The following is a 576,716-nucleotide window of genomic DNA, read 5'->3' as shown; positions in this document are numbered from 1 at the left end:
GGTGCATGGCAGCCAGATAGGAAACAATAGGCATAAGGTGGAACAAGAGAGGTTCACACGGGACATAAGGAAAAACTTTTGGGGGATAGTCAAGCAGTCCCAGAGAGTTTGAGCAGTCTTGGAGGTTTTCAAGACGCAATTGGATCAAGCCCCGAGAATCTCACAGCTGGCACTGCTTTGAGCAGGAGGTTGGACTAGAGACCTCTGATGTCTCTTTCAACCTGAATTATCTTATTGAAAAAATTTTTGACCATTTTTAGCAATGTCTCCCCATTATCCCATTATTTCCTTTCCTATAGTTTGGATCATACTTATGAGACAAGGTAGGCAATGGAGACTGAAAGGTTGTAAGAGCTTCCTGGTTTCATTTGTTCATGGTGTTTCGTGAAGGTATCTTGGAAGATACAAACTTCCAAGGTAGTAAAACTAACCACTTTAGAAAACTGTGGGATAGAAGTGGTAAAGTCATTCTCACAACTTACCAAATGACAGCATGCTTATAAAGATGCTGTCAGATGTGGATATTTCAAAACCAGAAAGAGACAATATTAAGAAAAATTGGGAGAGAACAACAAAGGTGATGGATAGCTTTAAGGAGAAATAATGAAATAACGCAGTTTGGCCATCCAAGGAAAAGAAAGAGAGAGGTTATAGGCAGCAAGAATAATAGAATTAAATTTCAGGGGAATGAAATTAAATTGGGGTCACAAAGAGCAGGGCTGTCCCTATCAACAAGATCTCTGGATTACTGAAAGGGAACAGTGATAGATAGTGCCATCATTTTAATCATTTAAACAGTGACTAAAATGGCCTTAGCAGTTCTGCAGTGATTTGAGATAGATATGTCTCTTTTATCTGCAAATTTTGCTGTTCTACAGTAAAGAAAACCAAAAACACATTATGAGTTGTTTATATTCTATACTGTATTAAAAATACATTTCCACAGATGGGCAATAAAGCCTCAAAAGCCCCCAGATCAAGGAAGTCAGTATTTTTCTTAGATTTTTTTATAAGATGGCAATGAACAATAGAAACAAATGATTCAGACTTACCCAGCTAGATACAAAAAACTCCATATGGGCTCAAATCATTCAGACGCTAATGTTCACAACTATTCCTATTAAATCTGAACTGCTTTGTGCAGTATAATGACTGGAGAAGCAATTTCAGAAAGCTTTAGGAGGGAAAAGCTATATAAATGTAAGGGATGGAAGTTACAAAGTATTAACAGGATGCTAGATTGCTGTATATCATATTTGCAATGGGCAGTTTACAATCTGTTCATCCTGATGGATTTAGCACAAGGGAGTTTGAAGTCCTGGCTCTGCAATTTCTGTCTCTTGCTAGTAATTTATGGTCAAATTGTACCCACAAATAATGTGTTAGCCCAGAATGAGTCTGGGACCCTGCTCAGCCCCAACAGCTCCATTACACTCAGCGGAGCAGTAATAAATGGAAAGTAAGGAAAAGTTCCAGGAGATAATGAGTCTGGATATTAATGACCTAAACTAACAACAAAAAAAAAAAGAATGCAATTTATCGAAGAATACAAAGTCCACTTGGTATCTTAATGAGTTATAAAAATACAATAATAATTATTTTGCGGTTTGAAGCCAAATGTCCTATTTTTCCACATTTTTTTCTTTACCCACGAAGATGCTGCAGAATTTATGAATGTCTTCTTGGTTCACCGCAGAAGTTAAAATGCACTGCAGAATTCTCTCTCCTTCTATGATTCTTCAGCCACCTTCCTCAATGGTCAAAAATTATATCTTTTAAGCATCTTAGTCACCCACAGCAATAAATAAGCTGAAAGCTGTACTCATTCCATGAAAATATAGGTTCATTTGTATCTTTATACAGTATTTTTATCCCATGGAGAACACAAAATGAATTTCTTCTCAGCTGGAAAAAGAACCCATTGGTAGGATTATCTTGCAACCTTGTGATTAAGTATAAATCCGGAATTAATTGAAAATAGATGTGCAATCTAAAATCTCCTGCTGAAGTTGATTGTACAGCAAAACATCAGTTTGTCCATCATTCATATTTTCTTAATACCAAATAGTTCTTATGGATAAAATAGCTTCTTAAATACAGCATCTAAAATACAGAGTTGGCATTCTCATGAAAAGATGAATAACATAGCTCCCCAGCTGTACTAGAAATGAAGATGCTCTCTTCTGTTGTGTAATATATTTCTTCTTTCATGCAATATTGATCATATTTCATACGGTGATACCTAAAACTAAGAAAAAAACAGTATTATTGGACAAAAGGATGAGGTTAAAAAAGTACTCTTTTCTAATTTACTTTAGATTTGTCATTGTAATGAACTCCACAATTTTAGGTTTCTTTTAACTTTCACATTAATGAATTTTCCTCTTTATTACCAAAAAAAAAAAAAAAGATTGTAACGAAGACAGGCGAAATAGAGGACATGCATCAGATTGGAGCCAAAGACTCAAGTATGATATCTGCCTAGAGGATGACATTTTAAGTACTTGCTCCACACAGTATAATGCAGAAACCTGAGTGTCCTTATTCACTGTTGAGGGAAGCTCAGCAATTTAAGATTTTCTTAACAACCAGTGGGCAGAGTCAAAAGCTGACCTAGAGAGCAATTCGCAGGTGCACATGCCTGAAGCAAGCCAATAAGGATGTCCCTGAGGTCTCTCAAATTGGGTTTCTGCAGAGTGTCTCCATCTACACAGCGTGCGGCCTGGAACTCTCTTTCGAAGGTGGGTGCTGATTGCTCTCTTTCCTTCAGATAACTGAGCAGGCTTCACTCGTGCTTGCCCCCCTCTGAGTAGGCAGATGAGGGAGAAAAGTCTGTGATATCTGCTCCCATTCCACAACCTCTCGCTCTGTGTCAGCTCCTCAGCCATCTCTTTATGAACTCCTCCCTCTGCAGCAGTGCTCAGAAGTAAATTTTGAGTATTACAAGGATCCTACTGCAGCCTAGCCAAAATAAGCTAAAGTATCCTAATGAAAATAAAATTACTTTAGAAGAATCTGAACTACCAGCTGGAAGGAAGAATTTGCAAATGTATGCCTCACTTCCTGTAGTATACTGGTATTTGGTGGGACAAATTTGGCAATAACGAAATAAATGCAGTTTTTTTCACTTTCTAAAATGAAAAATACTCATCAGCAATCATCAATGAGGCTTTGGAAAGCCGCACTGCAACTCCTGAAGTTGCATGTGATGGGCAACTTTGAAATACGAAAATGCCCAGCTCCAAGTCAGGCTCGTCTTTAGTTTTTAGGGAACTACACAACATATGGGAGAAAAGTGCAAGACTTCTGCACTTCCTGTTCTCACCCTCAGTGACAAAGCAAATGTAGCTTGCCACCTATGCTGGTAGTTCATGTAGCTGAGGGCCCAATAGCAACATTTGTCTCCCTTTCCCTGTTTCTTTGGCTGTGAACTCATACTGGAGGCAGCAGCTGCTGAAGTGAGCTAGAAAACGACAAATGTAGTCAGGGTATAATGCATCGAAAATTGATGCCAGCTAATGGAATAGGGGTTTTAAACAGTCTATAACAGGGCCCGTTACGGCGCTGTTCTGCACACAAACATGAGCGCTTCCCTTCAAAAACCTTTATGTCGCTGTGTTGGAGAGAAACACATCCTGGTATGCATTTTAAGCAGGGCCCAACATTTGTGCCAAGTACCCAGGAATGTACTCAGCAATCTGATTCTGTGAGCTGTCTGGTACTAAGAGAAGTTTTAGTTTTAATGTGTGAATAAGACTTGAATCTATTCTGGAAGCAGAAACAGTGGGGAAATTATCCTTCATGATATTTAAAAAATAAATACGTAATTGAGTGACTGCATGCCCTCCTTACGACATTTAAAGCTGCATGCGGACCTAAATCTTTGTTCACAGAGTTGTCTGTAGGGATTCATAAAGGCATAACAAGTAGTATCTTGCAAAAATGGCCACCTGGCAAATCCAGTATGTCAGTGCTTGTAGGAACTGCTGCCTTCAGCCACATCACACCCAGTTTTATCATGGCATTAACCACAGCGCGCTTGTCACTTCTGAGCACTGAAATGATGCTTTTCACAGCGTCAAAAGAATAATTAGAAGGAGCTCATCAATTTAAAATTACACCTACTGTTCTGTACAAATACATGCATGATTTCTAAAAACAAAGCTTAACTGTCATCTTCCTCTCGTTCCTGAGTACACTTGGTAGGTGCCTTTGCCAGAATGTTTTGAACTGCCAATTTCCCTGTTTCCCCTGAGTAGTTTCTATCTTACGTTGTTTGTGTGGGTGTCTTGCTCCAGGAGACATGTGAGAGAGGCGTTCTTTTAAATGTGAAAATATTTTTGTAAAGCTGCAATCACAAAGGCAAAAGCAAGCAAAAAATACTTTCAGTTGCTTTTTCTGTTTGTGCTAATAAGTTCTGTAATCATGGTGTTGAAAGACCTCTTCAGGAGGGAAGGAGGGGTCGGGACCAAAGCTGCGTAATACCCTAGATGGACTAGCACTGAGTTTTCCTGGTCTTAGATCATGCTCTGTACAGCTCAATTTCTAAGTCTCTAGGGGAGGACATCCTTAAAAAAGACAGTAGTGATGATGATCTGAATGCAGCTGGATAGGAATCAGACTCTCATACACTTAGTTACTTACTGATCTCTGAGCCACCTCACATGGGAGGGTTTGTGCCCACGTGCTTTTAGACTGTAAGAGAGGAAAGGGAAGAATGAACTTCTTTATTTTACAGTTTCTGTGAAAGAAGTTTTCATCTTTTTAGCCAAACACATTCTCCCCCTCTGCATCCTCCCTCTCAGTTCTTTATCTTACCTCATGCTTTAGTCTTATAATCCATTTCACCTGAAGGTAAGATTAGTTTTTAAATTATGTATTCACTGGGAGACTGACTTGTCTTATTTCACTGTAAAGCTACACTGTCACACAGGAAATAACATAGAGACATGAAGCACCTGACATACTCAAGGATCTCAAAGCTTTTTACAAAGAGAGATGAAGTGCTGACAGCGAAAGGAAGCTTACTAAAAATCATTGGCAATTACTGATGTGGAACTTTCATTAGCCTTTATGCAGCCTTTGACACTTCAACCTGTTTTATTAAGAGAATTAACGGGAGGCAGGACGCTAATGTTATTTCATCTTGTCCTTGGGCCATTGACTGCCAAAGAGAATGCTGTAGTAAATAAAGTATTTGGGGTAATATTGACCAGTTTATGTGAATCTGGTCTAACAACAGCTAAGAGCATGACACTGGACACTTTTTACAAAAAAAATCTCTACAACAGTTGGCCATAAGACATTGGGTTTTCTTTCTTTCTTCCAGGAACTGTCATTAATTTTCCCAAATAAGATAAAATGTTGTTATGTCCTTAGTCATCTCTGAAGTTCTGAAATTTCTCAGTGCTCCTTTTGATTCTGAGAATGTAATGCTGCTTCCTCTTAAATGGGCAGAGGACAGAAATACTGTAAGAGAGGGCTCCCAATTACTCTTCATGCTATACACAGGTGATTATTATTATGCTGTAATCACTGTAAGATTAGAGCGCATCTTTGGTATGGAAGAGGCCAGAGAGACAATCACCTGCATAGCTAGTCTGCCTGCCTTTCACACAGCCCAGGCTGCTGGGGAAAGATGGGCCACCACAAAGGCAGGACAGAGAGCAAGATGGAGAAAAGTCGTTCCTTGGGATGTGTTTTCTTAAGCCTTAAATGACAAGTTTAGCTGAAATCTTCCCTACGGAACAATGGTATCAGGGCTAACCATCAGCAAAATCGTCTTGCTGAATGCTCTAGTGCTTTAAGATAGACGGTTCACCATATATACGGGAGTTTTTAATGGCCATGATGATATGACTCTTACTTGCCCCCTTTTATTTCTTGCTCCAATAATTCTTCCACTGTTCTGGGAACTGCTATTGAATCAAGTGCATTCAGAAACATTAGTCGTCTTATGGTTTCACATGCTGCGTTTTTTCAAGTAAAGGAAGCTAGTAGCCTATCTTTGATACATAAATTCAGTATTTATCCTTCTGATCCACTCTAAGATCTGATGTTCCCCCAGATTTGTTGCTATCAGTCCAGCTTCTTGTTTCTCTCTTTTCATTTATCACAGAAAAGGCATTTTAGAGCTGCTAAAAATAACAATTGATGTAAGTAGTGCTTTGCAAATTAAAAGCACTACACAGTCTCTGTTTTAGCTGGGGATAAATAATGACTGGGGTAATGAGGAGCCATTGGTAGAGACAGAAAAAGAAGCTGGGTCTCCAGAGCCTTAGTCTAACATGCTGTCCACTGACCAGCACTGGTCCTAAAGCAAATATTTGCCTTCCTGAATAAAATGTTCATGCTTTCTAACCAAATAAACAGCACCCTCATAACTTGCATTAATTCTTATGTCACCTTTTGACAGCACTAAGGAAATACCTCTAAAGCTGTCACAGATAGATAAACAGAGAACTGTCTTACAGCACTTGAGACGTTTGACTCATGCATTTCTCCAGGACAGTTGCTAATGCAGTCATTTAATGAAAGATGACCGAAATAGAGAAGGATCCTTAATTTCAGCACCCAAATGCTATGATAATAAGTACCCTGAAAATACACAGAGCGATTAAGTGACCCATGCTGAACACGTTCTCCTTTGGTAAAGGAATGGGTACAGAAGTTGATGAATTTTTTTATTAGCTGAATTTATTCCAAATCAAAGGTTTGCCACGCTGTTTCATCTCCTCTTTCTACCCTTTTAAGGCATAACAGTTGACATAATGAAAGCAAGAGGTGTGCTGGCAGGTCAATCCCAGTGGTTGTTCCCAGTGGTGGACAAAAGTTAGGTTTGTGTGGGAATGGACCATGACATGTTGTTTCCAGCACCTATAAAATGATCTTTGATGAACCCAATATCCTGGAAGGACATAGGATGCTGCTGCTCAGCTGTAGTGCTGCATAATGAAGGCACTGATTAGTAAGCACTCTTCAGTAACATATGGTATTATAACCTCGGAAATATCTGTTTCTAACCTGAGACTAAATGCTGGCTCTTACCACAGGAAACGATTAAAATGGGCAGTACTCCCAGGAGGTGGGAGTATGGGAAGATGAAGCTTTACCTGAAGAGATAGTTGACAGGTATCTGAAGAGGCAGTCTGAAGTAACTGAATGCTGCAGTAACTGGGAGGAGTCCCTGGAGAAAGAAAAGGCTGGTGGAGGTCTAAGGAAGGCCTTGTTCATCCAGCAAAAGCTTGTGGCATCCAAATGACAAAGAGCTGAACTCAGATCATCTGAGGATGCTCTCAGCTATGTCGATGACTTCCCAAGTCATGATATCTTTCTCTATCTCTGTTACCTTTTTAAAATACCAATAATGACACCTTTTCATCTGTATAAGTCCTCATAAGATTTATGGATGTGAACTGTTTAACAAGAGGCCGTTATTTTTAATTATTATAATGCACTGGCCTGTAACCCAGCTAGTCTCTCTCAGAGGCAAAACCATAATCTAGCTGTATTATTAATTTGTTATGGAAGTAGTTCATCTTTTCCATGCAGTGCTGTTCAAAATTTCTTCTTCAGCTGTGCTCTCAACATAAAACTTCATTTTTTATAGTTCTACATGAAGCCCAGAAATAAAACAGCCCTTCAGTACATCATTTTTTCTAAGGCATTAAAAAGATAGCATGACATCATATTGAGTTTTCACTAGAACTCCATCCAATTTAAGTATATATAAATAAAGAAAGATTTTCTTAAGCTTTTAACCTAAAAAATTTGCCATGTGCAGTAACATAAATCTGTGCAAATAGCCATAACCTCATTTATGCAATTGATACATTAGCGTGCTTGTATTACTTATTCAAGTGGTATCTCTCCTATTTCTAGGCATTAAAAGTCTTGCCTAGAAGAGGCGTCCATTACTGCGTGTTTCTTTTCAGATTTCTTTCATTATACCTGGACCTTTTGAAACAATTACTGGAGCCCAAGGGCTGCAGAAAGTTAGAAGTGGGAGACTAGTCTTACTTCCAAGCTGAAACCAACTTCTACCCACATCTCCTGATTGGTTTGATAAGGACAGAGTGGACTGATTTTTTTTTCTTTGTGAATTTGATCAGCAAATTATTTATTTCAAACACAGGATTCTTTTTAGAGATCATGTGCGAGTTGCTTTTCCTCTGTCCTTGTCAGAAACAAATGTCCGTGCAATACTGAAGTCCAGGACACAATGTTCTACACCAGAAAAAGTGTCAGAATTTGCACTGTCTTTAGGGACACATGGGGTTTAACAGACTAACAGATTAGTTTATTGATCACTCTTGGTACTGGAAGGAAAACTGAATTTGTTTTCTTGCCATCTAGCTTTCACAAACACATTTTCAAGTTTGTCATCTCATATGCCTTGACTAGAAGTAAGGAGGAGTTTATTTTGAGCAGATATTGCATGCTATTAATTTTAAAAATAGGAGGTAAAACAGAATAATCCAAGAGTTGCAAGATATTTACTTACCATCTACACTTGATGCATCCACATGGCAATGCTCTTGTTCAGGAATTATAGGCAGTATCTCTGTGGTCTGTGCAGTAAGTGGAGTCTGCTGTTTGTTGGTCTCCACTACTGAAAGTTACAACAATTTTATCCATATTATGAAATAGTAAATACATCTGCAGACTGTTAAACTTTGAATATGCAAATTTTAAATATTGACACCTATTGTAAATGCAAGACAGAGGTCCAGAGCCAGCTTTTCAGTGAAATTTCAGTGCCTAGAGATGCAGATACTTCTTTGGAACCCCTGAAAGCATTGGCCATGTTTTGGTATTTAACTTCTTGATTCCAGTGGGACTTTAACATGTCGAAGCCCCATAAAAAAGTCCTATGTTTCCTTGGAAAGTAACTTGAAGGTAAGCACCTCAATTGCTCTTGAAAAGTTTACTAGTAGTCATGTAAATTTGGGATTAACTAAAAGTCTCCCAAAACACAAAAAAACTATGGCTGGCCATCAGAAGTAGTGCATCTTGGAGCCTGTGGACTTTCCAAGTCATTCTCCCATGCAAGTGGCCTGGATTGTTGCTCAGGAGCACGTGATACAGCCTCACATAACTTCCCTGCTATATGCACAGGGACATGAAGAGCTACTGGGAATCATACAGTTGTTGACACAGATATCACCACACATCTCAGAAACAGGTAAAGGCATAATAACACCTTTAGCAACACAGTCACTGATACAATATCTTACTGAGATACAGAAAAAGGAGTGCAGAAATGGTAGTGTCAGACTAATGAAGTCAGAGTTATTGATACAATCCATTTTTCAAAGAACTACAGTAGAACACATAATATCTTAACTCCAGGTCCATCCTAGAGCTGGACGGTCCATCCCAGACCATCTATACCTTCTCTAAACCTGCTAATGAGTTTCTACTGAGTTCATAGTGAGAGGATGGGCTATGACACGTATATTTAGCTACATCCCTTCTCCACTTACTATCTCATTTGGGCTTCTCTCCTTTACAAATCCAGTTAAAAGGTACAGTCTGGATTTTTGGTAATTAAGCAGCTGAATACGAAAAGCAAAGTTAAAGTAAAACTGGAGAAGTAATAAAAATAGCAAAGGATCTTATTTCAACCTCAGGACAAACCTAGATAAAATGGGAAAGTAGGCTGATGCTCCTGTCAGAGCCTATGTGTAACACTGTTCTGGGCACATGCAAATTCAACAGAGAAATGGCCCCTTGTGTATCAGTGTGCTACTGAAGCTATAAAAAGGTCCTTAAAATTACTCATGCCCTATAGATTTTATCCTCCTTTCTGAAACATGGCAGAAGACCCAAAGTGGTAATTAGGTTTCAAGTCTTTTTCTGGAAATGTAATGCTTTAGAAACATGTAAGTCTGTGATAAATATTGAATACTGTGACAAGCTTTCCTTTTCCCAGCATCTTCCTCTAAGCTGCAGAGGAAAAGACAGAGATCAACAATTAACTGAGGAGGACAGGAATCATATATGTGATGCTCCAATTGGCCAAGATTAAACAAATTTCTCCTTTCTTGGCTTCCATTTACCTGATGCTGTAGAAGATGTATCCTGCCTATTCTCCTTGCTAAATACAGGAGAAGTGAGCTTGAATTCACTGAAAAGCCAGCCCTGACACTATAGGGACAGAGTTTGCTTTCATTTATAACCATAAACTAAACTGAAGCTGTAGCAAAGCATCTGAGACACAGCAAAATTTGGCCCATCCTCTCTAAGCTCATAGGTGAGGAATGATTATTTTAATACAATAGCAAGGAGAACGATCCAGGAATTATAATGACTGAGGGGAAATTTGTCTTGTTGTTTCTTGTGTGCATGTTATAGCTGTCAAGCCCACTTATTTCAAATGCTGTGCATGATACAAAACCTAAACAGTCCAGAAAACAACTGCAGTCCAGAAATCCTGAGGTTGTATTCTTTGAGGCCTGGTTGCCACCCCAATCCTACAACGTCTCTCTTTCAGATAGTTATTAGATTGCCATCCGACTGCTTTAGTGGCTGATGGTCTTCAGTGATTTAAAACATGCATTTTAAACAAGCCATCCCATTTCCCATGTTACTAGAAAGTACAGAATTGCTGTACCTGAGAACTGCAAAATTTCACTTTTCCTCCAACATCTATGTTACACATTTACTTCTGCATTTCTTCTAGCCTGAAGCAAGAGAGTCAAATCACACACTCACTAAGATACTGTCTTTTTTTCCTGTTATTGACATCGTACTTTGGAAATTCTTTATTTTTCTATTTCGAATGCAAGGATAAGTGTTAATGTTCTGATGTCTCTATCTCATAAGATAGTTTCACCTTTTACACTTCAAATGCTAAGACTGCAATGACTTAGCTCTGCATTACCTCATTGGTGGCCGTCTTTCTCCAGGCTCACCACCTTTCCCCTGGGAGAAACAGGAAATGTCTGCTTCAGTAAGCAAAAGATGCCAAACTGTTGACCACCGGCCACAGCCTGACCCACAGAGATGGGCAGCTTCTGCCAAAGCTGTTGCACTGGGAGCAGCTGCTAGTGTATGGGAGGAATTTCAATTGCGGCTGGGTGTTGAGGCCAAAACCTAGATACAGGTCGTTGCTGACACTGAACTCAGCTGATCATAGGTTAGCAAGGTACTGTGCATGTTTGCTGGCTCTGGGCTACACTCATTTTCAGAAAAGAAATTATATAAATAAGTCTAAGATTTCAGATAAGCTGCATAGATATGATAGTAGAAGGAATTCAACAATACAACTTGTAATTCATAGGCTATTGAATTCTCAGTTAAATATGTAACTACTTCTACAGAGTCTTTGGAATACTCAGTGCCATGACTGGGACATACTCAAAATCTCTTCCAATAGATACAATATGAATATTGATTTGATAATGTTGAAAATTACGATCATCACAATATAATAAAAAGAAAACATACTGAAATACATTAGTATAAACTATGCATTATTATGAGCCAGACAAGTGAATCAGGGAATCCTGTATTTATATCTTAAAATGTAAAGAACCAAATTGCGGTTCTGTGAGCCAATGGAGTATCACTGAAAATAAGAGCAATGTGGCAGAATGCATTATGTTTGAACTGTGCACAGTTATGTTTGATTGTTCTCGTAGACTGTAGAGTAATAATATGCTGATATGAACAATATGATTCCCGTGTGGACAGTCCCTGTCTAGAATAGGAATAAGGGCACTTTTTTTTCCAATAGACCCTACGCTGCTTTCAAAATAGGAAAAAAAATAAATAAGAAATGTCATTCTTGTACTAGAAAAGAAGGTCTGAATGAGAAATTATAGTAGTAAATTTCTAGTGACATAAATTCACCCTTTAGCTTATAACCCATATACTTATATTAACATAACTTCCAAAATTAAAAAGCCCTGCTAGGCAGATTCACTGTAGGTATGAAAAGCCATGATTTATACTGTCTGTGTTTCTTGTGCAACTTTTCTTTCTTAAGTGCAGTTCATACACACTGGCCTGCTCCCAACAGGTAATTCTGTGCCATGCCCCCAGCTTAAATTTTTTAGGATACAGCCATACGAGAATAGTTGTACTTAACCAGTTGCCAGTAGTAGAAAATGTACTTAAGTGGTTTAGAGAAAGTGGTTTAAGTAAAAGGTATAACAGCAGCATCAGAAAAGCTACCCATTTCTCTGGAACTGAGGCTGATTTAAGCAGTAGGCAGCACATGACGGTTCAGCAGTTTCTATCTGAGTTCTTTTAATATGCTATGGGGAATACTATCCAGTCCTTGTAATTGCTATTATTAATTTATTAATTTGTTCTAAAACCTCTTACATTGCCTCTTCCATTTTAGATAACTCCTCAAACCAAGCCTTGCAAAGAAAGGCTCTGATGTAGGAATCTCCCTAAGATTCTCTGTCATGAACACGAAGCAAGGAACAGACTTTTCTTCTATGGTTCATTTCCCATGTACCATTATTATCAAGTCCTACTTGATATGAAAGTGCTTTATGCATGGACATACAGGTTAGTCACCTAAAGAACATTTACTTCTTGCACTGGAGAAAAAGCATCCTGTGCTCTCCTCCTCCACTTGTGGCTGCCTTTAAGGGCAACTGTATTTTGTCAATTCAAACCATTCAAGGCACTGTTTTACATAAATGTGGATGGACCCAATGTCTAGAAAATATACTCTGTTAACATTTATAACCAGAATGCTTTAAATGCTCTCCTCTCCTGTGTATGTATTTAATCCCTTGTAGTACCATATGCTTTTTCCTCCCTTCCTCTGGCTGCCAGACTTAGTGGTACAATTTACAGACATAGAGCACCAACAGTTTCACAAGACTAGCATACGTGAAGTAAATCATCTATTTGTGGGGAAGCATGAGCTCAAACATTTGTAGGACCACAGTGATATTAAGCCACTGATTTCCTGAGCCTACCTAGGAAGTCGTCCTCATTCACAAAGATTTCTTCTTTTTCCTCCTTTATCCCTTATGAACTTTGAATAACCTTTTAATAGTACATATACATCTTTTCATCTATATGAGATACTGTCACATTCTCTCAGAGCTACAGTTGCTTATTGTCACTCCAGTGTTTCCAGGATGGTTGTATTGTCTTCTTCTATGGCGCTCAATGTTTTGTTTCTAGGTACCAGGCTGTGCACTAATGAAAATGAAAATATTATCAAGGGCTGTTGAAGAAGCAACTCATAGCTATTTATAATCCAGTAGAAAATCTTAAAGTTGGAAACTGTAGACAAAATAAATACTTTTCATATAGTCTTGATTCTACTTTAAATTATAGTGCTGTAAATCAGCCAAAGCTTACTGAATTGACCGGAATTATGGTGTGTGAAATCAATGAAATTCAGAATAGAATAAAACCCATTACAGCAGTTCATACAGCTAAGCATCTTTCTTGGTAAAATGGATAGACTGAAGTGGGAGGAACACACAAGAAAGGAAAATAGACCAATACGGGGTTCCTATCCCCTTCAGTATAGTAAAACTAGATTTGACTTTCCATAAAATTCCATCATCAAAAATGCCTTTGGATATACAACACTAAAAATGTCATTGTGAACATGCTGATAAAACAGGAATGATATTAGTGAAGCTATTAAAGACAAAAGATGGCAGAGACAGATTCCTTTCCTGGGGGATGAAAATAATGAGCTCATAAATATATCTTAGAGGTAGCTAACACTCTAAAACGGGGGAGCATAAATTGTACTCCCAGGAGAGTTCAGACAGACAGGCAGGCAGCTATTCACTCTTTTCTAGGTAAAGCTGAAACGCCGTAAGGTACTGAGTTGTAGAGAGAAATTATTGAGTCTTCTCCAACTCCTGAAGAATTGACAAGACAAATGGCAACGTACCCAAGCCTAGACAGTTCTAGAACTACTTTTTTCATTTGCTGGCTTCATATTTGTTTTTGCTTTGGAGGGAGGTTGTTCTGCTGTTCAAAGCTATTATTTTGTATGTTAACTTTGAAAAGATGGGGCTCCTTTCACAAAACTAGAATTCATGGGCTTTATTAAAGAATATGACTCTTCCAGCATTATCAGTAACCCTCAGACCTGATTCCCCTTCACACAGAAAAGGTTTTTTTAATCAAACTGTGATTTTGGGAATGAAAACTTTGAGTTTAGCCGTGCCACTTAATTTATCTGTGCTGAACATAATATATTCTCAGAAGATCAAATTTTAATAACTACTTGAAACTATAAATTTGCACGTTATGGGAATTTTTCCCACAAATAGGCTACAGTGCCAGCAAAGCCATTCTGTGAGCCCTACCACAGCTGTTCATTCCACTCTTTGATAGAAGATTTTGTCAAGAGTCATAAACGCAGAGAGCATACATACATGTCAGTACATTTGTGTATACTTTTCACACAGACACACACACACCTCTCACACCAAACCCCAAATATGGCATATAACATGACCGAAATTTCAAATGAGGTAAAAAAAAACCCCAACAAAGTCATTAATGCAAGACATTTAGAAGACTGAAGAAAGCATTTCCCCATGGTATATATAAGCCTTCTTGTAGTTTCACTGTCAGGGTTATTTATTTCTGATATAAACATATTTCAATAATGAAGCCAGATCATATTAAATTTGTGTAGAATTCGGGTAACTCTGTAACTAAACTGAAGCATCTCAGGACAGGAAAGGCTTAAAAGGTCTTTCTTGACCTCCTCATGCCTCAGGCTTTGTTAGGTTTATATTTTACTTTTGTATTGCTTACCAGGAAAAAATTGAGTTTTAGTAGCAGATATAGTTCTTCTTGCATGTCTGGAATCTCTTTTTCTTAGAATGGTTGAAACTGCTGCTGCTGCTACTCTCTGTTTACGATCTGTTTCAAACAGAATTAATTGTTTTCAGATATAGAATTACATACAGCACTCATTAGAAGGAAAGCTGGCAAAACTGCTTATGTTTAGGTTGTTCAATGCCTTATATGATAAAAGATTTCAGTGGCTTTCCTAACTGAGTTGATTTCTCCTAAAAAAATCACTGACACCATTAGGCTTACAGGAAGGTTTTGAAACAAAGCAAAGAGGAAACTCTAGGGCCAGATGTTTTTCATTTTCCTGAATGAAATTTTCTGAAAATTCCATTCAGGTTTGCCCTTTTCAAATTATTCTTTCCCTTCTCTATACTGTGTGCCGTGAATAATTTTTGGAAGGTTATGAAAAAAATGGCCATGCATGTTGCTGTATAGGTTCAGACCCACACTGCTGACAGTGGAATAGCAAGAAGCAAGTGTACTGGGATCCTAGAAAGCTGCCAGCTTCCTTGCAAGTGTGGGATTCTCATCTTTGGTGGCAGAAGATGATAAAAAGCTCTACCTGTCGCAGAGAGAGAAAGACAGAGTTAGTTTGGACACCCCTGACGGTCCTCAGCACCTAGTTCATGAACTCCTCAGTCTTTCCATCCTTCTGCTGGCTTTCTTAATAACATGCTCTTGGTGGGGTTACTGTGGTTGATTGTGCAGCTATTATGCTTAACACCTCCACAATGACAGCAGTTCAGAGCTCCGCTTCTGACAATAGGCTTGCTCCAATTCTACATAACAGAATTATTTTTCATCTTTTTATTTTAAGAACTCTAGAAAATTTCATGCTAAAGAAATTCATTAAATTAGCATTATTTAGGTCATAATATTTTTCTCAATACCCAGCTGAGATTTAATATGCTGAAGCCTTAAGCAGCCACCAAAAAACTTAATGTCAAAGGAAGCTCTGGAAGCGGCTGGATGACAAGAGTGGAAGGGTAAAGGCAGAAGAACTGATTTAACTCCTTTGTCATATATAGATCAGCTGTAACTTCCATCAAGTCTATCTGCGTATTTTATTTTGTGTACTCATGGAAATAACTTCATTAATGTTTCAGAGGGTCTCAGAGTGTGCCTTGCAGAATTTCTTGGAAGATCTCAAGAACAAATGAATTATTTCATATTCCTTACCAGCTTTCAGTAGTGTTCAGAAATTAGGAAAAAAGCTATCAACTGAATTGTGGCTGTAAAACTTTTTAGCAGTTGTTTAGACACATAGTAATGCCTGATTCTTCAGGCAGAGGTGCAACAGAAAAAAACAGTATGTAGACTTGTAATTAAAGGTGGTATCATAATATATACACACAAGGAATACAACCATTAAATATATTTTTGTGTGTTTATCTTTTCATCAGTAACATTTTGATGTTGCTTATAATAGTATATATTGTAAAATTAACTAATAAAAATATTATTCCTCTATTAACAGAAAACGTATTCTGGAAGACAACCAGTAACTGCCCAATTAGGGCATTTTTTTCCATTGCTGTAGAAGGGCAGTCCACCACAGTTCTGAGAAACCTCTATTTAACAGAGAACTGACATCTAAGAATAATGACAGTAAATTGTTAATAATGACTACTAATAGGAGTTCTGCACTAAAGATGGGATGTTTTGCATCATATTCACGAAATTTATAGCTAGCTTTCAAATTACAGATAAAAGTCCTTCAAACTAGAGCATTTAGCAGCCAACTTGCAAAGACCTAATTTACAGTTTGCAGGATTTTTATATACATAAAATAGGACTTTGACTTTGGTTCTGGCAAGTAAAAGATAATATATTTTAACCAAAATAATATGAAAATGAGTTTCTTTTCTCATTTTTGGATAGGGGGAGATGCAAATGCTGCAGATTTTCCATTTTAAGCAACTATTTTGTTTATTCATTAAAAAAATACATAAAATTTACTTTATGCAAAATTTTTTCACAGAAACATTTTGTGTGTAGGCACTCTTCTTCCTGCTGTTCAGTTATGATTAAAACTAAATTTCTATTGCTCTTTTGCTACAAAATTGCCTGTGGATACAGTAAAGATGATCAAGAGAACCGATATAGCTTATCATTTTTTCATTACCCTTGTGATCAAGCTCTCCACTCTGCAGCTCTGGACTACAAGGGGGACGGAAAGCTGTCTAGTAATAGCAGCTAAATGCTGGTTCTCTGGAGGCATGCTGCCCACTCGGGGCTGACAGGTAGGTAGCAACTGCTGTAGGTAGCAACTAAGTGCTCTTACCTCAAGTAACACATTAAGTAGCACTCTTTTCACACTGATGAAACAGCCTGCCCTCTTTACCACCTACCTCTGACTTCTGATGAAAAGCAAAAACCAACAGCTGACAAGAGGTCAGTTTTCTGTGCTGTTTTTGCACAGAGAACATTGTGTTGGTTGCTCAAAGGTCTCATGCTCAGGGGAATGCTACGCTTTCATTCTCGCTTCTTTCCGTGTTATGTTGCTAGAAGAAATATTGTAAACCCTTATTCCGCCTCCGTCTGAAGTGAAATACGTGGGAGGAACCTGTCTTGGCTGGTGAAGTCATTATGTAGAAATAATTGTTTCAGCCTCTGAACTAAGGACAAGTTCTCTCCTAGTGAAGTGAGTCTTCTAATCACTTAGAATAGGCAAGCATGCTGATCTCAGAAATCACAGCGTTATTTTCTTTGCTGAAATCACAGCAAAGAGAAGAAATGTTATCTGGGCTTACTTCAGCTCTAGGGTTAACAGGACACAGCTTAGCTGACCTGTGTAGCAGTGCACCACCATTGAATTTAGATGACTAGTTTTCAGGATAGACAGCTGAGTGTGTATTTCCTTATATCTATACCATATCAATGGGATATACATGGGGTATTCTCACAGCCCATAATTTGCCTTGACCCTGACCTGGATGGATCATAATCAAGGAAGGAAAGGGTATTTCAGTCTCTGCTTCTACTTGGTCATTGGCATTTCTGCTGAGACCTTCAACAGGGCTCAGCTGTGATCTTTTTATTTACTGGAATCGGTCTGAAATTGAGGTTCGTTACACCAAGGAGCATAGGTTGCCAAGCGTCTGTCAGATGCAAACACATTTCATGCACCACCACCAAGTCTGGATTTGTATCGGCAATTCAGAGGTGAAGGGTGATAACATCAATCATCTGGCTATTCCAGTCCCTTTAAATTAAACTTTTACCATATTACAACTAAAATGTTACTGTCTGAACCACATTGATAATCAACAGCTTTGTTACTGTAAATCAATACATTTTACATTGTATAGACACTGTATGGACATGACTTTAAATTCATATAGATTGACTTGTTATTACTTACAGTTTTGTTCATTTTCTTGGACAATTTTGTAGACGACGGTTGAAATAGTGAACACAAAAACTAATGGAATCATACTGAGCCATATGATCTTCGTCATACACATGGGATCTGTCCATAAAACGCAGAAGAGAGAAAAAGAAGCAGGAAATGGCTGGCAGAAGAAAGCAGAACAGTCTATCTTGGCTATCTGGCTGGGTTTTTGGATCATGACTATTCCTGACGGATGAAAATTTAAAACAAAAGATAAGATTGTGCCTTTCTCTTTTAGCTTTCTGTGTTACTTGCAATTAAGTTTCCTATCTGGAATTTAGCTTCATTTTCATCTGTATCTATCTCTCCATGTCTGAAATAGTTAGACGTAGTTAAGTGAATGAAAATTTTTCTATTTGTGTAAACTGTTATATGTGATTCTGCCAGGAAGAATATGCTTCAAAGATCAACTTTTACATTTAAGGCAAGACAAAGGTAATGTATATCCCCTTTTTGTTTGTGTTTTGATGGGAAACCAAAGGAATTGGCCTACCGTCCAACATACCCCTGTTTTGGCATTCTCAGCCTCCCATTCCATCTTCATATATGGGAGGTGGTAAGATACTACATATAGAAAAATATCATTACCAAAAGGTGAAGAAATACCACCTCTAAGAACCCTCTGAGGAATTATTTTAACCAAAGTTGTTCGAGACTGGGTAAGCGTAGGGGGAAGGCTGTTCTTTCGGTCAACAGCTACTGCAGAAATATACTCCCATTCCCCACGCAATTAGGTCAGTAACTAGTACAAGTCAGAACTACAGAGCACAGAGAAAGGATGTGGGGGAGCTTTCCTCCCCAAGAGTTCAAAAGTCCTTTCAAACCTCTTTGGCAGCTGCGTGCTAATGCACACCTTAGCATCGTCAAATAGTAGTAAAAAAAAAAATTATGTGACAATGACTCATATAAAGTCAAATTACAGACTATATCCAAAACAGTTTTCCTACTCTTGACTTAGAATATTATAATTAAATCTATACCAACTTCCTTTGTGTCTTCTCCACTGAGAAGTCCTAAGGTAACCGCCAATAACCCCATGGCTCTTTGATAAAGTATAGTTTATCCCTCCTAATTCAGAAGCAAAAACATCTTCGATACAGTCATTTGTGCCTTCTGCTTACAAAGAGAGTTCTCCACCACATCTTGTAGTTGTAATGACTTATAAATCAGTGCTGCCTAGTCAAAGCTCTGAGCATCTCTCTGATTTTCCTTTGAAGTAACTAGAAATAAAGGTGTATTCTCAACTCTCAGTGTTGATTTGAGATAACTAGTTCCAAGGTAAATCACAAGGGTAGTTAATTCATAGTTTTGACACAAGTTACTCATGGCTAAACCTACCTATGTAAAAAACCTAAACTGCCTTTAGCAGATTTTACCTAGGATTGTTTAACTCAGGTTTAGTCAACTCAAAAACACTCATTTTTTCCAGCAAAGCCACAAAATAAAATATATTTGCCATACAAACCTCAATGAACGTAATAATTCACCAATTCCCTGATGGCAAGTGCTCCATATATGGGCTGGAAGCCCTGACCATGGTCAGGCAATCAGCCAAAAAACTCCCGCAGCACAAAGAGAAATTTAAAAATCTGATAGGTTGTCCTCTGGGAAAACAAAACCTAGTTCAATTGAAGATTTCGCTTCTAAGCATACTGTAGTAAGGCTGAAAGTAGGATACTGCAGCAGGACATTAAGAACAGTCAGATCTGACCCCTGATTCTCCTGTCATTGACGTTGACGGGAATTTTTTAATTCACCTCCACGACAAAATGATTACGGCATTACGGTCAAAGGTGGGGGGAAAGGCAATTCCAGTTTTTGTCATACATGAATTCTGGAAGTCTGCCAACATTAAGCAAAAAAAAAAAAAAAGCTAAGTGAATTTACAGACATTTAGTTTTCTGTGTTGCTTCTAGGAAGAAAATACAGCGAAATGTGCTTTAAATGATTCTATACAGAATGTCCGTTGCCTACCCAAGATGTTCTTTTAGTAAGGAAAGATCAAAAATGCCTATTTTTTTGGGGGGAATATTTTAAAATGGTTGCCGAAAGCACAGAATTACCTATTGGAGACTTTTTGTAAGATTCCCACTGTTTGTGAGTTTGATTCCCCTTCTGATTCTCCTTTGTAACTTACATTCCACATAAGACTTCAGATGCAGTGAAATATTTATACAGTCATTTTGGTCTTCCATCATTGCCACCAGACAGGAGTGATTTAGGTATTCTTCAGCTGCGCTTCGTCCTCTGACTATAGAATTGTTGATGTGAACTTCCAGCATGTAGTAAGTATTATGCTCTTCTTCGTTCTCAGGAAGCATAGTGAAATTGAAATATTTATAAAAATATACAAGATCTTCCGTTTTCATGTCAAATGAGCCTTTTGCTTTTGGAACTACAAATTAAAACAAAACTGTTATATAACATACAGAGGAGAGAGAGAGAGAGAGAGAGAGAGAGAGAGAGAAAAAACTCTCATAAAAAATGCTAAAATAAGTTCTTTGTCTCATTTGTGAAAACAAGGATTTTATTGACTATGATAAAAAAGGACAAAAGGATAACATGTAAAATTATTCTGAAGAGATCTGAAGAGTACTGATTAGCTAATCAAAATACATTTTCCCTACCATTGTAGCCCTTTTCTGCTTTACTATCAGCTTCAAAGCTTTTCAGTTTTTTTGTTGTTTGGTCTTCTGTTGACAAAGATAACAGAAAATTGGACTATGAAAAAAAAAAAAAAATAAGTGAAAGCCATATGATAATAGTTATTTGAAGTGTAATCTAGTCTGTCTGCTATCTGTGGCAGAAAATTTTTGAAAGTTTCACTTCAAACCACACAAGCTGGAAGACTTGTGCCATACTAACAACAAGCACGTATGTGAGATTTTGTTAGAGCTGTGTGAGTGTAACTGAGAATAGAGTTTGTCCACGTTTCTTGCTTGTTTATTTTCCATGCTTGTAAAGACAGCTATTTCGTAAGAAAAAAATGACGCAGTTTGAAAAAAAATGATGTTCTTCTTTTTAGTGCTTGGCCTATTGCCCCTGTTGCTAGCAATGTATGTCAGAAAAACAGATTTTGGAAGCATCCTCTCCCCAAGAAGTTTCCAGACACTTTGCAAGAGTATAAGGCAAAGAAGGAATATGATGCTACTGCTCTGAAAAGATGCTGATGTTGCTGAACTCCTCTCTGGAATGCTGGACAAGTCCTTCTTCAGTGTTGCCTTCTATGAAAGGCCATTTCTGATACTACACAGTTGTGCCTAGCATAGACTAGAAATACCAAATGGTTATTTTGGCTCTTTTAATGGTTATTTGGCTCTTTTTGTTGTATAGCTGCCATCTAAATAGTTGCCATATTTGAATTAGTTCTTCAAATACTCACTCTTAACCTTTCATCATATAATATCAGATATCAAAATGATAACAGCAGATATCAACTCCACAATAACATTTAAAATCAAATTCTGCATGAAAATTGATCAGAAACTCCAATTATTAAAAACAAATTAAGGATTTTAGAAAATACAGCACAAATAAAGGAACAAAGAGGGGAACAGAAGAACATTCATAAAACCCACATGGCTGAGGTCAAATTTTCAGCAGAAATTATTCTTGCTGGTTGCTGTAAGAGGTAGAGGATACTCTTTCCACTCTTTTCTCACAGCCATCCCTCTCGCAGACGAATACAAAGCTCCTCAATGACAATGGGAATCATCCCACTAGATTTTGCACAAGATCCACCCCCCAGAAGAAATCAGCATTTTGCTATCCAATTTTTTCACTCACCGACAGGAAAGAATGCCACTTAGAATCTGGCATAAAACCTGCGTTTTGTAGCAATGCGAAGATAAGCTATTAAGGCCAAAAACAATAGTCACATTATAGTTGTACATAGTAACATTTAACTACCAAATAAAAACATATATCTTATGTTGCAATTACCTACCTACAAATTAAGAGTTCTTCTCTTACTTACTTTTTTTAGTTACTGATCTTGGTCCTCGGGGAACAACATTCCTCTCTCTCTTGGATTCACACTCTGAGTACATAATATGTGACTGTTGTTCTTTGCTGGAGGATTGGCAAATACATGGAATATTTTGGAAATTGGGATGATTTACAACGGCCTTCAGTAAAACAGTCTCGTTCTTTCTTCTTTGTTGCAGGGAGCTTTTGCAAGAATTGTTAAAAGTGCAAAGTGGAAAAGTGGTATTATTCAATGCACAGGTATCCCTGCATGATATAATTACAGTGTTAGCTGTAAAACAAAGAGTACTGTATCAGCAAGACAATCAGATAGGACACATGGACAACTATGTGCATCCAAGTATCATGAAAGTTTTTTTTAACTATCATACAATGAAACATAACATTCTTTCTTGAGGATTTTGGCAGCGTATTGAATACATCATCAAATGAGAAAAAGCAAGCACAGAATATTCCCACAACCTACATGCTGGACTTTATTGCTGAATTGCATGAAATCTCTCCTAATAATAACTTGTATTTGTGGTGGTATCTAACCATATTCCTATTTCAAAGCTGTTCAGATTTGACTGTGTTTGAAAAGAAGATGAAGCCTATCATAGTCGCAGAGGGAATTTAGCCCTGGAATCACACAGCTACAGTATGCCAGTATGATTACACTGTAAAATAACTATAATCTGAATGAAAACTTTCTCTCCAATGACAGTAGAGCCATACAGGGAAACTACATAGAAATGCACCCAAAGTCTCTGACCACAGATTTTATGATCTCTTATACTCATAAAAATCAATCATCAGACATGAAATCTTAATTATGACCAACTTTTTTGCCATTCTGAGTCAAATTTCAATATCAGATTATTAATGTGGAGTACATTAATGCAATTCTGGCAAGTAAGAAAAAACACAGAGTATTAATTATTAACGAGTGGTTTTTTTTAGCTGTCTTCTACATTAAACTAGGGCTTTAGTCTAAGAATCATGTATATTTTCACTTGAGTTAACTTTGAACTATTTTCTCAATATGAAAACAATTTAAAAGTAAAAAACTACTGGGACCCAACATGAAATATGTCTTTATAGATACAGATAATCACTCTCTGTTTAGAGATTATGCAGTACTAACCCACAGTTTTGTAGTTCAGCTTCCAATTCTAGCGGTACCCTTCCACCTCTATGAAGACAAATTTATGCGTCTAGCTCCCATTATGAGTAACTGGAGTTATAGGGTCATAAATCATTACGTAGAGAGAGGAAAACACAGCATTTAATTTCTCACTCAGTTGCACTCTGACAAGTGTACTTAATTGCAATCTGACAGTTTCAACAGGCCACCTGCATCTGCATCCAGGGGGACTAACCTCAGAATCAGTTCAGTGAAGGATTTCAGGCAGGATACAGAAATAACATCTAAAATCAAATGCCACAGTCAATTACCTTCACTTTACTAACCCTACGTCACAGAGTCGTAAAATCCTCACAAAACAGATAATAAATTGAAATGTAAAACACATATCCTAGGTAGATAAAAAGATAATTTGTTTTAATATAAAAAAGAAAAATGTCAGGCAAAATGTAGGGCTTGACCTTTCCCTTACATGTGTCAAAGATTTGCCACAAAATGCTCATGATCTGACCTCCACAAGCCGGAGAAAAGCAAGCTCTTGAAATCAAATTCTTCCAGCCGAAGTAGGAAGAGTTTTGTGTAATTAAATTCTTATCCTAATCTCATGCAAGGCATGTATGCATCTTGGCAACCAACCTAAAACCACTGCTACAGCTTTCAAGGTCAACTAATGGCAATTCTCCGTTTTGCCTGTTTCACACAGAAGATTGCACATGGGCTTGTGGATCTGCCGGCCGTGCTGTGCCAGCAGCAGACGTCCACGCGTAGCACCAGGAGCTGCGTTCTGCATTATGCGTTCCACCCGGCCCAGCTAGCGCTAGCGCCACCTGTTAGCCACGTTACATACGTGTCTAAAGCATGTTATCTGACTAGAAATGTTTGCATGCTGTCCTGCTAGGGAGGGTGCTTACCATCCTCTTGAGCTTTCCTGAGAAGCCATCCGAATTATAATCTAGTATCAGAAAAATGTATTTTCTTTCAACTCACAGGACTGTGGATTTCGTAGGGAAGGCTATATCTGGCTGAACACAGAAAGCACAACTGGAAAAGGACTAGGCTCCTGAGCGGGTTACTTGGCAGACAGACAGAGCCCCAGCCACAAAAGGCTTGCTGCTTGGCACAGGACTGGGAAACACTCCCTCCCAAATGTAAACATTGCTGGCAATGTGTAACGGTTGTGGGAAATCCGAATGCGGACAAACTTTACAGTTATAAGGATTGGTGACACCAAACCATGCAGTGCCTCTAAGACATTTTGCTTTATTTTCAAAGATCTGTAACTCACGTGCGTAATGTTAAGAAGTTCTGAGATGCTATGAAATTCTCTATGAAATTCTATGAAATCAAGCCTCTACCGTTTTTTTCTATAGAAAATCCAATTCCATTAAAATGAAATTATGCACAGGGAAAATCTGAATTTGTAAAAAAAATCTTACCATTAAGAAAATCATAAATATTTCATTTTAGGTTTCCTCATTTGATCTGTGATATTCTGTTTCGAATCAATTTGGTAATATATTAAATTGTATTTTTATCACTGCCTTACAGAAATGATAATAGTATAGTCATACAGTACTGCAGTGATACAAGCTGTATGGTACAACTTGGGGAACACATGACTGATGGATTCTGTGAGATACAGTCCATCAAGGAGCTGAACGGAGAGGAGGGGACTGGGATTGAGAGCGTCAGGCTCTAAAGCTACAACTTCCTGCTCTAAAGCCATGCAGTCGGAAGTTACAATGACTCCTAAGCAAACAAGTGGGTTGCTTTACAAATGCAAAGGAAACATGTCACTTTTTGTAATGCCGAACTGTGTTATTTTGATCGGATTTTTAAAGGCTTAGTTTATTGCCAATTTGATCTTCCTCAGAATTTCCGTTCAATGAGAAATCTCCAGTTGTATTCCCACTCTTAAATGAAAATAAAAAGTCAAAGTTTCACTTACTACTCTGTACTCTTTGCTTGCCTGCCACATCAGAGGTTATATTAAAAACCTGAAATATCCACTGCCTTAATGCGCTTTTAGAAAAGCATGTGGAATTAGGAGGTTTCAACCACCCATTTAGGGTTCAGAGGAAGATATCCAGACACCGTTTCACACCTCAAAGATTTCTGACAACAATCTTGTGTAAGTACCGTTAAGTATTGTCCACAGCCTCGTGTGGCAGCCATCTGTAGCAAAGTAATTCTATACATCTTAAGTTTGATACAAAATCTAAAATAAAACCAGTTTCTAATATAAGATTTCCAATGAAGCACAGAGACCCAGATTGCTTGGAATTTTCGAAGAAAGTCGTTCAGCATATTTACTCTCTTTTATGTTAATTTAGACACTGTTATGCAGTTTTTAGAACATCCAAAACAGGACAATGATCTAAATTTTCTAACATAATTCTGTGCTGCATTCTGCTTATATATTTCACCTTACATGCACAAAGAGTTGGACCTTCTTCTTTAGACACGCTGTGGTGATTAAGAGCACATGCGGATATCAGAATTGCAATGAACATGCTATTGCAGCATAAAGCACCTCCAAGAAGAGCAATCTAGGCAATTTATCATGGAAAAACACAATTGCTCTTTGATGACTGACGATAATGTCAATATGCTTTCTTCTGGCAATATTCATGCCATTGTTTATTTGTGCAGTCTGTGCTAGCAAAGAATCTGACTACTGCTTTAGCCACTTTTGCATAGCAGTAAAACATTAATTATTCCAACATCTTAAATTGTTTTATTTCTACAATATTTGAAGCTTACAACAGCTTATCAAGTTTGTAGTTTTATAATCTATAAAAATCAGTATATTCAAGCTATTGCCATAGTTATTCCTTTTGATGAATGAAAATAAAAATGTAAATATAAATAACCTAATTTGGTATATTTCAATACTAAGGTTTCTGCAGAAAATTATGCTTCATAAATAATTGAATGATGTCTGGGAACACACACCATTTGTCTAAGGGATGCTTTTTATTATAACATTTATCTATTCAAAAGCTTACTTAGGAATGTCTGTGACAAAACTATTTAAATATTAATTTATTTATGGATTTTCAGTAAAGCACTGAATGCATAACTTATACACATATATTTTGCACTCGTCCTAAATTCAGTACTGACCTTTAGGATCACCAAGATGTATTTGGAATTCTTTTTAAGATTTGTTAGACATTATTAGGTAGTTTTAAGAACACCCAAACTCAGTTATACATATCACTCAGTTGTACATATTCTGCTCTATTTTTTATCAAGTTACCACTGCACAGCTCTTTCTCAGACACAGTCTCATACCAGATAGTGACTGTACAAATGTTTACAGGCATTTCAGTACAGGGACTTCAAAAAAGTTGTATTTTAAGATACAAGTACCTCCTACAGAAAAACATAAATATTTTAATTACTCTCTTTACAATATTGTAATTACTCTCTTTACAATGAAGATTGTAAAAGAACAGTTACGTGAAAATAGTTGCAAAAAAAAATTGCAGTGTACATAATGAATGACAAACATTTCAAATTATCCATACAATTAACTTTGTTGGTTAAAAATCTAAAGAAAATCATATGTATGTTTTACAAAGTCCATATGACTTATCACATCAGAACTATCCCTTTTAAGAAAGTACATGCTAACTTTTCAATTGCAATCAGACCTCAGAATAAAGAAGGGGCTATCTTAAAAGCTGAGCACTCACCTTCATGGACTTTGAAAAATTCAGGTAAACATAAAATAAACATGGTAATTATTCCTATTAGTAACCTGAAGAGTTCTGATTTTCTCAAAACCAAGCACATGTCACAGAAGCAGTCCCATCTAGCATACTGATGGTGAAGTTCCTTCCTGTTTTAGCTTTTAACCTAGTGTGGGCTTTATGCAAAACAACTATTCATTTCCTTTTTCTAATATGGCTTTTCTTTCTACTTCTTGTCACCTTAAGTAATAGAGCCTAGTTCTCGTCTTACATTGGCATAGGTGAGGATGACTTAAATGAGTACAGTGAAGATAAAACTAATGTACCATGACGAAAATAAGAGAAGAATCATGCTTAGAAATTATTTTATTCATTTGGGGTACTTTTCTTTCAGGAACGTCACCCTCTAATGGCCACTTTCGTATACCTTCTAAACAGTGAACGAATCATTTCTGTGAAGGAATCTTGTTCTCATTTGGCCGAGAAGATTTTTTAAAATTGAGTCAGACCCTCATTACAAAAATGAGTCAGCCCCAGATGAGTCAGATATGGAGGCTTTATTGTTTTATTTATATACATATACATTGGGGCTAGGGGGAAGGTAACTGTATGCAATACAACCTCCTTAAGACTTTAATAGACTATTAATGTGATCATTACAGCTTTAAGCTCCTGATCTGGCAAATAAATGATGTATTACGTGCAATGAACCAAGCAGGAGGTGAGCATAGTATCATTGCTGCTGTATTCTTAAAAGACAACAGATGTGTTGCCCATCTGTACCGTGTCTTCCATGTGCACTACTTTACTACCCTTTACTCTACAGGGAGATCTGAAAGAGCCATTACTATTTCTATACATCATGGTGATCTCATTTTACAGCTAAACTTTTCCTTCCAGTTTGAAAAGTAAAGTCTTTCATTCTGACAACCACAATGATATTCCGTAATCCCTTCTTAGAGATGAGATGGCAAAGAACATTTCTGAAATGTTCTGTATAAAAGTACTCTGAATAATGCATATGTACAAACAAACAATATGACTCAAATATAGAGTACCTACAGTATGAGGCATTTAATTAATTCAGAAAGCTCTCCTGATATAGAACTTTTTCCCCACTACCAATTAAATATTGAATACTACCATAAAATGAAGCAATGCCACTGAAGTTAGAATAAATGTCCTACAAACTTGAAATGCCCTTCTTGTCATCTAGTTATCTCAGAAGATGAGTAAGCCGGGTGGAGGCAAATTTAATATTCACTCTACAGGAAGATTCTCTTAACAGAGCTTTAGTGAATATAAATTTGTTAATATAATATTTTAATCATGTAGCAGTTTTATGCAATGTAAGCAATTAAACCAAAGCACAATGAACTAACTTTTTTTGTTGAAGTCTGGTGCAACAGAAGGAATAAGGACACAAGAAGTCATAGGTATGAATCTAGAAAGTAAAACACACCCACTGCACCATTTGTATTTGTCATCTGTTAGCAAATTAGCTCTACTTTGTGAGAGACTGTGTTACTCCTTAAATATCTTCCATATTACTTATTCATATTTTCCTGCTTTGAAGCATGGTGCTCAGCCATCCTTTCTGTCCAGAAGGAATGGAGAAAAGTCTCTTAGAAACAGCAGGACAACTCAGGCAAGTAATACATATAATATACACAGATTTTTATCACTGTTCGTAGTGCTAGAAGTCAGAACAGAAATTGCCCTATAGGATCATAGCCAAGTCCAGCCTAGTACAATAGCCTACTGAACGTGCTGAGTTTCAGACACTACAGAGAAAGGTTTCCAAGGGCTCCTGAATAAGCGGATGGGGAATATCTATTTTATGGCTCTTGTCATGGCACATGAGGCCCACATATGATCTGCCCCCAACCTCCACCTGTGCTGACTGGTCGACTCAGGCATGTGCGTGGCCTGACGAGCCACCTGAAGTGCAAAGGCTGAGTTTTCCTCCTTAAGGGACACTCTTCCGCAACCTAGCGAATAACTTTTACAAAACTTGAAAGAATGAACGTCTCTGAAGTCGCTACCCTTCAATCCAATCTCGCCGCAGTGGGCTGAGTCATTAAAAGGGCTGGCAGATAGACAAACCACGGGGTCGCCGAGGCCTCGTGCTCGCCTCCATCGCTGCTGTGTCAAACCACGACAGCCGCGCCTCAGCAGTGAACCTGTGCACCCTGAAATCAGCCTTCCCAGTAGGAAAGCACAGCTGACAGTCACACACTCTATTAATAATTTGGAAAATTATTCTGCCTTTGAGTGGCGGAGGTCACTGGTAAGGCGTGGAGGTGTGGCACCTTGGAGGTACGGCAAAGGCCAATGTGTTTTTGCAGGTAAGTATGGGCTGTAGCAGTGAAAAAGGCACCCGGGTCCTGAGAGGAGGTTAACCGCGTTTTGTGCCACCGCTGATCTATTTCATTGAAACAGAAAACTATGGAAATGCTCAGCTATCTTAAGTGCGTTCCTGAAAGATGGGCCAGGGGACCCAAGGTATAGCGGTGACGCCCTTCCGAGGTTTCACCGAGAGAAACCTCTCAAAAAAGGGGAACTTGCCCCTGCCCGGCGGGGCGCGGGACGCAGCGCGGGCGGCGCCGGGCCCCGAGGCGAGCGGCCACGGCGGGGGGGGGGCGCCGCGCCGCCCGGCGGCCACGCCCCGGCTTTGCGCACCGCACCGCGCCGCCCTCCCGCCGCCGCCGGGCGCGCGGAAGCCAACAGCCGGCGGAGGCGCGCGCCGGCCGCCCCCGGGCAGGAGGAGGAGGAGGAGGAGCGGGGGAGGGGGCGGGGCCAAGGCGCCCCGCCTCTGCCTGTGGGGCCTTGTCTGCCTGCCCCGCCGCGCGCCGCCCCAGCGCGCAGGGGAGGGGCCGGGAGCGCGGCCCTGGGGGAGCCGTTAGCGCCGGGGAGGGGGCCGCCCGGTGCCCCGCCGCCGCCTTCCCCGGCGAGGCGCGAGTGCCGGCTGCCGCCGGGGCGGAGCGGGAGGGGAGGGGAAGGGGGGGGTCGGGGCCTCCCTTGTGATTTTTCTTCCCTCCCCCTCCCATCCTCGCCCCCCTTCCCGGACCTGGAGAGGTGAGAAGGGCGGTCGGGGCTGGGCAGCGAGAGGAAGCGGGTCTGGGGCTGTCGGGAGGGGGAGGAGGGCTGCCGCCCTGCCCTCCGCCGGGGTCTGCCCGCTGCGGAGGGAGGGGCGCGCCGCGGGGAGGGGCCGCGGTCGCGTGTGAGGGGGCGGGTGGCCACGCCCCGGGGCGGTGGCAGCCGGGCCCCGGCGGCGCCCCGGGGCGGCGGCAGCGAGCGCTGGGGGAAGGGGGGTGTCGTACAGGCCGGTACGCGGACGCGGATGGAGGCTCCCGAGGACTGCGCCCCTCCGTGCGGCGTGGGCCCCGTGTCTGGCTCGTGCATCAAAGCGTTCAGAGCGGAGACCTGGTAAAAGTGCACTTAACACACTAGGCTTTCAGGTACTTGCCTGTTTGTTTGTTCGTTAACCTTCCCGATCCTCGTAAGAGAGGGCATCGAAAGTTTTTTTTTTAAAAAAAGAGAGAGTCTTTTCTTTTTTTTTTGAGACCGCAGGAACAGAGTAGAGCAGCGACTACCAAGTCACCAAAACGGGGAGTAGTGTTACACGAGAGAAAAGAAACGTTAGTGTTGAACATCAAAAACTGCTGTTACATGCATTATTGGTTCCTGCTTTTCGTTACGTTTTGTGGCTTTTGGCTTTGAAACCGTACTCGTTTAGGTGCCTAAACAATGATGTGGCTTAGCGGTCTAGCTGAAGTCAAGCCATCTGTGGCTCAAGTCATCTGCGGCTCATTACCTGGGTGTTTCAGCAGTAATGTCAGTTTTTAGCCAGCGATGTTAGAATAGTAAAAGGGGGAGTTCTTGTTTGTTTGTTTTTACTTAAAACTTCACTGTGAAGTGTCATAAACTAAGCTGAAATCTTGCTCTTATTTTCAAATAAAAATTCCCGTGCAGATTTTCTTACTAGCATGAGCAGGATTAAAAATAGGACCTCATGGTTATGTTGGTGTAGCTCTTATATATATAGACAAACCCTACATGTTACAAGGATGGATCCTGTTTTTTAAAAAAAAAAAAAAAGTAAGATGTGTTTTTATGAGTAGTTCATTAATTTTGCTAGAAACAAACTCTGATCTTTTCTCATGACAGCGTTTTCCAGGAGAATATACAAATGGGTATGTGGACTAGGATTTAAAAAAAGCCTTATTTTTGAACTTCATTGGTGCATTCCTGATAGTGGAGTTTGTGCTCCTTTCTTATGCTTTTCCTTTTTTCCACTTGCTGAACAGTATTAAGGAAAACAAAGCAAGACAGAACCAAAACAGTAATAACAACCCTAATCTGTGTCAGAGATAGTATTTTCCTTCACCCTGCTTCAGCTTCGTGGAACCGTTTCCCAAGTATGTCCTCTGATGCAACAGGATGGGCAAGTCTGCTACCAAAGCCAGCATGTTTAATCCATGGCAGCAAATCTTAAAACTATGCATTTCACAGAAATGTAGTAAGTGTTAAGTTAACAATAAGAAAGAATTTGCATGAAGATGAAGTATTCTTACGTTAAACTGTTATGGTCAAACAGTGTTTACAAACTGTCACTTACAGTGGCATCTCATAGTAATATACCTGTTCCAAATCTGAACTTTTCTATCATCAATGTTTTTTAAAAAGATCATCCTTTGGTTATGCTCATCTTTTATGTTTTCATTGGTGTAAGTCAGTACCGCATGATCTTTCGATATGCAATAAGAGAAAGTACCTAAATGGACATAACATGAAAAGTTCTGCAACTTTTTAGAAAAAAAACCCCAATGTGATTTTGTATCTCCCTTACAAAACACTTGAAAGGAGAACATTTGCCTCCTCACCTATCAAAGAAGTTGCCTTTTATTGTAGCAGTCTTATCAAGTGGAAGAATGCATTAACTATAAACCTAATTATCCAACGTTTACTTTCTTTCTTGAGAACAAACTCATTGTTAAAATTGTACTTGAAATTGCCAGTGAAGTAACTGCTGATCCGTATGTTTATTAATTGGCTGCATAGCCCTAGAAAATATAATCATACAAGAGTGATGAGGTTATGTGTTCCAGGTGCAAGGATGAGGTGATATTGCTATTGGGACAGCTACAAGGTTCTTGCAGGTAGTAGAAAAGATCAAGGCTCAAGTATTAGATGTCACATTATGCATGCAGATGTCTTGCAGGGCTCTACTTTCTTTCTACTGAAAGTAGCTACAGTCAATTTGTATAGTTGCAAAACTACTGAAATATGTTTTTTCTTAAGTTTTGGTTTTGTTTGCATACCTTGGATTATTTGTGAAAGACCTGCAAACACTAACAAACGAAAGTAGATGCGCATTATCTCAGCAGGCTGGATTCTCTGAGTAGAGGTCTTTGGAAAATTTTTAGTGGCCTGGAAATTTAGAAGGGTTGAGAACCACTGTAACGGTGGTGTTCGTGGCAATAGAGCTACTCCATTTATTGACCTATGTTTAACGGTGATACTTGGCTTTATTTGCTGATACAGTAAATGTTACTCTTTGGCAAGTTTTCAGGTTAAGTGCCGCTTCATTTGGCGGAACAATTCACTGCTCTTTAATGAGGACTCTGCTGCTGTTTTTTTTTCATGGAATTACAGCTGGCTAAGTGTAGGACTGAGAATGCACTAAGGATATTTAAAAATAAATAAAAATAAGTTTATTGCTTTCTTGCAACCCAGTGTTCTCTGAAACTACGTATTCAAATTTCAGAATCGATTCCCCTCCTTTTTTGTCATTGTATATGAGACTTGAAGTTGTGAAAGAAACTGAGGTGACAGTTGCGCAGTGGCATGCTTTTATCTCCTTTCTCTCAAAGTTTAGGAATCACAAGAAAAACAGAAAGAAGTTGTATCTGAATCAAATAGGTAGTCAGCTTTCAAGATTTGTTTCAACTGTTTGCTCTCATTCATTTGTACTGTTTTTAATATGTCTGCAGATTTTCCTGCCTACCTCATATTTTTTGGAAAGAAGATGACAAATGGAGCTTTGTGATTCTATGAACACTTAGAGATCACTGTGTTGTTATAGGTAATTATTGTATTTGCTAAATTCTAACATAAATTTTGCTATAAGGAATATGAATTCAGCCAAGAAAGCTATGGGCTTTTCCAAGTTACATGTGAAATTTCTTTTCTGTGTGTGTGTTGTACATCTTGTGAGAACTTCTTTCTGATAAGTGTACACAAGCAGGAAGTGACTTGTCTTTTGTGAACGGATCCCAGTGTTTAGAATTTTGTGCAGTTTCTCCACTTCTGCTCTTTATGAAAACATACTTTACAGGACACTCTCGGTGTTGCTCTAAAGTTCAATTTTAATCTTTTTTTCAAAATGTCTGAGACACCTTTAACTTGGAATCTTTCAATGGGCATAGGAAAAACGTGAAAAATTCACACTGAAGCTTTAAGAGAAAATATTGCCTTAGAGAAATGCTTACAATAAAAACTCACCAGCTGCTCAGTCAAATCTCCTTACTCCAATAATACTGACAGGCATTAGCTTGCTTTCTTTTTTTTTCAACTGGAAAGTAGTAAGATTCTTCTAAGCTAAAGTCATTTTCAAAAGGAATAGCTGTGACATCTCTACAAAGTGAAGGGATAAAAGAATGTTGAAAACATGAATACATGCAAGAATCTAGTTTTATCTGAAGTGTCTGCAAATTAAAATACTGGTACAAAAATAGTGCTGTGGGGGAGAAAGGTGAGCCAGTTAATTTAGCGGTACTAGATTGTACTAAAATTAACAAAAAACAAGACAAAAAAACAAAACACTTGCTTTCTTGACCGTGAGATATTTCCACTTTGGGTATGTAGTTAAAGAAGCATTCAGGTAGTAACAGTGTATCCATCTAGTGTCTGAAATTCATTCATGTTGTGATAGTAGTACAGAAGAGAGATTGCCCTTCTCACTGTTTTATCATCTTTCACATTACTAGCAGTTTGCCATAAAATGAACACTTTTAACAGTAGATGCTTTGATTTGGTCTGCTGTATATTTTTCTGTCTATCTGATTCTCGGTAAACCTTTTGGCACGGCATATCCCGGTTTTGGGAACTGTACCCTTTGACTGCCTAGCCTTCCGGGAGCAAGAAGTCTTGTTGCAGTTCTATGTGCTTGAATAACAGGAAGTCTGTTTTTAATACCTCTAGCCCAGAGTGATCCCTAAGCATCAAATGCAAAGTCCTTCATGGCTCTCTGCTGGAACAATTATAGCCTGGAAGTCTATGCAACTCTCAAAACATAATGTTCATTAAAGATGATGAAAACGTACTTGAAAATTATGTGTGTAGTTATTACAGGTCTTGTTTTGCCTTGGGTATTTCTGCATACAGCCATCACACTTGTGAGTGAGGACATCGTGAGTTTGGGAAGTTTTCAGTTTGAGTCCATTGCCATCCTCTATCCGTTCCCAAGACTGTGATGAGCAGCCCGGACATTCACTCATTTCTTTATAGTGCTACTTGTTAAACAGCTGGGGAAATTTCAGCGTTCTTATGCTAGAATGCTATTTTCTTATGTATAGATTAATTATCACTTCTTATTTCAAATGTTCACTTCTAGCCTGTTAGAGCACCAAAAATAGCTAGTGTTTGTAGTTAATACAGGGTAAGTAGTGTGATCTGAGCTAAATACAGTTCATTCTTAGTGTGTTGTACTTTGAAACATGTATTAAAATAACACTTCCGCACTCTTATTTCTCCAGATCCCAAAGAAAATGCTTGTAAGGCATTTAATGAGCTTGTCCCAAGTTTGTGGTTGCCAAAGTGGTATGGACATTGCCATGTAAGTGTCAGTCAAACCACTGGTACTAGCTATGGCAATCATCAGTACCAACAGCAGGAGAGTAGTGTTATGACAGTCTGCTCTGTGTTTTCCTTCGGTGTGGGCTCGTATAGCACCCAAACAGGAACCTGTTTCTCACTCTGTGTTGCTGTCATCAGTATCAAAACTCCTGGTACTGCAAAGCTGAATGATGCTTTTAGTACCTGTTACTGCAAATTTAATGCACAGACAGGTTGGGAGGCACCTGCTTGTAGCTTGATGTCTTCCTGACTTTATTCACGTCTGGTAAATTAAAAGCATAGGGTTGTAAAGAACATGAGAGTAAAACTGTCTTAATCACGCATCAGTCTGGCTTCTTTAAAATGCCTGAAGATTCAGCTCTGGCTACAGAAATATTACTATCTTTTGTATTTATCCTCTCCCGTGTCTCTTTGGAAGCCTTTCCTGGACAACCTGTTAACCCAGCAGCAACTATAGTCAGAAAAGATACTTTCATAAAACATGTTATAAAGCATATGTATCGCATAAAGGAGTGGTTTCCCCAGTTGCTTGGCTGCCATAGTTTCTGGAAATTGGTAGGTTTTATTTTATTTCTTGGCATATACCTTGGCATTACTGATTATCTTGGCCCCCACTCCTTAAACATTCCTCTGTCTTTGAGTATAAATCTGGGATTAAGGCTCACTAAATTTCTTGACTTGCCAGTGATCCACTTTACAGAAGTAATGTCATTGGAACAAATAGCAGATAAAACATCAAAGAGGACTGACCTCTGCTCCGGGTTTTTTCTTGTTTTCTTGGTTTTCCCTTTTTCATTTTTTTCCTAGGTGATGCTATTTCATTGTTGGCACCTTCCACTATAGATGGCTTCGAAATTTTTTAGAGCTTTAAAAATGGCTGAAACTTTTAAGGTTCCCCAGAAATGGTTATGGGAACAGAAGAGAGAAACTTTGTTTTCAATATCTTGCAGCCAGCTGTGCAAAACATGGTAACTTCACTTACCAAAATAGCAAACCTCCTCCAGGATTTCAGAATTTTTAGACTTGGCCTGTACCTTATGAACTACAGTGGCATTTTTACAGAAGACAAACCTCTTTAAAGTTGAGGGAGGAATTGAGTTCAATTCTCTCTTCAGAGGGATTTTTTGCCAATTAATTACCCTTCCAAACAGCCGTAAGTGCTATTGATGCTGACCTCCTGATGTCTTCTACGACATCAGAATTTACATTAAAGAAAAATTTCTCGTAAGTAGCATGGACTTTTCCAAAAGTATAAATCAGATTTTCAGAATTCATGGAGAATTTATAAATTCGCACAAGATTTTTTTTTGTAAGCAGTGAAATTCAAGATAGTTTTGGTTCCCTCTTTTTCCCATATGAAATATGCCTGGATAGACTTGTCCCCCAGCCTTAGCTGATGCTCCTGTTGAAGTAATCAGTATACTCTGTATTTTTTTACTGAAAATGTGAATTCTTTACTAACTTGCTTGAAATTTGCAGTGCTTTCCACTTCAAGAAATTGCTGCTTAAACATGCTAATTTTATTCTGTGAAAGCTCCTATTGTCCTATATTATGCATTCAGTGTCACGTCCCATTCTCTCCCCCCACTGCCCCTGGCCGAAAGCGTGTATCAGTTGTTCTGGATGTCTTGGCTGTATTCCAAGTGCTCTTCTACTTAGGAAATAAATACCTTTTCAACTGTAAGAAATAACATCTGTTACAGTTTCAAAATGCCACATCTTGTGTGAGTGTTTTGCATAATTACAGCCTTTTGAGCCTCTTTAAAATATCTGAAAAATGTAAGGTGTTTCTCATGGCTACACTTAGTGCATTTTATTTGGGGGAGGGGGCCAAGGAGGAGGAGATGTGCTTTTATCTAAAAATAATGAAAGCCTAAATAGCTAATAGAGTTCTGTGGACAACTTCACGTTTTCAGTCCCATTTCTGATAATCTTTCCTTAAATTTATCTCTTACGGCTTGCAATTGAATACTTCTTGTTCGGCAAGATGGACTTTTGTTCTCTCTTGATACAGCCATTCTCATATTGGCAAAGCCAATTACACCAGTACCATTGGAAAAGACATTAAATTGAAAAGTGATAACTTCAGGGAAACTAGTAGGATGCAGATAGAGCAGAAAGAGTTTAAGGGTGAGACATTTCATTCATCTGAAAAGTTAAAGTTGCATGGTTGAACTGTTTTTTGTTTTGTATTTAGCTTTTCAAAAGGTTGTGTTTAATTACTATTAATACAGCATTTCAGAGGAGTCATATTACTCTCAGATGAGTACCTTGGATATTAGTCTCCCTTCTTAAAGGTGCAAACTCTAATCAAAAGTGAGATTTGGGGACTGGAGGAGGGGGGTTGGTTATCAGACATCCCGGATAAACAAAACATTCTACACTGTTTATTCATTACATCCAGTATAAGTAAAATGTATTCTAATATGCATTTGTCTGGTAGATATTTTAAAATGTATTCTAAATATTATAATATTCTAAAAGCAGCTACTTTTGAATATTTACTTAAGTGATCACTTGGTGATTGCCAGAGATGAAGTAAAAGTTTAAATCTTGCTCTTTTACGTACTATAAGAGACACTGTATTTTTGGATGTAACTGTAATCACAAGCTCGTGCATTCAACCTATAATTAAAGCATTAGGAAATAGAGTATTTAATGATGTTGTCATAACTTGATGAGGCTTGGCAAGCCTTTCACCAAGAATCTCGGATTTTAAGCTTGGAAATATTGTGTAAGCAAATAAAAGTAGTTAACTAAAACTCATCCATGAGCTTAAGAAAATGTGGGAAGATCAAGTGATAAGTAACAGAACTTGACTATTTTGTACCTGTCCTCATATCTTGATTGATTTTTTTTCATTAACAGATATAAATTTCAGTTGTTCTTTTGCATAAGAATTGAACTGGCTTTTTGACCAAAGAACCATCATACTTGGATTAAGTGATAATTTCAGTAAACAAACAAAGATTATCTTTAGAAAATTTACAGGCTGAATGGTTAGGAGAATAGTTTTTATACATACTGAAAAGCAGATAAGGCATTTTTTAGAAATCTGGGCTAATGGGGAGGATAAATGGACAAATGATTGCAAACAGCCTAATTCAGTAGTTATATGTTAGTTTTGCTTTTACCTTAAGACTTAGGCTTGGTGGATGGAGAAAAAGCGTTTGGTAAGCAAATAATAAAAGCTTTTTCTTAATTATGCCTTTTCCTTCTGATAGCTTAGCCAGCTGACTTCAAGGGTTTTCTCTTTTTTGAGCATGCTGCCTTGGTAGTGGACCTCATTCCTCTAGGAATGCAACAATTCTTGTACTCCTGTAGTTCAGATCTGTGTCCCATGTTCCCTCTGGCAGTTCACGTATTTTGCCGTTGTCAGGTCTCGCTCCCAGTGGAGAATGGAAGAAAGGGCTTTGGGAATCCTGTAAAAACAGGAATGAGGTAGCAGAGATGATGGGTCAATATGCCTATTGGGATACCTGAATTTTTAACTCAGCAAGTGCTTTAATGATGTAAACGTTGAATAGGTGGCCTAAATTTCTACCACTGCTGCCTTATTTCTCAAGGTCATTCCAGTTGTATACAATTGTGGGAGCGTATGAAGTCATAGCTGTGTTTGAAGACTGTGTCAGTTAGATACTCTGATCTGATTACTGTTCCACTTTGTTTCTCAATCCTGGCTTCGGTAATATATAGCCACTTAAGCTAAAGCTAATGTGCATACACAAAAGCAAAAGATAATAAGGAGCTGGATTTATGTCCTTTGTGTTATCAGTCCCTCCCTAATAATTTTTATGTCCATTGGCCAATTTCAAACAAGCTTACAGAGTTAAGCCCTTATTATGTTTAAGTTTGGAAATATATGGTTAGCTAGAAAAGCCAAGTAAGTACTTGGTTACTTAGGCTGTTTGATGTCCCAGCTGGTCGGCCTCTCTGCTTCTGAGTCTGAAGAGGCCAAAGGATTTGCTTGTCTAGGCTGTCTGGCACCTAATTAGCAGGGAGGCTTGTGCGTGTGGATAGTGCATAGGGAGAAGTGCACAAGGGAGATAATGTGAGATGGGGCATGCAGGAGAACTGGAGCTCTTGTTAAGAGTAGCTTGTGAAATAAATGAAGGTGAGGAACGTGAGATTGTTTCGATGGGAAACTGCCAAGACAGAATGGAGAGTCTAAATTGGTTCTGCGACTCACAGTTCACTTTATTTACTGACAAGAGTCAAATAGAGCACTGTTTATTAAACATTCTTTTGTGATTATAGCTGTTTCTCTTCACGTCTTGTATTTACTTATAGTACAGGATTTGCTTTCTAGTCATTTAATAAAAAAGGAGGGAGTTCTCAAATCAGAATAAGGAATTACTGCCCTGAAAGTGAAGTGCCACTGCCCTTCAAATATATCTGCATGTGATTCTATGAAAGATCATTGATAATGTTTAGGAATATATGATGATTTGATACATGACTTAATCTGAGATTTAATAGAATCCAAATACAGAATTAAAGGGTATTTTGCCTTATGTGCCTCAAATACTTACTATTTTAAGCAACATTGACTCAAAGCAGAGAACCAGTTCTCTTTTAGAGAAGAGGCAATAATTGTACAGTGGTTTGCTTTGTATGGTTTTTTTTTTTTCCAAAGCAATATTTCCTTGATCCAAATCCTGGGTAAAATCAACAGAAACCTTTGACATCTCTAATTTAATCATGTTACTTTTGTGACTATGTGAAACTATTGTAACATGTCAAGATATTATGCTTGCAATTAAAGTATTATGAAGCTTTTTGTTATTGTGTATTTGTAAACAAATATATGTATGATCCAATTTAAACTTCTCTGGGACTATTTGATTATGAATACTGCTATCTAGTACTAATTTCTCATTTTGGTGCTTAACTTTAAATTTGAAAGTTACTATGGTAAATGTCACTTTTTTTGTGGAGAAATCACATTAAAGGGTAAGGTTTTGCAAGTCTCCATACTAAGACTTTCTAGTAACACACACCTGTCAACTACTAGTGTGTGTAATTACAACTAAAGATTTTTTGGGAGAGATTGATGTTGATTCATCACAGTAGTCCTTAATTGGAATCACTGAACACTTAAATGCTCCTTTTAAATATAAAACAAAGTTTAGATTATAAATATATCTTTTTTTGTAAAACATTTATTTTGAAAGGAATTGAGATAATTTCTTCTTGTAGCATTTCTTGCGTGGTCACTTCTTCAACTGTATTCAATAAATTGTATAAGGAGCAATGACCACTGACTGAAGCTTAACTGGAGAACTGCTATTTTGTACATACTTTTACATTAAAATAAATTATATGTATTCAGAGTTGGCATAGAAAAATCTCAAACTGTACTGGAGGGGGAAGAATGTGTGCTGGTACAGTATCCTTTTGGTAATGTTCTAACCAAACAGTTTTAAAGTATTTCTTTAAAAAGTAAGGCATTCATTACTTCTGTTTTATATATAAAAGATGAAAGAAATACTTCGTTTAATAGTGGGGAGGATAATATCCTCCTGTGGAGCAACGTTTCCATTCGGTGTTGTGGAACCCATGCGCTGAATTCCTCTCCTCCTGTACTTCCAGTTACCATGTTTGGCACTCACCTTTTGTACTTGTAAGGATCATAAACACAAACTGGCAGTGTGGTTTATATTTTTCTTAATCTACCTAATCTTGCAGTTTGCCAAAATGGTTTAATTCTATCCTGAATCTCTTAAATGATGGTTTAAAGGCACTTAATTTTTATGGGAGTGCACATATAGAATTAGAATGCTTGGTTGACAGGGTATGTTGCATTCATGATACATAAATGCAGATTCTTATTATTTGAAAGGAGTCTTTTGTTGGCACAGCAGGCATCCCAGAAAAGTCAGTGTGGGTAAGGGATCTAAGGGAAATAGTTTGACGTCCATGGGATAAGGAGATGAGAGTTGATTAGATATTTGATTTTCCTTTTGCTACTTTACAAATGGATCAGCATTTCATTGGTTTCCATCTGTCTCTAGCTACACTGGAAAAGTGGATTCAGAGTGCTAAAGAGAATTAGAATTAGTAGAATTAGATAATGATGAAATTAAGAGGCTTTTTTCATATGAGAGATTGATCCCATTTTTAAATGTAGGCCAACTTTTGTGATGTAGAAAAATGCAGATTCATTGACTTGAATGTTATACGTTTTAATGTAGTGATAAGATTTTTGTTGTTGTTGTTGCAGGGATTTTTATGTGAGTTTTTGCTTGATATATGTGACTTAATACACAATAGGGTTCCAAAAATGTCATAGTTGCCTATTTTATATAGGTATAATACTAATTCTTAAGACGAAATAACAGCTTTTTGCATATCAATGAGGGAGTAACATGATTCTCATAAACATTGTGTCTTTCAGTGTGATGATTCTTTGTTTCATACTTTGATCATTCATGTTGCCTTCCTCTGACCCCTCTATTTTGCAATAAACAGTACACAAAAGAATTCCAGATGAGGTCACACCATTTGTTTTATATATTTTATTTTATGTCATATGTTATCCCTTGGGCAGCCTAAAGTCTTACTATGTATATGTCTTTTGGTTAACTGAAGATGCTAATTAAGCAGAGGTCCTTATTGAGAGATTTATAATGAGTCTCTTGAGGTGTCTTTTGGTGTTAAATCATTGATTTAGAAGGCCTTTTGATGAAAGAGTTTCCTTCAGTAGTTGTTGCTTTGCATAGCGTGACATTTAGATTTAGTTTAAACTTTTTGCCTGCAGACCTCTATATAGCTCTCTTGGAAGCTTGTGTATTCAAGCATGGAGGACTGTCTTGTATTACTTAAGCATTTGCAAGTTTACTTCTTCACTGTTCTTTTAATGTATCATAAGCTGTAATTCTCCATATGGCACCTAATGCAGAACTGTGAGTTAACCTGTAGGTAACTTTTTACCAAACAAGTATTGATTCTCTTACTGACAATGATGATAAAATTGGGTTACTCTTCACCTATTTTTCTGTGGCTTGAGGAAAACTGAAGACATCATGGTGAAATAAAGCTGCTACAAGAAACTATCTCCATGTTATTTTGTTTGGAGTTGCCACAGTCCTTTAAGGTGTGGTATATGGCCTTTTGTAGCTTGATGAGGTCATCCTAACCTGGTTCTAAATAATGTCTTTACTTTTGGCAGGACCTCTTTACGTACTACAGAAGAGTATTTTAGTTATCTTTCCTTAACAGTGAGATTTTTAGAGGAGGTGACTTGTGCTGGAGTGCAACTGTATCTAGATTGATGCATTTTACCCTCTTTTTATTAGACTTGGCAGTGCCGGTATTCCTGGCATGTATGAGTTGCTTGTCTTGATCTTTGTGTGGCTGTTAGAGCCTTTTGGTACAGAAAAATGATTTTTTTGATTTTTTTTTTTTTTTTTTGGATTGGCATGTCACAGAATTGTCCATTTGATATTGTGACTGAATTTTAACTGAAAACCATAGCTGATCTGATGGACTCTTTGAGTCCAAGACTTTTTAAGGTGAATATTCAGTTTCAGAGAACTCATTGCACTGTTTAGTCAGGAATGGCTCTGATTTACAATTGTACTTGTAAATGATGCAGTTCTTGATAATGCTTGGGTATCACTTGGGTAGACAGAAATCAGTGGATTTAACACTAAATAAATGTAAATGTCCTAGATTACAACTTCTGTTCTCTGTGTGAGCCACTGTGAAGCTTCAGCTAAAAAAAATCTGGAATGGCAGGCAATATAGTCTTCTGCTATATATGGAATTATTTGTCCATAAAAGCTTTTGTTTTCTTATCTGAATAAAATAAGAGCAAACTAGGTTGTTGTTCTGCCCAAGTCTTTTCTGAGCTGGGTGTTCTGAAATCAGTCTTTCTCAACACACAGTTCACTCTTCCCCACAAGGGGAATGGGTAGTGCCACGTGGCAAAAAGCTGTGATGCAGTCCCCCTAATTTGGTAGAAGCTTATTTTCTCCAGTTGGAACAATAAGTTTAAATACATATAGTCAGTAACTGTAGCTGTTTTTCCCTTCTTGTCTTGGATGAACTATACTGTTGGTGCTGCAAGGGGCTTCTCACAAACATGAACCAGAAGTGTTTACCCTTAAAAACAAACAACAACAACAACAACAAAACCCCCAAAACAAAAAAACCACTGTTTTGTAGAGCATGAACATAGCTAACTTTCTGAAGTCTTAAACTGTCTCCATGGTTCTTGGGCTGGAGCATAGGAATAGGGAAGAAAAAAGTAAGATAAAAGTTTTCTTTCTGTAACATAAACATAGATACAAGCAGGATTGCACATTTGGAGTTTTGTCTATAGCAGTTTTCTTTGGACAAATATTTTAATGTTTCAAATTAGTATTTTTAAGTTAAATTCCCTTTTTAACAAAAGTGTAAAACATTTGCATGCCTTTTAATAGCGTAAATATGTATTTGATCAATCAACAAACACATTGCAGTTGTTGAACCTTTCTTCTGTTTTAGAATAAGTATCCAGGGCCTGTAAACACTGGCAGTAGTATATTACCTTATCACATCTTAATGAGTTTCTTTATATCTAATATGTATTTTTTTTATATTTAAATGCAAATGTTAGTGTTTTTTCAGAAGAGAAACAACTCTCTTCCAGTCAAAAAAAAACACCTATATCCAGTTATTTTGATGTTTTTATTCTTAACTGGCACTTAAAATGATCGTTAACATCTTCTAAGAACTAGCTGAGCTTTTTTGTCCTTAGACCTTAGATTTAAAAAGGGATCATTTTTTAAATTCATTTGACAGAATAATTACTTTGAAAATATATTTGAACTGCCCTGAAGTTGGATGCTGATAGCTTTTTGAAGCCAAAACATAGTAGTGCCAGGAAAAAATGTTACCATGAAAAGCGATGTTGAGATTCAAATCTTAAAAACACCTCAAAAATGTCTTCAGTAGGTATATTTGTTTGAAAATTTAATGATTTCCTACTGAAAATTTAAGTCATAATGAATAAAAGAGTTCAGACCTCTTTATTTAAAGAATAATTTCTCCATATTTTCTAGTGATGCACTTTATATGCTTATTTAAAATGCATCCACCCTCAATTTATGCCGTAGAAGTATCACAGGAGTAAAAATGTTGTCTAAATTTGAACTCTTATGCTGGACTGCTACCTTCCTTTTACACCTGTATGAATAAACAGGTTATATGTAGTATATAGGAACCTGAATGTAGTAAACTTCTTGGCTAGTAGAGGAAAAAAAACAGTTTTTGCTTTTTACGTCTCTGGGTTAATAAACTGTTCTGAAGACCTCGAAATGAGCAACGTATACAGCTGTTAGCTAATGCCAAGAACAGGATATACCGACATTGCTGCAAATGTAACATACAGTATGGATTTAAATATTTTCCTTTTGTTCAGAAGGCAGAATTTGGCAAACGGTCCCCCAATGCCAAGTGCCTGTGGGAATTTATTATTTTGTCGGACTAGTCATATAAGGGAAGGTATGTACTTAAATGCTCAGATACGCTATAAGGTTAAAGCCAGAGTCTTCAAAACTATCTTCACGGTAAGCTTAAAGAACCTTATGTTCATAAACAGGACAGTGTACGTGTGTTTCAAATGTTGTTATGATCCGTTATTAAAATAGAAAATGGTTGTTCAACAGCAACAGTGGCAAAACGTCAGAGAAAACGTGCATAAGCTTCTTTGTTCTAGTTTAGATCAGTGTACCTATTCCCTTAGTAAATGGAAAAATATTTTATAAACCTTAGTCTGTGTATGCTGGGTTCCACCCTACATATGTTCTCATTGAGGTAAACGGTGCTTTCCAATTTACTTTTTTTAGCAGGTTTCTCAGAAATGTATACATACATTGGAAAGGTGTGTGTGGGTTTTTTTTTTTTTTTTTTTTTGGTGTGGGCATTTGGGTCTGAGAGCACTCATTGGCAGAAGAGATGACAAAGATGAGGTCTGAGTGGCTCTAGTAAACAGAGAACCTTCTCAAAAGTGTGGTGACTCCCAGCAGGGGGAGCCTGACAAGAACTGTCACACTACTCAGAATAGTGAAGAGTGTCCAGAACAGGAAGAGGCTCTCAATTATTTCTCAGCAGTCTCGTCAGTATAAACTGAAGAATTAAGTGGCACTTGGCTCATCTTGTCATTTGTAATACGAACTTGTATTTAAATTATGTGAAACTGAAATATTTTAGGCTGCAGTCTGTTTAAAAATTTGATTTAGAACTGTAATATAGGAGAGTGTAGAGGAGTCAGAGTTTGTATCATTTAGAAAGATGAGACAAAAATATCTTCCATTTTCTATTTTGAAAACTACAGCACATTTTCTTTTATTATCTCCGATTGAGCCATTTGCTTGGCAACAGAGAAGCAGTAAATAGGCTGGATTTCCCGTAAGTCATGAGGAAGTAGTGAAAAAGCATGAGAGCTGGCAAATCTGTCATTGTCTTAGTACGTTTGTGATGGGGTGGTTTGAGTTTTAAATGATTCTGTTATACAAGAAACAGAATCTAGGTCAATCCTGAAGTATATTGGATTTACCATACTAACAGAAGTAAAAATATTTAAAACTTATTTTTCAAGGTTAGAGTAAATAGGTAATTAAATTATTACTGTTATGGTGAATGTTAATGAATGCAAAACATCATTTCTTGTCCTGCCTCATCCACCTTTGAACCCCAGACAGAAACACAAAGCATAATGAGAGGATAAAATGTTTTTTTAAATTTATTATTGCTACTTGAGTTGTGCTATAGTTTTGCAAAACTTGCAGTTACACAAAGGATGATGTTCCAGTGCAGCAGTTAAGCTTTCTGAAAATTAAATAGTTAAATATGCACAAGAATAGGGACCGGATTCCCTATCTGTTCAGTTAAACATCCATTCAATTTTTATGCTGACATATTGAATCATTATTCTTCTTAAATATTTCTGTGCATGATGGCACTTAAATGAAATCCCTGGTAAAGATGGTTACAACTTTGTATGCTCACCCACTTCAATTTTCTCATTTCCCAAATACCTTTAAGGGTTTTCTGGACATACTTCAAAGGCCATCTGATATAGCTTTTGGTAGACCAGGAAGCTAGGAAGATACAAATTCTGAAATGTAGGATCTCTTTACAGAGAACTGACTGGAATACTGTTTCTATATAAATGATCTTAGATAGCATATATGAGAAGCACTTCCATAAATAACTGTGCCCTGAGCAATGGCAGGTGAGCTTCTCTGCTTGAAACTTTCCTTGTCAGCTTTCTAGTTCCTAAGAAAATAGCATGATTTACTCATGGCACGAAACTGTGCAGTTGCTTTTTGGGTGGTAGAGTTCAACTCTATTTAAATTTTCATATGGACTCTTCACATTGCCCCTTCTAAGAAATTTTAACATATTCTAATTACAGGATCACAGAAGCATGGTTTGTAGCTCCTAACATTCACCTGAGAGATAGTAACTTTCACTTTTGATGGAAAGTGTAGGTAGAAGTGAGGCACTTTTATAAAGTTACTGCATTTCTGTCCTAGAGAGTTGAACAGATTAACGGCACTCTGAGGGTTGAAAATGTAGATCTGGTTGTCAAGGGCTGATAAAATCCAGTGTCGTCTTGTTCTTTGAAAATCGTTGCTACTGTTTCCCTTTGATTGGAATAAGTCTCAGCTATTTAAACCTCACTAGCCTCATATGTAGTAGAGGAAATGGACTATTTTTATTAGGAAATATAAATTAGTCATTGTGTGTTTTGTCTCTTTGATTTTTCTTTTCCTCATTCAGGTAAATACTTTTGTTGGATGTTCTAATGCATCTAATTCTAATTACGTAAACTACATATCTAGAGGGAATTCTGACTCAAAAATATACAGCTTTTTCTACACTGCTCCATCACAATGCCTTTAACTTGGTCTGGAACAGCTGATTCCAGATTATGAGAAAGAAGCAAAGGTCTTTTGCCCATTTTGTAGGGGGTGTCTTGGATAGTGACCAGTTAGCTTTTGTTGCTTATGCTTTTGGTGATATATAAATGAATGGAAACCACTGGCTCATTTCAGATAGACCTACTAAGCAACCACTGTTAGAAATTTTCAGTTACTGCAGACCTAGATTTGAATCAAAGCGCATCAAGATGAAAGACTGTATAAGCCATTAGTAGTCCCTTGAGCCTTCCAGGCTTTTTTTTTTTTATGCATGTCCTGTTAATGGAAAAAATAATTTCCAGTTCAGTTTCCCCTCAGTACAATCAGTGATCTTTGGATTGGTTTCAGTCTTCTCTGTAAATTATTCTCTAACAGTGCAGAAAGAATTTCATTTGCTTTTTTGTGCAATTTGTTTTCCCCTGTGTAGAGCAAGAGTTAATAGAATAAGAAGCAGAGATTCTGAGATGCTATACAGGAATTACTTCTCTGTCATTTGTGGCTTAAGAAAAGGGGGTGGTATTCAGCTCTTGAAAGGGCTTTAATGAATGCTGTTTGCTGTTTTTAAAAGCTAATGGTCAGAGGAGAGCGATAGAAACAACCTTGGACTCTTAGGGTAAACTGATTAGCGTTTTTCCTGATTGAGGTGATTGTTTCACCTTCTTTTTATCCCAAGATTTTTCATCACCCTTTGCTTTTTGTTTTTATTCAAATAACATAGCGTTAAAGAAGCCTTTTTTTATGTGAATGCAATCCTCCCCCTCCTCCTTTTCCCTTAGAAAATCTGCTTGCCACAGACGGGGAGAGCATGTGTTTCTCTTGTCTTGGTTGGGTGCACAAATCTTCTTTTATGTGTGCTGCTTCTTACCCTGTTGCCTAGACGATTTGCTTTCACTAAGGATGTCTGGTTCTCGTAAAGAGTTTGATGTGAAGCAGATTTTAAAAATCAGATGGAGGTGGTTTGGTCATCAGGCGTCAGCCCCTATTTCTGCAGTTGATAACAACCAGGGAGACTTCTGGAATAGAGGACAAAATGTCACAACTGGTGGCACAAAGTTTATAGATCCAGGTAACCTACCTTTAACATCAGTTGGTTACAGAAGGTCCAGCCAACGGGATTTCCAGAATTCACCTCCTTGGCCAATGGCATCCACCTCGGAAGTCCCTACATTTGAATTCTCAACAGAAGATTGTGGAGGTGCGCGTTGGTTTGACAGACAAGAAACAGATGATAGAGCGAGTGAAGAAGGAAATGAATCAGACAGCAGTTCATGCAGGTTATTACTTTTCTGTTGTAAGAACTGTGTTTTCATTTCATATTTGCAGATACTATCCATATATAGGGTATGCTTTCTTCTAGAATAAGTGCTTCAGCAATCTAGCAATTGCAAGTGCCTCAGAAATATAAAAAAGATTGATAATCAGAGTTTTGTATGTTTATTAGGACCTCTTTAAAAATAATTTCGTCAGTGTAGATAACCTATGACAATTGTTTTTAAAAGCTAAATGAAAATGATGCTCTTTACTTTATCTGCATGTATGTATATCTGTGTGTGTATGTGCAGGCACTCACTTGTTTTAAATAGAATCCCAAGCTCACGCTGCTATGAACGAGGTAATACTCATTGTGTTATAATGTTATGGGTTGTTTTTTAAATTATTTTGAAATGACACCGATTGTTTAGTTATGCTGAGAATTAGTTCCATGAAAATTAGGAGAAAATAAAAAAAAGTGTAAGTGCCTATGATTCCTATGTCTGATGTTTCGAAGTGTTTTTATAGATGAGGGAGATTAAAATGGATTAAAAAATATTAAGGCTATAAATTTTTTCCCTTCAAGTTGCATATGCACAGGCAAAGATTTCATCTACTGAAAGTGATACATTGTCAACCAGTTTGTGCTGTAAACTAATATCAAAAGATTGTTTTAAAGTAATAAGTGCAATTTTCTTTTCAAACGTGTTAAACTGTACACCTAGATTAAAAATCAAAAATGGTTTTATTGCATCTCTAGAGTTTTGGTGTTCTTATCTTACATTACTAAAGGTTAAACTATAAAATTTGTTCTGAAGTGAAAGGTGTTTACCGGTTGGTGGAAAATTAGGCAAATTAATCATGTTTCTTGTTAAAAAAACAGTTTTTCACTTAGCTCCTTTTACTGCATGAGTCAGGCATCCTTCACTAAAAGTGTTTTTCCTTCTTTTTATAGTGTGTATATATAGTGCATATTAGTTAACTTACTATTTCAAATTTTTATGTTTGCTTTCTAGCTTTTAAGATAATTTGCAATTATATGATATTTCAGAAAGTATGACCCTAAAAGGGTACACTGTTTATTAATAAAGTCTATTAGGGACAAATCAATCTAGTTAGAGCAGTTCTAGTGTTTTGCATTTCCTAGGAGAAGAATTCATTTGATGCAAGGGCAAAGCAGTCAAGAATAAAAGCACTAGCTATTTATGGTTTGTATAACCTTTTAAGATTTGAGAAAAGGAGGGAGAGTAAAAATTCTTAGGAGTCAGCATGGTATATTTGCTTTCATCACTGGATTGTGAAAGTATTAGAATTATAGGGAAAAGAAGCCTGCATACTGATACTTCATAACAGCAGTCTTAGCAGTATATTTGTTGTAGCATGCTATGAATAACACATCAGTAGAGCTCCTATTTTAAGTGATGTAGGTATTTTTTTTTAAATAGCTGTGCCGCTCACTGCATGCTGTGTGTAATGATAGGTATAACATCACCTTACATTTCAGAAATATCTATTTGTGATGCAAAATTTGTATGTATATCATTACCCCCTAATAGGATGTCCTTCCTATAGGAAGGCAATCAATGTAGAAAAAATGTAATTCTAAGACTGATGTGTAGCTTGAAAATACTACAAATTTATTTTTAACTGTAGGAGAAGAACTTACGTATGACAAAACTAATTTTCTACCTAATATGGAAGTGAAGTACTTCAAATATGGGAGAATTATGGGAAATAATTCCCAAATATGGGAAATTAGGGTGTATGGGAAGTATGTAGTAGTGCTGGTATTTTATTTGTGGGGGTTTTGGAGGGAGGGAGTTGTATGCTACAGGAGATGCACGTAGGATTTGAACTTTATATTCAGTAAATTTGCAGTATCTTTTTAATTATGTCTCCAATCAGGTATAGCATCTGGAGTTGCTTAATTTTTTTTTTTGTAATTCTTGCTAGTGTTTTAACTTCATTCTTCAAAATAAACATCTTAGGTAAACTTTGGTTTCAATATCTGTACAATTTAAGGCATAACTAATGGTAATATAGGAACTTGATTTGTTTCTTAGCTATGTTTTTGTTCCCTAGGAGAGACTGTACTTAAACCATGCCTTATCTACTCCCTTTAGTAAGACATAACCTATATAAGTCTATCCAATACTTGGAATTTTTCTAATATTCAGAACTTGATTAAATGATGAGCTTTTTCTGTTTATTATTCTAAAATACAGCTTATCTGTTGACTTGAGTAACAAAAAACCAAAAAGAACACCATGGTCCGTGGTGTTCTCAGAGGACCTCTCTCCTAGATGAGAACCCTGTGTTTCCTTCATTAGAAATAAATTGTATATGTGAAGAGTGTGGGAGTTTTGTTTTTGTTTTTAAGTTAATTCCATGCCTTCTATGTAGTTTATCTTGCTTTTTTATCCTCTGTATTTACTGCCCAGATACAAGCCCTAAAAGCATGGCCTGTAACATGGAAGCTTCAGTGACAAAAGCAGCTGTACTGTTTTGTGTGCATCAGTCTTCCTCTTTGCCATGTCATATGGCATAGAAAGAAGAGGCTATAGACCAGCTCTCTTGTTAAAAAAGCTTTAAATCATTATGTGATTAATTTAGAGGAGAGACAATGTATAATTTTTTTGTTACTGTGCGCTTGATGGCAGAAGGGGTATGCAAGTTGCAAATCTTTGTGAAATGACAGTTACCCCAGGCGCAAGCAGTTCTTTCCGGTTCAGGGATCGGAGCTAGTCACCTATAATGCTATTTACATCATACTCTACTGTGCTGTTTATGACTAACATTAGCCTAAACGATGGCCAGTGAGGGTTGAATTCTTTTCTTTTGTTGTTTTTCCTCTCCTAGATTTCCTTTACTGTTGCTCTTCGTTAACTCTTCTACGTTCCTGAGGCTACGCTCACCAATTTTGGATTTGTAGGCTTCTCAAATTTTCTAGTAGAGGTGCAGATGCTTGTACAGCAAATTCAAGCATATCAGCACTGGATTTGCCTTACGTTACTTTCTGTGGATTCCTTAGAGCCATCCACAGGCCTTGAAGCCACAGTGGATGACAGGCTGAAAATCACTGCTGCAGGGCACACCAAATATGTGAAGTGTTTTATCTGGTTCATTTCTCCCACACATGCATTAAAATATTGAAATTACTTTGCTGTAGATGTAACTATGGAAATATATTTGTATGCAAGCATACTATTAAATGCATATTGGAACATGAAATGCAAGCAATATTTCAGAATTCTTCAGTTATGTCCTAACTTTGAACTGTTTAATAAGATGTCTGTAATAGATGTTAAGACAAGGTCTGAATTCACAAGAGTAATAAGCTACTCTGCATTAATGTCTGTATGAACAATCTTGTAGTTAGTACATTGCAAATTCCTAAGTCTATCCTCCTGTAACTTTTCATCTACAGAAACCTTTGGTATTTTGTAATGTCTTTTCTCTCACCTCAATCTTGCTGACTTTTGATATTTTTGTTTTTTTGTTTGTTGTTGCATGTTGTGACCAGATTAAAGCTGTCTCAAGTATATTTTTGTATTATTACACTTGCCTCTCATACTGAAATGTGGATGTATCATGAGGTAATCAAAGTAGTTATATTTTTCAGACAGAACATACGTTACAGGGGAATATTTGTGCCTGCACAAATGTAGTAAGTCTAGGAGGTCTCTTAGAGGTAAGACAGGAAACATGCACGCTATAGTCAAAGGTCTAGGTGCAGTGAAGCATGCCTACATAATTTCTCACCAAAATTAAAAACTAGTAAAGATGCAAGTAGTATTGTCATAGCAGTTTTTGTGTACATGTCTCTGAGTTTTCACAGGTAACAATAGAGTCTGTGCTTCAGCTTCTTATGCCTGCTGTTACTCATGCTCTGTGTATGCATATGTGTGTTTGCAAGCGCTCCTTTTGATTGCAAGGTAGACATATAACTACAGTTATGGGTATTGCTATAATTCTTTTCTTTAGCATAGAGTGAATCTGTAGCCCTCAAGTTCCCATGCATATGCTCTTCACTCTCTCCACAGTCACCTGTGTCCTTTTTTTTACTGATTTTTCTGATCATAAATTGTAATACTCTGTGGATTTTAGCAGTCTTTGTCATTACCATGTATAGCTTCCTCCTTTTATTTATGTTTTTCCGCCTTTGGAAGAGTCTACTGTTTTTTGTTCTTGATTGCTTTTTACAAGAATCCTTTCAGCATCCTTCTTTTCAACAAACTCCATTCTCTGCAGCTGGGATTCTTATCTTCCTGACTTCTTATGGAGTCAAATATTCACTTTTTCGAAGTGTCATGTAAAAGCGCAGAAGCTGGTATAAAAGCTGTGGTGGTATTATTCTAGTAAATGTGTTCTGGTCTTCATATACAAGGAAAAAGTCAGCTAGCTTAGAGACAGTAGCATAAACAACCGAGTTGTTGACAAATTATTTTTAACGTTATTTTGAAATGCTGTACGTAAAAAAACTTAAGTGCAGAAAGCCATCTTAACGCAGCAGTAAATTTGTAAAATTAAACTTTCTTTAAAAGTATTAGTTAGGATGTCCACCTACTGGAAGTTTGTCTATTCTAATAATAGAATAAAGGCCTTACTGTGTTTTGAACAGTAGTGAAACTCATGGCTTATTGATAATCTGTTGCCTTAAGTTCCGTACACTTTATTTATGATTGCAGAGTTCTGCTTTTATGAGTCAAGCATTTTTTGATTTTTGAGTGTATTACTGCTTTTGCATGACAAGAATGTAAATGGCATCCAAGTTATAGGCAGTAATATAATATTCATTATTTCTGTTCCTTCTATTGTTTCTTCTAAACTGGAGTCAGTCACACTTACTCAACTTGTGCCTGTATTTTTTTCTTAATCATTTTCATTGCTTGTCCCTAAACCTCTTATATTTTGCAAAACTCCTTTGGAGGTATGTGAACAAAAGTAACTAATTTTTACTATTAGTTTCTTTGAAACCTCATGATGTTTGCCTTTTTACTATGTATGCAGTTTGAGCTGTCCATATTTGTTGATTTTTCTTTTTATTTAAGTGTCATATTCTTAAAAGTAATATTAATGCATGAATTCAGATTTAAAATGTTGAGAGCAGTTTTACTTTGTTCACTGAGGAAAAAATGCTGTGTTCATGGGAAACAGTGGTGAGGAGAATGGAGAAGTGGGTTTTTTTTCCATTGCTACAGTTCTACAAGAGTTTATTGCTTTTAATGCCTTAATTTAAACCCAGTTTGCGTTACAGAAATTCACATTTGTAAGTAGGACTTGTACCACTTCTATGCGCAGGTTATTACTGCTACAACCCCCATTTTGCGCTGTTTGGAGTATATCTACAAAATTCATTTGGGTTGGGGTAGTTTTGGTAGGGTAGGCAGAGCATTCACTTTTAATCTAGTTTCCTAAAGGGACTGAATTTATGCAGTTGTGTTCTTCGTCACTTCTGCCCTTTCCTTGGTAACGTGAGAACCCGTGGCCACTTTCAGCCTAATTTCAGAGTATGCAGAAGTCTCACAGTTGATTTAACCCCTGCAAATGACAACTAGTTAACGGAGAGAGATCCAACTTAACTGCCTCCACTGAAGAACTGGCAGAATTCATCTCTTGCGAAGCTAGCTGTTTAGCACAGTGTATGGCTTCCTGTCTTTAGTTAAGAGATGCCTTAAGGAACAGAGAGGAAAGGAGAAGAGCTGTGGTGGTGGAGTGGAGCGAGGGGACGGAGGATACAGATCTTCTGAAAAACAGACTTCATTTGTTGATTTCATAAAAGAGCAATTTGAATGAATGCAGTAGCAGTACATCTAGGGCATTGTCTCCATCATGATTTTGTAGATAGAAATCCCATTGTACTACTGTTTGACTCCTTTTTTCCAGTCAAGGCTCTGGTAACAAGTTGCACTTCCAACATGTTGCCCCTTTCAAAAGGAATGTGACTTTATGCACTGTGGTAAGCTTTCACTTGTAACTTGCTGTGGCATCTCAGCATAGTCGAGGTGGTACTTACGTAAGGTCAACATCTGTACTACATACCTGCAATCTAACCGTGTCACCTTTATTTTGCAGTAAAATTACATTTTTGCAGCTTCACAGGATCTTAGAACAGGATATGCTCATGCATATTATCTTTTGAAGATGTTGACTTTTTGGAAGTGCAGAGAAGGTTGCAGTTGAATCAGGTGAACTGATTTTAAAAATAGGGCAGTTTTAAATAAAAGTAAATTCACACACAATTGTTTTTCAGACAAAAATTGGTCTTAAAATTCATATCAGATTTCAGATTTTGTTCTTGAAGCTCAGGGTTTTTTTGTCATAATGAAGTCTTTCCAGCTTGATTTTTATTTCAAAGATCAACATGGAGACATTTAGCCTAAAAGATACCTTCTTAAGATGATTTAAAATGCAGAGCATGAAATAAAATGCTTGAAAAAAAGCATTTTGCAGCCTTTTTTTTTGTAACCAGCGTTAGTATTCATTGAAATTCATAGGTTATAAGTAATATGTGATTGCTATAAAATAACCATTGTAACTCCTTTAAAATGAATCTCAGTACTTCCAGATAATTAAAATAACAGTATAAATTGTGTTAACAGGAACAGATTCTCTCTCACAAAAACCGAGAAACGCTGATGCTTCTCTCCTCTTGTAAAGAGAGAGTTTAGTAAAGGTGGGAGGAAAGAAGGCTTGTGTGTGTTTTGTTTTGTTTCTTTTCTTTAAACTTTGAAGACTGCTGTGGCATTGCTACAACAATGAATCCTGAAACAGAGATGTGAATTCAGCTCTCCAGTCATCATGTACGCTATTTACTTTTGAAACACATTTATGACCATTTTACTACCAGTCAGTCAATTGCTTCATTGCTTTGCAATGAGTTGTTTTATTGGGCAGAAACTCTTCACTCCAAACATCCTACTTCCAGAAATAAAAAGCTTTAGAAATGAATGATTTTATAGCATGCGTTGTACATAGTTTTGGTTTCAAAAAGGTCTACTGACATATAAATTCCTTAGTAGACAGGAAAGTTAAGGAAAGCTAGCATCTTTAGTGCATTAATAAGTTTGTCGCCAGGACAGTAAAATATGTCACTAATGTGGGAAAGATCTTGTCTTTAGAGTAACTGTTAAATCTTAAAATTCTTAAAGTTTTACTGCATCTTAAAATTTTACTGTAATTAATGAATTGTTAATTAGTCAGTGCTAGATAGGATCTTTTGACATAAATAGGGAAAGAAAAAAAACCAGGAGTGTTAAAAGTTTAAGCCTACAAAAAGAAGTCCTACTGACTATCATTTTAAGACATTTGTAAAAATATTTCCACTAAATGTGTTAAAAATACTGCATATCTGCCTTTTTTTTTTTTTAAAGGAATATGCCAAAAGGATTCTTTGATACACTTACCTATTCCATGCTGTGACAGCTTCAATTTTTAGTTTAATTATCTTAGTACATGTGAGGCATACAAAAGTAACAGTACGTCCACTCTACAGGAGGGAAAACTTATGTCATATTTAAAGCTACACCTGAGTCAAGACTCAAAATACAAAAGGAGAAGAACCGTTGGGGTTCGCAGTGCTGCAGTACCTAAAAGCTAGATGTTTGTTCCAAGTGCGAAATTAAAGTTTGGTGTTAGATATTTAGGTTTCCTTCCTCTAGGTAGGAGAGATGTAGGCCAAGAAAATTATTCATGCATTTCAGTACTGCTGCTGGGAGAGAGAAAGCAGATCCTTCCCTTCCTCTGTTCTTCCCCTGCTTGTATATACTCCCAAGCTCTCTTCTCTGTGGCTCTGCTGAACTGAACGTAGAAATAGATTCATATGACTGTCTAGGAGGAAGGAGGATTTGAATTTTTGTTAACCAGTCATTGGGTAATATGCATAAATAGCCCTTGAGTCTACATCTCTTCTTCTGTGCAAGTATCTCAACTATTAGACTCTTCTTTCATGATTTCTTTATGGACCACTGAAGCTTAGTCTTTTTTTCCTTTTCTTTTCTTTTCTCCCCTCATCCATCTCTCTCTTCCTTATAAAGTAGAAAAATGGTTTGTAACTTTGTGGCTAGAAGAGAGGACAGTTACAGGACTGAACTTCAAGTAAGGGGAAGAGCTGAATTTGGCTCTGTTGTGTCTTGAACAGGTGCTTCATCATGGGCTCATGGCAAATAGCACCACTGCGATTGTTTTCCTTATTGAATAAAAGTGGTGACTGCTGCAGCGTTTTATGCAGAATGTACAAACGTGCAGTCTGGGGCCAGACAATAGTTCTAGTCAGGATGTGGTCTGGGAAACTGCTGGCTTAAAGTTTTTTCCTCCTCCATACAACATTTTGTTACTTCTTCCAGTTGTATCTGCACAACTGTTTGAGATGATAGAGTAAACCAGATCACCAATATCACATGGATTTAAAGTGGGTTTTTTTGGGGTCATTATTAATGGTGGTAATTAATGGGGTATTAATAGGTAACAAAAACATACAGCAACACTATTGGGAATATAATAGGGAACAGGAATTTCCTGGGCGTTTTCGTGTTGAGTAGCAGCCTGTTTGCTCCACTTCTGTTCCTTTTGCAGGGTTGCTGGTGTAAAGAATTGCTTTCCTGAGTACTTGCTCTGTGACAATGCCCCCCCACTTTCGCCAGTATAATGTTTTTTGTATTTTCATGGTGAATCAGATCAAGGAATTGCTATGTTAGAAAGGTAACTCTTTCCTTCTCTTATTTATTTTTCAGGTGTATCAGTTCCTTGATTCAGTTCTGCACTTGGCCACAAAGAACACTTGTTCCAGCACATCAAAGGGGTAGTAGTGGAGCAGAGCAAGTGACTCTTAAGGGATGGGAACTGTTATGGAAATAGTTCAGCCCTAGGTTTCCTAGGAGCAGTCTCATGTACAAGTTGATGCAGCTTAAATAAATGCCAAACCACCACTTCAGAGGGTATGCCTAAGATAAAAGTCCTTCAAGGGGAGTAGGTAGGCAGACAGGCATCTCATTTCTGATCCAGTACTAGATTTAGGTTTGAATTAAATGCCAGGTTGCTTGGCCTTTTTAGTTATCTGGGCACATATACAAAAAAAACTTTAGAATTCTTTTTCACTGAAAAATTAGATTTTGATTTTTGAGGAGCTGCCTCTTGGAATTAATATCTAGCTAAGTTGCTCAGTGGATTTGGCCCCGAGTGTACTGCCTAAGTTCCTAACATCTTTGGTCTTTCCAACTACTATGGTAGGCCCAGAGATGACTTTTTTTTTTAAATGTTACCTGCATGGAGAAGTGAGGAGTAGTCAGTTAAAGAATTGTGAGCAAGAAAAGTTGGGCTTACCTCAGCGTCTATGACTAGGATTCAGCTCTTTATGTCCTAGGATCTTACGTTTCAGCTGTTTTGTGTCCTAGGTCCCTGCATTCCAGTTAACTCTTCTGTATTTCTCTTTTTCGCAAGCTGCTCTGTGTATGCACAGGAATAATTTTTCTCTCTATGCACCCTTGCTTTCCCCTAAAATCAGTTTCTATTGTGCTAGATCTCATTTCAGAAACTTCAAGCTTCGTGCAGTAGGAGTGGTGGTGTATTGATGCGTTTCCTGATGTATCATTTCTGCCTGTATGCGCGTTCCCTGGCACTAGCTCCAGATATGCTTAGTTTTGTTTTAGTCAACTTGAGCTATCATGTAAGACTTCAATGTGGGACAGGGTGGCAGGAAGAGAGGCAATTCCTTATTGCATCCTTCTGTTGCTTTTTCACTTTGCAGGGTCTTGGTAGATGCCTGTTCTTCCTCCACCATCTGACAGCCGTTTAGGTGTAATTTCTGGACTGATCTTTGTGTATTGCTTGTAGAGTACAGCATTAGACCATTCTACCTGTTTTCAGAAGTCTGGATTCAGTTTGGAAAAACAAAGAAAGTATGAATATGAAAAGAAATAAAACAGCAAGGGAATATATATTAACACAAATCATGTACATCAATTTTAAAATCACATATGATTTTTCCTTTTAGCATCTGAATCACTGCACCTTAATACTGTCTGAACTAAGGCTTCTGTTTTTGTCTTCAGCAGAACCTCCAACAGCAGTCATACTTTATCATCTTTCCAAACTATGGAGCCCTGTACATCAGATGAATTTTTTCAGGCTCTCAACCATGCTGAACAAACTTTTAAAAAGATGGAGAACTATCTTAGACACAAACAGCTGTGCGATGTGGTGTTAGTTGCTGGCGATCGTAGAATACCAGCTCACAGGTAAGTTTATTACAGTTCAAAGTAACTTCGTATTAGCTTATGAATGTGTGTTTAAAGTGTCTGTCGTCTGTTTATAAAAGGTCAGAACATCCTATGCCATTTAAAAAACTTCAAACTTGCTTTTTTAAAACTTTTTTTAGAAACTAAAAATTAATTTGTCTTTTGTGATGCAGAATTAAATAATTGTGATGTGTTCACATTCTAATTTTTATCTTCAAGCAGATAGTAAGATATTTGTATAACAATCAAAAGAACACATCCAAAACGCACCTTCAGAATAGTAAAAGCAGCAGTGCTTTTGGACTGTAGAATGAAGTTTAAAAGTTTCTTTTTTTTTTTTTTTTAAAGATTTAATTTTCTCTTTGTATCAAGAGTGAAGTTGTTGAAGTGATAAAAGCAGCAACGACAGTCTCACGTCCACATAAAGTCTTTTGGCCCCCATAGGAAGAGCAGCCCTATGGTAGTAGACTACTGAACACTGGCAGTGTTAGAGAGCCATATTAGACCAAACATTAATTGCACAGATGACAAGTATGGTAATAGATGGTGTATGATACCATTTTAAAAGCTAGTAACATAACAAAGACTGTGAAACAAAAATATGAATAACTGAAGTTTCTTACATTATTTAAGGCATGACATTAGCAGTTCAAATAGGAACCTAGATATAATTAAGCTGTGGTTTAATTGCAAGAATAGCTCTTCAATGGAAATAGTAGCCTAAAGCATTCTGATTTTCCATTGCTCATTTCTACCCCCTCCAGTGAAACCCCATCTTAATACCTGCCATAATAAAAGGATAGGGAGAGGTTGCTGTTGGGAGTTTTGTTTAGTTTTTTCCCTTAAGTGAGATCTCTAGTTTTATTCAGAATCATCCCTGCTGTTCTGCTGACACAACTGAGGTAATGACAGCGTGGAAACAGGAACTGACCTGTGGGGCAGGCAGTTATGCTCTAACTTGCTCTTGCTCTCCAAGCCTTTGTTTTATGAAGGCTCATTTTTAAAATCAAGAATATTGCAGTTGCTTAAAGTCTGTCCTAGGTTGGTTTGAACTGATGACAAAACTGTGTGGTCCCCATGGAACCAGCAAATCAGATCAAAAGAGGGCATATACCCTCATCTGGGAGACTTGCACCCATTGAAATAAGTTAGAAATCAGAGAGCTTTGGACTGCTTTCTGTAAAGTGCTATAAATGAAAAAATAGTAAATACAGTAATGAAATTTTACTTCCTTATGTGGCCATGGTAATACCTTTGCGGTATTCAGTTCTGGAAACTGGTTTATTTTAAGGTTAAAAATATGGAAAAGGGTGGAGAGGACAGCTGTGAATTTTTTGTAAGGACTGGAAGATTTTGTTGCAACAAGATAAACATAACATTCTGTATACTAAAAGGTTCTTTAATGTGGTTAGTACTTCTTTCTCATTTATTTATAGAGTTGTTGCTACTCCAGTTTCTACTAAGGTATCTATTTCTGTAGCTCATTAGGCTCATGCTGCCAACTTACTTTCTCTGTTCTCTTCTTCTTGCTAGGAGAAACATCTTTCTGTAGTTGGAATACTATATTTTAAATATACATAAAAGTAAGGCCAAAGAAGTGAACATTCTGCTTGTAGCAGAAGGTGGGATCCTTAGTGTCCTCAGTTTACTTATAATTTTGGAGCAGCCTATAAGGAAGCTTTCTCTTTTGCACAGTAGGTGGTCCTTCGTACTGTTCTAAGTTGTTTTCCCAGAGGAACATAGCAATAACCACAGTCTTCATCCCAGCACTTCAGAAGTATCTCACTGAAAATTGAACTTTTCCGTAATGGGAAAGATACAGATGGAGATCTTAAATTTAGTTCCAAATTTTATGAAAAAACAGTAAGAAATTGGAGCATAGACTTGATGTACTTGTGGTAGCTGTGTTGTAAGAAAAAAATCCTGTAGGATTTTTTTTTTTTACTGCCTGCATCAACCTGTCCAAGTTCCGCTGCCTTTAGCGTTGCCAACAGGCTGAAGCAGTCAGTACATTTCAGTACACTGGCGATTGTTTTATCTTAAGACTTACTAAGTTACAAAACATATATTATGTTTTAGCTTGACGATTTGTTATTAGGATACATGTAAAAAAAATAGAAATTTCATTTACACTGGACAGCTTTATTTTTGTAGAAAGCTAAAAGATTTTTTCCAGTATATGATCACATAGAACTTGTAAGAAAGCATTTTAAATTATTGTTAGTCACTCACATACATAGAGGAGTTTCCAAATTTTCTGTTTTGAAGCTGGCATTTTGAATAGTTCCTATATCTGTTTTCTTAATTCTTTGATTTCTATTTTTGATGATATTTGAATGCTCTGGGTATGAAGTATGTGTTTAGGGAAAGGAGCAGTGAGTTTAGGGACTGCAGTAGTAATAAGTACAAGTAATACATTATTGTGAAACACTGAAGGGTTTTGGTTTAAACCTATCCAAAGGCTTAGGTTGCTATGAATCTGTTACAAGTAAGAATATTATATGTAGCTACATTTTTTCCGAATATGGCCTCTCTTAATACTATTGATCTCATTCTGCACCGAAATTGTGGCTAAGTACTCCTTCAAAAGATCCAAAAGTAGGAAAGTAAAGTAAAGGAAGTAAAGGTAAAGTAGGAAAAAGTAAGTAGGAAAGTTCTGCACCGTGAAAAATGTGTTATATTCACATTCCCTTAGCCTGCAGTGACATGAACAAATTTTGCTGGAATCTTAGTTAAATGTGATATGTGGTGTCTAGTTTTTCATATCAGCTGCTTTTTCTATGTCCAGTGTAATACCAGATGTCTAAGTTATCTGTTTATTACATTCCTATTTATTAAGCTAGTTGCTATGTCAATAATAAAAGTTTGTTTTGATTTGTAGTAACTTGTTGGTCAGAACATTAACTTAAGAATGGGAGGTCTGTGTAAATTCCTGGCCATAGGGCATTCAAATCCTTCTCCTAATTCTTCTCCTAATTCTCCAGCAATCTGAAAAACTGAATTTCACCAACCTGATAGCCTTCTATGATGGAATAACTGGCTGGAGAGATGAGGGGAGAGCGGTAGATATTGTCTACCTTGACTTCAGCAAGGCTTTTGACACAGTCTCTGATAACATCCTCATAGGCAAGCTCAGGAAGTGCAGGCTGAATGAGTGGACAGTGAGGTAGATTGGGAACTGGCTGAATGGCAGAGCTCAGAGGGTTATGATCAGTGGCACAGAGTCTAGTTGGAGGCCTGCAGCTAGCAACGTCCTCCAGGGGTCAATACTGGGGCCAGTCCTGCTCAACTTACTCATCAGTGACCTGGATGAAGGGACAGAGTGCACCCTCAGCAAGTTTGCTGATGATACTAAACTGGGAGGAGTGGCTGATATGCCAGAAGGCTGTGCTGCCATTCAGAGGGACCTGGACAGGCTGGAGAGAAGGGTGGAGAGGAACCTCCTGAAGGTCAACCAAGGCAAGTGGAGGGTCCTGCACCTAAGGAGGAAGAACCCCATGCAGCAGTCCAGGCTGGGGGTTGACCTGCTGGAAAGCAGCTCTGCGGAGAAGGACCTGGGAGTGCTGGTGGACAACAAGTTAAGCATGAGCCAGCAGTGTGCCCTTGTGGCCAAGAAGGCCAATGGGATCCTGGGGTTGCATTAGGCAGAGTGTTGCCAGCAGGTGGAGGGAGGTGATCCTGCCCCTCTACTCAGCCCTGGGGAGGCCTCACCTGGAGTACTGGGTCCAATTCTGGGCTCCCCAGTATGAGACATGGAGTTCCTAGAACGAGTCCAGCAAAGGACTACTAAGATGATGAAGGGACTGGAGCATCTCTCCTCTGAAGAAAGGCTGAGAGAGCTGGGCCTGTTTAGCCTGGAGAGGAGAAGACCAAGGGGGGATCTGATCAATGTATATAAGTATCTGAAGGGGGGATGTCGAGAGGATGGGGCCAGACTCTTCTCCGTGGTGCCCAGCGACAGGATTAGAAGCAATGGGCACAAACTGAAACACAGGCATTTCCATCTGAACATGAGGAAAAACTTCTTGATTGTGAGGGTGACAGAGCACTGGCGCATGTTGCCCAGAGAGGTTGTGGAGTCTCCTTCGCTGGAGATATTCACAAGCCGTCTGGCTGCGATCCTGGGCAATGTGCTCTAGGTGACCCTGCATGAGTTTGGGGGGGAGGAGGGGGGTGTTGGACTAGATGATGTCTCAGAGGCCCCTTCCAACCTCAGCCATTCTGTGATTCTGTGCAGAGCCGTTTTCTTTCTTCCTGTTCACACAGAGATGGAAATAATAAAGACATGAGACTGAAGGGAAGAAAGCAAGTAGAAGCTTATATATTCTCGTGACTAGGAAACTTGTTTGGAAGGTTATGAGTGCTGGTTTGCAGACATTTTTTATCTGAATCTTCATTTTTCTTTGTGCTTGATTTCCATGTGGCTAGAGAGTGCTTGCTTTCTTTCACACATTGTATTGTCTGTTTAGTTTGTAAATTCTTTACTGCAGTCTGTTTTAACTACATGCCTTATACAAGGTTAGCACAAAGTGTATTTGTAAAAATTCAAAGTATATCAAAAAAGTTATTTTCTATGCTAACATATGCCAACAGATATCTATTGCTACTAATCATATGATGATGCTAAAGGGTTTATTTTAATTATCACTTTAGAATGAGAAGTAACAGGGAAATCAAACCTTTAAAAATTCTTTGACAAGAAAGATATAGTTTGAAATCACTTTTAGCATGAATATACTGTACACTACATTTGTTTTTGATATTGCTTGCTTTTAAACAAATTTAATTCAAACACATAAATATATTAGTAGTATGGGACAGTACAACCTTCATATGTGCTTTTTATTACTGACGTGCCTTTTTTTATTACTGACGTGCCAAGAATAGCAACTAGCTGAAGCCATCGGTGTGCAAGGTGCTTTATATTAGAAGGCAAGAATTATTGAGGAACTCTTCATCATCACCTGGCAGCTTCAGGGAACAGTAGTAGGGTGCTGTTGAGCTATCTAGGATCTTTATCAGCTGTTATGCAGCGAGAAACCAGGAGGTGTCTAGGAACCGTCCCTTTTATCTCTAAAATGTTAAGAGGTTTCATTTCAGTGTGACAGAGGTAAATATTGATTGGAAATATTAGATTGGTAAATTGTCAGGTTTGACAGCTATCATCATTTTACCTAATAATTGCTTTGAAAATTCAGAAAAAGGTCTAGATGATGCAGCTCACAACCATTTCAAAAGTAGTACAATATAATCCAAGCGTGCTACCCTGCTTACACATATTGTACTGGCTTTTGGTAAATAGCAGTGAAATTAGAAAGCCTGGCTCCTCAAAATGAATTAAGCTGTCTTGGTAGCTCTTTCTATTTTTTTGATCAGGAGAAATCACAGAAACTAAAAACATCAGTAGCTTTGGAACCCCCTATTAAAACAGGGAGACATACTAAAACCCGTTTGTTTGTTTGTTTGTTTGTTTTTCAGTATTTAGCCCATAGATGTGGAGTTTTTTTCCAGAGGGATTAATTGTTCACACATCTTACTTCCTTTCAGATGAAAAATTACTGCATTTGTATGTTCCTCTTTCTCGAAATTCTCCGGTGTACTGATAAAGAGCAGTCAATCTACTGCAATTAATTTAGTAGCCAAATTCTTGTAAACGTAATCTAATCAGAATTGAGGATTTGGCAGTGGCTCGTGATTAAATAAGAGAGCAAAGGGAAAATATGTTTTATGTTTAAAGGAATACAATGCCAACAACATATAAGCTTTTTCTAGAAAAAAATTTGTACTGTTAGAGACCTCTGTAGTCTTAGTATGTACTGATTTAATTGGATTTTGTAGGCCTTTTAGTCCAGCCAATTATAAAAGAAAGGTTACTTTTTAGGAAAAAAAAAATCAGAATACAAAAAATATAGCTTTCTTCAGTTTCCAAACTGAGGAAAGCTAACACTTTGTAGCAAGTTTAGTTCCCAGTGAATTCCTGATATGGACAAATATTTTAAGTTTATTGATTAATAAATAGTACAGAGAGAATCTGTCTGTGCTGCATACTAGCAGAGCAATCATTTGCAAATATTGGCTCAGTTTAATGGGGAATTGTAAATATTACCATTTAAAATTGGCACAGTTGTTGTAGTCATATAGCACGGGTTTTTTTTCCTGAAATATATTTGTCACTTAGGTCTTTCAGTGCTTTTTTTAGCAGATAGGTCAAATATGGATGGGGAAATTCTTCAATGAATTCTGCAGTTATATGAAGATATGGCTGCTTCACAGTGTATAATTTGTGTTATATATTGTGAATGCAGTTTATTTTAAGACAATTCAAAAAACAAAGGTTGAAGGAAAAATCAGTTACTAGCAGTGGGATTAAAAGATCAATGAACAAGTTGGTGTCAAATAACATAAGTAAAGTAGTAATTGATTTCTATTGACTAGTGGGAAAACACGCAGCAAGAAAAGGCCAGTTGGCTGGAAGTTTGACTCTGTTTTCTTTTTTACTAGCTCAGTGTCACCTTGGTGCTTTGTCTCTGTATCTTTAATCTCCTTTCTTTCTTTGAAGGAGCTTTTTTCTAAATGGATTGAATTAAGAAGAAAAAAATATGGATGTCTATTCTGAGACTTTCTTTTGTGAACATGTTTCTTGGCTAAAGTTATAATGAAAACTTTATCTGTATAACTTGTGCTTCAGCATATTAATCTACTCCTGGGCTTCATGTGCTATTTTGGCATATGTGAGTTACTCTCTGGAAAGCACTTAATGCTGGAAGTGTATATACTTTCTCATGAATCTGAATGCAAAAATATGAAAAGGATTGGTTCTTCAAATTCTAATAACTTCTCCTGAAGTACTTCAAGACTGGAATTTACAGAGTGAAATTTTCTGGTACCGGCAGAGTTGGTAAAGGGTCTGGATCCCTAAGTAGTTGTTTATCCTTTCTACAACAGCTCTTGTTATGTCCAGCCATTTTCTGAATAGTGGTACAGCTAACTAAAATAGTTGTACAATTACAAAACCAAAAAAAGTTGTGCTAAGATTAGATTTTTGTCACATTTCCCATGACAATTATCTTTTCAAGCACAAAGCCACATCAGTGTCATCAGCATTAAATATTTTGAGTTGTTTAAGGTTTTCCTTTATTCTGAATCAGAATTGCAGAGGTTATTCAAATCCTGTCCATCTACACACTTTTCCTTCCAGGTAGGGCCACTATTTTCCATGTATAAATCTGATCTTGTCATCTCATTCAAGCATAAAAACCAATTGCAGAAACTTTCCCTTGGTGTTTAGATGCATGTACTCTCCAACCTCACTAAATTTCTACAGTTCTCTAGGAGGCAGTATTTTCATTCGGCTGGAGGTGTCAGTAAAGCAGAGAGAGATTGGAATGCTTAGAACTGACGCTTGTGTGGCATCCTGACAAAATGTTCTAATTTTTCCCTGAGAATGAGCTACAGAGGAGATCTCATATTACAAGAACTGTGTTCTTCAAAAGAACAGAACTTTGTTTCTCATTACTAAATTTTATTTCAATTGTACATGCTTTAAAAAAAATCCTTTTCCTATCCAGTCATGTGTGTCTGTCTCAGCAACTAGAAAAAATTGATTCCTGTTTCAGGCCTGACCAAAAAGATGGAAATGGTCAATGGTCAGAAGATATGAAAGCATGAAAAATATAGTAATTGAAAGTGTTTCCTTGCTGCTAACATGACTCTTTTTTTGTACGTACCTTCAAATGCTCCCCATTAATAAACATCTGAGAGTTATTCCCAGTTAGTGGCACCTACCTTTCCAACTGGGCAGTCAACTAATTTTATTCTGTTTTGTGACCCCTAACCTCTGTCATTTTAACAAGCCAGTGTAAAGACTCAGCACAGGACAAACTGACATTTCCTAAAGAACTGGATTCATAGCATATGTGCAGATGGACTGGGTAGTGTGTGTGTGGTAGGCTTGATTCTTGAGGTTTTTGTTTGTGTGGCTCAGAACATATATAAATACCCTTGCATATGATCTCTCTGTGAGCAAGACAACTAACGGTGGACTGCCACAGCAAGAAAATTGATCCCGTCCATAGCCTGGTCTGTTAGGAAAGAGAAGAGCAGACCTGCTGAATAGTTCTGGTGGGCTTCATACAGCAGAACCATGGGCTGGAGTTCCCTGCTCCAGAGGACTGCCTTTCACCCTAGTCCTGTAAATATATACTGAAACTTCTAAATTCTTACACACTGTGTGGAGTGTCATTGTTGTATATACTCAGTGTTTTATTCTCCATAAGCTAAAGAAATATCTATTGAACAGTAACTGCATAATTGCTTATTCAGTATCTTAAATTATTCAGAATTGTTAATAAAATGCTCAGTGCACACAAAAGAGATTGCCACGTAAATTATTTTCTTCTGTGGATCACATTTTTTCTACTCATATAGCTAGGCTTTTCTTGTGTATGCTATCGCCATTTTTACTATGCTTAGTTCTATCATCAGGATTTGTAAAAGAATGCATGTGTGTGCACAAAGAGTAAAATCATTTTAAAGCACCTGAAAAAGGACAATAAGTCAGTTTTATGTTTTAAAAACAGTAACTGATATAAATGGAAATTATTGTTGTTTTATTACATTTATTTATATTCCATTTCCAGAGTATGTTTTTGTGGGTTATTTCTGTGTTGTCTATTAAAAGTTGCTGAGCTTTGAAACAGTACATCATTTACTTCAGCAGCAAATGTAGTTCAATACCAGTACTTCATAATTCATAGAGAGGAACTGGAGCGTGAAGCAGTTTGTCAATTTTAAAATGTTTTTCTCAATACAGCACTTCTTAAAAGGGCAAAATAATGAAGCATAAATTAACAAACATCAGCTTGACTAAGCTTTTTTCTTTTCTTTTTCTTTTCTTTTCTTTCTTCCCTCCCCATCCTCCCCTTGTCTCTCTCCATTTCTCCTGCACTGTGTACCCAGACTGGTTCTCTCCTCTGTTTCCGACTACTTTGCAGCAATGTTTACAAATGATGTAAGGGAAGCAAGACAGGAAGAAATCAAGATGGAAGGTGTGGAGCCAAATGCTTTGTGGGCTCTGGTTCAGTATGCATATACAGGTAATAAAAATGAAAATGGGAAATTTGTCTAATGATTTGTCCTCCGGTGAGCTTTATAATCCATTACAGGATTTCAGGTGCTCCTAAGAGTTATTATTCACATGATTTAACTCATTTATAAAAAATTATCATCACTGCTCTTACCTGAGGCAACCTGGTGGGATATAGCTTCTTTAATTACCTGAATATTTCAGATGTATTAAGACAGATAAAAAAGGAATTTTATTAAGATTCCATTTTCTTGCATCATTATAGATACTAATTGTGAAAAGCTGGTTATCTATTGCTGGGGGTGATGTTTGCTGAGCCTCGTGTTCTGTCATATAATCTGTGTATCTGTTGTGTATGAGTTTTGGGGAGTCTGACAAATGATGAAAGTAAAATGTGTGGGTTTTTTTATTTTTATTCTTGCTAGGTCGCCTTGAATTAAAAGAAGATAACATTGAGTGCCTGTTGTCTACAGCTTGCCTTCTTCAGCTCTCTCAGGTTGTAGAAGCATGCTGTAAGTTCCTAATGAAGCAGCTTCACCCATCCAACTGCCTTGGAATCCGATCTTTTGCTGATGCACAGGGTTGCACTGACTTGCACAAGGTGGCTCACAATTACACTATGGTATGTTCTTATTTTAAGCATCATCTACCTTTTTTAGTAAGGAAAATACAGAATGTCAGCCTGAATAAAATGCTAGTTTTTCCCCCTCAGATAAACCATGACCATTTTCCAAGCAGGAACACATGTGTGTTCCCATGCTGAGAAGTGACAAAATAACTATAAAGTTGCTGGTTTAGAGTAGGAAGAAAGTAGGCAGGCATTAATAGTTTCTTGTAACCGTAATGGGATTGTGACATGCGTTCAATAAAATCATTTAAAAGCTAGTTCTTATTTCTGTCAGTTGAGAACTACAAACTCAACAGCACGCAAGCTGCTATCATCTAGTCCAAAATAAGACTTTACAAAATAAAAACTGTACTGTTTCATTCAGTAAGGAACTGCAGAAATCAGGGTCTAAGTTGCACGTGGGGTGTGAATGTGGATATTCGTCACTATAAATTCTGCTTTATCCTTAATTTGCTAGTGATGGCATGTCAGCAAGGCATCAAAGAATATGATCTTGGGCTATCCGATGTGGGGCTAAATACAAATTTGCCAGAGATATTTTTGTCTTTATTTAGAGAAAGAGTGATCTACCAACTTATATAAATTTCAGCTTTTTAATAGGCATCCTTTTTTTTCTTAATCTAAAATATTCTTATTTTCCTTCTCAAAAATATGCTTTAGTAGTGTCAGCAGAAGAAAGCAGGATAAGTATCTCTAAGGCAAGTCATCTTCTCTTTGCAGAATTTTGTGAGGTATTTTTCTCTCTCCTTGATGACGTTTTCACCTGCCTGCTTGAGCTCTTGGGACCTGAACTAGGGCATGTAGATATGGCATAAGAGAATAGGAATTAAGATAGTGCTTAATTTCCTTGCATGGCATGGCATTGGCTTAGATCCAAGAAGTGTAGCTTTTTTTAATCTTCTAATTACAATTAGAAATCCATGGATTGTCTTCTTACCTTCTGAATGTTTGCTGATTTGGAAACTGCTCATTTTTTATTTCTTCTTGGCTTAAAATAACTTAGTTTAGTAGGAAAACAGTTTAAAATAGCTCTTTTTTTATGTGATATAGTGTCCTTTCTCAATGAGAGATCTCTGATCTATTTGAGGTTATATACTTGCTGAAATTTACTAAAACACTCCATAAATAGTGTTCAGATTATAATTCCCATGTTTCTATTCTTGACCTTCATTATTGTTGAATCATAGATGAGGAGACTGCAATTAGAAATAGTCAAATGAAACAGTAAAGATAAATGTATTTTATAGCTTTGAGGAATGTTAAAATTAATGTTGAGAGGCACTATGTAATGCAAAAGAGTATGCAAAAAGAGAACCTCCCTCCTTTGACCAGCCCGTTGCTCTTTCTCAGAATGAGCATATGTCCTGGTCTGTGCTATTGTCATGTCCATTGTAAGCTTTATTAGTGGAATGGAAAGATCAGAGTAGTAGCAAATGCTAGACTAGTGCATCTTAAAAAATAAGCGTTAGAGATTTTATAGACTTACCGTTTTGACCTACAACTCCTGACTTTTTGAGGGGTAAAGTGGCTGTGAACTTTCTAAAAGCCATCCTTTTAGGACAACCCATCTGTCTTTCATTCAGACCACAGGAAAATAGTTGTATGCCTTTTGACCGTTGTTTACTTCAATGGCAAAATTGTTGCTTTTAAGGCTTTAACGTGAATGAAATTTCAATTAGCTGGATTTTAAAAGCCATTTTTAAAGCTGATTTGTTGTGCTAGGTGGATTCTTCCCAAGGCCTCCTTTAATATTGTTTAGTTCCAACAGAGACATAAAATTGAATGTGAGTAATGATGAGTAATAGAAGCAGTTTCTTTAGTTTGAGACAAATGTTGCTATGGAAACTGCATAGAAATATATAGTCCAATTGAATCTTCAGTTAAAGTAAATCCCCAAGTAATTTCATTTATTTAACAGCTATTTGAAAGTAAAAAGTGTTCAACAGTAAATGTTAGCCACTTGATATTTTTTCCATTAAAAAAGAACAGGAACATTAGGGTTAGGCACACGTGTAGTATCTGTAAATTCTGTTTGTGAAAGTGTGTCTCTTTTATAAGCTGCAAATAATGAGGGATTATAGTCAGTGTAGTGCATACTTTAGATTTTTTCCATGTAATTTTGCATCCCTTAAAGCACTGGAAATTGAAGGCAATGAAAAATATAAAATATTTATGTTTTAATTTATATATGTTTTCTATGACTGTTTCTTTTCCTCTGACAAAAAATCAGTTTGCCATACAACTGGTTTTCTGCAATTAAAACAACTTCTTGGTTTTAAAGATTTATTGGACACCTGGAATACTTTGATAGGCACCTTATCTGCTTTTTACATCAAGACTAGTAATTCAGATGAAATGAGCATTTGGTTAAAATAAAAGACTAATCAGTGAGTTATCCCAGTAAGCCCACCTCTGTTGTTAGACTTGCTCTGAATAATGTTCATTAGAGTCATTGGAAAGCATTGGCGTGGTTTTAATCACACAATGCAATGTGATTAAAAACAGAAATGCAATAGTATGAATTTGAACACTGTACCACTTCATAGTAAAGATATACATGTATGTTTTAGTAAAAGAACTTAAATGTTACCTTACTTCATTGTTTATTCTGTTGATAGTTGATAAGCTGTTTATTCAGAAGAGAAAAATTTTCAAGGTTATCAAAACAGATCATTTTTTGACACTGCAAACAAAGCTTGAAAAATTCTCAGGATGCATTAAGTGAAACATGAAATAATAAGAGGTGAACAATTGTGGATGTAATGCTGTATAAAGACTTACTACGTACTTGATTTTTACAGATCAAGGATGTAAAATACAGTTCATAGAATCATGAGATGTATCAGAGTAAAGAGATTTTTTTTATACCAAAGTTATCCTGTTTGCTGTTTTGCTGGGGTCGTAACTATCAATTTTAAGTATTTTTCGTAGGCTAGCCAGTAGTGTGTGTGTTCACGTTAATTCATAAAGCCTTTCCACATGTAGTGCCTTCTTTGCATTTTTCCTGCCCTCTAACATATTGCCTACTGAGGAGCTTCAGTTGTCTTCACATCAGAAGAAACATCTACTTTGTTGTCTAGTTTGTTTGAGAACAACTGGTAGTCTACCTTGAATGAAAAGATTTAGCTTCCCTTCCACAAAGAAAAAAATAAACTAAAGAAAAGTTTATATTTTCAGATAAGGAAAAGTTAGCCTGTGCTATTTTCAGAACTTGAAATATCGGTAGTGGGTAGGGAGGTATTCTTAAGTAAGCATGAGCAGCTTTTTCAGTAGCTGGATTTTAACTTTGTTACTTAGAACACTCCCCCCTGTGCCCCCCCCCCAAAAAAAAAAAAAAAAGTTACTAAACTTCCTAAGCAGGAAGTTTAGGAAGCAGACTTCCTAAATACAAAATACGAAAATATGGTAGTGCCTGAGTCAGTCTCTAAGTAGACCGCTTTATAATCTTTGTTTCTCAGAGCTTTTCTTGCCTTAAAGCAGAGTGAAAAGTCATGCTGGTTTTCATCAGAAGTCTTCAGAAGTATGTGAGCAATAATCAGAACGTTACAAGATTCAGATAAAGTTGATTTTGTAGTTTTCAGGGTTTCTCAGCACAAGCAATGGCTATTAGTAAGAAGAAAGACTTGAAGAGGCCAATCACAGAATCTAGGAATTTTGCAGAACAGCCGACAGGTGTGGGACACAGACTTGATTTCTCTTGTAGAGCAGGAGTGGAGCAGCAAAAATCATGATCATGTGGCGTTTACAATTTGGGAGGATGAAGTGAAGAGGTATAATATGCCTTTTTTTCTCCCAGCTGCCAGGATAGTTTGTTCAGGGGACAAGAGGGGGGCCCAGGAAAGAGGGGAGAAATGTCAGTATTTTTCATCCACAAAGGACCAGATCCAAAGATTGCATTAATGTGTAAAACAAGGACTTTATATTCCTGCACCTGAAATTGCACTCCAAAATATTGTGGTCACTGGTGCTCTGACTTTGAAAGTACTCATTCACTTTTTTTCACCTTTGAAAAATCTCAAGGTACTTCTGGCTTTCAAGGTCCGTGGGTACAGTTCTGTCTAGCACAAAAGGTGTAAGTAGGTGTAACTGTCTAGGTGTAACTAAAGAGGTTTCTGGATGCTGCCTAAGCTGTTTTGGAATCTAGAAGCCGTGCAGAGGGGAGTCAAGCTGCAGTAGGTGTACTCTGTACAAACCTAGGGCACAGAAAGAGCTTTGGGTTGGTTCATCACTAAGAACAGCAGTCAAAGCTGATTTAAAGGGAAGTGGCTGCTGTCTTATGTTCATCTGATTGTAATAGTTTCCTAGACGCTTAGATACTTCAGCTCTAAGATCTACTTAGCAAATTTATGCCTAAGTTGGCCAACTGACCGCAGCAGCCAATAGATGACAAAATTATGTTCCCTATTTGTTCTCCTTCAGATCCCATGAGTCATGCATCTTTTGCTGTTCAGTTGCCCAGGATCAGAGTTTAGACAGAGCTCTGTAGTTAGAGCTTCCTGTTGGATTTCTGTGTACAGTTCTTCTCAGCTTGTGGTTTTTGATTACACTCAGATTCAAATCTTTTTGGCATTAGGATGCCTTACTGTCTAACTGGATTCCACTTTGGGAAATAAAAGCCATGATCCTTTTTTTCAGGTGGTGCTTATCTTTTATGGGATCCTAATATTTTTTTTTTTGCCCTGTACCAAGGCCAGGATAGAACTCTGGCTAAGAATATCGGCATTATTCACTCTGCAGCTGCTGGGAGGGTGGATCTGAGCTTATGATTTGAGTGAGAGATGCCACTATGGATAGCTTTAGTTAGTGCATAAATCTCAGGCCACTCATTTGATGAAATTTCCAAGCTCTTTGAGGAGCTAATATTGGGGGAGGGAAACTTCTTGGGTTTTTTGTTTTTGTTTTTAACTTTCAAGACCAGAAAACAGGGGACTGAAAGTGCAGACCGTTTGTTCTCTGAAATATCCTGTTCTTCCACAGAGAGTTCCCATAAGAAGAAGAAAAGCAAAGGCTAATGAGGAGGTTAAGAATGCTAGGAGATACACTGGCTCCTCCTTGTTGTCTTCAGAATCCCTGTCTGTAGAGGAAGAGGAACTGTCAGATTCTGATCATAAAAAATCCCAGACATAGGCCTTTGTGGCTGTATTCCCAATGGAATGCTTTGATACTGTGCTCAAAAGGAGTCTCTGCTCTAAAAATAGAATTGGGAGCAAGAGGAAGTTAAATTTGTTCCTATCGGAAAGCAATTGTCTGGAAATAACAAGAAGGAGAATCAGGCTTTTTGCATACAACAGCTGTTGAAGAAATTAAATCCAGTTGGAAAAAACCTTTCTGAAGAAGATTCCTGAATGACTCATGCAAGATCAGCTCATCATTGCCTTCAGAGACAAAGAAAACTTTCCAGGTGCTTTCCCCTTCCTCTCCCTGCGATCTGGATAGAAAATATGGAAGGTTTAAGGTAGTAAGTGTTGGCTTTTCTCTTTGTCAGTGCTCACTGCCTGTTTATTCAGCAAAACTAAAAGCACAGCTCTAGCTTGCAAATGCTCTAGGACAGAGACTCAGCCAAAAAGAACAGTGAAAACAACCCAGTGGAATCTGAATTTCTGTTGACTGCACGTTTGAGCCCTGGAAATAATTTTGATTGGTTTTCAACTTCAGTTTTATTCCCAAGCGTTTAATAACAGTGTTAAAAAAAGGCATTTGTGGTGCTGCTGAAATTGGTATGATCCTTTCACTGTGTTTGCTCATTGTCTGAACTTCCATTTTGTAATACAGAGAGATAAACAAATTAAAGAGGAAAAGACAGTTCTGTTTCCCTTCTAATCTGTTACAGCTTTCACTTGGAAAGACTACTTCTGTAGCCAATTGGATCCCTTTCTTAGGAAAGCTTTTCAGACGTTAAACACAAACAGAATTCCCAAAGGAAAATTGTAGGAGTACGCAGTTATGTCTGTAGATAACACTTTCAGTTGTTTCCCCGTTTTTAACTCCAGAGTTCTCTGGAGTGTAGTCACTTTGATCTTTCCCCTTAGACATCTTGTAGCCACGCTATATATGTTACCTCTCATGTAAGATGGACTGTTTTACTCCTTGTTAGTTTTTTCCTCTTTGCTCAGCATTCTTTAGTTTTTTAGTGTTTTTGGAATACTAGGTATCTAGCTTTGAATGAGATGATTAGACTAAGTAAGAAAAAGGAAGAGGTATTATCTGTTTGCTTTGTTGTCATAGTGTCCTTTGCATATGCCATGTCAGACTCTGCTGTATGTTTTTGTTGCTGCTTTGTACTCTGAATTTGTACCTGTTTTGCAGTGCAGGTCCTGCTTCTTGTTTTCATTGGTGGTGTTTTTATTTTAGCTTGAAATCCTTCCCCCTCCCCCCCATATGTAGCTGCTTCCAATTCCAGTTTTTTCATTAACGTGCAATTCTTTCTTTTGATTTTTATTAAGCAAAATACTGAATAAGGCTAATTTTAAAGCCAGTTGATCTAGTTCAGTTAGACCTCATCTGTGGATCTAATGCCCTTCACCCTCCAGCTGTTTTGGAGGTATGTGTGGTCGAAGAGCAAAATCAGCATTCAGTTTTTTGGCTGTTTAGCAACCAACAGTATGTTTACTATACTGAATGTAATACTAGTTTATTACCATGAAGTTACCTTAAGCCTGGAGTATGAGGTGACTGATTTCTGAGCTCCCAAAGTGTAAGAACATGTTGTGATTCATAGATTGCTTTTAGTTTTCTTTACTTTGCTGCCTTTTAAAGGTGTGTGGGGAAAGAGGTTAGACATGATCTCACCCTTTTCTGATATATTCAAAAAAAAATTCAGGTTTCTCACTGTAAGCTCATAGTGCTTATCATGTTTCTACATCCTTTTCTGCTACTTTTGCCTCACTTCATGAGAATCCTTACAGAATATTCTGCAAGTCCTCGTATTCTGAAGTAGCGTGATATAAATGTCAGAAATGTTATGTGTTGTGACTTTGCTGACTTTGAAGTAAGGATTTGTTGCTGGAAATGACAGAATGAAAAGTAGAAGATGGAATCCTATCAAAATAACTATTGTTAATAAAGCAAAGAGTGTACAGTATTGTGGATTCTTTGTATCTTTTGCTCCCCTGTCAGTTTATGAGATCAGCTGTATAAAACGTACAAAATAGTAAAATAAACTTAAAAGAACGTATTGAATGTCAAAAATAAAAATTTTAGTGTTGTTTATTTCCTCTGGAAACTTAAATCACTGTAGTTTAATCTAGTAAACTATTACAGATATGCTCAGTAGCTGTTGTAGTATGATATGCTCTTTGCTTGGCAGAGCATCTTACATTGTTTGTTTGTGCTTGATGTAGAATATATAGAATGCAATTTTTTTTAAAACCGTAATTTGGAAAGACTTTCTTCCAGTTGCAGTGCCTGCATGAGCAGCCCCCACAACCCACTGTTCATGCAATTCCATGCGCTTCCCCTCCCCCAGTTTTTCAGCACATCTCTCTGTGAGGCCATGTGGTAAACAGAGTTGGGGAAACGATTGGGATTAAAAATAACTCCGTATAGATTTTTCTCTCCTAGGTCAGTTTACTGGCACAACTGAGAGGTGGTATGAAGGAGGGACAAGTGGGGAAGATGTATTAGGGGTTTCATAAGAGACTGTCTTCAAATTATGTCATCATCTGTATTAAATATACTTTTCCTTTTTCAGGAAAATTTCATGGAAGTAATTAGAAACCAGGAGTTCCTATTATTACCAGCCACTGAAATTGCAAAGCTTTTAGCAAGTGATGATATGAATATTCCTAATGAAGAAACTATACTGAATGCACTACTTACATGGGTTCGACATGATTTGGAACAGAGAAGGAAAGAGCTCAGTAAACTCCTGGCTTACATTAGACTGCCTCTGCTTGCTCCGCAGGTACATTGTTCTACTCCTTTCTAGTTTATAGCGTGGTTATCGTGGGCATGCCTGCTGTATCTATGTACTGGCAGTGACCAATCACAAAAACTTCCGGATTCTAGAAGATCTGAGATCAGTTGGGACAGAAGAACGGGCGGAGCTGCTAGGAAAAAATGGTTTCCATTGCCTAAAAAATGCTTATCAAGGATATGTTTATCACCAGAAGATGTATCCTTTTTAAATTTCTCCTTTATGGAATTTGCACAGTTTATTTTGAACGTTAAATTTCCTTCATCTAGTTTACAGCAGTCTTTCAGATTTAGAAATAGTTTGAATAAATTGAGTGATTTTTTTTTTTCTTCCATGGTCCTTGGTAAGTCATCTTCAGGTACTTTTTGAACTTCATGATCAGTAGTTTTTCTCCTTCCTGGACATTTCCACATGTTGTTGAGGAAGACTTGAGCTCAATTTGTGTTTGAATAATAGTTGTGAATGACAGTTTTCCCAGTCTTGCGGGAATGGCTGTTCTTACTAGTGTCATGTGTAACATTGTGTTTGTTTTCTGATAGCATGCACGTAAACTAAGTTAGATGTCCTTATGCTAGCTTTTCTTGCTGGACCTTCATTAGTAATATTTAACGCATATAAAGTCAAAGGACTTTGAGTTGCAGTTTTCAGTTTGTAAAGAATTACTTCTATTATTCTTACTATTCTATTCTTACTTCTGTTATTCTTACTGTTACTTCTGTTATTATTTGATGAGGCCAATCTCTTCTCCGTGGTGCCCAGCAACAGGACGAGAGGCAATGGGCATAAACTGAACCACAGGAAGTTCCACCTAAACCTGAGAAAAAGCTTCTTTCCTGTGAGGGTGACAGAGCATTGGAACAGGTTGCCCGGAGAGGTAGTGGAGTCTCCTTCGCTGGAGATATTCAAAACCCGTGTGGATGTGATCCTGGGCAATATGCTCTAGGTGACCCTGCTTGGGCAGGGAGGTTGGACTAGATGATCTCCAGAGGTCCCTTGCAACCTAAACCATTCTGTGATTCTGTGAGAAAAATAGGCTTTTTATCAAACCTGAATAATAAGTAGACTTCACTAAAACCAAAACTGGAGTTTCCTACATTCATAGTGATAAGTGATATATGCAGCATTCTATGCATTGCCTTTAATCTGGTATCCTCTTACTGACTAGAAAAATTCACTAGCAAGCATTTTAATTTTAGTATTTATATACTGACTGTAATTGAAACATTTTAGAAAGTGGAAGAACAGAATTTGTCCAAGAAATATGTAACGAGATTAAATTAGCCCATGCAATAACTGATTAGGAAAATACCGGAATGAAACAGAAAAGCAGTTTCGTATTTATTTTAATTTTCCATATCTTCTCCAAATATGTGCTTACATTTCTAGTTTCATATTTTCCTTCTGTCCTTTTATTACTTTCTTGAACAAATGAAAGTGTTAAAGCTGTGATTTCAGTAATGCACCAGTTAGTAATGAAGTCCCTAAACAATCTTAACGTGTTTTCAGAGTTAGGTTTTCCTTCATGACCACATGGTGTTGGGCAATGTGACAGCAAGCATAGTATAATGAAAAGGTTTCCAATTTTAAGGTGAAGGGTCAAAGCTATTTGAAAGAAATGAAGTTAGAAAATTGAACAACTTGCTGAAATCAATGATGTTGAAAGGAGAGATGTAAGGAATATTGTATTCCTACACTTCAAAGAACAACTTTGGGAAATACTGTGAAACTAGTGCTGGGAGGCAAAATATTTGTAAAGAATCATTGGTTTTATCAGTTTTATTTTTATGCCTGTCTTTGCACATAGCATTTTGTTTTTTATCTAATAATAATTCATCTCTTTTTGTTAATGCAAGAAGTGTCCTAAACATCTGGAAGACTCTTGTTGTTACAAAAGCTTAAGATGAATATTTGTCAGCTTCTTAATCTGTAAGATGGCAAATATTTCATCTCTGATAAATAAATGAAAAGGATGGTTAAGGAATTTCTAAGTTACAAGATAGATTCAGCTTCCTTTTAGTCAGAAACTTGTAGTACTTATGTCTGCCTTTGCTTTTGGTCTTCATCAGATTTCCAATGACTATAATTTAATGCTAACTCATCATTTGGAACTGCTCACTTAAAAATGTTTTTAGTACAAGGTGCTACATAAATAATGAAACCTGAAAAATGAGAATTCATTTAAAGAACTTGGAATTGGATTAATTAAGTGAAGAAGATTCAGACTGAGACCCTGTGCTATCAGGAAACTTCTGTACAGACTGAGAGGGGGGATTGGAAAAAAGATAGATTGTGTCTTGATATACAAAACTCATACAAACACACATAATGTTGCTTCAGAATCTTAGTCCCCTAAATATTAAATAAGAGTTTTCGGGAAGAAAAATATATTGGAAGTCTGAATTGAACATGTTTTTTGTAAGCTTCAATTTTCAGTGCATGCTCCTGAAATTTTGTATCCTGAATGTGTAGAAGTCCTTCCTGTGGTACAGATTCTTCTTAACCCCCCCCCCCCCCCCCCCCCCCCAGAACATGGCAGTTATGACAAAGTCCAGTTTAGGACAGTGGTAATTCACTGATTCTTAAAGCTATATGTAAGTTTATGGCATTGCATGCTGATAGTTCAAACATTGTTTTTAGTTTACTGTTTTATAATCATGAAGTGGCACTGTGAATTGATAAAAGGAGTAAGTGGTGCTTTGTGTCAAGAGAAGAACTAATGGGAAGTACTGAAAGCAATGAATGAAAATTAACTTCCTACTGGTAATGTACGTGAAAATATTTTAGTTTGGTGGTTTAAAAAGAATCAAAACATCAGTCAGAAATGCTGAAAAAGCCAGGCTCAGTTTCCTTCGACGTCTTTACTGAGGGACTTTGGAAGTCTTTTGGAGTTCTCTATGCATCTGTTAATTCTGTTTTCTGGCATAGGTTCTATTGATTTGCCAGATACAGAGACTTCAGGCTTAGCAGTCTGTAATTATCTGCATCTCCACTGGAACCAGGCATGTTACGTTTGCCACCTTCTAGACCTACGGCAGTTTTAAGCCAGGACTGTGCGCACCATACTGGTGCAGCTATTTCATCATAAGTTTCTTCAGTACTCCTGATGCTTAATCTCACAGCATTTTTGTACCTGTTATCAGTTGGCAGCCAGTATTCACAACGTGCTTGAATTTTGTGATGGCAAGTATGAGGCATTTGCCTCTTTCTTATTGTTCTCTTAACTGCCACAGTCCCATTCTGGGACATTCCAGGCCTTACTTGCTTTTTCCTCTGTTACTTAGGCCATACTAAATGTCTTGGAGCTCAAAAAAACCCCAGACATCCAGTCTTTCTAATAATTACAGTTGGGGCACTTAACCTAGTGTTTCTTCTGTAATCTGGCAAATCTGGGATACAAAAGCCTCCAGCATCTTTTCATTTAAAAATGTTAATAGTGATCTTTATTCAGCTTGTATTTTACTTAAGTCAGTTTTAAATTTTAACACTTGTTCAAATTTGCTAGCATTCATGATCTTAAAATATGTCACAAAGGTATGTAATAATTGAGATCATGCTGTGGGTCAGTGACAGAGTCAAGAGTAGAATCTATATTGAAATTTGCAGTCTGTTCCTGAAGTGTCTTTTATAGACCTCTGGATTAGGGTGTTTCTGGAATCAACCAGATTAAACTGAGTTGTGTACCTGGAGCTGGGTTCCATTTGAACATCCTTGCAATGGCACTGGAACCTTAGGAGATTTTATTTTCTTCCTTTGGTCTCCCCTCCCGCCTCCCTTTTTTTATGTAATGGTCTAGCTTAAAATGTGTTTTGTTCATTTTATTACTGGCTTGTCTTTATACTTTTCTTATTAGATGGCTTTTTTGAAATATATATGTATATATTTTTTAAATTAGACAATATACATTTCTGGATAAAATACTTCCTTGGGGTTTTGTTTTCATCCTTCATGTGGTTCATAGCAGTTCAGCTTCTACAGTTTTCTTTTCTTTTCTTTTCCACAGTTTCTGGCAGATATGGAAAATAACGCACTCTTTAGGGATGACATTGAATGTCAGAAACTCATTATGGAAGCAATGAAGTACCATCTGTTGCCAGAGAGACGACCTATGTTACAAAGTCCTCGCACCAAACCTAGAAAATCTACCGTGGGAGTGTTGTTTGCAGTTGGAGGAATGGATGCAACGAAAGGTATTGGTTTATATATTGATTAGTTAATGCATTTTTTGTTTTTAAGAAATGTTTGATAAATATTAGTCTAGCATGTCAGTTATAAAATTCAAAGATTCTACAGCATCGAGCATGAAACTTCATAAATGTACACTGACTTTATTAGGTTAAAAATAGGTAGGATTGATAATATTGGAAGCTTGTGTTACTGATTTTGAAATTAAGGGAATATCTGATTTCTGAAGTATCGAGTCAAATGAAAACTAATCTTTTTTTGTGTGAACAGGAAGTAATATGAAAAAGGAAAAAAACAGAAAATGCACAAAGGTGGCATGCGCACGTATAAAAACAAAAGTATGCTTTTTGATAATTGCTAAAGGGTTGTGTCAGAGCTACTCACGTATTTTTTGTAGACGCTTCCATAATGTAAATGTAATGGTAGTCAGAAGGAATTTGGTATTCACATACATAGAATTAAGAATATGCTGAAGGGTCTTGTGGCATCAGAATGTTGCTGAAATAAAAACTGTCCCACTAATTCAGAGCAAACTTTTTTAATAACTTGCGTATGTTATCAGGAGCTACAAGCATTGAAAAGTATGAACTTCGTACCAACATGTGGACCCCTGTTGCAAACATGAATGGACGAAGATTACAGTTTGGAGTTGCAGTGTTAGAAGATAAATTATATGTTGTTGGTGGCAGAGATGGACTGAAAACACTGAATACTGTGGAGTGTTACAACCCTAGAACTAAAACTTGGAGTGTAATGCCACCTATGTCCACACACCGTCATGGTCTTGGTATGTACAGTTCTGTAAAGGATAAATGCTTATTTTAAAAGGTTTTCAGATTGATTTTAAAAAAATAATTAAATTTTAGGGGAAAGATTAACTTTGTTTTAATGCTGACCTGTAGAACTTTTTTTTTTTTTTGGACTCTTTCCTTTTTCCCCCTTCAAACTGTAACCAGTATTGACTGCTAAAAGGAAACTTGTGGTTTATTTGGTTTGATTTTTGTGTGTGTGCGCGTGCACGCGGGTGTGTGCTGGGCTGTCGCGAGGAAAATGAGATTTTTTTCCCCTTATCCAGACGTTTTTCATAATTTTATTTATTTATTAGGAGTAGCTGTATTGGAAGGTCCCATGTATGCTGTAGGAGGACACGATGGTTGGAGCTATCTGAATACAGTAGAAAGATGGGATCCACAGGCTCGTCAGTGGAACTTTGTAGCTAGCATGTCAACTCCAAGGAGCACTGTTGGGGTAGCAATATTAAATGGAAAGTATGTGAAGGCAACTTCCATTTTCTTTTTCATTATTTTAATGTAATTAGAGAAACATCCTGAATGACTGTATTTCTCTTGACAGATATATGTTAACAGCCATAGTCTCTTTTGATAGAAGAGATCCCGTACTGGGCCAAGCAGGCCTCCCCACAGCATCATAGTCCACCTTAGTATCACCTATGAGAAATTATCTCTTCAGAAAGTTACTGAAGACATTAAACAGTATCAGCCCCAGCATCAACCTGGGAGGAGCGCTGCTGGTAACCACCTGTCAGCTGGACTTTGTACTGCTGATCAGTCTTTTGAGACCAGCAGTCCCATCTAGTTTTCCACCATCCTTGTAGTTTGCTTATCTAAACTATTAGTATTATTGTAGCTGTGGCAGAATATTTACACCATCTGACTGCAAGAATCTAACTAGGGTTATGGCAGCCTAACCTAATCGAAATACTGACTATCATGATCTTGACCCCAAGTTTCCACTTGCTACTTCATGTATTCTCTGTGGCAGTTGCGAAACCTCCCTTGAGCTGTTTGGGTATTGTAAGCTGGCAAAAAGCTTTGGGGTGGTTTTTGTTTGGTTTGTTTTTTTGTTTTTTTGTTTTTTAAATGCTTCTACAGAGGGTCCTGTGAGATCTGGAGCAAGTGCAGTGAGAGTGCTGACTTGGGTGAAGAACGTGAACAACCAGCAAGCAGAGTGGCTTTGGCTGCTGTGGAACTGCAGTCTCAGATGCCTAAGTTAGGTCCTACATATATTATTATAGGTAGTATTCAGTAGAGAGTCCCAGGTGTGATTTAAATCACCAGAATTACAGCCTCATGTTTCTCTATTATCATAGAAGATAGCCTGGACTCAATATAGGCAGCAATACTAGATGCTTATAGCTAAAAAGCCTGAGTACTTCCCTGAAAGTGCATGCAAAGTTACTGCATTGCAGCTGTAGGACTAGCAACTTCTGCACTTTTTTAGTAATAGTATGTCTGTTACTTGGTATCTTTCAGATGATTTGCTCAAAATCTCCATATACAGAGATGAATATATTCTGCTCCACATCCTGAATGACAAACCACTGCATAAGTGATCGAAATTCTGTCATGTTTTAGGGGGCTGAGGGATTCATTTAAATGCTGTATTATAAAGGATTGATTTTTTTTTTATTTGTTTTCTTAGTCATAAACTTTCTGGAACTGCAGCAAAATTTTTCAAGATACTTCAGTACATTCTTTACCTTAAACAAATTGTGTTCTTAAACATGGTACTTCCATAAAAGTGTAATGGTCTTTTTTTTTTTTTTTTAAGAAGGTATTAAAATTATTAGTGAGAGCTACTAGATCAATCATATTTACAACAGGTTTGCGTTCAAGTTTAGTCACTACATTTAAAAACCGGAAAAACAGTATTTCCCGAACTGAGGACGTTTTGAATAGTGCTTCGTAGTAACTGTTGCCAGATATTCACACCGTCATCGTATACAGTGTCTAATATGTATTTGATTATTTAACTATACTACAATCTGCCTCAGGTTCTGAAGGGAATTCATTAGTGATATTTCAAGTCATCTCTCAAACTAGATTTGACTTCTGATGCGTTGCTTTCTTTTTAAAGTGTGTTCTGCCTTCTTGCCTTTCAAAATAAGCGCTAGGCATGCAGTATTTCTGCTTCTAAGTTTACATTGCTCATAAACATCAAAAGAAGTGCCCAGAATTGATCAAGTTCACTTATCTGATTATTTTTAATGATTCTCAGGTGATGCAATGCTGCTAACTCTAGTCTTCCTTCTATCCTTATTTCACAAAAAATTGAAATTCTTTGTTATTACAAAATGCCAGAAACCTTTGTATGTTAGAACCGAGCAAACTAGGCCACCTAGTGGATGTGAGGGGAATTATCGAGAGTTACCATTTATAAAACTGAAGCTCAGGTCCATAAAAATGGTTACCTAAATTGACAAAGGGCAGAATTTTTACATGCATAAATCCATTATTGAATTTTTCCCTTTGACCCCACTGGATATGGGCCTTTGATTGTCAAGTCCCTTAGCGAAGAATTTCAAAATTACCTATGTGGACAAGTTGGAACATAAATACTATTATAATTAACTTTCTGTAAATTATCCCTGTTCTGTGTTAATTGTGACAATAGGAAAGACTGGAGCAAAATCTTACATTTTGTCTGAGATTTAGGAACAGAAAATGCTATCGAAAGTTGAAATTCTGCTTCCAAATTTCTCTTTTTATGGGAGTTCTTCATACATGACTTAACTTGTGTCCCGTACAAAAACATGTTGCTGTGTGTTTTTTCACAATAATGTTTCAGTAGACAAGCAATATTTGTGATATTAATACTTTTTTTTAAACTTTGTAGACTTTATGCAGTTGGTGGTCGAGATGGAAGTTCTTGTCTTAAGTCAGTAGAATGTTTTGATCCTCATACCAACAAATGGACCCTCTGTGCTCAAATGTCAAAAAGAAGAGGTGGTGTAGGTGTAACTACTTGGAATGGGTTCTTGTATGCAATAGGTGGACATGATGCCCCAGCATCAAACCTAACATCCAGGCTCTCAGACTGCGTAGAAAGGTAATATCCTGATGAAGAAGGATCCTGCTAGTAATTCGAATAATGCTAGCATGTAGAGTGATTTACAGAAAGAGCTGTTAAGTAGGAAATCCATTAAAACAGCCATATTATTTTTAGTGTGAGGAGAGTAAACCTATATATAAAAACATACTGTATAGTCATAATATGATTCATAATGTTGCCAGAACAAACCAATTGAAAAGAAAATTCTTTCTAATGCACTTCATCTGCAAAAATCATTTTTTTCCTCAAAATCTCATGGAATAAATGCTAATTAATTGAGAAGAACGTAGAACTGAAGGTCTGTACAAATGGAACAAAAGTTCTTTCACAAGTTTCATTATCAGTGCATATTGTAACTTTTAACTGAGTTAATGATTGAAGTTTGTGGACCCTTAAATATCATATCCTTTCCTGTATGCCCTGATGACACTGGGAAGCTCGCATTTAATTTAATTATTCTGAAATTGGTATGTATTCATATAAAGTTACTCTGGAGTGATTGCATTACAAATGACAATGACAGAATCACATGTGAACCATAAAACAAGTAAAAATGTCAGTAAATATTTCATAATGCATCTCTCTAATTCTTTGTCATCATTTCAAGTATTTCTGAAATATACTTTAATTCTCCTTCCCCGACTCTCTACCCACCCACCTCACCCCACCCCCAAAAGAAGATGGAATTCCCCACTTGTTTTCTTTCCTGTTATCTCCCAACACCTACCAGTGATTCTTTGTTACCAGCCTCTTCTTTTACTAAATCTTTTTAGGCTGGAAAATCTGATTTGCCCTCTAGCAAAAAAAAAAAAAAAAAAAAAGGAAAAAAAAAAAAAGAAAAAGAGGTGTACTTTTCAAACTTTCAATGTCCTAATAGACCCCAAAACATATAATATGGCCCATAGCACTTAAAATGTGGAAGGTGCAGTAACAAGACCCCGGAAGTGTTTCCAGTTAGGAAGCTATATCTCAGCTGATAATAAATTTTCAGAGGAATACAGACAATCACTAGCGCAAGAGAAAGCAATAGGAAAAGTCCATATATTTTTCTGCCTCCGTATTTTCTGAAACACAATTATGCATTACATGAATTTAATAAATAGGAATTATCTTGCAGTGCATTATGTCTTCCCTCTGTGCAGTGAGGTGAAGATGTAGAATCTTCAACTTCATAGAAACAGTTCGTTTTAAAAAAAAAAAAAAGAAAGAAAAGAAAAAAGCAGTTTCATAAAGCCATGTGATGCTTCTTCATATTTGTTTACCACTATATTTTACAATGAAACAGTTGCTTTTTCCAGAGAAATACCACTGTATTGGTTTATGGATTAATTGTAAAATAACTCAAATTGAAAAAAAAAAAAAAATCAGTATGTAGCTTATGAATTGCCCTCTTTCACTACATTATACTCCTATTTGCAGTATGTGCTTCAGGCAGTATTTTTATGTTAGAACTATGTTTGCACAGAACATACATTTCCGTAGTACTTTTAATGGAGAGCTGAAGCCAAAATTGCTAGAGCTTTTTGCATCCATGTATTTCATGCAAAGAAATTAAGAGCTATATTCTCCAAAGTTGTTTTCACAAATATGATTTTTGGATGATCTCTTAGTCAAAGAAATATTTTCTTTGTATAGTTCTTCAGAGCCCTGTGACTCCATCAGTTTTGCTATAATCTGTTATGTTAACACTGTTTCTTTTGATCAGGTTAAAATAAGTTCCTTAACCCAAGAACAGCATGAACTGTCCCATTTAATTCTTAGTTTGACTTAGAAATAATGTTAATACATTCTAGAATCACATTTTTTTCATTAAACCATCTATCTTCTACTGTCCTGATAATTAGGATGATAGGAAATTACAATTCAAGAAGTGCTATAAATTGTCTTAAGAATTTTGCCTTTCCCCCAGAATTTTCTCAAACTTAAACTGGATGTTTTGGGGGGGGCCTTTTTTGGAAAATGATAATCTTCTCTTATAAGTGAATCTCTTTAGTACCACACTCCAGCAGCCTATACTTTAACATTTAATAGTTATCTCTTAAAGAAAGCAAGCACTTGCCCCAGCTGTAGTCTAGCAGCAGAACAATGTCTGGAGTGGTATGTTTAACCATGCAGTAAGAAATGTAGTAAGAGCATGTGCATGTGGATGAATATATTACTGTATGGAAAGCAGCACAAAGTAAATATGTAGCTAGTACTGACTGTGTTACTAGATGATTAAATAAACAGTTTCAAAGAGAATATTTGGGAAAAAATCCTTTCCAATTAACATCCAAAGCCTGTGCGCTTCTAATAGTACCTGTTGTCTACTACCTTGAAAAAGTCAATTCCAGTACTTTTTCCGTTGAATTTTGGCATCAGTTTGAGTATAATAAAAATTATCTTTTAGGTATGATCCAAAAACAGATATGTGGACTGCTGTGGCCTCTATGAGCATTAGCAGAGATGCAGTGGGAGTATGTCTTCTTGGTGACAAGTTGTATGCTGTTGGAGGATATGATGGACAAACATACCTTAATACAGTGGAGTCCTATGATCCCCAGACCAATGAGTGGACACAGGTACAGTTTCTGATCAAACCATACGCTGTTACTCATTTCGCTGTTATTTCAAGTGTGCCTCTCTGTACAAAGAAAACAAATATTCCTACTCTAAGAAGCACTTTCCTATTAGACTGTTGTTAATCTTTTTCTTTTTTTTTCTTTACACGCTTCTCTAGGTTTAATTTAATCTACCATCTCAAGATGATTCACCTTCAGTAGACAGTTTTTAAATCCTAATAAACTGCCGTTGTTTCTTTGACAATAGTATAACAGTTTGACATTTTGTGTACGTACTGTTTACAGAATGTATAGATATGTTTCCCAAATTACCATAGAGTTCTATTTACATGACTTCCTATTCTGAAGATAAGTGGAGATTAGTTTTAGCTCCAGTGTGTGTCTCGGCAAGTTTATCTATTTCTTCAAGATTTTTGGTCACTTTTTAACAAAAATCCCCTCCTGACATGCTATGAATAGTGTGTCCAACTTTCAGGAAGTCTTTTCATCTAGCTAAAAAATAATCTTCAACTTATGATCAGAAATCATTATTATCTATTAACTTCATTACTTTTACATTTTTGTAGCTCCAGTAATGTGCCTGTCTGTGAGAGCAGCTCATGTAAGCACAGCCTGGGCAGGCTGTCCTTTGGTATCTATTGTCATTGGAGATACTATAAAGTACCTGAGACATCCACAGGAGGGTGGCAGATACAACACAGGATCTGTGGGAGACCTAGGCCCTTTTGCAGTGGCAGCTGCAGGCCAGGTTGAATGTCCTAGGTCAGCTAGAACTAGATGACCTAGCATTAGACACAAGTATTAAGACAACTGAATTCTGACCTTTTGAATCTGCTATCCTAATAACAGCCCAAAATTGCTCATTCAAAACGAGTAAGTTTGCTTCCTGAACTGCCCTCTATCAAAATCTTTGTAACAGAAAACTGAGCTCTTCATTTCCTCCCACTTCATACTGCTGCAGTATCTTAAAAGCATGGTAAGGCATCCAGAAGGGCTCAGCAGAGCTCGGGGCCTTCAGTGGGAGCGCTGATAGTGATAATCCATAATGTTACTTGCCCTGCTAAAAGAAGAAAGATGTGTAGCAGTGCGCTTCACCATTTTACTTCTAAAGGAACCTCACGTGCTGTATACGTGGGGACCACCTGTAACCTTGGATCTTTAGCCTTGACTCTTTGTGTTTCACTGAATCACCTGATCCCTGTACATAGGCCAGTTTTGGACCCTTACTAAAAGGATTTGGAAGTGTCTGTGTACCTGCCTTTCACTTGTTAACTGAGCAAGCTGCCACCACTCCATCCACACAGAACTCAAGAGAGGACAGTGGAATTTTAGGGCAGAAATTTTAGAAACTGCTGCCTTCTCAAGTCAGGAGAATCTCAGTGGAAAAGGGTGTGATCAGAAGTAACTTGTGTTACAATGGAAGAATGGAGTCTGGGGAAACTGATTCTGATTTTAAGAACTCTAAGCAGGATTTTATCAAATATTCAGGTAAAAATGCTGATATTAATATTCTTAATTTAGGTACTCGAGCAGAAGATTTGTTAAGAGTTTCGAACCTGATACATTCATACTTCAACAGCCTTGGCAGATCTTCCTATTAGAATTGTCTTGGCTTCACATTAGGTCAAGACCAGTGTGAGATTTCAGAGTTCTGCTCTTCAGCTTCTCTGTCCCAACAATGGTCTTCACAAAGATTCTGGCTCCAGTTTGATGCTTCTAAGAAGCCAAGTGATAATGATTTTTCCATAGTTGAATGATTGACCCTTAAAAAGCAATCTGCTTTAATGGGAGTTGTATTCTGTCAGCCTCCCCTCTAAACATTCTAGTTTTGTTTGTTTTCAGCGTAAGTATGTGAAAATAGTACACTATTTCCAGTCGCTGCTTGGAACTAAAAGACTTGGAACTGGGCTTAATAGCAACCGGAGTCTTTCTGTGATAGGACTGCTATAATCCCCAGTAAATCTCACAACAGGCTTGGAGTGTTGTCCTGCTATCACAGTAAGGCTACTCTTAGTTTTCTTGTGTCATAAGAAACACAAGAAAACTAAGCTTAGAAAGCTAAGCTGCTTTTCTTGTGCAGCTTGTTACCTCCTAGAATAAATGAAGACTTAGAACGTGAAGTTTGGCAAACGCAAGTTTGAGTGGTCAGTATTCCTGCTGATTATTGAATGCACGTGGCACTGTCTATCCCAAATTGTGATTCCATCTGTTGGTGGCAGATCCCAAACAATATCTTAGATTTTTCCACTTCATCCAGGAAATCTGACTTCTCTGCTGGGAAGCTCATTTTGCTAGTCTGAGACTTCAAGTGTTAAGGCCTGTGCGTGCAATTTGCAGAAAATACGCGAAGATTCAGAGAGAGTTTAGATATGTTTGTACGCTTCTACCATGTGTTACATGTCAGTACATGTAGATCAGTGATACCACTGTAATGTTCTATACCAAAACCGAGCATTTTGTGAGGTATTTTCAATGATTTAAAGTAGTCAGGCTGGACTGAATACTCTACGCTATTAGACTTATTTGTTAGCAGTTTACCTTATGGTGGTATTAAGAGTTCTAAAAGACAGACTTAATCATCTTAAAATTTCGGGAGACTGGATCGTAAATGTGGGGTTTGCAACAAGGTTTTGGCAACAGTTACAGATGACTGAGGCCATCCTGAGATTAACTTCTTTTCCTTAGCAATGACCTAGTAATGTCCACAGTTCTGCCCCAGAACTGCTTTGTTCCCAGGGTTGAATTGCCTATGTAGCTAGTCCATATTGATATGTTGATATGTTTCCTTCATTTCTGCTCTTTCTCAGGGTGGTGCTCAAGGTTAGCCAAGTAAAATACTGCTGACGATTTTCTGTCCCCAGTTTGGCCTATGCAGTTTTTCTTATTCAAGAAATGCAACTGCTTTTCTGCTATTGCATGGTCTTTTTTCAATGTACTCAGGAAGTCTTTGGCATCTGAATTTCACTTTTCATCCTGTGCCTTGTACGTTGAGTGAGTCTTGAAGTGCCAACACAGTTGGTTTGGTTTGTTTTTTTTCCTGTTAGAAATATTCTTATCAACAGTTTTAAAAAAAAATCTATATAAATAGGAAAACTCAGGCAGAGAAAAGTTACCTTCTCATGGCATGGAAGACAGCTAAATCATGTCCTCTCATCTTCTTATGTTTGACAGTAATTCTGGGCTTTTGATTGAATGTAAAGAACTGTTGTATTTTTATTCCTATTTCACTCATGGTGCACCTTGCTGCTGTCTTGGTCCTGCATGCCTATACTTTAAGGATTTGCCACGTTCTCATTGTATTACCAGTAGGTTTTTGAAGGGTTTAATTACTGTTTTTTCTTTCTGGCTTCCTTTCCCACAGTGAGACCTAAATCTGATATCTCTGATGGGAAAGCCATTTGAACCACTGGTAACATATTTCTTTTCTTCATTGTCAATAAAAATAGTATTTCTGGTCACAGTGATTTTCTGCAAGGAGAATAAAGCAGTTCAGACTTTAGCTGATCCTTCTTAGATTTTTTTTCTTTAAGATTGGGTTTAAAATCCACGCAAAGATTTTACTTAGGGGGGATGTCAGAATTTCACCAAAGTCAGGAAATGCCTATGTGCCCCTCCATCTCCGCTCCCTAAGCCACATATCTCTAGTACTGATCTCTGGCGTTCTCTGGTTGCAGGCATGCCGTGCCTTTTTACACTGGCAGCACGAGGCCCTTTAGAAGGTCTCCAGGCCATTTTTGTCACTTGCTGAGTGGTCTAAAGCAAAGGTCCTATTTAACCGTTCAGGATTTCTCAGGGGATAATTGACCGTCTGAAGACGTGCTGTGACACAGCCAAGAAGGGAATCTCCTGTACAAGTAAGAGCTCATTCTGCTAGAGCTCAAGCAGTAACAGCAGGTTTCCTGTGGGACAGAGATCCACTGTAGCTGGGATGTGCACAGCCGGCACTCTGTTGAAGCGGTATGCTCTTGCTGAAGCTTCAGAATACTGCCTCTTTGAAAGGACTGCTTTTCAGCCTTTATTTTGTTAGGACCTCAGAAGTTGTTTTCCAGCAATGTGGGCCAATGTGTGTTTTCATACGCTACATGTGGATGTACGTATGGAAGGAGAAACATATGGTATTTACCTGTTAGCTCTTCTTGAAGATGTGTTGTTCTTATGTAAGTTCACCACCCACCTAACAGTCTTTGTATCAAAGCCCCTGTCATGTTTGGGATTCTCTGGTTGAGAGAAAATTTGCTAGTCAGTTGTCAGATGTCTCGGTCAGTTATCCGGTTTGATAAGTAATTCACAACAAAGGATTCTTTTTCCTGTAATACCAGGTGGTTGAAATTAAGAGTTGTTTAATATTCTTGAGTTTTGCTGTTGATTTCAAGGAGTTTCACCCTATCATAAAATATCTTCTCCTTTTCTGAGGGGTTTTATACCAAATTTTGTCTCAATTTGTTAATTTTTTTTAAGTCAAGTTAAAGAATATGTGGATGATATCGCATCTTTACTGCAGCTCTAGAACTATTATTGCAATTGTTAACCATGGTCAATTTTAGAAAAAATAATTAAGGCAGACTGCATTTATCTATTTATCTTTTTTTTTTTTCTTGCAGGTTGCACCATTGTGTTTAGGAAGAGCTGGAGCATGTGTTGTGACTGTAAAACTTTAAATTATTTTCTCTATGAAGGTGACATTCTCCTCTGTAGACTCAGCTGTTTTTTTTCACCCTCAAGCAAATTAACATTGCACCAATCAACATCAGGTGCAGGATATCCACCACAGAGCAAAACGTTCCGTCTTAGCTAGCATATACATGTTGTTTTTATGGACCAATGTCAAGCACTTTTTAAAAATACCATCCTTGTTACCCATATGTTACAAGAATTTTATTGGTAAGCAAATCAGCTGTGACCAGCTAGTTGCCAGCAGAGGACTTCTGTTTAGGAAATACTAAGAAAATGAGTGAACTGTGTTAAAATAATCAAATGTTACAGACTTAGGGCCTTGATCCCTCAAACATGCACAGGAATAATGCTGTTAATGGATAATTCCATTGATTTGGGTGAAGTTACAGGTTTGAAACCCATATCTTTAATTTGCCTCTAATAAACATGTTTTGCTATAGGTATCTGAGGTATTACAAGGCAGGCTGACAAACCAATGCAAGCCATTGTAAATGGCAGGAGTAATGCTTGCCTTGGAAATGAAGGTGTGTATTTGGGGAATCTTTTGCACTTTTTTCAGCATTCCTAGTTTAGCAAACTTTTTAATTAAACATAGCCTTATTTTAAATATTGTCTTATTACACTAACAGTAATCTACTATTTAATAACTTCTGCAGAAACTTTTTGGCATCCAGTGTACTTTTTGGATTTTTAAAGGTTTTACATAAGATGCAGAACATCATACCTTTTTCTCTACTTAATCTAATTCCTATATTTATTTTGTTATTTTTAACAAAGCATGAGTTATAAGTTGAAAGAATTCTGAAGTGTGACTAAGAGTTAACCTATGGAGGTTTAATATGAGCACTTTGGGATTTTGTAAGCATTCCATTACAGCTACACTAAGGGTCTACTTTGATACTCTTTAATTATATTTTACCTGAGGCTTTGCACTAATTTGAAAAATATAATTTTATATGATGAAACAATTGTTACTTCAAAGTGTAAGAGGCCCAAGGCCTACAAGGTGCTTAACTACCGCCATCTAAGCATGTGCAGCATCTTATAGGAGAGTAAGTGTGCCTCACAGGATTAAATCAGATTAGTTACATTATTTAACAGTTATTTAATTTTTTTCAGATACTTTATAATTTGCCCTTTTTGACTGCTATGCTCTGTTACGCCGAATTGCTTGAACGTTCCAAACGTTCTCGGAAAGTCTTTTTGTATTTGCTTTTCTGTGCCTTGTTTCTGAGGTTTTCAAAACAGTAGGTAATACAGTATGTTTCTTTGTAATGGAAACTTTGAAGATGTGAGAAGTGTCCAATACCCAAAGTCTTTGTACATATGTAATTTTAAAATTTGTGTGTTAATGCTCTCAGTGAACTATTTATTGTTTTAAAAGAAATTACCAAGCAGTAAAATTTGTGATGAAATCTGCACTGTTTGAAATTGAATACAATTAAACTTAAATACATTTTTAATGGTTTAGTTTTTTTCTGCCATTTAGAAAGTTAATGCCATGTATGTGCATTAGCATTTTAAAGGATTTAATTAAGAAATAGTTTTTTACAGTTCATCTTCTTGGACTTGCATTTTTTCAAAATATCTCTCTTTGGATACTTACACTATTTTATATATACACACTGTATAATGCTGTATTTCTCACTGTCATGTACGTGATGATTTTATTATGCCTTAGAAGACTCCTCCTCCTCTAAGACTGTTATTTATGTCATTTTTAAAAATTGATTACTCTGGTAGCATGATCCCCTTTTAGCGTAACTTGTGTTTCCATGAAAATGCCAAACCTCTGAGTACAAAACTTCCTCTTCCTCTGTGCTGCGCTAGTGGGAGTGCTGGAACTGAGCTCTTCTGTTAAAGGGGTCACAGCACCTTCTGAAATAGTGTGTGTGTGTTTTTTTTTTTTTTTTTTTTTGAAGAGACCAGCCACAGTTGTCATATCTGTGCTCGCTGCTCTTGCCCACTTTATGTTCTAAATCAAAGTTGGAGTTCAACAGCTTGCCTCGTTTTGTATTTTAACAGAATTCAGCTGTTTCCAGCGCTCCTGATGAAGCTCAGCTCTCATTTAATGCAGTATTTATAGTGCATTATTGCAAAGCGCCCACCCTGGCGGCAGGGGTGGGCCCCGCCCGGCCGCCCCCACCCCGCCCGGCCGCCCCTACAGCGCCAGCGCTCGCCTTGCGCCCCCGGCGCGCAGCTGGGCGGGCAGGCGCGCGCGCCCGGCCGCCGGGAGCGGCGCGGGATCCGGCGCCCTCGCGCTGAGCCAGGGGCCGAGCCCTCGGCCGACTTCGATTGGCTGCGGCCTTTCTCCGCCCCGCCCCTCCGTCTCCGGGGTGACACCGACGCCGCGCGCGAGCGGGCGGGGCGGGGTCCGGCGCCCCGCTCGGCGGGGGGAGGGGGGCCCGGCGCATGCGCACGCGCGGCGCTGCCTAGCGAGCGGTGGGCGCGATGAAGGTGAGTAATCGGGTTTGAAGCCCTCGGCCGCCGGTTGCGGAGGGCCCTGCCGGGCGGCGGGCGGCCTTCACGGGGGCGCCGCGCCGCGCCGCCGCAGCGTCCCCGGGCCGGGCCGGGCCGGGGCGTCGAGCGGGGCCTGGCGGCGGCGGTTGCGGCCTGGGCGCGACGCGGCGGAAAAACCCGGCCGGTGCCCCTCGCGCCTGACCACCTGCAGCTGGCGGGGGCCGGGCCGCGGGCAGCGCTGCCTCTGCCGGGGGGGAGCGGGGCCGCCCCCCGCCCGCGCCGCCCCTGCGGCCCGGGCGCGGGGGGGGGGGGGTCTCCCCGCCTGCGGCCGGGGCTGTTTGTTCTCGGCACGGCTGCCGGAGCCGCTGGGTCGGCCGAAGCCGTCGCCCGCGGGCGCTGGGCGTGCTGCCTCCGCCAAGAGGCGCGGCCTGGCGTCGCGGCGCTCCCGTGGGGCGTGCGGCAGCGGCGGAGGGTGCGAGAGGAGAGAGCGGCAGGGCAGGGTCCCCGCTCAGGCTGCTTAGCGGCTGGGGCCTGGCGCGGTCGCCTGCTTGCTGCGCTCCGGGGGCATGACGGGCTGCAGCTCGCCTGCGCTCCCGTAGCGTTTTTCTTTACCGTTGGTTGATGAAGTGTTTCATTAAAACTGATTCAAAAATCAAACGGCGTTGTTGGATGTTATTTGTGAAGTGCAGTGCTCGCTAACTTCGTTACACTTTATGTAAGTAAAATGCGAACTGAACGTGAAGATTGACAGAGTTTATGCTCACCCGATAGAGGCGACGGGGAACTTTTTCTTTGTCAAAGGCTTTCCAGGCGTTTGGTGTTTATCTGATATTGTGGGAAGGAGAAAAAATTGAGACTACACTGAAACAGAGTTGTGAGATTCATCCCAGCCGTGTTTCACAGAAAAATCTATCCAGGTGGTGCGAAAGGAAGATACAGTTAAGAAACTTTCCTAGTCAGAATCTTCTTTCAAAGTCAGGTTGCTTTGGGTCTTAAATTAAGACCGTACAGTGGAGAGAGAATAGAATAGTTACATATCTTTAAAAGAAGAGATGTTGACCTCTGTTTCATTGCCTTTTGTGTTCTGTGCCCTAAGGATGTCTTTTGGTCTCTGATTTTTCCACAGACCCTAGAGAGCTAAACATCATGGTTTTTGGACAGGAAGGGGAGAGTCCCATGCAATGTCTCAATTCTAGTATATGTCACTATAAGAGGAAAAATGGCAATTGTAATATAGTCGCAATAGTTCTCAGTGCAAGCACTTGGCATCAGAAACATCAGTTTTTCCAGCACACACCCAAAAAATTTTGTGTGGAATTCTGGTACTTTGATGCATTATTATCACTTTTCAGTTATCAGAACTTTTTTCCCCACAGCACTGATAGTTGTTAATGCGTGTTAAGTAGCTGTAGTATTGTTATATGCTTACAATTTAAAAATATGTAATTTCCCTTCTTTTTGTCCCCCAGCAAGTATTCACTCTATTAGAAAAATCTTGGTCTGGTTCGCCTGTGCAGTTCACTTGGCAGAAAACTTTGGGAAATTTCCTTGCTGTAACAGGGTAAGATCACAAATGTACATACCCATACAAATCATTGAGAGTAGGGGGGAGAAAACATTGTTAAACAGATCTAAAACAATGCAAAATATTTATTAATTCCCTATCGATGTAAACATGTTAAACTCTTGAGCTTCCTTACTGTGATATAAAAGTTCAAAGTGGAAAAAGGTTTATGAACTCATTATTTGCAGATGAAGAAAATGAATTATCCTATATGCTAATCTTTTTAGAGGTGATCGCGTTGTGAAAATTTTTGATCGTCATGGTCAGAAGAGAAATGAAATTAACTTACCAGGGTAGGTACTGAGATGGGTTTGAAATGTGTACTTTAAAAATGCTGCTCTTCTGATGAAGTGCCTATGCAATGTGAGAGGTTTGTAGGAAGGGATACTATTGCTAGTTGATATAGCTAGACAAGAAGACAAGCTTATGAGCGTGTATGGACTATAAGACAAGATGTAGCCCTGCAACAAAAGGTGAATTAATAATAAGCTATTAAGAATAGTCAGAAAAATACATCCTCATATCCAAAGCATTCCTTATTAATAATGGACTTGATCTAGTGCATTAAAAAGCTAGAAAAAAAATGATATTAAGAATAAACATAATGAGGCCATATACAATATATCCCCATTATGTTCACAGTGACTACGTACTCACTACTGTCCATTTTCTACTACTTTGCATCACAGCCTTATTGAGGAAAAATATCCTTCTATTGCTAGTACTTTTGTGGGTATCACTGGCATAATGTCTATGTTAGTAATTTGAGTTTAGATCAAGAGTGTGCTTTTGAAGTGAATCTCCCTATTTTTCCTATTTACCATGCTTTGATTTACAATAGAGAGTGGTCTCAGAGTGTGCAAACTGGATTCCTTTCAGATGAAACTAAACTGGAACATGCACTCCAACTGCTGAAAGGCAGTCAGTCCACAGGAAAAAGGCTAGACAACAGCCACAGTAAAACCCCCTGAAGTGCATACACTGTGACATCAGATCCTCACACAGTTTTGCTCTATAAATCTACTTTAACTGGGCACCGTTACTGCCTGATGTAGCAATGGTGTTATTTATGTACCATTTTGTACTGGTATTTAACCTGCTCATAACTTAAGTATTCATGCAAACTCCTGATTTTTTAAAAAATCTTATTTCAAGCAACCTGATTCATTTTGATGGGGGTGGGACCCTTAGTCAAGGCTAAGGTGTTGCCTATGAGTGGTCATACCTACACTATAAGGTAAAGTTGTATCCCGGTGGTGTTCCTCCCGGCTGATCTTCTAGCTCCGTTGCTAATTTAATTCAGTGAAAAGTTTTTATACAGAAGCTCAGCCTGTCTGGCCACAGCAGTTCATTTAAGAAGTTACTTGTCCTTGCTAACCGACAGGCAGTCCAGATTCCCTTGTGTGCTTGTTCTCTAGCTCTGTAGACTGAGCAGCCTGAACAAAGCTTGAAGGTTATAGCTCCTGCAGCCCTACAGACTACTAATGATTGGTTGTTTCTGAGAGCCTAACCAATAATTCTGCAGTCCTTCGAGATTAAACTTATTCAGTTTGTGCTATTGATCAGCTGTTGCTAAAGCAGGTAGAGTTCTTCTGGAATAGGGGCAGGAAATGATTGCCAGAAAACCTTTGTTTCCTCTGGTCTCATCAAACCCATCTAAACCATCCCATGACCCTCAGTTTGTGTAAAAGCTATTGCATTTCTCTCTCCTCTTATTTTTACATCAATCCGTCCCGTTGTGTTTTAGGCCTTGTGCTGTTACACTTCTCAACTGGAATTTCACAGTTCTCCCACTCTTAGTCTGGGCCCTCTGCCCATGATATAGCCGTGCTTACCCAATACAAATGTGATTCCTTCCTTCAGAAGTCTGTGACCTCTGGTATATGTAACATCTAAACTGCTTTTAAAACAGTTATTTCTAAATATTCTGTTCCCATGGCAAAGTAGAGAGAAGAATTGTGTAGTAACAACTTACTCTGAAGTCATATGAAAATAACTGTCATCTGCTTACAGCAGTGTAAATAGTACTGAATTTTTCAGGCCTACCAGCAAATCCTCTACCTAGTTAAGTCTAGGTTTAGTCTTTTGATTATTTAGTCCCAGCCTTTTGCCGTGATTGAAAAGTAAGTTCTGTCTTATTGTTAGAATGAAGTTCTATCTCTATGATATGCCATTTAAGCAGAAACGGGGATGCTTATATGGAGGATCTCCCACTCAGTCTAAACTTTGCTTCTTTATTTGTTGGTTAACTGTTACATCTGCTAGACCTCTTCTTACATAAGGAAGGAGATCAAAATATCAGAAATCTTCTGCTGTAATAGTTGATGCCGTAAGCATCATCCTCCCATTATGTTGACAGTTTGTTTTGTTTAACTGTTATCCTTCTCAGGTTTTGCCCTTTGTTTGTTGTTCTTTTTATTCTTGCTCTAATTGGCTGTTAAGTATTAATAAGGTTTTAAAAAGACAAGGTAGGAGAAGCTTGAATTGCAGGCTTAGCTGTAAACAATTTCAGTATTACAGGTATGACATACCTTTCGTGTAGGACACTTTTGTAGTTACTTGAACTAGTAGTTTTCATTTGAATAGGAAGGAGAGTGAAGTCTTTCAAAAATATACCTTTTATAACCTGAAACTATCAGTTTATTTATCTAGAAAGGAAAGAGTAGTCTCATATGACATAAGTCTTTAGTCTGCAGCATATGTAGCTGTAAAAGTATATTGTTAAAGCTTGCTGTTTCCCATTCACTAGAGATTCATGGATATGTCTGCTGTTGTGTTCATTCTGGGAACTATCTGTGAGTAGAGGTTTTTCCTGCTTCTGCACAGGTTTCTTATCCAAGTTCATTATGCTTTTGGAGCGAGGAGAAAAATTTTCCTGACGTGGAGTAGCCTCTGACAAAATAGAACCTTATAGGGTTTTTCCTTGTCTCTTGAATATCTAGATGATGGTATTTCAAATTCTAGAATCCAAGTAACAATCCTCTTTTTATGACCACCTTTTCAGCCTCTGCAGTTTAGATGAGATTTGGGTAAGAACGTGGTTGATGTGAAATATATTTTCCATATAAATCTGCAGTCTGTTATGGGTTTGCTTGGGAGGGAAAAGGAAGGACAGGGACTTCAGTTGTATACAGTTCTGGTTGTTCTTGTATACTTTTAAACATATATTAGCATTATTAGTGAAACAGCTTTTTTTTTCCTTCAGTAACTGTATTGCTATGGACTGGGATAAGGATGGAGATACTTTAGCAATCATCACAGACAAATCTAGTACCATTTATCTGTGGGATGCAAACACAAACAAAACAAGCCAGCTAGACAGTGGCATGAGGTAAGAAAGATTTTTAAAAGTATATATTTCAAGAGTTAGATTGTTATGATCCGCTATTCTTGATGCTGTCTTCTAAATCAGTATAGAAGCTCATGCTAATGTAAAATGATACAATACATTTCTTGGTTAAATTGCCATTGGGATATCATACTCAGGCTTTGTAATCTTTGTTTTCTGTCTATGGGTGAAGTATGTGTTGTGTTTAACCTATAACATCCTATAGTCATGGAGCTACTTGAGAAGACCTACTTCATCTCTTACTCTAGTTACTGGGATGAATACTGACACCTGAACTGTGGGCCTGTTCACGAGATGTGAGAGTGTTCATATCATCTAACTTTGAGGTCTATCTTGAGGCTGCCAGTATAGCGGAGAAAGTTGCATTTGCAACCTGGGTACCTTGAGGGTGAAGGGAACTTTACTGCTTGTCCATTAAGGGTATGGAAAGACCAGACAACTAAGCTAAATATGCAAAGCTGGAAAGTATGAGTTACCATCCTGTCCCATTTCCCTTTGTTGGTGTCTTCCATGAGGACTTCTGAACTTTAGAATTTCTTTTTTGCGTCTTGATCTTTAAAAGGTTGTATTTAGGGGATATAATGCAAAGATAATCTTTCTATTGGAGTCTTCAAAGCATATATACTGCCAAGCTAATATGCTACGATTTGTTGCTGAATTCTTTTTGGTATGATTTGTTGGTTTTGAGAGGTTTATTGTGGTGGGTTTTTTATCTCTTTTCTAATTGCCAACGATGCCAAAGTCCTGAGAGAGTTTCTCTTTAATGTTTCCACATTAACGGCAACAATTGTGGTAGCAACAAGGATGAGTGGATTTTTTTTGGTAACTACACCAGCCAAGCTTTCTCCAAAGTATTTCACCCAAGTAAACGTGAACTTAAAATTAAGAAAGGAAAATGATTTTGGTGGTGTTTCGATTTTTTCCTTTTTCCCTTAGATTTATAAGAGGACTGAAGTGCCGTTCACAAAGCAAACATAATGCTCCCATTTGCTTTAGGATAGAAAGAGATATGGAAGGCGTGGGTTCAAATGCCTGTCCTTCTGAATGGGGCAACAGATTCCAAACAGCTTCCTGTGGCCTACTTAACAATTAAGCATTGAGTTAACAAATAAGCTTGGGTTAACACTTAACAGATTCAAAGAAGCCAAAATTTATGCTAAACTGTTCCACTCTACGTAAACATTCACTGCTTGTGGGAAACACGGTAGAAATGACTCTATGTCATGGTTATTAGGGCACTTACCTGAGAAAGTAAGCAGAGAAACAGCTAATTGGGTACTGCTGTTATTTTATTTATCTGTGACTTGAGCCAAACTCTCCTTCTGATTTAACCTTTTCTTTCTACATTTCTTTTGCTTTTATGTAAAAAGTAGACAAAGATACTAAAACTGGAGTGTTTCATCCATTAAATCAAAAAATTTAGTTCAGTGGGGAAGATTTGTGTGTCCTTGTTTTTTGCAGAAGTTTTTATTTTTTCCGCCGATTCAGATTAAAAACTGTATGTCTGGAATATGGAAGTATTCCATATTTGCATTGGTCTTTACATTTGTGCTTTGTGAATTTCATTTGGAATATTGGATATTTGATTATGAGATGTTTTCATATTTTACAGCTTAGTGCCAAATATATGTGTACGTTGAAAGTGAATTTAAACTGTATTAATAACTTTTTTACTAGTTCTACTGCTCTTAGAGAAGAAAAAGTACAGCCACTTCACACAAAATACACAGTGGCTAAAACTATGTATAATTTAATGATGTTATTGTTTGAAGATTGTTTGTTAGCAGAATGGTAAGTCATATGTTAGAAAAGAGTTTCAAAACCAGCAAATGATTGTACATACAAACAAGAAATTCAAAATAGTTAACTTCTTTCTAATATCTGACTAATTATATGTAGCATCAGATAGGCATCCCTCAAAATTTTTAATTATTTCTGGATTACTTGGTTATTTCTTAGTCATTCAGTTTTTGCCATTACCTAAAAGCAATATGCCTCTTTAATGCAGATGTTATTATAATGGGTATTGTTTATGGTCTTCTGCTGTCCTAGAATACATCGGCTTTGGCCTTAAAATATTTCTTTTCTTTTATAGTTTTCATAATTAATTTTTTTTTGAAAGGTCAGTTTTAAACCATAGCCTTTTATAGAATCATAGCAATTTATGAAGATGTATATACACACTATGATGCATAAAGAAATAGAAAGTGTTATACCTTCTTTTTATGTGTAAATAAGTATTTGGGGGGAGGGGAAGAATAGCTTATCAGCATACAAACAGAAAAGAGCACAGAAGATACTTATCAAATAGATTATGCTCTTACTGCAGTTCCTTCATGATCTTTCTTTGTAATATCTGAGGTGAATTACTTACTGGAGGCAGCCATGCTAGGATGGTTTATACATAAATTAATTGAAGTGCCTAGTACTTCTTTTGTCACAGGGTTATTGTTTAAGCAGCATAAGCACTAAGACATAAACTGTGTGGAAATCAGGCTTTCCTGGTTTCTTCCTCTTTTCAAAATTAAAAAAAGCACAAACAAAATCTTGAACATGCAAAACAAATATTGGAAGTCATTTCACATGTTAATTAATGTCTAAAATTTGTTTTGGATTGCTATTGTATCCTTACAGAAGGGGTTTAAAAGATGTGAGAGGTGTCGATGGAAATAGCTATGCACGGTAGACAATTCTGATTAAAATTACGTTACTTAGGAGGCTTTTTTAAAATGCAATGTGTAGTGTTATTCAGTGTACCCTCAAACGTATATCAAATTTGTCCTACTTTATCTGAAACGCCAAGTGAAAATTGCTCTAAGCTTTCATATTACATTGACTAATTTATCAAGCAATTAGAAGATCTATTCACGTGGAATTGGCTGAATTCATAGAATTATTTAAGTACAAAGAACAATTTAGAAAAGTAGCTGAAAAATATCACTTACCTGCATTATCAGTGTTTTTTTTTTTAAGAACTGTGTCATCAGCCAAATTACCCGTGATTATATGTTTATGTCAAAGGCACTTGATTTTTATGGATGCATTTCCGTTTGCACAAGTCTTATTTAATTAACTCATACACCTGCTTATTACTTTCACTGTTATGTGTATACTTAAATAATTCTGATACTTGCTGTAAGAGAGCATTTACTTAGTTTAAAAATTCTGCTTAATCTGTGGTGTCATAAAATTTCAAAACAAATATGCAAAATTTTTTGTTTCTAAGCATATGAAAGGCATCTTTACAAAGTAAGAATTTTCTTTATTTTAGGGATGCGATGTCTGTCTTATTATGGTCTCGAATTGGAACTTTACTTGCTGTTGGAACGACTAAAGGAAACTTGCTTATATATAACCGTCAGACATCTCGCAAGATTCCTATTCTTGGTATGCACTGTATTGAAACTACAGAGTATAATTTTACTAATACACTTAGATACTTTTTTGTTCTATGTGTGAATATGCAACTTAGAAGGTGCTTATATTTGACTTCCTACTTCTTTCCTTGCTATCATATTTTTATAATCTGCTTTACTAAAAAAAAGTATACATTTCTGATGTTGCCTCATGAGAAACTTGTGTTATCTTTCTTTGTTTACAATTTGCAAAGGGTATGTGTCGTCGTTGTTGTTACTAAATTAGTTTTTTTGCAGTTTAGAGTACCTCTGGGCAGAAAAATTAAGGCTGTAGCATAGTCTCCAGAAATGTGATGGAACAAAAGGGAAGACCCATGAGTGTGCAAGTTCTTGTAAGGTGAAAAGATTTTCATCTGGGAGTAGAAGGCTAAAAACTTTGAAATAAAAATGTGACTGTTGAATTTGATTTAATTGCTTTGGTAGGTTGTTTCACATTCTGAACATCTGTGTTTGAGTGGCCAAACAGACCGTATTTCCATCCTTTATTTGTTTGTGTTTGTGTTAATTTATATCGTATAGATTTTTTTCCTTTTCAGGTAAGCACAGTAAGCGGATTACTTGCGGTTGCTGGAGTACTGAAAACCTTTTGGCTCTAGGAGGCGAAGACAAAATGATTACTATAAGCAATCAGGAAGGGGATACAATAAGACAGGTAGTACTTATAAAGCCCATTTGATTGCAAGACATACATTAATACTTCTCGTCCCTTGTAGTCCAGGGAAACTGGGACTTATGGTAGCTTCTGTCTTTTCAGTCCCACTCATTTCAAGGACAAATAAGCCTTGGGAAAGCTCACATAGGATGTGGGCATATCTAAATGTCTTAGTCTGTGTTATGTGACATGATTTATGATATTAGAATATTTGCAGTTCTGCATTGCTCCTGCCTAAACATACTTCTGTCAACCTTGGTCCTGGTCTGTATCCATTGCAACAGGGTCTTAGGAGTGTAGTCTTATGCTTGACTTTCCCGGGGCCAGCACAGGACAGCTCTCCCATGACTGTTTATAAGGTCTTTAGGCAACACTTGGGGTGTTGTTTTTACCTCAGGTTGGTTAAACAATGCAACTTCCTTCTGCTGTTTGAGGATTTCTCCTAGGCTGGACCTCCATTGCATTGCTGAGAGGTTTATGCCGTTGTTTCTTCCAAATAAGCTCAGATTCTGTTATCAAGCGTTCTGTTTGCTTACATACATCACAGTCCTTCTGAGCAAAGACAGTTGTGGTATAATGTGCCAATGAGTGTATTTCACTTCTTGAACTTTAACGAACAATGGTTCACTCAAGGTTTTCAAAGAACAGTATGAAATCTTTTGTATTTCGTTTCATATGCTTCCACTTTTATGTCTAAAGATATCGCTACATTGTAGAGGAAGAAATAAAAAAAATTTTAGGGTATGTCTGTGCTTTAAAATAGCTAGCTTAGATACTAGAAACTGCCAACAGAGCAAAGACCTGAACAAGGCTAGTTTACAAGGTTTTGTAATCTCATACTGAATGCAAAAGCAGTAGTCTGTGCTACTGCAACTAGATTGCTATCACTACCCAAACCAGATAAGATAGGTCCATATTATAACTCATTGTAAATAGTTAACCTGATTGCCTCACTCTCGATCCTCTCTCTTTGGTTTGCGTTCTTTTTGGAGTGACCTTGTTTGTTTTTACTGCTTCAGTTAATATTATCTGTATAATATGATCTTGCAAGCTTGCCTCCTTATCTTGGTATTTCCTTTTCTATTTGGACTCGTATTTTGAACTGTTTTCTAGATATTTCTTCAGGTGTATTCCTTTATAACATGTCATTATGATCCAAACTGAGGTCATGTTTCCATCCATCCTAACACTAAAATATGCAGGGCAGCAATAATACAATTGTTTAGCATCAGCATTTGCTACAGTAAATATTGATTTCTCAATCTACGCTTATTTCTTTCAGACCTCAGTGAGCTCAGATCCCAGTGATATGCAGTTCTCAGTTATGAAGACTGATGAAAGAATATCAACCAGGGAAAGCACAGTAAGAAGTCAATGTGAAATACTACAAAGCTTATTGATGCCATGTTTTAGGGTTTCTGCTGGCAGTCTCTGTGGGCTATGAAGTAATTTTTTTTTCCTCCCTTACTTAAAATTTGGTGTTGAAGATTTTTTCAAAACTTTCCTTTGAAGTATAGCCATACCTCTTTATTCATTGAGAATGTGTTTGTGAAAGGTCAGTTATCAGTATGACAGATAATTGAACAGTTTTGCTATAACAGTTAGTGTAATAGATGGGGATGTGTGCAGGGACATAAAAAAAATACAAACAGTATAAATACACACCAGTGCATGCATGTGACAGAGGGGAAGGAGCAGGATCATCAAAATAGCGGAGATGCTAGCTTTCAGAGGCTTTTTTTCAGCAATCGATTTTTGGAACAGATTACCGCTCTGAAAGATTTCACCTTGTGCACACCTCAGCATCTGCATGACTAAATGCCCAATGTAAATCTTCTAGTTTAAGCATTCTGCTACCTCTTTCTAAATGGCTATATTTTCATTGTCTTCAGTCATTCTTCTCAAGTAAATCAAGGTTCATCAGATCAGTCAGTGGTGAAGCACAGAAAAATGGAGTAATAACAACAGTGAGCAAAACATATTATTAAATGATCAGCAGTGGAACACCAAAATGACAGATAGAAAAGCCATGGATAGTAGGGTATTACTGTTTTAGAATTTGGCCATATCTGTACACTAAAGTACAGGCAGCATAATTAAATTCTCATATATTCAGGATTAGATCTTTACAGTAGAGGGGTCACAAAGGAATTTCCCCCATGTCACATTGACAGAGACCAGTTTTCACATTGACAGAGAGCAGCTTTTGCATATCTGTATGGAATGAAATGTTTTCTGCTTTCCAGGGGAATTTTAGTTAGCAGACGTTTTGAAAATAGAGGAACTGAGGTCTTTGCCCTTGATTTCTCCTGCTGCTTTCTAGTCTAGGCTTTTGATTTTCTTATTACAGCTCTTAAGTTTTTTTGTAAAACATTAGAGAAAATTCTCTAATTCTAAACCGCACAGGATTTATTGTCTTTTTGTCTGTTCTTCTGAGGGGCTTGGCTTGATGTTGATCACTTTCATTCTGTTATTTCTGACATCAAAAAAAATATATGAATTAGGTTAAAATAAGTAGTAAGTTAACATCTCATGCTGCAACACAATCAAATTGCTTTAATTTCTTAGAAAAGTTTAAGAAATAGTATATCTTAAATGTTTTGTTATTAAGCTGATGCCCTTAGAAGCAAATTGTTTTAAGAAGCAGAACACAAACTCTTAAATTGGGTGAAATTTAGGGATTATAGGTCTGAATTTGAGTTTATATTTCTGAATGAATAGATTTTTGGATCAGCTCAGGTCTTTTTTTTTCTGAGTTTAAAAATAAGAGCTATGTCAAACTATAGGTTTTGTATTTCATGCTTCCAGCTTCTATTTTAGTTCTTCCCTTTTTAGATGAAGAGGGTGGGAACAGAAGGTAATATAAAACACTTCAAATATTTTTGTCAAAGACAAAGCAAGTTCCTCCTCTGCACTTTCTCCAAAATGAATGTTTTACTTTTGTCTTACAATAACACATATTTTGGTGACAAAGAGAATACAAAAAAACCCCACAACGTTCAACCTTTTTTGCACTATGGAGTCCAACTTCTCTGTGGATTTCATCAAATAAAATGCACTCACCTAGACTGATGTCAAGCCACAAATATTGCATATTTAGTGCACCCTGAAACGGCTGTTTCTTTTGGAATTGTCTTTATATCTTTGCAGTGTCTGCAAGTTACCTGAGGTATCAATGTTGTGATAGTGTTTCCTTCCATCTTACAGGTAGAAGCTCTGTGGATCAAAAAACATATCATAGTTCAAGTGAGAGTAGTCCAGTTTACAGATTACAGGGTAACTCTGTGTGGTCTGTTGCCTTTTCCTCAGAGGAAATGGTGACAGACTTGATGCTTCCATGGGGGAAAGTGTTGAATTTGAAATCTGCGTTCTGCTGGGCTTGCGCTTAGATCTGTGAACTGCTGGCTTACGAAGAAGGTATCCTGAAACTCTCTTCCACTGTTGAGAAAGATGCAGAGTTCAGATCCATGGGATTCTTAAGGATTATTGAAAGTACTAAATCTCATCTTTTAGTGAAGGTATAGAGTCTTACTTTAAAGTGCTATTGTTCTTGCTGAGTTTACTTTTCCTTTTCATTCATTGGCAGGTAAGTGTTGTGGTCGGCAAGAAGACTCTCTTTCTTTTTAATTTGAATGATCCTGATAACCCAATTGATCTGAAATTTCAGCAGCCGTATGGCAATATTGTAACCTACAGATGGTGAGCAGAACTTTCTTAATGCAACATTCTAATGTTAACCAGCTGAAGGTTTTCCCAGTAGTTCTGATAAATGCTAGAAATGAAAGCATATATCCCTTGCTCACATTGCAGTTTTCTTGGCTACAGTGTAGCCTCTTAAATATTTTTTTTTCCAACCACAAATGAGTCTACATTTTGTAATTGCTTAACTTAACAATACAATGGCTATAAAAGCAGTATTGTCAAAATGTAACTCCTGTTGGTGCACTCAGGGTTATAACAGTAATACTGTAGCTATCCTGGCAGTAGATAAAATTGAAGGCCTTATAGGGTGGGGGTTTTTGGATGAGAAATTGATGAAAGAACCAGCTGAAAGAGTGAGGTGGATTTTCTTGGTGGATTTTTCTGTTTGTTGGTTTACAAAGTTTTGCAAAGTTCTCGTAGCCTCCCTGCTACATAATCCAATTGGTAATCTTCTTTTGAAGAAGTCCCAAGCTAGATGTTCCAACTCTTTACCCAAAAAGTAGCTATCTGTTTCTCTGTCTTTGAGTTGTATCCTTTAATGCCTGTTCAGTCAACATGACATTGACATTCGTCCCTCACACTGAAACTCTGTAAGAAAACCTGTAGGTATGTATTTCTTAACTTATGGCCACATAGCTAGCAAGGTATACCTAGACTGTTTTCCTTGCAGTGATTTTTTTTTTTAAACCGTGCACATGAGATATTTGTTTGAATTCATCTTTACAGCATGCAACTGTTTTTATCTTACCTCTTTATTTCTACTTGATTCTGTGAAAAGTAAACTATCTAATCACAAATATAGTTTGTAGATTTGGTAATTCCACTATGTTTACACTGATATGCCTTAAGGGCAGGATGCCTGCCATTACTTTTCCACATAGCTTTGATGAGACTAAGTCAGCCAGAACCTTGAAATGGAATTTTTTATCTTCTGGCATGCTCATTCTAAAGATAATAGAGGTCTCTCTGCTAGCATCGCTACCATGTATGTTCCTTGCTGAAAGCAGAGTGGCATTATAGAATCTAGAAGAGAGAACACGGAAGACTTACGAGGGGAACACTGGGTTGAAAAGCCCTGTGTAGCAAACGCATTATTGCCCCTTAGTTATTTTGGTTGTTTTTCCCCTAATCTGTATTATACTGCATTGTACTACATTGTGTGTATACGTTTCCCATAGTTTGATTATTTTTCCCATTAGAAAAGGGAGGCATTGACAGTTACACCAGTAGTCTGGGAAAAAAACATTTTACATGGATCTCTCTTTTTACAACAGGTATGGTGATGGCTACATTATGATTGGTTTCTCACGAGGGTGTTTTGTAGTTATTTCTACGCACATTCGTGAGATAGGTCAAGAAATCTTTCAAGCTCATAATCATAAGGATAATCTCAGCAGCATTGCTGTATCACATTCATTAAACAAAGCTGCATCTTGTGGAGATAATTGGTAAGTGACAGCTTTATAAATAAAGAATGGGATTAATCTCATGTAACTTTAGCTAGGCAGCATTAAAGCTAGTCTTCAAGGCTCCCTAAGAAGTCAGTGAAGAGAAGGAGGTGAGATGAATTGCCTTCTGGAACTCCCTGTCTACCTAAAGTTAGGAGAAGCTAATCTTGTAAAAATCTCTGAATTGTAATATGCTTAAAATTAAACTGTAGTATTTGAAGATTTTTTTTGATACTTTCTTTTTTAATATATTACTTGGCTACAAAAATCTCAGACTTTCTTTAGTATGATCTATACATGTGACATAGGCATCTTCATAGCAATAAGAAAACAATTCATTTAAAGCTGTACTGGGTGTGTTATAAACCCTAATATCCTCCTCTCTGGCCTTTGATCTCGCCTGTGATCTAGGAAAAAATATAAATGAGTAAGGCATTAAGGAAGAGAGAGTTACAGAGGCTAGAGTTCTTCCAAAATATGTTGTCTATATAGTAGAATATATGTTTTATAGCTCATCTGCTACTTCCTGTTTCTGTGATATGTCAATTCTTCAGTGACAGTTGGAGTCGGATCATTCTGTCTGTCCTCAGTTCTGTGTGCATGACCTTAGCAGATCACTTGTGTGTGACACTTGCATATTGAGAATGCTATACTTAAAAACAAAACATGGTACAACCTCAAGCTCTTCAGTTACTGTGCAATTAATATTATTTCTTCAAGGGGATTCTTTAGCATTTATTGAGTAAAATGGCAGCGTGAGAAAGATCTCAATCTGTCCATTATTATGCAAAGCAAGACTGAAAGCTAGTTTTTTAGGTTTATGCTTCAGGCAGTGTTAGTCCATCAGGGTTGTGTATGTAACCTAACCTGTATCACAACAGCTAAAAAAGGAAGAGTAGTATTTCTTCCTTCCACCTCGCTTTAGGCCTTTGGAGTCGGAAGAGTCCTGCCTTTTCCTTAAATTTAGTTCTATGAGAGAATCTGCTTCTACCTTTATAGTGATAACGTATTTAGAGTGATGGATAACAATGACTCTGTGTGTGTATGTTGCTCTTTAGGAAATGGAAACCATTTTGCATTCCTGCTGTAATATGTTGCTCCATTAGTCTGTCTTGACTGGTTTGGGTTGGATTTTTTTCCAGCTCGTGATGTCGGAGATTTGTTTTAGTGAGAATGACTGTTTATTTTTGTTTTAGCATTAAAATCCATGATCTGTCAGACCTGAGAGAAATGTATGCTATAATAAACTTGGATGATGAAAATAAAGGTATGTTAATAATCTCCATAAGGATAGACATTTTTACAAATTCTGGAAAACAGAATTTTGTGTCGTTTGGTTTACGTGAGTAAAGTATCTGAAAATTCCATTGTTGAAAAATCGCGTAAATGTAGAGCGTATCATAAATTCCTTGTTTCCCAACATGTAGCATTAGGAGGTGACCCAGAGTAAGGTGAGAGTGTTCAGTTACTTTTAACAAGTTTTTTTTTTTTATCTATACAAAGCATGAAGAAGCCCAGAATATTCAATTGGTGGATTTTTTTTTTGTACCTGTAAGATGGCAATATTCAGATTACTAAGATAATATACTTAACTGCTTTCTGCTTCTTTCCATGTTTTTTGGGTGGGTGGATTTTTTTTGTGTTTTTTTGTATCTGTTCTACCAAGGGATAATACTTAATTTGTGCTCATCCTGATATATAGGGTTTGTGCCTGTGACTTCCAGAACATTATTATGAGACTGTTGTTATCTCCTGTTTTAATATCTGTAAATATTTCAGTTATTGCCAAGTCTTCACTCTTAGGCAGCTGCTAAATTAATAAGTTATGGTTTTGGTTGAGTGATAACAGTTAATGTAAAAATGATGATCAATTGGTTGGATGTGAGTAGGTTAGTATGTATACAGTATGTATTCAGCTTGTGAATTCCTGCTATTGTCATATTTTAATGCAAAGCAATTGCTCCTTGGTGTCAGTAATCAAAGAAAAGATTTTTTTGCAAAAACCTGTAAATGTTTTAGGTGTAGATCAGCTGGCTTGGACAGATGATGGACAGTTGTTGGCAGTATCTACACGAAGAGGATCGCTCCATGTTTTTTTGACAAAGCTTCCAGTCCTTGGAGATGCTTGCAGTACACGGATTGCATACCTCACTTCTCTTCTTGAAGTTACTGTAGCCAATCATGTGGAAAAAGTATGATAATCTATTCCTTTTAAACTTCGTTTAGATGTAAGTAAAGCAAGTAATAATTGTGCATTAAAATTGATATGATTTTTCTTACAGGAGCTACCAGTCACGGTCTCTGTTGAAGTAGAGCCCAGTTTTGTTGCTATTGGTGTTTATCATTTGGCTGTAGGAATGAACAATCGGGCTTGGTTTTACGCACTTGGAGAGAATAGTAAGCATAAATTTAGTTCTCTTATTTGAAACATGCTGTGTCTTATTTTATGATATTAGTATTGTGTTTAGTAGCTTTGAACATTTTATATTGTACAATAACAACTTGAATCGCCATATGATCCTTTTAGAACCGGACAGTGATTTTCATAGGCTGAAGCAGTTATGTCAAGGCATTATAAGCAATGTAACAAAACTTCAAGTTCAAAATATTGGTAATAAAGTATAAAATATTTCCTTCTTGAGTTTTTTTGTCAACTCATATTGTTAACCAATGAAGGACTTCTTGGCTTTTGATAAGCTATTTGACCATATTTAAATACTTACTGTGGCAGAGTAGCTAGGCACTATACCATCAACAAGATTAAATTGTCAGTTCCATAGATGTCCATGTAGTTTGCAGGGGGTAAGGTAAAATTGCTTATACTGTGGTCAGATATTAGACAGTGGATTTAAAGCTTTCCTGCCTCTCTAAACAGCACCTTTTTGAATAAAACAGATTAATCAAAACTATAAGAACTGTAGTCACAACAGCATAGAAAGAGAGTTTCTCTTGTACTTTCTAATTAGTACTTTCTTGACTGCTATCAAGAAAGCTTCTTTACATGTGACTTGTCCCCTCTCTGTTCTGTTGTGAGTTCTTCACATCTGGTTACTCAGCTGCAAATTTAGATTTTGGTAAATGAAGACCCATACAACTTATATACCTTTTCTTTTTTCTTTGAACTCTGTAGATGTAAAAAAGCTCAAAGATGTGGAGTACCTGGGGACAATAGCAAGTATGCATCTTAATTCTGATTATGCTGCCGCGCTCTTTGAGGGTAAAGTCCAGTTGCATATGGTAAGGACATTGGTGTTTTTGAGCACTGAATTAAATGAGTCCGCCTAAGCTGAATTAGTTACAGAAAATTCAAAATGAGAGAAAAATAGAGTGATCTTCACGTAATTCGTGTGAAGAACACATCCATTCTGTGATAATGGAGATAAAAATAAAAAAATCTTTAGTCATTTTTTGCTGCCTAGTAAGATGTAAAACTGAATTCCTGGAGACTTCAGAAATATAATCTAGTCTAGAAGAGGGGAGGAGAAAGTTTTTTGTTATGAACTGTTTAAAGTTTTGTTTTAAAAGTTTCTGTAGGAACTTGGCAGAAACTGATAGTGGGTTTTTAAGTGATGCACATGAAAGGTGGTTCTCATATCATTTCCTTACAATTTGATACAGGCAAAGCTCTGATATCTCATTTTGATAATGGAGTTTTCCAGTTCATTCTCATCTTTATATTTAGATAGAAAGTGAAAGTTTGGATGCGCAGGAGGAACGAGAGACTCGACTCTTCCCTGCAGATGATGATAAATGTCGAATTTTGTGCCATGCTTTAACTGGTGATTTCCTCATATATGGTACAGATGTGAGTATTATTTGTGGTTTTAACAATCTTTTGAGACAGAATATGTTTCTCTCTGAATTACTTGGATTGTTATTCATTATATTATTAGCATAAAATTTGTGATTTTGAGAAATTTAGTGTGGATTATGTTCTATGCAAGAACTTTATGCAAACACAGTCAGAATTGCATCCACCTTGTTTGACTGTTGCATTTATGAGAGAGGCATTAGCAAGAAGATTAAATCTCACTTTTACTAATGCTTGTTGCAAAACACTGATGTTAATAACAGACTGTACTTATATTGCAGTAGTGAAAGGTTTAGCAATCAAAATGTCTTCCAGATGAGAGGAAAAAAAGATAGCACTCGCCTTGAAAATGTGTTAATTAAGGTGGTGATGTGCTTGATGGGGACAAAAGGGTAACAAGATAAGCAAGTATTAAAGGATAAATGGAGGTCTTGACTTACTGAAGCCTATATCAGCAGACTTTTAGTCACTGCAACAAAGATGGCAATTAGGAGGGCGCTAAAGAAGGATATGAGCATTTTTGTGGATTTTTGAGGGGATTTTCCTGTGTGTAAGGGTAATTTCTTCTTTTTTTTTAATGTTTTCTAGCACTAGGAATACAGGGTACATTTGTCATTGTAGTATTGGCTCTTTATGACATAGGGTGATGTATTGACCTTACAGAGGAAAGGCAGAATTGCCATGTCTGGTGTTATCACTGGTTTAATTACATTAATGATTTTGCTGCATTTTAGGGCTTCCCCACTTCTTCTGTTGCCTTTTTACCTGAACTGTTACTGATAAATTTAAAATACTAAATTCACAGTTGATCAGTTTGGAGTATACGAGTTTTATAACTGACTTCAAAAGCCTTCTTGTACTGTCAGTGTTGTTGTTCTTTGTAGAGAACCAGTGGAAAAGAAGTGTTATCACAAATCAATTTGATCACCTTTTTACTCTAAAGTAGGTACATCTGTACTTAAGAGTGTATGGTTCTTCACTGGAGACAAATTTTTGTGCTCTAATTGAAAGTTAAGCCTCTCTCATGAAAGAATCGAGCATTCTTTCTGGTTGTAGAATGGCACAGAAATACAGCTTTTCTCCACAAGGTACTGCAAGAACAAGATCTCTCCTTTCCTTCCCTCTTCTCTGAAATTCTCTCATGGTTACATTTTGCTTGAAGACCAATCAAGTAATAGGGCCTCAAAGTTTCAGCTCCAGATTCACTCAGCTTACTTGAAGTTTGTAATTCTAAGACTTAGTTTTTCCTCATTTCCTGTGTATCTGGGGAGAAAGAGGCACGTTGAGTAGGTGATTCAGATCTTGGTGGAAGGTCTTACTGTATTGGTGTTTAACTGTGCTCTTAACTTAGGGTGTCTAAAGCTTGCTTGGATGTATTTGGACCTCTGGGTCTTTAGTCTGTTCCTGTTTTTTGGGATCATGTGTAGCGGCAGTGACCGCTTGTGCCAAGCAGAGAAGTAAGAAATAAACAAGTCTATTGTTCTCTTCTACTACAGTGTATTAAGGGATGGTCTTGTCTTTCTAGTGGGAAGGGAAGGAAGTGGGTTATCTTTAAGAAAAACAAGAAACTACGAAAAAACCAAACAACTCCCCCCAAAACCGCTTCCCCCACCCCTGCAGAAAAGCCTCAAGTTTTCCTATCCTCCCGAGACCAGCTGACAATGAGGAAAGAAGCCAAAAAAAGCTGAGAGTATTTTTCTTTAAACACTCTTCATGCTCAGCACTCTAAGATAGGAGAAACTACAGCCTAATTAATTATCTACTTGACGCTTAGTAATGTTCCTTTTGTTATAACTTTTCTGTTACTTCTCATTAGACTGGAGTTATTCATTATTTCTACATTGAAGACTGGCAGTATGTGAATGAATATCGACATCCAGTCAGTGTGAGAAAAATTTTTCCAGATCCTAATGGGACCAAATTGGCTTTCATAGATGACAAAAGTGATGGCTTTGTCTATTGTCCAGTAAGTTAATTTGGGATACCTATGCAATTACAAGCAATTTTTTCAACTATACAATGTTTTTAATAGAGAATGAAAAAACTTGTTACTCAAACATGTATGCTGAAAGAAGAAATTGCTAAGGAGGCCTGATAATAACCTAACAATAATATAAGGAAATAAAAGTCATATTAGATCAGAACAATTTCATAGTATTAAATTCCTGAGCAGTGATTTTCAGAGACTGATCTATTTGTGTATTCAAATACTGGTATGTTAGCCTTTCAGTAGCACTGCTTGTCCCTATACCTTTTTTATATCATTCATATAACATTTGTATTTTCTCTGTTAATTGCTTAACTCACAAAGGAAGTAATTCAGAGTCACCACTCGTAAGACAACCTTTTTCTAATACAGCTTTATGTATTTCTGGACTACTTACATTCCTTACTTTATTTTATTTTACTGGATAACCAGAATGAATATTTAGTTTGTCTCACTGGTCTCCTATTTCCTACTAATTTTACTTTTGCATTATTTGTAGGTTAATGATAGGTTATATGAGATTCCAAATTTCTCACCAACTATTAAAGGAGTCCTATGGGAAAACTGGCCAATGGATAAGGGTGTTTTTGCTGCTTATGATGATGATAAAGTGTACACGTATGTCTTTCATAAAGATGCCATTCAAGGTACTGGAAACACTTAAAAAACCTTATTTGCTATTTAGTTAATAAAGCAAAATATGTTCCGTTTTTGCATTTGCATTAAAAATTTTCATTACTTCATATGAAAATAAGTAGTGTTACAAAAGCTTTGAAGTATAACTGATGAATAGAGAAATAGTTGCTGTATCGGTTTTCTCGGTAAAGCTCCAGCAAGGCATTTCAGCCTTAACTCCACAAGCTTCTTGCTATTATAATATTTATTCTGAAAGTTACACATTGTGCTTCAATCATATTTTGAAGCGTTCGTGAAGAAATATTAGGATCAAGATGACAAAACTTATATTCACTTATACTGTTAACCAAAATTGTAATCCTAGCAATTTCCATGTTTGTGACAGAGAAGCATTAACAAATTAATCTGCAAACATTTGGAAAATTATCGTAATAATAGACTTAAGTTATGTTTTTTAACTTCTTTAAAAAATATATACATGTAACAGTAGATGGTACCTGTCAAAATTCGAGACCTTAAGTTAACGTTCAGTAGGTCTACATTATTTCAGTTGCGACCGCTTACTAAACATTTCACCAAGTAGGATTTTTTTTTTAAATAATATCTTCTTTTCTTCCTGATCTTTCAATCTAGGATCCAAGATTATTTTGGCAGGTGGTACGGAAGTCCCCTTTTCCCATAAACCTTTACTGTTGTATAATGGAGAATTAACTTGTCAGACTCAGAGTGGGAAAACAAACAATATCTATCTTAGTACTCACAGTTTCCTTGGCAATTTGAAAGACTTCGGACCTAATGAGCTGACACAAATGCTTACTCAGAGTTTAATGTTGAAAAGGTACATCTACTTTTTAATTATATTGTGTGAATTCTTTTCTTCTGTGCAATATGGCATATACTGGTGATCTAAAAATGTCATGCTAAATATTGATAAATTAGATTGATCCGTCAGTCCCTGTAGCTTTCAGACAAAGAAAGTGACCCAGTGCTGGTTCATTTGTTTTTCCACTGTCAAGTAAAAGCTAAAGCAATCTCTTTTAAGAATATTTCTGGGTTTTATGACAGTGGCTCTTGCAAAATGAGGTACATCCTGCCCACTGCCCTTCCACTGTAATGAAGCAAAGCAAAATAAGTAAAATGGAAATAATCCTAGAGTAGGGAAAGCAGATGGTTTCCTGAAGAAGAGTGGTAGAAGCAGTTGAAAAAGAACTGTAAGTTATGCATTCTTATTTCTCATTTCCTCCTGACATGTCTATCTCTCCAAGGCTTAGAAAGAGGTGGTTTTTCTGTTTTCCCTATCTTAGGATTAGGAAGAAAATAGGTTAAGAGGGGGTTATGTTAGGAGCAAGTAATGTTTTGTTTTGTTTTGTTTTTTTTACCTTGCATAGGTTTTCTGAGGCTTGGGAGGTGTGCAAACTTCTGAACGACCAGTCTGGTTGGAATGAGTTGGCCAGAGCTTGCTTACATCACATGGAGGTGGACTTTGCCATACGTGTTTATCGGACATTTGGTAATGCTGGGATGGTCATGTCACTAGAGCAAATAAAGGTAAAATGTAGTGAAGTCCCTTCTAAATAGGAAATACTGTGGTTTAAGTCTTCTTAAAGAATTGATGAATTCTTTTTTTTTTTTTTTGTAGGGATGTTGTTCATGTGTTTGTTTTTAAATAGAAGGTAAATTATTTTCAAAGGAGTTAATAATTATGGAGGAGAAGGTGTTCAAACCATACAACTCTTGCTTGGTTTTCTCTCAAAGTGGGTTTCAGTGCTCTCCTTGAGTATGGGAACTGACTTTAGACCCATTTTTTTTTTACTTCCTCAATAATGATTATCACTTGCTAGACGGTGATTGTGAAATAAAGTTGGTTAAATGCTCAGATTGAGGTGCTTTGGTGAATGCACATCGCTAAATGTAGACATCTAGAGAGTTTTATACCAACTAGAAAATTGCTTGATGAGGTTTAGATACCTCCACAGTTAGGTAGTAAAGGGAAGATTATTGTTGGTTGAATTTAGATGCCTATGCTTGAGTTCTTGTTTAGATACAATACAGGCAATGTTTTGAGGAACTAGAACAGCCCGCTCTAGTTGGCCCTGTTTTCACCAGGGAGAGGTTGGACTAGATGATCTCCAGAGATCCCTTGCAACTCCAACTGTTGTGGGATTCTGCGATACCTGTAGAAGGTGGTGTCCAGTTCAGCAAGCAGTATACAGGCATGAGGTTCACTGTTACAGTTGCTTTCAAGAGTACTCTCGAGGCAGCTGCTGCAGTTTCTTTCAGCTATGCAGCAATTTTTTTACCTATTCATGCATCATTTAGGATGAGTTTATATAGCTGCTTGATGACTGAAGGTTACATTTCATCTTTGTGTAACTACTCTTGCAGTCCATATATCTGTACTGCCTCAGAGCGTGCTCTGTCTGCTGGCTTTTTTTAAACCTTGAATGAAAGAAGATACTGAGTTTAAGTTGTAGGCTTCTTTACTTGAAAGGGCCATGAAAGTCTTGGTTCTAGGAGTCTCAGACTTTGAGGATGTTGTTGATTTCTAAGTTGGGCTACTCAATCCTTGCTCTAGCTTTGGAACTTGTGAAAGCTCCCATGGCCAAATTGATTAGCAGTCCTTCTCCTAAGAAGATTCTTCCCTCCTTCACCTTTTCCGCTTATACCTAGTAAAGTCAAAAACTTTTGAAATTACTGGGAAGATTTGTCTGGTGGAGTGAAACTTATCCATTGACATTGACTAAGTTATTTCCAGTACTAGCTCACCTTGTAAAAGCGAAGGCAAAGTGTAGCAAGTCTATGTCATCTTTCTTCACTTTTGACAAGTTAGGCTTGAAGACCTTTAAGGTTTATCAGCACTGCTCTGACAGTCTTTATTCCTGCACCTGCTGAGTAAGGTTGCCTACTACACCTTCTTCCTGTTTTTGACACCTTCAACTTTTCAAAAGTTAGCATCATGTATCACTGTCATCAGGACTTAGAAGAAAAATCTATCTGCTAGTGTACTCCTTGCTATGTCATCCCTGACACCGGGAACCCTTCCGTACTGCAGTTACTTCTGTAGCATGACAAGAATGAAGATGGCCCTTCTCTCCAGAAATAGCTCCATCAGTGGATGAAAATACTTCATGCTGGGGAGGTAAAACAGAGAAGTCATGGTTGCAATTGAAGCAGTAATTCTCCGTGCCCAGTGGGATATTGGAGCCCTGATTTATAGTCTCAGATTTTTCATGGTTATGGCCTTTAGGGGATGATACTTTGTCTCTGGGTTATATTGTCCTACTGCCTAGACAGAGCATGAATGACAGCATGTTGCAGGAAGCAGATGCACCCTTATGAATTGTCTTAGAGGTTTCACCCATCCAAAGAGGTCTTTTCATGACCGATCAGCTCTGGGTAAACAATCCTTTGATAGCACAGATAATATTGGTCTGCTTTACCGCAATGGCCAATATTCCCTTCCATATTTGCTTGAGAGCAGCAGACTATATTCATGTCTCAGACATTTGGAGCTCCTTTTTTCCTTTGTAACTTTTGAGAAAATGTTTAAGGCTACTAACATTGTATTTTTTTTTAAACAGATGTAATACATCTGAAAATGTGCATGTAGTACTTTCAGAATATACTTCTGCAAATTACTTAGCTTTTAGACAGTTGTAGTGGTAATAGCTTTGAATTAAAATCAGAGTGAGTTTATTTTACGGTTTGTAGAATATAATGTGCATACATTTGATCTGTAGGGTTATTTTGTTTTACTGTGCGTACCAGACCACGTTACTTGCAACAACTTTTTTTGTGTGAACTTTTTTAGCACCTCTTATGTCTTTTTTACAGGGAATAGAAGACCACAACCTTTTAGCAGGACACCTTGCCATGTTTACTAGTGATTTTAATCTGGCTCAGGATTTATATCTGGCATCCACCTGTCCTATTGCAGCACTTGAGGTATTTATTTAAGATGTCTAACGTTTCTTCTGCTGTTTTCTTCTGCACCTCAGTGCTGGGGTATTTTACCTTTTGGTAACTCTACTCTTTTGTGGTTTTCTTCTGGCCATTCTGTGAAAGAGAAATGCTCTCTTTCAAGTGTTTCTTTTAGGATGAATATATCCCTCTCAAATTGTCTGAATCCTTCTAGGATACTAGCTCTATAATGATATGTAGAATAATGTAAAATTCATATTAGAATTTGATACTTGCATCAGAAAATGTTACTATTCTTTATTAATAGATGCGAAGAGACTTGCAACACTGGGATAGTGCGCTTCAGCTGGCTAAGCGTTTGGCCCCAGACCAAATCCCGTTCATATCAAAGGAATACGCAATGCAACTTGAATTCACGTAAGTTCTCCTGTAAAGCTGCAGTATAAGAACATCAAACTAATACTCATGCTAATTAGGAGAACACAGAATGGAGATACTTTATCCAGTTGCATTGGTGAGAATGAGCTCTGTGAGGTCTTGCAGTTATAGTAGCGGGAAGACTAGTTTTGCATGAATACTATCATGCTAGAGAAATACATTAGCAAATAATTGTTACACTTGGTTAATTTAGGTCTATCTATGTTCTTTTTAACTGGTAGGTCCACTATGTAATTATATAATATGCTAAATAAATGTTTTGTTGCAGGCAAATGTTTATTTGGAAAATAGAAAAAATAATGCCACTTAACACTTCTTCCACCAGAAGAAAGCCTTGCATTTAAATTTTTTTCCTGTCTTTTCCTTCCTTTTCTCCATGTTTGAGGTAGAGGAGTGTCAGATTTCAAGGCTGTCAGTCCCTGAAAGAGAGAAAATATTCACCATTTGCCATGATTTTAAAGCCTATTTTATAGTTAATTTTACCCAGATGAAACCTGCCCTGTTTACTGTCTAAACCAAGATATTAATCTAGATATTAATGGAGGTCTTGAGCAACTCCTCTCCTGCCTCACCAGTTGCTATAGCGCTGAGAGAAGATAGCTGTTGGCCACAGAAAAGAGGGAATTGAGGCAGTTGATGCAATGTGACCATCTGTAACTTGAGTTCCAAATTTACTTAAGGAAAAAAAAAGGCTTCATTTTTATATTGCAAAAATCATTAATAGCATTAGAAATTTGGTTTATTTTCCAGCAAAGTATGTGGAAGTAGAGATGAAATAACTGAGGAGTATTGTGCACACAGGTTAGGTACATAGGTATTGCGCGCGTAAACAGGCTCTTTGTCTGCCTTTTATGGGTTTTTATTGGTCTTAATATAAAGGAATTGGAGAGATGGACTGTCCGTTTGACTAATAGCTTGATAAAGTACGTGGAAAATGCTCTAATGTACTGTGTAACCGCCTGTCTTATTTATATGTCCAATCCTGGGATGAAGAGTTTATGTCTAAAGCAAGACAGATACATGCATAATCTGTCTGAAAAAAACAAGAGTTACAGTAACCATCTCTTCCTATTAAAAATATTCTTCCATATAATGTACAATTTTCTTTTAGGGGTGATTATGTGAATGCTCTGGCACATTATGAGAAGGGAATCACTGGGGATAATAAGGTAATGCCTTTTGACTAACGATAGCATGCACACTCTTATACTGCACATAATTTTGTCTTATTTCAGGGCTGTTTAAATTCAGGTTGTTGTATTTGGCTGTAAATCTGAATGACTATTGCATTTGGGATAGTAGTCTTCAATGCACTTATTTTTAATGTACAGAATGATGCTTTTTCTAGGTATAAAGCAGTATTGCCATTGTATTAACATGGCATAGTTAAAGCTAAGTCTTTATATATAGTGTATATATATTGAGCAACTTCATAACAGGCATGTACAAATATTAGGGAAAATACTGCCTATTATAGCAATTTCCATTGTTATAATAAAGCCCTAATTATTATTTCTGTTCTTCTTTACTGGATTGTTATCTACATAAATACAGAAAAGGACTATGTTAGAAAAGAGACATCATATTCAATTGGTCCTCCCTTATTCTGCCGTTATTTCCCTTAACATTTGCATAACGTCTATTACAAAACAACTCAATGATAAAACATAATAGGGAAATAGTAGTGTTTTCTGAAATCAAGCCATTTGACTTTATAAAATATCAAAGGTCTTCCTACCATTAAAAAATAACAAGCAGGGTAAGAGGCAAGTAGCACTGAGCTGTTTGTAAAAGCAGATTCTTCTCCTGTATGTTTGGTCTGGACAGATCTTGTAAGTAAAATGTAAAAAACAAAGACCAAAGGTTAGGAAGAAAACTAAGCAGGTGGTCAATAAGTAAAACACATACGTAGTTCTGCTAATTGGTTTTAAGTAATGGCTGCAGTGAGACCAGAATTTTTAGACAGGAATTGACTTAACCAAGTCCATTTTGGTTTTTTGTTAACTTATTTCAGTGTTTGGTTATTATAGCTTTTGCAGGCTGATATTTCTTATATGCAAGGTTTAATTAGTGCTTTTCATTTGATTGCCAGTATCAGGAACATGATGAAGCTTGCCTTGCTGGAGTAGCCCAAATGTCCATTCGAATGGGAGATATCCGTCGAGGGGTAAACCAGGCCATTAAACATCCTAGCAGGTTACTAAAAAGAGACTGTGGAGCTATTCTGGAGAGTATGAAGGTATTCAAAAGAGTTGGCAAAACTCAATGCTGAATAGGGGAATTCCTTAGGCTGCTTATATGTAGTTGTAATTTCCAATGATATTGTAATGATTTCCAATATTGTAGCAATTTTCAGAAGCTGCTCAGCTGTATGAAAAGGGACAATATTATGACAAGGCAGCATCAGTATACATCCGGTGTAAAAACTGGTAAGTACAGGTTTCAGTGAAGTGATGTATTTCTTGAGACTGAAGGCTTGCTGTAATGCCCTTTGGAAAGGAAAAATTCTTTCATTATCTCAAATGTTGCATGAATTATGTTTTATTGGTTTTATGGTTCCCTCCCCAAGCTTAAACAAGCACAGTGCCCACAAAATCCTTAGAAACTTGTGCTGGTTTAAATATAGTCTTACCGAAAATGGGAGGTAGTCTTCCTTTTTTGTTGTTTTCTTGTGTTATGTTCAACGTGACCTGTAGTTTCAAGGTTTTTTTTAGCATACTGAATGTAGTCACTTTATTTGTCTAGTTATTGTTTAGTTCATTGAATTTCTTCAGTTATGGAATATATAGCTGGGACTCTGAATATGCAGACAATTGGAAGTGATTCTAAGTTGCTGGTTCAGATGGAGTCTGTATCATGAGCAGTCAAAATAGTTGACGTTATGTTCAGTGAATTTTTTTTAATGAATTTGATCGTTGTCAAGTTTCCAGTGGAGAAGTACAATTTTCAGAGAGACTTAAGGGCCTCATTCTTGTTTAATTATATTTTATGTATTTTCATATTAAGAAGTGTTTGGAGCAGAGATCAGAACTCAAACCTCTCTTCCTTCATGCAAGTGCTTTAAAAATAAGATTGGAGCGTTAAGCTTGTTCTCCAATGAAAATTTTATTCTGCCATAAAAGTGTGTCAGTTTCATCAGGATGGACTAAGAAAACACTGTTCAATAGGGTAGCTTGCATATAATGAGAGTGGAAGGCACAAACTTTGTTTCCTCGAGCAGAAGAAGGTTCCAGTCTCCTGATGTCTTGGGCAGTGCTCTGTCTTCTAGGCAGAGAGGAGTGAGATTTAAGATCCGCCTGTCTTCAGCCTTTCACATTCATTATCTTGAAAAGCTCTCCAGTTAGGCTTTCTGCTGGCTTTTGCCGATCATGCCGTTGTGTGCAGCTCCTGAGGTTAAATTTATGGAAGGACTGACATGTAGTTCTGTGTTCCCCAACACTTCATTGTTAGGGACCTTGTCGCTCACAGAAACTGGTTCAAAGTGCCTAGTCTACTCTGTACAACTGATGGCGAAAGTTTAAGCAGACAATCACAGGAGTCAACACAATTGGACCGGTATTGGTGTTCGTTTATTAGGTTACGGTTTTAATGCTTCTTCTGTAGATGGATTGGAGAATACTGGTCAATCTGGCATTTTTCAATGCTCATGCATCTTTCAGCTGTAAAAATTCTGCTTCTTTAAGCCTGTGTGTTCCTGAACCAATCTATAATTTCCAGTTCTTACATGTGTAAAGTGTAGCTTTTTTGAAAATGTTAAAGTTCATTGAAAACCTGTACCTTATGTTTAAGTATTTATTTTTTTAACCTCCTTTTCACTCTTATTATAAATATAGCTGTTTTACTGGAGAAAATTTTAAACCAGAAATATTTATTAAATGACTATTATCTTTTTTTCCTAGGGCAAAGGTTGGTGAACTTCTTCCTCATGTTTCATCTCCAAAGATTCACCTGCAATATGCGAAGGCCAAGGAAGCAGACGGCAGGTGTGTCTGAGTGTTTATCTATTTTTACAAAACACGTTATTATTTCAGAAATGCATTATTATGTTTATTTTATAAATTTTAAAACTTTAAAAAGTAAATTTTGCAGAAAATATCCATTGTGAAAAGGGACTCTGAAATGTGTAAAATTAAGGTGCTGCATAGAAATTTTTAAACATAATCCAAGGACCTGCTACTAATATCAAGGATGCGTTTCTGGTTGATTGCTCCTTTCTAAGCGTTAATATCTTTTTAATGAAAGATGGTGTTTTAAAGTACTGCACTCAATACAGCATTCCGCTTAGTAGAGTATTTAAGTTTAATTTGCTTCTAAAAACTCCTTTTATAAAGCCGTGATTTTTAACGTCATTCAAAGGGGGAATAATCATGGGAAAAAAATTTCTTCCTAAAGGTAAGTTATCGTTACGTCTTAATAGCTTGCACGTGCAAAATATTGAATAATGTGAAATTATTAACTGAAATGAAAAAGCCCCAAATAGATTATACCTGATCACAAAATGTTGTTTCTACTAGTCATGACATGTAAGTAAACGTGCTTCAGAAAAATGACATCTTAAATGGTGTGAGGCATCACCAAAGCTGAATGTTTGCATTGATGAGACTAGAAAGTACTACTTCTGTGTCAGTTGCATAGTGTGAGAATGAGAAATTTATTGCAATTGTTTAGCCATACGGAAGAAAGGAAAAAAAAGTCTCACTGTTAAAAATTTTATACTAGTTATCATATCTTTCGGATTTTATTGGCAAGGCAAGACATTGTATTCTCACTCCCAAGCAATTTGATATGGTTACCCTGATGGAACAGATGAACTACCCAAGAAGGGTATACAGGAGATTTTCTCCTGAGATGGCCAAAAATACTAATGTGGTAAACGTTTTTCTACTGTCTCACTGCCTTTCCTTCTCCCAAGAGCAAATGAAGTAGAGAGAAAAAACCTAGTAAATGCAGAACACAGCTGTTCTATGTAAGCTGAAAAGAAGGTGTCACAGAATAACCTCTCAGAAATAAAATACAGTATGTTTCTTTCATAGCATATTGTAAAGAGCTATGTAAAAGTAAGAAAAACTGATACAGAAAAACTGATGTGGATCCATTGTTTTGCAGGTACAAGGAAGCTGTGATAGCTTATGAGAATGCCAAACAATGGGACAGCGTAATCCGGCTATATTTGGATCACCTTAACAATCCTGAAAAGGCTGTTAATATTGTGAGGGAAACACAATCTCTTGACGGAGCCAAGATGGTGGCCAGGTAACAATGGTATTACGGGGTTAAAAAATTAGTAACCTTTGAGAACTGCTAACCATGTTTCCCTCTTTCATGTTTTTGCCAGAGGCTAAAATTGTGCGCAGTACAGTAAATTGAAATAAAATAAAAAGAAATTTTGTAAGTTTATAGAATGTTTAATATTACCTTGAGTACATTTTTTATGTCTCATGATGCATCTCACTCTTGTCTTTGCTTTCGTCGTTGTTTAAATGTATTAAATGAATTTTACCACTCTTAAACCATGATTGTATTTTCTAAATTTCCCAGAAGCAGCTGTGCAAAGCATAGTAATATTAATCACTGTGCTTACATCATATTCCATGACATTCATATTAACTCCTGTCAGGAGTAATAGTCTTAGTATTTCAGTTTTTATTGAGCTTTCAGTTTATGAGATGAGCAGCCAGAGTTTAAAGGATGAAAGAGGACATACCAGTCGAAGTCTGGGGAGACTGCTAAAGTGTCAGACTCTGGTTACTAGTATTTTGCTAGTGACTAGATATTTCAGTCTGGTGATTTGATTTCTCTACAATTTGGACAGCTAAGCAAATGCTGTGGTTTGGGTTTTTGGTTTTTTTTTTTACTTTTTAATTAAAATTGTATTAGCCTGAAGTAGTAAGTTTAGACAATAATAAAAGTTGCCATTTTATGTGGTTTATACTGAGTTAATTTCAGTAACCTATTTAAAATAATGAAGACATAAAATAGCTTAGCAATCTATTGTATCTGTATGCCACAAAATGCTATATTTCTAAAACATTTGGAGTATTCATTATGTTACTTAGCAAAGGTATTAACTTGTTCATTCTGATTAGATTCTTTCTGCAGCTTGGTGACTATGGTTCTGCCATTCAGTTCCTGGTCATGTCCAAGTGCAATAATGAAGCTTTCACATTAGCTCAGCAACACAACAAGATGGAGATTTATGCTGATATCATCAGTGAGTATTCCAGTTTAGTAGTTTGCGTGGAATATGTTTTGCTGGGTTTTTTTTGCTTAATTGATTTAGACAAATTTGAAGTGATAAGACAAGAAGTGAGACATTTTGTGTTTCCCAGCCCTTTCCATCTATCTATTTTTGGTCACCATTGGCTGATTTTGCCATTCTGTGTCTAATGCTGGTGTGTAAGGGAGGCATTCCTTTCAGCTCGGGTGTCTCCCAGGGTCCACAATCTAGGTTGTTTGTAAATCTTGCCCGTGCTAGGCCTTTTTCTGTGTTTCTGTAGAGGTAAAAGCATTTGTCTAGATGCCTTTTTCTCTTGTGTCAGTTGAATAATCCTATTCTTTGACCTTGATGTATTTAGTACTGCTTTTCTGAAACTGACAATTTTACTAGTGCAATTTTCGATTTTGTGCCATCTTTTCGTTTTCTGATGGTTCAAATTCTTTTATTACATGTATAAATCACTTGTCTTTCCTTTCTTCTTTAAGGCCTTCCATGGCCTCCTTATTTCTCAGTGAGAGGGAAAAGGAGGCGTTTTTGAGAAGCTGATTTTTACCTCAGGCCATCAAGTCAATTAGTGGCCCACTTGCCAATTTGCAGCAAGTTTTTTATTCTTCACCTGTGTCACCTTTCTTTGTAGAAACAGTTCCACATAAGTATCTTGTGATTATCTCATATTTTCAGTTAATACCTCCCTTTAAAACTGTATTCTTGCTCTGATGGTTCTAAAAACTTGGCAACAGTTAGCTTGCAGGTGTAATGTTATAGCTGCTTGTCAAGGTGGCCAGTATTGTTCTGTTGTTTCCCCATGCGTTCCTCCTTCTCTCCTATCCCAAATAGGATGATATATATTTACACTGTAATTAGATGGGGGAAAAGGGCTTTAACTTTGGAGTAGTGACCCTCTTTGTTTGAGATGCATACAATAAAAAAGAGTCTTGCTTCGAAGATTAAGTAGCATTTCATGCTAACAGACTGCTCCTGTTGGTTGTCACTGTGCAATGCAAACATATTCTGAAGCTGTGAAGAGAATTCAGATGATAATCTCATAATCATCTACAGAATTCCATTGTACTTACTGTTTTACTGTTGCCAAAACATAATGGATTATGAACTAAGAAATAATACATTGGTCAGGTCATAGTTATGTCATTTTATCATGTCTGTTAAACAAAAACCAGGAAATCCCGTTACGGTGTAAAACTTATACAAACACATATTTCACTTCATCATTATCTCTTAATGTCTGACATTCAGTACTTGATTAAACAGGGAAAAAAGGGATCTGAGATAATTTCAGTATAGTTGGCTTTGGTTTTCTTTGAATGTCAATAGGAAAAAAAAAGTAGAATATGGAATTTCTTCAGTAAGGCCTTTTCTATTACTTTATAAGAATACTCTACTGTCTTTGCTTATGTATCTGTTGCAGGTTCTGAGAATACTACTAATGAAGATTATCAGAGCATTGCACTGTATTTTGAAGGAGAAAAGAAACACTTTCAGGCAGGAAAATTTTTCTTGCTATGTGGCCAATATGCACGGGTTAGTACTTACAGAATAAAACAGTAATGTTTGAATGTCCATTAAAACTTCTCAAAATATAGTACTTCAAAATCAGAAAAATTCACAGGAGACTTTTTCCCTGCCTTCATTGATAACGTACTGCAACAAAAGTAGGTAAATGATTTGTATTTGCAATTATATATATTTGATTCTATGAATTATAGTCATGCACATAACTATTTTTCATAGCAGTAGAGGCTCTAAGTGGATCAAAGACATACTATTCTCTAATCTCTATCAATCACATGAAAATGGAAGTAGAATTTAATTAGTTTATTTGCTTGACCAGTGCTCAGTTGCTAAATTATTTTGCATTTATTAAATACTGTAGCGTACTTTAAGTTAAAACTTCTTTTTATAAAAGCAAACATGTAAATTGACACTGTTCCTCTTGATTAGTTACAAGTCTGCCAGTTGATGCTTAACTGAAAATTCAACTTCTTCATATTGAATACATACTTAAAAACTATTTCTAGTTTTTGCAATTTACAGCTATCACAGGTGACCACTCCTTCAACTGGAGCTCAAGGGGTTCCAGTGCCACATTAATCAATTTCTGCACACTGTATTCTCTGAACATCTTTCACATTTAGATGAAAATATATGCCAGGATTTGGCAAGGATCGTTCTCTTCTTTCTTACGGCAGTTTCTGTAAGAGCAGCTGCTACTTGTATAGCAAGTGATTATCCTTATAACTATAAAATACGTGTAGCATCCGTGGTGCTACTTTTCTGTCAAAAGGCAGAGAGGAATAATCTGGTAAAAATTAGGAAAAAGTTCATTTCTTTTGTCTCAGTTTTAACTCATCTTCTATTTCATTTTAGGCATTAAAGCACTTTCTGAAAAGTCCAAGCACAGAAGATAACTTGGCTATAGAAATGGCAATTGAAACAGTAAGAAACTCTGATAAACAAAAAAATTCTTCATCTTTTGAAGAAGTTTACTTTGTGTATTGTGGCATTGTCCTAGCATCAGAGAGCGTGTTTGGATAGATTGCAAATAGAAGGAAAACTATATCAGTAAAGGTGTTATCTAAGTATAAAATCCCTAAGGTAACTTACTACTGGTGCCAGAGGAAAAAAATGTTTTCAGTCTTCAGAGGAGGGTTTATGCGTCCATTCAGGCTTTCTTGGTTGCATGTCAGATGCTTGAATTTGGAATTTCCTTATTTAGCAATATCCATGCATGATTTTTCAGTCCTGCTGCTGCATGCTGTGGTAAGAGAGGTCAGTACCCTTCCATTCTCTTGCTGTCTCGCAGCTTCCACAATCAGATAGAAGACCAGCTGCAGCATCACCCTTACTAACCCCTTTTGGTTCCTTATTCCTTATTATCTGTTAAAATCATTTTTCCATCCCTAAAAAAAAAAAAAAAGTTGGAGATGAAGCAATCTTTTACTCTTTAGTTTAATTGCCTGTGACCTCCAAAGTTTTGGAGTCATCAGGCCTCCCCAGCCCATGCTGCACCTCAGCACATGTGAACCTAGTCTGTTTTTCGAGATTCCCTTCTAGACTATACATGCTGGAAACCTATTTAACCAGGCCTATTGCCAGTGTCCATCTAAGCATCCACTGTGACTTTCACTGTTTGTCATCCAAACCATGCTCAGAGTGCCTCTGTTGCCTTGAAGAACCCGCAGCATTGAAATTCTTACTTGCGATAACTAGATTTTTTTCAGACTCTTAAACAGTACGCCTGACTCTAGCTAGAGTTAGCATAGCCTCTTTTGAGGCCTTCCATCTCAGAAAACTATTGGCAAGGCCTGTAAGACTGAGGTGTTTAAGGTGTCTAATGCTTTTCCTCTGGGTAAGCCCAGATGAATAATCCAAAGGCTAAGTAGCCCAAAAGCTCTTGCTGTAGATGAACCATATCTGTGGATCCTCCCAGAATCTCAACATCTCAATCATATTTGTTAGACTGCCTCTTCAACTTTAGCCAGATTGAGTTGTCTCTACTGCAGTGACCAGCACTAAATATTCCTCTGAGACACAGATTGCTGAGTTGATAGACACAAATCTAATTTTAGAGGTTTTATAAAAAAGCCTTCCTATGACCTCTCTTTTTCATATCGTGATATTTTCTTCTGTCTTTATTTAATAGGTGGGACAGGCAAAAGATGAAGCCCTAACAAATCAGCTGATAGATTATCTTATGGGAGAGAGTGACGGCATGCCCAAGGTATTGTATTTTTGTCACTGCTGTTGTCATATTTCTGTGCTACAAGATCTTTTGAGTTTCTTTTGTCATAAAACTTGTAGTAGACACAGATTGCTTTTTAGCTTGGTTTCATTAAGGAATAAGGCTTATATGATCAGTCCATCTGTGAACTAACAGTAAATACAGTCATATACAAAATGGTATATCTGGAATAATAAGTTCTGCCCTGTTAAGAGGAGTAAGGTTTGGTAACAAGGGATGTAACATGATCTTGGCACAGTAAGGTTATTTCACCTTAATATTATGGTTGTGGTTTACGATTCTGTTGTGAGGTTACGAATTATGACTTTCATTTCTCTGTAGCGCTTAGAGGTTAAGAATTTAATATTCTGGACTTGTAGATACAACACTAGACAGTTGGTTGCCAAGCCAGCCTTTCTTTTACAAATTTTTAAAACCTTTATGTATGTAGTATCTTTTTACTATTTACCTCTTATTACCTATCTTTAATTTGAAATTCGAATGACAATAGAATTATAAGAGAAGGAAAAATAATGAAACAAACAGCAGGAGGTCAGAAGACAATGAAGCTGTTAGAGCTGTTAGATGAAAGATGTGTTACTGATCATCTGTGTGAGGAGAAATAAATTCATATTTATGCTGAAAGTTGAATGGACAGAAACAAACTGTAGCATCCCGTCTTTTGTGTCAGTTTTCTATGAGCTGCAGTCTAGCCCTCTGGTTGCCAAAAGAAATGTATAGGATTAGAGAAGGGAAATGACCTACAATATGAACTGCTTTAGTGAAGTGGTTTTAAAGATTTCAGAAAACATTCAACAGCTGTGTAAATACTGTAATTGCCATATTTAACATTGTTTTGCACTTGAACATAGAGCTTTCTTTTCCTTGTTTAAAAGCTCTCTCTTGTTCTTCTGAATGCTTTAATCCAATCTGCCATAGTCTCTCTCAGTGAGTAACATAATTTTACTTTATCAAATCGTTCTTGTTGGTTTAAAAAAATCTACTTAAAAATCAACTCAATTTTATCTTCATTATGCTCTGGAGCCAATGTTTTTGAAATTATAAAGCAAACAGGTTTGTTTTTAGAAAATAGCAGCTTTTATGTGGTAGTATTTTTATAAAGCTGAAAGTAAGAGTGAACTTAAAGTAGCCATGCAGCAGAAACTTGCTAATCCTTTGAGCACTCGTTTTTCAAACCAGATAAGCCTCACAGCAGCCTGGTTGTTCTAACCTTTTTCAGCAAACAATTATGTGGGATTTTAATGAAGTACCATATTATCGAAATTGTTATAATTAGCAAAATTTTGCTGCACTGTTGTCTATTTAATAATAAACTATTTCTTGAATGTGTTATTATACAGAATATTGTATTTGTTAAAGTTAACAAATAAAGACTCTTGTACGATTTTCTTAATTTATGTCAGATCTGTTCCTTCTTTTGTATTTTTCAGAGTATCACCTAGCAAGGTTCTGCTGTTTTGTGTGTGTGCTTTTTTAAGTACAAGTGTCTTAAAAAACAAAACCAAAATGATTGCTATCTAAAATTAAGATCAGTTAGGTTACAATAATAAAATTTTCCAAAGGCTTTAGGAAACGTGTTGTCAGTTGAAAAATCCTTTCCGTATTTATTACTTTTAAAATGGCTAACTTAAGAGTTTAGAATATGAAATTAAAACATAAGATTCATATTTTTCTTAAATGCCTTCTATTTTTAGAATTGTTTCTACGTACAGCTACCACATAAGCCATTTAAATGTGCTATTTAGGTAAGCTATAGTTAGGGTCATGGCAAATACTGTTTCAGACCACTGGTCTGTCCTGGGACACAATCCTTCTTCCTCCCAAAGAGGAGAACGGGGAGCAGCAGCATTGGTGGGGAAGGAATGCAGTATTCTGCTGTCATTGGTATAATGGCCGTATTTGTCTACACTAGGAGTCAAGAGTTACGGAGAATTCATCGTAACCTACTGTTTAAAATATTTTCTTTTTTACTCCACTCAGGGAATGTATAGCCGTTTTCCTTTTTAGACAGTTTACAATGGATAAATAATACCCACTAATATAAGTAGGTGTGGTTAATTTAGTAATGCAGATAACTAATTCAGTATTATTAAATTATGGTTCTTATGTTCTACTTTTTGATTGTGCGTTATGTAAAATTATTTCCCATTACTAGTTTTAAGTTAATTTACTTTTGATTTCTATTATAGTGTTTTCCTTGTATCGAGAGTTAAAAAGAAGCATTTGACTTGCCTTTTCTATTTCTATATGCCAGTCTTTCTTGTTTGCTTTTGTGTCTGTCATTTTTCTTCCATTTTTTTCTTGCCTCTCAAGAACGGAGTTAATCTTAGCAATATTTATAGGGGAATGTCATTATATCTTTCTCATTTCTCTTCCTCTGAATATTTTCTTTTTTGCTGTGTGCTTGAGATTTGCAAACAAAAGGCACACAATATTCCAGAAAACAGCGCATTGATTAATACCTTTCTTTTTTAAGAAATTTTATACCAGTCGAACATAAAATACACAACCTAAGTATTTTTTTTTCCCAATGATGTTGCAGAATGAGTTGTTTTTTCAGTTTTTAGGGTTTTTTTTACTGAGCTGTCTATAAAGCTACGAGGGTCTATTTTTTTCTAATTTATCTATAGTTAAATTAGAACCATATCAATATATGCAATACGCCAGACTAATTTAATCTTGATTAACCAACTAAAAGATTGCTATGTACAGGCTATACTTTTTATTGATTCCCTTTTGCAAATCACTATTAAAGATATGAAATGATGGCCCTAGCCTGAATATTTTCCACTTAATAGCTTCTTTTTATCATAAACCAGATTATCTTGTATTTTATATTTTAGTCACGTTTTCAGTAATGTCATTTTTTTCTCCCTTTTGAGGGTTTTTTCAAAGTTCTCATGAAAATTCAGTTCTCTTTTTTTCTTCTACGATACCGCCGTCTTGATTTTAAAGTTTTTTTCAAATTATTTCACTAATTTTCTCGGTGTTGAATTAAGCTGTTGGATTGCCAGTTCTTAGATAAACCCTATGCTACATTTACCATTCCTGAATCTTGTAATATATCAATCAACAGCGTACAGTACAGCAATTAACAGATTTTATCTTTTTGTTACCCGCTTGATTCATTCGTTTTAAATTCCTTTACCTGTCTTGGACGTTTACTGTCTTGGCCTCGTGCCATACACTCTTTAACAACCAGGTTTTGTCATCCTTATTCATGCCAAGCAATGACTTCATCTAGATCCACAACAGGATCTAAGCACCTGCAGCAAGATTTCTCTAAGAGGGAGTCCCTTGATTCTTTTCTAACACCATAGATGCCTGCAGGTCTGAAGTTGTTAAAGTTTCTGCCGATACAACTCCCTGAGTACTTAATGGTCTGCTGCTTTATGTGTCCATCTTAACAGGGCTTAGCAACTAACTGCATGTCCTGCACAGTTCAGTTAGCGTCCTTCAGAGCGGGTACTCGTCTGGCTGTGTCCTAGCGGATGAAACTTTGGAGGGGGGACTGAGCATAGCTCAAACATGCTGTGATATGTAGAGCTCTTCATAAAACAGGCTAGTGTGTCCACTTGCTGTGAAGAAAGGGACGTTGGGATGGAGAAGTCAAGAATGCAGCAATATGTATTTAGTTACTATTAATTACTTTTGTATTATTCAATTAAGGATGCCAAGTATCTGTTCCGCTTATACATGGCACTAAAGCAATACAGAGAAGCTGCCAGAACTGCTATAATAATTGCCAGGGAGGAGCAGTGTTCAGGTAAGTCTGTTTTTTTCTGATATATATGTATATATATCTGATATATGTATCTGACACTGCATGCTTGCAGTGCTTTGGATACTGCTATTTATGTAGATTTATACTCAGAAAAAGCATTTATCAGCCTTAGAAAAACCCTGCTTTGTAAGTACAAAGCTTTTAACTATATTTAAGTTTAATTTTGAATTTGAAGGGGCCTTTTGTGAAAAGGTTGGGACCCTTATAACTGTATATTAAATATAAAAAAACGTGGAAAATATCTGCATTTCTTATATTGCATTTAAGTAAACATATTGAGGAAGACTGCCTACAACTTCACTTTTCTGTATAACAGAGCTGCGTCTTAAATGCTTTTACTACTACATGCAGTTTCCAGGTTGGATAGTGATGCTTTATGTGTGCTTTGCAAATATACAGTTTTTGATATTTTGCAGTGGGAGGTGTGCACAGGAGATGATTTCTGTTGAATGATCAGATTTGTTTCAAGCCTTGTTTTCACCCTTAATAGGTAGTTGATGTTAGGGGAAAAAAGGGATTAAGAAGGGACAGGGCTAGAAGCAAAATAGCTCCCACCATCATTAGCTGCTCTCCTCTGTAGCCACAGCAACAGTCCTACCATAACACTGCTTTCTTTTCATTTCAAATAAATTAAGAAAAATAGCTCTAAAGGAAAAATAACAGCCTGGGGAACAGAGGGACAGTCACGTCCTGGCAAATTAACATTTATTGACTGCTCCTTGGCAGTGGGCTAAGCGGGGGAGGGTAATCTCTTAAACCCTTGATATGCAAGATCTCCTAAGTCATCATAGCAGTGAATAATGCATTTGTCCTAATTATTTAAGCAGGAAATGTAAAATTTCAAGGGTGTAAATATTCGCTAGCTTCTTTGAATCTGAAAACATACATCTGAAATACAGTATCACATGTTGTTTTTCACATTTCCTCATAGTACAGGTGTGTTCTGCAACATTGTAAGAATAAGAACTATGTTTTTCCCAGTAAAATCACCAACAACTGGTGACTGGTAAGCAGTGTTTCCCATGCAGGGATAGTTTTAGATTCTCCCCTCTTCCTTCAGGAGCTTTCAGTGAGTTTAGTTTTGAAGCTTTCACCAATATAATTTATTCTTTCCTTAAAAATCAGTAAAAATCATTTGAAGTCTATACTGTTTGGTATTTTCCTTTTTGTATATCATTTTATGTGCAATTTTTCTGATTCTGATTTTATATAATAGTCATCTGGTTTTAAGACTTAACATATCACACTGTGAGTGAGTCATATGACATGAAAAATTAGTGTCAGTTGTTTTCCAGCAACTAATTCTTGAGTGATAAGTGGTTGTCTCACATAAATACAGCAGGTAGATTCAGTTGTAGTATGTAACATGTAACAAATTGCTTTGTAAAGATACAGGGAAAAAATGTTTGCTGAAATAAATGTACTATGAAATTTTTTCTAATTGCCTCCAGCTGCAAGGGGTATGACTTCTTCATCCTGATCTCTTACTAGTACAACAAACAAAAAGACGAAACTATGTTACAGTAGACAAATCATACTAAATGCTGATTGCTTTGGTGAAATTCAGTTGCATGGATAATTTAATGAAATCCTGGGGTTTCTGGAGCATTCTTGATAGTAACCTTGAAGCAGTATAATCTGGTGAATTAAGAGTCTAAACTACCTCACTGAAAGGTTTTGGGTTGGTTTGTTTTCCGTGGGGAGGAGTTGCCAAAGCAAATTATAAAGTAAAAGTGTGTTAAATTAAATTTAAAGAATGGCTTTTGCATATCTGGCATGAGGAACAAAGAGATGAAATATGTCATTTTTGGAAACAAATGTATCAAGCAGTGCTCTAAAAGTACCTTTTCTCTGCTTTATTTTGGAAGTAATGTAATGTATTTTAAAAGCAGGGTACAGCATTATATATCATCATCCAATACACATTTTGCTACTCTTCTAACATTCTACTGTTTAGATTTCTCTAGGTGTAAATATTTTTCTTATTTAACCTGCTGACTAATATTGTGTAGGATGCTGTGGCAAGAAACTGCTTGTGACTTCCTAAAGAAATTGGCCTGCAAAGGTTTTGCTCTAAGAATCAACATAACTTCTTGTTCAATTTCTTTATATGCCATTAGGTATTGAACAAAGAAATTGTTATGAAAAATTAAATTTACTATTCAGTGTTGTTTATTTTTAAGGAAACTACCGAAATGCACATGATGTTCTTTTCAGTATGTATTCAGAATTAAAGACCCAGAAGATTAAAATTCCTTCTGAGATGGCTACAAACCTTATGATTCTACACAGCTATATTTTGGTGAAGGTAATGAATTCAGAAACTGAATTTGCATAAATGTTGCAGAGTGTGCTTTATTAAAGTATATATATGGATGATGTTCTGTATACATAAATTATGTTGGCCTCTGGACTGTATCACAGAATCCAAGCCTGTACTAAGAACATGCTTCAGGAGAACAGTCCACAAGTTTTGGTTATTTCTACCTCTCTGATTAGCATATTCTTTTATAAGTACTGAATAATTAAAAATGTACATATGGCTTCCTCTCTTTCTTTTGTATTCCTACTTACAAAAATGTTGTGCTACCAGTGCTATTGTTCATTAACTTTAATAAGCAGATCACTGCTTTTCTGTAAATGAAATTAAGGAAGGGTGCCCAGAGCGTTTCTAGTAGTTCATATGTGGCCCTTAGGATATCTGTTTGCCCTACAGCCTGCTTCTGGCCTCCCTATCTCCCAGCAGTGATGCAAGAGCAAGCAAATAGCGGGCTGCAGGGCAGACAAACTGCTTGGGGAAGACCTGCCTCCGCTAGTAACTCTGGCCCTTTCTCCAACATGTGATGCATCCCTGCTCTGTTTCATAAAAAGGGCTGTGGGTCTGCATCTCCAGGAAGGAGGACAGCCAGGAGCAGGCTGCAGAAATTATTCTTTAAAGACTGCAGTTAATTTGATGTGTTTTTTTGTGTTCCAGACTCATGTGAAACGCGGTGATCACATGAAGGGAGCGCGAATGCTTATACGTGTAGCCAACAATATCAGCAAGTTCCCCTCACGTAAGTGCTGACATCATAGAAGAGCTTGCTGAGCTCTGCAGGATAATTCATTAATCATTGCATTAAACAGGTACATTATTCTCCTATGATCATGCAGGATACAGAACAAAGTGTAAATATAGCATGTGCCCTGCCATCCTCACAGAATAGCTCTTTGATACATGGCCTCCAGGGTATAGGTACTTACAGCTGTCATCAACCACCGTAACTGCAGCACTGAGTTGCCTGAACCACAAGTAATAGTCTCAGGATCATATGTAATGAACACACATTGGTTTTGTGACCTTATCACAAAATTTTTATTTGCCTTCTTTTGAAAGTGTCACCTTTTTGATTCATGAAACTTTATTTATTAAAGGTAATGTTTCTTTGCAACTGCTATATGTGGAGTCTTGTCACATGACAGCAGTACTGACAGTGCAGCTTTCTGCACCTGCATATACACAAGCCATTCTCCACAGTTTTTTCTTCTCTCTTAAGCCCCAATCAGTAATAAACTCAGTTTCTGTTGCATCTTTTTTTTTTGGAGCCAATATTCTCTCAGCTATGTCATTAGAATGCAAATGTTAAAAGATGCAGGCCAGATATGGGCAAATTTGATATAACCAAAATAGTCCTTCTGCCATGCTGAACTGCCAAAATGCAAAGCAGTGACAGCTGAAGCCCTGGTTTTCTTGTATGGTTACAGGAATTGCACATGCTTGTGTAACTCTGTACCATGAGGAAGAAGAACACTATGCTTATTTTTCATCACAAACTTTTCAGTCCTGTTTGCTCAAAGGCTTTCAAAATTCGTATTAGTAAATAATTTTTTTTTCTCTCTCTTGTTTCTCTCTATTACAGACATTGTCCCAATCTTGACTTCAGCAGTAATTGAGTGTCATAGAGCAGGATTGAAAAACTCAGCCTTCAGTTTTGCTGCTATGTTGATGAGACCTGAGTATCGTAACAAAATCGATCTTAAGTACAAAAAGAAAATTGAGGCAATGGTCAGGTGAGCAGTGTTAGTCTCCTGTATTAACAAATGTACACAACATTATGGCTTCATAAGTAATGTTATTTTTTTGCTCATAAAGCCTATTATTGGCTTTAACCTATTTTCCTGGTATTTCATTGTCTTCTATTTGGAGGCCTCATTTGAAGATTTAAAGGCTTTTCTGTTCGTTTGGATATGAGCTATCCTAAATACATGCGCACATAGCCTTGTGTTTTATATGCATGTAGACCAGGCATTGTTAAAGATTTCAAAGTATTGTGACCTGTAACAGCTTAAAAATACTTGCTTTGGTTCAAATTAGATGAAAAATGGCCTAGTTCTAACTTTTTGTAATTATGAAGAAGTATGCGTGATGGTTACAGGGAGCATGTGTATAAAAGTGATAGTTACTAACTGAAAGCCATGCAAATAACTGAACACTTGCTAAATATCTTTTTTCCAAGTTCATAGGGTTTCTTTGAGTTCATATTTGTATCTTACTCCTAGGCGTCCAGACACATCAGAGGTGGAAGAGCCAACAACATCCTGTCCATATTGTGCATTCCTGCTCCCAGAGTGTGAACTCTTGTGTCCTGGGTGTAAAAACAATCTCCCATACTGTATTGCAACGGTGAGTGTATTGGGTGTCTGCTGCACTTTGAGAATGAACACAAAGCCTTTTTTCCTTCTAAAATGTAAGTTCATCTGAACACCATCAGTTTGCTAGCGATTCAAGGTAAGTTTTTCACGCTGTTACAAATCAGTTAAAACCATTCTTGTTTTTGTTTTAGCATTCACAAAAGGAATAATCTGTATCCTCAGCTGCTACTTACAAGCTGCAGAGACTTAAGTGTGACAGTAAAAGCACAGTGACCCTGGATGGCTTCACCATCCTGAGGAGATAACTCAGGCAGCTGAACACACCTGTCTGTCTTGTCTAGCATGCGTGAAATTCAGTGCAGTTAGTGTTCTTGGGAGAACGTAATGGGGGCAGAGCTGCTGGTACCTTCCCAACCACATCCTTTGTTCCAGGTCCCCAGTGCGCAGATAGAAGTCTCAGTTTCTTCATCCATGTGAGGGAGCTTGTGGAGGGGCACAGGTTTCCTTCCCTAAACTCTGGGTTGCCAAAACTTACATTCTGGGCATTCCCAGAAACAGATTTACTTCTGCTAGATTCAATGGATTTGTCATGCTCATATTACAGAAAAAAAAATCACACATTTACTTGTTGGAGTTAGTTAATTTCTTTATTAAAACTAAAGAATCTGTCTTACAAAAAAGATCTTATAAGCAATTTCTTCTTATACCATTGGTTTAACAGATGACCAATGTATTTTACAAGTATCATCTTAAGGAAACTAACCAAGGCTTCTAAATATGTAATTTTTAACAGCTAACTGGAACGTATATGCTCATCTATGTTTCACATATATTTAGATTCGCCCTTGGTTATAGTTCATTTATAGCATGTGCATTTGTAACAGCATTAGGCCTGCAGCAACTCCACTTGCAGCTTACCAATGTCAGTGTCAAAGTCTACTGTAGCATATTTTATTAAAACATAAATCCCTAAATACAGTTCAAGGCTCAACTGTATTTTGTAGTGTTGAAAAGGTACATACAAATTATTTTGTATCAAAAGCAAATCAGTCTCACTTCTATTATGCCATGGTCAACACAGAAACCATACCAAAGAGAAGAAATCACCTCTATTTAAAGAGACTACTATCAAGACAGCTGCTATCCTCACAGACTGATCAAAACCCATGGCCTCAGATGGTGTGGTTATGGGGGGGGGGGGGGGGCATTGTTTTTGAAAATTATGTCACGTGCAAGCCAAAAATCCCAGTAAGCTGTGACATTGATCTACAGATACCATTATAGAATTGCCAAACTAAAATAATTTTAAAAGTGGTAACTGAACACACTATTTGTTGTTTTTTTTCAAGTGATGATTATAATGAAAACACTGCATCTCATCCAGAGCACATTTTCTAATCAGAGTTCATGCAATAGCCAACTACAGTAATAGTGGTAGTTTTTTTTTTTTTTTCTCCCTCCCCCTCAAGAGCTTCCCTTTGTTGCTGAGACTTTTTTTCACAGAAACGAATATAGAATGAAATTACCAGTGTACTAAAATGGTATGTTCCATTTAATCACTTGCAGCTTTTGTCTCCAGGGTCGGCATATGGTACGAGATGACTGGACAGTCTGCCCACACTGTGACTTTCCTGCCCTTTATTCAGAATTCAAAACGTAAGCTGGGATTTTTTTTTTTTTTTCCCCTGCTGCAGGGTTCTGGTTGAGCATACGTCTGCAGCAGACTTGGTACTAAGAAACATGCAATGTAGCCTCCATGCAGGGAAAAGGAAACCTTAACTTGTACTTGGTAGTTTCATCTAACATAATCTCAGAGTAATACTTTGAATCAGAATGTATTAAAAAAAAAGAATTCAGCCATAGATGCAACACTCCAACAGAAACCATACCACCAGACAGTGGGTTTGTTGAAGTTCCCAGCTGCTTCCTGCAAGACCAGACACTGAAAGGGGTGGGGAAAACAGACCAAGAAAAACCCACACAGCATAGGATAGTACTCAGTACTTGGGTGTACACTACAAAAGCAATAATCACTTGTCCCTGATTGTTATCTGCATGACAAGGGGATGGGATAGTTCTGTTCAGATATCAGGAACTGCTCCTGCCCATAATGAACCTTCAAAAACCTCTTCATGTTCTAGACCAGCCTGCTCTGTGTACATTTTACTTGCTAAATTTTCCTCACACCCACACAAACAGCACTAGCCTTCCTGTTGTGATATTAGCTCTGAAATATTTGAAAATAAATAAATAGACTTTATCTCCAGGAAAAAAAAGATTCCACTTACTTTCACAACTTTGACACTGTGGCAGCATCCAGCTACTTGTCTATTAGATATGACGTAGTATTCCCCTTCAAACTTCTAGGTAGGGCTACCTGTTTCTTACATTGCATAGGTCAGAGCTTTGCTCCATGCTTTCTGCATCAGGCCCTAGATGTCTGTTTGAAAGTGTTAAATTATAATTTAACTAATCACACTTCTTTTAAAACAGCATGTTACAGACTGAAAACATATGTCCAATGTGTTCTGAAAGAATTAACATTGTTCATCTTAAGAAAATAAATGACTGCACACAATACCTCAAGCCAGAAGTGGACTAATAAGTTCAGGTATGCGCTACACCTTCTTACTTCACAAGGCTCATTCTAGAAGATACTTGAAAAAGACACTGAAGAGACATTTTTTCCTAATACAGGAAGCTCAGTGCTGGAGAATTCAAATTACTGCCTGGGTCTATCCCTCAGTTTATCTTTACAGCTGAGACCAGATCTATCCTCTCTCTGCCCTCAGGCATAAAATAGCCCCTTAGTTGTTGCTACTGCAACTAACATGATGGTTTTAAAAAATAAATAAATAAAACCACTCATTTGAGAGGTTTTGAACCAGTTTACTTCTAGGACAGTGTTATCCACTGCATTCTGCAACATACTCGCTTTTGGAATAAATGGACTTCCTGAATGCTGGCTGTGCTTAGAACAGCACAAGGAGCAGTCTGAAGAGCTCAGGAGCACCAAAACCTTTCAGAGATCTATCAGAAGAGTTTGAGTGTAGGAAGAGATAGATAACTGGAAGGAGCAAATTTGAAATACAGGTTACATGATCTTAGATTGTGGGGTTTTCATAATAGAGTACAATGAATTTGCAACATATTTAACATCCAGAAACTATCACAAGATAACAATAAGATATTGGCTTGAAATACTCCTATTTCAAAGAATAAGGCCAATATTCTGTACTTTTGGATCTGACACCAGTTCTGTTGAGTGGTAACTGCAAACAAGTAACAAAGTTCCTCCTTTAATTTTGACATTTAAATGCTGTTTTAGTAAACACCTTATGTGAAAACTGTAGGGCAGAAAGTAATGGACAGGTGCATTTCTGCACCTCAGCCTTGCGCAACTGCATACACCAGGAGCACCTTTTTGCCCCCTCCCAAGAGAAGATGTTAATTTGCTATCACAGTCTTTATTTTGAGATATGAATAACTGTTTCTGTTTCCTTTCAGGCCTCCATGTGCTGTCTCGTGAGCAGTAGCATTAAGGAAGGCTCTGTCACTGCATTACAGGTGTTTTTTCCAGTAAGATTTAGTAATAACCATGTCACTTCTATTTTGTGATAATCTGTAAATACTTGGCTTTTGACAAATTTTGTACTTTGATTTATTCTAGTAATAAAACTGATTGATAATTTCTTCCTACCAAGCAAGACTTATGTTTCATATGCACCAAAGACAAACCAAGGAGCATTCTGTGCTCTTCCGTTCAGCCAAGTCAGAGTGATAGTTATACAAAGCTAGAAGGAAAGAAATTAGGTAGTCTAAACTGTCCACAAGTTACACCTGTAGACAACAAACATTAAACTAGGTAAGAAATGTAGTATTTGTTTATTCAATTGAGTTTTGAGCTTTTATGACTGTAATCTCTATTAAGCATTTCCTTTCTGGGTTTAAAAATATGAGGAGCCAATGCTAGGAGCTATATTTTGGAGCAAACATGGAAGTTGCAAGAAAGGAATACAACCACAACCTGACACGTGCAGGAAAGCCAGAACCTCAGAAGGACAGAAAGTGCACAAGTGAGCATGCAAGAGAGCAAGAGCTCCACAAACTCAACCAGAGGTTTTTTTTAAAACTTGTGTGAAACTATTTTATTGTAATTTTATACACTGCTTAATTTCTATACTGTACAAACATGCAACTCAGATTTTTTGCATCAGGTACTATTTACAAGATTTCACCACATAATAGCAGAGCATTTATTAAAAAAGGAAGTCCAATGAAGACTTAGTATAATACCAGGTAAATGTGACACATTGTTATGTTCATGCACCTGGGTGCTTGTTTTACAAGAGTAGTTATAGCTTGTAACTTTGCAGCAAGTTAAGAGTAATTACAGCACTGCATAGTGTGAGAATAGAGTCATCACCTCTATAAGAGGTGCATTTTCAACGCACTGGTTCCACCTTCCCAGCCACATTACTGGATCCGTTTCAGGCTCCTGCCGAAAGTTAGATAAGCAAAGCTGCATCCATAGCAAGGTTATTCTGTTTAACGTCTTGTTTTCTCTTTTCTTTTTCCTTCTTTTTTTGTTGTTTCTTCATTTTTCTCTGTTTTGGGCAGCCTGGAAGACTTTACTTTTTTTTGCTACAAACAGAATAGATGGACAGAATTGATAGTTTAAAATGCAACTGTAACCTGACAAAAGCAGAAGCCAAAATGCAATCAGTGTAAAAAAAGTTATTTCAGAGTCTGATCCCTAGTTCTGTAACAAACAGTCTGGACCTTCAACAAGTAAGAAGGAGCATAGACCATCTCTCCCTTCTCTCCCTGTTAGGCATCAAGATTTTAAATTCCACAGAGAGGACATATTCTACAACATACAGTGTTAATGGCTGACCCATAGATCCCCAAGCTGGAGATAGCAATTCCAGTAATAATCTTTCTGTCTATCTGTGATAACCAAATGCAAAGGCCTGTAGCTGCTCCTAATCAATGCTGCTGTCCCCACTGATGCCTAGAACCCCGCTAAATTTTTGATTTTACTATTCATGAGTTTAATGCATTAGTGACGCACCTCATCTTAGTCCAACATTCAAGCAGAAAGTAAGCAGCAAAAGTAATGTAGATTTTGCCACACTACAGAACTGTTCTTTCAGTCAAGAATTTGTGAGGGATATAACACATTCAGAGTCTGCTGTGCTGGGTTTTTTGATTGATTTTTAATCCTGATGTTAAAAGTGCCAGAAAGGTAACTAAGAGAAGAGAGTTTCCCCAGTGTTGCACTACCAAATGAGACTAAGTCACCTTAATCATTGCATCACTTTCAACAGTATCTTGCTCATCCTCATCAGATTGGATCTCTTCCACATTCACATCTTCATTCAGGTCTGAAGTCATCATGGATCCTGACTGCCTTTTAGATGCCTTGACAGTATGCAGTGAATACGGAGTCAGATGCGTCTCTTTGTTGTAGGCTCGTGTAAAAGCTGCTTTGACCTGTTAGGTTGGAAGGAGTTACTATGAGCATCAGATAAGGACTCTATACCTTGTTAGTTAACCAACTCATGTCTAGCGATTCCATATCATCTTTCATTTGGGAAGATGTGACCAAATGTTTTGTAAAAGAGGATATTATCTAGAAGAGATACACAAAGCATAAAGCAGTAGTATAGCGAAGGCTTATTTAAAATCCGAGTCCCACGTAATCCTCAGGTTTACTCGACAGTGTGCATCTGTAGGTGCTTCTCATTTAGGCCTCCAATAATTTCAGCGCTACTGTTCTATCGCCACCTAATCCAAGTCACTTGCAACAAAATGACCCATGACAGCACTGAACATCCTGTCACACTGGAGCAGTATATTCAGACTGTGTATCTGAATACCACCATCAGGTAGTATCAGCAAAGTGCATTTCTTCTCTTTCCCTGAACACTCACCCTCAAGTGTGGGAGGTCTTGGTTAACGTTTCAGACCCACCTAGTTTGCAGCAGGAACTTGAGTTTAAGCTCACCCCATCCCAGATAAGGGTGCTAACCACTGATGCCTCAAACTAGCCCCAAAAGGGCACTGAGAGAGCACCACTTCTGGCAGTTCACAGTGTTGACTAGAATTTGAAGAGGGCAGGTTCCAAGCCAGCTTCTAAATCAGGATGTCCATGCTGTAACAGATGGGGTTGTTGTGCATCCTTTCTCCTTTGCACAGTGGTAAGAAAAGCAGCGCTAAGCAAGAAGCTAAGACAGCCTATTGTCAGGAGTCTGCATGATCCTGCCCTTCCACCTCCCCTCTGCGTTACACTTGGAGCTGTGCCCCAAACACAGCTGCCTCCCGGTGACCTTTTCACCAGAACAACAGGTAGAAGAATGCTGAATGAAGCATAATCTTACTATCTTTTAGGATGTACCCCCTGACCCAGCGCTTGTTATGGAGCTTTTGCATGTTTGACAACTAAGCCACACCACATTCCATGCTTTTCATTATATTACAGTTAATAAAATAACTCAGCCAGCTTCAGCCTTTCAGCAGCACATCCATGTGATGGCTATCATTCTAGGATTTCTTTTAAAAAATAAAAGAAACAATAAGAAAAACCCACACCCCCCCCACTGGCGAATTTTACCTTAGGATCCAGCTTAGAAAAAGGACTGGGGTTGCCTCCCCAGGTACTTATTTCCATGATATTTTCAACATCTTCTTTCATCAAGCAGTAAGAGTCCATGAACGCTACAGTATCTTGTACACCATCTGTTCCAAAGTCTTGCAAGGGCTGAACAAGTGCATCCCGCAAATAGGACAAGTACTCCATATTTACTGTCCTCTTGCATGTCTGGGTTCTTTGCAAAATTGAAAAAGGTGAATAAATCTGCATAACAAAAACTCACTTCTGAACACAAGCAGCCTGTAGGTAGGCCATCTGCAAATGTTAACCAAATTCCTTAAGAACTGCAAGCTATATTGCATCATTCCTCCCAGGTTATGCCTTGCATCAGATTATCCCTAATTCAAGTATGCAGCACCCAAAACTGAAGAGATAGGGAAACACATCCCTAAGTGAAAAAAGAAAGAAAAACCTACAGCTTCAAAAAAAAAAAAAGTCAAGTTTTCAGATAGATCACAGTACCACTTAGTATACTAAAGGTGTTCCCAGTCTGATTACTGCCCAGATTAGTGCTAAGAAGGTGCCACCAACAACATAGGTCAACGTTCACAGAATATACTCTTCAGTTTGTACCAATCACTGTAAGCAGCTAATGGTAGGTAATGAGCTACAAGAGAACTAAATAACCGTATATTGATATAAACCAGAAGAGATATGCCAGTATTACCTGAGACTCATGTGCACTGCCAGTTCTTGAATGATGCGATCATGTTTGCCTGTGGATGAAAACTTCCCCAGCCAGTTGGGAAATACAGGAAACTGGGACATGTAACCTCTCATCAGCTCCCCAGGCAGAACACTTGAATAAATAGCCTGAAAACACACATGCCAAACTCTGTTCACAATGATTTAGCCACACTGACACCATGACATAATACCTAACTTGTTTGGTAGCTCATGTTTTGGAAACTGAGCTGGCTTTAAGAGAATTCTTTCTTAGCTGCTTGTTTCTGACAACAACCCCCCTTAGAGGTTACAGCTTCATCTCCTGTGCCACCCTATTTATTATCATGTTCTAATATCTGTGAAGTGATCTGGGTTTTAAAAGCCAATCTCGAACCATAATCTCCAACAGATAGATATAATAAAAGGAGACATTTTAGAAGAACACAATTACTAAAGCATTCATAATATGAAACTACCTAAACTCAGCTAGGCAACTTCCTAAGCAACCTGATCTGCTTGGACCTGCATTAAGTAGGGGGTTGGACTAGGTGATCTCCAGAGGTCCCTTCCAACTTTAATTATTCTATCATACATTCCCTGATGGCAGTCATAATCCTTTAAGCATGAGTCTTGATCACATCAAAAGAGAACTACAACGAGGAAGGTTCAGTTCTCTGTGTTTTGGGAGAAATACTGGCCTGGTGAGAGGTTGGGATACGATGCACACAAATAAAACAAAGTAGGCTTTTACGTGCACGTCTGAATTGGTATGTGCCATGTGTTCCTATAACCTAAGGAGGTTCAAGCTTTCCAAAGTTTCAGAAGACTTCATTTCATGACATACATCACGGCTTCAACCACCTGAATATGGAAAACTGCACTGCTCCCAACAGAACAGGAATACTATATGGAGTATCAACTATATAGGTCATAAAATTATATTAAGGCAACAATTTCAAGGGATCAGCCTTGTATACTGGGCACCCATAAAGCACACAAAATGAATGTCAAACGCTCACCTGTATTGGAAGAAGATTCCAGTTTTGCTTGCTACGAATCTGTCTGTCCACTAGATCACCATCACATATACTATCAGCTGCTCTGCTTAATAGCACTAAGTGCTTTTTCAGATTCCCTCTAGAAAAAAAAGAAGTTGACAATATTACCATGCAGAAACATTCACATATGTTGTACTCTAATTAGTCTCCCCTGCATGAAAGGCTGTCAATTTAGGGTGTGGAATAACTCACCCAGCAGCAGCCGGTTTCACGTGTACATAGTTCTCTTGAACAAAGAGAGGTGCTAGGGAATAATCATGGAAGAAGAGATCTGATTTGTCTATAAGAGACATATGAGAAGCCTCTTCTCCAGCAGCAAAAACCTTCCGGACAACATCAAAAGGGCCCTAAGTAAACGACAGTTCAAGAAGTAAGTGCGTTGCAAGTCAACGTGGACGTTAAAGGACATAACACATTACCAAAGTTATTACAGTGATGGTACCTAACAGTATCCGGACTCATCAGTACAAGTTGAATGCTCAGTATTTCCTTCCTATGTTTTGCCAATTTTGAGAATAGAGTCTTACTTCTGAGATGAATTAAAAGAATCATCTGCTAGAGAGAGAACTCGGGATGAGAAGCATAAGCTTCCTAAATTGCAGCTTACATAAGAGACCAGTACATCAAAATGCATGCTCAGTCTTGGATTCAACGCACAGTGTGTTTGACACATGCTCAAAACATCAGTTAGCTCTCTGCATTTAAGCTATGAGTGCTTTATTTTTAATTAATCACTAGGCTTTATAAGCATTATCTTATATCAGAATATGACCATAAAACCAGTCCAATATTTTACACTTACCAGTTTGATATCCTTTTTGGCTTTGCTGGCATCAGTTTTGGCCTCATCATAAGTCAATGATTTATCTTTTGCACACCACATATTAAGATTATGCAAAATCTAGAAAACAAAATGGACAATTTGGTAGCATAAATACATTTAAAAGGAAAGACTTCAGCAGAGAAAAAGCCTGATCTGTATGCTACAAATAGCGTCTCATACTGCTCAAATACTGCATTGAAGTCAAGGACCTGCACAGGACGTACTGAACTGGCACTGACCTGTCTGATGTCCTGATTTGCCGCTAGGATTATCTCATGCATAGCAGGTGGTGGGATCTTTAAGCCTTCTTTAAATGCAATAGACATCATGGCTCCCTGTAATACAGGCAATATTTTAAGAAAGTGTCATTAAAGAATTGCTATGAATTCTTCCCCTACAGAAAAGGTTAAATAATAATGTTATTGTATCTTTTCTAGTTTTTAAACAGCTTAACAGTCTTTCACAAACACGTATATTCAACCCTTGTCATGGGTATGTAAATAGCATGACCTGTTAAAAATAAAAAATTAAAAAAAAAAAAAAAGCAAGCAGCATCTGAATATATTTAAGATCGGCATCTAAATCTGGAAGACAAACTCAGACAACCTATTCCAAAGAGGAGGGTTATTCACTAAGGTGATGAAACTAAAGTTTTAAGTGGTGTTTTCATTTCTGTATGAATTCTGACACCTGAAGACAGATTACTGATTATAACTCAGTGCAGCCCATACAACCAGCCTTCTTACCTTAATCTGTTCTAGACGAGGTCTCTGAAAACGAAGATCAAAACAGTAGTGGGCTAAAGAACGAATCTTAGGATGGTTTCGATCATTACACATACAGATGATAGGTATCTTTGTGTGTCTGATTAAACCAATCAGCTCCTGTCATTTAAACACATTACAACAGTTACATCAGATTCCACAGACAATAAGAATAATTAAAACATGTCATACTGAGCAGCATTAGTCTCTTTTTTAAATCAGATCCTTGACTGATGCAAGTCTATAATATGCCTCCTACTGTAGTCAGCTTTGCACTTAGCAAAGACCTGGTCCTCTTCCTACTTTTTCTGCTTGCTGTTCTGTTCAGGTGCAATAATTCTGCTGCCTCACAAGCCATCCACTTCCAGAAACCATGTTCAGACCATTCTTCAGAAAGTAACGAAGATTAGTAGTGCAGAATAAAGCTGTCCACCTGGAGGCCTACATTAATTTACCCAAAGACCAGTATGACCTGACCTAAGCCCACAGAGAGCACCATCTTTTCCAGTGTACCTTGCCACAAACAATAGAAGCAGCAAGAAGTAAAAAGATCAGATATTCCCTGTCCAAAAAGCTTTATGGGAAACTTGCTAACACTAAATGAACTTCATCTCCTCTAATGAAAGGAAAACTCAGTTCAACTTTATATTCCTGAAATGTAAATGTCTGTATCTGAGCTAAAGATCTGTATGCCTTTTACTGTCAGGGTAATGTTGCATGTAACCACAGGAAATTTTTTTAAAAGCTAAAACTAGAGCTGCAAAGGAGAACAAAGTATAATATTGACAGTAGCACGTTATTTATTCAGTATTACTGCCTCCTGGAGGGAGTACTTGTCCCCAGCTAGATTACAAATCTTCCACTGCAGGTAAAAGTCAGCTGCAGAGACCTTGAGTTAAATTCACCTGTCCAAGGGTAAACATCTACAATGTACACATCTGAGGTATTCACATATATGTTATTTTTATATAAGTGTGTGTGTGTGCACACATGCGTGCATGTAATGTGTGTGTATACATATATACCAGGAGTGTCTGTTTTACTCTGCTAAGATATAAATCTTCTTACACAAAGATAAACATATAAAATAGGTCAGACAAATCTCTATAGCATAGTTTATGGGTTAAGGACAGCAGACTAAGCATTTCGTGCTGATAGACTGAATGAACTCTTGGCAATAGTATTAGCCAATAATTGTAGCAGTTTCACCTGCATCCCTCCTCTGTCTTCATTGCCTGCCATACCATCCACTTCATCCATGATCAATACATGTTTTCCACTAACTGATGAGGAGGTGCCTGAAAACAAATACAGACAAGACAATGAGACTGCAACAGAACATTTTATTCAAGAGAATAAAATAGGGTCTTGCTCAGACAATTTAGAAGCTGGTGAATCTCTTGCTCTGCCTCTTGTGCAATCACAACAGTATATTCACAGAATAGAGCTGACTGTACCTAATGTCCTCTTCCAAGAATTAGTCCCATGCAACAGAAGAGCAATTGGAGCTCTTTAGTAATTTGTGCAGTTTCTGCTGATTAAGAATTGATTATCTTAATAGCAGTTCAATGCTACCTTGAAGACAAAAAAAGAACATCTTACTAAATGAAGCCATCCCTATTAAATAGGAGCCTGCTCCCTCCACAGGGTAAGCAATTTCAGTTCCTAACTTTGTCACGAAATGAAGAAGCTCTGTTCCTCCCCCTCCCCGCCCCATAACCAGTCCCTTAACAGAAAAAAATCCTCCTTAAAACATACCAGAACAGAAGTCTCTGATGCTGGTGTTGTTAAGTGATTCAGCAACTACTTCCTTTAGACTGTTCTTACTGCGAGTATCACTGGCATTCAGCTCCACATAGCTAAACCCCAGTTCCTAATCCAAACACACAAACCACACAGAAAAATGAGAATACAGATCATTAAGAATGAGCATAAACATACTCAGAATTAGGAACATTTCAAAGTTCCAGAAGTGACTTCTTACAACACTGTCTTCAGATCTAATTTGTGGCTTTGATTCCTTTCTTCCCCTCTTACTCTCTTCTCTCCCACTTCAAAGATATTTGTAACTAGACATTGAACAGATATGCCCAAAAGAGAACTAAAATCTTGCAAAAAAATCAGAGGCCCAGATTTAGCTGTGAGAGATAAGCCAAACTGCCATAAGGGACAGAAATAAAACTATAAGGCAGGGATAACCAAACTCCATAGTATTTCCAGTTGCATATCAAAACCTTCACACACAGAGTCATGACAAGAAACATGCCACATCCCTCAGAACACTGAAGGAAGGAAAAACTGAACTAGCTAACAGCTATAAAACGCGTGGCTCCTTCCAACAGCGCTACCACTTCACTTCAGAACGGGTCTATGCTGCAACTCAGTCCCCAAAGGGACTTGACCCAGGCATGTCTGCATGAGCAGCCTCCCAGCACCAGGCACATGCCACGGCTGCAGCAGCGAGCTGCATACAGCTTGGGCGTTGCAGTTTGGACAACCCGGTTCCATTGGTTATGTCTGTGGAGCACGATGAAATGCTCTGCAGGAGCTCAGCTCAGAAAAAAAAGCAAAGTAACTCATTACAATATCACTATTAGCAATTGATATTAAATATCATTCAGTTAAAATACTACATTTTAATAGTTTCTTCACTGTTCCTATTTGAATAGGAACAAGTCCAGTAAAGACATGTCTTTTTATTGTGTATATATCTCTCAAGTCTGCTTGTATGGAATTTTCAGAACTTGTGATGATTCTACTTCTATTAAATTTACGACAAATATTCTCTGACTTGCAGAATTAGTGTTAAATATTTACAGTTTTTGAAAACCATTAGAGCAACTGCTCAACATACTTGGACAAGCTTCCTTTCAAAAAACCGAGAGGAATGCAGACACCCGTTATTATATTCTTTGCTCAGATCTGAAATAAAGATACCCAAATATCCATATATTGTCATCTGTAACCCTGATCTGATTAGGTGGAACTTGGCTGGGAGTGGACCCTTATACTTCAGAGGAGATCCAGTTGGACACATCTGGTTATAAAATCAACACACTAACAAATGCTCTTGGGAACAAACATTAATATGAACTCACCTCACAAACTAAAGAAGCTGTAGTAGTTTTACCAACTCCTGGTGGACCGGAAAGTAATGCTGCTTTAAAACTGGTACCATCATCTTTGCCTCCAAATTTATTGGTCTTTGCTATAAAAGAAGATTCCAGGATTTACCAACGTATGCATTACTAAAGAACTACATACTTTATGTAAACCTTTAAAGATATCAAGCTTTAAAACAGAAAAGCACTTGTGATATTTGTTATGGATATCAGAAATATATCTACCTACATCCTAAGCATTTGGGGAAACGCTGTTTAAACCACTTAGTTTAAGACTCACCATGATTCTAAATTGAAAAACATTGGAAGTGCTATTGATGCAATAATTACAAATATTTCAGCAATTTTCTGACAACCACATCACTATTTTTTTTTTTTAAGGGGGGGAGGGGCACTACAGCTGCAATGAAGCATATATACTATTTTATCACACACACACGAAAAAGAAACCACCACCACTGTTTACAGGATTACACACTGTACATGACATAGGCTGCTTGTCAGCTAGAACCAGGACCTTAACAATTCACCTCTTCCCCAGGCATCTTGCCATCCCATATTTTCCCCAAGTATACAGGTTAGCACTGGCCAACATTCAGTCTATTGAATGTCTCTTGATGAGAGAGAATGGGAGGCCATTTTAATATATGTTACTACTAGGTTATTTTGATTTCTTCTGAAAGATATCATATTTAAGAGATTTAAAACACATATTCTGACAGGGCTTGGTGTTTTGTTTTGTTTTTGGGGGGGGGGGGGGGGGAAGGACAGTAAATAGACGACTGCCCTCAGCCTCAACTGCTTTTAAGAATACTCATTCCATATTTCTAGAGCCACTCTCCTACCACACGCATCCCTTTACCAGCATATGGAACTGAGCAGTCTGATGGGCATGGAAGAGCCTGTAACATGGATACAAGTTAGCTGTGCTGGTCACCTTGTCTGTCTTCAGAAGTATTCTTGTGCCAGTTTCGAAGCCATCGAAGCAGTTTATTGGCACAGCTTTGCTCACCCTGCTGTCCAATTATTGCCTTAAGAGATGTAGGCTTGTATTTATCAACCCATAGCAATATCTCTGCTCCATCTTCACTCATCTTGGAAACCAAGTTCCCCTCAGGCTTTGTGGTTTCTTTCTTCTCTACAGCTTGCCGTTTAAAGTCTGTAAGTTTCTGGACAGCAGTGGTTGGTTTCTTAACAGATTTGAAGGTACCTCCTTTATCAGGAGTAGGATTCTTTTTTTTATTATCAGCTTCTCTTTTGAGAGGACTAAATTTTCTTCTTCCAGCTTCGCTTTTCTGTGGTGTCTTTTCATGTTTTGACTCTGCTTTTTTTGCCTGGCATGGAGGGGAGCGCAGGGGGGACGGGGAGGTGAACAAACATGGGAAAGAGAAAATTAAAGGGAAATTTAAAAAAAAATTATGCAGTAAACAAACACATGTATAGGAGTGCTTAAAAGAACAAAGCTCACATGTTGGGAAATAAAGTATCTCAGTAGCAGATCAAAAATATTCTTTGAAAAAAATAAAGCACTGTTAGAGAGGATGTCATCTGGTTCTGCAGCCCAACCCACAAGAGAGAAAGGGGCAGGAAGCGTTCCGCTCACTCCAAGAGCGGCCCAGCGCCAGCAGTCCCCTTACTCGCAGGGCCTGAGGCACTGCTAAAAGGTGCATACAACAGGGACGACTGCCAGGTGGGAACAAATGGGGCAGACCCAAATGCACAGCTCTCACGAGACAGCATTTCCAAACTCCAACGCATAAAAGATTAACACTAGGAGCACATGGATTAAACAAAAAAAAAAAAAAAAAGGAGGAGGAGGAACAGGCGACAACCCTTTTTCCAAGGAAACACTCTTCACATGCACCCTTTCAAATAGAACCACAGCTGTTGTTTTTAAAAACAATTCAAGCAGAAAGCGTTCAACCCAAAACAAAAATAGTTCAAAGGCAATAAAGAGTAAGGCTAGCAAGCACACCAGCTAATTTTAGTACAAACTTAAACAGCGTTATTTTTTCTTAAGACACCAGTTGAATATTTACACAATTCATGTCTAGCCAGGTCAGACATGCCAGAGTCCATACTGAACACGAAATGTGTTACAACTAGCAGAGGTTTTAATAAGATTTTACCACCCACTACAGACTAGATTTAACTGCGTATAAAAATGTTTTTACCATTTTTATAGTATTCCCTGAGGAATTTACCTTGCTTAGTACTAGTTCAAGTACCATATAAAGACAATACCTACTATACAAACATACGGTTTACATATGGTAAAGTACAGTTTACATCCCAAGTTTACAGTACAACCTTATATTGGACCTGTCGGGGTACCACAAGATTATTTCCCATCTGGCATATTTTTATTTGCCGTTTTCTAACTGTGAAAAGTCAAATTGACTTATTTCAAAGAACAGTGAGATGGCGTCAAAACTGACATTATGCAGAAAGATGCACCTACCCCCTTGTCAGATACTTGAAATAAAAAAACATGCCAGAGCAGAAAAATGAAAGGTTAAAAAGAGATCATCACTCTAAAGTAGAGGTCTTAAAACACAAAGATAAAATTTCCATTCTTGATACTTTTAATGGAGAAGATAAAATTGATAGTAACCCTATGATATATTACTGGAACAAGTAACTTCAAAGCTACCATGAACAGCTCCTTTGAATAAAAATAAACAAATAAACCCAGGACAACACCATACAACTCTTAAGTTTATTTTAGGCAAACCTCTTTTTCAGCCGCCAGTTCATATTTGGACTTTTTGCCTGGCATAGTTCGAATAAGATCAAACAGGCCATCCTCATCAATAATTTTTGTCCCTAAAGTTGATGCCTGCAGCCAAAACAAAAATTAAAAGAAAAGTTAAAGAGAATTACATAATACACTTCAGCAAGGTCCTTTCCTATAAGGATTATGTTGGGGGGGGGGGGGAGGGAATATTGTCATTATTTTGTGTTCCTAACTTCATTAAAGGGCTTTGTTTTATAATTATAAATATGTAAGTTATAGATCAAATCTATATAAATAACACAAATTAAGTTTGAGGAGGGTAAAGATACAATTTTTCCTTGCTGAAAGAGATGCCCCAAGCATCAAACAAGATGATGATAATATTACAGCAAAATAGTGGCATTTCAATCACTAAGTACAACACACTAGGAGCCTGTAGGAACCACTAGGAGGTGGGCTAAACACAAAAAAAGTATGTATACACACATATATAGACACACATATACATAAAGGGTCTAAATTGAAAATACACCATACTGCAGTGAGGGTTTGACCCTTTACAGCGTCTGCATTAGCTGCAGGCCCTGAGATTCAGCTCTACCTTCGTTACATAAGGATCAGCAAAACTCCCAGATGTATTATATCTCATGGAGCAGTCTGCCTCTTCAGTGTTAACAGCCAGCCATAACATACATTTGGCATAATATTGTGTTGAAAAGATATCCCTAAGAGTCACTCCCAAAGTTCTGCTGCGTGGCCTGCTATTCAAGCAGAACAGAGAACTTGCATTAGAAACACTATGCCTACATTCACACATGCAACTGAGCCCTGACATATACTGTCAAGCAAAACAGGTAAAAGAGAGGAAGGTAATGTCTTGATTACAACCAAGCCGCTGCTAAAATTAGTAGCGTAAAAAAGGAGAAACAGTTTTGTTCCGTTTTTCCTTCAGAGGAAAAAAAACATACTAGGCCTTTTTAAAAAAAAAAAAAAAAAAAACACACCACACAGACTTCATTTGTAGTACTGCCTCTTTTTAGAGGAGGTACTAGTGAGGGGAAAGGGAAAATCCATAAAGTTAAGATAGGAACAATTCACAATTTCACTTCTACTGAACTCAGGCACAGAAACGCTCACCTTCTCACACTTAGATTGGCCACAGTCTCGTCCCATAACCAGATAGTTTGTCTTCTTGCTGACATTGCCAGTTACTTTTCCTCCATAACGTTCAATCAGAGACTTGGCTTCATCTCTTTCAATAGACTCCAGAACTCCTGTAATTACGAACGTCAGGCCTTCCAAGCAGTTTTCGGCTCCCTGAGAACCACAATATTGCAGAAAATGCATTAATTGATGCTATTCCACCAAGTACCTTTCCACAGTAAACAAGAACTTTTAAACCCCCTACCATGTCAAGTAATCTATGAAACATGAAATATCTACACTACCTAGATAGAGAAGAGTTCTAGAAGCGAACAAAAAAAAAAAATAAACCACTGTCAAAAAAGGACAGCTACCGAAGCTTCACACATCTGTTTAACTGACAGGACATACAGATAACAGATATTACTCTAAACACTCTGTGCTTCAACCACGGCTGTCAGTCAAATGCATGACAGCAACCTTCAACTTTTTAAAACCCAGCAATTATTTTCCATCATCGCTTCATAACACAGATATTGACTTTCATTTCTGAGCAAATTATATATTCATTAAATTTAGTCACTGCTGTGCATTACAGTTTAGCTTTTTCCCCAATATGTATTTCCTATCTGAGGGGAAAAAAAATTAAGTATATAATTGATGCTTGTCAGATCACTTATAACTGGAAGCCCATGATACATAACATACAGAAATGCTGCTTAGGCAAACTTACTTGAGGTATCTCTTTTGATCCCAGAGCTTTTGGACCTTCACGATTTAGGAAGCTTCGATAGGCCTGGTAATTTATTCGCTTCTTTTCAGAGTCCTCAGGACTTACAGACTTGGGCAGAAATAAAAATAGAGAAAGATATAAACAATGAAATACTCAAAAGCAAGCAGCACAGTTTCCAACTCATTTTTATGCACCAAACGAGAAGGAAGTTCAAATGCTTGTTTTTATTTACTAAAATGCAATACCAAAGCTTGCTCGTTTTAATATTTTTATATATACTTCCCCCCTAAAAATCTGAAATTTAAAAAAATATGTTCCCAAGTTTATTCTTGATTTTCTGTAGATGTATCTGTGCTCCAAATGTACATGTTCATTTAATTCAAAAATCCTTCCTTTAAGTTTACATCCTATTTTATTCCATAATGACAATCAGGTGTAAACAAGACCTACATTCACATACAAATTATTTTATTTTATTTCTACTTTTTGGAGATCTTTAAGCTCATTAGGAAAATGTTATGTGGAAAAAAAAAAAGTCAGAAAAACATAAGTCACAGACTCCCCCTCTCCAAATGCAACTGCTGTCTGTACCAAAAAGATCTTCCGTTTGCCAAATGCAGTAGGCATGGTAAGCAATGTCTGATGTTTGACCACCAGGACTATCAAAGTACACAGCTTTTATCAGCACTCCTAATCACATTTTAAATTACTCACTTTTAAGTGACTACAGCTACAGATCCAGACGGTTACATTTAAAAAAAAAAAAAAAAACCTAGATTATATTCCTTTTTGATTTCTTAAAAACCACCCAAAAGATGTGAACAAACTACCAATTTTAGAATAGTAACACACAAAAAATAATGAAAACTGTTTTCCTGCAAACAGTCAAGTCAACTAAATTCTTCAGATAGCTCCTACCTCAGGCTTTTTGGGTGAAGTCTTCTGCTTCTTTGGTGTTCTCTTCTCTTCTTTCCCTGAAGCATTTTTTTCTTTTGATAACACAGTTCGAGCACCTCTCTCCTTCTCAGCACTTTCTTCTTTTTGTTTCAGAGCCACAAGCTTAGAGCCAGGCTTCAAAGGCAGGGTCTTATCTGTCAACTCTCTTGCTATTTTACCACCAGATGATTGGAGAGGCAAACGAGACCCTTTCGAGTTTTCATACGTAGTTTGCTCCTTTACAGTATAATTCTTCACTTCATCTGTTGAGCTAGTTGCTTTCACTGAAAAGGTGTGGGGGGGAAATATATATATAAGAATATATCATAATATTATAGACTGGCAAAATATTTTCTATATTCGTTGTTCTACCTTTTTGCGTTTGTTTATATCTTTCTGCCACATTAGGACTGCTCCTGGTGCTCAAAACTGTTTGCTCTTCTTCTGAATCTTTCCGAGCCTAAATCGACAAACAATGCCAAAGTAAGAGATGCGTGTGCCACCCTATGACTAAATCCAGACCCTGAGTTCTCTCACTGTTTAAGTACATCAGACTGGATGATACTTTTTAAGCTGATCCCTACCAAAGGTCAAAATATGATCCCTATCAAAGGTTTGCAGGCAGACGAGCAAGTTCTACTCTCAATCATGAACGTAACTGCTCCTTAAGTCAAAGGATAGACAAACTTCTAAATTATAGTGAATTTTGATCCTAATCAGTTCACTGAATAGTCTAGAAGCACTAATATTTGTTAATTCCAAGTAGCAATCCTAAATTCCAGGAGTCCTGATGTATAACCCAGCAAACATTCAACTGTGCCTGGAGCAGTGCTGTGCCTTATACCACAAGCTGAGAGAATCAGGAGAGTGCCCCCATCACCACAGTTGGGTTCAGAACTCAAGTCCTCCACTTGCCCCTTCCCTCAGGCAACTGGAATATTCTCCTCCCCCTTCTTTTCCTCTGCTTCACTTTTCACTTGTGCTGTTCCACTGACTCATTTTAATTTATCTGGTTCTCTTGAAACAAAGACTACAGCTGATCTAAAGCAAGCGTCTTCAGCAACTCACTCCACTTCAGGTATTAAGGAGACAGGCTGTCCCACTAACCTGAGATGAATTAAAAGCCTACACATGGCAAGAAATTGGCAAAACAAAGACTCTCAGTCAATCGTATCTCTTATGCAACTACTTTCAAGCTGACAGACAGCTATATGTTTTGGCAAAGGCAAAACTAACACTCCAGTGTGCTTTGATACTTTTTTATGAAACAGCCTTAAGCGTTCTTTATTTGTATTTCAGATACTACAATACACCAGCCAGTAGGAGGCCTAACATGGATACCTATAATAAAGTGCATTCCAAAAGCTGCTTTGTAGAGCTTCTCATGAAATAGCTTACTATTCAAAAATTAACCTACGGGATATGCTCCATTCTGCCACAGCTATGCTGCTGCCAGTGCCCAAGTTCTTTGATGCTCTATAGCGCATATGTTTCTCTAGATTTGAAACTGGTTCTACAACTCATCTCAGCATGTTGTGGATGCTAGTTTGGATGGTTCAAGGGGACAGTGGACAATTTTGGGGAAAAGCAATCCACCGAGGTTTCCTAAATACGTAAAAGCCACATCTGTATCAAGATGTTAAATTGTAAGAGGTTGGAGGGTGGGAAAGTTCTAAGGAGATCACCTCATTCTTACAATCCTTTAACTACATGCTTTCCTCTACTGTCAGAAACCAAATACTGGGCAAGATGGACCTTAAGTCTGATTCAGCAATGGGAGTACAAGGATTTGAGTGCCATACCACAAAGGCTACTTTCTTTACAGACTAGAATCTAAGGTCTCGTAAGTTTTGAAAGTCTTTTCATGAATGATATTAAATAAATTATTAGCATTCGAGTACATATTTGATAAGAAGATGAGCAACCGAAACAGATTTCTAATTTTGAAACTATACAGGAGACAACAGTTAAGGCATTATCGAACTGTCTATCCTTCTTCTGCAGGAATGCAATACTGAAGTCCTCTTTTGCCAGACAATACAAATATTATACAACCTACTCTAAGATGAAATTTATGGATAGGTAAAGGTATCATAACAAAAGATGAATTCCACTAGGGGAGGGATAATAAAGAGGAAATGAAACAGCTTTGAAATACCCACTAATAATTAGGTTAAGTAAATCAGAATTAGAACTTAGAATTAAGTTGCAAGGGAAACAGATAGTAAATCAATCAACAGATATCATCTTGTGTCTTTGTGCTAAGTGAGGAAAATTCAGGGGGAACATACAAAAAGTGAGTGTGTTCTTTTTATACAAACATTTCCTTGCTGTTCTTGAGAGCGTTTGTGCCTGAAAGTTTCAAAACACAAAGTTTAGGTGCCTAACAAGAACACTCCTAGCAATCCAGTTTCTAAAACTAAAGTTTAAAAAGAATTCAACCTTTTTTTTCTTTGGAGTTTCATCCAACATGGCTAAAGTTCTAGCAAATTCTTCATCTTCATGCAGCTGTCTCTCCAGCTGTGAAAAGAAAAGCAGGATTTTCAGTCTCAAGTCTGTCAAGTTTTAATTTTACTTTAATTTTCAAAAACCTCTTTGCTCTTCAAGACCAAAAGTTCATCTAAAACAAGAGAACCTTTATTAAAAAAGGTTATCCTACAAGAAGCAAATCTAATTTCTCAGCATGGCACAGAATGATTTGTTTCCCCAAAAAGAAAGACAGAACCCTAATAAGAAAGCAGAGTTTGGGTTTGTTGCCTATATTAATAAGCCTATATGATTTGTTTTCAATGAGGTTTTCTATTACTTTGGATTTTTATTATTATGACTCATCTCCTTCATGTATTAAATCAAAACCTGAAGGAAAGACAGGGTCTCAGCTTGCCATTGAGATGCAACCGGATTGCTTCAGAAACCTTTTAAGAGTGGTCCCAAAAGAAGAGTAGAAACAAAGCCTGTAAAAATATTATGTCGTCTCAACAGAGAACGTTTAACTGCCTATTCACTACTAACAACATATCACATTGGGGGGGGGGGGGGGAGAATAATTTTGGGGAATTTAACTACTGCTTGTGGCCTAGCTCTTGAAAGGCATCTAACTTTCCTGTTTACACCGAAAAAAGGAAGAGGGAGTAACTACAGATGCAGATCAGATTGAGGCAGAGACACACCTGAAATAAAGGACATTCCTTTGATGATACATTAGACAATAAGCATGTTGCAGATAAGTTGCATTTGATTCACAGATGACACCTCATTTTTCCAGGCAAGTTATTTAACTTTCTAGTAGGTTAAAGCTTGATGCATTACACCTCTGGGAAGGCCAAGGGTAACACTAAGTTTTAAATGTAAAATACATTTATTTCAAAAAGATGCTCCTATGTTACCAGGATATGGGAAATGAATTGACCTTCCCAGAAGAAAATCAATATCTATGACAAACCATACGATACGTAAATCAATATGTATATCTTTTCCTTACATATCCTTACATCAGCACTGATTCAAAACAAAGTTTATGATACACAAGCAAGAATCATTCAAATTTTGTCGCCTATAAGCAAATCAGGATGACAACAGGTGAGGCAGTCAGGAATGGCAATGGTTTTTGGTTTCTTTTTCCAGGGCAAGGAGAAGAAAAACATAAGGAAGCAGAAAGTTAGAATTCTGCGTGAAAAGCAGCATCGCTGTAGACGTATCAACCCAACAGGTAGAGAAAGTCTGGACAGAGGGAAAACGGATTAGATTTTATGGCCATTATTTCAGTTGCGTAAATAGAACCACATATAAATAACCATGTGACTATGTTTGCACATACATGCAAGAGTTGATATATACAGATGAACTGTTACACTTATTTACAGCAGATTTGAAAAGTTCACCTTCATTTCTCAAGGAAGAACAACGGCAAATTAATGAAACTGCTCTTGGCATAGAACACTACATTTATTCAACTTTTACCTCTGAATCTTCATCAAGCTGCAGTTGCCTGGCAATGGCCTCATCATCTAGCGTGCAGTCTCTGTTTTGTGAGGGCTATATGTAAAAAAATCAACAGTTCAATTTCTCAACATTGTATAACTTATAGTAATAAAATTTGAAAAGATTCGTCTCGCATACTTACTAGATAGACTAAATCCAAAAACTCTAAAAGCCTGAGAATGAGACACACAGCATTTTATTCCTAGCTTTGTAACTATTAGCCAGAGCTGTGTTCAGGTTAAGACGTGATAATATTCAAAACAAAGCTATGTTTAAATTTAAACAACTCAGTTTTTTTCAAACAATGCTGGATATCTCTGAAGTTACTACACTAGGCCATCTTGAAGAGAAACCAATAATTGCACACCATGATTCTGAATTTCCTCCATATATTATTAGGTGCTTTGGAACTCAATAAATACATATGCCATAACTTTGGGTGTTTTCCAAAAATTTATCCCACCCATTCGCTAATCTCAGAAAACTCCTTAACGTTTTTAAGGAAAGTCATTTGGGAAGAAGAGAATACTACTTTCAAATTTTTGCTAATCTTCGCTAACAGCAAAGTTCTACTCTACAATTGTACTTAAGGAACTGATATGCCTGTACATACCATCAAAACTGAACGTACAATTGAGTGATTATTAAAAAGTAATATCAAGTAGTCAGGTAGCTTCTTACAGTCATTAAACTGGCTATTTTGTTCTGCTGTCGAACATACAAGCAATCTAAGCAAACATCATCAATACTCACTTCCTTCCTTTTACTTGCTACCAGCTTCCTTTCTGATCGCTGGACACTACTTGTCCCAAAGTAATCGAGTGCCGAGATGGGGGTCAGCTTCACTGGAGATAGAGGTTTACTTTTAGCTCGCAGTTTCACATCCTCCTTTTTCATTGTAGTTGTTCCCAGGCAACTGACTGCTGAGGTCCCATTCTCCTTAGGTTTCAGAGAAAGTCTCTTATCGACAAAGTCATCATCTTCATCTAAACATGGAGAGACTTTATTACTGCTAGCATAAGGAAATCCAGTAAGTTCTTATAATATAACTCTCAAGAGAGCTATCTTGGGCAGATTCCATTAATCACATCCTAACAAATATTACAGATATTTAAGAGGTATTTGAGAAAAGGCAGAATTGCATGACACACAATTTAGCATCTTTAATAGCATAGCTCAAGTCTGACTAAACTGAGTGCTGAAATAAAACTAGAGACAAAAATTTCAGTTACTTGTACTCACACATTACCTTTCTTTTACAAAAAACTGCAAAAAAATACATACTCTTCTTACACAAAGCAGATAAAAAGAAAATCTAGGTCACTTAAATTTGAATCCTTAACTAATACAACATCAAGTTGAATAGCACAACTCTTCACATAAAAAAAATACAGCACAGTGAAATACAAAGCTACATGTTATTAATTTCTAGCATTTATTAATTGAGCAGCTAATATATGCTTCCTAGAGTTACATACTCTACGAATCTCTCAATATTGCAAAGTTAGTCAAGGAAAAAGATCAGAAGTTTGTATTTACCAAAAACCCACATGGTAGCTTCTTGAATAAGATTAAAGGACAGGAATAGTTAAAGTTATTTGTAGAGTACCGCTCATACCCTATGAATGAATAGTTCAACTCCATTTTTACTTTGTCCCTTTTAGATTCTACAAGCATTTCTATAGCCTCTATGTTTGCACACTCTCCTTCCAGTACAGTCAGAACTATCACTGACAAAAAAATGTAGCCATTTCACAGAACACAGAAACCAGATGCAAGAGCTCAGCATAAAAAATAGATCCTTTTCAATGGAAAAAAAAAAAAAAAAGAAAGAAAAAAGAAAAAATCCACAAGGGAAAGATGTGGTATACACAGTATCAATAAAAATTAGCCCACACACCACTACACATAAGTCAAACAAAAATTCAATCCTTCCTTTTAGGACTCCTCTATAGTAGTCAGGATATTGCTTTCCAGACAATGAAACAGGGAAAGAGGGTTTGATAGTCATTTGTTCTTTTTGAACCTAAGCTTTTCAACCAGTCCAACAACAAAAAGATTACCAGGGACTTTAAAAAATTGTGTGTCAGGTTGTGAAGTCTTATTGAGAGTTGCAGAAATGAAAACCCACCACTGAAACACACAAAAAGCTACCAGTATTGTTGCCAAACAATTAATGTGAGAGTCCAGAAGACAAACCATTACTGGATAAACTTTTGATTACTGATAAAAGCACTTTCTTTACATTCTTAGAAGATTTCACAAAGCATGAAAGGCCTACAAAGCAACCTGCAAGAAAAGTCCTAAAATGAACAGAAGATACCAAAAAAACCACACAAAACAAACAAAAAAAACAAAGCACAAAGACTTGACAGGAACACAACTGACAGAGACTTAGTCTCATTTGCATGCCTCTAACTGAAGTCCGGCTTTATTTTTTCTCAAAAATAGAGTAGTTTCGACCACTCCACTGACAGGGATAGTAAACAGGGATTTTTCTAAACTTTTTTTTTTAAACAATTAAACTGAAATTCACAGTACTATTACCAACAAATGCTCATTTTCAAGCCATCTCTAATTTAAGCTCCTATATTTTTGTTCATACAAATATTTCCATTTTCTTATTCACTTCCTTAAGTTTAGATTACCTCACGTCTGTTAGATTTGCAGTTTTTGTTCTACGCTAGACAGAGATAGAGGGAAACAATTATTTTTTCATTTCACCTTTTCTCAATAGATGGTAGTAGCAACAGTGTTTTAAGGCATCAGCTGGAAGGTTCCGCTATTGAAGCGGCATATAACAAATACAAAGGAAGATCCTGACTATTCCTCTGTGAGAAGGTTCAGGAGGGGAAAAAAAAAAAAAGAAAAAAGTAAAACCACATATATCTGAAAGGGAGGAAATTGGTTCAGCAGTTAAATCAAGAATGCCCAAAGATAAAAATTTATCTACGAGAAAATGGCATTTTAGCCGATTCAGTTGACAAAGTAATATATGAAGGAGAAAATTCAAGCCCAGGTCCCCTCACCTGACAGCAGAGAAGAAGGTAAAAGCTTTATTATTCTCAACACAATAATATATTTTCCTTAGGCAGTGGTAAATCTCTTACTGTCATTTAACTCAATTTAACTAACTGTTACATATCCGTGAGATTTGGACACTGGATGCTTTAGGCTCCCAATTTACAATAGTTTGAGGTCTGAATAGAAGACCGCTTAACTACAAACTTTGTTTCAAAACTATTTTTGCTTCTTGCAATTTTTCAGTTTAAAAAGAAAATGCATTTGCAGTAGTAAAACATATCTATTACTAAAAATCAACAGTTAATGCAGATATAATTAATTTATCTTGGAAAGAAAAGGTACAGAATCCGCCCTCCCCCTCAATCTAAGACTGCTACCATGCTAGAAAAGATTCTTTACTCTTCACTGTTATCAGAAGATCTGCACGCAATATTGATTTCTTCCTTGCTCACAACCTTTTAAATAACAACCAAAACCAACAGAATATTGCTTTCTGCCAAATAGAGAAATGTAGAGCAAATATAATTAGATTTTTATTTAAAAGGATGTGGATTTGAGTCAGTTATGATGCAAGTACTAAGTACTACCGATAATTAGAGCTTCGCTTTAATCATGTCCTTCCTAGAAACAGCAGGATTAGAAACAGTCACTGAATGCAAGCTGCAGCATGAGCAACAAGAGACTTCTAGCACTTAAGAGGAGTCATCTATACGTGTAAATATGGAACGAAAACACAGGATGAGAACATGAAAGTGGTCATTCAGAAACAAGAAAACTGATTCATTAAGTAAATGATTTCAAAATTTTCAAAAGATGCTTTAGTAGACAGATGCTCAGGATAGTTTCATCTGATGTTCATGAAATTCACAAACACATCGGCAACTTGCCTGATCTCCAAGCACTCCCCTTACTTTAAGTAAAAGTTCTTATTTACTTGGAAAAAAAGTTAGTATTTCTTCCTTGAAATAAAACTGCTTGGGCTTGCCTATCGCCACAAGAGTGAACAAGTGAGCACAGGCGATCAATCAGTTGTACACTTTCAGTTTCTTTATAAGTATGAGGATGACTTAGAACTTGTGATATCTTCAAAGTTATGATGCCTACTACTGTTGGTGGATATTTCTCAGCACATGACCTGTAGATGACCTCTGGCCTGCGAAACAATGAGACAGAAGTTTCCACTCATACAAGCAAGTCAACTAATTGTGGGAAAATAAAAGCAAAAATTCAGATTTTAGCTTATCAGAAAGCCCAATTGCAGATTAATTCTGCAGTTTTTATAGCTTGTGTATTATATAGCAATTGCTAGGTGCACAATTGAGATAACCTTACATAGGGGATGGGGGTAGAGGCCTCAAAAAGGCAAGAATCAGAAATGAGTTTTATTGTTAACTAGATGACTTTTACTCTGAGAAAACATATGTATAGCAGAATGATACCATTCTGAGAATACTACTCCTCATTTCTGTCCATGCATTTTGTGTACTGTATAATGAACAAATATCCAGAACATATAAATTTGCTCTTTCAGAATTAGGTCTGTGAAGACTTACAAAGACAAATCACATTTCAAAGCCATGTATGCCATGTAACACAGTCTAGTTTTCTGGAAATGAAGTAGAATTGATAAAGAGAGATGATAATGTGATTAATGCAGCAGATAGACATGACAACCACAAGATCACTTTTAATTATTTTGGTTACAAGCACTACACATGAAGCAGGGCCCCAGCATGCCAGGCAATGGACAAGAACAGACTTCCCTAGCAACAAACAACAGTTAAATCCAGGTTCTTCGAAAGAACTCTTCCATAACATAAAACGAAAGCCAGATGTGCTTTTATGCACTGTTTTAGCAGCAGCACAATTAGGTTAATAAACAAATGCCTGCAGCCCACCTGTAACTGTTTGTTACTGGCCTTCCTCCTTCCTTTCCCCACTTTTCCTCAACAGGTTTTCACCGGCTGATTGCAGAACATGTGTGGTTGTTCCCTAACCCTGTTTTATCAAAATTATCTAAATTATTTTAAGCGTTTCTTTAAATTCAAACCATTTAAAAGGCTCACGTTCAGAAGCAACTTCACCAGATCTAAAAAGGTAGCAGGCTATTGCAGGGAGGGATAACGGTGACAAAAAACATCGGACGATACCTCAGATGCCCTTTAGGACAATATATTTTATTCATCTTCATTCAATTTTGCTGTACTGTCAAATTCCTTATCAGTGTAATATGCAATTTCCCAGATCCTCTTAGTAAGGAAAAACTCTTGCTATGATGTTTTAAAACTATCTGACCCCAAATACAGGCAGGACACCGAAAGGTTACAAATACTCTGGTAAAAGTATACGGTAAATACATATGGTAAAAGTATGCTAAATTGCTCAATGTTTGCAGACTACTACAGGAGGACTTCTAAATAGAACTAAAGCACTATATCCTATCCAAAAGTCATTAAACTCGCATTACTTGTATAAAATGAACATATTCTGGACGTTCTTCAGTTTTAATGGTACTACATCTGTTCAAGTACGTCAGATAGTTCCTGTCCCAAAGAACTTGCAATCTAAGGCAACGGGCACTACTGTCCAAACTGAAGTTTAGGGTGGAAAAAACAGTGTTTGTATGAAAAGGAGTCATTATATCAGGCTGTGATCATTTTAAATAAGCACTGGTCAGTACCTAATACACTCCTGACAACACTGCTAGGACCATAAGTTTTGTATCCACCTTGTGCTTACAATAAATCTTTAAAGGAACTATAAGGGAACCAACACTCTTCAAAAAAGCCAGCAAGTCTATGAAAATTCATCAACCTTAACTCTTTGAAGAGAAGAATTATTTAGATGCTGCGTGTGACCAGAGAATGCAATTTTTCCATTCAGCCTCTTCATTTAAAAATACAACAGTTGCCCACTAAGTTTCAAAAACTGGTCTTCACAGACATTTAGATTTTCCATGTCATTTCTCAACGAGCCAATTGCTTTTAGATGTACTACAAACACGCACTTTAAACCACAACTGTTAGCATTCTGCCTATATTGAAATGTCAAGGTTCCATGCTGTAATAAAAATATAAAACTTAGCAAAAATCATTCTAATTTTACTGCTCTGACACCAATTTGTATCTATTTGACTTTTCCAATAACCAAAGATAATTTCAAAAAGTTGTCTGTCATATTTTTCACTTTAGCCCAAAAGGTTCGGTCCTGATGCTCTTACACATACAAGTGTACCTAGAGGAATGCCAGAGCTGCTTGAATACTCAGACATGATCTGAAAATCTTAATGAAATAAACTGCATGTCTAATGGCAATTATACACTTCAGTACAAAACTACATAGCCTCCAATACCCTTTGTCCACTACATATTGAATAGAATTCTTATAACCAAATATCTATACTTATTTTGAAAAATATCTTTAGAAAGACATTTTGTTAGTATTAAAATATATCAGAAGGCTTAATACATTAAAACTGAAATAACTGATTTTCATCTGCAAAAACACCAATTACAGCAAATTCTTTCAAATCAAATTCTCATACTTAGAAGCCATAGAAACCGATGTGTGTGCCACCTTGGCATACAATTAGAAATCGTCAATCCATCAACTCTTTCTAGTTGATCATAGAGAGTTTTAATTTTATTCATTTAAACTGATGTTACAGTTTTAGCATAATAATAGCTTTACTATGTCACAAAATAGATCTGAATCTTCACTATGCTATGAAGCTTTAGGCAACAAAACCAGCAGATGAAGTTATCTGCAAGACAGAAATAGTCCGTAATGATAAATCAATACTTAGGAAATAGACCGGGGGGGGGGGGGGTACTTGAAAATCCAAGTGCGTTTTGTTTCCAGCAGCAGTGCTGGTAGATCAGCTAACTGAGGTCACAGCACTCCATTTCAGGCAATACGAATAAACCTAGCAGAAAGCCCTCCTTTACATTTCAGGCTAACCCAGCAGATTAAGTTAAAGAGACTACTTACTCGAGCAGCTCAGTAAGGAGAACTGAAAGGGGGAAAGGGAAAGACAACCCCCGGCAAGTAGAAGGGAATGAGCAGAGGAAAGCAGTAACATCCTGAGCTAAAATAGCTATAGCTCGATAAGCCACACACTGAAGTAAGGCATCAACTTGCTGAGTTAACTGACAACACATTTCATTTATATTGAAGTCAATTTATTTAAAATAGAATAATTGGTACTTAACGATGAAAAAAATTTCAGGGAACTTATGAATGATAAACAGAACAGGAGAGCTCACACATTCTGACACTGGCTTCAGCAGAGAACATAAGTTAACATTACAATAGTTCTGTTTTGGCTTGGGGTTATTTGGGGGGGGTGGGAGGGGGCAGTTATTTTATTTTGCCTCATAAAAAAAAAAAACCAACAAACACCTTATATAACCAGTTAATGATGCACTCTGTTAGATCTAAATCTAGCATTTAATCTGTTAAATAAGTAGACCTCTAAATGATGGCACTTAGACTTATCAAACAAGCAACCAAGGCATATAGCACCATAACGTCTGTTCTTTTGTTAAATGGAGTTTGAAAAATAAACAAAAAACTACAAAGCCTTTAACTCAGAAATGATCAGAAAACTTTCAACATTGAAATTTTTAAAATAACAAGAAAACTGCACTGTAATATTAGTGATTAAATGCAAAACTACATTTTCTCTAGAAAGCATCTTCAAAAAGCCTACACCTAGTAATTAAAATCTGAAAAAAAAACCCCAAAAAATTACACGCATATCCCCACAAACAAACTGCATGTGAGAACACAATTAGATATATAGGAGTTTAATGCTGAAAAAGATCTCGGAGATGTTTTTTCTGTATTAAGTTTCCAAGCCACATAGTGTTTTAGCAATAACCAAGTCTCAAGAACTGGGTAGATTTTTTCCTAAAGGCTCTATAATTGAAATCAAGGAAGCTCATTTTTAGCATGATAGTTAAGTAAAAAACACTGTTGGTTTCCCAAAAACTGGGAAGGAAACTGCTAATGCTGAACACAGGTTTAGCCCCAAGCTGAAGGGACTGAGTAAAGTAGACGAGCGCAGGGCCATTCTAAAAGATACTATAAATTCTAAATAGATTTTGCTTTTTGTTCTATTTTTAACAAAAAAAAAAAACCCTACAAATAGATTTCTATACTGAAAAAAACAAACAGGGACTATAATGCCCAAGAGAGTAATTCCAGAAATTTTCTTAGTACTCAGCACAGTAATGAAATCATCACTACAAAAGGAAGAATAAATATATGAGCACTACAAAGGAATTGAAAAAGAAAAAAACAACAACAAAATATCCATATCAAATTCCTAAATCAGAATATCCAAAGAACACGGTATTTTCAACTACTGCTGTGCTTCATTTGGCTCCCCTTCCCTGTCAAGTTCAGAATTACAGTTACAGAAAAGTTCACAGAGGAAAGTTTTTGCTAGCAATCTCACCAACTCTATGATTCAAATGCAGTATGCATAACTGAATGGTTAAATTAAGTTTACGGTATTTCTGAGCAAAGGTCATTTGTGCAAGTATTGAAAAAATAAAGGGAGAGGCTCTAGAGTAAACAAAAAATGTGAACTAGAACTTTCAACATTCTCATTTCTATCTTTGAAAGAATTTTCTGTAATTGTGTACAAAACTTGCCATCTTTTTTTACATGCTTCACAAAAATAATTTGAAATGTGCAAGAAGCTTGTAATAAGAATATTTTCCTACATCTTAAATTTTCTATTTTAAAAATTACAATTCAACTTCTAACGTTGTGGGTGGGCAACATAATGCAAGCTCTGTACTGCAACTGCTATAAGCAGAAGAGAAAAAAAGCTACTTGTAGATAAGTTAAATGTCTACAACAGCTGTATATGAATTAGTGATAAAAGTGCTGCTTCCCCTCGACCCCCAATCAAATGGCACAGTGACTTTGTAATCATGAAGAGGCTGCAAGAGTCAGTTTTGTTTTGTTTTTTTTAAATAAAATGTTACTTCAAACGCTAATAAGCACGTGCTTCCTGTATTATTATTTTAGGTGCTAGCTAAAAAGCATGCTGTTCAGCGTAGGACACACAGCACAGGAGAACTAAGATCTGTTTGCACTTACAGGACTTTTAAGACTTTTTTTTGTCTTTTTAAATCTACCTAAACATCAGCAGTTTGTGCTGCAAATCAAAGGTTATGCTTGGCACATGAAAAGGAAAACAGATGTTAAACGGCTAAAAAGTGTTGTTCCCTATACCACAATTTCTATAGTCCTATTCTATATGTACTCCTTTTGAGGTCTCAGTTTCTACCTCTCTACAACCAACAAGGTCACAATCACTAACAGCGTGCTCTGCTGCACACATAACTATTCAACAAAACATCTCCCATGTTTCACCTCATGATGGCACAAGGAGCCGAACGTCAATAGGAGAAAAACAAAACCAGGGCTCAGCTGGAAAACGAAACAAAGATTAAACATACTACATTGAAGACACAACATTAGATTCCAAAAAAAATAAAATGTAAATACTCAATATTACTTAATGTATTAATAATATATGTGCATTTTTCTATACTTCTGTAATAAGAAAAAAACTCCATACGTGCAGTGCAGTACAGTTCACAGCTTGGAAGGACCTCCATTTAAGGTTTGCATTGTAGTTTTAGAAAAGTGCAAAAATCCAAGTGAAAAATTGAAGAGAAATAAACCCCAAGTACATGCTGGAGGCACAGAAGAGTGTACCTGTACAGGAACAGGTATCAAATTATCACTAGATTAAACATGTCCTCTCAGCTCCTAGATTTGAAAAACATCTATCATATTTATCCAAGCCAACTTCTGCATTCAGCTACCAGTAGGAGAATTTGCTTCATGCCACTTTTCAGGGCAAGAACAGAGATAAAATTTGTTAACTTTTGAGTCTAAATTAAATGGCAAGAGTTACTCATTTGCCATTCATTTCATCTTAAGTTGCAGTGTAGAATAATAGCACATGTAACTGCAATGCATCTATTTAGAAGACTCACATGTACAGTCTGCTACATACCTAGGTTTTTTTTACAGGAAGGGGGATTTTATGCTATCGTATTTCCCATTAAAATCAATGCATAATTCCAAGATCATTTATACATGTAATAACTCAAATACATATAGTTCTATTGAAAGAGAAATGCTTTATTGAAAGGAATGCTTTCTCAAATCAGCAGATGTTGATTTTAATTAGAAGCAGTTGGTAAACAGTTGTAGTCTTCAAACTATCTTTTGTGTTCTAGCCTCCTTTTCCAAAAAGGTGAAAGAATAGTTTGGGCTTTAAAATATTGAAAATGGCATACAGAATCAATAGCTCTCACAGACATGCAGCTGTCTTTTAAAGAAGAAATAAGCATTAAATGTATATGAAAGTTATTTTTCCATGAAGTTTCCTTAAAATAAATTGATAATTAACACAAGCATTTTGTAATTCAAACACATCAAGTGACTATCACAATATTTAAGCTAGCTGTCTATCTGGCTATAACTTTTTTTTAAACTACTCCAAAAAGTAATAAAAATGAGGATGTTAAAATACATCATACCTTAACTGTGGTTAATTGTAAAAATAAGTGCAATAACAGCACCAATTACTAAAAACTTAGATTCATTAGAGTTTTCCTATTTAATCTCGTTAACAATATTCCTCTAGGATTTTATTTTATATCCTGCCACATTTGAACTACAGGCTGACAAAGAAATCCTGTAATCAACCCATCTTTTGATGGATAAAATCTATTCAACTTTCATTTGAAGTTACCACATCTACTTCCCCAAACTGCTGTCATCTTACATTCTGCAGAGAGAAGAACAAGGATCACCACTGGCTCTTGACAAGAGCAGAGATCTCATCTTTACGGTCACATTTCACTTCATCCACACGTCCAATTTCCAGTTACCCTCCCATTCAGAAAGACAAATTTGGATACTATCATACATTTTAATATATGTATACAACACTTCTCTCACCACTGAGTGTAACAGCACATTTATTATCCTTATGCTGTACTGCTGGTATTTGCAAATTTATGCAAGGAGAAATGAGGCACAAAGTACAGAGAGCATCTAGGCATCTGTTCCAAATTTAATTTCAAGGGGGCTCATTTCTAAATGCCTTTTGCCTTGTCCTTCGTGGCCCTGGTTCCTGCTTCTTTGTAAGATGTCTATGTCCAAATCCACGCTGTCCTTCCTCAAGTGAGTATTAAGTCTAATTCCCTTGAGGATCAACTGCATATTTTCAATGACTTTTCATAAAAACTTTACAGAAAAGCTGCTACATTAAGAGCTATTTGCCATCTTCATCCATTTTCCACAAGTGTAGCAGTTTCCACAAGTATATACAATAGCAGTATTGTTCAGGAAATAAGAGTGACAAATTTTTATTTACATGCAAAGCGTTTCACTGTCTAAGGGATACTCATTCACCAACAACCCATTGCTCATTCCATAGCATTTGGTTTTGGGGCTTTGGGGGGACACCAGTACTAGTATTTATCTCATTTTTCTGTTTTGTTTTTTAATAACATGCACTCTGTATTTAGCAAGTACATACACAGGCTACTCTCTTCTTGTCCCATCTTCTAAGCTCTCAAGAAGCAGTTTCCCAGCAATCCTACTCAGTTTCTATCACTTCCGTTTTTCTAGCTCTATAAGCTATTCAGTCTACCACCAAAACAGGACTTATTTTTCAAGTTGTATTTTGCAATATTCAGACTATAAAGACAATTGCTACATATGCATAATTATCCCTACACGATTTATATGAAAGATTAGGTATTCACTAAAAGCCACTGAAGTTACAATTCCTACCAAATTAACCAGCTGTGATGAAACCAGATGAGGCTCAACACATCATAATAACAGGTCATCTTCCGCAAACAAAGCTCAAGGTTCCAGACTTCATTAAACAAAGTGTTATTTTAACAAGTACAACAAACATTTGGATTTTTCCCACTCCACCAGACTGTAGCATCACAACACAATTAGAAAGAGAGGGAAGGGGGGGGAAGACCCTCCCCCCGTTACTTGCTAGAGTAATTACATTTTACCTTTGGATATCAGTAAACTAAATACTTATTTAAATTAGATTCCTTTCATCAATAGTGAAGCATTTCTTACAGAATCACAAACAACATTAACTTCACAAGTCAAAAAGAAACAAAAAGCAAGACAATATTCTCATAAATCCACACTTAAAAAAAAAATCCTACAACATTTTTCAAGAAAACTATATCCCAAAGCAAAGTTATACAGAAGAGCAGAAGAAAAATTCAAACAACAGAGGAGAGAGTTTCAAATCAGATTCAAAAACAGGCAGAGGCAACAGATTATCCAAAGAGATGCCAAAAGGCTGTTTCAAAAACATTGCTGCAGACAGAGCCCCTAAGCATTAAGCTGCAAGTTTGGAACAAGTCCAACAAGACTATTCTTGATTTAAGCTTTCAATGATGTAATATTAAAAATAAGTAGAAAAAACACCTACAAAATTAATTACCATCTTTCTTTTTTTTATATATGTGTATATACATATATATACACATGCATCTCAAGATAATAGCTGTGTCAGCATCAGTAAAAATATACACACACTGCTGAAAACTCCATTATGCTGAAGAAACAATTTATGCATAGATTAAATACAAAAATTAAAGGGTAAACTCTCAAGGTTATAAAGACATTGTTTTAATCACACAGTATAAGTCAACCATGCGTGTACCTAAGATTCTTTAGATAAGAGTAACCTTGAACTGCGGTCTTCAGTTATTTCACCAATAACCTTGACCAGTGTTCCCATGGTATCACATGCAGAAGAGCTTGATTACGCCAACTTCAATTGCATAACGACCCTAAAAGTGTTCTGTTTATTACCCAGGAATCTGATAATTTATCCACTCTGGGGTCAATGCTATTAAATACCCTTTATAATTGATTTGGGAAGAAAACAGTGGCTGGCAAAATTGTCAAAGGAAAAAAAAATTGAGCAAAAAATAGAGACAAACCAATAAACTGTTCATGATAGTTTGGTAAACTGGGCTCATTTGAATATGTGCCAGGTCAAATATCTGAAACAAGATGTACACAACTCTGAAAAAGTGATTCTGAAAAAAGGCAGGAAGAGGAAGACGGTGGGGGGAAAAAAAACAGCCAGTGGAATCATGCTTCTAATGGGATATAGCAGCAAACAATCCTTTTTTTTTTTTTTTAAATGAAAAATGCAGGGTAAGATTAGGGAGGCAACATTATCTATATTCTCAGCAACAATCTCACAAAAACCCAGGCATAGCGCCTACTCTTTCAAAATGCAAACCTAAAACTCAAAGGTGAATCACAGAAGAACTACTGCAATCGTAACATTCGTATAATACGTTTTAACCAAGAAGATTTGGATTCAGATCAGTGTTGGCATTAACTTGATCACTTTTTCTAAGAATTTTTATAGGGGAAGTACTTCTGTTGTGAAAGAACGCTAATTTAGGAGACAAATGCTTAAGATCTGATAGTTAAAACCTCAGCTAAATTCAGACTGGATGTAGTAAGCCTATTGAACCAGCATATTTAGCCACAGCAGCAATTGTTAAAAGCACAAGTCTTGCTTCAAGTCCAAGCGATAGGAAGTTGACAGAGATGCATCAAAAACTCTGAGGAATGCACCTCCAGGATAAAAGTGTATATCCTACTATTGCAACTTCGAGGCAATTTTACAGCTTGTGCTGTAGCTGATCAAAGTATAGTAACCATTGTTTGGTGTCCAAACACCTAAGTTTATCTGCATTACAACAAGACAATGTGAAATTACAATAGATCAATGCAGAAAGATATTTATGCTTTAAAAGCAAATTTGTGGGAAAAAATGAATTTAACACAAGCAATTTAAATTGAATACCTATGAGCAATGAAACAGTGAATCATTCAATAATAATGCACAACAGTTTTGAACACATTGAGTAAACCGAGTCCAACTTTTAAGATGCTGCCAATCCATGCTGTTCAATAAATCAGGATAACGATTCTGACAATAAGCTTTAATAAGTGAATTTTCTCTGCCTGCATATATTCTTCACTTTTAGTTAGGTGCCACTAACAGACCTCTTGACTGCTCTCCTATCTCATTTTAACCAGCAAAAGCATATCCTGAAGTTGCAAGCATACTCTTGCAAATTTCAGCACCTCCTCCTCCCTCAAAAGACAACCGCATGCATACACAACACAGCCAAGTGTTTTCATATTTTTTAAAAAAAAAGTAATAAAGTCAACTCCATCTTCAAATAGTACTGAAATATTAAGCTAAGTATTAGACGCTCTGACAGTTTTCTTCCATAGAAACATTTTACAGGATTCACAAAACCTGATTATTTTCCCCTTAGGCTGGTAGCATATCCCTAACAGAGCTTGACTCAAACACGTGATAAGGACACGAGTCTACACAAGCCTATATTTACCTGTCAACTAACAGTAGCTAATGCCACCAAAACCTTTCCATTGCATCTTAAATACAAAGTAAATAATTGTCAACAAAACTGCTTCAAGATAGAACTAAGGGCACTGGACAAAAAAACACACTCTTTTTTTGTTTTCTTTGGGGGCTGGGAGGAAAGTCATGTTTAATGAAAATTCTGCAGGATGAGACTTCCTTAACAGCAGGTTTACAACAGATGAATGTCTCCTCTGTTAAGTTTACAGTCAAACAAGACTCTCCTCTCTAAAGCACAAAGCTCAAGGATATCACACGCAAAGCAACACTCATAGTGGTAATAAGGAGCAACAACCATGCAAATAACGAATACTACAAACTCAAATACAAGAATTTTTAAATCGAACTAATAAACTAAAACCACAATCTTAACCTCAAGCTTCAAGTATCATTCAACAGAACAGACAACGACAAATTTAAGTATATAGCTTCTAAAGAAGAGTTTAATTCTAAACAAAATTGTACTTAGAATTTAACAGTTAAAAAAAATCCATAGCCTCTGAAATAATTGTTTAGGTGATGCAAGACTTGAAAAAGACCAAGAATGGTTGATTACACCGTTCCTTTTCCTAAAAGCAAAAAAAGCCTTAAGAATTCAGGAAGCCGAGATCCAAGGCCAAGAAGCTGGCAGGATATATACAAATTATTGCCACAACCAGTTTTTTTTAATTCTAGAAGGCTAACAGGTATGTTGGGAGTAGGAGGGGGAAGCAGCATGTTAAGTTCTGGCTTGTATTGTCAGGAAAGACCAAAGCAAGAATTTTTGCCACTGCCAACTTTCACATATCAGGCAAAGATTAAAGAAATGGAGATTCATACAGCAGGGGGGCTAGGGGGAACTGGTTTTCACACCTGTTTATCACAATCAACATTCATTTCAGAAAAAGTGCAAGTGAGCAGCTTAAGCATATTATAAAGATATCCTTTACTCAACTCTCCCCACCAAACCTATGAAATACTTTTAAGCAAAAAATTGGTAGTTCATGAAGTTATACGGACAATTAAACCAACCTAAGCCACTTCCTGACGTTACCTCCGTTTTACCCTGCTCCTGATGTTACAATACCAGAGGCTAAACTTCTGATGTGCTTTCGGTTGGTCGGTTTAAGGAGAACACAGTTTTCCTTCCTCAATATTGGGTCTTACATTTATACTTAAGAGTACAACAGCTAAACCATCCATCCCATCTCTAACATTATCTGTCTCGTTATAGCTGAACATATAATGATGCATTTCTTCCATTACCTGTCTCTGAAACATAAACAACAGGATCCTGCTTTAGAACTTTACCAAGTTTTGAAGTAGCTGCTTTTTTCTCAGATGGCTTCTTGGATTTTTTCACTGACTGCACCTCCTCTTCTGAATCTGTATTTTGACCACAGCATAAATAGAGATTTCCTCCATATACACAGAGACTTTAAGTAACAGACTTTAAGCAATAGATCAAATAACATCAGTTAACATGTGTTAAAATACATTCAACTGATTGAGAAAAAAATACTGTATGTAAGGTCAGAGCATAGCCTCGTTTTTTCCCCATCAGCTAATAGCCTAACCATCATTTAGGCCAGCACATACAGGACTAAATGAAAATTTGTCCAGAACTCAGTCTAGTCTGGGGGGGGGGGGGGGGTTGTTTTTTTTGTTTTTTTTTTTTTTATTTAAAAAGAAATACTTTGCTTAGAAACCTTTCTGAAAACATGAGTGCAACTGTCACAGAATTGCAACAACAAAACATTTTTACATACATTCATCAGCCTGAACTTACGTGCTTACACAGATTGTATTATGCTGGTCAATATACCTGATCCAAAAATCTATTAACAGGCTAAAACAGATCACCATGGTTGTACTCCTGTTTTTCAAGGGGACACTGGTAGACTACTATTTTCATTGCCATTTGTCCTTTTAACTACTACTGTGAGATGGAGAAACTACAGCACTGAAGATTACATATACCAACATCCAAATGAATAAATAGGACAGAAACTGAAAAGCTGAGAGAACTAGCATGGGTTAACAGATGGCTACTCTTCAGAGCCTTTTTCTGTGGTATACACTGATATATCTGTAATTTTTTTTTGTTTGTTTAAAACAAACAAAAAAACCCTGATGGCTACAAAGTCATACCAACACACTCATGTTTTTCAGTCTGTGAGAAGCTTTTTCATCTTCAAAAATTTAGAGCAATATTTCTCTTTCCCTCTCCTACTTCTAACAGGCTAGAATGAGCTAATGCTGCAGACAATGGCAGCACTAAGTGAAGGTGTACAAATACTTTTAAAGGTAGTCAGCTGAATCACATATTACTTGTATACTCCGAACCTTATTGTAGAAACATTTCTGCTGCTCTTCCCTGCAGTTAAACAGGAAATGTTAGTATGATAATTTCTTCAGATTTTTGAACAAATTTTCCTATGCATGAAGGTGTTTGTGTCCTTGCTTTTCTTTTACAAGAGAAGCAACTTCTATTATTAAATGGTAGCTAAAAATTCAAGCAAAAGTGGCAGTCAAGAATTCAGCAAGAGTCAAGAATTGCAGGAATTGCAAAGCAGTCTTTTCTGCAGTTTCACAACAACTTTGCAAGATTCAGAATCCAGTCAAAGAGATTGAATGGTAGAACAGCTGAGAAAGATCAAACAAGGAATTTCAAGCTTTTATATTAAACAAAGTTGACAGGCAAGTTTTTTGAAGATACGAGTGCTATAAAAGGGGTTTTCTTATTATATTCCAAAGACTATTTTTTAAATGGGACAAGCAGTACTTTAAATGATACTCTGTACATTCAATACTCTGAATTTGAAACACACCAAAAAATCTAGTGAGTATTCATCCCATATTTCTAGTGTTTCAAAACAAAATGATAAGTATGGAAACAAAAGTTATTCTATAAAAATTGCCTACCATATCATGTACATGCAGTGCGAGTAAATGTGAAATTATAGTATATAATCAGACTCCTGTATCCAATGTAGAATGTTATTTATCCCTAATAGAAGGGGAAACCTAAAACTTCCAATAATTTCTATACAAGTTTGCAAAAAAAAATTCTAGAATTTTTATCAAATTGACTAATGATTAAAAAAAGAGAGAGCGCAACAAGTCTTATTAATAGCTATTTCATTTTATGGCATGTGTTGCCCTTTATTGCTATCAAGCGTTATTAGCTATCCAGCAATAATTTCTGTGAACTAATAAAAATCTCCATGAACAGTGCATGCAAAGATATCCCTCTCCACTAGCACAGATGCACGTAAGAAGTTTTTTTGAGAATCATGTTTACAAAAAGAAGAGACAAAGCACAGCTTTCAGATGTGACATTTAGCTAATCAACCTTGAATTTTTATGCAGAAGATGCAAAGCAGGATTCTAGAACAATTGCAAACATTACCTGAATCATAGATTATTCTTTTTTTCTTGTTTGTTTGCTTTCGTTTGGAATCATCTTCACCGGGTGAATTCTTCACCTAACAGTAACAGTCCATTAGTTCAACCAATAAACAGGTCCTTCCAGATTTTACTCAGCTACCCATTCAAGCTTATGAGTTTCAAACAAATTCTAACAAAAATAGTTTCCCAAAATTACATTTAAGAACAACCTTTTGGCTAACTCATCAGGGCGAGGGAGGAAAAAAAGGAAGAAACCACAGCAGTAAAGCTAAACATGCTTCAAATAAACAGTAGATGATGCTACTGAGAATAAACATTGATGATTTTAACTGTCATTAAAACTTGAATCAGACTTTCAAGTGCTTCAAAATTTCAAACTGCGAAAGAAATGGCATGGTCCCAGCAAAAGTAACAGTGGTACAGGCCAATAAATTAGTTGTAAGGAGCTTGGCTAGTACACTTATGGTTCCGTTCTGTGGCTTAGCTGTACCTGCCAGAATTCAACATGACTTGAGAGTAACAACTGACTGAAGGAAAAAAAGCATATACAGCAGTTGAAGCTGGATTTACTTCACTGTGCTGTTTGTCTGCAGTTCTTCCTCTCACTAAGCAGTGCAACTGCCATAACAGATTGTACCAATGGTCACAATCATCAGATACGTTGCATTTGACAGCAGCTAGATTAGGCAGCGTTAAGAAAGCTTCTAAAAACCTGACAAGTTTTAGACATTTAGAAAAATCATAAACTGCACAAGTAGGAAGTTTCTTGGGCTATCAAACTATTGACTGTGGTTGCTCTGTAATCATGCATGACTATAAAATGCTTCTGAAAATATAATTTGAGATGAACATAACTATGTGTTTTATAATCCAATTCTAATCTGAAACGGAACAACCAATTCTAATCTGAAACGGAACAACCAATTCTAATCTGAAACCTGTTAAATCCTTGGTATAACTGGAGGAGTACAGAGTGAAAAAAGAATAGGGCACATAAAACCATAAGAACATTGTTTTAAGTTCACTGTCCTTTACTTTTACATTATGACAGTGAAATTATACACCTAATAGATAGAATGTTTCCCTCAGATGATTAAAAACTATGAAATTAAAAACTGGTCAGAGGGCTTCTAGAGCACACTGTTTTACCTCACCAAATGGGTGATATTTTTATATGTCTACACTAACTGTGCATAAGCATCCCCCTTTCTAAATAAGGAAAAAAATATATATATAAGCAGAGTTAGATTAACTTCAAACATACCAGATTCTTTCTACGTTAGCATCTGATCATTTAACTTTTACCTATCTTCCCTTTGCCCTACAACCCAAATTTTTCAAAAACTAGTAACTTTCTAGCAGCAAATTGTGTAGGTGATCAAGAAGTTACTATTAAGTGGTAATCTCCTCCTATATCTCTAAAAATAAGAGAACTACAAAAAGAGAAAAAAAGAAAAACTAACCTTAGTCTCCTTTCCCCTTTTCTTCCCACTTGAGGTCCCTTCCCCATTTTTTAAGTTTTCATTCTTTTTCAGAGTCTCACATTCTTGTCTCTTTCCAGGAGGTACAACCCCAAAGAATTTCCGGATATCCTATTAAACAGGGAAAGAGAGTTGTATATATTTTTTTAATTATACATAGCTCTTATAAGTATGACACTACAGAACAGCATTATACTTAAAACAGCAATTTACTTCCTCAGCAACTCTTCTGTTACAGTATTTGTTGATCTGGACATTTTGTTTAAAGCCTAGACAACAAAGACCAACTAGTTAAATGTAGGTGGTCAGCAGAAGTCAGACATCATGCAACCTTTCTCTTGTCCTTTAATGATTAAGTGTTTATTTTTCCCCTTAATCACACATCTTTACCAATACACACTTTAAAACAAACTTCCATCAACAACGAAATAGAGCTACTTGAAACAGATCTAGGGTCAAAGTTTTTTTTTTTTTCTTCCCTTTCTCCCCGCATAAGCCTAGCCCAAAATACTTTTACAGTTAAAATGACTAATTCGCATATAAAGCATCATCCATTTTGGGGGGGGGGGGGGGCACTAAGAAGCACTAGAAGCTAAGAAGCACTAAGAAGAGCTAGAAAGCAGTCAAGTAATAGGACATATGGCATTCTCCACCTTCTTACAAATTTAGAACAGTAACCATCACTCATCATGAACTAGCCAATAAGAAAGATTAAAATTTAAGCAAAGAGAAGAGTTATATAACAACCTAATAAGGAGAACTGCAAAAGGTCTATTTTATAACTTTATTTTATTATCTTATGATAACACAACAATCACAGAAGAAAACACTTTCTATATAAGTAAAACTAACAGCTGAAGCTTCAATAGAAGAGATATTGTTTGACATATAAATGCATACCCAACTTCTGTTTAAAAAAAATCAGTTTTATTAAAAAACAATTTGAGAAAATCCATACCTGTTTGGTATCACTACCTCTAGGGGTAGCAGCCATTTTACAGAAAGAAGGTACTAATCTGGCCTAAATATATAGCAGATAAAGGGAGTGGCTTAGGACTATCTCCCGCTCAGGTGATAGCTGTTCCTTTCCTCATCATAGAGTTCACCTGGTTAGTTCTTGATCATTACAGGGAACTACAGGTAAAGTAAGTATTTTTAAGAAAATAGTACTGTTTATAGGCTCTGTAAGAATATGGTCAATGAGAAGTATTTCAGGGTCCTTTTCTCTTACCAGTTCCCCACTTATTTGGATTATCAGAGCCCTATGGGTCTAAAACCAATAGAAGACGTTATTTGTAAGCATTAACAAAATATGTGATACTTGTAATTTATTTACTATACTAAGCTTAAAGCAATTTTCTAGAATCAGAAGTGTTGTTTCCTGTTAAAATTTAGACTCTTTACACTTCACCGGCATATAACAATATTGATTCTGCAAACAGACAGGGGTAGACCGAGAAACTTTCTTCCACAATGAGATTTTATACGCTTTCATCTACTTGAGCTTTAAGGCATAAATTTTCAGCACTCAGCTATTTTACATGTACTCCTACAATACGAATGCAGTACTTTGTGAGCGCTGAAATTTTGACTGCAGATACTTATATCTAAGCTGAAAAGCATCTATTGAAAAAATCCTGAAGTAGATTCAAGCGTTAGATCACCCAGGCCTCATTACTGACTTCTTTTTAGTCTTACATTTATATAGGCAACAGATAAAAATGATTACAATTCTCATTAGATCTTTTACATAGTAACATTAGTTAAATACTACAACACAGCAAAATAAACTGACTTTAGAACCAAGCTTTATTTTCATTTTTATAGTTATAAACGTTACTTTTCAGTGGAAAATATTCGGAGAATAATTAATTTTAAATCAATAGCAACTCTTTATTCATTCCAGTATTTAAACTAGAAACTGCTGACTAGTGAACATATACCGCAGTAAGTGAGCTGCTCTACAAACACCATATGCAATAATATTATTTTTTATGGACTGATATAAGGAAACACTTAATTATATCCTGCTTATGGAATGTGGACTTGAAAAATAAAATATATGAAATTAACCTGTGTGTCCCAGCTTCTTCCACTATTTTAATCAAGGTCCCTGAACTGTTAAGGCCCAGAATACAACATGTAAATTACAATTTTTTTGGCTCAGCAGTTCTCATGAGATATCCAGTTACCTCTTCATAAACAACAGTAATTCAGAAAATGAATACCACGGCTCTATGCCCCTGTACATTTAATGTGCTATAAAGAGGAACTAAACTGTCATTTGAAGCTAAAAAAAAAAAACTTATCTAATTACAGTCACCTTAACAAGCTATTACCTTTTTTACTCTCCTTCAGCCAAACTAGTTTAAACATCTAAAATAAACTGATGACAGTCAACTGCTACTATCTTTGCTAACGCAAGGTAGGAGTTCATTAAATTAACAGACAAATGAGAATAAACAATTATTTTAATGATTTTGTTTCTGTTTGACTCAAAGTAGCATCCACAAAAACACTATTTTTCCCTCAAAAATATTGTGGTGATGCAGCAGCTCCATATTCTAAAACTGCCTCCATATGTTAACACAGTACATTCTATTCTCTTGCTGCAAGTTGCGCCTCAATCCTCAGGAAATAGCAGCTTTTTTTTTTCCATTTTTTATTGCTACATGTTTGTGTTAAGGGTTTTTTCAGAAAATAGTGTAACTATAATAGCACACAAGCCACCTAGAGTTTTTTGACTAAAGGTTTGTATTTGGGTAGTAAATTTTAATTTCCCATAGTGACAATCTACTTCCCAGTGACTAAACTACACAGCCCTAAGCAACAAAGGAAATTTGACAGCTATGTACAATCTTCTTCAATCTTCAGCATTATATATCCTCCAATCTTCTTTGGGCATCCTACTCTTCTGAAGAAAAGGTAATCTTGTTAGAAACTACTGGACTAAAACAGACAGTGAATTCAATTGGTTTGACAGAAAAGTATGTCATAATGTAATAATAAAGTTACCTTTCTTTTATCCGAGACGCATGAGAGCTAAATTTTTTTGTGCTACTTTTTAAGAGATACCAAATAAATAATTAATTCATTGCAAAACTAACTGTGGAAATAAACTGTGTATGTCTAGTTTTTATCTGTATGCATTCAAATGAGAGGAGGCCAGTGTGACTGACAAGTTCCCATTGGGGTGTTCCCCTAAAAACCACAAGACTCATCAGTCTTGCATATCCTGGAGATATGTTCACCAGTACGGCTGTCCCAGGTGATCTCCTTGCCTAGAAGAATAAAATTAAAGAGGCAAGCCTATATTACTGTGGCTCCCCATGGGTGCTTCAGCAGCAGCAATGTGAAACACAACTTCAAGCAGTTCTGCCTAAATGGGGTTTAGGGTGGGGTGGGGTTGTTATTCTGCTTTTTACCAGTACAGATCTGAAAATAAACATGAAGCAATTACTGACTGGGCATATTGAGTTTAAAGGCTTCTTTTAAACCATGGCTACTAAACAAGGGATTCTGATCCACATCTGCACCACCACATTTTGAGGAGACCCAACCATGGTCCCAAACAAGGCCCAGTATTTCTGATGAGTCTGCCTACATTTGGAGAGTAGCTGGTGCACAGCACTGGTCAGCCTAAAACGCTGTAGCCAGGTGCACTGCTTCCTGCTGAGCTATCTTAGTAAAACTGTATAACCTCATTAACGGCTAAGTAGTCCAGTTCTTGGCAGTTTTCACTACTGCTTCAAATCCTCAGTCTTATGCAGAAGTAGTAGAGAACAGAAATGAATCATGTCAGGTTGCAAGTTTTCTCTTGAAAGATTTCTATCTGTCAGCTTTACTGGGGAGAAATAAGGCTAATTGAATTTAAACCAATTTGTTAGTGCAAAGACTGGTTACTCAAAGAGTTTATCAGGGTAACTTTTAAGACTAGCTAATACTCAGGTTAGAAAATTCAGTTATAAAAGCTGTCTTTGCAACACTTCTCTCATAAACTCTCCAATCTGATTTTCTCTCACAATTTTTTCCTGCATTTTAAAAGCCTCCTAAACCAAAGACCACAGAGCAGATAAAATTTCAGTACAAAACTATTCCAATGCTTCAATGACAGAAGAATCTCAACCCTGTCAGAATGTGCACTGTACATGCAACACTGCATTATTAGCCACAACGAGTGCAGTCTTCTTAAAAGACTGGGTTCAAATAAAGCAGAGTATTTTCCAGAATAACACTGTTACAACTAAGTTTGCATCTCAAAACTACACTGTGAGGTAGAAAATTGAATTTCATCAACCTAGCTCAATGACTGCAACAACAAGTAATGCAGTTTCATTAGGTACTCTGAAGTGTATCCATAGGAGCTTTGCATCAAAAAAATCATTTGCGCTAATCTACAAGTCTGTTTGTTTCAGCGCAAGTTTTGCGCACACATCAGCTTTGACACCTGGCACGTCCACAAAAACTGCACTGCCTGAAATCAAATTCCAAACATCACTTCAGTTACACCAGTAATACTTGCATGGATACCTACACTAATTTAAAGCTTACTAATAGTAATAAATGAGGTCTAGGTACTATATAGTCCAGGTACTATTTTAGAACAATATCACAGGTCTAAGTATACACAAGTGATACTACAGTTATGGCCATATAACTGTTGTATGGCTGCAAGAGAGGCAGCGCAAGTAGCCCCTACTACCAGTCATTCGTTCCCTCAGTTGTAGCATTATACAGCCCTTTGCACGGTACCTGGATCAGGGAACTAACCCGGATAAAAGTAAATCCTTTCTAACACAAATCAGTATAGCAGAACTGAGAAGATGCTGTGGAATGAGGCAGATAGGGGCTACTTGTATTTGGTGCTACATGAAAAAAGGTTTAAAAGTACATAAAATAAATGCCAGTATGCTTGTGGTGTCCTTGCACAGCACAGAGCAGGGTACAAGGTTACTATCACTACATTTTGCCTCCCTCTTTACAGCTGCAGCACCAATGGTTGCACAGCCTCTTCTCTTCAGCACGGGAAAGGGAATGGACTGGGGAAGCTCATCCTTCCCCCCAGAATGATGGCCGTCTTCCTCCCTTCCAGGAAAGGCCCAAACACTGTGAGATGCATGCCTCTTAGAAAGAGGCAACATGCAGGAAGAGAGCCTTTATCCCAGCAAGGTGGGAAAGGAGGAAGCAAACTTCCCAGTATGATCAGTTTTGTAAAGAGATGGTGGTAGGGGAACAAGAGAGGCAGAGAAACTCTTGTCCTGCTATGTAGCTCTAGGTCAACCACCGCTAACAGACTACCAAAATATCATGGTTTAATAGTATCACGATTTGTAGTGCTGGCAAACCTTTGTATCAGTTTGGGAAAGAGTGGGGTGGTGCTGCCCATCATTGCTGAGTGTCAGGTGTAATATACAAACAAGGTCAAGTTCTATGTAAACGGAGTTCAAAATCAGAGTTGAATGAAGCTGGCATAGAGCAGCATTTTTAGTTAACCTTGTAACACCTGCACACAGACCCCATCTAAGCAGAAGCAAATTTAATTGATCAAGAGAAGAAGACAAAATTCAATCTTGTAACGCACACACACATACATTTACAAGCTATGCGCATCCCGCATAGGGGAGTTGCCTCCTTCATTATTTATAATTGCTTCCACTTACAGATCAAGTTCTGTTTTTCTGACTTGAACAGCCTTTCTACAAACATTGCACACTGTGCACTTGTGAAACAGACATCTCCTCACGTACACCCTTACTAAGGGCAGATGCAAACAGGCTGTGTTCAGGAAAGAGAGGCCAAGTTGTCCGACTGCCCGCTGGTGCTTGGGAAGAGGAGGAACCCCACGCTCGGACAGCCTCGCGGCCTGCACCTTGCTGCGCCATCGGCTTGGGGGTGGATGGGGGCCGGAGACAGGCACAGCCGCTTCCCTCTTCAGGTACCCGGGCTGCGCATACAGCCGCGGGAAGCTGCTTCCCTGGCCACGACTTTAATTTCCCTGCACAGGCCACCGCGGCACAGGCCGGGGGGAAGCCGGGCCGCAGCCCCAAGGCGCGGGGAGCGCCGCAGGGCGGGCAGGGATAAGCGGCTCCTCCGCTGCCAGCGGTGGCCTCACCACCGCCCCCGCCCTGGCAGCCCCCTGCCGCTCCGCCACAGCGCGGGACCCCCGCTCCCGGCCCGGCCCGGCCCGGCCCGGCCCGGCCGGCCCAGTTCGCCAGCAGCCTCAACGGCCGCTGCCGCGCGCTGGGGACGCTGACGGCCGCGCCGCGCCGCCCCAGCGGGAGACTGCACAACGCTCCGCCACCCGCCCCCCCCGGGGGGAGAAACCGCGGAGAGAAGGGGAGGGGAGGGGGAAGGCCGCGCCCCCCACTGGCACCGGGCGCGGCGCGGCGCGGCCCCCCTCCCCCCGGCGCCGCGCTCACCATGCTGCTGGCGGCGGTTTATCTCGTTAGCGGGAGGCCGCCGGCTCCATCGCTCCCGCCCCCCCCCCCCCCGCCTTCGCGCCAACTCCGAACACCTGGCGCGCGGCGCTGGCGTCACAGCCGCGACGGACGGGGCGGGGCGGGGCGGGGCGGGGTGGAGGGAGCCTGCCGCGCGGGCGGGGGGGTGCGGGGCAGGCTGGCAGGACCGTTAGCGGGGCAGGGCAGAGTGCCGTTAACGGCCGGGAGCCCCCGACGCGCTCCGCCTTGGCTTGGCGCGACGGCTTGGCAGCTACAGCTCAGGCCCTGGCCGGTCGGCCGGGAAGGAAACGGGGGGCAGCTGCTGCTCGGTGCGGGGCAGTTAGCTCTGCCGCTCTGGAAGGAAGAGGCGTCTCCTGCGTTGCGGGCGGTCACCGCCGGCAGAGCAGCAAAGCCGACAGTTTAACCGTTGAACCATAATCTGTGCTGTGCCTGCATGAGGTGGATCGGGTTTTTTGTGCACTGAGGCAAATGAAGCATCCCAAATAGATAGGCAAATAGTAGCACGGCAGTGCAGTCACAGTGAGTCCGACCTGAATCAGCCCGATGCATTAAATTACTTTTCCGACGTGTCTTACGGACTAAATATGATTTGGCTCTTTCTCATTTCTTTCCCAGTTGTGCAGGAAGTCTTAGACTTCCATTTCTCTATGTGGATTTCTCCCCTCCATTAAGGCCAAGGAGAGCTCACAGTCTGCTAGGGTCCGAGGGGTCGAAGAGAAAATAAGAGTTACGCTCAGTCTTCACCTACTGTCTTCTTTATTTCTGATTTTTTTTTTTTATGAAATCCTGTATGCTTTCTTTACTTGCTGGGCATTGGGAGGGAAAAACCTTTGGCAATCCAAATAAAAATCAGTTCCCTTCTTAATAATAGTTATTTATTTGATGTCTCTGTTCTGCCAACCCATTGAATCCCTACTCACTGATAGTCTTGGAGGAAAAAAGGGGCAGGGAGGGGGGGATGAACTGAATTTATGACTTTCAAATATTGCCATTGACTGAGAAAACCACTCATAAAGCAGTACAGAGTACAAATTCAATCGGTACTTGTCTTACAGTACTAATCCTTTGCATACCTCTTGTACTCATTTTCTCTTTTTGTAAGAACAAGAGGCTATCTCCTTGGTGTCATGGTCGAACTCTCAACAAAGATAGTTGCATAGATATAAAAGATAGATCTTTTTGCCTGACCTGAGAAAACAGGAATGCTCATGGTCTCTATTACTAGTTCTGTTTAATTCCTTAAATTAAGCTGTAAATAATTATAAGGCCCTATTTATATAGAAGTTGCCACTGTTCTTTTATGAATGAGTATGGCCAGGTGGACTCTTTCCTTCATATTTTTAGTATTAGTGTAGCTTGTGAATTTGCATTTCTGGATAAAGAAATGGAAGAGCAAGCAAGTAAATATAGACCCCACAGCACAGGCTGTGATTTCAGTATTTTTTGCGAATTATGCCGTAAATCTTGGACTATAATGGCTATGCAAACAAAAAGGTATCACTTTAGAAAAACAACTCTAATGATATGTTTATATTTATGTATTTAATTCTCATTATGCCATTTTTAAAGCTGTACTTATTCCCAATGCCAAAATTAAGAGTAGTTTAAATGGCTGACATTTGTAAGAGCCACACAAACTGTTTAAATAATGTTAAAGAATTATTGCAGGTGGTTATCTATGTTTGTATTTGATAAAGCTACCTAGAATAACGTCAAGCAGAGCAGTATGCGCCTGTGGGCTTGTGACATGTTCATGTTTCTTGGAAGGCAAGAGTTTAACCCTTTATGTAAAGTAGATCAGCCCAAATACTTGGAATGACCGTAAATCACTTCTGGTTACAGTGGAGAGACTCCGCGGTGTTTCTGCATGTGTGCCTATGAAACCACTGCAAGTATGAGAAACCTTGCTGTGTCACTGGAAACAAAACCTAATACTCACTGTATTATGATGTGCTTTGTAAGATAAAATAAGGGCAATATCCCGTTTGATCGTATCATTGATCACGGGTTATGTTTTAAAGGCATATGATCCAATTAAAAGTACTATTTTTTTTTTAAAAATAGCTGAAGTACTCCCAATATTGTCATCCTATTTATAACTAAACCAAAGAGTAAACAAATCAGACTTGTTTTCTACCTTTTTGCAAATCACTTACTGCCTGGTTTATTTGGGATTTTTATGTTGATATTTTCCAAAATATATTTTAAAACCTGAGATATTTATTAAATCATGAGCTTCCAGTTTCTTCCTTACTGAACAAAAACAGTCTTACTGTTGTTAGTGAAGCCCTTGTCTTGTTTATAGAGAGGGAAAGTTGTGTGAAGAAAAATACATGTTCTTATGTTGAGAAATATCAAATAGATTAGTCACTTTCCTTTTTGGTAATATTTTCTAGGTCATTGTGTATTTGATTTTTTATATTTTAGTAGTTTGATACAATTTTAGAACCGAATCAACTTTTATTGTAACTATTTTGAAGCAATGTTTTCTTTAGAGTTATTCCAAATTTTGTATTTTGTGTTTTTTTGAAACTTATCTAAGTACAAAGCAGATAAACCTGTAACATAATACTGAGATACTTTTGAAGTCCACAAGGCAGTGTTTCTCGGTGTTTTTAGGGCACAGCACACTTCAATCATTTAAGAAATCTTTGCAATGTGTCATGGTACACGGCTAATGTTCTTTGAACCTCATATATATTCAAAGGACCTCACAGGTTAAGAATTGCCCTAAAGAAGTATACTATTATAATGCTGTGATGATAAGGAAAACACAACAATGTGTTTCCTGAAATTAAAACTTCAGGTTAAATTCAACGTTTTTAAATGGCGTTGATAAGTATCGAAATGTCCTCTTACTAGATGGTAATGTTTCTCTCTGTTAGATGAATTCTGTAGGGAATATGATGTTTACTAGAGTCTCTAGTAATAACAAATGGTTTTCTCTTACATTGTAGAAATAGGAATTTGTATTTTATTGCAGACCAAAAATTCCAAAAATTCTTTGTAAATCTGTCATCTAGGTTCTGTTTACGTTAGGCTTTCTATGTATCCATCACAATTTTGTGTCTTTAGAAAAGATTTGATCCCATCTCAAGCAGTTTTTGCTGTGTAATTCTTTGAGGTAAGTCTTTGATATGTGTTACACTGCTGAGAGCAATTACATAAATTAAGTTGTGATTTTTTGAGTGCTTAAAACTATTAGGTCTCAGTAGGTGATGTTAATGTAAACAGTGCACTTTTTCTGAGTGAACTTTGTCCTTAAATCTTTTCTCTATCTTCATTTGAATATCTAAAGGCAGAATGACTGTGTCTTAACTCAGACTAACATTGTATACACTCAGACTCCATTCTTTCTGGCTAATGCGCTCAGCACTTCTGCAGATCAAACTCCGAGTTTTCAAGCTGAGCCCATAAAACAAGGGGTATACATAATTAAAGGTTAAGTCAAAAGTTGGTTTCATAATTTGAATCACTTATCTTCACAGAGGCAAGGACAGAAAAGGAAGTTTGATAGGTGAGAATTGAACAGCATAGTCCGTTAGGCCTCCCAACTGATGTAGCTGTATTGGCAAGTGCCCTGGAGATCCCAGACTCTTTCAGCCTCAATTCATTCTGAAACCAGTTTCATCACATGCACAGCCTGAGGCAGGAAATTGCGCTATGTAACATCACGCTGACACCTGCTTGCGGCATCAGGGTGGGAGCCAACACTGACTTCTGCCACTCGAGCTAGTGGCATCATTTATTCCTTCTTCTTCTCTTCCCCTCCCTGTGCACCCCCGCTTCTCAGCTGTTCCTGATCAGATCTCACTGGTCTTTACTACTTGTTTTCCAAGTTAAAGGTCAGAGCCTTTCCTTTCCCCAACTCGTCATTCAGCTAATCATAACCTTCTTCCCAAGTTCACGTCCTTATATGACTCTCATCAGTTTAATCTCTTTCTAACTTTATCAAATAACATGATAGCCCGTACTATTAAATCTGACAAAACAGTAAGAAACTAGATTCACGGTCTTATAGTGGGAAACCTTTTGAAATCTTGATTAAAGCATGCTCCCAGGCACATCAAAAACGAGAAAAGAAGTGCAGTTCATAACTTTGGCCAGATTAAGCATCTGTGAGCACAAGTCCACTACACTGCTCACATCTCATGCTGATGCACCGTGTTGTCTGCAATAAGATGCAAGTTGTACTAGCTCTGCTGTAGTTATTGGGGAGAAGCCTATTGTCTTTACTTTGTCAGTGCACAGCCATGATGTTGCAGAGCTGTCATGAGTGTTTTGATCTCAAATATCTGGTAGTCATGGCAGCTGTCTACTTTTGAGGTACAGTGGCATCCATAATGACTTGTGTTTGGGTTTTCTCTTTCATAAAGTATGATCTATGCGATCAAAGCATTTTAAATGTTAAAATGGGAGGATTACAGTCATGCAATAACCATCCCAATAAGTATTTCAAAATGCTATTCCATGTGATAAAAAAGGAACATGTGACACGTACTGTAAGATTAACTTGGTACCTTTCCTCACTACTTCTCTCTTTCCCAAACTGCCTCTGCAGGGTCTAAGCTGGGAACTGCCAGCAGTTACTGCAGGTGCTTGAGGGAGTTGTGGGTTTGTTGGGCAGACTAATATTTGCTGGGTGGCTACCCCACCAGCAGAGCTCTGCAGTGCAGAAGTTGTCTGTAAGAGCTTCCTTCATCATCTACAGTGAAACTGTTTTGCAGAAAGGTGGTGCAGAGAAAGGCTTACAAATATGCATTGAGATAGATATTTTGTTGTTTATCCTAAAAACAAACATATATGTTTATAGCTTTTTAGCAACTGACTCTCACAAAAATAAAATGTCTTCCAATGCTTTAACCAGCTTCATCGTTAAACCAAAGGTATGTCTAAACAGCATGATGCAATGCTGTGTAAAGACATTCAAGCTGCCTGCAAACATGCTCTCTTAGGTAGCAGGAACAATAAAGCGGCCGTCCATCTGGACTCCTACGTCCTACATGTCAGCAGAGCTAATTCGTTGAAGCAGAATGCTTGCCTCGGGAGAAATTGTTCCCGTGTTCCGATTTCAGTGCATCTCTTTCTGCCATGCAAAGATACTTCACGTTGCTATTGAATTCTGTGAATCTGTTCGGCAGCTGTGATTTACAAGTGGATACGTTCTATATCTCGCATATTTACTGTATCAACGCATGTACTTTTGCTGTAGTTTTAAATATCTTAAAAGATGAGTTTGTATTTTAAAATATTGTGTAACTGCTCTGTAAGAGATCCACTCTACCAGCTGTGGATATCAAGACTGTTAAATTAATCAGTACTGAGGTAACATCTTTCAGGGTTATTTATCTTTGCTCATTATTGTTATTTAAAAAAAGCAAAGGAAATTGCTTCAGGATTGGAACAGACCTGTGTTAATTTTGTACTGTTACTATACATAGAGCTGTACAGCAGAGTTTATGTAGGATATAAAAACAGTTGTATGCATTTGAATTAAATATTGACTTGCTTTGCATTTTTACACTGTTGGTGGGACGTGCATTTACCTCTTCTCCATAACAGAATTTCCTACATGAATCCAGGGAAGATTTTCCTGCAGAAGTGGGATCGTGCTTGAGCAGGGCAGGACTGGGGAATCACACTTTGCCTTTCTAGCCATCTAGTTATACAGAAAGCGTAAAATGTCATGATTTCTGAGTATTTTCAGAATTTTCTGAGTATGATTTCAGAATTTCCATGCAAGCACAGTTAAGGTGCCGTATTGTGGGGCTAGCAGACCTGTACTAGCGCTCCAGGGATCTGCCCTGAACAGGAGCAAGCTCTTTAGTTTTTCCCAAAGGAAGGTAAACTTGATCTTCCTATGAGTGGATAATGTGAGAAAACATTCACAAGATACCTGTAAATATCTGGAGCTTTGTACCCAAACCAAAAACTTCAAGAAGAAATTGACATGGAAGAGACCATGCCCAGGGAGGCAAACATTTATTATTATCATTATTATTATTATTATTATTATTATTATTATTATTATTATTATTGTGTCTATCTGCAGGTTAGTAATAAACTGTGTCGTAGTGTTATATGTTGAATTTCTCAAGGGTGAAAAATTCAGCTCTAGAAAAAGTCACTCAAAAATGATCCCAAAAGCTTTCTGGCATACCCTTCTTATTTAACACGTTATTTGTTAAGAACTGATATATCACCCTTTAATTGAACTAAGTAGCGTGGAATATATTTCTTCCATGTTTCCTTGAAATGCAGTTGCGTGAGGAATAAAGAATATGATAGCTCGTTAGTACCCTCTGTCACCTGGTATGCTTCCATTTTAGTGACCTAGCTTTAAATAATGATAAATTAGTTACTAGTGTTTATAATATTCAGGTAAGCTATTTTACCAGAATAAGAACACAGCCTAGGTGTCTCAGTGATCATATAGAGGCCACCTCCCTAAAATTATGCTGTTCTCTGACCCATCCTAGGGCTCATAGTTCAGGCTAATCATTGACAGGGTTTTTACGATCACAAGCTTTTAGTGAAGCTTTGATAAGACACTCCAGCAGTTAGTGGCAAATGAAGACAGTCAGTGCTGCAGGGACTCTAGGGAATGAATGGATTTTTTTTCAGTGTCAGTGAAAGAAATCTGACTTTAACATCGGCATTACAAAAGGGCATGATGTGCGGCCAAAGACTGAAGAGGTTTGTTGCTTTTTGGACGCTGGTTTTCCTAAGGACAGTTACTGGGCTTGCCGGAGAGGGAAGATCTGTGTGGAAAAAGGACCCCAACTTCAGTCCTGTGAGTGAAACACAGATGTTTTTATACGACGTTTTCCCTAAAGAGTTTCTCTGGGGCGTAGGGACAGGGGCACTGCAGGTAGAAGGCAGCTGGAGGAAGGATGGGAAAGGATCCTCCGTATGGGACCAGTTTGTCCACGCAGCGTTCAGAGAAGCCGACAGCCCAGATGTTTCCAGTGACAGTTATACCTTGTTGGACAAAGATTTGTCAGCCTTGGATTTTTTGGGAGTTACTTTTTATCAATTTTCAATTTCATGGTCAAGACTTTTTCCCACTGGTGTGGTAGCAGCTCCCAATGAAAAAGGACTCCAGTACTATAATGGTCTTATTGACTCTCTAGTTTACAGAAATATTGACCCCATGGTTACTCTGTATCACTGGGACCTGCCCTTGACACTGCAAGAAAAATACGGTGGATGGAAAAATGAATCAGTAATTGATATCTTCAATGACTATGCCACCTTTTGCTTCCAGACCTTTGGGGATCGTGTTAAGTATTGGATTACAATCCACAATCCGTATTTAGTTGCTTGGCATGGGTATGGCACAGGTATTCATGCTCCTGGAGAGAAAGGGAAAATAACAACTGTCTACTCTGTAGGACACAATTTGATCAAGGTACGGTACAATAACATTTTATAAACTAATCTTGCACCCCCAATAAAAGACAATGGGAGGAATCAGCCGTGTAATCAATGGTAAAAAATTAAAGGAGTGTGAAAATGCCACGAAATAACCCTTAGCTAAGGCAGTCTTTTTTAAATCATGACATTGATTTTATTGTGTTGTTTATAGTCCTAACAGCTAACTGAATAACCATTTGTTTTGAAGTGCTTGTTTATTACTTTATTTCAGTTACCTTTTGCCTACAAAATCTACTAAAAAGCATGCTTTCCTTCTTTATTCTTTTCATTTAGTCAAACAGCAAGTGTCAGCCACACTGAGGTGATTATTCTATTAGCTTGCACAGAGATTTATTTGTATCTGCATACCAGATCAATTCTACTGGCAATAGAACACATACATACATACATACAGACATACATACATATATGTTTGCACACACACATACGAATACGAATAGCTCTCTCTTGGTTTTGCATAACAAAAAAACAAATGTCCCCTTCAGCATTTAAGAATTTCAAAATCACATTATTTTCATACTGTTCTCAGCATCTAAATTTTTACGTTAGAGTTATGTTATTTATCAGCTATCTTCTACAAAATTACACATTCAAAGACTCGATTCCATTATCATTAGCTTGAACAGCAGACGTTGTGCATGGCAGTGTCAACAGCATTACCGAGTTCACACCATCTCCTCTGACAGATTATTGATCTCATTCTGTACAGTAGCTACATAGTTCCTGTGCATAGGAGCTTATATTCTTATTTTGTCTTTCTCTAATTTAAAACCATTTCTAAGCACAGCAGTTAAAGATAAAAATAAATAAATAAACAAACAATATCAGCATAGCTTTTTCATCCGTAGTGCAAAAAGTGCTTTACAGGGTAGGTCACTGTCCTGTCTCTTTCGACAGAGAAGCCACTATAATTCCCCATGCTCAAACCATTCCTTGCTGTCACCAAGAGAATTTTTCTATGACCTACCATGTGTTACAAATATAATTAATAAATAAATATGAATGTGGTTGTCATACAGAAACAAGTATATACATGGAAAAAAAATAAAATTACTACTACCAGACTAGTTTAAAATATTTTGCAGCTGACCATTTCTATTTCTTGTACTTGCTTCTGGGCTTGAACCTGCAGGCTTCTTTTTCTGAAAATTCACTCTGCAGTCAATAGAAGTTTTAGACAAGAAATGTTATCAAGTACCCTGAGTCACCAACAGATTCCAGCCTTAGCACAAGGAGGATTCCGTTACAGAGATGTGTTAGACAACTCCAAGAGAACTGATGCTCAGTCATTCTTGTTATTTTCAAGTGCTATTTAAAATTTAGTTGACAAAATACATGTAAAAGATACAACATAGATACATATATATATATATATAGTATTGCTTTCCTGCATTTCTCATTGGCACAGTGTATTATTTCAAATGGAAACTGAAGTAGTAGCCAGGTAATGTCTGCATTTTCACATACTGTAAAATTAATCTAAGCACCAGACAGCACATACAGAGCAATGCCTCTGCCAAAGAATCAATTAGTTTTTCCAGTAAGCCTCCCGTATCTGGGTTTGATATACAGATTACAGAGCTAAGTCCCTTTGTCTGTACTATGTAGCTGTCAAACTTGGCAATCTCATAGTACTTCTAGCTTTAAAGTCTGTGAATCTGAGTATAAAACATAGTAACTTCAAAAGAGTTAATGAGAATTTCAGCAACATGCAATCAAGTAGCTAGGTTTTGGTTATTCTTGGGCAGAAACTTTATGTTGTACCTTTCCTACAGCACCATTCACAGTACCTGATACATTAGCAGTTTTCTGTAGCGCAGTAAAATTTCTGAATATTGTAGGTCGTCTTCACTAACAATCTTAAATTTGTAGTAATATATTAGAGGAATTGTATTAGATGAGTTTGGGGTTGGAGGTAGAACGGGTGCCTTCGTGGAACCATTTACCCCGGGTCAATTCTTCTCATATATGTTTTTTTTCTCTGAATAAAATACGATTAAAGCCAATCATTCCACAGAAGTAGTTGGCAGCATACACACCTCAAGCCAACTAGCCAGAATCTTTTCTCAAAGATTTTTCTGGCATATTCTGTTTGTCTAGTATTGTTGACAATACCATATTAATATAATGTATTGATGCACAATCAGTAGTCATGTGCTGTCAAATATATCTCCTTAGATTAGAGATTGTTATAAAAAAATCTATCTTTAAAGAGATTTCACATAGCTTTATTCTTTCAGAACCGGTATATGCAAATCTGTTTCTCTGACATTGTATTATGGGTACCTCCGAATTTACCACTGCCATACAAAAAAGTCCTCCCAAAAATAAAAGCCAAAGAGGTTTTAGGGGTATCATCCAAAGCCTGTTAAAGTTATTGAAAAGATTACCATTTATGGCTTTAGGAGGAGCTGCATTCATGTCAGTGTCAAGGCTTCATTTTTGTACAGTCTGCTGAAAGAGAAAAGCACAGTATTCTCCACGCCTGTTATGGAAACAGTTTGACCCTAGGTTTCCAAGGAGTCTCATGTGCGTATAACAGCAAAATTAATTATTTATTTAAATGACAGTACAGCATAGTAACAGCTCAAGCTGGGCGCCTCCGGAGAGGGACCCTGAACAAAGAAATTCTGGGGTAATTATACCCTTTACAGTTTTATTTTCCCGCCTGCCAGTCAAGGTCTCCTCCAATCTTTTTTACTGAGTTGGTGGTCTCTCCTTCTGATTGGTGTCTCTCTCCTTCTCGTCGGTGTGTTTCTCCTTCTGACAGGTCCTGGCCTACATCCCAGGCTGGTTGCCATGTCCTTGTTTGTCACAGTCCCTTATCTTCTCCAAAGTCAACCACAACCCAGGTTGTGTGTATCTTGTCTCCTGCATTCTACTTTGTGTCCTCATTAGCTAGTTTTGTATCTTTGTTAGCTAGTTTTAATTGGTTTTGCAGTTACATCATCGGCAAAGTCACATCGTTAGCAATGTTTCTGGAGTTCGCTGACAGTTCAGCCTTGAGGCCTGCAGGCTTCAGCTACTTTAGGCATTTATGCTAAACAAGAATCAGACTTATGCTAAGCTGAAGCTAAATCAGCTATAATTTCCTCCTCCAACAGTCCTGAAGCTAAATCAGTTATGATTTCCTTCTCTAACAACACCATCCTATTTATGCTACCAAGTCCACCCACTGCTAAGCAGGAAAAATAGGTCTGTAATGCTCAAAAGAAATCGATCTGGCCACTTTAATACATCTGATCATTCTAATCCTTGTTAATAGAAATATATGAGGTACCTTTGGATAAAATAAAAGTCAGGCTCTCTCATAAATGATCTTACTTTTAGTTTCATTTACCAATGCAGTGCTCCCTTTTGCAAGAACTAACCACCATTTATATAAAGGAGTGCTTTTAGGTGATATGTCAATCATAAACTGAAGCTACGTTTCAAACAATGACAAAAATGAGATGATTAAACCATAAACGTCTGCTTTTCCGGACTCTGGATCATTTTATTATAAGAACAGTTTGAAAGCAGCTGGAGATGTTTGTGTCTCTAGACGAAGGATGAAGAAATTTCTGCTTATTCTTAACTATAAATTTTAGTCTTTTTCAAACGTGACAAAATGTTTTAGATTAAAAGAACCCTAGCAGCTTAACCCTAAAATAATTGGGTGGCATAAGGAAAAAGTACATGCATAATAGAACTATTATATGATAAAAAGAGTGATCTGCTTCCACGAATTAATTCATTAGGTAGATAATTATCTTATTAAGGATTTTCAAAAAAAAAAGTAAGATTTATCCATCTTTATCAAGCCTCAGAGATGCATGCTTTTGCTAGCGCAAGGCACTACAGATGCTCTATCTACTCATATGTGTGCTTGCCTTCTACGGCTTGCATCCTTTTAAGGGAATGCCTCATATGCATCTACTAAGAGCTAGTCCTGCCTTCTACAAGCGTCTTGCTGTTCAAGACGCACAAAGAGGGCGAATAGACTGCAGAAGCGAGGGCTGCTATGTAAACAGAGTGCTTAGGAGCACATGAGAAAAATAATCTATGGAAAAACTCAAAGAAAACTTCAATGTAAAAAGCACATTTGCACATTACTATGCATGATACTCATAGACATAGGCTAATAATTGCTATCAATCATTTTAAAGGACCTGATACCGCTTCCACAGGAATTAATAGGAAATTAGCAGTTTGAGGCTTATAAATTATAAATCGCTAAGGGATTCACTTGGATAAATCTCTATTCAATTGTATGACCATTATCATTAATATGAGGAACACATGTGAAATCTTACACCAGATTCAGAGTGACAGTCAAAAGTGTATGGCCTTTCTTCGTTAAAGGAGACCGTGCTTTACAAAGGCATCGTCAAAAAACAATTAACGATAACACTTAACTTGCCATGCAACATTTAAAAGACATATCAAAGAAAATACAAAAACAAGAATGCTTCTGAGGAGTTTGTCGTACTGAAGCAGAGAAGAAAAAACTGCACACAGAAAAATTAGTTGGATTTCTTTGATTAAACAGTAAATAAATCTAATACAAGCAAGAAAATATATAGCAGACGAATCATTGTGATTGGCGCTAAATCAGATATTCACCTGACCTATTATTATCATTTTCTCTGGATTTAGTTATGTTCTTTCTATATATTACTTAAACTGAGGTTTGTAAGGATCACAAATTACAGACCAGGCTGTCTTCTTTTGTTCCTCTGGATCAGTGCCCTCCAGGCAGCTCTGCCTTTGCTAAGTAACAGACAGAATGGGACTCCCCGCCCCACCGTTAAAGATCATTCACACTCCCTTCCCTCTTCCAGAAATGCCCAGGAGAAACTATCAGAATAAGAAAATCTGCCTAACAATTTTCTTCACAGACACTCGTTCATATCACCTACTGAGAAAAGGCAATAAATTCCCTTTCAAACACGGAGTATCTATATCGACCCATTATAGATCAGGTTGACTCTGTGCCCAGCTCCATGGTAGCAGTCACTGTGCCAGGATCTCTTCATGAACACTGCTCCCTTTGAGACCTTGGAAGGAGCATGTCCCAGAGCATAATTCAGTCTCTTTTAAAATACATTTCTGTGGAGTGAATGGAAATTCACTCAGTAGAACGAGTGAATAGTTGTTGTCTCTAAGTCCGACCAGACACTTTCTCCCCTTCCTCCAACCAGGCCTCCTTTCCTCAGGATCTAGGAAGGTGAAGCCACATCAGTGCCCATATTTCTTATAGGAGGAGGGAGAGCTGTCTCCATCAAATGTAGCTCAAGGATGGACAACAGAATTGTCAATTTTTGTCTACTTCTTTGCTGGAAGAAGTTGACCCCCACAGCTTTGCTGGAAAAGCAGGACAACTCATTAATGAGTGGAATTTCACCTACTTGTGACAATAAGCTATTCCTTTTCCAACATACTCCTTTTCTGACATCTGTTTATCATTAAATTCTAATTGAACACATTATTTCAAAAATACTTAGATTTACCACAGGAGATTGTATTTGTGCAGTGGACATACAACAATAGTAGAAAGAGAAAAAATGTTTAGTAGATCAGGGAGGAAGAGCATGGAAACAATGGCTTTTTTGCAAACGACTGAATACGCAAAATTCATTCACAGCCACATATTTAAAATTTAAAAGGTGCAGGGTGAGAAAGTTTCAGTGGCAGAGACTGGAGACACACATTCTAAGCAGTTGTATACAATGGGGCCCGTCTGGGTTCTCGGTCTCTGTAAAAAAGCAGACAACTTTTAGCAAGGTGCCAAATATGGGATAAATTAAATGGCTGAATGTAACACAATAAAAACTCGTAGGATTAATCTCCGAATCTGGACTTCTTCCCAGTGGGAATGAAATCTACCCATATTTGTCAGTGCAGCTCTAAGTTTGCCTTACGAGGGTCAGAGAGTCTTGTTTCTTATGCTAAATTTATACAAATCGTTGAAAATCAAAAATGCCCCAACTAGAACTGTACTGTGCTTCAAAAGAAATCCATAACAAGTTGGGTTTTTTTCTCCTGAAATACCAACAAAACATTTTCCAAATCCCTATTTGGAGATTTAACCAGGGAAGGATTACAGTTGGTAATCCTTACAGTTAGTAAGGATTACTAGCTACTTTCTGGGGACCTGCCCTAACTGAAGCCAGTTGACTAGCTTGTTTCAGTAGAGAAGGGAGGCTCAGGAGCTGAGCTCAGTTACCTGGTGCTTTGTCACTTGACCCTTGTAGCTGCTTCTGTCCTTCCTTGCATAATTGCTTCAGAACAGGTGCTTTTACCTAACCATGACTATTACTGCTGATTTGCCTTAGACAGCCCAGTGTCCCTGAAGATTTCAAAGCATTTTACAAAAATTCTACCTATCACCATCCGCTGGAAATCAACATCAAAGAATATAACTGCAAATAAACTACAGATAACACTGCTGTCGTTTATTAGGACCGCTGATTTTTGAGTCGGGGTCCAGTTCCCACAGGGTTCTCAAAGCCCGGTCCAGTGGCGCCAAATAGCATTACCGTTAATAAACTTGATGCTATTAAGTATTATTATCTACAGCTTATAATTGGAGAAATAAGCACAATGAAGTCAAATGACTGGTTTAAATAAACGAGTGCCAGAAAAAAGAGTTTTACAAACTAAGACCTTCATTCTCATCAGTTAGCTTGTTACCTCTTTGGGCTCTGACAGCTATATGCTGTTTTAGGTGGACTCCTGTCTCTTTCCAGAGATGAATGAGTTCAGAAGCAGTATTATATCAAGTTCAGTTTTCAAACAGTAGCAGTCATCAGTGATGATGGTGCTTTTGTAAGTTTTAGGTCAGAACTGATTCACGCTTTTTCGTGTGATTTGTTGTTGTCAGGTTGGCTTTCTTATAATTCTTGGAAATCAAGAAAAATTCAATCCAAATACAAGGCAACTAGCACATACCACTCATTTGATAGTAAAACTTCAGCCTTTCAAACAAGCCTTTTTAGAAACTTAGTTGCCTGTATATCAAGAGCATTTTTGCTTCACCGGGATTCAGCTTCAGATTCAGTTTGCAAATTAAGGGCTTTAGCTTTGCTGACTACATGGCATCTTTACCAAAGACCACAAGTGCCTTGAACTGAAATGACTCTCCAAATAAGCCATGCACATCTGCCCTTCCTCTAAAGTGATGTTTAACATCGTAATCATCAGACTCTGTGTTCTAGCTGTTCGTGGTTTAAAAAGCGAACAAACAGCCCAAACACAAAGTCCAAATGATTTTATTAGTGCTTTTTAGTTCTAATTGTTCTTAAGTGTTCTTCCTCTCCAGTGCACTGAAATAACTCCGTATATTCATGGCATTGTTCTGTCTGCTCATTCCTGTGGCATTCAAGGGAAATTGCTTGACTTTAATAAATCTCATGAGTTTGAAAGTACCAGTCTTTCAACTGCAAGCTCTTTGCCTATGTACAGCATAACTACAGGATCGAGGTTTAAAGGAGCATGAGAAATATTTGCAAGAAGAGAAAAGAGGAGAATAGTACTGTTGTCTTAATTCTATTAAACTGACTGATTTTACCTAGCCTTTTTAAGAGGTTAGTACTAACTGATTTAACATTCTCTGTGACTCAAGTCTATGGAATAATTGCTGTATTAATATCAGGAAAATATGCTGAAATTTATGTCGTGTGTATCTAGAATAAATACACAATATTGATCGTGCTTTCATTGTGTACTTAGCCTTGACATTTGTCCTTGATCTAAAAGGGAAAATGAAAGATTAGGGATTAAACTCTAACTGAAGAAAGATTAGTCAAGATTTACTCAAAATAGCTAATATAATGTGTGATATAACTTTGAAACTGATGTTTATTTCATACTTGGTCTCACAAAACAAAAGCTATTAATCAGTTGGTTCCATCAATAAGAATAGTTTATATTTAGAAAACACCTTCCATCTCAGGACATTAAGCTGCTTTACAAATAACTAACAATTCAAAACAGCATTATAGGTAAGTAAGTGCTTATTGTTTCTACTATTATCTGTAAAAGCCCTTAACAAAGACAGCTCAGTCGCACTTTGACTACAGTTAACCCTCAGCGTTAAGAGAGATCAGTGACTCTCATGAAAATCCTGTCTTGACTCCTATCAAATGTATCTATTCTTACCAGAGGTTTATTCCTATAGCTTTATACCTGTGGCTGTATTCTCAACTTTAGACAATATTTTTAATGGTAGTTTTAGTTGCTTCTAATCAAACTCCCCAAAAAAACCACATAAATATACCATTTCTCCCTGATAATCTTTTACCTGCCACCAATGCATTCTAATTAGCTATCTTTAACAAAGTCGTCTTTCTCCAGGTCTTCATCTAGACATGTTTAATTTCTAGGATTTACCTGATGCTATTTTAATGCTGCCTGGCACTGTGAATTATACAGCTGACTTCTGCCGAGTTTTTCTGGTTAAGCCGGTGCAAACATACACGTTTCATTAAACAGTTGTGTTAGTAGGCTGTGCCTAGGAAAAATAATATCCTAGCCTGATGAGAAATCACGAGAAGCAGAGACCTGTGAATGCTAACACCAAAGCAAGTCTTGGCCACAGCAGCCACCCTGGGCTGGAAGGACCTTTCGGAGGGGACAGTGAGGGTAACTGACACTTTGGCCATATACGTTTTCTGGTGAGACTACCGAGAGACTGCTCTTAAAATACTATAACTGTCCTTGCAATTTGCCCCATGAATACAATTTTGCTGACTTCTCTTTTTAGCTACAGAACCTGCATCTCAAAGGTTAATTTTGCTTTATCAGTATTTTCAAGGACAGACCTTGAATAAATGTTATGAGCGTGACCTTCGAAACCATAAACAGCTAATATACAAAATTTCTCAAAACTGTAATTCTTCAGTACTCCCTAACTTAACCAAATGTCTGCCTGACATCAGGCCATTCTCTTCAAACTGTAAAGGCTAGATAAATTAACTGAAATTATTGTCAAATGTAAGCAATGCTATTTGCTTTAGTAAAGATGTCAGTGTAACTCAGCACTATAAGCATTTCACAATGTCTCTCAATGTTTTTTTCTGGGGGCAAACAGTTATTTTCTTTCCAGCTTAGACTATAGAGCCACACTTCAGGAGCAAAGTAAACCCTGAGTTACTCGACAACTCCACTTTAGCTGGGGAGAGGTCAGCTCCTTCCTCTGTGCCAGCTCCACTGGAGTGATTCACATTTACCCACTATCGTCCTTCTCCCATAGCATGCAAACGGAGTGAGTGGTACCTACATCTCCCATGTATTCCTTTTAGTACATAGGCCACGTGTAAAGTGTGACCACTGTATTCTCTTATTTAAGTAATTAATGATATGACATTTTACAGTAATTCTGGTGTGTGACAGAATGTTAAGCATGACAATAATCGGAAAAATTGAATTAAGATATGGTGCAAAGCATTCTTTCATTGTCACTAACATAATTAGCAAAACTTCTCTCTGTCCTAGGGAAGCCAATATTTGGCCTATTATGAGTACTAAATTATGGCATAACCAATAGACCTTATGAGATAACGTTGCCAAATTTTCTGTTAAAACCAATGTGTTGTTGCTCTCAAAATGAATAAGCCTCATTCTGTTCTGTTTCATGTACTGTCCGAAGAGTTATAATTATAGCAACTTCCAAGAATAAATGAACAAAAATCCTATATGAAAAATCTCACACACAACTATAAACCTTGACATTTGGGTTCAAACTTTGCAGCTGGGTCCTTTCTCCAGTTGTTCGTGTTTAGGTACTGTGCAAATCTTGTGCTTAGTGTTGAACACTTACTCTCACGATTAGCCCAAATTAAAACAAGTAAAAGTGTGTCTCAAAGAAAGTATGGGGTGGACATGGTTTGATCAAGGCAAATCCAGGTAATCCTCATGACACAAACGAGTCAATAGCACAGAGCCAACACTGACAGCGGAAACATAATTGGAGATGCATAATTAATGTAACAATTGCTGTAACGGTTTGAAATTTTAACTGTTTCAGCAATCACTACTTTACGAAGAACTAGACTGAACTGTCTAGGTCACCAAGTCCAAATCCCAAGATCGATAGCTTTTTGATCCAAAGGTACCTATGCAACAGCTATCCCACGTATCTCCTGGGACGCAAACTTTATATTAAAAGGCCGAAAGCCACAATGGAAGAATGCACACGAGGTCCAGAGCATTACCACCAGTCAGGACTTTGCAGCGTAACAGTTATTGGCTGTTATGACCGTACAGCGTAATTAACGTCCAATGCCTTAACTGTTCATTCGTGTTGCCATAGAACCCTGCAGGGAATCCGATGGAGCTACCTGCCTGTCTAGCTGCATACACACACACAGCTTGACTAGAGAATTACAGTTTAATGTTATTTTTTTCTCACCAGGCTCATGCAAAAGTTTGGCATAACTACAAAACACGCTTTCGACCACATCAGAAGGGGTTGATGTCCATAGTATTGGGATCCCACTGGATCGAACCTAACAAATCGGAAGATGCTTTGGACATTTCTAAATGCCAGCAGTCTATGGAGAGAGTACTTGGATGGTTTGCTAAACCCATCTATGGGGATGGTGACTACCCAGAAGAACTGAAAAATGATTTATCTTTTTTGCCAAGCTTTACTGAGGATGAAAAAAACTATATAAAGGGAACAGCAGACTTCTTTGCATTTTCCTTTGGTCCTAATAACTTTAAACCTCCAAACACTCTGCCAAAAATGGGACAAAATTTGTCACTCAATTTGAGGGAAGTACTGAACTGGATTAAACTGGAATATAGCAGTCCTCGAATCTTGATCGCAGAGAATGGCTGGTTCACTGACAGCCATGTGAAAACAGATGACACCACTGCCATCTACATGATGAAAAACTTCATTAATAAGGTTTTACAAGGTTTGTACACAAATTAGTTTTGAGATTTTTGGAGCTTTGTTTTTAATCGTTTGATATTTAGCTCTTTAACGGTTCGATCTTTTTAAAAAGAGATATTGGTAACTAAGTTAATTATTAATTATTTCTACTCCACAAGTACAAGTCATGGATCAAGATACACTGGTGCTAGGTGTTGTACAAACACAGAACAAAAACACAGCCCCCGTCCCAGGAAGCCAAAGTCCAACATCTGGGTTTGATTTGAAAACTAAAAATACGAAACTGAGTCAGAAATGAAGGCAAACAAATATATTGCATACCGCTTTTCACAACTGGCAACCCAACTGCAAGGTGCCTGTCCAGGTAGGTACCTCAAAAACAGGAAGACAAGGCCAAGACTGCAGGCTGTCATTGCCCTGCTAGCTTCCTACTCCAACCGCAAGCGCTCAGAGTAAATCAGCTGGAGAAGGGCAAGCAATCGGCAGGTTTATTGCATACCAAACAGAGATAGGTTTTTAAATACACAGTTTCAAATCTTGCTATTTTCCCTTCATAATGCCAGAGTAGATAAACACTGTCTGAAGGTAAAAGATTTAATTTTATAAGAAATGTAAACAATGCTAATGCCTAGGTCCCTCTATAAACTCGGCATTTCTTTTTCCGCTAAGCCGGTTTTCTCTTTTCAGCACTCGCCGAGTGACACCTGCTGGTTCTCAGAGGCACCCTCAGAGAAGGCTGTTTGCACATGGCCTTCTTCTTTCTGAACACCTGGTCCTGGCTACTTTTTTAGCGTGCAATCTGCCATATTATAATGATGGGATAGCACAGATCCTTTTGAAAAATTGTTCTTATCTTCAGAAAAGGGAGCGTAAGAGAAATCATTTACTGTGACACCAGGTCCCTGAACATGAGTAAATGTCTGAAGCCAAGGAAAACTGTATATCCAACAAACATAATTAAGTTCCTAATGAAGATTTTTCAGCTATGTTTAAATCAGAGTTGGTCCAAATTGAAAACTTCACATAGCCCAACTCTACCCTATGCCCCAACTTTTCCAGTTTTTCAACAGGTTACAATCCAGTCTCTGGTACTTTACATGCTGCATTGACACAGCAGCAAAGTTTAGATGCAAACCTGGATTTGAAGATATGTGCATTTTTCAAATGACAGCTTGTAGCCACTAGTCTGAGGTAGATTTCTGGACACTTATGTAAGAAAAGCCATAGCATGTTCTTTTTTTTTTTCCAGCCCCCTAGAGTAGACCTGACTGTAATAACCATCTGTGCATTCATACTTCTGAAATATGTGGTCAATGTTCAGACAATAGCTACTTCATAATAATTTTAAGCTACATTTTTATGCATACAGATTCTTCAACCTCTGCCTCAAAATACAGGATTACCTCTTAACTAATGCACTTTTTTGTGAAGTCAACTTATAATTCATCTAATTAGGAGTAATATTTGGAACACATGTTCCTTTTTTTTTTTTTTTTTACTTACGTAGACTTCATATATAATGTAAATTTGCTGTTCACAGCAAAATCATTTAAATCTTTTTAACCTCAAAACATATTTATATAGGCCAAATTGCAAGGGGATAGCAACTGTTAAGACAGCATGTATCTAGGTGAACTATACTGTGTGTGTTTGCGTTTCAGGCGTGCTGTAAACTTTGGACTGCATGTCTATAACCTAGGGTACTGTGGGGTCACTAAAATATGTGATGTATAAAGTCACCTCTGCAAGTGAGCTGACCCCTATTGCCACACAAGGATGCAATGGAAACTACAGCTTTTCGTTGACACACGTAAGCCTGTCAATACTGAAACTGTTTGCAGCAGGACTCCAAAACTCCCCCTACAGAAAAGATACATAAATGCCTCTGCTTCTCTGAATATTAGCCTGGCGAAAACGTAAACTTAATTAACGGCTGACCTCGTCTACCTTTAGCCTCTCATGCCTGCCCAGTGCTTTGCACCAGTATCGCTCTTAGGTGGGCTGCATCGTGAAACAGATGAAGACGTTCACCTCGGTTAAGGATGTCCTCCCTTCTCTTTTTCTTTCATTGTTGGTTTTTACCTGCTCAGCGGAGCACACACCGCCTCAAGCAGCCGTGCCCGCGTGAAGGAGCGGGAGCAGTGCTGAGGGGTGAGCAAGAGACCCGGCCCGCTTGGGGCCAGGCCTGAGGAAGCTGATGCTGGCCAGAGAAAACAAGCCAGTAACCTACTAGCTTAAAACATTTCTCCACTGGTGGAGGGGCAGCAAAGAAACATTGCAGGTTTCATTCCTCTTTGTATAGGCACACAGACAGATGCTGCTATGATATGCAACAGGTTGATTTGCTTTCCTCTGCAGTCTATCTCCAAGCCACCTTAACACACCAAACATTTCCAACATCTGTTAGTGATCGACTATTCAGTGAAGATAAAGGAACAGTAAGGAAATGACAGAAACAAATTAACACTAGGAAGTTACAGTATAGGCTGGGAGAAGAGAATCGTTCACAGCTCAGTGCCTTTAACTAAGTGAGAGTAAAAACATATGGCATATCACTTGCTACACAAGCTGATTCTTTCCTTCTATTGCCGTTCCCAGGTGAACGCCTGCCTTTCCAAGTCCCAGTGCTGGCTCACTTGCCACCTCATCCTCTGTGCAAAAATCCTAAGCTCCTAGATAGCCACGTTTCAGTGCTTTGTCCTCATCCCAAAGGACATAACAATTTTTCCAACACAGGGACCGCACCGCTCCTCTTATCCTCCCTTGGCTTTGGAGGTTCCCTTTTCTCCACCTGCTTTCTAGCTGTTTATTTGGCATGTCTTTTGGGAGGATTTATCCACCTATCTTTCAATGAGGATTTTTGACTTCCACTGTCTTCCCCCTCTACCCTTTATTCTCTGCATAATCAACAGAAAAGAATTCAGTCACTTTGAGAGTAATTTATAGATGTACTCAACAGCTGCCTCCTTTGGTCCAAACAAAAAGCTTGATCTCTCTCTCTGACAGAGGAAAGAGATGGGCCATAAAATGCTATGTCATTCACTGCCTCCAGGTTTTGCACTTGATATTTTCAAATGTTTTTGTGCTTTCTCCCATGCTTTCCCTCATATTTGGGAGTTACTTTTCTTGAAAATGCATGTAAAACTGCTTCAACATTATCCTTGCAAATCTCCCTCCACGACGCTTTATGGAAGTTAAAAGTTAGGTCTCTGCAGCACTGATGCAGCCACCTGTTACCTTTAACAATGCCATCTCATTGTTTCATTGTGCTCCCACAGCTCCTTGCCAGTATTCTGGCATTATCTTTTTTGTTTTTGTTTTTTGTTTTAAATACTCAGATTAAAAATTCCCAGGCTTTCTGATCTCTTTATCCAGCAGCTGGTAAAGTGGAATCCTGGACCACAATAATCTTAGTGGGCACCTTGCTCCTCTGCTGAATGAATACCAGCACCATGCAATGCCAACTCCTGCTGAAGTTGCAATATGGTGCGACTAAGGCAGAGAACTTCAGTGGAATTATGAAACACGAATTGCAGTATCATCCTAAGAAAACAGGACAAAGTAACATTGATGAGAACAGAGTTTTAAATTGGAATACTTCATCCTTATTGCTTGGCTTACTCTCAGTGGCCTTCAGGTGAAATGTGGCTCTCCAGGTGCCTGTGTCAAAATCCGCAATAACCCTGCTTGGTCATTGCTTTGTCCTTGATATTCCAGCCCTTGTAAGGGTAAGGGGAGGAGTCACCCTGCATTGCTCCCCAGCAAGAACATGCCAACAGGCAGCTAAGCTGACTGATAATGGAATTTGGACCTTTTCTTCCAGGTTGTCAGCTGGCATGCAGCCTCAGCGGGTAACAAACAGCTTTTGCTACTTGGTGTCCAGTGAGAAGCCACTTTGGAAATCGCATTGCCCTTCCCAGGAAATCAGGTTCCACATCAGAGAAAGCATCCCCATACTTAGCATCAACCAGTAATTTTGACATCTTTCTCAACAGAGCACCAAGATCTCAAAGACATTAAAATATACCTTGCTATACAAACTTTTACAAGGTGGAGGGAGAATTAGAAGCACCTGCAGAAACACATATGCAATATACACATCCTGGGAATAAACACAGCACTTCTGACTCTGCGTTGACCAACCCAGCTTTTTCTATAGTCATTAAGTACCTGTACAGATGTTTAATTTTTCAAAGTAGAAGCTAAATAAAAATTTATAAATGTTAGAGATTGAAGATGAAGCAGGGTAATAAAAAAGTCATAGCCTGATGAAAAATACAAATGAAGCAAAAACCACATCAACTGTTGCAGGCCTGATTTTTAATCATGATTCTCTAATTTTACTGAAGCAGATTTGTTATTTGCAAATCATCAAATACAGCTTAACATCTGGATGCAGCACAATATTTCATGCTTGCTTAGAGCAGAAATAATGTAGCCTAAAGTAATTTATATTTTTTTAAGGAACCAGTGATGATTTGTGTGTTGTTAACGAATAAGGACTAAGATGCATAATGTCTGTCAGAGCTTCACAGTGAATTACAATGGGTCAATACCATCATGAGCATTGAGAAAACCCCCAAGATCTTCAAAATGAATGGACCTCTCATAAGTCATCCTTTATATGTTAGTCCCAAATATAAAACTCACATTTATTTCTCTCACACAGCTATTAAATACGACAACATAGATGTGTTTGGTTACACAGCCTGGTCGCTCCTTGATGGCTTTGAATGGCAACATGCCTACAACATCAGGCGTGGACTATTTTATGTAGATTTCAAAAGTGAAAAAAAGGAAAGGATTCCCAAATCATCTGCACTTTACTATAAGCAAATCATACGAGAAAATGGCTTCTTCCCAAAAGAGTCTACCCCAAGTTTACAAGCTCAGTTTTCCTGCGACTTCTCCTGGGGTATCACTGAATCTGTTCTTAAGGTAAGTGTTAAATCCTGATAAAACTATTAAGTAGCAGAGCAATTAACAATTTTACTTTGTCAATAAAAGACTGAGATTTCTGGATGACAGGTGCAATTTGCAAAGCACGCTGTAAATGCAAATTAAGCTTAGTCATAATTTTATGGGTTTAATTTTAACTGCTTTACAGTTGTTGTAAGCTACGTTGGTTGCAGTGGCAGGCCTCACTCGTGGTGCATTGCCCCAGCCATGAGCCCGGTTGCAGAAGCCCTTCCACAGCCGGGGGTTGCCAGCGCTGTGCCTCCCTCTCCCGCTCTCCGCTTGCATGCCCACATGGCAAATAGCTTAGGAAATCTGACCTGGTTCGAATCAGGAAATTTCAGAGCAAGAAACTGACCCTGACTGGGTTCTGCCGGGTTATTTTTCAACCAGCAGAGTTTCCCAATGCAGGTCCCGGCAAGGCCCTGCAGACTCCTACGACAGCACAGCGGAGAGGGTGGCACAGGGCAGGGACCAGGCGCTTAAACTAGTGCCAACGGGTCTACTGCCAGCAGCGCTGTCCACGCTCTTAAGGTCTCGTCTAAGGCAACTGAACAGGACAGAAACACAGCCAGGCTCAACCCAGGGAGCTAAGCATCATGTCCACAAGCAGATAACAAGCCATTCTTTAAAAAGAAAAAAACACTTATACCTCAGGTGACAATAATCCACATCTGCATACATGGCCTTATCACCTGAGCTCCCATTTCAAAAACAAATCATGCTGCCTTTTTTTCCAAACTGTTTCCTACAGCATCTACTTCTGCTTTACAGTGAGTAGATAAGATAGCCATATATGCGTGGCCAATGTTGAGACACTCTTGCCATCACACAGAGACAGTCCAGTGAACATCAGCCTCAAAAACACAGCAAAACCCCAACTTAATCTATTCACTACCAACCAAAGGAAAACAAAAAAGTAAAACTTCTGTATATTGTTGTTAATCATTGAGTAAATACATGGACAGAAGAACATTCTTAAAACAATCAGATTTGATCTAAATCTTTAATTTTGACCATATGTTATTACAAATCTTATAATAAACAAATGTTTAAACAAAAGTTTAAACAATAATGACCTATATGACACAGAATCTTGTTATATCCCCACCATCGTCTCCTAGTTATCTAGGACTAAACACTACAACCGAGTTGGATGTTTGCATAGGCAGGACCACCTGTAAGAATGGAAACATCATGCGATAGTTTCACAAGATTTATTTCAGCAGCAGTGCCAAAAATCAGTCTCTGCTGCTTCTACCCGTGTTGCTTGTTTTTACCACCCTGCTGTCCTATCAGCTGTGTGAGAACTGCTGTTTACATGACCACAGAGAGCACTGGATCAAGGAGATTTATCTGTGCCACGATGCATACCGTGTAGGGCAGTGGCAGAGGAAAGAAGGCAGGACATGCTGAAGTTAACAAGAGAACATCTTAAATGCCATTATGTAGCTGAAGAGAATGGGAGAGCAATTTTATTTTGTCTTGCATACATGAAGGAACATCACAGGTAACATACGGTCATCATTGTAACAGAGCACATACAGGCAACTGTTTTCCTCTTTATCTTAGAGCATCTGAGCAGGACCTCCTGTCATCCAGCACAACACATGTAGAAATGTAAACAAGTAAGATATTCACTTAATTAAAACCCATTTCAATACCTTTTTTTTTTTTTTTTTTTTTACTTTTTATTTTCACAGGCAGAGTCTGTGGCTTCCTCACCACAGTTCTGCGATTCAAACCTGTATCTCTGGAACGTCACAGGAGATGGGCTCTTGCACGAAGTCAAAGGAGTGAAGCTAAAAACCCGACCAGCGCAGTGTACAGATTTTGTCAGCATTAAAAAGCAGCTTGACCTCCTGGAAAAAATGAAAGTCACCCATTACAGATTTGCACTTGACTGGTCTCTAATTTTACCCAATGGAGATTTGTCAGTGATCAACAGACAAGTTCTCAGATATTATAGATGTGTGATTAGCGAAGTACTAAAACTCAATATTCAAACTATGGTCACCTTATACTATCCAACTCATGCCTACCTGGGCCTGCCGGGTCCTTTGCTGCAGACAGGAGGATGGCTAAATCAATCCACTGCCCATGCTTTTCAAGACTATGCAGCTTTATGTTTTCAAGAACTTGGCGACTTGGTTAAACTTTGGATTACAATAAATGAGCCTAACCGACTAAGTGACGTCTATAACAGGAGCAGCAATGATACGTACCGGGCAGCACACAATTTATTAATAGCACATGCCATGGCCTGGAAAATATACGATGAGCGATACAGATCCTCTCAGTGCGGTAAAGTGTCCCTGTCGCTGCATTCGGATTGGGCTGAGCCTGCCAATCCCTACTTCGAGTCTCACTCAAAAGCTGCCACCAGATTTCTTCAGTTTGAGATAGGCTGGTTTGCCGATCCAATATTTAAGACGGGGGACTATCCAGCTACTATGAGGGAATACATTCTCTCTAAAAACAGAAAAGGCCTCTCTCACTCTTCATTGCCATATTTCACACAGGCGGAAAAGCAGCTTGTTAAGGGTGCGGCTGACTTCTATGCACTGAATCATTTCACCACAAGATTTGTGATTCATGAACCTCAAAATGGGAGCCAGTATGAATTTGATCGTGATGTTCAGTTTCTGCAAGACATCACCTGCCTGAGCTCCCCTTCCCGTTTGGCAGTGGTGCCTTGGGGAATACGCAAAGTTCTGAAATGGATTAAAAAAACCTACGGCGACATCGATGTTTACATCACAGCAAATGGAATAGATGACCAGTCCTTAGACAACGATGAACTTCGACATTATTACTTAGGAAAATACATACAAGAGGTTTTAAAAGGTGAGTATATGACAAATTCAAAATTCAGAGCTGCTTTCATGGCACATACCCAGGCATTCCTTAAGCAGGCACCTAAAACTTGCCCCAGATAGAGCAAGCTGCTCAGCTGAGACACTGGAAATGGAGAACAGCATTAACCCTCCTGGGGGGCCTCTTCTAACGGCCTGCCCAGAGCAGGTATAACACAAGCCTATTGCTTCAAGGCCCTCACATGACATGCAGTCACAGCTGCTTCCAGTTTAAACCATGTGAGAAACTATCTATGCATGCATAAAAAAAACGAGCATTTAGGCTGTTCAGAAGTCAGTGGGAGATGACACTTCACACCACCAAACCCTACAGAAGAACCTAGCTTCCGTTCCTAAAAAAGGCAGAAGCATCCTTGCTTGCTGAGTTCAAGTCATCGGATACTAAAGAATAAGCAAGTCTGAGGAGCTCTGGGGAGAGAGAGCGCCCTGTTGTTGAAGGGAGAAGCCTTAGAGTAGTCTTTGCTCCACTACCTGCGTTCCGTTCTTCATCTAATGACTTTAGACAAAAAAATTATAAACACTTACGAAGGTAAGGGACAAAAATCCAAGACTATCTTTTCAACCAAGCCAGCTATCTTCATTAGTATCTTATTTTATGAGAGGGATGAGACAAGAGCCTCACCACTACTGCATCTTGTCTACAGTCTCCTTCTCTGGAGATATTCAAAACCTGCCTGGACACAATCCTGTGCAACATGCTCTAGATGACCGTGCTTGAGCAGGGAGGTTGGACTAGATGATCTCCAGAGGTCCCTTCCAGCCTCAACCATTCTGCGATTCTGTGATCTTCCCTCCAGTCAAACGTTAAAGGGAAAGCAGTGAGCTCGGTTTAGCTTTACAAGAGAAAACTGGCAGCACTGTACTGTGAGGCTGGAACCCACGCAAGTAGAAAGGCAGCAACACCTGAGCTATACTACCACGCATATCACAAGAGCTGCAACACCTGAGCTATACAGCCAAAACAAGATTTCAGATGCATTCCCACACTCACTATTCCCTACTGGCAAGCTCTACAGAGTGCTCTGACCAGGGGACGTGGATTGTCTGTAACACCCTTCTGAGGCTTATGTATATAATATAGCTTACGTATCCTGGTTTTCCCCTTCCTAGGAGCCACCTACATAAAAAAAGTGAGATTGGTCTTACTCAGATGGCTAAAAAAATACATCTTCAGATTTTTGTGTGGCACTAACAAGAAGCAAAGGCCTTTCTCCCTCTAGTGCTTAGTTTTTCCTCCATTACTATAGGACTAATTCTTTATTTTCTGTACTAATTTGACATTACAAACAGAGACAGGAAGTTATTCCACTGTTACACAAATTAGACGGTCATTTAAAGGGCACTAGTCATAGTATTCCCATTTTAGTTTTCAGATAGCATAATATTTTACAGTCCTTACAGAAAAGTCCTACTGATTTATAACACTCTTGCCTAATCTGAGTCACATTCCAGATGATCCTCTCTGCTTACACATGAACTGAAGTGATTTTTACTCACCAACAGTCGCTGTTTGTGATTTCATTAGAACACTGTCATCCAGCACTGTTAAGTGCAGCACTACAACATAACCATCGTGTATGCTGGGAGCTGAGCACCCGGATGTGAAATTCCTGCAGGAATTTTAAAGCTTATGATACAGGCAAGCAGCTGCTCCCTCTAAGTCACTGCAGATGGATTCAGGAAAGAAAGCAGCATCTTGCTTGGGCCCAGCTTGGACCCACTCAAACACGCAGTGCATGAAAGGAAAACAGGCTGGAAGAGCTTCTAGCTCCTTAGCTCTGACTGCAGAAGGAGCTGGGACCCCCACTGCCACTTGCAAAGTCAGCAGCTTTCCTCTCCCGCTCAGCTCTGAACTCAGCAGAAGCTGGAAGCATCCAGATTTACACGCAGACAAGATACCATTACACAATGCAGAGCTGAGGGATGAAGTTTGGTCTTCCTCCTCCATCACCTGCTTCCTCTTTGCAGGAATGGTATCATTTGAATTTTAAGATTACTTCTGTTTCATTCCCCGGCCTCTGTGCTAGATGCAGGGAAACATCCTCCTTCTCACCTACAGGCATGCTGCCACTACCCGACTCAAAGCAGGTGAGAAGGAAGCTGGCAAGCACTTACTGAAGCTTTCCAAAGTGTCACATATAAATGCAAGTATATTAAAAAAAAAAAAAAAACAACCCACACACAGCTTTCACAGCAGAGGTTGTGTTTGTAAAATAGAAAATTCCCAAATTTTAACTCTTCCTTTAAAAGATACACTGTTTCTACTTGATTAGAATAGTGGGAACTGAGGATTATTAGAACAATAAGTATAGGTGAACATTTGTTTTTTTAAATCTATAGATTAATAATTGGAAACTTTAACCCCCTTCCAGGAAGTTTGAGTTCATACAACACTTTATTAATATTTTTTTCTTGTCCTCCCCAGCATACTATATTGACAAAGTGAAGATTAGAGGTTACTACGCATTTAAACTGACTGAAGAAAAATCTAAGCCCAGATTCGGATTCTTCACTTCTGATTCCAAAGGAAAGCCTTCAATAAAATTTTACAATAACCTGATAAGTAGTAACGGCTTTCCTGCAGAATATTCAATCTGTGAGCCATCAAACAAGGAAAAACCGTGTAGCTTCTGTTTGTTTATTTCTCAGAAGAAGCCACTGATATTCTTTGCCTGCTGTCTTTTCTCTACTCTTATCTTGCTTTTAACGATTATTGTTTTTCACAAAAGAAAAAGAAGAAAACGTTATAAGGCAAAAAGTGCCCAACGCATCCGTGTTTCACTTTGAAATGGGACCGTAAACCCACTTTCAACTAGATTCACCACTGTCTGCATTCTACGGAGGACAACACGGATCAGACAATTACAGAAAAGCACTATGCGAGTCACTCCAGTTGTACACACCAAGCATTTTGGTTGAAAAATGAAAATAATTGTATGCGCAGGAAGAAGAGCTGTGATGACATCTGTGATGTCAGTACTGTTTTATCAGCTGTGACGACAGTAGTTTTATCTACTTTCTGTACATAGAAGATGAATTCATTTATTTAAAATGAAAAAAGAAAGAAGAAAATTAAAAGATTATTCCAAGGCACAGGATAAACTTTTAAACAGTTTGACTTGAAAAGAGATACTAAGCTGTGAGAACTGATACGCACTTTTATATGAACCTCTTTGAACCAAAACTTGTTGTGATATATATTCGTGTCATGAATGTTGTTGAGTATGAAACTGCTGTTGCTAGTTGTAAATGTAAGAGTTATTAAAAACCACAAACTTCAGCTGACTGCAACACCAAGAATTAAATATGCTGAGCCAGATTCTGAAAACACTTCCGAAAGAACAAATCCAAATAACTCCGCTATTGACTAACATAACTGTATCTGTTAGATATTGGATGAAGCAGAAATCAGATTTTAACATCTTATTTTAAGCAAATGTAACTGGATCCACAGGAGACAAGTTGTAATAATATGGAGTCACTAGCTTTCCCCTCCAGAATGGGGCAGTCAACGTTTTTATTAGATGAGACATCAAAATAAATAGTATCTATGAATCTAGCCAGGAGAATGACGAACATAATACTAAGTTTATATTTATTTCTATGAAAAAGTATAATTACCGTCCTAGCTTTGGCAAAATGCCAGGGTGAGCATTGAGAAGGTGGGATAAAGCACTTACGTGAGTTTGTTTAGAAGCATTTATTCCATTAAGCGTTCTACGCAGATCTCTGAAAGTCGCATTTCCCCAGGCTTCTGCCAAAACACCTTTCTTTGCACTGCAACAAGCTGCAGATGCCTTGTTTCAGAAATTAAATATGCAAAGACTTTATCTCAAAAATATCTTCTACTAACAATTTTATTCCACAGTACTAAAATTGAGATATATCCATTTTCTCCACTTTATTTGGCTTTTTCTTTGCCTTTTTTGTGAGTGTTATAACCCAGTGTGCACTGTTTCAGCATTCACACTTGGCAATTAGCAATTTCTTTGCATCTACAGAAAAAGATATCTTGAGTAGTTCAAGCTCAACAGCATGGCAATGTTAATTTTTAAATAATAATATATCAATATCCACATCAATTCAAGGTACACAAACATAAGTCTGTGACAGAAGGGAGCCTGAACCCAGCACTTCAGCTGCAGAGGCAATGCGGACAGTGTCAAGCTCCTCTCCCCAGTCCCACATACCTTTTCAATGCAATACCAGAGCCGCTTATTTCGGTAAGTCATGTTAAGGTTATGCTAATGTTAACAAGTGCAATGTGAGAGCACCTGCAGGGGGAAACAGCTGGCATTGAAGACCCAACTCCTGTGTATTTTGGAAGGGTTTGTTTCTGACACGCTCTAGGCTGGCCCTATGGACACGAGACCAGTGGCTGGAGCACATTACGTCAACTCTTCCAGCACACCTGCTGGTTTAGCATCATCCAAAAGAAATCCAGTTCACATGCTCCACTGCTCCCCAGTGTGGACCAAAGTGCATTTACTGGCAACAAAAAGGACATTCTCTACACAAGCACATTCCTGATTCAAATTAAAACAGTAATTATATATGCACCCTTACAGTTTTTTTATCATTGGAAGGCATAACTAGACACACTGAGAGACAGTGGATTAAACTAAACACATAAATGTGCCTGTATGTGTTAATAAACTCAATTCAGAACAGAAGTGCTAGTCATTAGATACAGTTTATTTATTTAGCAGATATCTAAAGGGTTAGATGCAAGCCAAGTTACACTTGCAAGTTAGGTGTAAGTGGAAAAAAACAGAGCACAGATAAGCATAAATCACTGGTAGTGACTTGAAGTCAAAAAAATCACCCTTTAGGATGGGGGTGGTCTACTGAATTAAATGGAAAGGGGAATGACAGAGGGATGCACTTAAACAGGATCTTAATTTACGGAATAAGAAAACTATGACAAAGCCCATCCATTCTCCAATGCCCTCTTCCCCCAGCCACATATGTGGGCTGACCATTTCTTGGCCTCTTCTGTTGACTGAGCAAACACTGCATGTAAAAAGTTTTATTTCCAGCACCCAAATGCTTAGATAGCTGTAATAAGCTGATGGTGGTGCTATCACTGCCTGAATTTAGAGGAAAACATGCCAGAGAAACTTTGTACATCTTAATCCAGCAAATACCTTCTTCAGAGCTGGGGGCTTTTACTACATCTTTCACCCAATCAGTCTCTCTACCTTGTCAAAGCTCCTCTTTCAATTCAATCTCATTTAATATTTTAATTTCAAGACGACTATTCTTTCAAGACAGTAACACCCTAATGCACCATATAAAGTTACCTTAGTAAGGAGAAAAACTCAAATGCCGATGGACACTGAATCTAGCAAAGAAAAGCATAGGAAAGGGAGAAGAAAAACCAAAACAATTTTGAGCATCTGAGACATTACAATTAGTGACTAGACACTAACTTCCAAGACCCTAGTACTGCATGCCCATGTGAAATGAAAGCACAATCACATAACTATTTTGGGGGCTATCCTGAATTTATTATGTCCATGTCGATTCTTTCTTCAATATTAAGTTTCAACAACTTGCTGCCAAATGTTTTTGCATCATTCTAACCTTTTCTTTAACGGGAATCTTTTTCCAAATTTCAATAGAACAAGCAACAGCACAAAATCCCAACAATTCATTGCTGAGATTAGCAAGCAAGAAAACTCACATTAGTAATTCCCAGATGACACAAATCCCTTATGGAAACTCAGCAATAAGCTCTATCTGAATTCAGAGGCAGAACTCTTGGTTTTTCAAATCAGTAATATTGATAAAGTGTTGTATTTTCAGACTTATTCAAATCTCTGTATCCAATTTAAATGCAATATTGGAAATTTCGTTCTACTGCTCCCAGATTTAATTTTCAAACTACTTCAGTATCATTACAAATCTCAATTTCCCTACAAGAAACTGACTTCAGATTCCACAAGTTCTCAGACTAGTAAAAAAAAAGTTGCACAGGTAAGGATACACACACTAACAAATGTGTGCACAGCACTAACATTATGTTCTATTACCCTGTGAAAATCTGATTTTCCAAAAGCCAAACAAATAAGTCTTGTAAAGATTCATAGCAATCACTACTTAGTTCTTTTAAAAAAAGAAGAGAGAGAGACCAGGATATGAAATAGGTTTTATTTTATTAAACTTCTCATCTTATTCAGTTTTTACATCACATGCACCAATCCAGTACTTGCTGATACGGTGGTCTCCTGCTGGTTTGTTTCATGGTGGTTTGTTTTAAGATCTTAACAACTGTAAATAAGAAGAGATTTTAGAAAGGATTCTGCACTGCAAATATGAAATTGAAAGTTGATGGATATGTGACAGATTACTTTTTCTGATGGTTTTAATGCAAGACAAAAATACTCAATTTCATTAGTCTCACTTCTGAACAGACATGAAAACATCCTTAACAGCTCACAAAGAACTCCTAACTTCATTCAAATGTTGACTTGAAGTCTGCAATGGCTCCAGGTTGCTTAACAATGAGGGGAAAAAATCCTTCTGCCTTTCCTCAAAGGACTGTGAACACTAAAAATGTTTTTCCAGTAGCTTGTAAGTGCTTAGTACGTGGCCGGTGACAAAAAACTTTTATGAAACTCGCTATCTGGACCCTGTGTCTCAAGTCGAAGTTCAGAAGGCACACATTCATTTTCAATTCAGCCCAATCTGTCTCATCCTTCATGAGTATTCTGCACCACCTATGAAGCCATGTATAGCTGAAATGCATCACATTCTTCCAGCAGTTAAAATTCTTAACTTGTCCAAAAAGTCTTATACTCAACCTTAATTATAAGCGTCCTACATAGTATTAAACAGTCGCGTCACTGTTAAATGGACTTTCCAAGCATCTACACAGAAACCACACAAAAGAAACTTCTATGCAAGTGCGTTCCATTTATTTAAATGGAGTCAGCGCCCAGCGAGGAGGAACATCCGCCTAAGAGTCTTTTTGACAAATAAGTGGAAAATGGTCTTTCAGACCAGCTTAGGTCAGCGGGTTTTTAATTCTCTGCTATTGTTTCAACTAGCAGTCGCAACACAGACTATACCTCCTTTCTAGAGTCAGATGTTTCTCCTTAAAGTAGCATGAAACTAAGCTGATAAGAAATGCAAAGCTGCTGATCAAGAGCTTTAGCAGAAATTAAGGTTTACCATATAAAGATGCCTTCTACAAGCATAACCGCATCCATGTCGGCAACCTGCTTAACCACAGCCTTGTTAGAGCAGATAAACCTTGGTAAGTCCCCAGCTCAAGCAACCTTTCCTACATGACAGCTGCCCCTGCATATTGCCTCACACTCGTATGGTTCCCAGCTCCCAGACTGCTTGTAGTCATAGACTTAGTTTCAGACTAAGGTGCCACCTTTTATCTTGAGAAGGAACTGAACAGACCTGGCAAAAGCAGCATATTAATTTAACAAGGTTATACCAATCTGCATAAGATAATACAAACCTATTTTACTCATCTGCCTGCTGCACTGTTCCTTTCTCAGAAACATAGATTCCGTCCAAGAATTTCCTGATATCCTTGTTCTTGACTGTAGTGGCCTGCTGGATCAAGGCAGCTACAGAGAAAGCAACACCATTAGTACACAGATGATCCAGGACTACCTCTAGCCTGCATCTGCTTCAACACTGCAAATGATAAATGAAACTGTCATCTGGGGGATGGAACTACCAACTTGAAATTCAGTCAGTTTTAATGAAACTAGAACACACTTCACTGCACTCATCATGGTAGCATGGGGTACAAACACTCTACTACTGCATACTTGTACAACTGCAAAGTGTCATAGCACAAAGGCTTTCAATACTGACTGGAAAACAGGTTCTGTAGACTTATAAAAACATCTCTACATTAAAAAAAGAAAACTATGAAAAGCAATTACACTGGCTAGACAAAAAGCAGTAAGAAAAATAGAAATATGTTTGACTTGTCATTTACCTCAGGATGAGGAAAAAAAGGACCAAGATACAGTTTGCTAAACTGACATCTTCAGATAGAAGTGACCACACCATTAAATCTTCCCAAGCATCCAGCTCACCAACCTGAATTGGAGACTAATTCAATGTCATTCCCTTCAAGGATCAGCTCATCTTTCTGGGCTTGAGATACTGCGCAGGAAACACCTACACAGAAAGGAAAACACAATCACTGGTGAAGACATTGAAGTTGTTGTACTAAGAAAATACTATTCATGGCCTGTCCTGATTTATGGAGCCAGATGGTATTATTCTGAGCAATATTTAGCTTCTACGATTTAGTTAACAGTTTCCCAAAACTCCTTCCAGGGTTGTCCTCTCCTACAATTTCAGCATGCAAAGACAAGTTTCTTTCCATCCAGACAATAACTTACACCAACCAATGTTCCCACGTAAACATTATTACATTACAGCATTAATTACCAATATCACCTGTAAACCAGAGATTTTGCCAGCATGGCTTTGTCAGCTAGGTGGTGCCATTTTCCACATTCTTATGTTCGTTAAGGCAAAACTGGATTCTCCCCCCTCCCCCACCACCAACAGTGGGTGGAAAAACTTGCCCTGACATGTTAAGCACTATGTTTACACTCAAACACTGAATATTCATAGCATATTCAAGAATTTGCATATATAAACTTTCACTTGTAAGGAAATACAAATCGGTTTTTGCAATTTTATCTATTAAGTCAACACGCACTAGATTTTAAGCTAACACCTAAATGTGTTTCAAGTAACTGATTTTTGTAAATCAGCCATTTACAATAAAAGACTCACCCTTAATATTCCACTACAAATCAAAGTCAAAACCCTGTAAAAACCTGCACTGTCTCTACCAATGTCTTCGCACAAGTCCAACGCTTTCATCTAAAGCCACTCCAAAACACCATCTTTCCACAAAATATGCTCACCCATATCTTCACCAGCAGCAGAATCATTACAGAAAAACAATGGGGAGAGTTCTCCCTACACAGTGTTACGATAGCACTGTTTTTAAGACATGCTTTGCCTCTCTACCTGGAAGCTTAACAAGGTCCAAATTCTCAGTCTCTTAGAAATCTTGCTAATGCTCCCAAGTGGATAAGACGTAAAAACAAAGTCTCTTAGAAATCTTGCTAATACTCCAACAAATACTTAAGGTATAAAAGAAAGGAGTAAGAATAAAGATCTTGAAATTTATCATACACACTCCTAGACAATCGGGAAATTCAAAGTACAATAGTATTTCAAAGACCAGAAGTGTGACGTAGGGTGAACCTACCTAGTCTATGTGCAGTATTTCTAACAAAAACACAAATCTCAAATTTTTTCAGTTCACCAACAAACACTCCCAAGACCCAACAACGATGAAAGTCAGTCCTACGCTCCTTGTAATTGATAGTACAAGACCTAGCACTGAGCTTTCTTACTACTAAAAATAAATTATGAAGTATTTACTGCAAATCTAAACAGTGGTACATGTACCATCATGATTATGCAAATTCAAAGCGACAGGTAAATGCTGCCTGAACAGTCATTTACCATCTGGTTCTATTCAAAGCGACAGGTAAATGCTGCCTGAACAGTCATTTACCATCTGGTTCTATCAGTAGTAGTACCCAAACAAACTAGCCTGGAAAACTTTTTTTTTTTTAGAAATAGCAGAGTACTGTCTCATCAGATACACTGACCCGGTCTCATGCGCACTCGGCGAATGTACTTCTCTCCCAAGAAATTTCGGATTTCCACAAGTGAGCCATTATCCTGTATAACTACATTGATGGGGAAATGAGCATACACTGATCTCATCTTGTAACGAAAGCCCTAGGATTAAGCAAATTATTAGATACCGTAATTAGAATAGCTCCAAAAAGCAAAAAAACAAACAAACAACAAACTTACTGGATAGATCTAAGCGTACTTAAAACTGTTTTCATAAGAACTACAACTTGACAATACTAGAACACTGAGCCCAAGTGACATCCAGAGTTGATAGTTCATGCTTTCTTCCACCTGCAAAAGCATGTTCAACAGCAAGCTGGGGGGAAGCTACAAGCAAGTTATATGCATAACATCTTGCATACCTTAGAAAATCTCCTGCTTAAATAAGAGGTTGTCTGTTATTGCCAGTAACTAAACAACAAAAGTAAGTACTTTAAACTTACCAGTGTAACACCTTTTATCATGTTCTGCACATGGCTGCAAATTGTGCGAACTGTTGCCAGCTCCTTTCTGTTACCCCACCATTTGTCAACCCGCAGCTATAAAAAAAAAAAAATAAAGCTTTCAGCCCCATTTCAAAATTAAAATGTTAAAAGTTTTTGTGGTAAACTAAGACCAAGAAATTCATGTAATTTATTCGTAGCTACTCTAACAAAAGCACAAAGCCCTTTTATTTCTTTGAAAGGCTGTTAAAGGTCCACTTACATTTTTCAATTCCTATCTCCCCAGACATATGAGAAACAGTTTTTCTTCACATCCAACTACTAACAAGTCTTCAAAGAAGCTGTTTTGGATATTAAGTGTAAAAAAGTTCTGACATCCTTAAGCTCAAGGATACACTGCCAGGTATGTTAAACACTGAACACACTGTTCCAAAGTTAGTCTCCTGGATATGGTCTATCAACTTTTTAATGAAACACAGGATAAGAACCAGTTTCTGCACCATACCATACTTAAACTTGCTTGTCAAGAAGTGGCTGAACTCAGCCACCTCCCCCACCCCTCCTTTCGAGTCTTTAAGGCTGCATGCAAATGCCATCCATTCATTTAGAAAGTTTCTGCTCTCCCAACATAACTTCCCAATTCCTGAAATTAAATCAACAGAATCAACTTCATCTGTTTATCATCAGACAGTTTATAAGATATACGATAAGCAACACACTGCCAACTAACGAACTAGAAAAAAACCTAAATCAACCAACTGTCCCCATATACCGTAGATTATTTAAAAACCTTCACGGTGCCTGACCTCACTAAACCTGAGCAGGCTCCCACATTCCATGAAGCCAGCCTCTTTCAAAATGCAAATAAATGAATAAAAAAACCTAATTTTCCTGCAGCAGCAGAATTTGCTTCAAGCGTTCATGCTGCCAGTATTTTTTTTAATAGTTCTGAGAATACCCTTCCTCTCTGAGCAGAGAAAACAAACTCTACAGCACTCACCTTCTTGCGTTTCTTTCCCAAGAGGGACAGCTCCACATTAATGTGGTTAAAATCCCTTCGCAGGGTTCCTCTGGGGCCCTTTACAATGACTGTTCGGCCCTTCAGTGAAACATTGACTAGAAATGAAAGACGAAAAGCGGTTAAGGGGCTGGGAAGCCAGCAGCACAACAGGCCTTCCGAACACACAGGCAGACGTACCTTGCTCAGGGATGTCAACAGTCTGGTTGCTGAGGATGGTCTTCATCCTGCAAGCGACACCCAACAGAGGCTGCAGCCCTTCCAGGCAAGGCCCCTTTCCAGCCCCTTCCACGGCGCCCCCACGCGAAACGCCCAGCTACCGAGCCCCCGCCGCCCTCCGCCACCCGGGAGCCGCCACGGCGCCGGGCCCCGCTCCCCACAGCGCTGCCCCCGCCGCGCCCAAGCGCGGGCCCCGGAGGAGAGCGGCGGCGCCGTGGCAGGGCAGGGCTGAGCTGCGCCACGGCGGCCCCGCGCCCAGCCCCATCGGTCCGCTCCGCAGCGGGGCCGGCCGGGGGGGGGGGGGAGGCGGTGGAGAAGGCGCCGCCCCAGGGGTTCCCCCCGCAGGGCTCGGGGCAGAGCGGCCCGGCGGGGCCCGGCGCCGCCCCGGGGGGCTGCTCGCGGCCGGGCGCGGCGGCCGGGCTCCGGCGGCGGCGGATGGGCCTGGATGCCGCGGCCCGCCGGCCTCACCTCGCAGCGCGCAGAGAGGAAAGGGGCAGCGTCCTACGTCATCACGTTCTTGTAGCCGCTCGCCGGCACCCCTAGCGTCATCACGCCAGCACAGCCGCCTGAGAGGCCAGAGTAGCTGAGGGTTGATGTGAGCGAGCTGACTCAGGTGGGGAGGCAGGGCAGCTGAGCGCTGAAGGGATCGATCGGCCGGGCCGGGGCGCACAGCTCCGGGGCGCGGGGCCGCCATGTCACTGCTGCCGCGGGGCCGCCGCTGCGGGGTCGCCGCCGCCGCTGCCAGGCGGCTGCTGCTGGGGCCCCCGGGCTGGGTGAGCGGGCGCCGTCCGGGGAGGGCGGTGGCGGGGCCCGGGCCCTCGGCGCTGCCGGGCGAGGGGCGTCGCTGTGAGCGGGACCGTGGCCGCTGCCGGCGGCGGGCGGCGGGCCGAGGCGCGGGGAGCGGAGCGGGGCGGAGCGGAGGGGCCGGTGGCGCAGGTCCCGCTGGGGGCGCTGCGCAGCGACGGGGCCGGCAGCCTCGCGGGGGCGGGAGGTGCCGCGTTCAGTGACAAGCCAAAAAGAGCATTACATGTTTCACTTGAAGGCAGTTCGGAAAAGACCTATACGATCTCCTTAAAGTGTACGGTGAACCGCCGAAACGAGCAGCAGTTATTTAGTATGTACTGAGAGTATGTTTATAATTCAAGAAATAACACTTCTGCTCGTTTTAGGTGTCTGGAAGCCGTGTATGTAACCAGTATAGAACATCGGGTTCGCTGCCAGAAGAAAAAAAAGAGTTTCTGCAAAATGGACCAGACTTACAGGACTTTGTATCTGGGGATTTGTCAGACAAGAATGCATGGGCTGAGTATAAAGGCAATTTAAAGCGCCAGAAAGGAGAAAGGTAGTTGTCATTTTAAACTACTGTAGTTGCTTCTGTGCAGTATCTTGCATGTTTCGTATTAAGTACATAATGTATACAATGCATTTTTATTAAATTCTGTTGTACTGGCTTGCCAAGTTAATATTTTTTCAAGAAAGAACAAACACAATATTAATTTGAGATAGATAACAAAACACGAACATGTGGTTTTATTTTCTCACTTGAGTACTTGTGCCATGACCTGTATCAAATTATGAGTATACATCAATAGGTGAGTATACCGTACTTGGGTCTTGAAAAAGGATTTTCAATACAGTAAAACAAATTAATGCAGGCTGAATTAGAAGTGATTAAAACAAAACATGTTTCTGTTTGTTATTTGATCAGACTTTGTGATAGTTGTGTAATTTATACTGCCAATATCTGAAATGCCACTCGTTGGTACCTCTGTTGTGGCACTGTTAAATCCCAACAGTAAACGATTTTACATTTTCTAATGACAAGCTCCTGCTTTTGAATGTTGGCTTGATAATAAATATGGAAGGCAGAAGTCCACTGTGACTATGAACAGCACTAGTAGTCGTTGCTAAGATGTGTCAGTTTTCAAGCAATCCTTCATAGGTGGGATCTGTAACAAGAAAAAGTAGATATATGAAATTAATGGAAGCTTACCATGTAAAGAATTTATTAATCTTTATGTTTGCTTGATGTTACTCAGGCTGCGACTTCCTCCATGGCTGAAGACAAAGATTCCCATGGGAAAGAACTATAATAAGCTAAAGAATACCTTGAGAAGTTTAAATCTTCATACGGTAAATCTAGAACCAACCATGTTTTCCTATAGAAATAAGGCATTCTTTTAATGGTATGAAATTAGTCCTTTGTGGAAGACAATTAGAAACCTTATCGTATATGATTTTCAAGGCTGAAACCAAGCCCAGTGCTGATCCCCTTTTCCAGGGGTGAATTTTACGCATAGAGAATGAAGAAAAAACTTGTACAGAGTTTCATATTTTCCCTGCTGTGATTTAAATGTTAGGGTATGCTACTTGCATCCTCAAAGAGATCTGAAGATAGTATGTGTGACTGCCTTTAAAGGAATCAGATACACATAATTCCACATAATTTTGCATGGTAAGAAATTCTAGAAGCGTACAGGTTTTATTAAAAATACCTCCCAGGTGGTAAAAAGTGGCGGGTATGCATAGGGTTTTTTCTTCTTTTGGGGAGAAAGATCATGCTTTGGTGCATCCTAGTTCTCGTGAATATTTGATCAACTTTTACTTTAAAATGTTAATGATGAAATATTCTTTGCTAATTAATAAGGCAGATACTCGGCTGAGGAGTTTTTGGAGTTGTAAAGTTGGGGAAAAGAATGGTAGAGGAATGAGCGTCAGGAAACATTGATTTTATTCCTAGCTCTACTGCTGACTTCTTATGTAAAAGCAGGTAACTCTGTTAACCTTCTCATTTATCACAGAAGGAGTTGTGTTTTATTTGTAAGCTACTGTTGAAATATGGCATATTAATGTCTTTTAACTTTAGGTATGTGAGGAAGCACGCTGCCCGAACATTGGAGAATGCTGGGGAGGTGGTGAATATGCTACAGCTACAGCTACTATTATGGTAAGACATTAACCATTTCTTAAGTATTCTGTAAACGTCTGAGCTGTTGGTAGCATATCTGGGTATGCAACAATCTCTGCTGTAGTTGTGCAGGTTTATTATATGAAAAGTACAGTGAATCACTGTCCTCATTTCTTTCCTGGGTATTGGGGTTTATCTGATTTAGCATTAAAAAAAAGTGATGTGTAAAATATAAAGGTAGGAATGTCTTTCTTGTTTCAGCTGATGGGTGACGCGTGCACTAGAGGCTGCAGATTTTGTTCAGTGAAGACAGCAAAACATCCACCTCCACTAGATCCTGAGGAGCCTTACAATACGGCAAAAGCTATAGCTGAATGGGGCTTGGATTATGTTGTATTGACATCTGTGGACAGAGACGGTTAGTGTGTTGTCATTAATGTCTTCCGGTGTAAGTTCCCATAAGTTTTACATGGAATAACCATAGACTTTGACCAACATTCCTCACTCCATGGGATTATTTGAAGGAGTCAGCAGTGCTGAAACTGTGGGAAGGTTATACGTATTCGTAGCGTTCTCTGTGTCTGTTAAAATATAGCAGAAATTACAGTTAGGAAATATTCAAAATATTACAATAGTTTATTCAATATTCCTAAAAGCTTGTTTTCTTTTAGTAAAGCCAGGATTAATGTTGTGATTGAATGGTCTGGAAGAGCATTTTTATAACTTGTTTTTGGCAAAATTTATGCATATGTGGTACGTTCTATGATTTGATCAGGAAAAAAAGGCCTTGTTTATACGTAATGCCATTACAGAACTTCCTTCCAAAAAGTAGACCTGGAAGAGACTACACTTATCAAAAGAGTTTTTTTTCTGTTGGAAATGGTTGCAGTGGCTCCTTTGTGGTGATACTGCATGGGTGGGAAAAAGTGTTGCAAACACTGTTCAATACACTTCTGCTAAAAGTCCAGTAGCTTCAAAGTGGCTTACAATAATGATAATTAGATATATTTTTATTTTTATAGAATTGTCTCTGACATCAAAAACGTAAATAGATAAAGTCATTCTTTGTTCAGGCTGATAGTGAGCCCGCACAAACATAGAAATTCAGAGTAAGCGTTCAAAGTCTGCCTTAAATGATCCTATTCAGCCTGTGTGCAGAAAAAGTCTTGGTAGAATGTCTAATGTAAATCTTTGGCATGCTGGTAAGATAAGACTGGGCTTTCAGCTTTTGCCTAAAAATTGTAATACTAGTTTGGATTTGAATTTTACTCTGCAGCATTTTTGTGGCTTTGGTAATAAGTAAATACATTTCTTGAATAAGAAGTTAACTGAATGATTAATTGCTTCTAGATATGCCGGATGGTGGAGCAGAACACTTTGCAAAGACTGTCTCTCATCTGAAAGAAAGGTATATTATTAATGTTATAAAGTTATTATTAAAACTTCAGAATGTGGTACTGCATATAGGCCAAAACTAGCTTTAGCTGGATTACTCCAGCTGCCAGGCAAGTACAAAAGTCTGCCCTTTGCTTATTTATGCCCATTTTTCCTGTTTTTCAACCTTCCTGGTGTAATGCCCTCAAAAGTACTTTGAATTTGGATGCATTTTCAATTTAGCCCAAGCTTATTTCAAGCTGAGCACTGGCTTATTTCTTTGACCATGCCTCTAGTTTACCAGTACACGAGCACATACTTTTGAGGTATGTTATTCTTGAAGACTGGCGTTCAAACATGGCGGAGGTAGAAAACAATGTCACTGCATTACAAAGGTAGTTTGATTTCTCTTTCAGCAGCAATCAGTATTTTTTCTGCTGCGGCTGTTTTGAAGTCTTTAATTGTACCTTCTTCTTTCCCTTAGTTAAGCCTTTTTCATTCTCTGTATTGCTGCCCTGCATGCCTTCTAATAGCATGCTTGTCTTACCTGCCGATTTAATTCCCATAACTTCATTAGAGTCTTCATCTAGTGCTGAATTTTAGGACGCACGTTGAAAGGTTCCTGTGCAGATAAGCAGTTTTCCCATCTGCCCTTCTGAGCTGAAATCTGGCTACTGCATACCGGGATTCGTTTCCTGGGCAATACCACAGAGTATTCCTATCCCAGTAGACAGGAATATAGCTGCTTTATATTTCACAAGCCGTGACATTAAAAGCATGTTAAAAAATCTTGTTTTAATTAGCCTGCAACAAAGATGCACAGAAAAAGTCATATATGTGATTGTTCGACAGACTATAAGAATGGCTTTAATATTATCTTTCACTTTATAAATATTCAGCTCACTTCAGTAAAATCAGGAATTAAACGCATTGTTTTGTTTAAATTCTAATATTAGTATTTGCAGAAATACATGTTTTATACATGTATCCTGAATGAACTTTACTTTGCATATCTGAGCATTGTTAATTTAGTTACGTTTATTTTTTGCCATACTGAGCTTTGATTAAGTACAGATACTATAGAGCAATATTTTGTAACATTTGATTTTAGCAACAGTGATACAAATCCCACAGATGTTTTCATTTTCAGTCTCTGCTTTTCAGGAATTCCAAAATTCTAGTAGAATGCCTAACTCCTGATTTTCGAGGGGATCTTAAAGCTGTGGAGAAAGTAGCGTTGTCAGGACTAGATGTATATGCCCACAATGTGGAAACTGTTCCAGAACTACAGAGGTAAGCAAAGGTAATATGTATAAAGAGAAGGAAATATATAAATAAAAGAGATTTTCTAAAAGGAATTTTGTGAAAGGAATAGTCAGAGCCATTTATTTAAATCTGCATTACCGCTCTAGCTCCCACTCCCCTAAATTACTCTTCTAACTGGTGTTGATGATACTATAGTATCAGTAGTAATTCCTCTCTCTCTTATAACCAAATACCCACTAAAGGGAAAAAATGCTACAGCTCTATCTAACCCGAGTTTTTATATGTACTTTTCAAATCAAAGACTTGTCTTAAGAGGAGAATAAGCATACATTCTAATGGAGAGTAGTTTAATCCGTTTATAGTATAAAGTATTCTGCTTGAGAAACATCCTTCATTTTTAAACAGTAATATTTAACATAGACATTGGGTTGTCTTTTGGACAAAAGTTTACTTGCTCAACCAAACACTGTTCATTTTAAAATCTATGTTCACGTCACTTTTTAGCATTTTGGTTTTCTCTAATTGTAAGGGTGTGACCTGCTCAGCATCTTTAACTACTTTGCCATGAGAAAAACGCAGTTTTCTGCATTGCAGTCACAGCTATAAAATTCTCCTGACTCATTTTAATGCTGTTGGGGGGGGGCAGAGCCTAAGACTGAGCAGTGAGTGCTTGAAAACGAGCTGAAAAAGTTTGGGGCTTTCGCTAAAGACGACAAACTTGGGAAAGAAAGATTTAAGCAAATGAAGAAATCGGTTGCAAACCAGACCTGAAACACAATTACATCCATTTCTGTTTTCGCTTCAGCTCACGACAGGTTCAGGTCGTGACTGTTAACTCTCACTGGCATCAACCACTTCCTCACTGCCCCAGGCCGCGGGGGGGTTGTAATTGGGAAAATTTGGGTAGATTTGAAAGGCTTTGACGTGTAGAAGGAGGGGGCCGCGGCCAGGGTCAGGCCGGGCCGGGCCGAGGAGCGGGCTGCGGAGGCAGCCGCCGCCGCCTGCTCGGCGAACGGCGAAATGGCGGGGCAGCGCTGGCCCCCGGGGCGGCTCCCAGCGTGCCCCGCGCGCGGCGGCGCCTGCCGCGCCCGCCGCCCGCCGGCAGAGGGCGCCGGCCCCCGGGCCGCGGCGGGGCGGGGCGGGGCGGGGCGGGGCGGGCGGCGCCTGCTCCGTCGGCCGCCGCCGCTGGCGTGGCCCGGCTGCGGCCCTGCGTTAAGCGCGTTGGTAGGCCTACAGCCCCTGGCGGTGCTCGGGGGGGGGGGGAGGGCACGTCTCATCGCTTATGAATGATTGGGGGGGGGGGGGAGTCAAGGGAATTGTCAACTAAAGACCTAATTTTGTACAGTGGTGGCTTTCACTCTGTGGAAACTAATAGTGTTTCGGCACCTCACGGTCCTGCATATCCCTTTATGCATTTTTCCCCTTGTGTTCAAAATATTTAAAGGAAGGTCCGTGATCCCCGAGCCAACTTTGAGCAGTCTGTACGCGTCCTGCAGCATGCTAAAGAGGTCCAACCGGGCATAATTTCTAAAACCTCCATTATGTTGGGGCTCGGCGAGACAGATGAACAAGTATATTCAACAATGAAGTGTAAGTTGGTGCTGAAATATGTGTTCACATGGATGAATTTTATTTTACTGGAAAACAGTTGCAAGCATCTTAAAATACAACAGACTGATGTATGTGCAAATCAGTTTGCTGATGGGGGAAATGTTTTCTAAAGTACATGGAAAAATCAGTTACGAAAAACATGAACTTCTGAAACATTCTGTTCTCATGGCTTTCAGATTTCTCAGTGACAATTTGACAGGCTGATCAAGCTCCTGCTGATTTCAGTGGGAGCTACAACTACCTTCATGTGATTATTTTAATATTCATAACTTTGCAATGCTTAAATAATGAGCTTACAAAATAGTTAGGTTATTGTGCATTTCTTTTTAGAGGTGGTAGACCGTGATGTCTGGGAAAAAAAATATTTTGACTTACCAGCACAGATGTAAAACAAATGTTCTTTTCCTTGAAACTGTAGCATGTTCTTGTGGGGTTTTTGTTTGCTTTGTTGGTTTTTTTTTTGTTTGTTTTTTGAGAGGAAAAACTTCACAGTGGTAAGTGAATAGAAAGTGCTTACAAGAAGAAATTCATAAATCCCATAACTTTTCTCCCAGATGAGGTTGGAAGAATGTCTACCTGGTGCTTTATTCTTTGTAGATAAGCTCTTAGATAGATAGTATGCTGGTACAGTGTAGTTTTTCTGTAGCTACCCTAAAATCTGGGCAGTAAAATTACCATTCCTGACTTTCCCGCACTCCCCGTCAGGCATTGTCTGGCCATGACATCATGAAAGTTCAGATTTGGTGCTGTTTGCTTTCAGGCCACTTTCACAGATGTGTTTGAAGCCAAGGGTTGACCAACCTCGTTCATTGAGTTACTCTAATTTTGTTCGCCTTCCCTCTTGTATGTAAGAGTTAAAGAACACGTACATGTGCTGGTATTGAACCAGTTTCTTTACAGAACCCTATCGATCTAAACAGAGATTTCAGGGTACCTGTGAGTGCAGTGTTCCAATCACAACACTCTGTGTTTGTTTTTTGTTTTTTTTTTTTCTAATTTACTTCGGGGCAAGCAGCCCAAGTGGCCAGAACGTATGGAGAAACCCATGTAAAATCTGATTCCTCAGCCATCCCTTTGTTGGGAATGCCCTACTAGCTGCAGTGAACGTAATTCTTCAGGCTAGCTGACTATCAGGTGTCTGGATTTCCCTCTGTAAGTAGACTTTATGTGAACTCATTTGCTGTACAGTGAGTCTAGTATATATTCCAGTTTTAGCAGACATGGCTTACAAGTGCAGCAGGCACGAAAATTAACATATACCCTGAAGTGTGTAAAACTGTCAACAGGTGTTGGCAGTTCCCCTTGGATTTATAGCTCTTTAGAATTGTGCACATAACAGCATCAGGACTCTTGAAACAGTGGAAAAGTGCTAAGAGTGTGTACAGGCATCCACGTTTTATCAAAGGAAGGCTCTAACCTAAAGATACAATAAAAAGCAATAAAATGAAAAGAGCACATTGTCTCTGCAGTGAGACAAGTGACTGCAGTGCAGTATAGTAGTATGCTCCCTAGCTTTCAGCTAGGTAGCTCGGGTACTGCTAAGTCTCCTTGCAGCAGCACGGGGCTCAGAATGAGGTAATTTACATTGCCGCCACTCAAGGAGATCACAAGTTCTGTTTACTGGAGAGCACGATGTAGCCCTTCTAATATGCTGTAGCGCAACCTGTGTTCAGACTTGAAATGTAAGTAGGACAGTTTTAAGTTGCTGACAGTCCCTTGCGATCCTTTTGCCACTAACAAGCAATTTTATTTTTACAGTATTGCGTGAAGCCGGTGTAGATTGTTTGACCCTAGGACAATACATGCAGCCAACAAAACGTCACCTAAAGGTAAAAATGCCTTTAGCATACTGACAGCATTACGGCCTGAACCTCACTGTGGCAAAGTTTCCCCTTTCTAGGAAGAGGTTTAATTTGCATCTTTACCCTAACAGTGGATGTTGGGAGAGATTTCCTTTCTCCTCTTACCTGATCTTCATCTGTTAGGGGCTTTCTGCTAAAAATGACCTCCGCTGTCTGTCTTCCATCTTCCTCAGGCTTCTCACTGCTACTTGCTACTAGCTGGGGAGGCAGCTGGAGCTAAGGCGTGATTTTGGAAACAACAGAGACAGTTTAAATGTAACGGCTCTCGCCTTCCCTGTCTCATAGGCTCTTCCTTAATGATGTCACTTCAGCTGTGAAAATTGCCATTTTTCTAGGTTTTCTGGATCTGTAGTCTGTCCAGAAATGTTTGAATCTCTGTCCTGTTACTCTCTGCTTCACCGAGAGGTTACTATTGAAGAGATTCATAAGGCTACTCTGTTTTTAACTAACTTGGACAATAAAACGTTTGCTCAAAGTGACCAGTTAAAAACAATGAAGAAAATGATGAAGCAACAACTAGATATTACATTCTGAACTGCTGAACTGTAATTGGCTTTTAAAATAAATGCATTCTTCTGGTAAAAAGCAGAGAGAAAATGCATTTGTATGACTTGACTGCTGCAAGTTTTGAAGTGTAAAGTTTTTGAATTTGTGAAATAACTCCTGTCACTACATTTCAGCTGTATCCACTTGCTTTGCGTTATTTTCTGATCAAAATTAATACTTTTCACTCAGGTTGAAGAATATATAACTCCTGAAAAATTCAAGTACTGGGAAAAAGTAGGAAACGATCTTGGATTCCATTACACAGCTAGTGGGCCTTTAGTGCGCTCCTCCTATAAAGCAGGTAAATTATTGAAATGCATTAGATGATTTAGGATGTAAAATTTTATTATATAAAGTTACAACTGTGAAGTAATATGTAACAAAGTTCAACTTAGCTCAAAGGCAACTCATACACTGGTCCTTTGGTTTTTATTTTATTTACGCTTACTGTCTTCTATAGGTCAGCTAAATGCATCAGTATGGCAGTAGTTGGTATTTGTGTAATTACTGTGCCACTTAAGCTCATTTTTGCCAAACCTGGTTTGTACTATACTTATTGCTTGAGGCAGGATTCATATAAAGGGAAGACAATTTGCAAGTTTTCCATTACGTCCTACCTCTTGAACACTGCAGGGTTTAATAGTGGCCTTTGTTTGTGGTATATTTTTGTTGCTTTAGAAAGAATTTATTTACAGTGCCACAAAAATAATTAGAGGCGTTTATGGCAGTGCTTTTTCTAACAAAGCACTGTGTATCAAGTAACAGCTGATTTTAGTGGGATTGTGGTTTAGGTCCAATAGCCTGCTTTTTCCTAAGAAGAGAGCAGAAAAGACTCAGCTGGGACATCTTGCTTTTCAGACTATTTTAAAGCCAGCTTAAGCAACATTTGTAGCAGGTTTCACTATAAGTTGTTGATAATTTAATTAATAATTAATCCCTATTTTGTGGAGTTATTTCACCTTTGCCTGTTGGGAATCCTTTCATACAATTGGACATAAGCAAAGTCAAGGACTTTGTTGGGTTATAAAGGTTTTGGTTTTAATCTCTATATATTGGAAATATTATACAGAACTGAATTGTCATAGAACGCAATTCTCAGTAAGAATGTATTGCTTTGAAATACTTACCAATCACTTTTGGTGCTTATTTGCCTTTCAATTAGGTGAATTCTTCTTGAAGAACTTAGTAGAAAAAAGAAAGACAAAAGCCATCTGAAAAGGAGAGTAAACCTATTTAAAGTAGCCTGTTCTAAGGATCTTTTTTTTCGGCCCATAAACTCAGTTCCAGAAATACAGCAGCCACATGGTGGATGCTTGAATTAACTTACTGTCTTTCTAGAACACTTTTCTCTCACCAGAACACTTCATGTTAATTTACCTGATTCTTCCTTGCAAGGGTGCAACTACTAGTCGAACTAGTAGAACTTTTACTGTTCAATAAACAGTGAGAAGATGGAATTTAAAGAAGGTGTTGATAAAACTCACTTTTTAAAGAACAAGGGAACTGAGCTGGAAGAAACACAAGCTGAAGATAACAGACAAATTTAAGTAAACAAGGTTGATGCTACCATCAATATTGCTGCAATTAGGTACTTGTTAAGATGTTAATAACAAGTAATTAGAAAGATATTGATATCTTGATATGTATGTCACCATTAGTACGTAACATGAATTTGCAGGGACTCTGGGAAACCTGGGAGCTCCAAATATTGTATATATGACAAAAGACCATATTGAGCCTATTTTGAACCACACTAGAGAAAACATCATTAACATGCTTCAAGAGACAGTCAGCGTCTTAAACTACATCTGAAGAAAGTTAGCTACCCATTCTGGTGGTTAATGCTTTTCAGGTGGTTGGGTGTCCAAGGGTGAACGGGATTAGTCTGCGGCAAGCCAGTTAACCTTATATAGGTGTCATAACTTAAACCATCTGGAAAATCAAAGTTGCTGTAACAGCATAAGTAGAGCCACCTCTAGTTTGGGTGTAAGACAGTTAACGAACCCCACTGAGTTGCATGGGTGCTTCTTCAAAATTGGGTATGCAGAAATGTTGATATTCCGTACTGTACTTCTGTTTCACGGGTATTGTCTTACTATTACAGGAAATTAATAGCTGGTCTAAGGTTTTGTTGGTCATGTTTGGTCTGGCTACCAACCCCCTTGAGGCTTGATCTGGCTGTTAAATCCTAAGACAACGGGGAAATGAACTGCATTGTGGATGAAACGTGAAAACCATTATATATATTTTTAAATTGTAACAGAAATAAAAACATAACTTATGGTACACTAGCAGTTGTAAATGCTTCTCTCTTCCCAGCAATTGGAGCAAAGAGCTGTCGTCTCGATACTTCAGAGTGTGTCTCCCTAATAGTTCTCAGTTTTCTGCTTTGAACACCTTGGATATTTTCATGAAAATATAGCTTAAGCCTGCTCAAAAACTTTAGGAAACACACCGAGAATCTATGTTATCTGGTCCCAAACTCTTCTCATTCCAGTACCCTATAGCTGGCTGCAGTATTTGTGTAAGTTATGTAGTCTACAGGAACCAGAGTGAAAGTCTCGGTCTCTCCCCCTACTTTCAGCAAGATCTTAGAAGAAAGATCATTTTTAAAAAAGCAAGCTAGTGTTAGTCACTCCTACATATAATGTCATGTATGCTATGTATGAACAACAACAATGAAATTATACCACAAAGGCCAGTGATATCCAGTGGACACTTCACAAAATGAAGTATAGCCAATACAGATATTCCAAATATATAGTCTGTATATACTTGTGTTCCACTGAGCAAATGAAAACCCATACTGTGGGGGTTAAATACTGGAACAGGTTGCCCAGACACGTTGTTGCATCTCCGTCCTTGGAGATACTCAGAAACCACTGGGCTAGGGTCCTCTAGCTCTAGCTGACCCTGCTGAGGAGGGGTTTGACCAGACTCTCTCCAGAGGTCCCAGCCAACCCCAATTACTTAGTGAGTCTGTGGAAAAAGTGTTATGACAACAAATAGCCTTAAGCTAGAATAAACGTGCTAATTAAGCAGTATTAGGTGACTATAAATTAGGAAGAGAAACCCGAGTCCTAAAGAACAGAAGAAGGGAGAAATAGAAGTCTTGATCACGATCCTTTGTAACAGCAAACAGAAAGGCAAGGTTTAAAACCCACCACGCTGAGCAGTAGATCTGGAAGTACCAGGCAAGCTTTGAGCCACAAATGCCCCACTTCAGCTGATGTACATTGAATGCTAAAGCAGTGGAAGGTATCACTATGGTAAGGAAATTAATTCAATACTCCCTCCACAACAGTAGACAGGGGGCAACATTAACTCCAGGATACCAGTACATTTAACAGCTGCCAGCCTTTCTAATAGAAATCCTATTATAAATAATAGTTTTGACTTGCTTGGGGAGCAGATCCAACAGACTATTGCTGTAGCAGTTTTTGCTCTTTAAACATATTAACACAAAAAATATGGAAAAAAAAAGATTCTGAGCAATATGGCTATTGCCAAATTGTGAAAAGATGAGATTGCACAATAATTATCTATGAGGGGTTTTTTCTCCCCCAGATGAGAAACAATGTTTCTGAAATCAGATTCCAATATTATTTCATGTTAGAAGTATTTTACAGATTATTCCTGGGTGGTTGAGATGATGCTCTCATGCTTTTACACAACCATGTCTGATAGCAGGCACCAAGTTACAGCAGCTACTTAAGAAACTATTTTCTACCTCCACAGAAACCATACTAAACACCATGCAAAGCAGTCATGTTTTGACTTCATGGGTGTGGGAATTTTTTTTTAAGCATCTTTGAGGACCTTTGCCAATCTGTAGAGTAAAACTGACCAGCCTTAAAACTCCTTTCCTAGTTAAAAAAACAAATAACCCCCCCCTCCAAAAATACTGCTTTACAACTATCTTTTCCATTGCCTGTTCAGTTTTTCCATAACTATGCTAAAGACACCATGCATAATCATACAAAACAAGAACCCAGAACTCTTTTGCATGTAAGTTCAGCACAAGTTTCATGAATTTTCCTACTTTGTTTCCACTAAAGTTTAGTGACACTTTTTTTTTTTTTTTTTAAATATCAAGCACTTGTTTGTGGCAGTTTGTTTCCACAAAGCAGCAATAAAGTATTTTAAGCAAAAATAATCTTCCTTGCAATCCACAAAACACCAATTGAGTGAGTTTTGGGAATACGATTTCAAGTTGATGTAGACTCTTTAACAGAATGATTTTTTTTTTTTTTAAAGTATCATTACATCAAGCTACTACTTCATTCTGTGAAGCATAATTAAATGTTACCATGCAGCTGAGCAAAGAACTGCTGTAGCTTTTGAGTGACTTGAAGAGTCTTTCCATTAAATCAACAAAAAAAGACTGCTTATTTAAGAACACAGTTTTAAAAAAAATTTTCCTACTTGCTCAGTAATTAGTAATAGCCTCCCCATCCTTAAAAACATATACATGCTGCTTTACTACCATATAATATAAGTCATTCTGAAAGATGTTCTCAACTTGCAACAGACGTTTTCAAGCTTGGAACAGAAAAAGCAAATAATGAAAACTGTCCCCAGTATTCCATCATAGATAATCCCCTACTGCTTTCCTGCATTTTAAAGTTCATTCAAACTGCTGTTTAACAAGATTATAAGCACTATTTGAAGCTCTAGATCACCTCCAACAGAAGAACCTCAAGTGATATAGAAAGAGGAGCTGTAAGTTTGTTAACCACTATGAAATCTCCTCTTTAACTCTTGGTCAAAAATATACATCCGTTTATTAATTCAGAGTGTTCTTGGATTTCAGATGCTTGGAACCAGGCTATTTTTAACTGCTTTACATTAAGAATTGAACATAGACGGGCAGGTTGGGGCAGGGGGGGACACAAACATGAAAAAAATGCACCCACACACCTGGCATTTAGGATTTGTTTACACAGCTTAATTTATGTAGTCTATATCATACAATTCATAGGCTAGTATTAAAACAGTTGCTTCAACTGTTGTATCCATACTTCTGGGATGAAAAGCAGTGTTACCATGGATTGGATTTTATTAAAAGCCCCATAAAAAGCAAGTACAGAAGTCCATTACTCATAGTTCCTATAATTCTTGACAAGAACTGTAAGATCCCATCAGCACAAGTTCAAAAGCATTACAAAAAACACATATATTCTGCATGCACTACTTGGGTGCTCCAACCCTCCAAGCAGGAGGGCAAGTCATCTCCGACTCCATTTCCCTGGCAACTATTATTCTGAAGAGGACAGTTTGTGATTCATGGTGCTGCAGAATCTTCTGAAACTCTTTCAGCCCGTGGTGAATTTCTCCTGCATACATGCGAGAGAAAGTTCCAGTATCCTAAGGGCCTACACCACCAGCTGTTCAGCTCATTGTTAAACCTGATCCATCCCACAGCCCCAGTGTTCAATAAAAGGATTCAGCAGCCAGAAGACCAAACAAGCTGACTTTCCCAGAAAGGGAAACGCCAATACCAGTTATACCCCTTTGCTGTGCAAAGGGATCTGCCTCCCCATCAGACATTTCCTAAGAAACGTAAATTTAAGAGATCCCACTGTAATTAACTTTCCCCATTCTTTGTTGATCTTGATGATTAAGCAACAAATCACCCTCCAGGCTTCAACTCAGTCTACAGAAGCAGAAAACAGGAATGTGTCTAGCAACTGGTTCCTCAGTTTTGCCAAGGCAACATGTGGAAAGCTGCTGGAAACGTCCAGTGGCCAGCCTTACAGCTCTTGCACATTCACAATAGGAGCAGCGCTGTGTGAATGGTTCATCTCTCCACTTCAGACTGATGAGAACAGGTCCCACATGGTGATGCTACTATCACAACTCTGTACAGTCTTCTGAAAAGCATCCTTTGCTATCCTGATTTTCCTGGAGCCCCTACTCACTTCCTTGATGAGGTGAGCCTTGAAACAGTGCTGTGCTGCCTTGAACATAATTCAAGGCGAGTCTTCAAGCTCATCTTGTCAATGCCCTCCTCTTAATCCCCAAGAAGTAAATAGCAACTGAGAGGGCAAGTGAGTGAGTGAGTTTGGGGGGAAGAAAGGGTGTCAGTCACAAGACTATCTACCTGCAAAGCAAGAGTTGGATTATTTGTATAAATACCTCAACTTTATCACAGGGCTGTTCCTGCTCTCTGGGCACTGTATGAAAACAGAACTAGTAAATCAGTAAGAGGAGGAGATGTGATGATGGAAGTCAACACATGAACTGGAGTTTAAGCCCCCCTGTAATTTCCACTGATCTTGACTGGTTTCTGACGTGTACCTCACAGAAGAGCCTTACAATAGTTGATACAAAACAACTCAAGCACATTTGCTCACAGTGCTGTGTGCTCACTACAGAGCAAGGCCTCACATGGAAGCCACTGAGGTGTGCAGAATCTGAAAGCATCCAGTTGCAGGGTACAGCAATTGCTGTCAGTCTAACAGATAGCATTGTCCCATATTATCTACTCAAATTATACGCGTTCCTTAAACAAATCTTCAAAGATCTAGCCTAAAGCTTAGGCTAGTAAATTATGTCTACATTTCAGCAAGTAATAGCACTTATTAGCAAAAAGACACAGACTTTGCGCTCTTGGTTTAACTATTGATGTAGCATACTTTTCTACTGAATGAATTCAGAAGGTATTACATGACTAGCTACAGGACAATTCTCAAACATCCCAACACTACTGTTACTTAGCAGGGAGGTTTCTGCCCCTTTCATTCTGAAACCTGTTGATAGTCATAGTCCTTCTTTATCCTCCCCTCCATTTCACAACCCCATGCAACAAACTGAACACAAACTTTGCATCCCAAGGAATTTAATAGCACTGGCCAATTGGGATAATTAAAAAAAAAGGAGAAATAAAGTAGTAAAAGTATAAAGATGACATGGGAAGAATGCATTCCTGCTAGTTAAATGAGGTAGCAAGCTGACTGACTTATGGGGCTAAACTTTATTTTTAACCTTTTCCCAGGAGCAGAGGATAATTCCTGCAGGTTGATTAGGAAACCTGCTTTCAGTTCAAGTATGCAAGCAAAAAGGAAGGAAGAAATAACCACTAGATAGCTTTGAAGTCAACATTTGCTTTCTACTTGGACTGATATTGAATTAATTTCGGGTAATTCTGCTTAAATTCAATGTTCAAACAAGCAGCAAATAGAATGCTCTTCTACTGAGGCTGATGGGTTTCACCGCTGTAATATGGGGAAATTTGCCCCATGAATCTGATTAAAATCAATAATTTATGTGCTGTACGTGGAATGTGGCAAGACCACGAAGAATCAGAAGTGTTATCTGCCAGTGGATCAGTTTATAGCTGCTAGTCCACTGTCATTAGCTACACAATAGATGCCTGCAGAACTATCTGGCCTCCCAAAACCAGAAGTCACTTTAGACTATATCAGTGCCCACCGATCCCAGTCAGGATCAGGGCAGTACTACTGCAGTCAGCTCTATTTTAGGGCTCAACCCAAATCTTATCAAATTCACTTGGAACATATCTTTTGACTTGCTTGCTTTAACAGGCATTGAACAGGCCAAGAAGTTACCCTGGAGGTAAATTATAATCGGTGAGATCGAGTAAGCTCCTGATCACTGTCCATAGCTAGACTAAAGTAAAAAATAAGCTTTTCTATTTCTTTTGCTTTCATAGCACTTGAAACGTTTAAAGTGCAGTTTGGGAATGTTTCTGGAAGCAGAAATATGCTGTTTGAAGGTAATTTTTCCACTTAAGAGTTGATTGACTATTAAAAACTGGTCTGTCTGTACCATCTTCAGTAACTGAAAAAATTATAAAAATAGAGATTTGAAAGTAGACTGAATTCACGTGTACCAGGTACCATTTCTACTGTAAAAATGGTTTTCAGTTTATGAAAAAATATCTTTCCTTAAAAAAAAAAAGCATAGGCTTACAGTTAATATCACTAAGAAGGTTCACAGAATTCCTTCAGTACCTATTAAGAGTTACACTCTGGGTTTTTTTACAGGATGCTCCTGCAGGCTGAACTTAGGAATTTCACTAGAAGCAGCAAAGGGGATTCTTTTGGCTGATACCTTCTTTCCAATTGTTTCAATCTGAAAGAGAAGACATTTAGCAAGTGAGTGTGGCAAGCTAACACAATAATGTCAGGCTATTAAAAATCTATGAACTAAATCCAGGGCCATGATTACTTTTAATTAACATGGGAAAAATACAAACTCCAAAGCACAGTGTGCCAAGAGACTATTTTCTAGGAGTACGAGTGCAAGGAGTTTTAAGAGTTTTTTTAAAACCTCTAACAGGATCCTGCTTTGCATGATATTAAAATAGTTACATCCCAGTAATTTGAACATTCATATACCTCAGCTTCCACGGAACTGTCAGTATAAACATCACAAAGAGCCTGGGTATTCAGAAAAATGCAGGCTTAGCCTCCTTTATTTACAAGCTTATAGCCTTTCAATTAAGAAAGATGAGCATCTTTCTCCCTTAAAGTGGGTTGTTTTTCGAAAGAGTACAGCTTTGAAAGGCTAAAAGGTAGTCAACACTATTTAAGAAAGTGTAAGAAGCTAGTGCATGCACACGCACCAGGTACTGCAAAGTTCAAACTGAGCCATTCTAGGCAGACACCTGAGTTAACTACCTGGTTTCATCAGCACCCTCTGAAGAGCATTGTTTAAGCAGCCATGTCAGCTATGAACCATATTTGCTGGTAATAGCTGCACCATGTGGCCACAGCATTTAACTAGTAAAAGCAATTTACACTGTTTGTGAACAGGCTCATGTAACAGCTGTGCTGTAGCTTAAGCAAAGGGGGAAAAAAAAGGAGGAGGGGAGGGAGGGAAAGCCTATGACCATTATGCAAGTAATCACCGTACTTAAGTAGGTAAAAGGAAATACTTTAGCTGAAACATGCATCTGATTTGGCCTCTAGGTTTTGTTCTAATTCATGACTGACTGAGATGTTTCTATCAGCAAATTATTCAGAGATTTAGTGATTTCAGTATTAGTCAAATATTTTGTCTCTACTAGAGGACTAGACAGATGACTTTTCCAGACATGTTTATACGGCCGAGTGTTGATGGAATATTCCAACGTAGCTTGGATTTTCACAGCGCATCAGTTTACAGAACAGGAGGATACTGGAGAAAAGGTACACTAATGAAGAGACCTAAGAACAAGTGTTTTACATTTTACGCCTCACCTAAGAAGGGCTTTTTCTCTTGTAACTCAATCATTCCAGTGAGCAAAAAGTGAAAAAGATGAGGGTGGGGAGGAAAGGAACAGGATATCAACACTCATCTCCCTCCCCCTCCCCCCCAAAAGAACAATTAGAAATACAATTCAGCTGGTTACCTGGAAACCAATGACTTGTAGCTCATTATGAAGATCATCAAGAACTCTCCTACCATCAAAGATGAACGCAGGCTTGAGCATCTTTTTGTGAATACACTCATAATCCAGCTCCTATAAAGGGCAAATAGAGCAGAGAGAATAATTAAGTAACATATTCTCTTTGTATCTTTGATTTAAACCGAAGAAAAGAATTTACCTTAAACATGTCCCATTCAGTACAGATTACAAGGGCATGAGCTCCATCACAGGCTTCATATGGATCTTTACTTATAGTGACCAGCCGAGAAACTGCAATAGAAGGAAAATGAGGTTTATTCTGCACAAGTTTTGGTGTCTACCTGGTGCATTCCTGGCAAGACAGTCTCCTTATTTGATCAGAGCAAGGAAGGAGAGTTCCAGGTCACTCATCTAGAGTTGTTTTCTGTCAAGACATTTGTCACTTAAAATTAGTGATAGCAGCTGACACCTGACATCTGAACAAAGTCAAGGCTCTTAACTGCTTGAAAAACTGGAATGCTTAATTTCTCAAAAACATTTCTAGAATTGGAAGTTATTATCAAAGATGCAAATACCAGTTCTCAAAAAGGTCATTGCCTATACGATAGCAGCACACCACATTTGCTATAACACTTGTTTCACACTAAAAATACGTGGCTCAGTGCATACACCAAGGGCTACCTTCATCCTTTGACTGCCTCAGCATCTGCCTGGAGACCATTCTTCCATCCCCCTCTAATTCAAGGGCCCCTTGTAAGCACTCCAGCCTCTAATGGCTACTACTGTCCTTCACTCCAAGTGCGTCTGCCATATCAGGTCCATTTGGAAGGTCTGAGTATCATCTCATCACAGTTGTTTTCCCTCATTCTCTCTCCACCTCTAAGAAGATCAACTATCATTCTCCTCACCCATCTATACATCATCTCCATTCTTCCCCTGCCCAGTAGGAAGAAAGAACAAAGATCCAAAACACCTCCTACAAAACCCCTACTCATAGAGGACTAGTTCAAATCGTCTCGAATTGAGGGGCAGAGATTAAACAAGAAGTGACACTGGGAGGGCAGGAGAGGAAAGTAAGTGTTCTACAGTGAATATCAGAATTACTACTTCTACTTTACACAGGCAAGACAGATCTACAACAACACAAGGCTCAGGACAAAAAGAAGTGGACAGAGTAACGTTAGTCCCTCTTATTGCTGGACATTCTTGGTTCTCTTTCTTTTAATTGCACAGAAAATTTTTGCGCGCATTTAAATGAATATTTGTTAAAAAACCACCACCACCACCACACACTGGTATAGAATTAGCATTGTTTCAATAAAATGCTAAGCAGAGCTGAGGAAGTTTACAGTAATCCTCTGAACTATGACAAATCTCTGCATTAACAAAGTGTAACCAGCAGCACATCACTGCCATGGTGAAGGTGAATTTCCAGTATTAACCTATTCTCAAAAAGCACAAGGCTTGGGTTTTTTGTTTTTTCCTCCCCCCCTCTTCCAGGAAATATAAACTTTTCATGAGCATTCTTACCTTGGTTATCCTCGGAGACACCTGGATGTGAAAGATCCAAGATGATTTGTTCCTTAGGTACTTTAGGATCATAGATATGGAGTTTTGCTCCTTCATCCATTAAATACTTGCTAATGTAGATACTGGAAGACTCTCTAGGGAAGTGAATCAACCAGTTGAAGAATCAGATGATTTGTTCTAAATAATGAAAGTCTTCAAGTGTCATGAAAAGACCCTATGAGATGTGTTTAAAGTAAAGCCAGGATAAAAGCTCTAGCATTGCACATATCAGTGGTAATCCACGACAGCAGCAAAATAAAAGTCTTGAGGGAGGACAAGAAGGATAATGTAAAAAAATAAATTTGCATCTCTTTTGCTGAATCATGCCTAAGATAGACACTAAGCCCCAGGATTCTGATTGAGCATAATTAACAAGATGTCACTCCCATTAACATGCCCTGCAAACTCCAGCCAAAGAGAACCCTATTCAGCTTTTACAGGAAAGCAACAGAATAGCTGTCCTTGGGAAACGAGGCTGAAGCTCTGCTACTGACTCCCAGTTGCTACACAAATCCAAAAGCTTTTGCATCTTTACTGTAGAGACAGGAAGGACTCTGTTCAAAAGCCACCTTAGTTTATTCAAGTAATGAGGACCAGATGCAATAGATGATTCTTAGTTTCTAAAACATACTTAAATCATTCAGAAGCTGGATTAGAGGTCAGATAAATTGTCTCACCCATTTAAGAAAAACTAATTCAGTCACAAGAGGTTTAGGACCTTTCACCTGATCAGTTTTCATTAACACCATTCAATTGGTGCGCTTAACTGCATAGCTGGTGACAAATGTAGGGCAGCCACATTAGTGAATTGAACTTGCTCTCTTACCTTGTGTCTCCAGTATCCTTTTTGAATGCAAACCCTAAAATAGCAATCTTCTTATCAGTGACAGTATTGAACAAGCTGTCAATAATACGAGAAGCAAATCTTCTTCTCTGATAATCATTCATGTCTATTACCTGAAATCATATAACACATGACAGTTTGGGAGAGAGCAATCACTGAGGAAACACCCATACCAGCAACATGATTAACAAAAGTTGTTCAAGTCAAGCTAGCCAGACATAAGTTTAATATTAAAGAGATTGGGGAAGAAACAAGTATCTTTACTCAGTACCATACAAGTAATCCAGAAATAAGTTTAGTTAATTTATAGGTTCTTGAGCTAAATCCTATTTCAATCAACGAGTGCAGATGTCTATGTTCACACACGTGCTTTCTCACTTTATCTAGTTCAAAGGCTAGAGCTTTTTTGGTTTGGATTACCCTCCCCCGCAAAACCCAACAAAAACATCTATACACTTACACACCAACCACACACATGTTCTATTGCAGACAGAAACACGGAAAGCAGTTGCAGTGTTACATGGATCTCTATAAAATGGTAAATTTAGGGTACCTAATGTCACAAGGACATCCCAACACCAGACTGACACTTCTCTGCATACCATGGGTGGACAACTATCAAGTGGTGTTATTACACTTCATAACCACACTAGTTCAGTGAGCTGAAATCTGTTATATAAGCGATAGCGAGGCACTTAAATCTTTTGTTGGTAACATAAGTGGGTTACACTCAGTCTGATTGTTCTGAAGCTATCCTGCCAGTCTGTTTCACACTTTCATCCCCATCCCTTAACAGTGGGGAGAGAGGACCCCAGACCACTGCTAGATGAGGGAAGGTAGGTTCCCCAACTTCCTCCAAGTAGTCAAAGTTTACCACAGACTGGAGAGAACTATGCTTCCCTCTTGATTATGAGCAGATTTCAACCCAAAGCAAGGCTTAGCAGGGGCCTGTAGAACACAATGTGCAAACAATACAGAAAAATGGTACCTGTGAACCAGGTTTCTTTGAGGAAGACAAAAAAGCAATGAGATTTATACACTCCAGCAGAGTAGGGGAACATAATGGTAATAGGTGACAGAGTAAGAGGACACAGAGTAAGAGCATACATCTCTATATGTAGCTCTTCCTTTGTATAGGCATGCCCTGGCCCTGTCCTATCTAAAGGCCAGACACAATAGAAGTTCTGTTTCTAGAGCCACTTTGACTGCCGTATCTTCCAGATTCGGTGCCCTGTCCTCAGACTTGGCTGCAGTCTCCCACATGCTTGCACTGGGATAGGATGCAGCTGTTGACAGTGTAGCACTCAGGCCACAAAGGAGAAGGGTTTTACATGGTCGCTTATACAGGTGCACACGTGTGACCTGACCAGTGTAGGCTGCAGCAGGTAGAGACCTCTGCAAAAAGACAGTACACTACTGAGGAAGTAGAAGGTGAGACAGGGGGTTGCATTACATGAATATGCCACTCTACACTAATTCAGTAGCAACTGTTTTATCATCTGATTTGTCCACAGCTATGAGCTATAGTCCTTGAAGCAGAATCAGAGAGCATTAAAGCATTTTTAAATGCTTTAAACCAGTTTGTTAACATCAACAATGCAACTCTTCAGGCTTTTGTTTAAAAATACATACCCACCAACGAATCAAATACTTCTAGGCCTCCGGGTCGCCAAGATAGCAACTGGATTGCATTTTGAGGAGCATCCTTTTGATCTCAAAGAGCAGAGAGCCAAACCAATTTGTCCCTTGTCTTTTTCAAGAATTTTTTTTCCCCCCACTGTTCATCATATTAATATTACCCAGCTAGCGTGGTTAGTTCTTGCAGCTCCTGCTGCTCCTTGCTCCAGGAGTTGTCCATTATCTGCTTGCATTTTATACCAAGTGAAAACAGCCATTCTTAAGGGAGATAACAGAATTTAGGGCTCCTTCTCTTTCCCTCCCTGTCAATGCATCAAATCCTGTATGTTCAACCAAATGCCTCCTAGAGGCGTGTGCAGGGGTCCCAGCTTCACTGGATAGCTTTGCAAGTGTGTCTACTATAGACTCTTCCATCTTGATGAAGGTTATTCTTGAAGGAAGATGACAACGTGAACCTCTCCAGATTGCAGACAGCATAAAACCCGCGTCTTCCATACCCAAAGGAATTGATTTAAGTGTTAGAGCTGCAAGCACATAACCAGGCTGCTGACTAGGCCCTGGCCTGAGGTTATGCTAATTGAACAGCATTTAGAAAGCTGCTGGACAGAACAAAATTGCTCAATATCACAAATAATTAAGCAGCTGACAAAAAGGGAGGAATGGCTGATTTCACAAGTGCATAAAGGGAAAGTATGTGAGAACAGGCCAAACTTCAGATATTTAGAGGGGAATATCAGGGACCTTCTGAGGAACAGAACCTTACAAGGCCAACAGTGCCTAGGTAACCATATCAATAGTACCAAGGAAGACCAAAATTACTTAGGTAACATTTTCTACCACAGATCCCAATTTAGCCACATGCCATGCTCAAATTTGTTTTTTTTTAAATAATTAGTCATGGGTGGACTGTTTCATTTCTCAGGAGACTAGGTCAGAGAAAAGAAGGGAAATAGCAGCCAAAAGGAGGGTCTAGAAATAGGAAAATGGGTAAGGCGGGCACATTATGTGATCGGTGCTGTCTGAGGGTACCTGCCAGGCAGCCTTGTACCTGATTGCCACAGGCTCAGTTAGGATAATGAACCAAAGCAGTGTTCTCACCACATCACATATGGTGGAGTTGCTTCCTCAGTTAGGAGGACTGGGGAAGAGGGGGTGAAGTACTTGCACTAGCTAGTAGGGCAGCACCTGCCAGTACAGATTGACTAACCCAGTATCACTATCTGTGGTAGGCCTGAAAGCATCCACGCTACACCTTCCTAATCGTTCCTAACATTAACTAGGGAACACCAGCAAGCACACTGATTTAAGAGGAGCAAGTTCTGCTGAGTTTCTGCTGCGTTTTTAGAGGGGGAGCTATAGCAGTAGACACTCAGGAGAAGATCATAAGCTCTCAATTCAAAGTGGATAGAGACATCCAAGTTTAAGAGGAAGGCAGGACTCCAGGCACATCTCTCTGTGCTTCGGATTTTTTACTGCTACTTCTAGGCAGCTTCCCAATCCAAATGTTGTTTTGATCCTCCTCCTTCAGTAATTCCCCCCAAATACAAAGCCTAAGCACCTGTAAGTTTCAAATGCTAGTGTTGGGCTGAGGCCCTAGAAAGGAAAAAGCTGCCAACATTTTAAGGTATTCAGTTACTACTAAGGCACAGACAGAGAGAATATGCACACAATGCTTGCATGCTGCACACTGAAGAAACATGTCACAATAGCAGTGATGAACTCATACCTGTTGCCAATAGCGGGCTACTTCAGGTAAGTTCAGTGCCTCACAAAGATACACTAAATTCAGAACATCCTTCTGAAAACAGCTACCTCCAAACCCTGAAAGAGAAAAATTAACCCATGACTTGCACCAGCAAGATATTATTCTACTAACCCAGTCTTTGGAATCAATTAGTTTGGCATTCATTCCTGTAGCATTAGCTTTTCCAAGAATTTGTTGCTGTTCTTTTCCACAAATGACAGCCTTCAAAAGCTTCTCAAGTATGACTCCTGGCCCTACTTATTGTCAGCTACCAAAGCCCTAAAATCCTTTCCCAAATCCCACTGAAGTCAATGGAAATCTTAACCAAATCTCAAGTGAACGTATGATAAGAGAGCTCCTGGATTTTTATTTGTAGAAAAGGGAGGACAAGCTCCTGGGTTTGCTTTTTTCCTATCCAGAGATTTAGATGAATAAATATCAGCTTAAGTAGGTGAACCTTTTGCTTGTTTTTCAAAAGGGACATCTAATTACAATCAAGAACCAAAGAACACTACAGCTGACTAAGGGACAACTGAGATGGTAAGTATGTCTTCAAAATACCCATTACATTATTATAATCCTCCCTGCAACGTTTTGCCTCCAGCACTCTGCTGAGCAGAGTTCTAGGGGATGAGGATCCTTCTATTAACTATCTGCCTTTCACTGTTTCAGAGACATGCCAAAGAGATTACATTTAGTAAGGCAAAAAAAGTCACACACTCTCTCCTTCCAGTATCAGGAGCGTGGCCATATAGATAGGCTTTAGTCTTGTTCCATAAAACTGAAAGACTTGTGATAGTAGTGTTAATCAGTACACATCTTATTCTCTAGTATAAAAAACTGAACTGAATTAAGAACACTCTGAATTCTCGTGCTTCAGATTGGCAGGGTCTAGTGCAGTTTCATCTTGGAGATTGTTACTCTAGAATATTAGTAAAAACCATTTTTCTGTAATAATTTCACAATCTCATGCTCAAGAAGATTTGAAATTATCACGGCACTTCTTTTGAAGCATTACTAGTAGACCTTCTGTGCTATCGGGCAAAAGCTCAGAAGGAGAAAGACTTCATTTACCAACACTGGCTTTGAGAAACTTATTTCCAATTCTTTGGTCTGTTCCAATAGCTCTTGCCACTTCTTCAACATCTGCTCCTGTAGCTTCACACAGAGCACTGATCGAGTTAATGCTGCTGATTCGCTGGGCAAGAAAAGCATTAGCTGCCTGTAAATAGAAACACAGGACACAGAACTTAACTCTTCCGGAAGCCAAGACATTTGTACACCAGTACAGAGTTAGTACTGGAAGAAGCATTACTTTAATATCTATATATCGCTGTTGATGGAAACAGCGGAAAATGGTAACCATATATGTAGTTTAATACATAAACACCAGTTAATGAGTTCTAAGCAAAACAATGTAATACTTAGTCACACTAACCAGTTTAGAAAGCTCTGATGACCAGGTATTGGTTGTGAGGATTTTTTCTTTGGGTACCCAGTGCTCATACACAGCACACAAAGCACGGACTGCTTTCTGTCCCTCTGGAGAATCATCTCCACCAATAAGCACCCTGTCTGGGTTCTTCAGGTCCTTGATCGCTGTCCCTTCTGCAAGGAACTCTGGATTGGACAGCACCTGCAGACAAAAGAAATAAAGTTTGAAAAAGATAGAGACAACAGAAAAGCAAAAATTAAAGAGACCATTGTTCAAATCCACAACTCTGATTACGTTTACCTGCAAATCCAAGTTTGGCTTAGTATTAGCATCAAATATTCGACGAATGCTCTCTGCAGCCCGTACTGGAACTGTGCTCTTCTCGGTGACAATTTTATAGCCATTTGAGTTTTGTACAATCCTTCTGGCACACGCTTCAATGTATTTCAGATCAGCTGCCCGGCCTTTTCCCATCCCATACGTCTTTGTTGGAGTGTTAACCTAGTTACAAACATACAGAAAGGGAAGGGGAAAAGGGGGAAAAACAAAACAAAAAAAACTCTTATCACACAGCAGCTACTGAGTAGGTGAAACTTTTAGCAATGACAGACATTTTGCTTCCCAGAGGCCACCTTGGTTCTACACCACAGTTCTTCTAGTTACCATATCAGACAAAGAGCTATTAGGTTTGTCAATTACCCATTGTGTCTTCTAAAGAAGGCTCACTGGACTCTGTTCATCAAATAGGATTTGAAAAAGAATAATTCATAGCAGCTCCACAGGCTTCTGTGACGCTTAGTGTTTATTCTGGAGACAGCAATAATTTTTGCCTGGCCACAGACAGCTTTTTTCCTCTCCCATGTCAGAAGTGTAAGAAGGTTGCTTTAGAAGAACCTTGCAACTAGCAAGGCAACTATGCTTTAAACCCACTTGGCAGTGAAAGCTAGGTGTAGAGCTGCTGGATATTGCTGTACTGAAGAACACATGAGGGAAAATACGTCATTTAGATTAATACAGAGGGCCCTCTTCTTTACAAGCTTCAAGAAGAAATAGCAACAACATGCAAAACACAGGAATCCAGGTGGCAAAGTATAGGCTGCATTAGTGGCAGTCATCCAGCCAACCAGCATTCATTTTAGATTTCACAAATGGAGAAAAATACTATCAGAGATCTCTGTACTGAGGTGCTCTAACAGAGTAGTGGAGCTTAAGAAAAGACCACTTAAGAAAAAAAATAACTGGGCTGTGACCTACCATGCTGAATATTAATCAGTTCTTTTGGACTCTGCATTAAGAGCAGCCTATCACAAAAGGTCACACTCTTCATAATTGACTAGACCCTCTTCCTTCCTGGTGCCAACAGCTTAAAAACATTAAAGCCTCCTGAATATCAAAGGAAGATATCAAAGGAAGAACCTGCCATCCCTCTTCCATTAATACATCGGATTTTAAAAACTTCTAAAAATAAGCCACCTTTGTAACATAGTAAATAGTGCATGATTTTGCATCCCAGTCTAGGAATAGTATCGCCTAATCACCAATATATATAAATCTATGCATGTCCTATGAACTTCAGTAGGATACCACAATGATAGAACCACACTATATCCTGCTCTCCATACGCACTCCCCTAGCTAAACATCAACATTGTCAGTAAACTATTGGGCTCCAAGTCAAAATAAGTACTCTACTGGCTTAGAGAGACAAATAACTGCTGAACTAGAATAAAACAGAAAGCTTACTTAATACTTTCCCCATAGTATACAAGGGGAAATCTGACACAATTACATTACATCACTAAATGAATGAACATGAAAAAACAAAGGCCTCTTCCTAATACAAGGATATCTACATATGCATTTGTTAGAAAAATAATGCCACCCCTCTCCTCGAGAGGTGGGAGGAAAAAGAAAACCCCCACACATACAAAAAACAACCCTCTCCCCCTCCCCGCAAACTTACAGAAATAAATACAAGGTCAGCTTCTCTAATGGCTTCATCAATACTGGTAGAAAAGAAGAGATTTCTTCCTCGACAGGACTCCACCACTTCTTTTAATCCTGGCTGAAAGAAAAAAAAAGTACTTAAGGCTAACATAGTTAGAAGAAGAGTAAACGGCATACCCAAATAAACAGCATATCATTTCAGATACAGACTTTTGTGCTCAGCATGGCACATTTTTAACCCTTTCAGATGTAGAGTAAAACTTCTGTCGATTTTTTTTTTTTTGGGGGGGGGGGGGGGAATAACAGTCCTTCTTATTCAGAAGGCACTCAAAATGCAGTCTCCAGATTTTCTCAGTCCCAGTGAACTGCATTTTGTACCTCAGATTTTAGGTGCCATTAAATGACGTACTTATGTATATATATAAATTCTATTACTACAAGCAACAATCAAAGAAATACCTGTAGAGTGATGTTAAGTCAATTCCTAGGAACAAAGTCTTATTTTTTACGTCCTACGCTTCAACAAGAGGTGATCTCAGCTCCTTTCCCTATACCTTCCTTCCATCTCCCTAACATTATGTCTAGCAAACTGATTCAATACAAATTAACCCAGAAAAAAAAAAAATCTCCCACCAAGTTCACAAGTTGATCTGACTTGGATCCAATACAAGAAAGGCAGCACAAAGACTCAGGAGAGGAAAAAAAAAAAATTCCTTTTGGTATTCCTTTTGGCAACCACCCATGTCTGGAACAGAGTAAGTATATCATGAAACCACACCTAACATGTGTGGGCAGAATCACTGTCACCCTTAGAGAATACCATTCAGAGACACATTGTGCCAGAACCCACTCCCTTCTCTTCATGCTGTTGTGTGAGTGGGGATTGTTAAAAGGCCATGCAAACATGAGCAGTTCTCTGTATTACCATGATTTACAAAGACAATTTAATTTAAATGTAGCCTCCTGAGATAAAAGCAGCTTTATTTTTGTTTGAAAATAGAAGTTGTGCACTGTCACCTAGTAATCAAAGCTCCAAAGTACAAAACACTTATCATGACACGAGATACATGAGTAAGTGCCAGAAAGGCAAAGGTTCACTGGAGGGAAAGAAAAGGAAGAAGCAGAAGCTTTCCTAGGTGAAAAGTTTTTGCTGTCTCACTTTATTTTCATTTCAGTTAGACGTTTGATATAAAGGTCAACAGAGGTAGAATAACATGTGCTACAAACTCATACTAAGCATGCCAGCAATGGTTTTCTTGGGATGCAGATAGAAAGGCAGCTCACAAGCAAGTAAAAGAATTTCCTTGTCCCTCCTGACACTGGAAAGAAAAATAAGCAAACAAAATTAAAAAAAAAAATCACCCCTCAGCATGCAATGGCTCAAATTTGCAATTGCATTAACTCATCCTTGGCAGTTTTTGTGAATTCTTTGTAAGCAAAGGACACTACCAGGAAATACATTTTTTTTGTCGTTTTTCTTAACGTGTCAGGTCTAGCCCTACTTTAACCCATTCAAACAGTATAAGCAGTAATACAAAAAAGTACTTGCTCTTATGAACTTTATTCATTTCTCGCTTGCTAATCTAAGCTACAAACTTTTTCCTTTGAAAATGTAGGATAAAGAAGATCTGCTTGTCTCTAACAAGTTAGAGGTTTGGATTTTAGGGAACTTTAGAAAACTATAAAGGTGTTACAGCACAGAGTTCAGAAGACTTATTCTAACAACAGTCTAACTGTTAATATCAAGCAACCTGCCTTGTTTTGAGGGATCCAAGTGAAAACAAACTTCCATGCCCGTTAGGTAAGAGAACTTGAACCTAGTATAGTATCTTTTCATGACACTTTTATCTCATAAAAGAACGAAGGAAAAAAGAGGCAGCTACTCTTGAAGGGTGAAAAACCCCAGAAGAAGTATAGAAAGTGCAGACTTACCTTCAGATAAAGTGCTTATGTGACAAAAAAGTGACGGCATACTTTAAAAAGAATCATTTAAATCTAAACCAGTCTTCCTGCTTGGAAGTTTTCAGTATAAGTGAATCAGAACATGATTCAAACATGACTGTCCCCACCTTACTACATGGCTAAAGCGTGCAACACAGATGGGATTCTGGCAGTATTCAAAACTGGAATATAGTTTATAATCCAGTATTAAACATTAATATTGTACTACAACATAGCAGATAATCTAATCATAATATAGTCCTCTCATTCAGTTCTTGAAACAACCTCTAGCATCTGACATCATTTCAAAATCTGGTTTAATGAACATTAATGATGAAGTGCTCCAGAACACGCTTTTTAAGGACATCACTGTGCTATACTTACAAAGAGTCAGAAGTGGGCCATGTGGAAACTCCTCGTGGCGGGAGGAAAGCAAACGCAATACCAGCCAGAAGAAAAGCTAACAGCAAAAAATAAGACGCAGACAGCTTTACCTCATAAATCGGAAGCGTGTCCGAATTCCAGGCGCTGATTCTCGCCTCGTTGACGTCCACCACGGTCACTTTGATGTTGGGACACATCTGTGCAATCACGCTGCAGGTTGGCCCCCCGACATAGCCAGCACCGATGCAGCAGATCTTCTTAATTTCGAACATGATCGCCCTAGCGGGGCAGCCGAGAAGCCCGCAGTTACACACCAAGCCACCCAGGGACGACGCCAGCAGAGACAGAGACCGCCGGCCGCCAGCGCGGGGCCGGCGCCGCCTCGCCCACAGGCCGCGGCGGGGGCGCGGAGACGGGGCTCCGAGGCGCCGCCACCACCCCCCCCGCAGGCGCCGCCAAAGCCCCCGGCGCCGACCGGGCCCGCGCGCCCGGCGGGCTCACGCGGCGAGCGAACGGGGCCGCCCCAGGCCCGGCCCGGCCCGGCCGCCGCGGCCCGCAGCCCTCGGCCGCCGCCGGAGCCCCCCGGCCGCGCGAAGCCCCGGCCGGCAGCGGCCGGGCAGGCGAAGCGGCAGGGGCGCGGCCGAGCCCGGAGACTTACGGTAGGCGAGCACGGCGCTGCCCCGACGCTACCGCCGCGGGCCGGCCGGGAGGATGCTCCGGAGCTCAGGACGAAAGGCGGCGGCGGGCGGCGCGGCCGCTATTTAAAGGGCCGCGGCGGGGCCGAGGCGGCCGCTCCATCCCCGGGAAGTGGCGCGAACGGGGGCCCGGCCCCAGCCCCGGCCCCGCTCCTCCCTTCGCCCGAGACGCGGGCGCGGGGGGCGCAGCCCGCCGGAGGCGGGGCGCAGCGCGGCGCAGAGCCCGCCCCCCGCGCCGCCAGCGAATGGGCGCCGGCCACCTCCACTCCGCCCCGCCCCCCGCCCCGCCCCGCCGCCGCCAGGGGCCGCCGGGCGCCCGGGCGCAGGCGGCGCAGCTGCGCGGCGGCTGCGCGGTCCCCGGGGTGGGAGCAGGGCTCGGGGCGCGCTGCTCGTCCGCGGTGGCGGCTGCCCCCTCGCTTTGCTTTGGGAGAGCGGGGCGGGGCCGCCGTTGCCACGGCTCGGCGCCTCCGTGGGCGCGGCGGGCGGGCGGCGGTGGCGGCGGCGGCGCCCGGGTTGTGCCTCCCTCCGGCCGCGGGGCGCTCGGGTGCGAGCGCTGGGTTTCCGCGGTCCGCCGCGCTGCGGGGGGCTGCCCGTCCTTCAGCCGCGCTGCCTGGGAGCGCAAAGCCCGTGGCTCGCTCTCCCTCCTCCGGCCTAGCGCCTTCCCGGCCCAGAGACATTGTTACAGGCGTGGTGGTGGTGGATACGTAACAGTGAAGGACAGTGTTTAAAACCCCGATGGCAAACCCTGCCGTGATAAGGAAACAGAATGAGCTCCTTGCACTCGGTCACCCTTGTGACCGCGGAGCTGATACCTATTTGTGTTAAAGGTCTTTGATGTTACGCTTGCCTTTTGCGTGGTATCAGGATGCTTCATCTGACTTGGGGACCAGAAAGATTTAAGAAATCTCTGGCCGCCTTTCCTTCTCCATTCCACTCACATCCGCTTGCACCGAACCTCCTAGACGTGCAGAAGCGGATTTTTTACTGCAGCTGCAACACTGTGGTCATTGATGCTTTTTTGAACAGAGTACAAATTCAGTAGTAAACATTGCCAAATTGGTAATAATATATGCATATACTCGCCAATAACAGTATTACCTTGTTCTTATATGGTGTTTTCATCAGTCGATATTAAAGGATGTTAAAAAGAGAGTGGAAGCATTGTCTCTGCTTTGGATTTTACTGTGTAACTGATAAAAGGCTGTGAAGGACGTGATCTTTCCGTAAAATAATCTTTTCCTACCTGAGTAAGTACACACTCTCACTCACTGCTCCTTTCAAAACGGTACTGTAAAGATGTGTATTCCTACTGAAAGCACCCACTCAAGTTTGCGATCTCGGTCCAAGATGCTAGTGGAGTCAGTGTGGTTAGCCAAGGAGCTCCCTGACAGAGCTGCAGAGTTCACCTCATTTAAGCTGAAGCAAAAACAAGTAACGCCTTGTCTCGTTGCTAATACGCACAGATGTCTCAACACATCCTTTTTCCAAGGAAGACAAAGCCTAGGCAAAGCAAATAAAAGCATGTGAGTTCTGACTACTGAGTCAGTCCAGCTGCCTTATCCATACCACCATCCTCAAAAACCTCGTCTCCTCTTTAGGTGTCTGAAGAGCCATAAACGCATAAATTTGCAGCTCCCTAAGAACTTTAGTTGGTGTCTCCATATGTGCCTCATACAGTTGCTATCTCAGCCAGGTCAAGTCCGCTTCAGACCTGTTACACAGCCCCCAAGGATCTTGGCGTGGCAGATAGGATAAAGTGGAATTTCTAAAAACAGCCCTGGCCACACAGTTGTCTGTGCTCAAGGCCACAGGCATGAGGAGGAGCTCCATCTGCATATTGCAGTATGTAATGGTAGTCAGAGTCAATGACCACCAATGAGTCAATGAGTCAATGGTAGCTGGTCAGAGTTAGCTAATATCTGGTAACTACAGCATGTGCTGTAACGAGGCTGAGCGCCTTCCTCGGCTGGGGGATTGAGGCACACGTCCCTCAGAGGAGCGCCACGTCCAACCGATTAGAATCAAGGTGACCTAATTCTCCACGTGCAGCTATGCTAGTCTGCAAAGGGGACGGTCTTCTCATCCAGCTGTGATGGCCCTTTCCTTGGAGGGGGAAGATCTGGGTTCTAGTCTCTGCTTTGCAAACTGTTCCAAGTATCTAAGCAGCCTTCGACCAGGTAAGGAACCCAGTCCCTTTTGCCTCAGGAAAGGGCCTTTGCTGAGAGACTACATGGTCATGCTCCCTTTCTGGGATGTGGACCTTGAATTCCCTTTTGCAGATCTGCCCAGCCTCCCCAGGAAGGGGGAAGGGGGGGCACTGCTTTGGTTTCCCCTACAGCCTCCACTCAGCTGGTTAGGACCCTGCTGAGGAGTGGACTGGAAGTCACTAGATTGAAAAGGGCATGGAGCTTGGTTCTCATGCTTCTTTACTGAGTAGTCCAACTTCTAAATTATTGATTGTTCTTTCTTTTTTTTTTTTTTTTTTCAGTTCAGGCATTTACCAATATGTACCATGTTTTGCAATACTGCACAGAGGCAATAAAACCTGTGTAAAGCTTCAGGGCATAACTTTGGACCTTCTGAAGCAGCCTGCTTGGGAAACCCAGCCCTCAGTCAGAACAAAACAGATGAGGCAGGTCCGCTGCTGGCCACATCTTAAAATAAAAGTGCAAGTTCTGCTCCACTTTTTAAAGGCTCACTCAGTGTAGGCTGTGAATCCTTTTGCATTGCAGAGTCAACAACTTAAATAACATGAGGAATGGGATTTCAGGCATATCTTTTTCTTTAGCATCACCTGTTGACTAGATTAGTGGCTCCCTGGTCAGCATATTGGCCAATTTGGACCTCATGCTGAGCCTTTCCTCTTTACTGCGTGCGGAGTCTGTGTATTTAAATCAGAGCTATTGAATACCTTCTGGGAGACAATGCCTAAAAATCCGGTGAGGTAAAATGAAGTTTTGCCATTCCCATGTCTTGTGGCAATTGAGATTTGACAATCATTCCTTCAACTTAGCAAAGCATAATAGCTAAAAAACAAACCTTGACAAATTCAGATTATTCAAGATGGATGCTTTCTAAACGTGACGATAAGCAACCACTGAAACCATCTGCAGAGGCTGTCCATTTCTGGAAACTTTTTCTAAAAGATATTTTTTAGTGCAAAAGGGAAGTAATTAATGTAAATCCTGTGGCCCATGCTATACAGGCTGTCAAACCAGATCACAGTAGTCTAGTTTGGCTTCATAATTTATGATTTTAATATGTGTATTAAAGCAAGATTTAATCTAAAATATTCCCTTAATTGATTGCTGCAAGATATCTTAGCAGGGTCAACTCATCCAGTGAGTTGAACAGCAGCATAAACAAAGGATTGTCACTATCCCTAATAATTTTCATGCATTGCAAACCAGGTCAGGAGCCTCCCCATAGGACTCATTTTATTCTTCATTTTTTTCATTTAAGTTCCTCTGTCTTATTTTGGAATCAGAACTAAGAAGGCTACTGACAGGATTGATTAGTCACTGTTCCATTCATCCAGAATCTGACATTTTAAAGGCTGTCATTTGCATAATAATTTAACTAACTATTAGTCTATACTTATGAGAGCACTGCTTATTTGTAATATCCTGCCAGGAGATTGACTTCCTAGATCCTGATATGAACAGCCTGAACCATAGTTCATGGAAGCATCCATGCCCAGGAGGGTCAGGGAATCATAATTCATACATACCGGCTTGAGGAAAACAGGCCTTTGTAAAAGGCGTTCATAAGCTTTAGGATACAGATAAACCTAGGATAGAGTTAACAACCTAGTGTTAAATCCACAAAGGGTCTTAGGGGATGGACTCCAAAAATCCTATAAAATCAAAAGATACTCACATTTTACCAATATGTTTTCTTAGGTGCCTGAAGGTCTCCTTCTGTGCGTGCTCAGAGCTGCCTCGGTCTAATCAGGCCTGAGCAGCTCAGGTGCCTGTCTCATATCTAAACGTGATCTGAACATGAGCAACCCCTTTGCTACATGCTCTCATGACCTCTACTGTGTGCTCCAACAAAGCCTAACCCCAGCAGGACCACGCTCCACACAATCGTGAGGGTTAAGACCGCTTCATTCGAACGCTTGACTAACGAAAGCAGTAATCACTTTCTAGTACAGTAGCTTAATGGCTAGAGCAGGTATCAGTGCAAGATCCGATTTGATCTTCTTTTTTCTCTGGGAAACAGAGGGGAGAGGGCTCACGTCCCTCTCCCCCCCCCCCTCCTCTCCACCCTCTAGGAGGGTGCCCCCTCCTAGAAACCACCTAGCTGCAGGCGCTTTGAGGGCAGAAGGTGGCTGGCGGGGGCACCCTTCACCTCTTCTGCACAACTTGTTCCACTAGGCAAGAGAGAAATCAAGATTTACCAAGAGTTTGGGGGAGAGGGGAAAAGGAAGGGAGGAGAAGAAAGAACAAGTGCACGATGACATAATCTAGCCATCAGAGCACTGATGCTGGAGGTGAGGGAAAAAGCAACCGAGGCACCCCGGATATGAAAGAAGTTTTACATATTTTATCTAGCCAGTGTGTAACGCCAGATTAATTCCCTGGTAGACCTAGGCTGATGGTTATCTACAGGCAGCTGTGTTTTTGTAACCACTTTGTGACACTGCCATCTGACACAGATTCAGCGAACACCACTGTTTGTCAAACCCTTTTCTTAACACAGCGCAACCATGAGGCAATCCCGTTTGTAACAGGGAAGCGGGCACTCGGCAGCAGGCCCGCAGCGAGGCACACGCGTGCCCAGAAGACATGCCCTCAGGCCAGCTGGATCAGCAGCTGAAACTGTGCTTTGCATCTTATTATACAAAGAGGAAGGAAGGAGATGCAGCTAAGTCGATTACACGGGGATGTGTGGGATTGGGCATGTGGGTTCCTACCCCCAGGCACAGACAACTGCTTATGGTTTTCTTCACAAACCATGCACCGTTTCAGGACGCTGGCAAGGATGCCACCCAGCTGAGCGCCAGAGTCTGTACGCATTTGGGGAGCCAACCATAACAGTCGCTGCTTCGAGTCATGGTTACAAGCTGTTATGAAAGACAGACTTCATTTTCCGCCTGGCGCTCTTGCCTCTCCCCAGCTCGCCAGCTCACAGACTTTGCTCTGTGGTCTGACTCTTTAAAAGCCCAAACAGTTTATCATTGATCCAATATAATATTTTTACTAGTGGCAGCCAGCACCCCAACCTGCAATTATTGGTAAAAATTTGTCCCAAAGTGCAGTAATCTTTTTGGCCAAGGTCACTGTGTCTTTTTGTATAGGGCCCAGAACAGCTGGACAATAATTTCAGTTGGACCTGCCGACACTATCACACAAGCCATGCAGGATTAAAAGCCTCCCAAAACCAAAGGAAGAGAATCCTGAAAATCCTGATGAGAAAGTCCTTTTAAACCCCATTCTTTATTTCTTGCATGACAAAGTTTTGTCTTCCAGCATGTGACCTTCTTTTAATTAGATTATTTAAATCTATCTGTCAGTACACACAGAAATTATTCACACTTCCTCCCAGGCATGATTACATTTGAAGGCCTTATTTATTGTTTAGTAAATACCTCTCTTTTTCCCTTCTGATGTTCTTTTGAAAACCAACATGCATTATACCAGACATCAAAGCGGTTCCTTCAGAAGCAGTGCTGTGGGCAGCAGAATTGCTTTTATGAACATAAAGCATACTAAATCTCCCAACAGGAGAGACATTTCAGGCATAACAACCATTTAAAAAAAAAAAAAAAACCCAAAACAATAAGGAAGTGTTAAATGCTGAAAACTAATGCAATGGAAATAAGAACAGTCAGATAAGGAACTGTTTTTCATCACAGCCCTATTGGAGAGAAGTTATTTTGTTGCATGACTTCTTTCAAGGGTTTTACTCAGCTGAGTTGTCCTATTGCCTTAACAGTTATTGACATAAAATAAGGTGAGGATTTGATCCACTGTTATAGAATAGCTAAAAGAAAATTTATCTTAATCTCTTCCTCCTACATACTGAAGCCCAAAAGAAGCAGACAACCAGAAGAGTGTCAGACACAAGATGCACTTGTGATCCAAGTTGCAAGCTATGAAGTTTGGTGAAGTGGGAAAAAATGCTTATTTGGAATTTCTATTTCACCTATATGAAACTGAAGATGGAAAATAAAGCTGCGTGAAATCACCGGGAGAGCCGAAGAAACCAGATTTTTGCTCTCCAAAACAACAATAAAAAAGCAGACTTGTACATATTACAAATGGTGTATATGCTGTAGCATCCTGTCCTGTGAGGGCTTCTATGGATCATTTTCTTGCCAGTTATACTCAGTTTGCCATTTATCATTTCATCGCCAAGTTTTGCTACTAACTGAGATACTGCACCTTTTCCAAATTAACTTTTTATATTGAGATAGTGGTTGTGGCCTTCAGAATGTCATACAATGTTTTTTTGGTAGTCTACTTAAGAAACATTTTCTTGACTCTAGTATCTTTTCTTTGATTTTGTGGGTATTTTTAGTAAGGAGAAATTACTAACCACCAATAATTTTAAAAAGTTAAAAGTCTTTGAAAACTACATAGTCACAGAAATTTATTTCTCTGTTTCAGTATTGGTAGCTTGCAGGCCATAATGACAACAACCACACATGCAAAAGACTTATTTTTTAAGCTAGCTACATGTCATCCTGATTGGAAATTATTGCTGTACTTTTAATCAACATTGTATAAAATATTTTATCATTTTCCTTAAAAGCAAGAAGAGTGAAACCTTTAAAAAGTCAGACCTCTGAGGAATTAATATTTTATTACAATATTTAAAGTATGTTTCTTCTAGACAGCCTCTTTAACCAGCACCGTTTTCTGCATGTGTTAAAAAGGAAATGGAGAAGTGAGATTCTAATTGTTACAATTCATTACAAAGTGTCTGCTACGGGGTTTGGCAGTAATTTTGATACAAGATCAAATGACACAGGTTCAACTATTCTGCATGTATGAAATGAGCAAATCTTCAGCTAGTGTCAATCAGCATTACTTCTTGGCAATTGGTGGAGTTGCGCTGTTTTACAACACACAGGATTGCTTCACCAGGAGATGGTCCTATTTTCCCCCATCCAAATTTCCACATCTTTGCAGTGAATTGCATTGCAGGCTGTTGACCGTTACTAAACAAGCAGGAGCAGAAAGAGAAAAGAATTTAAGTTGTACATTTTTCTAAGGAGCTCAGTTCATGTCAATGGAATAACATGTTGTAATTATTTCATATATTTCAAACGTCATACTTAGAATACATTTTTTTCAGGCTTTGAGGCAGAGTAATCGTCTCCACTTACCTGGCGGTCTTGAACAGCCAGGCCTCCTTCGGATCCATTCAGCATACTGAACTTAAATTTGTGTTTTTCTCATTTCCATTCTGTATGACTTTTCATAATAGGCACGTGTATCCTTGCCAACCATTTTAACAAGTGTATTTATGAGTAAGGTTTGAAATAGGAAATTTAGTTTTACTTTAGGAGGTTTAACTTATATTTAATAACCTCATGTTCTAGAAAAAAGTTAAATCTTGACAAGCAGGCATTAATGATTTCTGATTAAGAGTTTCTAAATTGAGTGGAATACCTAGAGCATTTAAGTCAAGATTTTGTTTCTGATTCTTTGCTATTTATTACCACTATCTCTGACTAGTGGTAGATTATTTGAAATCCAAATGCTCCCCTGGCATTTTCTTTTCGCCCCCAGAAATGCCTAACGTGGGATCCGAGCTGCTGCTGAGGCCGTGCTCAGCGTTTTGCGCTCTTCTGGGGGAGGAGGCAGCAGCACTCTGCACCCCGGGAGCGACGAGGGCATCCCCTCAGCACTCTCCTCCTGCCTCGCTGCCGCTCTGGGGTGGACTGAAGGACAGCCAGGAAAGGAGAAAGTCCTTGTATCAGCCTCGTATCACCTACTTGTTCAATGCAATCTGCTTCAGGCAGCGTACTGAAAACGCCAACAATTTCTTGCTTTGTTTATCAATATTACACAATCCAAAGTAGACGTACAAACTTTGGGATCTGAATGCGTCACTGCTAAGAACTGGGGCTAGAAAATAATAGATTGCAAATCCCAGAGGTAATGGGATTTGATCTAAAAAATTAAGTAACATAATGGGCATATTTGACTTCTGTTGTTACAGGCAGAGATGTGTGTTGGTCATAGAAGTATCTCAAAGCACTTTAATTATTCTGACTTGGCTGAGATACACACAGAACGCATGCATGCATTAGAAAAGTTAGAATTTACATTTTAAACGTTTTACATGACACCGATTTTACTGATACTTACTTTTAGAATATTTCGAAGTAGCTTAGAAATTGGTAGGTTAGTGCAATCCTACATCTTAGACAAAATGTAACAGACAAAGACAAAAGGTTACTAATGTTTGCTATTTATTTTGTTAAGTCAATAAAAAGTGCATAGTACAAGCCCTTTATCCCAATCCGAGTACTCAGTAAAAGATTACTGGGAAACTGCAAATGGCACAGATGATTTTTGTTTGGCATAATTCAGACATTTTAAACCACCAATTTACATTAGGTACATCACATCATCACTCTTCCTTTTTCAATAATGAACATTACAAGGCTAAGTGATCTGCAGACAATACACGAATACATATGATTTCTCAATTCAGAGTATAATAATTGTGTTAAGCAGACTCTAAAAATACTATTGTTTTAACAAAGTTCTAAGCTAAAGTATAACTGTAAACTGTCCTCCATACTTCCCAAGTTGCTACAATTTGTCTCTTACCAACTGAGCTTAAAACCCTTATTACACAATTAATCATATCCTGAAGCTTCACATCCCATTAATCTCTCCCACACTTCTTTTCAAAATTTACCACAAACATCTGCAACCACGATACAATTATTTCATCGCAAACTACATCACTAAAGGCCAGATTTCTGCCACCCTTACTAAAGCTGCTACTAGTACATTATCTCAGAGTAGTCCCACAAACTTCAGTGCAACTACTTGATGAGTAAGGCACTATTTAACATGAATAAGAGTGGCAAAATACAGTCTTATAATAATTTACTTTTACTTTAATTAGAGAGTGGCGATCTGAAGGTTATGTCCCGAAGAGAGTATCTCTGAATTTAAAAGGCATACGTTTTGATGTGGGATAGTGGCCTGGCTCTTTAGTAAAAGATTTTACAATAAAATATTGCCAATGTTCTTCTTTTACATAGAAAATTTAAAATAGCAATTTACATGAGGAAAGCATACATGTATAAAATCACTGGGACAATTACTTAAGAGGAATTTCAAACAAAGACAGTTCACTCAAATGTGAAACATAACATTTATCTGAACAAAAAGTTAATTTGCCAAGATCGTTAGAGCTGGGTGCAAGAACGATCCTTAAAAGTGAGGAGCATCTGCTGTAAATCTCATTGACTTCAACAAGACCAGGAATGGCTCCTTTTGCCTGAAATGAGGCCTGTTTTAGTTAGTTATTTAATCAATTAGAAGCTTGCTTTATGCATCCAATAGTGAAGAATTCTGGTCAAAAGTTCTCATCAGAGAAAAGGCCAGTGTAGTAGATTATTTCTGTTTTCTTGTTGGTGCAAGAAGATGATGCTGTATGACTTATTCTGTTCAAAATATTATCCCAAACACAAACGTACAAGGAAGGCAAAATACAACCACGGTCAGATTGCATGTCCCAGTGACATCTTTACACAGTGTTTGTGGCCTGTACACCATTAGACACAGTAGGACAAACACTCTCAGTTTCTCAGCTGCAACTCCATCGCTTTACATGGCATTGCACTGATGTGACTGAGAGCATCTGGTCCAATCCTCTTCACTTTTGTTTAACATGCGCTCCTATGTATTGCTTGGGAGCACACTGTTCCACAGAAATTCAATGGACAATTATGTCAAATTACAGACGCCTTTCTTCAGGTCCACGTTATACCCTTTCAAGGAGGCTTAGCTGACCTGTCATTTACCCTGAGGAGGAAAACCCTGTGTCTATCAACCATGGGATCCAACGTGAGATTTTGTTAGAGCCCGTTAATACAAACCTTTACGCATGTGAACAGTTAGTCCCTTCAGCTTCGTAACTAAAATCCTCATGAAATAAAAGTTTGTAGAGCAAGGCTCTGAATTCCCATATGCCTTTCTACCGACCTTTAAAGAAAGAAGCTCCATGTTGGTAACATAAAAATGCTCTTTACATTATTCTCATCAATTTTTTCAAATTAATCAAGAAAAATATACAGTGTCACTTTTCTGTACATCTTTAAAATGTCCTTAAATTAATGTACATAAAAAAGTCATTCCCATTTGCTAAAATGGGAGATGTGCACAGTTATGTGCACAGCCACACACACACACAATCACAAACAAACACATACCACACACACACACACACACACAAATATTAGAGGGAAAAGAAATGCCTTATATGGTCACCCGCAATTTTGTTATTCTACATTTACAACCAGTAAATAAGGATGAAATGTTAGGAATTGCTGATAACATACAGGTGAAAAAACCTGAACATCCACTAGGCGTGGTATTTCAGAAGTTGGTAACCTGTTGGTATGATTTCATCCTGTCCATTATATCATGGCTACAAATTTGCTATGATACTAATTATTAAAAGACCATATTCAGGACAGAAAATTCTACCAAGTTCTTGTCACTAGTTTTCTCTTTTCATAAAATCTACAAGTAAACAAATCAGTTTTTGGAATAAATTGTTTTTGACAATATATTGAATAAGATATATAATTTATTAATGAAAAGATTAAGTTAATTTCATTTTTGGTGGTGGTATAATCTTTTGTGTCAAGTTCCCAATATATATGCAAAGGCAATTATCACATTCACTTCTTTGCACGCATACACACGTACTTTAATTCTAGTGGACAATCCATGCTTTTGCCAACAACCCTGAAAACTATGTTAGTGGTCCAAAGACCTGACTAAAAGCTGCTCTGAACTGAGGGCAGATACAAAATAATTTCTTTTTTTTTTTTTTTCACCACATAACTAAGCTAATGATTGCAACCATAATATAACTCTCAAAAATATACTGGAGAAAAAATAGGGATTAATCTGAAGAATGATCAGTAACCTTCCATTATTATAGATGCAAAGGGATTTTCACTTTCCTTCAATGAATACCAGAAACCACTGCAAAGAAATTAAGATCGCTGTAACAGAAAGAAGCTAAGTAGAACGTCCACAGTTACAATAATAACCAAAAAAAAACCCTGTAATGCCTTATTATTTAACCAAATCATCATCTACTAGAAATGGTAATTACATATGAAGCAAAAATTAACTTTAAGTAGCTAAAAGCAGTTAATGAATATAACTGCTGAATGATAACTCCGCTGTATGTAAATGAAAAAAGAAAACAACATCGAACGGGGTTTAAGAGTAATCTGGTCACTTCGTTCATTTGGTCGTGCAAGGTTTTAGCTGCTGAACTTTTCCAATACTGAAAGCTCTAGTCCACAGGTGGGGCTGGTGGCTCTTGTCCCTACGGGAAGAAGGGAGGAAAAGAAAAAAAGCCCCCACAGGATTAAAAACAGTGCTTCACATTAGAGGACTTGGCAATAAAAACAATAACTCCGAAGAGAAACAAAGCGCTTTCTTTTAAGACCTTCCACTATCTCTTTCAAAATTGAGAGTAAACGAGCATCAAACGACACTACTGTTGATCCCACATCTAGGACAAAGATCCTCTTCCCAGTTTCATGCTGTAACTTTGTTTACTTCTAAAAGGCTGTGATTTTTTTAAACCCTTATACTGAAGAAGACTGGATACAGTTCCAATCAGAGAAAATACAGAAAAAAATAATTTAGAGGGGAAAAAAAAAAAAGATAAAGTCTCTATTAAAAACAAATACATTTAGATTATTGTAGAGTCTCTGCAGGGCACTTTAAGACACACTTACACTATGTGGACTGGTTGGCTTTCCAGCTGTATTGGATCCTCTCAGATTACTAGGCCTCAGTAAGAACAAGACAAGTGCAATCACCATCCAGGCCACCATTATCATGGCAAAGCTGATGCCATTGTCACTGGAGGAACTTGGTCCTGGCACTACAGACAAGGAAAACTCAAGTTACAAAACAAAGTGTTATCAGAGGTCTTTTCCCAAAATGAAAACAAGAGCGTAACATAAATCTCAGGGAAAAAATAACGTTTATTTGTCAATCAAGTTTTCTTATTAGTCCTTTCTTTCGGCTTTAAGACAAATAATTCTTTGTTAATGCTACACCATTTTTATCACATTTCCTCTCCCTTTAAAAAGAGAGAATCTGTTTCACAAGATTTCACTGAAATTCCCAGAATTGTCATGAATATTTCTTAGTTCACATCAACTCTCAGTGAAGTGGAGATGATGAATATACACTATACTACTGAGGTGTTGAATTTTATGAAAAACCAAACTCAGTGCAAAAAATCCCAGCAACATATTTACGTGAGAAGAACCCCCACATGTACATCGATGTTTGTTTTTTTGCCTCCCACAGATACAAAAATAAGACTGAAACATCTTACAGGGAAAATCTTAAGTCATTATCATGCTCCATCATGTTGGTTGACAAGCCAATAGCACTGCAAATCCTACATGTTGTGCGCGTACACTAGGCTACTTTCACAATATGGCAGATGCATCAGGGCATAGCAAGACATTATCTTCAGCGAGTAGCAGGGCCTAACTCTCTGGGGCGATGTCTGAACATTTGCGCTCCATGATGTGTCCCATGACCCTGGTCCCCTGACTATCCAGGCTGGGGACCTGGCTGATCCCTGGCACGTGGAATGGGGAAGTATGCCTGGGTCCTGCAGTACAAACCCAAGTACGTTTTTAACCCAAGTTAAAAGAACATCAGCATCAGTACTCCTCTCCGAGTCGATCCACACGCAAAAATACGACTCTACAGGCTAGAAGCTGGTGGCATTAGAGACAATAGCTTAAACTCTGTTGTTAGCCCAAACAAAGACAACATGCCAAATCCAGCAAGAAGTGAGCAAACTAATGATTACAATTTTGTTAGCTAATGTAAGCAGCTAACTCCAAGTTATTTATTGAGGGTTTGTTCAAACAAGTGTCCGTGTCAGATATGCTAGATCTCCATGATCTGTCATCTAGGCCATGTGGTATTTCCGATAGAATCAAGGAAAACAAATCTGTTACAAGGGGAAGCAAAATGATGATGAGACATATGAAAAAAGCGAAGCCAAGGAACAATATACACATTTTACATCCAATTTCCATAAAGAATAGACTTCAGAGCATGGAAATCAAACTTGAGAAAATCCCCCCAGAGTAGAGATGGCTGGTTAGTCTTTTTGGATCAAGAAAGCCTTGCAAAAAATAGCACATTTGAAAGCTTCAACTTTTTCCCCATGGAACATCATTTCAAATAATCAAATTGTAACTAATGCTGTCAACGGGAAGTGTAAACCAATATGCAGCTAATCATCAATGGTACTTATGTGGCTGCGTTTGCAATAGTATCTAAGCCCCTAACAGTATTCACCGTACTTACTCACACAGTAGAGCAATACCATTTGTCTCTAGTAGACCATATGGCTTGACTGCCACACAGGAAACCTGTGGCAGAGCACAGAACTCAACTTGATTCTCATGATTGGCTTTTTCATCTACTAAGCTAGCTTTCCTTTTGTGCTGCCAATAAAACCAGCAACATTCTAGTCTATAAAATTACTAAAATGAAAGCGCATTATTTAATATTGTATAAGGCCAATGTTCTTCTCTCGCTTCTTGAAAATGTGCTTTTTGAATCCAAAAGAAAATGTGTCACTGATCTGAAGTGTTAACAGCTTGTTTTCAAGGCCAATTAATACTATGCTATAATGAATTAACCTTCAGAACAAGAAGGGCTGAACAACAAGGGGGTTCTATTTTACTACTAAAGTTGAAAACTTCAATGTCTGGGGAAATTCCACATGGAGACTGATATCCATCAGAATTTTCAGTTGTCTCATCAAGTCATTCGGCTCATCCCATTACAGAGTCAAGTCTGGATTACCTCAGTGTTGGTTGGAAGTTGCTATTATTCAACATTTGCTAGTTAATCTATACCGAGTAAACTGCAGGAGTCGGTCATTTCATTTGAAAGTTAATGCTGATATCAGAGAACCACTCTCATCCCTGTCATACTGCGTAGCTTTTTTAATCAAGGCTCATCTATGAAAGTGGTTTCTTCAAAACACAGCTAAGAAACAGCAATGCGGCACTGTAGGGAAGCTTACAGCTATTTCATTCACAACACAGCTGTTCTGTGAATATAACCTTCACAATGCAAAACTGTTGGACTGACATCCTTCACCAACATTACACATGCTTGAAAGTGTCAAAGAAGAAAAATAAAAATGCATAAAGGAAGCTCAGGCTTTTCACGGCACCAGTGAAACCATTAACGCTTTATGAGCAAACAAAACTGACAGAGCTCCACCTTCTGATTGTCCAAAATAGAGACATTTCTATTCAATTACAAATGGCATTTCTTTTGGAGAGAGCCATACAGCCTGATGTGCATGAGGAGAAGGCATAGTGGAAACAAAGTAAATGAAAATGTTACAGTTTTTAATCCATTAAATTCTAACATAAAACTGATTTGGAACAGCATATGCAATTACACGGGTAAGAGTTTAGATTTGCAATCTCACTGTGTTGAGGGAAGCTAGTACTATATTAGCATGGTGCATCAGTATTTAAAAACTTGGATGACCTTATATACTCCATCCAGTAAACTAGCATATAACTCAGCATGAAAAGAACAACTGCTTTATTTTTGGGATTCCAGAGAGCACTAATCGCCATCCTGAGACTACCTCCAGCAGTACTTCAGACAACCTTAGGTACCTACTTTGGCACATATGTTGAGGAGAGCATTGAAAATTCAGATAGCCTATTATGCTGGATTCCCCACACAGTGGGGAGAAATAAGGAATAGTCAGTCTGCCTTCAGGAAGTGCTTGGAGTTTTGCTGAACCACAGTATATTTGGGGTCCACATTTACACAAGATTTAAGTAAATGCTGCTAGGTCAGTTCATGCTATGGGTCAAAGAAGGGAACAGAAGGAATGGCAAAGGCAAACCATAGGCATTCCTACCAGACATGACTGCTATCCAGCCTGGGCTGTAATGCAGTCTGGATGGAGCCAAGTGTGCTGAAACATAGTCTAGACTAAGTTAAGCATGACAACAGCTGATCTAACACGGTCTGGCCCTGTACTACTTACTCAAAGCATGCTGGATTCTTAGAACAGTCACAGTATTGTTTATACTATTCACATAGCCACTTAAACCCACCTCTTTTACAAATGACCACGTGTTTTAATAAGGATGTGAGATATTTTAGAATTTGCTACTTTAATCTCCTAACATAAGGAGAAGAGGATACGCCAAGTCTCACACAGCTGCGGCAAATCACACTTTTCCAAGTCTTGCATCATGAATCAAGAGAATGGACAAGAAGCTTTTATAGCTACCGGGAGCAATAACATGCAGAAGAAACAAAGCTTTCACTACAAAGAGCTCCATCACGAAGATGACAAAATAATCAGCTGAGATCAGCTTATGGATGGAGAACAGTTGACTGAAGCTGAAATTAAGCAGGATGGAATTTATGCTGATGGGCAGAAGAAAACAGAAGAAACAAAAGAAAACTCTTAGCTCACATCCACAGTGGTTCTACCTATAATTGGTATTTTTGCAGGTAATTCAGGAGTGTTTTTTTATTCCTTGCAGATATGAGGTTGTCCTACAAGACCACTGCTGGTCTTGTAGGACAAGACGATACTTTCTAATTTTTCCAGATGGCTAGGAAATTGTCCCATCCTGGCCTCAAAGACTGCTGTTCTTGCCATCACCCACCTCAGTTACAGCAAAATCTGGTTATTAATCTTCAGTGCCTCGGACCAACTACTACAGAATGTTGCAGTACATTTCCTCATTGTAACCTATGTCATTGAGCCCAACAAAACTCTTAATCTCTAACCTGACTGTCAACAGAACACTGAATTTAGCTCACTATCTTCATTTTCAAAGTACCTGGTTCTTTGGGCTCAGCATACCTACATACCCATGTAACTCTGAATGAAGTCTGTGGCCAGTTCTGCCCCTGAGGTTACCTGGAACTTTTTACCATAGCTGCATTATCTCTGTGCAGGAAAAGGCTTTATGAGGTGCCCGGTCTGAGACTGTGGGATGAACTCCCACAGGAGCTAATGACTATGGTGAATCCTCTCTGTTGGTACAAGACGCAAATCTCTGGCTTGCCTTCTCCCACAGAAGCAGAGAAGGATAGGTGCTTTTTAGTAGCTGCAAAACAGCACTAGGCCACATAAACTAGTCTTCTCCCAGAGAGAGACTGGAAGGGAAAAGAAATCTTATGTGACAGATGTTTGCCACCTCATTCACTGTTCTACTGGAAGGCAGTCAAAGCTACCAAAATGATGAGGTTGGTAAAAATCGTTTCTGAAGACTGAAAGTCAACTACTGTGCAAGCGAAATCTTAAGAATACAAACATTAAAATAAATAAATGCCCTTGCTAAGTACATCTTATGGAGAACTAGGAGCCTAGTTCTCCTCTGAAAGTGCTCTTTTTCATTCCTCTGAATTCAGAGTGAGGGCTGTACTCTAAAGGTACAGAGGGAAGACTGCCTTTCCTTTACTGCAAAAATGTATTCCAGGTGTTATTTTCAGTCTCCTCACATGGTACAGATCTCCTTTGGATCTTCAGCCTTTTACTGTTTAATATCTGCAAGTGGAAAGGCAAAAATATGCTCTCTGACATGTGCTTTCTTTCCGTAATGTTTTTAGCCCTTCCTGATCTCTGACAAAAAAGCAGGAAACGTTATGAAGGAAGAGGTATTTTACAGATGAATCAACAGGGAAGACAAAGAGCCTGTAGGGCCTCGAGCAGATAATCCCTGCAAAGCTGACTTTCTCAGAGGCACGGATAGGGAAACTGAGGAGAGCCCAAAGGACTGGAGCACAAGAAGGAAGAAGGGAATTACCAGAAAAGGGAGGGAAAAGCTGGCAGACATTTCATGCCATTAGGTTAGGCTGCTGTGGCTCTCCTACATCAGTATGACTCAAAGCGAATCACACAATCATTTAAAAATACATAAAAAGCTGGAAGTAGGGCAGACAACATTTAAGACACTCATCTCTGACTGTTAACATTACAAACTACGAGAGCATTTAGAAGAGTAGAGCTGAAAACATGAATGTACTAAATCCAGGTCAGACCATCTGGGAGTTGCTAGAAAACAGAGAAAAAAAATTCAGGCGGTGCCTCCTAATTCCCTTCCACATAGGAGGCTGACTTTACAGGGCCATGAGCCATCAGAGTAGCTCAGTACCAGCTAGGGACCCTCCCTGTGGCTGGATGAGCCACTGGTGCTGGAGTAGGAACGCATTTCAGAGAAATCCTCCTAGCTCCACTACCCTACATTTGCTTTAGACAGAATTCAGCAAAGAATTACCACTTTTATTCCTTATTCTAATGGAAACTGTAAGATCTTCTGATGTGTTGCACACAAAGAATCCCAATAGAATATTAAATGTGTTACATATTCCAAAATTTCAGCCTTATTTCTCCAAGGCACCCACTGAAATGGAGGGAATAGTCATCAAAATAGGTGCTTTACAGTCACAGCAGATATTCTTAGGAACAATCAGCAGTGGAACAGCTATCAAGTATAGTGCCCAAATGCTCTCTGAAGTGGGGCTCATATGCTCCTTTATGTAGGAATACAAATCTAAAAGCGCTGGTCCTGACCCTGGTGGGAAACACTTGGCACTATAGTCACTGTAATATAATAGGGCTAACAACAGTAAAAAAAGAAAAGAAATTATAGATTGTACTGTAAAAATATGTGCGGGAGAGTCCTATACATTATTTGGTGCTACTGTTTTGATCTGGCTCCAACAAATCTAAAAACCTTCTGAACTCAGGGGTTGAAGAAATAAAGTGTACTCAGTAGGAATCAATGTACAGTGTTTCTGAGAACTTCCAGCTGGTAGCAACAGCATAACACATGACGCTGCTGTGACACTGATTGAACCACAACCCTGATGTTTCCCAAAACAAAACCACAAACATCTCATCAGTTATTCCAAAACCTTGTAACTTAAGAATCTGTGTATGACAATATTCCCAGTTGCACTTCCAAAAGGAAAAGCAAATTCTGGGAATGAGCAAATGGGTGGGAGTAAAACAAGATTTTTCATATCGAAGCCCTGAAATGAGGAAACAAAGTCAGCAAGTAAAAGGAAAAGGAGCTATACGACCAAGGGGAGAGGACATCCACCTAAAACATAAGCTCATCATGATATAGCTCAACAGAACAGGAACTAAGGAATGGACAGAAGAGAGAGCGGAGGTGCAGTTTGCATGGAGCTGGGCCCAGAATTGTTATAATCTATCTCTGAAAATGTCTTTATAAGCTTTTTGAGGCTCAATCCATTTATTTTTGCCTTTGACTCCTGGGAATCTTACACTGCTCAAGTTAGTCCAAGCATAGAATCACAGAAGCATCACAGAATAATCAGACAAAGAGCCAGTCAGAGCGTTAGTGCATCAGCATAAAAATACCTTTGCTGGAACTAAATTTAAGGCAATATAATAACATAGGAGTGGATTTACTCTATAATTTTTGCTTTGGTTTTTGAAACAAACCAGTGGTTTAGAACAATTCCTGCCAAATTGCTTGCATCTGCACACAGAGTTATTGCAAGGATCTCTTTCAGGGTGGAAAGCTACTTGCCACAGATCATCCACACCTCCACTTACTATGGCTTTAGGTAGCATGACAGCTATCACAAAAGCTTTGTACCCATAAAAACAAAACTTGCTCATTGATACGATCTTCAGCCTCTGAGCTTCATAAATACTGAGGAACCATGACTTCCAGGGCTCAGCGACAATGACCTACTACCACTTGGTTTTGACCGTGGACTACAGCTCAGAAGGCTGCACAGCCTGCCTGTCTACTTCAAACACAGGAAATATTTTGTTTCCTGTCACCTGCCTCTTTCCCACTCCTGGATGTGTGTGATTCAAGAGAAAACTAGACATGGAAGCCTAAGGTCTAGGAGACTAAAAAAGTCTGCTCCAGGACAGGTGCATTTGGGAGAGCAGGGATGCTAGAAGTCTCAAACACATAGCATTACTTGGAAAGACCATAAGGCAAGAGTAAAGCCAGCAGCATGGTTGTGGCACATGTGCTCTCCACTCTTTTTTCTGGGGATATCTGGAAAGGGTCATAGCCCACCACAACAATGAAACTGGGACTATTTCACACTGGAAAGAAGGCACAGTGCAAGTACAAGCTAGCTGCCCAGCTCCAAACAGGATTTACTGGGGACTGAAGAGGGAGGAACACGGGAGAAGGGGAAGGTAGGCACTCTCCCCACGATTCGAGAAACCCTGACCACACCGCTCCTGGACGTGCAGAAGACATGAGCACCAGCAGCTCTTACCTCCAGGAGCTCTGCTCAGGTACTCCCCACTCCCTTGGAGCCTTACAGTAATCCTAAGGCAGGCTAGCTGAGTGAGTTCATACGCTCAGTTGGTAAAGCAATACAGGAAAAACAGATCTACTTAATTTTTATTTATAAACATTTGGTGATGTTCCCTCTAGATCATGAAAAGTGTAAACAGAGCACCTCAGGGCATGCTTACATTCTTACATTACTGCAGAACCTTTGCACAGCTATGCTTTCTTGCAGAGGCTGATTACTAGGCTAATCAAATGTTATCTTCACTGTTTGGGAGGTTTTTTCCATGTGTTCCAGAGAAAATTTCAAGGACACGTACACCTTAGTACTCTACTGCACTAAGTAAGCAGCTACCAGGTCAGACAAATATAGTCACAGGGTATGTCAGCTTCTCAACTAGCACTGACGGGCAGTCTCCTCTTCCTAAAAATGGAGTAGAGGGTTCACAGTAACGACAGTAAGTTACTCAGCCCCAGCCACGAACATGTGTGTGCAGGGGGATCTGTGCTGATTTCACAGAATCTCTGGTTAGGCTGCCATGAAAGCTAGCGGGACAAATAAGGCCCCCTTCCAAATTCTCTCTTTGGGGAAAAATCAAAGTCATTCCACTTGGAGGTTAATGGTAAGATTCAATAAAGTTTGGCACCTGATCAAGGGTGGTGCTGGTATACTAACACCTCTAGCTTGCTCACCATTGCCCCTTCCATGCAATGCTTCAAATATACAAAGGTTAGTTTGAATCACTGATGCTCAGAAATTGATTTCAGTAGTGTAATATTTAATTTAATTTAGTATGTTCATATAATGTTAAATCCACTGCTGAATTTCAAAGACCAGTCAGACTATACTTTAATTACTGCTATTTATTTTACTTCCCTGCATCTGATCCCCATAATTACTCACATTCCTGAAGGCATTCTGTGTCTGTGCAGTATGACTGTGATTGTCTCAGCTGAAACAGAGAAAAGGAAAGGCATCACAATTAGCAACAAGGCTTGGTAAGCTTTTACTAAAATCATTGTGTAGTGTACTATCAGATCACAAGTTCAAGACAAGGAAGACTGTAACCAATCCTTTACTGCATCACATTTGACTTATGGTATAGGAAGAAATACGGGTATCGAGGAGGTTTCTGAACCCTATTCACATAGTAATGTCAAATCATCTGACCAAAATACTATTGCTTCCTTAAAGGCTGCAGTCAATGACTGCTTTTTAAAATTCAAGCTAGAAATCTACAGAGATACAGATATCATTAGAAACAGATGCACTCTCCACCCACATATACCTTTTGGAATTTATAATGGGTAGGTGTTATTACTATTATCTAAATCAAGTATCACTACAATACTCTTGTGATTATGTAATAATACATGATCCGACTTTGATAATGATTATGCACAGAGGAGCAGAATTAAGGTTTCACAGTTAAACTCAGCAATTACTATTTTTTCCACCCAAGACCCTTTGTAAAAGAAGGTTTTAAAATGTATTTTACTGGTTTTTTTCCTTTACTGATGGGTAAGTCTTAAAACACTTTTACTATGCTTAACCGTATAACAACTATTTGCACTTACAGACTAGGTAAGCTCACTAATTGCAAGAAAAGTCAACATTGGATATCCTGCCCTTCAGTACACTTATTTTACAGATGACAGAGTCAAAAAAAAAAAAAAAAGAGATACACGTCATATTCTTCATCAGAAGCAGAGAGGTTAAATGGATGGGATTTAGTCTGCTTTATTATGGAAGTAGATTGTACTTCCTGCTTAGGTAGACCGTGCTGATTAATAAAAGTTGTAAAAAGTACACAATTATTACAAAGTCTAGGTTAGAACTGCCATTTGTTTTATGACAAAAGCCCTGGAAAGGGCTTAATTTTATAATCCCCGCTCTGCACAAGAGAGTTTGCAGGTACTCACCACCACAGAAGGATGCCCAGAGTTACCACGGGCAATAAGTATATGACCAGAAACATAACACAGGTCAACTAGCAGTTAACATCTCGTTATCTCTTCCTGTCCCAAGGGTGGCTAGTACTCAGACAGCATACCCAGTGTGCTCTGAAGGCAACACTGGCTAGAGGTGTTCTGACCCCAATATTATTTATCTCCTGTTCTAAATGTTATTCCACGACCAAATACAACTTTTTAAAACCATGCAATTAACTTTTCCATAAAAGCCATCTCAAAAGGGGTGCATGCACTTTTTGTGGCTGTTAATACCTTGTTCCTTCACCTGCCTACCAGACTGGCCTCCATCACCACAAAGGCAGCTTCAACCACTAAACAAACGTTAGAGCTCAAGGTTTGATTGAAAGGAGCATGTTAACCATCAGAGAAGCTTGTTCAACAACAACAGAAAGATGCTTTGGCTACAGTTACGCCTTTTGTGAAGGGTGGTCTGAGGGATGATCGTGATCACACCGTGCTGCTTCGTTCACCTGCCTCTTGACCCTTCCCTCATGAAGAGCCTGAGCAGCATCTGTCTGGAAATGCCTGTTGATGCAATAGGCCACCTTATTAAGGCACAGAAGTATTAAATCCCTGAGATTTTGTGTGTCCAGAGGACGCTATCTGATGTTAGAGTTTTGCTTAAAGGCTTGTTGTCTGTAAGATACCGAGTTTTATCCCATGGGCATCCTTGGTGGCTTCTTAAAAGACAAGGCTTTGAGACTCTTGAATGAAGAGCACTACTGGAAACACCAATGATAAGACTGCTTATTTACTGACGCGGTTCTAAGACAAATACCACTAGGAGCAGCTCTACAGATCTCTGCTGAAAAAATCCTGCCAATATGAAAAAAAGACCGCTTATTGATGGAGGAACAATGTTCCGGGGAACCTAGTGCAGATTTACAGATCCCCACTTATAAGCATTACACTTCACGGTCTCTGCTGCAATCACATCCAACAATAAAAACATTTCTTTGAAAGTGGTCTAGTTAATTTCAAAACTTCTCATTACAACTACTTGTGTTGCAAGATTTGATCAGCACCGACCACTATCCATAGACTTGATTAGGTGTTAAGAAGCCACAGATCACAAGGTGAAAACACACTCAAACATCTCCTGCTCCCCTTCCCCTCCTGCCCACAAGAGCATGTAAGACTTCACTGTTCACAAGCACGAGCTCTAGGAGAGCTCCATAAGCCAGGGAACTGCGTAACAGATGTATTTAAAACAACTCAGTGGCAGGCTGCACATTGCTCGCTGGGGATGACACACAGCAGACAACTGAAAATGAGCAGCAGTGAAAACAGGTTACTTCATTCACAGGTGAGCTGGGTTCTAATTCCTTGTAACCCAATACAAATCTTGATCCCTTATACTCATTAAATTAGTCAAGAGAGGAAAAAAGATTCTGGCACATACATGAAAAGCTTATGTAAGTTGAATAGTTGGGAAAGGTAATACCTTTTGCTGGAACTCGAATTCTCTTTCTCCTACCAATGCAATCTCTTTCCTGATAACTACACCCTTAAGAGACATAACTACTGTTGGAAAAAAACTGAACGTGGTACATTTCAATTGTCAGATAACTGGAAAAGGAGGAATTATCAGGAACTAGAAATAAACAGTCCTTTGTACCTTGGTTTTCTATTCTGATGTGGGGAGGGAGTTTGGATGAAAGTTTGTGGGATAATAATAGTAAAAAGCTGAACCAGTCCTTCCCGCTTCTCAACAAATTCCCCCAAAAGACTTTTCAAATGCATACAATTTTTCAGTTTAACAGTTGCTTAGCAGCTAAGGCTCCTGTAAGATAATCACAGAACTGCTAGAGTGGGGAGCACCGCACTTGTGATGAGAGAAGAATATGAAAGGAGGAGAAGTAGTTCTTAGACTATGCTAATTCTGAAATAGTCTTATGTACTCAAAGGCATTAACTATTGCTTTTATTCATATTTCAGAGATATCTCTCTCACACATATTCTTAAAAATATAAATTTACTAGAAGATTAATATTTGACTGGCTGAGCTGACAGAAGTCAGTAACAACTTTTTATATTTTTCAGTATATTTTGGATCAGGCCCTAAAAAAAGAATACAGAAATTAAGTGAAGCATCAGGATCTATGCAGTAAAAGAAAAGAGAGACAAAGATGAAAAAACTAAGGATTCACAGAAATAATTTTTTCCATTTAAATGAAGAGTTTTATGTCTGAATTTTAACATGCTCTATGCAGCTCGTCATTCAAAAACAACAAATGTCTTATTGCATGTGAGCCAAAAAATGAACTAATTTATTTTTTATTGTCCAGAATGAATTAAGCACAAATTGTAAACAGCACGAAAGCTAAAGAGGAAATAAGAGCTCTCCAAAAATTTCATTTTTAATACAGTGCAGACTTGCAGGTAATACAAGTGAAAATACTGATTATAAATATGCACACACTACTTAAAATACAACTCTGAACTTTTATTCCCTCAAAAGTACCTCTAAAATCTTGAACAGTTTAAATTAAAATCATTTAAATTAACAATCCCCACACCACAAGAACACTGGGTCAATATTAGCATCTGGTTTATCTGAAGCCCCTCCTAAGGCAGTTCCTGGAACTGAAAGGCACCAGTGGCTGAATTACAGCAAATCAGCGTCCATTTACTAAAAAGTTCTGAATGTAAAGCCAACACAACGCTAAGAAAAAAGAAACTGAAGTACTTTCAGAGAGAAAGGGGCCTTTCCTCAGTCTTTCCCCGTGATACTCAGATGAGTATTTGTTGCACTACAGAAACATAATGAGCACAGTTAAAAGGGCTCCCTGTTCAGATTTGAAATAGCTCTTCCTTTTTTTCGAAAGACACAGGTCTTAGTGTCAGTCCACACTAACAGAGCAGTGTTAGCTAGCAGTGTTAGATCTAAAGATCCTGCTCCTTTGACACAACACATAAAGTATGGTTTTAACCCATCGTCTTGCAGGTCAGCAGCACCCACCCAGCGAACGTACCCGACTGCATCCTGCTGCTACTCTTACAACAGATGCCGTGCCCAGACAGGAGGAGTTTGCACTGCTCTTAGCAATGAGACCCATGACTTCTTGCAGTCCCAAGCTGTGCACAGAGCATACACAGTGCCAGTGAAGGGGCCCCACTGGCAGCCTCTGGAAACATTTTGTAAAGTCACTGTATTTAGAAAGGTCTCTTTTCCCCGCCCCTCCCCCCCCCCCCCAAAAGCGGAAACCTAATATATGGGCACACAAGCAAGCCGCTGTGTGGTGAAAACAGGGTGTGAACTTTTACCGCATGTTAGCTGCTCCATAAAACTGCTCAAGTTCAAGTGAAATAGTAAGCTCAGTGAAACAGCTTCATCTGGCTAAACAGAGAACTCATTTTTTTCACTACAGTGACCCCAGCCACCAGGTTCATTTCATTCTTCCCATGAAAGAAGTTAAGCTCTTTTGCATTTACCACTCAGCACAAACAGTTACTGTGGAGAAGCAAATTCACACCTCTGCTTACCTTCACAGTAACTTGTTCTTCTGTCAATTCCCTTGCTGCCTACTCTTCAGATGAGTTTTCAGAATTTGCTACCCCAGAGCACAACTAGCTCAAAAACCCTGGAACTGGTTCTGCAGTCTCTACTCAGACAACTACTTTTTCTTCATTAAAGTCAATAGCAGTTTTGTCTGAAAAAAAGATTAGAGAGCTCATACCCAGTATGAATTGAAAGAGGATTTTGTTTTAATGCTTAAGTATATTACTAGAGTAAAAAAAAAGACAAAGAATTCAGTGGTTGACAAACATCAGTAAGATATCAATGACCAGACGGCTCATTTTCTAGAAGAAATAATGGCATAATCCCTGACCCAAAGCACTTTCCAACTCCAGAAGTGGTGCAATAAAGAAGTAACAAAACAAGAAGAGCAGGAACACAATGCAATAATCAATGGAGTCTAGTGTGAATGGCAGGTGAGATGAATATGAATTATTTATCAAGGGATAATCAAAATAACTGTCTCTAGGGGATAACTTTTGAGACAGCTCATAGGAGAAATAATTCTTCAGAAAAGACATGAATGAAAAAGTAGTAAGTTCATGAACTAGGTCAGGAGAAGATTTCCATACAAAAGATTGCGATGGAAGAAAGCCCAGAGAAATGTGTGAAAGAAACAGATAAATTAGGTACCAAGATAAGAGAGCAGAAATGGATAGTAGTTGCAAGGAAGAAAAAAGACAAGGGTAGATAAGTAAGAAGGCAAGGACAAATAACTAACTCGATGTGGTCATTTATCCCATGAGTAATTTAAAATGGAATCATAGGGAGTGTTAAGAAATTTTTATGTGATAACAAGGGCAAAATATCATCCCTGGTGAAAATGCTTTTTTGCAATATAGGCTAGTGTAAACTCTGCTTTCCCCCCCCCCCCCCCCACTACACCAGATGCCAACGGCACAGCATACGCTGATTGCACTCTGATGCTTCTGGTTAATGGAATCGCTGCCTTAGCTTTGTTAGCAGCCACGTCTGTTCTGTCCAAAGTATATAAATGATTTAGTAAACAATGTGATAATAAAGTACTGTGGTATGATAGGCCAGTCCTGAACACACGCCAGGTTGCAAATTGAATTGTAGTATTATCCATAGAGTTCAGATTTAAATATGCAGAAAATGACACCTACATGCATTATTCTGCTACAAGCCAACCAAGATAAACCTTAGGAAAATAAGGGGAAAAGAAGGGCGTAGATGGAAATAGATGGAAATAAATTGTTTTTTAAACTATATTAGCTTTCCTCAGATGAACAGGCAAGGAAAAAGGGAGCTCTGCCTTCCCTGCTCCCCCATTTACTATGAGCAAGGGCAGAATTAAAATAAAATAAATGATTGCTTGTAAAAGGACAGAATAACAGTCTCCCATAAAATATGGAGTTCAGGCCTGTGAGGTGACAGATAATTTTCTCTCCCTTGGGAAATGAGAGAGGATAATGTTTGGTGCCTTTCAGAATAATATTCTTAGATTACAAACCAGCTCTTAAGACCCAGAACCATCAGCCAGTTATGACAGAAAGAGAACATTATATAACTTTCATACTGAAAGACATGAAATTTTATGGAAGGAGATGCAGCAGATAAACAAGTGTGAATGATCACTGCATGAATAGGAGCCCTGGTTCAGGCAAGAATTTGTTCCTCCCTTTATTTGCTCACCTCTCCTGGGATTGCTGTTTCACCTCAGTGTCATGTGGCTCCTCCTTTTCAGTTCTTCCCTAACTTCCCTACAACTTCGTGACTTTTATTGCTACTTCATTTTATAATTTTGCTGGCCTTGGACGCCTGAGATATCACCAATGTCCTACTCTTAGTGAACACAAAACAGAACGAAGTAGCAGAACAGGGAGAGTCTGGGAAGAGAAAATGAAGCAGTGAGAAAGCCAAAACCATTATACAGAGCTCACAGCACCTCTGACTACATGAAATACTAGATAACAAACGGATGAGAAAGAAATAACTGCACAACATTACTACAGAGACATCTGGTAACATTAATGAACAATCAACAGAGCTCCCAACAGGGCATTAAGAAATTTATGTCCAAAAATACAAATAAAGAATGCATTTTATTTTTTTGACCAAATGGTCAAGGACCTTATCCTGCAAAACGGTACATATAAGCAAATGAAAAGGGAACTCCCATACAGACGCCCTTGGAGGAGAGACTTTAAGAACTAGGAGTTCTAACAGATACGTACAGTTTCCTCTAAGTGTTGACTACATCCACGGGTGACCTTAGAGAAAAAGCACAATTTTCTTCTTTTTTTCCTCAAATGAGATGGCTATTAACTGCTCTGATCATCAGAAACAGTTCAGCCAGGTCATATCTACTGATTACTTCTAGAATATCAAGCTGCCAGAGTTTTCAGGGCATAACCTTCTAGACTACTTGTAATACAGCCAAGCAATTTTGAGACAGTTATGACTGGTGACTGAGCTACTGCTATTACTGGTTAAAAAGCAGCAGCTTCCAACATACTACAAAGCTCAGAAATGAGACATGCAAAGCACAAACAGGCACCTTCAACTTTCAGTTAAATCCTGAAACTTAATGCATTATAGGTAAAAATGGGTCTCCACGGGACATACACCCCAGTGGAGGCGGGGGTAATAATTTATTCCGTACTTGTTTTTATTTTTATTTTTAAAAACACATTTACTGGTCTAGGTAACAGCCTCCACCTACACTGCTTGACCTAGAACTAGATCCTAGTTTAAAAGCCACGAGCAGCACGTGATTTCTGTGCTGCAGCTTTGGGGCCCTACCCTGTGCAATGACACCACAGCGAGCACCCGGTGAGCTCCGGGGAGCGGCAGCCAGTGGAGCAGAGGGCACTCAGGAGGGAGCTCGCACCCTGCCGTTCTATGCTCGCATTTCATTCTTTTGGCTCAGTACTTTAGGGGGCCTGTCAAGTCTCCCCCCTGCATCTCAGAAGGGTGATAGCTTCCTCCTTGTCCTAAAGAGCAACCTATGGTTCAACTGGTGGGAAGGATCCTTTTTGAACCACCTTGGACTCCAAGGAACTGGGAATCGAAGACTTGGCTCTGGAAGAAAAGGGGTGCGTGAGAGCCAAGTGCATCTTCCTGCTCCCTGGCTGGCTGGCTAAGAAGAGCTAGAGACTAGAAGCAGCAGCAACTGCTATTAAAAAGAAAAAAAAAATGAAGGCAAATGCCATGGAACATGTATGGACAAGCAGTCTGGAGGGCAATATCCCATTCTAGAAGGTCACTTTAAATTATCCTAAACGTAGCGAGTATAGTTCTTCTAGGCTTTCAGGAGAAGGCCACATCAGCAGGATAAGTCATTTTAGTTGGATGCTTGCGGGGCTAGTTAAGTCAGGCTTAGCTGTGCTGACATCTTGAAAACTTTGCAACCATTTGCACAGAATGCGGATCTATTTTAGTCATCTTTGTTTATTCTGTGCTGTTTGCACAAGGTCTCCCTCAGCCAAGATTCATGGCTATGCTGGATACTATTTCAAACTATGCTAGTTTATAATAAGATTCTAAAATGACCTGGACAAGAAAATTATGTGGAAATTTGGTTGACAAAAGAGCGTTTGAATCATCTGTAATTAAACAGTTTAAGAATTTGCACCTTTTTTTTCCTACAAAAATCCAATGACATCTTAAAATACAAGACAGATTAGAATAAAAAAAAGTGATTTGCTTTTATCACCCAGCGTTTTTGAGACATTCAAGCCTTCTGGTATAGCAACATAACTAGACACGGGCCGTTGCTTTGCAATTAGCTAGAGAAGAAAATAACACAAAGTTGTAATCCTCACAGAGGTGCGTACGGCCATCAGACCTCTACAGCTGGCAGTTCACCAAAATGGATCCTTTTGTATTAGAAAATTAGAAACGTTTTGGGTAAATAACACATTTCTCATATTTTTACAGAATTCAGTACGAGAGAATTTAAATATACCTCCTTTAAAGCAAATAATACCATCTCTGAGCTTAAAAAAGGAAACTTTTATATTATAAAAAGGCTGGGTCATTTTAGTTGTACAAAATTACTGGCTCGCTAAGACATTTCTGGCCACTCATATACAGGTCTCAGGCCTCATGAAAGATGCTCTGTGAGCATCTCACCGTCACTGTGCTTCCCCCTGCAAAAAGGTGTTTTTAGTATATTTTTCAGACTTCGACCGGGTCTTGGGCCAAGGTACTCCACGTATAAGCCACGCTTACTCAGAGAGCATGGAAGTCTGGACAAGTAACACAGCGTGATCAAACTTACTTTACAAAAGAAACGAATCCAAGGGAAATAAAAAAATTTAACATCGATCTTATCCAGATATTTACTATCCTTAGCCACAACTAAGATAGGAATCATTTCCTCTGAATACCGCAGACCATCCTTCACCACCTCTCTCTCAGACAACTGGCCCCTTGTCTGAGAGAGCATCCCCACTGAAGTACTTGATGTTGTTTGTTGTTCTTCCTTCTTGAACTCTGGCTCTTCTTGTCAAAATAAGCTTTGTAGATGGAGGAGACTGAACTGGAGATAAAGTCATACAAGCTAACAGATCTCTCATTGTCTTTTAACAACTCCTATGTATCTGCAGAGGATGGAAAATCTTGTAATATTTTTCTTTTATGCTTACTTCCTGCCGTGAAAATTCCCAATTATCTGATCTATCCATAGAGCAAGCAGTCAGCCCAACACACAACAGTCAAACTGTTACACAGCAACTCCAAATCATAACAGATGCTGCCACGGGTATTACATATTAGAAATAATACTTATGAAGTCACAACCAAAGACTTAAGGTTTCTGTTCCTTGCTAGGAATACTTGTAAGTCATAATATTTCCTTATTAATTACAGTGGCCACGCTATCGAATTTTACAATGCTCAAAATCATCAGATTTTGACAGCAAGGCCAAACCTGAAAAATCCACTTTAGGAAAAATGATAGAACATCTAGCAAAAAATCATTCAATACCACTGAGGCAGGTATATATACAAATTATGGGAACCGTGGGTACGAACAGTATCTGCCACTTAACCTAATAAGCAGCAAAAAAAATTCTAAAAACAAAACAAAAACCAACCTTAGAGATATACAGTCCATTGTATATGAAATCTTCAGGTCATTATGACTTGAGAAAAACCTGCTCAGTCAATCAAAATGAAGGACAGAAAAATAATCAAGCAACATAGTTTAGAAAAAGTTAGGCTTTTAAGAAAATAAACAGCTTATTTTATTTGCTATTTTCTGTGGTGCTGCTAATAGCAGAGGGAAAGAAGAGTTTAAGTGACAATAACATCGCTTTGTCATTGTATAAGCATTAATTGTGACAACAAGATGAACTGAAGTTTGTATTTAAAGTAGCAATTTAAACTGTACGCTATATATATATATATAAAAAAAAAGTATCCATCCACAAATGATCGTACTTTGAATACCAAGTAAAATTTCTAAGAATTTCAAAGTAAACACTTGAATTTAAGTACTTTTAATTTAGAAATTAAAAGTAACACTTTCGGAATTAAAGTAAGAACTTCAGGTTCTAGAGTCAGACTTTCTGACCTCCTGATGACCTTGGCATAACAGGGTAATTCAAATTTCCCAGACAGTTAACACTAACAGAAAACCTGTCTATTTGAATATGTATTTTTAACTCTATCTATAACAGTTACAACAGAATACCTTGTGCCCTCGCCATCAGCAGAAATTTTAATTCAATTCAGTTCTGACACATACAGGTATAAACAAATTAGTCTGTAAAAAAAGTTCACTTTAACCCAAATCCAAATGATTGAAGTCTTTACATCAATCATGTTATTTTTGAACAACGTCATTACTGGACTGTAAGAATCCTAAGAGCACATTTCTGCCTCTGAGTATCTTTTATAATTACAATTTTATTCTGTTAAATTTGATCTTAACTCTGAACTTCTGGATTTACAATATTTGGTGTGAAGACAATTACAATAACTTTGTGATATACTTTGCTCCAAAACTGTGACAAGTACTCCCAAACACTACATCATTCAAATGGGCTCTGGTGTATCTCTCTAACGCACCTATCTATGCTAACAAGAATCAGGTAGGCATATGGAAGCATTCTGGGAATACAGCATGTTTGGACATTTTTTTTTCATGTTTGGATTTTTTTTCCCCCCAGGCTGAAAAACTGCAAGTTCTCCAGCTCCCTTGTTTCCCCATGGCTTCGGAGTCACAGGCAGAAATATGCTTTGAGGCTCCAACTCTCGGAAATAACAGGCACCCATCCTCCAAGGGGAGATGTGGGTTCAGTAGCTTTGAAAATGAGCGTCCAAGGGTTCCTTTTAAAATAGCAAAATTCCTGTTTGCTGGAGTGATAAAACAGCAGCTTAGAAAGAAAGTTCTTGCTGAAGCATAAAGGTTACAGATGTAATGATGAAGGTTCAGCAAGTATCCAGCTAAAATCACGTGACAGGTCATTTGAGGATGATAGTCTGGCTGCTGACTGAGATTTTTGAGACTTTCCTTTTCTAGATTCTGCTGAACAATCCCAGCTAGTGATTGCTCTTATAAATATTTAGCAGCATCTGTTTTGCCTTTTAGGATGGATGAAATTTGGCATTTCCCATTATTTCTCACAGTTTCGAGTGCTGATTCATACGATCTTTTTGGAAGCTGAACACTGAACAATAAACTCCATTGCTGCAGCGACACAGGAGCACTGTTAGACTGTTCCTTGCAGCTGCCCCACTGAGGGCACGTCGATTACATGTTCTGTTTACACTCACAATGCAGGAACTCACGTACCTCCAGACCATCCATTTGTGCCCACCTTACACTGTGTGGGGCAGCCCAGGAACAAAACCTATCTCACAGATCTTTGTGGCACTTCTTCTGACCCTGGACACAACTCACCTGCATCATTCATCCCCAGAATCCTCCAGCCACAGTATAAAGAGAACTATCCGACTTGTACCTTCTAGCAAAAGGGGGAAGAATGTGTGTCCGAGCATCCATTTGAGAGTAGCAGAGAAGAACAGGGAATTAGAGAGCTAAGCTACCACTCAGGAAGCAAGGCATATTATTTCTCTTCACCATGGGCCTAACAGCAATCTCCCAGCACCTGGAAGGAGGTTACAGAGAAGACAGAGACAGACAGGCTCTTCACAGTGACAGGAGGCTAAGATACAATAAACGAAAACCATGGATGTTCCAACACACGGAAAAAAATTCTTCACAAGGACAGTCAAACACGGAAACAGGTTGCCACAAGAGGCTGTGCAACTGTTGTCCTTGAAGGTCTTCAGGACTCAACTGGAATAAAAGCCCTGAACAATCTGGTCTGAATTCAGCGTTGACCCCACTTTGAGCAGAAGGTTGGCCAAGATGACTTGGCAAGTATGCCAAATGAATCTGATGTAAAAGGCGATCTCAAAATAGTTCAAATCTCCAAATTAGAGTTGCAACCAAATTCACTTAATTGCTCACATTTTAAACGGGGCAGTGTTATTTTAAAATAATACATATACTTTAATTTAGAAAAAATACCTAGCACTTATGCAGCTTTTTTTCAATATATATTACAGTATATACTGTTCAATATATATTACAGTATATATTTTTTCAATAGATATTATAAATTCTACATGAAAGCAAAGAATCATTGCTATTTTATAGGTTAGTCACAGCAATGAAAAATAAATTTTTCTTGCACTAAGTTGCTCAACCAAATCAATGACATAGCAAGAAACAGAACATACAACTTCTCATGCCAGGACTCAAAATCACTGGATTCTCAACTTCAGTATTTTTTAAACCTTAATTTTGAAAATTTAGACCTTGCTATTTTGCCATATGAATATGTGGAAGTTTTGATATATGTGGTATCACCTTGAACTCAAGTGTTTGTAGTATGGTTTCTTTGCTTGTATACAAACTAAAAAATGGGTTACAGAGAAGCATGTCAACGGAAACACTGCTAATGCTGTAAACACGCAGCTCTGGGAAGTAAACAGAAAGCTATCGTTCGTATTAACCAGTTAAAAGCTCACCATAAAGTCAGACGTATGGATTCTAACTATACAGGCAACTGAATAAGCAGAACCAAAAACTTCAGTAACTGCAAGTCTGAAACTGCTGCAGTAATGCCCAAACCAGCCCCCTTCCAAATAGCCTCATGTTATCCTTACCAGGTTGATCAGTCTTCTCATTGCATGTTCATGTGAGCAAATGCATTCACAAGGATCAAATCCACCTTCTGCCATGATTCTCTGGATAAAACTGAACTTGATTGTGAACACCTAAGAAAAATAAGAATAAAAGGACAATGAGCTCTTTTGCAACTGACCTTCTTTTCCAGAGACTCACACATCAGATTTCAGTTCATTTAATGCCAGGGTGAAAAAGCAAAACAAAGCAGGGTAATCCTATTATTCCTTTGACAGCATGAGTGAAGAAGTCTGGTATGTGCAGTTACATTTTACTGTTGCTGGAAGTAGTGTCTCACACAGGCTTCCTTACAGAGTCAAACAATTTTTTGCAAGAGTTTGTGCCCCCCCACCCCGGGTTTTCAGGCATGTCTATAGGAAAGATAACTTAACAAACAAGAAATACAAGGACTGTATTGTGGTCTCTCATCTGCCTAGTGGAACTCTTAAGTGTATGAATCCAATTTGAAAAGTCAGAGGAACTTGGGCTTAAACCCCTTAAAACTGTTGACCTTCTTCCTCTGGATCAATGTACAGGAAAATAATTTAAAACTCCATAAATTCTTTGCTACAGGAGGAAACTATCATCCTTATTGTTCAATGAAAGCAAGCAGCAGGAGTGCAAAAACAGAGGTACTTGGAAGCACTTTCAAAACGAAGCTACGCACACTAATTTTAGATCAAAGAACTAGGTCATTCAGTTAGCAATACAGAAAGTTCAAAGAAACTGTAATGGACACAGTAGGGAATCCATCCTGTGTTATTCATCTGCTAGAACCTGTTCCACACCAGACACATCGCGATAGTACGAGAATACCTTTACCATTTAACGATAGTTTTCTCAGTGACTTAAATGATGGTAAAAACAGGGAGCCGACTGCCAGAAATTTCTACCCCAGTGGTCAAATTACGGATTTGTCTTCCCTAATAAGGGCTCTTACAATGCATCAGATCAGTTCTGCAGAGCGATACTTTCAAAAGAGCGTTAATTTCATATCAGCAAGGCTAAGTTCTGACCGTGTTCATGTCGCACACTCTGGAGCCCTCGGTGGTGGGATAACTGGCAGGTTTAATAAATGCAGGCATATGGAGCAGATACAGCCTCTCCACTACTCCTAAAATGAGTAGTTTATGAAGGTGCCAGCCATTTGGTAAGGCTAGGCAAAGAATATGCCTATCCGGATTCAGTAAGTGTGCTGAATCAGCATATGTGCTCTGCAGCCCTCACCTATAAAAATATATGGCCATGACTACACATAACCATTTGGACGTTTTAACCTCACTAGCCGAAAGAGTAACAACCTATACTGCTATAAGGCCTCTTTATACATGAGAATGCATCACCCTAACAGTTCTTCTATCTTGGGGGAAGGAAGAGATAAAAACGAGAAAAGGTATTTCAGAAGTCCTCCCTTCCTTTCCCTGTCAGTGCCTGCCATTCTTTTGTATTAGTCTCTGCCATTGTGCAAAGGGCCAGATGGTGAAAGAAGTTGAGATATCTATACCTGCTTTATCAAGCCTGAACTTCAGTGACCTTATCTGCTAGGGTTTCCACGTTTTAAAAAGGATACTGAAAACTGAAAGAGAGCAAACACGTATGAGAGGGATGGAGAAAAGACTTTGTGCCTGGACCCTAAGAAAGTTTAATCTAACAATTTATTGAGAAGACAATTGAGACACGACTTGATTACGTAGCGCACGAATACCTTTGCATAGGGAAAAAAAAAAAAAAGGGTATTGAAAATTTCTTTAGCGAAGAGGGGAAAATCCTAACAAGAATCAATGTTTGGAGGCTGTAATCAACCACATTCAAAGGGGAACAAGGCACACATTTTCACCAGGAGGGTGACCGATGAGTGGAACGAACTGCCAAAGAAGAGGTGGGCTTCCTATCTTTTCATGCATTCAGACGATGTGCTTCAACAAAATACAGGTTATTGGGTAAAGTACAGAAACAACCAAGTTTAGATGTAATGTTCTCCAATACGGAGGAGATCAAAGCAGATGATCTAATGATACCTTTTGACAGTTAATTATAAAGCTACTACACTAAAATTTGTGAAGTTTTCTCAGAAGCATTGGAACTGCATGGCAACAACAGAAGAAATTTTTAACTACACGCATTCTCTGGATGACACATCACTTCAGTGCTTACCTGTCACGCATGCTAAAATAGTTCCAGAAAGGTTATTCTGGCAGATTTACTCTGGACATAATGCTGACAATCAAAACCAAGTACTTGAACCAGTAAAGCTGTAAAATTATATTTAATTTTCACTTGAAAGGATTTAGGAGTCAATAACACATAGTAATGACACAATAGAGGTGGGTGTTAATCTCTATATGACTAGGATAAATCAGAACATCAGAAGGGAATCATCATCAACGAAACCAGGATAGCATTCTTCATAGAGCAGACAATGAGAAAGATTAGACAAAAAATGAGGAAAATTAATCTCATAGGTAACATCATAAATGTAAGTGCTGTTGTGCTAGGAAGGAATTTACCCCAAGGCATCTGAATTTTACATGACGAATTACCTTAATGAGCTAAAATAAAGCAGAACACATGTCACAAACTTAAATGCCATCCAAGCTTTCTCACCTTCACGCAATGCTTAAAGGAATCATCATTTATCTTTTTCCACTTCAAGCCTTTAACAAACTCTTTTGCGGGGAAAGGATCAAAGATGCACCATCTATTTTGGGAACAGCACTGTGTTTTTCTCTCAAAGAGAAGCTAAAATTGGGTTATTTTTATACTTAAAAAAACCATATTAGCAATTCCGTTATGTAATTACTTTTTGCTGGGAACTGAAGGCTGACCAATCATAATGGAGAGAAAACCACCCCAAACTATATGATGACTTTCACTTGTAAGATAACACTGTCATATTTGTTACGTCTTATTACAAATTTTTTTTTGCTTAATCATAGTCTTATTTGTAATACACTCTGAATGCATAAAGTACGAAAGCACTGTATCGTGCTAAGCACTGTAGCACTGTACTAAATCAACTAAGCACTGTAGTTAGATCTTTAGTTTATAAACGTTTCATGAACCCGTGTAAGATTTGATAGTAAGAGACTAGTATTTTCAGGATATAACTGAGCAGGATTCCTTGATTGCACTGTCTGCTTTTAGGCAGCCTGTTCGCTTGAAAATCCAGTTGCAGCATTGCAGCGTGCTTCCGGTCTGCCACCCAGCACTCGCAACTGCCTGATCTCCCGTCAGCTCCTAACCCGTTCTGCCCAGCTCTGGACCTCCCCGCTGTGAGTCACGCCAACTCTCCACCTTCTGCAAATACAGCTCCTTTACATACAATCTGTCATAGGAAAAGGGAGGATGTGCTCCCTTCTTTTCATCATGACATGGAGGGGGAAAAAAAAAAAAAAGGGTGTAGTTTTATATAATTTTCTGTATGCTTTCCTGCTTATCATTACACCTTGGTTTTCTTTGAATTTATAGAATAACTGGTACGACCACAGCAGTTGGTAAGACTATGATATCAAGTACATGTCATGTACTTACCTATCAAGTACGTTGACTGAGAGAATTACTTTTATTCTGCTTAAAATTACTGTATTTGTTTCGGCCATATAATTGCTAAAACACAGTATTTAATTCACAGAGTTTAGACAAAATTGGAAGGTATGTTAGCTAAATACGCCAAATCTCTCACTGGAAACGGCTGAGAAGGTATATATTATGTCCTGTAGACTAACCAAACTGATCGAAAGCATAATACAGGAGAGAGTCTGTAAACACGTGGATAAATATGATGTACCATCAAACAGTCAGTATGACTTTGCCTGAGTAAAGAGGCCCACAGAGACAATCATGAGCAATATTACTGAAATTAAAATACTGTAGTCAGAGCCAAGATTACTGTCGTCTTGCAGCAACGTGGAGGATGGTCTCTGATGATTTAAGATAGAAATAAAAGCCCACTCTTACCTTCTGACTTCGGTACCTATTTGAAATTGTAGGCAATGAAGCCAGATTGAAAAATATTTCTAGGCTCCTATGATTTAACAAATAACATTCTCAGTTATCACAGTAATTATTGTAAATTGTTCTTCCTTTTATTACCTTCACAATCCCAGCTGTGTATTGTATTTTATACATCCTAGGATCAAAAAAGCAATCCTTATGGATGCAATGCAATTGTTCTTCTGTACCTGGAGACTCTTCTATATTTTAAATTACTGCAATGACAATACATTCTTTCCTAGTTCAGCAACACCTCTCCTGAGTAAATAGCATGCAGCTGGTGAGCTCTGGGAGACAGAAATTATACTCTGCTTCTCTCTACCCTACTCATTGCAAAACTGAATTCCTTTCCAGCGTGAAGGCAAACAAGAAGTTCTGTTAATCTTTCATGTGCTGGAAGCTCTCTAATGTGACTTTTAATACCGTATTGATTAACAAGACTGTCAAAGTACACGTATTGGTGAACTGAACTCCTGGCAACAAGGACTGATTAGTGGTTAAAAATATTTATAACTTTAGTATTCAATGAAACACTCACTGTATATGATACACAAATCAGAGTTGTCACAGATTTATCATGAACCAAACGTGGCATCTTCAGCATTAAAACTCTAAGCCCATTAACTCTCACCTGTCCTGGATCCAGACACCTTTAAAAGCAGGAATATCACACATACATTGAACATACAACGACTGAAGATTTCCTCTGCCAAGAGCTATTCTTGCTGTGTTGCCATTTCTTTGCAGATTGAAGGTTAGAAGTCCTTTGGGTCAAAATACCTCACAATACAGCAGATGAGTAACAGAATCTTTCCACATTACTTAAAAGAGAAGCAAAAGGCCTCCTATTTGGCTCCTCCCTATTGCTTTTCAGGCAATTGCAACATTTCAAAGCACAACTGTCAAATATTTCTAACAAACAATAGGGTTAATTTTGCTTCTGAACTTAGTTTTAGAGAAGTACAGCAGAACAAATGAAGAGATGTAAAAAATTTAAAAAAAAAATTTAGAAGCAAAGCAAGTAATTCGCTTTGGCTCTTGGAGGCATTCTGAAAATCGATGAAGAGCTAAAACACACATGAAACATGAACAATTCACTGCCCCAGAGACAAAAAGTTCATGTTGGTCCTCCTGTCACAGGCAGAAACCCTCTTCTCCTATACTTTTCCACGATCTCCTGAAGAATCCATAAAGTTCGTTCTCTTCTTGCCTCCTCACCTGCATTTAAGCAGTCTTTGTAAAACCATGTTTCTTTACAGCACCTTACCCCTTCTGCAATTATTTTCTTCACAGCACTCCCCAAATCTGGTTCTTCTGTATAATCCTACCCATCTCCAAACAACTTCCAAGTATACTCTTCCAGCACCTATAAAGTCCTGTGCACCGACCTCGTGCAGTGTAACTCCCTTGCAATGCTGCACACGAAGCTCTGCCCGGGATAAACTACCAAACACAGTGACATGAGCGTGACGATAGTGCCCATCAAACTACAGGGAGGAAATCTGGCTTTAGTTAAAGCCAGAAGCGACTGCTGTGATCACCCTCTCCTAAAGCTCCCCTTCGCTACTTTTTCAAGGACCTCTTTCCTCTTCCAGCCACTCTGTCCTACTGGCTACCACTAGCACTCCAGGGGCAACCAGCACCTCAGTTGACTCATTACTGGCCACTTCAAAATGCAACGGTTCACCTTCTGGTACAAGGGATTGCTTCAAAACCTGCTTCTAATCTTGCCTCTTCTATGGACTAGACTTACTCAATTCCTCTCAGTTACACAAAGTCCAATTCAACACCAATTAGGTATAAGTAAAATAATACATAAAGGTATCTTTATCAGGGCAATGCTGTAATATTGCTTGCTAGCGACCAACCAACAGAGAAGAGTCTAAACATTCAAATCCAGTGAATCTATCTAAACCTATTCTGTATATTTGTTCTATAATTCATTTTCCTCCTGACTGTCATCTTCGCTAATATTTCTACTTCAGGTACATCCACCTTCCCACAAAATCTTACTTGTTTTGCTAGTCTTTTGATGAACTACCTACATCTAACTCTAACTAGTCTATTATTTAACTGCTTGTTATTTCAGTGGCACAACTAAACTCTGCAAGTAATATGGGCCACGGAATTTTATCCATTGATTTCTGCATCGAATTTATCTTCAGATTGGGTTAGAGCACAGAATGGAAAAATAATAGGTGTGGATTTGGGGTTTCTCTCTTAAATAATCCAATCAGAGGTATGTGCAGACAGGACTGGCTTTCACCTGCAAAGGTTGTTTTTTTTTTTTTTTCTTGGAATTGCTAGCTTTACCATTACTTTCACCAGAACTGTAGCACATTTCCTATCACAGGAGTAAAGTAAAGGGAGGAACAAGCCAGAAATTATGAGACAGCCATTAAAAAAAAAAAGTAAAGAAGGGATATTTATACACAGGATGAGACTGTAGGAAAGTACAAGAAAAGAAAAGAGTTTTTAGTTGAATAGAAAAGAGACATCATAAAAAAATCTACAGAAATAAGGCAGGAAATAAAAAGAAATGTAAGCAAAGGGCTTTAAAACAAATAAATTTAAGTTCATAGATGCATATTCCTAATGCAGTAGGCAAGGGCTTAAAACTGCATTGCGATAATAAATCAAAATTAATCCAGAAGATAAGGGTCTGGTCAAACCATGGCATAACTATCCAGTGCAGATGGTCTCAGATGGTCTGTACCTTTTCATCCAAGAGCGGCTAAACTGCTGAGGTTATAGAACTGGCTAAAATAAACTTGACGATCTTAAGAGTTATTTTACAAAGCAACTTCCTCAGTTCAAACAAGGCTAAAAATAGGATCTGTAAAAAAAGAAGAATCTTATAGACAAATTGATACTAATTAAAACATTCCAGTGATCTGTTTTACCCTACTATTGTAATCTAAATGGTTCAAGTACATATTATCTTGCAGAACTTAAGTCTGAAACACTGCAACATTATACTCGGCTTTCTTATAATGGTAATTTTTAATCCCTTTCATTAACAATGCAACAGAAGCTCTCTCCCATCCACTCTTCCACACTTACAGCTCAATCCTACTTCCACAGGAACAAATACTAGCACTCCCACTGACTTCTCTGGACCACGATGTAGTGCCCTGGAAGGTCACAGATCTCTAGAGGACTATTCATGATCTTTTCTACCAGGCCTACTCCTGGGCATTAAGTCGAGTTTTCAGTACAAAGGAAACCAACTGGCTGACTGGGCTACAAAAGCAGAACAGCAGGATGTAAATGTGGGTCCTGCCAGGAGGAGCGCTGCCACGGGGAAGTGTGGCTCCAATTACAGCTTTCTCCAACTAATTGTCCCAGTTCAAATCATCCATTTAGCTTTTCTAGTGACAAGTGCTGCAATGATTTTGATGGCTGATACAAAGCCCAAAGATGACTCCTAGACACAGCAATGCTTTCAGAGTATAAAGCAATTCTCTCTCCCGACTTAGAATTCTAGTGGGGGAAAGAAGCTGATTTTGTATTTGAAAGCAGAAGTGTGTCTCCCCGGACCTCCTGCCACAGACTGATCAGTTGGCAAGTTTATTTTTGCACTGCAACTTTTCTCAAGATAATTAAGAAGATCTGAGATGAACTTTCCAATTCAAATTAAGCTAAGCTAGCTCCTTTCCTCATCGAGAAGTCGGTGCTTAACCATACCCACAGACTTACGAAACTGGTGCTGTTCTTGTTGGTTTCAGCAGAGACAGCAAGACCAGAAGGAGCTCTGTGAGAGGACTATTTACCTAACCAAATCGCACTTCAGGTATACTAACAGGTCACTTTGCTACTCTCTCAGAAATCACTTGATAGGTAGGTAAATTATGAATTAATTTTCCCAAGTCATTCATCTGGTGCTTCTCACAAATGCTAATTTACAATAAAACGACTCCTTAAAATTAGGAGCAAAACCAAAGAGACGCTGATCCAGCCACTGAAGGATACCATAGTGACGTGCTCAAACTAGGGAAGGAGCTTTTGAGCAAGGACAGGCTCAGAATTGGGAAGACAGTGCTAAGCATCTTCACTGATATTTTTCTAATGGTCTCACAAGATTGCTGTAGCACTAGTACACCTCTTGCTCCCACAGCTCGAGTCCAGTACTGCGTCACCACCTCAACACTGTGAGCATAGATAAGGCCAGTATCATTTTTACCCCTATCAGTCCATCTGGACTTGCTCTGAGTCGGTTAAAAAAAAAATTCTTCTGGCAACTCCCCGCCAACAGTGCTTAACACCTAGAGCAATGAAGCAAGAGCCACAGCATGAGACCTTAAGGCCTATAATATAGACAAAGCCCTTTCACAGCCAAACATCACAATTCTCTCACTGAAGTATGCACAAAATTCACACTGATTTTAAGGGTGGCAGGATCTAGTAGGAGCCTGGTAGCAACAATACTATTTGCTATTCGGCAGGTAGTGGGCATGACACAATGCTAACCAAGGCTGCAAGTATGCTGAGGTGCATTTTTTTTAAACACAGACTAGCACATCAGAGAAATAGTGAAGATGATACAGATGCTTCTTTTGGTGTAATTAAGGTTTGTCAGTGTTAAGCATAACTCTCAGAGGACACGAATCCATACATTACAACCCCCACTGCTCCAGTCATAGCTAGCTGGCCTTTTTAGGGGCAGTTCCCAGTACATGAGAGAGAAAGATTTCAGACTTTAAGGCTGCTGTCAGTGATCAAAACCGAATTCCCGAAGGAAGCCACGTAAGGCCCAACAAGATTTAAAAAGCTATTTGCTCATTCCCATGCAGGTGGTTTAATATTTCTTCTGGGCAAAACACTTGAAAGGGAGCCAATTATCTACATCCAGTCACGGACCAAAAAAAGCAGTCCAGCTATTTTAGAATTAATTTACTAATATTTGATACAGAATGCTATCGCCAAATTCCAACTGTCAGCATTTGGTCACCCTTTTGTCAAAATGATGACATTTTTCTGAAAGAAATCTCTTGGAAGATGAAAGCTAACTAAGAGAATATGTCAACTGAACAGAACATTGTCCAAGAATAATACTCTCTTTCTGCTAAGTAAATGCTTCAGCTTCACTTTAACATTTATTTCTAACATAGGAGACCGTGACAATGGTCCAGGGCAATGACATTACTTCTACTATACTGAATTACTAATGGATATTTAATCACTTTGCCTGATAGATGTTAATGCAGAAATGCAAGCTGTCCACTGTAAAATTACTAACCTACTGCGTTCCAACCAGTTAACAGAGCAAACAGGAGCCGTCTCCTGTGGTCTTCAGTAAGGCAAGAACTCCCATGGCCATTAATGGGATTTTCTGCTTCAGTGGTAACTAGAAGAGCCAGCTCCCAAGCAAAACTGCCTACTCTCCTGCTTTTGGTTAGTTTCTCCAGCACTACAGCCTGCCCACTGCTTCTGCTGACATTCCTCTTCCCATTCCCCAGCAACAACTGCTGGCCCCCTAAATTCAGTGCCCCTCCAGCTGTATGACTGATGCACTGTTGCTGGAAGCGAGGCGCATTGAATCTGAAACCCTGCTGAAAGCTCTTCTGCACCAGCACTGAGAGCATACCCCCATGCTGTGCCATGTCAAGCAGAGCTAAAGGCTTGCATTGCAATGGGTAGGCAGCCCTGCTCCTGAACAACTGGCTGCAGCTTAAAGAGAAGCTGGTGCACCGGGGAGCAAACTTTGCCAGGGAAGCAAGAACAAAGGGTACCCCCTGCAAACGGAGAACAGCAGAGGTGAGCATCTCCCGTGAGCCTCCCCTGTGGCTGAAGAACGCGGAAACTGCCTTTGCTGCCCATTACTCAGCCCAAGAAATATTTTGTATTTAACTTTCAGTTTTCATAATACTAAAAAAGTCTTTTACCTTAAAAGATTAAGTATTGAAGAATAACATGTTCGTATAAAACTATATAACCTAGTAATAAAAAACCTCTGTTCTGCTTTCAAGATTTTTGAATCAAGATTATGATTAGTATGTTCAAACGTACCAAAGTAACTTGGGAGTTCAAAGTTGATCCAAAGTCTAAAACAAATGTAGTGAGGTTCAGGACTCGAGCTCATGAGCAAATTATTGCGGTGTAGCAAAGCTACTGCACAGCAGCTGAGATGTGGCAACTGTCCCCACGCACATGCTTAACCTATGGGAATTGTAAGTTACGGACTAATGAAAGTCACATTAACAGAAAAAAAAGTTAAGTTGAGACACTTCACAACTCCCATGAGCTAACTGCGAGCACCCAGACAGTTACTGTGGGTCAGATGACCTGTAATACCTGATTACTTTGAAGTAACTTTTCCTGAGGCTAAATCATTAAGTTTCTAAGACAATTTTAGATATTTCATCTCTTTGCAAAAATAAGTGAATATAAAAAAATCTCTTATGTCTTTGCTAAGTATACAGTTTTAAAACAAATAAAAACTAAAGGTTTTCCGTGGTCTTGAGCCAGCAAGTATAGCTTTAGTGCCCTAAACCATAAGCTACGAAATTTTTTTTTTTTTAAGCGACTTGTTTATTAAAAGAACAATTATTTAGATTACAAAATACCTACCTAAATCCTTTAAACTGTAAAAAATACACTATTCCTTACTGTTTCTCCAATCACATACGAACACAAAATTACACTGACATTCTCTGGAATATTTTCATTATTTTTTTTTTCTCCAGGGACGACATATGTTTCTAATAACTTGCCACTGAGCAAACAGATTTAGTGGGGTATCAGCATGCTGAGAAAGATAGCAGGATTTTCAATTTTCAGATGAAAGCAGCTCTATTCCCTGGCAGCCCTACTCCCAACCCTTTAGGCCAGACCAAATTTTATCTGAAGCTAGCGGATGCCCGTCTTTGACTTCAGTGGAAGTTGAATCAGGTTTTTAGCATACCTGCACAAAACAGTTTGAGCTTATCAATTTTTTAATCAGTACTTATAGCAGAGGGAACCTGCAGCAATTAACAGGATTTCTGAACTTGGTTATTTACATACGCTTAGGTAAAAGATGACCCTGTTTTTACCTGAGAATAGCATCCAGCTGCTCACCAGACTCACAGACTAGTTTAGTTCATCAAAAGGAAAGTACTAATGCAAATTATAGGTACTGAGACAAGTCTCCGCTGCGCCTACTAGAAACAGATTTTAAAATCTATTATATCAATTTGCATAAGAAAAATCCACAGCAACATTTCATCAGATGAGTATTAGTTGCTTTGAAACACATATCTCACCTTCGGCCCCACAGTTTTGTTGTAAGGAAGTATAAGATATTTTTAATCTTTAAACATATTTGTTCTACTTTAACCTTGAAACTGAAGCATCCCACAACCTCTGTGGCTCAAGAAAAGTCTTTTTTGTACAGTCTATGCAGAAGAATAGTCCTGAATTTCCTGGAACTCTATCATAAAAGCTTTGTCCACTATTTTGAAATAGGGATGCTCAACGATAGGTGCCAGCAATCTCATCTGGATACGAAAAGCAGCACGGCCCTGACGATACTGTAAGCACTTGCACAGAAATTCTTGCTAAAGCAGGGCTACTCACACCAGGAAGCTTTGTTTCACATCTGATGCAGTCCAACTATTTAAAGAGGTAACTCCCAACTTTTCATCGCGTTTCCATGTAATTTCATTTGGACAGTTCTTTTTTTCCTGAACTGACTCTATATATGAAAGCTGACATAAAATATTTCATCAAGTTCTCTGAAAATACTGCCCTGCTAAAAATAAAGCTTTTATCATTAACCAACAACAAACATATAAACAGATACGTGGATTAAACAAAAAACATCATGGCTCTGTTACTAGTATTTGACAAAGATCTGACAAATAAAGAGTTGCAATTGCTTAATGGTTGGCACTGCATTTCTGTACGGCTTTTCTGTTCTTTTTGATAAAATCTTTTCTTTCCTAGGAGAGCTCAGTGCTTCGGGTCTGACATTTGTCTAGCAGTTTTATAAAGTAGGAATGAAACTATATTTAGCTCCAGAAAACCATGTTTTTTAATGCATGCAAAGCTGCAGCAGAATCAGAACAAGGAACTAATCTTAATGAGAAAAACTTTTATCAAGCATAACTCTGTTCCCACCAAATGGGAATAATTTGTCCCATTATCTCTAAAAATACCAGCTAGACACTTAAAGCTTCTGAAGCACATTGGTTCAATTAACAACCATGCAAATGTACAACAACCCAAACATGCCAGAGGCTGCTCTCTGAGCATCTTCAGATCTTTTGTGAAGAGCAACATCAAACATCACTAGGGACCTTTTCCTTGCCTCAGCCAACACCATGGAATAGGCGACAGGATGAAAAGAGCAGGATTGAACCGCCCTTCTGCACTGTATCACTGCTAAAGTCCAGCAAAAATAAGACTAAAACATATCCTTTTCATACACCTGTGCGTATTTCTTACGTAAGGAGGAGCCTTTCTTCAAAAGAGCTCCTTGGGAAGCTGGCTACTGGAAAGTCACGACATTGTAAGTTGAAGGAACTATTATGGCAAAATCAATGCCCTTTTTTTTTTTTTTTTTAACATGAACAAAAACTGCAAGACTTGGCTCTGTGGTCTAACCTTATAATGTTTACTTAGCTTCCACTGTACTCAGAGAAGACTTGGGAGCTTTTGGATCTTCCAAAAGTACTCATCATCTGCCACCTAGGAAGTTAAAACATAAAGCATGCTTAAAAGCAAGTTTAATAATAGGTAACCAGACAATGCAAAGCAAGCGCATGGGCTCTCCAGTGTGCTTCCCCAAGCAGCGTACGGGTAGGCAGTATCAATTTTTCTATGCGTAAATGCATCTGCCAAAATATATTTCTGTATTTCTTGCGGCAAGTAACTGGACAAACGGTCAAAACATACAGAGTAAGAATCTGGTATTTGGTATTGTCAGGGCGCTACACACCTATGCCATTCATATGCAGTTGTAAGAATAGAGAGAGGGACTTGCTACTTTTAATATGCTCCTTCAAATCCCTAAAGACTCTTGATGTTGTATATATTCAGGCACAATTTGGCTATGATGAACTTCACCAGAGACAAAACTTGGCCTTTAAGAAAGTATGTCAAGTACCTAAAATATCTAGGGGGGAAAATTCTGAAACACGAATACACACTCTGTTTTATTGCATATCTGTTATGCAAATAACATTCACACATCACTAATTCTGAAGTCTAAGTATATGAAAGTAGGAAATGAGAAATTAATAACAAAACAAGAAGTCAGTTAGAAACTAACTTTCTCTAACACGATACCAACGTTTTGAGGGCAGACACATTGATAGTTACAAAACGATTAAATCCTTAAAACATTTTAAAATTACTTTTATATGTAAACTTTTTTCATTATTATTATTTTTTATATGTAAGATTTTTAAATTGCTTTTATACTTCTTTAACAATAGGTGCCTTTGGTTATTTCTGCTTTAGAACCAGGGAAGAACATGGAGTGCAGAACATAGCCCACGTGAGTGGGCCGTGCACGTTTCTCCCATGCACAATCCAGCTACAAGTACTGGATGGCTTTTACTACAATCTGAATTCGAAAATAGGCCATTCTGGTCTGCACGGGTCAGGGACTTCTCTGCTTAAAAGAGAAACGCACGAGACAAAACTTTGTGGACCAATAATAAAACCAGTATGACTTTGCACTTGTTTAGTACCTTATACACAAGGACCTTAAACCACCTCACATACGGGACTCTACACCACTCTGGAGTTAGGCAAGAATTGTAAATCTCGTATTTTACAAAAATAGGCAACCCAACCAAAGAGCTTAGACTCAGCCATGTCGGTGGCAGAGGAAGCAACGGGCATGCACAACTTCACCGAATGACGTACTGCGAACCATTAGAATAGTTATTGTGTCAATTTTGTCACTTTTGTTTTGTCAATTGCTTCCTCCATTTCAAGCCGCGCTGTCAGCGACAGGGTCAATTTTTAAATCAATAACCAACAACAATAGCTCGATTTCTTACATCTAGACAGGCCATAAGAACATAAAGAATTAGGTGGGATTAGGAAGGATTTACTCTGTCACTATAAATAGTAAAAATCTGATTTTTGATTTCTTCCTAATTTTGGATTTTTTTGAGCTAATGTCTGCTTTTGGAAAGCAACCACAACGAGTAAAGGTCAACAGCACGCTTAAGAGCTAGGCATGCAAAGAGCTCTGAGAAGCAACCCACTACTGCTCACTGCAGCTATGCACCTTCCCCAGCAGGCACATTCATAAAAAAAAAAAAAAAAGAGCTTATTTTGTTAATTTTTTTTTAAGTTAGACGTTCTCACCTCTAAAAACAGGACATGAGTTTTGAAAACTTATAAATAAACATAGACACGAACGACCAGCCAGTACACGATACAAACAGTCCCTATACCCACAAATCCATAACCTGAAAGACAATCACTGGAGACCGGCTGGAAAAACAGGGCTTTTCTGGGAAAAACGTTTTTAGCGTAGGTCACACGCTACATCCATGCAAGAGCCATGGCCACTTCAGGCCTCGCAACTGTCAGGGAGGCCGGTGGCAGAACATGCCGGGTGGCGGGGGGACACCGGTCCGGGGTCCCCTGCGCCCTCCGCGGCCAAGCCACCCCCACCCCGACGGGATCTGCTGCAAATTAGGCCTGGGAACAGGCACAGGAAGCATTCCTGGCACCAGTCCTATCTTCAGCAAACTAACGGGCACGTGACGCTGCTCTGCCCCAGACCGTGTTTTACACGGTATTGCCTGATTTCTCCCACTCCAGCCGGATACGCTTTCTCAAACAGCGGAGCGGCGCGGGGGCACAGGCACTGGGGTCAGCATGTCAGCTCCGGCTGCTTTAAAGGGAGCAAAATAAGACCTTTTGGCTGGAGGTATCACACACGCACACAGCTCCTTTAAAAAATCCTCAACAACAACGAGACAGAAGGGCTAGCGCAACTTTGCAGTAAACCCCCCAGCAACCACCAAAAAAAGGGAAAAAAACCCATCAAATCGGCAGCCGTAAAAGAAAACGTGCCGACGTTTCACTTGTTTGGAAAAGCAGCGAGCTGCAGGGCGACGAGCGGCGCGGCGGGGCTGGGGTGTTTCCGCGCACCCCGACGGGCTCCGAGCTACCGCGCAGCGCGCCGGGGGGTCCCGCGCTCCGCGGCCGGCGGGGCTGGGAGGGGGAGGTCGCGGAAACCCGCCTGGTGGGGCAGCGGCCCCCGCGGCGCTCCCCCCCGTCCCCGCCGCGGCCCCGCTCACCGTGCTCTGGCCGCCGCGTCGGGGGGCTGCGGAGGGCTGCGCGGCCGCGGTTGGCAGAGGCGGCCCCGCCGGCTCTGCCCCGCTGCTCCGGGCCGGCTCACACGTCAGCCCGCGCCACGAGACCCGGATCTGCCGGCTCCCGGCGGCGGCGGCGGCGGGGCGGCCCGGCCCCGCCCGGCTCCAGCCCCGGCCCCGGCCCCGGCCCCAGCCCCGGCCGCGGCTCCCGCCCCCGCACACGCTCCGCCCGCCGCCGAGCCCGGCCGTCCGCGCCGCCCGCCTCGCTGCCTCCGCACCCGGCGGCGGCCCAGCGGGACAGGCGGCGTCATTTGCAAGCGAGGCGGCGGCCTTAAAATAAAGCCGCGGGAAGCCCGCGCCAGGAAGGCGCAAGGAATGCAGCTGCTTGGCGGCCTGGCGCGTCGCGACGCGGCCGCGGCCGCAGGCGCGGAGGGGCCGGGAAGGCCCCGGCCGGGCGGCCTGGGGCCCCGGCGTCGCCCCGCCGCGCGGGGGAGCGCACCGTCCCGTCTCTCACCGAGAGGTCGAAGCCTTGCTAAGGATCTGAAGCTTGTTCAGGACCTCATGACTCAGAGGCCTCCTGTGCAGTTAAAGTGCCCGTCAAAACGTGCGTTTGCAAGCTCTGGAATGAAATTAGAAAGGAAAACGTCAGCGGCCTGTCATGATCAGCCAGCCACGGTTACCTGTGCGCCGCTGAGGAGCTGGGGCGTCTCGCTCCCCTACGGAAAGACGGAACCAAATCCCTCTGGCGGGGCAGTGATGTGCCGTAGTGCAGTGGGGATTACACAGGGAAGATGATCTTGCCCTGCGATATTTCCAGGGGTGGCTTACCTCTTCCAAGGCAGAAAACGAGGTTGATGCTGCAGTTACAGTGAGGAAGGGAGGCTGGGGGGAAGCCAGTACCTCCTCGCGTCACAAGTGCCCCGAGAAGATTCCCAGGGCACAGCGGTTTGGCTGCCTCAGACAGGGTCTGATGTGGCCCACATATGGAAACAACCTTGGCTGTTCTCATCACTCTTTTCTGTCCTCACAGGGCTTTCAAGCCTCCTTTCATGGCTGTAGGGATGTTATTTGTTTTCATCCGAACTTTTTTTCCGGCATTGGGTGTCAGGCCTACGTTATTCTGCCAAGTCGCGGGTGCATTGCCAGTTGGCAGCCCTGCACTTCCAGGCATTGTTGGTGTGCAAAGCCGCATCTCCTTGTAAGATGCAGGGAGGCTAAGTCTGCCTGCTCCCATTGTAGGGCCGGCCCTGGAACACAACGTCCTGCTTCCTGAGCGGCCGCAGGCCGGCCGTCTTTGTCTAGCCGTGCCGCACAGTCCTGACTTGTTATGGATCCTGCCTCTCCTTTCCCACGTTTCTGCTCTTTCTCTTGTGTCAGGCAGTGCCAAACTGAACAGCAGCAATTACTGAAAAGTGAATAGACGCACAGACGCAAAGCCAGAGTATCACAAAAAAAGTAAACTGTGCACAGCTTGTGCTGTGTTGTCTTCCTCAGCCCAGGGAACTGAACCTCTAATAAGGCACTGAGGATGCTAACGCTGATCGTTAACTTGGAAATATGAAGCTACATCCCTATAGTGTTTACTGGGAGAACAAGTTTCTTGACAGGCTGTTCAGAAGTTTAGAGTGCAAGAGGAACCATGAACATCAGGACCATCAAGGTATACTTGGCTAGAGTTTCTTTGGCTTGAAGTGTACTTCGGCTCTCCTGGCTAAACATGGGCCAACGGCAGGTTATCCAAGATGACGGTTTCTCAGAGGGTGTCATAAGCAGACTGATCAACCGTAGCTGCATCCTCCCTCCCTCCCTCCTCTCCCTCAGCCATCCTCCTAACCATCAGGGAACCTGTTATCCTAGAAGCAAGCAAAGACAATTTCCCAACACCGTTAAGCAGCCTTGCTTATCTGTCTCCCCCTCCGCACCTAGGGCTAGTCCTTGTTTTAGAAACTGAATCCAAGATTTTGAAATCCTGGAAGCAAGCAGACACAGCTTACTGTACTAGTCCTGGCTCGAACTGAGAGGAGAGCAATGGCAACCCACAAGTAGTGGAGAGGAACCCTTCTGTCAAGCTGGGGCAGGAACACTAAACACTTCTGTTTTCTTGCCTGTGGGTAAAGCCAAACAGCCAAAAATATGGTGACCTGTTGTTGCCAAAAGGACAAGCATACCTGGAGGAATGGTTGGAACTGGTAAGAGAGTTTCACAGTGATCCTTGGAGAACTGTAGTGCAAACCTAGGATTGGCAGGACACAACTAAGTGAGATAGCCAGGCAGTCTCAGATGCCTTGCGGGAAATAATACGAACCTGCAAAGAGTGTGAAAAGGAGAGGCACGAGCTGATGGGGATGAGAACCGAGCAATCTACAAGAAAGCGGTCTGCATTGAAGGCACTTACAGCTAGGACCATCATATCTTCCTCTCTTATTCTGAATCAAATGCAGCCTCCTCAAAACTGTATGCATCACATCTTTTTCACTCATTTCTCACATTGCCCCATTCAGGAACTCACACTCCTATTTTGTTATCTCTTGAATTTGTCCGTTCAGGAGGCATACAAGCAGCTCTATCTGTCCAGCCATAGCCCTCCAGCTGGGATATAAGCACTCACACCAAACAGCTCCCCGCTCCCTGCTCTGTTGCTTCCCCTCACGTTGTCATTGCAAATTTCTACATATCTCTAAATAGTTTTACATAATTGGTCCCAGTAATTGGCTCAGCTGTTTTTCAGTATTGTATTCTGCATTATTTGCACTGCCTTGTTGCCAGAAAAATCTGGTAATTTTTCTCTATTCAACATACGTTTCCATCAGCATTCTTGGAGAGATGGGAAGTCTAATGCAGGCTTCATTTTTGAAAGGGTGATCCTCATGGAATGAAACTTCTGAGTGTGAACTACCAAGGAAGAGAGGCAGGCAATGCGAGCTACAGAAAGCAGAGATCAAGAACAAGAGAGACATAACACAAAAGCTTATTTATTGCTTTCAAATCATCAAGGATACATATACATATATATACATATATACACATATACATACACATGCATAAAGCAGCTAGGCGTTTTGCATAAAACGTTCTGCCAGAGCATCCCTCAGAATTTGGCCCTCCTGGTTCCCATGGGCAAATGAACAAGCCATAGCAGGCACTGATTCCGTCCCAGCTTCCCGCTCCCAGACTTCAGCCATCTGCTCCCCCTTACACTCACAATTTAGTGCAGGATACAGCAGTAAAACAAGATCCTGATATGGAAGCTGTGTTCAGACTCATGCTATCAAGTTTCCTTTCAGGCAGTCAAACTATGATGAAACTAGTGATGACTGGGCCTACTGGTAGATGACTCTGTGAACAAAGGCCTTCAAGATCAGCTAGTAACAAGGACAGAACAGTAACTCCATTGATCTTGGCACACTAAAAAGAAGCGTGCTGCCCACTTTCAGGCATCTGCCAGGCTAGAACTATGAAAAAAAAAAAAAAACCCTCTGCTTGAAGGACAGAGAAAGGCAATATTCCTTCCACCAATAACCCAGTACAATGGAGAAGGGTGGCAGCTGAGCAAAGCTTGCTATGACATTCTGTAGATATGTCATCTGAAAGGAGCGTGGATTGGACACTTCATAAAGCAGCAGGCAGATATCACATTCCAAATTATGGTTCAAGCTTTCAACTTTTCTATGTTGATAGCTTGCCAAATAATAGATATATTAGAAATAATAGCTTAGTACAGAACCCCAAAAACATTACTTCTCCCATTCTGAAATTCTCCCTCTGCTGTTCTTCTCAGCTTCGCTGCATGACTTATGGCACTAGACATTGCTCACATCCAGACACTTTACGTAATGGAAATTCTTCAGTTACAATTAACGCAGTTTCATCAGATCCGAAAAAAAGACGTTGAAATGGGGCAAATTTCTCTTAATGTAACTTCTCTTCTCTCTCGTTTTTCCCTGTATGCAATTCATTATCTACTGATAATGCTATTCTCAGGTTAGGGAATCTGCAAGAAACTACTGCAAATTTTACAGAGCCACCTGTAAGACATCTGCATGAAAATGGCATCCAGCAAGTGGAAAGGCCAAGATTATAAAGTACCCTTAACAGTAGCAAGGTATAAGTGGCCTTTGGGCAGCAACATTAGATTTTGGAAAAAGGCATCTAACTTCGGAAAAGAAGACAAGTCCTTTGAAAAGTTGCTCACAAAAATTCCTAGGACTCCATCGGGCTGGCATCTCACAAAGCCCTCTGGGGTATTAGGCAGCATGCCTGTGAATTAGCTGGCATAAAGACTATATTGTGTACCTAAGTTAATTTAATGGAAATTTAGTCATGTGATCACACTAGAATTGAACCAAACTTACACTGCCAGAGTTTCTGGGAATGCAAAGACACAAGCTTAGCGATCATCTGATCGCAACCTAGGCTGTCAGGACTCACAAAAAAATATGGCTAGGCAGAAAGAAGGAAGTCCACTGAAATGGTCAGAGGCTTTATGGAGGGTTTTTTTGTTCCTGTAGTATCAACATACCAACACAGACTTTGACATAAGTTAGCTACAGTCCAGGGGAAACGACCACAGAGGATTGCTGTAATGCTGCCAATATCACAACTGTCCAATGAAGTTCTCCAAACTAGGAAATGAAAGAAGGAAAACTGAAATTGAGCAGAGAAGAATATTTCATATTTAAGTAGAATATTAATTAATAACTACAATAGCACTACTTTCTACTAAGAAATACAAGCAGGTCAACTGTGCCACTTACCAGATCAGGCTGGCAAAAAAATAATCTAAAATAGAGGATTAAAATCTGAACCACTGAATTGTTAATGATACCACTGACTGGGCAGGATATACTGTCTGAACTAGGCTGAAAATCTGACCTGTAGAATTAGAACAGTAACTTCTTAGTAACAGTGAAAGTTAGCGAGACAAAGTTCCACTAATTTCATTGTGATCAATAATTACACGGTCAGGGTCAGGAAAGTATTTTGCAAATGCTTGGCAAATCCCCTCTAAAAATGTGGTCCAAGTGAACCAACACTAGTACACCCTGAACAAATTGTTTTTCCTCTGGGACAGAAACCATAATAGCAGCTGCATATTGTGGTGGCTTTCTTGCAAAGAAAAGACGAGAAGCAGTTTAAACTGCTTCTTGGGCCACTGTAGTTCACAGCCATAAACTGACTGCTAAACTTACCAGCAGCTAGCGTTACTACGTTCAGCTGTAAATTGCTCCCACTCAAGAAAAACACATCTCTTGTCGCTGTCTCTTTATGTTTAGAGACATTTCAGCATTCTATCTGAATCTGCCTCTGACCGTGAGTCAGAGCCCTCAACTGTTACAGTTCTCACAAACTTGAAATAAAAACGAATCCTTGTTCATTTTCCAAGTGAACATCTAATAAAAGAAGCCACATCTAATAGAAGAACCACGGGCACAAAATGCGAGCCAGGAGATTTGATGATTGTTACTGCAGAAGAAAATATGAGAGAGAAAAAGGAAAATAAGATCCCAAAGGTTTTTTCAGCACATTATTGAGCACATCTAACCAAGAAGCAGCAAGGAGGCCAACTTTTTTGGTCAGGAGTTTGGAATTATTCTATTTTTAAATGGATATGTGTTGATTTGCAATTGGTATAAGCATTCAATATATAAGTGAAATTTAAGAGAAACCATTCATTAAAAAGCCAACGCGCTATTTACCAAGAGGAGAGAGAGAAGAGATCTCACACATCGCTGAGGAGGTATATCAAAAGGCATAACTCTGCCAGTCAGTCCTTGGATATCAGTACTCTATCACATAAAAAGATGGCAGTATCTCTGTATGGACGAAGAGAACTAAAATAAATTGTTGAAAAAGAACCTGATCTACACTCAGGGCACTGTTACACATTCAACCACACTTTTCATCTTGGATCTTAGACAAATGAACCAGGAATGACTGCTTTCCAAGCTGGCCAAGATCAATGTGATCTTAATGCACTAGTTTTAGCTTGTGCACATTTGCTGTTAGATGTGGTATGCCACAGCTGGATGTTCACTGCACGTCATGTTATGTCAAGCCTATTGAACCTATTGTAAACCCTACAAGTGGTTTGGTATAAGAAAGAAAAATGAGATTTACAGAAATTGTTAAGGTAAAAAAGGAATACTGTAGTATTTAGCTCCTACTTCACAGCCTACAAATTTTGCAAAAAACACTGCATAGATTAAGGGAAACTGTTTCAATGTTCAGAGTGTGAGTGTACATTTTCAGTGTTGAAATGGGTTCTTGTGGTTACTTTTGTGTTAACCTACTGAGGTCAAAACTGGATATAGATGCTGTCCCTACAGCTGGAGGAAACTACTGAAGAAAAAAAGATAAAACGACTTGAAGATGGTGCCATATTATGGCAGAAGTCCAACTTTTCTGTAGATAAACTACTGCACCACTCAGAGGAAACACAGGAGTGGGTACGTCTGCAGAGCCCCAGACATACAGGGAGATTATTCAAGGGATTTTTAACAATTGACAACGTAATATACACTGGTGTATGTTCTCCCTCTGGTTTGACTTCTCTTTCTAGCAGATTTCTGATTTTACTCCATATATTCTTATATTATACTGTGATTCTTTAATTTATATTCTTTTACCGCTGGAAAGCTTTTTGTGTTAGGACGCCTCTGTAATGTATAACACTATTGCCTGCAGGAGCTTGATCCCCTTTTTGAACATCCTTCACTGCAGCCTGCATTGATGGCTTTATGCACCAGGACACGTACAGGAAGAGGAAGAGGTGGTGTCCAATCTCATCCCTTCCTCTTTAGTGGACACACCAGTGATGTAGGAGGAGAGCTTGTAGCACACAGTGCCTGAATAACTGTTCTCCGACTCCTCAAAGGAAAAGGCAACAAGCCAGGCAGAAGCATCCTGCAGACCCAATCTGATATACATGCTGCCAGTTGGACCACTCTGTGCACAATGAGCTTTCCAGCAATTAGCTTATCTCCACTTCCAGGAACATGAAAATTTGGCAATTAAAGAGCCATAGTCTACTTCCAATGCTGTGCTGTTTTGTTGTGACTGCATTTACTTGCCTTCTAACAGACTGGGGTTTTTTTGGTTTTTATTTACTCTGGATTCCCATATTCATTCAACTAATGCTACACAATCATTTGACATTCCAGTTATAACTCTGACCTCAGCTGTCCTAATGAAAGACCCTAGCTCCACCCCCAAGCATTCATTCCAAAATAGTATTGCTATTTTATCTTCTCTTTCACTCAGCTCACTGCATTTAGTTACTTCCCTGGCTACCACTGCACTGAACATCAAATACAAGCTTTCAGCTTCACAGTCCTATATACCTCAGTCTCAATGACATTTATGAAATGGGAGTTTTCTGTGCATCAGCCAGAATTTGATTTCAATTTCTATGATCATTAACACAGTGGGTATTGTTTTTCAGTCACATATCCTAAGGACTTCAGGAGAAGATGATGTCCAGCTGCCCAAGAAAAGTCGTCCAGCTGCCCTCTTAAGGCAGCTGGAAGACCCCTTGTACCTATCTATGAAAGGAAGACGGCCAAATTTAATTAAATAAAGTTACATAGATTTGATAATATACTGTAAGTTATTACATTATTAGATGGTAATGCAAAAGGCTTAAGATATTACAAATACTTTCCTCAGAGTAGCAAATATTTCTGAGTGGAAAACAACATACCAGCAATGTAGCATTGTGACTATATGCTCTATATTACTGGCCAAATCCTTTCTTTCATTGTTACTTTAATATTCATAAAACTACTACTAAGAGTCATATTTATATGACTATATATAGCCATATCAATAGTCAGTACTTGTGAAATGTATTTTTGTATTTGCAATTTTCTTTCATTTTTGAAAGACAATCAACAAGATTAGTATCTTCTTTTTAAAATAGGAAGGAAGGATAGCTTCACAACTTCTCCTGTATAAAAATTGATTTTAGTTCCCCCTGATCAATTTGTTAATCTGCACATGCCAATTCTTTCAAAGGAGGTGCACAGCCACTAAGAATATCAACAATCTTGGGCCCTCCTGCACAATTATAAGAACTATCTCATAGATGAACCTGCTTTTTTTATGTGCCTTTCATGAACCCACTAGAAACAGCCCATGGATCCCAAGGTGTACAGATCACAAGTCAAAAACCACTCCTCTAGATGACAAGGAAGTAGGGAAAAAAAATCTTGGCAGACTTAAAAGCACTGAGGCTTTTTTCATCTAGTTTTCCTACCAAAAAATCAGGTTCATATGTAACATTAATTTAGAAGATAACGCCAGGCACCAAATTGATGAAAAGTCTGTGGAGTACTGTCAATATCTAATGAAAACCCTTAAGACATTAAGAACGATAGGGCATTACTATTAAACTACCCAACATTTCTGCACATGCATTATTTAATGAAAACTTTGCTAAATCTTTTTGTTTAAGCCATATATTTGTGATGTAAAATCAATAGCTGGATTAATTTCTCATCTAACTCCACTAAGTCAGGCGAATTGCAACATACGAATTCAAGCCGAATGACATCAGATGAATCTGATGTTTAGTGAGTACACCAGCTGTATTCCGCGGCACATATATTTATATATCCAAGCTGCTAACGACATGAAAAATACAGCTTGGAAAGCGCTTGAACAAATACCGCCGCTTTCTATCAGGAACACAGAACAATTTCTGTTCTCCTGTTTCAAGCGTTTCTGATGGCAGAACTCCTACAAGCTCCTCCTGAACAAGAAAGACTGGACAACACAGTAGCACTGCCGTGAGCTCTTTGTAAGGCAAAAGAGCTTCCCAGCAGCAGGATCTATTTTCACAGGAGCAAGCAAATCTGCCCTATTGCATCCAGGAGAGGGCACTGTTACACCTGTCCACAAAACCGGACGTGGACACGTATAGGAGGAACAGGAAAGTTCAGAACAACTTAAAACTCGGTCAACTTGCACAACCAGTTAGTTATTTTTGTGATAAAGCTAATCTTCGGAATGAGTTGAGTCATCCAGATGCGCTGCCACACAGAAACACAACATGACAGACAATAATCATGCAGGCTAAATCTATTTTCACAGTCTCCAAAATGTGCGAAGTGATATGTATATAAAGACAATTTCTGGCACACAGACCTCTCTGTTAAAAATTTGGGATGACAACAAGAGAGATGTAGTGTGTAAGGTAGGTGGGAAAAAAGGGTTAAATTTAAGAACATCTTAGTTTTTTGAATATTTCGGGCTTCTCCTTTGTCACTTTTTTTTTTTAATAAAGCATGTTATAAATGAGCATATTAACATTTAAATGAAAAGTGAATACCATCTACTACTAATACTGCCTGTAAGGTTAATCCTTCTATGGATGGCTCATGAAGATAAAAAACCAATAACAAGAAATATGTAACAGATTCAACCTTTGCTTCTGAAGTGTTTGAAATCACCATACAAATCTCCTGAGACAGCTCTGCTGTCCTAGAAGAAGTCCTCCAGCAACAACGAGAGAAGATCAAACCTGACATTTCTGATTTTTCTAAACTAAAGAGGCCAAGATGAGGGGAAGAAATAGTCTTGTTATGCAAGACACAAAGAAGATACAGCAAAAGAAGGAACAGAACGTTGCATGCTGGAAAGTTACAGTTTCAGAAACGGCACTTTCTTCTTCTGATCAGAGGGAACAAAATAATTCCAAATTCTGAGTAATTCTAACAGAAAAATATCCTACTGATATAAAGAGAATAAAAATAGAAAAATGTGAAAATGATAAAGACATCTCTAAGAATAACCATTTGAAGAACAGAAATTTAATCTTACCTGGTGCTGTCACAAATATTTTGAAGCCCCCCCAGGCAGTGCGCTAGGGTTGGGGGGCGCCCATACTCTCAGTCAGAAGAACCATAAACACAGTGACTTTATTGTATACGCAGCAAGTGAGTCCAACATACCCATGCAATTTGTCCACGTACAATAGCCACTTTCCCATGAAAATGAGGGGGAAAACTATTTCCTACGTACAGGTTGTAGGGCTGAACCATCTAATACAGGAAACAAAACATTGTTTAGGATGTTTGGTTATACCAGCAGAGGTGATGAATATTGTCAGTCCTTTCGTACTGAGGGCCTCAGGTGATGCCTTAAGATCACCGATCTTAGTTTATAGACAACTGACTCTAAACATTCCTCCTGAAATAACTTTATGGAGTCAGAACCTCCATTAATTCACCAACTTTCCTGCACCCCGTTCTAGAAATATTTCAAAGCAATATAGCAAACATACTGAATAAAGTATGGATACCTGGAATTGTGCCTCCCAGTCTATTAGTTATGATCAACACCAACATGCAAAAGTATAGACCGATTTGTGGCCAGTTTGTGAAAGCTGTTATTGAAGGAACTGTTTGCTATGAACCTAAATCGATGATGGGATTAATAGAAGAACTATCTCTTGAAATAAGACATAGTACAGGATTTCATAATACAAAAAATGAGCTATGTTCAAAGGACTAACTTCTGTTTCATATTTTGCATATGGATTTCTCTAAGGGTGGAAGACTAATGAGAACTTAATTCAGAGGTTATACACAGAACAGTATTATCAGCACACTATACAGTATATTATGAAGTCAGACATGCGAAGTCATTGAAATCACAAGAAGAGGCTGAGTATGTTCTCATTTTACTTCTCAGCAGTTTTCTTTCTAAGCATTTTTCTTATCCTACCAAAAAAAATTATTTGGAAACTGCTAGTCTATGGTCCTGTTCTGGCTTAAAATAAGGTAGAGTTTTCTGTAATATAGTAAACTATAAAATATTATAAAAGCTATAATATGACAGCCCCAGCATACTCATTACATCAGGTACTGATTACATGCAGTACTCTAATTGTGGTAGGACTTACCACCACTTCTTTCTACTCTCCAAAAAGCCTTCCTACATTCTCCTTATTTTACCAGAGAGAAAATGAACAGAAAAAGGACAACTAAAACGGAGGGCCAGTGAAGCATATGATGAATATGAAACAATCGTGAAATAAGTGAAAGATGCGTATATAAGGATAAAGGAAATGAGAAGAACATAGTAAGGAAAACAGATACAGGCACTCACATTAATTTGATTTGCTTTTTGCAGTAACAGACTCTGACATCTGTAATCCAAATGAGCACATGGAAATGAACCCAGATACAAACCAGGCAAAATCACTGCCCTTTACTTTACTGGGGCTATTACTGGATGTCTACTACCTATAACATACAAGCACGCTCACAGGAACACAAAGAATGCTGACACTTGATAAAGGTCATGTTTTCGACTCCATTCAGAGCAAGTTCTGCATATTTAGAAGCTCAGCTTCTTACTACCGTGGGCTGTCTGAAAAGATATAAGGCATTTAACTCAGGGATTTTATGTACTGCATTTATAATTTTTGCCTATAGTATGCAACGGGAGCTGAGCATACCATAAACCTAACTTTCAGTTATGAGCTCTCCGAGTCAGATAAGAATTATTATGGCAGATAAGAATTATTACCCTTATGTTACAGGTGGGAACCTAAGGCATAGCGAAGCTATGGCCTACCTCCTCAAAGGAACTTAGGCACGTCAGTGGGACTTAGCTGTCTAAATTATTTTGAAGCTGAAGGCCCAAGATTACACTGGAAGTCATTAAAAAGAAATCAGACTTAATGCAAAATGGTTCTTTTCAGAAAGGTAATAAAAACTGGAAAAACGTTGCGTCAAATGCATATTGTGTCAAAAACAAGCTTTGATACAAAGAAAGAGCTGACTCTATGAGCCAGATGCACATGATACAACACTGTTCCAGGAGAATGGACTTTTCCCAGTCAAATCACAGGGGAATAGTAAATACACAGAGAAAAAATATATATGCATCTGTAAACAGCTGCCAGATTTTTTTTTTAATCAATTGGGCCTATACTTTCTTTAATGTTTATATAACAGTGAAAATGTTGTGTGCATCACTGGAGATAAATGAAGTGTTTGCAGAGGACAGCCACAGCACGAGCAGACAAGTCCCAACCATAAGCCACTACAGTCAGGTTCCCAAGAATCAGAAATGCTCCCTGTTGGGATAAGCGTTTATGCCGTACACAGCCCTACACTGTACTATTAGGGGAGGCCCTGTAAAGCGTTTCTGTAGACCTTGAAGCCTGGAAAGCCTCTAGTTTCCCAAACGAACAACAGTCGTAAACGCAACCTCATACTCCCTTCTGAAAATCTGTCTGCGCTCTCCCATAACATACCACATTTTGCCCTCCTCGGGCAAGCGGGGATGGTTACGGGCACCTATTTCTGTCTTCTGTTATCTGTGCCTTGCAGTGCTTGCTTCTGCAATAAAGCGCAGCAGCCCGTTAGGCGGCCCTGAGCCGCCGCCTCCTCCCCGCCTCCCGACGCCTTGCAGCAGGAGCGGGGCGAGCGGCCTCCCCGCCGCCCGGCCTGGCCCCCTCCGTCCCCGCTGAGGGGCAGCAGCCTCTCGAGGGCGGGATCGCAGCCAGGGGAGACGCAGAGTACTGCCGTTTAACCCCCCCCCAAAAAGGGGGGGAGAGGGAGGGGGGTGAACGGAGTCCCTCGGCTGAGGAAAGCCCCCCCCCCGGCTAGCTCTGCCCAGGCGCTGCGGGAGAGGACGCGTGAGCAGCTCGCAGAGGCCGGCGCTTCCTGCGCGGGGGGCGGCGGCGGGGCCGTGTCACCGCACCGCCGCCACCCAGCTCCGCCGCGGCGCGGGGCCCGCCGGCGGGGGGGCGGCGCAAGGGCTCTGCCGGCCCAGCGCTGCTCCCGCGTTAGCCGCCGCCGCAGGAAACGAGCCCTGCCCGGGTCAGGACGAGCGGCCGGCACCTCCCTGGGGCCGGCGGCGGACGGAGGCGGCAGCCGCCCCGCGGGGACAGCGGGCAGGAAGGGGCTGCGAGGCGGCGGTTGGCGCGGCGCGCACCGTCCTCCCTCGCGCTCTCCCCGGCGGCCGGCGCCCGCCCCCCATCCGCCGCCGGGGAGCCTCGGCGCCCGCACCGCTCCGCTCCGCTCCGCGCACACGGCGGCCCCTCCTGAGCGGCGGCGGCGGCAGCGGCAGAGCCGGGTGCCGCAGCGCGCATGCTCGGCGCGGGCGCCATTTTGGTGGGGCCGGGAGTTATCCAGCGAGAGCGGCGGCGGCGGAGCTCGCTGGGCCCGGCGCGGAGGCAGCGGCGAGTGGGTGCGGGTCGGTGCCCGCTGCGGAGATGGCTAACATCGCGGTGCAGAGGATCAAGCGGGAGTTCAAGGAGGTGCTGAAGAGCGAGGAGGTCAGAGCCTCTCCCCCTCCCCTGGCGCCGCCACCCTCCGCCGTGTGTGCGTGCGCGTATGTATGTATGTATGTATGTATGTGTGTGTGTGTGTGTGTGTGTGTGTGTATGGGAGTGCGGGCAGCGGGGGAAGGTGCGGGCTCCCCGCCGGGCTGCGCCGGGACCCCGCTTCCCCCTCGGCCCCACCTCCCCGCGCTGGGGGTGGGCCCGGCCCGCGGCCTCGGGGAGGGGAATGGCGATTCCCGGGGAGACGGGACCCGCCAGCCGCGGCGGGGGGAGGAGGGGGCCGCCGAGCCCCTCCCCCCGCGGGCAGCGGGAGCCGCCGGAGGCCCGAGGGGGAGCGGGGCCCGGCCTGCCAGCGGCAGGAAGCGCGGCGGCGGCGGCGGGGAGCGAGGGCCGGGGGCCGGGCCGGGCAGCCCCCGGCGGCGGCGGCGGCGGCTCCCTCCGCCCTGGGCGGGCTGTGGGCGGCCGAGGCGGCGGAGCCCGCTGCCAGGCCGGGCGCTGCGGGGTGGGGCCTCCCACGCGCGGCGCTCCCGCGACCCTCGCCCGCGCGGGTGCCGCGGCACGCATCGCCGCACGCGGCCCTGGCGGCCCGGAGGCAGCGAGGTGCATCGGTGAGGCCGAGGTGCAGGATGCGTGGTCACACACATCCCCCTTAACTCACCTCTCTGGTCAGCCAGAGACTGCGGAGTGTGTGTTTTATTTTTTAAAAGGTTGCAGGTAAGTCCCTTTTTATCTAGGTTACTTTAATCCAGAACTTCCTTTATCCCAGTGTAGGTTAACTCACCTTAACGTGGATGGTTTTAAAACCATACTCATTTAATTCTTGTTCTCTCGTTTTCTGGCTTTCTAAATAGTGTCTCTCTGAAGCAGCTCATGTTATCGAGAGGTATGTGGTGGTCAACGAGAGGAGCTGACTACTACCTTGGGCAAAATATTAAAAGAAGTTTTGATCTGTTATTGGGAATATGTAGCAGCTTTTGCAGGGTTGCATCAGTACAATTCTTGCTGTGTCTGGATCTGAGTTGGCGAATGACAACCAGATAGGTTTTAATAGTTGTGTCGTCATTGTCGTCCTACTTGGGATGATGTTGCAGGTTAGATGCCTGTGAAATATTAATGTGAACGTGTAACTCTTAAAGCTAGTGTTTTAGAAATCTGGACACATTCGCAGAAGAAAATCAAGAGGACAGTAATTTTTTGAAGATACTAATACCTCACAGAAAAGATGCCATTGCTGTAGTTGATGCGCTTTTAAATTAAGTGTGCTAACAGCATTGTTGCTATGCAGCTTGAACTAGCCTCTATAAAAACGTAAGGGCCTTGTTTTACAGCTACCTTTGGAGCCCAGGCTGTTTTTGCTAAGCTCTTGCACAGTGATTACACAATTAGGTGTAAACTAAGACAAATTTCTAGGTGGCCATCTTTGTGCCAGAATTAGAGTCCAAAACCAGTACTCCATATAACTTTATACTGTGGGAACAACATTTGTATCTGCATTTGAAGGTACTATCTAAAGGGTTCAAGTCCCTTTCACCTTACTTTATGTAGGAAAAAGAGAAACAACCTATGCAATTCTGTGGTGAGATCCGTCCTGAATTTCCTTACAGTAAAGGTTGGGTCCAGAGAGCACATTTTTCTCCTTTCCTGATTGTTTAGTCTACGCATTGGAGGGGATCAGTATAGAGTGTTGGAAATAAATAATATTATAAAATAGTTCTTAAGCTAGACAACATCTTTCAGATATGATAAGGCCACAATTCTTATGAAACTTTAAAATTATGAAATTTTGAAATTAAAGCATTTTTAAGAGTTTCATGTGTCGTCTTTTTCTGCCATTATCAAGCTACATATGAGTAGAATACTGACATAGCACATATTGTAAACAGCATTTTTGTAGATACTACTATCTCCCCTATCTTGAGTACGTGATTTAGGCATTTATCTGTGGTTCTCTATGTTACAAGCAAGTCTGTTGTGGATGTTTGTACTTTCAAAGCCAGTCAAGCTATGGTGTTAGTACCACTGAGCATAAAAACATGTGGAGTGAGATGGTGAATGGAGGGATAACTAAATACTACAAATTGAAGAAGTCTTTTTTCCTACATGTTTTGTGTAATTAAGCAGTTCTTGACCCTTGTTCTTAAAAATTTTCTGTGTCATGAATAAGTGATGCTAAATTTGTTATATAGAAATTTCAGTCCGTTTCTGAAGGCAAAGTAGCTCACGTTACATGCACTTAGATTATTCTTATTTGAGGCTTTGAACTACAGCTGAACATAAAGAGCAGTGCCAGTTTGTTTCTCTGCAGATCCAATATGGGCAGAAATAGCATTTTTTGGTGCTTGAAAGGAACACATACAGACTTTGCTCTGTGTGTTTTTCCCATATTCATCTGTGGACTGAAACAGGGTGATTTTTGAAAAAGCATTTAAAATCCTTTCAGACTTGAGAAATGGAAGCATTTTTACTCTACTGGCTTTATTATTTCCAGTTTTACTATAAGCTCTCTCACACCTTAACTTAAGGACTCAGCTATTGAGCATTCAATAAAGGTCCTTGTAACTTTGTGTCTCTTAAATATTTGAACTATAAATAGGTGAGACCAGCAGCAATTTCTTTGTCAGGAATGCTCTCTGGACTAGGATTTAAATAAAACAAATTTACCTTGTGTGCTGAAGAAGTTTTAAAATTCTAAGGTAGATGAGGTATCTTTAACAAACATGAAGCTGTTAAGTTAGTGCAGGCACTAACTTGACTAGTTAAATATGTGTTGAAGCTGCTGTATTATGCTTGTATTTAAACTTTAAAATGAGTAAGCGGTACATTAACTCACATCATACTTTAAATCCTAGTCTAGACAAGGCATCAGTTGCTCAACTTTGTCTCTTGTGCTATCATTTCATTAATTTACTATCATGTTGGTTTTATGGCATAGGCTAAATAAAATTCTAAAGCGGGAAGACATATTTTGAATACCAATATTAGTTTGTGGAGTAGTGCAGAAACAAAAAAAATGGGCAGAGGGAGAATAGTAGCCCCCCCTCTTCCTCCTCCTCCTCCTCCTCCTCTTCTTCTTCTGTCTGATAGGTGGCAGCAGGCTATGGTGAAGGACAGCTAATGTTATTTCAGGATAGTGTTACTGGAATGCTGCAGTAGGTAGCCAAAGCCTCACCTTCTCTCCGTTTATAAGCAGTAGTTTTTGAAGGGAAGACTCTCTCTGACAGCTAATGATGAATAGAAATGTGCTAAAAAGTGTTGCGGTCACTTAAAGACTGATAACGAGGAGTGGGTGTAGTTCAGCAGGCGTGTTAACACAGGTCTTGTTTTCATACTTTCATATAGCATCGTATGTTATGCTTTAAATAAATGATATTATGCCAGCATTGACTGATACAGGGGTAAATTGGCCATCGATTTCTTTATTCTGTTAAATTGTTATTGTGCTTCAGTGTTATTAAACTGGCTTGTTGAAGTGTGCGTATGGAGGGCTGTTTGTTTCTCCTCCCATTTGCCTTGAAGGTGCGATGTATAAGAATGAGATGTCTTCTATTATGACACATCAGTAGCATTGTTTTTGAAGAATGCCCATTTTCTGCTAATACATGTACTTAACTTCTAATTCATAAAAATGGTCCTGTTGAGGTGAGTACAGGTTTAGTGAGTACAGCAGGACTGTGTGAATAAAGCTACGTTATGTCTAGTTATTTAGTTAAAAATAAGCATAAAGACCCGTGGAGAACTTTTAAGCTGAAGTCGTCATGTTGGTACATACATACAATCTCTGCTCAGGCTCTCAGAAAGTTTGCATATGATATCAGTTTGTGGGGGGAGTGGTCAGTACACTGGAAGGCTGGCCCACTGTGCAGAGACCTTGGCAGGCTGGAGAAATGGGCTGACAGGAACCTCGTGAAGTTCGACAAAGACAAGTACCAAGTCGTGCATCTGGGGTGGAATGGAGACTGGATCTCCCATCTGGGATCTGACTGGAGACAAAGCAGGTTAGAAGAAAAAGAACTGCATATTCAAGTAAACAGCAAGTTGAACGTGACTCAGCAGTGCCCTTGAAGTAAAGAAGGCCGGCCAACTGTATACTGGGTTGTATTAGTAAGAATGTAGTCAGACAGTTGAGGGAAGTGATTCTTCACCTCTGTTCTGCACTCATGAGACTACGTCTGCGGTACTGTGTCCAGTTTTGGGCTGTCCAGTATAGGAAAGACACTGACATACTGGAGTGCCTCCAGCGGAGGGCCATCAGGATAGTTAGGGGGTTGGGGCACATGATGTGGGAGGAGACACTGAAAGGACTGGATTTGCCAAGAAAAGAAGCGTAAGGGGAAATCTTTCTGTTATCCTCAAATACCTAATGGGAGGCTCTGGAGAAGAGCTTGACCTTTCTGAGAAGTGTGCGGGAGTAGGATGAGAGGCAAGGGACATGAACTAGGACATGGAATTCTGACTAGATGCAATGAGAAGTTTTTTGCCATTGTGGTGGTCGAGCATTCAAACAGGTTGCACAGAGAGATTGTGGTATCTCCATCCCTGGATATGTTCAAAACTCAGCTAGACAAGGTCTTGAGCAGCCTGCTCTGATTGAACCTGCTTTGAGCAGTAGTCTAACAGGACTGGATGCCCTCTATGGGTCTTGTTCTACATGATTCTGTACTCTAGTATAAAGTTGGTTTTTTTTAATTGTTTGCGAAAGGGTTTCAGCTGTTGAAAAACAGCATGCAGACAGAGGCGGTACTCTGATGCCATACTCATTAAAACTTTCTCCCTTGTAAATAAATTGAAGAATTTTGAAGTAGGGTTTTTCTTTTTATTTCAGAAGTTTCCAATATTATAAGACAATAAGCAATTTTATTTATTTTTCAAACCAGAGACTGGGTTTTTTCTGGCAATTGGAGCAAAACTGTCCTGGTTTATAGTTTGAACAAATTCTTCATTTTGAAATAATGAAGGTCAAACAGATAGGAGATCCATAATGCTTCTATACGCTGATTTTTCTCTGAACTGCAAAGATCATCTTAACTTTAAAATAGTTGCTTATGAGATCTTTGCCTTTGTACGCTCCTGAGGAGAGTTTTTCTACTGTACGTCTCAAACCCTGCCTATGGTTATAGGCAAGATGAGGTATTGAGCTGTTTCTTATAATCGGAGATAATGGCATTTCAGTACTTCCTACTTGACCTTTGATTTTTCTGAATTCTATCTAGTGCGTGTTTGGTTATGCCTTCCAATTTGAACTGGAAAGTAACGCAGGATGGATCTGTGCATCTTCAGGCCTTGAAAGGAGTTGGTTCATAAGTCACTTCTTTTGGGAGTGAAGGAGTAGTTTGCCCAAAGCGAAGTGCGTTTACTAGAGCGTTTAAAAAAAACCTGCTTACTATTAGTTTCTGAACCATTGGTTGACTTGCTTTTTTATACCTGTTTATCTGAAACATGTAGCTATTTCAAGTTTTATGAATATAATAACATTACATTTTTAGGATCAGTATTACATAAATATTAATAAGCACTAAAGTTGTGAGTAAAGTTATTTAAATGACTTCAATATTTCATTTAAATCTATGCATTCAGTATTTTAAATTACAATCTTAGTGATCTTTTGATCAGACCTATGAATTGGCAATAGAAATAATTGTGCAAAGAAGGTAAGGTCTATTACTTCTCCCTTTGTTCAGTTAATGATATTTCTCATGTCAATATGTATCCAGTTGAGTCCAGATTTATAAGGAAAGGTCTACGTGTCAGTTTGCAGGATCCTAAATGCAATCTCCAATGCAGTCAGGTTCTTTTGGTTGTCTTGGGTCATCTCAAGAAAGAAGGCAGTCTCATACAAGCCTACAGAAAGAGATCAGTCACTGGTTAGAGGACTGAGGTAGTCAGTTTAGGATTAAGGATTAGAGTGCAGCCACAAAACGGTATCCACTGTCCCAGTTAGTGGGTCTAATGTTAGTAGAAATTAGCCCAGTCCTTTAACCTTCCTAGTCTCCTATTCATTCTTCTGTGCTTATTTCCAGGAGTTTGACTTTTATAGCAAAGAAGTGTACGAGTCCAAAGGTTAGTTTGCTTTACTCAGTCTGAAATTATTTAAAAAAATTAACATTTCATCATAGTAAATAGGTATGGCAATAAGCCATACTAAGAAGTACTGGTTAGCAGTCCAGTCTTGAGTCATGTCTAGAAGTCTTTCAGTTGTGTTAAACTAGTGCAAATACACTATGTAATTCTTAAGTTATGTTCATCTATTAAAAAGTTTCTAGCTTGTTTTCTTAATCTAGTATGGCTTGTTGTCATTACTATGCTTTTTCATTTGTACACTAATGATTTCTGCAAATATTAAACAGAGAAGATGCTTTTAGTAAAACTTCATAATTAATGCACAGAATGTCTTTGTCTCTGACAAGCTAGGCAAAACTTTGATGCTATTCAGAAAGGAAAATAAACAATTTAGGTCTTTTATGACAGACTTTGAATTTTGACAAAATAACATTTTATAGGGCACTATAGGGATATAGTACATTTTGCGCTCCTAAGCATTTTTCCCTTCAGATTATATCCTGGAAAAACTTACCAGTTTTAATACTTGTAATGTTTGAATCAGGAGCACTTGAATCAGCTTACCGTGAGTATTCCATAAAATGTTATCTGCTTAATAAACCACGTAGTTCTGTAAGCAGCAAATTTGAGGACCAGATTTGTTTCTGTTATTTTAGTATATTTTAACAGAATTGTACTAAGACTATGGATTGCTCCTTACTAGTCATGAAAGTATCTGCACAGGAGAAAGATGTAATGAATATCCCTAACTACAGAAGAAGCTTTATTCAGCACTGACGCTTTAATGGACACCAGAGAACTTGCATATAGTCAGACTGTGTAACTCCTGTTTGGTTATGCTGCTCAGTCCTGTTCAACAGGACTGAGCTCACAGTTTGCGTCACCCTTCTCTTGAGACGTTAATAGGGACTATCTTGTCTGTTTTTGTCTGTTATCAGAAGACACATAGGAAACTAGTTTCTATCCTGTTTTTATTGGGTTACTTGTTTTTTGTTACGTTGACCAGTGTACTTGGGAAGGACTGACTCATGATTGTATAAGTTCTGTTGCTTTAGAAAACCAAGCTTTAAGATAACATGCAGTTGGATTATGAAATACTTTTGTGCAGTGGTTTATGAAAAACCAAAATGGATTAGTCCATATTTAGCTTAGATAGTATAGTTCAAGCCATACATAGAGACTTCATTGCTTTTTTCTGTTTAGCTGGAAGTGAACTGTGAGAAAAGTTCTTTTTAAACTTCTGTTATTTTGCGGTGTGTGTGAGTTGAGGACGCTATTGTAAAATAAGGTAGCATGCGCAAGTGCAAATCAGGCTAGCTGTGTTGTATTTGCTCCCTTTCTAGTCACTCTTAAGGCCTTGGTGCTGTTTAGATGAGTCCTTCCACTTTGGAATAGGGTATCCATATGGGTAGCTAGTACAAAAAAACAGTTCTGAGCTATTTCTATGGGTCTTCAAGCTGTGGGACTGTGAGTAAATCAGTGTAGTCTATTCAAAATCCGCTGAATCCTGTGATCTCTTTATACATAGAACTACTAGCAGCCTAAATAGCGTAACTGAAATTGACTGTAGAGTCTGCCTCTAACAATTTTGTTTATAGAATGGCTAATTCAAAGTACAATTCAAATTGATTGTTAAAGCACATGTTATCTGTAAGGTTTTTCAGTTATTTTGCATCAAAGACAGAGCTGTGCATAAAAAGAAAATAGTGTTTTGCGTTCCTGTGAAATTGCTTGTTCTTTTAGGTTTTATTGAACTGCATTACTTAGGATAGGAGTCCCTTGCACTGCGCCCGTTCTTGGTGTTAGCACGCTGATGGCACTCTGATTAGATTCAGGTTCTCGTACTGCAAGTCCTGCCCGTGATTAATGCTCCCAGGCACTGTAAATACCACACGTAGTTGAACGTAGACAGAGCCCATGTCTGTTAGCCCGTGTACTGTTATACTAGTACAAGAATATAAGTATGCTGCTGTATACACTGCTTTCGTGGCATAGCTTTGCCACTTAAAACCATGCTATCCTCACAAGTGAAACAAGCAACGATTGTATAACTGCACTTAAAGCTTCTGCCAGCATAGCTGTGTCAGTTATACCTCTGTAGGCCCACAACTGACGTAACTGTTTTGTCAGAAATAGTTTAGACAGACACTAGAGCTGAAGTTTCAGAATTCTTTTAAGCTGTCCTAAGGCAGTACCAAGAAGCAGTGTCACGTTCCCTCTGTGCTCTCGTCTCCCCTTTTCACTTTTATGCCCCTTCTCTTGTGTTTGCACAGTGTTTATGGTGAATCAGATCAGGAAATCGAGTTAAAACAAATTAACTTTCTTAATAACAGAGTTTTAACTCGGATGTTTGCCGCACAGTTAAGCGAACATTTGCACAGTCCTTCCCCCTTCTTTGTATTCGTTCCATCAGGAACAGGAGGAAAGTAGGACCTTGGCAGCCAGCTGTTAGGCTGGCTTAAGCTGTCATGGAAATGTGACCTCTTTGTGTTTTGGTAGAGTGACGTTTTAACAGCTGGCTTTTTTTGTGTGTATGTATTTAAATACCTAAAGTTTTGTTAAAACTTCTTGGAGTTAATTCAGAGATGATGTTTGCAAAATGAAAAAACAAATTTTAAAATATTTGAGATGTTTTGTGTTCTGACAGGGGGGGAAAAAAACCTCTAAGTATTATTCTGATATGTAGACACATGTAATAAAATGAAAATTTAAAGTTGGCCTGGATTAAGACTCTTGTTAAAACACTCCATTAAAGAATAATTTTATAAAAACGCATCAAATAAGTAAAACTGTAACAAATACAAAAACTCGAGTATGAAGCTATTACTTGTCTTAACAACAGCAATAAAACCCCATGGTATTTGTATTTGCATCTCCTTAGATACTTACAAATATGTTACGTATTGTATTGGCCGATAAGCCAAAAAAAAAAAAAACCCTTTGATATTTGTATGCCAAAATATATTTTGGCATACAAAAATATACATTTTTTCTAAAATAAACATAACTAGAAAATTTGTCTGAAATACAGTAAGATGAAATCAGAATGTGAAATGTGGAAAACCTTCAAGACTGAAAGTGACAGTAGGATCAAAAAATGTGTGAGCCTTTTAAGAAAATGAATTATTTTGCATTGACCTTCTCTTATCTAGGAGAACTGCTTTTTAATGTTTTTAGTTAGACTTAACTTCCTGTCTTCTCTGCCCTGCCCCAGGCACTTGCTTGTTTAATAGATGAGCATTGTTCTGTGCTTTCAAGGTCGGCAAGAACTCTGTCTGAGAGCGCAAACGGGATCTACTGATATCAACTGATAGTGTAGGGCATGTACTTCATAGGCACGACTGTGACTATTATGTGAGACTTCTCCTCCTCCTAACAGTCACAATCTGTTAGGGCCCTGGAGGTGCACTTGATCAATGCTTTTAAGTTGGGAGAGTCTGAAGCTATACTTTTGAGGTATCGAACTATTCCATCTCACTTTAGTAGTGCTTTAGAGTTTGTGACTGGAAAAAAATCAGCATATTTACGCAGACCTCAATGTTTTGAAGTTGGATTTGCCATTATGTTGCAGCATGGTACCCTGCACTCTGTTTTACTTCCTAGTGAAGTGATACATCCTGCCTGTTTTTTGTTTTCCAGTCTCTTGCAAAAGAGTGAGCTAACCAGATGCAATATACTCAGGATGAGCTGCAAAGGAGCAAAGGGTTAAAAAGCTAAAGTGCTGACTTGCAAACAAGGAAGGCAGGGATATAGGAAGGAGAGGCTGATGAGCTTGACTTTAGAGGTGAGCTAGGATCCTCCCTTTCTGGCATACTGGTGAAGAAGAGGGAGAAATGTCAGCTGAATAATTTGGACAGAGTTGAGAGAGTTAATGCTATTGTATAAGAAAATAAAACTGGCAAATACGACAGAGCAAAATCACTGGGAATATTTATCCACAAATCTGTGAGGAGTTGGGGTAAAACAGGATAAGAGTGAACTGTTAACTAAGTTATTAATTGAAGTAATTATTTAATGGAATAAACCTTTTTCTGAAAGGTTTGAGTTTTCTGCTCAGAACTTCCAGTTGATTCTGATTACTGAAGGCCCTTTGCAAAAAGAGTAACTTATTTACCTGGATGGAAGTCAAGCTACATGAAGCTTCAGTATATCCACATCTTGATTATGACCAAACCAACGCAGTAGTACTATTTTAAACAACTCCAATGATATTATTGTTTGCCAGTCTTCACTTTATGCGTTTTTTATGATTTTTTTTTTTTTTTCCTAACAGCTTTGGATGTCTTTAACATTGTTCTGTGAAACCTGAGGAGGGGGTGGAATCTTCTATACTTAAGTATCTCTTTTACTAAATACTTCCTGACAATGTGTTGCACTATAAAGCTTTCAGGAATAGTAATCGCCAAAATTCCTATTCTGCCATAAAGTGTCATCACGTTCTGTGTATGATTATTACGCATAAAGTCCATAGCTTTGTTTTCTCCTTCTCTCTCTCCCTTAGGTTTGAGTAACACTTGAAGTATTGTTCTTGAAAGTTAATGGATTTCATTATAATAGTCAAATCAGCTCTTTTTTCTATAACTCTAAGATATTTTCATGCCAGATTTTGTTGCAGGGTAGAATTACTGTGGTATTGAGGAGATAAAGGCTATACAGAATATAAAAACCAAGAAGAATTTTATAGGACATTAATAACTTAATGATACCATTAGATGCATTTTGCTAACATGGCATCAAACTAGGGTGAAGTATTTTTTACTTATTAAATAGTGATTGTTATAGTGTAGATGTAAGTGCAAAAATATTTTAAGAAAGTACAGTATTTTTACATTAAACTTGCGGCATTAATATTCATTTTACAGGAGGATGTGATCGATCACAGACTTAAGGCTGATAGGCTGGCTGCCATGTGTTTGGGCATTCAAAAGTACCTACTTTCCATTTGTAAACCATAGCTCTTTTAAATCTAATCAAAACTTAGCTACATTAGATAAAATCAAAAATTGTTTATTGTTAGTTTCCCTCACAGAGGAATTATACCTTACTTAAAAACTTCTGTCCAAAACAAAGATACAGAAAAAATATGTTTTTTCATTGGTGAAATTGGGAAGCAAATGGTGATAGGGAACATTGTTTTATATGCAACTCTCTTTCAGCGAAGATGGTAGACTTTGTCCTTTGTTGAGGATGTACTGGAGAAATGTTCTAAGCTTCTTCCTTAATCTCGGCTGAAATTTTAGCATGTACGTTCTTTAATGTTTTTGTCACTTTTAAAAATTTCTTTTAATGTGCAAGTCACTGGTCTTAAACATTAGATTGTTACGGAGTTCTAACAGCTAGGCCTCTTTATCTGGGAATCTTTTGTGCGTGTGTGTGGTTTTTCAGGTCTGTGGTGTATATTTGGTTTTTTTTTATTTTTATATGTATGTGCTTACATGTGTGTATATATATGCAGGTGTGTGTATATATATGATCTAGATAATTTTTTATGAATTACTTTCTGTAGAATGTATTTACTTTATGTTCTACAGAACAGTTCTAAAGAAGTGGTACTTTTATCTGGTAGCACGTATGTTTTGCTTAAGAAGGTAGATGACGAGAATCATGCTACAGGATCTGGGAATTATCGACTCTGAAATAGCAGGCTGCAGTTAATGATTTGCTGTATGGAATAGTGGCTTTTTCTTACACACAGAGTTATACAGAAATAGCCATTGTGTTTTCAGTTGCAACTCTAATTCTGCTTAAAATAAGTTTTTTTTTCTTTTGTAGAAATCCTCAGTAACATTGTAGACACTTATAACCAAAGATATTTGGTATGAGTTTTCCAGGTAGAATCTGAAGATAAAAGGTGAGAGAGACATATTTAAAAAATAATTTATTTTTACACTGTTTTAATTCAGCTACTTGTATAGGTCTAACATTCTTTAAAAGAATGTAACGTGCTGAATTGAAGTGATTAATGTTGCTAATAAACATCACTTCCTTTTTGTTCTGACCGCAAGCGATAAAAACGTTGTATGCATGTTAGTGGATGCTTAGTGCAGAGTTTGGACTATTACATTCATTTAGAGTAATTTTACTATGCAGGAATCAAAGTTCTAGCATTAAGATAATGTCATGGAGGAAGTGAGTAGTTAAAGATGAGGTTAATTCTAGACAAACCCACTCAAACCCTCTGAGCTGTATGCCATCATTGTCCAGTATTAAGTTTGTAATGTGTTTTATAGCAGTGGTTCAAATATAGGTTTCTTTATTCAGGAGGTTTTAGTGTGAATGTCCAAACCTGCTGGCTTAATCAATTAATATATACCTCCTACATTTTCTGTAAAATCTTCTAATACCTGTCCATACCTTACTGACTCTGATAATGGGAACTTTACGCTGATTGTTTGAGGTTAACTTCCTTTTCCTGGTAATTGAAAGCAGCTCTCATGTAAAGCTTAGAAAGTTTAGGTCATCATCATCTACCTTCAGTCTTTAAGAAGTGGGTTTATCTTGAGGCTGAACTTGGAACAAATAATTTTCTTTTATTTCATTATTTCTTTTTGGGTAAATGTAAATAGTATTTGATATGAGGGAAAGAAATATTTAGGATAACAGTACAATTTTTATCATCTCATGTTAACGTGATTCTGCGTTGTTTATGCTTTTTAGATGTACTGGACTAGTGAAGAGGATAGTTGGCCAAAAACAACAGAAAAATAAGAAAAATAGGCATATCGAAGAAGAGATGACTTTGACTAGATTTCAGTGATTTGGAGAAGGCTCTGGAAAAAAGATGGATTAACTACAGCATGAAGGCAGTTCCCTCTGATGAGGGACTCCTTGTTAAGAGCTTGTAGACCAGCGTGAATCAAAGGAGCATAAGTGCTTATGGTCTGTGAACAGTAAGATTTTGAGATATGGAGCTGCTCTTTTAAAAAAAAGAGTTTTATTAGAAGCAGAGAAGACTCTTTTGATGAGTCTTCACATTGGCACAATTTACTCTTCAAAGTTTCTGCTGGGGTGGGTTGTTTCTTGCACAAGGAAGATATTTAAATAATAAAACTGTATAGTGTAAATCTTCTGTGGGATTTATTTAGAGGAGGCAGGCAATCTGTGGGATTTATTTAGAAGAGGCAGGCAAAGACGTGTCTAAAAATTAGAGATCAGCAGCTGCTGTGATGAAGGTGATGGAATGCCCAGTCTTTGGGAGGCTGCTAATGATGGCATGGCTCAGATATTTAAGGTTTTGTTAGCCAGATGATTGAGTCACCAAACTATTAGCGAATCAACAGGAGGTGATGCTATTTTAGACTTGGTGTGGAAGAGTAACAAGATTTTTGTAGGAGAATTGCTTCTAGAAAATGAACTTGTGTGATCACTAGTTGATTCATAAATTCTGCAGCTAAAGTCACTGGTGTCAGAAAGGCACTCTTGGAGAATTTAACGGAGCTTTTCCTATTGGTACCTTCATAGGGACAACTCAGATGATTGTCAAGGAGGCCAGGGGTTTATTCTGTTAGAGGTGTTAAAATCAGGTAATTTTATCGTACTTGACCCTCATTAAGGGGAAATATTCTAGAAAAACATTCTAGATTTAATTGGATGAATAATCACTTCAATATAGTTAAATATTAATTACAACTGTGAAGTGGAAAAAAAAAGCGAGAACTGGCAAAGGAAACTGAGTTGCATCATCGAAAGGCTATCAAAATAGTATGAAAAGATTCTTCAGCTATCTAAAGAAAGGCAGTTGTTGTATGGGAGGATGGGTAGAATTTAAGCATAATCCCCAAATTAAATGAATCCCTGTTGAATACTGGGACAGTGTAATGTAGCCTGCTATTTTTCCTTAGATTTGGTATAAAGGAAAAGAGAGTATGGAAATAGCCACAATGGTAGTAGTAAAAACAATCCTTCGATCTCAGATGGGGGAGACTGAGATCACTGACTTGTGAAGGAAGTGATCATAGGCTTAGTGATAGGTTTTTTTGTTTTTACCAAATTAATCAAGTCAAGAAGTATATGTTACGGAAAACAGCTAGTGTAGTACTCCTTGGAATGGAAGGTGAAGGTAAATATCAAAGCAACTTCAACAATGTCCAGGGCCTTCTAGAAAACATTGAAGTAGAAAACTGAATGAATTGCAACATGAGTTAACCAAACATAGACTGAAATTCATCCCTTTTCTATTGCCTGGGGTTATTTTTCCCTGGGTGCAGGACTCTGCACTTCCCTTTGTTGACCTTTGTGAGATTCCTTTCTGCCCATCTCTTCAGCCTGTGAGGACCCTCTGAATGGCAGCATGGCCCCCTGCTGTGTCAGCTACTCCTCCCAATTTTGTATCAGCAGCAAACTTACGGAGGGTGCACTCTGTCCCCTCATCCAGGACATTGATGAGTAAGTTGAGCAGGACTGGCCCCGGTATTGACCCCTGGGTACACTGCTGAATACTGCCTCCAACTAGACTTTGTGCCACTGATCACAACCCTTTGAGCTCTGTCGTTCAGCCAATTTTCAGTCCACCTCATTGTCCGCTCATCTAGCCCCTATGTCCTGAGCTTGCCTATAAGGATGTTATGGGAAACTGTTGAAAGCCTTGCTGAAGTATGGTAGACAACATCCCCTGCTCTCCCCTCATGTCCCAGCCAGTCAGTCCATCCTAGAAGGCTATCAGCTGCTTTGTGAACTAAGTGAGGAGGTGCAGAGGCAGTACCTCTGATGAGAGAACAGTGCAGACATTGAAGAAGAGTGAAACCTCTATAGCAAGGCTTACCAGATCTCTCACATTTGAGAACTGAGCTGAGGTGATGCAGCCATGAAAAAGGCAAATGTGATGTATTTTCAGTAAGTACAATAAAGCGTTTGGGCCATTGATTCTGAAACTTCATCTAAATTCCTGTATGCGGGGCTACTTAGGTCATCCTGGGGTGGAGAACGTACAGAGAAATTAAAAGCTTAGCTAGTTTAGAGCAAAATGAAGGCTGAGAAAGGAAATTGATACCATATATTGAGAAGTGGAATAAATACTAGAGATGGAAAGAAACCTGTTCAAGTTGGGAAAAAATACTGTCACAGAAACAGGTGGGTGTACATAGATTATAAATTTGCCTAAATTGTAGATTAGAAGGCTTTTAACAATCATGAGATTGTGGAATCACCTGCCAGTTGGAATAGAGATGGCAAAAAACTTAAAAGGCAGGTTGGAAAGCTTGCAAGAGGAACATAGTCTCTGTGAGAGAGTGAGTCTTGATTCAGAGCCAGTTTCTTGCAGTGTGCCCCGGCTGTTTTGGGAAGGCCGTTGTACTGCACTGGTCACTCTCCTTGCCAGAAATGCTGGGGAGAAAAAGCTATGGAAACCTAAGTTTTGACAGGTTCTTTGAAAGAAAACATTCTTTCAGTGCTGTCTGGTCAGGGAACTTCTATGAACAATAACAGAAAGGAGATCAATCTAAAAGCTTAAAAACGTAAGGAATATAATTTCATGAGATCTATTAGTAACTTCCTTCTCTGAGGTCTTACCTAAGGTTATGAAAAGCAACACAAGATCTGATGTGGAAAAAGCTAGTTTATAAATTGAACCTAGTAAAACAAATCAATAAATACTTAATCCCAATTTTGGAGGCAGATGGTGCATTCTTAATTTGTAGCAACATGGTTGAATCTTTGCTTTAAGTGCAGTACTTTTCCTCACCTGTGGAGCTGCAAGTGTTGCATCTCCTTTATATGGTTTGAGGGTTTTTTTAATCCAAGTTTTAAAGCCAAATATTGTCGACGCATAACCCACTGGTGATTTGGTAGCTTTTACTTTAGTGAGATTTCTTAACTCTTAAATAGAATGCTTCCTTTATATCTGTGAGCGCCTGTCATCAGAAGAGTGCACGCTCTGTTTTGGTGAGAGGGACTGAATCCACAGAACAAATAGAGGTAGTCTGGCTTTTGTTGAGTAAATTCAGCATCCTTAGCAGCTCAAATCTTTGGTGGATCGAAGAACATCAACTTTATCTGACCTAACTCTTCTCTCTCAGTTTTCACCAGCACAATTTACTCTGAGGGAGAAAGGAGAAGTGTAGCTGCACAGGGTTTTTGACATGGAAGTGGTTGGAACACTTGTGAGGATCTAGGAAGATGATGTGAAGTTTTTATGGGAAATAATGTAGGATCCAGAAAATCCCTGTTTCATTCAGTGTGTGTGGTGTACAGAAGTAGCAGAATAGGCAACTCTTGAACAACTTACCTCTAAAAACTTTGTGGTATATCTAAATGTGCTTCTGAAAGGAGATTCTGCTTTGTAGTGCCAAAAAAATTACTGCTAGGGGGGTTTGTATGAATTCCTCTAATACTACTGACTGAGTTTGGAAATGGAAGGTAATTTGAATGGAACATGTAGCTCTGGCTAAAGTCTTCTGAAAAATTGTTTCTGTAAAACATATGCTCTCTCAGTATTGAAATACAGTGTTTTTATTTTGTAGACAAGTGTTAGGGCTATGAAAATGCTGAGGAGATGACAATGAAATTCAAGTGTGTATATATATATATATATATATATATATATATATATAAAAAAGTAACGTACACCTAAATATTAAAAATTGCAGTGTCCCATTTAGATCATCATATTGTTTAAAAATAGTGAGTGTTCTACTTCTTGGGGAAGTCTTCTTACATTCCAGCGAAAATAACAATCACGTTGACATTCCCCCCCTCCCCCCCCCCCCCCCCCGTTTAGAGCAATTAAATTTTCTTCTGTCTAAGCTATTTAGAATAAATAGCTAATTTGGAAGATAATGATTGTTTTGAAATGTAATCAATTAAAAAATAAAAATAGATATTATATTGCTGGATTACTTTGCTTATTTTAGTGATTGTATAATATTATTGACAGTTCTAATGCTTCACAGACTTGTCTGTTTGTAATGGATTAAAACTCCATTTGGAGCGTAGGCATCCAATTTAGGTTACTTTTAAACTAATCCAAAAATTAAAATATTCTTTTTGAGGAAATCTGTATATCAAATGCTTACTTGTGACTCTTTGTTTCTCTGTTTATTTTCAAGACGAGCAAAAATCAAATTAAAGTAGATCTTGTAGATGAGAATTTTACGGAATTAAGAGGAGAAATAGCAGGACCTCCAGACACACCATATGAAGGCAAGTAATGTTTTTGATTATGAAATCATTGTATGTTTCAGATAACGTGTCTTGATGTATAGCTTTACGGTTTGAAATTATTTGTTTTTAAATACGAACTTTTAGCCTTGAGAATGTTTCAGTCCAACTTTTGTTTCACTTGAAGGTATATCTGTTCTATGGCAGGACAGCCTATCCTACAGCAAAGGTTAATTTACAGGTTTGAGTTGTGCAACATATAATGATGTAGTGTAAGCCTTAAGAAACTGAACTTCAGAATCTACTGTAACTGTACATGTATTTCTGTGATCTAATGTGGTGATCATTCAAAAAAAATTGTTACGTTTTTCTATCTCGGGGAGAGATACCATTGTAAGTAAAGTTTGGGGTTAATCTGTGACATCCATGGATCGCTGTACTTAATTTATGCTGGAGTTGGGGAATCTATAGGAGAACTTGATATCTGTTAATGTCTTTGGAAAATTACACCTTATGACTTTCTAGTTTATTCTAGGTGATTATCAGTGATCATATGTCTCTTTAGTCTGGAAAAAGTAAGATAATTTAAAACATACAGAAACTAATAAAAACTTTATCAGAAGCTAGTAAAGCATACTTTATCCAACGATCCTAAATTGTTCAATAGCGCTTACGCAAACAGAAAGTTTACAGGTGTATAATATCTGTGGAGGTGGCAGAGACACCTTTAGTTAAAAGTTGCTAGATGCTTAATGATATAAGTAATGTGTATATATGTATGCACGCACACACACACATATATAAAAATATATGAAAGTTTAACTGGTGTTGTATCCAAGTTTTCAATGCCGGGATATCTACTGTGATTTGAATTTTTATCAAAATTTTCAGTAATGAAAAATGTCTCAAGAAGCATTTCACACAAATTGTGTTGTTGAAAACATTTTTTCACTCAAATTTTGAGTTACTCTAGTATTTTTATGCCTTGGAGCTAGGAAGAGAAGTTGAGTCTTGTCTAGAAATCAAACTCATCCTGTCTATTGATAGTTTGAAAAGTAAATAAATTCTAATAAGTTATCTAAATATAAAAATATCTAAAAGTGGCAGTGTATGCATATATACACATGCACTCAAAAGCATGTTCGTGTGTACTAGTGGGAATCCCACTGTCCCATTTTCCCTGAGCAGGACCTGCCTGGCGATGCTTCTCTTTGGGGCTAGAAGCTGCTTGTGCAGCAGCACTGGCCTTGATAGCAGGGCAGCGCCCTCAATGCTCCCCCTGCTGGGGCCAGGGCGTGCCAAGGAGCAGCAGGCCACCTCCCTCAAAGGCTGGAGAGTACTGGGTAGGGATAGAAGGTGGGGGGAGAGTGAAAACAAGTCTGGAAGAGAGCGAGTGGAAAAGTGGAAGTGTCTGTAATACCTCCCCTTCAGAACCTGAGTCCCAGGATTTCTCTGCGGCCTAGCAAAGATGGCAGTTCCCCTGTCCCTCCTACCCCCAGACCTCTGTATTCTCCTCTCATCAGCCACTGGCGTTTGGTTCACAGAGGAGAATGTCTGCTCGCCCTCTGTGATAACATGTACATTCAATTTAAAGGAAGAGCTGGGCTGTGGACCTAAAATACTGAGTCCTGTCAGTGACCTACTTGGAAGTGGATCATTCCAGTGGAAGTGGAATAGGTCTTTCAAAAATCTAGATGGTCTTGTAAATGCAGAGCTTATTTACAGATGTTAAGGTTGCAAAATTAAGTACTGGATACTAGGAAATGAGGAAACATCTGAATTGAGGTTTAGCTTTTTTTGTTTTTTGCTTTTTTTCAAACATACTTCATCTTCTTTGGGTGAGTTAGCATGTCACAACTTGCCATTTTTTTTCCTCTAGGCCTGTGTTACCTCCGTTTATAAACAGACCTTTTTTTAGAAAATGCGTTGAGAGTTATTTGAAATTTCTGCGGGATGCTGGATAATTCACTTGGACCAGAATTTTGAAAGTTTGAGCACTGTGTGTTCACATATTCAGGGTATCCAGCTTATGAAAATTAGCAGTATGTGTTTAGTGCAGAATTCTTCTGGTAAATATCACCTTGTTTGGGTAGAACTGTTGTATATACTGCTTATGGCAGGGATCTCATGGGAAAATAATGTGATCATATACTTCCACTAAGCTGCAAGGCATACGCCCCAAGCAGCAAAATTAAGTTACTGGCAGCCCTAAGTCTGGCATTTCTAACACTTATGTGCTTTACTTTGGAACTCCACCATTTCTTGAACGTGACTGATTCCTGTCAGATACAGTCTTAACAATGATGCAACAAATGTCTTATGGACACGAGGTAAGTAACTCGGTAGTTCAGGACAGACAGTTCCCTGGGATGGAAGGAAGTTCTAAGACCATGGTTAAGTGAAAGAGCCACAGTATTTATTGTAGGCCACAACTGATAAGGTATCTGAAAACAAAATTCTGCTGCAGCAGAATTCTTTTTAGGTCATGTTTGGACATTGGTTTAAGTAGGACTGAGAGGAAGAATACCATTCATAGTTGACAAATTTTTCAGCTTTTATTTTTTGTAAATGATTTCAACTCGTATACTGACCAATTTTAACAATGTTGCAAGACACACAGCTTGAAGTGATGCTGTTGCATCCCACATGAAAATAGATGTATTTAGAGAGAGGACCTTTGAAAATGTAGATTGAATGGCTGCTGTGTTTATATCGATCATGATCTTTCATTAGATAGATTTTTAAAACCTATAGATTAATTTGAAGCCAAGTTTGCGTGTGAGCCACAGTAATTGTGGGGTTTTTATAGTGGAGTATTTTCTTCAAGACAAATTATTGCAATTTATTTTGACTGTATTGTGAGAACTACTCTACTGTAGCAGTACAGAAAGAATGTTTTTCGGTAAATGGTTAATTTGATCTCAAGTGTTAAATAGTTGGAGGAAGAAGCTAAACATATGCCTACTGCTTTTAAAAAACATATTTCAAAAATAGGCTATCCCAAAAATATTGGGATACAAAAGCTAGTATGCTAGTCCTTTGCATTTTAAACATAATATTGAGGAAATTAAATTAATAGATACTCAGATAAATTTGTTCAGTCTTCAAGCTCGTATTTTTAACTGTAAATTTCAGTGCACAACAATGAATCTGTATAAATGATGTTGCCAACTCATTTCTCCTTGTTGTTTTAAAATCATTTGGAGTTGTATATTCCAGGTGGAAAAATTTGGTAGCTGAATAGCCTGTTATGCAGAAAATTGTAATAGCCTGTCTTTTACAGGCAGAATCTAATGGTAAACAGAAGAAATTGTAATATCCAAGGATAGGTTTTATATTTCCTTACAAAACGGTATGGCAGTAAAATCATACAGAGACTGATAGTGCTGTTTTTTGGTTTTTTTTTTGGTAGTACAGGAACAGCCTAATTCTTCTATTCTGTAGGAAAAAAAAATGCTACTGAATTATACTTTGATTCAAACTAATAAAAAGCAAGGTTATTTAAGGTCTGCTGTTGATGTAAACAATACATATCTTCATAAATATTTTAGCTGTGCTCTCCTAGAAGCAAGGATGAGAAATAAACTTAAACATTAATGGTGATAATTTTGGATTCATTGGCTTTTATTCTATTCTCTTTTCTTTTCTTTTTAAATCTTCTGATTTACTGCAGATTTAAGTGAGGGGTTAAAAAACACTTTTAGAAAGTAGTGCAAAATATCTAGCCTGAATGTTAGACTGAATTATGTGTATTTTGTCACAGATAAAATTCCCATAGACTGTAAGTGTTCGGAGTATTCCTGCAAGTTTTTTCATTCATGTGGGTCTCGCTGCTTATATTGAGACTACTTGAGAGCTGTGTATGTAGAGACTGATTAGCTGTAGAACAAATCGCTTTCGAAATCTCAAAGGAAATGGATTGCAGGTGCTTTAACTTTATTTCAAGGAAACTTATAAATTGTAATACAGTAAATTTAAGGATGGAAAATGTTAATTTCCGAAAGGACAGAGATTGACCGTGGAAGAAATTGCACATGAGGAGCAATGCTTTCAGTTTCTATAAAACTGAACATCTAAATTGGGTTATATGTTTTGTTACTCTCTGTTTTGTGGGTCATTAAACTGTGGCCTGGCAAATAATCTTAGTGAATAGGCAGAGAGGGCTTGAGATTGCCCCAGAAAACAGAAATATTGATAGAAAACTTTGAAAGTTAACAAAGCTATAATTGGAATAGGAATAGATAATGATACTGTAAAAGGGAGAGAAAAACAACTGTTTAAAAGAAGGCGGTAGAAGACAGCATGAACTTGGAGGACTGAACCAACCTTTATTACATGCTGTAATCTTGCAAAACATATTACTACTATTAGTATGCAAAAGTGTTTGCAGAACTGGAACGAAAGTGACAACTCCACTAGTCAGTGGATAGTAATGTAGCACGTAGTGGAAATAGTGTTGAAGCAGATCTTCTTCTAAAGAGTGGGAACTTTTCTTAAATTATGTAGTTGAACATTTTTCCGGTCTAGAAATTTTGAAAGGAAATGAAATTAATTTTGATTGTGTAATTTGAAGAAAGCTTGTTCATATGAGGCATCAGAAAACAGCAAAAATACTGTAATATTCCATATTCATCTTGGGCACTCCTGTGGCTTATTCCACTATCAGTTTTGGGACTATCTCGTTCATATTTTCAGTCTATTTTACTAAAATGGAGCGTGGAAATTATAATGATAAAAATGAGCAACTGTAGGTGATGTATACACTAAACATATCTAAGAAATATACATTCTGATTTTTTTAAGCAAACGTGACTTTGATTTATATGTATTTGTTTCTGTATAAAATAGATGAAATCTAGAAGATACTACTAGATAATGTTTTCTGAGTATATTTAAGTTACCTGACAACCTGTATATTTAGAAACATAGGCTTTGCTGTCGTGAGAATGTATGCTTGATTAATGTTCTGTCGTTTTAACTTCTAACTTGTTTTTGTCTTTTACAGGTGGAAGATACCAACTAGAGATAAAAATTCCAGAAACATATCCATTTAATCCTCCTAAGGTACTATAAACACATTTTTTATTTAAAAAAAAAAAAAATTGTCAGTAAGTTGTCCTTGAGTATTCTTTTGCTTGTGTGTATATTTTCTTTGTAGCACCCATCTCCCATTTTAGAGGCCTCCTTCAGATAGACATTGGAACTGTCTTCTCTAGTTAGAAATCATGCAGCATGCATAACTGCATCTCATTAGAAATGCATTCTGATTATTTTAGGGAGGAGCTTGTACTGAAATGGCTACCACCACCTTATTGACCCTCTCATCATTTCTCTTTGGCAAGATAAAGATGTTTTTCAGATGGTTATAATTTGATTTTTGAGAGTATTGGTTATTTTCACAGTATTATTGAAAGTTCTTTGCAAAAGAAATGCTATATTAAATACGTAATTATCCTTAACTAATTCCTTGGATTCCCTAGGTTATTCTTGGTTGAGTCTTGAGTTAAAGCCACCAGGTTTCCAGTAGTAATTAAGTGCAGTGAGAGGTACAGCTGTACTGTGACTTGAAGGAACGTTGCAAACAGTGTGGTCTTACTGCAACTCTATTGGAGGAATGCCTGAGATATTCTCCTCATGTTTGAATGTGTGAACAAGCATGAGAGACGTGAGAAATGGCTGTGTTAAATTCATTTGTGCCGTCAAATAAATTTCTTTGCAGTCTTCTGGGTTGTTCTTCCTGCTGTACATTTGGTGCAACTTATTTGCCCTTTCAGCTTTCCTGCATCTTTCCTGCATCTTTCTAGCGCTTTTAATCTGTGCCTGCACTTCCATCTTCAGAAGATAGAAAAAGAAATCAATAAAAAATAGTGTTCTCCCCAGGCCATGTGCAGCTGCAATTGTATGTTCCTGTACCCCAATTCAGTCTTTTCTTCAGTGGCTTCTGACCAGTCTTCAGACTCATGAGTTACCTGACTCAGCTTTTTGATTGGCTTTCTCTTTCAGTCTGAAAGATGTCTTTGAACTATAAGAACGTGTCCTAGATCCTGATTATTTTCACCCTGGCGTGCAGTACAGGGAAGGGATTGGGGACAAAGAGAAAGGGAGAGATGCCAATAGATTGTTCTTAGTTCTTGTGCTTTGAATCACTTCCTTGAGTCTGGAGTGAACGATGCAGAAAGACCTTCTTAATGAAAAGTCTGCTGGTTTCAGCTCTTTAATCTACATGTATTCTGGTGGGAGCTAAAATAAGGAGAACTGAAATGGGTCACAGACCCCGAAACATGGGTCTATGGACCATGGTGTAATTGCTGCTTTAGGGCTTGGTGGTTTCCCCTTCCAAAGCTTACAGACAGCCGTTAAGAGGCTCAGTGCACTGTGACACAGAAGTGCTTATTCTGGAGTCCCTGTAGTTTTGATTGGAGGCCTTTTTGCTTACGTTTAGCCCTGTCTTTCATCTGGAAGATTTCTTTATCCTGTTCAGAATGTGCTTTGGCAGCCATTGTTAGCCTTCATTCACTGTGAGAAATTACCTAGTATTTACATGACTTTTTACATTTTCAAAGTGATTTCTAGACTTGAGCTAGTTAATAAATGGTTCGGCTGACATGATCTCTTATTTTCTGTCCTGGAAAGCAGAACTCTTGTGGTCTCACCCAAAACCTATTTATATGCCATGATTGCACTAATTTTATTACAGCCCTGCACATACAGCGTTTTGCTGTAGTGCCTGACAAATAATGTGTTCTTTGTGCCGATTTGCTTGCAGATTAGGGGCAAAAGTTGAAGGAAAATCTGTGTGCCACGTAGAATGTTTGATAGGGGTTCAGGGTGTGAAGGGAGAGATGGGAAACACTTGACAGAGCAAAGTCACTAGAAGACATTTAACATGCAAGATGTTTAAAGAAAACAAAGGAAGAAATTCTGAAGGCAGCCAGTATATATGACTTTCAGAAGACTGTTTTCTGAGACTTTCAGAAGAAAATATGACTTTCTTTTAACCTTTTCTATGTTGGAAGAAAAATCAAATTGGATTTTATTCCTGCTTTATGAGCATAAATTATTTTGGTGTAAAAGCAGACATGATCAATAAGTGAATATTGGGACAAGATCCTTCCAACAGTAGAGAAAAATAACTGTCGTATGGTTAGATTTTTAGATTCGTTGAGAAGCTTTGTGTGTAAGGATAACAAAGATGATGAAACTCTGATGGTGAAAGAAGTAGTAGTCTTGCATCGACCAAGGAAATTTTATAGTATTTCATGCAGCTACCAACAATTTAGCTGAACAGTGAGATCCTATGCCTGCATTAAGACTTCAGGGACCTGTTTCCCTTTGATAAATGAGCAGACTTTCCAGTGTTTTAACTGATTTCTCTGACAACATTGGAAGTTGTATGTCTGCATTTGACCATCTGCTTATGTTAAAACACTGGTACTGCTGGAGGATATTTATAAACAGCTTGGTGTGATGAGGGGGATGTGCCCACATGAGAGTATATGAGAAAACAGGTGTGGATGATTTTGATGTCCTCAAATGGATGCTAGCCTGTTTCTGAGTAAAGCAAGGCTCTGTCTAACAAGTGTCCTTGCAAACCTGAGGCCTCCTAAAATATTCTGTTCTGGTTGGTTGGTTGGTTTTGCTTGATATAGCCTAAATTAGTATTTCTTTGTACTATAATTAGAAGTGGTACATTTAAGATACATTTACTTAGTGTACTGCATTTAATAAACATCTTTATTTCTAAAAATTATCTTGTATTCTAGGTGCGGTTTATCACCAAAATATGGCATCCTAATATTAGCTCAGTCACTGGGGCCATTTGTTTGGATATTCTGAAAGATCAATGGTAAGTTTCCATACGGATTTAAATGTACAAAATCAAGTATACCAGAGTCCTAAATAATAGGCAACAGCTCATGTTGCTTTTTACTTTGTATTTGTAATCTGATATGTCCCTAAAGCTGAAAATATTTCAGTATAGTATTTTGAGTTGAAAAGAAGATTCTAATGAAATGTGATTGGATGGTAATTTTGGAAAACACTGAGTAGGTAAAATAGCATTTTTGAGAACTTTTACACTAAGATTATGGTGAATGTTTCACTTTAAATACAGATATATTCTTTTTGTTTTCTCTAGCAGTTCATGTTTTCTTTGTGCTTAGTTCTTCAGTAACAAATAGTGCTACCTATAGTTGCCTGCATTTTGTCCATCTAGTCTCCTAAGGTGTACAGAAAAAACAAAGGCTTGTCTTCTTTCTGATTCTTGATTTTTGTACTTCCAAAGAAAACTAGTTCTGATGGAGGTAAAACAGTAAATGGAATAAGAATCCGGGAGTGTGAAAGGTAACAGGCAGGCCATAGGAAGGCACCGTAGAAAAATGAGGGCCTGGAGAAAAGAGACTGACCGTACTAATTCTCTCTGAGTTATCGTTGTTAATATTTATGACTTGAACCTCTGTAAAGAATTTGTCTTTTAGTTGCTTGTCAGCTGCTGACAGTTGCTTAGTTAATATGTTACTGACAAAGTTTTAATAGCCAAAGTCTGTGGGATAAGCCTGTAGGTGTCCAAACTATAACAGCTGAACTTGTATCATTTGGAAAAACAAACCACCTTTGCTATTGCTTGAAGATTATGTGCATCAAACGTATGTTAGATTCGATATCTTAAGAGTGGAATTCATTTATCTTTGTTTTCCTCCTGTCTAACCCAAGAGAACAGGACTGTAATTCCCAACTAGATAACATTGGGATACCTAAAGCATACAAGCTTCAAATGCTCATAATTTCAACCCCTTCCTCGAGACCAAGCAGACATCAGTTGGGCTTGGAGGAGAAACCCCAGAGCAGGAAGTGAGAGATCAGGTTTTGCAGTGACAGATCTAGCGTATCAATTTCTTACAGGATTAGAGGATCACACAAAACGTGTGGTACTATAGTCCAGTCTAGTGTAAATTACTAAGATGAAATTGTAAGTTGTTATTAGTTATCTCTTTCATTTTCAGAACTACTATTTTTTTCTTTTCCTCTTTTCCTACAATCTCAGAGCAGTTGTCCTTCTTTCAGGCTGTAAATCTCTCGGGATACATGCCATGGTACATACTGTAGTTTCTCTAGTAATAAAGCCAGTGCAGTTTTCTACCTGAACCTAGTTATTCATTCCATCCCACAATTGTACTGAAGATCAACACTTCTTCAGATGTGCAATGCATTTTCCTGAGATGCTCTCTAAACCAGATTAGTGAAAGAGCACGAGGGTGGGTTGGTTGGTTGGTTTGTGCTGGGTTCTTTTTGTTTTGGTTCTGTTAGGCAAAATAACTATTGTTGTTATTTTTATTTTATTTTATTTTTTAAACAAGGATCATTTCACTCATCTGAACTAGAGCACGCACAAACCTTCTTTGAGTGAAATATGCCTAGCTGGGGGAGTAGGTTTAAGTAGTGTGGATATGGGAGGGCAAAAATTCATTATTTCTAGCAGTAAAGGTGGTTAATGTGGAACTGCATTCTAGCTTCATTAATACTTTCTTGAGAAAACTTGTCCCATGTTGAAGGTCAGGATTTTTTCCTTCCATATTTTGATACTTCTTTATCCACAGCCTAGTTGATTTGCTCACAATATCAAAGTCTTTATTTCCGAATTAGTGTTTTTGGTAAAGAAGGCTGGATGATCTTGCAGCTGTGGCATGGGACTGGGATTCAGGAGAAGAGATTTTGGTTTGCACAGCCCTGGAACAGGTCTTCTGTTGTCTTTCAGCATTGCCAAGCACTGTAACAAGTCTCACAAAATTCAGTCTTATTCCCAAGCTGCTGCTTTGGGAGTCAAACAGTTAATTTGTTCTTTAAGATGAAAGTTTCAGGCTTTTGCAATTGCTGATCAACCTTTTTAAAAAACAAAAACAAAAAAACCCTACTAAAATACCAAAAGGCAACAGAGGAAGACCCAAAGAAATCATGAGCTTTAAATTTTTTATTTATTCCTCCCCTTGAAATTTGGGGAGGAAGAAAGGGAGAGATCTGACTTGTATTCTAGTCATCTTTGAAAGTTAAGTTTTGCACAGATCACTTAATCTGTACCTTGATGCCCCCAGTTAAAAGAATATTCCTACCTGCCTTTACCAGGATAATTATAAAATAGAGATTTTGGAACAAGAACTTGCCTTCTGTGTAATTAGACAGTGATTGGCACAGGGAGCACCACAGTCACACCATCTATATACTGCTGAACTCTTCCTTCTGAATGCTGTCTTCATTTGGAAGCTTTGAGGAAAGAATTTTCAGAAAATATCTCTCTCTCTTTTTTTTTTTTTTCCCCCTCCTCCTCTGTGTGCTGTGATCCCTTTTCAGATGGCTCTTACCGTAGTGATCCTTTCATTTTCTTGTATTGCTGCTTTTTTTGTAAGTGAGAGAAGATTGCTTGAGTTTTGAAGTGCTTTTTTTAAACCCTCTAGTCCTTTATTGGAGGTGAGGAACCTGTGTGGCTACCTGTATCCTCTGTTGTTTGAAAGAGTTCAGTAATGTGGTAGATTAGACTTTTTTTCTTTTTCAGCTTCCTAAAACTATTTCTAAGCCATATGAATAGTGAATACTGTTTCAGAAAAGAATTTAAGAGGTGTATTTATGTTGATAGAAGCATGTGCTGTTTTAACTGTTTAAAGTGAGAAATGCCCACGTTACCATGGTTAAGTTTTTCCCCAGGCGTAGGTTGAATAACAGTTTGAATAAGATAACAGCCTCTTTAAAACAAAACACAGCAGCAAAAAAAGCCAACACCTTCCCACCCAAGCCTTGAAGAGTTCATTTTAAATGAATTTCACTAGGTGCTCAAAGGTGAATGGTACAAACGCAGTTCTTAAAATATTCAGATAGCTGTGTTCTGGAAGATGTATTTAGTCTACAGTCTTTCCTGTCCAGTGTTTTAGTAACAAGATTTGTTTCTGAAGTGCTGCTTCTCTGACTTGTAGTGATCTTACTGAACAATTCTCTTTTTGTTGCTATATTTAAATGTAAATCTCAAATTCCAGTGCATGTTCATCATTTTCATTGAGGTCAGTGGGAGCTGAAGGACAGGGTTTGGCCCTGTGGGACTTCATACTTTTTTTTTTTTTTTTTAAGAGTTAAACAAACTGATACAATATTCATTAACATATGGTGAATACAAATCCAAAGATTTTAATGTATTTGGGTAGTTAAAAATTCATGTCTCTTCCCTCCTCACCCATCTCATGATAATGATTTTTTGTTCTAATGAGCATAGTTGAGGTATTGTTAGACATATTGGCAAGAGGTTTTGTCAGCTTGTAAAGTCATTTAAAGGGTTTAATGAATTTCTTTCTCCATGGTATATGTTTGATGCTGAAATTCTCTGCAGCTGTAATTTTTCGTCATATTTAGATTTGCAAATACCTGGTATGCCAGTTAGTGTGCAAAACAACCGCTGTTTGCTGATGGAATTAAAAACGGGGAGATGACTGTATAGAAGGAATACTATTTATGCTGATAGGATATGACTTTTGTTGTGCAATTTCACTTGCTGTAGCCTATGTTTATCTTTCTGGCTAGTATTCTGTCTGAAAAATCTGTTCTTAAATAAAATAGAAAATGTATCCAGTACTGTATATTGAAACCTGAGAAGTAAACTACTTGAGAATTGTTTTGCATAAATCCCTTGAGCAGTGATTATCCAGTAAATGTGTTGTGGCTGTGTGCATGGCTATAGGAAATTCTTGTTTACTGTGGGTTTGACAGTCAAAATACAAATGCATAATAAGAATGTTATTTTCATAGTGGCTTTACTGGAGTATTCTGTCTTTAGTTTTGATTGAGGTGTAGAAATCATTATTGTAAGAGGTATTATAATTAGAAGAGGCATACAATCAGCAACCAGCTAGCAGTAATAATTTTTGTGGTGCATTTTCTTGGGCTTTCTGAAGCTGCTGGCTTTGCTCAGACTCAGTGAGGATCACTGAGCCTCTGTAAAGCTTTGAGAACGATGCAAAGAATATTAACGTGGTTTTAGGGGACTCTTCAGCATGCAGGGCAATTTGTCCCCCTGCATTATGTCAAAACTATTCTGTTGTCTGCAGTGCTTTTTAGGGTGGCTTGGTTTGCTTTGATTTTTGTTGTTGTTTGTTGTTTTTTCAATGGGTGCCCAGTCTGGTATTTCTCCTGTAAATAGTGACTATACCACAGGTTTCCACTGAAATGCCTGATGACCTTCCTCCCTACTTCCAAATTCCTTGAATCTTTGGTACAAATTATCAGAGCTTTTTCTCTCAGATTAACAAGCTTAGCTATTTCACAAATGGAATAAATATTTATTACAGAATTGGAAAAATGTCGTCATTCCTGGTAACTAGAGTAGAGCAGCAGTCTCCTGGCTGCAGGTGTTCTTGTTGCTCTGCCAGGTTACCTCTCAAAGTTGAGGCATTACAGAGACCGTTTTCAGAGAGAAACACACAGAGCATAACTAAAAACTTCCTAAATGGAGAATTATTTAGCATTTAAAAATAATTAAAAAAAAAAAAAGAGGAAAAACTGGCCAAGTTTTGTAACCCTCTTAGGACTTTTTCTGGTCGTTGAAAGGTAGATTTCTTATCTCAGGCATGCTGGACACAGCTGGCTTGCCATGCTTTTTTAACATTGTCGTTATATTCATGCCAACAACCGCTGCCGCTTTTCAGTGGAAATGCCCCAAGATGTTTTTGTGTGTGTGTATATATATATGTATATGTGTGTTTGTGTGTGTATGTGTATATAAGTATATATGTACGTGTGTATAAGTGTGAATACATGTATACGATTGACTTTCTTTGTTCTGGTTTGCTTCAGGTTTCCCTTACAAATGTGGATGGATAGCCTAATTTTTTTTTGGAAAGCCTTTAGTCTGAAGTTCTCAGAAGGGACAGCTATTCCCTGTAGTGAACTCTCGGTGGTTCACTGGTAGATGTCACTGGTCTTTCCTGCCTGTTTTTGAGGTGTCAAACCAGCAAACTTGTGTAGTGGCTAAGCAGTATTTTGGATTGAGGCAGGGGAGGATCAAGGATTATTGTAAATTTTCAGACACACGTGAGTCAGTAATGTTGAGATTTTGAAAAAGGCAAATAAGATGCTGGGATGTAGAAAACTATACCTGAAAGACTCATGAATTGCCTTTTGCTTATCGTTGATAAGGCCTCAGGTGGCATACTGTACCCACTTCTGAGCGTTGCATTTCAAGAAAGATGGGTGCCAGAGAAAAAACATCCGGGGTGAGTAACAAGAATGACACCTAATTAAACACGATCTGCAGTGAAAGATTGGAAAGCCGTTTTAGCATACAGAATAGCAGGTACACTGAAGCACTGAAATAGATTTCTTTTCCAAGAAATGTGAGTGTCTCCAGTTAAGAACAGATCAGGCAAAAATCTGTCAGGAGTGATATAAAACCTTGCCTTTGGCAAAGAGGAGAGTTGGTGGCTTTCTGAAATTTTAGCTTTTTTTTTTTTTTTAAAGTAGATTTACACTTCACCAATTTAAAAAAAGAAAGAAACAAACAAAACCCCATGCTTATAGCTTGTTTGAGTTACCAAAGGAAATTGCCTGATCTTTGTGAGAGGTTGCCCTTAAATACATGCCTAGAAATAAACTTCAAATATAAGAACACTTGGATTTTTTCCATTCCTGAAAATAAACCCTTGAGGAACATTGGAAAATGCAGAATATGTTTCTTTCCATGGTTTTAAGGAAGAATTCGCACAACTTTCTTTGCAGCACTTTCCTTTCTAGGATATGTGCCTGGGCGTGTGTGTGTGTTTGTGTGTGAAGGTGTTTTTTTGTGCAGCAAGCAACCTATATCTTCCTCCAGAACTGATGGTGGAGAATTGTTGTTTCCGTTCTTTGCTAACGGGAGGATCAAGTCCTGCTTTTCTAGTATCTGCTTGTAGTTCTGAGCAGTCATCTCCATTCACTTTATCCTCCCAAAGAAGGTAACAGGAAAGAAGAGCTTTTTAAGGAAATTGGGAAAGGAGAATCTGTTTTTAGCTGTCTGCAGTTTCTTCTAGAAATCTAACTTGTCTTTGGAAAATAAGACTAGTCTATGTAGGTGAAGACTTTGGTACTTTCTTTGATAAGGGAAGATAATTGAGATCCTAAAGATAGGCGATGTTACATGAGTATACAGTACTAAACGTGTCGTCCTCCCCCCCGCCCAACATCAATCACAAACTTTGTTCTCCTTTTTATTACACGAAGCAGCTAAAGTTGTAACAGGCTTTTTTCCCATAGATTAAGGATATTTCTTCTTCGAACTTTGTGTCTAATGGACACTTTGTTTAATTATGCATGAGCCATGAGCGCCATGTCTGAGAAATGAAACTTGAAAATAAATTGTAAATTATATTTTTAAACCTTTTTGCATATGTAGCTAATCTAGTCTTGTCTATAAACTTACAATTTCAGAGTCTGAGTTCTTTGAGAGTTAGCATATAGCCATCTGTATATCCAAATGGATGAGAGATTTATTTTTATTACTCGTTTTAAAATCGGAACGTCAGAACAGAAGTTCAGGTCCCAAGTATGCTTGAGATAAGAATCTGCAAAGAGAACAGATGAACAGGGCTGAAAGGGTCTAGCAGTGTTGGAGCCAGAGCCAGCTGGAGTCAGCACAGAACTCGTGTTCTAGCCGTTCGTGGCCCCTTTTGCACTTAGCGATGCCTCCCAAGGCATCCTTTCCACTCTGCAAGGTAAAGTGTAAAAAGAAGTAAACTTCTTGTAAAAGCGGCCCAAGTGTGTGAACCCCTTTGCTGTGTTTTATTCTAGTTTAAATAGTGGCAATATTTTCAGACACCTTTGAAGTGAAAAGATTTCTATAAAGAAAAGTACAGGACAGCTTTTATCTAGTGAAAGTAATTATGGTATGAGTTAGAGTTGATCAAGTTTTCTTGTTAAGCCTGCCTTGAAAAATCACGCTAGATAGTGTAGTAAAATTACCTAGCGGAGTCAAAGGACTTCAGGTTTTAGAGCATGCCTAGTGGTTGTGGTAGTTTCTGAAATTCCCTGCAAAAATGTGAAAGTGATCACATCCATTCAAGTGCAGAAAGGTCTGGAAGACTGCATTCAGGTGTCAGAGAAGGCTAAAAATAGTTATTTTTCAAAGTAGTTGCATCTTCAGGTAAACGTACTACATGAAGGTTCATTTAGTACTAGCAGATGCCACTGTGAATTGTCATCACTAAAGAGTTCAATTTCAAAGGACTATGAACCAGTAGAGGTCACAGAGAACAGAAAATTACAAGAAAATAGCATAGGTACCTGTAAGGCAAAAATGTTCTGTCATTCAGTGGTGGGTTGTTTTTGGTGGTGGTGGGGTGGGTGGGTGTGTGCACGTGTGTGATTTAGGTGTGGAAAAAACAAGATGCTTTGTGCTTAGTGTTAAATATGAAGTTAGCTTGGTTCTCATCGCACAACTAAGGGTATGTTTCAGTAAGTAGGTGTTCTTTATCTGATTATATTTAATCTTACTGGTTAATTCCTAGCTTCATTTGTAACTTAAAGAAACGTTCTTTAGTTTGGAAGAGATGGCCAGCTTGGAAGTTGAAGCGCTTAATCTTAATTGGAAGAGAAACCAAATCTGAAATTTGGAAAAGTCAGTTTAGTTGCTAAGGAATATGTTTGGAAATGGAGAATTATATGTTGTGAAGTTTTTGTGATCCCCCCCCCCCCAGCATTTGTACTTCTAAAAGCATGATTTTTTTGAAGAGTTAAATCTGCAAAATTCAGCTAGAGGGACTTTAAGCTGATGTGGCAGTTGGAAAGAGACAATATGTGCTAATTAAAATCTCTCTCACTTGGGATGTTTCTCACTTGCATTTTAATGTAGAACATTGCACTGTGAAAGCTCAGTGATGATTATCATGTTTAAAAAAAAAAAAAAAAGCTAAATTTCCAGGAAAAAAAAATCTTTCAAAATTGGAAACAATTGGGGAAGAATGTCTTATTTGAATGATTAGTGATGTAACTTGAAAGCTGTACATATGAGTCTCTAGGAATATAATATTCAGGTGTCATAAATGTACCTCTGATACTTTACCAGCATTTATTTTCTGCCCTTTTATGCATGTATTCTGCCATGGTACCTCAGTACAGTGCCACAGTACTGGAAAACAGGCAAGCTTCTGAAATCTGACACTGGAAATACAGATTTGCAAACAGTTTCCTTTATATCTGCACCCTTAGGTCAGACTCTTCCCCATCCACTCTGACTAACTGCATTCACTTTCAAAGTCTTCTGAAAAGAAAAAACTTTTCCCTTGGTTTAAAAATTGAACAACCCATCTGTGAGAAATTGGGTGCTTCTTTCCTGATTTTCCTTTAGCATTTCATGTGCTGTGACCATTTTGCTCAAATCCAAGGTTTCCCGTTTTCCCACTTGCCATTCTGCTAAGACTTAAGCACAGTAAATAGTTTGTGTATTATTATTCTCCATGCCTTTCTGCGCCTGAGCCGTAACAACTGGGAGTCTACTAGCGCTCCTGTTACAGAGAATAACTCTTCACCTCAGCTGAAACACGCAACCACAGGTTCTTTGGGTCCTTACTCAGTTTCTAGTGTCAGCTGAACTGATGGATCACGGAGATGGTAGTCAGGAATCAAAGCCTAATAAAATTGTTTATTTAAAATGTGGCAATTTTCTAGGCTTACAGTGTTTAGCTAAAACTTCCTACTTTTACTTTTCTGAGCAATTAAGTTTTACATCTGTAGTTGTTTTTTTCCTTCTCAGATTCTTTAAGTCTTATTCTAAGATCTCCTCATTTAATTTGAACGCGAAGCGTGTGTAGAAGTTGAGTGCTCCAGCCTCTAGAACTCCTCCAGCTCCAGCAGGGTTCTTGAACAGGTGCAAAAGTGTGCCTTTAGGGCATCGTCTTGACTGCAGAAGTGCTTTTCTGGCCTCCTATTGGGTTCAAATTCTGTCAGTAATGTCAGATTGAAATGAAAGAAAGTGGAGATGATTATTTTCAGTTACACAGTTTTGTAATAGCAAAATCCTTTTTATTATTCAAGGAGTAGTTCTCTACATAAATTGTTAATCATTCTTACTGAAAAATATTTAGACTGACACAATGCAAAAGGTCTCAAATGTATAAAAGTGCTTATCTGTTACAAGAATTAAAAATATAGGTCACTATTTCTGTATATGCTACTTTGCCTCAAAGAGTGCCAGCAGAGGGAGCACACATGGGCTTACCAGTTCAGTATGCAGAGTTTACTCCTAGTAATACTGGTGGCAAGGAAAGAGGGGATGAGCTTTAAGTTAGCTTTATTCTTTAAGCAAAATGAGTTTTGTTAAGTGGGCAAAGTCAAATGTGTAGACCAGGGATTATTTTCCCGGTGCTTAAGAAAGCATTATTAATAAGAAAGTATGCATTTAAAGCCTTGTTTAAATATGTATAATGAATAGTGTTCTAATACATATAAGCTGCAGCAATTTAAAATTATGGTTCTTACACTTACGGCCTTTATTTCTGTATCTTGTGCAATATTAGAACAGCAGTAAAGATGAGTATAGGCATGGGATTTGGTAAAGTCATTTTCAAACTGTAATTTTAGGGCAGCAGCAATGACTCTAAGAACAGTGTTGTTATCGCTGCAAGCGTTGTTGGCAGCTGCAGAACCAGATGATCCGCAAGATGCAGTAGTGGCAAACCAGGTAAGATACTTGGTTAACTGTGTGTACTTTTAACACTTCCTTAAACTTTGTTAACTCCAATTGGGTCCCAAACCTCTTCCTTGGGAAGAGAAGAATTGTAAAGGATTACTGGAAAATTGCTTGATGATAAGTGGGGGTTACTACAGTGTTTTGTGCTCCTTACTCTCAGGCTTCCAAAGTAAATAGCAGTTATTTTACAGTGTCAAGAGGTTATTTGATTCTCCTTTTATTCAGCTTGTGAGAAATGAATTCCAGTATAATTTTTCCTTTTACAATCGAAGGCTTTTAGTATACGAAAAGAAATGTTGTATTTGTTTTAAGTGAGTTTTAAGTTTTTGATGCTCTTTTGGTTTGTCTTAGTATATAGTCCCTCGTCTAGCTCAGTGTGAATATTGTTGAACATCATATTTGTTAATGTCAAAATTTTATAAATACAGTTACGTTGGACAAATCATTGAACTGCTTCTCAGGATTAAATGTAACATCTGAATGAAGCACCCTATGTATTTGACACTTGCGAGTACTTGGGATGACTGTTTTACGCACTGGTCAAACTGGTATCAGTAGAACTCTTGTTGATTGCATTGGGTTTGTTACTTTTTCAAACAGAAGCAAAAAGTAATAATAAAATGTTAATTGGGTCTTATGCCATATGAGAAGTCCCGTGGTACTATTTAAAATGTTGATGAAAGATAGGAATCGTCATTCTGTAATGTAATAGTTGACAGACTTTAACAAAGCCCCATGTACATGCATGTTATTTTTCTTTTTTAACTGGAGAGAGGGAAACTGGGTGTGAGAGGCGGCTGAGAGTTGAAGGCCTAGCTCCACAAGTGACTGCTAATGAGGGTATATTTCAGTAATGATAAAGCAAAAAAAAAAAAAAAAAAAAACCCCACGAAGTGAGCACCCTCCAGGAAAGGGTGAGAAGTGTGTATTTCTATTCTCTAAAAATCCACTTAGGATGTTCGATTATCAATATATTGGATCTGTCAGGTTTTAGAGCAAAACACGGGGATCAATGATGTCCCATTGCATTGCTAGGCAGGGAAGAGCTGTTTTAAAGCTACTCAAGTCCCTAGACTCAGTAGCAAGTACTGAAGGTTTATTTAGGGGTGTTGGTGGGATTCTGGAATATGCTATAAGGCTTGCTATGAATAAATGTACCCAAACAGCTCTGTCAGAGTGAATTGCTGTACGCAAGGAGAACTGCTGCAAAGGCAGGCAAGACAACCAGGCAATCCATGCAAATAATTTCCCAGCATTGGTTTTGCGTGCTTGACATCCTTGCTGTCACGTTCTCTCTTTCTTTAAAAAAAAAAAAAAAAAAAAAAACCCAAACCAAAAGAAACTCCACCACTTCCCCCCCCCCCCCAAAAAAAAAAAAAAAAAACCCAGAAATGGTTTCCTACTCTGGCCACTGGTAGCTGAGTTCTGTATAGGAATGCTGACAATCTTGGAGAAACACTGTAGCTGTGAAGAGTTTTCTCCCAGACAAAAAAACCCCTCTCGACACTTCCTAGATTCTGATGAGCAGTTTTCCATGCTGCCTCTGAGGCGCTCGTGGGGATGTGTCCAGTGGGACTGCAGCGCTGCTGATGTGGAAAGGATTCAGTTTCTCCTGTTTGCAGCAAATACTGGCAGGAAAACTGCGCTGGAGCTTGGCCTTTAGTTACAAGCATGCATATATGAGCAGAAAGTCATTGTAATGCTTTTGAGAGAAATGATGGTGAATGCCCAGTTCTTTCATGTGCTTTGTTCTTTCAAAACAAAGATTCATAAGGAATTAGTTACCCTCCACGCTCATTAGAAGGTTTTTAATTAACTACATGTTAGCCCACTAAACCTTCCAGGTGCATGTCAGTGTCCTACAAGCACTTCAGATGAATCCCAGGGAGAACACGGTGGCATTTACATTCAGAACGCGTCTGGTCTCAGCACTAGTTACAGATACTGCACTAGTTGCTGCTTTTTAAGTCCAGCAACATAACTGTTTATGGTTCTTAATAGGGAGACAAAGGTAAAAAGTGCCTTTAAGTTTCTGTCTCAGTGAGAAGCCAGATTATTTACAAATACCTAAATAAAGGGATCTTATTTATAGAACACTGGAAGCTAGTTCTGAATAAAATTAAAGTCATATGTGCATAACTGAAACCTTTGCACTTCAGCTCGTTGCTTTTTAGGCTTGGCTGTGTTCTCAAATATATTTTAAAAATGAGGGAAGTCCTCTAAGAGCAGGAAGATGTTAAGATACTGTTGGTGCTGAACTTAATGCTGCTTTTTTTTTCCTTCAGTTGTAATGACTATATGGATTTACTACAGGTCACTAAATATTTTTATATATTTTTTCATATATTTATATATGTATATATCTTCTTGTATATGTTTTGATATGTATTATATAACATATGTATAAAACAGTGAGTTATTTCCAACAGCAGATTGTCTCTTAGTTTTAATGTATGGCATGTTGATCTTTGTTTTAATGCCATTAATAATCAGATGCTAACTCTATGAATTGCTTCATGTGGGGACAGAGTTAGTGGTAAGTGTACAGAGCGCACAATGCAAGGGAGTCAGTGTGCATGCTTTAGCAGAGACAAAATTAAATGTACAGTAGTAAAAATTACTGTATTCACTTTTACAGTGCTTTACATATTTAATGATTACTTTCATGTATGAATAAAATACTTAGAATCATAATCAGCCCTGTTTCTGTCCTTAAAGTGCATCTAAATACTTGAATGGTGTATTTTTCAGTATCTTATCTTGTTGTTTAGTGCTAGAATTTGTTAGGTAGTTCAAGACTGTAAAACTGTCTTTTTTTTAGGGTATAATGATTGAAAGAAGAATCTTTATTAATAAAAATGATATATGACTGTTGATTGATATGACTTGGTATCAAAGTTGCTAAAGTAGGAAACTGTCGTCTTGCTTTTTCTGAGTGTACTTTATGACAGATGACCCACTTTTCAGCTTCTGAGTTCCTGATACAGGCTGGAAACTCTCTGTGTTAAGGTCCGTTTTCTTATTTATTAAGAAAACTTATTTGTGGCAAGATTGGTGCAAAATACCATTTACATACTCTGCATGGTGGTTTTTTTTTTTTTCCTGGTAAATAATAGCTTACATGAAAAGAGTGGCCACTCCTCAGCTTTTTTTGCATATGTCTGCCTGTTTTTCAGCCCTTCTGTTGTGACATATAATATCAGTTTACTTATTCCCAAGGAGGAAGCCTGGCAGTGAAATGTCAGCCCTCACTGAAAAACTGCAGATCCACTCGCAGTTTTGGAGGTGCTGAAACAAAATCAGGTATATTTGTAAGTGATTAGAGAAATACATTAAAGAAGTATGCAATGTGTACATTCAGCAGATGTTAACGTAGGAATAGTTCTGTGCTCTGCTGCAATGAACATAAATTTTTGAATACCTTGCTAAATGTAGCAACTCTAGCTTTGATCAATGCAATTGAGAGCAGCATTTGATTAGACATATAAAATACCTATAGCACGTAATATGAGCTAAAGGCAAACACATTAAATCAAATATTTGCATAGATGTCTACATGTAACCCCAATCCTCAAATTTCATTTCAAAAATACCAGTATAATAGATGTGAAACAGTGTTGAAGATATTATAGAAAGAATTACAAATTGGAATCTGCTGTAGTCATCTAGCTTTTTGGTTAGATTGCTGAGTTGTTTTAACTTTTTTCCCTTCTCCTCCCCCTCCCTTCTCTCTTTTGTGTAGTACAAACAAAATCCAGAAATGTTTAAACAGACAGCTCGACTTTGGGCACATGTGTATGCTGGAGCACCAGTTTCTAGTCCAGAATACACCAAAAAAATAGAAAACCTTTGTGCTATGGGCTTTGATAGGGTAAGTACATGTAACTTAAATATTTTCCGGTAGGGGCAGGGCAAATATTTATGTATAAATAAAGGGAGGTTGTTAGTGTACTAAAGTGGACTCATGACTTCCATAACCTTTTGCAGATCTAATAATTCTATTCTGCTCATTGTTTTTATGAATTGAAGTTTTGAGATACTGCATTATTAGTAAATTTTGTAATATGAGTTGCCCTCTGCCTCTTTGACACAATAATTTGTAATTCTACAAATCATCAGTTAAGATTTAATAAATGGTAATGTAATGGTTTCGATAAGTCTGTGCACTTTACATTCCACTTCTCGGAGCTGCACGTTCACACACTGAAAATATTATTGCTTTTTGTTTTCTCTTTGCAGAATGCAGTAATAGTGGCCTTGTCTTCAAAATCATGGGATGTAGAGACTGCAACAGAATTACTTCTGAGTAACTGAGCCATGTAGAGAGAGCTGCTTCAGTAGTCCAGCTTGCCCCTTCTGGAGGAGCATCACCATCTGTTATTTTTAGGATTCTATATAGATTCTCTTTTAAAACTGGCGCTCTTGCCTGATGATGCTATCTAGGCACTATTGGAGACTGAAAAACCGCTCTGTAAATAAAGCTAATTAAACGTCTGTGTAAATTTAAAAAGGGGAAATACTTTAATTTTTTTCTTACTAAATATTGTAAAAATTCTTTGAGCTCAGCTAAAACAACGGGGGAAAAACATGCCTACTTTAGTGTTTAGCAGTGTGACAAAGACTAGCAGGAACTTGCTTCAGGATTTTGATTTAGTAATTCAGAAAGCAACATTTTTTGAGTGTTAGTCATCAAAATTGTTGGTGCCACTCATCACAGCTATCTTACTGTTTCTAACATGGATCCTATGTGCCTGTGGATTGACCTATATTTGCATGCTTGTACTTAATAGACGTATTAGGTAGGGTCGCTGAAGAGAGCACCGTTTAAATACTCAAGTATTCTTGTGACTTTTTTCCTGAAAGACTTTCAAGATTTACCCAAAGTTCAAAATGGTGACCTATTCAGAACCTTTTTCTTCCTAGTTTATTAATTGGGAAACCTGATTCTCCTCTCCCTTGCATCATACATTGCATCGCAGAACTAAAAAACCTCACTGGATTATTTTCCATCGTCTGTGGGTGTGTGTGCCATTTTCAGTAGTGTAGGCTCCACTTTTAAAAAATATATTTTGAATTACTGTAATGGTTTTCAGCCATCATGTTTTCTACACAAACTCCTAAAGGTTTAGTGTGCTTGGACGTAGCACAAAAAGGTGGAGCTGGCTTTTTTTTTTTTTTTTTTTTTTTTGTCTTAAACAAATGTAAAGTGTGCTTTCAGTACATTCTGGATAATAATGATTTCACTGGATTTGAAGGAGGAAAAAACTGATTCTCTAGCATATTGAGAATGAATTTCTTTTTTTCTTTTGAGTACTTGATGTGATGCAATCAGCTGTGTTTTGCAGCGGTTTTCTAGCTTTATTTTGGGCTTCAGTTTAAGGATTGCTTACCAGGTACTTCAAAATTCATCCTTGCTTGCATTTTTCTCTAGTTGACACATGGAGGCTGTGTTGGTGTTTTTACTGTACATACTTCAAATGCACATAGAAGTAGAAGTGTGTTCTCAATTTAGCTTTCTTTTGGATTGATGTTTCTGATAAACGAGAACTGAAATCTTATCTTGGCTTGTACATACAGTCAGTCTTTTTATTCGTATTAAAATGACATTTCATCCTGAGTGCAAAAGCTTGAAAATTATTAGTTTTGCAACTTCAAACACTAGTACATCTATTTAAAGAGAACTGTAATGTCTTTATGAATATGATGCTAACTTTTGAAAATATATCTGACAAAGTTCAGAGAAAAACTGAGAACAGAGACTGGGGATTGTTGATAATGGAGTACTGTATAAGTCATCTTTTTCATGACTATTTCTTCTCCTAAACAATAGATTAATTGAGCAGATTGGGGAAATGTATGTCTGGGTTTTTTTGCTTGAACTGTGAAGTACAACTCGAAATAGTTTCACGCTTCATAGACAGACAGTTTGTAAACGATACTAGGAGAAATCGGGAACGTTGCTGAATCTGTTAAATATCTGGAGCGTAGTCATAGGGGAACAAAACCAGAAAACAGAGCTGTAGAGCCCTAACTAGTTCAGGATTGCTCCCTGTACTGTTCTGTCTGAGCTGTCCAAAGTTAAAATATCATGGGACACAGACAGTAAATACTTTTAATTCATATCAGTGCAATACTAAATGCATTTCCTTAGTCTTAATGCTTACTGCTTTTTAAGGTGTAGTCAGTGATCGCTTTTCTTGGATTTTTCTCAAGTTAATATAAATCATTGTCAAAGATGCCAAAGGAAACGAATTGTTTTGTCTTTCATTATATTTATTTATTTTTTTTAAACAGGAAGCTGCTACTGTTCAGCTGGTTTGCTAGGTGGAAACCAGGGACAGTAGGAAACTATTGCAAAATGCTACTTGTGTTAATCTCAAGTTGCCGTCTTTTCTGTTGTACAGGCTAAGAACTTCTCGATTACATCAACACTTTTTTTTTTTTTTTTTTTTTTTACCCTGGTGGTAATTATAAATGACTGACTACTTTCCCTTGTTCTTCGCTGCTATTTATCAAAAGAAAGAACTTGGAAATCATTGTCGGGGACATAACACTTCAGTTATGGGCTTTTGGACGTGTCATTTGATAAGAGTAGTTTCCTAAGAACACCAACTGTAAGCACATGTCTGATGATAACCAGAGCAGATTTTTCCAGCTGTATATCTAGGGATAGGGTAAGGAAGACAAAGTTGTAGGGGAGGAAATGGTTATGTGGTGATCATGATCACCACTGAAACAATGCCCTGCTAAGAGACTGATTTCTCTCATGAGGTTACCTCCTTTTCTTCTCTACTGGAAAGTGCTAGTCTTCCTCTTCCCCTTATGTATGGATGTCAGATGCTGGTTTTTTCCCCCCTCCAAACATGTGCTTAATAGCAAAAGGTATCTTGATTGCTAGCTCACATGCTGACGAGAGGGAACCTCTCAAGAGCAGGGCTGGGAAGAAAGGATGACCCAGCATTAAGGAGACCTCTGTGATCTGAAGTCCCTATGCATTTTGACAAGTGAGTCCTTTATAAGGAATGTTTTTGTATTCTTGGTAATTATCAGAGTTGAATATAGGGATAATGTTGTATGAGGTTAGTTTAACTGCAGCTGGGGCTGAGCCCTGGGAATTTTACTGTTAGTGTTCGGTTTAACATTATGAATTTGTACATACAAAATGGTAGTTCTGTTTTCTATATGACTGAACTTCACTATATTCAGGGCCCTGTGCATTCACCAGTGTGGGGTTGACATGCAGTCTGCTCCTGTTGCAGACTCATGCTGCTTGTTTACCGCTTACTTAAAACAAGAACACAAAACACGGGTACAGTTGCTTTCGAAGCACAAATAAATCCTGTGTTGTCTTCCTCTGCTGTGTAACAAGACAGCTTGAAACAGTAATTTTGAAGTCTGAATGGCCCCATTTATCTTAACAGGTTATTGATAATGGAGCTTAAAGACTGCCAGAGCATCAAACAGATTTCAGTGCTGAGCGTTTTAACGTGCATCTAGCTTAAGCGGTTTCTCTCTTGTTTGTTAGTATTGTTGCTGGGGAACAAGAAACTCCTATTGCATCCAATTCCTCACAAATTTAAAGTGTAATCTTTCTCAAAGGTAAAGAGATGTCCTTTCCTGGGTGCCAAAACCCTCAGTTTTCCCACGGGTGCCAGAAGTCCTGACTGTATCCCACCCCCACTTGCCAAATTCACAGCTCCCTCCCATTGCTTCTGTGAACAAGCTGTGTTTCCCAGACAAAATGGTACATTTCAGAGACAAAAACTTAAGAACAAATCCTTCTAGAAAGATGCTGCACTTGATGCTATTCATTCTACATATTCCAAACTTTCCATTTAAAAAAAAAAAAAAAGAAAAATGCAACTTTCAAGTTCTCAGCACCACAATTCTGCACGCGTGAGCGGCTTTCCAACAGAGCTCACATCAGCTTGCCACAGAGTACATGGGGCCTTGACTATAGTTGGTTCAGTAGTATTTATTTGAGGAATTAGATACTAATGAATAAGTCGATCTTTTTTTTTTCTTTTTATTATCATTGTATTCTTTTCCAAGTAAATTACTACTGGAACACTGGCCTAAGGAGTGTAGGCTATTTTTGTCTGAAAGGACAAAACAAATGGCCAGGAAGAAACTTACCTTGTAATGCTGAATCTACGTTATGTGGTGTGGGAAACAGAAACATTTATACTATGCAAATTTAAGCTTACCAGCTGTGAATCAGACTTGGCACTTCAGAGCATATGGATTTAATGGGGTGGAGGGAGCGGAAAAGGGAGAGGATGGGGGGGAAAAAAAAAACAAACCTGACCTGGAGTTTTAAGCAAGAGTTCTTGTTCATGGCTTTGGTCATACACTGTTAATGCAAGTGTTTCGTTTTTAGAGCAAGGGCAAATGTAACCGTGTGCGTGTCCGTTGTTTCCTTCCTAAAAGGCAACAAAGGCTAGCTTGTATTTGGAGGCTTGCCCAAAAGGGAGAACGTTAAGTAATTTAGCAGTGAAAGTTAGTTTTGTTTAATGCCTGTTCGTGAGCAGACACAGCAAGAAGATGCAATGCCCTCTCCTGCTATATTTGATTAATAGTAAAGGTTGATGAGCAGCGTCCTGATGAGTATAGCCACCGATTTGTGGTCGGGCGAATTGCTTTGTAGGACTTGGTGGGCAGCTGGCTAAGCAGTGGATCTGGAAAACACAATTCATCCTGCCTGCTGTTGCATCGCGGAACTAAAGCGTGAAAGTAAAGCTGTTCACTGAGTGCCAAAAGGAAGACTCTGTAGATGTTTTACTGTCAATGTCTTCGTTTTCCAGGCACAGCTTTTCTTATGGCTAGATAAAGGGGCAATTGCTTCTTATTTCTTGTTAGATTTCCAATCTGTAGTCGAAATACATCAGTAAAACCATGTAGCTTGCTCTTTCTGTTTGTGCTGTTTCTGATCCACCACCGGGTGAGTCATCGCTAGACTCACAAGACCAACTGTCCTTAACACATTTTGCTTCTTGCTCGGTTATTTCAGCTGCAGATATCGTAGTTAGCAACTCTGCCTTTCAGATTTGTTCTTACTGGACAAACTCTTGCAAATCATTTGTACTGTGATGTGATGTTCCTTCTCTGCTGTTACCTGCTTTGTAGGCATCAAAACAGCTACCGATTGCTTACGATGCTGAGCCATTCATTGATAATGTAAGTTAAGATATATAATTCAACAGATGAGGAAATGTACTATGAAAATGCTGTACTTGTCCATTTTCCGATTTGTGGCAACTGCTGGTGCTCTGTTGTGTCTGAAGGAGGCTGCCATCATAGGAATGCTGATGTCAACTGTTGAAGAACCCTGCTTTTCATTTACCTTCTCCATCCTAAATTCTGACTTTTCTATTAAAAAATGATTAAAAAATAAAGGATATTGCAGGAGGTTTGTTCCTGAGCATCGGACTTCCTATAAAGGGTGAGTGGGTGGGCTGGAATGCAGCATCAGTGTTTTTTGTCTTGAAAATAAAAACTACACAAACACTTTTGTACACAAATGATTTTTTAAATAAATACACATTTTAAAAGATGTTGATTTTCACTGGGAATGCTTAACAATAAATGCATGTTTCCCTGAAAACAGTTTTCATTTTATTTCTGGTAATTCAAATTCTTCTGAGATTCACCTGGAGGCAACATACCTTGTGAAAGTTATCTTCCTTTCCCTCTTGTTTTTATAATGCATGTTGAAAATATTGAAGAAAATAATCCATGTAATGAAGTGAAAATGTATATTATTTCAACTCAGACCACCTAATGTGATAGGGTAAGAAATATATGTACTATTTCCTTTACCAAAAAAAAAAAAAAAGTCTACCATGGCTGGATCTGAAGAAACAGAGTAGGTAACTTACCGAGGAAAAGATTTTATTTGGATTTTTCAGCGTCGTTCAGGCTCATCTTGACTTTGTAGTTTAAAATGCACATACTTTATATAAACTACAGTCAGCTCTTGCACAGAGACGTGCCAGGTGCTGTGTTATGTAATAAGGAGGGGTCGCGCTGCTCCGTTTCTCAGCTGCAGGAGGAAGCAGGTAGAGATTGTGACTGTGGATTTGTTTGCCACCCCTACATACAAAGCTAACTCTTTAAGTGTCATTTGGTCTGTGTATGTTAAATGGAGTAAAGCAGTGAAAAAGATGGCTTCTGCATAGCTAAAGCTAGGAGGAGGAAGCCGAGACGCGAAGCTTGTTGCAGTACTGGTTTCAAATCTATGTCGTGTCTTCAGGCTTGTGTTGGCTGCTGAGCAGGTGGTGCCAGCTTCCACGCCGGCTGTACTGCACGCCGTAGCATGACTGCGCCCTTCCGCAGCGTGTAAAATAAAGCAGCGGTCGGAGGGGGATTCGTGTGCGGTACCATGCGCTGGGTTGCGTGGTGGCGCCTCGCTCTCCAAAGCGGTGAGGGAGCAAGCGTGCTCCCCGACCTCTCTGCTGAGGCCGGGGCCTCCTTCTCTTAGCCTGTCCGTTTCCCTTTTCTTTCCTTCTCAAAATTATTACCTTGTCCTTGTAGTTAGAGTCTAATAGGACACGAGTAACTGAGGGCTGGCTTGCGCAGCAGTACTACGTGAAGTTGTCCTACGGCCTCGCAACGTCTTCCAGCAGCCGGAAGCTGGAAGTGAGTTTACAGATGAAATGAGCTAGTGCCTCTTGCTGTCCGTGCTCCCCTTGTGTTGAACTCTGCATTTCAGTAGCTGTGATGCTTGCTGGCAAATTTAGCTCTGAGCCAGGTACCTTTGGTAATGCCAATATAGCAAATTCAGGATTTAAAATTGTTTGAAGGTCAAGTCTGGGTCTGGGGCCTGGAGCACCAGTGTCTGCTATAATGTCAAATAAATTACATTGCTTCACTTAGTGGCTGTTTTGTGTTGAAATATGTAAGTTCTTTAGTGAAAAAGAGGTATAACATTCTTCCAGTGTAAAATAAGTGGTAATCAGCTGACATCGAGAGGAAAAATTACCAGCCTGCTGTTCCGGGAGGGGGGGAGAGATGAGCTGTTTTGTGCCGGTTATTTGAGCCACCTGGGATAGCGCAGACCCTTTAGCAACGTGGGTTCCCGGTGCGTCTTCTCAGCGTACAGCCCTCTTCGCTGAAAACTGTGGGGCCGAGCAATGACTCGCTGCAGTTCTCCTCCTCCAGTTCTCGCACGCCGGGGTAGGCGGTGCCCCCTTTCCTCTGCCCTCATAGCTTCCTGCATCTTTCCTGAAAAATAACTGTTCTCACAGCTAGCAGGTTAAGGGGGAAGTTATTGCAGGTATGTACAGGATTAAAAATATGATAGGCAGCGAGTAATTGAGCCTCTTGCTGGTCCTGTCAGAGAGGGTTAGGAAGTTGCCTGCACCTAGCCAGGGAGGTGGAGGGCGAGCTAACTGCGATTAACCTTTTTGTTAACGGAGGAAGAAGTAGCGCTGGAAACTGCGTCGTTGCTGTAGGCTTTCGTTTCCTAAACGCAAGGCAGAAGAACGCGGTACGGAGGAGGGCCCAACCGTTCCTGGAAGCGGTAGCCAACGCTTCTTTAAACTGCTGCGAGAAGGTGTGTTGAATGTGGTGTGGCTTCCAAGTGTAGAAAGTGAGTTGAATGATCAGAAGTTGTCAGTTTAAAGGGAATGAAGAAAAAAAAAAGCTTATGGCCTTTCCTGTTAAAGGGGCAAACATTAAGAAATGAAACCTGTGCATTAACTTTATAGAGGAAAATTACCAGTTTGGGGGGGGGGGGGTCCTGGTTTTTTTGCACGTTCTACTTTGTTTCGCACATTGAAGTCCTTAAACCACATCAAAAACGCCAGGAGTCATCTGGCTCTGGGCTGTGCTTGTAAGAAAAGAGAGCTATTTAGAGGTAGATACGTAGGTACAAAATAATGACCAAAAGTTCACCAAAAGACCATACAGCGGGGGTGGGGGGGACACACAACAACAACAACAACAGCAACAGCAACAACGGTTCTTAAGCACAAACAAGGAAAGAATTGCTCTTCTCGTTGTTACTTTGCCATTCTCCTCATCTGTGAATGGTCCCAAATCTAAACTGAACAGAGTTCAACTAACATTGGAACAAGGTGGAAGCAAACCTTAGGCTGAAACCTTCTCACAGACCACTTAAGCTAGACTTGGGGTGTGAACTGAAAGATGTGGGATTTGCCAAAGCAAAAAGTGCAACTCCCTGGAAAAGCCGACTGGATGAAAACAAAGCTGGCATTCCTAGGGCTCTGTCAGGGCAGTAAAAGCCGAAAGCCATGCAAGGTCCCTTGTGATCGTGCTTGTCAATTCTTATACTCCTTAAGAATGACACTTTTCTAACAAATTTGTTCCCACCAAATTTGCATCTAAGTCACTACTGGTCGTACAGTAGCAACTTGTTATTTTCACCTTTCTGTGGACATGCCGACTTCCTACTTTTTGACTGCTTTAAAATCAGGCAGGTCGTGGCAACTTCTCTATAATAAACTGCCAGCATTTTGTCTGTTTGTCCATTGCTTCTCTTGTACGGACAGCTCTGAAACCAGGTCAAGCTGACAGTGCAATAATACATAAAAAGCAATCTAGCTTATACCTAGAAATAAAATTTGTTGTTGCCAGAGCATCAGATCCCCCATCCCAGGATTATGGGGGCAGAGGGGTGGACGTACTTCCAGAAATCATCGTTCTGTAAGAAGCTCTGTGTATGGGCCCGTTAATGGGGGAATGGAGAGGGATTTCCAATCACAAGCTTTCAAGCTTTCTCCCTTAGCAAAATAGTTATTCCCCCCCAATACGTTTGTGCTAGTTCATAACAGCAAAAGGCTGATGTGCTGCAGTCCTCAACCCCGTGACCTTGGCTGAGCTAAAAGCGCGAGGGCGAAGGGGCAGCCGGTCGGTACTGGTGGGCCGCGGGACGGGCTCAGCGACCCGGGAGGGGCCGGCGGCAGCCTGTGGCTGATGAGATGCCCTTGGTACAGCACTGCCCACGTCCGCTGAGCTCCCGGCAAAAGGAACAAATAAATAGATGAGAAAATTGTCACCAAATGGCCACGTCCTGTAGTGGTGAAGTGACAAAGCCCTCTTGATAGCAAAGATGGTAAGGAGACAGCTGGGCTTAGAGGTAGTCTGTTTTAGCAAGAAAATAGCTCAATGATGCTGAGTCAATTCTGATACAATCCTGGCCACTTGCTTTAGGCTGATTCTGAAACCTTCTTGGGGAAAAGTTGTCCGAAAGAGCTGGCTGCACGAACCTGCAGTCGGGACAAACATCTCCCAGCGGTCATGGTGAAGACCTGCAGCGCGAGGCGCCAAAGAGAGGAGGGGGTTAGGCATCCCCGGGGCAGGGGCTCCCAGGACAGGGCTGTGAGGGTCACATTGAGGTGAGTGGTCTCTCCAGTGGGACAAAACCTTACCAGGTCCTTGAAGGCATCGCAAGGCTGAAGAGTGAGCAAGCAACAAGCAGGCTTTAGTTACTGAAATGTGACCAGCTGGCACGTCTGGCTTGGTAAAGCCAATGCCAAGGCCATGGGACTCTAACTACATCTGCTCAACTTCAAGTTTGCGAAGCCCAAGCAGGCTGCCTCGCAGAGAGCAGGGCTCCTCAAAGACCCCACCACTGACAGGCTGAGCATCCCTTTTACCCTGCCTGGGCACAGATGTGCTATAGGTGTCTGCACATCTGCAACTCTGTACTTGCTTCTCATGGAGCTGCAGCAAACCCTGCTCATCTCCACTCTGCTCCTCTGCTTGCAGCGCCACTGCCTTTTGCCGTGGTCATAACCTCTTGCACATTAAGAAAGCCGCTGCCAGCCTGAACTGTAATAAAATAAATATATTGTTTTAATTTTTTAAAGTAGGTCAAAGCTACCTCCATTATCGTACTTAGAAGGATTTTGGCAATATCCGCTGTGTCAGTGCATTCAAATGGTGTGTTTGTATGAGGTTTTTTTTTTTTTTTTAATATTTATATGTATAAACGTCACATTATTCCTACCCATTATGTCTACTGGATTTGCATGCCATTGAGATGTTGAACTTTGTATCCTGACCAGTCATGGTAAAAACCAGGATCAGCAGAATGTCAAAATGAAAATGAAAATATCCTACTTAGAGGTGAAGCTGTTGACATGACTTTGTGTATTGGCCAATAGGAAGAACAACAGTGAGTGAAGCTGTATGGGAATATTTGTCATAATTTAAAAGGACTCAGCGCTCAAGGGATGAACCATGGGGTGCAGAGCTGCATGGGGTGCAGAGCTGCATCTTGTGCTCCCTCAGGCAGGCTCGCAGCATTGAGCTATTTGGGGCATAGCAACTTGGCCCTGCCGCAGGCTAAAGGGATAAGCCTGGTTTACCCCAGCTGCTGGGCATGTGCCGACCTTTGCAACAAAACTAAAAGTGGCATCGAACAGGCACCTTATTTGGCTGGAGTAGGCAAAAAGCAAAAGGAAACCATGGTGATAAAGAGAAGCAATCAGCAAATACCCTACTAAAAGCAATAGTGGCTGCTAAAACGAACAGAAGCAGCATTAGAGAAATACATCACCGAAAACATTTCCCAAGGACTTTAAGGGCACTCTCCGACTCTGGTTTTTGTCCCTAATTTGGCATCACCTTCTCTGCAGTAGTAAGACATATTCCCAAACCCAGGTTGGTCTCTGAGCCAGTTAGCCCAAACCAGAGTGACAGCTGTGGTCAGCCCTGGCAGAGACACCAGCTGGCTTCCCCCCGCCCCGGGGGTCTTGGCACTGAGGTGCTCTCTGTAAGTTCGGGGCTGCCCTGCTCCAGTTTTGGCATGCAGGCTTTTCTGACCCCTTCACATAAGGTTGGTTTCTACTCCCCATTGGGCCAGCCCATGGCTCCTGCCTGTGCTCATTCCTGCCCTCTCCCTCGCCCCTCATGCTCTGAAATAACATATCACACAGATGCAGCAACTTCTTTGCAGACTCATCCTCCCTTGAAATTGGGCTGGAACCAATTGATGATGGTGTTTAAAATGACTTAAAATGCTTTTTCCTCTGATGAGTGTTAGGTCACCTGTCACCAAACACTTGTCATCATTGCACTGAAATGACTCAGAGGAACCGGCAGGAATTAACTAATCATCTGGCTTTGCCATGTCCCATTAGGACCAGCAGCAGGAGCCCAGGAGATGAACCATGTCTACATCATGGTCAGCCCAGCAGGACTGCAGACATCACCATGATCTGGCACATACAATCTGTGAGGGTGAAGAGCCTCATAATACGCCTGTGGAAACCAGAAAGGATTAAAAAATGCACACTTACTACTTTTGGGTTGGGAATGCTGGATCTTCTGTGGTGGCTTGTAGTATTCCAGATGACCAGACGATTTCCCTAAAGCATTTAGAGCTTTGGCCATTCAATGAATGGTAAAGAAAGACTTTCAGGCTGTTTCTGAGCTGACTACATGTGGCTAATAGCCCAGGCGACATTTAGGCAACAGCTTACCAGAGCTGAAGTCTGCATGGTGGCTGGAGTACAGTAAGGACTTTCCACTTAGCGAAGGGAGAAAGTAACACAAGCAACCTGGGCTGAATCAGGAGTGACTTTGTGGGAAATGCAAAGTTTAAATTCTTGCTACTAATGCAAAGTCTAACAAAATGTAAGTGCATTTCCCCAAAATGGATCAGCGCAGAGGTTCCTCTTTCTCTCTGCAGCCAGCCCCTCTAGAGCGCCCATCTGGCAGCACAGCAGGAGCAACCTGAGCATGCGGAAAATCAAAGATAGGGGTTTCTTATACTTCCCTTCCTTTTTAGGAGGAGGAACGCAGCCCTGATTGGGATTTCACTCCACTGAGTGCAATATGATTTCTGTCCGGGAAATCTGCTGTCTGGCCTCCCTTGTAGACCACATTAAGTGCTATGATGCTCTTGAACCGCTCAGAAGATGGGACTTTCCAAAAGATGCAACTCTTCCTCTTTTACTAGACTAGCCTGAAAACTGGAGACATCCCCCCCCCCCCAGTGATTAAGTAACCACTGTTTTCAAAGAATAGCCAGAAGTGAGCTTTTCGAGCTAAGATAAAGTTTCATGCTCAAATGATGGAAAAGAACAAGTATGACTTTCTCACAGCTGGGAGGAACATGTTCGATTTGGAGAGAGCCTCCAATTAAGATTTATCTGGTTTCCTATCCTCTAACCCATGCAAATTCTGTCTTATTCACCACCTCAGCTTTGGTTTTTGGAAAGCCACTACAGAAATCTAAAGTAAATGCTATAGTACTGAGAGCAAATACTATTATTGGCTTAGTAGAGCTCTCAATGACTTTAAAAATCAGAGATTCCGAATATTAAGTCATACTAGGGACATTAGGAAGGTAACAACTTAAGCCTGTCTTTCCAACATCCATTTGAGCATATGGAAAACATTTATATGACAAAGTAAACTCTTAGCTAAAAAGAGTGTTTCAATCAAAACGACTAAAAGCTGTACTGACCAGTTTCAAATTACGAATCAGTACAGTCTTTAGATTTTCAGAGATGCATACCAAAAACCTTATCTTTTTGATTTAAAATAAAAGAAGTGAAAAAGAATTTGCTCATAGTACTGTTTGTTTGTTACTTGAAGGCACAGAAGAGAAGAGAATTGCTTGAAAGAGCTGATTAAACTGTTTTCTACAGAGTACTTCTGTTACTTATTGTTTATTAAGTAGTTCTGACCTTTACAAACCGCAGGCCTTCATGGGTGGATTGTAGCATGTCTAGTGCTTTTGACACCTGTGGTGCAAGAGGTGATGGGACCGCCACTGGCAGCGTGCACACACACCACAGGGGCATCGAGTCCAGGCTCGTGTATCACAGGCCCCCAAACCTTATAATCCCAAATTCATAAAACCTTCTAAATCCATCTTAAATCTACTTCTCTTTTGGAAGAATTCTTCCAAAACACTGCTGTTCATATAATTAGTAACCATCTCTTGATTTCTGTTTATACCCACGTCACCCATTACACCTATCCTTTTTTGTCCTGTGTCACCAGCTTTAATCAGCTCTGCTCCCTCTGAACATCAGGAATCATACTTTTTTACTTAACGATCGGACATTTAAAAGTGTGACTGAGGTTACATGGGAGGCTGGAGTGGCTTAGAGTACAATCAGCAAACAGTTTTTTAGAGGTGCAAGAATCAGTTTTATGCGTATGATTACATATACATATACTGGAGAGAAGCTTCTGAATACCCACTGCATTAGAGACGATAGGAAGACATTAAAATTAGCCTGCTGCCCTAAAGGTGCCAGAGTATCACTCAGCTCCAGGGCACCCAGCACAGGTATGCTGCTTTCCAAGTCCCAGAAAGGGGACAGACTGGAAGCAGGTTGCCATCACCACCCACAATAGTTTGTCCAGTCTGCTAATCGTGCTCTCCTTCCTCTCCAAGAGCTGATGACATGAAGTACTCGGGCAGTGACCACCTCTCCCAGTTACTCAGGAAGCAGAGCAGAGCTTATCTGCCACCTCCATCGAGCAGCAGCATGCAGTGACTACGCAGTGAGCGGTACAGTGCTCACGTACAGCATCGTACACGTGCTCTGCGTACGGCATGTGACTCTGCGGCTTCCAGAAACCCTGACCAGAGAAGGACAATGGTTCACAGTCCTCTGCCGCTAGAGCGAACGCGCCCCATTTCTGTTCCATTACTGAGCTGGATGATGCTGAGGCACCCAAACATACAGCAAAGCAGATGGTATTTCTGAATCAGCCTGAGTCTTTACTCCTACTGTAGAGCAAAATATTCCAAATGCCCCAGCTTTCCTTGGGGTAGCGTCCAGTCTACAAGCCAGCTGTCCAGCCAGAAGTTGATTGCTGTAACTGCCACACCAGGGTAAGAAATCACAGTATTGCCTATGCAATTGTTAGAGCAGACAGTGGTGACCCACTGCTGAGCTTTAAGACTCTCAGCCCAACACCAAAGCCCAGCTCACAGCTGGGACTGCCCTGATCACCAGCTGTCTCCTGCTTCACAAACTTTGGTGCAGCAGGGTCAACAGAGAGCAGTCTCGGCTTCCAGGGGAAGGAAAGAATAATTATTTGCCTAAACTCAGGGAACACACACGTATTTCCTGTTCTGGAGCATACCTGCCTTGCAGTGTTACAAACACATATCTGAGCTCCTGTGGTTGTTGAAATAACAGTCTTAGTCATGAGAGTAGGATGCTGCCATGTACACTAGGTTATTTACTCATGCTTCTTGCCTCCACTGACATGCGGCTGTGACTGACCTGCTGGCAGCATGACTTCAGTGAGCTACAAATTAGCTGGGTACATCTGTGCTCCCACTGAAGAACCGACTTGTCTCAGGCAGTAAAACAGGACCCAACTGCCTTGCTCATCTGTTTTGCCCACAGATACCTCAGCTCTGCTGACCACAGATCTAGTTGTGCACGCGGTGACAAATACACCAGCTTCAAATTTGAGTGGCTTCTTGCCAAAGCTGAAGTGGTTAGGAGTTGTCCTAACTCTTCTCGCTCTTGGCTGACAAAACCCAGCCATGGCACAGTGCAGCAGTCACCTGACAAAAGTTTTGTCATGACTTTAGTTAGGCAGAAGCGTAGAGAACACACGTTGTTGTGGGTCAGAAAGGCCCTTCCACCAGGTTAACAAGGGGGAGGACTTCTCCCAGGATAACGCTAGGAGGAACGACTGTAGGCTGCGCTTTGTGGCTAGTAATTCCAGCAACTCTGTATGTAGCACAAGTGCAGTTTGTGTCTGATGGGCCTGCGACACGAAAGCTCCAAGGAACGCGCTCACGTTGTCTTGCTTCACAAATGTGAAGCAAGCCGAGTTCGATATGGCGAGGTCTGAGGCAGCTCTTACCAATTAATGGAGTAAGTGTGGATTCTTCTCCGGCTTTTGTAGCCTGAGTGAGGAGGAGGTTGTTTGAATTTAGCCGATCGCTTCTGTAGTGAACAAGTTTGAATCAACATCTTGCCACGGTTCCACTGGATCACTTAATCTCTTTACAAGCAGCTACAATTACCAAGAACTTGGTAAACTGCCTCGGTACTGCAGAAAACAGGGCTAAGAACTTGTACAAGAACAATAGGTGCTCCTACTACGAATCTTTATTATCTCTAGTGAGTCAGACAACGTAAAAGTAGTCATCCTGCAGGTCAAAACAATGACTTGCTCCTAAGGAATTACTGATGGCACTATGGGATTGGCCATCTTCAGCTTGAAACAAAAGATCAGTGAGTGTGAGATTAAAGGAAGAGATAGGGTTGCTTATCTTCTTAGTCTCTCATGTGGTCAAGCTACAGGAATAAGAAATTTTATTCTTGAACAAAAGCACCTGCTCCATCATTACTTGTTTGTATTAGCAGGAAACTAAGCACATAACTGTAACAAGATCTCTGTAAAGACAGGTAGTTGGGAGGTCTAAAATAAGCTGAAGTAACTTCTAGAACAGTCTTGGCTAAAATAGTCACATCATTCTTTTAAAAAAAAAAAAAAAAAAAGAGAGAGGCAGAGGCCTGAATGTGGGGGGTAAGGGGAAAGAACAATATAAGGCTGTAAATTTGAGTGTTTTTGTCTAGCTTTTAATGCTAGCCCATGGATCTACTCTCTTGATCCAGCTTGTGCAGTAGCGAAGGAAAAGGCTGTCAGCCACCGTCTCTGCTTCTCTGTTAAGACTTCCAAGCTCTTCTACCTGAGGAAGTCTCCTCTCATTTCCTTCCTTCTAGGAACCAAGGCAAATGGGTCCAGGGAACGTCAGGCTTAAAAATCCTTTGAGGAATGGAAGCTGTTATCAATCTTTGATGTTTAAGAGCTTTTTCATCAAAGAGAGCGTTCCGCTGATTTGAACTTTCCTCTTGCCATTTGAGTATCTCAGGAACTCACAGGCAGGATGATTCTCTCCTTGTCAGAAATTTAAGCAGAGGAAGGCTTCTAGGGACACATCAAGAGCTGCTTGCAGAGAATTGAGCTGCCCTTTGTTCAACTGCTGTTTATCACATCTTGTTATTCTCCGGGTAAACATGTTCCTGCACCAATAGGATTTCTTGGGCTAAGAACAGCTACTCTGTGAATAATGCTATGAATGACTAATGAATTAGTTATCAGTTAGGCCCATCTGGCCAGCAAGTAGACTTTATAGCCCAAATCAAAAAAGTTGGACTATTTCCTTGAGTGCTGATTTGGGATTCAACCTGTGGGCACAAACAAACCTATTATTGCTGATACACCTAATCATTGAGCACATATGCATGGCTATGACAGCAATTTCTTGAAGAGGGAGATTTCCTGTGTATTGCAAGTATTTGGTGATCTTTTGGGAGCTTCAGATGAGAAAATACATTCAGCTATGATAACCCCAACATTTAACAAGCAACTCAGTGGCCAGTCTGATGTTGAAATTGGTCCAGCAATATGTACTAAGCATCCATTGTCTGGAAATACATTTTAGAGGAGTATTTTTTGTTATTTAGCAACTCTAAAATTTTAAAGCTTATCATCGCATACGCAATGAAAATTTGTAATGGATATTATTCTTGCTGTTTAAGAAATATACGGGTTCTCTCTAGAAAATATTATTTTGTCTAAAAACAACAATTCAGATTCAAGTCTGTGGAGTGGCTTAATTATCTAGATTATGAAGTATGTTTCCACAACAATACAACCTTTCTGTCCTACTGTTATGAGAACGATACATTCCTAGAATCAGAGGAAACAAAGAAGATGGGAACTTCAGATGATGAGAATTTAGCTCGAACTATATAACTCTGAATATAAAACTTCAAGACCTTAGAATATTCAAACTATTTTGTAAAATATTTTAAAATTCATATAAGTTAAGCACAAAATAAACATTTTCTTCTTTGGAAAAACTAGAGAGCAGGGAGACCAGGTTGAGAAATTCTGTATGTAGACTTGTCTGTGGCAAGTTCCACCAAAAGATCAGGCTTTTTCCTGTAGTTTGTATGCTGCATTTTTGCTTAGCCAATTATGTCCAGCATAATTTGCTACATGAATGCAGCAATTTTCTTTGGCCATCCTGATAATCAATGTATTAAAGTAACTTAAATGTTCTCTTAAAGAAAAACAGATAACAGAAAAAGTTAGCATGCAAAACTTGCATAATTCTGTGTTTGTAAATTAAAGACAACAGAAAGGCCATGCTCTGAGCTGGGCATTGGACCATAAGACCTCTAGAAATCCCTTCTAACCAAAATTATTCTAGGATGACTCCATGAATAATTTGACATTGGAACAATTTGACCGAAAACTGGAAAAAAAAAATCCATCAGCCACTTCATAAAAATGAAAGCTTTTTGAAACAATTCTGAATGAAAGATTTGCAAAATTTGTCAATTTTGGCTAGATTCCAAAGCACTGTTAGAGGCACACTACTGCCTAGCGCTACTAGCCTCCAGAGCTCTTAGCTACTAGAGCTGATTTCTAAAAGAGGGTTTTTTTGTTACAGTATTGTAACAAAAAGGCTTAAAATTTCTTTTAACAAGAACCAAAATGGCATATCTTTTGCATGAGGGAAGTATTTAAACAGAGAACCAAAAGGAAACTATATTATGATCAGCAAATCCAATTTGTGAAAGTATTTCAGTTTTAGAAATCAAAACCCTGATGGATATATGTGTAATTATTTGCTTTTTTTTTTTTTTTTTTTTTTTATCTCCCAGTATCCCTCTATCAAAAGCACTTAAAATCTTTAAGCCAAAGCATCTCATATTGCTTTAGCAAGAGAGTGGCATATATATCGCTCTGTGAAAAGAGCATATTTTTTTCTGTTACAGAGGAAAAATAGATGTAACACCAATTAAATACTGTATCTTGATATGAGAGAGACAACCATCTAGCTTAACAGCACCCAGATATGCCTAACCTATTTTATGATAGCAGGTAATCCTTAACTAATGTCAACAGAATCCAGCTATTCTACAATGTATCAAAAGATTTCCAGGAAACAATTTGCAGGGGAGAAATGGGAAACTGAGAAACAAAGTGACTTGTTCATCATCATTCTGCAGACCAACCCCCTTCTTCACACACTTTACAAAATAAAGCACCATAATATCAGCCAAAAATCTATCTTTTAAACTATGTAATAATCTGCATTACAGCTTATTTGCTCAATATAATATTTGTATGAATGCCCAAGACCACGTACAGGTACAGAGCAAATAGCTGTTTTAGGGAGAAAGATTAAAAAAAGGCAACTACCACGTGACACCTAGAAGCGTTTATTTTATGCAACAAACTTAAATATGATCATGTGTACATAAAAGTGTACACTGTATCTATGCTGAACAATGCCAGGAAACATAATATTGATGCAACAATCTTCTAAAATAAACATTAAAAAATGAGTCTGGACAGGAAGACAAAATGCAAAACAGACTTACTTCCAATCAGCACAATGCTTAAAATTGAGAGCAATCCTAAACGTTTCCAACTTTCCTTACAAAGCTGCCAAAGTCCAACTATTTTTAAAAATTGAATTTGTTTCTTTACATCAATAATAAAAATCTGGTGACAAAACATTATAAAATCAAATGCTGGACTGTCTTTACTCCTTTAAAATTTAGAATAATCCAACAGAACCGCGGGAGTAAAAACACTTAAAAGTGATATATGTTTTTATAAAACAAACATCAATATGTACATTTATTGCAAATTATATTAAACTAAAATGGAGGGAAAATTAAAAAATGAAATGTCTACTTGCGAATTAATAATAATTTTAAGTGATTACTTTCCCACTCTGATAAAAATCAGAAAGCAACATTTATAAAATTGCCACCACATGACTTTTCATAGCAGGGAACTGAAATCTGTACATCTTATTTTTGCAGAAAAGTAGGCAGGCAGAAAGAATTATACATAAAACAGTCTCCAAAAGTAAAGCAAAAAAAAAAATTTTGTGATTTTTTTTTTCCTCTAGTCTTGTTTAAAATCCATTCAGTAGACTTCTACTTTTTCTGTAAAACATGGGAATACCTGGCTCTAGGATCATGAATTTTCAATGTCAGTGTAAGGACCTCCTCTGACTTTCTTTAAAAAAAAAAATGCAGCATGAAAATTAATGGTGTAAATACACTTTTAAACTCCAGAACTCAGGAACTGGAATCAAGTGTTAAGCAATTTGCTTAATTATTGACTTTTCATAAAAAAAGTCTCTGGGGAAATAAGTACAGATGCTTTTAGCCTCTTTCTCAAGAGTTTCTGCTTTACATTTCCATTGAGAAGGATTAAATTCATGTGAAAGGGAAGCATAGTTTTCCTTCTGTTTACAGAGCTGAAAGCTGTGTTTTGAAGTAATTTCAGTTCCTGTACAGGAAATTTCTGAATCCTAGTTTTTGCAGAAGCTTGGAGCATGCCTTTATTTGGCCTTCATTTCCTCCCTTTGCGAGTGAGTTTTCTTTTTACCTTTTTGGAAGGAGAAAAGGAAAAAAAAAGTTAATCATAAGAATAAGGAAATTACAATTAATTCTGACTCAAAATCCTAATCCAATCTGTATTGTGTATATTTAAAGTCTTACACTATTTCTTTATACCTGTGACTTTTCTCTTCCAGCTATATCTTACATCTTCTCAACTATCATAGTATTAGTTCAATATAACTGCATTTCGTTATTGTATAACACAACTTTCGGATAAACTTGAAAATATACAAGTTGAATGAATAATAACTCAGCATAAAGAGAAATTTCTCCATAGCTTTCATTGGGATCAGAGAATAAGAATGGTAACTTGCTCTAAGTATTCTGTTACTCAGATTTATAACAGCATTGTGTGTGTCTTATTTAAAAGCAAGCAGTACTTCAAACGTTTACAGTAACTTGTACATTTCTACTTAAAAACAAAAAACTATCAGGTGTAGAGTTATTTTTACATATCTTTTTATAGAAGGAAGACAAGTTTATTTGACTCCCTATCCTATTAAGCTAGAATAAAAACACAGAAGTGTCCTATATAAAATGCCTGCTACACCTTAAGGAAGCCTCCCTCTTCTATCTCTGTGTCCTCAGTGTCTTCCTGGCTGCTCTCACAGGCTTTAAAAAGATCCATTGCATTTTGGGAATATCCTGGACTTGAGTCTATCTCCAACAGTGAATCTCCATCACTTCCAAGCACCTGGCTTCTGAAAAAACGTTAATATGGTTGTGGTATTTTTTTTTTTTTTTTCAAGAAACACTGAGGTCTTACATATTTCAAAGAAATTAACTGATACAAGTGGCTTATTTAAGGCTATGGATGGTATAGTTTATTATGAAAACTTATGAAGTATTAAAAAAAGCATTGCAAGGCAGTATACAAACACTATTCTCTTGAAAGACTGGACAGCTTACTAGTATATGAACCTTGCTGTGAGAGGAAATGGGAAATCATATTTGATCATGGTTCTCTACAAGATCTTCAATTTGACAAGATCTCTAGAAAAAATCTAGAGAGGAAATTACTCATACTTCCCTCAGATTAAATTGAGATTTCCTCCAGCACACCAGTTTCTGAGCTTACCTTACTGTTCTTCAACTTTGGACACTTTAATGCAAAAGTGATACAATAAGGGTCAGCTAAATTAATTTCTCAGTGTTTAGGTGCATTTGAGGTTTCATTATATTAGAAACCAAATCAACATATTAAAATATACATACATACATATAAAATTATAAATGCTGTTAATATTAACATTATGGCATTAAACAAGCATCAGACCCAGAATACCAGAAAAGAATTGCAAGTTATTCTTTTCATGAAAGACGGTCAATTTTCAAACCACTGTTACCAATGAACTAGAGCAGAGCAAAGCACTTGAATCCCTGTATACCTGGGATGAATGCACTGAAATACCCTCAACTCTTAGTACTTTTACACAGCAGTGCTAATAAGGGGAACTAGGATGTAATATACCAAAAATACCATTTGGTGAAGACAATTCAGCTAATTCTAGCTGCCCTGGTTGAAAAACAGAACGCAACAGAAACCATGATGGACCATGGTTTTTATTCTTATATAAACGCTTTGGTTTAATTATGCCCTTTAACCTATGCTAAATCTGTTATAATTGTAAATTCTGGGTCTATCTTGAGAGAAGAATGGCCCACCCCACTTTTTTTTTTTTTATTTTTTATTTTTTTTACCTTTGTAGATCAATTTGTCTCTGTGCTGCTGCTGGCTTTTTTGCTGTGTCTTGCTGTTTCGGTGCTTTGGCATTACCTGCTTCTAACCCTCCTGGATTTTCTTGACTGACTGCTGCCCTTTTCCTTCCCCTGACAGGTGGTTTACTTGTTTCCTCATTTTTTGCAGTGGTGCCCTGAGGTTCAGGTTTGGGTGGACGCCCTCTCCTGGTTTTTGCTGCGAGTGATGGCCCTGTTTCTTCTGCATTCTTTTCTTCTGTTTTTTGATGAATGTTCTCAGTTCCAGATGCTGTTGCCGTTCTTTTTTTCCCACGTTCAGTGCTGTTTCCTTGTGTAGCCTGATCAGAATTAATTTCCTATAAAAGAAAATCATTAAATGTGAAATAAAAAAAGAAAAAATTCCCAAAAGTAAACTGGAATTGTCACCTCCTTCTGATAGAAGCATGAGTTTATGAAACATACGTGTTGTTATAAACACATATCACATTGGCTTAGTTCTAATAAAGGATATTACTAAATGGGATATTTGACATTAACCTTGTAAAAGGATTTTCTGCACTACAGCTGTGTCATTTTAATATCTGTACTCAACATATATTTTCAGTTGCTTGGAAGTAAGATTAGAGTAAGACTAATAATCTAAGCTTCTCCCACAGTAGTCGTGCTGGACACCCTTCTGCCAGCCTCCAGGAGAGAGAATTGCAGAGCAAGAGGAATGACTGTGGTAAAGCAAATGATATTTACTTCAATAGATGCAAATTTTGAGGTTAAACTCCTGGGAAGATTCAGATTATAGAAACCCTAAATGCCATTAAAAGGAAAAAAGCAAGGCTTGGGGGGAACAAAGGGAGGAAGATCTGGACACAAGTAAAACCTACTGTCTTTCTTAATTCTTCCATGTTTAAATAGGTATGGCCTATGTGCATGTTCTCCCCAATACACTGAAGAAGGTAATGAAAGTGATTACATTTCATGAACCTGTGTCTGTATATGTGATAAGCAAAGGGTGGTGGCAATACCAACACTTTTCTACCCAGAAAAGTATTCATCTGGAGACAAAGAAGCAGCAATTGGATGCTGGACTTCCATTTGAGCAGGAGCAGAGGCTTCTGGGATAGTTTTCCAGGAAGAAGAGCAGAGAAAAAGGAGCATGGCTAGGATGACTTAACAATTTCAAACACGTTAGTTAAGACCATTCCCTAAGTGCTGTGCCTGAAGCAAGGACTTTTTTGTTAAATACTACCACTATTTCTTAAATGTTTATATAGAAGTCATGCAGTCTCTGTAATCCTTATTATTTTATCAGATTCATATGAAACATTTACAATTGCTATTGCTAGAAACATTACAGATGAATCATTCTCAAAATCTCAGCTAAAGTCAGGTTTCAAGAACTGAAAAAACATTTTTAAAGACTTATTTTTTAAATGCTTTGCCTAGCTTATCTAGCTTTTCAGAACTTCATTGGGGAGGAGAGAAGAATCGTACGGGTGAGATGTCAGAAAGATATCTTCTTCATTAGCTCATAGGTGTGTATATTGTGTGGATGTTATTTAAAGAGATTAAGAAAAAAAAAATCTAGCTTCTTTATGTGAAGATACAAATCCCAAACAAAATTTTTCTGGGCAACCTACTCCACTATTTATTTTTTCTCACAGTGAAGAACTGTGTTGTCTTATATCCAGATAGAATTTCCCCTCAAGCAACTCATCTTGTGCTGTAACCACGCAGCCTTGAGAAGAGAGTACCTTCATCTTCTCCATAACAACCTTTTAGACATTGGAAGACTATGATTACATCCTAAGCCTTCTCTTCTCTAGGCTGCACAAACCAAAGTCTTTCAACCTTTATATTCATATGTCAAGTTCTTGAACCTCTTAATCATCTTGGTGGCCCTCTGCTTGACTCTCTTCAATTTTTCTATGTCTCTGTTGAACTGAGGCGGACCAAAATTGGACACAGTATTTCATGTGTGGCCTCACAAGAGTTGAGCAGAGTGGGATATCCACACCCCTCACCCTGCTGGCTACCCTCTTGCTGATGCAGCTCGGGACCCGGGTTGCCCACACTGCTGCCAAGGCATACTGCTGGCTCACGTTCAGCTGGCTGTCCACCCCGACCCTTGGCTCTTCCTCAACAGAGCTGCACCCCAGCCAGGCAGATCTCAGCCTGCTGTACTGCTGCTTGGGTTTAATGTATCCCAAGTGCAGGACTTCACATTTATCTTTGTTAAACCTCATGCAATTATATGTTTTATGAGTTAAAAAATCACTATGCTTTAGGCATGGTCTTATGTCTCTAATGGAAGGGAAAAAACAGCACAGCAAAATTCTCAAACTGTAAATAATGTTTTGGTTGTGACACAATCCAAGAGACAGACATTAATTTAATGACACAGGACCACTTGCCATCTCCCCAGCAATAGCTTCAGTTAAAGACACAGGTGTCAACCTTCACTTTGACCTTCACTTTGAATCACCACCTTACTGTTATTTAAACTGGAAAAAAGATGGAATAAAAGTGGAATTTTTGGGGAATTTTATGAAAAAAGAGAAGGTCCTTTCTGATCTGCCTGAGCTTTTTTGAGCACGTTCTCTATTAATTTCTCTGGATACAGTAACCAGGAGTATTGAAACTAAGAGGTCTTTTTTGGGCTAAGGAAATGATACAATTACGTGAAATGAAATCAGTTATTACTGATTTTGCAGAGATCATCTAAGATGCAATGATATGTACTGAATAAATCCCCCACACCAAGCTAATTATAGAAATGAAGTCCACAAAACCCGCAAACCATACCTTGTTTTTCACAGGTTCTGTCTTTGCTGGTGTGACTGAAATAATCCTCACAGGATTTTCATCATTTTCGCTGACCCCGGTTTCTGATATATCTGAACTTTGTTCCCTGGTAGCACAATTAAAAACAAAAGACAACCAAAATATACAGAACAAAAACAACTAGAAGAAGTAAATGTAAAATTTTTCTTTTTTTTTTTTTTTTTAATATCAATGCAGACAGGCTAAATTATTAAGAAAGTTGTGTTACTTTGTGTTTACATTTTCTATCTCAGAACAGAACTGAAAGGGATTGCCTAGTCACTCAGCCCAGTCCCTCATCACAGGCACTATGCCACATAATATTTTTCACAAACTTAAGAGCCGTGCTCTAAGCAACGCTATGTTCTTCTTTTAGATAGGAAAGTCTGAAACTGATAAAGGTAGGGAGGAAGAATAAACACCAGGATCAGTAATGCTCAAGCTTCCAGTTAATTTACATAAAAGCATAATAGTTTAAAAAAGTAATTACAATATATCAGACCCACCTAAACCCTTTCCCACACACAGAACACATTCTCAGCTGAGAGATACTTCCCTTAGGCTTCATGAAAAGTAGCAAGTAGTCGATTTTATCTACTTTCCTTAATCTTTTATCTGATCCAGTCAATCAATTCCAAAACAAACTAAACTTAATCCTAAAATCTGAAAGTGTAAATTCTTTCTCCAGATTTATGAGAAACCAAACAACTCTTTGGATCCACAAGGAAAAGAACACTTACTACAAGAAAGGGAGAGTATTAAATTATATATTGCATCTTTCCACTGAGATCTTGATCCTCCTAAGTATGCTCTTTTTTATTGTTCTTTATCTTAAAAAGATTCAAATGTTTCAGCTATACCAAAAATATTTATTGTTACCAATCAAGATTAATCCTAATTTATACCTCACAAACGTTGTGTGTAGCGAAATCAGTTTAGTATTAACTATAACTGGTGTCTTCAATTTGTGTATTTTCTGATGCAAAAATACTACCACTATTAACCACCATAATTTCAGGACACTGTAGTGTCTCTTCTGTTATAGTCCGTATTGACTACAGGCAGGCATAAACAATACATTGTACCAAATTCTTGCCTAGTGAAGAAACAAAGATGGAGATTTGACCTACTATAAATACTGGACAAAGAATGACATCTCACTGTTCAAATTCAGACTGTAACAGTGACACACACACCAAATCATCTCGTATCCTAAAATGTGCAATTATCCTGGAGAACATGAAATTAAGAGCTGAGGAAAGAAGTCATCTTTCAAATGCCTGTACCTTGATCTGTTTCCTGCAGAAGAGCTCAGCTCAGAGTTCACACTGATATTGCTTCCAGTCTCTGATCCTGTGGTTCTAATATATGGTCTCCTTCCAGTAGCAGATAATGGTTTGTTTACTGTACCTAGTACACCAGTTGGTTTTGGCTAAAAGAAAATGGCTTAGTGTTAAAAATAGGAACTGTAGATATTTTTAAAATAAAAAAGTATTTCCTTGGATTTTCTAAAATACCTCTGGGATAACGAGGGTTAACAGCCTTATTCATAATGCCATCGATTTAGAGCTACAGGTCCCATCTTTACTTAAAAGATACAGTCTATCATACTTTTATATCTCATCAGTGAATGGCACTTTATGAATTGCCTTGCTGTCTCTCATGCTTTGAAGGGATATCAGCTATACAAGTCTCAACAAATGCCAGAATGGTAGAAAATATTAGGGGGCTAAAGGAGCGTGGCAACTTCCTGCAGTTGCAAAGCCTCTAAATCTGCAGAAGCAATGGTGTCTATGGCGAAAGAGATAAAAATGCTTTCCAAAACGTAATGCATAATTAGGTTCATTGCAACAGTAGGAAATGTGTACACTTTTCTTAAACTGTACAGAAAGCTGGTATAAAAATATTTATCTTAACACCATCTATTCTAGGGTTTTCTGATGCAGAGTCGGTAGTTTAGATCTTGCTATGGCTGGTGTCTGCTGACTGATTTGGTCAGGCTGGGTAGATAGTATGAAGAATTTTTTTATTTTGTCTCTTGAGATAAGTCAAGGAAGTTTTCATAACTGGCATGACATACTCCTCATGTAATTTTACATTTCCTCAGAGACTAAGTTAATTTCTTAAGATATTCTCACAAGAAGAAACAATTCCCCTGTGTGAAATTTAGGAGAGAGCAACCACAGATGCTGGATACCACTTTGCCAGCAAAGAAGCAACAATCTCATAGAAATGGCTTGTTACTCATCATCTGCTCAGTAGCTGCATCATCCTAGAAGCTAATACTGCACAAAATTTACTTAAATATATTATTCTTATACATACATGTTTTATTTGCACAATTTACTGAGTAATTAAAAAGTAGGAAACATTTGGTGCAACTAGAAGGAGAAAGAAAACATTTAAGAGAGAAAAGTGAGTGCTTCTTCACATTGCAGGTTGTGAACTTTTGGCACCTATTGCCACAAGAGGTTGTGAAGGCAGAGTATCAGCAGGTTCAAAACAAGAGCACACAAATTCATGCACAAGTCCATAAACAGATATAAAAACCAACAGGAAGAGATGCAGAGAGTCTAACATCCCAATAGAAAAATCACAAATGCTGGCAAGTACTAGAAGGAAAAGTGGTAGAAAGTGCTAGATTTGCACGCTCTCCCAAATCATGTTGTTTTGGCCTCTCTGTAAAGAGAATACCAGACCAAAAGGACCACTGGCCTGACTGAATGGTGTATCCTAATACGAAATGGAAGTAGACAGAAAATAAAGCAAGTGTCTGTGCATGCTATTAGAGCATGGAATAAATGTTCATTTTTCCATGACAGTGAAAACTGCTTAAATGATATTACCTTTGTAAGGGAACTCCCTTCCAATATAATTGTATTTTAACGGGATGCATGAGAAAAGCCTGTCTTAAGTTAGCAACATTTTTTAGCTACAACACAGCTTCAGCCTAATTTGCTGAATGCCTTCTCAAAGGAGAAACGCAGTCCGGTTTATACAACCGCCAAACTTGCTTCAGAGTTACAAATGTTTCATTAATCATCTTTGAACACCATCAAAGGTGAAACAGTTTTAGCAGAAGACCTTTTTCTGATTCAGATAGGTGTGGGCCCCTGAGCTGCCTTTCACCCCCACCACAATGTTGGCCGTGCATAAATACTGATCTTCTTCAGACAATAAAAATCAGATGGATTAATTCTGCCGAAACCGCTAGTCTGGTTTTTGTCGACACAGATTACAAAGCATTTCATGGGGGGAGCATGTAAGCACGAAGCAAGGAGGGGCAGGGGAGCAGAACTGATTCTGCCAACTGAGCAAATGTCACACACATGAACCGCTCTGATAGCGGAGCCTTTCTGTAGAGGAGAAAAAACAGGGAGGAGCAGCAACTTTAAATGAAATGGTTATTTACAGAGTGATCCTCTGTCTCTACCCTTACCAAATAGTATGTGGAGTTAAAAGTCTTAATAAAGCCAGCAAATAAAAAAAAAATGTACATTTATGACTATTTGGAACTACAATTTGTTATAAACAAACTAATGCCATCTGTGTTATGATTTGTTTAAAAACTAAAAATAACATTCAAAAATTTGCACACAATGCTCAATCAAAAGAATAACTTGTCAAAATACGGTACCTTTCCTGTTAAAAGGAGAACCCTTGTCTCTTCCGAAATGTAATTCCTGTCATTGCAGAAATCCTACATTAAAAAAAAAAAAAATCAATTTGTATTTGTTGTCTCAATCTTACTATTGTTTTTAAACATACCTGAATGATTTCTCAACTCAGATGCTACTATCAAGTGCCACAAGAGCTTTCAGACTGTAAAATCTTCTGCTGATAAATGAATCTTAAGCTAATAAAGATAATTCAAACTAGCATTTCAAAAGAGATTTGTACTGAGCATTATTGAATGGCAGTATGACATACTTGAATTTGGGATTCTTATTTTTTCTTTTTGAATTACATAAGTTATTTAAAATGAAGTAAAATTGACCTCCCTATTGTGTCACTTGCATCTTTCTATTGGAAGTCCAAAGAGAAGAAAATAGGTGTTGTTTTCTCTAAACAAACTGTAAGTTCCTAGTTGCTTTGACTACAGAAGATACAGACCAAAACATTAAATCAGGATGCAAATAGCCTTTACAGGTACCAGTTCCCTGTCTCCACTGCATCTGCCATTTCATAATTAAATAAGAAACTATATTTTGCATGCACAAATAGACACTGGAAGGGCTGTTAACTAACTGTCTAAGATAGTAAATACATGAAATATATTCTTTAGTACAACCAAAACAGCAGGGCTAGTCTGGACAGCTAATTTGATTCCACTGTAAAAGCGTGTCCCGTAAATAACAGTAGCGCAATTGATGACAGTAGAGTTGTACTCACCAAGGCTAAGTAATAAGAGGACTGACTTGTATGCTGAACAAAGTAGCCAAACAGTAATCCACATATATAAACATATGAAGCATAATATCAAAAAAAAATTTCCTTTTTGTCTGCTTTGCATTATAATTCATCTATACTTTCACAGCTGCACTTGTAAGATGCTCTGGGGAAATGATCTAGCAATATCAGTTAAAATATTGATATTTATGCTAATTAGCTCTCACCTCGTTACAAATATTTCTGGTACATGCTCATGAGAGAGATAGATGGCATAGGATACAGCTGATGCTAAAAAACTATATTCCTGAGGATAAAATGTATGCATATTCCCACTCATCATTTGATGTTACGAGATAATCAACTCTCAATTATAAAAATCAAAGTATATCCTCTTAGTATTTTTGGAAACTGAATTAATAAATGTACCTTTTCAGGTTGTGTAAAAAATTTGGTAGGCAACACAGGGTCCTTCGGTGAATCTGCATTGCACAAAGCACTTTTGCTGTTGATTACACACAGTGCTACATCACATACTGTATAAAGTTTCTGGGGGAAAAAAAAGGAAAGTGAATAGGAATTACTTGTTGTTTTTATAGGTGTTCAGATACTGTACTCTAAAAAGTATCATCTGTGTGCAAAAATAACCACCACTGAGGATCATTAACCATACTGCTGGCTCTTCAAACACTTACAGAAGTCCCCATTGTTCACACCATACCATTTAGTAAGAACTAAAAAATATTTTACGTGCTTATGCTGCATTCAAGTTTCTCACCTTTACTAGAATCTAACAGGCTTAACGGTACATCATACTTTACAGTATTTCCCTCAACAGCAGAAACTTCTTGTGTCGGGAAATTAGACAGCTGAAGTTACAATGAGGCAGTCAAACAGTGAGCAACAGAACTATTTAACAAATTTTGTTTATTTAACTGTTAAGTACTTTGTGCCGGTTAAGGTCAGCAAGTTTCTGAAAGAATGAGATTGGTAACAGACAGACAATGCTTGCAATTAACACTGTCTCTAAAAGACAATAAAAACATCTGAGCTGGTGCTTTCAAGATTCCTGCAAATCCTGTTCAGCGACTGCTTGTGAAACCCTTACCCCGTCACCCTTATCTGAATCCCATTTCTTACTTCATTGGCCTTTGGCTCATCAGGAGACTGAGCATCTCGGGTAAGCTTGATGTTTTCTGCCATCTTTTTCATGAAGGCATGGCTATTGTTCTCATTCTTTGTCATTAAAACTTCAAGCATGAACCACAAGCACCTAAGAAGCCATAAAACCATGCACAGTTACATTCCAGCTTTTATAATGTGGTTCCCACATACAGCAGTATGTTAAAAACTTCTGTCAGTTGTACTATCTTTTTCTTAAACCACAGTCAATTCGAAGATACTAGGAAAAAATCCCATCATCCAAAGATGTAAGTACAGCCTAAACCTTTGATACAAATGGAATCTCCACTGTACTCTTTAGAATAAATCCGCCAAATCAGTGTGCTTCTCTATTAGGTCTGGAGACACTGCCCAACCTATCAATATTTTTCTCTTCCAAAAAATTCTGGTGCTGCCACGTACTAGATGAAACGGTGTAATCACTTCCTTGGGTTATACCTACGTTCAACACCTACAGTCAACAATGTACTGTGGCCACACTCAAAAAACAGGCTTAAACAAATTATACTGCCCCTAGACTGCTACCCTCAGACAGTGGTTTAATGCTGTAACTCATGTACTGGAGGATCCAAAAGCGAACAGGATCAATCTTACTAATGGCTCATACAAGAGGAAAAGGAGTCCTTACAGTTAGATATAATGGAATTAGCTTTTCCAGTTTTCTTTCTTTACGTCTAGTTTATTTACAGGGACAATACATTATATTTTGACTAAAAAATTGTTTTAAGACTTTTTCAATTATAGTATAAAATACAATTTGCTCCACGCTATCATTTGTTATTAAGCTTCAGAACTGCAAGCGTGTAGAGGGTCAACAACAGTTGTAATATGATAAAATACTTCTTAGCTGGGGCAGATACTTGGGTGGGTCTGTGAAAAGTAAACTTTGCCAGTACCTAATTTAATTCTGAAGCTCCAGAAGAGAGAATACGTGCAGAAAGCCTAATACAGAACTAGAAAAACAGGATGACTGAATATTAGATTTCTTTGTCCACAAAACCCCCAATCTTTCCAACTGATACAAACTGAAGAGTGTAACATCAGGGACGAGGGGATATTTCTTTCAAAAGTTCAAAGTAGAAGAAGGGTGTGCTTCATCAAAACATTTGGATAGTTATTTGATGTTCAATTAAAATAAGATGTCTGAATTTTGACTTGCATCCAAGAGCTACAAAAGCTAAGTAAATATATGTATTCTGTACCTTTACATCCCTCTATCCACTATTCTCAAAAAGTTAAATAGGACAAACGCAGGACCTTTAGCATACCGCACTGACCAGTTTCTGCAAAGCTCTGTGCTGTCTATTGAAGATTTAAAAAAAGGTAGCAAACTATTTAGGACATGTTTTACTCTGGTAATTCCAGGCAACACATGTCAAATTTAATAGCTGCATCTCCACACTAAGTCAACAAATCATTATCATCCCTGAACAAGAGCTTTCTAGAACCACAGTTGGATTTCATGTACGTAAACATGCACCTAGAAGAACACAAACACATAACAATAAATTCATTCCCTGTATGCATTTCAATATTCTTAGGAATATGAGTTCAGAAGGAAAAGACATTGTCTCAAGATTAAAACAAACAAACAAAACCCAAACCACAAGCTTAAAAGATCTCATAAGAATAAATATCACAGATTATGGTTGCTAAGCACTTATTTACATTATGCCATTGTATCTAGGCCACACAAAACCAGGATGAACTGGGGAGATACAGCTACAAAACACACTGCCAGTCTGCTTCTCCAAGGTTGCAAATATCTATGTTAACACTTTAAAGTGAACAACATGACTCTCAGAATTCTTGAAAGAAACTTTCTGTAACGTTATAAGAGAAAAACGTTTTGCATTTATCTCAGGAGACTCTTCAGAGATGTATTCCTGCCAAAATTCCTGTCTAGGGTATTTCTTTCTTTGGAGCAGTCCTCTCCGACCAGTTCAGCCAGCCTGTGATGATCTTGAGGGAAGAAACCTGACAACCAAGGAGAGCGATGCAAAGGGCACCCCAAAAAGCACACTTCAGAGAAAGTTTTAACAACTGACAGTCAGAACCTGTCACTGTTTTCTCCACCCATTCTGGATAAAACAGTAAAGTACACATTGGAGCACTTTGGGATGTTGCCAGGTACGCAGAGTCCTGGGACAAAAAGCAGACGTGGTGCTTGGGCAATAAATCTTTTTTGCTTCCAGGTTCTGAACAGGTGCAAGTCCAGTTACTCAGAAATAAGAAAAAATGAAGCTTTTTATTTATTCTTTTAACAAAATAATCAGGCCCTAACTCTTTTAGGTGAAGATGCAAAAAGAAAGAGATGTGAACTGGTCTATTCATACCCAGAATGTACTGATGTACTGCTTTTCTATTAACGCAGCATATGGTAATACATGTGTTTGTGATGCATCGTTATACGTGCTTTTGTAGTTCCAAAACAACAGATCTTACAGTTCCACCAAAAATGAATACAAGAGAAAAACAAAACACTAAAAGCACAGCTGGCGGGATGCTTTAACTTTTTTTTTTTTTTTTTTTTAAAACGGTAACTTCATTATGAGACAGAAAGGAATACAAAAGTTGTGCTTTAGGTAGGAAAGATTATTTGAGATGTACAAGAAGGAAACAAATTGGAAACAGCACAGAACAAACTTCTGTTGAGAAAGATCGGTGCACAATAATATGTACTGAATACATTAAGAAGCACTAAACTTGCACTGCATACAAAAGTAGAAACGATAAGTCAGCAGCAATCTTAAAATTAATTCTGGTAGGTTTGCACAGAGAAAAATAATTAATTTTCAAAGAAGCAGGACTCTGATCCAGCATCAATGGCATTATGATTTTAAGTTTGGGGTAAGTGTTGGATTTTCTAAGTTCCAAAACGTTTGAGTTGACATTACTTGGTATCTCTAAATGCGTTCGAAAGTTCTACAGATATTGCTAGGCAAAAATAAAAGAATCTAAAATCATTACTGTAGTTTAAAAGAAGCCTAGAAAATTCATTATTTTCATACACTGAGACCTGATCTGTAGATCACCTTTTGGGCTTTCGGAATATGTTGCTAAGCAGTTGCTGATGCTTTCTTCCCTTGGTTAAAGTGTTACATGTTTCCAAGAACACTGTTTTACAAAATATTGTTGAGAAAACAAGAGCTCCTCTTCCTAATCACATTTTTCCAAGCACACAAAAATTTTCCCCCAGCAACAACAAACCTGGACTTATTTGACACTTACTCTTTGACATCACGAAGCTGATCAACATCCTGAGGTTTTGTGAAATCTGGATCGTGTGCCAGTAAGTGAATCATATATGGTACCACATATTCAGGCAGCAAGGATAGCAACTTTTCTACAGTAATAAGCAAAACATCATAAACAAACTGTCTTGCACACACATGAACAGATCAAGAAATACTGTTTCCAAGTATTATTTTTTCAAATATGAAATGTAAAACTTGGGATAGACTTGCAGTGTTTTCTTATAAATTTTACTTCTAATGAATCATGAAAAATAAATGAATGATTTTTACTAGTACAAGACTACCTGGTCTTACTCCAGAAAGAAAGTGCAGAATAAAAATATTAGAAAACAAAAATATCAGAATATTAATAATATTTAAAATATTAAACATCAAAAAATATCAGAAAACAAAATCTCATTTTGCGAGGAAGACAAAGCACATATCACAATAGCTACCAAAATAATAGCATTGTATTTATTCTGAGCATGTACACAGGCAGATATATACATATATAATTCTCAGCAGTGTACAGAAAATAATGTTACGGTTAATGCTAATGCTAAGTAAATTAAGATTTTCAATTTGATTAATATAAAGATGAGGAAACAAATTACATTTATTTATTTATTTTTAACAAAAGCAATTTGCTCAAGTCTTAATGATTACTCATTGCAGTTTACTTTTCAACTATTATATTCTTAACAATTTTACTGAAATACTAACCATTAGCCATGGGATTCTGCTTAATATATTCTCTTCGTATACTGATGTTTTTGAGCAAACACTGTCTGGCATGTGCTCTTCTCTCTTTCACAGGGTCTTTGGCACACAAAGCGAAGATTGCCATATATTCCAAAGGGAGCAGTAATTTCACAAGTGCCTTATGCAGTTTCTGGGCAAATATCTGCCTCACTTGGTAGCACTCATCCTATAGCAAAACAAAACATAAGAGTGCAACCACAAAAATCTTAAGTCTTTAATAAAAGGACTCAATCTGGAATTATGAGGTGGCACGTTTTAAACAAATCAACAGGTGCAGTACCGTATTTGAAGTCTTAAGAATTTTTCTGAAAGTTGCAGTGCAGAATAGAAAATAAAAAACATAAGGAAAAGTTCAGATGGAAGGACTCTGAACTCAATTAATTAAGAGTCACTGTAATTCAAAAGCAGTCACTTACATTAATGACAAGTGCACAGAGCTGGAACTGTTCTGGGGTAATTATTTCATGGTAACAGGGTTCCTGTGCGAGCTTCATTATTGCACTACCAGCAGCTAATCGCAGTCGAGACATATCAGATTTACTGTACAAATGTAAGAAAAAGCCCCAAGCTTAAATTACTTGTATATCACAGTTTCTTCTTTTTACAAGATCATTCAATGAGCAATTTATTTTTTCTCCAACAATCAGATCTCATTTCTGTGGCTTCAGATCAAGTTAAATTTTCACAAGATGTAGTTGGGTTAGTAAGGGGCTATGCTTTCCCCTGCATAACTTCAGTCCAGCACAACGGTGAAATGAGAAGAGTCACATTTCTTTGCTTTCATATTACTGTCTAAATCAACTCCTAAAGCAACATTTATGCCACAGATTTTCTCTTTCTCTCTCTCACCCTCTGAGATGACATGCAAAGTAACCTCACTGTTGAAACGAAGAAGCTCCACCCAAAGCTGCCCCACTCCTAAGTGTGTTGAATCTGATCTGTCTGGTGCTTTCAAAGATACCCCTGAAGGTTTTTTACTCTCTGAAAGGTCTTTTACTATCAAGATATCTACAAGGTTCTGAGTTAGACTATTGCAAGCAAGCAAATTGCAATAAAGAGGGAGTATCAAGTGTTTTTTTTATACATGCCATTTCAACCCTAAAATTAAAACTCCAGTCAAATCTGTTCTCTGCCATCCCATTAGCCAACACTGCGTTTATCTCAAAATTCTACAAAAGCTCTGAAAGGATTAACGTTTACTGAAATTCTACGATAAATTTGATAGAAGTCTGAAATGAACAATATCTGACCTGATTCTCTTCTGTTCTGTCAAGTCTCCTTCACTGACAAGCATAGCTGATAATAACCGGAGTGTGGAATTTGCAGATTTTGACTGGTTGTTTTTCATACCCAAGAGCCAGCGTACCAAAAGTTTAATTGCTTGCACCTGTTAAAGATCAACAAATACAAATAAATGATGCTCTTACTACCTAAAGTTGATAAATCACTAAACCTACTGCTGTCAAACTGAGATACTGACTTATCAGAGTTCATGTATTTTTAAAGGAACAGAATGAAGCAGTAAATATTTACAGAATGAAGAAGTAAGCAGTAGTCTTTGGGAGATCATGATATTTCAACTATGGTTCAGTGTCTTCTCACAAGTACATCTAGAGGCTGTGGGATACTTGTTTCATGATTAAAAATATGAGTAACTAGATAAACATTCCTAGATGGTCATAATTAGATGGCCATCTAGATTCACAGTATGGCCATAATTAGAGTCACAGTAAATAGCCTATAAGGATGAATGAAGAAATTTCATCAGGGTCTCCATATATTTCAAATGTGTTTACAGTCAGTAAAGTCAAATTACCTTTCTTGTAAGAAAAAACAGCGAAGTAATCATCTTCTTTAATGAATCTTTTAATTTTCTCAACGTTCAACATACTTAACATCTGTACATGAAGATCTCAAAATACATAGTTTTCACCAGCTCTATAAGCATGTGTATAATCCACATAGACGGCATATATTCTAAAGAGACTAACAATACAAAAGTACTCAAAAGAATTTATCTTAATATTCTCTATTGTGTGACCTGGAAAAAAACTAATTTTTAAATTATATATGTTATTATTGATAGCAAACCATTCACCTTTGCTAGAACTTCTGGAGAAACCTCTTCATCTGGAGACCACAATTTTCCATTTTTCTCACCTGTTGACTACAGATACTCATATAAGTTTAAGAACTGGTTCAACCTATACATAAAATGTAGGGCTAGGAATGGAAGTAAGTTAAGGACTTCCTTCCACACAAATGATCTTTTGTAATGCAATGCCACCATACCGACCACCATATTTACAGAACATTCCTTTATTGACCCATTTAACAAAAAACAGCTCTATTCCCCACACGCAGAAAATAACCAACTAACAGAATAGTAAAGACTAAAGAAACAAACAAAAATATCTTACCCTGTCGTTCATTAGGAGATCTTTCACGATGAAATTTGCAACAACAGATTTCATTGGAGAAGCAAACTGGTCTGGGGCCAACATAGAAATATGACCCAATGAGACTAACGGAGTTATAAGTTGTTCTGGTACATCAGCATTCAAACTTCTACTAAGAGGCTGAGGAAAAAAAAAATAAATTCAAAATGAACTATACATTAGCAACTCAGCACACTTAAAAATAGCTTATTTGACTGCTGGATTGCTGATGTGTTTCACAGCCTTCCATAATAATTAATAAAATTAGCAAAACAAATTGGAGAAAGGGTGCAATTTCCTAGTTAACAAAGTAACCAACAATCTCTCGTGAGATAAGGGCAAAACAATTTTATATTCTCTTCTTTAACAGTGAGGCACGGTGAAACCTGCAGGACATGGGAAAAAACCTCAGGCTCAATTCTATTCATGAGTTGTGAAAACGTGAATCATAATTACAAACAGTACAGGTAAAAACTTGGAAACAACTAAGGACTTTTCTATCAGTGATCAGCATTTCCCGTCTAGATAGCAGCTACCGGATAATTCTGTGCTGCTGTATTACTCAGCATCCACACATTATCTTCTGATAGTAGGGAGGGAACATGAACTTGCACTCCCACAGAAGTTAAAGCAATGAGATCAGCCTCTAAGTTTAATCCAAACATCTTCATGCTTCTGAACTACACATAGGTTCAAAGATAGCCAAGATGAAAAATGCAAGATGTTTTTACAAGTGTAGGTTAATAATGTTAGTATATAAAGATTACAGTGAAAATAACCTTTTCTTCTCTGTATAAGGTGACTTTTTGTTTTACAACTTGTCTAAGCAAGGAAGTGAGCAGCAAGCCAATGCTTGAGCTTACAGCAGCTTAGTTACTCTGCACTAACTTCCTTCATGAGAAGGTGCTGTATGCGCAGAGTTTTAAGAATGGTAATTCAATACAGTTTGAAAGCAGAGAATGCTCTCTCTCATTTAGTACCTGCTATATGTGTCCACATGGGAGTTTGTGTGGATCCTTCCACCACAGTTTCCAACAACTTTTCCCATGCAGACAAAAAGGAGTACCTTATATATCAGACACCATAACACTATAATACCAGAACTCTAAGAAACAGAAATATTAGTAATTTGTTATTGCAAAATGACTTATCTCAACTGCTATGCACCTGTAGGCTTCCTTACCTAATAAATGCCAACTGTTAATTAAAATATGAATTCAATTAATGTTAATCACTAGTCTCAGTTAAGACCAGAAACAAACCTGAAAACCAATAAAGCAAAACATACCTCAAAGATCTGTGCAAGTTGCACTTCTTTATTTGAAAATATGGCATGTATACAGTGAACAGCTTGTTTTGCCTGGTGAGGAGTGCCTCTTTTTGCTTTCTGATGCAAAATTGGAATTAGTGTTCTGTGAACATTAAACAAAATACTTCAAAATATAATTTGCAATCTACAAAAATATAGTTCTTCTTGTATACAGATCTCTCCTTACAGGATTACAATCTTATCAGCATTCCTTTGAAGTCTGTTCAGGAAAGATAATAATCATACAGCGAAAAGCAGGATGGAATTGTTTTTAGTGTTACTTGTTGAACAACTGACTGTACACAATTAAACAGAAAGAAGCCCACAGGGAAAATCTCATATGAAAGAAAGCAATGATCAAAATAAGGCTGTTTAGGAGGCCAAAGGGATGGGGGTGGAACCTTACAGGTTCAGCTAGGGTAAACTCCTGGGCTTGTTATCCAAGCTAGAGTTGGAAGTGATTGGGCTTAATAAAATTTATGAAAGCTAGGAATAACCATTAAACATTAGTGTGTTCATAGGCCTTTACTCCTTTAACTGTGGTCTTTAATAGCAACGTGTATATTCCTGTGAATAACTGCTTTATTTTGAGCTTTGGCATTTGCATCCCCTTAAATCTATTTCCTGATCAGAGGTCACTGAAGGAAAGAGCAGGACAGAAGCCACTCCAGAGATCAGCTGCAGGTTGGTCAATTTGTTCAGTTCCACTCCTGAGCGTGCGCAGGAAGGCAAGCCTGCTACCTGAAAGATCATCATGTGAGAGACTAGCTGATAAGGTTTACTGTGTAACTCACCTGGCAACTGAGACAAGTAAATAAAATTGGACAGAAATTGTCTGACCCAAAAACATTTAGAAAATTCTTGTTTCTTGTAAAGCTCAATACCAATACAGCAGTCAGTATCCAGATTATCTAGCACCCAATCTTCACTAAAACATTTTACATAATCAAAAGTAGCAATAAGAAATGGAAGAAAAGCTTACAGAGTTGAAAGAACAGTCTCAAATTTTTTCCTCAAAACCCACATAAACCCTGAAAACAAACCAAAAAAAAAACCTAAAAAAAGTTAACAACGTCTTATGAGTATGTGAAGTAAGCTCCAAAATGGTACAGAACAGTTATCTATTTGAACAGTTTTTCTCAAACCTGCCAAGATTTTACAAGTTGGATTAAATAAGAAACAAAACAATACAGAATTCAGTGAAACCTACAATCAAAATAAGCTTCAATGCCTCATCTGTAGCTTTAACAGTGTAAACACATCCACTTTAAAAGGCCTTTGCCAAGGACAGATGCATCGGTCACAAATCATTCACGCCCCAACTGACATAGATCTGCAAAAAGCAAAACTTAAAAAGTGTAACATGTTCTATAGGTTCTGCTTGAGTATGGTCAGTGCTTCCCTCTGACTCTAGAACCATGTGAAACTCCCTGTTCATAAACTGGTGCACAAAATCACTTCCCTTATGAGGAAGAATTTGAGCTACTGCTAAGAAACACTACTTCAAAGGACAGGAGGCAGTCTGCGCTCAGAAGGACTTTGAAAAAAACAGATTACTTGAAATGAACAATCCTGCTGATTGCTTCAGATCTCTCATTTATGGTAAAGATTGTTTAATATACAAAATCTGGAACATCTTGTCCGGATTTGTTTACTTGTTCTCAAACTTCTTTTTCAGCCAGGGAAAACACTGACCCGGTTTTAGATTTCAGAACATTAACTAGCAATCTCAAAGATCAAGTGTCTTGATGAGACCTACTGGATCTACCAATTTTTGATAGTGTTATTTGTTGCCCTTGACTTCCTTGCAAACAACACAAAAAGTTAGACATCCATTCTGACAAGTATATTTCTAAGTTATTTGAGACTGGGCCCAGACTATACTCCAGCAATATCTAGCTGAGAAAAGAAATCAGAAAAAATGCCAGTAATATCAGCTCCTCTGACAGAAGATGATGTACCCTAACAACGCACAGTTTTGATGAAACTCTTATAGCTTCTCGGAACTATACCGACAACTGGGAGCGTTCAGCTTTTCCTTCTCTTAACCCCTACAAATGTCTTAAAGCTGTCCTGTATGTGAACTTAAAACTTGTTTTCTTTGCCTAAAACCTGACTCAAAGCACAAGAACTGCTGAAGTTACACCTTCAATTCATCCAGAAATTAAGGTGTATGTCTGTATGCATTTTAGCAGGTAGCACATGAGTTGTTATTTCCAACACATGAGAACTTGAAACCTGCACCTTATATTCTGGATTATTAGTTACTAAAAGGTTGATCTTAAAGTTTTGGACTTCACCCACAAAGTCTTAAATAGTCTGCGAATACTCAGTAGATTATACACAGCTTTAATCAGCAGTTAGAGCAGAAACTGTAGAAAAGATGAGTGATAGCCAATTATTCTTTGTTAGAAATTCATGCCTGCCTTTGGAACTTGTTTCCCAACTTCTTCCACAACAGACAGAGCTGTTATCCTTCAGAAACTGTATTTTCACTCCCCACAAAGACGGAAAAAATTGTGTGAAGGACAGATATAAGTAGAAACAACGCCAAGAAATTACATCTTCACCATATTTTTGTTGTTGCTTATTTCGTAACCTGGGAAACAGACTACACTCCAGTGTTTAATGCATCTGTTACAAGGAGATTGTTAAGGACGTAACGTCTTCAATAAATACACAAAATTGTAAGAGCACAAAGTTTAAAAATGAAGAGACAGGCGGAAGGGTAGTGAAGGAATACAAAACGATGGAAGACATTCATATTTACAAGACTAGCAGGTAATTTTAGGGTCCACATATTGAATAAACTATCCAGAGGCAGAAGTTTACATATGAAAAGAAATATGTAAAGAAACACACTCACGATCTTATCTGTGGCAGGTCTGTTTCTATTTTGTGACCCGTGTTTCTGAAAATCTGTATGGCTGCCTCAGCTACCTTATCATCTTCCATCCTGAGGCACTGCAGCAGAGACTCATAGGTCTCTGCAGAGTGGAACGAGGTAGGATGTGTAAAGGACAGAACCTGGAGATACATGTTAAAAGGAAGGTATTTTATTCATGGAAAATAAATCACCAGAAAAAAAAAAAAGATGGCTTTTTGTGAGCATTAACATAAATAACATATACATAAATAACATATACATAAAGACAATAATATATAATAACACACACACACACATATATAAAATAACATAAATAGCTATTGCATGCTCATATGAGATTATAACATTCAACAATTGCATTTTAGAGGAGGTAAGTAGTTCTTCTTTAGAACTACTTCTACCATACTTATGCCATTGCCAAATTTGGTGTGATACGCCTCCATAAACTCCAACTCATTCATTCATACTTCAGAAAAGGCTCACCTTAATTATGTAACCTTGCCCTCCATGCTGTCCCTGATTTTATACTGCCTTCTTTGTAATATCGCATTAGAAAACTGTCAAACGTATCACAGATGTTTCCAGACATTTCAAATCCTTCTTTCTCCCCTAAAGCCTGTCATTTCTCATTACCGCTGAGAATACAAGTTCCTTTCGTTTGCCCTACACAACTTGGCTCTTGAACTTGTTTGCTTTTCTTCTAATACTATAACAAATCTCTCCTAATTTCCCCATTTCTCTTCCTCTCACTTTAGCTCTGTACTTTCTTCTATATGACAGAAGAAACAGAAACCACTTTCTGCTTTAACATCCACACTGCAACTTTTTTCAAAACGTATTCCTTCCAGAAGTCAGTCTACTTCATGATTCTCTTTCCATGTGAGTATTAATAATCACAACTTTGTACACATTAAAAAATTATCAAAATAATAACTAGTAAAAAAAAATTATCAAAATAATAACTAGTAAAAGACATGCTAACATTCGTTAATCACACCACATCTGTTTCCTCCTTACAAAATATATAGCTACATTAATGAAGATTACCTTGAGAAGTTCAAGTCCTGCACGAATAGCAGTATCAGGACTTACACCCTCCTCTTCATCATCAGCTGTCCCCTCTATTGATTTATTCATCAGTTTTACTAGTGCACTAAAATAAGAGATACAAAAAGAAAAAAAACAAATGAACAGGACAATGTACAACGTTAAGGCTAGCAACATCAGCAAAATTATTTGGTATTGACAATAAGTAAAGGAATGGTGACAGTCTATTGTTTTTATGATGGTATTCTGTTACATTTCTTTTCTTCCAACTTAGTTTACGGCTAAATTTAATTCCTTAAAAAGAGACATGTTGGCAGAATCCAGATCAATAGGTATTTGCATGAGTTTTAATATACAGTCAGGTTGCCAGACAAGTCTCATAGGAAATTCAAGTATTCTCTTACTCAATCCGGCAAAAACTAATTAATTCAACTCTTATATGGAAGACTATGTGGCAGTTAACTATGTGAAAATTATGCTCATTTTCACCTTAAGCCCCACAAACAGCAATGTTACCAGCAAAAACTTCTATATTTTTAAAATCATTTGCAGACTCAGCATTGCAAAGAAGTTGCAAAATTTAATAGCACTTTCTAGACTGTTGGAAATGAAGACGTCTATGGAGAATTATTTTAAAAAATTATATCTATTGTTAGGGCAGACTAACCTAAACCCTAAGAAAATTCTAATTTTTGTTGTTTAAACAAGCTTCATAATCATTCATGAATTAGCGTGATTTTCCAAACTTACCTAATGGCTTCTGAGTCAATATGTACAGGGGCAATTCTTTCCAAAAGAAATTTGACCATTTCCAAAAAAGGATTTGTTGGCTGCTTCGGATTTGCAAGTTTCCGGGCTATCTCTCTCTACAAGAATGTTAGATTACAAGCAAGAATTGGACTCATTTTAATTATTCCTTAAGCATCTTGAATAAGCAAAATATATAGTCAGTTCTTTTAACTATAGAGATTGTCTATATAATCATGGAAACATGTTTTAAGGGGGACTGCTGTTATCTCCAAATCTTTTTTTATCACATTACAGCGAAAGCAGACAAGATCTACAAAAGTATTTAAAGGTAAGATGTATTTAGCTCTAGTAGGAGCTCTTTAGAGTTTCTTGAGGAATTGCAGACCAGATCGAAAACAGAACCAAGGGAGAGCTGAGTGCAATGTGGACAGAATTTAGATATCTAAGCTGACAAGAGTAATCTGTAAATCCCCACATAATGTGGCTGAATGCTTGAGATGCCATAAACAACAAAAGTTTGCAGTAAAAGCTATGCTACTACAGATGTGCAGAAGCACTGCATTACCTTGGCTACGATATATGTTCAGACCACATGTCCTTGCCTATGAACTTTTTGGATCCAAAATCTGTTTTTCCCCTCTCAATACCCCAAACATATGTCAAGAATGCTAAATTCAGTGCAAACCCAGCAGAAAGAATAAGAATAAGAAGATAGAACAGAAACCTAGAATCTCTTAAAGAAATAGTTTCTTGAATTTCCTTTTTCTGAAGTATTTGAAGCTATAGACCCTAAAAACTAGGAGACTGCCCTGTCCTAAACATAACACTGAAGTGTATTCAGGAAGAGGAAGAGGAGGAAAGAAGTCTTCCTGTTGAAATTGCATCACTGTGTTCCCAAAGTGCAAAATTTACTAGTTCAGAAGGAGACACACTCTGTACATTAGCGGTTAAGACATAATTCTGATGGTCATTCTACAGTTTTGGTCCCTAGGCAATTGCAGAACTGTCAGACAAAAAGAAGAAGCCTATGTTACTTGGTACTCTCTATTTTAATGTTAGTCAATCAAATTGTTTGCTTTACTTTGGGACCCAAACGAAAAAAAAACCTGACTGTTGGCACAATCTGTGAACCTCTGAAAACGTCTGGTTAAATACTAAGATAAGTATTTTCATCAGTGGTATCAGACTCCAGGAGAGAGACAGAGAAAAACATGAATAATATAAACATGGTATAATATTTGGCTTGCTGGTTCTCATAACAAGTTTCATCAGTGTCGGAAGAAAGTGTAGGAGCCTTTCCATAATAGAGACTCTTGAAATAAAACGACAAATTAAATCAGAATTTTAGACTTTATGTTTGATCCCTATAATCTCAGGAAGGAATAAAACAAACATTTCCTTAGAAAGTAAGATAACAATTATATTTCCAGTAAGCCCTACAGGTTAACCAAAAGATGTTTTTCAAAATAAGAAATATATAAATTAACATTAACGTACTAAAAGAGACCTTTAACTCTGAACAACTGTTTTAAATCCAAATATTTGAGGCATAAAAGTTTGCTTTTCCATTTCCTTACCACACAGATATCTGCCTGTTTACATGAACATGTAGGGCTAATTAGAAGTTCAAGCTGGGACCGAAGTTTCTCATCATCACCCAGAACCTGATTGAATTTCTTCACAAAATCTTGTGCTTTTCCGGGATCTGGAAGGTTTTCTACATGATTAAACACAGTGTAAACATAAGATAAATTTGCCACTTCAGTAGGTCAACATTCATAGAAATACAATTTGCAGGAATGTTGTTATAACAATTTACAGAACTTATTAACACTCACTTGCTATGGTCATCAGCTTTCCAAACATGGCAGCACTGTTTGCTTCTGACTGAGAACAGCAGAAAAAACAAAAAGAAAAAAGATCAGTGATACCTCCTTTAGGAAATTTACTTTTAAGCTGATCTGTCAGTTCTTCTGCAGCAGTTTGTTTTACTCTGGAATCTGGCTTTTTTGGTTTTGCCTTAAGAATAAACACTAGAATAGTATAATAGTATCATTAGCAACCGGTAGATACAAAAAGAGAGGGAAAATCTTACAATATCAAAGAATTGCAAGAATTCACTAGCACATGACAAATCAAATTCAATTGTCTATGCTGTTGGAAAAACACCTCAAAAAACCAACCCAACCAACCGTGCACTTTCATTTAAAGTTTCTGCCAGTGTGAAGATATGCTTGCAGGCAACACTCCAGTATAAATACTTTAAAACTTCTGTTTTTAACCCATCCCTAAAAATTGCTTTATGTTATAGCATATTCCATTTGGAAACATCAAAATACATTATAAAATGAGAATTAACAAAGGCCTGTCAAAAAACCTTGGAAAAACTCCTTAACTCTTTCCAAAATTACTCACTCATAACATAAAATCATGGTAAACATAGGGTGGCCACATTCCTGTAAGCATTACTGAAAGTAACTTTACTTAAGAAAATGGAACACTGTCTATATGCAAAAAAAAACAAAAAAACAAAAAAACACAACAACAAACCAATACACTAATAAGCACTAAACAAATAATACAGTATAAAATATGTAAATTAGTGTAACAGGTCCATAGGATAAAGTATTAATATTTTCAAAACCGTACAGTGGGCTGCTTGTGCAAGTCTAGTAATTCTCGTACATGACTTCTTAGCATGTTCTGGCACTTCCACATTTCATTCAGTGCTCTGCAAAAGTGTAAAACCAGAAAATAAAAGCTTACTGATTTGTACATCACAAGAACATGCTGGATGCATTAGTAAAAAAGGTTATTTATTTACAAGTACAACCTCTGACAGGGATAAACAAAACCTACCAAGTATATTAAAAATAACACAGCCCTAAACAAGGTGGAACAGATTTTTTTCTTCTTGGACAAAAAAAGAGAACTGTAAACCCAGAACATTTCTATAAATTTAAAATGTTTTCCATAAAATTTATATCTATGATGTAATAATCAGCTTGGTCCATTATCTAAGCAGAGCTTCACAACTTCTATGAAGTCTTCAAGGGAATATTCAGTATAAAAATAAAAATGTTTTAACATCTCTAAAGATCTACTTTTAAAGTAAAATTTTCTGTCCCTTTACTCTCCCATCTAAATGAATCCTTTAATCACTGCCAAATATTATTTCCTTTAAACTAAAAAAAAAACCTCTGAAATACTAGTCTACAAAAGATACTAATGCACGTAAGAGTCAGTTCAATCATATAGAATGCAAAGTACCAAGACTACAGTATTTTGTACAAGTTTTCATGTGCAAATTACACTGAATATCACATCTATTTTGCACATCTACTTATAACAATTTCATATACACAGGACATCCGCAATACAGCTTACTACTGCCCAGTTAGCTCAGAAACAACATTTTCAACGTAACAAACAGACCACTGTCAGCCAGAATTTGGTTATGGATGTCTTTATCATGGATCCTAACATTGAGCAAATCTAGAAGCCATCACTTCGGCACTTTCTAACTCTGCCTGGACTTAGCCAAGAATGTCAAGTGCAAATCCAAATGTGCTGCTGAACATATATGCTGAAGAGAGAATGTTCGTAAGGCAAAAAACTAACTGTCATGCTTAAAATCCTTGAAAAAAGTAAATTCAGCTAGTAAACTGACCTCTGTGTATTGCTGAAACATATTTCTTCCTTACCCGTTAAATTTCAATTCTTCCAATGACATGGACAATTTTAATCAAAATACATCAGTTTAATTTTGATATAAAACCCAATGAAACTGATGCAGATAAACAAAACCCTAAAACCACTCTCTCCTCAAATATCGAGGTATCTTGCTGTCCAATGGTCGTATAAAGCCAGTATCTAAAAACTGATACATCTGAAGGAAATATTTTGAAATAATACTTGCAAATAACACTTATTTATAATCTTATTTAAATTCTAATAATATAAGTGAGATCTGAATAAGATTTGTGAATAACAGAGTAGCTGGGCATTGTAAGTGGTAATTTAATAATTTAATTCATTGCAAGCAAACGGGGTTCCAAATCCAGACGAACTAAGAGTTGGTAAATGATTAGGCTAGACCCAAATCTTTGACAGACTATACAGAAATTGGAAAAGGCTGAAAAAGAGACAAATATTTGCTCAATATTAACTATACTCACTTGACAGCATTTGGATCCAAGCTAGCATACAAATAGTACAAGCACTTCATTCTCTCTTCAGTTTCCAAATTGTGTGGGACAAGATACTGAGCAAAGATTTTCTCTACCAGTAATCTGCAGCAAAAGAAGAGATAAAATCTCTACATTTCCAAAAGCACTGATATCTTTCAAACAAGCTGGAAGAACAAGATATATCAGGATTTACTGAAACTAGATTTTTCAGCAGAGAAGAAAAAGAAAGTAATGGTCTTTCCCTCAGTTGTAAAGATCCCTTCCCACAGTTGATTGAAAGATTAGCAAGAACTGCTTCTTGAGAACTCTTCCATGCCATTTCATTTTCTCCTCAGAGAGGGTGTAATCATTTTACTTGTCACCATCCAAATTCTCCTTTTTCTTTGGGCTCTGAGGAGCTCCCTTTGTTCACTCTCATACACAAGAGAAAGGGACACAGACAGTAAAAAGCACAAGTAAAGGAGAAGGAATACAAGAATACAACTTGAGGGTGAGAAAAAGTAAAAATCTTAAGTATCGTAGAAGGAAAATTTCAACTAAAATGGTAGTATTTGAGATAAAGTAAAACATTTGATACTATTGATTATTCTAATACAGAAGCTGAAAATAAGCACTAAAAAGGTGCAGATCAAGAAACACCAAAATATACGCAAAGGAACGAAGGGCAATGACAACAAATCAAGCAAGCAAAGAAATTTCACAACTACATCTCCTTTTTTTTTTTTTTAAACAAACTGCAAGAACACATATTTAAGTTTTTACATAAAATATAAAACCATGAACTACAAAATTGGACTATCCAGTCCATCTAATTATAAATAAAAAAGCCCTGAAAGAGCATTCAGATGTTAATTTATACCAGTGAGAGCTGTTCACAACGTCCAGCTACACAATTTAATATTGATGGATAGCTATTTTGCGTGCTTGAATTTCCAGATTTTGTTTACAAAGATTCCTACTAAAGTACCCTGGGAGTGCCTTGTACAAAGAGCGTAGAATGCAGAGCAGGTCAAAAGCACCTTATCTCTGATCAGAGAAATTCCAGGAGACATGATGCCAAGTAGGAACAAAAGGATGGTCATGAACATGAATGCAACTATCTCAAGGCACCAAAAACTTGGCTTTCTCCCTTTACATGTACATTTTACTACTGATGACTCCAAAACCTAAACTACTTCAGGGAGAGGATCTTTGAACCTCAGGAGACTCCATCACTACTTTGCTCAATGTATCACGAGATCAGAGGCATAAAAATCATCTAACTTATTAATTTATGAACATAGCTTTAGCCCATGACAGTACAGATACCTTTTCCAGAAATGCTGTCAGTATAAATGGTGAGATTGCATCATGCCTCCCTGGTCCCTGTAGGTTAGGGTAAGGATTTACAATTAGGTACTACGCTTCAGAGGCAGGCTTCTCCTGTGAGGAAAGCCACCAAATGTTCATTGCTGGCTAGTGTATCACCAAGCAGGTAATAGGGCAGTGTTTACAATGTGGTTATTTCACATCATTCTCTGTGCATTTGCTGCAAAACATGAAGAATCTCAGGGCACACAGGTGGCAAGCAGTTTTTATGGCTGCCCGTTCTTGGTTTTGACTGCACATGCACATCAACAGTCAGCTACATCAAAAATATTAGTTAGTGACAGAGTTAAGGATGTTTAGGTATAATTTATTCTAATCCACTTTGTGCCTGAACACAGTACTGTGTGACACTGTGCTCTTATTCTTTGAAGGAACTGGTGCTATTCCATGCACAATGGAATCCACAACGGAAAACACTCCAAGGCTCAGACAGCTGTTCACTGTTACTTTTTATCCTCATCCCCCATTAGGGAAGCAAAATAGGCCAAGGTTTACAAATTCTGACCTATGTGTTCGTGTTTAAAGACTGGATAAACTGAGTCTTAGAGATAACAGCATTTCTATAGCTCTTCAGGTGCTAAAGTGCTAACTTCCTAATTCTAACAATGATAAAGTTAGAATGCGTTTATTCCTCCACTCCAAGATGAGGAAACCAACCCGATAGCATGACTGAACAAGGACTTCATTGTCAACCTTAAAAACTAGCATAATTCAGACTAAAATTCAGGTTCCTAAACTAGAGGAACAATAAAAAAAAATAAAGCCTCCAATCCTTTAGTGTGCGCACCCAGAAAACAAACAGCATGATATCAGTGGTTATTCATAAAAAGACTGGTGTAAATGTCTTAACCAGACCCTCAGAAGAAATCATGTTAGAGAAAGAAACTCAGCTTTGATGACACAGTCTTTCCTTGAAATTTCTTGCCTCATTTCCTTTGCACAGTTCTGCGTTTTCAGTGAGCAGGAATATTAAAAACATCTGTCACTATAAAACTAAGACTCATTCCCTGTTCATTATCGGCTTGTATGCTGAATGAGACATGAACGTGGTACAAAAACCATGAATCTCACAATGCAGCTGAAAGCATATTTGATGCATATACATATTCAGAATTAGCTTTGTATACACTAGGTGAGGATTTCCTAATTTGTCAGTATTTGACACTTCAGCCTTGGCAGACTTTCAGTGCAACTTTTGTGTATACAGTTTCATAACCATATCTTTCTTTTTTTCTTTGTTTTTTTTTTTTAAAAAGGTAACTAAACAAATATGTAACTGTGGCCCACTTATGATCAATAACGTGAACAAACTGAACCTTCGCCATTGTGGCAGTCTTTTGTGATGTTATCCAAAAGAATTAACTATAATAACAGGTAGCTGAAGGAGGTTATTAGCCCATTTGGAATAGTAGCTAAGACTATGCAACACTGAAGTAGCAGACTGCATACACAAGACGCCAAGAAATTCTGTAAGAAATGGCTGAACTGTGGGTAGACTGTATTTAAAACCTAGGCTAAAATTCTATCTCTCCGTGATCTCATAGTTTGGCTTTCCTTGTGAAAGACACAGAATTAACAGTGAGAGTTGAAAACTCTGACCTTCTAATACCTTGGCCAAAATACTTTTTGTCTAAGCCAAAGGGTAGTTCAAAAATTAAAAGGAGGGAGTGACAAAACAGGGAAGACTAGGCAGCAGCGGAGACATCTCAGATATTTCTGTTGCTTTCATTCTATCTAAAGGGTCAAGTTCTAGGCAGCATAGCAAAATGAGACGTCATGGTAGCGTGCACATGCACAATGCTCACAGAACACTGATAAATTTAACATGCAAGACTCTAGTCAGTATTAAGGAAAACAACAAATGAGCATAGCAAAAGTAAAATTTGATAATCTATGCAGTAGTTAACAACAATCCAGCATCATCGCAGGTCTAGTTTTAGCAGTATACAGAATGAATACACGAATAGATAATGTAACCATCCTGAAGATCTTAGTATGTGTCTTAATGATTATTAATTAAATGTATCATACTTAAAGCTACAAAAATATGTGACATAAGGACATCACTGTAATACCTTTCACATTTTCATATTTTCATTTATTTCATTTTTCATTTATCATTTTTCATTTTCAGAATATCTCTTATCACCACACAAAATTAGGAAGGCTTAAGTTGACTCACTTGTCATCAATGCTATTTTGATAATATATGTGCAAAAGTTTATCCTTTATCCAGCTCACTTTCTCTGCAGCATCTTTTCCAGCCTCGGCATGAAGGCAATACTTCTTGTACAGCTGGGCAAGACCCATCATAGCTTCTTTTCTTACTCGCCACTTGAGGAGGAAGAAATGAAAGGAGATAGGGCAGTGGTTTTGGTAAGTAAATATGAAACATACATAATACAGTGGATGTAGAAGAGAGAAAGACAAAATGGCCATATTCCGACCTCCTAAGTTTAGGCATTGCAAAAGCTGAAAAAAGTACTTCAGAACCTCTAAATTAGAATTTGTAAGGCTTAAATAAGGTGCTTTTCCTCTCTGCTACACACAGTAAGTAGTATCTCTACAGAGGAACCAGTACCCTCCTATGCTGAATAAAGAAAAGCTTGGACCTGGTCAGCATAAAAAATTTAAGTACAGCTTAACATGTATGTCTGAACATGTATGTCTTCTTAAGTCAGGATCCGGAACACTGGTATCTATTCTGAGGCAAGCACCAACCAAGGTGGCAACTTTCTTTTGCTTAACAGCCTTACAGTTAACACACTTGTCTAGACATGGGAGATCTGGGTCTAAAGCTATTGCCCTCGCTTAGCTTGCCAGGGCTTGAACTCTTAGGCTGCTTTCCAGGAGAAGCAGGAGACACCCTTTGGGCTGAAGCCTTCAAGGCTCCACTGTAAGACTCCATGCAGGAAAAAAAAAAAAAAAGCAGGATAATGCCTGACTCTGCAGCCCCCATACTTGGAGTTCCTACGTTTTCACCCTTGCTTCTCATGGGGGTCAAGTATTTTACCCACCAGTATAAACAGGAAATGTCCCAATATTAAACACATGTTAACAGACATGTTCCTTAATCTCTCTTACACTGATTTGTGGAAGAAACCATACCAGAACTGATCACGGATTCATTTAGAGAGAGAACAGTATCTCCAGCTGAATGATTCACACAGGAAGCCTCAGAAGAAACTTGTTTTCCCTCACCATCCAAGAGAAATGCATGGAATTCAGACTGCAAGAGAGAATTTCTTCCAGATCACAGCTAGATATCAACTTAGCCTTGAACTCCAAGGATTGACAATGCTCAAAATATTTAACCCTATCAAGTATAAAGGTAGATACTATTATTCACATTGCATGTAATTTCATGGATTAAAGGTTTTTTTTTTTTTTTTTTTAATTTCCTGAACGCAACTAAAATGGTCTGAGTCAGTGAAGACTCTGGAAAGACTCTAGGGACAGCACTCCGATGAAAAATCCTCAGAAAAATTCTTATCAAAGACTGGATTCCAGCTTGTGGAAAATATCTGTTCACAGTTACTTTTCCAAATGGAGCAATAAAGATGGATTTGAAAACTGCAGGTGTGTTCGTCCCTTCTAAATAGCTGCAGTCATTGCACAAATGCCCACACAGACCAAGCTGGACTTTTTTTAAACTGAAGTACTGTCTTTCAGCCATAAACATTTGCCCTAGGAAAGTCAATAGTCTTCCTTTACTAATACTGTGTCAATTAAAATATGGTCAGCAGAAAAATTAGATTGCATAAATGCCATAACAGTTTCTACACTTTAAATTTAAAATGTTCTAGATTTCACATTGTTTTTTATAAAGGAAAAAGGCAGCAGTGATCTGATATATGAATTGAGTGTTAAAACAATCAGTATTTTACTTTGGTGCCTGTTTGGCAAGTATTTGGTTTTACTGTAAAAATCTATACTTATTTGACAGGTGACTGCAAGCCCAAAAAGAATTAGATGGAAGTCAAATTGATGGAGAGACAACATACAAGTTTGCAGCAGATTTGCCCAAGGGGAATCTGACCTTGAGAGGTAAATGCAGGTGGCAAAAGATCACCAAGTTCTTAAAAGTAGAAGAATAATTGCATAATGTACTCTGTCTGGGACTGAGAAAATGCTATATAGAAAATAAGGAGGCAGTTACAAGGACATATTAATGTCCCTCTCCTGATTTGAAAAAAGAACCCTTAAAAAAGTAAAATGATGAAAGTTTACAAGTGCCTGATATTCACTATGACACAGTTTAATTGAATTTACAAAGGCATTCTTTATTCTTAAGGTCTATTTCAAACTGCTAAGTACTCTCTGTAGCCACTTCTAGTCAATCCTCAAATAGAGTTTCACTAAAGGGCTCTCTAGAGATTTTTATGATAGAAACGTCACCTACAGATGAAATCATTCTTTGCTGATGAGCTTCCAAAAAGGCACCTGACCTCCTGCCATGCAACCAACCTATCATCAAATCATGACTGAAGGGGCATCACTAAGCCAAACAAACATATGAGGAGCATTAACAAGTACCACAATGAGTTTAAGGTTATATGAATTGAAAAACCCTGCCACGGTAAAAATGAGCATTACAGCTGTACTACTGACCTCTTGTCACAGACAGTGAGATGCTAAAGGAGAACAGAGATACTATGCAGAAGACGCAGTAACAATCATTCCATTCTGACTAGGTGAAAATCCTGGTGGGAAGTGATGGTTAGACTAAACATCTTTAGATATCAAAAATTACTTATTTTGGTTTGTTTGATTAATTGCTCAAAGAAGAAGAGGGTGGTCTTAATTGCTTCTGGAAAATGTGTGAGGTCAAGCTCCAGGTGCAACTAATTGAAGAGCCGCTTTGTAATTGCAAACATAACCTACTCAAAATCAGTATTTCTGTATGTATGAAGACAAGATCTTTTCTTCAAAATCCATTACAGCAACGCTCTTATTTAAAAAGGGCAGCAACATCAAATAGAGAAAATTATTTTAAAATAATTAAAGGGGCTATCTAGAATGGTGTGGTTTATAGAAAAGATACCTCCTATCAAAAAGGAACAAAAAACCATCAATATGGCTACAGAGCAAAGTCTGCTATTAAGACACCCTCTTCCAAAAAGCATGGAACCACATCCAAAAGAGTTTTAACGCTACATAGTATAAACTCTGGCAAGTTGAATGTAAATCCTTGAAATCCTTGATAAAGCATGGCAAGAACCTGAGAACCAAATTACTGAAGGCATACTAATTAAACACCTTTAACCAAAGACTTTAGAAACAGGAAGCCTTCCCAGACTGCTTGTAGGGCTGAAAGACAACCGAGGTTTATTCTACGGAGAATTCCGAGGAGATTTCTTAAAGTGTTATCAGAAGGTGTTATAGCACAAATCTATAAAATGAACAATAACAGAATCATTAAGACCAAATGACTTCTTAAGACCATCCATGACTTTTACAGGAATTCAGAGATGATGCATCAAATACTAACTGTTCTGTTTCTGTGATCTGTCATTTACTGTTTCTGAAAGCAAAGGAATGGAAAGTGTCAAAAGTGAAGCTAATTTTTTAAAAAGGGGTCCAAGAGGAATGGAGTAGTACACATCAGCACATCTGACTTTGAATGAGCAAAGAGGCTGAAACAAAACAATAACAACAAAGAGTAGGCACTGAAGAAAAATGGCATTATGGCAATGAGTCATTAGCATTTACATAGAAGGAAGTCATGTCTAATACAATAAAATTTTATCAGACTGACAAGAATGTCAGGAAAACACATGTGGATTCCAAAAGAATTCCAGTAAAGTTTCACACCAGAGGAACTTAAAATGAAAATCTTGTTGTGAATTACTTATCAACTAAAACATAGTAAACACAGGGCAAAAATAAATGGCTGGTTTTCACAACAAAGGCAAGCTATTGAGGGAGTCAAAATGGAATCTGTGCCAGTAAATAGATTAAAATTTATTAGAAAATGAACTGAATAGTGAGCATAAAATTTGCTGCTATGAAATTTTTGATGGTAGCCAAATCTAACATTACAGAGAAGAGCTGCAGAAAAATATCACGCTACTGAACTATTAAAATATAAAGTGAAAGAGATTCAGATTCAGGCCAGGGTTTTCTGAACTGCATTAACTCTGTATGCATGGTATTGGGCTATGTACCATGCAAAATTATTCAGAGAAGATCCTGAAGTCAATGTGGAAGTTCTCTGAAACTGTAAGTTCAGTACTCAGAGGTACTGTACAAGAGAAACAGAACGTTAAAGAACAGAAAATAAATTTTTATGACAATGTATATACACAACATGGTACTCATCCTGAATACCATGGCCTAGTCTGGTCATCTTGGTTCCAGTAGGGTATAGAACAACTCTAGACAAGAACTATCGGTTTTATGCAATAATCTCTGCTTGCATGGAAGTTAATAAGACGATTCTTCAGCTTGGAAAGTAGATCAGTACAAAGAGATATGGTATACATATAAATAATCATAAATGAGACAGAGAACAATTATTTATTATAATTAGGAATATTAGGAGAATAACCAGAATTAAAGAGATAACCAGTGAAATTACCAGACAATTTTAAAACAAACAGAGGAAGTTACTCATTCTACATATGCACCAAATTGCATTAATGTTGAACTTACTGCTGCGGATGCCATGGACACATACAAAGATATTCAAGAAACAGCTTGATAAATTCATAGAAGAAAGTTCCATCAAAAGCTATGATTAACATGACCAAGCAGATTTAAGAAAGCCTTAGATCATAAATTGCTGGAAGCCAGAATTGACCACTCTAAGAATTACACACTGGGCTACAGGGACTTTCAGTCTAAATCTATACGGCTGTTCTTATACTCTTACAATACAGCTATGTTCATCACAAAACAATGATCTCATTTCCTTGATAACATGTATATTGGCATCTTCACAACATGATATATTCATTAAGATACTCTAGTAAGAAAAGCATTCTAGTTAATAGTCAACACTAAGATTCTGTGTTTTGGTGGGGTTGTTTTTTTTGTTTTTGCTTTTACCTTTTGTATTAGAGGCAGATATTACTGAAAATAAAATATTAAAACTTACCCGTTTGTCTAACGTTCTTTCCCTTACAAAGCCAAGTAGCTGGTCATTGACTAAAGAAAGATCTCTCTTGCCCGCAGTAATAATGGTAACAATAACATCATGTCGAATGGCTTCCTCTGGGTCATGTGATCGAACTTTCAAATACTCTGTTATGATCAGAAAGAATAACTTAGCTGTCTTTGCATAGATATGATATCTTCTGACTTACTAATAATTTGAAAATAATTGTCAGCCACACATATCAACAACATAATCTATTAAACATGGAACTGCCTGAAAGAAACATCTGTTCTTCTAGCTTTTTCCACATTAAATATTAAAAAATATCTTAGGTAACTTTACATATGTAAGGATTATAAAAGTGAATAGCTTTTACAATCATTTTACAACACAGAATGAAGTGAAATAAAACTGATCGGAACATATTGAAAATATTATACAAGCAAGAAAAAAAAAGACACTCTAATTCCCGAAGAGATAAAAAAGTAAATAATAAATTTAAAATACTGAAAATCACTGAGGGTTAACTTGCATCGAAAAAGAACAGCATTCCCAGCACAGGCTGGCTGAAATTCAGCTCGTAATTAAAATGACACTGAACTAAAGGAAGAAGCTCTATTTTCTGGATGAGCACAGTGGCATTTTCTAAAGTCAGTGGAAGAGAGCACTAGGGAACATATCGACTATTTTTGAAAAATAGCATAAATAGTATAATAGCACAAATATTTGCTTTGATAGGCCAAAAGTTTCATCAGGATCTGACAATGCTTCAAAACTCATTCCACCATGGATAACTTCTTGTAAAGACAGCTTTTAAGACTCACAGTCTTAGAAAGCCCATGCAATGTCACATTCTCCTCCCTCTTTCTAATAACTAGCACTTGCCTTCAGTAGAAGGCAATCAACTCATTACTTAATTCTTCCATCCAGCAGCCAACTTGGACTTAATACATTTTAGAACTATACTGCTATGAACAGAAGTAACTACATTCTTCCTTGCTCGTTTCTTAAATTATTCTAAACCCTCATATTAGCATCTTACCAGTGAGGTCTTTTGCTAAGTCTGGATGGTTCATTAAACAATGACTGGCAAATTTCACACTCTCTAATCTCACAGGGACGTGGATATCATTGAACCTAGAGGGACAGATGATGATGAATGTTAATTTTTAATTAGCCTTGCAAATCAACATTATTCTCTATGTAGTAACATATGTTGATAATAAGTCCCATTAACTATTAAAATACTTTTAGAAGGCAAAATACTACACAACAAACATTTTGAATTTATCTCCAGAATGTACCTCAACCATATAAAATAAGATACTATTTCTTTTGAAACTAAGTAAGACTAATATTAAAGGATGAACATGCTATATTCAGATGAAATGCTGACCCAATGGACTTTTGAACATAACTTGCCACAGACTACGGAAATTATCAATCTTTTTTATATATATTAAATTATAAATACAAAAATCTTCAAAGAATATGTACCATTTGAAAACATTCACTTATTTTTAACTGTTGAATTCCTGTATTTACTAAAAAGGAAGTATTTACTCAAAAGGTAATTCCACATAAAAGAGATAAGAGTTACAGATACAGTCAAATAGTATGAAATTCTAGACAATGCTGTTATAACTGTTTTGTGATTTTTGCTGTATATCTGATATTGCTATATCTCTAATCTGTATCTGACAGCAAGACAGCAAGACAGCAATCCATGAGGCTCTTTTGTTCTAGAATGCAACTTATGCAACTCTATTTTAAAGATTTAACAAGAGAACTTGCTGTCCAAATACAAAAAGTTACATCCTCTCAAAACAAAAAGAAAAATACAGTACTAAAAGGAAAATTCAGCACTAATAAAGAATGGAAATTCAGAAGTCTGCCCCTAGTTCTCTTACCGCCCAAGAAAGCACTGCCAAAGAGGACGATTTTGTGTGGCCAGATCAGAATCTTTAGAGCCAAAGAGTTTAGCCAGAAGTCGAACAACAGCCAAGCGCTCTTCTCCATCATTGCTCTAAAAATCAAAGTAAAAAAGAAACTGTAAATCATTACCTGGAACATCCGAATAATAATTTGTGGTTTCCTTTTTCTTCTGTTTTTGTAAGTTAGATTAAAATGTGAGTTTTAAATAATTTCTGATAATCCCCAATTTTCCTACTTAGATCATTAGATGAATATGGGGAAAAATATACAAATACCTAATTAAGCTAACATATTACAGCCACTGATCAGATGGCTGCATTTTGAAAAATTCATTCCCTTTCAGGCATAAGCAGCACACACAGAGTTTGATTAATGCGCATCTCTAGCAATTTTGACAGTCACTGATCTAATTATTGTTTTAAAACATATTTTAACTCTATTTTTTGTGTGGAAAAGATTAGACAACAATTAAGACGCTCATATAAATAGATGTGCACTATTAAAACAAAAGATATTTAGAATATAATTTCCTTGGATACTTATTTCTTGATTATCTTTGTTTGCTGCCACCACACCCATTATAATATATATAATACACAGATAACTATTGCTCCTGTTCAGTTACAATCTCATGAAAAATAAATAGTTATTTAATCATAAAACCCAAACAAAAGCCACAAACAAAAGCAAAATCAGGATAAATGAATTATTTCCAAGGATGCTATTCATCCTTTTCAAGAGGAGTCAGTTGACTTACCAGCCAATTAGGACACATCTAAGAAAATATTTAGGAATAGTTCCTCTACTGTTAAAGCAATATTTCACCCAAGGAAATTCTGTAAACCAATCTTGAAGTCTAGCACTCTTACAGTTCCTGAGATAAACCAGCCACAGTCTAACTACTTAATAGATTTCGGTGAAATCCAAAGATTAAGTACATATAGCATTTACATTTGATCATACCTATTTACCACCATAAAGACTATATATTTTGTATGTGTACATAATACATATTTACAAACACAGAAAGTACACAATTGTATACAACTTTTAGGCATCCCTGTCTAAAATTATGTTTATTTTTAAAATAAAGTGATAAGTATAAGATTTCTATCAGGTCAGTAAAAGACTTATTAAATCTACAGATCTGTACTCCTTAATATCCATTTAAATGTTATTGCTTGTCTAAAGCTACATTGCAACCTACCTTAAGTTTGAATTCAAGCTGTGGCATGACAGACAGCAGTAAGTGAGGGTCTATGGCAAAAAGCTCTTGTATCAAGTCAAATACATGTTCTGACAAGTCACTTACTGAAGACTTTCCCAGCACCAGAACCTGGTTAAAAAACTATAATGCAAACATTATTATTTAGCAGATTTGCCTTGAAGCAAATACTATTTTTAAAAAAATCTTACTGTAACATGATTTATACCTTAATTATAACAGAAGGGGGTCAACACACATTTTTCATTTTGATCAAAAAGTTTCACCCCTACAGTTTTGGCTCAAGTTAAAAAAAACCAAATATCCTTTATAATTCAATTCTATTACTTCCATCAGGAGCAAATAATTCTTTGTAAATTGATAGTTTAACACAGCAATGGAACTCATTACTCCATTTCCCCCTCTCCAAGCAAAATCAACAGGTAATAAAAGAACTGTTTATTTAAAATGCATACTCATACATTTTGAGGTGGAGAACAATTTTTAGTGTCTTAATTTTAGTTTTCTTATAATTCAAAAGCAATTAATTTTAGGATCATTACATGCTGAAAAAGAAGCTTCTGTACTTTTACTCAAATCTGAAAAATGGCACGAATTTATAATAGGTCTGTGATATTTGATAGTAACGTATTAAGTATAAGGTGCTTAGTGATCTATCAGAGAAAAACAAAGTAGTCTAAAGTATGAATCGTTTCTCCTGTATCTGCAAAATTTTAATATGCATTATATACTCCCTATTAGATACTGTGGATTAATATTAATAATACTATTTGAGCAGTGCAAATGCTACAAAGCTATTATACACTTGAGTAAGAATGTAAGAAGAACAATATTAATTAACTCAAAGGTCACACTATCCACTATCCTGTTCCCAGCTATGACTAATTACAAAAGCTTCAAGAAATATGGGAATTGGAAAGTGGTACTTGTTAGTGAAACTCCCTGAGCTTTTAAATAGTTACTGATTAATCTTTCATGATTTTGTCTAATTTCCTTTTTAACCTACTTTGACTTTTAAGAATACTATTAGCTTCAGCACTGAAGGAAGACAACAGACTGAAACAGAGTACATTCTCCACAAGACTGAAGTAGCTGTGTATTTTAATAGAGCATATTACTGACATTCAACAGAAGGAATTACAGTATAAGGAAGCCTTGTAAGAAACTGAATTCTTTCAGCCTGAATAAAACAAGTTTAGGCTAGACAAAGAGTAGTAAAGAGCTGAGTGTTTGAAATGTTTCATCCTAAAGGTAGCATAAAACAAAGATGTCTGGTTGCTGGACACATGAAGAAATAACGATTCATTTTGTTGCAATGAGATTTCTTGGTGCTCAGTAATACTGAAAGATAGGTCACACCTATATGCCCAGCCTAGATTTAGATGCTTAACTTTAGACTAAGTTACATAAAAATTCATTTCCTCTTTAGTTATTTGAAATACTTCACATATTTCTTTAACAAGCAAGTCAGGAATATCCTATTTGGAAAACTATATTAAAAATGTAAATTTTATAAACATTATTCTTTCAAATAAACAAACAAGCCTGCAATAAATCAAGAGGGTAACAAGAACACAGTAGTAAACATGAATGACTCAATTTACGTACATTGGCAATACATGGTTCAATGGTCTGGACCGTCCTTTTCAGCAGGACTTTTGCAAGATCAAATGCTTGTTTATTAAGGTTCTGAAAAAAATAAATCAAATTTTAAAGGGTTACAATCTACTTCAGATGACTTTACTTCTCTCTCCCAAACTTAGACCACATTTTCGGAAAGGTATGCTGCACCACAAACTTACTTGTTCTCAAAACTCTCAAAGTTCATTTATGTTAATTACACAACTGCAGACCTACAAAAATCTTAAAACTAGTTTTTCCTTTAAAAATATAACTACACTTATATATACATATATATACACTTTAAAAAAATATCATCACCAGACACATCACTTCTCACCTACTCTAAGACTTTATTGCTCTCGTTGTTACTTTTATTATTGCAGTGATGAATATTAAAAAAAAGTTCTCATTTAAAAAATTTAAGGTTTTGAAGAAAAATTACAACATCTTCATTCTTTGGTAATTAACATACACCAAATTTGCCATACTGTTGAAAAATGAATTAGCAGAATTTATTATACATTTTATTTAAAGAGGATTTTTTCCTTACATACTCATTAAAGGTACCCCACGAAAAACACCTAAACTTGGGGTACAGTTAGCTGTAAGTAAACATCTGGCTGCAACATAACAAATCTCTACACTGTTCTTATTCCTCTCAAGCAAGATAAGGAATGCAAGAGCACATCTGAAAAACATGACTGTCCAAATCTTCACAACATCCCATATGTAGTATCTCATCTCATCTAGGGATTACTGCAGCTTGAAGGAGAAAAAAAAAAAAAAAAGGAGGGCTGATTAGATGACTGCCCTGAAATTACAAACTATTGCAGAAAAAAATGCAGGTAAAACCTAAGGATGCCTGATGCTCAGAAAGCCAGCATTCAGTAAGTCTACGCTGAGAATAACTCTCCCATGTTCTTCTGGCTGATGAGCTGACAACTAGAAAGACAGCTCTCATCAAGGGATAGTAAAGAGAAACAAATGCCCAAAGGCTTGAACAAAGAACTCCCTAGTCACAACAGCATTCAGTTGATGTCTCATGATATAACACATGCAGATACATATAAGCATTTTTTACATTCTTGCTGCCATAGAGCCCAAAACAATTTTTCTCCAAAGTAGACCATGATTAGAACCTTGTTGGCAGGTATGTCCATATTAAACCAAAGGACTGCCAACCTCATTGTTCATACAGAAAAAGGATCTACACCATAACGTCATCAAAGATTTAGTGCTACAAAACATTTTTTTTTCCCATCGCAGATTTCCTTCTTGTATTTGTTATCTATCCAGTGTCTTTAGCAAGAAAGTGCTAGAATGTTGGCTCCAGCTGCAGAATTCAGTTGTGCTGCAAGACCAGGTCCAGTACAATTAACACAGTGATGGACTGTTTTATACAGTCTCACCAGAGCTGAAAATCTGTATAAATAAATAAATAAATAATCAGTCTGGTAGGCAGAATATAAAGCCTTAAAGGTCTGGACTGGCCACGATGTAGTGGATGCAGAAGAAAGCACTGATTTTAAATACATGAAGTATATGTTTTTAAGGGATGACTTTGACAGAGCATGGAAAAAGTGCACTAAATAGACTGAAAGCACTGGTTTTAAAGTTAAAAAGAACTACAGCATGATGTTATGGATCTTCCGAGCAAGATATGATATGCCATACCGCTATTCAAAACCTACACTTACCAGAGGAGAGCCACATTAGCACACACATAGAGAGGAACGATACATAGCAAAGCTACTTTACTGATAACAGAAAAGTACAAATGAATATAATTTAGATGCTGACACAGACTATACTTCATGCCTAGGTACTGGTATATTTCTCCTTTTTTTCATTGCTGTATTGTCTTCTACAACACAAGAGAGTTCAGAAATCTGAAATGGAACAGATTACAGGATCCAAAATATATATTTCAGCTCCTTTACAAAGATGGAACTTCCATTAAATATAATAATTTAGCCAGTTTGATATCTTCATTACGTAATAACAGATAATGGTTACTATTCAATTCTTTTGCATGGACATAAAAGTATGATTATTATATATCCTGTACAAGAAAATAAACTATGCTTTTCATGCTATGTTGTGTCTGATTTACATATCTAAGGACAATTAATATAATCACGGAATTTCCTAGGAGATCTGTGCATGAAAGGAGAACATAATTACTGCAGTCAAACTCTGCCACACAGAGCAGACAAAAGAACTTTCTGATATTTTTAAAACTACCACATGAAGCAGTAGTTTAAGTTCTACTGTCACAGGAAACAAAAAACTCAATACAGAGGCCAAATACTGAGCAAAGAATGATACTGAGCACAGACTACAGAGTATTACTTGCTCAGTCAGGATGGCCAAGAGTCAATGAAGACTGGCCACAGGTGGTCTAAAAGATACAAAAAACTGAGTATATCCCAATATATTTTTCTTTTTTTTCTTAAAGTAGTGTTTATACTAATGTCACGCAGCAACTAGAAACAAATAATTATCTGCAGTCCTAGAAAAACTAAAATTAGTTTTAAAGGAGTCATAAGTGGAAACAGTTATATCCCCTCCTCACTGTGTTGATTAAGGATAGAATTACGGTTATATAGCCTAAGTTACCAATTTCCATATCTGAACATGTTTGAATTCATACTAAACAGGCTCTGAACTTCTTTTGAATAATTAAAAATTATTCTTGAAATAAATATTAACCTCTGTAAAATATTATTCTGTCAAGTTTATCTCCCTTCTTATCAGAGCCTTACGCAAGAATTCCCTTCACTAAGTAAAATTATATTCTTGAACTAACAGTAATTTGCCTACACCAAGTAGTCACAACACACTGTCCTGTTACACAACATTTACCAGGTCTCTGTATCCACACACCAGTGCCCATCATTGTTCATAGCATCACCCAGCACCTGACACTCATCTACTCCCCCTCTTCTTCCACTCTTGATCTCTACTGCCTATATCCTGCTTAGAAACAACTTAAAAAGAGTAGATTTTCATAAGGACTGTTTTCTATTGTTATGAATAAAAGAGGCCCACCCTCCTGCTAACAATTTTAATAGGCCATCATCTCATTGCTATCTATAAAAAGGAGCTGATACAATGGTATTTCCATCTCACGGTCACACATAGAAGAATGCAGAGCACTAAAGGCAACCAAACAAACTGAAAAAATGATTACAATTTAGGTAACAGTTAGGGTTATAAAGAGAAAAGTTTAAAGGCATAAGACACTGGGAAAAAAAACCCCAAGAAACTAGGGTTGTGGAGGGGAGCCTGACCGGCAAGCTGAGGCAAGCTGCAAGTCACCACAGAAGACTTGGTCCACCTCGGTCAAGCCATACTTTTTTTAAAGGAAACCAAAATACTTCCCACCTTTGCAATACAAACAAACTTAAAAGGCTTTTTTATTAGAATACTAGATTTGCTTGAAGATACTTAGTTTCTGTGCGAGTACACAGTTCCCAAGGTGGTAAGTAGATGGAATCTCTTGATACTGTGTAATCTAGATACAGATAAGGACTAGCACCAAGTAATTCCCAAAGAGAACTTTCAATCCACTCTTAAAAGGGTGGAAAAAATAGCAGTTACAAGGGTCTCAAGTGTGTGAAGAGAAAAGCAACACGCAAAATTCAATAAAAGTTACTGTTTTAATAGTATATTGATATCACATTTTACTTTGCAGACCTTGTGTGCAGGAATGAGGTTAATCAGAATGGAGTCCAGCAGCTCCTGAGTTACTCCATCGCCTTCCATGATGATAGAACTCATCAAATCTAGCATATGCATTTGTACCTTCTGGTTGTGACTATTACTAAGAAGATAAAGAACATGCTCATCAATAAATTTTCAGACACGGATAAATACTAACAGTACTGTTAAGAACAAATGGATGAATATCTAACGTTGTTTAGCCTGGAATCACCCATATTCTACACTTTTGAAAACTCAAACCACTTTGACTGTTCTCAGTTATATAAAGCTTCAAAGACCTAGAGCATGCCAGCTTTACTTTAAGAAGAGAAACAAAACAAGGAAACAAGGAACCAATCGTGGGAACACAACTGTAGATAAATGAGTCAGAATGAAGTATAACTTCCTGATGTAAACAAGACACGTACAAAAATCAGTAACAGTCTACTCTTGGAAACACATCCCTCTACAGTGTGAGTAGTTTGCCTTCGTTGCTTTCCTTGAATCTCCTCATTAGCAGAATTGTTCTGTTCAGACCGATACATTTGTACACTATGTAAGGATTCAGTCTACCCCCAAAACTGATGATATTTTGACAGTTTAATATAATTGAAGTAATTCAACTTACTTGATAACTGAAAAAAGAGTCCTAAAAAGCTGAATAAAAATTTCATTGCAATCTTCCAACTCAAAGCAGATGTTGTAAGATTTAACCCAAGCTAAATTCTAAAACAAAAATGGGATATTCAGATTATGGAATTACAACTTTGCATTAAGCCATATAAATATGATTATGCTAATTAAAATGTTGTATTTAAAGAAAAATACTATATAATAGATTGTAAACCCTTTGGGGAAAGAGAATGCATATCTGCTTTGCGTGTATACAGCTCTTAACGCAAAGGGGCTTTGTAATATACATTTAGATGAAAACTAAAGAATAATCTGATTTCACATGAACAAAAGCAAATTGCCAGAATCTGTTACTATAATAAGGCCATACTTCTAGACTCTTATCTTCCTTATGCTATGAAACACTGCAGTTTAAAAAATTAATAAAAAGTTTATAAACAAGATCTTCTGTTTCTGCAAGCACACTGATAAAAACTAAACGTTTTTTGTCAAGAATGGGTTTTTCTAACGTTTTTAAAACCAAAACCTTATAATCCTTCCCCTGTGATCAATATAAGCACATTTGCATTTTAATCAGCAAAGATTGAAATTCTCTCTTGACACGGTAATAACACCTTAAGGGTGCACGATACAAAAAAATGAATACATAAAATTATAAGAGAAAGGCTAAATGTTAATAAACATCAATCATCTTAACCTGTCCTCAACTGTAGGCAGCAGGGACTTATTAAATGCAAACTGAATTATAACAGCTACAGGAAGCAATATATTGAACTTTAACTTGTTTGGTGTAATTGACAGAATAAAAGAAAATTTCCAGGCATATTGCCACATACAAAGAAAGACTGATTACACTTCTTACGTTCACAGGGCAAACATCATCTATTGAAAGTTACAATATGTTACCTCTAACAAGTAAAAGTATCTGTTAAATTGAGGGCTCTTCGTGTCCTCCAAGCCTTTCAATTGTCTTGTAATAAACAAGAATATGTCCTGTTAAACAAAAACAATAAAGCGTTTACAGACTTGATTCAGCAGATTATACAAATACAATCCTTTGTTAATGACATCTACCCACTTTTCCAAACTCATGAAAGTAAAATGCTACATTGTCTTTCACGCGTAGTGACAGAAGTCAGTCACCAATACAGATACAGCTAGGTCTAGCATTCCTTTACAAGAACCACCTTAAAGTACTATCGTGACTCACCGGACTAAAGCAACACCTCCACTAAAACTGAACATCACTATAAACGTGAGTAAAAAAAAAGATTTTTCCACTTTTTTTTTTTTTTTTTAAACATAAAAAGAGAACGAGTTAAGAAGGGCTTTATTTTCTAAAATGTTTTACCTTAAGTTTGTCATGGGAAGTATATGGAGCTTCAGGAGCATAGATTCGAAAGATATCAGCCAAACAACATGCTACAAGAAGGCGCACATCTTTATTGGGATTCCTGAGGAAGAATTCAGATGCAAGGTGCAAGGCTAATGGGAGATACTGCTGTTTCTCATCCTCTGAGTCCTGGTCCATATCCATGAAAGTTTTTACCACCATCTGAAAAATAAAGGAAAAAAAAATTCAAATGCTTCCTGCTTTCATTCCTAAATACTAAACAAGGATTTCTAAAAGTGTGCAACACTATCAATACCTGTTCCACTGCCTAATTACAATATTGTAATTTTTTGGTTAGGACAAAAAGCTGAAAAAAGAAATATTAAACTGATACTGAATGGCTTATTGCACTTGATATTTGAAATTAAGAATGCTGCTTTGCAGCCCTGCATATTTTGCCAATCTTAACCTGAAGTGCAGCACAGAAATTGATACACACTGACAAGTTTGGACACAGCAGCACTTCTGCATCAAAGTAGTCCACATCAAAGTGTGCACTCGCGTCAGTGTGGACAGTCTGAGGGGCTGCAACCCATCACAGTCATCTGGACTAACATACAGGCTGCAGTAAAATGCAGCTGCTTCATTAGCTATACCGGGGTGAGTCTAAGTGGACAGTCTCGCGCTCTGCCTATACCAACTCACAGAGCTCAAGAATTGCTTTACATATGCACAACTCCTTTATCTGGTTTAAATGGACCAGATACTGAACAACGCTTTCATCCCTTATGAAAAACACCTCTGACTCTGCAGATCTTTCTGCATGCTTAAAACTGCATCCATACCCTTATCTATATAATGAACAAAATCAACCGTACATTGTTTCCTTGCTCCTTCTAGCCCAGTGAAAAGCTATTCCTGTGAAATGCCACCATGTTTTTTTAAATTATGTTTTAATTAACCAGGGTGGTATAATCTTAACATAATGATTTGGCAAAACTGGAAGTGAAAACTTAGTTTGAAGAAACAGAAGTTGCAGGTTTAACTTTTGGAATAGGGGTTATTCAGGGACTAGAATGACTCCTAGGATGTTAGCACAGAACTCAGAGCTGTGCCACAGAGTACTTAGTATGACCTCGGTCCAGTCAGTCTTTGTGTCCCGTTTCTTGAGTGTCCTTAGAGTTAAAATTGTGAAGGACAGATATCGAATACCGATAACACTTAAGTATACTTACACACATTAAAGAGAAATACAAAAAAACCCAGACTTATCAGTCTCAACAGGGCAAATATGGCCTGTAGAATATTAATAGTGAAACACAACAACAGACTGAGCTTACACAGCTGATAAACACATTTCTCTTGCTTACTACAGTTCTTTTGTTATTACGTCATTCAAATGAGAATGAGATTGCTCCTCCGTTATTAAGCATGCCACTGCTTCCAACAGGAAAACGCTGTCTTTCAGCTTTACTTCCTCCTCGAGTTTTGGAACCCAGTTTTAAATACAGCTAACCTTGTAAATGAAAATAAATGTTTGACAGCAACTGTCCCAGTATTAAACTATTTAACCCCCCCCCCCCAATTGCTATAAATGTACAAGTTCATCTCCTCATCAAGCAACTTGTAGCAAGGCCAAAATCAAGGTGGGGTGGGGGGGGAGTGGGGAGTGTCAAAAAAAGAAGTTAGTAGCCAGAGCCCATAAACATCCAAATTCTACCTGCATTGGCATTTCCCTAAAAACACTCCGTAACTACACTTAAGAGCATTAGTTGAAAGGGCAAAACCAAAACTCCTACCAAACTTGTTTTCATATCTTTCTACTGACAGCACAGGTCTCTGCGATAGTGTCACAGATCACTTGTCCTTCATAGACACCAGAATAAAAAAAAAAAAAAAACAGAAAACAGTCTTCAAAACCATAACAGATTCTTTCAATACAGAAGGTAAAAACTGTTCTTTGTGTCCACTGGTGACAGGACAAGAAATAATGGCTTTTACTTGCAGCACGCGAGAGTCTGCGTTACACATGACAAAAAAAAAATTAGCAGTAACAACTGCTAAGTATTGATTCAGACAACCGTTCCTGAAGGCTTTAAGAACAGGGTAAAAATAACGAAAAGATCTGTGGATCCTACCCTGAGGGCCGACGACAGTGGGACAAGTTTACAGGGTATAGATGTAGTGTAAGATTCCCTTCAGTCTTACTTTTTATTAATTTTAGATATTCAATCAATTACACAATTTGAGATAACCAATCTTTTGATCTTTCCCCATAAGCCTCTCTCCTTGTACTTAAGTTTGCTTCATTATCAGAATATCTTCCTTGATTCAGAACTCCAGGTTCTCATATTCATGCTATACATAAATCTTGCATATTCTTTCTCCATAACTTCATTACACTATACTCCCCGCCAGTCACAGTTTCAGTTCAGTTTCGTTCCACCAGTATCTATGCAGAACACTACCACAAAGATAGCTGCTCAACCTGCTGTTTTGATCTTATCGACTCTCTATGCGCCTTTGGTGGCTTTTCTTTTTCTGACACATCAAACACAGACCAGGAAAGGCAGCATGGTGCCATGAAAACAAAAACAACTTTCTCATTTGCTACCAAAACATTAGGATATTCTGAGATTAGACTAATGAAATTAGCCTTCAGAACTGTCTTATCTGTTTGAAAACACAACGTTCTTATGCGTTTTCCTATGGTGCTCTTACATTTGGAAGGAACTCCCTGCAAATATCCACAAAAACTGATTCTATTTTCCTGCAAAGCAGTCCTTGATATTTCTTTTCTATTACAAAACAACTCCTGGACAGTAATTGGGCCACTGGCAAGCTGCAACAGCTATTTAACACACTGATCTATGTTTTCTTCATTGTTTCTTTTTAGTCCCATATCTGCTTGTATTCATGTGTTGTCTTTTGTTTTATAGTAGACTGTAAGCTCTTTGGTGCATGACGTTCTGTTCATGGCATGCACAAAAATCAAGCAGAAGAGTGTCTTGGTCTTTATCTAAGGATCCTAAATACTAAAACGATAAAAATAAATAACATGATGTGTGGGGTATATAAAATACATAGTACTTTAAAAATAACACAAATAATGAGAGTAATATGTAAACAAACTGTACAGCGCTATATTACGGCAAAAAGCGTTATGTAAATTCTTGCTAATGGTATGACACGTAAGATGCAGGCAAAGGGGAATTAATTTTTTCAAAAGATTTGTATTTAATACATTCTGTATGACACAGTCCATCAAAATAATTCAATACATTTCTTGAACGTACGCATTTAACTATATAATAATCTAACAGGAAAAAAACCCACATCCTGGGAGTACTCCCCATAGCTAAGCGTTGATCCCTATAGGCTGGCACTGATTAAGGTATTATAGAACAGAATTACTTCCAAACTCCTGCTAATCTACATAAGAGATTTATTGTTGAAATAGAAAAAAAGTTCAGACATTATATTTAATGTATGCTTGGCACTTGCACGTTTGCTAGAAAGCCAAGAACCCACTCAAAACTTCACAAATTAAAGGACTGGCCCTCCTGGCCTTAGGCACAACTGAAAAACTAGTTATCAAGCAACAATCAGGAGGGCAACCTGAATCTTTAGTAGTATAAAATACTGTATACTTGATGGAGTCACTTGTCTGTAAAAGAATCGTACACAGTATCCTTGAGTACAACACACTGATTGCCAGTGCTGTTGATTTCCTGGGATATGCTTGCCTTTCTCTCTGTAGCTATCTGTTGTCTTTTGTTTTCTTAATACCTCTCTGAGACAGGAACTACCTTTCCTTCCTTCCCCCATGTTTATTCCATGTCTAATAAAAGCCTTGCTCTAGGACTATAGTTCCTAAATGCCTCCATAATACAAAGAAATAAAAATGACACCATACTGGAGGTTCCTTTCACTTCTTTTCTGTGTTACAGGGACTGCTAGAAATGGATGCGTTAAAAGAATCTGAAAACTGAAAGCTTGGAGTAAATTCTTCACATTCAAAACACTAAAAAATCCAAACAATTTAATTTCCAAAGTTTTTAATAGTTAAAAAAAAAAAAAAAAAAAAAAAAGGAAATCACTCATGTAACTATTGACATACATGAATGTGATAATGAGGGAACATGACAAAACAAGTAAGCCTGAAAAATTTAAGACTGCACTTAATACTTAATTAAACCATGTATATCAAAAGAGAGAAAAGAATACAATTGCAGAGGGGAGAGACATGAATTACTACAGCCAGACAATTTCTATTACAACTATTTTTTTCCAATAATCTATATGTTAAGTTATAGGAATTGTTTACTCAAGTTATTTATATTTTAGGTTTTCTATTAAAGTAAACTACATTCAAGATGCCATCTGATCTGTCCTGTCTACCCTTGCAGTAGAGGGTAGTAGTAAATAGTAAAAAAACAAAACAAAACAAATCTTCTCCAGTTCCTCTTGGTATTAAGATTTTTATTCCAAGTCTGAAAGGATTCTCAATTTCCATAAGTTTTGTAAACCGTTATGTAAATCTTCTCTACCAGAGGGAAGTAGTTATTTCAGAGTTCAATATTAATTATTATAGCGCTAAACCAGTTTTCACTCCAGGACTGCTGGAACAGAATAGGAATGCATTGTTTTTCAAATTACAGTAACTAGACCAGTAACTTGTCTAACTGAAGTCTTGAAGTAGAAGCAACCCCAGACAGAGCATTAATACTCATTTATATAAAAACCTAACATTTAGTAGTTTTGACCACAAAAAATTGTTACTGTCTTCCACTGAAAAAAGCAAGAGACAAAATAGCATGATTTTAACATTATTGTAACTTCAAATATTTTGTTCAACAATTTAGCCCCCAGTTTCAACATTAATTTCTAGCAAAGGCAAGCAAATACATCTACTCACATTTAAGATTAAGATTCATTTTATGCTGCTTTAGATTTAATGCATCCCTATTAAATAAATTAAATAATATTGAATAATTACAGGCTGGTACTTTAGTCACCTTCTAAAAATAAGAGTGCTAGAACACTATTACATAAATTTTCATTATTGATATTTTTGCCATAGTTCCTCAAAACTCTAATGATCAGACCAAAATTTCTCACTGCCAGGCTCTGCAAACACGGAAGAGAAGGTGTTCCCATGGCTACAGATACACATGTACTATGCAAACCAGTCACTCTGGGCCACCCTTTACACTCAATTGGGACATATGAACAAACACACTGATGTTTAACTTATTCAGACATAGATATCTATACGTCTGGTCAGGTCAGTTTTGCCCCAGAAGCACCTAATTGTCTCCACTGACTATGAAAGCAGCTCAGTGGGACTAGATGCCTGAAAGTAGGTGAGATGAACTCTACCTGTAGCATCTTCCAAGACTGCCAGCCTTTCAATTTTATTGACTTTCTAATATACACACATCACATGGTTGACGAACCATACACACCTCATATACAGTTCATACATGGCCCTTTTTCATAGGCAGTAAATCGGGACTCAAGCTGCACACAGCTGCTGCACAACACCTATGCCTCAGATAGGAATACCAAGCTTTGCTGTTTAGATCCTGGTTTATGGTTAGTGACCAGCTAGATTTAGCTGCATGGCTTACAGCATCATGAGGTTCACCTACTGATGATTCCAGTATTATAGGGAGAAGAACCACAAAAACACAGCGAAAGGACAGGATAATCACTGTAGTTAAGAGAAAAGACTCAAAACAATGCTTGTGCAGAAGAAGCAGACCCAGGTGAATTTTGCCGCAGCTGGCAGGGCAAACAAACTCCAGGCTAGTCCCAGCACACGCAAGATGCGTGCAGGTTGCATTAGTTTTACTGTTCTTACAACAGCTTATTCATAGTATTCCAAAGAAGTAACATATAACCACCACCCCCCCCCTGCTTGAAAAAGGCAGCTGAAAGTTTGCTGTGTAATTATCAAATGAAGAAATTTAGCAATTAAGAGAGTATGATACCATTTAATGCTACTGGAATAATTAGAAATGAACTTCAGTATTAAGCTTAAATATAAAGAAAAGATATTTGGAAGTAAAACTTCTGAAATTGATGTGAGCCTTGCTTGGTCCTCAGGAATTTGGATGTCTCAGGAAAAGAAGCCATGCAAAGGTTGGAGTCAAAGTCCACCCAAAAGCTGCAATTTTCAATTTTGTCATCAGAGCTTTTTTTTTGTTTCCTCTTACATGATTTAAGGAAAATTATGGGTGGTACCTGCCATTACCTATTTTATAATAAACAATGTTCCTTGACTAAGACCTAATCGTAAAATGTCATAAAATCCACACATGTGCAAATCTGGAAAAAAATATTTTTCAACACAGACAAATGCAGAATTAATATTGCAGATTTAGGATGAGAGAGTCATGATCCACACCTTAGATTTAGTCCTATGTATCAATAGGAAGGGCTTTAAAACAAAATACACAGGGAAACAGTTTTTTTTTTTCCTTTTGGCTATTTTAAAGAATAAGTCTTTGCTTAATAATAACACTTTAATATTATTAGAGAAATAATATTGGGAATTGCATCATAGTGGGAAACTCATTTCCACCTATAGATAGGAAAAACATAATTCAAAATGATAAGCAACAGTCATTTCTGGATATTATGGCTGACAAATTTAGTCTCTGCAGTCTCTGAGCTCATTAAGTGGTAACGTTAACTTTAGCCTTGGTTTGATAAGTAGGGAGGACCCTAAATTAAAAAAGCTTTCCATAGAAGGTATCACTGAATCCAACAATCATAAGCTGATCTAGTGGAAACGGAATAGACGCACAAACTAAACTACATTTATCATAATGAGAAGACAAACATGGACATTACTGTGTATTGAATAGAAACAAAACTAAAAGATCTCAGAACATTCAAGTCAGGAGGACCAGATAGTTTCTATTTCAGACTTTTAAAAATAAACAACAAATGAAATCACAAGCTTAGCAACAAGGTCTTTTTTTAATATAAATCAAATAGGAAAGATACCAAATGACCAGAAAATAGTAAATGTGAAATCAGTAATCAAGAAAGAAACGTGATCCAGCAACTTAGCCAATGGGCTGACATGAACACAATTTCATAGTACAGAACTCATTTTGAAAGGCTAAATAAACACAGAAGTTAAGGAAAAGAGGGCAGCACATAAAAGAGAATTACCAAGGGACTGTGCTAACCTGATAAACTTTCTTTGATAAGATAATCAACTTTCTATACAAGGAAGAACATGACAGGCAATTCGTCTGAGCTTCACGAAAAATATCACACTGAATCACATGAAAGTTAAGGAAGTTGGAGGAGATGAAGTTTAGTCCAAAATTGTCATTTCTCCTTGGCCACTTTCTAAGTGTTATACTGAAAGGACCTATTTGTCTTGAATGAATTTATTAGCAGAAAGTGGTGCTAGTGTTGACCCTATTTGGTATTTCCATCAACATCTGTAGCATAAGAATAAGAACATATACTAACAGAGCGTAACGATGATGATTAGGGACTGGCAGTAGGAGACTGGATATTGTATAACAAGAACAGGAATAACAAAAATTAAAACAGTACTAAATGCAAGGTCACATGCTTAGTGTTTAAAACCAAGAATTTGCACTATTAAGAGCTTATCAGCGGGAAACAACAGGAAAAGAGAAAGATGGGCTTTTATTAAGCAATCAGACAGAGACCGTGAGCCAACATCAGGATATATGCACGAAAACAACGAAAATCCAATCGGAGGACATGACAGAAGCATTTCCAGTCAAGGAAAGGAAAATATCAACACAACTCACGAAATGCTAAAAATGTTAAATGCTAACTTGAAACATATCCTTTAAATCTGATTACCCTCACTGATGAAAAAAGAATTCAAATTGGGAAAGGTACAGAAGATGGCTTCCAAAGAAGTCTCCGAAGCCTTTTTTTTTTTTTTTTTTTTTTTGTAAGGGGACCTTATGAGACTGTGGCCTGCTTAATCTAACGAAACAACAACCAAACAAAATTTCTCTCTTTCAATATGCCTTAAATACAAGACTAAATACATCTTGTATTCTTGTATAAATCTTAAATATGCCATTTATGCTAAGGAATAAGACTCTAGAAATATCTGTGGGCTAGGAATTGAGACTGCTCTCTGACCGTGGAAGAATACATTCTGGAGCAGTTTTCTTGAACGGAATCACTTCATGGGAAATAATTCTGGTTTTGGGCCAACATTTATCAGAGTCAGAGCTAGCCAGAAGCAGATATACAAATTAAGCAAGAGGCATATGTGAATTGCAGAAATGATAGTTAATCATCTGTTGGCAAGGAGCCAACATATTTTTCCTGAAGTTTTGTTACCGTTGTTATTAAAACAAAAAGTAGCATTCTCTTCCAGGTACTGTTAGTAACCCACGGAAGAGAAATGTTACTGCTTGATTTCTCCTGTAAATTATATCTCTACGTGTATTCTCACATTATACCTAACTGGCCCTGAATACCTCATTGAAATGGATAGAAGAACTACCATTGGACAAAAAGTTACACAAAAGATCATACAGATCACATCGTAAGCTCTTTTGGGGCTCTTCGGGGCAAGGATTATCTGTTTCCTCCTTTATACACTGGCTTTATACTTTAGCTAAGCCAGTAACTAGAGTTTCTAGATGTGACTGTGGATATATCATAAGAAATGTAAAGCTTATGCAGAACAGCAGCGGTACCTCATACAGCGATATTCCTTTTACTAGGCAAACAACTTCAATGGCCATTCTTCCCTATGGACTAATTTAGCAGGGCTTGTCTTCAGAGGCTTGGCTGATTACAAGATCAGGATCAAGGAAGGAATACTTGTAATTTATCATTATTTTCGTATCAGTAAAACAGCATAGTTTATGTTAATTTACTTACATCAAACTAGGGGCCTGGAGGTTAAGCTAATTTGACACAAGAAATAGCAAAGAAATTTACTACTACTAGCAATAAAGCAGTAAATTGAGTAGTTCCTGAATTATTTAAAATATTTTGACACATACATTTTAAAGTAACTACAAAATGAATATAAATATCACACGCATACAGCATCACAAACCAAACAGGACAAATATTGTTACAAAATTGGGGAGAAGTAGTACAATTACCCATAGGTTTTATCTCCATAATTAAAATATAGTAGAATTAGTTTTGTTGTAAATCTGGAAGATTCCTCAAGTAACACAGATGCATTACATCAGGGGGAGGGTCAAATAAAATATGAGAAAAATTAGATATCTCGACCCAAAATGTCTTGCATAGCATGATGTCGAACACGTTATTTAAACAGTGGTGCAATGCTTTGCCCTGCAAAATCAATCATATGACTTTGACAGCTTGATTACAATAACTTGCATGGACCGCTGCAAAGAAAGGTTAAAGAAGGAATTTTAAGAAGACTAAGACAGTTTTACAGATTGTGAAACAGTATTCTTCCCAAAATCAAGACAGCACAGAACTAAGTATAAAGCTGCTTTATGTTTTGCTGTCCTTCCTTTCCAGCAAAAGATAACTCTAACACTCTTCTTTTGCTGAAATGATAAAACTTGATGAATCTTGTATATTCTTTGACCGTGAAGCCACCCATTGGAAAATCAAGATTTAGGCTGTGCAAAGAAAACACTACATGCATCCTCATCACAACATGACAACAACCACCTCATCACTCAAACAAAATATGTCATCTTATTCAGAGCTAAATATTTTGGAAAATATTGCCAACTTTTTTCTTATTTCTACTGTAGTAAGAACTGGAAGATTGAATACCACTCTTCTACTGAACCCAATTCCTTCACCATTACACAGAATAGACAGTGGTAAGAGTTTTTCTCCAAGCCAACTCATACTTTAAAACCAAGTCTATTTCTTCTGCCTTTAAGCAGGTACTGCTATGCTTCCTATAAGAGCATCATGCAAGTTTAACTAACTGCTGTAACAAAGTAACATCTTTTTTCTCTCTCCCATCCTTTGAAGCAAAGACTGGCTTAAACTACTAAAATTAAAATAAAAAAGTTCCATCAAAACAGACTGTGCTTTTGTCTATTACAACTTGTGATTAATGGAAAAGTAGATTATGATCAGATTTTGCAGCAGGGAATTTAACAACAGGACTTTCCTTATAACTGGCTGACTGGAGGGAAAAATAGTTTTAGAGTCGGTCTTATCTTCAATAGTCAGTGACCAGGAGTAGTCAGCATGGATTTACAATAGGGACATCATGCTTAACTAACCTGATAGCCTTCTATGATGGAATGACTGGCTAGGAGATGAGGGGAGGGCAGGAGATGTTGTCTACCACAACTTCAATACGGCTTTTGACACTGTCTCCTATAACATCTTCACAGGCAAGCTCAGGAAGCACAGGCTAGATGAGTGGATGGTGACTGAAAACTGGCTGAAAGGCAGAGCTCAGAGGGTTGCAATCAGTGGCACAGAGTCTAGTTGGAGGCCTGCAGCTAGCAACGTCCTCCAGGGGTCAATACTGGGGTCAGTCCTGCTCAACTTACTCATCAGTGACCTGGATGAAGGGACAGAGTGCACCCTCAGCAAGTTTGCTGATGATACTAAACTGGGAGGAGTGGCTGACACACCAGAAGGCTGTGCTGCCATTCAGAGGGACCTGGACAGGCTGGAGAGAAGGGTGGAGAGGAACCTCCTGAAGGTCAACCAAGGCAAGTGGAGGGTCCTGCACCTAAGGAGGAAGAACCCCATGCAGCAGTCCAGGCTGGGGGTTGACCTGCTGGAAAGCAGCTCTGCGGAGAAGGACCTGGGAGTGCTGGTGGACAACAAGTTAAGCATGAGCCAGCAGTGTGCCCTTGTGGCCAAGAAGGCCAATGGGATCCTGGGCTGCATTAGGCAGAGTGTTGCCAGCAGGTGGAGGGAGATGATCCTGCCCCTCTCCTCAGCCCTGGGGAGGCCTCACCTGGAGTACTGTGTCCAGTTCTGGGCTCCCCAGTGCAAGAGAGACGTGGAGCTCCTGGAGCGAGGGCAGTAAAGGGCCACTAAGATGATGAAGGGACTGGAGCATCTCTCCTATGAGGAAAGGCTGAGAGCTTCGCCTGTTCAGCCTGCAGAAGATAAGCCTCAGGGGGGATCTGATCAAAATATACAAATATCTGAGGGGAGAGTGTAAAGAGAATGGAGCCAGACTCTTCTCCATGGTGGCCAGTGACAGGGCAGGAGGCAACAAGCACAAACTGAAACACAGGCATTTCCATCTGAACACAAGGAAAAAAATTTTTTTTTTTTTTTTTTTTTACTGTGAGGGTGACAAAGAACTGGAAGAGGTGGAAGAGGTTGCCCAGAGAGGTTGTAGAGTCTCCATCCTTGGAGATATTCAAAAGCAGTCTGATCTAGGTGACCCTGCATGAGCAGGGCGGTTGGACTAGGTGATCTTTAAGGGTCACTGCCAATGCCTCAGCTGTTCTGTGATTCTGTTTCATCCAATTTGCTATGACACACATAAAGCAGAATAACCTATAACTCTGTCAATCAATAAGTTTTAAAAATGTGTGCGCATTTCTTCTCAAATAATGACAAGTAGGAGACAGTGCATATACTTGTTAGCATATTACCTCTTTATACTCATGTTGCTCACCACCTATTGGAGGTACATGACACGAGTGTGGTAGCATAGCACTATTTTTTTTTAAAGCAATTCAGTCTTCAGCATTATCTATTTTTTAATCACTGGAAAGATTTGTGACAAGATTCTTTCCAATTTTCCTGCCAAAGTCTAATAATTGCTTAAATACATTTAAAAGGTTAAGTTTTTCATAAATTAAAACATTTAAAAGCTTTTACAATATCTCAGAAACTTTGCTTCCACATACATAGCTATACAATAAAGGAGTATTTGCAGAGGGACTAAAAAGGGACTATTCTTTAAACATTCTAATGATAATGCAAGATATCATCAGTTAGAAGCATTTCATTAAATAGTCCTTTTCCCCTAGGGATACTAGCAAGTGTTACACATGGCTGGGGCAAAATCAAGATATTCTTAAAAGCATATTCCCTGTGGTAAAGAATTTCTATTTCCATATGAAGTTTCCCAAGTACTTTGATGATAGCCTCCAGATCTGCAAGAGAAGATTCTTTATAACCAAATCACTGCTGTGGGATAATTCATTTCCAAAGGAAAGAAGGCGGTGCTGAACAGGAGAAACAGATATTTTCATTTCTACTGTGAACCAACTAAAAGAGTTCATTCTGAAGTGAGCATTTAGGCTTAACGCTCACCATAAAATCATGTCTTGGAGTTTCACATTAAAACGCAACTAAAGGGCTATGCTTACAGTGATACTGACGTTTTAAAGAATATAAAATATCTGTTTCTAACACTGTAGTGAGGGTGCATTTCATGGCATATCATACAGTCTTCCTCAGTCATCCAGAAGGAAGAGTTATGAAGCACATTATGCCTTCGTTCCTGCTTGTGTTCCAGCACAACCAGTAAGTGAGACAGAAAAAAGGGATTATTTTGTTACAAGGATATACAGTTCTTGTACTGCAGCAGTCTTGTAAACTGTAGTTAGTTGAAAAGCTACTATATCTATTGCAGTGAAAAACTATGAAAATATTTGTACCTCGATCTTCAGTTCGGATTGCACAGTCTGCAATAACAACAGAAGCAAGAAATTAAAAGCTCTTTCATGGAACGTTTAAAATGATTAGCAGTTATACATAATAGCATCATGCTCAGTAGAACAATCAAGTGTCAAGTTGAACAGGAAAATACTATTCAGATGTGGCATTCCTGTTGCGCGTCTTTAGGAGGAAGATTCCATTGAGCCTGAATGAACATTAGGAGGCAAACGCAACCCGTAGACTGGATTCACTCTAGTGATATAATTGTACTGAAGAATTTCAACTCTGTGCCTGTCACCTACTGGAGCCGCAATACAGGACTCTAACGTTAACAGGGATTATCTACAACGCTGAAGATACGGATTTCCATTTCTATGTGGAAGCCTGGCCAAAACTCAAAACTGTCAAACTGTTAAAAACAACAACAACAACAACAGATATTTCAGAATCAAAAATAATACTACAAATCAGAAAGGGGAAAAAAATCATTCGGAAAACTGACTCATGGCACTTCAAAACAAAATCTGCTCCCCAGAACTCACTGGTTGAAATGGACATTCCTGTTAATCTCATTCTAGCAAATTTCAATCAGCAGCTGGTGGACCAGCCCTTGCACCTATCAAACCAGAGACGCCTGTGTAAAGAACTACTCAGACAAATTAGCATTCTCCAATGAAGTACTATTTTACCAGAAAATTCTGCTACCTGTTGAGCACTATTATCTGCATTACCCATATCTAAAAAATTATTCTTTAGATGGCCAACAAGCTCAAAAATAAGGTATTGTATTACTCTATAATGAACTGAAGTCAAAATGCAAAAATTTGCTTACTAAATGGTTGGTGGTATCATGTTGTTGATGGTGATGTATGAAGGGAATGTATGACTGCTGTATGAAGGGGACCTGAAATATACCTGCAGTGGTTTCCTGGTCCTAAGTATTATTTAGTTCTCTATTAATGAAGGAAAAAAGTGATTTATAATTAATACATGGAAAGTAAAGTATAAATTATCAAATTCTGAAAAACAAACAAACATCTCTAGTAATAGAAACTGATTACTGACATATATTAAAAGAATTAACAATACTAAAAAGAAACTTTCGCTTCTCAAAATTTTCTAGAAAATGGGGTGGAAGACTATATGAAAATAAAAGGCACCAATATTGCTGACATAAGCAAATGAAACTTAAATCCATAGTGTTGAGAAACATAATAATGCTAAAGACATAATGAATATACATACACAAGAAACGGTTTCTAAGAAATAAGCCTGGAAAATTAATGACAGGCCCATATTATAACGTGGATAGCAAAGCTTAATATTAAAGTCTACAATAAATTCAACTTAAAATATCATCATAATTTTCAACACAAAAAATGCAGAAATAAATATTTCAATTGGAATATATTATTTACAGAAGGCATTTGGGAGTACTTTATATGACAACATTTAACATCTAATTTTTAAATGATCTTACTGTTCATTTTATGACATAGCATTTCACATAAAAGTGTAGATCTTCCCCTTTTGGGTATGAGATCGAGGTACGTTAGCATGTCCAAAGTGAAACTAAAAAGAAAAGGAAAAAGGGAGGAGATTCCCTTTAAGCAGAAAGGGATGGAAAAGAAGATACAAAAACAGTTGTACCCTGTTTCATGACTCTCTACCTCAAATCTGTTTTCATTTGCTGGATCTTGATGTCTGTATCCAATCACTAGCCACAGGACTATATTTTCGCTTGCTTCTAACTTTGCTAAACATGTTAACTATATTTTCAAGGCAAACAGGTATAGTAAGCTAACTGAAAATTAACACCTTCCCTGTCAAAATATATATATTTTCCAAAAATGAGACAAATTTTTTTTCTGCGTAACTAAAAACCCCAACAGCTAGATTTACAGAGCTTTGCAGTCCCTTTCTAGATTAACAATACTATTTTAGAGGACAATTAATCTCTCAGAAGGGTTGTTGCTTTTAAACTTTCCTGCAGTCATTTATAATTTCAGGTTAACAGAGTCTTGTCTGGGAATTCTTCTCTAACACTTGGAGAACCTTAAGTAACTCCTGATTTTTCCCACAAGCATTCTGCAACTATTTTGTCTGTTGGTTTCTTCAAACAGCTGCCTTCTGGATAGCTAAAATACGCCAGAAACTGCTATACCTGTCCCTCAACATTCCTCACAGGTAATCACACAGTTCTACAGCTACCAGTTCTGTTAAGATAAGAAGGTGGCAATATATCAAATATAAAATATTTTGCAAGAATTTTTTTTAGAATGCTTTCAAAACAAATATGACATTAAAAAAGAAGTTTTAATATGAAGTCTTCTCATACTAAAATTGTCTATAGTGAAACACGTGAAGATCACTAACATCCCAAAAAATCAGGTTGTTTTTTTTTTTTTTTTTTTTTTTGGATAAAAACAGACTTCACCAGAAGACTTCATGGCATGACTACTCCCACTGCAGACACGTGGGAACCCTCCACTAGGCAGTTTCTCCAGGTCGCTCTTCACCAGTCTACCCACACAATCTGGATTGTGCAGAGCTTTCCCACTTCAACCCCTACATTCACTCTACATCTCTGCTTTATTTTGAAGCTCTCCAAATAATACAACAATTTAATTACCTAAGCAAAGATAGGAGATTTTCTGGAAAAATTCATATAGCCATGCAAGAAAGAACTCAAGTCAGACCACCTTCTCAAAGCTAGAGAGTTTGAAAGGTTCCTGTACATTTGTGAACTTTTCCATTAAGAAGAAGTATGCACTATTTCCAAAGATCAGTCTTGGAATTAACCAGGACGAATTTAGACTAAAATAACATTTCACTAAGCTGTGTTACTGAAAACAGCAACCTGTAAGTACTCGGTCTCCTTTAAGTAGCTGCAACACCATTCTCGTAAAGAACATCTGAAACAGGGATCACCAAAAATTTTGAAAGGTCTGACACACTTAAAAAGCACTTGAGGCATTGTAGTTATATTTGCAAAGCGCTTTATATAGAGTCAAGCAGCCATGTTTATCCATCAAATCATAGATTCTTTCCATGCCAAATTTTGAGAAATTTCAACCCCCAAAGCATGAAAGAATGCAAAATTTGATTTCCTTCTTGAGATTATGCCATTGTTCATATTTTGCCTTTTGCTTCTTTAAAATTATTTAACGCCTAGTTGAAACAACGTTAGAAATCAAATACTGTTGGTTATTAATTTTACAGTTCTTAAGAGTATAAGGATGCTACTCTGTGTCCCAAGAAGGCAGGTACACCAAGAGCGTAATTGTTACCCTTCACCTGACATAGCTGGAAGATGAAGCTGATCCTCCTTACAGGATCGTATACCTGAAACGACACTAGCCTGTACACCAAGCATAAACATAAATTTGGTACCCAGGGACAGAGGAGTCACAGGGACAGTTATTTCACAAACGTCTGCACCTGTGAATGAAAAAAAAAAAAAAAAAAAAAAAACTGAGAAGCTTACAGAGAAGGCAGCAAGCCTCAATCTGAACAAGTGTGATCACCCAGAAAGCATAAGAAAGCACACTTTTCATCAGAGCACTGGCTTATAGTGGCCTGAAGCAACAAACAAACATAATGTCTCATTGTTTAAAAATTGTCTTTGTTTTGTTTCCCTGACTCATGAATTGAGCACAGAATCAACTTCATTTGCTCAGCTGCAGTGACCTCAGAAGAGCAGTCCACATGCATGCGCTAGAGATTTAAAAAGTAAATAAAAATAAAGCGTTTATGAAAACCAATGACTCTGAAAACTAAAAGAGGAGGGGAAAAGCTATCTATAAAAGGATGCAACAGATCTCTCTCACACACAAACTCTGCAGGAGAAGGACAACCAATTGACCAGGCCATTGTTAAAATAAATAACTTATCTTTTCTAAGTATACATGAGATGATTTAAGCACAAAATGTATTTTTTCTTATCTAAAAGCATTCTAGACTTTATACTTATTGCCTTCAGTTGCTGAACCACATATAAACTTCTTACAGTTGTCTTAAGCTTGCATAAACAATACTTTAAATACATAAAGCAGTTATAAAGCTCCATTGCTCTAACTGCTCCTCAAAAGCCAAAACGTGATGAAACGTGATGAAAGCCGCTCCATTCATGTTCTGTATTTTTTTAATATCACCTTCATAATCATAGCATGCACACTGAAATGACGTGCAGAAAACTGTGGACTGTATCTTGCTATGTTTTCTCACCTTCCCATCTCAGAAAGGAAAACATGTAGACAGTGCAATGTTTTGTTCTGGTTTGTTTTTTTTTTTTTTTAATTTGATATAAAAACAGTCTGTACTGTGTCTGCATAGCAAGAAAGGAAGAATTCAAAGTGCACTTTGGCCTATAGGCTGTGGTGGTCTGCAACATCCTTTACTAGCTGCAGGAGCTTATTTACAACCCTAAGAATATCGCTGGCTGATGGAGATTTATGGCTGGGGAACAAAAGCTGACAACTATAACCTTTAGTGCCTAAAACTCAGACACTGAGCCCAAGCCATTTAGCACCTTAAAGAGAAGGGTTAAGGCCTTAGATTGGACTATGAATTTTATGGGAAATTAGCATAGGAAGAGACATGTTGCTGCCTGAGTAGCTTATTCCATCGAGGAAAATGCTTCAGCATTTATATTAGATATTCCCAAAATGCTGATGCATTCATTATGAGATTAATCACAGTGTTCCGGTCCAGATGCAGAAATGACTAGTGTTAATAACTAAAATCAGGATAGTGCTGAAATTCCTAGCTAAGTAGAGAGGACAGAAAGTGTTACTCCCAGGAGCTACTGTTGACAGTTTCCTCGCTAATGCTAAGCATAGCCATGTACAATGGACTGAAAAGAAGTAGTACAGGGATACATCCAGCAAAGTAAATTGAAGGACAAAGAGAATAAGATGTCTTCCACTGTCCACCAGCATCCACTGTCAAGCTCAGCTTTACTTTAAGCATCTGTCTTTTGCCAGAGCTTTGCTTGCTCACAGACAAAGTCATCTTGATAGTGGTAAAAGTCATGTGGGAACATACAAATCAAGTCATGGGCCACCTGTGGAGGGTTGACACCAAGGTTACATCACCTCATTTGAATTTGCTTAGGAGCTGCTTTTACACGCTAAGGAGGGCTTCAACAAAGAACTGATTCTTCTGAGAGTCAGGAATTGAGAGGCCAAGTAGAAGAAATCTAGTTTGCCCACCACTGAATATACCCTTCAAGGAACAATGTTACCAATTTGTATCAGTGTATACTTATCACTCCTCTTGGGCAGGAGCACAGTATCACCTTGTCAGCATTTTCAGAGAAGCCCAGGAAAACCAGAACAAACATATTCCCTTGATCAGCGGTAAAAATTTGCCTTCATTTTCACTAAGACGGTTCTACATGCATTCTGGTCTGAACTACGGCAGAGCAAAGCCAGTTTATAGAAAGACTGATATTAGCCTTCATCTAGCTTCCCTATAAAATTTCTTACTGGAGGACACAGGAGGCTTGCAACATGTGATTATTGTCTAGAACCAATTTGTCCGGAGCACCTTCCTGTCAGTCAAAACGGTATCAGTTGCTCACAGTTTTTTTCATATACCAAAGACATGAAACTTAGTTACAGATTTTGAATCAAGGTTCACTTGAGGTCTTTAGATCTTCTTCACAAACAAACAGACTGAAGTCAGAAATCCCAGTAGACTACTGACTGCTGAATGCATGCAAGGCAGATCCACCCATTCATGTTTATGCATTATTTCAAAGTTTTCTGGGCTAAAGATTACAAATAAAGATTATGCTTTAATAATATGTCATGGATCAACTAAAAACAACAAGCCACAAACGCTCTCAATAACATGAAATGAAATAAAATTATTTCACAGCTAGCATTTGTATAAACAAAATTATCCATACATCCAACAATTGGATGGAATTGGATGGAATCCAACAGTTTCTGGCAACATTCCCATACAGCTATTTTGTCAAAAGTTTTCACATAAGCGCAAATTACTAATGGAACAACACGCACAATTCAGCTCTAAGGTTGGCTAGAGCTTGGCAACTACAGAATTTTAAATGCACATACCACCACAAAAGTTTAAGTTCTTTGTGAAGAGAGTCTCTTCAAAGAATAAACATTACATTCAAACATTTTCAACAGCAGCCTGATTTTGGCCTGTTAAGGGGTCCTTAACAACATATATATTTTGCATATCCCTTAGGCCCCAAACAGCATACAGAACACGAACTACATGCGTAACATTTCAAGAATAAGTGTTTTTGCTTTCTAAGAATAATTACGGATCAACAGTTTAAGGTGCAACAGTAAACTAATTTGTTCTATCCCTGCTATGAGCCCTGTGTTACTAATGCTGGCTTTAGGATGACACAAAAGAGATTCTACTGCTTGTATTTTATCAGTTCATTCTTGGGGTGGGGGGGGGGGGGAGGGAAGCAATTTATGGTGCTCATCTTCTGGGTAGTGTGCGATTATCTAGAAATAAAAGATTTGTTTCTGCAAATGTGCATGAATGCACAAACGTATTCCCCTATAGACAGATATGTTCTAAGTTAGCACAACTCTGTTTAAAGAACAGCCAACTACAGCAGGCATTACTGAGGAAGGGAGAAGGGGGAAAAAAAAAACACAAAAAAAAGAGCTAGCATGAAGACAAATCTGTTCACAAGCAGTGGCCTGTACCACCTACTCTAGTTCAAATCACACACAAGACTCTAGTTTGGCCAACAGAGCAGAAAAAGATCAGTCTAAACATCAAAGACCGCATCTCTCTCCACCATACTACTACTATAGAACTATGGAACTCTGAACCATCAGGCTTAGGAAGGCTGAGTCTTTCTCTTTATGTCTGAAAACATTCAAGCACAAAAACATTAAAGCCTCCTCCTTTTGTACAAATGTGGAAAGAGAGTAAGGGGAGAAAACAGGGAAGCAAACATTCCTAGAGAGAGTGGAGGTGTGTGTAAGTAACCCCCAATAAATACGACCACACCAATTCCAATATAAAATCCATTTATTTTGAGAATAATCACACATTAGCATCAATGGTAATATCTACTAAGGCAGCATGTTGGTTAAAACATTGGGAAAAATCACTGTGGATTCCACAACATTCATATTACTTCTAAATTACTAGCACCAGCACAAACCACACATCTGCACATAAACATGACAATGATTTCAATTGCTTTTAGCCAGAAAACATTTTCTCCTGTATCTTAGTTTCTTTTAAAGATATGGAAGGGATGTTTATCATTCACTACGCTTAAATTAGCAGCCCTCTGAAACAAGAGACATGCTTCAATTTGTACATAGATACTACCTCAAAAAATAGGGGAGGAGGTGTCAGTTTCTTAGGGTGTAGTTTCAAGGCAGCAAACATCAATCTAAATCTGTCAGACCTGTCCCTCCCCTGTGCCAGCACTCATGTGACTGACGAGTGATGCCACTGAAAAAAAATCACTTTTTCTGGCCAGGTTATTCTTCAGATAGATCAGCTTCCTGACCCAGCTCCCTAGATGGCTATAAAAGTGCCAGTGTCAGTACAGGACAGGGTAGACACTGGAAGTTGGGACTGCATCAACTCAATCTCAGGGTGCAGTTTAACATATCTTAAATTGATCTACTAAGGTCACACCCAAAGAACATTGCGTTCTAAATTAAGCTGTCACTGAAAGTAAAGTTCTGCCACCCAAGACTGTCATACTGCTTCTGCCAGCTCAAGAAGGGGGTAGTATGTGACTGAGTAGTAAGTCATACCGATCCAGATGAAAACTTACCCAGAAAAAATAAGAAATGTTTTTAAATAGGATCAATTCCACAGTCTAGAATCCTGCAAGCCACAGATACACCTGGGTTGGCACATGGGAAGAGGATGGCCCACAAGCAAGCAAGGCTACCTCTCTGGCTCAAAGCTCTGGCTTCGGTGTTTGCATTTCCACATATTCCAAAACAGCAAAGCACACCAGGGTTTGATTAAGGAAAACCATCCAGTTTTCCAGGTGCAGCAACTTCATCCTTTTCAATTATATTCTTTCTCTCCCTTTCCCTGCAGTCACTACATATCTCTATTTTTTTTACTTTTCTCTTCCGGCTCTTCACAAGCTTCACAACTTTGAGAGCTGCTGACTCTAAAAAGGCAAATGCCTTTGAGCTGGTATTTCCTAAACAGCAATGGCAGCTGCAGTAAAGATGAGTAACCGGTTCTTTCAGTAGCAGCGTCAGCTTAAAGTATTCAAAGCAGTCAAGAACAACAGTGTCAGAATGACAAGTTTCCAAAATACAATTCTAGCGCTCTGTAAAGACGACTTGCATTTTTTATTTTTAGTTAGACTAAGTTGCTTTTGACCATGTTAAAATCCCCACCATGTAGGTCACCTCAGATTACAAAGCTGACTCACACCACTGTCGAACTGACCTGTCATTACTTACCCCTCCGCCTTTTCATCTTTTTGCTGAATTATTTCCGCTAGTAGTTTTGTTTTCAAGTAGGTGATTGATAAAGATGACGAAAAGCAGTGAGGAAAGAAAAGATTCCTCAATAAACCCTCTAGAAATACTTCCAATCAATATTTTCCTCATTTACAGAATTTGGAAGTGATCAACTAATTTTTAAGTTAATTGTACATGCTTGTTGCATGATGCTTGGCTTTTAACCAGAGTATTGATAGGTGTTAAATAAAATAGTACATAGAAACTTTTAAACTCATCACAGCTGACATATGGATTGAAGCAGGAATTACTAAAGAATCTAAAGACAGTGTGAATTAGGGCATAGCTCCATACTATAATTTCTCAGGAGACAAGGCCAGTTTAAGAGAGTCCCTGAAGAATCTTCTTAAATCAGTTTCACTGCTAGGTAAACTGTAGTGCAGAACTTCATCCTCAGAGATATATATTGGTATTAAAAAACAATTTTAGCATCAGAAATGGAGCGGTACACAGAGCTGCGCAACTCTAAGATGAATATGCTTTAATCTGAGTAACAAATGCACCACAGACCAGAATGGTCCAATTTGCACAAGAACCTAATCTAAGGAGAATAGGTAAAGATGTCAAAATGAAAAATAAAAAATTAAATGGCAGCTTTTTAACTTTGTAATGTGATTGGAGGTATTTTAAATTTTAAAGGGAAACTAAAGCTAGGACTGAAAGAGCATAACTTTGAAAAACATTACATGCTACCCCCACTTTCCCAGCTGGGATTTAGAAACATAGCCTTTAACTTGGTTTTCAGAATCAGTTCAAAGAGATTTTTAAAAAAACTTGTTAGGTTTTCAACTGACCTACTTCCAGTTGTACCAAAGATATAATTTTAGTACTTGGTGAACTCTCCTATTTCCTACAAGCAAAATTCTTGTGATTTTGAAGTAGTCTAGACTACTAGTTCCAACTGGAACAAAACTAAAATCTAATTTGCAGACTTCCCAATTTCCCTTAGGCTACAGAGTTATGCTTACTTTCATATTTTATATACATTTTCTTTAAAAAAAAAAAAAAAAGGCACTAACACGCTAACAGCTCGCAAAAGCAACTCCTAGACATTAATTTACTGATTTCATACAAACAAAAATAGGACCTCTTTTCTTGCTACCGGAATTTCACCAGTTATAGTAGAAGCGGAGGCTTTAGAGAACATTTGGATTAGAAGTTTTGCAGAAATAGTGGCACATGCCAACTACATTTACAAAAGATGACTGAATAAGGTATTTAAATAAACATGTATTTTCTGCAAAAACCTTTAAAGTTTTCTTGGGTTTCCTTTCGTTTTGCTTTTTAAGTAAATTAATGTTAAACCTGTAGCAATTCAGTGCTGAGAAAGAATCACTTGGCAAAAAGCAAAGATATATGGGATATCTATTTCCCCTTCCCCCCAAGAAGGCTGAATTCTGTTACTACCATCAAAAGAAAGAAAAATCTACTTAATTTAACTGTTACTACTACAATAGCTTAAGAATTATATTTCCCTTCAGTCATTCTATAACACATTGTGCCACTGAGCAAACAAAGGAGTGTCATTTCTGAAATTCCCCTCCCTATATCACGTAAACTAATCTTTTTTTGTAAATGTTATATCCTAACTGATGTAACACTAGGACTAAAGCCCATAGAAGGGCACTGCAGTCAGAGAGAGTTAAATGAAGGTTTCGCTCTTTCAAATCACAAGAAAATAACTATTTTATATTCCTCAAAATTTATTTTAAAATAATTCCCCAGTAAATTATGACTACAGTTAGATTAAATTTCAATAGCAAGTGTATTATGGAGGACCATTGCCCCATTTTGGATAATTTAATTAAGTATATGCACAGATTTTCAACAGAGTAACAGAGGAAGAACACAGTTAAGACACATAATCACATTAAATTAACAGGATTTTACTCTACTTTGACAACTCTATAATAAATCCATCTGAAGATGGAATAAAAATTTCACGGGGAAAAGTCCTACAGCATTCTCCTTTCAATAAAACGATAATACAAGGAAACATCAGGTTATTTTTTAAAGAATGACGACCTATTTTAACAAGCTTGTTTTCATATCCATACTAGGGCATCAGACAATCCAATCTAAGCTCAAATTGCAATTTTTCTCTACATTAAGCTCTTCCTAGGTAAAACTGTTTTCTTCTACCACAAACATTTCGCTTCAGCATTTGCACCATCATCAGATTCTAAACAGCCAAAATAAACAGAAAAGTGAAATTACAGAAGAAAAAAAAAGTATAGTTAACATTAAGTCAAGATCTTGAGGATCATATTTTGATATTTTTAGCTACTCTGGCTTTTTTTTTGGTTTTTACTTTACCCTTTCTACGATAACACATTGCATAAGCAATTTTCATTACAACTATCAAGCAATGTAGGTATTAGTTTTAGTTGTTAGAAAATATCACTTTAAATTACAAAATTAGCAATATTTTCCAATACTATGCACACCCCTCTACCAATCTGTGGGATAAGACAGTATTAAAAAATTATACGGTACTTTTTGGTGTTCTTTTAAAGCATTTACCTTCTTTACAGCTGCTGTGCAAAATTTGTTTCATCATGAGCAGCAGAAAGACAGACATCTGGTTTCCTACAGATCAGCTCCCCAGCCCTCTCCTTCAGGAGGGCTCCCAACTCCCTCTTGCATGCTTCACTCCAGCCCTCCTCCGCTGCCCGCCCCATGCCCTGCCTGCAGGGCTGGGCAGCTAGCATGCAGCACATACCCCTGAGCATCTGAAGCACCCATGCCTGAATTAGTTGATCAATTCATTTACTCCAGCTGGCCTGTGGGCTGCTGTCTTTTGAGACATGTACAGTACTGGTCCATTTTCCATTGCATGGACAGAATTTGGATGTCTCTATTCAGCACCAATTAGAGGAATCTTGCATCTTTGAAACCTTTGCCCAACTACCAACAACTTTTGAACTAGCATAACTTCAGGGAAGATTGGTAACAAAGAAATTAAACAGACTAGATGATCAGATAAAGGGCTTCTTTCATTAGAAAGAGCAAGCTCAAAACATTTGTCCAGACAAAGCACTACCACTTATATGAAGTAAACTGAAAAACACAAACATGTTTTTCCTCTCACTTTTTGAGAGATGGCAATTCTTGGACACTTAAAACAGTACTAATATTTGCATAGTAAGTTTAAAGTTGGTCTTTTAATGGTCTACAATGTTAGATGCAACGGAAAAATGGTTTAAAGTTCAGTAAGTCAAACAATATCACCAAAAAAAAAAATACCGTAAACTTGCAAAACTAAAGCTACTCCGTGATGGTCAATCAGGTTTTTTCCATAGAAAGCCATAAGAAAGATGAGAGACTACAGTTGCAGAGGAAAGGGAATTCTTTAATAAGCACAAACAAGTGTTAATACTGCTAACCACTAACCTAACTACTTTGTTCCTTAAGCATATGCATTTTTGAGGTGCTGTAGCCAGCAAAGAATTAAAATAAAACGCCCCCTCCACAAATACTTGATTTCTTCAAAATCCTCTTAATTGTTTTCTTCTTCTCTTCCATCTTAAATGTCCTTATCAATTCTCAAAATTATTTGTAAATAGATTTCAAATATTTATAAAAGCTATCTTTAATGCTTAAGAAAGTATTTTGCCAATACAGAACTTTTTTCTGCTTCAACAGTTCAATAAATTTTAATAAATCTCCTGGAGATGCATGTCAATTTCTACCATAAGGTAATAAAAATACAACTCTAACAACGTAATATAAGGCCTAAAATTGCTGATGACTACACTGAACAATTACTTTTTCAGTAAAAGGTGACAGGCTCTATTCATCAAAAACAATAAAATATAATTAAGGTTAGGCAATATTACCAAACAACTAGAAACAAATGGGCACTCACTTGAGAATAACACATTACAAAGGTTGAATGGGTTTCACAGTAAATTTGAATGGATTTCCCCTGACCACAGCTGCAAAACTGACCCAAACACTGTAGTTCTGACATCTCTACCAGGTAAGTACATGTCATCTGTCTCACATAAATAAAACATACATTTAGGATATCTCAGACTACCTAGGTATCTCAAAATTTTCAATCTTCTTGTCTGAGCTGGAGCATACCTTAGACAAAACCTGTCTTTGTTTACCTTTAACAGTACTTCATCATACTTAGGACAAATTTGCAACAGCCAAAAACTGATGTCAGCATAGCAGTGGGAATACAGTTCATTAGTTAACTGCAGCTGCAGAGCCAGCAAACACACATTGCTCTGAGTGACACCAATAATAAGCATGTGTTTTAGATTTCCAGGTAACAAGGGTGATTAAGAAGATATTGCATTCTGGAAGAATTTCATATATGAAGAACACTTACCACAGATCGGGGTCTCCACGGAAGCCTGGATTCTTTAACTATGAAAACGATTCTAAATACATTCTGTAAACTAACGATCTGCTAATTATTTTGTCCATTATTAACTTAAAATTCTGATTTTTACTTTTGTTAGTAGAAGATGCACACAGGCATTAAGCAGATAAGGAAGAAAAGTAACCTCAGGTGCTGTTTTATTTCCCTTTTTATCAACCATCTTCATATTACTGTCTGCAAACCAAGGGATAATTTTTCCTTCACTTCGTAGAGCTGTTGAGAGATTAACACTTTGTTTATGAGACTCTGAGCACAGCTAGAACTATGCTGTTTTGCAAACTTAGGCATACTAACCCCTCACAGAAATGCAGTGATATGTCAAGGATTTTTATATCCAAACTTTGATTAAAAATACTTGAATACACAAAAAGTCTCCCACGTTATACCATAAAATTACATGCTGACAGGTGCTCCCACAGAAACTAATAGTGATTTATATGATTCAAGCATGCTGTTTATACTAAAGATAACACAGGTTCAACTCTGCACCGCCACAAACTTTCACTATGACCCTGAGAAATATTTAAACAGTTTTTATGTTTCACCTTCCAATTTCAACCAATGTTCTTTCTTCTGGAGAAGGTGGCAAACCCCAAAATCCCTAATTCCTAATCTCTGTCATTATTTTGTATACTTTTACCATAACAACTCTTATTCACATTTCTGCAAAGTAAACATCCCCCCTCTATTGTTTAGGATTTTTCAGGATTGTTTAGTAGAGGAGCTTATTGTCCAAAACACACCCTTCTCATTCACTGAAGCTGAAGATTATAACTGAAGAAGAATATTACAGGAAAGGAATATTTTATGCCATGTGTTAAAATAGTCAAGCCTGAAGAGTTGTATGCTATCCTTTTACCTACTGCGAAGTTTCAATATGATGACTGCTAGACGGCCTGTTACAAACTTCACGCACATTTGTCATTTTCTGGGTTCCTAAGCAGAGATAATGAGGTCCAGTTTACAGAACAGGTAGGTACTCAGAAATGTAATTGAAATCAAAGGAACATGTGGTCTGATCATATAAAACGCAACAGAATGCACAGTCACTTCAAAAGTCACGTTTTACACATGTCAAATCAGGCATATGAAACCAGCCTACTTTTCTTTTTCCAGTTCCTCTTCAGTTCCCCATCTTTTAAACCGAGATTAATATCATGTCCTCATCTCACAGAAAAGCGTCAGCACAAAAAAAAACACCCAATAATTCTTCAAGATTACGATTAGTAAGCAATAAATGAGGCTTCATATAAAATACCATAAGGACTTCTGAACTACTCTGCCCGTTTCTGTGGTCGATCATAAGTTATCATTCTGAATTCAACAGCTCTGCCCTCCCCCCCCACCCCCTTTTTTTCAGCTGGGGCTTATTTCCTGACATATTTACTCTCTTGCTGCCAGGAAACATATTGAATGATCTTGTACAAGTGAAATTGCCATTAGTTATTGATGCACTGATAACAATAAAAGAATGTGTCAGATATAAAAACAGAGTCTCATCACCACTCAATCTGAAAATGAAGTAACATCTGGGTGATCTGGGTGAGCCTTCACAGTATATTTCTCCAAGGGTTGATAAAATTGGGACATTTACAAAGCAAACAGCTAATACTCCATTGGAAAAATATAAAAAATCTTGTTCTGCTTTTTTTCTTTTTTCTGACTAGTGGCCTGTCCTAGTTAATGAAAAACTTGATTGTTACAAGAGTCAAACTAATTAAAAAGATTAAACTATGAGCAAAATCAAATTAGAAATTTGGCTTTAGGCTTATGTGGCCAGCAATAGCTCAAGAACATTGCAAACTGCAGTTTGCAGTTAAATACAATTAACGGAAGTTTTAAAAGTGTTAGAATAATTAACTGTGGATCATTTCTGTAACCAGGCTACATAACCTCCACAAAACTACTTATAATTCTTAAATTTAAGCACATAAGTATATGCAAGTCAGAGGTCTAAGTCATGAAAATACCCATGTTATCTAGGTCTTACCAGCAAGTAGTATTTGTTAACTGAAATTATCTAGCACACTTTATATGTGTACATTTTTCCCCTCCAAAAAAAAAAAAAAAAATCACCCAAGCATGTGGCACACAGATTTTCTTCTCCCAAGTAACAGTTTAATTTCTATTCTTTAGTTCCTTTCAAGACACCTATATAAGGCTAGCCACAACAGGTCAGATCAAAGGTCCGTCTAGCTCAGTGCACAATCTCAAAGAGTGGCCACTTACGGAGAAATATGAGGGTGGGTAAAGAGCAACTTTTCTGCTCTCATACACCTCCAGCCTACTCCAGCAAAAAAGCTACCTTTCTCAATTTTAAGATCATGTAACAGATGCCCAAAAGAACATCTGTACATAATATGATAAATTATTAGCAGTAACTATTTCTATTGACATCTGAGCTTAATCTTCCAAAGATAAAAACACAGTAAGTCCAACTAAAAAGAGGTCAACATCTAACAACCAGAGTAACGTACAGAAAGACAATGGGGAGGAGGAAAGGGAGTGCTCATCGCACACTGGTACAAATACATATCAGATAATTAAAAAAATGTCTTTGCACAAGGTAAGGAAGACTTCAAGGCACACTAGGAGTGCTAATTAATCCAGATGATCAGAAGCTAGGCCTTGGAAAATGGTGGGGGTAGGAAAAAGAAAAAAAAAAAAAAAACTTTCACAGAAAATACATCACCAAAGTGTCACCATAGGAAAAGCAGGAAGACTACTGAACTGATCATAACACTAGAGAACACCCCTTTTTCCTCCCCTGCAAAAAATCAAAACCCAGAATGCTAATCCCAGCTGTGATAAAAAAATTGCACAGCTTTCAACACATTGTAATCTATAAAACTCTTAATTTCATAAACATTAGTTTTTATACTGCCTTAAGGCTTTTGGTAAAATATATACACTGAAACTAATCTATCACTCTTTTCAAAGATTTCAGAAAGTTCCTTTTTTTGTACTTTTGCATCTTCAGTGTCTGATGAAACAAGCTTTTGACAGATTTTACGAATTAGCACTGCTTACACTAAGATCTGTGCAAAAGTGAACACTGCACTGTAACTGTTTTCTTTTCCTATAGATTTGACATACAGTTTACCAAACTGTACAGTTAACCATATTAAACTATATCTGAACTGGTGCTCATGCGTTATATCTTTTTTGAAAAAATTTAACAGGAAAGATAATACAGATAGGGAATTTTATATGGTTTCTGCATAACTATTTCAAAACATAACATTTTCAAACTTATACGTTCAAACTGACATTGAAGTTTCTTCAACACTCTAAGGTAGGACCACCATGGAAAGAAGCTGTTCTCTCCCTATGCCAGCACAAGCATTTGTGAGCTCTCACAACAAGCCAGGCAAGAAAATGATCCAGGCTAAAATTAACACAGTACTTTTTCCCTTAAATTTTAACCCATATCTGTTCACCCATCAGTTTTACCATGCGACAAAACAAACACCTGCAGTGAGGGAATGGAATAGAGGTAGGGGACAAGCAGCAGAGAGCACAGCTTCTTTCAGTGGCAGTCCTGGCTTTGCCTACAAAGGCTTTTAAAGTCAATCTATGAGAAACTGATTGGGCTATTTTCAGTGTATCTGATAATTAAATACACTACTGTTATTTTAACTCATCAGGCTGACAAAGTTTTATATAAACTACATCAAAATAGTCTCTTGTGACCAACAAAGAAAATTTTACCTAAGATCTAGTATTTTACTGAGAATATACAAATTTGGAGTTTGACAAGGCAATAAGATACACTTAGATTTGGAAAATTTCAACAGTCATTAAAAAAATGTATTTGATATTGTAGAGAAGCTTTGCAGCAAAGCAGAAGCTGAATTTCTAAACTTCTTCCTTCAACCTTCAGCTCTCTTAAAGGAAGAAATATAATATTGATAGTACAACTGTTCTCAACTTGCATTTAGTTGCTGATTCAATTTTAGACCTGAAGAAGGACTCGTGTGCCTGAGAGCTTGTTTTGTTGTTTTCCACCTATATTCATTGGTTTAATAAAAGATATTACCTCTCCCCACAAACCTTACCAAGTGAACTGACGAGAATTTTCTTTACAGCCCTGAAACCAATCACTTTATAACTTGAACTGATGCACTGTAAAGAGGTACATTCACCTAAAAAATCATTTTGTAGCCAAAGTACTTCACAGTAAGCCTCAATTCTCTGCCAGTTGCTAGCTGTCTAGTTTGGCTTAAACTTAATTGGATCTACAGAGCAGACACTTGTCCCCAGCCACAGCACACTATAATTAAAACCACTTCTTCAATAGTCAAAATTAGACATAACATACTGTCCTGACCCTGTAACACAGAACACCAGAAACACCTCTGTCTCTTAAATTCCTGAACTCCTGGTGTTCCATACTACACGCATATGCAGTCCAGAGGCCATTCTTTTCTATAACATCCAGAAGGTACACGTTGATTTTAAAATTTGAAGCACTTCCATGTTCAGGACAGTGCTAACGTTATCATACAGTAATGTAACGTCACCACATCAAAATACCGTAAATGAAGCTGGCCTACGTTTTATTACCCATAACCCCAAGCAGAGGAGGGAAAGGATTAAAAAAACCCAAACAAATAAACAACAACAAAAAAACCCACACATTCTTTAAAAAGTCCTTGGCACAAAAGCCGCTGCTGAGGCACTCTGGGACAGGTGCCCAGAACATCTCAAGTTCCAATAATAAGAAAAGCCTTCGTTACAAGAAGAGGTCTGGACGCAAAAATACAGATGTGATAACAGAAGAACGGCTAATACAGACACAAATTTCTAGCCAGTTAAGTTGACCATGACTTTAATAAGTAAGAGAAGAAAAATGTGCATTGACTGACCCAAAGATTAGTGGCCAAAACATAAGTTACATGATGATCTTTTGAAAAAGAGACACAGAGCATCTTTAGGTCATATACGGCCAAGAAAAAAGGAAAAAAAACACAGTTTCAAGGGTCAGCTCCTGAACCTATAAGTTTTGCAAAAATAGCCTTTACTGACAAGTCATATTTAAAGATGTGGAAAGCCATCTTTTAATTAAACAACACTTTTTCAAGAACTTCCATCCCAAGCACTGCATGATAACGATACCCCACATACAAAAGTGAATTTGTTTCTAAAAATCAAGTTGCTATAAAGAAGCATAGGTTTCATGTACATAGATAATATGTATGTACGTCTCTAATAGAGGAAAAAATACAAAAAAGTAAAGGGAAAATATTTGCCATTTAGTTGTTAAACATACAGTACTTCCAATTTTCTCAATGCATCAGTGAAGCCAATATCTGATCAAAAAGACCCTCAAAGTCAGCTTAAGCAGTACCAATAAGAGCCAAAGTACCAAAATCCTCCTCTGTCACTTCTATAAAAGTATTCATTCCCACTTTAACCTAGTCTACAGTCTTGAGGTCATTCTGAATTCCTTAACAGCACTTCATTAAAAAAAAAAAAAAAAAGACAGTTAAAAAAACCCCCTACTCTTAGCCTGAAAATTATGCCCAAGACATAGATGTGAATTCAGGGAAGCACAAGTGCATGACTTAGAATTTCAGAGTCACACATTACTCCTATAATTTAGGAATAGCATTGCTCACCATTCCTAGCAAAAATAAAATACCCATTTAGCGTGAACACCTCAAAACCGCACTCCTCCCCATTCAATACAGATTTTGATTTAAAACTCTCTGTCAAAACTCTAGATTTTTCTCCTGTAGCTGGCAATATTCCACTGAAGTTTTGAAAATACTAGCTTAGACTTGTATATTCAACAGACTTCAAAACTGCAACTGGACTACAAGGTTCATTTTCAGAGAAACAACTGACATATGCCTTACTGCTCCGAAGCCTACATTTTCTTCACATTCATAGTGAAGACATATTTAGGTGTACTAACTGACTAGCCAAGACCACAATTTATGTTTTTCAATCTTCATGAAGCCACTATCGTGAGGGGACCCATATAATCAGACGAGAGAATATCTCCGATCTCAGGAAAACTTATTTTTACATCTCCACCCCGGGCACTGGACCAAATCCTAGGTTACGACAACCTCCTGGTCCAAAGACCACAGTGTTAACAAATGAGCTGTGCCAATACTGGATCAATGCTTAACTTTAATCTCAATTTTCGGCATAGAGTTAAAAATAATACTGTTGTGCCACACAAATTGAATGACTATATTTCCAGTGGAAGAGGGGATTAAAAAAACAAGAAACAGATAAGCCTCTCACTCCCCCGGGATGCTATCAAACCAACAGAGAAGATGCTTTTATAGCAATCCCTTTCACTTGTGAAAATTTAGCAATTGTACCAAGCACCGGTTACACAAAATAGGAAAAATACACTAATTATATCAAATAGCAAAGCCTGAAGCAGTTTTTGCATATGAAACAAGTTCAAGATTCGATCTATGAACTCCAGAAATTCATCTCTCTGCTTGTAAACCATGCTATCGTTTTAGTCAAGAATGCCCTAAACTAGATCTACTTGTTTCTCCCATTCAACTACGCTTGCTTAAAGTGCTGGAACTCACGGAAATCTTCTAGTTTACCAGCTGAAATCGTTGGTGATATTTCCTGCAGTTTTTACTTATAATTCTGCTTCAGACCTCTCTCTGATAATCTGGATGCATTTCACGCACAAATTAACAGTTTAGTGTTTTAACTCTTGCTCCGAGAGAACACACAAAAGCCTAGACAAGGCAGCACAGTCACTAGTCACAGAAAATGGCTCCTCCTCTTTTAAGGAAAAGCAAGAAAGTAGTATCCCCACGCAGGTCTGTAGGCAAGGAGGAGACATTTCAACTGCAACAGGAAAACTCTGGCGGCTCCGCTTTCCTGCCATGAAATGCTCACTGTAAGGAGCAAAAGTTGCACAGAAGGGAGGGACAGGAACGCTTACCTTCAACCGTTTCACCACCTCATCGTTGGTAATTTTGTCTGTGATCTCCTTCACGCCGGGAGGGTAGTAGATGATTTTACCATCGGCAGTAGGTTTTGGTTGGGTAGCAGGGAAGTCCATCCTGGTGCTGCTGGTTATAAACTTTCCTTCTCCACAGTCCTCTACCGGCCTCTATCGGTCAGAAAACAAAAGTTCAGCGGCATAGGAACGACTTTCTAACCCTCTTTTTCCATTTCTAACCCTCAATTCACCGAAGGCCCCGCTTATAATCGCGGCGGCGGGGCCCCCCCGGCCGCCGCATCCCGCCGCCCCGGGCCGCCCCCGGGCCGGCCCCGCCGCGCCGCCGCCTCTCCCCACAACTCCGGCCCCCCCAGCGCCTCCTTTCATTGCGGGGCTGCTCCAGCCCAACACGATTAGTTTGGAGCTGCCGATTTTACAATGAAAATTTTAGGCTCGATCGAAGGATGCCCCGCGTCCGAGGGGCCGTTACGACCCGCGGCGGGGGGCTCCGGCGGGGGCAAATCCCGGCGCCGGCGGGGCTCCGCAGCCGGCACACAAGCCCCGGAGCTGGGAGACGAGGCCTAAACTGTTAGGCCTCAAAACTATCAGGAGGCAGAGGAACCAACAGGAGAGGGGGGCAGGGAGGCGGCGGCGCCGATCGCAAACAAAACCCCCCGCGCCCCCCCGCCCGGCGCCGGGCCCCCCGCCCGGCCCCCGGCCCGCCCCAGGCGGCGGGAGCCCCCCCGGCGAGGGGGCCAGGCCACTCTCCACTTTCCATTTTGTTCCCGCAACTTCACGTCCCCTCAGCCCCCGGCCCCGGAGCCTGCCCGCGCCCCGCCGCCCCTCACCCAACTCCCTCGGCCGGGCCCACAAAGAGCCCCCACGGCGCGGCGCGGAGCAGCCCGGCGAGGCGCACACACCCCCGCCGGCCGCGGGCGACGGGGAGGCGGGGGCGCGGGCGGGGACGGAGGGAAGCGGGACCCGGAGCCGCCTTTACCTCATGCAGCTCCGGAAGGTGCAGCATTGAGTAGCCTCCGTGCCGGGTGGTGCTCGCCGCTCCGCCCCCGCCGGCCGCTGCCCCGGCGGCTCCCGCTGCCTGCCTGCTCCGCGGTGCGGCGGCGGCGGCGGCTCCCGCTCCGGCTCCGGCTCCGGCTCGCCGAGGGCTGGGGGGAGGGGGGAAGGCTGCTCGGTGGCGGCGGCGGCAGCCGGGGAGAGGGGGAGGCTCCGGCGGAGCGTGCGCCGCGGGGACACAGTGCCGCTCTCCGTCCGGCCGGGGAAGAACAGCCCGGGAGGAGGCTCCGCGCTCGCTCCCGGCCCCCTCCCTCCCTCCCCTCCCTCCCTCCGCCCGCCGCGCCGCGCCGCCCTGCCAGGATCCCCCCGCCCCCGCGCCGGGCCGGGCCGGGCCGGCTAGTGAGTCTGCTAGCCCGCGCCGAGCCTCGTGCAGGGCGGCGGCGGGCAGTACCGGGCACGGCCGCCGCAGCGCTGCCTCCGCTTGGCGCCAAAAGCCCCGGAGCGGCCGCGGCGGCAGGGCCGGGCCGGGCGCTGGCGGGCCGCGGCCTGGCGGCTGCTCCTCCGGCCTCCCCGCGCCGCGGCTGCGGCAGCCGGGCTCTCTGGCTCGGCGCGGGGCGGCCGAGGAGGGCGCGGGCCGCGGCCGGGCCCGGGCGAGGCCTGGCCGGGGCCGCCGGGCAGCAGCGGGGCGGGGGGGAAGCGGCGCGGCCCTGCCGGCGGGCCCCCTCGGGCAGCCGGGCGCGGCGCGGCCGGGGGCCGGCCCTGCCTGGCGGCTGCCTGGGGGTCGTTTCCAGGTGGGCTTTGAACCCCGGTTTGGTGTCGAGTTCTGCTTTCTGGCTCGGCGGTGGCGAGGCCCGATCGCTGTGATAAATAACAAAAGAGGGGAACGTAGCTGGTGGGGGCGCAGTCTGTGCCGCTGGCAGGTAGAAGTAAATAGCCCTTCCTCAAACGGGCTGGGGAAGGGGCCGCCTCTACACGTGGGCATCTCAATTTTTCTTCTTCGTTGTCAGCAGATGAGTTGCTCAGAAATTAATTTCGTTGTAAATCTGCAGGAGAAGCTTGAACATGCACATTGAGGGAGCCCTTGGCAGTAAACTCAAGAAGAGCCTTCCATGCAAAAATGTGCTGTGTAATTTAATATTCTTTCATATTTCCAAGAGATGGAATATATCTGGAAACTCCGTGGCAAAGTAGGATATATCTGTCCATTCTGAGCCTGCGGTATATGCTAAGCACGTCTACGTTTATGTATGGCAGCTAGTGAAGTGTTTTCCATGTGCCTGCCTTCCTCAGAGAAGGTGCATGACAACTGAAAGATCATTTTTACCTGATCAAGACTAATCTAAGGTCTCCAGCTGATTGCTTTTTTTTTTTTTTTTTGGTTCCTGGTACCAACTAAAAGTACCATCGTCCTCAGTTTCGAACATCTCCAGTGAGTTGTCGATAGAGGAAACTAAAGCAAGGAAGCGAGGGCGAGCCCAGGAGCGGACAGGGCTCTTGGCAGGCCAGGAGCTGGCCGGGCGGGCGTTCATGGTGGGGCCTGGCCTGGCCTGGCCTGGCCTTGCCGTGCGCCCGCCGGCGACGAGCTGGTGGGGCCTGCCAGGAAGGTGTGGGAAGGGACCAGCGCTGCAGCTTACGGCGAAGCGTGCCAAGTTCCACCCCTACAAGAGGTGAGAGGAAAAGCATGCAAAGATTGAGGACTTCTCAGGTGCTTCTGGAGTAATGATATAGGGATAGGAAGCTCTCTTAAATCTATGTTCCTTGTTTCCCTGGCATGTTGTCCTGGGGGAGTTAAATTGGAAACCTTGAGTGTCCATAGCCTATGTGAAACCCACTCAGAAGAATGATACTGCAAACACCTGAGGATTGCAAGAAATGCTTAAGAGATATAAGCCTCTGGAAACACAGAGGATCACCAGGTTGATACCTTCACAACAGACCAGTGACCATAATAATGGGATGCAGGATCTGATTAAAAAGTGTCAACACTAACTAACACGTTTAATATTTTTTCCTTTTAAAAAAAAACAGTGGCCATTTATATTAGATCTGCTTTAGAGCTGATATTGCTAGGCATGGTATAACGGGGTAACAGTGTGCTCAAGACTGCAGTTATCAACTCTTATTTGTTGTCAGTAAAATTCAAAAATACATACTGTCAAAACTATATTTTTAAGGAATCTGAGAGTTTTATCTTACACTTCTTACATTAGGTAAGTTTCCCAAGTCAGGTGACTAACACAAGCAGTTCATTACATGTAGATTCATTATTTTTAATGCACTTATATTAATATAATAAATCAGAAACAAATCCTAGAAAACGATTCTGTTTATATATATATGTAATATTATATATACTATCATATAATATGTATGTGTAATGTATATATATTATATATAGTATGTTATGTATATATAATATTATATTTTTATATCTAGAAAACCTGTATGAATTGTCTGTGATTTAAAAAGAGAACATATAAATCAGCAAAAATGATACAAGAAATAGAGTTGCAGTGGCCTTCACTGAATGTTTTTATAACCCAAATATAAAGCAAGGAAGATGCTACGTGGACTTCTGGTTTGGGCAGAACTGAAGTAGCTTCAGTAGTATCGTGTTATAGCCATTTAGCCTGAAATCTGAACTTCCTGTTTTTTTAAGAATACAACTATACTTGAAAATAAACATTAAAAAGTGACATTTCATGTATATCATTAATATGACCTACAGCATCATAACATTTTCCTGTTATCTTGTAGTTACAGGTTTTTCACAGGAAATGACACCTGTTCTTTACCTAAATAGAACAGGTCATAAAATAGGGAGGAAGAATGAAGGATAATGGGGGGCTAGGCTCCTACAACTTGCTTTTAATCTAATTTAAGACTGAACAAAGTGCAGAGGTCTAGTGTGCGGTTCTAGATGCTTCTATTTTATGCTGAAGAGTATGATAAACTCTTGCATTCTAAGAAATAAGTACTCTGGAAATAACATGCAGTTAGATGTTGCAATTAAAGATTTCACTTAAGGCAAAAGTGCCAGCTGAAGTCTGCTCATTTAACTACAACTTTATTTCATCTTGAGCAAGTTGTTTATGAAGCGCTTCGCTGAAATACCCTTGATTGTGGACCAAGATCTCTGTCTCTTCCTGCAGACTTCAGATAAATAGTGAGGTTAGCAATTACTATGGAGTAATGTTCGAAGACTCCTCGCTCTCGGGATTTTGTATCTGGAGTAGAACACAGGAAAAGTCGTGAAGCACCTCAGCAGAAGGCTGGGTTTACATTAGATCTCTGTTCTCACAGATAGGATTAGTCAGCAGCATGAAAAACTTGACCACTGTGCCTCAATGTTGTTGGAGTCCTTAGCCATTAAATACAGATGCAGTTCTACTGGTAGACTGCTCCATTACTGATACACTTTGCTTTGCCCTCTGACAGTAATTTGTGGTATCATCACAAAGCCCAACCTTGCTGGTTGGCTGGCTCCACCTGGCTCCACGGCAGGAGTATTTTGCCAGCATGCCAGTTGAAAACTGGCAGAGGGCTCTTAGGTTAGCCATTAGTTTAGATGCTGTCTCTCAGATATATATGTTGTTCTGAATAAGTCTCAGATAAATTATGATCGGGCCAAGTTGTTAGGAGAGGAGTAGGTACAAATTCTGTAATCATGGGATGATTAAGCAGTGCTCCATCTTTCCCCCGAAGAGAAGCAGCAGGATACATACTTCTGCACCATTTGAAATTCTAAGAGGCTAAAACAAAGCATGTGGTTCTGATATCAGACCCAATTAAGGGAGGTATGAATGACCACTTAACTGCCAATTAACTGGAATATATGCATGGAATTTCCAGAATGTGCAAACATAAAAGCTTCAGATAATCTGACTTGTGGTACTCTTAATCTGAATAGTCCAGAAACCTGCTTGCAGATATGTTTGCAGCCGCTAGTGTTTGATTTGTTGCCTTTGCTTATTTGACCTTCACCCTTCTAATTTCAGCATGCAGCAGAGCTCTGACTTGGGCTCTGCTTTTTTTTTGTTTTTTTTTACAGCCTGTAGCCAGATTCACATGATCCCTTGAGTTTTAATGGATGACTCTGTCTAATAATAAGACCCAATCCTTTTATCTTTACTCAGATTTTATTCGGTCCCTACCTGGACAAATTCCCATTGAAATCATGGGATTTAGTTGGATCCTTGGAATTTTTCACGTATTAATATATTTTAGATTATCATTGCAAGTGTAATTTATAAGCAGACTAAAACAAAGGGTGCTGAACACTCTTGTGGGGCAAATACGTTCCACTTCTGTTTTCTCCTTTCTCTATATTGTGTCAGAAGAGGGTAAAGGAAACTTACAGGAAAAGAAGAATATGGCGTTATTACTCATAGGGGAAATAATGCAGCACAAGGTTTTCAGAACAAAACGGCTTTCAGGTGGAACAGAAGATGGTATCGAGTGTTTACTTTAAGCACAGAGAATCCCTTATTAGGGTGAGCTATGTGCAGTTTCCAGGAACAGCTTAGTGGTTGTCCTCAGGTCTTTGTTAGTACAGTAAGCATGAAAACTAATAATGATCAAGAACTAAATAGTCGTATCAAGACACAATAGTGTATCATGAACTGTCTTATCTGCCAGTCACCTGGGAGAACAAGTAAGAAATTCTGTCTGGTGCGTTAGGAAAGCACTTCCTAATAATGACTACGCGTTGGAAAGGTCCTGCTTTGTAGAACAAGGTAGCGGAGTGTGGTCCTTCGGTACTGTATTTTTTTTTAAGGAACAGTCAAATAGGTCAAGAGACAAAAAAACCCATCATTACTTATTTTCAACTCTAGCATTTCACCAGTTTACAATATCTAGCAGGCTGCTTTTTGGTATGAGGAAAAATTGATGATGAATAGATTTTTTTTCCCTGAAATCCCCCCCTTTTTTTTTTCCCAATAATATAAATTTTTCTGGCAGTACTCAAGTTCCTTTGAACTCAGTATAAGTTAAGCTCTGGAAAATTTTTGTCGGCTTTCTCTTTGATCTTTTTGACTTTGGTATTAGCCCCTGTTTCTGGTTGTCTTTACTCCATATCTATGCCTACCTGTTGATTTTTCTCACATAACGTAGTTGCACACAGCTGCTCCAGTTAATATGATAGCCTCTAAGTTTGCTGTGTTGTTCTTTAGAGAAATCCCTGAGGTTTCTAATCAAACTTTGCAGTGTACCGCTGTTTGGATAACAACACCTAATATTTTTAACTACCTATTTTTATAAAAGAATTAAGGATTCTTACATTTGTTCTAAATTGAGAACAGATGTTACACTGACTGGAGTCAGAGGTGTGTTTCATTGCAATGTGAGTTGCCATAATAAAACAGCTCCAAAATATATGCCATTCCAGAGGGTATTTTCTGTGAAATTACTCTCATCAAGGAGTAGACCAAGAAGCATGTTTTGTCCTGAAAGCAGGGACTTGCACATGTCTCATAAGCTACACTGATTGGCAACCAAAGCTAGGAGGAAAAATCTTCCACCTGTATGTGATAAATACAACAGATGGTTTTAGAAGCAAGTTGCTTTGCTCAAAGCAAAAATCCATAGAAAGTTAGAGGAAGATGTGTGTACATTACCTGATGAAGAAGATCAGCTGGAGACACAAAGGACTTCCTTGGAAAGGAGAGGAGAGACTCCAAAGACTCATAGATGGGCTATGAACAGTTCTGAATAAAGAGAAAGACCAAACATTGTATGCATAATTTTCTCCTTTGAAGCTGATCCCTCCCCATAATCCATCTAAGTGTTATTTTGCTTTGGTTTTCGGTAAGGAGGGTTTTTCGGGGGCTGTCTGAAAATGTCCTTATTTTCAGTCACGCTTGGAGATAGTGCAGTTATACTTGCCCCTAGGTTTTATGGTACCGAGTCACATTTAGAAATGAGTATTGTTAAGGTAATATAAGAAAGTGTGTGTGTTTGTGCGTGCACTTGTAATTCACAAAATACTGTATTGACAGAACAATTGCAGTTACGTTTCCTTTGTTTGCAAATTAAAACAGTTTATTAGCACCTGTATGATGGTGATACAGCCACATTTTTAGAAGCCTCCTTGGTCCATTGCTAGTTCTGAGCATTCCATAACTGAAGTCAAACCAATCGACTGCATATTATCTATCCATCTCCTTTCTAGCTGTTCTCTATTATGCTGACTTGTCACCATTCATTCCATAATTACTTTCTCAAGGCTATTTCTATCTCTACTCCTGATGTGTCCAAAGCACATACATTTACACCTATTCATTTCTGACAACCAAGTCTACTTTTCTCCAATAATATCTTTAATATGACCATTTTTCTTTTTTTCTGTCCAGGAGATATGCAAGAGTTTTCGCTTGCACCACATCTAAAAAGGTTCAATTTTCTTCCTGTCACTATCAATAATTTCTTGGGATTCGCATTCATAAGTTGGTACAGGAAAGATCAAGCGTTTCACCAGTCAAATCTTTCTACTTTTTGAGGTGAAATGTTTTTTTTTCAGGCTTTTATAAGGGAAGCCATGGCTGAATCCACTGTTCTTCAAATTGTCCCATGTTCTTTTGGACAGATTCTGATTAGATACATTTGATCCCAGGCAATTGAATTCATGACCAGTCTCTGTAGCTAGACCATTCAGTATGAAGTTAGCTTACATTCTATTTTTATTCATTAAGTAAAGTTATTTTGTTTATAGAACATTAAAGGATAGCCTGTATTTTTCATTATCTCTTTATTGGCTCTCTAATTGTTGCACAACATAAGCAGTTATGACAAAGAGCATTATGTCATCAGCCTAAGATCACTTAAAAGGAGTCTATTTCAAAATCAAGTTTTCAATTTTGTAAAATCCTTGGATTTTTTTTTTTTTTGATGTAGTCAAGTCAGGCTGCGTAGAAGTCTGCAGTTACAATAGCAGTGTGTGGCACTTCTTTGAATAATACTAGGCAGTCATAAACAAGGTAGATTTGGGGAACTTCTGAGTGGATGGGACTGCTAGTAGAGGAAATGTCACTGAGAAAACTGGGAAGGTTTGGTAATACATTTAGCCCATGGCAACTACCTACTGTAGGGAAGACGATCTGAGCATAGCTCTGGCCTCCTCCTTCCCCTAATTAGATGAGAACTGGCCTATGATCTGTTCAAAAATGAGAACATGTCAATACACGGTACTAACAAAATTCTGATCAAGAGGGTTCAGACATGAAATGTATTGATTGTATTTGCAATGCTATTCCTAATCCTTTCACCAATATAATGCCTGCTGCTTGCAGTAAAGAAAAGCCTGATATGAAACTATATAAATGAACATGAACTTGCAATGTGAGAAGAGGGAATTTAGCATTATAGTCAAAGAAAGATGTTTGATGAATGGGCATGAAATCTCAGAGTTGTAGTGTAATGATGGGGTCATTTCATGATGATGGATAAATGTGCGGTGTACTTTCAGAATCTTGGAAAAGGGTTGCATTTATCATACCCAGGGAGGCTTCAAAGTGTTTAGGTATGACCCTGTGAGCAATAGAGTCATTACAATTTGCCTTTGAAGAAAGTCAGGAAATATATTGATCATATAGGTTTATGTTGCTAGGAAAGCAGCTCATGATGATTCAGTCAATGAGTTCTGTGAACTGTTTGAGGGGACATTCATTAAAACACTACACCATGTAAGCGTTGGTGAACTTGAATATGAAAGCTGGAAGTTCACATCCTTGTGAAGAATAATTTGAATTTATAAAATAAAATAACTTGAAGTCTACAACTCTTGTCACTTCATCCTTATGGTTGTACTTCAATTAATGTATTAGATGTTTGCATACATGCAGGTTGTCAGGCAGCATGACAAAGGAGTGCATTGACAATATAATGATAGAGCAGCATGGAACTGAATTGAATTGAATGTTAGTAGAAGACGACCTTCCAAAATTCAGGATGTGTGGCAAAACACTGGCTGTATGCATTTAGCATCTAATTAAAACTTAGGATGCTGTTCTATATGTCTGTTCCCTCTCGCTCCTAGTTTAGAATCAGTGAAAACTGTATGACTTTTGTCCAGAATGGTGATAGGTGGTCATAGGCGAAACAGGAAAATGCATCAAGTGATGTTTGGAATGAAAAGGAAGCTTTCATGTTTGAAGTTGGCAGTGCATAGTATTTAATAACAACAACATCGGTCAACAGAAAGAGTAAGTGAGGTTATTTGAGCCAGCGTTTGAATGGGTATTTAACAAAGAGGAGAATCAATGGTATGGTATCTAAAGCGAGCCTAAAATATCAGGTATTGACTAGACAGATCTAGAAGTAGACTAGACAAGGGAAGAGCAAATATAGAAACAAGAAAGGCATAGACTCGAGAAACACGAATGCTTGAAAATACAAAAGTTGTGTTCACGATAGTCAAGATTTCTAACCCAGAACTTTCCATGACTGAATTGTAAAAGAGAGCCCATGATGGCAGAGTGATCACTGAAGGTGATGATACTAAATATCGGCAGAGGGATTACTGTTTGTAAAGTAGTCTGATATGAATCCACTTACAAATTTACCAACATCTAATACTACTATATTTATATCCTATCTGAATTTGGCAAGGCAGCTCATGTGTACTCTGTGTAATAGACTATAACTACACTGTATCAAGCACATAACCACTTGCCTTCTTAAATATATCTCTGCAGTGTTCTGTTTATCTTCAAGACACTGCATGTTTATAGCTAATCATTTATATTTTCAGTTAAGAACATTCTAAAATTATAAACTTCCTTTGCCTGTCTCTCAGACCATTGAAAAGGCAGACAGAAGTCTTTTAGCCAGGATGTGAACACTGAAGTCACCACTTTATATTTACTCAGTTTTTGCTTATGGAATGCCATTGACATATATCTGATCAGTATTTTAAGCGTCCTTCAAATTCTGCTCAGAAGCCAATCTGTAAGCAAGCACATGGAGAAGAAGCTTGAGTGAATCAGTTTCTTCTTCATTCATTTTTAGTAAGATTTAGCTCTTACACCGCCTTGAGACTTAGACTTGCATCCTTACTTTTAAAACTACAGCTATACGTTCTCTCACACAGCATGATAGTAAAAAATATTTGAATGAAAAAATAAGTCGACAATCCTATCAGATTCTGCATACAATAAGAAAGAACTGAACAATGTTACTACTATTCTAGGGCAGGAAAACATAAAGTACGAACTAGCAATAGACCCTTAAAACCCCTAGGCAAGCAGCTTCATGTAGCAAGTAGGAAGCAAGACTAAATAAATTCACAAATGCTGACATAATCCCTGAATTACAAAAAATAACAAGGGCTTTATAATTTCCTGAATTTACACAAGCAAATCTGTAGTAATATTTAGTCTGCTTTACCAAAACCCTACTTTGGGGGTTGTGTCTGTGTTCCTCTCTGGCCTGTTGCCAGATCTGGGAAGCAGGCACACAGGTAAAGGTGTGAATGAGCAGGAGAAATGGGAGGATCTAAGAGGAACACAAGTAGTAGAGAATTTAGAGCTGGCTGACAATCAGGGAACTTCATAGGAGTGAAGAAAAATGCAGAGATAAAAGATGAAGAAAAGGATCCAAAGTGAATTGCAAGTATATTCTAATTATGGTATTTGTGATCACCAGGTACAATTTCACCAAGTTCAAGCTGAACTGAGGAAGCCACTTTCTGAAAATAATATGATTAAATATATTATTACGTGTCTTAAAACTAGTTATACCTACATTGAATGTTTACTTCATATCAAGCCTCCTTTCCAGTTTGATTTTGGCTTTGCATATTTGGAAGCTACAAAAAGAATCTTTTTTTGAAACGAACTGAGAGAACTTGCAAGAAGATTTTAAAAAAATCAGAACATACTATCAAAATTTGAAGTTAGAAAGGTGATTGTTGTGGATTTTTTTCCTCCCTGTTGACATATGGAGGGGACCTTCAAAATATATTAGGAATTTTTGCCTCTGCATGCATATATCTGCTTGCTGTTTTAATGCTGCCATGGTTAGTAAAGTTCCTCTTGCTGAGTCTGGGGAACAACGTATATGTAACAGTGGCTACAGTCATACCTGGGAGTGATGCAACCTGCCATCCACAAAAGGGTGAACCTGACTGGAGACAGATACATTAAGCAAGCTTAAATGTATGAAAATGCTGTTTCTCACATATTCCAGTTCTAATAATAGGTTTAAACATAATCCAGACAGGGATTTACTTGCTTGTGCCTTTGATCACTTCTGAAGTTGGAAAGTAGAAGTGCAACCACTACAATTATGAGAGTCCGAAAACGTTCACCTTTAAGAGTCACCAGAGGCACAAACTGCATAATGCTACTCAGCGAAGTAATTATCAGTGTGTGCATGGATGAAGGACAAATTTGCAGCGTGTTTTTCTGCTGCGTGTTTAGCCTTTTTCACTTTTACTCTTCAGTACTGTGTAGTCTGTATAGTTTTTTTTTTTTTTTGCATGCGAAAAACAGTCAAGTTCTTAACAAAAACTGACAATATAAGGATAAAATTCCTGTTTGGTTTTAATGTACCAAGGGATGTTTCAATGTGTGGATGTTCTCTCCTAAGCATGACTGCTGCATAGAAGAAATCATAACTGAGAAATTGAAGAATTGCATATAAAATTGGAACCACTCCTGTTTTTAATCACCCTTTTTTAAATTAGTGTGTTCTTTCTTCGAGAGTTTGAGGGATTTAAACAGAGGAATAAAGCAATTAAGAGTTCAGTGTTTGATTGTCTATTTGAAGAAAGATTAAACATGCTTTTGTGCCAGTTGTATAAACTATTTTTTAAGTTGTCTATTACAGATGGGCCCACATCCAAATTACAGCACCTCTCCTCCATCCTGAATTATGTGTGTGAGCTAAATCTGGTTACAGATATAAATCTGAATATCATGAGCTAGGGCAGGGTGGAGCAGAGCTTGTCTTAAGATCTGACTCCCTCTGTCCTCGTGACTTGGATTTAGGCATGAATTTGGCATGTCCAAGCTAACTAATTTTTACCTAGTCCTCAAATAAATTGGAAGCTGTAGATTTTCCCATTACTATGAGTAACTGTTCTTCGTGTTTCTGCAACCACGAGGTGGTCTGTAGCTGCCCGCAGGGGTCTAAATCTGTGTTTCTTTTGTTGCCGATGTTATTCATTGGGAAAGAATGCGGCCCCATTCCCAGCGACAGAGGGTGCAGACTTAAAAAGTAGAAGTGATAGGTGGATTTTAAGGGGATCAAAAAACCAACCAAACAAAAAAGCTCAGAATTTACAGGAAAGCAAAGGAAGGCCCAGTTGCCCATTCAGCGGTGACCAAATAACTACAGAGTCAGCTTCCTATTCAAATAATCGAGGTTCTGTCATGTGACAGTTGCAAAAAATCACACACTGAACAAAGGATTTCCTTAAAAAAAGAAAAGACGTACTCTATGCAGCTGTTTCATTAAATGCACAGCGCTCTCTGCTTCCTTCCCCCATCTCCTTCTGCTTGGCTTCTTGTTTCAGTGCAAGAAATACAGTGTACAAGTTATGCAAGTTTAGAAACTAGTTAGTAAAATTGAATTCAGAAATGAGTGCTTGTGGGTTTAGACCATAAGAAGTTTCCTAATTTATTTTTCAAGCAGTTGGAATACTTCTTAGATGTTCCAGATACAGGTTGAGCTTTGCTACAGAAAGCCAGTTTTGACGTAGCAATGGGGGACTGAGGAGAATTGACACGAAACAGGGAATCTATAGGGTAGCTATGCTTACATATTGTAGAATTTTGAAGCTCTTGAGTTGTGGACTTGGCACATTTTGTAAACTAAGCAGATCTGGATCAGATCTGTAGTTGGCTTCTTTCTGAAAGAAATAGATTTTTATACTAATCTCTTTATATTAATCTCTCATTAATTGAAGGTCAGTCATTGTGAGGTAAACATTTGTAAATCGCTTGTGATTAGCAAGCAATTAACTGCTAGTAAGTGAACTGTACAGACAATGGACATCTGTCTTGACAAGTAGAATCATTTTTTCATTCAAGGGATGTTAATAGGTGATTGAAACTTCTGTTAAATTCAAGGTCATACGTGTAACATTAGATGCAGGCACAAATTCCATTCTGAAGCAAGGTCCCGTATTTTAACATTTAAAAATATCTGAAGAAGAGCAAAAATGTAGGCATTACTAAATTTCCAGTGAAAGGAAAATACTAGTTTTTTTTAAATTTGGAATCACTGAAATTTTTTAATAATGGAATTTCTTTTTCAGTATTTTAGCATGGTGTAATAGACTCATAAGACAATGTTTAACATCATAAAATATTAAGAACCATAATATATGAAAATATAAAATCCAAACCTACTCAAAATTGTAGTTGAAATAATGTTACATACTCAGAAGAAAGCAAGAAATTATAACTTATTTTTGCTTTTCTGCAAAATGTCAAATTTAAATTGACATTTTCAAGAAATGGCATCTCAACAAGACTGGTCATAGTAAGTGAATTTGGGAGTTAATACATTTGAGGAAATGAACCTGTTTTGCTCTAAGGAAAAAGAAGTTATTTTAGGTGCTATGCAATACCTAAATGCCATAATCTCCTAAAATTGGCAAAGCAGTCTGTAGTTTTTACATGCTATCACAGAATCACAGAACGGTTGAGGTTGGAAGGGTCCTCCTGGAGATCATCTAGTCCAACCCCCTGCTCGTGCTGGGTCACCTAGAACACATTGTGCAGGATCATGTCCAAGCGAGTTTTGAATATCTCCAGGGAAGGAGACTCCACAACCTCTCTGGGCAACCTCTTCCAGTTCTTTTGTCACCCTCACAGGAAATAAGTTTTTCCTCAGGTTCAGATGGAAATGCCTGTGTTTCAGTTTGTGCTTGTTGCCTCTTGCCCTGTCACTGGCCACCACGGAGAAGAGTCTGGCCTTGTCTTCTTTACTCCCTCCTTTCAGATACTTATAGACACTGATTAGATCCTTCCTCAGTCTTCTCTTCTCCAGGCTAAACAGGCCCAGCTCTCTTAGCTTTTCTTCATAGGAGAGATGCTCCAGTCCCTTCATCATCTTAGTGGCCCTTTACTGCCCTCGCTCCAGGAGCTCCACGTCTCTCTTGCACTGGGGAGCCCAGAACTGGACACAGTACTCCAGGTGAGGCCTCCCCAGGGCTGAGGAGAGGGGCAGGATCACCCCTCTCCACCTGCTGGCAACACTCTGCCTAATGCAGCCCAGGATCCCATTGGCCTTCTTGGCCACAAGGGCACATTGCTGGCCCATGGCCAACTTGTTGTCCACCAGGGCTCCCAGGTCCTTCTCCGCAGAGCTGCTTTTCAGGAGGTCAGCCCCCAACCTGTTGTGGTGCAGGGGGTTATTCCTCCCCAGGTGCAGGACCCTGCACTTGCCTTGGTTGACCTTCAGGAGGTTCCTCTCCGCCCATCTCTCCAGCCTGTCCAGGTCCCTCTGAATGGCAGCACAGCCTTCTGGTGTGTCAGCCACTCCTCCCAGTTTAGTATCATCAGCAAACTTGCTGAGGGTGCACTCTGTCCCTTCATTCAAGTCATAAAGTCATCTAAGTCATACCAGGGCAAAAGTAAACAGGTAGGAACATAAGATTACTTTAACTCTCCAATACTGTGTATTACATTGTTCCCACTGAAAGCAACAAGATTCTTTCCCTTTCTACCTTCACCCCACTTTCTCCTTAATTAAGACAAGGCCCAAGATGGGATGATTAGGATTCAGTAGGTATCACTCATATGGGGGGCCTGACTGTGAATAAGATATCCCAGAAACTCAGCTGCCCAAGAAAACGAATACTTAAAATCACACATTGCAACTTCTTGAATTACGTTAGTTCTGTCTTAACCTAGAAAAAATTTAGCCCAGTTCCAGTTCAGAGCAATGTCTTCTGCAGTTATGACTTGCCGTCATCTTGCCACAACTGCCTTAGCTGACCTTCAGTTACCTTGGCAGTTACCTTGCACATTGGAGACCTGAAGGTTTTGTGTCCTGGGGCAGGTTTGTTCCTACAGCTCTGACTTTACCAATGAATGGAGGCCATTAGTTGTATTGTTGGAAATATTCTCTTGCTTGGTCAGCATAAAACAGAATTGTTTTCTAAAAACAGTAAGTAAACTTTCCTATCCTGGTCAAATTCCAATTGAGATAACAGCATTCTACATACAGAGTTCCTATGGTTTCAGCTGGATGTTACATTCACGTCTCTTAACCTACCCTCTGGTACCATATGGTGTAGTTAAACAGCTGTTGCACTTTGTGTGAGAGGTGGCCTCAGTGACTGATGCTTGAAATGGATCTCCTTGGTATATTCATTTATAAGACCCTTCTGGGTTGGTATAAGTTATAGAAATGCCAAACATTACTCTTTTTTTCCATTAACCTTGGTTTAATTATTGCAGTAATATAAACGAAATCTGATTTTTTTAATATACAAATATACTATTTTACTCCTAGATTTAATTTTTAGACAATGCCCTTAAATACATAGATCTCTAAGATGTCTAATATTAAATCTTCTATAGGATAAGTTCAATGCCTTTTTTAAAAATAGACAGTGATATTCAACAGATAAAAACACATGGCAGTTACAATGAAAGTCAGCTTATTACTTCTTGTCATGTGCAAGGCAGAAATATTAAGCACAGTTTGTTTTTCCTCTTTCCAGACTCAACAGAGCAGGATGGATTTTTGATTTCTATGAAATTTGACATATCAGATTGATAAAAGCAGCATAGCAGAGAACATCCAACACATGAATGAGATTCACCACAAATCAAAACTGAAGTGCAAACTTATTTCAAATTCTGTCCTTGTGGCAGCAGGGTTTCTGTCAGGCATATAAGCATGATCTCATTTCTTGCCTGCAGAGAAGACACAATTAAGTATAATTCTTTACCTCTTGGATTACATCATTTGTTGTCATCATCTCTGTTCTCTCCCCATCCCCTTTCCAAAATTTCAAGAATATATAAATATATCCCCCCTCCCTTCTGTCCCTCCTTCTCCTCTTCCCCTTTTCACTTTTTTTACCTAAAGAATTAAAGAATTAAATTTCTACCTCCGGAGTACTGGGCAATGTGCTCTAGAGGACTCTGAGCAGAGCGGGTTGGACTAGATGATCTCCAGAGGTCCCTTCCAACCTCAAGCATTCTGTGATTCTGTGATTCTGTGATTCTGTGAATCTAATTCAGGCTGAGGGGGGAGTTATTTCTGTAGGAACACAAAGTACAATATCCTGGACAAAACAGTGATAACTGGAGATACAGAGATTCCGATAGCCAAGTAAGACATCTTAAAAGAGCATTAGGGTAAAATGCCATTTAAAAAAAAAAAAGAAAAAAGTGTCAGTTAACACACATTTCTTTTCCCTCAATGGTGAATAAAAGCTAAAGCTGAGGACAGAATGAAAGGCTCCATAAAAAAGAGGAAGGGTTATGGCATGGAGGGACTGAATCAACATTGTATCACAAAGTTTACTGAGGGAAATAGATGTGGGCTCTTTTCACCTCTGTACTCTATAGGGCTGGAAAATATCACTACAATTTAGGGCTCTGATTAGTTGTCCAAAGTGAAACTCTCAATAAGGATGAAGATTATGCCTCAAGTTCCTTGAAAGATAACTTGTTTTAGATTACTGAAGGCAGGCATGAATTTGTCAGGCGTGACAAATTTGTCAGGTAGCATTATTTATATTTTAACGTACCCTATTTCTCAGATGTTTTCCTATACTATATATTATTGCAAATTCAATATGCTATTGCAAGTAGAAATAAAACTGTCTTTAAACCTGACAAAGATAAATATGTCTATCTTAATATACCATAATGTTACTCAAACTTTAAGCTGCAAATTGTTTTTGCATAGAAAGAAAGCAGGTGCAAATTTGCTGAGTGGTCTTAGTAGGCTGTATATAATCAAAAACAGTAAAAGTGATTGTCATTTTCTTGTTTTTATGGCTCATCTTTGGTAATAATATTTTAATGTGAACTATAAGATAAGCAAGAACACAGTAAAATGTTTTTATTTGAAGAGGCAGCATTGCAGAAACTGAAATGGAAAAATCTGTCATGAAAGTATTCACCGAAGACCAGACTAAACACTTGTGCCAAACAGCACAGATTACATGCTGTATGTTCAAGCCATTCCAAGTAAAACAAGCCAACTGTAGACATAAGGAGAGACAAAGGAATGAAAAAAAATTAACAGATAATAGGTGATTACTGTGTTGTTTGAAAATAGTTGTGTGAAAATAAAAAAAAGGAATACAGATAATTATAATCACTCACTGTACCAGAGGTTCTTTCAACTATCTAGATGCCAATATCCCTCCTATTTAAAGTGTTAACTGAAGTAGTGAGAAATCTGCCAGTACCCAAATTAGTCTGGCATTTTCATGGTGTCAAATACTGTAATGTGTACAACTGGCAAAGAACAACATACTTTCATGCATGAAGTGCCAGCAGCAACACCCCACTAGCAATGCAGTTCAATGGAGGCTATCAGATTCAAGCATGCTAAAAACCTTTCTCTTCCTCTTTTTTGGCAACTTAAAAATATAAAGACAAAGTCATTAGACTGGAATTTACATGACCTATCTTTCCAAACGTATGATTAACACGTTACCAGCATCACGCCCTTAAAGAGAAAAGATTTTGTTTCTGATACTTGTCCAGATACTGAAAAAATTAAGCAAACGCTTCCTTGTACATGCATGAAAACACCACTTGGCACCAAACACACAAATTCTGATCAATATTTGTTCTCCTCCATATTTTTGGACATTTATAATATTAGTATATTGAAGAATTTCTTATTTTACTTCACTGAGTCATAGCAGAGTCTTTTTTTTTCTTTTTTAAACCTACCAGCACATTCTGTGGACTGAATGCTTTTAAGTATTGTATTAGAAATGTAAATGTTTGGTCTTATTTATTTAAATGTAGCATACCATATAACTACAAGATAACCACTGAAATACCAGAGTGACTGGCAAATTAACAATGCCTAAATCAATTTCATTCCTAAATCATACTAAATGCTTTTAATACCATTTTCAGAATGTTAACATTATTTGTATTGCAAGAACACATGCAATCCTGGAGACAAAAATGATTTGCTTTTCACTTACTCTGCTATCAGATGGAAGGCAGTTGGGGATTGTGATCAAGTTACTTTGAGCACCCTTCTGCAGTTTCACAAGTGAGCCACCCCATAATTAGTTCGTCTTAAAACTATCAATTATTTTTGTACTTTCTGGTTCTTTATTCACATTAAAGTTGCAGCTCTAATGCAAACAGGTCAGCCCTGACAGTGAAGTGAAACAATAGCGAGACTGCAAAAGGAAGCAGCTGCGGGAGCAGGAGTCACTGCGACACAAAACTGGCAGTGACTTTTCCTGATCTTTCTTGTGATGAAGGATGTAAGCTTAGGTGCTAAATAAGTAGCGCTTCAGTGTAAGCTGTCTGTTAAAGGCCACTTCTTGTTTCCCTCTTCGAAGGAAAATGAAAGAGAAATTAGGCTGGGAGAAAACCACCTTGTTCTCTGAATTGGATGAATTACAATGCAAGTGAAGATCGTGATGGGAGACAATATTACTCCCTTTGGGGAAGAAATGATTCTCTTCTTTCACAAGAGAAGAAGCTTCTGTTCACTAGGAAAATCGCAGTGTGACATCTCCAGCTAACTTCCTCCTGCGGTATTGTGCCACGATGGGAGATGGTTGAATACAGATGGAAGGGGAGGTCTCTCGAGACAATGGAGGCACAAAGGAGGGATGTGAGAAAAAATCATCATCCTCCTGGAGCCAAGTGAAAAGCAGGAAGATAAGCAGTTGAGACCCTGCCCTATTATCTGGCTGGCCCAGGCAGCGAGACAGAGCTTTCAAGGAGGCCTATGGCTATACATGTAAGTGCGGTTCTTGGAAATCAGCTAATGGGTAAGGTTGATCAGGATTCTTCCGGTTTTTTATATATGATACTATACATATATATATTACTCATACACGTAAATAAAATCTGTTTATTATACCCTCTTTTGCATGACTGTCCATCTGTCAAGTGCTCATTGCTTGTTGCAGAAGTAAACGTCTCTCTAACGAAACCCTCCGCTAACGCGGTACTCCTTCTCTCGCCCGGCGCTGCCGCTCCCTCCTCCACCCCGCGGCAGGCGCCAGACCCCTCCGCTCTCCTCCTGCTCCTTCACGAACACCGCCGATCCCGTGACGGCCGCGGAAACGCTAGTTTCTGCCCCAGAATCAGCCTCGTTCTAGACCGCGCTCAGAACTCTTCTGCTGCCACGTTATAAACTGCTAGTAACACAGGGCAGCGGCACTAGACACGGAACACCCTTCCTTTTCATTACTGATCCAAAGCCCACCAGTCGCTACGCGGCTGATAGCCGTAACTACCCTGCTGTCCTCGACCTGCAGTTCTCCGCTGCACCCACCTGCATCCTGTCGTCATGCCCTTTCTAAGCAAAGTCTATCTCTCAACACAGATTCTGCCACAGCAGTGCAGCATACAGTTCCTTTTTTCAAAGATTAAGACGCGAAGCCAGCGGCCAGTTTTATCGCTAACGACGTGAAAAGGGCGGTTAAGCGCAACCATCCAGAGACAAGGACGGCAATTAGCCAGCCCGCAGACTAAACACGGCCTGCCTTTCATGGCGCAGGACTTCACTCCCCTGCCTCCCGCCCCTTCCTAAATCGCTTGTTTTCCTTCCCAAACGACTTCCTTTAGAGTGAGGCCGCCGCCTGCACCACCGCCCGGGCCGAGCCGGGCTGGCAGCGGCCCCGAGGCGGGGGCCGGGGCCAGGGCCGGGGCGGGCGGCCGGCGGCCGGCCTGGGCGGCGCGGCGCGGCGGGCGGAGGGAGGGAGGGGAGGGGGCCGGGAGCGGGCGCGGAGCCTCCTCCCGGGCTGTTCTTCCCCGGCCGGACGGAGAGCGGCACTGTGTCCCCGCGGCGCACGCTCCGCCGCTCCCCCTCTCGCCGGCCGCCGCCGCGCCGCTCCCCGGTCCCTGCTCCTCCCCGAGCGGCAGCCGCCGCCGCCGCCAGAAGCGAGGGAGCCGAGGGCCAGGGACACGGCGAGACACGGTAAAGGCCGGCCGCGTCCGGCGAGAAGCGGCAGGAGCCGGGCACGAGCCTCGTCCTCCCCCTCCTCCCCATAGGGCGCGGGGCTGGCGGAGGACGAGGCGGCCCGGCGGCGGCGCCAGCGAGGCCTAGCCCGCGGCCCGGCGGCGGCCCGCCATGTCGGCGGCGGGCGCGGGGAGGCGGCCCGCGCCCCTCGGCGGCTGCCGAGCGAGCGCGGGCGGCGCCGGCAGGCCGGTCCCCGGCGTCACGGGAGGGGAGGGAGCGGGGCGGGTGCTCCCGCGAGCCGAGGGGCTCGGCCCTGCGGGCGGCCCGTCGCCAGCCACCTGCCTCGGCGGGGAGGGGGCCCGGCCCGGCTCGCGGGAGCCGCCCCCTGCGCCGCCGCCCCCGGCCCGCAGCGGGGGAGGGAGGCAGGCCGGGGAGCGCGGGCCGTGAATGGCGGGGCTGGGGCTGGGCCCTGCGCTGCGCGGGGGCCTCGGGCCGGCCTTGCCGCTGGGCTGCCCGCCTCGCGCGGGCCCGGTGAAGGGCTGTGGGTCTGCCCCGGCCCTCGCTGCGTGCGTGTGTGCGTGCGTGCGGGGGGCGAACTGGTCACGCCGCCCCCGCCGCTGCCTCGCTGCGGCTCTGCCCGGCCTGTAACTGCGTAGGCGGCGGCCGCGGCGACCGGTTTTCTCTCGGAAACGCCCGAGTCGTTCTCCCTCCCTCCTCCTCCTCCTCCTCCTCCTCCTCCTCCCCAGCGGCCTCCGAGGGGGCTGGTTGCCGCCCGGCGGCACCAGCAGCCCCGGAGCCCCCTGTGGAAAGAGCCGCCGCTCTGAAACCGGGGGAAACGCCGCGCCGCTCGCCCTGAGCAGCCGTGTCGAGGACGGTGTCCCTACTCTGCTTCTCAGAGAGCAGAACCCAGTGAGTTAAGTGGGCCGTTTACGAAGTTTCCTTCAAAACGAAATCAAAAGATTTTTACTGCTTTAAGGCTTTTATTTTGAACGGTCTAAAACTGCTGAAAGAAGCACGTTTCCAAAGTTGCAGCGTAGTGTTCACGTATGCTTTGGGAGATGTTCTGCACGTATTCTGCAGTTCTGCTAATCGAGTGCCCTAAGGTCGTAGGGGCTTCAGAGGGGAGGGAAGAAAACATACTGAAGAGCAGTACGCCCTTAACTCTTGTCCCGAACTAATAACGATTTGAACGCTGACTCCGGGAACGTTTTACTCTCTTGACAAAGTTTAGTATGTGTCTCAAGTCTTATGAGGCTTTTGGTGGGACCTTGTGGTTAAAATACGACAATAATTCATACGGAACTTAAGCACAAATCCTACGCAAGTTGTTTGGAAGAGGTTTCAGGTGAAGCAAAAGAACAAAGATGATGATGAAGTTGCTCCTCAGCCGTTTCACCTTTACTGAGTGGCAAATCCTAGCTTCAGGATTGGCTACTGAAGTAAAAGCTTTATACAATAGGACTTGGGATATGATTGGAGAGTATAAGCTTAAGACACAAACCTGAAGCAAATTACAGAGTAGCAGAGACATCCAGAGTATTTGAAATCACGACAGTTCTAGCCCCGCTTTACCTGGGGTGTAGTCACCATTACTAGGGTAGGGCTAGCTTGTGTCACGTGTTTGTAGTGCTTTTAAGTTGCAGTAGTTTGTCTTGCTGTAGGTTATACCCGTGTGTAGAGCCTACAAAGGAAATCTAACAGCATCCAAGCACATCTTAAGAATGCTTTCCTTTATAGGCTTTCTTCATTTGTGTTCTTTTTTTTTAGTGTGGTATTTTCCTGTGCTTTTCATGCCTTTGTTTACACTCGATTTCTTTAAGAAGTCTCCCTCTGTTGTATTAACGCTAGTACGTTTCATCTAAGGAGAGCACTAATGTGGGAGAGAAGCCAGATTCTTAGTGTTGCAAATGCAAAAGTGCAATAGAGGTGACAAAAATGTTAGCCTGGGCATGGTTTTAGGGAACATCTATGGCATATTCACAACTGTTTCACTGTGTGGTGTAGGTGGATCATTAGCTGTGACCTTGTCCAATTTAAAAAAGAGAATTATGTTGTCTTGGGTTACTGTATGAAGATGTTGTAATAGGCATGTAGGATGGTTGTAGTTCTGAGGTGTGTCATGGCCTGTTGTCTTTGACTCCTCCCTGTGTGCTGATCTGTAGTCTACACTAAATGACTGAAATAATCAGTCATGTTTCTGTTTTGAATAGACTTTTTCTATGTGTAGTTAGCTCCAGTAAAAGTTGTAGATTATTAATCCTGAGTTTTAGGAAGTTGCTGCCTTTGTCTAAACTACAGAGGCTTTGCTACTATAAAAATGTCAGTAGGGCCATTAAGTGTTATGTTACACTACCTCTCAGAATTAAATAAGGCCATGTTTTCTCCTGAATCCAGCTGTGCTTGTGGAAGAGGTTAAGCTCTCCAGCTGTTTCTTCTCATGACTCCACTGGGGATTTTGATCTATCAGCAGGATGGTTTATGTAAATGATCCACATTCCATTCAAAAATGTTATTAGTTAAAACCAGCATTTACAGCTATTTAAGCTGAGCTGGCTGACCTTTTTCTTTTCTCTCTCTCCTCTGCTCTCTCTCCTCTGCTCTCTCTCCTCTGCTCTCTCTCCTCTGCTCTCTCTCCTCTGCTCTCTCTCCTCTGCTCTCTCGTCTTTTCTTTTAAATCATGTGAGGTGAACTTGTGTATTGCTTTCTGGAGGTAAATTAATAGGGTTAAGTCTTGTTGAAATAGATATTGACAGTAATTTGGAGGCAATGCCATTTTTCATTGATGTACCTGGATCTGGATGAGGTCATCTATCTGTGGTTTACATTAAGTTTTTTTTTTTTTTAGTGTAATAGCTGTGTATGTGCTATGTTCAGTTGGCCTAGTGGCCTCAGAAAAGGGAGTGAATTTAAACACATGAAGTAGATAATATTCTACTGATAGATTCGCATGATGTGGTTTCCAGCCTAGGACCTGATCTAGTGGATTCCCCCAGATATTTAGCATTATTTTAGGATGTATCTGCATGAACAAACTATCATTCCTGTTTTGCATTTTTTTAAGTTGCATTGATATGATGCAACTTGAATCAGTGTAAGTTGGTAAGTGTATTAGGTTTCATTGTGGCATATTTTGGTGTGATAAAATATTTTGGAGTGGCGTTGTGTGTGGACCGCCAGCAAAATTTACAAACTGTTTTATGCCCTTTTCCAACCTGGATCCCTGGCTTTCTGATGTGTTCTCTACTGTTCTGAGGTCACCGGTAACTCGATATCACCTTGGTGAAAAACCTGGCTCATGTTCCAGCACACATTGTGCTCTGATGCTCCAGCAGTCATTTTCTTCTCATCTGTGACCTCTTATTGCAAATGCTTTCTGCAAACCTGAATATATCTTTTTTCTGTTTCTGTATTTGGGCCTGTGCTGAAGTCCAAACATTTCTTGTGCTTCAGCTTCATCCCAATGTGCAACAAACCTTCATTTGGAGTTACCAGAACTGGGAATTGTGAGAGATTCGTCACCAGAGATATGGCAGCTGGGGATCACCAGGGTGCAGCCCTATTTGCACAGCAGACTTTTGAAGGACTTGAAACAGACCTTCAGGTAGGAACAGAATATACTGCAGAAAGTTGGCTGGACAGTGCCAGCTTTGGATCGTTCTGTGTAGCAGATGCAGGAGGAGACTGTAGAGTGGAGAAGGCTTCATATGTGGAAGTGCCTGAACCAGGACCTGGTCATATAGCAGAAGCCTTGCCAGGTGTCTGCATAGGTCTGGAGATTCATGCTCTGGAGTCTGAGTCATTGAGAGCCAGTTCCCTTCAGGCCCAGCCACGTTTAGAGTTTCAGCAGTAGCTAGACAAAGAAAGCAAGCTTGTCTTCATTTGCATGAGCAGCTAAAGCAAGCCAAAATTTGGGCAAGTAGAGTTCATGTTTGATTGCCCGTGCTGACTGCTGCCAACACAGAAAATTCTAAATAATGTATTCTGTACGTTCCACTTTTCCATTCCTCCATAAGGCCACCTGCCTCTATATGCCAGTAATAGTAACCATCACCTGTGATCTCCAGTAATACTCTTTTCCAGTATCGTCCCGTTCTGATGGAACCGCTCCTCATGCTGCCATACGCTTGCTGCTGCGCTCTTGCTGATCCTCCAGGTATTACAATAAGTGCTCACCCATTGGCCAGGTCCCCGTCACAGCAAGCGGAAAACAAAATGTATATCCTAATGAGAAACAGGAAATGGCAGTATAGCAGGATACAGCAGTATTAAAATTAACCTCATCAGGAAAATCTTGCTGAGTTTTATGTTATTTTTTTCCTTTTTTATCAGCTTCAAACGTTTTGTGCTTTAACCTATTACCTAGCTTCTCTGCTAAGTCTTGCCAGGGTTGCAGTTTGTAAAAGACCACAAACTATTTCCAATGCTTCAGAGACACAGCAGATCTTGAATTACAGGTGCAGGTGCTGCTGTCAGAAGGCTGTTCAGAGAAAGGTACAAATGTACATCTGGAGAATACGTGAAAGGCCATTCTGTTCTGCTGATTGTTCTGACAGAGCTCTAATTTTACAGAGAGGGGTTATCTTTATTCACTGCCTTTTAACCTGACTTTTGGACAGAGTCTCTGGAAACATAGTGTGAGCAAGTCACAGCTCTGTTGGGCAGTTGTTCTCTTTTCTCTTTGCAAAGAGAAAAGAGCTCTTGCTGTTTTATAACATGGAGCAGAAATACAATTTTAAGCAGTAGTACTAACTGCAGGTGCTAAACAACAGAAATACTAACATATCCACTAGTCTGATCTCATTAGTTCCAGCTTTCTGCATTGCTCTAGGGGCTAGACGTGTGTCATGGCAAAGCAGCAGAGCTATGTGGAATCTGCACCGGTGGGCTGCCCAGGCACTCTGAGAGCTCTGCCTTGTGGAAATGTTTCACTCATTAAAAATGAGTTTGAAGGTGTGGATAACCCTTGCTACGGAATACTGGAGCCGGGCTTTGAGCTCTATGGGAGGCTACCAAAGAGTGAAGGAGGGAAGCTGTAAAAGGACTTGCTGTCTCCAGGCTCTCCTAAGGCTGGAAAGAAATACTGCAGGTACTGTCGTCGTCTTTTTTGAGGAGACAAGCCTCTCCACCTAAACGAAGAAAATAGCTGCCTGTTGCTTTTCTAGCCTGTCAGGCTGCATATCTGCAGCCTCCAGAATCCCAAGGCCACCCATGTTTACTATGTTCCAAGCCCTGACCTTCTGCACACAGCAGAAAGGAAGGTGTTTGGAGTCCTTGGGGAGGCATTTAGCAAATCATGGGAGGAATACAGATGCGTGGTGGGAATACCTTAAGGAAAGGGATAGCTCATAGAAAACCTGTCTGGCTTACTTTAGAAAAGCTAGTGATAAGAGTGCTCAGGTGTCAGAAGTAGTTCTAGTTTCATCTGAAAAAAGTCCAGCAATGGGAGAAAGAACAGTGAAAGAGGAGCACAAAGGCAGTAGTCCTTAACAAGCAGAGCCTGCTGCTGGAAAATGCACTTTCTAGTGACTGTTGTGTATTCCATCTTTCCTCATCCTACCTCCCTGCTTTAATCATGTGCAGCTGGCAGGAGATCTACGAGTCTTTGAGAGAGAGCCTTTCTGGGAGCTTGTGCTCAGTTGTAAGGAGCGCCTGCAAGAAAAGCAGCTTCCCAGCTTAAAAGGGAACGGCATGGTGTGGAGTGTGACAGTTTCTGTCACCTGTCAAACAGCAGCGGACTGCCACCGCAGGTTAACTTCCACTGCTCTTGACAGGCAGAGGAGAGCCTTTGAGCTGTTCCTAGCCAACAGGGCCCTTCTCTTTCTGAAGGTTGTATTTACTTCCTTATCATCTACTTTAGACCTGTGTGTGCTATTTTTGCACTCTTGAACTTTATTTATACTTGATGGACAAGGTTTTTGTTTCTTACTCGAAGCAAGTTTTCTTTTCTGTTATCATGAAAAAATCCGTCTATGGTACAGGCCATGCACAGGGCTTAAAAATCACAAAGGCATGGGGAAAAAAACTCAAGCAGAGCGGATTACATAAAGCAAGTGTATTGAGATAAGTGAGTCAATGTCTTGCACTTGGAAAGAATTTTATTTTAAAAACAGGACCATAGTTAAAACTGTTGAAATAGAAAAAGCCCTCTGAACAATCAGTGAAAATAACACTGAGTGGGAGGAGGAGAAGAGCAGAGAAGATGCTTTAAGTGTTTTTAAAAGCTCTTCGTCTCTAGCTGGATATAGATTTTTGCATTAAATAACAAATTGTGCAAGTGGCCTGTTCTGTTACTAACTGTAAACAGAGATGAAAGAATGCAAAAGGGACCCAGACTGTTTCCTTTTGCTACTCTTAGGCTTATTTTGGAAAATCTGGGAGGCATTTCCTTTTTCTTCTTCCTTGCTTTACCTTGTGGTTTTTAGAGAGGAGACTTGGACGTTGTCCATAATGCAAACCTTGTTGTATGAACAGAACTAGAGAATACAGTGATTGGGTGTCAGTTTGGTTTTGTTAGCTGCTGTTATGTCTGTGCTTCTTTTTAGATACTTGCTTGTTTTGCGCCATTTGTAAGACTTAAAAAGGGGGGGGGGGAGAAATCTGGAAATAACTTTTGTATTTTTATGCATTTGTTACACAGTCCAATTCAGAAAGCCGAAATTTGAGAAGAGGAAAGAATGTAGTGTTACACTGCTCTCAGCTACACTTCAGCCTCATCTTCCTGTTCTGGGCTGAATTTATATTTCAGGGTTAAAATGTTTTGTAAAATTACTGAATGGCTCTTCTCTCTCTCCTGTTGTGGTTTTGGTAGTTTTGTGCAGCTTTGGTGAAGCCGTGTGTTTGAGAGTGGGGAAAACAGTGTTCTCTGCCTGCAACCTGTCCATCATTTTGTAAATTTAGATCCTCTCTGTGAAGCTCTCGCTTATATTAAACGTTCTTTGTGTTTTGATCACTGTTATTAATGCTTTGGAGAAATGGAATGTGGTTAGGTGCGACACTGGAGACAGGTTTCTCTGTTTCTTGAGAAGATTCCTTGAAAGAAACTGGGCCATCAACCATCCATTTTAGGAGTATGTCAGAATATTTGTTTGAATTTCTCTTTCTGGTGTAGGTGTGTATCTTCATAGTTTTTTCTTTTTAATTGATTTTAATTTGAAAGCACCACTCTGCCATTAGGAAATTGAGCTCTAGCTTAATACATGCGTACACTGGAATGAAGTCAGGCTTTGAATGGATCTAACTGATCTCCACTGTGGACACAGTAGTTTAGGACTTTTCAGCTTTAATGAATGGAAGTGCAGTTTTCTAGCATAATTAGAACATTACAAATTAATGATTTATCAGTAAGTAATATATTCTGCTTTCAGTGTACCAGGATTTCTTTGCCTAATTCCCCACATGATGGAATGAATCTTCTCATATCCATGCTGGCCATGAAAACATTTTCAAGATGGTTAAGAGTTGTGATGAGGAGCCAAGTGGAAGGACAAGTGAGGAAACTTATTTAATTACCAATTCATTCTGTTGTCTGTTGTTTCTTTACCTGAGATAAGTCAACTTTTTTAGATGAGAAATCCGTATCTGAAATCAAGTAGATAGTCTTATCCTTAGCAAAACTTACACCTGAGTGCAGCTTGGCATTCTAGGTAGTTTTTCAGTAAGATGTTCGTGTGCTTAATCTATTCAAAAATGTATATGTTTTGCTCAGTGTTAAAACTTTGCCTGAAATTACATGGTAATTCATGGAACAACCTATCAGTTTTAATTTATATTCTGATAATTTCTTTGTCAGGAGGGAGCACCCACTTCTTCTGACATCTAATTTATGTGTTCGACAGTATGGTTTCCTGACAGAAGAGCGCATTATATTTTTTAACTGCAAAATCTTTATTAGATGTGCCATCAGCGCTGGTTTTCAAAAGATGAAAAGGGACCCGCTACAGGGCAACTCAGCGAAGCTCAAAATGTAAGTTCTATACTATTATTATTTTATTTGAATTGCAAATACAGGTTTTTTTTCAGTCTCTAGAACGTCAGTCTATTTCTAAAGCTAGAAGATGGAAACGAACATTGCACAATAAATATTTTACATAGTTTGAAAGTCAAAAAATGGTTAAAAATACTCTTTTATGTGAATGCAGTTATCTTCCGTAAATTGCTCAGAGGAACTTAAAAATATATATAAATCAAGCAACTTTGGTCATATTGATTGAAAGTGACATTAGGTAAAGGCTGGATTTTGATGGCTTATTTATCATTTGAGCTTGGTTATAGTCAAACTGAAAACTTCCTGTGCTGCAGAATGCTTTTAGTAAATCTTGAGCAGTGCTGAGAATATGTTTATGGTCTGCTTGTTTCAAGAATAAGTTCTCCTGTTGACATATATGTGTTTGGAGGATTGTGAGGATTGTTTTACTTAGATTTTTGTTTAGGTGGTTTTAAGTATTTGTAATTCTTTGGTTTGTGTGTCAAAGAAAGATTTCAATTCAAACTTTTCTAAGGAAAACTTACATTTACCTTAACATAAAGTTTAAGTAAAGTTACGATTAGCTTTGTCTGTGTTTGAGCATGGGTTTCACCCTACAATGTTCGCTTTACCTAAGAAGAAACTACCTACTAAAATTTTCAATACAAATGTTGTTTCCATTTCCGTAGCCCTTACCTAGGGGTCTCTCACCTGAATTGAAGAAAAGGACTTCAGCAGTTTAAAGTGTGATTCCCAGATGTCTGCTACCCTTTGGCTGGAAGCTACCTTTAGTGCAGGCGGTGGAGAGAAACATCTGGTATGGTAGTACAAACACCGTTTGTTAATAGCTGAAGTAATAGCTAATCTTTCATGCTCCAGAGTTAATGTTTTTCTCTGAACGTGTTCAGGCTGAATCTCGTAAGCATACTACTAGTATCAACACTTGTTTAAACTAAATCAATGATCATTTTATTTTGCAAACAGCTTCTGTAAGATTTTAAGTATTGGCATTGGCCTGATGTTATGAGCTGATTACTTTCATGCAAAATGGCTGGTATCTTCCCTGCTCTCCATATTGCTGCTTTCTGCAATAGCAAACCACAAGGTTGGTGGGTCTCAAGGCCACGATTAAATTTTTTTCATAAAACAATTCATAGTCATTGTATTTCACTGAGACAATAACTTAACTCTCCTTTGCTTTGTCAGGAAGGCTGGTATGGTATTATTTTAATACAGATGTTTAACTGATCCCTTCTAACGCTCACTAGCATGTTTAGGCTCTTTATTGTATGAGAAGTCTGACTAGGATGGCTGTTATACTCCAGCTACTTTGTATTAATTTTTTCTATGGACAACTGTATTAATGAAAATAAAATGGATCCTTTTGGAGCATGTTTCTGCAAGGGAATTACTTTGCAATAGTTACAGTAATTTAAATTCACGCCCTGCCTTATGGGAGAATTTTCTTATGTACTTTCCCCCAGACTATAATGTGCAGTCAATTAGGTTATCAATTTAAAAATCAGAGTGCAAAAAATGGAGGTGAAAAAAGGTTAGATATTTTTCCTCTTATGTGTAATTGACAGACACTTTGCATTTATTAACTTATTAACAACATTGGTCCCTTTTTTTTTTTTTTCCTCCTCCTAGTGAAGTATGGACACAATCTAAAACCTAGTTTTTGAAACTTGTTTTCCTCTTCACTGGAAGGGAAAGCTGAATGTGGTTAGTAAGATGCTGGGATAGAAACTTGAGCTTTTTGTCCATCCCTTTGCTGTGTGAGGCAGGTCACTTCTCTATGCTTTATTGTTCTGTCTATGAAACAGAAGAGAAAAAGGTGTTGTGTTGGGTTAATTAGATTGATGTTTGTCTGTTTGTGTAGTGATTGGCTTGCCTATAATGGCTGCTGATCCCTGGCTATATGTTTCCATGCATGACAATGTCTGTGCTTTGTCCGTCCAGCTCCTTAGGGGTAGCAAGGCTGAAGCGGGCAATATCTTAAGCTCATAATCTACTCCTAAAAAAAACAAAATCTGGCCACCTAGAATGTTTGCTGATGTTAAAGCATCCTGAGCTGATAAGTCTTCTACTTTTTCTTTTCCAGGTTGTTAAAATTTGAAAGTCATTTTATAGAGGATGCCAGTCTCTTAGTATCTCTTTTATACTTCAGATTGCTTGATTAAGAAGGTAATTTTCATGCAAGTAGATTTTTGTATATATGCTTACTTTTAGCAGCTGAACTATATTGGGAGAAGATCCTTAACATCAGGAGATGTGTAGTTTTGAGGAAGAGAGGGAGATGCTTGTGGTTTTTTTTTGTTAATTTTTTTGTTGTTTTTTTAAAGGTGAAGTTGAGAGCACTCACAGGAGTATTGCTTTTCATCAGTGCTGAGATGAAACAGCTGTTTGCTTTAATTGGGTGTGTGTAGAACGGAGGTACCCAGAATTGACTAGTGAATCTCCGAATATATTGCAGCCTCTGGCTAATTGTCTAGAATTCCATTTCACTGTGTTCAGCATAGCCCTGCTTGCTCTTCTAAATCATTATGGTATTACAACTCCCTTTTAATCTTGGAAAAAAATCTCCTCTGTAGCTAACTGCAAACTGACTTATATTATATTACTCAGAACCTGCAAATGTGACTGACCTGCAAGTTTGACTGTTGAAGCAGTCTAAGAGTCTTGACTCTTAGATTATAGAAAATTATTTCTGTTTTCTTAGTAAACCAATTTTCCAAAAGAGAAATTTGAATATCTGAAAATACAAGCCCCTAGTTAATGTTCTCTTTAAAGTTCAGGACACGCTCTTAAAAAAAGCAAGTGAATAATTTTTCCTTTCAGTTGAGTATATTAGCATTATCTCTTATGTAGTATAATTTGAGAGTGTAATAAGAGTACCGTGTGCTTTATATGGTCACAGGCTTCTATTTTTGTATACTTTCATTGTGCTTGGTAATAGCTACAGAGATATTACCTAGGAATTACACTGACGATATGGTAGTAAACAAAGGAGCTTCTGTCAGAATATCTGTCTGCAATATTGGCCATGGTAAATACCTTATTTAAAAAGAAATCATGGCAATGTTGATCTGTCGTTTTGGTAGGTTTAAGAATTTATAGAATTTTGCTAAGACTTGCAAGATTGAGTAATGGGATAGTGTTGATTTGTGCTTTGATCTAGTACATCTGGACGCAGTGCAAGTCACCAGGCTTTGAGCTATGTGCAAATTCTGAGGTGACCAGTGTCTTTTCTGCCTGTTAAGTCTTCACTGAATTGTTTACTTCTGGCTGCTTTGTAGTCTACGAATTTCTTTGCAAAATCTAGGAGTTTTTCAAAATTATCCAGACAATGAGTCAAAGAACTTAATTTTTTCAAGATTACGAAAAGCACATTTTCATTTTGATACCTGTTCTTTTATTAGGGGCAAAACAAGCTTCAGTTCAGAAATAGCTGTCCAAGAAAATAAATGAAAAGTTCTGAACAGATCAGTAAACTTGCAATAAAATATATTCTATCGCAAATAATTGCAAGTTTAAGAATATTTTGTTTTCTGAACTAAAGAGAAAAGTAATAAAATATGTTTTGAAGAATTTCTTAATCTGTAGAAGGAAAAGTTGGTTTCAGAAAACCAGAGGTTACATTTTAAGTAAAGCAGGGAGGAAAGACAGATGTGGATCTGTTTCTTAAGTACCTACTTGATCTAAATCTCCGTGTTTATTTCAGCCTTTTCCTCCGTAATATGTTGGACAGAAGATTAAGAAATCTGGGATCAGCAAGAAGTCTAACACTTAAAATTTGCTTTTATTAGATTTTTAAAATTCTGTTAAATTAAAAAGCTTTACTTTTTTACTGTGAATTTTTCTATTATATTTTCCTTATTTCTCTCTAATGATATCAAAGATTTGTAGTAACGCATTGACAAGATTTTTAGGTTTTAGGATTACTTCAACAGAAGCTTAGCTTGAAAACAAGAGTTATGATCATTGCTAATATAAGCAAAATCTTTTCCTATAAAACACAATATTCTTTGTAGCATGTTAATAGTAAAAAAAAATAAAGTGTTGGTGGTGTTGCAATGGCATACGAGGATGAGAAAAGTGGTAGTGGGTATAGTGGCATTAACTGCAATAAACGGTTTAGGCCTCGATAATACTGAAGCAATGCTATGTGTTGATTTAGATTCATGCAGACTTAAGTGTGTGTTATGCAGACTTAAGTGTGTGTTTTTTGTTAGTTTGTTAGTGTAAAGCATCTTAATATGTAATGGGTTATATAGTCCAATGTATGTAGTACCTGGGAAAGGAAGATACCGCAGCAAAGTAAGAAAATAGGTTATTAAAAGACCTAGTTAAAGAGCATGTCTCTTAGCAGCAGTTCCTTAAAGGATTGATTTTATTATAAGGGACTTGGATGGAAATGTTAGCAACACTTGGAATGTTCTGGTTAAAATCTCTTGCTGTTTAGTAATATCAAGGTGTGTGAATAGCTTCTGCCTTGCAGGATCTTTCCTCTGTCATTGAACCTGTTTGTTATAGTGAAGAACAGTCACATTTTTAAGCTCTGACACGTTTTACTTGAAGTTAGTTATGTCTCAACCTGTTTTACAGGCTGGAGAATGAATCAAATAAGAATACAAGTTTGAAATCCATGACTTGCTGTAACTTTGTTTCTCTCTCTTGTCTCTCTCTCTCTTTTTTTATTGTTTTGCTTAAATATTTTTTGTTTCCTAGACTGGTGTTCTACAAGTAAACATGCTGACTTTCAATCAGATAATCGAAGGTTGGCTAATCAGAGATTAACCTAAAAAAGTATAATTAGAAAACATAGCTACAGTTGTCGCAGCTCAATCTGGCTAGCCAGCATTTTCCATGGTTGTATGTCCTTATTTTTGGAAGTCTCTCTCTTCCTTTTCCTGTGCATTGTTTACCTTCTGTCATGTATTTCATTCTTCCTTGACCTCTTCATTGTTTGACATGTCTCATCCACCTAAGGTCCAAACACACACGGTAGAAACAGATCCTGGAGTTGTCTGTTTTTCTTAAGGAAAAAAAAAAAAAGTTATGACTTGGGAGTATGAGTCCATCTGTTTGTAAATGATACTTCTTATAGTTATTGGAAGAGATTGCTAGAGAAGAGTGGGGAAGTGCTATCAGAATCTCGCACTGATCTGGCATTGCCATTTGTGTGCCAGTGATTCAGGGAGGAAAGAACTGCTTAGTGCTGCCATTGATTTTTTTTTTTTTTTTTTTCCTGTACATGTTAAATTGTTCATCACTGGCAAAATAAACTATATGGAAGGAGGCGTTTTATGTCCTGCTCAGTAATTGTTATTATCAGACAGCGAGTCTTCACTGTAATTCAGACTATAGAGTCTCATATTTACCAAAGTTTGTTAGTCTACTGAATAGTTCTTTGTAAAACTTAATAATTTTAAGTTTAGTATTATGAGCTTCACTAGAACACAATAGAGCTCTGACTTTATTTAATATGAAGAAAAAACTGAAATCATACTGTTTGCTTATACTTCAATAAGTAATTGCTTTCCTTTTCTATGCGGAAGTGGTGTAATAATTGCAGTGATTTTAGATGCCATGATTTTTTAACTTAAGAGTATTCAAAGGTTTTATGGAAGAAGTGGGGGAGGAGGGCAGAAGCCTCTTCTCACTTCATGATTCTCGCTTCAACATCTGAAGTGTTTTCAACAACTAAACCCCAAGAATCACAGAATCGTTGAGACTGGAAGGTGGTTCTGGAGATCACTTAGTCTAACCTGCTACTCAGAGTGGGCTCATCTAGAGAACCGCGTCCAGTTGGGGTTTGAATATCTCCAACAGTGACTCCAGAACCTCTGGGCAATCTGTACCAGTTTTTGAACACTGAACAACTTCAATTGTTTACTTTGAAATATCAGGAATGGAAAAAAACAGTCATGTTTTAGAGGACTTCTAGATGCTCTGGAGATGTTTATTATGTTTTCCCATACTTCTGTAAGAGGAGCAAAGGTTCTGAATTTTTAACAGAAAATAACTTTTCTGTAATGTTAGCTCATCATCAGTAGGTATTAACAGAGAAATATTTTGAAATATCTGCCTTGTATCACTTCCTTCACTTTTCTGGACTTTTAAAACTCAATTTTATTTGTTTTACTTTCCAGACATAGATTGAATATCAAGCTAGGTGGAAAATAAGCCTGCTATTTTGTTACCAGCCATTCAAAAGAAGAAAGCAACCTCCTACAAAATGCTTTTCTGGATACTTATGGATTTTTTTGATCTTTTAGCTATCTTAAGAGCAGACATGTGGAAATGTGACTGTGTATCTTCTAAAAAATTCTCCATTCCCTTCCTTCTAGGTCTGCCATTTGTGATGTGCCCTTCCTGGTTAGGACAGGTTTCTTGCGATTTCTGAGCTTGGTACTGTCAAACGCAGGTGGACAAAATAAAACAAAAACAAGCTTATTTTGGAAAACAAAATGCCACGGAAAAGGAAAACTGGTGGGAGTCCCTCTAGGAGAAATGGGAATTTTGACAGAACTCCTGTTGCTGTATTCCATCAAGGGGACCCAAGACCTTCAGAATCACAAGCGATGTACAGTGTCAATAAGGAAGAGCTCTTCAACAGCATGTCAGAAATGTTTTCTGATCTGGATCCTAGTGTAGTTTATATGGTTTTGTCTGAATGTGATTTTAAAGGTAAATAAAATACAACTGGCATTATAGTTTTGTTGCATATGCAGACAGCTCTTAAATAAGGCAGCTCCAGAAAACGTGGTGTGGGAGTTGCAAGCATATTTGTCAGTTTAGCTTTTAAAGAGTAGGTGAGTCATAATATTTTGAAATCTTCTACCTCTTCCCAAGCAAGATTCTCCCAAGTTGGACAACATTTCTGTGAAGCTGGTGAGTTGCAGTAGCAGTGTGCTCTGTAAATGTAGGCGCAGTTTAGGTGGCTTGTTCTGTGACACAGAGCAGGCAGAGGCAGCGTTGTGAAGAGACTGTCCAGTTTTTCCAGTTAGTTTCTGTGCCATATCAGTTAGGCGCAGAAACTTTCTGCTGGAAGGGTGTATTATGTTCTGCATCACAATTTCTTAAGGCAACAGGATGCAGTGTGTGGTCCTGGCAGCTTTTGCTTAAATGTTTGGGTTGTTCTTTTTTTAAATTCTATTTTGCACCATCATTTTGCGATTTCCACTGAGGATTAGTTTTTGCAGGATAAATTCTGTTTGTCCTGTCAGTTCTCTGCAGCCTTGCTTGAACTGTGTGTCTTCTCCTACAGTCTGCCAAATTACTTACCCACTTCTAGCAGTCTCTTCATTTACGTATCTGTGCCCATTCCTTCTGATGTTTTTGTGGTTTTGAAATTGTCATACATATGAGTTCATTAGTTTATAATAAAAATAATGGGTGAGGTGCTGGATAACAACATCTGAGGAGTTGTTATGGGGGGAAGAGTAAATCGTATGTGGTACATTTTAATCAGTGTGTATCCATATGATCAGATGTGATTAGTTAAGATTTTTCTAAGGACATTTGCAAGGAAGCCAGAGATGGGAATTACTCCTATGTATGAAAGCTAGGCAGCCATTAAAAGGGCTACTTTTATTACTGTTTTTACCTTAGCTAAATTGTGCAGAGTTTAAAACTTAACAGTTTTCTCATGTTGTTTGGCGCTATGATTTTTTTTACTCCTTTTTTTAAATTGGATTTGATGGAATTTTTGATTCATGCCTTGAAGTCTGATAAGATTTACCTTTATCAAAATAATAGCTTTATCTAGAACTTTATTGGAGAATTCAGTGGATATCCTTCTACCTGTCAAGGGATGTCCTGTTGTCCTAATTGTTTAGCATGCATGTTTTTTGCATGCATGGAAACATGTCTGAATTCATTATTATGTTGTCCTTTTAAAACTAGGGAAAAATTTGAAAGATAAGCATTGTCTTTGCATGAATAATAATAGTTAGTCTGGTATAGTAGACAAGGTGGAAAGATCGGGAAGCCTTAAATAAAAGGAACGTGGATCCCACTGTGAAAGAAGAGTTGTACTTTAAAGAACTTTTACTTTTTGCTGCATTGTCCTTCAGAAGAACATGAGCTTAGTTTTAGGTCTCAGCTACTGCATATCCCAGGTTTTCATTTTGTTCAGGCTGATCAGAGGCAATCTATACTTTGTTTAATGACTTTACAAAGAATTAATGCAGATACTGGATTTTTTAGACTGTTAGTTATGACACTTTCAGTTGAGCCTGGTCATAATTAAAGTAATTTTTATACTTATATCTCTTTAATCCTTTCTTAACTGAAATATCTTTCAGTTAATTTCATATTATTTCTCCTATGTGATAAGAGTTAGAAGTAAGCACCCACTTAAACATCTGTTCTGTCCCACTCCAGTTAAACTTAATATTTCTTTAGTCACTTTTCTGCTTATCAGGTTATCATTTTGCAATATATCTCTATTCATTTTTTGTCTTTACCTCTAGTGAGAAAGAGGTCAAGAGGTTTGTGGAAGGTTTATTAAAATGTGAATTGGTAAGCTGTCTGACAGTCTTTTGAATTGTTTTAAGTGCTTGATGTAAAAATAGTATTTACATCAGGTTATGTTGCTTCAGTTGACCATTTTTTATTCTCTTTGCCTTATTCAACAGTAGAAAATGCCATGGATTACCTGCTAGAGCTGTCCACCCATGCGAAAGGAGTGACATCTTCAAAAAACTCAGGTTTTGATTCAGTGCTGTCATCAGTAGCTCTTGTTAATCAGCAGAGGTCTGTCACAAATGAAAGAGCGGGGGAAAGTACTGCAGAAGAAAATAATTCTGAAGAAACAGAAGAGCTCCTGTCACATGATGTACAGCTGACTGAAGAACTGGATTCCTTAATAGAGAATGCTTTTGAGAGATACAGCTTGAGTGATGAATTGCCTAATTCTGCAAATGACCAATTCATACATAAACACACTGTGGAACATGATGGTTCATGGAACCATGATGGTTTTAATGAATTTCCTGAGTGGGAAAAACCTGATGCAGGTTGCAATGCCTTGCTCTTTCCACAGCAAATGGAGCCAAATAATGAAAATTTAGAAAACTTCTGCTGTTCTCAGCCACCTATGAGTGAGCTGAGCATCCACACACAAGTTAGTTCACCAGCTGAATTGGACCCTTTTGCACAGACACTGGGAGATCCTGGTTTGTCAGAAACGCATGTTCATGATGTAGCTCCAGAAATGTATAAGCAGTTGAGTGGAGACTTGTCATGTGGAAATTCTGATCAGACACAAAATACTGTTTCAGAGCATGAAAGTGTGACCGCTCCTTCTGGTCAGTCCTCCCAGAGTCCTCTGGAATTTATAGTAGCTGCCGCTGAAAATCCTAATTCAAAGTGCCTGGAACAGCACAAAGAGGTAATGACTGCCTGCAACAGCCACCAGAGCACTTTTCTCCTGGAGGTGAATGGCTCTCTTGAAAGATCCAGTTTAAAAACACCAAAACTTGCAGATTTTCAGCAATCTCAGCAGAGATATAACTTAAATTTTTCTACTCCATTATGTCAAACTCAGCAACATTGGAATCTCATGGCTCCTCAGTTTTATCCGTCCAGTGGAAGTCACAGCTTTGTAACTCCTGTGGCTGTTAGTCCAGGCCAGTGGAGACCTATTTCAGACTACAAGACTTCTGAAACAAAAGGACTTTTTTTTTCCTCTCCAGTGGTTTCAAATGCGTGGGATAGCAATCCTTCTTTGAAGGTATGGGGAAATCAAGACAGAAACTCAAAACTGAACCTCTCGCAAGCACAGCAGCCACCTGTCTGTCACGTGATGAGAAAAAAGATGCACCTTATAGGTCGAGTACTTGTTCTTCTCAGAGGTGTTCCAGGATCAGGAAAAACATTTTTGGCAAGGTAGAACATCTATATTGTGAGCTTATAAAAGAAGTTGCTTAATTGTCTTGTGGGATTTAGTGCAGGCATAGACAATTTCCTGACATTTGTAAATAGTTATGCTTAAACCCTGATTGGCAATCACATGGTACGGGCAGCATCGTGTGTAATAGTAGTTGCTAAGTTACTTGCAGCTCCTTGACCTCTAGCGGAGACTGAAATAAGAGGTGTTGTCTCTATCTTCTGTCACTGGCCTAAAGATCTGGAGTGAAGTTTATGCCAGCAGAGGATTGGTGCGGTAGTATTGGGCTCTGCTGTGTTCTTCCAGTCCCTATCCAATTTAGGTGTTTTCTTCCAATTAAACGGATGGAGATAACACCAAGTCTGCCTGGGCAGAAATTTCCTTTCCACGCTGGGAAAATTCTTTTAAATTCTTAAAATACTGTTAAGAGAATTTGTGCAAGTAGTGTTTGTTGAACTGGCCAGCTCAAACCCTTGATTTTTTGGTTTTTTCCCTAACTCCCCAAAAGCTTTGATTGTATTTAGACTTCTGTGGTTGGCATGTGAAACATTTGGTTCAATCAAGACTGTACGCATGTCTGCCAGGGCAAAAGTATGTCACTAGACATAGATGGAAAAATCTGGTTTCTTGAAATGAGACTTTAGGAAAGCCTCTAGCAGCTGTTTCCCCTAGATATCTTCAGCTTAGGAGAAAGAGGGAAGTGATTATAGTTCATCTTTGCCCCGAGGATGACCCTTTCCTCGTGTGAATTTGCTCTTTCTGTTCCTGGTAATCAGCCATGCTGTTTTTGTGCAAGAGTCTAAATACATGCGTGGGAGCAATATATTGGATGGAGAGGTGAAGGGGGAAAAACTGTTTACCTCTTGGTCTTTCACAGGGCTTTGCTTGAGGATAACCCAGGTGGAATCATTCTTAGTACTGATGATTACTTTTATAAACATGGACAATACCATTATGATGCCAATTGCTTGGGGGAAGCACATGACTGGAACAGGAAACGAGGTGAGAAATGAAGCAGAGATTAGCTTGCTTATTTACAGTTCAGGGTCTGAATGCTGTTTAAAAAGCTGCCTGTCCTGTAGTGCTTGTGTCACAGGATGAGCATTTATCCTATTTTAGGATTATTTTTAATAAGTGGAGAAAGAATATGAGCACAAACTCAGGAGTGACTTGTTATTACAAGGCGCTTACAAATGCCGGTGTCTATGTCAAAGGATTTTTTTTTTTTCTTCAGATTCTGTCATGGTATGTATTTTGGGTTGTGTCCCATTTCTGAAGGGCTAGTCTTTGCCATCTCCCAATAATATTTCTTCTAAGATTAAGATGAGCAATTATATATGCATATGCAATAGGTAGTGAGCATGTTGATACAAATAACACCTACACAGAATTTTCCTTCTCTTAATTTTTTTTCTCTTCAGCAAGTGTTGACAAATTTAAAACAAAAACTGTAGGAACAAGACAGAAGAAATGATGAATGATGTTTTTACTGTAATCAGTGTGTTTTTTTTGATGTTGGTTTCCACTAAACTCTCCATGAAACAGCTATTTTCAAGCTTTTATTTGCCAAGTTTGAACCATGATCACTTTCCTGCTGTCAAATTTCTAACCTGCGAAAAAATGGGTTAATAAGAAATGTATGATTCAATGATAACTTTGATTGTTCAGACTCATTGTAACGTAGCTACAGAAAGACGATGCTCTATCACAAAGGTAGTGATTCTAAACATTTTCCTACTGTATATTTTAAAAAATTACAATAATTCTTTTGATTTTTTTCATATTTTATACAGTTTACAGAGTGGACTAATCTTAAGACTGTTATAAAGCCAAGAATTTTGTATGCAACAAAGAAGTCCACTTTAAGGTGATCATGTAGTTTTTTTTAGTTTAATTTACTGATTAGTCATCTTGGTGCATTTTACATCTACATTTTCATTCCTTGATTATCATACATATGTTAATTCAGAAGTATAATGCCATATCTCAGTAGTTTTCCATGTGAGGGTGGGGGATTTCTAAAATAAAAAAGCCTTTGGAACAGAAAGTTCAAGCTATGGCAAGAGTTATTTACACAGTGGTTAATCATTATGGAATATTTATTTGAAAAAAAATTAATACAAATTTAGAGGACTGATTGAAAATGTTACGTGTCTACTTTATTACCAAGAGGTTAACTATATCACATTCTTTTGTACGCATGTGTCTTTCAGCCAAAGAAGCATTTGAAAAGAGCATGTCTCCTATAATAATAGACAACACAAACATACAAGCATGGGAGATGAAGCCTTATGTTGCTTTGGTTAGTATGATAACTTGAGCAATGTGAAAGGGGATTGTTGACCAGCATGAGAACATATGTTTTAAAATGCAGTTACTGTTTTCTGTCCAGGTCTTATTTCCCTTCCACAGGGGAGGATATAGCCTGGAGTCAGAAAAGTATCATACAGTATTATATTACATCATGTCATACTCTGCATGCCTGAGTGTTGTGTTGACCTGGCCTAGTTTCTAAGTGACAAATCCAAGTGCATGGTACTTGGAAGCAAATACAACTTTGGTAGAAGAAACTGAATTCTGTTCCTCTCTGTATATTACCAGCAAGATTGTAAGCTGTTTTTTGTTATTACTCATATTAATTAGCGCTGATTGTATATTTGATGCTCTGTGAAACTCAGAAGCTCAGTCTTGTTTGCTTCTATGTCAAATTTAGGATGAGACTATGAACTGACCAGCGGGAAGGCTAATATTTGTGAGGGGAGCTTCGTTCCTTAAAGATTAATCTGAGGATCAAAATTGTATTTATTTGAGAATAAATATAACCTACTGTCAGAAATTCTGTGCCTTAAAGTTGCGTTGTTATAGGGAACTATTATCGATGAGAATTTTCAAAAGCAGTTATCAGATGTTATCTTGCTTGAAAATACACAGATATGGTTAATCATTTTTATTGAAGTGATATAATCAAACTAATGTACCTGCAATATTTTATTAGTAGTGTAGCAAAAAGTGGCTTGCTTTTATTTTGTACTAAGCACATACAATCTCAGTTTAACTTTCAGAGTTGCATTTAATGATGTATATAGCTTGGTGAACTCTGTTCTCCTACTCCAGTTTCTGGATAATCTTTCCTTTTCACTTAATCATCTCTAAATGTATATCAGCGCTTTTAGAGTCTAGCTCTTATTTTGCTGTTGATTGTTCGTCATTTTGGTTGGTAGTTTTTATATATATTTTTTGTTTACAGAACTGCATTATTGAATAAACTTGATTCTGATTAATAGGAAAAAAGTATTAGAGGGAATGTTATACCTTTAGCATAAAATGTTATACCTTTCCATAATATTATGGCATCTAAGTTTTGTTTTAAATAAGTACCATGTGTGCGTGAGGGTGTTGGGAATGAGAGGAGGATAGACTAAACATTCATTAATCATTATGCTGAAAACAATGGGTAGGTTTCCAGTTGGATTTAGCAAAGGAATGAACTGAGGTGAGAACTGATAGTACCTCAGTAAGTGTCTTGCCTTTCTGTGATTTTCTCCTACTCTGGATTTAGACGTATTTTTGGATAGTGCTGGAGGCTTCTGCTACTGCTGCTCATGCTGTACTAGTTTTGTTGATGAATGGATTTCATTCAGCAAGGCTGGACTTCTCAAGAGCCCTGAATTGCTTTTTTAAAGTAGATCATCTGGGATTTTTCCTACACGCATGCAGGAGCCTACGCAGGAAGACGCCAGAATGTATCAGGTCGTAGAACGGACAACTTTTGAGCAGATGCTCTACATGTTCTGCAGGATTAGTGAACAGTGGGACTTGCATCCAGATCATTTTTATTAATAAAATTTCTGATTTTATTATATTTGCTTCTGTTAATATTACTCAAATGAACAGGTTTGTCAGAAAGACAAAAAGTCTCTGATTTTGCTGTATACTGAAAGGTATAACATAAGTTCTTCTGGGAAATGCAGGCTTAGGTAGGGTGATAAGTTTTTCCAAAAACAGGAATGGGAGGAAGAGGCATAGTACTTGCAGTATTTGTCCTGATTAAACTTTGGGCTGCTTTTCTCTCATGATGAGACTAGACCACTATTGCTGCATTAGTGTAACTGCATTACTTCTGTTTTGGAATTGGCTTGCATCTGGTCAGTGAGTTTGTCTCTGTCTTTGACAGACTGTAGAGATGCCTGTAGCATACCTGGAAAGAGGAGATACTCTGCTCTCTGACTTGGGGAGGAGGTAGAACATTTAAAAGGATTATATCAATAAATTAAAAAAAAAAAAGACTGTAAACAGTATGGTTTTTTGTGTGTGTGTGGCGGGGCTGAACGTTAACTGGAGTTACTTATTTAGATCTGGTATCTATCTGCCTGCATGTGACTGATACTTTACTGTGATCATGGTACGCATTTAAGCTTACGTTAAGAGATGCATATAAATCATATATGTGATTTGAAAAATCTCCATTTATATAATCAGAAATGAACACCAAACAACAATATCTCATTCCAAATATTTAATTTGTTTTGAGAAATGCAAAACCTGCTTTGTTAAAGCTACCTGTTTTTTTTGTATGTTATGTGCTTTTCCATTAAAAAAATGGCTAATTTGTCTTTGATTTGTTTTATATCTGTTTTATTCAGGCTCAGCAGTTCAAATACAAAGTCGTGTTCCGAGAGCCAGAAACTTGGTGGAAGTTTAAACCGAAAGAACTTGAAAGGTAAGAATATGAAGGAAAATGTCTTATTAGATTGTACATGTTTCTTTTTCTGTAAACTTGTATTTTTAAAAATGTGCCACTTAGTACAGTGGCTCATGAGGTAGCAAGAGATCAATGAGGACTTTTGTGATTAAAAAGTAGCTTTCTATTTTTTTTTTTTGCATGCCATATTAACTTTTGCAGGATTTTATACAGTATTATGAGATTTTTGTCCCATCACTTTAACTGCATACAAAAGAAACTGACTATTATTAATAGTGATTATGTAATGCTTTCATGACTGCTCTTTTGCGTTTAAGTTACAGTGGCTGCTCCTTTGGGATCCTGAAGTTGCAAAAATGATGTCAGGTTGTGTCTGTATTTGTATCCAGGTGGTCTGTTGCCTTGGAACATTTCTGCTGCCACTTAGTATAGGGCAATCAGTACATCGTGGACTGAGAGGGGGAAAAAAACCCCTGTGGATCAGCACTTTCTACACTGTCTCTCATAGTATGCTTAGGGCCAAATAGGTGAATTGTGAACTTTATAAATGGATAACAAGGTAGTTAGCAAATTGGCTGGATGCCGGATTCAGAGAAGTTGTGATCAGTCATTTAAAAACAGTCCAAGAGGAGGCTGGTGTCTCTCAGGGATGAATTCTGGGATCAGTACTGTTTAATTTTTTTGACGTGGATGATGTGATGGAGTGCACTCTTAGCAGATTTGCAGATGATACAGTTTTGAGCAGAATAGTTGGTTCAGCATAAAGAAGAAAAGGTTAAGGAAGGATCGTATTGCTGTCTTCAGCTAGCTATTGGGAGGTTATAGAGAAGATTAAATAGGTCTCTAAGCATGCAGGGATAGGACAAGAGGAAACAGACCCAAGTTGGAACGTGGGAAAATTCAATTACATATAAGAATAAAATTTTTAACTCTGAGGGCCGTCGAGTGCTGAAACAGGTTGCCCAGAAAATTTGTGGACTCTCGATCCTGGAGATGTTCAAAACTTGACAGGTAAGGCTCTGTACAGCCTGATCTAGTTGGACCTGCTCTGAGTAGGAGGTGGGACAATGTGACCTCCAGAGGTCCCTTTCAATGTAACTTATTCTGTGATTTTTATCATAAGCTCACATTATGTGTCGTCATTTGAATTTCCATGCTTAGTTTAAAAGTTGTTCACCTTTCAAGGATGGTATGATAGATTTATGTTCTACCATACCTGCTTCCTGTTGACTGGCAATATCTTGCTGCTTTAAAGAGCAGGAGCTCCTCACTCTCAAGCCTAGATGAGACACTCAAATATTTCAGAGAGCTGAGAGTAGCTTTGGATCATTCATAATCCACCCGTCAGTTGTTCTGGGCAACCTTCAACATACATACTACTTCTTACTAACACAGACCTTGTTTTCAGAAAGTAGGGGCAAGTGAGAATCATTTTGGGGTAAAGTGCAATTAGGTAAGATGGAAAGAAAGTCCTCCTTCCTTCTATGGCTAAAACTCAATTGGGACTTTCTTCTGTACCTTCAATTCCTGTTTTGTCATCATAGGCAGGTTTCACTTGTTCTATGCAGAACCACTGCTGATGACGTTGCTAGCTGGTGTATAACAAAATCGGTGGAAATTCCTAGCCAAAGGAAGTTGTCGTGAATAACAGGTGAATAGATTTTCCTCAAGGAGTTCTTAGCTTAGCTTCCTAAGAACTCTTAGCGTTGTTCTAGAGAAGGAAGACTGAATTAGAAATTGTCCCTACCCAGTCTCACTCCCCGCCTTGGAGCCAGTATCTGCTATGGTGTGCTTCTGATACTTATTTGAAGAAGATGCATTATTGGTGCCATTTTTAGATTTTAGTGTTAAGCAAAAGATCCCCTTGCAGAAAAGGGCCACCAGATGGAGTGGAGAAGGCAAGTGGAGCAGCGGTTTGTCTGAGACTCCCTGTTCTAAATGACTTAGCGCACAGATAGAGAAAGAATTGCTGTCTCAGCTTTTGCATTGGCCCCGTGAGTTCTCTGGTCAGTCTTACTGCACACTGAATTTTTTTCTCTTCTCTTTAGTCTCTTTAAAAATACAAATCTGAAATGTTTTTTTAATCTTGCTCTTTCTCTCTCTCTTTCCTTCTCTCTCTCTCTTTTTCTTTTCTTTTTTTTAAATCCAGGCGGAACGTGCATGGTGTATCTAAAGAAAAGATCAAAAGAATGTTGGAACGGTATGAACGCTGCCTTTCTGTTAGTTCTATCTTGAATTCTTCAGTCCCAGACAAATCAGAAGCTGCTGGCTGCAGTGAAGATTCTTGTCAGGAAGAGAGCTCTAGGTTAGATTATTTTATTAGCTTTGTATTCTCAAATAAAAGAATAAAAACTTTGTAGCAGTGGAGCCTGGCTAATGCATTCCAAAAATTAGCTGAAAAGATGCATCACACTTTTTTTTCCTTAATTTTTAAAAATTGAAAGAATTCAGAAATGAACAATTAAGGGATCTAGTCAACTTTCCACTGCTTTTTGAAAATCTTTCAGTAATGCAGCTTCACCTTTCAGCAAGCTAATCTGAGCTGTCTTGCTTGTTCTTGTCTTAGAAAAGTGCTGTTGGATCTATACTGTAATTAAAGACACTTAAAATCTGTAAAAAGCTTTTCAGAAAGAATTAGTCTCATATGCAGGCAAATTAGTATTTCTGAGTCTGTGTGTTGGTATAATATGATGCGTTTGTCGTAAAAGAGGGATTCTTAGTGCAGTAGGAACGGGTCATCTACTTGGTCTTGTGGAGTATATTTAATGCAGAATTATGTTGGTGCATATACAGGATTATTTTGTGTGGCTAATGTTAATAATACTGTACATGCATTATAAAAATGCATAGGAAATCAGATATTACTGTAGTTATGTTGACCATCTCATTCATTTTTACATGCTTAATGTATTTCAAGTGACGTGGGCTCTGGTGATTAATGGCATGTAGCAGAACGTCAAAGACATTATGACAAGAAGTAGCAGGCCACTTGCTGGTTAATTTCTAGACTTGTTTAGAATCTAGTGATCAGGATCGTGTAACGTTCATTAAATAAGCATAGTTACCAGGTTTGTTGATCTGAGGGAGGAAACGTCAGGCGGGAGAGTGCTTCTGTATGTAACTGAATGTTAGGAAAGGGGAAAAGATAAACTACTGAGAAGGTACTCCTAGCCCCCTGCTGAAGTTAAAGAGATACTTACCAAGTAAAGTTCTGCTTTACTTGGTATTTTGCTTTTTTAAAAAAAAATTCTCCTCCCCTTTTTTTTTTTTTTAATAAAGGAGTACTGAGGTTTGTGCTAAGTCGTCTTAAATTTGTTTTTCTCTCACAAGATTTCAGGGTGGGAGAGTGTGAAGATTTCATGCATGTTCTTCCTCTGGATGATTACAATGTGTTCTAAAAAGCAGCTTTTGATCTATATCTTGAATATGTTAAACAGCCAAGTCAGAATTAAAAATGTGAATAAGGACAGATGCTTAAAAACGTTTCAGATGGGTATATCTTTCATTCCAACTTGTCTTTCAGGCAGAGAGAGAGCCATTCTGAGGTACAGGAAGAAAGACCTTTTGCTTCTAAACCGGAGCCTCTTGAAATAGCTGAGGATAAAAAACCCTTGTCTGCTGCTTCTTTAACATTAGATAATAACTCTGCTCCTGAATGTTTTCAGAAGGAGGAAAAAGAACTGGAAAAGAACTCAGTGGAATGCAGTTCTGAGAACAACACTGTTCAAGATTACTTGGATATTTACTTGTCAGGTTGTGAAGAAAAAGTACTGCCCTTGGAGAAAAAAGAGGAAAAAGGAGAAAAAACAGAAAGAATTACTGAAACAGAAATGGATGAGGTTGATGTGACCAGCTCTGAAGGGACTGTATGTTTGCAAATGCCTTTTTCTGAAAGAGTTGAACATAGTGATAACAGTGTTGTCAAAGTTCAAAGTGAAGTTGAACAATATAGTGAAATCCACGCAGAACCAGAATTAACACAAAGAAATGATGTAATTGAACCAAGCAGTTCAGCTTTGGACACAGCAGGAAAACTAGAGTTACTGAACTTTGTGGGGGATTGGCCTGTAGAACAAACAATGGGACAAAGAGTCAAAAGACCTAGAAGAATAGAAAAATCTTCTCTGAATCAGAGTGATAAGGAAGGTAGAACTCCCAGTCAGTCCCCTCTTAAACTGGGTAAGGAACAAGCGGGCCTACCTGATACCTGCACAGTTGAAAAAGGACTGGAGGAAGAAAAGTTGTCTGTTAGTTCAGATAAAATTGCACCAGAATCGCAAATGGCAGGACATTGGCCTTTCTCAGGCTCTTTAGAACAGAGACAGCAAAGGTCAAGGAGAGTGAGAAAGACAAGTCTGAGTCAATCAGATGAGGGTAGAAATACTAAAGGTGACATTAATAGAAATGCTCTTGACACAGTAGATGTGCTTCGTGGGACAACTGTGGACAGCTCGGAGCTGCAGGATGCAAAGAGATTGCATTTTCACCAGCCTGAAACAGTAGCTAGTGAAACAGTCAGTGAGAAAAAAACCCAGCAAAATAAGAGAATGAGGAAACATCACAAATTAGCCCTCACTTTTACAAACAACAATTTGCCTCCTCCCAAAGCAGAGGAGCAGTTGTCTGTGCTTAACTTGGCAGAAGAGAAACATGACACATGCTCATGTAGACAAGCAAGTAGCCATTCACAGACTGAGTCACAAGATTTTGCTCTCCTGTGGAGATTAGAAAAGAAAATGCTTTTTCCTGAGACTACCAAAGTGTTACATGGCAGACTAGATGGCTTCAAACCCAAAGATGTAGATAGTGCCTCAGACTCTCCAGAGAAAATACCCTATCGAGTTACGTATGATAAAAGTACATTTGTGGAGGAAAGTGAACTTATCAATATTGAAGAGTCTGAAAAATTAAATATGCTGTGCAAGCTCTTCACGTCTTTTTCATTTGAAGCTCTGAAAGACTTGTATGAGAGATGTAACAAAGACATTGACTGGGCCACAGGTCTGCTGTTAGACTCTGATGAGAAGTTATGCAAAGATGTTGATACTGAATGCTTGCAGGTAAGAGAAGCTGAGACAGTTGTCACAGACCTTGATTTCGGGGCGAATGCCAACTGTGGTGAAAATCTCAAAAATTCCAAACAAACCCAGCAAATAATTGGGGCTGATGGTATTTCTGAGCCTTCAGAAAACAAGAACTCAGCAATCAGCATTGCAGAAGGTAGGACTACCAAGGTAATTGTGACAGATGCTGATATATCCGACTCGTTAACTGCTGTCTCTGTGAATGATTCAGTGGAACACAAAAATTCCAGTGATACAGCCCCTGGAATTGATGCAGTTAGCTCAGCAGCAGACATCACTGAGCAGTCCGCTTCAGAAATGCAGAAAACAGACGGGCAGCTTATCAGTACTGTTGAGGAAACAAAAAATAATCAGTCAGGCTCTCAGCTTGAGGTAGGTTTGTGTGTACCTGTGACTTTACCTCATGGTCTTAACAGAACTTCTACCAGTTTGAAATTCAAATTAAATAGCGAAAGTGACAGTAACCCTTCAGAAAGCTATGTGGAAAATTCCAAAGTAAATAATACAACTGCTTTGTTGCTGGAAGTGGATCAGACCCCTCAGAAGGCTCCTACAAGTGATAAAGAACTGGAACCTGGTAAAGAAACCCAGTGGAGTTCCAGGGAGATACTTGGTAAAGAAGAAAGTGAAACTCTAAATTGGGATGAAGATAGAACCAAGATACAAAGCCCTTTACCAGTACCGCCTGTAGCCTTCAATATAGATTGCCTAGAGCTGACATTGCCTCCTGAACTGGCGCTCCAGTTGAAAGAGATATTTGGGCCTGTTGGCATTGATGCAGGTATGGACATAATTCTAATCCATATTTTTATGAAAGATTAGGTTTGGCTAAGAAAACTTTGTCGTCTTTTCCCTGTTCTTCCCTTCTTCCATGATCGATTTTTGGGAAACAGAACTGTGCAATTTCTCAGGATACTGTTGTTCTGCTTTTGTTAATTTGCAAATGGAACTGAACCAAGCATGGTGTAAAACGTAGATGCAGTAGTGCTACCTTCTGCCTGTGTCTCTTTGTCCATGCACGTACTTTAAAAGCATGAGCCGAATACATTGGCTTACTTTTCTTTTGAGCAACAGGCCTTTGAGCTTATTTTCAGACTCTTGAAGGATACTGATATGATGACGCAGGTGCAAATGGTGACTGCTTAGGGAAAAATATGAAAAAAAAATTTAACCATCAGCTACATTGGGGAGGGAGAGGACAAAGACTTATTTAGAGAGAAAATTTAAGTAAGTCTATACGAAGAGATGAAAACAAAACGAAACACCACACCAGTCTGTTGACTGAGCCTGGTAAGGAAAACCGTAAGCAGCTTGAACATTCACTAAGGTACAAAATGAGAAGTGAGGACTGATAGAAGAAGGAAGGAAAGAAAACACAAGAGATAACTTATTTGTTTTCTCTCTCTTGTTTTTTTCATTTCCTCTGAAGATGTGAAAAGTTAGATACCTGATTCCTTGGTGGGTTTGGCTTTCTGCCTTCCATCCCCACCTCTCCAAAAAAAAAAAAAAAAGTTTTCTTTTTTTTTTTGCTGGCAGAAAAGTGTTTTATGGTGTCTTAGATCTACCCTACTTTTTATGATGTAAGTACTTTTTCCCGTTTTCTTTTGAAAGTATTGGAAATATAACTGTATCAGAAAGATATTTCAGGAGAAAGATGTGTCATGATACCATGATCATTGCTACTGTTTCCTTTAGAGCAGGAAGGGATATTTGGCGTTTGCGTCTCAATTGTGTTGAATGGAGGAATGTGACTGTTATTCGGCAATATCCTGTCTGTTGCGTTATGTAAAAGCAGTTGCGTGTGGATTGCAATTAAATAGGAGACATCAATTTTGCAACTAATTTTGGGTTATAAATCAAAAAAATGGCTGTATTAAAGAAGATATTGCTTGAGAAATGAAAAAGGAGGAAAAATTTATTTGTTCAGGTAGTCTCACTTTACAAAGATGCAATTAATGTTAACTTTTTTTCCTACCCTTTCTTCATTTTTGAGTGCTAGTTAATGAATTCCACGTGGAATGCTTTTTTTCCCCTCCCTTTTTTTTTTTTAACTTGGCAGTTACTTGAGTGTTTTTCAGGCATGACAGTTTGCACAAGTCTCCAAATAAGTCTGTGTAGAATGCTTTAATGACTATATTTTCTCCTTTCCATAAGGATCACTAACTGTTGAGGATTGTGTGGTTCATATTGATCTGAATTTGGCAAAAGTGATTCATGAGAAATGGAAAGAATCTATTCTGGTCAGTAGATTTCTTAGTTATGAAACGTTATGCTTGCGCTTTGTTCAACCAGTTATCTCCTTATTTGTTGGTACGAACATGTTTGTAAGATGTAAATGTCTTTGTGAGAACAGTAGTAAAATATAAAACAGGATTCCGTAGAAACAAAAACAAAGAGCGAGGGGGAGGGGTCATCACGTACAATTTCACCAGAAGATTGACTAAAAATCTTGTCTAATAATTACTGCTTTTTGACCTGGAAGAGGAATTATTCTTTGTCTGAATTATTCTGTATAGAAAATGTCCCCATGTATGTTAATTGAGAAGACTTCTCTACCCTCACAGTTTCATGTCACTGTACATTCTTCCATAGCCTTACGAAGCACAGACAGACTCTTTTTAGACTTTTTTTTTTTTTAATTACAGTTATGAAGCGTTAGCACTTCCTCTAGGGGCATGTTCCTCTAGTTTGATATGTTGTTGGAAATATGCTGTGTCTTTCAAATATTACTTCTCAAATATTTTTATTAAATATAGTCCTTTTAAAATATCCAACCTTTGAGAAATACTATGAAACATCATTTTGAAGCTGTTTTACCTAGAAGCTAACACTTGCTGCATTTTGCTGGGAAATTCTGTATTTATAGCATGGTTTTGCTATTTTTATTTAGAAGCGTCAGAGGAGAGAAGATGAATCATGCAAGTTGTTTGCAGAAGGTATGCTGTCTATTTTCCTTACTTTACTGTAAAACTATATTTAATTTTTTAGAACTTGAGTAAGGTTGCAAATATTCTGGCTGTTGAAAAATGTTAGATTCATTTATTAAGCAAGGCTTTTATTTATTGGCCTTGGTTCCATTTACTGTTCTCTTCAAGGTATAGAAGAGAAAATCTGCTAATTATAAGCAGTATTGCTGATACCAGGTAGATACAAGGAAAAAGTACATCACTGTGTATGCTTAAAGGGAAGCTCTGGTTGGATCAGACGAGTGTTTGGTAGGACAACGGTAACCTCTGCGAGCAGAGCAGGCATTGCTCCAGGCAATGCCTGGAGTTACTAGCAGAGTAAGATTTCTGAAGGGAGGGAGGTCAGGATTATGATGTTCACAGCTTCTTTTTGTCCTTCTCGGAGAAACTGATTATAGCAGGAAGGTACATGTCCGTGTTCGGAGAGCATTAGAACCTCTGGCGATCTCAGTTTCCAGTCGCTCAAGCTCCCAGGAAGAAACGTCCGTTTGCAGCACAACCCGCTGTGCGTGCAGGGGGCTGGAGGGTGGCTTGATTGCAGCAGAGGTGCAGACTCTCCATCTGAATAGCCAAACGGTGTTATTAGCATTAGCTCGTGGAAAGTGCAAGAGCAGGTTGTTAGGCATCTGTCCCTAAGTTGTAGAGGGAAAGGGCAGGCTGGTAAACATGAGTCAATAGCTATCTTGCAGAAGTGAACAAACAAATCCACGCCCTTACGCATGTGCATGATGGTTGTTTATAGCAGTATCCTAAGTCTTAGCACTTGAAAGTTCAGTTGGAATCTAGTAGTTGTGCTTTTGTTTTACAAAATAGGCGAAGAAGATCATAGTCTTTGGAAAACAGAAATGAGTATGGTAAAAAAACAGTATATTGCTTTCTATTTTAGCGATAATGACATTGTTTTAACAAAACTAAAACATCTAGGATGGAAGAACTTATTTAACTACTTTCGGTTGTGCTTGTATAAGTTAGTTAATAATTGTTTTATTTGTCACCTCTCTTTTTATTGCTTTTGAAGGTCCCACTCTGAGTCAGCAGACAGATACAGATGACTCAGAAATGCAGTTATCTCAGAACACAGACAGTAAAATGCAGAAGAAAAAATCGAGCTGGGTTTCAGACTCATCTGATGATGTTCAGACTAAAAAATCAGCAACATCAGAAGTTTTTCCTTTTATGGATCACTGGAACGCTCAGATTCAGAAAGTTTCTCTCAGACAGATAATATCTGAAGAAATAGCCATGCAGGAGAAGCAGGATCTTGTATGTATATTACCAGTTTTTTAATGCAGTATAACTTGGTTACTGTTAGTGAAGCAGAATATGGCTTATCTGGTGACTCATCTTTGTGGTGATGATGACAGCTTGAATTCATGAGAGAGTTGTGTGCCAGCTGGTATTATTGTTTACTATAATACAGAAGTTTGCTTAAGGTTGATGTTTCTGCTTAAAAAAAAATAATTTAGAATTGTAATATTTTGAGTCACAAACAGGTTATGCCGAATTTCACTGTACAGGTTAGCATTTACATTTGTTTAAATTGTGTTTTTTTCGATTGCTCACTTTAAAACAGAGAGAGCTGATCAATGTGACTTTCTGCACTTCTTGGTGGGAAGGCTGTATCAAAAAGTTTAGCTCCATGCCTTGTTTGTTTAGAAATTGCTTTAGGCATTTTTTCTAAGGAGAACCCACAACATTCCTAACATATGAGATATTAAAAAAAAAAAAAAGTTTTTCAGATTCATCTCAAGCATCTTTTTTTATACTGAATTCTGAGAAAATAGTGTTTTTTTCTACTTTTTTTGCTAGTTTTGTGTTTTCCATTGTTTCCACACTCTAGTTGGTGTGTGCGTATTATTGCCCTCTACTGGATGACAGTTCATAACATGAATTTTAATTTTTGGTAATTGTCTCTGATAAGTAGCTGCCCTAAAAAGAGGAACTCTGTTTTTACTGACCTAGGAAGTTGGATATTATTAGCTAATCTTTAAAAGAATGACTTGTGGATGCTTTCCTTCAACTGCATGTATGTGGTTGACTGATAACTAAAACGGCCACAGATTTATTTTCAGTTTAAATTCATGGAGCTTGGCTTTGTTTTGGCCTTTTTTTTTTTTTTTTTTTTAATCTAAGTATTGGAATCTAAGTATTTTCTGAGTTATGAGGGAGCTCTTGCTCAGTGACTTCAAAGGACTACAAAGTCTTGCAAGCAGTGTATAACACAACTCGTCTGTCCTCTCTTTCTTCTTGTCAAATCAGTATGGTGGGCTGATACTGACTTGTTGTTGCTGTGGGTACATACCTATTGAGTAAAAATGTTTTGAAATTGTAGTAAATAACAGTGTAATTAGATTGGCTACACTGTTAATATATTTTGTTCTAATCATGAGCTTGTAATACTACTTCTTTTGTCTTCTGGGTAGAAACGTGTTCCTCCCATGGCAAGAAAAGACTGTGCTGCCAAGCTAAAGGAGAAGCAACTTTTTGAGATGTTTCCAACCATTAATCAAAATTTCTTAATGGATATCTTCAAGGATAACAAGTAAGAGATCTTTAAAGTTCTTTGCAAAACTGGTACTCAGTAGTGCACAGTTACTATCTTGAATATCAAGAGTTAAGAAATTGCAAAAGAATGACTTTTTCCAAACTAGCCCTTTTTTGTAGACCTAATTAAAGGTAAAGCAGAAAGGTCTTAAAAAGCAGAAAGGATATAAAAACTGTGTGTATACACTTGTTTCTTTCTTTGAGGAGCAGAACTGTTTCTCTCATCAGGAGAAGAATGTCTCTGACTGTCAGTGAATCTGCTTATTTGCTCTGGAGCTGTAGTGAAAATGAAGTGGAGAAATTACTGAGGGATGCTGACAGTGGGTGGGCTCACAGCAGATGGCATCCAGTCCAAGAGGAGAACTACCAGGGCCTGATGTTAGCTGCTAATACTCTCCAGGTTACTACAGTAGCTCTGAAGGAATGAGCGATCACTTCACCTCTTCCCTTTCTCTTTTCTGCGTTATATTATCAGGGTCTGTGACTACCTTCTTAAATCCAAGTTCCTGAGAACAGAGCTTTTGTTTAAAGAAACTTTTCTTCCTTCTTTCATCCTTGACAAGTTGTTTGTCTTTCTATTCATACGAGTTTGCATGCTTACTTGTCAGTCTTTCTGCTTGCCCAGGTTGTTATCAAAACCGTTCCTTGTGGAATGTCTAAAATATGTTCTTTATCCATCTCTACAGCTCACACATTTCATCACCTCTTGTTTTGCACCTTGTAATTTCTCTTCATAGTGAAAAGAATTTTCTTTCCCAAAATCTGTCTTTACTCTGGATCAGATTTCTTCTTGTCTGCCTACTGAACAGCATGAAGAACAAAGAAAAAAGAGGACTTACTAGAAATATGATGGCAACTGATGTCCTATTCTTATTGCATTAAATCTCATAACAAAGCTTGACTAGAAGCACAAGGGTTTGCCTGCACCACGGTTTCAGAAAACTGAGCTAGCTTTTGACTAGTTTGTACTATATAACCCTGGCCATGGGGAGTTTAAGATGAGGTGATTTATCCAGCACAAAAAGCAGTGTTTACTTCTAAACTGATGTTTGTTTGATTAAGGTGTGATGCGATTTACTGTAGTATTTCTGCGTCCTTGTGATATTCGAGTGCCCCGCAATCCAATCACACCTCTGTCAACCAAGACTCTGTGTGTGTTGATGCCACTAATGCAATGCAGTGAGTCTTCAAGATGTTTCGTGATAAACAAGATGTAAAATTCAGTTCCAGTGCTTTATTTGCATTGACATATATTTCTGTAACAATATAAAGGTCCGTAATGTATATTCTAATAAACGTAGCAGATATTAATGTATTTGTAAAGTTACAGATTTTACTTATCCTTTACAGCTATTCTTTAGAACAAACTGAACAGTTTCTGAACTGTGTTCTGGAGGCAGATCCTGTACAAACAGTTATAGCTCAAGAAAGCGTTCAGCAAAATGAAACTGTTCCTTTCTACAGCGCTGCAAAGAACCGGGAGAAGAAGGTATTTTTTTTAATAGTGATTACAAACATATCCAAAGTCATGTCAGTGAAAGCACTCTGCAATGCATACTTAGCTTCAACATTGCTAATTCCTACAGGGAAAAAAAAGTAAGGAAGAGGATGATGCTGTAAGTGAAAGGATATTCCAGGACTTTGAGTATCCACAATATGATGATTTCAGAGCAGAAGCTTTTCTTCACCAACAAAGGAGGCAGGAATGTTTGAAAAAGGCTGGGGAGGCCTATCGCATGGGTATGAAACCTGTGGCAGCGTTTTATGCACAGCAGGTAAATGTAAATATTGTGCTTTTCATCTAAATTTAGAGAGATACTTAAATACTGAGTTGGAAGTGATAAGAACATAATTTTCCCTACAACAGTTGATAGATTTGCTCAGTTACTGTTCCTTGCATACAGTTATATTGGAGAATCACCTTATAATTAAACTTATCTTCATTAGTAATGATGCAGCTAATGTAATCAAGTTCTATGTGAGACCTCAGGAAATGTGATATTTAAGTGCTCAGTCACATATGCTCATTTTCGTGTGCATTTCAATCCCCCTCTTGCATCCCCATACTTGCAAGCACCGAGATTTGTGTCCACACGCTCTTGTACATGACATGGAGTAAAAGAAACGTCAGCTGTTGAGTCCTCCCTCTGTCTCTTGGGTCCTTCTTGATTGGTGACAGTAAACTGTTTTAGAGGAGTCTTTTATACTTTTAAGGAGTCAAACAGATATCATGATCTGATCTTTTGCCTCAGAATCTTGCTTTCTTCATCCTCCATAAATCCTGGGCAAAGTTGCTGCCCATTGGCTTTGTTTCCTCATTTTGGGTAACTTTATGGCTACAGTCTGTCTTCCTGTTAGCATAATATAGTGTGGTATGCCACACTTTCTGCCATCCTTCTGTCACTGGAATGCAGATCTGCTGATGAGTCTTTTGTGCTCTGGCTGTGGAGCACTGGTCTTGATGTAGATACATTTCTTGATGTGTACTAGTTGGATTGCTGTTGATCATATTTTTGGTTATGAATACCAACTGTTCTTGTCACCCTTACTGTACATCGTTTCTTCTGGTGCCTTCACACACAAGACATTTGCATTCGTACTTCATTTAAACCACTCATAAAAATTCTGTTACAGCTCTCTACAAAGGCTTCTCATTGATTTAATGGCATTTATAGTATAAAAAAAAAATAGAAATTTGCATTTAATTTTATAAATTGCATCATGACGGAACAAAAAGGTAGTAAATTAGTCACTCCTGAATTTGCTTATTATCTTTAAAAAGCTTTCATGCAACTTATATAAAATATTCTAAATATTTGGATTATTACTATACATATGTGAAATGTTGAATTTTTGTATCTTGTTAATGAACACCTTTTATATTCCTGATCTGTATGTTCTTGAAATTTGGGGAGATCCTAAACAGAGATTGGCGTAATTTTTGGATAGAAATGTAATTTCAAGTCCTGACTTATTGTTTGTTCTTAGACCCAAGACTTTGGAAATTATAATATATTTTCTTTTAGGTGATTAGAAGGAAATTGTTACCTTTCTTCATGAAAAATACTTTGATCTTTATGCTTGGCGGTCTTAGTTTGTCCTGGTAATCCTTTGCAAGTGAGAGTTATGGGGCTGGTGTCTCTGGTTTGACACTAATATACTTCAAATGATCCATTTTAAGAAAGTATAAGACAGACTGTCACTTCTCTTCTCTTACTTGAGCCTTTGCCAGGCCAATATCTAGAGTTCAGTGTTCCGTTTCTTTTCAAACTGTGCCTACAGATTTTCAAAGACATAATCTGTTGCTTCAGTCTCTTGCATACTATCGCTGCAAAGTTCATAGGGAATAGTTGGTAACGTTCATGCTCCTACAGTGTGTGATGTGAATAGCTCTGCACTGCTTCTCACTCCTAATTTTGATGGGGACGATGTTGACCTTGTCAATCATAAAATATCTGTCAAAAAATTAGTAGAGAGACTAGGCATCTATCAAATAAGTGTTTGCCTGTCTTGTCTAGTCTGATTTCAAGGGAATATGTTAGTAGAATCAACCTTGAACATAACACCTGGGCTATTTGTCAGTTTTTTGACATGATTTCATTAAATTTTTAGCTAAATATTTTCAAGAAGTAAAATACCATTTTTCGGATAATAATTTGAAAATCAACGTGGAGTATGACCTTTTTTGACTTTATGTAAGGATCTTACGGTTCTGTGCTTTTTCTGTGAGGCTTTCATTATAATTTCTTCTTTGTACCAGCTTTGAGTAGTTTCTTAAGAAAACACTTCATGAAATCTCCTTGTGAGTAGGTCTTACTGAGCCTCTTCAAAGTTCTATTGTGATTATAGCTCACAGTTTGAAGCAGTGAAATCTCAAAGCGCCCTGCCGGTACTGTCGTTTTGAATCTCAACAACCGGTGTGGAGCTTAGATTATGTCTCAGAGTGTAATGGTTGATGTGCTTATGAATAAAGGGTCGCCTTCATGAGCAGAAGATGAAAGAAGCCAACCATGCTGCTGCTGTGCAAATCTTTGAGAAAGTAAATACTTCCCTGCTGCCTATGAATGTGTTGGATCTGCATGGTCTCCATGTGGATGAAGCTGTGAATCAGTTGTCCAGAGTGCTGCAGGAAAAAAGTGAAGGTAAGATAAGCTAATAATTTTTAACAAAAAACCCGGCCCACCCTGTTGTCCTGATTCTCTACCAATAAGTCACTATGTATGGCAGTATCAGAATGTCTGGATGTAATTTAGTAACATATTAAAACAACTGGCTTTTTGTGTTGTTTCATTTTTAAAGCTCCCACATTGAATTGTTTCTCTTTGACGTGACAGTGATTCTTCTTCCCCTCCCTGTGTGTCTTTGTAAATCTTCCTTTTCCTTCTGTTTTATTCTGTTTTTTATCGAAGATTTGATCTGTCCCTTACTGATCTTCCTTCCTGACATTTTTAACAGAGGTGGTAATGCAACCGTTCATGTCACCTTTGTACTGTTTTGTCAAATTGTTTTGCTTTTCTAATCTTCAAAGAGAAATCATTATGTTGGAATTCTAACCACAATGGTGATATAGTCTTCAACTTATACGTGAAAGTGCACAGTTTGAGCCATCTTTCAGTAACTTTCATATAGGTTTGTCTTAGATATTCCTTTTTTTCAATATAGGTTAGAGTTTATTAATTTGTATTATCTTGTGCTACTGCTAAGGTGACATTTGCATATTTTTAGCTGTAATCTAATGCCTTTTAGAGTTTTATTTTCCGGAAGGTGTGCTTACATCAGGAGTGCTGAATGTGGGGATAGGGGCTCCCTGTTCAGTCCACTTTCCTAATTCCGGAAAACATATATTTCAGTCTACGTTACATGTGGAGGGATCGGTCCTTACTGCTGCCAATATTAACAGTAAACCAATACAAAATCCAAATAAAGTTGGGCGAGAAGAACAGAAGATAGTTTAGGAAAGATATCACATGAAGTGATAATCTTTAACTGGCAGATCTTGGGTTGTTGTGAGAATCCAGTTTCATTTAAATTTTTTTTCCCTCTCTTTCAAGATCTTCATTAATTTAGGTTGTTACGATTTTGTTTAGGAGAAGAGGTATTTCCTTTCTTAGCGTGGATAGATACCCTAGTAAAGCTCATGTCATATATTGATACATTGATTCACGTGTTGCAACATTGCAAAAGTTAGTATTTTTGCAAAAAACTGTGTGGATTTATATTTTCCTCCTTCTTCCTTTCCTTCTTTATCCAGTAAAATCTGTTATTTTTTATTCACGTTATTTTAGAGTTGAATAAAGAATTTCACTATTAATTAACCACTTATGAAAATAAAATTAACAACTTACAAAATTAACCAACTGTGACATCCCCCTTTTTAGTTTTGCAATTTTAGTTATTTTATATTCTCATAGGTTGTAAATTCCAAGTGAAGATTGGATGATATGAACAGTAAAGCTGCTATGAAATTAAAAGGATTTTGTGATGATCACAATGTGCATATTGCAAGTAATCTAGATTAATCTAGATATTTTCTAGACTCTGAAGAAGTATTTAATTTTTTTGGGGCGAGAAGAGGGGAAAATGGCAATATGTATATAAAAGAAGCAGAGCCAGTGTGGGAGGACAAAGTGCTAAATCACTGGTGAAAGTTTTCAGAAGTATGGATAAAAAAGTTAATGCTGGCTGCCAGGTCTCCTGAGAAAAAATATTTTAACCGTTACAATCCCTGCTGTTACAGAGTACCAGCAGACTGGTGGTAAACCATATCTCTGTGTGATCACGGGAAGAGGAAGCCATAGCCAGGGAGGAGTTGCTCGCATCAAACCAGCAGCTATCAGATACCTCACAAGCCACAACTTCAGGTGAGTATAGATTTTTGCTACTGATACCTTTTTTTTTTTTTTTTTTTAAGCCCACACTTAACTAACTGAAAATTGAAGTCTGTTTTGAGTACTGCTAAGCTACTAAACCATTTAAGGCAGGTCTCCTATCTTGCAGGTCCAGTGGAGATGCAATTGGATGACACAAAACTGTCTTGTAAAGGGCACTTATTATCTTTTTCTGAGATAGAGGAAAATGCTGTAAAATAAACTCATCTAAACTTGGTTTAATTATTTCCATTCAAAGTTGCTGACTTTAATGTGAGAAGTTAATTTTATTTTCTATTAGGCTGTGATATATACTTTAGCTCTCAGCATCTTGTGTGGGAGAGCAATGTAGCAAGTTTGGGTTGCTGTCAGCATGTTTGCTCACTTTCCTTTACAGCAATATGAAGGTGACTGTGAAGATGGGACTCTTCCCAATTCCCTCTCATTTTCTGCAGAAGAAAAGGGAAAAAATATACTTAGGGGAGGGAAGGGGAGGAGGAAAAGATAGAAGCAGAATGAATATAACCAAGAATATTGAGCAACTTTTTTTTTTTTTTACTCTTCTTCTCAGTTTCTTCTGTTTACAGCTCTTCACCTCTCCAGACCCTATAAAATCCTCTTTCACTGTCACATCCAGAGGACCTGCTGGTTTTCCCCACTGTCACATGCACGCATGTTTGACTGAGAACCATATCACTTTCCTTTAGCCCTTATCAAACATATGGAGAAGGCATTGCACGTAGCTTTCACGTTGAAGCTTCATCTTTTCTTATTTCACAGGTTCACAGAAATAAAACCAGGCTGCCTGAAAGTCATGCTGAATTGAAGTGTTGTTATGAAGAGAAAAGGAGTATAGAAACTGAGATGTCAGATTACAGCTAAAAAGTTTTTAAACAACTGCAATAGTATTTTGTCGTCTGTTTAAAGGATGGTATTTTATTAGAAATTGTTTCAATTTACAGTAAGTTGTTTTGTCAGTGTGTTTCCAAGAAAATTTTAATGTCGAATGGATCTCTTGTAAAAAGATGACACTTACAGGATTTGAAGTCTCAGAAATGCAGATAAGAATTCTGCTGAGGAGTATATAATGTTTTAAAGGGAAATTAAGGTACCAGTTTCAAATATAATTGTCTTCTCAGCATACGCAGCCTATGACAATCTCTTGACCCTCACACATCTTGCTGTGGATGCTTTTAAAACGTAGTACCTTGTATGAAGTTGTCTTGTCATTTAGAACTTTGTGCTAAACCCTTCAAAAGACACACGGGAGACAGGATCTAAGCAACTACTGATATTTGAAATCCAGTGACAGTTTAGTGCTAAATACTCTAGGTTTCTTTCAAAAGTCTGATGTAGTCTTTTTCATGGTTATTTTGTGATAGAATAGGCCAGTTCTGTTGTCTTTATTCCACTGTAAACTATTCCTGCAATTCATGGAAGTTGCATATAAAGGACTCTGCATTAAGACTAGCTGTGTTTTAGGTGATTCTACAGACTTACTGTGATCCATTAAGAAGGAAAATGCAATGTTGTAGTTCCATCTCTACTTACACATAGCTAATACTATAATGTTATAATTTTGCAGGAAATGCCTCATTTTTTCAACATCTGTGTGATGAAAAGTTTTCTTCCATTCCCTTTTCAAATGGAGTAAAATGAGTACCTTTTCATTTTATAGGTGTTTGTTTGTAAGTGATGTCATTTTTAGTCTGTGTGTATTGTATTTGGTACTGTCCTCGTAGAAAATATGATATTTGTCTGCAAGACATTTTAAATGTATTTTTAACATCAAAATGAGTGCTAATACTACAGTAGTAACTAACTGGAAACTCTGGGAGTATAGAAGTTATTCTACTGGTGATAGTATCACATCAGCATCTGGAAATACCTATTTTAAAAAAAACAATTAATATGAGAACTTGTACTTCGGCAAGTGTTTCCAGGAAGCAGTCAGAACATTTATTTTCATAGAACTGTCTTCTAGAATGCATTACTTCTTTAATAATATATTTGGCTGTTGGAAGAGTTCTTTACTATAAACTATTTAGTTTTTAATGTAGGGCTTTGTTGTTCAGAACAGATATGAGTTATGTATTAGGAATAATAATAGGTTGAGGATTAATGGGAGGGATTTTAACTTTTAAACCACTTTTTCAATAAATCTTATGCAGGAACTACATGCACAGAGAATTTGCATATGAATCCATATGTGTGTGCAAGTCCTGCCATTTGTGTGAATAGGTAGTAATAAGCAAGGAACTTCTGTGAGAAAAGCTGTGTACAGAAATAGACTTCCCTTAACGTGTCAGAAAAGTTACTGACAAAGTGAAGGACATGATGTTTCCTGAATACCCTTATTCACTGTAATATATACACAGTGACTGGAATGTATGGTAGACTTAAAAATGAGCTTATATGCTTTAACAGATGAAATAATCTTTCTGCAGTGATTTCAAGTGGAAGAATAGCTTGAATAATATTTAGTCAAAGGGGCTCTTACTACAATAATAGACTTTTGTCATAAGTTTTATATTTTCTGTGGGTACTTAATTCATCCACACTTTGTCCCTACTCTTTTTGTTTCTCTCTGGGCTGCTCGGGTAAGCAGTGTTTGAAATAAGAAAGAACTGTGCTCCGCGAACAGTGCTAGCAGACCTCTGTTTGTGCCATTGCATGCTGACCTGTGTGGTGAAGCCTGTGCTCCATCCTCTGTCACAGTACCTAAAATGGACTGAGATGTCATTTAGGTATTTAGACTCAAGGCAGCAATTCAGACTATCTGCTGTCCTGGATTGCAGATGCTAGAATTGCCTAAATGGAGCTGGGATCTTTGTTTTGGGCAGAGAATTTCCCTCTATTCCTGAAGAGATTTCCTGAGTGCTTTCTGTAATGAACGGAGGTGCAGCTCTCTGGGGCACCTGTTTAAAGTGTATTGTGCATAGTCCCTGTTGGTTGGCCTGGATGACTGGGTCAGCAGAGGTCCCCCAGTATGCTCAGAAGTGTCGCATGTTGAGCGCTACTGTGATGCACCTGTGAGCAGGGAAGAGTCTACACTTCTGCTTGTTCAGCAAGGGGGCCTGATTCACTCAGCGTGTTCAAGTCACGCCTGACATGGACAAAGACAGCTTAGATTTCAGTTCAAAAGACAAGTTGGGAAGTTGTTGTCTTGCCCATCTGTTCATCATAACCTAGTTGCTAACATGCTTACCCTGGAGGTGGCAAAGACAGCTTTTTACCCTCTTCTGGCTTAGGAGGGGGAGGACGATCGCACTTGACTCTCACCTCTGCAGAAAATGCCCTAACCGGTGGGCTCAGGGGTATTCTTGAAGATGCCACTTTCTGAGCCTCTTTTGAAAACTGCTACTGGAAGCTAAACATGCAAGATTAAGGGATTAAAGAGATTAAAGAATGCCAACTGCATAGGCGGTCTCTGAAACGGGGACTAGGACTCTTAGAGAAGCTTTTCCCACTGAGCTTCAGATCCCCTCCCTCATATTATTTCCTCTCTTTAGCACTGTTTCCATAAATGCATAAAGAACGTTGAGAGCAAAAACCTCAGCACCACCCCTTACTGTGGGAGTTTTCTTCTATCTGTCAAAGTCAATGAGGAGCACGTAGCTTAAGACCAATTGGGAGTATTTCTCTCCCTCCCTCCCTCCCTCCATCATCCTTTTGGGTACTTGTTTGCTTTCACTAAGGTGCTCTGAATACCTGGTTATAGATTTATTAGTAAGCACTGCATTTGCTAAATTGAACAGTTATGAATTGCTTGATTACGAGCTGAATTTAGATGAAGGATTATGATTTAAAATCATAATGCAGGCAGAACCAATCCTGACTTGGTTGAAATTAGAGGCAGAACCTCCATCAGCTTCAGCAACTCAGGATAAGGCACCGCAGTTCCAATTCAGAGAAAGTATGATGAGCTCAGCCTTTTTGTTTAATGGGACTTCAAGTGTGTGCTTAAAAGCTTTGCTTAGCTGGGTACACGATGGAGCAGATTGCACAGAGAGCAAGTAGGTTTTTATTATTAAGAATCTCCATGCCTTTAAATACTTGCCGAACTATCCAGAAAAAAAACACTGGAATTTTTATAGTTAGTTCTATTTATAATGTACGAATGGATGAACTGTTTCAAATATAATTGTTTGAAAATGTTATTTGAAGGTATGTCACATTTTAGAACTTACAGCCTTTCTGATGTCTTTTGCAGTAAAATCAGTGAGAATTCTGAGGTATCAGGTAAATTTCATATTTTCTTATACTTTTAATTGAAAAGAGCATATAGCAGTATTGTCACCAGCACTCTGAAACAATATGCGACTCTTGATACCTGTTCTTGTATACTACTTTTTATTCTTCAAAAGCATGTGTTTGTGATGGCTGCTAGTCTCTAAGGTGACTTTTGTTTTTTAAAATATACATTTTAACATTCAGTCCAATTTTTAAATTACTATCGTTTTTTTGCTAAGAATGTCTAATGCTAACGCTAGCATTGATCAGTAGCCCTACAGTTGAAAAAAACAACCACAAAAACAAAACAACCCACAGGTGCAATGGCAAAAGTTGTTCTCCAAAGAGATGTATATGTTTTAATTTTTTATATATATCCATGTTTCCATTGATTATGAAAGTAGTGAAGCAAAAAGTAATTTTAAAAGATTTTAAGATACCTTGATAATACTTTAATATTTTGGGGTCTTGTTATAATAGTATGTGGTTCAATTTCTTTTAAACTTAGTGTTTTTCTTGGCCTGCTGAAGGACATCTCAGGCAAAGTGCAATTGGCATTTTTTGTGGCTGTTGGAAAGCATTATGACTTGGGAATCCGCATTCCAACAATGTCCAGATGCCAATGTCTAACCTAAGAACATCATTGTAATAAGTATGCATAAGGTCAGGGGAGTTCTCTGCATGCTCCACAGAACGTGTATTCTACATAAGGTTTTACGTGAAGATGTGAAATGTAACCAAGTTACTATTTAGTCTTGCCACAGAATATGGTGGGTAGATAAGAGAATAATCTCATTGTTGGTAATAGCAAAGAAGGATCATCATAAATGTACTATGATAAATTATACATAGACTTTACATTACTGATGCTTTTGTTTTCAAATGCAATTCACACTTCGGAAAAATATTGCCCTAATTGCAGAGATGAAGAGAGGATAGAGTATGAACACTGAAAAAGAAGTTACTTGACTCACCACAATTCCCGAGTATCCTGAGTATTAATTTCTCTTAAAAAAAAAAAATAAAAAAACAAAACCCAGCTGATTATGTTATTTCAGCTAAATAAACAGTACTGAGTATAAATGACTATGTATGTGAATATGCATGTGAAAAAACACAGTATTGTAGCTACCAGTTGTAAAAGCTGTTAGGACCAGTACATTGGAGAATATCAATGTCTATTTTTAAATTAAAATGAAAAATGATTTTTTTATTTGTATAAAATTGTAGTTTTGCTGTTAACTATAACTTTCATTTTTTTTACTGGAATACAATTTTGTAATTTGCATTTAGAATTTTTAATGTCAAAAGGAATTTACAGGATCTAGTTTAATAAAGGAATTTTACCACAAGTATAGCCTTCTGTCTTTCCTTGGAAGACTACATTTCAGCTTGTATCAAGTTTTATCTTGGAGTTCTGCATGAAAGCCACTTGTCTTGACTTCAGGATACCATCTGTAGAGAGATAAAGCAACCATCTGCAGGTGTAAAAAGGAACAGATTTGTGGCCTGATTTTAAGTGATGCGAGTGGGAGCTGAATGCTCACATTACTGAAAATGAGGGTCTTGTTTCAGATTTTTTTTATGTGAAGTTGCTGATGAGAAGCTGCTCAGGAGCAGCTTACTTGTGGCAGAGGGAGGGCAGAGGTATACGTGAAGGGAGGAGTAGCTGGGGACATGGGTGGGGAGAGATGTTCTTGGTAGACTCATTCAGCAGATACCTTAGGTCAGATGCAGTGATTAGGTCGGATCCTGTTGTAAATTGTATATGTATGTGCTGATCCAATGCAGGTATTCCTGTGTCATATTCCTGAAACTATGGAAAGACACCTGAGAACGAACTGCTGGCTGAAGTCCAGCATATTTTATTAGCTGAGGCTAAGGACAACTGGCTTGGACCTGAGTTAACTCCTGCAGATGTTTTCTGTGACTTTGAGTTACAGGTTGGCTATGGTGCAGCAACAAGCCAGCTTTGTGTGTTTGCACAGCAAAACCCTAACTAAATAAGCTATTTGAGTGAGTAGGAAAATAGGATTTGGAAACGTGTTAAAGCTTGGCACGTGCTAGCTTAGTTCTGGCATGGCCAATACTGAGCCACAAATAATAAACTGCAGAATCAGTGAATGTATAGTTGGTTGTGTGCACACTATTTACAGACACCCTGTTTTGGCAGTGTGGTTCACGGTCCAGCTTGGGGATTATTCTTTCAAATTGCACTGTTATAAAGTGGAAATGCTGCTCCTAGACCTACTTTTTCCTTGGAGATGATAGAGTAGTGTTGATAGAGGGCTAACCTGGGAGCCCTGGTTTGACTCATCCTTGCTAAAATAGTCCAGTCCAGTTGCAGTTCATGCCCCTCATTAATATACCTGTTTAGTCTTTGTGTTCCCTCTGTGTGATGGGCAAGCTCCTAACTCCCCTACACTAGCACCTGGGAGTTTTCTCCTTGATGATGCTCTGGAGATTAATTAGAAATAAAGGCAATGTGTAAGGCAGACTCTGCTCCTTGCTGAGATGCTTGGATTTGGGTGACTGAAGTGCAGCTGTAGAAGACCACCTTAGTCCTAGCGTGTGGCTTGTCCAGTATAGACGGAATCTGTGAGAAACACATCTGCTGAAATAGGAAAGGTCTCCACAAAGACTGAGTAAACCACAGTTCTCTAACTGTTCATAACTCTGAAGAACTTAGCTTTGGCAGAGGAGCCATATCTTTTTCCTGCCAAATGGCAGGTTCTTGCTCTGAAGTGTGGCAGTGCTATGGCTTTTCAAAGCAAAAAGTCCCCTACTCCCTTTTAAAGCAGGGGAATTGGAGTATTTTAACCTGTCCTTACTTGTGGAAGTGATTTGCAACTTATGGCCGAAAATTTAAATGTAAATAAAAACTTTGCTTGAGGCAAGCAACTGGCACAGAAAATTTCAGCCTGAATCTTTAAAGAGTCAGTTAAAGGTGGCATCTCTTGGGATGTGTAAGATATCTTGCCGATAGGTGGTGCCATTGCCAATAGCATAGAGCGAGAGTGGTAGGAGTTTTCACTTTGCCTTCATCAGAGCTGTTTCTGAGTATGAGGTGCTATGAAGGATGTTATGAGACATCACATGCTCTTCATTTCTTCCTCAGAGGGAGAATACTGTATTCAGAGTAGTGTTTTGGTGGCTTTTTTTTCCTTTTTCTACAGATGGGTGGAGTAGGGTTTGTTTTCGAAAAGCACTTGCTGCTCTGTGCTAATGTTAAGATGGGCAAGACAAAGAAGTGCACTTTGCACTAGATTTGAGGAGAATGTGGCTAGGGTTGCTCCTTTAGCTGCACTGTGCTGTTCTGTGCAGGTTGGTTGTCCAGATACCGGGACAAATAGCTGTCAGCCAGTTTGGGGACTGACGTGGAAAGAGGTTATGCTGTTTGGTAATGTCCTGTGTCCCTGTGGGTATTGCTTGTGGCAGGTGCACAGGTAGTGAGGAGCTTTCTTGAAAATCCACGGTGAGAGGGGATCCTCTTGATGTTGCCTGACTTTCTGCGTCGGGGGACTTGGCTGGCTAGCTGTTTCCTCGTTAATTGCTACCATTAATTATCCAGGATAGATCAGGAGGTAAAGTTCCCTTTCTCCTACAGCTTGGGTGGCTTCTACATGGCCAGTCTTGAGGACTGGCTTGGAAACGCTTTTTCTTACATAGGGCCTGTAGTTGTTCTGAATGAGAGTTATGAGCTTTGACTTGTTAGGAGTGTGGCATTTGACAGCTGTCTTGCCTCATTGCCCTCAGGAAGGCCTTAATTCTGAAATTCATGATGCCCCTTTCTCCTCTCCACCCTTCCGCTACATCCAAGAGTCTGTCCTACCTTCTAAGCTGGCCTGCCCTGTGTTCCAGGGTGCTGGTGAGCCCTCAGGACACTGAATCAGGTCTGTAGCCTCTTTCCGCACACCTTGATGGAAAATGCATCAGGGAGATAGCGAGGGAAACTACAGGGCATGGAGACACCTTGTAAGAATCTTGTGTGGAAATGCCTGATCTGTGGAGACACGTGGATGGGCCATGTCTCCAGGGGCTATTGCCAGATGCAGGTACAGTGCCTGGAAGAGCTGTGGCCGGCAACTGGATCTGGAGGTCAACTTGCGACCAAGAGCCTGTGGCTCTGTGTTAGGTGAAGAACAGAGGCATCTCATGGCATGTGGGTAGAGGAGGCCTCCTATTGAGGAGGGTGGTTGGTGGCACAGGGTACACGCAGTGGAGGTGAATTGAGAGGAAGGCAGATGCTAGAAGGGATGTGCAAGAGCTGAGAAAAGTATCACGCAGTGGGTGGGTGGTGTGGTCCAGGAGACCCTGAGGCACTGCAAGATGCTGGGGTAAGGTGCCATGCACAAGGAGGGCCGCTACTGCTGGGGCAGCCTGTTTCCCCCAGCTCCAGCACTGAGGTGTGATGTATCCAAACCGACATCTCAAAGCAGACTGTACCACAGGGATACGCTATTCAGAAGTGTTACCGAATTAACTGTGTGTGGTCAATAGGGCTCAGCATCCTGTGAGTAACTGCATTCAGGTTTGGGGTTTTCTTTTAGTTTTATTTATGTAGTTTCCATATTTTAAGAGTTCTACAGATGTTTTGGCAAGAAAATTATGTTGTAGACATTACGGGGCGGGGTGGGGGCTTGCAGTTTTGGCAGCTTGTTGGTGAACAAATGAGGCTTTTGGCATCCACTTGGAGACAAATGTCTAGGCAATCTCTGAAGCTTTGGGGTTGGATAAAGGCAGCTGTGTGTCCCCAGTGCCACCAGAGGTCCCCATGGGCTGAGACCCTTGTGCTGTCATGTGATGTGAACTTCAGCTCAAGCTGCAAAAACAGAAAGAACTGATGGGAGGCAGAGGGTAAAAGCCACCACCTTGCTTTCTGCCCTATTGTCCTAAGCTGTTTTCTGTTCTCCATCATGGTGCTGGGTCTGAAATCAGATTTGTACACTCCTTCTGAGTAGAAATGGTTTTCATATGGCTTAGAAGGTATTTAACATGACTTGGGGTGTGCTAAAATAATAGCAAAATATTAAATACTGACTCGTTTCCTCTGTCAGATCAGGATCTGATATCTGCTATTTTCTTTGGACATTTGAGCGGGGCACTGTTTCTATGATGACTGGTGTTTCTATGAGCAAACATGGTAAGCCAAGGGATGGGACATTATTATTTTTGTATTACCTTGAGAAACGGGACCCTCCTACTTACCCTCCATGAAATACAGTCACGAGTGGTAGTGTCCACTGGACAGAAGCATGAGCAACTGAAATCCTCTGCATGTGCTCCAAACTTCACCCATTTATTTGTTCAGTCTATAAATGGCAGGAATAGCGCTCTTGTCGGCTCAGGCTGTGGGAGGTCTGTGTTACAGTGCTTGCTCTGATTAGGTTAACTTGTGAAGCATTGTCTCAGATCCCACCTCTAAATCAGGGTAGAAGTAGTCTTCCTCGCCTGTGTCTATCTAGCCTTTCCAGATGATCCTCTTTTACTGGCTGTGCGGTGCCATAGAGGCAAGCCACAGGAGACTGGAAGCTTAAGCTTTTCAGTATTTATCAAAATAACCATATAAAGTCATCTACATTGCAGAGAGAAGAGAATTTTCCTGAAGGGAAAATGCATCCTGGCTGGTAGGGAGTTTTTTCACCGCACAGAGCAGTCTGGGAGTAATTCAGAGCACCTGCTTAAGGCTCCTGATCTGAATCTCCCTCTGAGGAAATGCCTCTGTCTTCATGGATTGGACAGGTAGCTTAGAGAAACTGGCTGGTGAAGCGAGGAGCATCAGCCTGTACAGCATGTTTATCCTCTTTTCCTTTGTATACAAAACTTTCTGCAAAACAGGAGGAAACAGGAGAAACTTGTTTAAAATAAACATAACTACTGCTTTTATACTCTTGCTTTTTCCAAGGGGAACTGCAATGGTTACAGACTTTGCTGGGGCAACAGACCTATTTTGTGCTAGCATTTCTTTTTCTGATAAGTCAAATGCATAGATTACTGGTTTTGAATCTGAGACATTTTGTAGTTTCTCAGTTAATACTTCCCATAGTTCTTCAAGAAGAAATTAAAAGCACACATTCTCCCCCGTGTTTCCTGGGAGAGAGCATGAACACGTACAAGATGCTGTGACCACACCTGCACTGCTTTTTAGGATGCTTGTGGGGACAGTACTGCACTCACATTGATACTGGTGCTCCCACCATGCTACCGTGGGCTGCATCTCTTCCATCCTTCCGGGCCTGCCTATCAGACCCCTTCCATTATCTGCTCTGCACCATGTACTTCCTGTGATACCATGATATGGCCCTATGAAAGACAATCATTGACTGCAAACCCTTAGTCTCTGCACGAATCTAACTACATCAGCATATTCTTGCATGAAGGCACTTGGGAGACGCAGTCAGGAGATATATTTGACACTCCAGAGATCCCTCTTAAAGGAGCGGTGGGTTGCTAATCCCTAACCTGTAAAGTGCACGCCCATGATCCTATCTTCTGTCCCACGTCATGTTCTCATCTCATCTCATCTGCAGCTTAAGTTGCAGGGGCCTTTAGCATGGATGACAGATTAGCTGGTGCTGGCCAAAGTGCAGTGAGCAGCTACCCTCTTCCACTCCGCTACTTCTCCTTTTCCCAGTTACAAATCTGCCACTGGCTCTTTTGCCCTCCAGCTCTCCTCTCAAGCTCACGAGGAGGGAGGAGGAAATGCCCTCTCTCAAGAGTAGTGAGCAGCCTGCTCCAAAATGAGCAGAGGTCCTCTTTGCCCAAGAACACAGTGGCCCATGAGAAGGTAGGACAGGAGAGAGAGCCTTCCAGACGAGTCCAGAGAACAGAAACTCAATGCTAAAGTACTAAATGCAAGCAAATTATATCGGCCTCCTGGCGGGGATGTTGCTGAAAGCCAGCTCACTTGCAATGCTCTAGGGACTGCCTGTCCCTAGGAGAACATTGTTTGCATTCGTGGTGAATGTGTAGGACCACAACTTTGCAACGGCCATCCAAAAGAGCTGCGCCTCTGCAGAGACTGTGGGCTGGACCACCTGGCTTGGGTGCACACTGACAGGAGAGCACTGTGGGGTGAAGGTGAAAAAGTGGAACGAGGCTTGTGGTGGAAATAACCTCTTGGGAGAAGCGAGAGAGGAATGAGTGGGCGATGGGGCCATGCACCTGGTCCTGGTTGGTGTGAGGAGAGAGTGCTGCCGAGCTGGGTGCAGGAGTGCTGCGGATGTATAAATGGGAGAGATGTGTGTTTTGCCTGGGCAAGGAATCTGGGAGGTGAGCAGCCCTGTGTGAGGGGGGAGAAGGCCTTTGGGCAGGTTGCACGGTGATGTGTGGTGAGGTTTGCATGGGTCCTGGGAGAGCACCAGGGGGATGCTCTTTGGGGTCAGGGGCTGCCTGGCTGGGGGTGCCCAAGGGGTCGGTCAGCTTTGCCCCAGCAAGGAGGACATCCCGAGAAGCTCTCCGCAGGATAAACAAGAGGCTAGCCCTGCGCCGCAGCCCCCACGCACAAGGCAGGGCCCCCCAGCCGCCTTCTCCCACCCATGGGGCCATCATTAGGTTTCTCACAGTCTACCCTCTGTGTGTGGGAGCCAAGCTGCCCACTTTGAACATGCTGCGGTTTCCTGGGGCGCGGCAACGCTGCTGCTGCACCAGCTGCTGGAGGAGACAGGAAAAGGGGGGGAGCCCTGAGAGCGCTCGCAGGGTCAGCACACCATTGACCCTTCTCCAAGGTCTGGGGAGAAAAATGCTGCTTCCTTCCAGCTCCTCTCTGGCCTGGAGCGGGGCCAAGAGGGGCTTGTGGGATGGGAGCTGCCCTAAGGCTCCAAGTTGCTAGGGATCTGCTGGGATCAGGGATCCTGCTGCCCAGAGGGGCCTGCTGTGAGCGAGGCGCTGCAGCTGGCTGGGACACTGGCCAGGAGGCAGCGACGGGCTCTTCCACCACCCCTTCTCCCAGGACAGACAGGTGCTGTTCCTCCTGCCACTTATTTATGGATAGATCTCTGTTCTTCCTTTCCTGCTCTTTCCCAAAGAGAGTAAAAGAAAGGAGGAGGAACCAGTTTTTCCCTCATCACTGCTATTACGCAGAGGTAGATGGTTAAGGGACTGGAGCATCTCTCGTATGAGGAGAGGCTGAGAGCTGGGACTCTTCAGCCTGGAGAAGAGACGGCTCAGGGGGATCTGATTAATGTGTATAAATAAATACCTGATGGGGGGATGTAAGAAAGATGGAGCCAGACTCTTCTCAGTGATGCCCAGTGACAGGACAAGAGGCAATGGGCACAAACCGAAACAGGAATTTCCATCTGAACGTAAGAAAGCACTTATTTCCTGCGAGGGTGACTGAGCACTGGACCAGGTTGCCCAGAGGGGCTGTGGAGTCTCCATCCTTGGAGATATTCAAAAGCTGTCTGGACATGGTCCTTGGTAACCTGCTTTAGGTGACCCTGCTTGAGCAGGGGGGTTGGACTAGATGATCTCCAGAGGTGCCTGCCACCCCCAGCTGTTCTGTGGTTCTCAGGCAGCATTTTCCTCTTCCCTGCTTCTCCGTCAGGCAGTGACACTGGGAAGTACCTTTGCTGCTCTGACTCTTTGGGCAATTCCAGGGCAATAAGTACAGGAAGCTGATCTGGCCCCGAAAGGCATAAAATAGCCTCAGGTTAGATGTGATTTCACAGAAAAAACTACCAGAACCTTCTCCATGGTTTCAACAAGCCACAGTGATTATTTTCATGTTAAATCCAGACTGTGGAAGGACGTACACATGTCTTTGAGGAGGGAGAAAATTACAAAAGTCAGACAATTTGCAGAAACAGATCCAGGTTTGTACTAATGTTGCTTTGTTTGTGGAAGTGTTTATAGGAGAGGGCTGCCTGTGAGACCAACGGGCTGGACGATGGAGTCTGTCCATCTTGCCAGCCTGCACTGATCTGCTGCCAGAGCCCTCCTCTGCTGGTATAAGCCCTGCAGCTCCTTTGCTAATGTTTTTTCTCCTTGCGGACAGCACAAGTTGTGTGGCTGCTGTGCTCTCATGCCGCATATCTACTCTGCTTTCCTTGAGGGGTCTGAATATCTCCAAGGGGCCCAATCAAAAAAAACAGTAGGAAAAACCTTCTAAAGGCGTGCGTCATAGGTGGAACAAATCTTATTCCCTTAAGGTAGCTGATGGTTATTTTGGGAATCAGGACACATACCTAACGTTGAGGAGAAAGATTAAATTTGTTTTCAGTAATGTTATTGCTCTCGTGCTGGAATGTTTCAGGAATAGAGACCGGGGCGGGGGGGGGGGTTGAGTAACCCTCAGTAGAGTACCTAAACACACTTCCCTTTTAAGAAATAGGAAGTAGATATTCACATTACTATAAAGAAAAGCACTTCCCATAGATAGCTCTGACCACCAGATCCTCCTTGTCGTCATGGAAGGATTTGTAGTGGGAAGTTATCTCACTCTTTCTGTTTACAAGATATCAAAGCAAAATGTATAAATGTTAATTTTATCACACAGTATACATTACTGACAACCAGATTTCAAGAGCCATATCCCAGAGAAATAGCTAATTGGTAACCAGTGCACAGGGGGGAAAGATACTTAAAGAGTATCTCTAATTCTCTAGTTAAACACGCAGAAATCTGAGCTCTCAAAGAGTAGAGACACCTCTGCCCATCTTAGCTATGTAGGTATATGGGTTTAGTTCATGCAACAGGGCTAGATTAGTTGTTGAAAGAGGATGAATAGTAATTTAGATGCCCACACCCAAATTTCAGAGCCAAACCCAAATTTGGCCAGCAGCTGCCCCTCACGGAGTGCTCCCATCCCCTTTGCTGGCTCCAGTTTCCCAGTGGGGCCAGGACTCCCCGCGGGAGGCAGGCAGCATTTCGGCCGGCCCCCCCACCTCCCCAGGGGTGCAGCCGGGCCGAGGAGGCAGCAGTGCCCTTGAGTTGCCCTCATGATCACTGCTGCGGCGAGCAGGTGGGCGGTGGGGCCCGGCTGACCGTGCTGGCCTGCGTCCCTGGTGTGAGCTTGGCTTTGGAAGTTTTCTCCGTGAACTTCAAAACTTGCTTGGCAGCGTGCTTGCTTGGCTGCTGACCTTGGCGGGGAGTTAGGGGGTCTGCGGGGAAGGGGTGAGATTTCAGACTTACTCCTGCATTTAGGATGATTTCCTGTTAGGCAGCTCCAGCATGGGTGCGCTGGGGGGTCTGGAGTCACCCTCTGAAGACATCTAGTTCTCCCCAGGTGAGGTGTAGGCCAACCAGCCTCGCTCCGGGTCCAGGGATCAGTTTTCTCTCCACGTGCTTCAAACTGCGTCAGTACCAAACCTAGGGATGTCCAAGCACTGCATTAGCTTGCATAGGAACCAAAGCATAAATTCACTGAGGCAAAATAATTAAAAGCGTGAGCTGTTTCACCAAAAATCAATGTAGAAGCTGCTTGTGAAGCTGCCTTTTCGTTTCCCCTTTCAGATGTAGCTCTCTTACAATGAACAATTTCACTGAAATTGCTGTGCCTTGTCTATTGTGGAGACTTTTGTGATGGTCTCCTCCATGCTTGGAGGAAGTCCCCCTTGCCTTGAGGTATTTTTCCTCATAGCACCCCTGGAAGGGGAGTACTCTCGCCCCCAGGGTTAAATGGGTCGAGGCACCCTCCCCTGTACTGCACAGGGCCTGGGGACAAGCAAATAGCTGCATCCCGGTCTTCCCAGCCCAGAGCTGGCATCTTGACCACACGCATTTCTCCTGCCTTCCTTTGATACTGTTAGCAATAAAGTTTAAGCTCTTTCTTTACCAAATAAGCACGTCCCACGTACATTTATAACTTCGGTAAGGTGTCTAGACACAAGAAGCAAATGTCTTTATTTTGCAAAATATAATGGTCACCTAGGTTGTAAGAAAGGCTTGTAGGGCTAAATACGAAGGGTATTAAGAGTGTCATGGTTTACTTCCTCAGTATTGCACACACAATATTATTTGAGGCTGTCCAAAATCAGAGCTGAGAGAACCTGAGAACAGAAAGGAAATCAGGCAGGGGTGATAGGAAAATCTTCCTTCCTTGATCTCACAGCCCTTCCCAACACCTACGGTCTGCCGGCTTCTCCAAATAAGATAGAAATCAGCAGATTAAAAGACAAATGTGACCTTAACCCGGGATAATGTTATTTACATGATTTTTCATAAGCCCTTAGTTACTTGAGGTTTGAGACTTTATTTTTTGCTAGCAACAGTTTTTTCAATGCAAAAATAATTTACAAACCTCCATTCCACCCCCACAAATATTTTCCACAACAAAGTGTTTGTTTCTGAAAGCCCAAGATAATATGACTCATATTGAGTTTTTAAAAAAGGAGAAGCAAGCTATTTTTGAATGCATTCACAATATTCTTTCACAGCCAGATTTTCCCCTCTATCACACAGCATGAACAGGTGAAAAGGGGCAGAAAAACTGCAATAAGAAAGACAAAAAAAAGCAAGACTCAAAGGAAATATGACAGTTAGGCTGCAATGTTGCACCTAACTCGGGAATTCCCTACGCGCTGTGCAAAGAGTGGGAAGCCGGGGATCTCTTGGTGGCGTTCCAGGCCACTAGGAAGTAAAGTCATGGAGGAAGTGCTATGTCTAGCATATGCACTCCTAGCAAAAGGCTCCAAGTTTTACTCAAAAGGGAAAAAAAAGAAGAATGAAGAAAGGAAAAGAAAATCTGACTTTCAAACTCTTCTAGCAACAACCTATCGGGTGAACTTTCTCCAGAAAGTACAGTGGAGGGGAACGTGGTGAAATTAAGATATGTAAGAACTTGTCTCTTATTCTGAAGTCCTGCTTTTTCACAGAGCTCAGTTGTTTGAAAAGTTGTTTATGAAGTATTCTACAGATGGATGAGCTCTTTATCCAGAATGCAAACTGCTTACCCAGATGGTCTCACATCTGGATTAGCCTTCAGTACGAAACAGAAAAAAATAGTTGCATTTTGAAGCAGCTGCAATCTGTAGCAGGCCTAAAATGGGTGTCACCTAAGACACTGGTATCAATATAATTTGTGAATGGCATTTATTTCTCTACTCTGATAAGCCACAGTGTTCTGGTGGAAACATTTCAAAGTGTTTGGGTGTCTGACTTTCTTCACCGTGATCGCAATGGAAACTTATTGCCTGATTGCATGCACTAGTACTGAGAAGCACAAACCTGGTTAAAAACAGAAGAATAGGTATTTTCTGCGAAAATTAAGTGCCATGAGCTGTCAATAATCCACTGAGGCCCCTTTTCCAAAATCTTGTGTCAAACCGAAAAGAAGATTGAAGCCTTTAGGAAGAGAATATTCCAAAAAGGTCTTTTGTGAGCCACTTTTCCTTGCCTTCATGGATTTCTCACCCTACCTGTGCTGCACTGTTTTGGGAACTTCATCTCAGCAGGTTTACATTACAGCGTATTTACATAGTATTTACACAGGTAATATTCTTTCTGCAGCTATTTATATTTTTGGCACAAACTGTTTTTCATCTGCTCATAAATTATCTTCTTGTTTTCTATTTGCTGTATCTTGTAATTTATTCTTTTGTTCTTAATCATTCTTGGAAGCAATATAGCTTAACTTGGAATGCGTTACACTGGCATAAAGTTTATGTCAGTCTCTCTGTGTGTTAGCTCTCTTCAGAGAGTTCCCACGCTGCAATGAACACAAAACGGATGGCTTTAGATCTGGGTCAGGCAGTCCATTCCTACAACTTCATGGCTAGAGATGGCCAGAAACGGCTTTGTTGAACCCAAAGTATTTTCTGAGAATGCCTCGAGTTCCATGTCTCTGACCCCAAGGCAGGTTCTGAGTTGGCCAGGGAAGACAGCGCTGTGTCTCTGGCTGAGAAGCAGCCAGCCTGCTGCACTGGTCAGCTTTGGGGCCCCTTGCCTTCGGCTTTGGGGCAGTCCTGCTGTGCCAGGCTCCTTCAGGAGTACGGGACAGAAGCGCCCTCCCCTCAATCCTGATTGCCTGACCATCCAAAGTTGGCAACCTCTTATACCATCTGGTGGCTCCCTCCTAATCTGTGCAGCCAGGTTTCCTTCTGATGAAAAGGGTGGAAAGGATGGAGGAATCCTCCTCCACATCGGGGTGAGGGAGGCTGGATATGCCTGAGTCAGGAAGGACCATGCAGGGGGCTGGGAGCTGGTAAATGCTCGTAGATCCCAGAGTATAGACATAACTGGGACTCTGCCGCAGAGCCAGGCACTTGAAATCCCTAAGCTATCCTCAGAGCTTTGCTTCCAGAGTTGTGGCAGGAAACCTAGAAGTGATGAGAGCCTGGCCTGCTCCGGGTTGTCCACACTGGGATAGTCAGGGATCCCCATGCTTGTGGCCCATCATTGCAGCTCCTGCTCAGCCTCGTCGTGCTGGGAGAAGAGGGCACAGGACACCGGACATGTATGCAAGTAAAATGACACAGGTTAATCCTAACCGGTGATACTGGGGAATCCTCACTGAATTAAGAGAAATCCCTATAAACCAGATTCAAATCCGTGTAAAAGTGCCTCCCCTGCGTTTTGCGCAAGGGCCGCTAAGTACACACACTCTCTTTTTCTTTGAGGCAGGGCCACATTCCAGCCTGCATAAAAATATCCTAAGTCTAATTCATGCTGTTGGAGTGTCAATCATATATAGTACTGCTGGTCAGTGGTCGAGCTGTCCCTCTTCTCCGAGTACAGGATTTGCTGGATGGCACCCTGCTATTAGCCGCTATAGCAGAGAGGAGGCAGCTGTAGGAACAGCAAATTGCAAAGAGAAAACTTTCTGAAGCCTGGAGGTTTTGTCCCCCTCCCCCGTCTTCAAAGAGCAGGTTTTACGTGCGCTCCTGTAGGCACCAAAGAGAATAAGACATACACACTCATACACCAGCCCACAACAAAACCTGCACAGGCAGCGCTGAGGAGCTGTCACCAGGAAGCTGACTTAACCCAAACCACTCAGCTATTTCTCGTCACACTGTATCTGGGTCTGCTGCCACTGCTGCCTCTGGATGAACCAGCCCCAGACTCTAGGACTTATTTGGCCTGTACGTGTAGTGCTAGCTGGTTACTTCTCTTTTTTTGTTTTTTCCTATAATATAATTGTTCTAATCTGATTTAAACAAAATCCATCTGAAAACCAAGAACACAGAACTCCACTCTTTTTTTCTTCCCGTCTCACTTAGAGTATTTGACTTCCGTAACGTTTATTTTCAACAGCCGCTTTCAGCTTCCTGCATCTGGTGAGTTCTTTTTTTTTTTTCCTAAGTGTCTTGATGTGAATTTATATTCTGAATTAAATCCAGTGTTTTTAGTTTTACTTTTATTAATAAATTTCTGAAACTGATACACGTAATTAGTTTTAGTTTTAATACCATCTGTAAAGTCTTTGATAGTGTGATACTGTGTTAAACATTGGTCTAATCCCCCAGGACACGTACGCTCTCCTGGACTTTTTGCTTGTTGCAAAGTTTTTGCCGTTTCAGCATAAAAAGTCCTGGTATAAAAGTAGAAAAAGTGGAATGATGGGCTGTGCCATGTCAGGAATTTACATTTTATTTAATGTAAGAAAAAAGAAAGAAAAAGTGAATTACTCTAAAAATGGTGTGTCTGGTTCTGACCCCTTTTGCTGTTGCATAAACTATGAGCCCAGCAGAGAGGCACGAGTGTAAGCCTGCAATGCCTCAAAGGATGGTTTTCTTCCTCATCCATGAAGCACACTGTAGCTGTGAGGAAACTGTTCTGTTTCATCTTAAATGGTTCCAAGCAAATTTAGATGTAGATTTTATTGTGAGAATTTGTGGCAGGCAAAATTTTGGTTATTAGGACCAAAGTGAGATTCAAATTGTCTTTAATTTGCCAGTATCTTCGTCACCAGTTCTGGCTGCCGTGGAAGCATGGCCCAGCTGGGGTCTGACAAGCTTCTCCATCTTCGTTCTGAGCAGGAAGGGCTTCATGGGAGGTCTACATGGCCGCGGACGTAACTCTTCGCTTTCCTCTTACCCCTGCACCTTCTTCTCCCCTGTTTTCTGAGTCAACCGTGTCATGCTCATGGTATGGGATCCCATTAGAGAGTGGCGTAAGGGCGCACACACTTGTGTCTGTGTGCACATCTATACTCACGTTTTTAGATTCTGCTTACCAAAACTCTGTCTTATATTGTTTTAGTGGCTGTGGGATGGTCTTGTCACGGTGCCAAAGACAGGCAGTTACTCTAAAAGGTGAATGAGGAAAAAGCGTGCAGAGGCCGGAACCATCCTTCCGACATAGGTCCCCACAAAACATTTGAATGTGGCTCTAAGATTTTCTGTCTTCTTCTTTCAGCTGTGTTTCCATCTGTGCATGGGGCGGGAGTGGGGCTGCGGCATCTGGAGGAGGTAAATCCTTTAACAAAGGGTTTGTCCTGAGGAAAACATTTCCAGAGGAAAAAGGTAGGATAAATGGGATTAGACAGTTGTTAGCAAACAGAAGGTCAGCGTTTTTTGGATCTCAGTATATGTCTGTCTGCTGTCGCCGTCAGAATGAGGGGGAATTGTGCATTGCATTGTGCTGCTTTGTATTTTGCCTTTCTAAAACCCACCACAAGTGTTCCAGTAGAAAAGGTCGTACACATACGCTAGATTTCAGAATGTGGTTTGATTTCCTCTATCCCAGGTTGATCTGAAGATGTGCCATGCAAGTGAATTCCATTTTAGCAGGGAAAGTGGGTATGGGTTGGATGTGAACACCCTGTCTGGGACATGGGGACCCCCTGTAGGGTAGAAAAGCCCCATGTCCACTTGCTTCCTACTGGTCCATTGGGTGTGTGAATTTGGTGGCAAAATGGAGGTGCTCTCCCTGCTGCGTGTATCTGCCAGACCGAGAGACTGATATTACAGTGCCATCAGCTGATTACAGCTGCCAGCACCAGTGATATCAGAGAGGCAATCTCTTGTACAGCTAAGGGCAAGCCATATAAAGCCTTGAAGATTTAAGTAGACACTGTACGGTATTTCCAAACCGAAGTGGAAACGAGCAGAGTTTGTGGTGGCCGTCTTGCAGACTGAGCCTGTACCCTGTCTTGTAAAGCAACAGGGCTGCAGGAGCGGAAGCGCCTTTCTCTGCGGCATGCTTCTTGATAACCGAGGAGGACATCAAGACTTGGAGGTGAAAGTCTGTCTGTTTCTCTTCGTGCTATTGCTATATAAATCTAGATGGGTACCCAGAACCAGCTAAGAGCTTTAAATGAAAGGGATTTTCACTGAAAAATGCCTCTTCTCCCTAAAACAAACATCTCCATTTTTTTTTATAAAATGTTGCTGCTATGATTCTATAACTTTAATTAAGAAATAATCCGATATTACTGAACACACTGTTCAAATGGTTAAGCTGATTTGATTTGACTATACAATGAAAAATTGTAAATTTTTTCGATAACGGTCTGATTATTATTTGAAAATAACTAAAATGCATAACTGAAACATGCCTATTTTGAAGTCTCAACTTGGCATTTCAGAGCTTAACATCATTTCCAAATTAGGTTCTCATTTTTTTGGTCAGCAGTGTGTGGTTTTATTAAATCAGCAGTTCTCAAATGTTTCCATGCTATGAACACAGCTTACAGCTGAAAAAAGCCTTGGGATAACCCCAGCACAGAAATCAAGAAAGGAAGTCGGCTGTGGCTATCTCAAGCCTGCTATTAAAGCATTGCTCCTTTAAAACATTGGACAAGATCAGAAAAATATAACCAAACAATGTTAAAACAAAATTTGTGGGTTGTAACCTACCAACAAATATTTTCTACAAAACCAAATACAGCTTCATGTATGTTTAGCAGAATTTAGCTGTGCTTCATTTCTAATGTCAGTGAAAAATCTGAAAACCTTCCTAACCCACCAAAGAGAGAAATTTGGAGCCAGAAAAACCTCTGTAAGGCAGCAGAGAGCATGAGCACTGGAAGCCATTAGTACAAAACTTCAGTGTAATAGGTCTAAAATGAGCAGCTGCCAAAGCAGTGAGGAGCAATAGGCACAACTGGCCAGGTCCTTCCTAAAGCTTTGCTTGCGGGGGGCGATTCCTGCCGCTCTAACAGCTGGACGATAGCTCGAAACAGAGCCTGGGCACTTGCTGTACACCTATGTTTATCCCAAAGTGGAAGAGGGTATGACAATATCTGCTTGTTCCTAGACCTGCTCTTGGCTGGGCCCTGCATTTGTCACAGATCCTTTGGTCTTTCCCACCCTTCGCAGTAGCTTCTAGCAGCATCTGTGTTGTATTTTTGGCACGAGAACTCTTATTTGGTCTTCAGTAGCAGAAGCCAAGGAGAGCTGTAAATTCATAATTGATGAGGGTGGAACTGACCTCGGCCCGCTTATCTCCACCTGGAAAAATAACTGGCCATATGAACCTGCTGAAGACCACAGGTGAGTTCTGTTACCGGTTAGGGGCTTCCCCAAGGGGGGACCGTGGTGACATACCACATCGGAAAGACCCGACATGTGCAGGAAGGAATGAACGCCTCTTCCAGCAGCGGCTGGGATGGAGGGCTGTGGTTAGACAGCCATGCCTGTCACCCACACTGGTTTGCAGGAGAGAGTACCAGTCTAAGTAAGTGATGTTCGTCCAGCTTGAAGTTGTTTTGGTATCTGGTGATACGTTTTTTTCTCCTGACTGACAGTGATTTGACTTCGAAGGTTACTCTGGTTTATGTACAACTACAGATAAGATTGGCTGTCCTACTGCAAACGTGGGAGACCAAGACCCCTAGGCAGTTAAACTGTTTGGGTTGTCTTCTGCGCATGCCTTCGCTGAAATACTGTGAAGCCTTTCACTCTAGCAAGAAAGCCTTTCTTTCCTTTTTGTTGAAATACTTGTTAGCGGACACATAGTTTATTGGCATCCTGCCTTTTTTAACTAAAATGACTGTGCTTAAAGCCTGGTTAAGTCTTGGTGCTCAAATTGTAGCCACTTTATTAAATTAACGACGTCCTGAATTATCTATTAACTTCCTCACATCATCTGTGTGCTTATGTTTTCCTCATTACGAAAGTATATTATAAAATGTCCTTCTTAAAAATCCCTCATGTAATTTCTTTTGTTTTCATCAATATAAAAGCTGGTTTTAAAATTCATATGTCCTTCGATGGAGTTTTAATTCTGGATGAAAAACTGCTGTATGAAATAGTTCTGTGAATTTGAACCAAGTCTCCCAGGATTTAAAATCAAGCATGGGAAATGCTTTCATTAAATTCAGGCTCTCCTACAATATCTCTTTTTTCACATGTTTGATCGTTTTCATGCAAAATATATGAAAATCAAGGAAAATTTTAAAACGTTCTTTTCCATGCCTCCCACTGAAAAACAGAAACTGTGCAATGAGATTTACCATAGCCTGGGGATTTGCACAATCTTTTCACTACATGAAAGTCAAATACATGTCAGCTTTAAGAATGTGCAAAGGCTTCTCAAAAGCCTGAACTGAAGAATGAGTAAAAGGGACTTGTATATTACTTTTGATGGTAAAGAGTGGAGCCTTTTCTCCTCTTACCTGTTCTATATGACCCGGTGCTGTCTGCAGTATTGCATGTTCTGTAAAAAAAGTGACAAGAGATTAAGGTTATACTGGATTTGGAGAAAGGTGAAGGAAAGCAGGCTTTAACGGACATATTCTGCTCCGGCATATGGTTGATGTAAGGTATAAATCAATGTAAAAACTGAATAAGCAGGTATAACTTGTGCTACCTCAAAAAAAAAAAAAAAGTTGTCAGCACGCTCCTTTGAAACTGTGCTTTAATCACAACTATGCATAGGATATATGCAATTCCATGTGGGCAAATAGACATGCGCATTTGTTGTGCTTAATCTGCTACAATTAAGGAATTCTAGGACGTTTACATAGTGAGAAAAAATCTTTTCCTACCTACCCTATAAATAAGTATTAACTGATTTTACCCTAACGCCAGGTAGAGCGCATGAATCCCAGGCTGTGTGCTAGACTGTAGAAGGCAGCTCCTCTTTAATTTATAAAACACATTAAAGGGCTAAAGTATACATGGGGGGAAACATATGGGGGGAAATTTATGATAACTGTATGTTTTTATATAGCAACTTCTACCTTCAAAGGGATTAAAACTGTTTCCAAGCATGCTCTCCAAATTTTTAACGCTTTAACATACATATGTGCACACACAAAAATTAAGAAAGAACTTAAAATAATGGCGGCTTCACTCTGGCTGAGGTCTAGACTCTAATATATACAGAGGCAAGAAAAACTTTTTAATGTTGGCTATTCTCAGGTGAAAAGTTAAAAGCATCAGCCAGTACTATAAAATAAATAACCAACCAAATTATTGTTGCTACATCCTGGCTTTGCTCATTACATTAAGAAGTTTAACATACATTGCAACAAAACTAAAGTGACATGCATTAAATACGTATTCCTCCCCAAATGAAAAAAATTCCATGTGCTTCATCCAGAAGTCATTACTGACTGACACTGAATTGCTCAGTGTCAAAGGATGCATCATTATTTGCTGCTCAAAACATGTATACACTCAATGCATATTTTCTTCTTATCACAAAAGATGCAAAAATAATCTTCTATCAAACATTGGATAATTTTGTTAATATTTTCCTCCTCCACCTTTGCCTCCCATTGCAATCAAACTTTTGCAAATGCTGCATGACTTAATGAAGGTGGAGAAGCTACTTTTACCCCCCTGTAGTCATGGGGAGAAGATGTGGGCTTGAGAGTCTCTTATTTTTAGCACTTGTGATAGGCATTTTGTAAAAAAAGATGTGATGAAAGCTTGGTAAGCAACACCTCTGTGTGTTTAAGTGAGCAAAGTTAAACTTGAAGAGACAGCTTAAAGTAACCTTGGAGACCTTGCAAGGGCTCAGTGGAGGGCAGTGGAGAAATGGTAGGACTTTTTTTTCAGACTTTCTACTGCGGTTGGCGTGACACAGGCCCAGAAAGAAAGAAAACCCTTTCGCCTCAGTACAAACGTGTATGTGGGGTTGCCAGGTTTTTAGTTTTGACATTTTATCATCTTACACCCCTGCGAGATGTAATATAAGTCTGTGTATCTCCTTAACAACAAGTTATTGTAACATACTGTGATTTGTGTCTAAAAAATTTAACGGCTACCATAGAAATACAAGACTGTATGATCTATCAATCATGTACCTATGTTACTGCAAATTCAGATTCATTTGAGCAGTCATTTCTGCATGTGTATACAAATATACACGCATATTTATACATAGAAATAAAAGAAAATATATTTAAAGACCACAAACTTTGTGACGATGCATCCGTTGTTTGATGCAAAATATATACGCAGGTTTTGAAATGAGGGTAAGAGGTTTTACACTGAATATTTGTCTGTTCTGTGTAGCAATCTGTAGCAAAATCTTCCACACATGAGTATGTGTGCATATATCTGTGTATATGTATGTAGACACCCACACAAACAGACATGCAGGCACATATGTATGTCATGTACTTTTGTGTACATGAATGCATAGATTCATTATTGAAATAGTTACAGGTTTTGAATATATACTGTTTCATCTTTGGATATTACTGCATGTATATGTGTGCATATATATGTATACATAATGCATCTATAATCATATGCATCCAGTCTAGCAAATAATGCATTATTCTGAAAAAAATTACAAGTGTTTATTTAAAACTAACAGATATTAGTAGTGTGTAGAGGAGAAATGGGTACTTCATGATGACTATACTTGTATCTGTAGGTAGCAGTTAACTATTAAAAGCCTGGGGAAAGGGCTAGACTTTATGGAAAGAGAACATAATTTTTGTTTGAGGTTGTGGATAAGAGACTACTTCAAATTTCGTGAGCCAAAAATTTGAAGAGATTTTGAAGAGTTAAGCCAGTAAAAAAAAAAACAAACTACATAAATATGCCTTTTTTGATTTGTCTCGAACTTCAAAAGAAAGGCTAACTGTTTTAAAGGAGGATGTGGCATGGAAAACTTGAAGTGGTTTGGAGCCCAAGCTGCAAACATTTCCACGTGTGAATAATTCTAGACATGGTAGTCTTATTGAAGTCAAGTGAAGTGCTTAAATACTTTGCATTTTATAAAATTAGTCCTGCAGTTTGCTTACAATGAAATTAGACATAAAAACTTGCATTAAAACTGGAGGTTCAGTCTCATCCACAGGATGATTTTTCATAGCTGCATGTAGTAGCACTATAGTCAGTGCACAGAGGTTTATCTTTGCTCATCTTCATGCATCGCTGTATCCCTGTCCGCACCCAAAAGTAGTTCTGTGACAGTAGTGAATATAAATAAATAAATAAATAAATAAATACATATGTATGCATATATATACCCACAAATATGTACACAAGAACAGGGACTGTGAGGGAACTTAAATGGCCGGCAAACTTCTATGCTCAAACATGCAGGTGACGTTTGCCTGTCAATTGCTTCATGTAAGGTCATAACTGTGGTGAAATTCAAGACATGTTTAAGAGCAGAAAATAAAAGTTGTCAGAGGGAAGGACGGGAAAGGCAGGCTGACATGCCCGTACCTGGCAGAAGGGACACACTCGGCAAGCACAGAGGAGGAGTGCGAGGCACGTGCAATGTGTCGGGCATGACACGCTGCTCCATTTCTACTGACTTTGGAGGCTGTTGGATCAGACTGCGAACGGGCCATGGGCTGGTTCTCTCTGAAAGGGTGAATTTCCTACACTAGATTGACTTAAATTTTAATTTGGAGAGGATGCAACATTTCTACTGGAAACGGGTCATTTCTGAAAATGCTTTGTAGTCCCCTGAATACTGCACAGTCTGTACGTTATCAAGCCATGCCATAAATTCGTGAAAAAAAGACTTCAGACTCTTGGCTTGAGTTTGAAGCAGGTACTTAGCGCTGCCAACTCTCATTGGCTTCTCTTGAATTCAAGATCTCAGACCAATACACTAGAGTCTTAGAGACATTTTGTTAGTTTCTAGAGTGGTTCTAATTATTTGTGTTCACGCTTAGTTTGTAAGCGGCTGAACCGAGGTGCAATTAGTCACAGCTAGATGATCCTTGAAGATAAAATAAATGTTTCATTTGTTTAATTGGGTAATTAGAATTAGGGCTAAATAGTTTTTCTCAGTGAGTCTGACGGTTAATTGAATGGATCTTCAGACATGTCATTATCCACTGCCTATGTGTATTCACTATAGGCAGCTTGTTAAACTAACAAACTGTCAGGTGTTACTTTAGGATAAAATGTCTCATTACACAGCTATACACATATGTGCGTGTGTGTAAGCATGTGTGTAAGTGTACATTTTCTTATAAGGAAAGCTTTCATTGCTTTACTAGGACTTCATGTCTTATTATGTCTTCTAAACAATATTGCTCTGTATTTATCATTGTTCTATAGCAAAATTATCCAGTCTCAAAATATGAATTTTCCGTTAAACTCGATAACTTGATTTAGCTTGCTAATAATAAAGTTATAAAGTTGACTGAATATTTGATCCTAAATCCTTTTTTCAGTTTCAGTTGTCAAAATTGTCAAAGAAAGAACTAAAGGTTTAAATTTCCAGGTATTGTCTTGACCCAGCAGTGTTTGTCCCTTTTTTTAATTTCATGAATTTGGAAGTTTTAAACATCTTGTTTTTCCATTTTTTAATACTGAAGCACTGAAATTTTAAAATAAGAAAAGGATTTCAGTTTGTGAATAAGAAAATGAAAGATAAAAATTTCTAAGTTGTTATGTCTGCAAAGTTGTTATGTCAGGACCCTTTCTTTCTTTTTTAATGTTTGAAGAAATTTGTTTTTGAGAAGACAAGACATCCTGTCTTTGAAAACATGGGCTCAATGCATGTTGCTTGTTCTTCTAACTTTAGTAAGCCATTGCAGATGTGATTTTATTTAAGGATAAAATAGCTGTATAAAAGCTCTCATCCAGGCTTCTACGCATCCTCGCAATTCTTTAAAGTATAAAAACACATTAACTCACAGTTTAGCAATTAATCCGTCAGTACCATAAATACGCCAGACACCTGAAGCATCTTGCCAATGTAACACAATCTGCCATCTTGCTGTTGGGCCAGAGGATAAAGATGGATCCTGTGGGAACCTGCTTGGAAAGGGATTAAGTTGCAGGCAGATTTTTTTGATGCTGTAGGGCGGAAAGATATGGGACTATAAGGTAAAGTCCTCTGTGAAGCAGTTCTTCCTCATGACAGTGGTACCACCGCCAGAAGCCACTGTGGACTGAAATGGTGATGCTGTCTGAGGGACAAAGAGGCTGTTTCCTAGATCAGCAAGAGCAGGATCACTTAGAGCTATAGATCAAAATCCTTTTAAAATGAGTTTAAAAACCAGGAGGCAGGTGACGTACACGTCAGAGCGCCACCTTAATGAACACCTGAAAGGAGGTCTTCACAGCGAGGGGCCATTTGCTTGTGGACCAGCGGCAGTCTTCAAATGGACTGCGGCTGATATGTTGGTTTTCAGTAGCCCCACGCTATGCTGGCAAAGGCATGCGTAGCAGTCTAGAGGTTGGCACCTGCATGGAGCTAGTACAACTCTGATATGGAGCTGAAAACAAAGGGCCGTGCATGACCTTGGCTCTCTGGTCATCTAGTGGGGCATTCAGACAGGATTCATGGCGCCCACAAGGTCTCCATCACAGAGGCCAACCTTCTCCCTGCTCTGTTTTCTGGTTGCTGCCCCTAACTGCGCAACAGCATCCCTACCTTCTCCGGATTTACTGCCCGCCTGCCGGCCCCCACCCCCTCCCCCGGGGATCACTCTGTGGCGCTCGTGGCATCCTCCGAAGGGAAGGTGTAAGCTGTGAGCTGTTCTAGTCAGAGAGGATAGTTCCCATTTTTCCTTCTTCTCCTTCACAGCCTCTAAGCAAGAGATGCACCGAGCGCTTTATGTATCTGCAGTGCAGTCTGAACAAACAGTGATTATAATCAACGTGATAGAAAAAAACATAGAAACTGTTTTGCAGGCCAAATCTCTGTGTGTGGTGGAACTTGGTGTGATGTAAAGAGGAGAAATGTGCGCAGGCAAAACCAGTACATGCATTCAAGCATTGCACAGCAAATGGAAGTCTCTCCAGTGTTTTCAACTTTCTATTAGTATAAATATTCTTATTTCCTTGCAATATCAATTCCCTTCAGGAGCCAGTTTACGCAATGCTCAAGCTTAAAAATTACGCAGCTCATATCCTGGTATCAACAGGAACTGCAGTAAGCTGTAACTGTGGTAGGGACCGGATAATGACAATAATGGTTACTATGTTAATTATTTTAACTCTCAAAAACATTTTGTGACTGGCTGATCAGTATAGTGTCTAAAAAGCCCGTTGTCTTGCCTACTCAATTTTGTTTTCATATGAGCTAATCCCTTCGAAACCCCAGTCTACCCGAGGTTCCAGTATCAACACCCAAGACAGCGTTTGAAAGTAGGACTTCCTAACTCTTTATTGTCCCCAGGTCCTAAGACACTCTCCATCCTCTGCAGAAGTTCAGCTGCAGTGAGCCCATGCCCATCCACATGCTCACAGTGACTTTTAGTAGACGTCAGAGGTATTCCTGGGGCAAATGAAGACCCCATTTGTTTCAGAAGATAAACTTATCCCCTTCCGATATAAACAGTCCTGCTTTCATCTGTTGATAGAATGTTTCAACAAATATTAGATTAATTTTTCATGCAATGTATATTCACGTGGATCCTGAACCTGCAAAAAGCTTGATGCTGGTGTGCCCTCTTCCCACACCGTCGTGTTATGGGATCATAACACTGCTTACCTTCCCATAACATATTAAGGCATGCTAAAGTATGGGCCTGCTGCCCCAGTGGGAGCAGCACCAGGGGCCGTGTCTGCAGGATAAGCTGCAGCCTGCAGTCCCCGGAGAGCAGCAGCCGCTCTGCCCTGGCGCGGCATTGCAGGTGACCTCTGCAACGCTCTGCCCTGTGCTGGGGAAGGTTAGTGCTGCCAGAAACCCTGACCGTGCGGAGCTTCAGCCTGTGCTGTGGGCACCTGGAGAGTAAGGCTTCCCGTGCTCCAGGCCCAGGCTGTGAGTGAAGTCCGAGCGCTGCACAGCCACGTACAAGCGCTAAATGCAAGTTGCTGCTAGTGCCCTCTACTGCAAAGAAGACGGGAACAAAAATATGAACGCAAAGAAAAAAAAGGTTACATTAGTTATGTAGACAGTATCATACAGTTGAGGAAACAGTGCTCTATGTAAAACTGTGCAAGAATTTTCTTTGAAGTTAAATACAAAAATTCATTAAAGGCCACTATTCAGAATGATTGCATCACAATCAGACATATATTCCTATGTTTAATAATATTAAAAAACCCCTCACAATAACATTCAAATAAAATCTTCAGTTAGTATGAGGGATGCAAACAAAATAGTGCAAAAGAAGCTATATATCTGGAATTCCAGATGTAAAATGAACTTTGTAACATTTGTAAGATTTGGAAAACCAAACTGCTGGAAAACCTTTCTTCATCAGCATAAACTCAGCCATCTGCTATTAGAAGTTTTTTTGCAGTCTTTTAATGGGTGCAGCATGTTGCACTGTCGAGGCTAGTCTGTAGTATATAGTAAGAGAGAGAGGAGCAAAAGCTTTTGCCAATATTTACACACCTGGTTGTATACTGATGCTTAGAGCCACTCTGTGCTGGCAGTCTTTAAAGGGCATTGTTTTCTATTGATGTTTAATCTAAAGGGTTTTTTTCCATTAATTGAGATGAACTAGCGTAATTATTTTAATACATTAAAAATTTTCCTGTCCTAAGACTGCGTCGATGACATGCTATGTGCATAATTAAAAATGCAACTTGAATATGCCCTTATGTAGTACCAATAGCATGTGAAGGAGTGTGAACTCCAGATGGCTGTAAACAACAGCAAGATCAGGACCGCTGACTGCCATCTGTCCACGGGATCCAAATACGGACTCCGTTATGTACCCTTCATTTTCATTCATCAGTGGACTGGAGATCAATACAATTTGCTTTTGAAAACATCCCTGCACTGTCGTGGTGGGATGTTTCAGCACTTGTTACTGTGCATATTGACTAGCTAGGTGCACTAGCCCTTAACACCTTTTTTTAGTCTTTAATTGTTTATATATTTTCTTTTCAAAATAGGCAGCATAATCAGATCCAATCATCAACAAACTGAGTAGCAGAACAATTCTTTTGTCTATCTTTCTTTTTGACATTAATGAAGTGGCAAAAGTCACGGTTTGGACACCCTTATTTTTCCCCACTGTCAAATATACACAAAATAATGAGACTAAAGGCATTAAAGGCTACTTGCATGAAGGAAATATTTGTTCTGAAAAGGAGACTTTGTGCATGCTAACTTTCTCCTGGGACTGTACAGTTTTGTCTGAATCATATGCTGCCAGGTTGTGGTGAATTGTGGTGTCCTCAAACTGTGCTGCTGACACAATTTTGAAGTAAACTGCCCTGAAGAAAAGATGCTGATGCACTTAAGTAATTGGACTTCCTGCATAGACTTTTTGGATTTTTCATATTCACATTTTGTAAATATCTTCTTTAATTTCCTTGGGAGGGAGATACATCTCGGGGGAAGAGGAGGAGAAACAGTAGTGCTGGACCTATTTCAGTTTTAAAAGCACATTTCCAATTGCTATCATGAAACTTTAAGTTCAAGGAACTGTTAATTTCCTGGCAGACGGGAATGCTGCCCGGCAAGCCTCAGCCTCCATTTAAATTCTTAGAATTGAACTTACATCGTGAAAACGCACGTTGTGCTTGCAAACCAGGAAGTGCAAACTGTTGCAATGGTTCTTCTAAATACCCGTAAGCAGAGTAAGCCCGAGAGCTGCCAGGCAGGCTCCGTGCAGCCTGTATAAAACAAAATGCACAGGCCAAGTCTTGGACACAGCTTCTTCTGGCCGGTCTGTCGGATGGGAGGAATGGCAGGTGTGCCAGCAGCTGGCAGCACGAGAGGAGGTAGGATGCTGTCTAATTACAAAATGGAAACAGGGGAGTTGCCGATAGCAGTTGTTGATGCCTGTAAAATCCTCTCTAAGCTCCTCCAGCGCTTTTTTTTCTTTTTCCTTTTTAATTTCCTTCATGATATAAGCTGAAGCATTGAGTATATTTCTAGCACACTCTGCTAGATTACTATTACTCTTACTATCGCTCTCTACTATTTCTAGCACACTCTACCAGAAATCCGGGGGAAAGAGTGTTAGCGTAGTGAAACTGGAGTATGTTACTGTAGCGCAGTGTACGTGCTTTTTGTGGCCACCATTCATTTTTGTGCTAATAACCTTAAAATCTGACTTCTCTCTTCATATACGAAGGGGGCAGAAATATATTATTTATGTAATGCACAGAGGAAATTTTGAAATCAAGCTATCATATTTTTTTAACTAGTTTTGTTGAGCAGAACTAATTTTCCTCCAGTTTTGCAGGTGGCAGTTTTCATAGCGTTCCGTGTGCAGCCAGTTTCTCCCTGTCTGAGCAGTGAATCTTCCACATAGCTAGTGGGGAAAAGATAAATGCTTTCAAAATAGGAAAATTTGACTGAATGCTGGCAGGAGCTCAAAAGAAATTACATACTATCAAAAGCTTCTCTCAGTTCAGTTTTAAAACAAACCTAATGGAACTGTATCTCCTTCAAATGAAATTATTTGGTGATGCAGCTTCCTTTGGCTTGTGCTTACTTGCTTGTTGAAAGTGACTGGTATGAAAAAGTTTGAACATTTTTGTATTTTTGCCATGAATTCTGTGTTACTTTTGAAAACGTGTCACTCGAGCCACATCTGAAGTCTTTTCTTCCTCACTGTTGCAATTGATTCTGTGTTATCGTTCATTACAAAATAGCTTAAATCATTTAATGAAGAACTTTTTTTCTCCTGGCAACCCCTAGAGATCACAAGTGTGTTTCTAAGGGAGTCTAAACTCCCTCAGGTCAGGAGTGATTCAGGTTTTTGGTTGAGCCTTGGTTAAAGTCAGAGGCGGCAAATGTCTCACTAAACAGCTATACCAAAGTTAACTTGATTTTGCCAGTTCTTTAGACAAGCGGAGGGAAAAAGTAGTTGGTCTCAGTGGAGAACAGCAGAGCTGATATAACTGTTAGTCGTGGTGGAGCAGCAAGAAGCTTATTTCCAGGAATGGCTGTTGCACACAGCTGGGCAGAGGGAATGACAAAGTTCTGCATCTTCATGTAGAGTACTCCCCATGGCTGTCCAAAGACATATCCAGGAAACCTTATCTTGATCAAGAGTGTTCTGTTCTCTGTGGTTTATAAATGTTACATTTTATTTTTACTCTTCCAGAAACATCATTTGACTCACTGAAGAATTAAAACTGACAGCACCATAGAGTTGTGTGGGAGAAAAGGGGATTTTAGACTCAAGTGACACAATCAAGTCTTGAGAAGTAAAGAAACTTGGATGGCTTCTCCCCAAATGGAAGTGATCTAGAGAGCCCCCTGAGAACGCTGCATCTCTGAATCCAGCTCCTACTGCCTTGAGACGGTGCACTTGGACCTGGACATTAATAAAATGCTGGATTCAATCAAGTGTGTGCTGGTGGGAGACTCTGCAGTGGGGAAAACATCACTCTTGGTACGTTTCACCTCCGAGACTTTTCCAGATGCCTATAGACCGACCGTATATGAAAATACCGGAGTGGATGTCTTCATGGATGGTGTACAGATTAGTCTAGGTCTTTGGGACACGTCTGGCAGTGATGCCTTCAAAGGCATTCGTCCTCTCTCATACCAACAGGCAGATGTGGTGTTAATGTGCTACTCGGTGGCAAACCACAACTCCTTTCTAAACCTGAGGAATAAATGGATTGGCGAGATCCGCAACCACTTGCCCCGCATCCCTGTTTTGGTAGTGGCTACTCAGACTGACCAGCGAGATACAGGGCCCTATAGTTCCTCCTGCATCAGCCCGATGGATGGGAAGCGGCTCGCCCAGGATGTCCGGGCCAAAGGCTATTTGGAGTGCTCTGCCCTTAGCAACAGAGGAGTGCAGCAGGTGTTTGAATACGCGGTTCGCACGGCGGTCAATCAAGCCAAAAGACAGAACAGGCGGAAGTTCTTCTCCATTAATGAGTGCAAGATCTTTTGAGTCCTGTTAGCAGTGGTTTTTGCCCACGCTCGGTCTTTTTTTCTTTGCACAAAAATGCATGAGCAGAGATAGTGAAAAGCAAACTCCCAGCAGGATAGCAGTACAGGTGCCCCTAGTGAGACAGATAGATACTCTGTGTAATCTGCCTTTTTTTTTTTTCTTCTGTTTCGACGGGTACTATCTTTAAAAATGAAAGGTATAGGTAAACAGCCTTCTTCACAAATCTGTGTTTGGTCTTTGCTAGTCTGGACTGCCGCGGGCCTAGTCTGGAGATTTACAGATAATAGCTGTACTGATTTTGTTGTTGTCATTGATGTTCCTCAGATGTTGGTTTGTCTGTGTTTATTTAATGACTGAAACCTCTGCCCGGATCCAGCCCTTTTCTGACAAATCTGTCCGTGTGGAATTTTTGTACTCTAAGAACTTTGTACATAAAGTCTGACCACTGTGTATTCTATTTAAAAGACTTTTGTATATGTTGTTGTAAAATACTGACAGCGTTTGTTTTCATATGTTGGAAGTTCTTCCTTTAGCTAACCACAAAAGCAAATTGTCCTATCTATAAAATAATGGCCTGCAGGCAAGCCTAACATTCCTTACACCTGTCCGAGTTACTATACAATAGTAATCAAATCCAGTGTGTCCAGCACAGGAGTGATCAAAAAATGAGTGACATTTGATAGCTGTCCTGTGGCTTTCTGAGATTTATTTTGTTATCTTTGTCTCATTCTTAGCAGACTGGAGACTGTCTCAACAATACCATCAAAGATAGGATGAACTGGAAACTAACCTAATTTCTTCCTAAACTTAGAGTAGTTTCAACCCTAGAACGGTTGGCTTGCAGGCAGGGCTGGTTTAGATATAGGGGTGGGGTGATGGAGAGAAATCTGTGCTATCATCACCTCTGTTGCCCCTCTGGTATTTCTGTGGCAAAAGATTTTCATCTCCAGGGATGAAAGGCATTTTTTCAGGAGAACTAAAATGCTCAAAATGCTCACATATTTTTAGTATTTTTTTTTTCCAAAGAGTGGTTTTATTGAAACCAGTCCCTAAATATAATAGAAAATTAAGTGCATGGCAATGCTGAATGCACATATTTAGAATGGCTGAATAACTTTTTTTAGAATTTGCATACTGAGCATAATTACCTGGGTTGTATGAAACAAAGAGTGAAACAGGCTTTGCATCCTGGGGAGCCTGGCAAGTATAAGAGCCAAATCCTGAGGTACTTACTTGGGAGTTACTTTCCTGCAGAGAGCCAGTCTAAGGAGGTGGAAACTCCACATGTGCAAGAGAGCTCTGGTGGAAGGTGGGTGTGGGTTCAACACACAATGTCATAAATTCCTTGTGATTTGTAGTGTCCTCCTTCTCTTCAGGTTATCTGTGCAAAACCCTCCGCTCCGTGGCATCCCTCAGATCTTGCAAATCTGTCTCACCCCAGGGTTTCTGCTGCCCACAGCAGAAAACCCCCCGGGGGATTTCTTAGTGCAGCGAGATTTTTGTTCTCTCTTTCCCTGTCCTTTAGCTAGCTCAGAACTGGCCTTCAAGGGGTTTAGAGCATAGTGCCAGGAGAGGTGGCACGTAAAACAGTAGGATGAGTCTCTCTCCACATGGATCCCAAGAGAATGACCTCAGTTTTGACTGAGCCCTGACTCATGTTTTTCAACAGGAATGGATGCAATGGCTTACCCGATTCAAATCCAAGGTGGGACTTCAGGAATTAGTTACCTTATTTAGCAAATAAGCTATAGCTCAGATTTACCTACAGTTTCCTCCTGAAAAAGTGGTCAGGTGCTCTTCCCAGTGCTCTATTCAACCTCTGAGCTCCTTTATAAAGAGAAATTACAAATTAAATCAGTCTCCTCCTATGAAACCCAGAGACGGTCTGACTTGTGATATAGTATTTGCATTATGGCTGCCTTGAAGAACAACTGGGCACAAAATATCCACCATCTCCCAGGTTGGTGAATAGTGCTCATCAACCTTATTTCAAGGGAGACTTCCTGTTATTAAGTACACACTGGTCTCATGTGAAGCTTTTATACCAGCTTTACATCCTTACAAGCTTCTGCACCCTGAGAACCTGAGATGAGGGCTCCCATCACCACTCAGCCTTCCTGTGGTATTCTCTTTCCTGTCACTCTTTCTCCTTCTAAAACTTCAGGCATAGATTGCAAACCCTTTGCCCCCTGAAACACTAAAATTGATGATGTTTGTAAAAGAGCCTGACCTGCGTGATACTTACGTATAGTTACATAAGTGCCTAGGTATTTGTAGTCCTCACTTAAAAACTTTGTGACTTTTGGAACACACGTATTTCTACATCTCAACTCTTGCAATGTCTCTTCACTGATGGTTGTGTTTTTTGTAACCCTAACTTAAAAGTAGCCATTGTTACTGTTTGAACATTAAAGAACACATACAAAATATCGCATTGTATATTTTCAAATCTGTTATATTTTTAGAAATTTCTGTTATGGTCCCCATCCCACTAACTGATTTAATACCTGGTTTAGTCAGCTTGTTTTGAGATATATTTTTGCCACCACATTCCATTAAATAGCCTTTCTTTTTCTGTGGGCTAAGCTTTGTTTACAATAGTTCTTTTTTTTTTTTAATAATTTGAAGAGTTAGTAAGCGGTAGGCCAGGATGCTCTGCTGTGGTATCTGCTGTGGGATGCTGGCATTTAGTGACCAGAAAGCTGCAGAGTGGCTGCAGACAATTGTATCAAAATCAGATGAAGATGTGTTCCAGAATTACAGCATAAGTGAAATTCCCATTTCATCCATATTTGTTTCATAAGGCTTGTTATGGTGTGTTACAAAATGAAGAAATGAAGCTTTGTTTGCAGTGAAGCAAAGCAGATAGGATTCCCAGAGATGTGTGAGTTGACAACCTGGGATGCATGGGGAATTTTGGGGTGTCTTGATATGCTCTTGACTGTGGGTCCTAAAATCAATTCAAGGTGTGAGGTCACTGGTTAAAAGCAGCCCGATTTTAATATAAAATCAGATAGAGATATGAAATGGATGAAGGGGATTTTGGTTGGGTGCTATATGGAAAAGCTGGTCTAATTTTCACTGTTTTGCTATTTACAAGCTCTCAAAGCTAGAAGGCCCATTTCATTGGGAATAAACGGTGAAATACATTATTTTAGTATCAGTAATTATATAACTTTCCCTGAGCTACACAAGGGACAAGCTCAAGAAGTGTGTCATCTCAAAGGCAGAGAGCGAAATCTGGACATAACAGAAATCAGTGGAAAATCCCTTTGGGTCTGAGTGGGGACCACAGAGTTTTCAGTATGCTGTAACATAACACTGGGTTTTATGGAGTGACTCAGACGCATAAAGCATCGTGTCCAGCACTGCGGTTTTGACCATATTCGGTGCCAGGTGCGTGGGGAGGAAAGGCACAAGTCAGCAGGTCCGCGCTACTCCGCTCCCGCCTCAGGTCTTGGCCTGGCCAAAGCCCTGAAATGTCAGGTTTAATACTCCTTCCAGAAATGCTGTCAGCATGAATTACATGGCTGCTCATGTCGTTTCGAGAGATATTACTCTTTTTTTTTTGAGTGATACAAGATGTTGGGCCACCTCCTGTTTATGCTTCATGTGGAAAGATACGAACTCTTACCAGTTTGGAATATACAAAATTTCAAGTGTTGTTTTGTGTCCACAGCGCGGCCTCAGCTGAACGGCTGTTTGGGGTGAGGATTGCACAGCGGCGACAGCACCGCGCGCCCGAGGGGAAACGCACGGCCCTCGGCGCGAGTGGCAGGGCAGCGCAGGGCAGGGACGGACCCCTCAGGCCTCCCGTAAAAACACATCAGGGTGGTTTTGCTAACGTTACTTGGGCAACAGGGTCCTCGGGTGCAGTTCTGTGATAAGAATCTGACTCTGATATTCAAAACAGATTCAAATGACAGCTGGGCAAAATTAGTTTCGACTTCTTTTGCTCTGAAAAACGGCAGGTTCAGGGAGAATAAAACACCATGCAACCTCAGGTCCGTTGGGGTGAATTGTTTCAGCTAGGAGAAGAAACTTTGCCCAAATGCTCCATTTCAGCCTTTGCAAACCAAACCATTTCAGTTTGTTTTTTTGTTGCTATATTTACTTTGGCTCACTATTAAAACAGCTTAAAAGGAAAAAAAGAAAGAGAAAATATTTGAAACTTAAAATAAGAACATCAAAAGCACTATTGTTTTTGTCATCATTTGACTTCATTTTGACAGAAAAAATCATCTTGGGTTACTCATTTTTTCTTTTAATTATGCAAGTTGAATAAAAAGTTGGATGGAGATGCAGTTCTAATTAAGATCATGAACCACGCTTTCAGCAACAAAATAATTTTTTTTTTGGTAAGTTGGAAAATATGATGAGAAGACATTTTATTACTTTAAACACAGATTTCACTGCTTTTTCATACTTACTTCAGCCGTAGCATACAACATAAATCTTTTCTAAGAATAAGCAATAAAAATACATTTCAGTTCTTTTTTTTCCCCCAGAATTTTCATGTGGGAAATCATTGAGGCATGATAGATATAATTAACATTATTTTGGCTATCTGATACTTGTAGTTTGCAACTGTTTGCATGACTTTTAACCACTTGTGCTTGCATCGCTCTGTTTGGCAAAGCTTTGTGGCGCAGTTGCTCGTGTTTTTGTGGTTACCTTCGCAACTTCCAGATGAAAGACTCTCTCCCCCTATCTCACGGCCAGGGATTTCTCCCAGGAAGGTGGCAGAACTCTGCAGCAGGCAGCAACACGCGGCGGGCGGCAGAAACAGGGAACGAGCCAAGGCAATTGCTCTATCTAGAGAGCAGGGCACGTGTCCCCCCCGCGTTGCACTCTCAGCCCCGGTTCCCTATCTGCCTACCAGGGGCCCTCCCGGAGCACGCAGTGAGGCCTTCCTGCTCCATATACCTGTGTTTCCCTTTTACAGCACCCGGGGGAAAGAAGGACTGAAGGGGAATAGTGTGCATTTTATCATCCCCCTCCCTTTCAGGGGGGCATTGGAGCATAGTCAGAAACAGAAAATGGTCCCAGGATGCACTGTTTGGCCATACAGCCCCCTGAAATAAAACATTCAGCCATGCCCAAGCACGCACCCCCATTCAGGAAGGATGCTGTGTTGGAAGAGGATAGCATTTTCAAAATTACCTGTGTCACTTGGACCCAAAATAATACGCATTAGGTCCCTTTTACAGCATTTTGAGAAAAACAGTACCTTGAGATGCTCTGAAAATTTGATCACAGGTGCCCAGTAACTTGCCCTATGTGAACACTGCAACTGCTGAGAGTGTTTCAACACATGCTACCTAATGCTTGTGTCAATACAGAAAATGCATTTAAAGCAGTCTTTTTATACATGGCCCCGTAATGAAGTAAATCACCACAGGGATCAGACACAAGATAAAAAAAAAAATCGTCATTCTCAGGTCGCAGCCTCTCCTGCATTACTATTCCACCAGAGTGAATGCAGCCATTAAAGAAATTTCGAATGAATGGTGCAATTTATACCCCTCAACACCTTCTCTTAATACCTCCTCTTCACAGAGCTCAGGTTAATATACAGCCAAGAAAATCTTCATTTCAGAATATCACAAAGGCTTGCCCATTCTTGCCCTCTGAGTTAATTAAAAATCAGTTTAACCCCTGAAAACCCCTGTGCCAGATATAGGCACAATCAGTTTAGAAAAAAGTCTGAAAACAGAAAATAATCTTGTTAGAAAACAGTCTGAAGCTACTGCAATAAACTTTTATCTCTTGATGTGAGGAAAAACATCTTATGCCTCGGAGATTTCCTTCATAGCCCTAAGCAAAACCCTGTGACTAGTTATCACCCTTGTAGCTGACCTCCTGCAGCTCCTTCGTGTCGTGCTCTAAAAACAAAATTTGCCGAGAAAACAACGTTTTGGCTTATGCTTACATTGCTTTCGCCGCTTAACCATAGTGACGATGGCCTTTTCCCTCTCCCTGCACCGCTCGCTTCCTCGCGGCACAAAGGCACAGCTGCTGTTTGCTGGTGTCGGTGGTGCTGCCGGGGACGGCCTGGCCGAACCGTCCGAGCGCCCCGCACCGCCACCGGTGCCGCCCCGCGGCGCAGCGCCCTGCTGACGCACCTCTGCCAGCGCACCTGGTCCTCGTCCTGCCCCAGCTACGCTTCTGTCACCTGAAGGTGCCCTGGCACTAACAGGTGTGCGGGTTTTTTGCTTCTGTTTTTCTTTTGGGGTGCCGTTTTCAAAATCAGCATCTCATTAACTCACGAGCCGAGCCTGGCTCTTGCACACGCTGCCGCGCCGGTAGCACAGGCTGGAGAGCGCCTCTGCAGAGCATCAAACCGCCGGGGCAAAATCTCCCCTTCTCCTTACGGAGTGCAAGGGAACCAGCCTCCAGCCTTGCACTGATCGGCTTTACAAATGTCAGCTGAAAGACCCTTCCATTAATTATCAGCAAATGAAATAATAGCCGTTGCGGCCTTCCTAGCCGTGAAAAGTGAATGAATACGTCTGTCTTACGTCTTGCAGAAATGACCTACATAAGGCACGCTGGGGGGATTTCTGTCATTATTTTTCTCACCTTGGGCAGAAGTCAGTATGATTCATGCAGAGGCGCAGAAGGGCACAAGTGTGTGTATGCTGGTGGTTGTTTCTGTCTCTGGAAAAGAGGAAGGAAACGGCGGCCGATGCCTCTGCACGGGGCGAGGTGCTCACTTGCTCGCACGCGCAGCATTTCCAAGAAGCCGGCCGCGCGCAGTGCCGCGGCGGCGCGGGGCCTCTGCCCCGGCTCCCGACGGGCATGCCGGCAGCGCGAGGGGCGGGAGGCCAGCAGGCTGGAGACCAGGTGTTTCCCCCACTGGGCTGCCGCCCTCAAGACCTCCGTCTCCGTCCAAGGAGGGTGAGATTTTTTTGAAAGAGCAGGCTGCTGCTCCGAAAACCAAGCTCCCTTTGCAAACGCTGGCTACCCCGAATGCGGCTGAGTGTGTCTGCTAATGGCAGGCAGGGCTGCGGTAGCTGGAGGAGGGTGTCCAGCCCCGGCTGCAAGGGGAGCTGCCTCTGAGCCCGTATCTACCACCATGAGACCAGATCTGCTGCTTAAAAGCCAGTATCGGAGCCATCCTGCCGGGAATGGTGCAGTGCTCATACAGCACGCTTTTGAGTAAGGGTTAAAGGTCACAAGATTTTGTAGGAAGCTGGTTTAGGATTTCTAATGGCTCTTGGGCATTAACATATTTATTTTATTTTGTAGTAATTGTGTAGTATGTGAAATTTGTAGTGGTATCTGATCCAGCACAGAGTTATTGTCCTACTAAACCAGAGCTACAGCATCGTCTAATGAACAGGAGATTGGATCAGGCAAGGAATTTTTGCTATTTAATCCCTCTCTTATCACTGACTCCATAAAGCCAGGTCAAAGCCAGTTCAGCTCAATAGGAAGCTTTTAAATTCAACCAGGCTTTGGATCAGGCCTTGCTTAAGCCTAAGCAAGTAACTTTCAGAAATGCAAATTCAATTTGATTGCTGGTGTAATTTCCTTCCATCGGGGATTATATTCAGAATCATTTTGACCCAAATTAATTCATCTTCCTTGTGCCTGTTCCATGTGGTTCGCATAGACAAGACAATAGGATGAACAGTAGACATGAAACGCTACGGCACAGACACCTCGGTTGTTTCCCAGCTCTGCTGCTGGCTGATTGGGTGACACCAGGCAAGCCCCTTCTCCGCTTGCCCTGTATGGAAAATGGGGAGATGTTATTGACCTTTTCTTAAAGTACTTTCACACCTACTGTGCAAAGTCTTGGTACTTCTATGTATTTTTTAGTTTGACAGTTCCTAGTTCCTCTTCTGAGAAACATTTCTGATGATGAGTTAGATCTGCGGAGTTTGCTCTGAACAGATCTGTAGTACAACCTTACAGGATTAGGGCTCTTTAGTGTTTCAATTCATTGCAGGCATAGGGTGTGGGTAAGCACAAGAAACAGAAAGAGAAGGGAGAATATATATGATGCAGGAATTCCTTTATTATTTTAACAGATTGTAATCATGTCTATCAATATAATGCTCTTCTTAATGGTCTACAACATAGGTAATGGGCTGAACTAATGTCTGATCCATCAGTGACATGTTTAGAAGGCAAATTCCACCCGAGGAAGTTCTGCTGATTGCTGGGAAGGTATAACAGAGGGAAGTGCGCTCTATACTTGCCCTTTAAATGCTGTTTTGGGAACACACTCTTACATCCCCTATGGTGGCTACTGCTGAAGACAGGACTCTGTGCTAGATCCACTTTGATCTGTACAGTGGGGACATTCTCATGGTAAGGACTTAGCCCCCAGTGGGCAGGTCTCACTGAAAGTTCATCACTTTGAAAATGTTTCAGTTTTCTTTCTGATTGAACAGAAGGGATTGAACATAACCTGAACGAGAATTTAGGATTAGCAAGACTGGGAAGAGTAGCCACAGGTGACTGAATATGACCTTTTCTTCCTTAAGAGTTTCACCTTTCCATGATAAAAGCAGAGGAGAAATAATCAATATTTCTCCAAAATGTTGCACTGTGATGCAAAAGGTTTTCTTCTGTGGTAGGAACCCCTAAAGATTCCCATATGGAGTCTCAGCCTCCCTATGTATTACAAGACATAACTCAAGGAGATTAACTCAAGGAGAGGAGTTTTTGACTCTACTCCAGGTCTTCCACAACTTTTCATAGGAGTCTGGCTGCTAAGAAAAATGACGAACTGCTCTTGCTCTGGAACATCCTCAGGTTTTTTTGTTCTGTAGTGTGTAGGGACATGGCTTTGTTATTTTCCCCTGGCTATGCTGAGGGAGTTAAAGAAAATAAGGTATCTTTACCCCCCCTAAATTCCCTTCCTTCTTTCATAGCTGACATATGCTTTTGACTTCCACTGCTGCAGATATCAGAATTAAACTTCTAATTTACAAATGAAAGAAATCCTATGAGCCTTCCCTAGCAAAAGGAGATTAGCAGAAAAGTTGCTTTTTCCCCTGAGAATAGCTAGTTCTGATGGACTTGACCTTTGCAATAAGGGTCAGCTGACTCTAGTGGAGTTAACTATCCATGAAACTGCATAGCAGAGATTGGAGAGGTGTCACTGTATTCTCTATAAGATATATGAGTGACACGGCTTTGAGTAGAGAGTACAAATAGAATATGAGAACAGAGATGAGTTCAAGAAAGATCTAATGCAAAAGCAGTTAATAGGATCCCTGAAAAGAGACTAATTTCTCACCAGAATGTGGGACAAATCACCCAGGGACACCATTGACCTACCTGGAATTAGCACAGCATTTACCAAGCAGGGGAACTTAGATGGCTGCAGGGTGGTGCACTGATGCTGTGGATATGATGGAAGAACAAAACATTGAGAAAACAGAAACCTGATGCAGGAGAGCATGAAAAATCTGCCTTTGATTCCACAAAATTAGCCTGCGGAGTTGTGCATGTTGTGACTAACAACAGAAACTAGGAGTGTGCCCAATATGTGGAATGAAGTGCAGACAAAGCAGTGGACCACATCATTTCTCAGCCGTCTGCAAGCACCAGGGGAACATACCCAGCCTGGGAAAAAGGGAGGATAACAAAAAAAAAAAAAAAGAACATCATCAGAGATGTTCTTCATAAGAGCAATGGACGAAGTTGCAGCACGAGATGAACATATAGTTACCATGAATGTGAATGGAAATTACATTCATTATGTAAGCAACAATGATGCTAGAGATAATTATATAAAACTTAAGTCCCTAGGCTGTAGAAGAAAAACTGCGTCAGGCTCTTGCAGATATATAAATAAATTAAAAAGAAAAAGCTTTTGACTGGAACTCGGGTTTCCAAAGCTGCTCCTGTTTTGTGAAGGTGATGCTGTGCTTGTCTGATGGAAAACAGTGGTTGCAGACAACGGTGATTCTTAAGTACAGTCACATGCTGGTGTTGCCCTAGCAGCTAAATATTACAGAAAAATGAATGACACTTTCTCTGAAGCTCAAGGGGAAGGAGATAATGAATCAGCCACTTTGTTGAAAAGGTCTCAAAAGGCAGCAGACTGAGAAAGTTAAGCCATAGGATATAACATAATTGAAACAAAAGGCTAGGGCAGTGTCAATATCCTGGGTGGTACTTACCGGCCCACATGGCACCGTGGAGCATCTCGGATGCCACAGAGTCTTGGTGCTATCTGCAGAGCTGTGGACTTCTGTGTACAGGCATGGCTGAGTCTACCTCATACTATTCCTATATTTGGTGAGGATGGAAGAGGTAGGAGATGGGTCTTTGAGGGATATCTGAGGCAGCGTGATACAGAGATGCTTGAGCTAATGCCACTAGCCTCAGAAGTGGAAAATGTGTGACTGTGTGGAGGGGACACTAAGAGAGAGGTTCAGTGAGATTGCACTGCGCGCTTTGCTGTGCTGGCTCGAGTGCCTAGGGCCCAGGCTGCACAGCATTACATACGTGGCTAGCTTAGGAGCAGGTTTTCTATGTGCTTCTTTGCATGGGCCTCCCCAGAGGCTGTGTGTTTTGCAACAAGACTCCTATATTTAGCAGTGCAGTTCAGTTACCTTGTGATTTCATGAGCTGGTCAGTCTGGATTTTGGGTCCCTCATGCTGGGTTGTAAATGTTGCAATCCCTGATGTGAAGCACTGATGTAGATTCACTCTGGTATAAACTCATGGTGAAAATGCTTCCAGAAATCTAGGGATTACCTTTGTCCTGACAGACTTCTGTCAGTTACTTCATGCCACTTCCCTACCTTGTGCAGTAATTTAATTAGATTTCCCCACGCTAGCCCACAGCTGGTCCTTTCTCGGCCGTACAAGTTTATCACTGGTTTGGCTGGTTTATCACACCATTTGCTTGCACCTGCTTCAGTATGGCCATTACTTCTAGGCCATTCTACACGCATGCTGAATAAATGCCAGGCTCTGGGTCTGCAGCATAGAAAGGCACACCTCCAGGTCCTGCTTTGAGAAGAGCCTGGGGTGCAATAGGCTGCAATACCAGGCTGCAAGACACTGAAGGCTGTTGGAACAACAGAATTTGTGAGAGAGGCTTGCCAGCAACCAGGAACAAGAGATGCAAAAAAAAAAAAAAAAAAAGACAAGTTCATTGTGTGCCTCCCACATGTGCACAGCTTTACATGACAGCGAGCAGCTGTCAGGGACTTTGCATAAAACAACCATCTTTCATGATTTGGCACTCCCAGTGGGGGCATGAGCGAATGAGCCATAGCTGGCACAGGCAGTGACCATGATGGACTGCGGTCTGCTCCTCTCTGTTCTCACAAATACTGTGCAGGACACAGCAGGCAAACTGGAAACAAAATCATCAGAGTCAGGCAGGGTTGGACTAAAGTCTGAAAATGAAAGTTTTCTGTCTGTAATTCTTATGTACAAAAATACATTCTTTGGCCATATAGCAGTAACTGAAGAGATCTAGTAACAGCTTCAAAACATCAGCTAGATAGGTAGAATTGCCATGTAGGGAGGGTGGCACAGGGACTCCTTTTTTCTCAGTGTACTGGGGATCAGATGCCAGAACCAGGCCTGTTCAATGACAACAATGAGGCCAGAGAAGTCAAAAATATAGTTGTCATATGCCTCATCAGAGCAAACAGAGGTGTAAAGCATCCACAGTATTTGACAACGCAGTCATATTTCTGCTTCCCCAAGAAGAACTGAGCTTGGCCAAGGGAGCCAGCCTGTAGGAATATGCGTCCCATTGACAGTGCCAAATGGTTGCGAAGCAAAATCGGCAGTGAATTCCTCTGCATCCAGAAGTTGTGTGGGGCAAGACCTGCAGGAATGGCAGACGTCACCTCTTGATGTGGTGATCACATTACCAGGCTCCAGCTCACTGGCAACACAGTGAAGGGAATTAGGGGCTGCCTGCTGCCAGATGTCAATAGAGCGATGGGTCTCTCGTGTTGCTCCTTATCTGGAGAGCTCAGCACAGCAGATTTCCATCTTGCTCATTCCTAAGTCCTCCATTGGTCTTCCCACATTTGCAGTATAACCCTTGCACGACAATTTTCCTTTCTCAGCCTGAGACCGTACACGGAGCAAGCCACTGGCCTTGAGAAGCAGGTCTGCATCTTGTGCCTTCTCCTGACTGTGGCCCCAGGTTAACCAGGCCCATCTCTCCCTCGATGTAGCAAGTGTTCATTAAGCTGCAAAATCACTTGAATGACTGTGACAGAGATGCTGCTTGGAAAGAGCAAGGCAAGTCCCCTAGGGCAAATGTCCAAAAAAACATTTGCACAGTGCAAAGGGGTTTATGTCATGGAATGAAAAATACTGGAAAGCAGAGGGATGGGGATGATGCAAGCTGTAATAGCTGGCAACAGCTGGACTTTGTGATCACTGTTCCATACTCTGTGCAGGTAAGTGCAAATGTGGCCAATGGTGCAAAGAGCACTCAGTCATGTACTTGTGCCTCAGTCAGCTCAAGTGTGAGTTAATCACTGAATGACTGAACAATGTGCAAATTCAGCACTAATGAACACAAAATAAAATCCATAGTAAATGGCACAAAATAGAACCACTTTTTTTCTTTCTCTGAAGTGTCTAGAGTTCATTTCTTTAGTGTAATATTTTTACAGATGTGTACAATGCAGTTAAGGGGAACTTGGTTCAAACACGTCTAAAATACGGCTTACTGAAATAGTCTGAACACCTGCAGACACGAACATCTGAAAAGCTGTTTAGGTTCAGAGCTGTGCTAGGCCACTTGATCAAAAAGTAGTAAAGAGCTGTAACAGCAGCACTGATAGAGGCTCTAACAATGAGATGAACATAAGGATGTGGTTTGCTCTAAAGAAGGTCTTGAAAGAAGGTAGGAGGGGGAAGCAGGAGCGAGAGGTGGGCTGCTGTTAAGCAGAATGGTAGGAGTTAAAGCGTAGTGAAAGGAAATAGCTGAGGCTGTAAAAAAGTGAAAAAGGTTACTGAGAACTGAAGAAATCACAGAAGAGACAATTTGGCTGAATAGAGCTTTTCCTAAACTTCTCACTCCTATTTTTAAAAGTTGTTATAGCCTATATGGTTTGTAGCACGAGAAGGTATGTACGCATTTGAAAGTCAATTTATTCTGATCCTTCTCCTGGAAGCAGAGCAGCAAACATGACATCCCAAACTAGGAATTAATTGATGAACATGCAACCTGAGGAAAGACCTGCATTTGGTGGTGAAAACAAAGGACTCTCCTGTCATGTCAGCCTCTGCCCAGCCAGGAAAGCAAGGAAAAGTGATCAAGACCTTTTGTAGCCCAGCCCCTGGAAGGAGAGTTAAAGGCCAAGTCTAATATGACCTCATAAAAATGGAAATTTCCTTTATACCTGCGTTGTCCCAGGTGTGACGCCTCCACCTTGCCACATGCTCACCTCCCCAGCTGCCTACTCCTCGACCAGCCCTGGCGCCCAGGGCTGGAGCATGTGCCCTGGCCGAGGGGACTGCATCATGCCTGGCACGGGGCAAATGTGAGCTAAGGGTCGCTTCCTCACACAGGATGGAGAGGCTGTCCATCAGCTGAGTAGGGTGAGTTCCCAGAGCCAGGAGCTTGGCTGTGAGCACATGGGAAGAAGTCTGACCTCAGGTAAGAGCCGAGTGGGCTGTTCTGCAGGTGCTGGGGACTAGGGATATGGGGCCAGAGTGTGAGGAAGGAGCATCTGTGAATGCTCCAGGCGGGGTGAGGCTTCAGTGCAGCAGCAGAACTGTGACGCCCAGTGACACCAAGTGGTAGCAACCAGGATGCAGTAGTTATTTGTGACACTGAAACCTAGGGCTGATTTTTCCTCCATGCTCTAGGATGTGCATGCTTACTACAACCATCATAAATTGATAGGGAGACCTAAGGCTTGGTGGCCTGAATTTGAAGCTGCTAAAGCAAAAGGTTTCCAAGATACAGCGTCACCCTAAACAAGTTTTCCATGTGACTTGAGAGTTTCTCACTTTGCTGAGACTGAAGTTCTGGCACTGATTCTGCCCAGCTTTGCTGCAGACTGCCAAGCCTGCCAAGCATGCAGCAGTTTCCACAAACAATCTTATTTGCTAGTCGAGTGATCAGAGTAAAAATCATCTCGTGCCTAGATGAAGTGACGCAGAAAGTCTTTGTAGCATGTGCCACAGGATTGAAGCTCTGCTGCAAAGTACTGCGTGCAGCTGGCCAGATGCTAGAGAAACCGAGTGGCTTGTGATGACATGTGGCTCCCTCGGGATAGGAATTGTACATGCTGCTGGGTTTCAGCAGGGTTTACTTTTGGAACAAGGTAACTATTTTGAGCATAGCTTAGAGCATAGCTTCTGGTCCAACAGCTGGTATTTCAAAGTGTTTGAGATCTCAGAGTGTTGCATTCAAGCTAATAGAATGATCACCTTATTCCTGTGACAAATCTAATCCTTAGGGAAAATCTTTTCAAACAGTGCATTCAGCTAGATAGGCACATGATGTGGATGCTGTTGTTGAAACTGTGGGTGGAGATATAACCAAACAGATTTCTACTTGCATTAAATGTTTTACATTACCATTGCATTGAGAAGGATGGAGGCGCTTGTCACAGCTATTGCTTCTTTCTGAAGTTAATTGCACTTTAAAGGTGGTTTTTGTCACACTAGAAGCAAAACTAGTAACTGCCATGAATGACCCAATGCAACAAAGCAGCATAAATATAAGATCATCAGTCGTTGATGTAGAGTCAGATAAAGTTCCAAGGAATTAAAGACAAAGGTAAGCTTATAGGGATAGTTGTTTGAAGTTAAAAACTTCTGCATCATCTAAGGCTTATTCTACCCTGTAGATCTCAGGCATTTAATCTCATTGCAACCATTTCAGAGGTTTCCCATACGCAACTGAGACTAGTTGTCAGACGTAACGATTTATTGAGATAGGGATGGACACTGATGGAGTGTGAGGGCTGTGCAGTGCGAACGCATGGACTGATGCTAATGTGAAGGCTAGAGCCCTCTCTCTTTAACCATCCTCACTCAATAAAATGGTCCGCATCAGCTCCACTGATTAGATTAAATCCAAAGGGGGAATCTAGAGCTCATTGTCACTGACGGCGAAACTTGCCTGCGCTTGGATTTTAATATATCAGTTTTTCTACCAAAGCAGACATAGGTTAAGTCTAATCATTCAAATGAAATATTGTTCCTCAACTACACTTTAAGGCTAAGGCTTTAAAATCTTTCACTACATTGTGGAGAATATGTACGTGGTCGCACAGCACGCATGTGGCACTCTCTCCTGAAGAGAATGGAAATTATTAAACGAGGCACAGGCTTAGTGAGCTGCAGCATGGAAAGAGAGAAGGCTCTGACTCATCCACACTGCAAAGAACCGCATGAGACTGCAGTTTCACTTTTTGATGTGGTCTCATTACAGAAATGTATGCCGGCTGAATTATTACTATGAAACGCTATTCCTTCCACCTGGCTAAACACTTGGTAATTTTACTTCAGGTTCTGGGAAAAGGGAGCTCAAGCTGCTGCAGCTGGTGCTGTGCCCACAGTTTAATTAATAATTCAGTCCTTAGCCCCTTCAGGAAGGAACTGAACTCTCCCACCCACCCTTCTTATCCACTCCAAGGCCGAGTAAAGAAAGAGCATACAGAAAGGACTGGGTCTAGTCCTCCAAGGCCTACGCACGTGGGAAACTGCATGTGGACACTGTAGTGAAAGAAGGAGGCCTCTGTTGTCAGCATTCCAGATGGTGCTTTTTTGTAAAGAATGCTTGGCAAGATCAGGGAGTGCTCCCATCTTTTACTGGAATGATATAGTCAGAGAAGACCGAGAAGCTTTTAGATGCCCATTCCCTCCCTCAGCATCTGAGGAGCCCACCTCTCCCTTACTGCATACATCTGTAGATCATTGCAGTGTGCCACCACTATGATTTAGAAACGCATTTAATCATAAAGAGTGTCAGTGCCTTTCCAATATGCAGTTACCTACAAATGATATTAATTTTAGCATTTTCATCAGATACACAAAAAGCTAACAAATAATGTCCAGTGCCTACTGGACACAAACTCTGTTCTGTGGTCTCCAGGCCTATCAAGAGAGGATACAGCATACCCTCATGCAGATACAAGGAAAGAGTGTTTTTCCCTTAACATTCACTAGTCCTTAGGTAAAATTTTACCAGAATTGTTCATTGAACAGGGATTTCAGGACAAAATATGTTCCACTGAGAAGTTTGTATTCTCCCTTCAGAGTCCACAGATAAATGCTAGCAGGACATTTTTGAGATGCCACCAGGCTCAAGGTGATAAGAATTGACTGTTTCACATAAATTATGTTGACATGGAGATTTTGAAGGAAGGCCCAAGAGAACTGGTCTGCCAGCCCTTGTTAGTGGTCGAGGTGTTTTGCTCGGATCGCATTATGTATGTGAATCTGCCAGATGGCATGGTATCAGCTTGGGAAGAGGGAGGAAGTGCAAGAGTGTCACTGGGGATAACTCCAAGCCTGAAAGTAAGATGAGAGACCTTGGCCTCATAATCTAACTCCCATTCTGAATTTTAAAAGCTAGTTTCTACCTATGATGGGGGAAACACCATCGTATAAATAAAAAACACTGGATTATTCTGGAAAAGACTCAGTCCTGCACTAATGAGAATTTCGTTACAACGTCCTTCTATCTACCAGCAGAAAACAGCTCTGAGGCCTGACCAAGTTCCCACTGAAAAGTAGTCACAATCTTTTCAGCCCTGTCCCACAGAACAATGAATATGACATCCCAGATGAGAGATGCATTATTGGATTAAAGGTCATGTGAAAGCTTTATCTTTGCCGGGGAGTTAAGTCCCTGAAATGAAGAGAAAGACTCTTCAACTTTAAGTGATTGGATTAGACCAGAAATGCCCCACTGGTCTCAGTGGATATTAAATATGAAATCTTCTGATGACAATTTTGATGGGTACTTTTGAAGCGGCATGAGGAGATCGAGTGTCCAGATGGCTTTTATTTTTCTGTGGAGTTTCTCTGCTTGACTTCTTTAGCCTTCTTTGACACTCTGGTCTTGATCATCAGCATCTGCTGGCTGAGTCACTTTGTCAGAAATGTAACCATTAACGAGCTGGGGAATCTCTCACTCGTTCTGATGATGCACAGCAGAAATAACTCTGCTGAAAGTCATCAGCCACTGCAGCTCTTTCAACATGGTACATGGTATAATAATGCCAGCATAAAGCTCAGTGGGCATAGGCAGATGGCCCAAGTGTTGGTGTGTTTTATTATCACAGAATCACAGAACAGTTGGGGTTGGCAGGGACCTCTGCAGATAGTCTGGTCCAACTCCCCTGCTCAAGCAGGCTCACCCCGAGTTGGTTGCCCAAGTTATATGCAAGTGCCTTTACGGCATAGGGCATTTTCTTCTCCACCATTTAAAAAAAGGGCATTATATCTTCCTGAGTCTCAGCTTTCAGTGACTGCATCTATCTTTTGATGCAGGAGCAGATGAGCAGGTACTCAGAAATAGCATCCTGCACCCGCCCCTAATTTCAGGTGTCTGGTCCCAGAGCAGAGCCTGGGTGCCAGCATGGTGTCTGGGGAGCATGAGAGGCCCGGGAGGAGGGACCAGCAGAGCAGTCTGCTGGAGCCACTGTGCTCCACAGGCAGCTGCATACATCTGGCAGATGCAAATCCTACCTCAGGGGCCTTTCAAGGGCTGCAGAGGAAACTCGGCCCGTTTAGCACCTGCAGACCTCAGCGCTCTTCTGAAGGAAGATGCCTCCGGGCTCTTTTTCAAGCAGCTAAGCGGGAATCACATGAAAGCACCCCAGGAAGGCTGCTGCTTCCATGTTACATGTTAGCCCTGCAGCACGGTTACCTGCACATGTGGAAGCCAAGCTGCAGTCCCTCTCCTTGCTCCTTTTTCCCAGGTTCCTTCCCCATTGCTGTCCCTGGTGCTCCTCCCTGGGCAGCTGTGTCCCCCACGCTGGTGTCCCCGCTCCTCAGGCACTGCACCCAGGCTAAGTGGTCTGTCTGAGTGTATTCACTCCAGGGTCACTGCCTACCATGTTGCTCCTCATCGTAGCAGCTAGGAACTGGCAGCCTGCTGGTTAGCCAACTCTCAGGAAACGGGCCAGCTTCATTTTCTTTCCTTATGCTGCTCAAACTCACATCTCCCATGTCCCACAGGGGTACTCAGCTCCCGAGCAGCATGGAGAAAGCACGCCTCTCCCATCACCGGAGCTGCAAAGGGACAGATAGAAAACAAGGCACAGAGCATGGCCACGTAACCTAGGATTAAAGCACTCGCCTGTGAAGAGATGTGGGCTCCGAGCCTTGCGTTCAGGGCTGTTTCTAACAGAGGGCCCAGACCCCAGGGATCACCTCTCTTCCAAGGGGCATCTTAATGGCATCCTTCACAACCAGACACCTGCCTATATGTTGCTCTCTCGTCTCTATCCCTCTCTGGGAACCTTCAGTTCCTGTGCAGCTTGACCAAGAGGATAGAGAATGTCATTTTCCTCTCACACTATCTTGGTAGTGAAGACATTTTTAAGGAGATAGAAGATTTGGGGTTATATGAAGGGATCTGCCACAGGTTTACTGTTTCCTAATCTGTCCCATGAAGCAGCTATATAAAAGGTGGAAGTGCTGGCTTCTTCTCTAATTGTTCGCAGAGTGCTGATTTTCCTGGTCTGTGTTTGCTTCCATGATGCCTCCTGCTTCAGGCCCCTTGAGGAATTCAGGCTGTGGCTACATGATTAAATTACTTTGGAGCAGGCTACTTGGTTAAAGTATCTCTCTAGTGCCTGGGTGAATGCTCTTGCTCTGTGATGATGTGTGAAGCCATTTACACCTTGTTACCTCGCGTTTTTACTGAGTAGGTGTGTACACGCCTGGGTAGTTACCACGGAATGAATGACACGCTGTAAATTCACACCATCAATTAATCTGTTTGTGTACCCATGCTCTTAAACGGAGGAATACCCTCACAATTGTGGGTAAGGGAAGGTGTGAGGAAGATAGCCTGTCAAAACAAGCGCTTCTGCACATATTTAGCAGGAAAATCAAGAGGCTGAGAAACTCTGTAGTCACAAATTGCATGTCTGCAGGCTTGTCTGCAGTTCTGGTCCTCTCAGAAAGACGCAATGGCAGCACCAGCACCACATCAGAGTTGGACCTACCCTGGAGAACAGCATGGGGAAGGGATCACTGATAGGAATGGGGGAGCTGGAGGACTGAGGGTGGCATTTTCAACTCAGGTGCCAATGTCCCAATTAAAATGGGAAGGCACCCAAACTCCTCCTTCTGGGTTCACGTAGCCACAAAAAGAAGGATAAGAAAAAAGATTATTGCTTGCTTTTGCAGGATGAGATGGTGAAATTTTGGAAAAGAAGAAAAAAGCTGAACTTACCTTGGTGTTTAATAGTATGGTTCGCGGCCTAGAGTTAGATATGCCCTCGAATCTAAAATGCTGGCCCAAGCAGTCTTTCTTTGCTTCCTATACTCACCTTGGGCTTGCCTTTTCCCTATGGAATTATTATCATGTATTTAATGACTGGATTATAAGGTAGTTTTGCTGCACAGAATGTCCTTTGAGAGCCTTTAGAGGTCTTTATCTTATAGCAGACATAGATCCCACTTCTTAAGAAGTTGCTGCCTTTTCCTCAGACTCTCATCTCTGCCTCCATCCCCATCTGTGCAAGCACTTGCATGGCTTTACAGTAAACTGGAAAAGGAGCCCATGTGGCTGAAAAATGCTGCAGCATTGAATCAAGGCTTGTCTGGAAGTTCAGCCACCAGTGCCAGCTTACTGGTAAAACGCACATGGTCGCAGATTGCACCATACAGGGGTAGGCAGTACCTGATAGTAGGGCTGCAGCAAAAGTGCGGTGCCAGAGCCTCACACCCCAAGGCAGACAAGGCAGTGGCAGGTCTCATTCATTCATTCATTTCAATCTGCGATGGGCTTTGAGGCCCAAGGAGGGCAGAACTGTTTTAAATAAAGGTGATTTAATAATCCCCCTGCGCTTCCTCCAGGTTACTTTTAACAACAGCATCAGTTTGTTGCTCTAGATTTGCAGGCTTTGTTCCCACTTTTTTTGGAAGCAGTGCACTGATGCTGTCAAGGACAGGATTCGTCGAGGTTAAGGGGTGCAGATGCAGGGTCTGGGTGCTGGCCAGGGGCACCCTCAGCTACAGAGCAGGAGCCTGATGTGGAGCAGTGGGAGACCTCTGGCTGCAGGTGCTGATGGTGGAGGACACAAGCACGTGCCTGTACCAACACGTGCGCGGCCCTGACGCATCAACCATTCAAGGTAGGAACCCACGAAACTCTTGGGCTGCTGATAAACGTTGCTTCCCCTGCAACACTGAAAATGGTTTTGTAACTACTGGGACAAAGAATCAGAAGCCTCTGGGGACCCTGAGGACCCTTTCTTTGATGTGTATGGGACATTACTCCTCTCGAGCACTCAGAAACTCACAGAGGTGGTTTCAGTGAGATCCGGAGCAAAGTAACTGGTGCCTCCCATATGTTGTTTTTCCACAGACTTCTTGTATTTGCGGTGTGCCTCAGTTTCCTCATTCAAAAAAATGAGGGCAACAACACTTCCATTCGTATTAGGATGAACTAATTCAGTGATTCTGATATGCACAACGTGCCAGGCAGGGCTGGAAGGCTTCCCCCTGGGAAGCTGGTAAGAAGAGCAGGACCGCTGCCTTAGCCCAGGTTTTGTAGCTACTGCTGAAGAAAAGGAAAAAGCAGTTTTGTTTTCTTTTTAAGTATTTTTTTAAGTTATTTTTTCTACGTACCATTAAGCAGTCACATTAAGGCTGGGTGTTAAAATATCCTCCTGATTCTGGAGTTTTTCACACAGGCTCAGATAATGTGGCTGAGCTACTTGCACTGTGCATTGATTGGTGGGTGAGCTGAAGTAAACTAAACAGCTTAACCACAGAGACCTGTTTTCTTTCTGCACCGGAAACACCTGCCAAAAAGGCTGTGTTCACTCAGACTGTATGTAGAAAAGCCCCGAATTAAACTTCCATCCATATAATAATAGGCTGTGAGATGATATTTGGTACACTAATTTAAATTAAATGCAGCTCATTGTTACTTCACCAGGTGCATGGCTAACATAGCGGTGCGTGAAAGCAAGCCTCTGTAAAATGTATTTTTCACAACTGCGCACTGCCAGTTCACTGGGAGGTTCATTTTTTCTTCTCCTGACTGAAAAGAATTTGGAAAAAAATAATTGTAATGGAATGTTTAAATGCAATATGTGACCATACGAATCATTTTATACAAGGCATTAGCTGTAGAACTGCTGGCCCCAATGTGGTGGCACAGTACTTTAGTTCAACTGGGAGTGCAGAGCCTGCGACGCACCTTGGTTAGCAGGTCTTCCGCAAGCACGGGCAATCAGCAGAGCAGCGTGCTTTCTGGGTCTCACACCCGCCAGGTTTCTCCAGGAGTGTAAGTGCTGTAGCCCTCCCCCAGGGCAGGCTGAACCCTTGGTGCCCCCAGAAGGGGATACCATGTCCTTTGCCAAAATGGTGACCTTGCACTCCTGTAATTTGCTGAATGAAGCTTGGTAAGAACTCAGAGCTTCATGAAGGGGAACAGCAGGCTGCTTGTATCCTCTCTGGACTTTTTCTGTACAGTCTGCATGATGAAAGCCCTCACCAGGTCAAAACTTTTGAGTGCTAGAACCTGCAGTCCTTCACTCTGTGTCCAGCAGGGCAATGCACAGACGAGGGGAAGACCGTAACATCTCATTGGGAAAGCAGTTCAATATTTTTGCCTTCTCCTTTTGACAGCTACCCACAGTACACAATCCACCGCCAGTGCCCTTTTTGTCAGCTCTTCTCCTCTGACAAAACAGAGACTTGCCAAGCTGGGCACATTTAAATGTCAAGATTTGGGAAGAGTTCATTCTGCCTCTTTTAAACTTGGCTAAACTGGGCCCAGTAAAAGCCCAAGCAGCTTTTGGCAAACTATCTACATCCAGTACGTTTTCCATGCATTGTTTGTCCAATAACGAGATCAAAGTTGTAGTGCTGGGGACGCTGGTGGGGACAATTTACGACCCATGAAAGCTGCCCCTTAAGTCATGGAAACCCGTCCGAGAGCTCTTAACCCTCCAGGTGTCATCTCCTACCTGCACCTCTGGTGAAAACAGCAGTAGGAACCAAATGGGCTATGAAAGTTTTAACACTTGGGTGGGAAGGGCTAAGAAGATAAAAGCTTAGTGGGAAAGTCACCTCAGGGCATGCTTTTGCTCAGCATTAATTCATAGACTGGACTGTCTAGTGCAAACCTGGAAGTGCTTTAGTGCATATGCTTTAATCACAAAGTAAGGGTGTCAGCCTTAAGTAAGCAGTGCTCTGTACCCATCCATTGTGTATACTGCACCAGGACTGAAGACAGTCAGATAGCAACAGATAAGGTATCTAATTTCCTAATTAGACTGTGCCCAGGGATAACACAAATAAGGGAACAACATTAAGTAACGAGCCCTTTATGGAGCAGGGGTAAGGCTCTTGCATCGGGCAGGTGGGCGTACAGTCCCACCACCCCTTGTGGATGGGGCTGCCCCCTTCTGTCTTGGTCTTGTACCTAGTTCACTTCAGGGGTCTGTACAGGTGAAAGCGGTCAGCAAGTCCAGTCTGGCAGAAAGTGATGGCTCCGAGGGCTGTGTGCCCTTGAGGAAGGAGGATGGCATTGGGTTTCAAGCTACAGTATGCTGAATGGCTTGCACTGTTGCTTGTTATGAGCACCACCCAGTGCAGAGCAGCTCTCAGGACATGGTGGATATGTCTCCTAGATGTCTCTTAGCATTTTGCTTTGCAGCAGTGTGCTTTTGTGAAGCTCCCAAAGCATGCCAAGAGTAGATGATCAAGAGCTTTGCACTGTAGCATGGACAAACTGGATTTTTCTTGGATGAAATTAAACTGGAAACTATGCTTCAGTGCCAACAGGAAGAGACACAAGGCCCTGAAACATGAGTGGGCTGCTCCACACCTGAAACACTCCTGAATGTGCTCAGGATCCATGTGCCATAGCTTCTAATGATATTTTGAGAACATGTCATTTTCCAAATGCTGAGTGTTTTATGAAGAGCTGAAAAGTATCTACTCACTGCAACAGCCACTGGCTTTTCTTCGTGTTAGACTTCCTGGCCCTTTTCTTCTCTCCTTTTAAAAACCCAAACTTTTGTTATTCATCTCGTTTCTCCTTTCTTTTCTGTTGCTGTTTGGTAAATCAAAGAGATGACTGGTACAAAAACTGCTGAATTGCAAAGCTTTCTGTGGGATGCAATCTGGGCAGCTGCAGAACCCACTTTCCAAATTTCTGCAGTGAGGGCCAAAAACCTCTTTGGAAGAACCAGCCTTTGGCAATCAAACGTGCAGATAAAGCACCAGGGCTCCAGCTGAGGTGTAAAACTTAAATGTCCTTTGAATGAAGCATATTTAAAAAGGAAAAGCACAAAAGGGAAAAAGCACAAAAGGGAAAAAGCACAGAAAGGACAAAACAGAAAAAAGGAAAAAGGCCCCACACTCATCTGAACTCAGTGGCAACAAGAGCGCTGCATCCCTACATTCAGAGCTGGAGGAGATACTGGAACAGGAACAAAACTACTCAAGTAGGTTACTGGAGCAGCAACACGATTTTTCTCTACAGATGATAAGCATTGCCTCTGTTCCTTCCATGCTTGTGGAATTTCACCTTATTTTTAAGCTTCCTTCATATACTGTGCACAGGCTATACCTGTCACTGATACTACATGTGCAAGTGTATTCTAGTGTATGATCACTGACAGTGCATTTTTAGTAAACTCTTCTGTGGCCTTTGCTGTTTAACCTCCTAAGGAATTTTATCCCAAAAGTTAGCAGCAAGTAAACTCAGTACAACATGCCTGCAGTGTGAGAGGGCACCAGATCTCTTGCTGCCTAGCAACTTGGGACGAGAAGGGGTTGGGTGTAAACCGACCTTGCAGCTACGCTAGCAAGTATGCTATTGGGAAAGCCAAGACTTGGTTCCTAATCGACCTAGTCTTGAAGTATAATACTCGCCTCTGACAGAACAGGAGCAGCATGCCAGAAGGTAAAGGTGTGGGTAAACCTAGACAAACCGATTATACTGGGTATTCCAATAGTATTATCTTTATGAATACTCAAAGAAGAATGGATGCGTAAACTAAGACAACAGGCTTTAATAATTTTAAAGTCTGAGCTTAACAGGTCTAAACTTGGATCCAGTGTCTAAGGCTTTATCTCCATAAAGAGTTCCGTTGCTACCTCCAGTCTTTACACTAGTTTACATGCACTTCTTGAGGATCACGTTTAAATACAATTCTGCTGCACTTCTCTGTGGACTAGTAGAGTGGATCTATCTGGTGACACTGCTAGTGTAATATCTGGCTAAGGTGTTTTTTTTAGGTAGTTAACCAATTCCCCTTCATTAGGAAATCACTGCATTTCCGTGCTGCTGTGCTCACAGGATTATAGAATTGTTTGTGCTGTAACGATGCAAAATTTTACCCCGTGACGTGTATAATGCTCATTAATCGGTCATTGAAATCTCCTTGGAAATTTTAACAACACATCAATTAAAAGCAATTTGTATTCACTTGCCAGGCTTTGTTACCCAGGAGTTGTTGCTGTAGTAACTTTGCCTCAAGGATGCACAGTAACAAAAGCTATTGGAGGTTGCTCTCTTGGAAGATGGTGCCCCAGGAAAACTTAACCACAAAGGTGTATTTAGGATGTAATTTGATTAAATCTTTTTTTGGCATCTGTTCTGGAGCTCTTTTCCCTGCTAGGAAAAAAAGTAACCTTTGCCGTTTGGAAGCTGCTTACAAAGCTTATGAGGAACTGTTCTGGGACATCTGCTCTGCACAACGGCATTCAGCAGATTTTTGAGAGTTCTGCCTCCATCCTTCCCTGTTTGGTTGGCATCACTCAGATCATCAATGGGGATAGCCAGAGAGGCTTTCCTGTCTCTGAGCTGGCTACAACGAGCTCTACATCCTTTCTCATTCCAGCTCTTAGGTGGACTGTAGAGATGGACCGTGCTTTCATCTTCGAGTTTGTTACCATCATGAATACTCTGGTTTCTTTCTGAGATAGGCCAGAATCCTTTTCCCTCCTGGGAATTTAAAGAGCAGTAGATTGAGAGCATTTACCATCATTGTAGCTGAAAGCACTATGCCCTTCTTCCTTGGAAAGATTACCAATGCATATTTAGATTTTAATAGAGAGCTGCTGGGTGAGGATGGAACAAACTTTCAACTGCACACCTGAGGACAGCCTCAAGGTTGGTGTTCCCAGTGTTATCCTGGTTACTGTAGCCTGCTACACTTTTGTGAAGTACATGAGTGCTTTTCTAGTAGCACAAGGGATAGCAACATGGGTCCTCCAGTCACTTTCATCCAATTTGTCATTGCTGCATGCCAAACACTGTTCCAGGAGAGGAAGGCAGATAAGGACCCCATGTGCGATCATACGGCACAAGGCCTGGAAGTATCATACAAAGTACAAATGCTTGGGCCTATGCAGTCAGTTCCCCACCACTGTGCATGAAACACAACCCTGCTTTCCTTCCCAAACACATGCCTTTTCCCTCGTGAATAAAACATTTAATGATAACCCCAGAACCCTCTTGCATTTGCACAATAAGCCAGTCTTCCTGCTCATTCATGCAGCAAGCCCTTTTCCTGCCTCTCCTCTTGTGTATCAATTCTTTCCTTCCCCACCCTTTCGCAACCCAGCCTAAGACCTCTGCTTCCCCTGGCACACTTCACTTGGGTGTTTTGAGTAACCTCATTACCTTGTCTAGAGTTCTAGACAGCCTGACATACCACTTAATTCCCACAAACAGGCAAGGTCGGTACACAGGGTCAGCATCCACAGTGCATGAAATTCCACAACAACCTAGACAAAAACTGTAGAATGGGAATTACCAAGTGCAGGTCAAGGGAGTAACAGATTGCAGTCTGCTATTACACCTTATGTCTTTGCAATGTTTTCTGCCATTAAAGTTTCTCTTGGAAACTAGATGGGTGTTGAAAAATATGGGCTTACGCTGGCTGCTTACTGTACACCTAGTTCACACCTAGCTAGTTCCTGAATGCACTGATGTGATGCACTACCAGGCATATCATTAGACACCCTTGTTATAAGGAAAGGGGAGACACAGCTCGCTTATGATCCTGCTTCTCAGACATTTGTAACTCAATCTGTTCTAAGGTTCTGATTCTTTAACAAGTACTAAGAGCCCTGATCACTAAGCGTCAATTATGCTATCTTTTTCTTAGTGTTTCTTGCTACAAGAAAGGCTCCTTTGAGCTCAACAGGGTCTCTGATGTGTAATGTCATTTCAATTAAAGGCTATTTTTGGTCAGTGTCTGGGTTTGATACATCCTTTGAAAGGGCTCAGTGAAGGAGCCTAGGAAGTGTTAAGGGGCAGGCTCACATGGGTAGAGGAAGGATAGGACTGAGAGGGCAGCAGCTGCTTAGGTTGGATACAGCTGCTGTGGAGCTGGATAAGAGTGCCAACTTCTGCTAGCGTTACGTTTGGCTAACAGCTAAATCCCCTCCATATCCACAGCTTCCAATCACCGATTACTAGCTAGCTTCCCTTCTCATTCCGTGAGACAGTAAAAAGGATGCACGTGCTGTACCAAGTTACCTTGTCACCACTGTGGTGACTAAAAGCCTTTGACTAGGGCATAGCACAAGAAAAAGTCACTAAAAGAAAATGCAGTTTATCGCTATGATTACAGAAGGTCAAAACACTGACAGAACATGCTCAGTAGGACGCAAACTGATGCACAAGTCATAAGAATTTTAAACCAAGGTACTCTATTCTCAAAGCAGTTGAAACAGTAGGTGGGGGGGGAGTAACCTTCTACTAGTTGCTCCCTTTCTCTGTAACTTTACAGAACACAAACTTTATTCTGTAGAATCATTTCTGCGTTGTAGAAGATATTCCATAACTATGGAAACTCAAGGTGGCTAGAACTATGCCCTCTTCAGGATTTTCATCACGACCTTGTTACTTGGTTAATGGTTCATCAGAATACCCATGAGTTATTGCTGTTAGAACAGTCCCCAAAAGGGATGTACACCATAGTGCTTTGGAAGAAGTCCAACAAGCCTAAGAGTACAGTGAAAGACTGTAATGGAACTCCCTTTTTGTCACGGGCATACTATTTGAATGCACAAAGAGGCTCTCTCTCCTTCTGGCTGTGCTGCCATGTAGATCCAGAGAGCTTCAACAGGACAAATCCACTTCTCTAGATATCCTCAGCCTGATGAAAAATCTCTCCTGTTCCACGTGAGGTGTCTGCAAAGGTTTGCGTTCCCTTCACTCAGCTGGAGATCACTCAAATACAGGAGCTTTGGATGCGCTACGTTTTGGTGGTTTACTGCCATCTCTTCTATGCGAAGTGCCTCCCAAAGAGCTACAGTAAACAAGGCACAAAACAATACACATTCATAAGGATAGCAGCGCAGAGATTCCAGAGCCCCCAGGAGAGACCTTAGCACTTCGATGGTTACAGGAGAGCATTTATCCTCTGAAGGCCCAGTCCTAGGTTTAAACCTTATCATGTGACAGATAACAGGATCCTGAAGAGGATCAGAATGACCTACTATGCTGGAGATGAAGGACAGTGCTTCCACATACATTGTTATGTTTGTAGAAGGCAGATCCTGGGATTCCATAGCCACCAAGAACTCTCTCACTCGATACGACAGAATTGGCCACACCGCAGACAGAGCCATGCCTTCTCTAAAAAGAGGGAAGTTTTTCAGGCCCTCATGGTAGGCCTGCCAAAGTTGTCTATCGCCCGAGTCCTCCAGCAGTGCCAGAGTCTTCAGGGGCCAAGGGCCCAAGTGATGCTTCTGAAGAAGCCAGCAAAGCTCACCTGATGAAAAACATTCAGCATTAGCAACAGCTAACAAGGCAGTCTTATAACCAGTAAGCAGACAAAAGCTTCTGCCCAATGCTTCAGTCTTAAACCTCTCATAAAAAGCTCTCTTGCATGCTTTCGAGTCTCATCCGCACAGCTTTTGAAAGCCACGGCACCACACAAAGATTAAACTATTAGAAAACATCACAGCATTATTTTTTTTCCCCTTAAAGCCCTGTCTCAATCTGGAGACAATCTCAGCACACCTGAGCAAAGTTGTCACAGCTGCCAACACAAGGAGTAGGGAAAGACAAAGCAGTTAACAGCAGCAACAGCTTCACCAATGCACACCGGTCCCAGGCAGCTTCCAGCACAGGGCCAGGCCGCACAAAAAGGCCCATATCGGCACACTGACCCTCTACGTGCTCCCCCAAGGCCATACTCACCAGCTCCTTCACCACCTCAGGCCTCCGCTCTGCTAGGACTCCATGACCCAGCACACCCAGCCAAGTCCTGTTACTCCATGCCAGGCTCCTGCCACAGCAGCGCCCAGAAGGGTGAAGGGGCGGCAGGTGGCTTGGCCCAAGCAGCGCTGCTACAACAACACAGCATCACTGACAAAATGGCACCCCCCCGCAAGCTGCCCTTTTATAGCCGAGCCCTTACTCCTAGCCAATCAGTACGCTCCACGCTTGCCCTGGCTCTTCCCTTATCCAATCAGGGTGTGCCCCAGGGGCCTGTGCGTCCCGCTCAGCGCCCGGCGCCCCGGCGGGCGGGGGCCGTTGAGCGAGGGGCTGAGGGTGGGCTGCCGCCGCCGGGCGCCGCGGTGCCCACCTGCCCCTCCGCCTCGGCTCAACCGGCGCCACCCTGCTACCCTGGGAGAGGTCCGCTAAACTACCATTTATCACCTTCATTATGCTGCAATTGATGAACGAGCAGGTCTTAACAGCGGCTGTGCCCCCGGCGGGGCGGGGAGGAGGGGAGCAGGGAACGTGGTGCTGCTATAGCTTCACCGTGTTAGTCCGGTTGGTTTTGTCCATTTTCTTCCTCCCTTTACCTTAAATTGATTGCATTTTGTTACTAAGACAAACATGCTATGGGGCCGGCTGTGGCTCAGGACGTAAGGCCTGTACTCTTCTCCGATCTTGGTGGACAATTCATGTTTCGTTAGGGCAGACCGGTACGCGGCAGCCTCCCGGGCGGGAGGGAGCCGTACTCGCTCGCGGCGAGCCCCCCGCGGCTCCCCCAGCCGCTGCGGAGCCCGCCGGCAGCGTCCGTGTGCAGACAGCAGAGCTAAGTAAGAGTTTTATCAGACTAAAGCGCGCACCCCCAGGGCGTGCAGCTGGCACATGAGCAAGAGTGACTGCAAAATACCTGCCGAGAAACGCCCCCCGCTTCAGTTGACGCAGCGGGTAAGCCCGGCTCCGGCTCCCGCTCTCGGCGCCGCCCCGCCCCGGCAGCGGCCGCTTCACACCCGGAGCCGCTCCCCTGCCGCCGCGGCCTGGGAGGGGCCCGGCCCTGCCGGGACTAGCCGGGGGCGGGTCAGCCGGACAGCCAGTGGCAGCGCGCTGAGCCCGCAGGGCCGCTCCGATCACCCAATCGGAATAGAGAGATGTGCGAGCGGCTACGGGCGGCGGCTATAAAATGGCCGGTGCCGCGGCGCCTGGGTGGTTTTGAAGCCGTGTGGGGGCGTGGGTCGGTCTGTCTGTGGTTGCCCACCATGTCCTGCAGCGCTCCGGCCGGGCCCGCCGCCACGCCTTTCTGGGAGATGCTGGGGCTGCTGGCCCTGGAGCCGGGCATGGAGTGGCTGGAGAGGGACCTCGCCGGGCAGGCCGCCGCGTGGCGAGCGGCGGACAGCGCCAGCGGGACCGAGGCGGAGGCGGCGCGCCCGGGCGGCTGCCGGCGGCGCGGGGAGCGCGGCGAGGCGGCGGCCGGTAAGTGCGGGCTGCGCTGGGCCGCCGGCCCCGAGCGCGGGCGGCGGCGCCCGTGGCCGCGGGGTGTGCGCCGGGAGCGGAGGCGTGTGGCTCTGGTCGGTGGGCGGCTGTTGCTCTTGGCTGGCTGCCGTGGCTCCGGCCGGGCCTGTTTCCATGGGTTTGCTCGGGTTTCCGTGGGAGGGAGAAAGTGGGGAGAGACTGGGGCTTTGGGAGGTATCGAGTGAGTTCCAGTTCCTGGGTTGGGAATGGCTCTGTCTCCTGGTAGAAGCACGCTGTGCCCCCTTCACAGTCATGGGTTCTGTAAGCTACAGCAGCAGGACTTGATTTTAAACTTTTCTCTTGCTAACTTTTTCTGGGCCCCCTCCAAGAGTTTGTAAGTTGCAAGGGTGTTGCTCGTTTAACACCTAAAACGGGCCTGGTATTTCATACGTGGTGTTGCGATTTTGCAAAATATCTTTGCTCTTCAGCCACTCTGACGGGTGTAACTGAGTGTGAATCGAATGTCCTTGTGCAGGTAAACTCACAGCTGAGCATTGTTTAGGGTATATCAAATCGAGGGTCTGTCTTTATTGTTGTTTCAGTGGCATGCTTGTGCCCATTGTCAGCTTGAACTAATGAGGATCCTTTTTTGTAGGAAGGGAGCTTAGTCATGCTCGGAAGCACTCCTTGGGACCTTGGCCTCTGAAGACTTTGTCTTTGTTGGAGTGCTCGGGGGATGGTAGACTTTGGCAAGCCTACCTCAAAGGACTGAAGAAGTTTCTTGGCTTCAGGAAAAGCATGGGAATGCCTGCAGCCTGGCCAATTCCAGAGGATCAGATTAGAGGGTTTTTGGCTGTGGAATCTCTTTACGCATCCTCAGAGACACTGATGTATGTGGCTGCGCTGTCTTATGTATCCAGGCTGACTGGACACACTGATCCTCTGAAAGACAGAGTAACTCGTTGCATGGTTTTAGACTTGAAACATCGAGCAGGCATCCTGAGGGATAAATACTCACCTGTAACAATTGAGGTGTTGCGATCTCTTTTAGGAGCTCTGGAGTCTGTATGCATATCCCATTATGAATGTTTACTGTTTCGTGCCTTATTTACTGTAGCTTTCTTTGGAGCACTTCGAATAGAAGAGATGGTGGCAAAGCACCGCAATGTGTTGCAACCAGAACTGCTGTTTTTGAGAGACCTCCAGTTGACAGAAAGCATAGCAATGCTTTGTCTGCGCAGCTCGCCTGTGAGTCAGGAGAGACACGTCATCAGCCTTGGGCTGTCTGGAGAGCCATGGGTGTGCCCTGTTCTGGCCCTCCAGAGCTATGTGGGAGTTCGTTCGTGTCGGGAAGGGCCGCTCTTTCTGCACTCAAACAATCTATCTGTAACAAAGAGGGAGTTTATGACTGTTCTCCGGTGGGCCCTTAGGTTGCTTGGCCTTCACCCAGAGCAGTATGGTGTGCATTCCTTCTGGCTGGGGACGGTTGTCACCGCTGTGCGCTGTGGGTATTCTGAGGAAGACGTTACTCGCCTGGCAAGGTGGCCGTGTATGATCCCATAGAGATCATAACTATGGAGACCGATCGGAACACTGAAGCTAATGAATTATTTTCTTTCTGTAGTGCAGAATTCTAGTCTTTGGTGGTAATTTAGTATTAACATCTGTAATGAATGTTTTATCTCAGAATGGAATGATTTCGGAAGTTAACTCATGTTGCTGCTTGTGCTGTCTGTAGTGTTGAGGATGGGAAGACGGTCAAATGTGCTCTGTGTGGATTTCGTCTGTCTGTCTTGACAGAAAAGTGCTTTCAGAATTCTATCTTGTATAGTTTGAATTAATAAAAGCTTCCTTTTTATAAACAGTCTCTGCCTACTAGTCAGCTATTACTCTTCACCCAAAATAATTTGTAGACTTGGCTTTTAGAGCAATGAATGTCCAACAGACTGAGTTTTGAAGGAAAACTCGTGCAATTTAAGGTGATGATTACATGTCAGCTACCTACTCTCTTACAGTATAGGCTGGTGTTAAAACTTACAGCTGTGCCAAAAGATGCCACTGGGGTTAGAAGGGAAATAAGTAGCACTATTAGCCTAATAACTGAGACACTTAAAGTTGAGGTTTTATGAAACAGTGATATTCATAAGATATGTTCAAGGCAACGGTTTGAACTGTTTAGATGGGGGACAGCAGCTTTCCCATCAGGCAAATTCTGGCTCTGAAAATACATCACTTAATCTTGTAGCCTCAATTCCCTCTGAGCATAATTAGTCTAATCATAACTTTAAATAATTAAAATAGTGACAGTTCACTCAACGGTTAATGATT

At 39.2% G+C, this 576,716-nt stretch overlaps 13 protein-coding genes and 3 long non-coding RNA genes across 84 annotated transcripts; 9 read left to right on the top strand and 7 right to left on the bottom strand.

The window, feature by feature from the left end:
• Window positions 1-905: 905 nt before the first annotated feature.
• TMEM156 (transmembrane protein 156) lies at window positions 906-29,360 on the bottom strand. Of its 12 annotated transcripts, XM_009673371.2 has the most exons (9): window positions 27,014-27,343; window positions 22,176-22,457; window positions 20,337-20,594; window positions 18,170-18,277; window positions 14,764-14,871; window positions 8,504-8,611; window positions 7,113-7,186; window positions 4,645-4,695; window positions 906-2,248 (listed from the first exon to the last, which is right to left on the bottom strand). In XM_009673371.2, exons 1-9 carry the CDS (start codon window positions 27,111-27,113, stop codon window positions 2,243-2,245), a joined length of 1,095 nt encoding a protein of 364 aa, XP_009671666.1. In that variant the 5' UTR covers window positions 27,114-27,343; the 3' UTR covers window positions 906-2,242. The 12 variants fall into 12 exon arrangements, 11 of the variants coding, with proteins under 11 accessions (XP_009671666.1, XP_068799268.1, XP_068799265.1 ...); XM_068943167.1 differs by lacking the exon at window positions 7,113-7,186 and having other exon boundaries at window positions 8,504-8,608; window positions 27,014-27,345; XM_068943164.1 differs by lacking the exon at window positions 4,645-4,695 and having other exon boundaries at window positions 27,014-27,341.
• Window positions 29,361-29,948: 588 nt separating this feature from the next.
• KLHL5 (kelch like family member 5) lies at window positions 29,949-92,628 on the top strand. Of its 21 annotated transcripts, none has more exons than XM_068943152.1 (13): window positions 29,949-30,088; window positions 33,007-33,098; window positions 56,766-56,969; window positions 58,083-58,268; window positions 67,227-67,363; window positions 67,779-67,975; window positions 75,672-75,884; window positions 79,897-80,083; window positions 80,641-80,865; window positions 81,184-81,346; window positions 83,715-83,927; window positions 86,320-86,491; window positions 91,093-92,628. In XM_068943152.1, the coding sequence occupies exons 3-13, from the start codon at window positions 56,947-56,949 to the stop codon at window positions 91,147-91,149; spliced, it is 1,773 nt and encodes a 590-aa protein (XP_068799253.1). In that variant the 5' UTR covers window positions 29,949-30,088; window positions 33,007-33,098; window positions 56,766-56,946; the 3' UTR covers window positions 91,150-92,628. The 21 variants fall into 21 exon arrangements, with proteins under 21 accessions (XP_068799253.1, XP_068799250.1, XP_068799258.1 ...); XM_068943149.1 differs by lacking the exon at window positions 56,766-56,969 and adding an exon at window positions 47,870-48,056; XM_068943150.1 differs by lacking the exons at window positions 29,949-30,088; window positions 56,766-56,969 and adding exons at window positions 30,258-30,471; window positions 47,870-48,056 and having other exon boundaries at window positions 58,086-58,268.
• A 917-nt stretch (window positions 92,629-93,545) lies between these two features.
• Window positions 93,546-140,641, top strand: WDR19 (WD repeat domain 19). 5 transcript variants are annotated; one of them, XM_068943137.1, is made up of 37 exons: window positions 93,546-93,622; window positions 95,095-95,186; window positions 95,417-95,482; window positions 98,395-98,520; window positions 101,810-101,925; window positions 102,491-102,606; window positions 103,889-103,969; window positions 106,193-106,305; window positions 107,583-107,756; window positions 108,953-109,023; window positions 109,776-109,948; window positions 110,039-110,153; window positions 110,887-110,993; window positions 111,439-111,561; window positions 113,384-113,533; window positions 114,054-114,201; window positions 114,824-115,028; window positions 115,579-115,738; window positions 118,025-118,135; window positions 118,419-118,528; window positions 119,661-119,718; window positions 120,642-120,788; window positions 120,896-120,978; window positions 122,449-122,532; window positions 123,656-123,802; window positions 124,636-124,760; window positions 126,193-126,266; window positions 127,152-127,220; window positions 128,428-128,505; window positions 132,196-132,292; window positions 134,494-134,618; window positions 135,285-135,366; window positions 136,210-136,360; window positions 136,850-136,973; window positions 138,522-138,598; window positions 139,436-139,553; window positions 140,450-140,641. In XM_068943137.1, exons 1-36 carry the CDS (start codon window positions 93,617-93,619, stop codon window positions 139,542-139,544), a joined length of 3,993 nt encoding a protein of 1,330 aa, XP_068799238.1. In that variant the 5' UTR covers window positions 93,546-93,616; the 3' UTR covers window positions 139,545-139,553; window positions 140,450-140,641. The 5 variants fall into 5 exon arrangements, with proteins under 5 accessions (XP_068799238.1, XP_068799237.1, XP_068799240.1 ...); XM_068943136.1 differs by having other exon boundaries at window positions 126,193-126,305; XM_068943140.1 differs by lacking the exon at window positions 93,546-93,622 and adding an exon at window positions 93,946-94,340 and having other exon boundaries at window positions 126,193-126,305.
• A 434-nt stretch (window positions 140,642-141,075) lies between these two features.
• Window positions 141,076-185,505, bottom strand: RFC1 (replication factor C subunit 1). Of its 3 annotated transcripts, none has more exons than XM_068943143.1 (25): window positions 185,372-185,505; window positions 178,935-179,063; window positions 177,473-177,548; window positions 175,372-175,446; window positions 160,314-160,546; window positions 159,540-159,614; window positions 158,022-158,099; window positions 155,952-156,039; window positions 155,562-155,863; window positions 154,644-154,751; window positions 153,905-154,084; window positions 152,765-152,869; window positions 150,968-151,364; window positions 150,007-150,116; window positions 148,667-148,781; window positions 148,118-148,206; window positions 146,891-147,028; window positions 146,384-146,479; window positions 146,124-146,222; window positions 145,514-145,668; window positions 145,283-145,400; window positions 144,265-144,410; window positions 143,559-143,772; window positions 142,247-142,438; window positions 141,076-141,586 (listed from the first exon to the last, which is right to left on the bottom strand). In XM_068943143.1, the coding sequence occupies exons 1-25, from the start codon at window positions 185,372-185,374 to the stop codon at window positions 141,491-141,493; spliced, it is 3,417 nt and encodes a 1,138-aa protein (XP_068799244.1). In that variant the 5' UTR covers window positions 185,375-185,505; the 3' UTR covers window positions 141,076-141,490. The 3 variants fall into 3 exon arrangements, with proteins under 3 accessions (XP_068799244.1, XP_068799243.1, XP_068799245.1); XM_068943142.1 differs by having other exon boundaries at window positions 175,327-175,446; window positions 185,372-185,502; XM_068943144.1 differs by lacking the exon at window positions 175,372-175,446 and having other exon boundaries at window positions 185,372-185,499.
• A 6,460-nt stretch (window positions 185,506-191,965) lies between these two features.
• On the top strand, window positions 191,966-216,227 carry KLB (klotho beta). Its single transcript, XM_009673383.2, is given in 6 exon segments — window positions 191,966-192,025; window positions 192,027-192,821; window positions 203,244-203,751; window positions 208,399-208,667; window positions 210,389-211,532; window positions 213,987-216,227. Coding segments are annotated over 6 exon segments (3,123 nt in total). The 5' UTR covers window positions 191,966-191,980; the 3' UTR covers window positions 214,349-216,227.
• A 1,473-nt stretch (window positions 216,228-217,700) lies between these two features.
• On the bottom strand, window positions 217,701-223,528 carry RPL9 (ribosomal protein L9). The gene is made up of 8 exons (XM_068943135.1): window positions 223,418-223,528; window positions 222,911-222,957; window positions 222,713-222,828; window positions 221,713-221,808; window positions 221,239-221,371; window positions 219,635-219,715; window positions 219,039-219,150; window positions 217,701-217,834 (listed from the first exon to the last, which is right to left on the bottom strand). Exons 2-7 carry the CDS (start codon window positions 222,954-222,956, stop codon window positions 219,044-219,046), a joined length of 579 nt encoding a protein of 192 aa, XP_068799236.1. The 5' UTR covers window position 222,957; window positions 223,418-223,528; the 3' UTR covers window positions 217,701-217,834; window positions 219,039-219,043.
• Window positions 220,706-221,803, top strand: LOC138067228 (uncharacterized). Its single transcript, XR_011141075.1, has 2 exons — window positions 220,706-221,062; window positions 221,115-221,803. It is a non-coding gene; the product is annotated as an uncharacterized lncRNA (long non-coding RNA).
• An 18-nt stretch (window positions 223,529-223,546) lies between the features above and the next one.
• Window positions 223,547-234,807, top strand: LIAS (lipoic acid synthetase). Of its 2 annotated transcripts, XR_011141074.1 has the most exons (12): window positions 223,573-223,722; window positions 224,119-224,291; window positions 224,989-225,082; window positions 225,816-225,896; window positions 226,119-226,275; window positions 227,208-227,265; window positions 228,396-228,524; window positions 229,942-230,087; window positions 231,867-231,937; window positions 232,706-232,817; window positions 233,679-234,104; window positions 234,621-234,807. XR_011141074.1 is itself a non-coding variant. In XM_068943134.1 (11 exons), the coding sequence occupies exons 1-11, from the start codon at window positions 223,642-223,644 to the stop codon at window positions 233,729-233,731; spliced, it is 1,155 nt and encodes a 384-aa protein (XP_068799235.1). In that variant the 5' UTR covers window positions 223,547-223,641; the 3' UTR covers window positions 233,732-234,807. The 2 variants fall into 2 exon arrangements, 1 of the variants encoding a protein (XP_068799235.1); XM_068943134.1 differs by having other exon boundaries at window positions 223,547-223,722; window positions 233,679-234,807.
• Window positions 224,449-229,522, bottom strand: LOC138067229 (uncharacterized). Its single transcript, XR_011141076.1, has 3 exons — window positions 229,265-229,522; window positions 227,779-228,035; window positions 224,449-224,898 (listed from the first exon to the last, which is right to left on the bottom strand). It is a non-coding gene; the product is annotated as an uncharacterized lncRNA (long non-coding RNA).
• Window positions 234,808-237,437: 2,630 nt separating the features above from the next.
• UGDH (UDP-glucose 6-dehydrogenase) lies at window positions 237,438-254,268 on the bottom strand. 3 transcript variants are annotated; one of them, XM_068943132.1, is made up of 13 exons: window positions 254,031-254,254; window positions 253,483-253,651; window positions 251,064-251,165; window positions 249,402-249,602; window positions 249,105-249,302; window positions 248,741-248,888; window positions 247,649-247,743; window positions 244,267-244,397; window positions 243,402-243,535; window positions 242,071-242,162; window positions 241,875-241,985; window positions 240,493-240,613; window positions 237,438-238,619 (listed from the first exon to the last, which is right to left on the bottom strand). In XM_068943132.1, the coding sequence occupies exons 2-12, from the start codon at window positions 253,642-253,644 to the stop codon at window positions 240,503-240,505; spliced, it is 1,485 nt and encodes a 494-aa protein (XP_068799233.1). In that variant the 5' UTR covers window positions 253,645-253,651; window positions 254,031-254,254; the 3' UTR covers window positions 237,438-238,619; window positions 240,493-240,502. The 3 variants fall into 3 exon arrangements, with proteins under 3 accessions (XP_068799233.1, XP_068799234.1, XP_068799232.1); XM_068943133.1 differs by having other exon boundaries at window positions 251,064-251,161; window positions 254,031-254,174; XM_068943131.1 differs by having other exon boundaries at window positions 237,438-240,613; window positions 254,031-254,268.
• Window positions 254,269-262,473: 8,205 nt separating this feature from the next.
• On the bottom strand, window positions 262,474-303,550 carry SMIM14 (small integral membrane protein 14). 4 transcript variants are annotated; one of them, XM_068943126.1, is made up of 6 exons: window positions 302,526-302,713; window positions 299,863-299,946; window positions 287,265-287,375; window positions 274,527-274,575; window positions 266,030-266,178; window positions 262,474-265,611 (listed from the first exon to the last, which is right to left on the bottom strand). In XM_068943126.1, exons 3-6 carry the CDS (start codon window positions 287,337-287,339, stop codon window positions 265,579-265,581), a joined length of 306 nt encoding a protein of 101 aa, XP_068799227.1. In that variant the 5' UTR covers window positions 287,340-287,375; window positions 299,863-299,946; window positions 302,526-302,713; the 3' UTR covers window positions 262,474-265,578. The 4 variants fall into 4 exon arrangements, with proteins under 4 accessions (XP_068799227.1, XP_068799229.1, XP_068799228.1 ...); XM_068943128.1 differs by lacking the exons at window positions 299,863-299,946; window positions 302,526-302,713 and adding an exon at window positions 303,369-303,550; XM_068943127.1 differs by lacking the exons at window positions 299,863-299,946; window positions 302,526-302,713 and adding an exon at window positions 303,055-303,154.
• An 11,889-nt stretch (window positions 303,551-315,439) lies between these two features.
• Window positions 315,440-355,868, top strand: UBE2K (ubiquitin conjugating enzyme E2 K). Its single transcript, XM_068943125.1, has 7 exons — window positions 315,440-315,831; window positions 332,937-333,030; window positions 337,994-338,052; window positions 340,752-340,834; window positions 350,572-350,671; window positions 354,423-354,551; window positions 354,920-355,868. The coding sequence occupies exons 1-7, from the start codon at window positions 315,769-315,771 to the stop codon at window positions 354,992-354,994; spliced, it is 603 nt and encodes a 200-aa protein (XP_068799226.1). The 5' UTR covers window positions 315,440-315,768; the 3' UTR covers window positions 354,995-355,868.
• Window positions 316,435-328,599, top strand: LOC138067227 (uncharacterized). 2 transcript variants are annotated; one of them, XR_011141072.1, is made up of 4 exons: window positions 316,435-316,551; window positions 326,168-326,230; window positions 327,667-327,745; window positions 328,552-328,584. It is a non-coding gene; the product is annotated as an uncharacterized lncRNA (long non-coding RNA). The 2 variants fall into 2 exon arrangements; XR_011141073.1 differs by lacking the exons at window positions 316,435-316,551; window positions 326,168-326,230 and adding an exon at window positions 327,004-327,137 and having other exon boundaries at window positions 328,552-328,599.
• A 16,992-nt stretch (window positions 355,869-372,860) lies between the features above and the next one.
• PDS5A (PDS5 cohesin associated factor A) lies at window positions 372,861-471,764 on the bottom strand. Of its 3 annotated transcripts, XM_068943122.1 has the most exons (35): window positions 471,625-471,764; window positions 458,787-458,876; window positions 453,155-453,320; window positions 452,158-452,328; window positions 419,724-419,927; window positions 419,279-419,365; window positions 418,368-418,465; window positions 417,734-417,860; window positions 414,020-414,100; window positions 412,394-412,534; window positions 411,162-411,277; window positions 410,294-410,388; window positions 409,252-409,397; window positions 404,335-404,486; window positions 400,773-400,886; window positions 399,244-399,325; window positions 398,433-398,481; window positions 398,172-398,311; window positions 396,595-396,710; window positions 395,845-395,950; window positions 394,777-394,937; window positions 391,890-392,013; window positions 390,584-390,742; window positions 390,262-390,330; window positions 389,414-389,550; window positions 388,580-388,703; window positions 388,125-388,329; window positions 387,394-387,508; window positions 384,121-384,253; window positions 383,410-383,529; window positions 382,229-382,291; window positions 379,878-380,023; window positions 378,574-378,679; window positions 375,778-376,130; window positions 372,861-374,062 (listed from the first exon to the last, which is right to left on the bottom strand). In XM_068943122.1, the coding sequence occupies exons 1-35, from the start codon at window positions 471,639-471,641 to the stop codon at window positions 374,059-374,061; spliced, it is 4,317 nt and encodes a 1,438-aa protein (XP_068799223.1). In that variant the 5' UTR covers window positions 471,642-471,764; the 3' UTR covers window positions 372,861-374,058. The 3 variants fall into 3 exon arrangements, with proteins under 3 accessions (XP_068799223.1, XP_068799224.1, XP_068799225.1); XM_068943123.1 differs by lacking the exons at window positions 453,155-453,320; window positions 458,787-458,876; window positions 471,625-471,764 and adding an exon at window positions 453,006-453,151; XM_068943124.1 differs by lacking the exons at window positions 453,155-453,320; window positions 458,787-458,876; window positions 471,625-471,764 and adding an exon at window positions 453,078-453,151.
• Window positions 471,765-472,047: 283 nt separating this feature from the next.
• On the top strand, window positions 472,048-516,860 carry N4BP2 (NEDD4 binding protein 2). Of its 18 annotated transcripts, none has more exons than XM_068943114.1 (21): window positions 472,096-472,269; window positions 479,616-479,738; window positions 480,041-480,214; window positions 480,904-481,031; window positions 482,319-482,401; window positions 486,568-486,907; window positions 488,863-490,111; window positions 490,990-491,114; window positions 492,326-492,414; window positions 494,756-494,832; window positions 496,964-497,119; window positions 498,338-500,679; window positions 502,053-502,138; window positions 502,789-502,834; window positions 503,883-504,127; window positions 505,288-505,406; window positions 506,759-506,897; window positions 506,995-507,183; window positions 509,382-509,550; window positions 511,146-511,269; window positions 512,056-516,860. In XM_068943114.1, the coding sequence occupies exons 6-21, from the start codon at window positions 486,688-486,690 to the stop codon at window positions 512,099-512,101; spliced, it is 5,421 nt and encodes a 1,806-aa protein (XP_068799215.1). In that variant the 5' UTR covers window positions 472,096-472,269; window positions 479,616-479,738; window positions 480,041-480,214; window positions 480,904-481,031; window positions 482,319-482,401; window positions 486,568-486,687; the 3' UTR covers window positions 512,102-516,860. The 18 variants fall into 18 exon arrangements, with proteins under 18 accessions (XP_068799214.1, XP_068799215.1, XP_068799211.1 ...); XM_068943104.1 differs by having other exon boundaries at window positions 472,100-472,269; window positions 488,860-490,111; XM_068943116.1 differs by having other exon boundaries at window positions 472,127-472,269; window positions 488,860-490,111; window positions 496,964-497,014.
• Window positions 516,861-529,365: 12,505 nt separating this feature from the next.
• Window positions 529,366-547,022, top strand: RHOH (ras homolog family member H). 6 transcript variants are annotated; one of them, XM_068943100.1, is made up of 3 exons: window positions 529,366-529,727; window positions 530,809-530,861; window positions 543,788-547,022. In XM_068943100.1, the coding sequence occupies exon 3, from the start codon at window positions 544,016-544,018 to the stop codon at window positions 544,589-544,591; it is 576 nt and encodes a 191-aa protein (XP_068799201.1). In that variant the 5' UTR covers window positions 529,366-529,727; window positions 530,809-530,861; window positions 543,788-544,015; the 3' UTR covers window positions 544,592-547,022. The 6 variants fall into 6 exon arrangements, with proteins under 6 accessions (XP_068799201.1, XP_068799198.1, XP_009671689.1 ...); XM_068943097.1 differs by having other exon boundaries at window positions 530,809-530,915; XM_009673394.2 differs by lacking the exon at window positions 530,809-530,861.
• The last annotated feature ends 29,694 nt before the right edge of the window (window positions 547,023-576,716 follow it).

This window comes from Struthio camelus, chromosome 4, assembly GCF_040807025.1.
Source record: "Struthio camelus isolate bStrCam1 chromosome 4, bStrCam1.hap1, whole genome shotgun sequence".
In the NCBI taxonomy this organism is placed as follows: Eukaryota; Metazoa; Chordata; class Aves; order Struthioniformes; family Struthionidae; genus Struthio; species Struthio camelus.
Note: the sequence above shows the minus strand (reverse complement) of the source record. Positions and strands in the feature narration are given on the sequence as shown.

Bases quoted from the DNA above. Each gene is read 5' to 3' on its own strand.
- UGDH (XM_068943131.1), bottom strand. From the start codon at position 253,644: ATGTTCGAAATTAAGAAGATCTGCTGCATCGGTGCTGGCTATGTCGGG. The intron at 251,166-253,482 runs GTAAAGCTGTCT...TTTTTCTTTCAG, and splicing joins ACACGCTTCCGATTTATGAG to CCAGGATTAAAAGAAGTGGT. The intron at 249,603-251,063 runs GTAAGTTTGCGG...GTTTGTAACTAG, and splicing joins CTGACCTTGTATTTATTTCT to GTTAACACTCCAACAAAGAC.
- N4BP2 (XM_068943110.1), top strand. From the start codon at position 486,688: ATGCCACGGAAAAGGAAAACTGGTGGGAGTCCCTCTAGGAGAAATGGG. The intron at 492,415-494,755 runs GTTAGTATGATA...TGTTTTATTCAG, and splicing joins TGAAGCCTTATGTTGCTTTG to GCTCAGCAGTTCAAATACAA. The intron at 507,184-509,381 runs GTAAATGTAAAT...TTATGAATAAAG, and splicing joins CAGCGTTTTATGCACAGCAG to GGTCGCCTTCATGAGCAGAA.
- RFC1 (XM_068943142.1), bottom strand. The intron at 177,549-178,934 runs GTTAGTTTTTCT...TGTTACTGTTAG, and splicing joins AAAGGGGAAAGGAGACTAAG to GTGAAGAATTCACCCGGTGA. The intron at 148,782-150,006 runs GTGAGTTCATAT...TGTTTGGATTAG, and splicing joins CAGCTTCTTTAGTTTGTGAG to GAACTGGGGTTTAGCTATGT.
- UBE2K (XM_068943125.1), top strand. From the start codon at position 315,769: ATGGCTAACATCGCGGTGCAGAGGATCAAGCGGGAGTTCAAGGAGGTG. The intron at 350,672-354,422 runs GTAAGATACTTG...TCTTTTGTGTAG, and splicing joins ATGCAGTAGTGGCAAACCAG to TACAAACAAAATCCAGAAAT. The intron at 354,552-354,919 runs GTAAGTACATGT...TTCTCTTTGCAG, and splicing joins GTGCTATGGGCTTTGATAGG to AATGCAGTAATAGTGGCCTT.
- RPL9 (XM_068943135.1), bottom strand. From the start codon at position 222,956: ATGAAGACCATCCTCAGCAACCAGACTGTTGACATCCCTGAGCAAG. The intron at 221,372-221,712 runs GTAAGTTTAAAG...GCTTAATCCTAG, and splicing joins TGATAAAAGGTGTTACACTG to GGCTTTCGTTACAAGATGAG. The intron at 219,151-219,634 runs GTTGGTGAGCTG...CTTTCTCTGTAG, and splicing joins TGAATTAGTCTCCAATTCAG to CTGCCTTGATCCAGCAGGCC.
- PDS5A (XM_068943122.1), bottom strand. The intron at 404,487-409,251 runs GTAAGTTTTAAT...TTCCTCCTCAAG, and splicing joins AAAGAACGTTAGACAAACGG to TGGCGAGTAAGAAAAGAAGC. The intron at 398,482-399,243 runs GTACGGTTTTGA...TGCTGTTCTCAG, and splicing joins ACTTGCACAAGCAGCCCACT to TCAGAAGCAAACAGTGCTGC.
- SMIM14 (XM_068943128.1), bottom strand. From the start codon at position 287,339: ATGGCAGAAGGTGGATTTGATCCTTGTGAATGCATTTGCTCACATGAA. The intron at 274,576-287,264 runs GTAAGGATAACA...TCTCTGTTTCAG, and splicing joins TGAGAAGACTGATCAACCTG to CTGAGACAATCACAGTCATA. The intron at 266,179-274,526 runs GTGAGTAATTAT...CCTTGTCTGTAG, and splicing joins CACAGAATGCCTTCAGGAAT to TGCCAGGACCAAGTTCCTCC.
- LIAS (XM_068943134.1), top strand. From the start codon at position 223,642: ATGTCACTGCTGCCGCGGGGCCGCCGCTGCGGGGTCGCCGCCGCCGCT. The intron at 224,292-224,988 runs GTAGTTGTCATT...GATGTTACTCAG, and splicing joins AAGCGCCAGAAAGGAGAAAG to GCTGCGACTTCCTCCATGGC. The intron at 228,525-229,941 runs GTAAGCAAAGGT...AAATATTTAAAG, and splicing joins ACTGTTCCAGAACTACAGAG to GAAGGTCCGTGATCCCCGAG.
- KLHL5 (XM_009673375.2), top strand. From the start codon at position 47,527: ATGCAATCCTCCCCCTCCTCCTTTTCCCTTAGAAAATCTGCTTGCCAC. The intron at 67,976-75,671 runs GTATGTTCTTAT...TTCCTTTTTCAG, and splicing joins TGGCTCACAATTACACTATG to GAAAATTTCATGGAAGTAAT. The intron at 75,885-79,896 runs GTACATTGTTCT...TCTTTTCCACAG, and splicing joins TGCCTCTGCTTGCTCCGCAG to TTTCTGGCAGATATGGAAAA.
- WDR19 (XM_068943136.1), top strand. The intron at 122,533-123,655 runs GTGTGTCTGAGT...ATTGTTTTGCAG, and splicing joins GCCAAGGAAGCAGACGGCAG to GTACAAGGAAGCTGTGATAG. The intron at 126,306-127,151 runs GTTAGTACTTAC...ATTTCATTTTAG, and splicing joins TATGTGGCCAATATGCACGG to GCATTAAAGCACTTTCTGAA.
- TMEM156 (XM_068943161.1), bottom strand. From the start codon at position 27,113: ATGTGCTTGGTTTTGAGAAAATCAGAACTCTTCAGGTTACTAATAGGA. The intron at 7,187-8,503 runs GTAAGTAAATAT...TTCTTTCTCCAG, and splicing joins GGATGCATCAAGTGTAGATG to GGACTCCTCCCAGTTACTGC. The intron at 6,877-7,112 runs GTAAAGCTTCAT...ATCATTTTATAG, and splicing joins CCTGTCAACTATCTCTTCAG to GTGCTGGAAACAACATGTCA.
- RHOH (XM_009673394.2), top strand. From the start codon at position 544,016: ATGCTGGATTCAATCAAGTGTGTGCTGGTGGGAGACTCTGCAGTGGGG.